At 41.2% G+C, this 549,797-nt stretch overlaps 6 protein-coding genes and 2 long non-coding RNA genes across 16 annotated transcripts; 5 read left to right on the top strand and 3 right to left on the bottom strand.

The window, feature by feature from the left end:
* Positions 1 to 31,607: 31,607 nt before the first annotated feature.
* LOC125381688 lies at positions 31,608 to 32,636 on the bottom strand. The gene has a single exon (XM_048399126.1). It carries the CDS (start codon positions 32,634 to 32,636, stop codon positions 31,608 to 31,610), a length of 1,029 nt encoding a protein of 342 aa, XP_048255083.1.
* Positions 32,637 to 53,285: 20,649 nt separating this feature from the next.
* LOC124120787 (ATP-dependent RNA helicase DDX1-like) lies at positions 53,286 to 440,126 on the bottom strand. Of its 2 annotated transcripts, none has more exons than XM_048398830.1 (28): positions 440,029 to 440,126; positions 433,671 to 433,722; positions 432,601 to 432,664; positions 431,917 to 431,946; positions 431,303 to 431,393; positions 428,206 to 428,259; positions 427,252 to 427,338; positions 426,470 to 426,630; positions 420,517 to 420,589; positions 414,956 to 415,032; positions 413,422 to 413,475; positions 406,362 to 406,422; positions 401,677 to 401,735; positions 396,388 to 396,411; positions 395,924 to 395,976; positions 394,936 to 394,996; positions 389,681 to 389,779; positions 384,230 to 384,370; positions 382,626 to 382,700; positions 377,294 to 377,405; positions 102,574 to 102,720; positions 88,672 to 88,745; positions 87,585 to 87,657; positions 81,169 to 81,241; positions 74,548 to 74,590; positions 72,331 to 72,429; positions 71,414 to 71,534; positions 53,286 to 54,066 (listed from the first exon to the last, which is right to left on the bottom strand). In XM_048398830.1, the coding sequence occupies exons 1-28, from the start codon at positions 440,042 to 440,044 to the stop codon at positions 53,942 to 53,944; spliced, it is 2,199 nt and encodes a 732-aa protein (XP_048254787.1). In that variant the 5' UTR covers positions 440,045 to 440,126; the 3' UTR covers positions 53,286 to 53,941. The 2 variants fall into 2 exon arrangements, with proteins under 2 accessions (XP_048254787.1, XP_048254788.1); XM_048398831.1 differs by lacking the exon at positions 440,029 to 440,126 and adding an exon at positions 433,964 to 434,103.
* LOC124120790 lies at positions 112,453 to 114,822 on the top strand. 5 transcript variants are annotated; one of them, XR_007221936.1, is made up of 4 exons: positions 112,453 to 112,691; positions 113,332 to 113,511; positions 114,058 to 114,148; positions 114,647 to 114,822. It is a non-coding gene; the product is annotated as an uncharacterized LOC124120790 (long non-coding RNA). The 5 variants fall into 5 exon arrangements; XR_007221933.1 differs by lacking the exon at positions 112,453 to 112,691 and adding an exon at positions 113,026 to 113,084; XR_007221935.1 differs by lacking the exon at positions 112,453 to 112,691 and adding an exon at positions 113,061 to 113,080.
* LOC124120789 (type-1 angiotensin II receptor-like) lies at positions 191,347 to 232,819 on the top strand. Of its 2 annotated transcripts, none has more exons than XM_048398832.1 (2): positions 191,347 to 191,994; positions 230,348 to 232,819. In XM_048398832.1, the coding sequence occupies exon 2, from the start codon at positions 230,415 to 230,417 to the stop codon at positions 231,606 to 231,608; it is 1,194 nt and encodes a 397-aa protein (XP_048254789.1). In that variant the 5' UTR covers positions 191,347 to 191,994; positions 230,348 to 230,414; the 3' UTR covers positions 231,609 to 232,819. The 2 variants fall into 2 exon arrangements, with proteins under 2 accessions (XP_048254789.1, XP_046339607.1); XM_046483651.2 differs by lacking the exon at positions 191,347 to 191,994 and adding an exon at positions 200,589 to 203,525.
* Positions 359,201 to 361,536, top strand: LOC125381646. The gene is made up of 3 exons (XR_007221937.1): positions 359,201 to 360,841; positions 361,182 to 361,242; positions 361,487 to 361,536. It is a non-coding gene; the product is annotated as an uncharacterized LOC125381646 (long non-coding RNA).
* Positions 440,127 to 440,259: 133 nt separating the features above from the next.
* On the top strand, positions 440,260 to 486,802 carry LOC124120788 (dihydroorotate dehydrogenase (quinone), mitochondrial-like). 3 transcript variants are annotated; one of them, XM_046483649.2, is made up of 10 exons: positions 440,260 to 440,403; positions 449,976 to 450,185; positions 450,947 to 451,146; positions 456,709 to 456,779; positions 459,196 to 459,312; positions 459,899 to 460,080; positions 461,009 to 461,128; positions 464,972 to 465,125; positions 485,624 to 485,783; positions 486,197 to 486,802. In XM_046483649.2, the coding sequence occupies exons 1-10, from the start codon at positions 440,368 to 440,370 to the stop codon at positions 486,252 to 486,254; spliced, it is 1,308 nt and encodes a 435-aa protein (XP_046339605.2). In that variant the 5' UTR covers positions 440,260 to 440,367; the 3' UTR covers positions 486,255 to 486,802. The 3 variants fall into 3 exon arrangements, with proteins under 3 accessions (XP_046339605.2, XP_046339604.2, XP_046339606.2); XM_046483648.2 differs by lacking the exon at positions 440,260 to 440,403 and adding an exon at positions 440,479 to 440,593; XM_046483650.2 differs by lacking the exons at positions 440,260 to 440,403; positions 459,196 to 459,312 and adding an exon at positions 440,484 to 440,593.
* A 13,038-nt stretch (positions 486,803 to 499,840) lies between these two features.
* On the bottom strand, positions 499,841 to 511,325 carry LOC124148440. The gene is made up of 3 exons (XM_046519539.2): positions 511,168 to 511,325; positions 502,924 to 503,003; positions 499,841 to 501,825 (listed from the first exon to the last, which is right to left on the bottom strand). Exons 2-3 carry the CDS (start codon positions 502,926 to 502,928, stop codon positions 500,184 to 500,186), a joined length of 1,647 nt encoding a protein of 548 aa, XP_046375495.2. The 5' UTR covers positions 502,929 to 503,003; positions 511,168 to 511,325; the 3' UTR covers positions 499,841 to 500,183.
* Positions 511,326 to 519,931: 8,606 nt separating this feature from the next.
* Positions 519,932 to 540,547, top strand: LOC124148439 (sodium-dependent phosphate transport protein 2B-like). The gene is made up of 8 exons (XM_046519538.2): positions 519,932 to 520,142; positions 520,279 to 520,438; positions 520,918 to 521,046; positions 527,115 to 527,258; positions 527,676 to 527,983; positions 528,303 to 528,381; positions 537,694 to 537,720; positions 538,108 to 540,547. Exons 1-8 carry the CDS (start codon positions 520,128 to 520,130, stop codon positions 539,019 to 539,021), a joined length of 1,776 nt encoding a protein of 591 aa, XP_046375494.2. The 5' UTR covers positions 519,932 to 520,127; the 3' UTR covers positions 539,022 to 540,547.
* The last annotated feature ends 9,250 nt before the right edge of the window (positions 540,548 to 549,797 follow it).

Here is a 549,797-nt window from a genome sequence, read left to right on the forward strand (position 1 = left end):
CCAACAGTACACCTAATCTCTGTCACCAACAGTACACCTAGTCTAGTCTCAGTCACCAACAGTACACTTAGTCTAGTCTCAGTCACCAACTGTACACCTAATCTCTGTCACCAACTGTACACCTAGTCTCAGTCACCAACTGTACACCTAGCCTCAGTCACCAACTGTACACCTAGCCTCAGTCACCAACAGTACACCTAGTCTCAGTCACCAACTGTACACCTACTCTCAGTCACCTACAGTACACCTAGTCTCAGTCACCAACTGTACACCTAGTCTCAGTCACCAACGGTACACCTAGCCTCAGTCACCAACTGTACATCTAGCCTAAGTCACCAACAGTACACCTAGTCCTAGTCACCAACAGTACACCTAGTCTCAGTCACCTACAGTACACCTAGTCTCAGTCACCAACAGTACACCTAGTCTCAGTCACCAACTGTACACCTAGTCTCAGTCACCAACTGTACACCTAGCCTCAGTCACCAACTGTAAACCTAGCCTCAGTCACCAACAGTACACCTAGTCTCAGTCACCAACAGTACACCTACTCTCAGTCACCTACAGTACACCTAGTCTCAGTCACCAACTGTACACCTAGCCTCAGTCACTAACTGTACACCTAGCCTCAGTCACCAACTGTACATCTAGCCTCAGTCACCAACAGTACACCTTGTCTCAGTCACCTACAGTACACCTTGTCTCAGTCACCAACAGTACACCTAGTCTCAGTCACCAACTGTACACCTAGTCTCAGTCACCAACAGTACACCTAGTCTCAGTCACCAACTGTACACCTAGCATCAGTCACCAACAGTACACCAAGTCTCAGTCACCAACAGTACACCTAGTCTCAGTCACCAACAGTACAGCTAGTCTCAGTCACCAACAGTACACCTAGTCTCAGTCACCAACAGTACACCTAGCCTCAGTCACCAACAGTACACCTAGTCTCAGTCACCAACAGTACACCTAATCTCTGTCACCAACAGTACACCTAGTCTAGTCTCAGTTACCAACTGTACACCTAGTCTCAGTCACCAACTGTACACGTAGTCTCAGTCACCAACAGTACACCTAGTCTCAGTCACCAACAGTACACCTAGCCTCAGTCACCAACAGTACACCTAGTCTCAGTCACCAACAGTACGCCTAGTCTCAGTCACCAACAGTACACCTAGTCTCAGTCACCAACAGTACACCTAGTCTCAGTCACCAACTGTACACCTAGCCTCAGTCACCAACAGTACACCTAGTCTCAGTCACCAACAGTACACCTAGCCTCAGTCACCAACAGTACACCTAATCTCAGTCACCAACAGTACACCTAGCCTCAGTCACCAACAGTACACCTAGTCTCAGTCACCAACAGTACATCTAGTCTCAGTCACCAACAGTACACCTAGTCTCAGTCACCAACAGTACACCTAGTCTCAGTCACCAACAGTACACCTAGTCTCAGTCACCAACAGTACACATAGTCTCAGTCACCAACAGTACACCTAATCTCTGTCACCAACAGTACACCTAGTCTCAGTCACCAACAGTACACCAAGTCTAGTCTCAGTCACCAACAGTACATCTAATCTCTATCACCAACTGTACACCTAGTCTCAGTCACCAACAGTACACCTAGTCTCAGTCACCAACTGTACACCTAGTCTCAGTCACCAACTGTACACCTAGCCTCAGTCACCAACAGTACACCTAGTCTCAGTCACCAACTGTACACCTAGTCTCAGTCACCAACTGTACACGTAGTCTCAGTCACCAACAGTACACCTAGTCTCAGTCACCAACAGTACACCTAGCCTCAGTCACCAACAGTACACCTAGTCTCAGTCACCAACAGTACGCCTAGTCTCAGTCACCAACAGTACACCTAGTCTCAGTCACCAACAGTACACCTAGTCTCAGTCACCAACTGTACACCTAGCCTCAGTCACCAACAGTACACCTAGTCTCAGTCACCAACAGTACACCTAGCCTCAGTCACCAACAGTACACCTAATCTCAGTCACCAACAGTACACCTAGCCTCAGTCACCAACAGTACACCTAGTCTCAGTCACCAACAGTACATCTAGTCTCAGTCACCAACAGTACACCTAGTCTCAGTCACCAACAGTACACCTAGTCTCAGTCACCAACAGTACACCTAGTCTCAGTCACCAACAGTACACATAGTCTCAGTCACCAACAGTACACCTAATCTCTGTCACCAACAGTACACCTAGTCTCAGTCACCAACAGTACACCAAGTCTAGTCTCAGTCACCAACAGTACATCTAATCTCTATCACCAACTGTACACCTAGTCTCAGTCACCAACAGTACACCTAGTCTCAGTCACCAACTGTACATCTAGCCTCAGTCACCAACAGTACACCTAGTCTCAGTCACCAACAGTACACCTAGTCTCAGTCACCAACAGTACACCTAGTCTCAGTCACCAACAGTACACCTAGTCTCAGTCACCAACAGTACACCTAATCTCTGTCACCAACAGTACACCTAGTCTCAGTCACCAACAGTACACCTAGTCTAGTCTCAGTCACCAACAGTACACCTAATCTCTATCACCAACTGTACACCTAGTCTCAGTCACCAACTGTACACCTAGTCTCAGTCACCAACTGCACATCTAGCCTCAGTCACCAACAGTACACCTAGTCTCAGTCACCAACAGTACACCTACTCTCAGTCACCAACAGTACACCTAGTCTCAGTCACCAACAGTACACCTAGTCTCAGTCACCAACTGTACATCTAGCCTCAGTCACCAACTGTACACCTAGTCTCAGTCACCAACAGTACACCTAGTCTCAGTCACCTACAGTACACCTAGTCTCAGTCACCTACAGTACACCTAGTCTCAGTCACCAACAGTACACCTAGTCTCAGTCACCAACAGTACACCTAGTCTCAGTCACCAACTGTACACGTAGGACACTAGGCGATTTAAATGCTAGAACTGGACGACTTGATAATAATACTGATGATACTTTCAGACATTTAACAGATGATGATGATTTAATAACGGAACTAGTATCAGATGGTTTTGACAGACCTAGGTTCTCCTCTGACCAGCAAATTAACAAATTTGGAAAATCTGTAATTGGTGTGTGTCGATTATTGAATTTGCACGTTCTAAATGGTCGGTGTGATACTGACAAAGAAAAAGGCGATTATACATTTGTTGGACATAACAGATGCAGTGTAATTGATTATGTCATTGGATCATGCTGGTTACTTGAGCAAGTTCTGCCTTTTAAAATTATTTCAAGAAGTGAATCAGAATATCTCCTTATATCATTTAATCTATCTACGAATATTGATCTGTCAGAGACTACAACAGAGGTCCGTTCGGGTGACCAAATGATCAGTAGGACTAAGTACTCATGGAGTGAGGATAAGATGTATATATTCATTAAAGTTTTAGCATCTCTCAATGAGGAATTGGAGGATGCGGTACATATAGCCTAAACAGACATTGGTTGCGAGAAGATTAAACTATTCACAAATATCTTATTACGATCAGATGATTGTATGAAGCGTTGTGTAAGACCATTTTCAGGTTTTAAAGATTGGTATGATATGTTTTAATAAACAGAGATGTAATTACCTAAATGTATTTCGTAAATATAAAGACAAAGCGTCTCTTCAGCACTATCATGCTGCAAGAAATAAGTATAAAGCTGTATGTAGGAATGCTTAAAGCTCTTTCGAGATTAAACGTCAATCTGAATTGATAGATTCAATGAAGGATTCCAAAACATTTTGGCACAAAGTTCAAACTTTATCAGGTACTACTTAGGATGAAAATAACATAAATTCAATGACTTGGTACGAGTATTTTAAAGACCTGTTCAGTATGGCAGAGCCAGACATATCTACTATTTATGAAGAGGATACACACACCTTGAATACTGAAAGTATACTAACGGATGAATATACTGGTACTAATTGGGTTAAGTCTGTCACTGATGATATATTTAATGCCCCTATCAGTAGTGAGGAAATACAAGAGAATATTCATAAGTTGAAATGTAACGAAGCAGCTGGAACAGATGATGTAATTAGTGAAATGTTTCAATGTTCAGATAATATTCTTGCTCCATATTAACTTGTATTGTTCAATTCTCTATATGATAAAGGTGTTTTTACTTCAGAATGGTCAAAAGCAATCATTGTTCCATTGAATAAAAAGGGTGATAAGGATAATGTTGATAACTATCGGGGAATATCTGTATTGAGTTGTTTTTGAAAATTATATACCTCGATTCTTAATGGCAGATTAACGTTTTGGTCAGATGCAATGGGAAACATTTATGAAGAACAGGCAGGATTCAGAGCTGGATATTCCACAATGGACAATGTTTTCATTTTACAAGCTTTAGTTACAACATTTCTCTCCAAAAGGGGAGGTAAATTATATGCATGTTTTGTCGATTTCGCTAAGGCATTTGATTCCGTTCAAAGAAAAACTCTGGCACTTATTTGGTAAACATGGGTGGGCATCAAAGATGGAAGAATCATTAAAAGCCATTTACGAATCAGTTTAAGCTTGTGTACGAACCAATGGCAATAACCTCACAAGTATTTGTGATTGCCCTTTTGGAGTGCGTCAAGGTTGTGTATTAAGCCCATTCTTAGAGAAATGGATATACAAAGATGCACATAAAATTAGAGGTAGTTTCATCTTACACTCACCTTGGAATATTGTTTACTTGGACTTTGAGTTGGAATAAATATCTAGAATCTACATCTGTTAAAGCTAAGAAAGTGTTGATGTCAATCCTAAAAAATTGTTAAAATATGATAATCCGCCCTGTAATTTATACTTTCTAATTTTTGATACAAAGATAATGCTTCATGGGCCAGAAATATGGGGTTATAGAAAATAGGAGTGTATAGAAAAAGTCTTATCTAAATTTAAATTTGCTTTGTATACTCATGTCAACCTCAAATATTACTTTATTACAAACTATTGCATTGTACATACATCATGCATTGTCAGTTAGAAGAAACACGCATACCTTCTTAATAAGTTGAACTATGGGCCTATGGCCTTTCAGTTTGGCATGATTAAACAATTTGATGTACGCACAACAACGATATGTTGTATAGAACTGCAGACAGACATTAATAGCTTCACCTGATAATGTCATGATATACGAGTCTCTGTGTATTTGTGATATTTGCTGCCAGTATCTTTTCATAACGAACGTGTATTGTCTACAAGTACATGTGACTGTTATGGTATTTGCATATCAATCTTGGTTGCTAGGTTATAGCATTGAGGAGTGCGTAGTTGAAGCGGCTGTCATCACAAGTGAGTGACACATCATCAACCAGGACACTCGTTGTGAACATCCTATCCTCATCTGTCAGCTCCTGCAGGGGGTACTTGGGATCGTGGGAATACGACGGATGATATCATCATCATCATCATCATCATGACATGCTAACCATGTTCAGTGAATAAATACACCATGCCACCAGGGCCTCTACTTATGTTTCGTCCCGGTATATCTGTATGAATCAATACGGCATGGAGTGTTCTATAACACACTTTACACGCTGAACACAGAATAGTCTGACTTTATCTACTAGGTCCTACTTGTATATGCTTACTTCCACCATATACCTCACCACCAGATGCCCCTACCCCTGTGCTGCACTACTGTGTACTCATGTCTATGCCTTCTCCAATCAATTTATATCTTCCCGAGGCAAGGGGGTCATCTGACTTTAAAAGGGGGGGGGGGGGGGGGGGGGGGACGAAAAAATGATCTCAGCGTGTCATCTTGATATGAGAGGAAAACACGCAGAGAGTTGCGGAAGTATTAACAATAAACCGCGTTTCTGGAAAGGAATCCTGCATTATTTATTAACAGAACATGTTATTCCATTACTATTGACGATTGGTTTGTTTATTTCAAGGATTGTGATTATGCTCCTGTAGTGTGTGACTGTGTGTATAACCACTCCTGTTACAGATCACATTGACTGCTTATTATTTGGCCAGCGATATGATCTCAAAGGAAATAACGTGTGCGATATTCCTAGAATCTATGCAGTAAAAGTCCCGGGGAGTGCGTCATTCACCCCGGATTCATGACCATTTCTCCGTTTCTCCTTATTGTTGTGACGCTGTGACACTGTGACTTCAGTTGACCATGTATAATGAACTTTATTGTTAGTTTATAGCACATCACTTGTTCAATTGCTTTTGGCCTGTCATACACTTTTTAACACCAGTGAGCCCTTCAGACCCCTTAATGAGGTGACTCAAAGAATCTACCTCCTTGTATCCTGTCCCACCGGTGGTCTTCTAAGAAATAGCAGGATCACTTGCCAAACATCCTCGGTAGATTTGACTCCCTTTGGGACAAAATAATTTTTTTCGTATCCTGTTCTCATTTCCTGACGAAGCCCCAAGGTGGCCTTCCACACGGTCATTTCTTGTTGTTGTGTGGCTTAGCCGTATTAAATGGTTGAGAAAATGTGCACAGAACCATTTAAGAGAACCGTATCTTGAAACGCGAAAACCTCATTATTTAACATCCTCCATAACTGAAATGAATATCATCAGATGTGCTACTCATTTCTGCAATATCTTTCAAACCAGAGAGTTTTAACCATGTGACTAAATCTTCAATTATAATTGAGTTTATTACACCCAATATACCGTACATAATTTCTTTTATGTTCAGGAGTCAGCGAGAATTTTTTAAGTCTTTTTTATGGATCAATTAAAAACTTAACATCGGAAGAGGGGCGGACGAAATCTCAGTCAATTAACGTTTTTGAACATTGCGTAATATAAGGTTAAGATGAGAATAAATGTCGTTGAACTACTCCGGAAACAGGTTAATAGTTGTACCAAATCTAAATCCAGTTTACCGTACTGGAGACATTCCTCACAGTTTACCATACTGGACAAATTCCTTAAGGTTAACCATAATGGAGGCATTCCTTACAGTTTAAAATACTGAAGACATTCTTTACAGTTTACCATACTGGAGACATTCCTTACAGGTTACCATACAGGAGACACACCTTACAGTTTACCACACTGGAGACACTCCCTACAGTTTACCATACTCGAAGCGTTCCTTACAGTTTACCATATTGTATGCATTCCTTACAGTTTAAAATACTGGAGGCATTTCTTAAAATCTACCACACTGGAGACATTCCTTACAGTTTAAAAGACTGGAGGCATTTCCTAAAATCTACCACACAGGAGACATTCCTTACAGTTTACCATACTGGAGGCATTCCTTACAGTTTAAAATACTGGAGACATTCCTTACAGTTTACCCTGGAGACATTCCTTACAGTTTAAAATACTGGAGGCATTCCTTACAGTTTACCATACTTGAGACACTCCTTACAGTTTAAAATACTGGACACACTCCTTACAATTTACCATACTTAGGATATTCTTTACAGTTTACCATAGTGGAGGCATTCCTTTCAGTTAAAAATACTGGAGACATTTCTTACACTTTACCATACTGGAGGCATTCCTTTCAGTTAAAAATACTGGAGACATTTCTTACACTTTACCATACTGGAGGCATTCCTTACGGTATAAAATATTGGAGACATTCCTTTCAGCTTAAAATACTGGCGGCATTCCTTACAGTTTACGCACCATACTGGATGCATTTCTTACAGTTTAAAATACTGAAGACATTCCTAACAGTTTACCATACTAGATACATCCCTTAACGTTTACCATACTGGAGACATTCATCAAAGTTTACAATACTCGATAAAATCTGTACAGTTTACCATACTTGAGGCATTCCTTACAGTTTACCATACTGGAGGCATTCTTCACAGTTTACCATACTGGAGGCATTCCTTACAGTTTACATTACTGGAGGCATTCCTTTCAGTTTACCATACTGGAGTCCTTCCTTTCAGTTTACAATACTGGAGGCATTCCTTTCAGTTTAACCATACTGGAGGCATTCTTTACAGTCTATAATACTGGAGGCATTCCTTTCTGTTTACCATACTGGAGGCATTCTTTACAGTTTACCATACTGGAGACATTCCTTACAGTCTACCATACTGGAGGCATTCCTTACAGTCTACCATACTGGAGGCATTCCTTTCAGTTTACCATACTGGAGGCATTCCTTATAGTTTACAATACTGGAGGCATTCTGTACAGTTTACCATACTGGAGGTATTCCTTACAGTTTACCATACTGGAGGCATTCCTTTCAGTTTACCATACTGGAGGCATGTCTTACAGTTTACCGTACTGGAGTCCTTCCTTTCAGTTTACCATACTGGAGTTCTTCCTTTCAGTTTACCATACTGGATACATCCCTTAACGTTTACCATACTGGAGGCATTCCTTACAGTTTACCATACTGGAGTCATTCCTTACAGTTTAAAATACTGGAGACATTCCATTCTGTTTACCATACTGGAGGCATTCCTTACAGTTTACCATACTGGAGGCATTCCTTAAACTCAACCATACTGGAGGCATTCCTTACAGTTTACCATACTGGAGGCATTCCTTTCAGTTTACCATACTGGAGGCATTCCTTACAGTTTATCATACTGGAGGCATTCTTTACAGTTAACCATACTGGAGGCATTCCTTACAGTTTACCATACTGGAGGCATTCCTTACAGTTTACCATACTGGAGGCATTCCTTTCAGTTTACCATACTGGAGGCATTCCTTACGGTTTACCATACTGGAGGCATTCCTTACAGTTTACCATACTGGAGGCATTCCTTACAGTTTAAAATACTGGAGACACTCCATTCTGTTTACCATACTGGAGGCATTCCTTACAGTTTAAAATACTGGAGGCATTCCTTAACGTTAACCATACTGGAGTTCTTCCTTACAGTTTACAATACTGGAGGCATTCCTTACAGTTTAAAATACTTGAGACATTTCTTACAGTTTACCATACTGGAGACATTCCTTGCAGTTTACCATACTGGAGACATCCCTTACAGTTCAAAATACTGGAGACATTCCTTAAAGTTTACCAAACTGAGGACATCCCTTACAGTTTAAAATACTGGAGACATTCCTTGCGGTTTACCGTACTGGAGGCATTCCTTACAGTTTACCGTACTGGAGGCATTCCTTACAGTTTAAAATACTGGAGGCATTCCTTGCGGTTTACCATACTGGAGGCATTCCTTACAGTTTACCGTACTGGAGACATTCCTTACAGTTTACCTTACTCGAGACATTCCTTACAGTTTTCCAAAGTGAGGACATTCATCCGTGCCGCCTTTATCATCGTGGAGATGCATTCGAGAAATGTGGGTAGTTACAATGTGAGATATGACTGATTGTATATGGATGGAAAGGCACTGAACCACTTGTTTTCCTAGCAGAAATTCCCTTATTTTCAGGTCGCCCTGATACACCAAGAATATGTTGATTTATATTACAGAATGTGCTACCACAGCTCGAATGATCTTATGCACTAGTGGGGCTCAAATGAACTTGAGGACGGGTTCACAGCTGCTTTCAACAGTACATAACCACATAGGTGAACCAATCCATTGAATAAAGACAACAGTTGGGTGGGTTCTGCAATTCAAACCCTCAGAAACGACAATCTAACTATAAGCGAGTGGGGCTAAACGGCTCTTTGAACACTATTCCAGTTACACCACGGGTGTCAACTTCATGTGGGAGGAAAGCCCGAAGTGATGCAGAAATTAAACACTTTGGTGAAACCCATGAGCATGGGCATGGTGCTGACTAACCTAGAAACATAACCAGTGCGAACCGAGCTTCAACCCCACAATCATAAGAATTTAGCGTGCCGAAGGGACGTAACTCTGCACAGCGAATTGCGAGGCATAAGACTGGTCCTAATATGATGGTTCTGTACTGCTAGACGGTACAGAAATGAGTGTGCCATATCAAATCGGCCCAGACTCACTTTTTTAAGGAGAGGCTTTCTGAACTACAGCTGCATCGAGTTTATTTTCAGTGTGTTGACAGGAACAGTAACCCTGGTCAGTCCTTCGCTGGCCTGAAAAGTGTAGCAGAAGGCTTTCTGTTTGCTGCTCAGGATCAGTCACTTCCCACTCGAAACCATCAATGTGTGATTTTGCATCAACATGTAAATGTCAAAAGTAAATTATGCAATGGATTTAATGAGACTGTCGAACACATTGTCAGTGGATGCCAATCTTTGGCACAAACACAGTATCGACATGATGGTGTGGCTCGATCCTTTTATTACCGACTTCGCCATTCTTGTGGTTTTGACTCAGAACTCCATCCATGGCACGACCCTGAATATGTAGGGTGCGTCATGGAAAATGATAATTATAAGTTCTTTGGAATAGGCCCGTATACAACCTCAGACGTATCCAAGCCAACAAACCTGATCTAGTCCTTTTGATAAATCGAATTAAATTATATATATCATCGAATTCTCTGTCCTTTTTGCATATTGACAAGATTCAAGAAAAAAAATAGCAAATATGCGGACTTCGCTTACGAAATATCACGCTTGCATCCCAAGTACGCAGTAGTTTGACTCCCCATTGTTCTCGGTGCCTTAAGTTTGGTACCTCCCAATCTGTTGACTGACACATCCGGGAACACGGCTCTTCTGATAATCTGGATAAATCAGAAAGCTGCAGCATTTGGTAGTCTTCATTTTCTTGGTGTGTTCGATCAGGCAGCCCTTCCTAGGATAAGTTCCATTCGCTGTCTGGGCTGCGTTTAGAGGGGGCAAGGGTCCTGACCTCACGATGAGCCTAACAAGAATGACTGTCCCAGGATCCCCGGGCACCATGTACATGTACCATAAACATTTGGAACATACAGATGACGTGACACACCATAACAAAGTATTGTTTAACCTCAACCTAAGGGCGACATACAGCGCATACACCTAAGATTTTATCAATGGAGTACCATCTTCCTTTATTATTTCTTAATCGTTGGAGATTACATCTATATTGTGTTGTCTCCTACCTTGTCCCATTGTCGCCCTTACAAAAACAAGCAAAAAGAGTCCAAATTAACCAAAGCGCGACATAGTGACAACGTAATTGTTGAGTTCCTGGAGCACTCTTCTATAATAAAAGATCATTTCTTGAAAATGAACTGTCATTAATATAGCGGCGCCAATGCGACTGGTATTTTTGTGCAGTATTAAGTATGAGCGCGACAACGGGACAACTCGTCGCATTGTGGTGCTTTGTCTGAAAATATATAATCATAAAGTGAAGCAAGTTTGGGCCTTTGCTCTAACTTGGAATGAATGCTTGTAATTTGTTTGGCTAAATTTAAAAGGATTTTAAACCCTGAAAGAGACTTAATTGACCTTTGCCTTTAAAATCCTACCTGTATGTATACCGGATCATTTAAATACTTGATCATATGTTCAATGTATGTACCAGCACAGTTGGTCAGTTTGTAGTCGCAGACATATTAACTATTCTCATACCACGGATATAATACAGACATGACATCATCCTGTATGTGGCTACATTCTGTGATGTATTTGCCATGGATGAGGGCATTTACGTGATGCGTCTCTTTGGATACACAACGAGATTTAAATAACGTATGGTTTGGCAGCAATGACATATATGTTTTTAAATAATATTCATCTTCAATACTACATGCTTTACAGGCTAAACAATATTTTTCATTTAAATTTAAATCTGCCAGTTTCAATTTCTAAAGGATGTGTCTTGAAGTTTGAAAGTCTGTATAACTACATATGGCTCAACAGTAAAACTGTGTTTATATTATAAGAATACATGTATGTATAAGATATATTGACTGTTTCTAAATTTAAATTGATTTACATATATGAACGGCATACGCGGCTTGTGACGCGTGGCACTATCTCAAGCCTGAAGTATTGGTACGAAAAGTATAGTAGGTCACATGACCGACTCAGGCAAACCCGACCCCGTGTTACAAGATATGAAAATGTCGCGGTATGGAATTGGCGCGCTTATGTTAATTACTGCATTTTTGCATCAAAATGTCACGCTTACTATTATTTTCAAAAGTTTAACAAAGCATGGGTATGGTGCTGACAAACCCAGAAACAGTGATTCGGTGATTCGAACCATAGGTTTCTTGTATGTCCAGGGGACGCAACTCTGCACAGTGAATTCGTCGATTTGAGTGATGGAGTATTGTCAACTGAAGTTGTAAGGCACAACTAACTACATTAAAATGTCACTAGATACAGCTAGACAGTAATATTTTTGGATATTATATATACCAGACCGTCACTTAATACATTTGTGTGTCAAACAATGTTTTATCCATCAGTTCAAACATGTGTTTTAAAAATAAGAAATAATTTTTTTAAATTTTTCTTCTGGTTAGAGACCACCGCATGGTAATAAATTGACAATTATTGGCAGTCCAGATCCTGGCAAGGGAGAGTAATTACGGTGAAATTTGCTCAGGTAAGTCACTATCTTCATCAGCTGATGAACGTAAACAAATAAAACTTCAATCCTTAATAAGTAACAAACAGTTTTTATACGAATTTGCAAATTTGCGAACTGCAAAACAGAATTTTTTCCGTTTCAGTTCCGCATTACTATATTTTTACACGCTGCTATTGGCGCGCTTTTCAAAACGGCAACTTGGTCGTGTCGTGATTTCGCTCTTATTAACTGTGGATTAAGTATACTCTGCAAAGAAACGCAAAAGTAGTAACATTGTAAATATCTGGCAAGTATTGCCGATATCCATATAAAATTGATACCAAAAAATGAATTCGTTATATCTGCATGGATTGGGATTGATTTGTTTGAAGAAAATGAGATACTGCAGATGTTTGAAAAATCCCAAAAAACACAACCACGTGAGAGCCTGGCGCCGAAACACACAAACATGACATTCACGTGCAACATCACTTGCATAAAATGGGGTATAAAAAGTGTTGGGTTTTCATTTGCATGCTTTCACAATCTTACAGCGGGAACGCCTCACTGTGCCCTCACCTATTGTTATAGGGTACAGGTGTAGTCAGCCGTGGTTAAGTGGGTAACAATAGGGGGATTACTTTAGTCTGTTGCATGTCTATATAGAGAAAATTACTATCTGTCAGATTCATAACATTTCATATACATTTCAACAGTACATTCACTTTACAGAAGCATATATTTCATATTGATAGATTATGTATTGCATAAATTCACTTTACAGCAGACATTCAGTTCACAATCCAACATATTCAGCCACAGCGTCAGCATATTGAATTGGTGTCAGTCTGCCAGTCAACAAGTTGTCCTTCTCTATCAGGATGTTGTCGTCAATTTGGAGATATTCCCTTCTCTTTGGTGGCAGTCTTCCTCCGGCATGAATTTGCATCAATAATGTCTCTGAACGTGATTGTTCATTCTTGATAATGTCAATAAATTTAAAGATGTTTGGATGACTTGAGCCCGATTTCTTCAGCTTGGAGTGCAGCCTTCTAAGTGATTGGTTGTCCTGCAACCCAGGGTCCACACGTCTCACCTGTAATTAGCATACTATCTCTAAAATTAGCATAGTATGTCTAACAGTCAATACTTTCATAATCATTATATGGAGTGATAAGACTAACTGGACTACACTAATATTTGACACTTACCAGTCAGCTCTTCTTGGTAGATGGTAGGTACAGGTCTGCTCTCTGTCCGACCTCTGTCTTTCAGATTTGCCAGGAACTCTTGAACGACAACATCTTTGTTGTCTCCTGGGTGGTTGTGGACGTCACGATAGGTGGTGATGATGTTGTGTGCAGTGTTGATTGTCGCCGGACAGTCCTTCCTGCAGCAACGCCAATGTATGGTGGTGTTTCATCTGTTCTTAATTCGGAATCTGTGTCTATTGAAAACTAAGTTCTGTCCACCTTCGGAGTTAGCAACAAATGGAACATTAACTTGAGCTTTAGCCATTTTGTTATGGCAGTATGACTTGCAAATGCCATTTTATACACTTCCAAGATTGACATCAATCACTCATACATTGTATATAATTTTAATCACCCCTATGCAGTTAATCATGTACATGAGAAAACTGTTCACCTATTATCATCAAATAACAGTTTGACCCTAATTGTGCGGCGTTAAACAACAAACAAACAAATCATACTTACAGCAAGTGAACAGCGAAAACATGCAACAACTCCATGTGGCAGTTGGCACAAGCACTGCAAAAAGAGTGAGTGAACATTGCCACAATTCGGGATCTGAGTGCTTCCACTGGACGATGCCAGTCAGTTTTGGACTCTTATGGTGACCATACAAGATAGTGAGCAAAGATGACCTTCTCCTTGAAAATCTACTCTTCCACTTGTGCCATACTGAACATGGGTCAGTAAGAATGGTGTGTGCAAATTTTGAACAAACGATTTGCATCTCCTGATTATTCATATGATATGTAAATATATACATCTAAAATCACTTTTGCGTTTCTTTTATTGCAGAGCATACATACTTGCGTGCGGCACTGATGATTAGCCGCATCTGGTTGTAATAGACGTCGGCGTGGTCCTGGATCAGGTCAGTCAACCCGTGTCCATTCTGCGATACAGTTGGCGCGGGTAGCATTAAATAGTCTCCTGGGCAGCTCCTTCTCTCGTCTTCTGTTCTGGCAGGCCGCATAACCTATTCTTGTAGCATGCTGTAAAACCTTTATTTTTCATCTCGGCCGATTTAAGACTCGATACTATGGTTAAATAGGTTGATATGTCAGTGTTGGAATTCCTGAATACATTCATCAGCGCTTACGTTAATTTCATCCGTCGACGTTGCCCACTCATCTAATCCACACTCGAGCTGGTCATTCCTCTGATACAATGCATCGATGTCACTGTGGAAAGTCTACTCCCCTTTGATATTGTGCACATCAAGTCATATTTGTGAGTAGACCAAGCGAGATTGTGTGTGTGTTGGAGGAAGGGGGGGGGGGGGGGGTTGCTCCAAAATATGAGAATGAGGGTGTTATTATCTCAGCAATTGTGTCCAAAAGTGCCCCAGGTTTGCTGACTTACATTATCGATTTATCTTCTCTGTTTTCATGTACGCTGCCCATCAGTATTGTATTGCGGACACGTGGTGAACAACTAGCTGATATAAAGTATGTATTGTTATCACACCGAAACGTTTGCTGTGTTAAAAATCGTCAAAATATGCATAACCCCATGGATGCTAATAGATTGCAATTATTTCAAAGCCAAAAACAGGAGGCATCTTTTCTCACGCTTTATGGCGTTAACATATCCTTGTGGGTAAAGAGTTCCCCAAGGCCCGGGTTCAGTTCCCTACATATGTGTAAAATGTGTGAAGCTCATGTCAAGTATTCCAATCGCCTTCGATATTGATAAAACGCGCCAACTCTAACCTCCGCTCGGGAGCCCCCACACAAAGTATGCGTACGTGCACGGGTGCGTGCGTGCGTGCGTGCGTGCGTGCGTGCGTGCGTGCGTGCGTGCGTGCGTGCGTGCGTGCGTGCGTGCGTGTGTTTTAACACCATCACTATAATGGCACAACTGCTCGCAACAACAACATTTTGAATTAATTGGATGTGTCGTGACGTGTATACCGTGGTCCCGGCGCCTTGGATGATGTCGGCCTCAGTGAGAATAGACAGACTGCTTTGCTTGGCCGCTTTAAACGAAATAACGAGTCGTTGATGGTTTCACTGTATACGGGACTAAAATATCTGTCTGTTCTCGAGATTCTGGTGTACACTTACTTGATCACGCAGATCGCAGTTTATGTAGTCTACTTAGTTGGCTGGCTTCAGATATGCTCATTATTGCAACTTTCAGCACTTCATCATTCTTCTTCCCGCGTACTTGGACAGATACTCATTATTTATTCCAAACACCGAACATTACGCGACACATTTTTTTGTAGAACATGAAATACATCAAAAGGAGACTAGCTCATATAAAAGTAAATGGACGTGTAGTATGCAGCACAGTATTCAGATTTACATTGGCTTTTTATAAGTATTCTGTCCAGGCACTAGGAGCGGATGTAGGGTATGCACATAAACACTGCCACAGGATTGGAATTAGCATCTGCTGCTTGGTAGCATGCCAAAGAGTTCAGACATGATCACTTTAACTGGCACAATGGTTCATGGCTTATTATAAAACAAACCCTCATATATAAGAGGATAAAGAAACCAAGATTACTCACAAGAAGCAGACAAGAATTTGGATTGGTGAAAGTCATCACATATACATGAACACTACCTGAAATCCAGATTCCACTAAATACTCCAGCATACACATAACACGATCCTCTTCAGCATGTTGGGGATCCAGATATCACAAAATGCTTTAGCATCCACTCTCCAGCAGCCACAACATCCAGATACCACAATACTCTCCATCAGCCACAACATCCAGATACCTCAATACTCTCAACCATCCACAACATCCAGATACCACAATACTCTCCAGCACCAATGACATCCAGATACCACAATACTCTCCAGCACCAATGACATCCAGATACTACTATACTCTCCAGCACCCATGGCATCCAGATACCACAATACTCTCCAGCACCAATGACATCCAGATACTACTATACTCTCCAGCACCCATGGCATCCAGATACCACAATACTCTCCAGCACCCATGGCACCCAGATACCACAATACTTTCCAGCACCAATGACATCAAGATACCACAATACTCTCCAGCACCAATGACATCCAGATACCACAATACTCTCCAGCACCAATGACATCCAGATACCACAATACTCACCAGCACCAATGACATCCAGATACCACAATACTCTCCAGCACCAATGACATCCAGCTACCACAATACTCTCCAGCACCAATGACATCCAGATACCACAATACTCTCCAGCACCCATGGCATCCAGATACCACAATACACTCCAGCACCAATGGCATCCAGATACCAAAATACTCTCCAGCACCAATGACATCCAGATACCACAATACTCTCCAGCACTAATGCATCCAGATACCACAATACTCTCCAGCACCAATGACATTCAGATACCACAATACTCTCCAGCACCAATGGCATCCAGATACCAAAATACTCTCCAAGAGCCATAACATCCAGATACCACAATACTCTCCAAGAGCCATAACATCCAGATACCACAATACTCTCCAGCACCAATGACATCCAGATACCACAATACTCTCCAGCACCAATGACATCCAGATACCACAATACTCTCCAAGAGCCATAACATCCAGATACCACAATACTCTCCAGCACCAATGACATCCAGATACCACTATCTCCAGCACCAATGACATCCAGATACCACAATACTCTCCAAGAGCCATAACATCCAGATACCACAATACTCTTCAGCACCAATGACATCCAGATACAACTATACTCTTCAGCTGTCAGGACATCTAGATACAACTTTACTCTCTTTCTCCAATTTTTGTATCAGTTGAATTGTTTAATTCAGGGACGGATGGCGATCGGTTTTCCTCTGTTTATGTTGGCTTCATATTTTCACCATACTAATTAACTTTGTTCATTATGAAACAATGAGAACCTCCAACGCAGACACCCGAAAGCATTATTCTGACGGCTAGGTATACCCAGTGGGAATTGAAGTGACCCTTGCGATGTTTATTTCTTACTTACACTTTAATTTAATGACGTCATAATGTTCTTCATGCACACGGTACCCAAGAATTGTGTCGTGATTGACATGACGTCACAGTACGTGACGGATTAGTTCTAGATGCACAGCTGTGTTGGTGTTACAGAATGTGGCAGTAGACTCGTCGTCGTTCGTCGAATTGTCTGTCTGAAATGTATTGCCACAAGTTCTTTCGTAGTGATTCATCAACCATTTCATGGTCTTACGTATATGTCATAGCGCTGACAGACTAGACCAGATTCTACAATATCAGGAACTGACATTCCTCTGAACACTAATGTGGATGATTGCCAACATTCGAAACGGCAGAATATATTTTCGTTACAGGCAAGAAAGGAAAGAGAACAACCTATTATTCTGGCAAATTTTCCCTATCTCACTTCTAAACAAAAGGTTAATAATATCAGTACGGAGAAACAGTGTATTTCTTCCATCATCATTTCTATTAAAATAGTCAACATTTACTTTCATTTATATGCCAATATTGATGAGTGTGATGTAAGGGTAGGAAACAAAAACATCCAGAAGCAAACAACACATAGTAGTTTTATGATTGACTATATGCGTCATACCAAGTCAAATATCCTAAACATCAGGAGCGATCAATTAATCGTATTCATCCCATGACAAATCAAGTCTGTAAGCGTTCCGATTTTAAGCTAAAATACAAGTTCTCATTTAAAGCACTCTTAGACATTTTTTCTCCAATACGTATTACACGGGCCATAAAGCAAGCCATCAAGGCAGATCTCCAACACAACAACTTCATATCGTCCGCTGTTAGTGTGCAATGTATCGTAAAGTAGGATAACAGCAAAAGTATGTTTCTTCAGTATGTTCATGGGTGAATTAACTGACGACACATAATATATTGTCTGTCTGATGTAGTCATTCACTAATGTTTGGACAAGGATCATTTATGCAGTCGTGTGTAGATCCGGTTCAGCAAATACAACACAGAACAGACACTTTATTGCATGTCAGAACCGCGTGCGACGGCATGTGAAGTACAACATGATTGAATATATCAATAGAACATGGCGGAACGTACATATATGTATTTTATTATAATTGAAACACGCTGTGTTTGCTCTGTCGTCGCAAGTGATAGCTGATTGATAGGGGACTCTGTTATGTTGACATAATGTATATATGACGTAAATAAAACCTAATGCAAATCAAGTAAAAGAGCTGGCGTTTGGAATTGGCAATTTACTGTAACTGTAATTTAAAGTAGGTGTTAGTGTTGCACATATTGTGTGGGCTATTTGTCATCTTCTGGGCTTTTGTCTTCTTCTTGTAAGATGATATACATGATATTCATACAATTTTAAACATAAAGTTGCATATAACATAAATCCGTGTTTTAAATCATATCAAAGCAAGAGGTCTGGAAAAAGATGTGTTATTGAACAATGCATAGCCTGTGGGACGTGGGAAATAGACATGTGATTGAACACTCCATAGCCTGTTCAACGTGAAGCGAGGCGTGGGAACTACAATGTATCTATGATATTAAAACTGCATAGCCTGTTCAAGATGTAACAAAACTAAGTGTGTTCCGTGTTCGATCTGTGTTTCGACAATCTGACTTTCTTCTAAAAATGTGAAAAACAATTAAATTAACTTTGCTTTTTACAATGTAGACTACATGTTAGTACGTATGCGTCGGATTGACATATCTTAAGAAGTTTTGTGCCTCGAAAATCGAATACAACATGTATGATACACTCAAGAATGGATAGGTAGCTAAAACATAGCATCATTGAATGTCACTTTCTTACGACGATATAAGTGAAGTAAACATGGACGTTCGAGTGAGCCTCTCTGTCAATCAGTGAACAATGGCCTGCCCAAACGGGGCTGAAGGTGACCCGAATGGGTCTAATTGTGATTACGATTATGCACGATAATGTACACAGAGTGTTGAAGTTATAGACAACAAGATATTAAATTTCATACATAGCCAGCTGGGTTAATCAGACAGAACTTCATTTGAAAGTGAACAATAAACATAAACTAATGAAAGCGAAAGATCGATGTTCAGAAGTCCCAGACGGTGATTGGATTCGACGAGTTCAGCGTGAACTGTCTAAGAAGTCACTTATTGAGAAATATGCATTAGATGTGTACAGATGGGCCAGGCAGAGGATTTGATCAATTATGCGATGTCAGTCACTGGATTGTCGTGTTTGGCATCAATATTTATCAAGATGCCACCCTATAACAACAAAACAATTTACATGTATTCTTAATCTCTTCACGGTACTAGGAATGCTAGCGGGGCCAGGCAGAGAATTTGTACGAGAAGAGTTGCTTATAGTTAGAGTGATACCCAGTTTTACCCCCCTAAGTAACCATTTGCATAGGTAGTAATACCATCCTCATAAATCAATCTCTTTATATCTAAGGGGGATAATGATGTCTTATTCATTCTTAATCCATATATTCTGTGCTTTTCACGTCTTAAAGTATTCCGATGCAGAAGGAAAGTTCGGAGAATCTCCACAAAATGAAGAGAGAATAATCAGGGAAACTTTATGGCATACGAAATCCATGTGTATGAGAAAAGATGACTGGAGAACCTATAAGAAGGCAACAATCTGCCATGTTTGAAATAAACCCCTGTAAGAGATCATTGTCACATCACAGGTAATTACAGAGGAGCCACACATAATGGGTGCAACTTAAAACTTAAAATACATCCAGAAACAATACCAATACCCGTTGTATTTCATAATTTTAGAGGATATGATTCTCATCTCATTTTGCAAGCGATTTCAAAGATTGATGGCGGTTTAACGTATATTTCTAATAAGATGGAAAGATGTATATCATTCCCTTTGACTAAAGCTGTACATTATACAGACAAAGATGGGAAAGCGAGAACAAAACAAACCTTAGATTCACAGATAGCGCACAGTTTCTGTTATCTTCTCTGGACAGTTTAAATAATGCAAACACTCCTGATTACTTTGCTATAACAAATAAATAGATGGATCAGTTAACTCGGCATTTGTTGCTGGGAAAGAGTACATATCCTTATGAATATATGGATGATTGGTCTACATTTGATGAAACTAGATAAACCACCTGCTGAATCATTCTGTAGGAACTTTACAGAATCTAAAATAACTGCTGCTGATTATAAACATGCTCTTAGTGTGTGGGATAAATTAGGTTGTAATAATTTATGAGATAATCATGATCTATACTTAACTGATGCACTAGCATTTACGATATTTAGAAAGACCTGTTTATATCAAATATGGCTTGGATCAAGCATGGTACTATTCCAGTCCCGGACTCTCGTCGGATGAATTGTTGAAGAAGACTGGCGTAGAACAAAAACTTACTGATTATAATATGTACTTGCTTTTTGAGAAAGGATTAAGAGGTTTGTATATCAATGGAAGCGAAAAGATGCTATGAATAAACTTTCTACACACATATTATATCTCGACGCTAGGATGGGATACGATTCAACCTTTACTCACGGGTGCTTTTGAGTGGGTAGACAATGTTGATAATAATGTTCCCAAAGATTCTGATGAAGAGTAAATACTAGACGTTGACTTGGAATACTCCACACATTTACATAAACACAATAATAGTTAGCGGCTAGCTCCTGAAAGATGAATCGTTAATAGAGATTGGATGTCTGAATATCAACATAACTTGATGGGTAAGACTAAGTTAGCTTATGTAGAAAACCTTGTACCAAATTAAATGGATAAGACAAAATATATAGAACACTAAAGTAATCCCCAGTTATACTAAAGAAAATACACAGAGTTCTTAATTTGATCAAAGGCCTTGGATGGAACCCTATATAAGGCTGAACACGGATTTACGAAAGAAGGCTACTCGTGATTTCGAAAAAGAACCTATATAAGCTCATGAATAACTCAGTATTTGGTAAAACTCTGGAGAATCTAAGGAAGCATTTTGATGTTGAATTGGTCAGATCTAATGAGGAAGAAAAACTTAGGAAACATTACATATGATCAAGAGTCTTATAAAATTCAACAGACCAGTATATGTTGGTAAGTGTATTCTTGACTTGTCAAAACACTTCATGTATGACTTTTATTACAATGAACGTAAGAAGCAATATGGTGATGGATGCGAGGTGATATATACCGACACAGATTCTTTGTGAATGGAAATACAAACCGAGGATGTGTATAAAGATATGACAGAAAAAATAGATATGGATGAATACCAAAAGGGTAATACATTGCCCAGCACAGTAAATAAAAGGTATTACTTTAGATGAAGGATGAGTGTGCTGGAACTCCTATTGATGAGTATGTTGGATTACGGCCGAAGATGTCTTCTATAAAGAAGTCAGATAATGATGAGATGAGGAAAGGTGTTAAGGAGTAAAACTGGGTACCACTCTAACTATAAGCAACTCTTCTCGTACAAATCCTCTGCCTGGCCCTCCAAGCATTCCTAGCACCGTGAAGCGATTAAGAATAAATTGTTTTCTCGTTATAGGGTGGCATCTTGATAAATATTTATGCCAGTGATTGACATCACATAACTGATAAAGTTTAAGAAAGATAATTGTTGGTAGCTGAGCCTGGTCAAAGGTGACGTGCCCCCGTACCGCCATTCGCAGATTAATAACAATAGAAACGCACCCTTAAACTTCCTCGTGAATGCAAGTTTCGCATCTTTAACATAATTACTCATACTTAGTATCGGGACTTGTAATATTCGTTGTGCATTGAATTCTCATAAATACCTTAATAGAATTGCAGACAATTGTGATGTGATTGCCTTAACTGAACATTGGCTCACAGAGAATACACAAACTTACTTTAAGCCGAATGACCCGTTGAACCCAGCTGTTAGCATAAGGTCTACTCAACACAGGACCAGAGTTGAAGGCGGAGTGGCAATCTTAGTGAAGGTAACGTGTAACCATTATGTAAGCATTCACAAATCGCGCACAGATGGCATAAGTGCTGTACATAACAATATCCCGGCAAAATTGATATGTCGGATGCTATCAACAATGTACACTCACCCAGATCCAGACTTGAACATGAACGCTTAGCCGAGCGTCATATGATAGCATATTATACAACTGGTGAGGTTGAAGGTTACCTCACAATGTGGAGAAACAAGGCGAACGCACAGAAATCTCTCCTTGTCCCGTAATCATTGCACAACACAGTCCTTAAGCCAATATTGATACTTCTATGCCATTCGAAGTATCAGATCATTGTCCTGTCATTCTGACATTTCATGGGGATATATTACTAACTAGAACGGAAACGTGGCAACTAAAACTCCTACAATGGTCAAGATCAACTGATGATCAACTGAAACTGTGTGAAACAGATAATTCAAATGCTTGGTGAGACCAATGTTGGCTCCATCACACCAACCTTCCATATTTAAACCTTTTTGGAAAGGTTCCCATCTGGACTTTTACCATTACCAGATGCATCAAGCTAAACGAGCAATACACCAAGAGACAATACAAATAATACATACAAGCAATACAAGAAGGCGAAGTGATTTTAGACGACAGAAGCGTAAAGCTGAAAGAAAACGAAACAAACAAAAGTATTTGTGGTTTATACAGCTGCTAATGTGGACATGGATGACGTCCATAGAGTGGTTAAAAGACAAAGAAACACGCCAGTTCTCAGCACCAACATCAAACACAGAGGCAAAACTTCTAATTCACAAAATGAAACGTGCGAGACATGGGAGGATTACTACAGTGATCTCTTCACCCACTGGTTAAACCAGAAGTCGATAATATTTTTAATTGACGAAACTGATACGTATGTCAGTGACATTGATAAAAGGCCTACCAACACAAATCGAGAGCCAAGTCTTGAAAACGCCACCGACCCATATGAAGTATCGGTCATAGAATATGAACTGAAACTTTAAAAGGCCCCAGGAGCAGACTTAATGACAAAGGAACAAATAAAATATGCTGGTGCAATATTGTGTAGACACGTGTCGTAATTATTCAGCTTTATAGTACGGAAGTGTTACATGCCAGAGTCTTTGCGAATAGGGACTACATATATTAAACCATTATATAAAGGAGTAAATAAAGGCTGATCTGATCCAGCCAGCTTCAGAGGTACTACACTTACGCCATCCATTGGGGAAATATATGAGAAAATACTTCTCACCAGAATGGAAAAGTACATGAGCTTGAACCTTTGTTTCCTCATAAACTGAGTCGTATGAAGTTAGTGTTCATTGTCGTGTATGGCATCCGATAACACACTCCTACCACAGCGCGACAGCGTGTGTTAAATTCAATGGAAATACAATTCACTTGTTTCCTGTTCTTCAGGGCTTTGGCCAGGGTCGAGTACTTTCCTCTTGAGTGTTCTTGGTGTATATAAACGATTTAATCAGCAAACTAAATTATTTAAAATGTGGATATTTCATTGCACGCGAGCAAGCCCCAGCTGCTCTGCTGGCAAATGACACAAATATAGCGAGTTGCAAAAAAGAGTTGCATACTTAACTTCAGAGTAGGTGTTAAAGTTAACAGTAGTTATGTCTTCACTCTTATTAACAATGTCCTACCTGTTCAAGATGATACCATTTATGCAGAATGTAACATAACCACTACGAAAATATACCATAGGACATGGAAAGCATGTTTAAAGGGAAGAAGAGCTGTAGGTTTTCTTAGACATATTGCTTTAAAAGCTGAGGTCCTTGATCCTGTCTGTTCTGTTAGGATGTGGCGGCGGGTCATCATTCCCTGTTTACTGTATGGTCTAACCCGAAACCCTCGGAAAAACTGGAACTGGAAAAACTCCCACGATTTTTGCTGGAAGTATTCAGAACTTCCACATCAGACCACCAAGTGCAGTAACGACACAGACGTTCGGTCTATGGAGCATGCAAGCTACTATTGACAAGGCTAAGTTATTATACCTTGGCCGAATATGCAGGACTCCATCATCACAGTTCGTAAGCAAAGTGTATTACATGCGAGTTGGACAATATCTGTGCAATAACCTTTCAAGGGTATTAGTGATCCATGGCCTTATGAACACAGTGTAGGAATAAGACTTCTTCAAATATATAGAAGCTTATGTGAATGATGAACACTTCCTCAAGAAAACAACATGGAAACAACTAGTTCTAAATTCAGTCACAAAATTGGAGTCAGTGACGTAGTCTAACAGTACGCTACTCAGACCAGACTTATCACGATTTAGTGCCATTCGTGAAAAACGTGCACCCCATTGACTATGGAATCTGTGCGACTGGCTTAACATAAGCCAAAAATCTATTTATGCTTTTGTCAATTTGGGCATTTTAACAATAACTTCGAGCTTGTGTCTTCTGTGTGGCAATGAGAGTAATGGCATTGTTCATCATCAGCTACTTGTTTGTTACAAGTTACAACGTGAAAGATATACACTGCATGAAAACCTATTTCATAATGACTTGGTTGATGCATTCATCGTATCCCAATTGCGTGGACCAATGCTCATAATGTTAATCACTGGATTGTCTGGTCCAAACTCGTTTATTTACAGACCGCCGTCATATAGCTGGAATATTTCTTAGTGCGGCGTTACCAAACGTCCGCCAGTTTCATCAGTTTACAAAACATTTCCTCACCGATCTCGAGTCTTTGTAACTTACATAATGTTGTGCTATATATTTAGCCAGGATACATCTGCGTTGTTTAGTGTCAGGTACTAGGTATCCGAGGCCACAAAGGCCAAATACTCGTTTATGTGTGTTGTCATTAAAGTCTTTACGGTTCTTTGGACTGGTAAATTGATAACAAGGCAGAACATTCATATATGAGGGAAAGGTGTTTAGAGACATATAATTGCATTGGTAGTCTGGAGCGATTTAGTAATGTCCTTCCACACACCTCCCATTGACATTAAATACAGAATGACTTTACAGTAATAAATCAGCCGATGGCATATCGCATTAGATATCTATGACAAAGGCATCCGTTATATAGTCAACCCAGATTAACAAAGAAGATGTCATCAATTTCAGGTGTCAGCTATTTCGAGATGATGAATGGTTGAACAAAAACTTGGGGCTAATTACCAAGGAGGAGGTGTGTGTGTGTGTGTTTTAAGTTGCTCTTTAGCATCCTTCTGGTCATATGATGACTGGGTACAGATTGTAGGCATGTCGTGACACTCGCGTCGAACATCAAAACGCGAACAGTCTATAACTGCTATTTGGAGGGTGCTTCAAATATCTGCTTAGCTTTCTCAAATTTCACCAATATGTGATTCATTTTACGTTCTTCTGAAGTCACGGGCGTTGCTTCAATAACGTGAACAAGGTGGATGTCATCATAGCAAGGCAAGGCAAGGCAGATGTTACAATTATATCATGGCGGCCTGTAAATAATCGAGTGAGCATGAACAGCGATCCACACCCTCGTGGTAGGATGAGGCAGTGATTCAAAGAGGCTGACCACCACGACCCTATTTGGTCCACTCTCACGACATATATAGAGGTCACTAAAACATATGCGGACCATTACCCTACGCTAGAAATCATGTGTATCAAATGTTATGAAATCTCTATCCAAACGAATCAAGTCATTGTGGTCCCAAGACCTTGTGACGCTATTACATAATAAATTACCTTGACCCGGAATGTAATCTTATGGAGCCTGTGTCATGAGAGATGTGTCAGCTTATGGTTGAAAAAAAAACACACAAAAAACGCGCGAGCGGCTGTCACTATATAGTTATTCGTCATTCAACTTACAATTAAAATACAACCGAATGGCGAATGGCGAATAACATGCTAACATCTCGTAACCTAAGGCATCCCTTGTTCTACGGAGGCGGCTTGGTAAGATCAGGATGCGCAATGCCTAGGAAATCACTATTCTTTTGTTTTGATTTGCGAAAATATAATATTATCTACATTGCATGACTGTTCAATGCCATCATTAACAGGATTTGGAATGGAACATGTGCAGATATTATGGCACATCCACTGTGGTTCCCCAGATCTAAAACTAAAGTTGTAAGACAAATACTTTTATCTTTGGGATACTTTATCTCATAGCCGTCTCCCTGGCATGCGGTGTCTCATAGCCGTCTCCCTGGCATGCGGTGTCTCATAGCCGTCTCCACGGCATGCGGTGTCTCATAGCCGTCTCCCTGACATGTGGTGTCTCATAGCCGTCTCCACGGCATGCGGTGTCTCATAGCCGTCTCCCTGGCATGCGGTGTCTCATAACCGTCTCCATGGCAAGCGGTGTCTCAGAGTAGTCTCCCTGGCATGCGGTGTCTCATAGCCGTCTCCATGGCATGCGGTGTCTCATAGCCGTCTCCACGGCATGCGGTGTCTCATAGCCGTCTCCATGGCATGCGGTGTCTCATAGCCGTCTCCACGGCATGCGGTGTCGCATAGCCGTCTCCCTGGCATGCGGTGTCTCAGAGTAGTCTCCCTGGCATGCGGTGTCTCATAGCCGTCTCCCTGGTATGCGGTGTCTCATAGCCGTCTCCCTGGCATGCGGTGTCTCATAGCCGTCTCCCTGGCATGCGGTGTCTCAGAGTAGTCTCCCGGGCATGCGATGTCTCAGAGAAGTCTCCCTGGCATGCGGTGTCTCATAGCCGTCTCCCTGGCATGCGGTGTCTCATAGCCGTCTCCACGGCATGCGGTGTCTCATAGCCGTCTCCCTGGCATGCGGTGTCTCATAACCGTCTCCATGGCAAGCGGTGTCTCAGAGTAGTCTCCCCGGCATGCGGTGTCTCATAGCCGTCTCCCTGGCATGCGGTATCTCAGAGTAGTCTCCCTGGCAAGTGGTGTCTCATAGCCGTCTCCATGGCAAGCGGTGTCTCAGAGTAGTCTCCCTGGCAAGTGGTGTCTCATAGCCGTCTCCATGGAAAGCGGTGTCTCAGATTAGTCTCCCTGGCAAGTGGTGTCTCATAGCCGTCTCCATGGCAAGCGGTGTCTCAGAGTAGTTTCCCTGGCAAGCGGTGTCTCATAGCCGTCTCCCTGGCAAGCGGTGTCGCATAGCCGTCTCCCTGGCAAGCGGTGTCTCAAAGCCGTCTCCCTGGCAAGCGGTGTCTCATAGCCGTCTCCCTGGCATGCGGTGTCTCATAGCCGTCTCCCTGGCAAGCGGTGTCTCAGAGTAGTCTCCCTGGCAAGTGGTGTCTCAAAGCCGTTTCCCTGGCATGCGGTGTCTCATAGCCGTCTCCCTGGCAAGTGGTGTCTCATAGCCGTCTCCCTGGCAAGTGGTGTCTCATAGCCGTCTCCCTGGCAAGTGGTGTCTCAAAGCCGTCTCCCTGGCATGCGGTGTCTCATAGCCGTCTCCCTGGCAAGTGGTGTCTCATAGCCGTCATCATGGCAAGTGGTGTCTCATAGCCGTCTCCCTGGCAAGTGGTGTCTCAGAGTAGTCTCCCTGGCATGCGGTGTCTCATAGCCGTCTCCACGGCATGCGGTGTCTCATAGCCGTCTCCCTGGCAAGCGGTGTCTCATAGCCGTCATCATGGCAAGTGGTGTCTCATAGCCGTCATCATGGCAAGCGTGAAACTAGTTCAAGTTGAAACTGTAGAAACTGAAAGATTCACCCTTTCATACTGATGCATCATCTTGATTCTAGGTGGAAATTGAAGATGCTGTGACTAAGACGCTGATATTTGAGAAGGAATGTTGTTTCACTGTAAAATGTCCTTATTCTCTTCAGTATGCACCAGAAAACAGTACGTCGTTCTAGATCAGCGCCATTTTATTACTGACCCCCAAAAAGTGGAGTTTCCTCTTGCATGGATACGACAATTTTGAATGCCCGTCATTGCGAAATGTAATTGAGTGTCAAAGATATAGAACACATAACTTACTCCGCCTGATAAAGTGAAGGTTATTGTCACCTATGCATCTTCTGTAATGAAACACATCTACACGCTGACAGTATTGTGTCGAAGCACACCTTCACCAACATAATTTCGAGTGTGGTGTGTACCAACTTAGTCTTAAAGATCCGGATCAGGTGTTAAGAAACGTCGGTCGCGGAGAGTAGATTGGTGGCCGCGTTCGGTAGCTTGACTCTAAGAGTTTCTAGGACTTAGGTCCTGCCCTACATGAACTACATATACCATGTGTCTCTTTAGGCAAGTGGCTTTGTTCGGTATATGCCTCTGTTAACCCAGCACCGGTAGGATGAGATGGTAATATGACTGTTAACCTCACAGGCAGCTTGGGTTTTCTACTCCCCAGAGAGCTGAGAAAGACAATCAAGAGCACTTTGACCCATGACCAGGGTGATCATGGTGTTAGAGCTTTGAGTATGCTTCATCGGCTGGACTATAGCGCATTACAAATATCCCTTTACCATTATTTCAAGTCGTGGTGACACACAGAAATCACGTCAAAGACAACGATGCACTGGAACGTGCACTTTTTTAATATTCAGTTTTCAGAAAACTGCACGTCCCTCACGGGGTGTAGGAGGGGGATACCAGTGGGCAATGCAAGTCTCCATGGGAGAACTGTTTCCCGGATTTGCACTTTACTCAACCGAACTATAAGGTTACACACCAAGGAGAAAGGTTAAAAAAAAATCCAATGGATTCTCAATTAGTTATATGTGACTGTTGATCTACAACATCTAAGGTCCCTGCTCAGGTCTAGGACAGGACTATGTTCCTGCAACCACATGTGACTTTTAACTTTAATGGAAACGTTTTGCAGGCCGAAATGAAATTATTCAGCGATATCGATTTGAATCTGTTTCCGTGTTGAAGCCAATTTCAGACACTAACAGAAGATCACTCACTACATAAAATAGTGCATTGATGCCCTCATGTTTCGAATAACGTTTGACATTGATGGATTCTATTCCCATTCGCGACATCACCTATGGAAAATGATATTGGCATATGTAAGTATGTCCTTCTGTGCCAAATGTTACGAATGGATGCAACTAAAAAGAATTTTTCCATGTGTTCCTGGTGATGCATCAAATATGAAAATAAACGATTTTTATGTCATATTATTTTTTCATGTTTGAAATTAATGAACACATAAAAAAGACTATGCCTCACTCCTTTCCTAGGGGTTTGAAAGTGATGCATGCAACAGGCATATTTACACTTATTCCAAACGGGATGCAGTGGCAATGGTAATGTCTGTCTGTCATACAACGTATCTCCATAGCTCCAGAGGTGGAAAATGCCCCGGGCATACATTAGTATGGCAGGGAGTGTTATGCACATTGTAACCTTAAATAAAAATACAAAGCGCAGAAATTATTTCTCATCAGGTATTACACAATGACGGGGGAGGGCGCGATGGTAGTGATTGTGACGGGTATTTGAGGTTTGTAAATGAACATCGAATTGGATTCCTTCGTTAAAAATCTGATGCAGGTACCTTAACCAAACAGAGGAATAATTATTTGGATAATTGTTTTCAGTTGAAAATGCAGTTCAGACGGCCATCATGTATTACAAGGACATATCACCTTATGCTCATTGTCCATAAAGAGCATTTTATATCCTGATTAAATACGTCATTAATTATTTGAAGACCAATTATTGTTTTATATCCAAAATTCAATTTTTTAGGGGTAAACAGTTAGCCTAGAGGTTACGGCGTTTCTTCGCCCCGCCAAGGTCGATTCCAATCATGAGTACAATGTATATATACCACTCCACCGCCCAATAAAGCCCCCAAACCCCTCGTTCACTATCTTTATTTCATCATCGTTCAAGTCATTGTTGACTTTTTGTAATTCATACATTTATATAAGCTGATACTTGTGTATAGTATGTATCGTGCAGTAGGTCGCACATGTGACTTTAAGGTGAAGATACTCAGCATCGCCCTGCCCCCGACAACGCCTCATGTTAATGAGACTTGGGTATATAGATAACAGTGGCCGTTCATAGGTACTCCTTTCGTAAGTCAACCGGAATTCATTTCGGAGGTTTAAGAGAAAAACTACAAATTGCGAATTGCATGATATTGATCATTAAGAATATACACAATCGTCGACAGAAAGGTCGCGCTGCTTCCAACTATTTACGTACTGGTAAGGGAGATTAAATCCAAATAGATAACATGCAAAAGTAGGTTTGGCTATATGATATGTATTACAAAGTAGGTTTGTCAAAATGACACGTATTTCAAAGTGAGTTTGGTTAGGTTAGATGGCATGTATTTCAAAGAGGACTGGTCTGGATGGCATGTCTTTCAAAGTGGTTCTGGCTAGGTGATATGTCTTTCAAAGTGGGTTTGACTAGATGATATGTATTTCAAAGGGGGTTTGGTTAGATTACATGTATTTCAAATTGGGCTTGGCTTGGCTCGATGACGTGTATGTGAAAGCATACAACATAAATGCAAAGAGACCAGCTGTAATTCCTACACTCTCACGAATACATCTCCGTGTGAAACCTTTGCCTTTGACTACATAGTTAGGAATCTATGAAGGAATGACAAAAGAAGTGTTCTTTTAACTTTTCAATCAAAATACATAATCTTCTGATCACATTACAATAGTAATATTCTCACTGGGGAATTAACGTATTGTCACACACACACGCGCGCACGCACGCACGATCGTACGCACGCACATACATATATATATGTAACGTATTTGTGTGACAACAAGTAAATAAGAATATTATTAATGTACATACATATATGTACATATTCCATAACTTATTAGCATAAGGAAATATTAAGTTAAATCATTAAGTAAAAACCGTATCGTCCAGCACAGCTGCCGCACTTGCGTCAGACAATAAAAGAACTACAAGATAATTAAGTGTCCGTCCTTTGTAACGTTGTCCGCCCTTTGTAACGTTGTCCGTCCTTTGTAACGTTGTCCGCCCTTTGTAACGTTGTCCGTCCTTTGTAACGTTGTCCGCCCTTTGTAACGTTGTCCGCCCTTTGTAACGTTGTCCGCCCTTTGTAACGTTGTCCGTCATTTGTAACGTTGTCCGCCCTTTGTAACGTTGTCCGCCCTTTGTAACGTTGTCCGCCCTTTGTAACATTGTCCGCCCTTTGTAACGTTGTCCGTCATTTGTAACGTTGTCCGCCCTTTGTAACGTTGTCCGCCCTTTGTTCCGTTGTCCGTCATTTGTAACGTTGTCCGCCCTTTGTAACGTTGTCCGCCCTTTGTAACGTTGTCCGCCCTTTGTAACGTTGTCCGTTGTCCGCCCTTTGTAACGTTGTCCGTCCTTTGTAACGTTGTCCGCCCTTTGTAACGTTGTCCGCCCTTTGTAACGTTGTCCGTCCTTTGTAACGTTGTCCGCCTTTTGTAACGTTGTCCGTCCTTTGTAACGTTGTCCGCCCTTTGTAACGTTGTCCGTCCTTTGTAACGTTGTCCGCCCTTTGTAACGTTGTCCGCCCTTTGTAACGTTGTCCGTCCTTTGTAACGTTGTCCGCCCTTTGTAACGTACGCGTTGTCCGCCCTTTGTAACGTTGTCCGCCCTTTGTAACGTTGTCCGCCCTTTGTAACGTTGTCCGTCCTTTGTAACGTTGTCCGCCTTTTGTAACGTTGTCCGTCCTTTGTAACGTTGTCCGCCCTTTGAAACGTTGTCCGTCCTTTGTAACGTTGTTCGCCCTTTGTAACGTTGTCCGCCCTTTGTAACGTTGTCCGTCCTTTGTAACGTTGTCCGCCCTTTGTAACGTACGCGTTGTCCGTCCTTTGTAACGTTGTCCGCCCTTTGTAACGTACGCGTTGTCCGTCCTTTGTAACGTTGTCCGCCCTTTGTAACGTTGTCCGCCCTTTGTAACGTTGTCCGTCCTTTGTAACGTTGTCCGCCCTTTGTAACATACGCGTTGTCCGTCCTTTGTAACGTTGTCCGCCCTTTGTAACGTACGCGTTGTCCGTCCTTTGTAACGTTGTCCGCCCTTTGTAACGTTGTCCGCCCTTTGTAACGTTGTCCGTCCTTTGTAACGTTGTCCGCCCTTTGTAACGTTGTCCGCCCTTTGTAACGTTGTCCGTCATTTGTAGTTCAGGATGGCTGATTGACGCCCCAAGCGACACGCCACCTGTCAGGCAGGGCGAGTTTCCGCTTCAATGTAGAATAGATGTAATTATTATCATGTATATAAACAGCGTGACGACCTGAGTTTGTTGTCACACTCTTGGTCAGCGTCTTCCTGTGTCTGTAATAAATGCCATACATACAAACAGACTTCTGTTCGATCCCATATGGTCAGTCTGTGACCTTGTTACGCCATTACCCCCTTAACTATACTTAGGACAGTACGTGGTAGACGTATTTCACCCATTATCTCCTTCATGCGGGAATGCATCCATAATTCCCTGAATCTTGTTAACTTATTGTTTCTAAAACTGCATCTGCTGAGACCCCCTCCGTTTTTGGTTCCGCCAGCAAGCCCAGATGATCTTCTATACAAGTGTGCTGGAAGTATGAACGACTGGAAAAGCAGTTTCAATGGTGTAAATGGAACAAAGAAGGATATACATACGTCAATCCACATATATAATAAAACTGTGGTCCTCCAGGATAATTTTGCCTCTTGTTTCTAAATTATTCTACAAACTGTTATAGAATGACTGAGTTTGGAAATTACCAATTATGACAAACCGGGAGAATAAACTTGATGATGGGCCTAGAGTGAGGACCCCCCACCCCCCTTCCCCAATATATAGCCAATGTCATATGACAATGATGATGTTATAAATATAAACAATACTGGTAATGAACAATACTATGGGATGGATGACAATAAGTCAATAAGTGCATTATACAAACGAGATTAGGGGGAACACAGCAAGCTTATGTTGAGATTGGCTTCAGGTTGAAATTAATGTCACTTGAGTGAATGAAGAAATACGAGAGACGTACACAGGAATAAATAGTAGACATATACAGACAGACCGATTATTTATTCAGTTTCACTTCAGATCGAAATCAGTCCTAACATATACAGACACCACTGAGTCACCCAACTAGGATCTGTATACATACTGACTATGCTTCCAAACAAAGGAAAGAGAGGGACATCCCTGAATGCCGACGTGGGTCCGCGAACGCACCCATAATCACAAAGGAAGGTTCATTGTTCATTGATAATATCAAAGACGTTGAGGTTGGACCATGCAATGGTTGTCAGAGTTGGACCTTGTTTACTTAGTGTCTCTAGATTGATGCTCTGCTACCTAACGCAATGGTGCACTCTCCCTAGCTGTCACACAGCTACACGGGCCACTTGACTTGTGCAATAACACGGAGGGTCCTCTCGCTGGGCAGCAGCAGTTCCACGACCCATTCAACTTCCTAGGCCAGGGTCTCCAGCTGCGGCGGTTGAAGGTAGTAGCCATGTAACCCAGGTGGTCGATCAATTTGCTCAAAAATTAATTCACTGACATCCTCTCAATTGCGAAGCCACTACAGCAGAAACACTCTGGGAGCCATAAACTGCGCCATAAACGACGAGTTTGTCTTAAGTTCAGTAAACTATCAAACTCAAAATAGACCCGGATAGTTAATACATGAAACCATTACGGACAGCACCACGGTTGTCAGCAGTATCATGTACTCTACTACACTACACCACGGCCCACCTTGTATGTTATGCAGCTGAGTCAGCAGTATCATGTACTCTACTACACTACACCACGGCCCACCTTGTATGTTATGCAGCTGAGTCAGCAGTATCATGTACTCTACTACACTACACCACGGCCCACCTTGTGTGTTATGCAGCTGAGTCAGCAGTATCATGTACTCTACTACACTACACCACGGCCCACCTTGTGTGTTATGCAGCTGAGTCAGCAGTATCACGTACTCTACTACACTACACCACGGCCCACCTTGTATGTTATGCAGCTGAGTCAGCAGTATCATGTACTCTACTACACTACACCACGGCCCACCTTGTGTGTTATGCAGCTGAGTCAGCAGTATCATGTACTCTACTACACTACACCACGGCCCACCTTGTGTGTTATGCAGCTGAGTCAGCAGTATCACGTACTCTACTATACTACTACACGGCCCGCCTTGTGTGTTATGCAGCTGAGTCAGCACTATCACGTGCTCTACTACACTACACCACGGCCCACCTTGTATGTTATGAAGCTGAGTCAGCAGTATCACGTCCTCTACTACACTACACCACGGCCCACCTTGTGTGTTATGCAGCGGGGTCAGCAGTATCACGTACTCTACTACACTACACCACGGCCCACCTTGTATGTTATGCAGCTGAGTCAGCAGTATCACGTGCTCTACTACACTACACCACGGCCCACCTTCTATGTTATGAAGCTGAGTCTGCAGTATCATGTACTCTACTACACTACACCACGGCCCACCTTGTGTGTTATGCAGCTGAGTCAGCAGTATCACGTACTCTACTACACTACACCACGGCCCACCTTGTGTGTTATGCAGCTGAGTCAGCAGTATCACGTACTCTACTACACTACACCACGGCCCACCTTGTGTGTTATGCAGCTGAGTCAGCAGTATCACGTACTCTACTACACTACACCACGGCCCACCTTGTGTGTTATGCAGCTGAGACAGCAGTATCATGTACTCTACTACACTACACCACGGCCCACCTTGTGTGTTATGCAGCTGAGTCAGCAGTATCACGTACTCTACTACACTACACCACGGCCCACCTTGTGTGTTATGCAGCTGAGTCAGCAGTATCACGTACTCTACTACACTACACCACGGCCCACCTTGTGTGTTATGCAGCTGAGTCAGCAGTATCACGTACTCTACTACACTACACCACGGCCCACCTTGTGTGTTATGCAGCTGAGACAGCAGTATCATGTACTCTACTACACTACACCACGGCCCACCTTGTGTGTTATGCAGCTGAGTCAGCAGTATCACGTACTCTACTACACTACACCACGGCCCACCTTGTGTGTTATGCAGCTGAGTCAGCAGTATCACGTACTCTACTACACTACACCACGGCCCACCTTGTGTGTTATGCAGCTGAGTCAGCAGTATCACGTACTCTACTACACTACACCACGGCCCACCTTGTGTGTTATGCAGCTGAGACAGCAGTATCATGTACTCTACTACACTACACCACGGCCCACCTTGTGTGTTATGCAGCTGAGTCAGCAGTATCACGTGCTCTACTACACTACACCACGGCCCACATTGTGTGTTATGGAGCGGGGTCAGCAGTTTCATGTACTCTACTACACTACACCACGGCCCACCTTGTGTGTTATGCAGCTGAGTCAGCAGTATCACATGCTTTACTACACTACACCACAGCCCACCTTGTGTGTTATGAAGCTGAGTAAGCGTATCATGTACTCTACTACACTACACCACGGCCCACCTTGTGTGTTATGAAGCTGAGTCAGCAGTCTCATGTACTCTACTAAACTACACCACGGCCCACCTTGTGTGTTATGCAGCGGGGTCAGCAGTATCACGTGCTCTACTACACTACACCACGGCCCACCTTGTGTGTTATGCAGCGGGGTCAGCAGTTTCATGTACTCTACTACTATACACCACGGCCCACTTTGTGTGTTATGCAGCTGAGTCAGCAGTATCATGTACTCTACTACACTACAACACGGCCCACCTTGTGTGTTATGCAGCGGGGTCAGCAGTTTCATGTACTCTACTACACTACACCACGGCCCACCTTGTGTGTTATGCAGCTGAGTCAGCAGTATCATGTACTCTACTACACTACACCACGGCCCACCTTGTGTGTTATGCAGCGGGGTCAGCAGTATCACGTGCTCTACTACACTACACCACGGCCCACCTTGTATGTTATGAAGCTGAGTCAGCGGTATCATGTACTCTACTACACTACACCACGGCCCATCTTGTGTGTTACGCAGCGGGGTCAGCAGTATCATGTACTCTACTACACTACACCACGGCCCACCTTGTGTGTTATGCAGCGGGGTCAGCAGTATCACGTGCTCTACTACACTACACCACGGCCCACCTTGTGTGTTATGCAGCGGGGTCAGCAGTATCACGTGTTCTACTACACTACACCACGGCCCACCTTGTGTGTTATGCAGCTGAGTCAGCAGTATCACGTGCTTTACTACACTACACCACGGCCCACCTTGTGTGTTATGCAGCTGGGTCAGCAGTATCACGTGCTTTACTACACTACACCACGGCCCACCTTGTGTGTTATGAAGCTGAGTCAGCAGCTGAGTAAGCGGATCATGTACCTCTACTACCCTACACCACGGCCCACCTTGTGTGTTATGAAGCTGAGTCAGCAGTCTCATGTACTCTACTACACTACACCACGGCCCACCTTGTATGTTATGAAGCTGAGTCAGCAGTATCATGTACTCTACTACACTACACCACGGCCCACCTTGTGTGTTATGCAGCTGAGTCAGCAGTATCACGTGCTCTACTACACTACACCACGGCCCACCTTGTATGTTATGAAGCTGAGTCAGCAGCTGAGTCAGCAGTATCATGTACTCTACTACACTACACCACGGCCCACCTTGTGTGTTATGAAGCTGAGTCAGCAGTATCATGTACTCTACTACACTACACCACGGCCCACCTTGTGTGTTATGAAGCTGAGTCAGCTGTATCATGTACTCTACTAGACTACACCACGGCCCACCTTGTGTGTTATGCAGCGGGGTCAGCAGTATCATGTACTCTACTACACTACACCACGGCCCACGTTGTGTGTTATGCAGCGGGGTCAGCAGTATCACGTGCTCTACTACACTACACCACGGCCCACCTTGTATGTTATGAAGCTGAGTCAGCAGTATCATGTACTCTACTACACTACACCACGGCCCACCTTGTGTGTTATGCAGCTGAGTCAGCAGTACCATGTACTCTACTACACTACACCACGGACCAGCTTGTGTGTTATGCAGCGGGGTCAGCAGTATCACGTGCTCTACTACACTACACCACGGCCCACCTTGTGTGTTATGCAGCGGGGTCAGCAGTATCACGTGCTCTACTACACTACACCACGGCCCACCTTGTGTGTTATGCAGCTGAGACAGCAGTATCATGTACTCTACTACACTACACCACGGCCCACCTTGTGTGTTATGCAGCTGAGTCAGCAGTATCATGTACTCTACTACACTACACCACGGCCCACCTTGTGTGTTATGCAGCGGGGTCAGCAGTATCACGTGCTCTACTACACTACACCACGGCCCACCTTGTGTGTTATGCAGCTGAGACAGCAGTATCATGTACTCTACTACACTACACCACGGCCCACCTTGTGTGTTATGCAGCTGAGACAGCAGTATCATGTACTCTACTACACTACACCACGGCCCACCTTGTGTGTTATGCAGCTGAGACAGCAGTATCATGTACTCTACTACAGTACACCACGGCCCACCTTGTGTGTTATGCAGCTGAGTCTGCAGTATCAGGTGCTTTACTACACTACACCACGGCCCACCTTGTGTGTTATGCAGCTGAGTCAGCAGTATCATGTACTCTACTACACTACACCACGGCCCACCTTGTGTGTTATGCAGCTGAGTCAGCAGTATCATGTACTCTACTACACTACACCACGGCCCACCTTGTATGTTATGAAGCTGAGTCAGCAGTATCATGTACTCTACTACACTACACCACGGCCCACCTTGTGTGTTATGCAGCTGAGTCAGCAGTACCATGTACTCTACTACACTACACCACGGACCAGCTTGTGTGTTATGCAGCGGGGTCAGCAGTATCACGTGCTCTACTACACTACACCACGGCCCACCTTGTGTGTTATGCAGCGGGGTCAGCAGTATCACGTGCTCTACTACACTACACCACGGCCCACCTTGTGTGTTATGCAGCTGAGTCAGCAGTATCATGTACTCTACTACACTACACCACGGCCCACCTTGTGTGTTATGCAGCGGGGTCAGCAGTATCACGTGCTCTACTACACTACACCACGGCCCACCTTGTGTGTTATGCAGCTGAGACAGCAGTATCATGTACTCTACTACACTACACCACGGCCCACCTTGTGTGTTATGCAGCTGAGACAGCAGTATCATGTACTCTACTACACTACACCACGGCCCACCTTGTGTGTTATGCAGCTGAGTCAGCAGTATCTCGTGCTCTACTACACTACACCACGGCCCACCTTGTGTGTTATGCAGCTGAGACAGCAGTATCATGTACTCTACTACACTACACCACGGCCCACCTTGTGTGTTATGCAGCTGAGACAGCAGTATCATGTACTCTACTACACTACACCACGGCCCACCTTGTGTGTTATGCAGCTGAGACAGCAGTATCATGTACTCTACTACAGTACACCACGGCCCACCTTGTGTGTTATGCAGCTGAGACAGCAGTATCATGTACTCTACTACAGTACACCACGGCCCACCTTGTGTGTTATGCAGCTGAGACAGCAGTATCAGGTGCTTTACTACACTAAACCGAGGTCCACCTTGTGTGTTATGCAGCTGAGACAGCAGTATCACGTGCTCTACTACACTACACCACGGCCCACCCTGTGTGTTATTAAGCTGAGTCAGCAGCTGAGTAAGCAGTATCATGTACTCTACTACACTACACCCCGGCCCACCTTGTGTGTTATGAAGCTGAGTCAGCAGGTGAGTCAGCAGTATCATGTACTCTACTACACGACACCACCCTATTGTGATAACAGTAGGCGACAGTGTGGTAACATTATATGTGACACTCTCCTGACATTATGATACATTAATATCTTTTTTAACTTTGAATATCGTGTACAAAGTGACGACATTCTAAATCACACAAGTATGCGTACCTCTCCATTTAGTTAAACAAATACATTTTGATCTGTCTCTTAGTTCGCCATGACAGTCACCAGACAAGCAGGCCATATCGCGTTCGGTGCCTCAGTATAATGTGTCAACTATCTAGGTACAGCCTGTCAGAGTGAGAGTGTAAATTGTAACCGGTGCTACAAATGTCTCCCGCCGTGCAAGCTCAGGAGTCTGTTAGCACCAAACCTGCCACAGAGTGAGGGATTGGGAGAGGGGGAAATTCGCATTCTACTTTTACGAGCTCTGTCAATATTGTCTCACCCACTCGCGTGCGCCATGTTGTGTTGGTAAAAAAAACGAGAGTATTATGTCAACACACCACATAGAAACAACGCACAAGAGATTGCAGCATTGTGGAGAAGCTATAGTGAAAAACAAACCTGACAGAATCAACGACTAACTAACTAACGTACTTGATCAGCATATAGTGTACCCCACCTGATCAAAATAGTGACCACCCATTGGACGAAAGTATTTGCCTGTGCTCTAATCAGGAGTTGTTCCATGCCATTCGATACTCAATAATTCTAATATCTGTCATTTTATCAGTTACAAAGCGAAAGTGATAGACAGGCAAGATCATAACTTATTTTGAGTAGGATGTATGGCAGATTCACAATAGTAATATGAAAGATTTTGGTGTTTTTTAACGTCTTTTGAGAAGTGCAGATTGCAAGATTGCTGCAGATTGCAAGTCTGGCTGCCCACATCATCACACTACCACCACTAAATATGTTCACTTCCCGTATGCAGCTAAGGCATAACGTAAACACGACGTCTACCGCACGCACGGCGAAGCATAAAGCGTGATCACAAGGCCAAACTTGTCTCCATTTCAGTTTTGCCATACTCTGTGACCTTGACACCATTGACGTCGCAGACGACGATGCAGGTCCGTCAAAATGACCTCTCGAACTGGTCGTCCAGCGCGAATACCTTTGAGCGGGTAGGCGGTTCCTCACGGTCTGATATCCTACGCAATCCTGGTATTGCCGTAGTTGTAGAGGTGGCAGTGGTGGTTCTTTCACGTAAGTGACGTAGCCGTATAAATCTGTCCTGTGCGCCAGTAGTGATACGTGGTCGGCTGGATCTGGGAAGGTCCCCTGATAACGGTTCCACATTCTTGTAATGGTGCTTGGTGCTACGTGAAAAACCTGTCTACAGATGAAGATGATTCTCCTGTTTGCAGTCGACCGATGGCGTTGTTGCGTTAGCTTCCGTTAGTCGTGCGATGTTGTCGCTGTTCACTTGTTGTAAGATTGTGATGGCGTGCAAATGAAACCAAACCATGCTCGTGTCCTGTTGGTGTGGCTTTCACATGTTTTTCACTTTTCCATCTTTTAACAAAATGTCTGTAGTACATCATTCTTTCCGCACAAATCAATCCCTATTCATGCAGAAATGACTAAGTCATGTTGGGTTTTAATTTTGTATGGATATCGGTAGCACCCTGTCAGATACTAGTATTAACAAGTTTACTTCTTTTGCGTTTCTTTCTTTTGCAGAGTATATGTTTAATGTAATTTTGTGTATTAAACATAACAGTATCCTTTTAGTGTCCATTATAAGGCAAGGGTGTATTTGTTATAGGTGTGAGTTAGATGTAATTCGTAATATTGTAACCATATGAAACAAAGTCTTAACTTAACTCCAACAACCTCCAACAACATCCAACCCCGTGGCGATTCAAGGTGAGAATCGGTATCCAGAAATCTATGATGGTCGACCTCATGGTGGTCAGGCTCAGAGACTTGGTGGTTGACGGCATGGAGCGTTGCTTATGATACCAATCACTGGATCTTACGGTCGCCGTCATACATCTGGAATACTGCTGAGTACCTCGTTGAACAACAAACAAGCAGGCAAAAAACACCCGCCACACCTCTCCATAGATTGCTGTTCCAACTCCACACAAACAACACAGGAAGTCCGGCCACTATGTCCAGACGCCAGGTACAAGTACGCCTGGTAATTGTGGCGGACTACACATATTCTTCTGGGTACTAGAGGAAGGTGGTCACACGACAGAGCCAGGATTAACCCTACCACTGATATGGAAAAGTGACTGACAACAATTGTGCAGGGGTTCCATTTCATCAGTTAGATTAAACTGATTATACTGATTCTCAAAACATAATCAACATGAAAGATATTTTGTTGAACATATTATCTCAGGCTGCATTTCTGCAAATTCAAGACAGTAAATTTCATTTTCTACATAATTGCGTAAAAAAATATTCTAACCCAAGCCACAGAACATCTTATTAGGCTTATCAGACCATTGTTTTCTGTGTTCAAAGGATCTCTTCTCCTGACAAATGACACTCCTAATGCCCGTGAGCCACTGTTCAAAGACTGCGCCATCAAAGACATCGCATGACAAAGCGTTGTGTACATTGGTAGCATGATTTCAAAAATATTAGATTTCCATTAGAATTTCGGTAAAGTTAACTTTAATCTGATTCGTCCTAAACCATTGAGAGCATTAACAGTTGTGTTTATCAAAACTCATACATGACACCAACATGTACTGGGACTATGCACAATGATTACAGAACTTACGAGAAGATTGTTGCCCAGGTTTTAGTTGACATTAGTTTAATAGGTAGGAAAACGTTGGTGTTGTGTAGAACATCAGGTCATTTCCTTAGAATGCCCAACTTTAGAAGTCAGTCTTAGCGTGAAAAATACCGTCGTCATTGTTTTAGCAGTATGACGTTATGGTACTGACGGATAGATGAAATCTTCAGCACACATGTAATAAAGACATTTAATGACATAATGAACAGACCGATGTCAACGAAGAATCCGTCAATTTGACGTCAATGCCTCATGGAAACCATGACGTAATATGATAGCAACATGACTGTACACCTTGTATTTAGAAACCAAAATGCTTACATATATTTTTCATTTTAAATAGAACACAAACATGTTGCGTGTCTCAATTAGTATGAATAGTAATAAATGTTCTCCAACAGCCACGTATTTACGTGTGCTTTATACCGTGACAACGTTCAACCACTTCAAGTGGTTCAAATGGTTTCAAAGACAGATTAAGAATCTAAGATTATTTCCCATTTATTATACTAGGTGTGTCTGCCAGACACTCACCCACTGTGTGGTAAAGGTTTTTTTTGAAATGACAGATCACTCTACTTTGGATGTAGTAAAAAGTAAAACATAACTTCAGACATTTAACAAAATGTGACTGCTAACTTTTTGGTGACATTTAATAAAGTGCATTGTATATAGTATCCGTCCACTGCAATTTTTCTATAAATTGCCTTCTCTGACACAACTAAATATATGCCCAGTTTACTAAAAATATTAAACTTCCTGCACCTTAAACATAATTATCTTTTATTCATTTCTCCAAAACAACATTTTACTTGATGACAAAATTGGGCTGGAAATATTTTTAGAATGTATTTTTTTCTTTCAATCTATACAAACTTATGGATTAGCAAAAATATCTGTAAACTATAAGTATAGCTCACCTGGATATATAGTCAACCGTTTTAAATGTCAACAAAGAAGGATACTTAATAAAAGTTGCTGTCATTATTGATATTCAATATTCAATATATATTTATGGGCCAAAAAATGTAAAAGAGTCTGACACAACCAAATGTCATTACAGTTGGATCAAAATGACGGAGTAATGGCCGTACATAGATTTGCCATAATAGATGCTGTGGCAGCTATACTGATTACAATCCCATGAAATCGGGATGTCACCATTGGTGGGAACAAGCATGTCAAGCTTCTGCTTCATTGGTTCAAAGGTTTCTGAGAAGATTATGTTTACAGTGCAACGTTGCATTCGGGGGAATTTAAGAGCTGGGGTCAAATGAAAAGGTCATAATTTCAAATACTGCGCAAAATGGAACAGATGTTTTGTTCCTTTGTTGTTTTACGCCGCACTCAGCAATATTTCAGCTATACATATGACGGCGGTCTGTAAATAATCGAATCAGGACCAGACAATCCGGTGATTGACATCATGAACATCGCTCTATGCAATTGGGATACCATGACATGTATCAACCAAGTCACAACGTCTGACCACCAGATCTCGTTACTCGCCTCTTACAACAGCATGGGTTGCTGAAGATTAATTCTAACCCGGATCTTCACGGGTACACAGTCGTGTTGACTAAGCTACCATACGAAACTGGTTGAATAATAACGAAAAATCTTCCTGGCTTCTTTTCCAATGCAGAACACTTAAATTAATTTTTTTTATACCACCTTGTAATCTTTCTGAGGCGATAAACATGGCTTAAATTACCTACAATTCTCGTTATATGTTTGTTGTGTCATGTGAAGTCAGCACCATTCCAGCTGAATTACAGCAGCCCATAAATTACCACATTATAAGTAACCCTGTTTTATGTACCTTCAATGATGACCTTGACCTTTGGCCAAGTTGGTTGAAAAGATTGTGTATTCCTTTTGAGCAAGTGCAAGCACACATCCTGATCGTCTATTATCTTGTCACCTTTTAGCTTCATTTTCTTTTTTAAAAGAAGCTGTTTTCACATTTGTAAATTCTGTTCGCAGTTAATTTTAGTTTAGGCCAGACCAACCACTTGTTTCAGAAATCCTGCTGTCACAAAATCGGAACTATATGTGTCTAGTATACGATTTACAGTTACAATGACAATATAACGATGTATGTACTATGTGTCCACTCGCATCACCAGAAGCCTTCTTTTCTTCCCAAGAAGATATACCCTGAAAAGGGGTGGATTTATTTAACACAAGAAAATATAGTATACGAGGAACAAATTATCAAAGGAAACCCCTGTCATTTCAGCTATAAGAATGAAATGGCCATCTTTGTTGCACGAGACACAGTTCCTGAACACGGATAGCCCAACACACTCAAACCTTGCACATTGCACGGAACAGCACGCCGTCCACGGTGACGCATCCTGGTTACAGGCATCTGCCAATAAATGTCACAACCACATGGGTCATTGATCGGGTACAAAAAGGAAAATGTCGTCAATAATGTGCATGGCAGAAAAATGAAACACTCCGCACACTAGGCAATATTGAAACTGGCCAATCATAGAATGCAGCTGTCAGACACTTTGGTAAATCTAAAAGTGTGTCATCCAGACTGATGGAACGAGATCTGCAGACGGGTGGTGTTGAGATTAGGGTGGGTAGAGGAAGACCTAGGGAAGACTACTTCCAGGCAGGATCTATATGTACGGATCATTGCGTTGAGGAACAGATCCATTGCTGCACCAGAACTGAGGAACAACTTCAGGGCTGCCACGGAAATCCGACGTTTGAGGTCAACGATCCGAAATAGGTTGAAAACAGCGGCTTTGGAGATACACCATGTTTTCTGTTTGCATTAGTTCGACTGACACGGTGATTGCAGCATCATGGTTTCGGCTGGCATCACCTACAACAGAACGGATCTGATGATCGTGCAAGGGAACATGACCGGTCAACGTATGTGGGCCAAATGTTAGGTCCGGTGGTCATCCCATTTGCCAGGCACAAAGGTCAGGATGACAACGCACGTTCTCACAGAGTTCGTGTTAAGGTCGACTGCCTGAGGCAGCAAGGTGTCACAACATGTCCCTGGCCAGCCAGTTCTCCAGACATGTCACCGATTGAAAAGCTTTGGGACGTTCTTGGTCGAAGTGTTCGCAACCGACCTCAGCTTTCACAGAATTTGCAACACCTTGGACAGAAGAATGGCGCAGGATACGACGAGAAACAATCCGGCGTTCAGTATCCAGTAAGCACAGATGTCGTGCCTGCATCGATGCTCACGGGGCATTGACCAGACATGGACTTAACTGTGGATTGAAAGGATTGAATTCCATATCGTCATTTCGTTACACATAATTTCTGAATAATGTTGGATGTTCCCTCATATATTGTCCCTAGTATAGTATACACAATGCAGCAACTGGTTGTATATTTTACAAAAAGAATTTTGTTTTCATGTCTTGTTTTCCTTCCTTCAGGTATTTCAATTTAGCCATTGACATTTACATAATTGTGCTTCAAGAGAATAACATGTTTCAACTTTGATTTGATTTCGTTTTCAATTTCTGAAATATAATAATAAATCACAATGATTAGAAAAAACAATGAAAATATGAAACATGTATGCCATATTGCAGCTTCCTAAAAGTTCAGTAGATTCAGAGTAACAATTTTTAATCAGAGCTAAGAATTGTTTTTGAGACATTGTAAAGGCATATTAAAGTGTCAATGATCCAAATATCTAACAGTGTGAAAGAGCAATGGCAACAGATGGTGCCACTGAATCCCTGCACATCACAAGTGTAAACCTAATTGACCTTGCATGCAAGTTGGTTTGTTTTTTTCTGTCTGTATCTGGAAGCTATAAGGTTTTGGATTCCATTTGCCATGCAGCAGTCCCATTTTTCTCATCTAATCAGGCTAATTTCCATATATATTATCAGTGACAGACTGGCATTTCTGTCTCCATTAAACCCTGACGTTATCAGTTACCTGGAAATTCAGTCTGCAAGTTATTCCACTGATGACATTTGCTCTGGTGACTGTAAGGAGGACAGTGTGAGAGATAGCAAACTTAAAGGTGCAAGATCAGTTTTACAATTTCAACTATTGGCTATTTTTTGTTGTTATGTCTGAAACCTATTTTGACTACCTACTGATTCAATACCTTTACCATAAAGTTGAACATAGTCAGCCTTTTCATATCGATCATCACTAAAGTCACATATCCCCTCAGCTCTACCAAGATCACTACAGTCACATACTCTCGCAGCTCTATTTTGATCACTATTGTCACATACTCCCACAGCTCTATCTTGATCACTATTGTCACAGATACCACAGCTGTCTTGATCACTATTGTCACAGATCCCACAGCTGTCTTGATCACTATTGTCACAGATACCACAGCTGTCTTGATCACTATTGTCACAGATACCACAGCTGTCTTGATCACTATTGTCACAGATACCACAGCTGTCTTGATCACTATTGTCACAGATCCCACAGCTGTCTTGATCACTATTGTCACAGATACCACAGCTGTCTTGATCACTACAGTCACAGATACCACAGCTGTCTTGATCACTATTGTCACAGATACCACAGCTCTATCTTGATCACTATTGTCACAGATACCACAGCTGTCTTGATCACTATTGTCACAGATACCACAGCTGTCTTGATCACTATTGTCACAGATACCACAGCTGTCTTGATCACTATTGTTACAGATATCCCCACAGCTCTATCAAGATCACTACAGTCACAGATCCCACAGCTGTCTTGATCACTATTGTCACAGATACCACAGCTGTCTTGATCACTATTGTTACAGATATCCCCACAGCTCTATCTTGATCACTATTGTCACAGATACCACAGCTGTCTTGATCACTATTGTCACAGATACCACAGCTCTATCTTGATCACTATTGTCACAGATACCACAGCTGTCTTGATCACTATTGTTACAGATACCACAGCTGTCTTGATCACTATTGTCACAGATACCACAGCTGTCTTGATCACTATTGTCACAGATACCACAGCTGTCTTGATCACTATTGTTACAGATATCCCCACAGCTCTATCTTGATCACTATTGTCACAGATACCACAGCTCTATCTTGATCACTATTGTCACAGATACCACAGCTGTCTTGATCACTATTGTCACAGATACCACAGCTGTCTTGATCACTATTGTCACAGATACCACAGCTCTATCTTGATCACTATTGTCACAGATACCACAGCTGTCTTGATCACTATTGTCACAGATACCACAGCTGTCTTGATCACTATTGTTACAGATATCCCCACAGCTCTATCTTGATCACTATTGTCACAGATACCACAGCTCTATCTTGATCACTATTGTCACAGATACCACAGCTGTCTTGATCACTATTGTTACAGATATCCCCACAGCTCTATCAAGATCACTACAGTCACAGATCCCACAGCTGTCTTGATCACTATTGTCACAGATACCACAGCTGTCTTGATCACTATTGTCACAGATACCACAGCTGTCTTGATCACTATTGTTACAGATATCCCCACAGCTCTATCTTGATCACTATTGTCACAGATACCACAGCTGTCTTGATCACTATTGTCACAGATACCACAGCTCTATCTTGATCACTATTGTCACAGATACCACAGCTGTCTTGATCACTATTGTTACAGATACCACAGCTGTCTTGATCACTATTGTCACAGATACCACAGCTGTCTTGATCACTATTGTCACAGATACCACAGCTGTCTTGATCACTATTGTTACAGATATCCCCACAGCTCTATCTTGATCACTATTGTCACAGATACCACAGCTGTCTTGATCACTATTGTCACAGATACCACAGCTGTCTTGATCACTATTGTCACAGATACCACAGCTGTCTTGATCACTATTGTTACAGATATCCCCACAGCTCTATCTTGATCACTATTGTCACAGATACCACAGCTCTATCTTGATCACTATTGTCACAGATACCACAGCTGTCTTGATCACTATTGTTACAGATATCCCCACAGCTCTATCAAGATCACTACAGTCACATACTCTCGCAGCTCTATCTTGATCACTATTGTCACAGATCCCACAGCTGTCTTGATCACTATTGTCACAGATACCACAGCTGTCTTGATCACTATTGTCACAGATACCACAGCTGTCTTGATCACTATTGTCACAGATACCACAGCTGTCTTGATCACTATTGTCACAGATATCCCCACAGCTCTATCTTGATCACTATTGTCACAGATACCACAGCTGTCTTGATCACTATTGTCACAGATACCACAGCTGTCTTGATCACTATTGTCACAGATACCACAGCTCTATCTTGATCACTATTGTCACAGATACCACAGCTGTCTTGATCACTATTGTTACAGATATCCCCACAGCTCTATCAAGATCACTACAGTCACATACTCTCGCAGCTCTATCTTGATCACTATTGTCACAGATCCCACAGCTGTCTTGATCACTATTGTCACAGATACCACAGCTGTCTTGATCACTATTGTCACAGATACCACAGCTGTCTTGATCACTATTGTCACAGATACCACAGCTGTCTTGATCACTATTGTCACAGATATCCCCACAGCTCTATCTTGATCACTATTGTCACAGATACCACAGCTGTCTTGATCACTATTGTCACAGATACCACAGCTGTCTTGATCACTATTGTCAGATACCACAGCTGTCTTGATCACTATTGTCACAGATACCACAGCTGTCTTGATCACTATTGTTACAGATATCCCCACAGCTCTATCTTGATCACTATTGTCACAGATACCACAGCTGTCTTGATCACTATTGTCACAGATACCACAGCTGTCTTGATCACTATTGTCACAGATACCACAGCTGTCTTGATCACTATTGTTACAGATATCCCCACAGCTCTATCTTGATCACTATTGTCACAGATACCACAGCTGTCTTGATCACTATTGTCACAGATACCACAGCTGTCTTGATCACTATTGTCACAGATACCACAGCTGTCTTGATCACTATTGTCACAGATACCACAGCTGTCTTGATCACTATTGTTACAGATATCCCCACAGCTCTATCTTGATCACTATTGTCACAGATACCACAGCTGTCTTGATCACTATTGTCACAGATACCACAGCTGTCTTGATCACTATTGTCACAGATACCACAGCTCTATCTAGATCACTATTGTCACAGATACCACAGCTGTCTTGATCACTATTGTCACAGATACCACAGCTCTATCTTGATCACTATTGTCACAGATACCACAGCTGTCTTGATCACTATTGTCACAGATACCACAGCTGTCTTGATCACTATTGTCACAGATACCACAGCTGTCTTGATCACTATTGTCACAGATACCACAGCTGTCTTGATCACTATTGTCACAGATCCCACAGCTCTATCTAGATCACTATTGTCACAGATCCCACAGCTCTATCTAGATCACTACAGTCACAGATCCCACAGCTGTCTTGATCACTATTGTCACAGATCCCACAGCTCTATCTAGATCACTATTGTCACAGATCCCACAGCTCTATCTAGATCACTATTGTCACAGATCCCACAGCTATGAAAATTGGTACAGAAAAGGCATATGCTATGTAAATGACTTGTTGGAAATGAAAGGCAAACTTATATCCTTAGAATCTTTTGTTAAGAAATTTAACTAATGAATAAATTTCTTGACATAAATGAGCATAATAAACTCCATAAAACAATGCTGCAGAAAACAAGTATTTGTCACAGTGTGTCAATGTCCCCCGCTGCTACAAAACGGTAACGCACATAATTTCCTTAAATTTAAGTAAAGTAGTCACACAATATTTCTCCATGATATCCACAAAAATTTGAGCTACACCACTTATTATTGCTTTTATCTAAAATGGGAAGTTGTGATTTTATGTGACAATATAGAATATCTTCATGAGAAAGGATCAACAAGCTGTCCTGGCCTGATACAATGTCCCTCCCTCAAATTTAAAAGTATTTTAGTATGTTGGTGGAACATTATCTCAGCAAGTCAAGCAAGTTAAGTTATGCTTCATGGGTTTACAAACCTGCTACATCTTCACCCACACCAGGAAGTGGTCAGTGAAGAAGACAGGGACTGGTTGTGTCAGCTCAACAGTGTTGACAGTGGTGAATATCAGATCAAGTTCTCCACCATTGATGTGTGTCAATCTTTGTCTGCCTTGCACAAGATGAAGGTCAAATTTGTTCACCAACTGACAGAGTTGTGCATCATTATTCATGTTAAAGTCTCCTGTCAGAATTGTTTCCCCATTCCTGTTGGAAGTGAAGATATAGCTTCATCCAAAAGATGCAGAAAGTTCCTAAGTGGGCCTGGGGGTTGGAATACAACAACAACAACCAATACAGATGTCTCTGAATGTGTAACCATAACTGCCATCAGCTCATGAGATGGTGGACAATGAAGCTGTGTGTAACTCAGATCTCTCTTAACTAGCATTGCTACTCCGTGATCAGATGCCTTGTGCAGGAATGAATGAGAAAGGAGACGATCATATTGGTGTATTTCCTCATCTTGGAGATGGGTTTCTGTGAGGCATAGCACTGACATTGTAATGGTGAATTCTTCAGTCAGGAAGTGATTATAATGTGTATAGAGTCCATGCACATTGAGATGTCCAATCAGAAGTGAATCTTGTGGGATGCTCAACAAGGAAGACTTCCAAGAGAACAAATCATCCTCTTTCAGTTACTAGATTTACCTTACAAATTGACCTTGGTGCCACATATGAATGAAATGTACCAACTGGTTCTCGAGATATCATGCCAACACTTTTTTCGGACATACGGACGGTCATGAATACTATGTCCCCTGCTTCGCTCTTTTGCAAGGTGGGGGACAAAAAGCATCAAGTGGATGAAGTTGAGACCCCTCTTAAATCCCATTAGATCCTTTGATATGCAACAACTACCCAAATGTGAAAAAGCACTCAATACTTTTACAAATGTTTAGTTAAAAACAAAGTAGTATTATCTTTAGAGGAATGGACAAGCTATAACAGCATAACCTTTTGGTGCAGTGTAGATACTAAGCCTAAATGCTTTCAAAACTAAATTCAACACCTTCCTACTAATAGTATATTATTCAAAATGGGATATGTAGACAGTAATACATGTAGCCTTTGTGACACATACACAGAAACGACTGAACATTTGTTTAGGATTGCAGCATCACTGGAACTTTGGCTAAATACCAGCGCTCAAATCAAAGTAAATATCACCAAACATGTTGCACTTGGATACCAATTCAAAAGTAATGACCCATTAAACCTTGTAATTATTCTTTGCAAAAATCATAAAGACACAAGGCATATTCCATTGTTCCAGATCTTCCAGAATGAACTGAAGCAGCATTACTTCAGGAATTATCCCTATTCTATAAATATTGGTTCTCATGCGATACGCTTTTATTGCAACATGGAAGTCATTGTTTTGTTTTGTAATAACAATATGTAATGCAACAAATAAAAATTTATTAAAATAAAAGATTTTAAACATAACTGTGATGTTTAGGTGTGAATGTTGGGTTACACCATAGTACTTGATAGCATCAGCATGAATAAATATGATAATAGTCTTGAGACAATTCTGCTAACTTTGATTTGAACAAAGAAATATATAAGCCACGTAAAACAGTACAACATTTTCCCTTCACACATATTTGGGGTCACAGGTGGCACCACCATCTTAGGTGCAGCATTGCTTTGTACAGCTGTGTCCCTTTGGATTATCATAGATAGTAGTGATCATTGATCCAAATATCAGATTTGTACTGATTGTGTTTCTAAGTTGCCATCACCATACCAATTCTCTTGGCTTGCACCAGAGTGGTGACCATCTTAGACCTGCATCACTTCTGGCTTCCCTCCCACATCAAGCCAAGATATAACTGGAATGCTGTTCAAAGCAGCTTTAAACCAAACTCAGCCACTCACAAACCCACAAATGTTTGTTCATAAGTTGACACTTATTCTGTTGACAGAGAGCATAGATGGAACACTGCCCATTGTGAAGGTGAAGCAAATCATACCCTTCTTGGTAAGTGAGTTAGTGAGTGAGTGAGTTTGGTTTAACTCCACATTGAACAGTATTTCAGTTATATCGGTTTGATCTGGGAGGAGATTCTGAAGTTATGCAGATCTCTGATTTTTGTAAACTTTCATTGCAATCATGTTATAGTTATGCCAGTTTTACAACAGGACATCAAGAAGCGAAGAGTCCTCCCACTCCCAATATAAACTCATTTCCATCATGGTGCCTCACCTAAATACATTTGCTTTCAAATGTCAGGGTATGAGTGAACCTTGGTAGTAAATAACAGCATTACTTATCAATTACACATAGCAGTGCAGCAGGGCATTCACATTTAGCCATCACACAATGACAATGTTGCATGTCACAAGACTGACGTTGTGTTTGTTTGACATGCAGTTGTGACAGATGGAATACATAGTCATGCAGATACTTCTTGCACTAACAGAATACGTACGTAAAACTTAACAGGGGTCACATAACATCAATCCTGCACATCATATTTCATGAAAACTGAATTCGAGATATAGCCATAGAGCATTAATCAAAATCTACTTATAACATTAATTTATTGCCTTTTAGATAAGAAGTAGAGTCAAGGTAATTAAACAGTCCTGTAATTTCAGCAATCACGTGAGCCCCGAGTTCAGCAAGTCAGAGGACACTTGAAGTCTTATGTTCTGCACACATAACTAAAGCATAAAGTGGTGTAAAATATATTGAAATCATCACACTTAACTTAAGATTGTATTTTATGAAACATTTGGGACATAACTGACCAACCAAATTTGATGGTCAATATGGATGAAGTAGCTCTTAGTAAGACAATTCACTCTACTCTCCTGGATCATTTTATGTAACCTTTTCCTGCAAGTGTATCCAAGTAGGATTGAAGGTGGATAATGATTTTATATATCTATTTAACTTAAAGCCACAAAGTGAGATTTGCATCATGAATGATACTGACACTCTTAGTATTTTTACAGCCTTGGTTTCTCAAATATTTTGTTCTACATCCTCATCCTCATGGCTTGTTTATTTATCGGCAGATTATGAACATGAACCTTATAAAACATTTCAACAAGAAACAAAGTAGACTATCCTCACAGTGTCAGGATACAGTGTTTACAGCAGGGGACGATGCTGTATGCTGTTTCTGGTGACACCACAGAGTACAGACAAGGACAGTGGACATTGAAGGAGTTTATTTGTAGCTTGATTCCAGCATTGAACAGTAGTAGACAGTGAGACAAAGACACTCCACAGCAGTGGAGGCCTCATCAGTTAGTACACAGAAAGTGTTGAACAGTTAAGACAATTGTCAATGAACAATATGTATAAAATGGAAAGTTTATGACGATTGATATCCTACCACAAATAACATGTGCAAGAAACAACTCAGGCTCTGAATTGTGTCTATTTAACCGTCAAGTATGTAATATGCAGACTTTGGTGTTTATATATTGACAAAACCTTAAAACATCTTACTGTAGTCAGTTTTGGAACAGTGTGTAAAGTAGAAGAAAAAATTTTTGAACGTTGTTTGATAATCCCCCCTTTTACTTAAGTTGGGTCAGCTAGGGATACATCACACTAAAGCCCTTCTTACAACTCTTACCAGAGACTTTCAAACGTATGTCAGTGTTTCTTTGTTTTAATACTTGATCATGTTTAAATAACAGCTTTATTTACAGAGGCAGTCTGCATACAGAGGGAAGCATAAGACAGATCTCAATAAATGAAAATGTTGCTTTGTGTATTCAAATCTATAGGACTTAACAATTTTTAATTAAATGGAATTCCTTGGCTGCTTCATCCATATCAGGTAATGAATATCCTCAACATTTCAACGAGTGGCAAACTTCTTCTTGAACTTCATATCAATGAACGATGATTGAGCCCTCTTCTCCAGCTGCGCCAACTCCGCCACCGTAGGCGCCAGGAACTGAACGTGTCCTTGGTAGGCTGACCCTGCAACATGGCAACATTCACACAGTAACAAACACATGCTCCCTTCTTCAGAAATTAAACGAACACTTTGCCATTATAAAACATCATGACTAAAACAAATTAGCTTTTGACATGTTTCCTCGCAAAATGAGAAGTTTCATGGTTATTTCCTAATGCATAACACACTAACATCGGTAGGTCAGTATGTAAAGAGCACATGGTAATTCCCTCATGTTATAACACACTAACATCAGTATGTTATCTCACTGTAGCCAATATGTAAAGAGCACATGGTAATTCCCTCATGTATAACACAGTAACATCAGTATGTTATCTCACTGTAGCCAATATGTAAAGAGCACATGGTAATTCCCTCATATATAACACACTAACATCAGTAAGTTATCTCACTGTAGCCAATACGTAAAGAGCACATGGTAATTCCCTCATGTTATAACACAGTAACATCAGTATGTTATCTCACTGTAGCCAATACGTAAAGAGCACATGGCAATTCCCTCATGTATAACACAGTAACATCAGTTAGTTATCTCACTGTAGCCAATATGTAAAGAGCACATGGTAATTCCCTCATGCATAACACAGTAACATCAATAAGTTATCTTACTGTAGCCAATACATAAACAGCACATGGTAATTCCCTCATGTATAACACAGTAACATCAGTAAGTTATCTCACTGTAGCCAATACGTAAAGAGCACATGGTAATTCCCTCATGTATAACACAGTAACATCAATAAGTTATCTTACTGTAGCCAATACATAAACAGCACATGGTAATTCCCTCATGTATAACACAGTAACATCAGTAAGTTATCTCACTGTAGCCAATACGTAAAGAGCACATGGTAATTCCCTCATGTATAACACACTAACATCAGTATGTTATCTCACTGTAGCCAATACGTAAAGAGCACATGGTATTTCCATCATGTATAACACACTAACATCAGCAAGTTATCTTACTGTAGCCAATACGTAAAGAGCACATGGTAATTCCCTCATGTATAACACACTAACATCAGTAAGTTATCTCACTGTAGCCAATACGTAAAGAGCACATGGTAATTCCCTCATGTATAACACACTAACATCAGTATGTTATCTCACTGTAGCCAATACGTAAAGAGCACATGGTAATTCCCTCATGTATAACACACTAACATCAGTATGTTATCTCACTGTAGCCAATACGTAAAGAGCACATGGTAATTCCCTCATGTATAACACACTAACATCAGTATGTTATCTCACTGTAGCCAATATGTAAAGAGCACATGGTAATTCCCTCATGTATAACACAGTAACATCAGTATGTTATCTCACTGTAGCCAATACGTAAAGAGCACATGGTAATTCCCTCATGTATAACACAGTAACATCAGCAAGTTATCTCACTGTAGCCAATACGTAAAGAGCACATGGTATTTCCCTCATGTATAACACAGTAACATCAGTATGTTATCTCACTGTAGCCAATACGTAAAGAGCACATGGTAATTCCCTCATGTATAACACAGTAACATCAGTATGTTATCTCACTGTAGCCAATACGTAAAGAGCACATGGTAATTCCCTCATGCATAACACAGTAACATCAGTTAGTTATCTCACTGTAGCCAATACGTAAAGAGCACATGGTAATTCCCTCATGTATAACACAGTAACATCAGTATGTTATCTCACTGTAGCCAATACGTAAAGAGCACATGGTATTTCCATCATGTATAACACACTAACATCAGCAAGTTATCTCACTGTAGCCAATACGTAAAGAGCACATAGTAATTCCCTCATGTATAACACAGTAACATCAGCAAGTTATCTCACTGTAGCCAATACGTAAAGAGCACATGGTATTTCCCTCATGTATAACCCACTAACATCAGCAAGTTATCTCACTGTAGCCACACATGTGGAAATTACTATGTGCTCTTTTCATATTGGCTACAGTGAGATAACTTACTGATGTTACTGTGTCTTAAACCATGGCTCCTTTGTCTTTGACTGTGGGTTAACTCACTGAATTGTTAGCTAAACACCACTTGGCAATGACGGAACTTCCTTTTTTCCCTATCATTTATCTTGATGACAGAATGATTTCATGAAAAACGTTTGTTGTCAGCGGGATTTGAACCGACGAACTCCGCCCGAAGGCTAATGAATGTAGTCTTCTGCCACGAATGCGCCCGAAGGCTAATGAATGTAGTCTTCTGCCACGAACTCCGCCCGAAGGCTAATGAATGTAGTCTTCTGCCACAGTGACAAGGGAAAAACTGTGTGAATTAAAAACTAAATATTTACTGACATCAGTTGCTTATCCGTTTATGACCTAAGTATGTTAGACCACTCGGACACCAGTGTCTTAAATCTTTAAATAGTTGAATAGAGACACTTCAGTGCTGTTATTGTAAGAAACTATAGGATCCAATTGGAGAAGTCTGGTGTGACAGTTGCACATCCACAACATGAGCCTATACAGACGTCACAAAGACATGGTGGTGTAATCTGACCATTGCAGGGAGAACCTGGCAGCGCAAAGAATTATCATGATATAACATTTATACTAAGATTTATATAATAATTAAGATCCACAGCAAGTTCTTTTATAAGTTATCATAGTGTAACATTTATACAAAAATTCATATAATTATAGAACAGCAAGTAACACATATTAGGATCCAGGAAAAATGCAGATACAAAATAGTAGTAGTTTCAGTTATAGCTTTTCAGATAGATGCTAGCCTAATGTAACGAGAACCCATCTCCCTGACATACCATTCAAGAAGACAATGTCTACATAGTTTAATACATTCAAAGCTTTTAGATAAATACTATCCTAAGGTAACGAGATCCCATCTCTCAAACATACTTATCAATAAGCCAAAAGTTATGTCTACATAGTTTTATAGATTGCCTTGAACTATTTTAATTAATTAAATCTGTCATCACCTATATTAGAATAACACTCAGCAAATACTTAAATTTAGACTCACTAAGGATTAGCCCCCATACAAGCTTGTCTATAGTGATACCATAATCTCTTTCCAAGCACACAGTAAATATGTCAACAAGATTAGTGCCAGTCCAACAGGATTAAGTATTCCCCTCTGTCTAGCCATTCATTAACCATAGGGCACACCTCATTGTGTATCAAGAACCAATCAACCAATCATGTTCCTTTTTATTGTTCTAAGTTTTGTTAAATACATACAGCAGCAAGACGTTAAGCAGAAGGGGTTTGTCGATCTAACCAAGCAGATCTCTCTCCCACAGCCGAGAGAGTTGTACCGACTCTCTGTGGCACCCTTAGCTATATTTATATTGTTCATTGTTTATTGATCTTGTACATAAAGTGTAATTAGTCTCTTAGACTCCAGCTCTTTGCTGACTAATTCCCCAAAGAAAACCAGCACGCCATTTGGAAGGTTTTGTACATCCGAACAGAACCATAATAGAATTCTGAATTGTCATGAGATGAATTGTCATGATCTATCTTAACTGAGGAAATAGTTAATGCTGAATTGCTAAAACATCTTTTGTATGAACCAGTGTTTGATAACTGTGATGAATAACAGAGAATTGCATGCTTGTGAAAAGATGTCAGCATGTGCATATATCCGTAGTGTTGGTACAAATACAGACATGATTGAGCCAACACGGGAAATATTTTCTTTTGAATTTGTTCCTCTATGAAGTTCCACAAGCTGGCATTAGAAGAAAGCAGAGGATAATTGCTGACTTACAAAGTGGATGAAATGTACTTACTCTTATAGACTGTTTTTCACTTTGATATCTACTTCAGTGCAACATGATAGCAAAGATGTGTGTCATCCTTTCATCTCATCAACAATACTGTAACAAACTGTCGAAAATACATCAGCTGTGATACAATCCATCACCTCCATGTTGATTCAGTCTTATGTCGACAAGGCATAATCAACACTGTCTGATGTGTGTACTCTCCTTTCAGTAGTCTTGGCAGTTAAGCCTAAACTACTGTATTTCCTACTGCTGTAGAGATACATTTAGCCTCAAGGAGTCACTTTCTTCCAAGACTATTTCATATACAAAGCCATACAAAGTGAAAGTAAATTCCACATTTCCATTATGCACATATCAAACATGATCTGTTTAATGTATGACAACGCCTCTGCCATTTCATTTCTTTCATTATGACCTCAGGTGATTGAATTCCCAATAATGCTGATGAATGACTTAAAAAGTCATTCCACACTCAAGCATTAGCTACGATTTCATTCTCCAAGCATTTGGTGTGAGATTTATTTACTGACATGTGTAACATATTACCGACAGTGGTGTTTATGTAAATGCATGACAGGTTATATTGATAGCTACGGTACTTCTTTTATTCTTTGTCAGGACGTTTCAGAGCTAGTTCCTGCTCCTTCATCAGGTGACTGCTGAGTTAGTACATAGAGTTTACATACATATATATGTTATGATATGTTTACACAACACAAGGTGGGATGAATGTACAAAGATAACAATATAATGACAAAGCCAGTGAGATAGGATTAATGAACAAAGACACAGGGAATTACTGCCTGTTAAAGACTTCAGTTGTGTCTACATTATATTGACACTAAACCTATGATTGTGGATTCTAATCCAAGATTTTGTTATGAACCACTATTCAATAGAGCTGCCACACCAAATTGAGACACTATAGCTAAATACAAACTAGATTACTGGAAAAAGACATTGAGAAAAAAAGATTGATAATGAAAATTTCAGTACAATGCATGAAGATACAAACTATCAAAGTACATTCAGGGCCCCAGAAATCCTAACATACACCACCATGCATATCCAGCGTCATACATTTACCTCCAGTTTGGGAACAAACATTCAGATAGTGAGTGAATGATAGTCAGATAGTTTGGTTTAATGCTACTTTGAACAGTATGTATGTCATAGCATAGGGGAAGAGCCTGTCATGATGCAGGTCTTTGACGTTCACCTCTTTACTGAAAGCCAGGAGTATGGGTGTGGTACTGGCATACCTAGGACCATACGCGGGGGGAATCTAGGATTAAATGGTTTCTATCTGGCATGCCTAAGTGATGCATCTCTTCTGACAACTGGCCACCTGCATCCCTCAAGACCAAGTACATTGCTTCAGACATAATGAGCAACCAAACTACATTTCTACTCTAATGACTACACTTCAAACCTAAGAACATCATTCTAGGGTAGGAAACAGATGCATAGCTACCGCAACATGAGAGTTAAATAGAAATATTTCTAGTTGAATGGTAATGTTTTGGGATGGGGAATATACATGTCATATGCAGGACGACTTAAAGGGCTAGGGTTCATGAAAATTCGATCAAAGTAATCAAAAACTTGATTATTATGTGTTTTTTACATGTCATAAGGTTAGTAAACATTACATTGTGCACCTACCTTAATGTGCAACTGAGTCAATCCAGTACATATTAATGCCAAAACAATGTGTTCGCCACACAACAAATTAGTAAGGCAAGATAGACTCTACTGGGTTTTTTCTCCATCATCATCAAGGGAGATAAAGCCATGGAGCTTTCATAATTTAGATTGGATTCAAGTAAAATCTAAAATGTCTTATATTAAATTGTGTATAATTTAACATATGAATATATATTTTTATTCAATTTGCATAGTTAAAGCTATTTGGTTTATCTATTGTACCATCAAGAATTAAAAAGAAAATCAGTTTTGTGTGAACAGAAAGTCCAGCACTGAAAGTACAAACAACTTCCAGTCTCCTTGATGAATTCCGCAGCGAGAAATGCAAGCAAGAGCAGCTCCATCTCGACACTGACATTGACCCAAACCATTTCAGACAGGAAGTTATCATATTCAAATTAGTACTTCAAGAAATTGTAACCACAAACTTTCAGAATTTTATAAGTGACCTTGACCTTGACCTCCAGACTAACAACATGACTTACCCTATGAGTACCCGGATGATACGCAACACAACTGAGCGTGACAAGAGACTGGGCTACCGTCTGCAAGGACAGCTAAATAAACTTGGAGGCAATATTTGTTTTACCCATTTTTGAACACTGATTGGTTAACCGTGATCTATAACGATGTCGACAAAGGGCGCATATTAATTACTTTCTTCAGCCTAAACAAACAGGCAAAAAGAACGGCGGAGCTCATCGGTTGTTATCATTTAGAAATACCCATTATTGTTATAGTTTTAAAAAAAGTATCCATGCAGTGAAAGCATTTTTGGATTTCGGATTGCGTCGATAATACGATTACTACTCCCTTGTTGTCATCCACGTTTTCTGGTATAACCCTACACTTGTGTATTTGTCGTCATTCACTTGATGCTCAGTTGATGAATTTATTACAGGAATAATTAGTGGTAGCACCACTCAGAATACCTGAGGAAGCTTCCAATTTGGCATTTATTGTGTCTAGGGTAATGATTCAATCTAAATCCAGGTTTGAAGTGAGGTGAAATGTGTGTTATGTAATATGCACATGGCAGCCCAGCAAGTGATGAATGATCAGTTGATTTACTTTTTTTGTAAATTAGCGGATCGTTTGTAGTCATCAAAGGATTAACAGAAAATACATTGATTGATTAATCATTGTTATCTTGCACGGTCGATATGTCAAAAGTGAGTGTTGACATGTCTAGGTTTACTAAAACAAAGGGAATACACTCATATCCTTGCGTGAAGTGCCGATGTAAAAATAACATACTTTGTTCAAAAGGTTAACCGATAATACGTTGATTAATTGCTCATTGTTATCTAATTCAATGGATTTTTTTAGGAACCGTGGACGTTATATGAAAATAGTTGTCACGTGGGCTTTCTCAGCCGACCTTTGAGGCTTGACACCTATGTGAAACACCTGAAACAATCTAAGTGATCAGTTGAGAAACGAACACGGGTTATAATATCCCGAAACGATATGTATATATATATTTTAAAATATTTGATTGTTACAGAGACACATGAAATCGAATACGTTTCTTTGTACAGCAGTTTGCTTTTCCACCTTATCAATTTGTGATATTGGTGTAGGTTCTTCTATACCATCGAAGTTGAGTCCATCGTTTTGGGGATAGCTAGAAGGTCTATCCGGATGCTTGTCTACGGGGAACAATGCAGATCTTATCATCATTCTTAAACAGTCATCGGATTTATTTTTTACGTTAATATTGGCTTTTTTCTTCTTATAATATGGGGGTAAATCTATATAAGATCCACCTTTGAAGGGCATATAATTTGCTATATCTAAATATAAACTATCGATTTTATCCACACCCCAACCCGAACCTCTATTAGTCCAGCGTTCTAAAGTTTCCTGTATCCTCTGAACTGATGTATCTAATGATGCGTTTATAGTATCGGATTCGGTTATAACTTCTTGATTGCTACGGAAATATGGTTCGGTATATTCGGTGCTATCGTCTGTGTTACTTTTACTCAATAACATTTTAATCGTCAGCTGGTATTTTATACTATGTAAATCATCTAACTCCTCGTTAATTTTACTCGATATGATGGGCTTAATATCGTTAACATCCATGTTGGAATTAATATCCATCTTCCAACCACTTAGATATTTACCAACGTCGGAGGATATGGGTACAAATATTAATTCTTGTTGTTTATTCTCAACATCATTATCAATATCATTATGTTCATCATCATTATTATCTAGTAAAGCGATCAATTCAGCTCTTCTCATTCGAGAATAACCTCTCAGCCCACTGTTTCTCGCTTGAGCTTTGAGTTCCCTAACAGTCTGGGGTTTGTTGTATTCATAACCTAGTAAGGTAATCAATTCAGCTTTTCTCATTCGAGAATATCCACGTAGGCCACTTTGCTTTGCCATAGCCTTCAACTCTCTGACAAAAACCATTGTGGTTGAATGGTATATGCAAAATGAGACAAATGTCTAATTGGTTGTTTTCATATATCTAAATACGTATTCTCCCCAACCTATTCCTCTCATTGATGTAATCTCTCTTCCTAGCATAAATAATCTGGTTCCTGACCCTATCAGCACCGTGTTCCTTACATAAACAATAATGACCTTTGACCCCTATCCCGCATACAGAACACGTATAATTTATGTTTCCGCGCCTGATGTAATAATTGTGTATGCCGCAGTAAATTTCAACACAGCGTCGGTTACATAGAGTCGTCTCACCCATGAGTGTAAATATGCAATTATTCATGGTTATACATCTATCATATCATTTGTCTAAATGCAAATCACATCTACACTATTGAGATATTGATTAGGTAACTAGGTCATGGGTTTATGTGTAGCCACAGCTGTCACTCTGACTTATGCGTAATTGTATAGCTGAAAATCAATAGAGCAGTCAATCCCATAATCACAAATGTGACCTCATGGTTCTTTTGAGCCTGACGGTGTATAAAACTGACTCATTGTTGGTCTCAGTATTGGGTCGAGTTTTTTCCCATAAACGAGGTAGTATTCGTGCATGGCAGATTCCACATCCTTAAACGTTTGAATTGAATGTCCTTCCTTAAGCAGTTTTTCATGAATAAAGTCTAATCTCTTCATTCTCTGCCGCGTATATTGTGACTGGGCTGCTTGGAGTTGTTCCATTGCTTCGTTATGTCGTTTACGTTCCTCTTCAACTTCTTTAGTGTTTGATTCTCTCATACTAGAAAATAAAAAATTACTCCCCGAAAAAGCTAGAGCATTAACAACAGCTCCACCGACCATCATCGGAATTGTTGCCATGGTTTATATGAATATAATATATTCAAATGTTTAATTAATTACTTCATTATGTCTTCCAGGATAAGTCCTTGTTTGATGAGCATATCCTTCGTTGCCATTGCTAATCCAATATCCAGAATCATCATACCTATATATCAAATCCATTAAAATATAGCTTGGGAGGTGTGGCTTTAGTAATCATTTTAGCCATACGGGCATAGCCAATGGCCAAGCCGGTGACCACCGCTGAATGATACGTCGCGTTTACCAACATTTTACCGTCTGTAACTGGAGTAGTCATGCTTCTTATAGCATTATATGCGGGCTAACCTCTAATTGAACTTGTTGTGACATTGGGGGTGACGTTTTCTCTTCTCCGGTCTTATAAAAGAACCATACAGCCGCTATACCAGCAACTCCTACTAGTGCCCATGTTTTAATCGGATTAATATTTGAATTATTTATTAATTTCGCTTTCCTCGCCAGTCCTCCCTTTCTTCCTGCAGCTATTTTTTGGGGGTTCTTAGTAACTCTGGGTTTTAGTATTTTCTCATTCGCTGGTGGTGGTTCCTCATTCACTCGTTGTTCCGCAATCTGTTGTTCCTCGTTCACTTGTGGTTGTGTGTTCACAATCTGTTGTGGTGTCACCTGTTGAGTCTCCATTATTATTAAGTGGGCATGTATGTTTAAATTGACAATACCTAGCCGTTATTAAAGCTGTGGTGAGTGGAGCTAAGAACATTCCGTATCTATGATAAAACTCACAGCTCACTGCTCTTATAGCGTGTTCGATGAATGGGTCTTTCTCTAGAGATTCGCATAAATACATGCGATGTTCTGCCGGAATAGGGAGAAACGTACTAGCCACGACTGTGTATAGTTGTAATATAGAAAACCCTATCGTTTTAGTCATGGTAGCTCCCAGTCTAGACTCGTAACGCGCGTAAAGTTTTTTAATCTCTTCGTCGGTCATGTTATCAATTTTTTCGATGGTATAATTTTCTCCCAAATATTAGGAACATTTTCCACCGGCTACCAAAGCGGCGAGTCTTTCTCTATGTTTATCTAAAGATTTATCTAAAGATTTATCTACATTTTGATCTGCATCAGATTCTTTGAGCATTTGTTCGATGAGTTCGTCGCATTCCATAATGTAATACCTAAGGAGATATTTAAGTCTAACATAATATAATATGACATATCCAATACATCCCGTAATAATGAACTGTTGCGAAAGAATGATGATTTCGAACCACATTTTATGTAATATTAACCGCTAATGTTCAACTTATCGTAATTTTGCTATATTTGCTATATTTTGCTATAATTTTGCTATAGTTGCTATAATTTTGCCATAATTTTGCTACATTTTGCTAAGCAATTGCATAAGCAGCTGGTTGATCGGTTTTTAATATGAGTTTACAGTGCTTCGTTGCCGCTAACAGTTTTCTGACTTTATCTCGTTCAATCTTGGTATAAATAACATCATTTTCGCGTAAACATTCCTCGAATGAATCTCTGTCTTTGCAATGAAACAGGGCTACCCATTTGGCCTGCTCTCTGAGATCTTTCAGGACAGAGTTGTATTTTTGAGTAAGTACCCAAACGCTCTGTTGAGTATGCCGTCCGGAGAATGCTAAATACGAAAGCATATCTTTCTTTTTGGTGAGTTCTTTACTCGCGCTGCAATCGTCTATTACGAAAAGGGTTGATTCTCCTTTGTATCTTTTGTGACATACTCGGAGGCAGTCTTGTAAACGATCGCCCGGATCGACTCTGTGTACCCCGTCGTCATTCATTACCCAATCTCTCAATAGATATGTTTTATTAACGCTTATAGTCGGACACAGAATAATGATATGGTCGAAAACGTCCCGATAATGACTTTCTAAAATATCTAGAATAAAAGCTGTTTTTCCACAGCCCGTTTGCCCGCATATGATAGCGCAGTGCGGATTTTTAGGTAAAAGATTATCAATAGATTGCTTGCACGAATCTCCCATTCTGTATATTAAGTTGTGCATCCATAATCACGTACAAATATATGTTTAATTTACCAGCCGCTTCCTGTAGCTTCGTTATCTGTATGGTGACACCCTCACTAGCATTTTCTATTCTCCTCCCACTGCCGTGTAGTTGGTCATCGTCCGTTGTTCACATGTCGAGCCATAGCCCGTACTTCGTGGTGAGGTATTCACCCATAGATACACTCCCGAGAGACAGATCTTTCACGACCGCGATAACTTCTGGGGAACGTATTATAGAAGGAAGTTTTTTAATCTCATCCCACTGGTGATACGCTGATACCCCTTCAACGACCTCGTGGGGACGTTTAGATTAATATTCCACATTGTATCTTTTTTGTCCCTCGTGATCTTTCGGTGTCGCAGCACGCGATCGTACAAAATGGCTAAACTTCCCGTATAATGGTTACGAATTTGTCTGGCTAATTCAAGATCCGTTATCATATTGTACTCCAGAGAGATATTGTCAATGGAATAGCTAGCATCTTCACCACCGGTTCCGATTACTCTACCGTAGTCATTAAAAGTGAGTTCGTATTCTAACCTATCGCCTAGGGATGCTTGATAAAAGGGCATGTGGGAATCTAGTAATTAAAAGTCTAGGGGAACATAGAATCAGTTACCTAATGCGTCGGCAACGGCCTTATCTTTTTCATTGGTATCAACACCATTTTCAGCACCTACATGCAGTCTTAATGTGTTCCGATTACAAATACCTTGGTACTGTAAGTTTTCCCGCTCTTTATCCGTTCTCCAGAGATCCATGTAGCAATAGTATACATCGCTATCGTCGATACTCAAAACCTCATTACCGCTAATTTTAATCGCGATTTGCATGATAGCATGACCTATGTTCTGAACGGGCTCCCTGTTAACGTCTGTAGAATGCAAACCAAACGTAAATGCTAGTCGGACAGTTCCTGGAACTAACACATCGTGTGCGCCGAGATTAGGAAAGCGAACCAGAAGCGTTTGATTCTGATCGATGGTACCAGGATTATAAGTTATAGTTACAGACTGACGAATTGCTTTGACCCCTAATGGATCTCGAAGTCTACGTTGTGGGTTTAACTTGCGTCCGTATTGCGAAGACATTGTTATATTGAAAACATGTACCCTATGTTTAATATAAAAATGACTGATTTTGATCTAGATACCTTTGATGCGCATCGAACGCCGTCCCAGTACCGATAATGGACGTTCGTGTTTGCGATTGTGCACCGAGAATTGTCCATGCGTAGGTTCTTATCGATTCATTAAATCTTACAAATCCTGGGTTAGTAAAATTATTTTCCGTTTTATCATTAAGAAATTCATTCCAAGCGTTGTACAAATTTTTTAACAATATAAATTAAACCACTCTTAAAACTCATAATATCCCCTCTCCAATCGTTACTATAAAGTTCCCAGCCTTTATAGTAATCACCGGTTTTTAGATGATGATCATACATTCTTGCGTAAAGTTTGCTGTCCTGCCGCAACTTACAAAAATTAACTGGAAATTTATTAAGTACTTTATATACATAATTGCTTTCATTCTATAGTAACTTAACAGAATCTAAAATAACAGATGCCGATTATGAACACGCTCTGACGGTCTGGGATAAATTAGGTTGTAAGAATTTAGGTGATTATCACGATCTGTACTTAAAAACTGATGTACTGTGACTCGCCGATATATTTGAGATATTTAGAAAGACATGTTTAAAACAATACGGCTTGGATCCGGCATGGTACTATTCCAGTCCCGGACTATCGTGGGATGCATTGTTGAAGAAGACCGGCGTAGAACTAAAACTACTCACAGATTACGATATGCACTTGTTTATTGAGAAAGGATTAAGAGGTGGTATATCGATGGCAGCGAAAAGGTATTCTAAGGCTAATAATAAATTAGTGGAATGATACGATCCGAGTAAACCCGACACGCACATATTATATCTCGACGCTAACAATTTGTACGGATGGGCTATGAGTCAACCTTTACCCACGGGTGGTTTTGAGTGGGTCAATGATATCCATAATATCCATAATAATGATGTGAATAAAGGGTACATACTAGAAGTTGACTTGGAATATCCAAGTTCGTTACATAAAGATCATAACAGTTATCTGCTAGCTCCCGAAAGATTAATGGTTAATAAAGATTGGATGTCGGAATATCAACGCTCCTTGATGGGTAATAGTAGGTTAGCTAACGTAGAAAAACTCGTACCAAATTTGATGGATAAAACAAAATATATAGTTCACTACAGAAATCTCCAGTTATATCTATCGTTAGGTATGAAACTTAAGAAAATACACAGAGTTCTAAAGTTTGATCAAAGCCCTTGGATGGAGCCCTATATAAGGTTGAACACAGATTTAAGAAAGATAGCTACCAGCGATTTCGAAAAGAATCTTTATAAGCTCATGAATAACTCAGTATTTGGTAAAACTATGGAGAATCTAAGGAAGCGTGTTGATGTTAAATTAGTCAGATCTAATGAGGAAGAAAGACTCAGGAAACTTATAGCCAGTCCGGCTTTTAACAGAAGCAAGATATTCGATAACGACTTAGCCGCGTTGCATATGCAGAAGAGTAATATAAAATTCAACAGACCGGTGTACGTCGGTATGAGTATTCTCGACTTGTCAAAACACTTAATGTATGACTTTTATTACAACAAACTTAAGGAGCAATACGGCGATAGATGCGAGGTGTTATATACCGACACAGATTCTTTGTTGATGGAAATACAAACCGAGGATGTGTATAAAGATATGGCAGAAAAAATAGATATGTACGACACGAGCGATTACCCAAAAGATAATCCACTGCACAGCGTAGTAAATAAAAAGGTATTAGGTAAGATGAAGGATAAATGTGCTGGGACCCCTATAGCGGAGTATGTCGGATTAAGACCTAAGATGTATTCTATAAAGAAGTCCGATAATGGAGAGATAAGAAAAGCTAAGGGCGTTAAGAAGTATGTTGTAAAAAAGCATATCAAACACGAACAGTATAAAGAATCATTATTCAACGGTAGAACGTTCAAACACGAGATGAACTCTTTAAAAAGTTACAATCATAGGATTTATGGATTAAGAATGAACAAGACATCATTATCCCCCTTAGAAACAAAGAGATGGATTGATAATGATGGTGTAACTACCTATGCTTATGGTTATGGTGGTAATACCGTACCGTCGGGAACTATGAACAACTCTTCTCGTACAAATGCCCTACCCGGTCCATCTTGAAGATAATAAAGAATAGGCTCTCCTTCTTTCGTAACCAATCGACTAATGTTATACATCTTAAGGGACCATATGGGATCGGTTGCGCGACGTAGGCCTCCTTCGAGTTCACCGGCCTGGTATAAATATCTTACCCTTACTCTATCCGGAAGTTTTCGTTCTTTGCCTCTCTTCGGTGCTGAAGATTCGGAAGTCACGGATTTCATTTTAATAGCATCGGATGGTTTCTTCCCTATTAATCTCGTTACTTCATTATTCAGCGCTGATACAACGGCTGATAATCGTGTCACCCATTCGGTTGATCTCAATCGCTCGGATTTCATTTCGATCCCAAACTGATAGCCAAACAAATGTTCCGCTAATGTCCTGTTAAATCTTTCGACGATAGCTTGACTACGGTGGGCCTCTCTTTCACCACTGACGATTTCGACATCGTGCTTTGTTAACAGTTTAGTTACCGATCCCATAAACTCGCAACCGGGATCTACTTGAAATAGCTTAGGCCATTTTAGTGGCCCGCGTTTATATATGCGACTCAGTGCATTAGCTACTTCTGTTGAATCTTTCGAGGTTAATGGCTCAGCCTCTTTGTATCGACTAGCCACATCCACTACTGTTAAAGCGTATTGATACGTTTTGCGTCTTACCTTATCGTGGGGAAGAAACAAGAGGTCAGCCTGATGAACTTCATTCGTTGTAAAAATATCAAACTTCTTCCTCGGTATATAACGCGGTGCCGGTAAATATATCTGCCACATCGCTTGTTTCTTTAACCAATCCTTGGCCACAACTTTAGATACCTTAGCCGCGGTGGCTAATTTTTTTATTGCTCCTACACCTTTCCAATATCCTCGTGGGCTATAGTAAATTTTATCAATTATTAATTAATATTGATGTTTCGTTTAATACAACTTATGACTATCATTGAATCGCATAATCATTTTGGCATAAAAAATGCAACCTGTAGTAGCAGTATAGGTATATGAATCCGGCTCCAGTGGAAGTGGTCCAAAACCCCGATTACCTATAAAAATTTGTATCATAGACTCCAGGTGGTGGTGAGCTGGAGTCAATTTAACTTAATCTTATGACTATCTTTGAATCGCATTAGAGTTTTGGCATAAAAAATTCCATCTGTAGTAGCAGTATAGGTATATGAATCTGGCTCCAGTGGAAGTGGTCCAGAACCCCCATTACCTATACTACTACAGCTGCAGACTTTTGGGATATTGTTCCTTTGTGTGGATATTCACGGATACATTCCTCGAACAAGGAAGCTGCCTAAAATTATACACATAAATTTGGTAGGTTGTAATTATGATATTAGCATTTTGTTTTCCTTCATTTGCAGTAGCATTGGACAGATTCATTCTTGTTCCTCTACGTCTTGGATGGGAAATTCTTCGATGCGTGATAAACGTTGTTTTCACAAGTCTTTTCCTTTGTATATTACAGTCAATTTGTAAAATGTGATTCTCTCAGGCAATTTATAAAATGTGTAAATATTTCAGTCATTTTGACTGAAAAATCTGCCCATTTCTATAACAGATTGACCAAAATTGATTAAGACGATCAATAGGGCCTCAACATCACAGTAGATTATTATGTACGATTAGAAGCTAAACAATATAGAAATGTACTTTTCATCGTGACATTTTCTTGATGATGATATTAAACATAAAAAATTTTGGAATTTGTTGTCATAATAATACAGATGGACATATTTTTCAGTCAATTTGTAAAATAACTGAATATTAAGGCGTTTAATAAATTTCCTAAGTGAACATTTTGCACATTTTGACTGTAAAAATATAAACACGATAAAATAAGCAATGCACAGGAGAAATATTTACTTTGTGTTGCAAGTTAAATAAGTGTAAACGAAAATTACCAAAACGCACAATTACCAAGCAAGTGACTTATCAAAACTTTGTCACCATTTCTGATGCTTCCCACAAAGATACCTACATTTCCTTATTATTTCCAAAACTGTATTTCATTTTGTTGATCAATGTGACCATACGGCCTTATACTATCAATAAAAGTGACAAATGCGCTTACGAATTGCGCAGCACAGGTTTCGAACTAGTCTAGGTTTCTGCTATATCATCCGTGTACTCACGGGAAAAAAACGATAACAAAGGCATCAACCAGTCCCGGGGAATTGCTTTAGATCAGTGCCCCTTTAACATAATGTTTCTTCTCTCTTGGTTATACGTTTTTCGACTAAAATGAACTTCTTAATACTTTTCTTTATATTTTGAAAGAAATGGTCAATTAATTTTGTTGACTTTATGATGCTTCAACTTTATTATTGTGACAAACACTAAATTGTAGGAAAACGAAACACAATTGCAACATTGTGAATATTAACATTCTTTTAGTACATTTGGTGCAACACATTCTGAAAAAAAAAGACTTATTTTTGCCAAACTCCTCTGCCGCACCAAGTTGGCAACCGTGACCAAGCTTGAATCTACTTATAGTCCTATAATGATTCACACTAATTCCAGCTTTCTACACCTTACGATTCTTGAGAATACGATATTTCATCTTTTTGAAAAACATGACATTTGAATTGCTTTTAATAAAATAATTAACAAAATCAAATTGCCTTCAACAAAATATGGTTTTACCATGAGAAGAAACAAGCATGTCAAATTTCAGCTTCATCTGCCCAGCACCTACTCTCACAGGAGATGTTCGCAGAGCCAAAAACATAAATGCCTTCTGAGAGAATTTATGAGCTTGGTAAGAATGTAAGTGTCAAATTTAAATACATCGAGAAAGATCAGAACTAGCATACATGTATATACTTCCATTACACCATATTAAAGATGTCTGAATTGTGGCCTTTAACGTTTCTATTCAATAAAATGGCAGGCATTTTGAAAATTGGTTTAGAATCTATTGAATAAATTCAGGTGTTATCATCAGAAGGAACAAGCATGTTTCTGCTTCCTTGGTCCAGTGGTTTCTGAGTACAATCTGTTTATAGCTGTTGCTGCTGCTGCTGCTGCCAACAACACTGAATGCTGGACAAGCAGGCCATGACATATGCTCACTCTACTTTCAGTACAGCTAAAACTACTACTACTCTTTAATTACCATTCAAGTGACCTTGACCTTCAATGAATATCACACAAAACTTGACTTCAGTGTCCGACTCTAAGGATGATATGTACACGTATGGGCTCCTTGAGATGTTCATTCTGCTGGGATAGTTGTGATATGTTACACTGGTAGTTCATGCAAGAATAGTCCTATTTTTGTGTGTGCCACTTTTAGCAATATTTTAATTGACACAGACATATAGCATGTTTGTCTTTACGGTTTAATAACTAACCTGATGCTTTCTTCTTCTGACCATACATGACCTTGCCATCAAATTCATTGACTGGGACTTTGAAGTTGGGCTCCACAAGATCAATGGTTATGTCAAGGTGCTCCTCCACATCGCTCTTCAGCTGAGGACATGATCAGGTTCATCAGAATTAACGGATTGCATTTTAAATAACACAGGCCATAACTGGGGTGAGTGAGTGAGTATTGTTTTATGCTGCTTTTGGCAATATTCCTTCAATATCATGGTGGGGGACACAAGAAATGGGCTTCACACATTGTACCAATGCGAGGAATGGAACCCGGGTCTTCAGTATGATGAGCAAACACTTTAACCACTAGGCTACATTAACCTGTTGTTTAAGCTGTTTTAAGATGCATACCATTTAGTAATATCTACAATGATCAGTACAGAGAAGGAATAATCTATAATAATGAGTGAGTGAGTGAGTTGGGTTTAACGCCGCTTTTAACAGTATTCCAGTTATATCACGGCGTGTCAGCTTAATGTGGGAGGAAAGCCCGAAGTGATGCAGGTCTCAGACGTTTACCACTTCGGTGAAACCCACGAGCACGGGTATGGTGCTGACAAACCTAGAAACATAATTGGGGCGAACTGGGATTCGAACCCACAATCCTAGGTTTCTGGCGTGCCCAAGGGACGCAACTCTGCACAGCGAATCGCGGCGCCTTAGGCGACTGGGCCACCCGTGCCCCCTATATAATAATGAAGTATAGCATTGTACTATACATGTAATTTCTATAATTGGTGTGCAACATGCTGTTTTATATCTAATGGCAAGGAATACATACACACCAATGCATGACAAGAAAAGTCCTACTATGTAAGAGTTGGTACAGCCATTTAGGAATGCCAGCCTACTGTTTCCCATGGTAGGTACAGTGAATGGGTGGACCTACCTGTGGTTCATTGTACCAGATACAGCATCCACCCTCATCGGTGAGGCGGGTGTTATAGCAGCCTCGTCCACGGTTGTGGCAGTTGGAGTGGTACCACACCTGTACATACAGAATTGGACAAATACGTGCAAGTCCTTCACAGCCATTGGTAGAAGACACCAGAAAAATTCCTTTCCCACCATGCATTTCCTGTGCGAGGTATAATGGCCCCTACTTTGAATTATACTACAACCTCAACCTAGGTAAAGGTTTGGTTGGTTGGTTGGTTTGTTGTTTCATGCCGCACTCAACAATATTCCATGTATATGACGGCAGTCTGTAAATAATCAAGTCTGGACCAGACAATCCAGTTATTAATATCATGAGCATCGATTCACCTCATTGGGATCGATGACATGCATCAACCAAGTCAGTGAGCCTGACCACCTGATCCCATTAGTCGCCTCTTGCGACAAGCATAGTCGCCTCTTACGACAAGCGTAGTCGCCTCTTACGACAAGCATAGTCGCCTCTTACGACAAGCATCGTCGCCTTCCCAGGTGAAGGTACTGGGGTATTTACCGGTAGCCTCCGGCTAACATCACGAGGAACCCAAACGTATGTCCATTCATCAAGAAGTTGCCAGTGAAACCATGGCATTTGATTAGCTAACCAAGCAGTTTTGTTTTGTGTTTGTTTAAAATTAAATAAAGAACAAGTAAGCCATACCCATTAACACACTACCGATTCCTAATTGGCTGATAATATGGTGGTCTGGGATTGTTCCATTATTGCACTGAACGATGTCATTGATTTCGAACAGTTGTTTGAAGTTTTTTATATGATTTAATAAACCATCTGAAAACTTTATATTGTAGACTTATTCATTTATAAGAATTGACTTCAACATCTTTTTGTACTTATAGAGGTATAAACATAAAAATGAGGGTGCACACTTTCAGTATAAATATGAGGATTTACACTGCATGCACACAGGTTTTAAGTATTGAAGACAATTTCAAATGACTTCACTTCAAATCTAATGATATTATTTCCAGTTTGGAAAACATATGCCCAATGGAGTACAATCTTAAACTAGAAAAGTCCTTTTCTTCTTGTGGAGAACTTCCAGTGGAGAAGTGTCACTGTCTGCCCAACTTTAAACCAGAAAGTCACATATGACAAACTTGAAAAGGAACACACAATTCCAGTGTAATGACTTCACTTTCAGACACATGTCTTAATGCAAGACACATCTAAAACAGGCATACCAATGCTTCCACAAATATTCATAAATTACATGGACTTCCTCTTGACTTTACTCCAGTAAAACAATGACTGTAGGACACCTCTAAAACAGAAAATAATGTGCATCTGGCTACCTTAATAACACAGTTTCATGCACTTCAGGGGTGATGACTCACACTTGGCTATATGTGTAGTAGAAAACATGGTGCTAGCTCTCGCCAACATAACGTATGAGTTGTGTACGGAAAAAAGCAAAGCTAGAATGACAATCCCAGTGAACAACAGCTGTTTGGTGATGACAACATGCATTCAACAATATTGCTGATGCCAATCCAGAATGCAGAATGCTGAGGACCTGTTTTATTGAATAACAAGAAGAATTAACAGAATGAATGTAAGCTATTTTGTGTATAGCTACCAAGTGAGAAGGAATAGCTTTAAATGTGATTTGAATACAGTTACTATCATTGTAACTGCTATTGGAACTGAAAGAATCTGCATCCCAACACATTCGTTCATCTTCGCTAAATTCCACATTATGCCAAACTACTCCAACACTTACTGTCATCACAGAAACGGGTGTTTTAATCAACACTTGTCACCAGAGGGAATCTTAATTAAGCAGTTGATTGAATGTGATTGAACATTAAATGTAAAAAATAATTCCCCTTCGATATAGATTATTCATCTTCGGCAAAAATGTATTTGGTATGGATTCTCGATGTATTTTGAAGGGATTTCGCTGCTGACAGTATTGCTTTTCGTTTACATAGTAAATGCATTTGTGACAATGTGGAATCTGTGCTACCACTATGCCTTCATGTTAATCTCACTCAACACTTTCTATTCAAATAGACAGGAGGGGCTGACCTTGGTACCTACAAGGGAGAGAGGTGGGGTAACAGGGGACAGATAGAGATCTACAGGGAACAGCAGTCTATAAAAGAAGAAAGAAGGTTTCATATAGTGAGGAGAACTTGTTTCTCTTACCTTTTCCTTCACTGTGGATACCAGACTTACAGCAAGACCCATCCTTGAAAAGAATTATTTTGGGGATCATTTTCATAGAAAAGCACATGAAGAAATGAAAATAATAGAAGTCTCTAATTCTGCTGCAAGTACCATTCAAATCATATTATTAAAAATGTAATTTTCTTCAAATTTAACTTTTTTGCAGTCACTGTTAATTGATTGCATTTCACTGATCAATATGAAATACACATATTCTCAAAACAATAATCTTTTAATCTTGTGTTAAATGTTCGTTTTTCAATAAACTGAGAATAAATTGTTCTTTTACATGTTTTATATGAATTTGTTTTTTTGTGTAAAATAACCATTAGAATTATTTCTGCTCATGACTAAACATGAACAACTGTAAAATACTGGGGTCACCAGCCAAACATTTAGACTTTGGAGCTACTGAAAATGACCCTTTGCATCATATGAACATCATGGAACTGCTTTTGGGAATAGACTTCACACGTTTAGTTATGTTGATCCTCAGCCAGATGTAAGAACAAACTGGTTCAAAAACAATACTTAATTTATAATTATAGAAAAGGACAAAGTTATCCATTGCTCACATAAACTGATTGTGTTGCACGAGGGACAACCCAAATTGACAACTCTCTATTCCTCCCCTTGGTGAATGAAAGTCTGATTATCATTTTCAAATATTGACAAACAGCAAATAAATACAAACAGCAAGAAATTATTTTTGTGTCTATTGATTATTCATGAAATATGTTTGATATACACCTACAAAATACAAAAAAATAAATAATGTTAGTTTGTTTGTTGTTGTTTAACGTCGCACTCAGCAATATTCAAGCGATATGACAGCGGTTTGGAAATAAAAGTCGCCTCTCACGACAAGCAGAGTCACCTATTACAGCAAGCATGGGTAGCCGAAGACTTATTCTACCCCGGATCTGCATGGGTCACCAAAAATGAACACGCTTGACAGTATGTCATACCTACAGGTGTGCTGTTTCCTGAACAAAGGTGGTTTTGTGTGTTTTTAGGTGTATTGTTGGTGTTTGACTTTTGGCATAAAAAAGTATACAGTCAGGTCAAACTGACCAGTATATATCAAACAAAGACTAAAATCGGTCAGTCTTGAAAAAGAAATATTGAATCGAAATTTTGAGGCAGCAAAACCTAAGTAACACTTTTCGATGGAAAGGGACAAGCATGTTGTGTCAGTTGTACTATCCTGTGACTCTTCCATGGACAATATGCAGCAGCGTTCTGCCAGTCATAGTGATCCTGAGATGTATCAAGACAGAATCTGGAAAAATCACATGGGACCATTGGCGATTCTCCCAGTTTCCAGGGTTAGAAACTAACAGTCTTTTGTCCACTGGTCCTTATAATGATAACAAATAGCAAAACCTTTTAAAAGGGCCAATTTCTGCTAGTCCTTACGATACCTTTACTATTGGGCAGTTTGGTAAGGACTACAGGACTAGTGCCAAATTCTAACGCTGGTTTCTATGCCCAAAACACCATTGGCATCTGGCTAGAAGGTGTCAATTTTTTAATGGTGGTACAACACAAGATCACAGAGCATTCAGACGATTTCTAATTGTCTGATCAGTAACTTGAACTCCAGTGGCCTGGCACAAGTGAACAGCGATTTAATTGGCTGTTTGGGATCAATTTCTTACGGTCTGGATGATTATTAATAGATCCTGGACTTCTATTGTTGACCAAGTGCTACCTGGGGACCAATCATTGGTTGGGTTACGATAATGTATTGGCTTGGAGGGGTTACTTCTAGGTGGGATCCCAATTACATCCAACACCATATTTAGGCAACAAATTAATTTTAGAACTTTTCTTCAGATTGATTGTTTTCTATTGTTATTCTTTAGCATATTTCAGTTTATTACACTACAGTAAGGTTAAGTTATTTACAATAGTTTGTGTACAACATAAGCATGAAAATATATCCCCATGTCAGACGCTTTCAGAGCCTCACCTCTTTTCGAGCCCCTAAACAATATGTAACCATGTGCTTAATAATGTAATCAAAGTAGACACTTCAAAGCCCACTGAAGACATCATAGCGTTCGCCAGTTGCTGCTGAAGTAATGCTACGAATTAAGCTACATGAGGTAAGATATTCAATAAGTAATGAAAGCCTCAAAACTCGATCTGATGATAATTCTGCATCAGAACAATTGTATGCAGCCATGATGTATCGGCTGCTGCTTGTAAGCTTCCTGTCTGTAATGTCATGTGACTGATCATGACGTGCATCTATGTTTAACTTCACTGTTATGGAGGGGCTTGAAACCATGTGACGGAAACAAGATGGCACCTGACATGATCATCTGACCATTCAAGCGTTAATAATAGATTTCTCAAAGGTATGATCTAGTTTTAGCGTATTGGGATTGTTATGACAAATGTAGTCAAAAATACTACTTAGGAGCCCCGAAATCAAATAACACAAGGATATATATGACAGAAAAACAATCTTTATGTGCACCAAGTATATACTGAACACTATAATGCTGAACTAATACATAAGACAACAAGCATGAAATACTCACATCCCCCGCCAATATGACATGTCGGGTGTGTGCAATGCATTAGCTCCTATGAACTATGTTCACTGGGCCTTTTTGTAAAGAGGAAACGAGGACTACCGCCATTTTCAGTCTAAATCAAAGTTGTTGCCATGGAAACTCGAAAAATAACTTTTTAAAAAAATCCCAAACTATCAAAAGGCACAAGTTCACCACTAGACCTATCAATGTGCAAAATATGGTGAAGTAAAATGGTACGTTTTTCAAGATCTGCTCCGGAAACGAGGACTACCGCCATTTTCAGTCTAAATCAAAGTCGTTGCCGTGGAAACTCCAAAAACAATTTTTTTTAAAATCCAAAACTATCAAAAGGCTCCAGTTCACCACTAGATCTATCTATGTGCCAAGTTTGGTGAAGAAATATGGTACGGTTTTCAAGATCTGCTCCGTAAACGAAATGTGACGGACGGACGGATGGCACCCATTCCTATATCCCCCTTCCACTTCGTGGCGGGGGACAATAAACTGGCAGCTTGACACTTGATCAGTATGTCTAAACTATTCAAGGCGAAACAACAGATAATCCCAGATTATATACTTGGGGGAAAAACTATAGGCCTCAGTTGTCTGGTTCTGCTACCATAAAAACCCCATCTGAGTTAATCAAATGTCAAAGTCTTCATAACAATAAAGGAGAAATAGAAAACAAACCATTTCTAAAATGAAAACCAACAAAATGTCAGATGAAAGGTTCCGAAATATCCTACAATAAGTCATGATTCAAAGGGAGTTTGAGTAATAAAAATAAATCAGACCATAGTGCCCAGATACATAGTGTGTAGATCTGTAGCATGGGCGGATACAGAGGGTGGGTGCGGGGCTGCGCATCCCCGCTTTTTATTTCGAAAAAAAATCTTTTTTTTCTGTATAAATTACCACAAAAGACAATAAATAGATCTTAATTGTGCACCCCCCCTTTTCAAAAAAGCTGTATCCGCCCATGCATAGGCCCAGATACATAGTGTGTAGATACATAGTGTGTAGATACATGGTGCCCAGATACATAGTGTGTAGATACATAGTGTGTAGATACATAGTGTGTAGATACATGGTGCCCAGACACATATTGTGTAGATACATAGTGTGTAGATACATGGTGCCCAGATACATAGTGTGTAGATACATGGTGTGTAGATACATGGTGCACAGATACATAGTGTGTAGATACATGGTGTGTAGATACATGGTGGGTAGATACATAGTGCCAAGATACATAGTGTGTAGATACATAGTGCCAAGATACATAGTGTGTAGATACATAGTGTGTAGATACATAGTGCCCAGATACATAGTGTGTAGATACATAGTGAGTAGATACATGGTGTGTAGATACATAGTGTGTAGATACATGGTGCCCAGATACATAGTGTGTAGATACATGGTGTGTAGATACATGGTGTGTAGATACATGGTGTGTAGATGCATAGTGTGTAGATACATAGTGTGTAGATACATAGTGTGTAGATACATAGTGCCAAGATACATAGTGTGTAGATACATAGTGTGTAGATACATGGTGCCCAGATACATAGTGTGTAGATATATAGTGGCCAGATACATAGTGTGTAGATACATATTGTGTAGATACATACTGTGTAGATACATGGTGCACAGATACATAGTGTGTAGATACATGGTGTGTAGATACATGGTGGGTAGATACATAGTGCCCAGATACATAGTGTGTAGATACATAGTGCCAAGATACATAGTGTGTAGATACATAGTGTGTAGATACATAGTGCCCAGATACATAGTGTGTAGATACATAGTGAGTAGATACATGGTGTGTAGATACATAGTGTGTAGATACATGGTGTGTAGATACATGGTGCACAGATACATAGTGTGTAGATACATAGTGTGTAGATACATGGTGTGTAGATACATGGTGTGTAGATGCATAGTGTGTAGATACATAGTGTGTAGATACATAGTGTGTAGATACATAGTGCCCAGATACATAGTGTGTAGATACATAGTGTGTAGATAGATACATAGTGTGTAGATACATAGTGTGTAGATACATAGTGCCCAGATACATAGTGTGTAGATACATAGTGTGTAGATACATGGTGCCCAGATACATAGTGTGTAGATACATAGTGTGTAGATACATGGTGTGTAGATACATGGTGTGTAGATGCATAGTGTGTAGATACATAGTGTGTAGATACATAGTGTGTAGATACATAGTGCCCAGATACATAGTGTGTAGATACATAGTGTGTAGATACATGGTGCCCAGATACATAGTGTGTAGATATATAGTGGCCAGATACATAGTGTGTAGATACATGGTGCCCAGATACATAGTGTGTAGATACATGGTGCCCAGATACATAGTGTGTAGATACATAGTGTGTAGATACATGGTGTGTAGATACATGGTGTGTAGATAAATAGTGTGTAGATACATAGTGTGTAGATACATGGTGTGTAGATACATAGTGTGTAGATACATAGTGTGTAGATACATAGTGCCCAGATACATAGTGTGTAGATACATGGTGCCCAGATACATAGTGTGTAGATACATAGTGTGTAGATACATGGTGCCCAGATACACAGTGTGTAGATACATAGTGTGTAGATACATAGTGTGTAGATACATGGTGCCCAGATACATAGTGTGTAGATACATAGTGTGTAGATACATAGTGTGTAGATACATAGTGCCCAGATACATAGTGTGTAGATACATGGTGCCCAGATACATAGTGTGTAGATACACAGTGTGTAGATACATAGTGTGTAGATACATAGTGTGTAGATACATAGTGTGTAGATACATGGTGCCCAGATACATAGTGCCCGGATACATAGTGTGTAGTTATATAGTGCCCAGATACATAGTGTGTAGATATATAGTGTGTAGATACATGGTGCCCAGATAGATAGTGTGTAGATATATTTTGTGTAGATACATAGTGCCCAGATACACAGTGTGTAGATACATTGTGTGTAGATACACAGTGTGTAGATACATAGTGTGTAGATACATAGTGTGTAGATACATGGTGCCCAGATACATACAGTGTAGATACATAGTGTGTAGATACATAGTGCCCAGATACATACTGTGTAGATTCATAGTGTGTAGATACATAGTGTGTAGATACATAGTATTTAGATACAGAGTGTGTAGATACAGAGTGTGTAGATCTATAGTATGTAGATACAGAGTGTGTAGATACATAGTGTGTAGATACATAGTGTGTAGATACAGAGTGTGTAGATACATAGTGTGTAGATACAGAGTGTGTAGATACAGAGTGTGTAGATCCATAGTACGTAGATACATAGTGTGTAGATACATAGTGTGTAGATACAGAGCGTGTAGATACAGAGTGTGTAGATACATAGTGTGTAGATACATAGTGCCAAGATACATAGTGTGTAGATCCATGGTGCCCAGATACATAGTGTGTAGATATATAGTGCCCAGATACATAGTGTGTAGATACATAGTTTGTAGATACATGGTGTGTAGATACATAGTGTGTAGATACATAGTATGTAGATACAGAGTGTGTAGATACAGAGTGTGTAGATCCATAGTATGTAGATACAGAGTGTGTAGATACATAGTGTGTAGATACATAGTGCCCAGATACATAGTGTGTAGATACATGGTGCCCAGATACATAGTGTGTAGATACATAGTGTGTAGATACATAGTATGTAGATACATAGTGTGTAGATACATAGTGCCCAGATACATAGTGTGTAGATACATAGTGTGTAGATACATAGTGCCCAGATACATAGTGTTTAGATACAAAGTGTGTAGATACATATTGTGCAGATACATATTGTGCAGATACATAGTGTTTAGATACATTGTGTTTAGATACATAGTGTGTAGGTACATAGTGTGTAGATACATAGTGTGTAGATACATAGTGTGCAGATACATAGTGTGCAGATGCACAGTGAGTAGAAACATTGCATCCACATACATAGTTTATAGACATATTCTGATTTGCCATATTAAACAAGAAGTTTTTACCTTTCTGCTCGACCAACACGGCCAATGCGATGAATGTAGTTTTGTTTCTCATCAGGGAGTGTTACATTGATAACTGAAACAAATTGGAAATATTGATAACAAGTGTCTAGAACATACTTGCCAGGTAGACATGTCATGTAGTCTTTTGTTGCAGAACCATTGGGAACAAGGGGTTAATGTATCCCACATCAACTGTTCTGTCAGCTATTGTCATTTCTTAACATTTCCAGGAGCAGCTGAAAAGTCCTACGTCGGATAGGAAAATTAATTTCTTTTGTATTTTTACGTATGCTAATCTGAACCTCATCATGTCAAAGATATTGATCATAAGGTTTCAGAGAATTAATTGGCCCGTATAAGAACACGACCTTCCGTGAATGACATCTGTACATCTGTCATAAGAAATGGATTTCATGTACAGCCAATAAAGACTGAACCTATAATCACTCAAGGTGTTTTTCCTTTCATATCATGAATGTAATAGTAATGCCATAATACATGAAGGTGAGATGAGGTGACGGGAGGTGAGGTGAGGTTAATGGGGTTTAACCACTTATATAGGGACGTGCATGCACGTGTGAGTGTGTGTGTGTGTTTCTGTGCCGATTAATGCCGTTTCTATAGTGCTAGTCCACTGAGATACCATGCCGCAGTTTAACATGAATACCCCATTCAGACACAGAATACTGACTCAGAGCTGACCAGTCCTTGTTTTTAGCTCCTTAATACTGAGTGCCAGGCAGGGTAACAACAAGTACCATCTTTTAATGTCTTTTGGTATGACATGGCCGGGGATCGAACCCCAGACCTTCTACCCTCTGGGCAGACACTCCACCACTAGACCATGGAGACTGTCTTGCATGAAGTAGCGGGATTGAACATTTATCACTGGGTGAGTGAGAAAAAACATAACCTCCTTATTCAAGTGTCATATCTGACATCAGTGTCATTTCCTGGTGTATATTGTCCCTGGTTGCTGCAAGTTCCCAACTTGAGGCACATCATTATGTGACATACCATGCAGCGCTGGCTGTATAGTGAAACCACATCACCTGGTCTGTTCAAGTGACCAGATGTGGGACATAAGCTGCTTCTATTTTAATTTAACACATATACTGTTTACAAATTGAGATGACAAGGCAGTAATTGAAGAATAGCAATAACAATTTATTATCAACTGCTTCTACATATACTCCTGGTTTTGACTTAAATATTAATCAAACACATATACAGTTAACAAATTAAGATGACAAGGCAGTAATTTAAGGCTGTACTATCAATTTGAAACTATTATTATTGTTTCCATTTTCTTAAATTGTTACATTTCCGTTACATTAGATATCTATAAAGAACACCAACCATGTGTATGCACTGCATACCGTAACTATATTACCAATGAAATGTTGATCTTCCCATGTTGTTACTTGCCAAATTTTTCATTCTTAGATAAGTATAAATTAATTATAGAATATCTAACCTTGAAACATTTAAGCAGCAGCTTAAACAAAGATATATCAGTGAAAAATAAATCTATTTAAAAACAAAATGAACCAAACCAATTTTATAAAAATTGGGTATCATATCATTTGACTGAAGTTGTGTCCCTTGATAACCTTGAACTCTAGGTCATATTGTTTTAGTTAAGATTTGGTTTCTATTCTCATGGGTCATTCTATAAAAAAGTAAAATTTCCTGTCCAGATGAATTTTCTTGAAAACAACTTATAATTCTGTTTTCAGATTACTTGACAATGAAGATATTTATCAGATGTATGCAACATTCTGATCAAATTACTGCTATAACCTTATGTTAGCAAGTAAAATACCTTAAATGTGCAGACATGTGCAGAAATTTGTTGTCCACAAATAAAAAATCAAACTTTCTCAAATTATCTAAAGTGTCTGGGAACAAATACTTTCCAAAGCCCTGGTGATTTATGTAGCATGACATCATGAAAGGCTAATAACCTGTTGGTCTTCCAATTGGATTCATTATTTTTGGCAACAGTAATCTTGTCCAGAGTAATAGTGTCTGTCCTGTCACCAGATAGTACAAATACAAATAATAATTGCTCCTTTGGGATCCCAGAAGGCTAAGGTCTTTGCAGGTCACTTCCTTTCCAGTACTATCATGTCACCATATGCTCGAGCACTTTACAGTAGTGAAGAATCTTGAAAATAACTGGTAAATGTTGTCTTTTGATGTGTACTTTTTGTAGGTGTCTGTGCTGTCACCATGCATTTTGGATTCTGAAATTGTTATTAAAAAAATCAAATATAATGAGTGTATTTGACTGTCAGAATGGAACTCAAACAGTGTGCTTTTTGTAGTGCAAGGAAGAAGTCATTGCCCTAAGTTGGCATTCTGTCATAGTTTGTCTCTCCTGTCACTGTCTCTGCTGTCACCTTAAAACAAAGTCACATATTTAGGCGACAGCACAAACATATAGTGTTCAATAAATGTTTCAACATATACATATTAAAAGACAAAGAAAACATGAATGGTAATGTATTTTGTATGTTTGCTTGTTGCATGAAAATCTGAATATTATTAGCATTTGGGTCAATCAATAAACACTGATTACACTGCATAGTAGATCTTTGGTAACAGCACAGACTTTTAATAGTGACAGCACAGACACATTGCAGTGACAGCAAAGACATTATAGCATTTTTGTATCATGTTGACACAAATAATAAACAATTATTCATTTTGCTCGCCCTACTGTTGTACATTATTAAGAAATGTAACATATTTAACAACTTTAAAGGAAGTAATGTTACATGATCACTTCAAACACTGTGTTTATGCGTGGGGAAAAGAAAGAAATGGAGGTGTCTGCTGACAGAATGGAGTGTATGAGTGGAGGAAAGAGAGAAGTGGAGGTGTGTGCTGACAGAATGGAGTGTATGAGTGGAGGAAAGAGAGAAGTTGAGGTGTGTGCCTACAGAATGGAGAGTCTGAGAGGGGGGGGGGGGAGAGAGAAGGGGAGGTGTGTGCCTAAAGAATGGAGAGTCTGAGAGGGGGGGGAAGAGAGAAGTGGAGGTGTGTGCTGACAGAATGGAGAGTCTGAGAGGGGGGGGGGGGGGGAGAAGAGAGAAGTGGAGGTGTGTGCTGACAGAATGGAGAGTCTGAGAGGGGGGTGGGAGAGAAGTGGAGGTGTGTGCCTACAGAATGGAGAGTCTGAGAGGGGGGGGAAGAGAGAAGTGGAGGTGTGTGCTGACAGAATGGAGAGTCTGAGAGGGGGGGGGGGGAGAAGAGAGAAGTGGAGGTGTGTGCTGACAGAATGGAGATTCTGAGTGGGGGAAAGAGAGAAGTGGAGGTGTCTGCTGACAGAATGGAGAGTCGGAGTGGGGGAAAGAGAGAACTGGAAGTGTGTGCTGACAGAATGGAGTGTATGAGTGGGGGAAAGAGAGTAGTGGAGGTGTGTGCTGACAGAATGGAGTGTATGAGTGGGGGAAAGAGAGAAGTGGAGGTGTGTGCTGACAGAATGGAGTGTATGAGTGGGGGAAAGAGAGAAGTGGAGGTGTGTGCCTACAGAATGGAGAGTCTGAGAGGGGGGGGAAGAGAGAAGTGGAGGTGTGTGCCTACAGAATGGAGAGTCTGAGAGGGGGGGGGGGGGGGGGGAGAGAAGTGGAGGTGTGTGCCTAAAGAATGGAGAGTCTGAGAGGGGTGGGGGGGGGGGAAGAGAGAAGTGTATGAGTGGGGGAAAGAGAGAAGTTGAGGTGTGTGCTGACAGAATGGAGAGTCGGAGTGGGGGAAAGAGAGAAGTGGAGGTGTGTGCCTACAGAATGGAGAGTCTGAGAGGGGGGGGAAGAGAGAAGTGGAGGTGTGTGCCTACAGAATGGAGAGTCTGAGAGGGGGGGGGGGGGGGGGGGGGAAGGAGGAGAGAGAAGTGGAGGTGTGTGCCTACAGAATGGAGAGTCTGAGAGGGGGGGGGGGGAGGAGAGAGAAGTGGAGGTGTGTGCCTACAGAATGGAGAGTCGGGGGGGAAGGAAGAGAGAAGTGGAGGTGTGTGCTGACAGAATCGAGAGTCTGGGAGGGGGGAGGAGAGAAGTGGAGGTGTGTGCCTAAAGAATGGAGAGTCTGAGAGGGGGGGAAGAGAGAAGTGGAGGTGTGTGCCTACAGAATGGAGAGTCTGAGAGGGGGGGGAAGAAGAGAGAAGTGTATGAGCGGGGGAAAGAGAGAAGTTGAGGTGTGTGCTGACAGAATGGAGAGTCGGAGTGGGGGAAAGAGAGAAGTGGAGGTGTGTGCTGACAGAATGGAGAGTCTGATGGGGGGGGGAGAGAAGTGGAGGTGTGTGCTGACAGAATCGAGAGTCTGGGAGGGGGGAGGAGAGAAGTGGAGGTGTGTGCTGACAGAATCGAGAGTCTGGGAGGGGGGAGGAGAGAAGTGGAGGTGTGTGCCTAAAGAATGGAGAGTCTGAGAGGGGGGGAAGAGAGAAGTGGAGGTGTGTGCCTACAGAATGGAGAGTCTGAGAGGGGGGGGGGGGGAAGGAGGAGAGAGAAGTGGAGGTGTGTGCCTACAGAATGGAGAGTCTGAGAGGGGGGGGGGGGGAGGAGAGAGAAGTGGAGGTGTGTGCCTACAGAATGGAGAGTCGGGGGGGAAGGAAGAGAGAAGTGGAGGTGTGTGCTGACAGAATCGAGAGTCTGGGAGGGGGGAGGAGAGAAGTGGAGGTGTGTGCCTAAAGAATGGAGAGTCTGAGAGGGGGGGAAGAGAGAAGTGGAGGTGTGTGCCTACAGAATGGAGAGTCTGAGAGGGGGGGAAGAGAGAAGTGGAGGTGTGTGCCTGCAGAATGGAGAGTCTGAGAGGGGGGGGGGGGGAGGAGAGAAGTGGAGGTGTGTGCCTAAAGAATGGAGAGTCTGGGGGGGGGGGGGGGGAGAGAGAGAAGTGGAGGTGTGTGCCTAAAGAATGGAGAGTCTGAGAGGGGGGGGAAGAAGAGAGAAGTGTATGAGCGGGGGAAAGAGAGAAGTTGAGGTGTGTGCTGACAGAATGGAGAGTCGGAGTGGGGGAAAGAGAGAAGTGGAGGTGTGTGCTGACAGAATGGAGAGTCTGATGGGGGGGGGAGAGAAGTGGAGGTGTGTGCCTACATAATTGAGTGTATTAGTGGGGGAAAGAGAGAAGTGGAGGTGTGTGTGCTGACAGAATGGAGAGTCTGAGGGGGGGGGGGGGAGAGAAGTGGAGGTGTGTGCCTACAGAATGGAGAGTCTGATGGGGGTGGGGGGTGGGGGGGGGGGGGGGGGGGGAGGAAGAGAGAAGTGGAGATGTGTGCTGACAGAATGGAGAGTCACCAATAGACACATAAGGAAATGGTACAAAGTTCAGACGATGATAAGATGGAAAGACAAAAGAAAATACACCAGCCAGTTGATACAAACGAATGCCTGGGGAAATATGTTGTATAACATATCATATCCTGTGTGAACTCTTAAATTGTCTAATTAATGGAGATAGAGGATATCAAAGTTTCAACTCGATCCAGCACTTTAATATTGCCTTTAATTTCAAACTTCACAAATTCCATATAACATAATTCCATAAATTCAGTGAATATCCACACAATTATTGAATAATATATCACACACTCCAAGAATAAGTCGTAATATAATAAACAGTTGCAGCACAGTTGCAGGATAAATGCAGGATAGTAGCTCGGACAGTAGCTCGGACAGGTTGAAAAACCGTATGTCCTCTATTCCCTTAACACAATCTTCTTACACTCTCTTAGAAACATGTCTTACTTCTTTCGTATCTTAAAACTCTCTGGTCTCTCTCTCACACTCATTCGTCCAACTATATATCTGAAATTCTTGTGGGATGCTTATCGCGGTTGATCAGGTCACGACCTCTAAGACTCCACACAAAACAATTAACTTTTAAGTCTTAGCTGCAACATTATACTATTGCTGTCACCAACCCCTGGGAAAATAGCCTGAAACGGCCACTGGCAGCAAGGGCTGGCTGTTTCTAATGTTTTATCTTATAACTATACTAAACACATGCATCCATGTACACATACAAACCCTAACAAAGTTCCAATTAAAAGGATTCTCAATGAACCACAAATACCTAAAATTCGGCTCTAACATCCTGGTTATGTTGAAAATATAGAGCTAGCTGAAGTTTTTGTGGAATGTATGCATAAAGTGGGAAAGAACAGGAATGCAAATCGTTTTTTCTGGCCACGCAAACTTAGAGACAAATGCTGGTACCATTTTGAGGACACAGTTACTTTTTCAGAGAATGACCCGTATATGGACCACTGTTAAGCAGTACAGGATGAATGAAAATGATGTCTGGATGTGGGATGTGTGTATTATGCTAGAATTCTTTTTCACATCCTTGCAATGCAAGAATAGGAAGGCACTCTATGCGACTAGTTGGCCAGTGAAGACCTAAACCTGCTAGTGTCTCACCATAGGGCAATCCTGACACATCTATTCCCCGGGCTGCTACATCAGTGCAGATGAGGAAGCGCACCTTACCATCCTGAAAGTAAACAAACAGGCATGAAATATTCATATCCCCCACCAATATGACATGTCAGGTTGTGTGCAAGGCAAGAAATATTGTACTGATTTTAAGATCTGCCCTGGAAACGAGCACTATGGCCATTTTCAATCTAAGCCAAAATCGTTGCAATGGAAACTTGAAAAATATATTTTTTAACATTCCAACTATCAAAAAGTTTACCACTAGACCTATCTATGTACCAAGTTTGGTTTAGACATCTCTCATGTTTTTTTAGTTCTGCTCTGGAAACGAAACGTGACTAACAGACAGATGGACAGCACCCATTCCTATATCCCCCTTGCACGTCATGGCGGGGAGAATAACTTCATGAAGGACATCAATAAAGAGGAGGTCCCAACAATTATTTGTCATATGGCTTTAAATAAAATTAACAATTTCATTTGTTTTTGAATTTAATGTTTATCTTTTGTTTTTCAATGCAACACTTGGCAATATTCAAGCTGTATGACGGTGGTCTGTATATAATCAAATCTGGACCAGACAATCCAGTGAGGACATCCAATCAACTAAGTCCCTGAGCCAGACCACCCTATCCATAAGCTGCCTGTTACAGCAAGCATAGGTAGCTGGGGACCTTAAGGTATATTCCAAAATCCCGAGTCCATGGACAAACATTTCATCATTATACATAATCCAAGAAAAGCCAATATTGACTGATCTCTATAATGGCTGGTCCTGACACCTATGAAGGTGATTGTGTACATGTTGTCCATTCCTGGAGATAATGTGCAAGTCCTGGCATTATTGATTTTATACTTCCTGTGGCTGTGCTTGTCTCCATCCAGACAAAGGAAGCTGATCATCCATACTACCTAGGAGAACAGGGTTTGCCAGAGAAAACATTCCTATTACAAAATTCAAATACATGTACATATGATCTGAACTGAGGAATAAAGTAACCCATTAATCTGAATTGAATTTGCAAATCAGTAAGAAAAGCCTATTTAATCACTGATTCCATCAATTTACCTTGAATTTCTGGAGATTGGCTTTCCTCTCTGGAGGTTTTCTGTCCCCATGGAGACACACACAGGAGTATTTGCCTGAAAACAACAATTGTACATCACAACATGGCTGAATGAGACATGAACAAAGGCTCTATAGAAATTGTGCTATAAACAGAGCAACTCAATAAGAACCACTGAGTTCGGACAGATTTGTCAAATATGGCCATTTCACTTCTTTCACCTTGTTTGTTAGTCTATTAAACATTCCAATAACTATTTGTTTATACATCAATCCTCCAAATTTGAGGTGAGCTTTTGACCAAGCTAAATCAGAAGTCTATATTTGGTTTGTATGGGTGAAAAGTCATGTGAAATTTGATCTTCATGTACTGCAGCCTCCAAACTGGATAAAAATTCATTATTCTAAAACATAAGGCCTCCAAGATCAACACCAACTTCAGCTGAAATATCTTCAACACATGTACATACTTATTATGACAGTTATCTACCTATTTGACATGAACTATGTTTCAGAAAGAACTTTAAATGCACTGTTCATTTCCAGTTATATTAGGTGGACATATCGCTTTGAAATCAACACTCTTAGGGTAATGGAGTACAGGATATGTTAGTTTGTTTGCTTCTTGTTTAAAGCTGCACTCAGCAATATTCCAGCAATACTCTAGCAATAGCATAGCGGTCTGTAAACAATCAAGTCTTGACCATACAATCAAGTGATCAATATTGTGAAAAAAACAAAAAACAACCCATATTCACAAGAAATCTCTGCCAAAAGCAGAATTGATTGTACCATTCCGACTATATCATAAGCAATTCTTTATGAATCACTGTTAAATGGTAATGATACCAGGTGTTCACAAAAATTGTTCACTTGAAAAAACACAGGAACATACGGTACAAGTCAAAACAGGGAATTGCATCAGACATCATTTGGTCAGTGATGCTTCAAATTTGGAAATGCCTTAAACTTTTTGAAACCTTTGCTAAGGCCTTGAATGTTGTCAGCTTGATCAAACAACTTTTAAGAATTAAGTGAGTTGGGTTTGATAGTATTCCAGTAATATTTTGGAGGAAAGTTTGAAGAGATGCAGGTCTTAGATGTTTACCACTTTGGTGAATACCACGAGCATGGGTATGGTGCGAACACCTAGAAACATGATTGGGGCAAACGGGGATCAAAGCCATAGTCTTAGGTTTCTTAATGTGTGCATAAGGGACACAACTCTGCACAACAAAGTATGACGATCATTGAAATCTTTGATGAAAGAGCGTGCTCGATTGTACCTCACAAGTTGTGAAATGTAGACACCAAAGGCTGGAGCTGCTGGAATATTGCTAGGCATGTAGGGAAAGTTTACTATTGAAAGGTTGAAGTCACCCCTCTGGTCATACAGTCTTGTGGAGAGTGTTTTGTCACTCTGAATCTTTATGCATAGATCTAAATATGAAACAGATGAGGCGGTCTCACTGGTCTCCTTTATTTCTAGTTCCGGTGGGTAAATCAGTGGAAGGGAATTGGCTAGTTGACTGTTATTGAATGATATCAGATCATTGATATACCTGAAACTTAAGTTAAACTTCTCGGCCAAATTACCTTGTTTTGACTTTGCCCATCCGAGCAGAAGTTCCGATTCATATGCATAAAGAAACAGATCAGCACAATTGGTGCCCATGGGGATGCCTACATCTTGCCTTATACACACAATAGTGATACTAAAATATTGTATACATGTGAGCAGGTCTTTGAACTTAATTAAAAACATTTCATGAGACTAAAATCAACACACTGGTTTGAAATTCAAACGACCCTGCCATACCTGACCCTTGGGCTACTCAGCAAGAAAGACAATTAACTGAATGATGTCAGTCTTCCTAAACTGAATTTTTTCTTCAAAAATATTCAGTACATGAAGCCGATTAATAATTGTGTCTGCTTTTGTCCACTGATTGACAACACAGGATCTAATGGATATGGTTACCATAACAACGAAACTGATGCTATGAATAGTGTAGAGGAAAAGACACAGGTGTACTTTAATGTTCTATGATAAATAAGACATATAACCAATGAGACATGACAGATATACCTGGACAAGTTGCTCCACAAACAATGTCATCAGATAGACAATCATGAAGGCTAAACCCCAGTTGTCGGTCATCCCAGTTGTCAGTCACCCCAGTTGTCGGTCACCCCAGTTGTCAGTCATCCCAGTTGTCAGTCACCCCATTTGTCAGTTGTCCCAGTTGTCAGTTATCCTAGTTGTCAGTCATCCCAGTTGTCAGTTATCCTAGTTGTCAGTCATCCCAGTTGTCAGTCATCCCAGTTGTCAGTCATCCCAGTTGTCAGTCATCCCAGTTGTCAGTTATCCTAGTTGTCAGTCATCCCAGTTGTCAGTCACCCCAGTTGTCAGTTATCCTAGTTGTCAGTCATCCCAGTTGTCAGTTATCCTAGTTGTCAGTCATCCCAGTTGTCAGTCATCCCAGTTGTCAGTCATCCCAGTTGTCAGTCACCCCAGTTGTCAGTCATCCCAGTTGTCAGTCATTCCAGTTGTCAGTCATCCCAGTTGTCAGTCACCCCAGTTGTCAGTCACCCCAGTTGTCAGTCATCCCAGTTGTCGGTCATCCCAGTTGTCAGTCACCCCAGTTGTCAGTCACCCCAGTTGTCAGTCACCCCAGTTGTCAGTCACCCCAGTTGTCAGTCATCCCAGTTGTCAGTCATCCCAGTTAACCCCAGTTGTCAGTTATCCCAGTTGTCAGTCATCCCAGTTATCCTAGTTGTCAGTTATCCCAGTTGTCAGTCATCCCAGTTGTCAGTCATCCCAGTTGTCAGTCACCCCAGTTGTCAGTCATCCCAGTTAACCCCAGTTGTCAGTTATCCCAGTTGTCAGTCACCCCAGTTGTCAGTCATCCCAGTTGTCAGTCATCCCAGTTAACCCCAGTTGTCAGTCACCCCAGTTGTCAGTCACCCCAGTTGTCAGTCATCCCAGTTGTCAGTCATCCCAGTTGTCAGTCATCCCAGTTGTCAGTCATCCCAGTTGTCAGTCACCCCAGTTGTCAGTCACCCCATTTGTCAGTCATCCCAGTTGTCAGTTATCCCAGTTGTCAGTCATCCCAGTTGTCAGTCATCCCAGTTGTCAGTCATCCCAGTTGTCAGTCATCCCAGTTGTCAGTCATCCCAGTTGTCAGTCACCCAAGTTGTCAGTCACCCCAGTTGTCAGTTATCCCAGTTGTCAGTCATCCCAGTTGTCAGTCATCCCAGTTGTCAGTCATCCCAGTTGTCAGTTATCCTAGTTGTCAGTCACCCCAGTTGTCAGTCACCCCAGTTGTCAGTCACCCCAGTTGTCAGTTATCCTAGTTGTCAGTCATCCCAGTTGTCAGTCATCCCAGTTGTCAGTCATCCCAGTTGTCAGTCACCCCAGTTGTCAGTCATCCCAGTTGTCGGTCACCCCAGTTGTCAGTCATCCCAGTTGTCAGTCACCCCAGTTGTCAGTCATCCCAGTTAACCCCAGTTGTCAGTCACCTCAGTTGTCAGTCATCCCAGTTGTCAGTCATCCCAGTTGTCAGTTGTCAGTCATCCCAGTTGTCAGTCATCCCAGTTGTCAGTCACCTCAGTTGTCAGTCACCCCAGTTGTCAGTCATCCCAGTTAACCCCAGTTGTCAGTCACCTCAGTTGTCAGTCATCCCAGTTGTCAGTCATCCCAGTTGTCAGTTGTCAGTCATCCCAGTTGTCAGTCACCCCAGTTGTCAGTCATCCCAGTTGTCAGTTATCCCAGTTGTCAGTCATCCCAGTTGTCAGTCACCCCAGTTGTCAGTCATCCCAGTTGTCAGTCATCCCAGTTGTCAGTCACCCCAGTTGTCAGTTATCAGTTATCCTAGCTGTCAGTCATCCCAGTTGTCAGTTATCCTAGTTGTCAGTCATCCCAGTTGTCAGTTGTCCCAGTTGTCAGTTATCCTAGTTGTCAGTCACCCCAGTTGTCAGTTATCCCAGTTGTCAGTCACCCCAGTTGTCAGTCATCCCAGTTGTCAGTCATCCCAGTTGTCAGTCATCCCAGTTGTCAGTCATCCCAGTTGTCAGTCACCCCAGTTGTCAGTCATCCCAGTTGTCAGTCACCCCAGTTGTCAGTCATCCCAGTTGTCAGTCATCCCAGTTGTCAGTCATCCCAGTTGTCAGTCACCCCAGTTGTCAGTCATCCCAGTTGTCAGTCATCCCAGTTGTCAGTCACCCCAGTTGTCAGTCATCCCAGTTGTCAGTCATCCCAGTTGTCGGTCATCCCAGTTGTCAGTCATCCCAGTTGTCAGTCATCCCAGTTGTCAGTCATCCCAGTTGTCAGTCATCCCAGTTGTCAGTCACCCCAGTTGTCAGTCACCCCAGTTGTCAGTTATCCTAGTTGTCAGTCATCCCAGTTGTCAGTCACCCCAGTTGTCAGTCATCCCAGTTGTCAGTCATCCCAGTTGTCGGTCATCCCAGTTGTCAGTCATCCCAGTTGTCGGTCATCCCAGTTGTCAGTCATCCCAGTTGTCAGTCATCCCAGTTGTCAGTCACCCCAGTTGTCAGTTATCCCAGTTGTCAGTCATCCCAGTTGTCAGTCACCCCAGTTGTCAGTCATCCCAGTTGTCAGTCACCCCAGTTGTCAGTCATCCCAGTTGTCAGTCACCCCAGTTGTCAGTCATCCTAGTTGTCAGTCATCCCAGTTGTCAGTCATCCTAGTTGTCAGTCATCCCAGTTGTCAGTTATCCTAGTTGTCAGTCACCCCAGTTGTCAGTTATCCTAGTTGTCAGTCATCCTAGTTGTCAGTCATCCTAGTTGTCAGTCACCCCAGTTGTCAGTCACCCCAGTTGTCAGTCATCCCAGTTGTCAGTCATCCCAGTTGTCAGTCGCCCCAGTTGTCAGTCACCCCAGTTGTCAGTCACCCCAGTTGTCAGTCATCCCAGTTGTCAGTTATCCTAGTTGTCGGTCACCCCAGTTGTCAGTCATCCCAGTTGTCAGTCACCCCAGTTGTCAGTCATCCCAGTTGTCAGTCACCCCAGTTGTCAGTCACCCCAGTTGTCAGTTATCCCAGTTGTCAGTTATCCTAGTTGTCAGTCATCCCAGTTGTCAGTTATCCTAGTTGTCAGTCATCCCAGTTGTCAGTTATCCTAGTTGTCGGTCACCCCAGTTGTCAGTCACCCCAGTTGTCAGTCACCCCAGTTGTCAGTTGTCAGTCATCCCAGTTGTCAGTCATCCCAGTTGTCAGTCATCCCAGTTGTCAGTCACCCCAGTTGTCAGTCATCCCAGTTGTCAGTCACCCCAGTTGTCAGTTATCCTAGTTGTCAGTCACCCCAGTTGTCAGTCACCCCAGTTGTCAGTCATCCCAGTTGTCAGTCACCCCAGTTGTCAGTTATCCTAGTTGTCAGTCATCCCAGTTGTCAGTCATCCCAGTTGTCAGTCATCCCAGTTGTCAGTCACCCCAGTTGTCAGTCATCCCAGTTGTCAGTCACCCCAGTTGTCAGTCATCCCAGTTGTCAGTCACCCCAGTTGTCAGTCACCCCAGTTGTCAGTCACCCCAGTTGTCAGTCACCCCAGTTGTCAGTCACCCCAGTTGTCAGTCATCCCAGTTGTCAGTCATCCCAGTTGTCAGTCACCCCAGTTGTCAGTTATCCTAGTTGTCAGTCATCCCAGTTGTCAGTCACCCCAGTTGTCAGTTATCCTAGTTGTCAGTCATCCCAGTTGTCAGTCACCCCAGTTGTCAGTCACCCCAGTTGTCAGTCATCCCAGTTGTCAGTTGTCAGTCATCCCAGTTGTCAGTTATCCCAGTTGTCAGTCACCCCAGTTGTCAGTCATCCCAGTTGTCAGTCACCCCAGTTGTCAGTCATCCCAGTTGTCAGTTGTCAGTCATCCCAGTTGTCAGTCACCCCAGTTGTCAGTCACCCCAGTTGTCAGTTATCCTAGTTGTCAGTCATCCCAGTTGTCAGTCACCCCAGTTGTCAGTCATCCCAGTTGTCAGTCACCCCAGTTGTCAGTCATCCCAGTTGTCAGTTGTCAGTCATCCCAGTTGTCAGTCACCCCAGTTGTCAGTCACCCCAGTTGTCAGTTATCCTAGTTGTCAGTCATCCCAGTTGTCAGTCATCCCAGTTGTCAGTTATCCTAGTTGTCAGTCACCCCAGTTGTCAGTTATCCTAGTTGTCAGTCATCCCAGTTGTCAGTCACCCCAGTTGTCAGTTATCCTAGTTGTCAGTCATCCCAGTTGTCAGTCACCCCAGTTGTCAGTCACCCCAGTTGTCAGTCATCCCAGTTGTCAGTTGTCAGTCATCCCAGTTGTCAGTTATCCCAGTTGTCAGTCACCCCAGTTGTCAGTCATCCCAGTTGTCAGTCACCCCAGTTGTCAGTCATCCCAGTTGTCAGTTGTCAGTCATCCCAGTTGTCAGTCACCCCAGTTGTCAGTCACCCCAGTTGTCAGTCACCCCAGTTGTCAGTTATCCTAGTTGTCAGTCACCCCAGTTGTCAGTCATCCCAGTTGTCAGTCATCCCAGTTGTCAGTCATCCCAGTTGTCAGTCACCCCAGTTGTCAGTCATCCCAGTTGTCAGTCATCCCAGTTGTCAGTCACCCCAGTTGTCAGTCATCCCAGTTGTCAGTCACCCCAGTTGTCAGTCATCCCAGTTGTCAGTTGTCAGTCATCCCAGTTGTCAGTCACCCCAGTTGTCAGTTGTCAGTCATCCCAGTTGTCAGTCATCCCAGTTGTCAGTCATCCCAGTTGTCAGTTGTCAGTCATCCCAGTTGTCAGTCATCCCAGTTGTCAGTCACCCCAGTTGTCAGTTATCCTAGTTGTCAGTCACCCCAGTTGTCAGTCATCCCAGTTGTCAGTTATCAGTTATCCCAGTTGTCAGTCACCCCAGTTGTCAGTCACCCCAGTTGTCAGTCATCCCAGTTGTCAGTTATCAGTTATCCCAGTTGTCAGTCATCCCAGTTGTCAGTCACCCCAGTTGTCAGTCATCCCAGTTGTCAGTCATCCCAGTTGTCAGTCACCCCAGTTGTCAGTCACCCCAGTTGTCAGTTATCCCAGTTGTCAGTCATCCCAGTTGTCAGTCACCCCAGTTGTCAGTCACCCCAGTTGTCAGTTATCCCAGTTGTCAGTCATCCCAGTTGTCAGTCACCCCAGTTGTCAGTTATCCTAGTTGTCAGTCATCCCAGTTGTCAGTCATCCCAGTTGTCAGTCATCCCAGTTGTCAGTCACCCCAGTTGTCAGTCACCCCAGTTGTCAGTTATCCGAGTTGTCAGTCATCCCAGTTGTCAGTCATCCCAGTTGTCAGTTATCCTAGTTGTCAGTCACCCCAGTTGTCAGTTATCCTAGTTGTCAGTCATCCCAGTTGTCAGTCACCCCAGTTGTCAGTTATCCTAGTTGTCAGTCATCCCAGTTGTCAGTCACCCCAGTTGTCAGTCACCCCAGTTGTCAGTCATCCCAGTTGTCAGTTGTCAGTCATCCCAGTTGTCAGTTATCCCAGTTGTCAGTCACCCCAGTTGTCAGTCATCCCAGTTGTCAGTCACCCCAGTTGTCAGTCATCCCAGTTGTCAGTTGTCAGTCATCCCAGTTGTCAGTCACCCCAGTTGTCAGTCACCCCAGTTGTCAGTTATCCTAGTTGTCAGTCATCCCAGTTGTCAGTCACCCCAGTTGTCAGTCATCCCAGTTGTCAGTCATCCCAGTTGTCAGTCATCCCAGTTGTCAGTTGTCAGTCATCCTAGTTGTCAGTTGTCAGTCATCCCAGTTGTCAGTCACCCCAGTTGTCAGTCACCCCAGTTGTCAGTCATCCTAGTTGTCAGTCACCCCAGTTGTCAGTTGTCCCAGTTGTCAGTCATCCCAGTTGTCAGTTGTCCCAGTTGTCAGTTATCCTAGTTGTCAGTCACCCCAGTTGTCAGTTGTCCCAGTTGTCAGTTATCCTAGTTGTCAGTCATCCCAGTTGTCAGTCATCCCAGTTGTCAGTCACCCCAGTTGTCAGTCACCCCAGTTGTCAGTTATCCTAGTTGTCAGTCACCCCAGTTGTCAGTCATCCCAGTTGTCAGTCATCCCAGTTGTCAGTCATCCCAGTTGTCAGTCATCCCAGTTGTCAGTCATCCCAGTTGTCAGTTATCCTAGTTGTCAGTCACCCCAGTTGTCAGTTGTCCCAGTTGTCAGTTATCCTAGTTGTCAGTCATCCCAGTTGTCAGTCATCCCAGTTGTCAGTCACCCCAGTTGTCAGTCACCCCAGTTGTCAGTTATCCTAGTTGTCAGTCACCCCAGTTGTCAGTCATCCCAGTTGTCAGTCATCCCAGTTGTCAGTCATCCCAGTTGTCAGTCATCCCAGTTGTCAGTCATCCCAGTTGTCAGTTATCCTAGTTGTCAGTCACCCCAGTTGTCAGTCACCCCAGTTGTCAGTCATCCCAGTTGTCAGTCATCCCAGTTGTCAGTTGTCAGTCATCCCAGTTGTCAGTCACCCCAGTTGTCAGTCACCCCAGTTGTCAGTTATCCTAGTTGTCAGTCACCCCAGTTGTCAGTCATCCCAGTTGTCAGTCACCCCAGTTGTCAGTCACCCCAGTTGTCAGTCATCCCAGTTGTCAGTTGTCAGTCATCCCAGTTGTCGGTCATCCCAGTTGTCAGTCATCCCAGTTGTCAGTCACCCCAGTTGTCAGTCACCCCAGTTGTCAGTCATCCCAGTTGTCAGTCACCCCAGTTGTCAGTCACCCCATTTGTCAGTCATCCCAGTTGTCAGTCACCCCAGTTGTCAGTCACCCCAGTTGTCAGTCATCCCAGTTGTCGGTCACCCCAGTTGTCAGTCATCCTAGTTGTCAGTCATCCCAGTTGTCAGTCACCCCAGTTGTCAGTCACCCCAGTTGTCAGTCATCCCAGTTGTCAGTCATCCCAGTTGTCAGTCATCCTAGTTGTCAGTCATCCCAGTTGTCGGTCATCCCAGTTGTCAGTCATCCCAGTTGTCAGTCACCCCAGTTGTCAGTCATCCCAGTTGTCAGTCACCCCAGTTGTCAGTCATCCCAGTTGTCAGTTGTCAGTCATCCCAGTTGTCAGTTATCCTAGTTGTCAGTCACCCCAGTTGTCAGTCATCCCAGTTGTCAGTCATCCCAGTTGTCAGTCACCCCAGTTGTCAGTCACCCCAGTTGTCAGTCACCCCAGTTGTCAGTCATCCCAGTTGTCAGTTGTCAGTCATCCCAGTTGTCAGTCATCCCAGTTGTCAGTCATCCCAGTTGTCAGTCACCCCAGTTGTCAGTCACCCCAGTTGTCAGTCACCCCAGTTGTCAGTCATCCCAGTTGTCAGTCATCCCAGTTGTCAGTCACCCCAGTTGTCAGTCACCCCAGTTGTCAGTTATCCTAGTTGTCAGTCATCCCAGTTGTCAGTCACCCCAGTTGTCAGTCATCCCAGTTGTCAGTTATCCCAGTTGTCAGTTGTCAGTCACCCCAGTTGTCAGTTATCCCAGTTGTCAGTCACCCCAGTTGTCAGTCACCCCAGTTGTCAGTCACCCCAGTTGTCGGTCATCCCAGTTGTCAGTCACCCCATTTGTCAGTCACTATGAACTATGTTCAATGGACCTTTTTGTAATTGGCCTAATTGCAGGACTAAAAAAGTTATTACTGGTGTTGTTTTGCCTTCTAACAGTTTATGATAGAAAACGTAACTGTATTTGTAATGAGTTGTGTTATTACTTAAACAATAATCAGAGAAGTAAGGGAGTTCTTACTTTACTTAGAGATCATTGAGAGCAGGGGTCACCATGAGGTGTACTGAGAAGTACAGCACCAATCATCTAAAGATCTGAGTTTGAAACATTTGTAAAAACTACCCAACTATTAAAAGACACCAGTTTACCACTAGACCTATTTATATGCCAAGTTTGGTGAAGAAATATTGTACGGTTTTCAAGAGCTGTGACAAGTTTGGTGATTTTCAATCTAAGTCAAAAGTCGTAGCCAAGGAAACTCGAATAACACATTTCTTTTTTAAATCCAAAACAATCAAAAGGCACCAGTTACCACTAGAACTGTTTATGTGCCAAGTTTGGTGAAGAAATATTGTACGGTTTTCAAGATCTGCTCCGGAATCGAGCACAACTGCCATTTTCAGTCAAAAGTCATTGCCAGGGAAACTTGAATAATACTTTTTTAAAAAAAATCCCAAACTGTCAGAACAGCAGTCTGAACCACTTCTCCAACTCATATCTAATTCCCTTCAAACACAACACAGAACAGCAGTCTGAACCCCCTCTCCAATTCATGTCTTCCCTTCAAACACAACACAGAACAGCAGTCTGAACACCCTCTTAAAGTCAGGTCTAATTCCCTTAAAAAATAACACAGAACAGCAGTCTGAACACCCTCTTAAACTCATGTCTAATTCCCTTCAAACAGAACACAGAACAGCAGTCTGAACACCCTCTTAAACTCATGTCTTCCCTTCAAACACAACAAAGAACAGAAGTCTCAACCCCTCTCCAACTCATGTCTTCCCTTCAAACACGACATAGAACAGCAGTCTGAACCCCCCCTCCAACTCACGTCTAATTCCCTTCAAACACAACACAGAACAGCAGTCTGAACACCCTCTCCAACTCATGTCTAATTCCCTTCAAACACAACACAGAACAGCAGTCTGAACCCCTCTTAAACTCATGTCTAATTCCCTTCAAACACAACATAGAACAGCAGTCTGAACCCCTCTTAAACTCATGTCTAAATCCCTTCACACACAACACAGAAAAGCAGTATGAACCCCTCTCCAACTCATGTTTAATTCCCTTCAAACACAACACAGAACAGCAGTCTGGACCCCTCTTAAACTCATGTCTAACTCCCTTCAAACACAACACAGATCAGCAGTCTGAACCCCCTCTCGATGAGCATGTGTAATTACCCATATGGCTTATTTTATTTATTCTATTGGCTTCACCTCTCCCTCTGTTAAATTTTTCATCATTTGAACACCCTCATCCCAGAGTTGCCATCGGCCCCTGCAGTGACATTGCTTTACCTGCCACAACCTAGAAAACACTAATCATGCTGCAGCAACAAAACATAAGTTTTCTGAGAGCGATAAAACTGTTTTCTGCTTTCATTTCTTAAGCCAGGTAGTTCGTGAAAACAATTCCTATATTTGCACTCATAAATCAATGACTTAACTCAACATGTAATGAATTTTTCCATGTCATTATCTGTTTCTGAAATAGCGGGAGCAGGATAGGAAGCTACTTGCAGTTCATTACTTACTCATCTGTTGACGTCTTGACAGGAAAATAAAAAAGATTCATAATCCACAGATCAAAATAGTACTAATGACACACACAACAGATGAGAACATGTCCACAATCTTCACTAATGACACACACACAACAGGTGAGAACAAGTCCACAATCTTCACTAATGACACACACACAACAGGTGAGAACATGTCCACAATCTTCACTAATGACACACACAACAGGTGAGAACAAGTCCACAATCTTCACTAATGACACACACACAACAGGTGAGAACAAGTCCACAATCTTCACTAATGACACACACACAACAGGTGAGAACATGTCCACAATCTTCACTAATGACACACACACACAACAGGTGAGAACAAGTCCACAATCTTCACTAATGACACACACACAACAGGTGAGAACATGTCCACAATCTTCACTAATGACACACACAACAGGTGAGAACATGTCCACAATCTTCACTAATGACACACACAACAGGTGAGAACATGTCCACAATCTTCACTAATGACACACACAACAGGTGAGAACAAGTCCACAATCTTCACTATTGACACACACACAACAGGTGAGAACAAGTCCACAATCTTCACTAATGACACACACACAACAGGTGAGGACATGTCTACAATCTTCACTAATGACACACACAACAGGTGAGAACATGTCTACATTCTTCACTAATGACACACACACAACAGGTGAGAACATGTCTACAATCTTCACTAATGACACACACACAACACACGAGGACATGTCTACATTCTTCACTAATGACACACACAACAGGTGAGGACAAGTCTATGATCTATACTAATGACACACAACAGATGAGAACATGTCTACAATCTTCACTAATGACACACACACAACACACGAGGACATGTCTACATTCTTCACTAATGACACACACAACAGGTGAGGACAAGTCTATGATCTTCACTAATGACACACAACAGGTGAGAACATGTCCACAATCTTCACTATTGACACACAACAGATGAGAACATGTCCACAGTCTTCACATATCACACACAACAGGTGAGAACAAGTCTACATTCTTCACTAATGACACACACACAACAGGTGAGAACATGTCTACATTCTTCACTATTGACACACACACAACAGGTGAGAACATGTCTACATTCTTCACTATTGACACACACACAACAGGTGAGAACATGTCTACATTCTTCACTAATGACACACACACAACAGGTGAGAACATGTCTACATTCTTCACTAATGACACACACACAACAGGTGAGAACAAGTCTACAATCTTCACTAATCACACACAACAGGTGAGAACATGTCCACAGTCATCACTTATCACACACAAAACAGGTGAGGACAAGTCCATTCACTATTATAGCTTTAAGTTGTTAGATTTTGCTGTTAAGTCACCCACATGTTGCAGTGGTCTGTTTGTGAAGATGGGCCTCCTAATTTCCCTTCCTTCTTGATGCCAGGTCACTCAGTAGCGACCCTTTTGAACGCCCCACTTCATGGAGGAAAGAGAGATAAGGATGGCAGAAAGCAAATGGGACATTTCTAATTAGTGCTAACTTATTGATGACAATGTACAAACATATTCTTCTGGACACAGAAAGGGCAGGTTGGTATATAATATGAATAACAGAGATATTAAGCTTAACCTCAGTAAATAGGCTGTAGAGAATAGCCTGGTTAAATACCTTCATCAGGAGAAAAAGACTTGGAGTCAAATGCTTGGCTCTCAAACAGTTCTCCACGCAAATAGTTGGTATAAATTCTTACAGTTCATTTCATAGTTGATGCCAACTGGATCTTTACACCAAAAACTAGATGATGATGTGATAGAGGTTTCATTGGGAGAGCGATTACAAACAAATCACCAACCACTCTTTCTGTGGTAAGGAGGATGCTTTAACCACCTTCAGGTAAGATTTCTTCAGTCAGGTCTATTTTCAGTTCCCTGTCAAGCATCCTGATTACCTGGTTTGGTATTCATGATCCAGGTAATAATACAGAGTAAAACATATTGTGTTGCTGAAATGTTGAATGTTATTTTCATGCAGTCAAAATACTAAGCAAAAGCCCTATTTTGATAAGTTTCTGCAAATGTTATTGTTTCAGGTTTATGCAATGAAGTGTTGAAAAAGCTAAACAGGTCAACTCCACTTTATTAAGGTAAGAGGGGTGGCTGAAAAGCTCTAGGCCTAACTATAATGAACTGCATTGATAGAGTTGATTGCTACTTATTTTTCAACAAAATCCCCTCATCATTTGCAAAATGCTTGCCAGACAGTTTGGGAAGAGGTGGAAATCTGATGGTTCCAAATCTGGCGTAAAGGATGTTCAATGAGTACAAAGCCAGTCTTGCATTGCAGCCATGGTTGTGGACAGATGAATTTTTATGTTTCCTGCCCCCCACCCCCCACCCAATATTGAAGCTTTGAAACGAATTTTAGTTGACAGTATAGATACATATATCATAAATGGCATACTTTGACTCGTTAAACTTAAACGTCATATTTGTCATAGTTTGACCATTAAATGTCAACAAAGTTTCATGATTACAAGTGAGAAAGCCTCGACGGTGACTGGTCAAACTCAGATCTTAATTGGCAGAATATAACACATATAAGTCTAAACAAAACCTTTACTGTTTGAGTGTTAAACCATATACTGACCACCACCCCTCTGGTTGAGATAACATTCCATGTTGTCACAGTCAATCTTGGTACGACAGAAAATAAGGGCCTTGTCCATCTTGTGTTCCTCCAGAGCTCGGACACAGTATTCCCCTTTCAAGATCTTCACGGCCTCTGACAGCACCTCTACAACACACAGAGAGAAACATGACATATGATGCCCATTCACAACTAGAATCCATACATGAATAAGTCATATTGCAGCAACATGAAGACAGAGGACACTTCACTCAGAAATGTCGGGGAATCCCAATAATACAGTCGAGGGAATTCCCTTTCATGCAGAGGACATTTAGCGACTTTCATGCATATTCATTGTAAAAACTACCCTTTGAAACAGCCTTCTCTCGGACACATTTCTTCCGGTTCGTTACAGTCTGACTGTTGAAGTTCTTTTCGCCTCCTGCCGTAATTGAAAGGTCCAACGAACATTGTTTTGATCCTACTCTACGTAGGCTACTGACTGTGTAGGCGTGTCAAGTTATGTGCATAAATTAAACAATCACCTGACTCATGTCACGCCACAGTATGTATTCCTAAACCTGGAATGTTTATCAATCTCTTCATTTTTGTCTGTTTTGATATATACAACTGTTTTTGGTTAAACTATTGTAGATAAAACATGTTTTACGTTGTCGAATTTAACTATAAGCATTGACTGTGTATTTTTTTCTGTTCATTGAGGTGTGAATCGAAAAACCGATGTGCAAAGTTTTATGCGGATTCATACAGTTTGCACATCATTTTTTTTATTCATACCTCAATGAACCGAAAAAAAATACACAGTTAATCCTTAAATAAATGGATTAGTGAAAATCAGTGATGCCAGGTTTTCAAGACAAGGGTGAGCCTACCATGCCCTACTCAGGTTGGACCCGCCACTCACACAATGTGCATGAAAGGAAGAGTTTTTAGCAAGATGCCACACAGCAATACTCCCGCTACACGAATGCTATGAAATTTTATTTTCAACATCACCACATATGCTGGCCCTGGAAATGTTCACTGCATGTATATATGGCACAAACCTTAATTATAAGATTATACAACAGACCAGACTATAAACATACACGTCACAGGAGGTGAGGTAACGTTATGTCCAAGATTATTGCACTTATATAGCAATGTGCATAGTGCCAACCCACTGAGATACCATGCCATAGTTTAACATGAATACCCCACCAATGAACAATAAACTGACTGAGCTGACTAGTCCTTGTTTTAGCCCCTTAATGCCATGCAGCAGACAGGGTAACAACACGTACAATCTTGTAACATCTTTTGGCAGCAGTCGGGGATCGTACCCATGACCTTCCACTCTCCGGGCAGATGCTCTACCACTAGAGCGACTGGGACATCCAGGGGAGAGACATCCAGGACATGCAGACCGACTGGGACATCTAGGACAGTCAGCGACGACCGCATGTCCGAGACAACTACTCCTTGGATGGAATGTCCGACTGGGACATCTATGACAGTGAGTGACCGACTGCATGTCCGAGACGACTACACCCTGGATACAATGTCTGACTGGGACATCCAGGACATGCAGACCGACTGGGACATCTAGGACAGTCAGTGACGACCAAATGTCCGAGACAACTACATCCTGGATACAATGTCTGACTGGGACATCTATGACAGTCAGTGACGACCGAATGTCCGAGACAACTACACCCTGGATACAATGTCTGACTGGGACATCTATGACAGTCAGCGACGACCGAATGTCCGAGACAACTACACCCTGGATACAATGTCTGACTGGGACATCTATGACAGTCAGTGACGACCGAATGTCCGAGACAACTACTCCCTGGATACAATGTCTGACTGGCACAGCACATCTAGGACAGTCAGCGACGACCCCATGTCCGAGACAACTACTCCTTGGATGGAATGTCCGACTGGGACATCTATGACAGTGAGCGACGACCCCATGTCCCAGACAACTACTCCCTGGATACAATGTCTGACTGGGACATCTGTGACAGTGAGCGACGACCACATGTCCGAGACAACTACTCCCTGGATACAATGTCTGACTGGGACATCTATGACAGTGAGTGACGACCCCATGTCCCAGACAACTACTCCCTGGATACAATGTCTGACTGGGACATCTAGGACAGTCAGCGACGACCGTATGTCCGAGACAACGACAACCTAGATACAATGTCTGACTGGGACATCTATGACAGTGTGCTATGACCCCATGTCCCAGACAACTACACCCTGGATACAATGTCTGACTGGGACATCTAGGACAGTCAGCGACGACCCCATGTCCCAGACAACTACTTCCTGCATACAATGTCTGACTGGGACATCTAGGACAGTCAGCGACGACCACATGTCCGAGACAATTACTCCCTGGATACAATGTCTGACTGGGACATCTAGGACAGTCAGCGACGACCACATGTCCGAGACAACTACTCCCTGGATACAATGTCTGACTGGGACATCTATGACAGTCAGCGACGACCCCATGTCCCAGACAACTACTCCCTGGATACAATGTCTGACTGGGACATCTGTGACAGTGAGCGACGACCCCATGTCCGAGACAACTACTCCCTGGATACAATGTCTGACTGGCACAGCACATCTAGGACAGTCAGCGACGACCCCATGTCCGAGACAACTACTCCTTGGATGGAAATTTCTGACTGGGACATCTATGACAGTGAGCGATGACCTCATGTCCCAGACAACTACTCCCTGGATACAATGTCTGACTGGGACATCTGTGACAGTGAGCGACAACCGCATGTCCGAGACAACTACTCCCTGCATACAATGTCTGACTGGGACATCTAGGACAGTCAGTGACGACCCCATGTCCGAGACGACTACACCCTAGATACAATGTCTGACTGGGACATCTAGGACAGTGAGCGACGACCCCATGTCCGAGATGACTACTCCCTGCATACAATGTCTGACTGGGACATCTAGGACAGTCAGTGACGACCGAATGTCGGAGACGACTACTCCCTGGATACAATGTCTGACTGGGACATCTAGGACAGTCAGCGACGACCCCATGTCCGAGACAACTACTCCTTGGATGGAATGTCCGACTGGGACATCTGTGACAGTGAGCGACGACCCCATGTCCCAGACAACTACTCCCTGGATACAATGTCTGACTGGGACATCTAGGAGAGTCAGCGACGACCACATGTCAGAGACAACTACACCCTGGATACAATGTCTGACTGGCACAGCACATCTAGGACAGTCAGCGACGACCACATGTCCAAGACAACTACTCCCTGGATACAATGCCTGACTGGGACATCTATGACAGTGAGCGACGACCCCATGTCCCAGACAACTACTCCCTGGATACAATGCCTGACTGGGACATCTAGGACAGTCAGTGATGACCCCATGTCCCAGACAACTACTCCCTGGATACAATGCCCGACTGGGACATCTATGACAGTGAGCGACGACCCCATGTCCCAGACAACTACTCCATAGATACAATGTCTGACTGGGACATCTAGGACAGTCAGCGACGACCACATGTCCGAGACAACTACTCCCTGGATAAAATGCCTGACTGGGACATCTATGACAGTTAGCGATGACCTCATGTCCCAGACAACTACTCCTTGGATACAATGTCCGACTGGGACATCTAAGACAGTGAGTGACCGACTGCATGTCAGAGACAACTACACCCTGGATGCAATGTCTGACTGGGACATCTAAGACAGTGAGCGACGACCCCATGTCCCAGACAACTACACCCTGGATACAATGTCTGACTGGGACATCTAGGACAGTCAGCGACGACCACATGTCCCAGACAACTACTCCCTGGATACAATGTCCGACTGGGACATCTAAGACAGTGAGTGACCGACTGCATGTCAGAGACAACAAGGATCTCAGAACATATCCACATCTCCTGACTCACACAGAAAGAAGGATCTCAGAACATTTCCACATCTCCTGACCCACACAGAAAGAAGGATCTATAGGCATGATTCTAACCTTCCTCAGAACACTTCAACATCTCCTGACCCACACAAAAAGAACGATCTATTGGCAGGATTCTCACCCTCCTCAGAACATTTCCACATCTCCTGACCCACACAGAAAGAAGGATCTATAGGCATGATTCTCACCCTCCTAAGAACACTTCCACATCTCCTGACCCACACAAAAAGAAGGATCTATAGGCATGATTCTATCACCTTCCTCAGAACATTTCCACATCTCCTGACCCACACAAAAAGAAGGATCTATTGGCAGGATTCTCACCCTCCTCAGAACATTTCCACATCTCCTGACCCACACAAAAAGAAGGATCTATAGGCATGATTATCACCCTCCTCAGAACACTTCAACATCTCCTGACCCACACAAAAAGAAGGATCTACAGGCATGATTCTATCACCCTCCTCAGAACACTTCCACATCTCCTGACCCACACAAAAAGAAGGATCTATTGGAATGATTCTCACCCTCCTCAGATCACTTCCACATCTCCTGACCCACACAAAAAGAAGGATCTATAGGCATGATTATCACCCTCCTCAGAACATTTCCACATCTCCTGACCCACACAAAAAGAAGCATCTATAGGCATGATTCTCACCCTCCTCAGAACACTTCCACATCTCCTGACCCACACAGAAAGAAGGATCTATAGGCATGATTCTATCACCTTCCTCAGAACATTTCCACATCTCCTGACCCACACAAAAAGAAGGATCTATTGGCATGATTCTCACCCTCCTCAGAACATTTCCACATCTCCTGACCCACACAAAAAGAAGGATCTATAGGCATGATTATCACCCTCCTCAGAACACTTCAACATCTCCTGACCCACACAAAAAGAAGGATCTACAGGCATGATTCTATCACCCTCCTCAGAACACTTCCACATCTCCTGACCCACACAAAAAGAACGATCTATTGGAATGATTCTCACCCTCCTCAGATCACTTCCACATCTCCTGACCCACACAAAAAGAAGGATCTATAGGCATGATTCTCACCCTCCTCAGAACATTTCCACATCTCCTGACCCACACAAAAAGAAGGATCTATAGGCATGATTCTCACCCTCCTCAGAACACTTCCACATCTCCTGACCCACACAAAAAAAAGGATCTATAGGCATGATTCTCACCCTCCTGAGACAGAACACTTCCACATCTCCTGACCCACACAAAAAGAAGGATCTATAGGCATAATTCTCACCCTCCTCAGAACATTTCCACATCTCCTGACCCACACAGAAAGAAGGATCTATAGGCATGATTCTCACCCTCCTCAGAACATTTCAACATCTCCTGACCCACACAGAAAGAAGGATCTATAGGCAGGATTCTCACCCTCCTCAGAACATTTCCACATCTCCTGACCCACACAGAAAGAAGGATCTATAGGCAGGATTCTATCACCCTCCATAACTTCAGTAGTTTGTGAGAAACGTTCAAGGGCCACAACTGTTTAAAAAAATAATTTACATCACCAATCTTCAAACTCAGTTATGACAAGTATCATTTAGATGAGCATGCAAAATTTCATTGATTTTAATTCAGAAGTTTCTGAGAAAACATGTCCCCATTGCACATACCATGCACCAAGTTGAAAAGCAAGAGCAATAACTCTGTTTAAAAATAATTTACGGCACCAATTTTCAAACTCATTTAAGATCATGACCAGTAATATCAGTGTGTAAAATTTAATTTCTCTACCTTAAACAGTTTATAAGAAAATTTGACCCCTTTGAGAATCGAACGGAAGGACTGGGGAACAAACTCTGTGCCTATACTTCGTTGCTGGTGATATTAAACAGTTAAAAAGTTCTTCACCAGTAATCTTTGCTGCAGGATAACGTTAGTGAAAGGAAACTAATTCCAAAGGCCAGTTAGATTTTGGACTTTTGAATTTCACTGCTGACCTACACAGAAAACCATCTACTTGGCATGATCCTCTACACTCCCCACATAAAATCACACATTTTGGCAAAATAGATTGGGCAACATTCATTTAAAAGCTATTATGACCTTTTGGAAAAAGAACAAAACACCTGCTTTAGAAAACACAAGAAAAATGACAGTCCTTTCGTCCTGTTTTTGTTAAAGCTAGTGTTGACATCTACAAGATGTGAGTAATGGTTGCCAGAGATATACAATTACAGCCACATAAGAGAAGCCTAGCATACACATCCAAGTACCAAGAACCATGCTGAGTTGATGCCAGCAAATTATGTTTCAATAGGAACTTCACCCAGCTGTGCAAAAACTAACCTGTCAATTATGTTGCTTGTCTAAACAGCAGTTTCAAATCGTTATCTTTCAACACCACAGAATAATAAAAGAAGAGTCCTGTCAATTGAGTTGCAAAACATGAAATGTAAGAAGGTTAAACACACTCCTGACTGATTTTCAGGCATAGCCACTACAAGCATTAAAGTGACAATGCTCTGGGTACTTTAAAACAATTTTTTAATTATAAATAATAACCTTGATCAATCTTGAGGCTTTTAAATCCTGGCACAACACTTGTGCCTGACAGTTTGGAGCAAGTGATTCTGACCACTGAAGTCAGAAAAGAAAGTGTTATGAGGCCATCAACATGGACATATTGACACACTAAATCAGCCAAGTCAGAACTGAAAGTTAATATTCCCAGATGGTTACCCAATAACATTTACTCCCTTAGCAGTCATTGTTTCATCTAGGAGTCATCTGCAAGGGTTGACTGAAAAGTTCTCAGCCTCACATTGAAAGACTTGACCTAAAGACATTAAAAGGATTTATTTTTCATCATAATCCCCTTCTAAATTGATACACTTTTAGCTACGATGTTGGAAGAATTTTGTAAAAGTCTTTCTCTTGGTTGTCTAAAAGGTTCTGCACAGATGCTATCATGTCTTATAATCCTCTAACAATGTCACTCCGTAAAGGAGTTATTCCCTCAGAATGCCCGGGGAAGCGGGCATTCCGTGAAATTTAACGTTTTATAAACTTGCCTCTTGATGTGAACAGAACTGTGTTTGATGATTAGTTAAAAGTCAGAAATTTGTTTTAGACATGAAAATTCCATGACGTGAATCGAACCTGCAACCTCACATATCGTGTTAAGTTTTGTAACCCACTGTTTTCCCACTGAGCTACTGGGGCAGGTGATGAGAAGTTGTTCAGATTATCATGTCATGACTCCATCTAGTCCAGGCTGCACATGTTTTTTCTCTCGCACGCTTTAAGTGAATTCCTTTTATACCGCGATACACTGTATTGTTTCACTATAAGGTATGTTGATGTTTTTTCTTGCATTTAGACAGTTCATAAGTAGGATATAAACTCTCCCCTTGGTCTTGATGGAAATTTCCCTCCTACCCGGGCTTACAATCTCCGTCAAGACTCAGGGGGAGTTTATATCCACAACATCACTTATATAAAAGGGTTCCGGCTAAAGCTCTCTCCACTTTTGGGAACAGATGGAGTTCTGATGGAACCAGATCAGGAGAATAAGGTGGGTGCTGCAGGAGTTCAAAGTCACCATCACGGATTGGAGCCATGGCAATGGCTGATTTGTGCATTCTCCTGATGAAAGAGCACACCTTTTCTCAGTTTTCCATGTCTCTTAGTCTTAATTTCATCTCCTAAATGCCTCAAAATTGCAGAATAATGTTCCATTTATAGTCTTGCCTTTCCCAAGATAGTCCACGATGATGATACCCTATGCATCCCAGAACATGGAGACCATAACCTATCCAGGTGATGGGACAGTCTTTGCCTCCTTTGGTGGTTGTGATGTTAAATGCTTCCACTGTTTTGATCAAGACTGGAACTGGTGAATCTAGGTTTCATCCATAGTCACAAATCGTTGCAAGAACCTTTCTGGATCAGCTTCAGAGGTAGATCATCACGGGATATGTTGTGCTTTGCAGATCCAAAATTTGCTTACTATGGAATATAATCTGACTTGTCTGACTTTTTTTCAGCGCTATACTCCCTAGGCATGAAAACGGATATCTTAACGGAGGTTACCGGTATAAAATAATGAGCTGCAGCCAGAATGACTTTTTGGTTGTTGTTGATTACCCTTACAAAAAAAAAACCCAGAAAAGATGTATCCGAGACCGCCCCGAGACCGTCCCGATGCATCTTTTATGGGATTTTAGCCAATTTTTATGGTCTCGGCTAGGTCCCTTGCTTGGAAGAGATGACATGATCATTATTATTTATTTTGAATTTTCTTTAAGGATAATACTAAAGCTCTTTATCTAAAACATTCACATGCAATGAATTAGAAATCCTATATATGTCAGCAAGGACATTAATAATTAAATACCCAACACAATTAAAGCTTCGAGGTATATTTCTATTAAATACAGTTAAAACAAATGCAGGAATTATCAGTATGCAATAATCAGAAAAAAGAAAGAAATGTACAATATATTCATAAATTCCAATCAGAAAGTAACAGTGTCCGTGTGCCATATAACAGTCTCCTCAGAAAAAGGTATATAAGAAAAGGCAACATAAAGTAATATTACTTGTAGACATAGTGGCTGATTTGTGGCTCAAGATATACATGACAGGGATCGAAATTAAATTTATTTCAAGTTTGCCAATGGGCACAATTATGCCAAATTAAGTGTGCCATTACATTTTTAGGGGTGCCAGGAAATACATGATTGGCTGTTTTAATGGTTATAATCATAATTCAAATACAAGTCAAGTGACTGTCATAGTGTTTATTCAAGTTAAATTATACTTAGAATGAATGATCAATCAGAAAATTCAAACACATCACTCAAGTTACTCATTGTCTTTGTACCTAGTATAAGTACTGCAATACCAGTTATAATAGTCTCAGGATTTATGAGCTTCTGTTCACAACTGGCATATTTTAATTGTAGCTGTTCTGTGTCCATTGGGTGTGGTCCCTCTTCATCTCTCCCCCCCCCAAAAAAACGAAAGTTATGTTTATCACATTATTTAAATGATGCATTTACAACTAAATTAAGTGTGTTGTAAATAAAAATAATCCAAGCTAACACATTCATAACGTCCAGATTAAGGACAGAGGAAACAAAAATTTGACGATTTTCAGAACTTAGATCTACCAAAGACGTATATATACGTCCGTGGATCTACCTATTTATTGTTGTTGTTGTTTTTCATATTTATTGTTTACGTAGATCTAGACTCTTATCGGAAAATTATTTTCAAAAGAATTATTAATAATATCTGTCATCATTTTCCCGATGACAGTGGCTGTCCACTCTGTAGCATGAAGAAATATCTCCGTTTTCGAAGCTTCGCATGAATAACACGTACCATGTGCCACACCATTATCTTCAACGTTTATTTTGTCATCTACACGACAGTCAACTCGCCTTGAGTATTTACATTACTATAACATGATATTTTATTGGTTTCTGGTGACGCTTTCTTGCCGAAATCTGCTATAAGATTCGTGAATCGTCAAATTGAGCACGTGACCTAATACAACCAATTACAGCAACGGTACTCGTGTATATCAGACTTTGACGAAAGGTTTTTGTTAAATCGTGTTGTTCTGAACGTTTTAAGCAGGAAATCGCGATCTATATTAAAAACATGAAACTTCGTGGATGTATCGTGCCAGGTTACGAGATTTTTCTTGCATATATTTGGCATTAAACATTGTGGAGAAATCGAGGCCATAAAAGCCGCGATGCCATTTGACTCGCATCACACGCGATCGCACGAAAAAATGGAAATGATAACTTATATCTAAGTTTGACAACTTTTAGACAGATAAATAATTTTGTTGATTTCATTTATTACTTTGTAAAATATATCTAAAGATTTGATTGACACGTTTTATTTTGCTCTTTGACTTGTTCGATGTGGACCCATTGTCAAAGTGTGTGTCGGAGAATTCTATTTTCAATAACATTGCGGGAAATAGATCTAGTGAATAATATTTTAATCTATCGATAAAAAATAATAATTTGAAAGAGAAGCAAAAACTGAAAAAGAGAGTCACCAAACCTTCATCGAGATAGTATCTACGCCGACTCTGAGTTCAGCAAGGATGACAACGTATATGTTCCTGAACAAACGGTAGGTACACTTTAGATCTGTTTGTGTTACATAAATATATTTTTAAAATATAGCCCTCTATATTGTCTCGTAAAATTTATGGAAAGCACCGATGTGGGACTGAGATAAAAAGTATTTCTTCAAAACAAATTATGTATCTGGTCACTGAAATGTGAAATATGATCGCAGACTGTAGTTATAAGTTTACAAAATTATTGAATTAATAGATAACAAATTATATATTTGTATTATGTTAAACTCTATTTATCTTAAGTTGTATTTGAAATTAAAACTTAGTTTTTTTTACAAACAAATGTCCATTGTTGTATGGTAATTAGTACGAAATCGCCGCCATTTTGTAACCTGCTGTTTTATAACGAAGATGTTGGTTGATATTTTTTTAAGAACTCGTAAGTAAGGGAAACTCATGTTTTGTAACGTTTGTTTGAAATAGATATATGTTCCCAGTAAATGTTGTGGTCTTATCGTTTTCCCCGTCGACATGCTCCATCGCCATCGCGGTATAGATCCTGAATTACGTTTTGGACTGGCACCAGGTTGTTGAAATTTTGGCAAAGTTGCCAGTGTCAACTTTGTTTTGTGACCAGCAATACCCGCCTTTTAGTTTTAGGTTATTAATGAATGCAACTTGATTTTTCAGCCCCCTTCCTTGTGGTGATTTTTGAAGACAAAAAAGGAAGGATACTTCATAGGAAGACGTGAACTCCTGCTGATGTGCCTGTTTCATGAAAAGGGATCAAGGAAAAGAAGCCAGTTGCTGCCTGGTGGCCAGCAACTTGGTGTTTTTACGAGGCTAGCGACACCGATGTGGTACTCGAAGGTCAGTATCTTTGTTAAGTGTCAGGTAAATTTCATTTCAGGTTAATGGAACAACTGTAACTAAATAAGTTATGAAACTAACTGGTACTTACAAAGTGCACACACAGACTTGTAAGGTAAAGGTTTAATTTTTATAATTTAATATCAGAATCATAGTAAGGAATCAATAGGTTTTACAATCTAAATATCCTTCCTGTGTTTAACTTTTGAGCCAATATGAGTACTTGTAAATGTCAAAACCATTTTTTACATTTTTCTAGAACACAATGACATTTGAATGTGTAATGCTTTGGTCAACTTACATGGACATATCAATATTAAGTGAATATCTAATCACAAGATGTTAACTAATTGACATCATTTAAAATCTAGTTTTGGTACAAGTGGTAAGTTTTGTAACTTTCAAGTCATCATACATTTGGACTGGAACCATTTCACCTGAGTGCAATTTTAATGCTCTTATCTTGTTTGCAATTTATTTTTACTGTATCATGAATTATGATGCTTTGATTTATCATCCAGTGTAACATGTTATTTTTTTCATCAGTTCTGAAACCGGCAAAGAAAAAACAACTGGAACTTTGTAGTGAGCAAGAAGATCTGCACGCTTAGGAATGCCTTCAAGTGAATGAGCCATGGTTTGTTTCTTTGACCATAACATCAGTAATTTTGTTGCCCCCAAAAAGTAATTTTTGTAATAGTTTTTAATGAGTCTCCTTGACGTCTGGGGGCGGTCGGGTAGCCTAGTGGTTAAAGCATTCGCTCGTCACGCCGAAGACCCGTGTTCGATTCCCGACATGGTTACAATGTGTGAAGCTCATATCTGGTTTCCCCCACCGTGATATTGCTGGAATATTGCTAAAAGTGGCGTAAAACCAAACTCACTCACTCCTTGAGGTCTGACATAAAGTAATTAGTTTATGGCACTGATTGGGGCTGTCCGGTAGCCTAGTGGTTAAAGATGGTTCGTCACGCCAAAGACCCGGGTTCAATTCCCGACATGGGTACATTGTGTGAAGCCCATTTCTGGTGTCCCCCGCCGTGATATTGCTGGAACATTGCGCAAAAGCGGCGTAAAACCATACTCACTCACTCATTATGTCACTGATATACAATAACATTTGATCCCATTTCAGCCTCTTGAAGGACAGCTTCCATGACGACCCCTGCCAGGACGAGGATGACTTCCACTTTCATATGATGACTTCCACTTTCATATGATGGCTACCATATAATGATATCTTCTGTTGATGATGTCCACCTCTGGCTACTTGTTATTGCTGTTATTACTCCAAATAAAGAGAATACTATACAACTTCGTTATCTCATTTTTGACAGTACAGGTTTGGCAAGGATGTTTCACAGACACTTCTGGGATGCTGTTGAAAGACTAGATTATGATGTAAGCACATCTTTTGTATTACTGAAAATGATGGAAAGGTAAAATGTCTCTGAAACATCTTTGTTATGGAGACTTCCTTAGAACTTTGCCGGGATGGTTCAAAGCATGTTAAATTACCCATGACAGGTTTGTGAAGACACTTCAGAGACTTCCTTGCAAGTGTTGCGGGGATGCTTCAGAAGCATCTTTGATTGCATAACACAAGTTTGTGGGGACTTATCAGGGACTTGCTCAGAAGGTTTCCCGGGATGGTTCAAAGCATATTTAATTACCCCTGATAGGTTATCGAAGATGCTTCGGAGACTTCCTTGCAAGTTTTGCTGGGATGCTTCAGAAACACCTTTGATTACCTAATAATAGTTTGTGGAGACTATTCGGGGACTTCCTAAGAAGGTTTCCCGGGATGGTTCAAAGCATATTTAATTACCCCTGATAGGTTTACGAAGATGCTTCGGAGACTTCCTTGCAAGTTTTGCTGGGATGCTTCAGAAACATCTTTGATTACCTAATAATAGTTTGTGGAGACTATTCGGGGACTTCCTTAGAAGGTTTCCCGGGATGGTTCAAAGCATATTTAATTACCCCTGATAGGTTTGAGAAGACGCTTCGGAGACTTCCTTGCAAGTGTTGTGGGGATGCATTAGAAACATCTTTGATTATGTCACACACGTTTGTGGAGAATAATCAGGGACTTCCTAAGTGGGTTTGCCGAGATGGTTCAAAGCATATTTAATTAGCCATATAAGGTTAATTCTGAGGAAGTATCGGAGACTACTTCAGTAGGTACTGTAAGGAAGTCTTGGATACTTCTCAGCAAGCTGCAAGTTGGAGTAGTTTTCCGAGATGGTGTGGAGACATTTGCCGGGAATATCTAGAGACTTCCTTAAGACCCTGCGGAGAAGGTAAAAATGTGCCTTGCGGGGAATGATTAAGGCGGTCTGGCCTTTTTTTTTTGTAAGGGTAGTGTATACACGAGATAAATTTGAGATAAAATATCACTAGACATGATGATTTACCATTTAGATTTACTGTATGCTAGGCATTGTTTTATATGCAAAGATTAAATTTACTGTGTGTAATTTAGAAGAGGAATTTCTTGCAAACTAAGCTGAAAATAGCAATTGGCTGTACACATAATTTATACTAATTTACCAGTCATTTGGTTAAAAAATATTCAATAATATTACTTAAAAGAATTTTAATGCAGTGATTGAAAGAATCATATCTGAAACTATTATTTATCAGAAATATTATATTCCCATATCGTGTTATATTAGTGGCAGCTTTTACTATATATATTTAAAATCATAATAACCAAAACCATTGCACTTTGGTACAGCTGATTGCTGCTGCCAGATATTTTTTACAATTTGTCCAGTCACCATTGAGGTTTCTCCTGGTCTTGCTATTTTGATTGTGATTACATTATGTTGACAAATAATAATTAAACAGTAACAAATACGTACATGACTTTCAACGAGTCACAATATGGTACTTAAGATATATGTATCCATTCTGTCAACTAAAGTTAATTTCAAGGCATCAACAGCAGTAATCTGATTTTAGTTGCTGTATGTTCAAATGAAATTTGTATGAACCCCTGTTCAGGGGGAGCATATTCACTCTCATCTGTAACGGTGAGTTTGAGTGATCTCCTGAGCACTTCACATGATTTCACAAAAAATAATGTAGATCTAAAATATATTGAATGAATTTTTGAATAAAATTAATAAAATAGATTACAAACATAAGTCCAGATACACAATGAACACTTTTTATAACCAGATCGTGTGATAACAGGATCAAATTGCCATTTTTTGCTCATGGTAATATGTCTTTGATTTGGAGGAAAACACCCATCAAAACTTATTGTGGTGTGTAGTATGTGTACTCCCCTCAATACAGCTGTTTCTTTGGTGGAAAGTTTCCAATGTACTCAGGAAAATATGGTATATGTTATGAAAGGGACACTTTATTGTTTTCTTTTATTCATACACGAATGTCCAACAATAACTGTCAAATATGAGGTGGGTGTGACCAAAATAAACCTGTTTGATTGGCAAACAGAAAACAATAAATATTCAGTTATTTTAAAAATTTACAGACAAATCAGTCCATTTATTGTATTATGATAACAAATTCCAAACATTTTGATGTGTAACCTCATCACCCAGAGACAGAAAATGATGGGATTAAAGCTCTCAATACAACTGTCGAACCCATTTGACAGGCACATAGTTGAAGGACACCCCCAAATGAAACTCGCTATAACTGTTTAACCAGTAGGCTTTGTGTATATTTTAGGTTATGTATGGTATACATATATGCACAGCTAACAAAATATCAAAACTTTCAGTAGTTTATTTACCTCAAAAAGAAAACATCTCGAGTTAAGAAAGTATCGACCAAATTATTTTATAACTACCAGAAAAAGCCATTGTTGACTTTTGGCACTTCACTTTGAGCGGCATGCAGTCCGATATTTTCTTTATCATTTTATCATTTTTCATATTTGATCATAATTTTTTGTTTGCTGAATAAAGGAAAACACAAGTTCCTTAATTTCTAAAAATTAGCAAATTTCAATGTAATTAATCATAAACAAAAAAAATCTGAATCCTAACATATATTCGATTGGATGGAACTTGTACGATCATGGCAACGGCGGTAAACAAACAACTCCACATGCACAGTGATCCCATAAGACTATTACAATAATTTTGTTACATCTAACTTCATTTTTTTAGAATTATTGACATGGATGTATAAACCTTTTTAAAAATATATCTAATTTTTATGGAGTTTGCAAATTTCGGTTGATTAACTTTCGGACACATTGACAAGCCGATAAACGTCAGTGACACGTTTGGGTGTGGCCTAACTCGCGATTGGTTTAGTTTAACAAAGTCAACAAACACTGCAAATAATGACAAATATTGGACGAAACCGAAAATCTGAACTGATATATATTCTAGGTAAACCATTCAATAGCAAAATAATGAAGTTTACGAAAAATAATCAAAATACTTACAATTTTAGCTATAACTTCTGAAACCAGAAGCATGTATCGCATGACACACATCGAAGCAAAATATGCGAAAGTTGGTAAGCTATCGTAAAAGAAAATCCAAAACAGATTCAAATTCAAAAGAAAATACATAATTCACTATTTTTGGTCAACTGTTTACTATTTATTTTTATGGATAGCAGTCTTCGCTCCTATTTGTTTCATATTTATTCGTGATTGCCACCAGTAAGTAACATCAAATTTGTAAGTCTAAATCCGAAACTGTAAAGAATTCCATGCTCAATGATTTGAAATTATTTTCTGAAAACGACTGCAGCCGCGAGCAATTTAACATATTGCTATGCCATAATAATAACATAATATTGTTATTGGTCTGTCATTGCAAGAAGGACAATTTAGAATATATAAGGATTGTTTTTAAAACGTTTACTCCCCCTCCCTAATCTTCGATCAGAACGGATGAAAGTAGGGCCTATGTGATTTTGTACCCAAAACAAAATTGTACCAAAAGTACTTGGTGATTTTCTACCCAAGAAAACTAACCTAAATCTGTATGATCATGTTTTTTTTTCATATTTATTGCAAACAATGAGGTGAACATTATGGTAAACTATTTCATCAAGTTCATAATATGACTAACCTAAATGTACGTGGTCCTTGAGTGAAGTCTCAACTCAAAACGATTGATTGTGATAGGAAAGTAATAAATTCTTGTCACTGCAGAAGAGGCCAGTAAATTGGTAAACCGTAAGTTAATTGTAGTGTTTTGAAAGGAAAGTGATAGTAAATTAACTTTTTCAAACAAAAAGTAATGTGTATCTTTGAAACTACAAAACTGTAACACAAAATTATTCTGGGTACAAAAGTACATACCCGTTTTGGTACAAACTCTCAAGAAAATTTACGTACAAAAAGCACATTTTAAATGGATTTCGTGGAACGATGGGATAAAAAAGTGGAATTCCTTTTCACATTTTAAAACAAGTATTTGTTTAGGTAACCAAACTCATGGCTCATGTTTTGTCCTAAAAGTAGAAAAAAAATCTGAAAAGTATGGACACCTCAGAAATGAGGGCTTTTAAACTTATAATTATATCTTGTTAGATGGTTTGACGTTTGTCTATCAAAGAAAACTCCTTATTAAATTAAAAAAAATAAAATTTATGACACTGTAAATTTCAAGCACTAAACATAAGATTATTCAAGGAGAGACAAATGTGTTTTTTTTATTGCAAATACTTTTGTTTTTGGCAATTCTTGTTTCATGATGGCAAGGGCACTTTTATACACACCAACTGAGGATTTTGTGACAAACAGCTGATGAAGTTGGATACTGTGATAGCATACAAGGGAAATACAGCCGTACATTTATGCGAAAATAAACCACTTATGGTGACATAAAGTCAGTAGGTGTGGCTAGCAGGATAAAATACATCTGACAAGGGTAATCATGTATACAGGGACATTTCTTTTCACTCCGCCCAGAAGGCTGAGACACGCAGAATGTGATAAGAACCTATACTGACTGTATATTCAGAAACCCATCAAATGATCAAAGATGTCAGATCCAAAGCTGGTGATGATCTGCATTTATTTTGAATTTTTGTATATCACATTGACTGATAGATGAAAACCTGTTGATCACATTTCACAATGGTTCATGTTCCTTTAGGGGACATGCATGAGCGTCACTGTCAAACACCTGAGCATACTGCAGCAAACCTGGAAAGTCCTGCCAGATTAATTACACATAATTTCATTCGTGAGAACCCTGAAAAAATACATAAGATAGGATATTTCCATGTACCTTTCTCCAACAGAACAGAACTGCAAGAATTGTCAATGTAAGTATATATGTGCCTTATTCCTTTTTCAAAAGATAACATTCTCTTATAAATATATGGCTAACTCAATAACTCAAGTGCCACTCTGGTACTTGTGATTAAAAAAAAAAAAATCTCATGTACTGTTACAAGAAATTAATGTATCGTATTCAGAAAACAATCATACTTAAGAATTGTTTTGTTTGGAAACAAGATTAATGTCCATATGAGTTGTGTATGTATATGCTCATAAGGATCTAATTTATTTCTTTATTTTTTCATGAAATTCTGAACTTAAATATTGACATCAAATAGTTTGATGTTTATGTCAACATGACCGACCAATTGGATTAACCGGATTAACCGGATTAACGCTTGAAAAGGTAAGAATTATTGGCAAACCCTTGCCAAAGCAAGCCTATCCTAAGGACCAAAAACGGGTGTTGGATTGTGCCCAGTAAAATGCATTGTTACCCATTTATATTCAACGTAACATGGAATGGTGATCCTTGTATTTCAACAAAAGTTCAAATAAAAGATACCGAGAAATTTGCATGTGGCGTGATGATTCATCTTCTAACGTTTACGGGTCACGGGAGCATGCATGGTCAAATAGTTTAAAAAATATGCCCATGATATTTTGAAAATCACTTTGTTATTTCATATTAGTGGTGATTACTGATAATGTACTGAACAGCATTGAAAATGCACCACCATGAAAATGGATGTATTTTTATCCGGGCTTAAGTCATATGAAAATATATAAGTGAATGAGTAATATACGACGTTCTGGACGAAGCATGAAGAAGAACAGCTCGTCAAAACACATTCCTAATTTTTTTGCGAGCGAAATCACCAAAACGCAACAAATTGTGCGCACATCATGGAAAATGTGTTTTGTTTCACGGGAAGCATGCAGAATAGGGCTATAAAAGACAGACTTTTATAAGCCACATCACTTGTTGCTGCAGACGTAAAGGGTACTGACACAAGAAATGCCAAGATTAACAGCAGAGGAATGTGAACGTGCCTTGGGCATGCTTCAAGTAGGTACGTCAAGTAGAGTTGTTGCACAACGGTTTCAATGCCATCATTCAACAGTCCTCAGGCTACTGAGCAGATACCAGCAGACAAGAACCACCAGAGATCGACCACGTCCGGGTCAACGTCGTGTAACTACACCACGTCAGGATCGCCATATTGTTCGTCGGCATCTTCGTGATCGTACACTTCCGGCTACCAGGACTGCAGCAACCGTACAAGGCCGACGGGGTTGACCAGCGCTGACACTGTACGTCGACGTCTCCGCTCAGCAGGGCTACGTGCTTGAAGTCCATATGTTGGACCCATACTCTCTGATCGACATCGAAATGAACGTCTGCGTTGGGCCAAAAGGCATCGTCATTGGAGATTGCGGCAGTGGCATGGTGTGCTGTTCTCTGATGAGTCCCGTTTTCATTTACGGAATGCTGACGGTCGACTCCGAGTGTGGCGTCGACGTGGAGAACGTTACCACAATGACTGCGTTGTACAGACAGATTGATGGGTGGGAGGGAGTGTCATGGTGTGGGGGGGCATCAGTCATAACCATCGAACAGAGCTCCATGTTTGTCGTGGAAGAGTTAATGCCCTTTACTACAGGAATAACATATTGGCAAATCATGTCATCCCATTCTTTCATCAACACCAGGATATGCACACCTTCCAGCAAGATAATGCAAGAGCGCAATTGAACATCTATGGGATTACCTGGGTCAACGCCTCTCACGTCGTCCGCAAGTACAGAACCTGAGAGAACTTGAAGATACACTACGTCAAGAGTGGAATGCCCCAGAACACTATTCGCAGACTTATTCGATCAATGAGAAGACGTTGCATGGCCTGTGCTGCTGCCAATGGCAGACATACCAGATATTGACTTTTCATTTTAACCCTATGTGTCTTCCTTACACTGATGACGTAAATGTAATTACTGTGTGGTATTACTGTTTCCTTTGTCGTCTTTCTTAATAATCCATCTATGTCTGTTCTCATCAAAATCGGTCACTGCTCAAGTTGTTTTTGTGTTATTTGTTATTCTGTATGTGATAGGCGAAATATTTCAAAATTTGCTTGAATTGTTTTGTAACAATTATCAGCAGACTACCCCTGTCTGTGACATCACATCCGGTGACCTTTGCACTTACTGAAATATTGCTGTCAGAATTCATGATCTTTATTTTCGTTTTTCTCTCGTCATATTAATTGGAAAATGACAAATGAAACATTCTTCAATTGAGAAGATCGTCAACTTTCGCTCAGGCATATATATAAAGGCAATGTAAACTTTGTTGATATTAAAATAGCAATAAGTTATGCCGAAGTTGGGCAAAGCGCACCATGTTTGATTTTCAAATGTCTGCTAGCATCATGACACGGTAGAAGTGTTTTTGCATGTCGTAAATATTCAACCAAAACACTTGACATTAGGATTGGTTAATATTTATGAGTATTTAATTGTTTCCTGCAAATTTTATAACGTGACACATTATATTAACCCAAATGTTTGTATTGCTGCAACTGACATAATGACCTCGAAAATTGAGTTTTTTTTTCTGTTTAACGTTTGGATAATAAATTTACTGAAATGGTTCATAATTTACCATCGTGTTGTTATTTACCAATAAAAAACATCAAATTTATACTCAGTTAAAATTAAGATATCAGAGATATGATTATTGAAATCAATTTGCACAGATTTAACGATTTAAAAAGGTTCCTAACATGAAACGTAAACCAACCTTCAACTACGTAATTCAGGCAAGTTCACGAAAATTTACAAATATTGTGTTCACTTTGGTCTTAACCTTGGTGTGATTGAAAACATCAGGAAATTTTTAGATGGTAATGTGTAGTTTCCATCAGGAAAAATGTGGATAATATTTCTTCAATTGGCCCTTGTTTAATGGGGCACCGACTGTTTGAAATCGTCCAACCTCTTTACAGCGCCTTATGCTGAAACAATTTAGCAGGCTAAATGTTAAAAGAAAACGAAAGTCAAAGTACATTTCTATGTTTTGGGGCTTCAAGTCCTTGCATAATTAGTCTATTGTGATCATGTTCATCCCTGAGAGAATCACATTTTACACAATAACTGTAACATATTTACACCTATAAAATGAAAAGGCTTGTGAAAACGACTTAGTGCTGTCTGTCTCGCATCAAAGGACTGACCAACAAAAACATAGTCAAACAAGAATGATTCTGTTCAAAGCTACAGCCGACCAAAGATGTATGTATAATATTAGGCAGTTACCTTGTACAAGGAATGTATCCGTAAATATCCACATAAAGGAACAATATCCCAAATATCTGCAGCTCTACAATGAAACCTGTTTGCTGTCACGTGTCTTTGTAACAATCTAATATTCTAAAATATATATTGTGTTTCTGGATATTATAACCTGTGTTCGTTTCTCTACTGACCACGTAAGTATGTTTCAGGTGTTTCACATAGACATCAAGTCTCATTGGTCAGCTGAGATAGCACAGGTGACAACTATGTTCATGATGTCAAGGATTCTTTAAAAATCCATTGAGTTAGACAACAATGAGAAATTAATCAGCGATATTATCGGTTAATCAAAGTATGTTGTTTTTACACCAGCACTTCATGTTCAGATATGGGTGTATTCTGCTTTAGTAAACCTCTAAATATAAAAACTTACTTTTGACAAATACACTGTGCAAGATAATAGTGAATAATCAATCAACTTCTTTTTGTTTAATTCTTTGAAGAATGTTTTTTTATAACTCAACTGATCATTCCTCTATTGCTGCGCTGTCACATACATATTACATAGCATACCTTTCACCCCACTTCACACCTGGATTTAGATTGAATAATTACCCCAGACACTAGAAATGCCAAATGGGAACCCTTATCAGATAATCTGAGCAGTGCTACCACTAATTATACCTGTAATAAATTCATTAACAGAGCATCAAGTGAATGACGACAAATTCACAGGTGTAGGGTTGTACCAGAAAACATTGACGACAACAAGGGAATAATACTGGTAATCATATTATTCATGCAATCAGAAATCCGATAATGCTTTCACTGCAGGGATAATTTTTGTTATTGAACTATAACCATCAGGGGTATTTCCAAATAACAACATCCAATTAGCGTCCGTTGTGTCACTGTTAGTGGGGACAGTTTAATGCCATCGACTTCTGTCATGTGCAGCACGCACATTTTACCAGCTGATGATGAGACAAGATTACAAGATTACCCATAAAGACATATTATTTCGTATTACTTCCACACTCATCACCACTTATTGACTGTCGCACATGAAGACATTTGTCTATATATTTACTTTTTTACTTTTTGTTTTTGTTTTGTCTTGTTCACCCTGGGGCGAGATGCTTGTCTCATATCTGCGTTACAACTTTCATTGATTCACCTGTATTAGATTATTGTATGTGTGTGCTGGAAACAATTTAAAGTTAGATGTATTTAGACCTGCAGACTGTCCTGTATCTACTCTACATTTCGTTATTGATGCCAGTGGATATAATGCATTATAGTTAGGTTTATTTACATTTAAATATTTTTCAAACTATTTTTCAAAATTTCAAGTATTAATTAATATTAAAATCCTCTGTCTGTATGATATTTACATTTCTTACACACCTGTGAGTGAGAAACCCATTTGAGATAACTGGTATCAAACATATGTGTGAGATCGAATTCCAGGCCCGTGATTGGCTACTCCATGGTGATGACCTGAGGTCAGATTATGAAGGACTACTTTCCAGATTGTAATTCATTGATAAGTTGCTTGTGCTTCAGTCGAATGTTCACTAACGTCTGTGTTGAACGTTATGACTTTTAGAGTGTAAACCCTCTTGATGCCACATTCACATTATATGTCGCTCCTCTTCAAACCTCACTTCGAAGTCAAATCAAATTCAAAATAATCATTCACTGCCATTTTATAGGCAAAGCAAAAAGTTACATATGGAAATTCAGTACATCATAAATCTCGACATTTTTTACACATCACTAAATCACCATTCACAGCGTTTTTTACTCTGTGTTTAAAAAATCCAAACATTGGATATTTACTCGAAGAATTGAATTTAAAAAATAGCATATTAGTGATCATGGGTATGTGTTTGTCATTAACTCACTTATGATAATTTTGAAACGTCGCCTAGAATGGATTAGAATGTTTTGGAAAATACACAAACGCCGAAGCGAACGTTCCGCCATATTGGATAGTGTTGGCAAAATTTTCAGGTGCCGATTATTATAGAGAGTCCCGTATTAGATCAGATATATTTCAAACTCAGCCGCGATACATGCATCCCTGAATTCCTCATACATTTTAGAATCAAATGACAAATGGTCTTTGTCACCAATACAAATTATCTAGATGAAATCCAACGATATAAATTAGGTGTGGAAGAACACTTAGCTAGGAAAACTGTACTTGTTGAAATGTAAACAAAGCAGAATTCATTTGTATATTGGCTAGTGAACAATCCCAATTAGCACCCCTTCCTATTGATCAATGTACATAAGACTTATTTATTTGTGTATAATACGCACTTGTGTGTTATATGCAGGGGTCCGGAAACCGTCATATGCGCCGCACATGTCCGATTGGGAATCTCAAATGTCCGTTTTAAAATATTGCTTACCGGACATTTTAAAAAGTATTGTCCGGACATTCTTAAATTTTGACCGGACATGATCAACAGTTAGGACTGAGCAGTTTCTGTCTGCAGTTGCAACACAATGAAGATTAACTACACTGACAAGCCTTGTTTGTTTTGATTGCTGTAAATACATCGTACCTACATGATAGTCCAATGTATCAATCACTGTAATAGGCAATAAACTGAGTTGACACTGATTAATCGAGGATTAATTACTGAGAACATCTTGTTAATTCGAGTGAAAGGTGTTTACAACTGGACATTAATACCTTGCATCATCGATGTACCTCATTATCCTCACAATGCTACGATACGTAACCTCAGACAAGAAGCGAAAGCGTGATGACAGCCAGTCGACCGAATCTGCCAAACCCTCAAAGTCTGGACGATCATTTTGTAAGTCGTGGCTAACGACTTTCACTTGGTTGACATACAATGAGGATTTGCAGATTTTATTGTTTTCAGTAGCTAGTCGTATCTTGATTGACCGCCATTTTGCTTTCTCGGACGATCGATATCCAATTTTTTTATGGTCAATAATTAAGTACAGATGAAAAAAGTATTCAAATAACTATTGCTATCAACGATATTTTAGTATTTGTGATTAAATTATCTGTCTTGTTTTTTAAAAAATCTTTAGTTTAAAAAAAAAAAATTCCCGTGAGGTCACGTGATAACCAAATATGGGATAATAGTCTCGATCCAAATGTTACAACGCGTACACTTGAGCAGACTCATGAATATAACTCATGAATATTAATTAGACCGTTCACTACGTTACCCAGATTGTTATTATAACAGAAACAAACATATTTTTTCCATGTAAATCTAAAATGATATCATTTGTTATTAATTGTCCGGTGAATTAAACAATTTAAATTGAAACAATTCATAATTCATCATATTATGAATACGTAAACTTGTAATGTGTGTGAAAAGTCGTACTAAAATACGCTATTTGAAGGGGGCGTGGCCTAAATGCAAATGGCCGATTGGGATTTTAAATTTTCCGGACCCCTGGTTATATGCACCCTTAATTATGGGCAATTAAATTCTGGAAAAATATATCTGTTGTATATAAACATTTCAGGCTGTCAGCATAAACCAAGAAATGTATCTTTCAACTCTGTTTTTTCCTCACCAAAATACTATTCTAATTAGAGCCCCCAATTTCTAATTTTGAGAGCGCCCTGGGCGCTTATTATGTCGAATACGGTATATATATATAGTACTTTTGCTAATGCTTTAGATAATGGAAAGGAGCTTAGGGCCGTATTCTGTGAAATTAGTAAAGCTTTCAATAAAGTTTAGCATAAGGGTCTATTATTTAAACTACAAAATTATGGAAATACGGAAACTCATATCTTTCAAATAGAATACAACATGTTGTTGCACCAGGTTCTAAATCTGAGACTAAAACAGTTATAGCCGGTGTGCCCTATGGGTCTGTTTTGGGGCCACTACTGTTCATAGTATGTATCAACGACATTGTTGTTGCAGACGATTCTTCACTTCATGTAATAGTAAATAATCCAAAAGAAACAGCAGCTTGTCTCAACGCTGCCTTTGTAAGAATTTCTAATTAGGCTGATTCGGGTAACATTTAACCCTGAGAAACCATTGTCCAAAACCATTGTTGAGATTAATAGACATTGTTATATCTGAATACTCTTCCCACAAACATTTAGGCTTGACTTTACAAGAAGATGAATCATAGCATGCTATTTGATAATAAAAAAGGTTGGTCCAATGATCAACTGCCTACGTAGTTTTAAATATTGTTTATCTAGGATAACGCTCAAATTAGTTTACAAATCATTTATTCTTCCAAACTTTGAATATTGTGCTCATATTTGGGATAATTACACTATTGAGCAAAGTAACATGCCTGAGAAATTGCACCTGGATGCATTAAGGACCAACTGTGTTGCTGTCCGGGGTACAAATGATACAAAGTTATACAATGAAATCAAATTCAAATTACTCTCTGAGAGAAGAAAGGCTTCGAAATTAACAATGTTTTATAAAATTATGCATAACTTGACACCAAATTAGGTAAGAGAACTTATTCCTGAAACCGATTCAGTAGCATCTTCCTCTAATTTAAGAAAGCGAGATAACTTGCAACTTATCCATTGCAAGACAACATTTAATGCTAAGACCTTTCTTTCAAAGTAGAACAGTAGAACATGGATATCACAAACAACAAGGGACCGGAGAAATCAGTTCATTATATACGTTGTTCGTTATATACGTTATTGATCAGAAACATCTGCCGAAACGTTGGCTGAAACAAAACACAATACACACACACCTTTGTACACGTTTCCTACCGCATCTACAGTTGATTCAGTTAAAAAGTACCCAATGATACAACTTAAAAAATAAAATGATGCAATGGTTGGAAGAAATTGTATCTGGAATTATCATTTTAGTAGAATGATATATTCCAATATCGTGTTATTTTAGTTTCAGCTTTCACTATATATATTTAAAATTATAAGAATCATAAGCATAGCACTTTGGTACAGGACCTGGTGATCGCTATTGCCGGATATTTTTACGCATGGAACAATTTGACCAGTCACCTTAGGGACTTCCCGCGCTACATGTACTTCGATTGCAAAAACTTTTTGTTTTGTTGACATTTAACAGTCAAACTGCCTCAAATATGACTTTTAACGAGTCAAAGTATGGCATTTGTGATATATGTATCCATTCTCTTCCAACTAAAGTTTGTTGCAAGGCGTCAATAGCGGTAAACTGACCATGGTTGCTGTAAATAACACTTCACACATGATTTCACTGAAATTAATGTAAACATTATTGAATGAAATTTGTAAATTGCCTCTGATTGCATACAGCCAATTGTCAGTGACACTTGACACTGAGTGAGATTTCTCAGTTTGCTATACATGTCACTAATTTGTGGTAGATCGCCTTGTTGGTGATCAGATATCAGTTCGCTATATACATAAGTTTGCTGTAGAGACTTTGTTATATACGTAAATTTAATATGATAATATATAGGAGATGAATCAGGGATTTTTTAACAGTCCGTTGTATCTGTTTGTTCGCTTTATCCGTGTTCGTTATATCTGTGTTCTACTGTAGTTTAAGACTACGGAACTTATTACAAGATGAAACTAGAAATTGCTCAACGTTTTCAGCCTTATAGAAACTAGGGGTTTTGACAGCTTTAATTGTGATGTAAATTATGGAACACTTTTCGTCAAGTCATACATGCTCACCTCAGGCTTGGGTGCGGCGATTGAAATTGGAACACGTTCACTCAACATCTATTGCCTCACTCTAACTGTCTCTGTGGCCATCAGTGTGAAGATTCTGTCCACTACTTTTTGTTTGTCCGTTATATGACAATATCAGACAGAACATGTATTATTATCTGAATGGATATGATCTTAACTCGGTTTTGTATGGCAACCCACATAATTCTTAAGAAAGTAACACAAAAGTCTTCAATCTATGCATGATTTTATCTTGTTTTCAGATGGATTTAAACTATCATAACTTGATCTGTTACTATTTCTTTCCAGCACACAGACTATATCATTGTATTGCTTGACTCTATGGCATGTACCAAGCTAACCATGTTATCCGGAGAGGCATTCAAATAACCCCCTACTAAGCCAAGAAGATCTGGGGTAGAATAGGTCTTCAGCAACCCATGCTTGCTGCAAGAGGCGATTGTGCTTGTCGTAAAACGCGACTAACGGGATCGGGTGGTCAGGCTCGCTGACTTGGTTGATGCCTGTCATTGATCCCAATTGCACGGATTGATGTTCATGATGTCAATCAATGGATTGTCTGGTCCAGACTCGATTATTTTTTCTCTTTCAGCTTGAAGGAAAATCAATTCAGCATAACAAAATCTGTGCAAGCAGAATAAATGATTCTTTGAACCAACAAATTCATCCCAGATAATTACCAACACAAACAGGGGCAAAATGGAAATCAAATGATTGTGTTGACAGAAGGCATGATTTTCCCCCTGACAGTCCAAATTATCAAGTCCAATAAATTGGAGTGTTTACATACTTTGAAGTCTTTTTAGAGAACATTTGCACTCAAATCACCTCAGAAGAAGGCATTTTGCCACAATCTCATTGAAGCACATCACATCCAAATGCTTTCTCCGAGGTATCCATCAATGAAGAAAACAGTTCTTAAATGCTCTCAAAAGATTTCATAGAAAACTTATTTAACTGGTAAAAATGCAAATTTATTGGTTTCATGGTTCCATCATCTCAGTGTCTCTTTTGATCGGCCCTATATGACTGTTGTGACACGTCAGTTTTTGCCTATTATTCCCACAGGTGACACTCCACACTGAGCAGGATGTTCACTGGGGAGGCTTCAGGAAAAGCATGAGGAGGTGGAATGTGGTGCAACAGTAGCAGAGCTACATTCCAGAGATTCCTTTGGAAGAGCCGTTCATAAAAATTAGTAAAATGTTTTGGCTTTTAAGTGTTTATCAGTTTCATTAAAGTAAGAGCAGTACCCATGACGATAAAACCCTGACAGATGGCTTTCTTCTTCATAAAGGTGTTATGATTTCAAGATCAATATCACAAGTTTTTTTCCCATCAAATCTGACACTGTCAAAGAGTACACTAAGTATATTTAGCATCATGTATAATATGATGTCATCCAAGGACATCACCAATGAACTTAATATGTTGCTAAAGGGCTCTTGATTTCAATGCTGTGCGAGGGGTGGCAATGATCTATATGGCCGCGTACAGGTGCATGCAACTGTCATTTTAATGGTTACACACTGCCTTGAATTATCCTTGTCATATCAGAGGCACAATTTCTTGTGCTCTCCCTCCTTATTTTCTTCACTACTGGGCACCCTACTTTAAACATACCATAGTCACATCTACCATAGAGGGGAAATGTCACAGATCAGAATTATTACTTAACAAACTGTTCATCAGTGAATCGGACTGACAGTAGAACCTTGACCTTTTGTCCACAAGTGATGTTGAAGGCATAAGACTCATCAATACTGATTTAACTGCCTTGTAATCACAGAAATTCAAACAATTTTAGATTAAATTCACAACCTGCCTACATTGATCTTTGATGGAAATCAGCCCAAATATAACCTGCTTGACATCCTATATTAACAAAAGTAATCATGAACACATGTTGCCAATACTTCCTCAATAATTCCTAAAGCAAATGACTTTAACAGTAACATTGATTTCTGAAGACACATGATTTCTAGTTCTGTCAATGTCCTATTTTAAATGATACGGTTCTTGTGGCTGTCATTGTACAGATAAACTACTTTGATATAGTCACTTTGATATTTAAGGCGATGCAGACAGATTTTAGAACACGAATGGCAACCAATTTACATAATGTTCGTAAACAATTGTCAATTCTTGTTGAAAGATCTTTGGTTGTTGTACAATTATTATGGTTCTGTTCGAATGAACAAAATCTTCCAAATGGCGTCCTGGTTGTCTTGGGAGAATTAGTCAGCAAAGAGCTGGAGTCACAGGAGACTAATCACAATTTTATTTACAAGAACAATTAACAATGAACAATTTACAATATCTAAGAATATAGCTGAGGGTGCCACAGAGAGTCAGTACAACCCTCTGGGCTGTGGGAGAGAGGTCTGCTTGGTATGAGCATCAAACCCATTCTGCTTCACATCTAGCTTCTCTATCTATTTAACTAAAATTTAACACAATAAAAAGGAATATGATTGGTTGATACACGATGGGGTGTGCCCTATGGTTAATAAATGGCTAGACAGAGGGGAATACTTAATCCTGTTAATCCTGTTGGACTGGCACTAATCCTGCTGACATATTTACTGGGTGCTTGGAAAGAGATTATGGTGTCACTATAGATGAGCTTGTATGGGGCTAGTCCTTAATGAGTCTAGATTGAAGTATTTGTTGAATGTTATTCTAATATAGGTGATGACAGATTTACTTAAATAAAATAGTTAAAGGCAATCTATAAAATTATGTAGACATAACTTTTGTTTTATTGGAAATTATGTCTGGGAGATGGTATCTTGATACCTTAGGCAAGTATTTATTTGAAAGTTTTAAATCTATTAAACTATGCAGACATAACTTTTGTCTTATTGAATATTATGTCTAGGAGATGTATTCTCGTTACCTCAGACAAGCATCTAAAAAGCTATAACTGAAACTACTGATATTTTATATATGCATGTTACCTGATGATATGTATTACTTGCTAAACCATAATTATATGAAATGTTGTATTAATATTACACCATGATAACTCATAAAAGGACTTGCTGTGGATCTAATTATTATATGAGAACTTAGTACAAATGTTATATCATGATACTATTGTGTTACAGATTTTCTCCACAATATGTAAAGATATCAGACAGTCTTTGTACAACTGCACTTAGGAGCATCATTGTAAACAGTTTTTGAGGACCATGCAACACTTTATCTTACATCCATGGCTGAATGTTGAGATCTGATTGCTTCACATCATCCTGATAAAATATAATGTATACCGCCTGAGAAGGAAATACGTTTCTGACCGTGAGAATAAATCCCTTATATCCCGACATGAAGAAAACAGGTTGCACATGGATTTCTGAGCAAGTGAATAAAGCCTTTATACCCTGCACTGAAGCCAAAAGCTGCACGCTGTTTACAAGTCAATGAAAGTCACAGCAGAAGTTCAACAGATATTTTTTTATCAACTTTCAATTTGTTTTATTTACTTTACAATGGCAGAATGAAACATGTCGGCAATATAAATTCATTGTAGCAGTGTAACTCAGGGTATACATGTATGTGGTTTTATGTGTCCCACGTTAGGTTTCATATCACTTACCTCCAGATTGTGGTAAGGAAGCTAATGCGGGACACATATCTCTTGTGAAACTGCTACAACTTACAATTGTAAGCATGTATCATACACCCATCTTCCCCCTCACCCCTTACACAGCAGTATTTACAGGGAGAAAGGTGTGCACTACACTCAAGACAATATGGTAGGTGACCAAACCAGTGTATTTATGCCCCTCAACGACACACATGATCCACATGGATTTCCACACAGAGTGTATCTAGAGGATTGTTTTATTGTGCTCTAGAAATACAGTTCAATCTGTTCAAACCAGATTCTGACAAATATCGAACAATAGATATCATTGTTAATAATTCTAAGAATACTATCTCTATTACATCTCTGCCATAAATCCTGTATTTTGGCTTCAGTCACACTAACTAAAATTTTAAGATTTTCAACAGACGTCCTCTTCACTGTCAGTTACATACACAACTAGTTGTCGCCGAGAAGTCTCATAACTACCCAAGCGATGACGTCACTTCCAGTTTTGACGTCACTTCAAGGTGCTTCTAATCGATCCTACACCCCCTTTTTTTGATAGGAGGGGTAAAACTATTGGTGGACGATAGTTTGCACCGCGACAACCAGACCTAGGGAATATATGCCTTGTAAGTCCGGCTGCATGTCACGCAAGTAAATGCTAGTGAAGGTGTTTTGTGAGGCCCACTGATTCTACTGAGACTGATGTCAATGAAGCGAGAATCTTGGCTAGGTCTCTGATTTCTGAGCTTAGCAGGATCCGAGATGTGGCGTGGAATTCTGAGCCTGTGTATAACTTGATGCAACTGTAGCTTTTAGCTATCCCGCTATTGTAGCCTTGGTGATGTCCTTGTTGGAATTAGTCTTACAAGTTAAGAAGAGTCTCCTTTGAGTCTACATGGGTCTGTAGCTGCGAGATATAACTTGAGAGCTCTGATGGGACATAAAGTCTGTCTGGGTGATCCACTGTTAGTCCTAATGCAGGAATTGTATAGTGTCTATGGCCCAACGGTCTCATCATGGTAGATTGATTCTTGGGTACGAAGTTTGAGAGCGATCTTAGAGCTATTGAGGCCCAATGTTGATCATGGGTAAGACTAGAATAGTCTAAGGCATGTAATTCCGAAACTCTTGCTGCTGTTGCCATGGCTAGGCGGAAAGACGCAGTCCTGGCTTTTTGGAGTAGGGTAGTTTTAGCCATGGGCTTGTTAAGGTTCTGTTAACAATGCCGATAGTACCACAGATAGATTCCACTTGGGGAAGATACGAGGTGTTCGAACATCTGCTTGTAGAAAGGATCTCATAAGTCTGTTTACAATGGGATGGTTACTGATTGATAATCTGTCATGTTAAAGTACAAAATGAAGGGCTGATCTATAACCTTCTATTGTCCTGTATCGGAATTTGTTGTCTTGACGTAGATGTAGTAGAAAAATCTGCTACCATAGGGATGGATATAGCATTAGTTATAATCCCTTGTTGTCTCCTCCACTGGATGAACTTGTCCCATCTGTTGTCATATATAAGGGAGGATGAAGGTCTCCACGATCTTGCAAAAGCTTCTGAGTTGTTCGGGCGGGGATGCCGCTCATCACATGCTCTCTGTGATTCCACCAATGGAGGTCTCGTAGAAATCTGGGAGGTAACTGAGTCTGGAACTCCAGGCTGTGAGATTGTATAGAGTTGATCCATGTCTGTAGAGGACGTAGCATCAGCCTTCCCCTGAAGGTCATATCCTGTGGAGACTTTAAGTTGCCTAGAAGAGACATCCACCACCTCAGAGACTTGCTGGGTTGACTTGAGAGTGATCGAATCATCTTGATAGTCTTGTTGAATCAATCCTTTGGTGGGCATAGATATCCCCTGTCTAGCTGGAATCTTGCTCCTATGTATATGATGTCTTGAACCGGAGCAGTCTCGGACTTGGAAGGATTGACTAGGAAGCCTAGGTAGGTCATAAGTTGGACCACGAATATCATGTTCTGATGTAGTTGAGCTTTCTCTTGGTCTGCCGCCGACTGGCTCTGTAATCCTGGTGAATAGCCAAGGGGCTATTGCTAGCCTGAATGGTAGGACTTGAAATTGTTAGCATCGGACATTGATCGAGAATCGTCGAGATTTCCGTGAGAATGGGTGTATCAGGACGAGAAGATAGGCATCTTGTAAATCTAAGCTTAGAAGCCAGTCTCCTGTCTTCAAATTCGACCATAACTTCCGTATGGAATTTTGGCGGAGGTACCAGATATCTCTTGTTGAGAGTGTTTTGGTCGATAATCACTCTCATTTCGGTTGTATACTTCTTCGGGACTTAGAAGACTGGAGAATATGGCTGGCGAAAGATTCCTGAGAAGATATCTGAGAAGATAGTGGCTTGTCGTACCCACGACTTGCTTGGAATGAATCCTTCCCAGAGGGGACAAACTTCTTCTTAGGAGGCTGTTTGGATGACAAAGATTTGCGGTCCCAGGGATGCTTCTATGGATGGGATGATCTGTGTCCCAATTTTCTGTTATTAGAACTATCAGAATAATCTTAGATTAACGTGACTTACTACCAAGGGCCAGATTGTTACTACTATTACAATAGGTGTTGACTCACATACAGGGAAAAAGTGACGTTGCCGCCATTATGACATCATGGCTTGGCGACAACTAGTTGTGTGTATAATTGACATTGAAGAGGACTCCTGTTGAAAATCTTAAAATGTTAGTTGGAGTGACTGAAGCCAAAATACAGGATTTATGGCAGAGATGTAATAGAGTAAAAGTTTTGTAAGAATTATTTGTCAATACAAGACCAAATTTATTAGCCTGAATTTAATACATTAGTTTATCATAAGTTAAACCTTGACTCCCTTCACTTTGGATAACAGACAAATTGATATGACCTAATCCAGGTTAACTTTTCATGCATCTCATGTCAGGTGAGCTATTCTCATGAAAAACAGTAAGTTTACAACAAGGACTGATGCTGAGTTTTGCATCAGTTCAGTGGCAGCACATCTTTTATGACAGAATAAACATATATCTATGCAATTACACATGCATCAAATGAGAGTTTTCTTATTTCTGATTTCTCTCTCAATTTCCTTCCCAGTATGTAACCAAGGGTGGCAGCTCATGTTGCAGCTGTTAGCAAAGCGAATGAGCAGAATTGTTACTGCAGGTGGTTGCAAAGGCCAAATACCATCAAGCAAATGTTCTGTGACATCATGCCATCTAAGAAAACATTTCAAACAAAATCATACACATGACTCAAACAGTTTTAAATGTACAAACTGGACAGTTTTTACTTTTCCAGAAAAAACTACTTTACCTTCAAAGGTTAATGGAGTTAATAAATGTTAAACTTCAAGAACTTGATGACAAAAGATATTTTATGTGCTGTTAACAAGATTCTTAGTGTTAAAAAACATGTCAGCACCACAGTTCCATTGAATCAGTTGTTCTTACAGAACAGAACAGTCTTTCCAACAGAAAGGTCAGTGAAGTCAAAGTGTTCATCACAATATGTTTTTCCAGGACAAAGTGCTGTAAGAGCATTCAATGGGGAAAAAGTGTGACCTGTATGTGATTTCAGTGTTATCAGCATGAGATGTCAGTGAGGTAATGCAGTTTCCCCATGCTCTAACCACAAACAGAACATAGCTACACGATAAATCACAAAGAACAATGAAGAATGAAGCATGGTTTATTTCACAATAAAACATTGTTCTATTATGACATTATTTCTGGAGATTCGAACATGCCCTAGCAACTTGATGACGCCATATACTGGAGGACAATATTTTTGAGAGGCCAGTGTTTAGTGAGTTGTTCCTCATAGATGTAGCTGGGAAATGCAGATAAACACAGTGGCCGATCGATCAGATCCAAAAGTGGGAGAGATATGACAATCAGTAATGGGAGAAAAGGTACAGGTAATCGATGTTAGGATTGTGAGAATATGCAGGAAATACCGACCTTTGCATAAAATGGACTTGTCTGACATTGCCGAGGTCAGATCCAATTGAGGCAGTCATCATTAGTTAAATACAGGTAAATATTTTTAAAGCTTGTACATTTTATCATCATCCTTAAGGAGGCTGTACATAATGTTTATTCTCCCTGCAGTGTTGTACGATAAACAATGACCACAAGTCGTTTATTTCTTATTTGAGATATCAACATTATGTACAGCCTCTTTTAGGATGATGATAAAATGTACAAGCTTCAAACATATTTACCCATATTTAATTGATGACTCCCTCAATATAATCCAACCTCGGCAAGTCCATTTATGCACAGACGGGTATTTGAACCACGTACCGTTCACCTTTATGTTCTCTCAGTGAGTGAATTAGGTTTTCGCTGCTATGTGCCTCCCTTGAGGATAAGTACAGGTGTTGATTGATAAGTTTTGAGTCACACATGGAAAGATTGGTCCGAAAGTGATTAACATAATTTATTTATCAACATAATCCCCTTCCACATTGATACACTTTTGCCAACGATGTTTCAGGGATCTTATGCAAGTTTCATGGAAGTTCTTTTCTCGGTTGACCACAAGCTTTTCTCCACAGCTGTGACGTCATCATTTGAGTGGAAATGGGTTCCGGTTAGAGCTTTCTTCATGTTTGGGATAGAATTCTGACGGAGCCAGATCAGGTGAAAAGGTTGGATGCTGAAGGAGTTTAAAGCCACACTCATGGAGCCCTGTCAACGACTGGTGTGTGCACTAATTATGGAGCACATCTTTTCTCAGCTTCCCATGTGTCTAGCCTTAATTTCATTTTTTTTCGTAACTGTCTAAAAAGTGCAGCATAATATGCAGCTCAACCTTTCCACCTTTCTTTGACTTCTTTGGTGGTGGTGATGGAAACGCTTCCACTGTTTTGATCTTTCTGGATAAGCTTCAAACAGAGCTAAATTATCATGAGACATACTGTGCCTGGTGTGTGTCAGAAACTTTGGAACCCAATGAATGGATTCTTTCTTCCTTGCCAAAGCTGCTGTGATAATGAAATGTATTATCGCCTGGGAAATGCCAACTGAATTTCCAATATGAATCTCATTCATTCAGCAGTTGGTCATAACCATATCGTGGATTCTCGGAATCACTGCTGGTGACATGACATGCCTTCCAACATGGGGGTCATTCCCCAGGCTCTTCCTGTCAAACTAAAACACTGCTGCCCACCTCTTTACAGTGGCATAGCAATGGGCATTCTTCCTTAGTGTTGTACTCATATCTTCATGGATGGCTTTGGGTGTCAAGCCACTTTTCAGCAAGTACATAATCACTGCATGTTCATCAAGTTTGTCCATTTACTAACTTGTCACAGCAAAACAATTTTCTTAATTCACTCAAGTTTTTGTGGCTATAGATTTCCCTATTATGCAATTCCTTGTATGTGAGGCTTAGAACCGATCCATCAACCTTTGTACATCTGGTAATCTGAGCATGAATTAATCCTCGTGGTGTTAAAGCATAAGATATAATGGTGGGTTTAGTATAATAATCTAAAATGCGTTAATTTGTTAATGATATGATATGAAAAGAGTGCATTCCGTATTAATTCCATTTGACATGATATACTCCAGGGACCTTTTCCACATAGCAATCATAGCTCTATGAATGTTGTAAGTCTATGTTAAACAAGTATTTGTCACAAAGTGATGAAATGTCCCCCGCCGCCTAATGCGATATGTGTTTTTTTTCCAAATATTTTATTCCTTTTGAATAATATTATTTTCTGTGTTAGATACCTCCATGGAACTATTTGTCGTACTCCAAAAGCCAATATCATCAAACATGAAGGAATCCAGAAATTAGTCCTTAAGATATCGCAGCAACACCGTTTTCCATTTCGAATAAAAGATTTCCCTGCTGTTATCTTGAAAATAAAGTTAAGGTCACCAAAATCGACTGGTGTCTGTGGAGTCTGTATATACACCATAGTACCAAATATGAAGACAATCCAGTGATTAGTTCTTGATATATCGTGGCAACACCGTTTTCCGACTCCAAAAGCAGATTTGCCTGCTGTGACCTTGAAAATTGGGTCAAGGTCACCAAAACCGACTGGTGTCTGTGGAGTCTGTATATACACCATAGTTCCAAATATGAGCAATCCAGTCTTTAGTTCTTGAGATATCGCGGCAACAAACAGGTGGGACGTACGGGACGTACGTACGGACGGTCGTGAATACTATATATGTCCCCCGCTTCGCGCTTTCGTGTGGCGGGGGACAATTATAGGAGTTACGATCACTTTAGCAGTACGATGGCTTTGTGGAATGGGTCCTGGGTCCCATTCAACAAAGTGATTATAACTACAATCAATGTTAGTGACTTACGTCGTTTTTTACATTGTCTTAGCTAAAGTTTACAGTTCCACAAAGTGATCATAGGGCGATTGTAACTTTACGAGTTGTTAAGTAGCCAAACTTAACTAAGATTGGAATCTTCATCCCTGAGGATACAAATGTTTCCCTGAGAGTTGCCTCCCTTGGTCAGGTTTAGCATACGACGCATTATCTAAAATGGCTGAATGGCAGACCTCTGTTGTCGTCAAACCCATTCTTCGCTGCAACTTCAAAGCAAGCGAGATCACTGTCCTGGTTGATGAGGTGGCTGTTCACCACACTACACTGAATTCTTCATTCATCTCTACCGTAGTCAATAAGTTGAAAGGCATTATATGGGGGGGGGGGAAGAGAGACACAGTTTGTGAAGGTCGCCACAACTCAATAAAAACCCTTGCCTACATATCTCAAAGTCTGAGGAAAAACTTTGTTTCTTGGGACAGGGAATGCTAACGCTGGGTTGCTGGTGCAATAGATGGAAAGACAGCTTCTTGCAGTCTCAAGAGGCTGATACAAACATAATACAGGTACTATAAACATCAACATAACGTAAAATAACACAATTTTGGAATATATTATCCCTGATAAAATAATAATTTCAGATAGTTTCTTCCGACCATTGCATCAAAATTGTTTGAGTTGTATTAATTGGTACTTTTTACCCGAGTCACCTATAGATTGGGAGAGAACACTTGTATTACTGATTGCTATTTCCGGCTTAGTTTACAAGTAAATACACACAGAATATAAATGGTAAATCATCATGTCTAGCAATGTTTTATATCAAATTTCATACTTTTATTTACCAAGTTTGTTAAAGATTTACCTGTTTATTCACCTCAATTCGCTGAAGTGATAGATCCACGATGTGTTTCAAAGCGCACAACACTCAACAGATACACAGATCTAATATATACCAATTCAACCTGCGGGATGTAGGTCAGTGTGACTGTGGTTTGTTCTATTTCAAGTCAGACATTTTGCAGTCACAATCGCACAAGTCTGGGGCACAGACAGATTTCAGGACCCCTGGAATGTACACAAGTTGCTGCTGCAAATCTTTTGGTGATAAAAGATACTTTTCAATAGATTCTTTAAATTTTTATAAGTACAAAGCTTTTGAACTTTCCATAATAATCTTTGCCAGTTTTGCAGATATTGATTTTTAAAGTACAGATGACAACTATAGTTGTCCATTATTCTGTAGGTAGGCTCGATTTCCCCTCTTCTTTTAGTAGTCATAACTGGAGTAGATAACATGGGAAGAGTCATAAAGGAGTGAACTCTGAGGATATCCTAAATGTCTTGTGACTTAATGGGGCTCTGGAAACGAAGCAGGCCTTTCTATCAGTAGACTTTGACAGGCAATGAAACCAATATGCATCAAGGGGAATTACAAGTTATGATCTGAAAATTTAACATGATGGATGAATGAAAATATTAAAATACTGAATGTATTAGCAGACATGAAAATCTCAATCAGTAGGAAGGGGAGCCCAGTCAGATATGATAATTATTTTCTGAAACCAGTAGCAGTAGCATTAATAGCAAGAAAATTTCATTAATCATGATGAGGGGAGATTAATTGATTCAACGTTTCCACAAATAATATGTCACAATGCAAACATAAAGCAAGGAAAAATACAAGGTTTGCTAAACATGAAAAATACACCTAATGCTTGTTCCAAATTGGTATCTTAACTGGGTTTTCTCTGATCATATTGTTCCAGGTGAAGACAATGTAATATCAGAGAACACAAGGAAGTCACTCCTCATTAAGCAGAGCCTAAGAACTTTGCAAAATAGTCACCTGTCTTTCTTTTGTCTTTTGTAAAATAATTAATAAGTTTGGAACCAATTTTTTACACTTGATTCTCTATAATACTAGAACTATAACATTTGTCATGCCTATCAGGACGTTTGTTTGCTATTTGTTTGTTTGTTGTTTAATGCCGTACTCAGCAATGCTACAGCTATATGACAGCGGTCTGTAGATAATCAAGTCTGAACCAGACAATCCAGTGACTGATATCATGAATATTGATCTACTCAATTAGGATACGATGACATGCATCAACCAAGTCAGCGAGCCTGACCACCTGATCCCGTTAGTCGCCTCTTACGACAAGCATAGTCCCCTTTTATGTCAAGCATGGGTTGCTGAAGACCTACTCTACCCTTGATCTTCACGGGTCTTTACAATTAGGAACAGTGTAGGTTTTATTTTATAAAACTCCATCTTTCTAGTGAAACTTCATAGAGAATTAATATATTGAACCATATTAGGAACTCTTGAACTCCTTTGAACTAAACAGCCTAATCAAAAGAAGACTGGGAAACTAGATTTAATACATACATTCACTTTTCAACATCACAGAATTATGAAAAAAACTGTTACAACCCTTACAACAAATCCTGCAAATCTTTAAATTAATGCGTCTCCAAATTAATACGACTGCTGTGAAACAACACACAGTTTATATGTTTATTCTGTTGACTGGCATTAAGGAAGTTGAAAGGCAATAAAATAATTGAACCAACAACAGTTCACTGATTGGTATGCAAAGAAGGTGTCAACAAACTTGAAGGCAGACAACAAGACAAAAGCTGTAGATCTGAGGAGTGCATGTGATGAAGCCTTTCCGGTTGTGTCCGCCTTTTCACAAAGTGTTGCGTGGGTGCATCTGTCTGGACTGCTGGAGTGGTCAATGACATCTAGTTTCACATGAGTGGGTAGAACTCTTGACCCCAGAGGTGATAACTCACCAGATGCCTACTGTGTAATTCCTAATCTTTGAATGATATTGTTATATACTTAATTTTTAATATTGTTGCTGCTCAATAAACCGTGTTTGTGTTTGTGTTTATATTCAAGTTGGTATTTCTGCTATCCAAAGTGTGCCGTGAGGCCATCTTATTGTTGTTTGTCATTTTGAAGATATAAATGCGGAGCTTAATTAAAATGGAACAAAAAACCACAAGCATTTTTCGCATTTAATTCTCACTCACGTTTATTTCAAGATTAACAGTAAATATAAAAAGAAATGCTCCCGACAGTCTTTGTATGTAATTTGATCGTTTTATGAGGGCTTTCCACTCAGCCAGCCTTGCCTCAGAGGAGGAAATAATGCTTGCACACCAAAAGAGTGAACCATATACAGCCCCAGACCCTCTTCAAGGCAAACTCACGTATACCTGCACAGCTGTGTGGGAATAAGACACAGAGACACAAGGCACTATAGTGTACAAGTGTTCAAATGTAGGAAAAACAAGTATTTGTCAAAAAGTGACGAAATGTCCCCCGCCTGTATATACACCATAGTACCAAATATGAAGACAATCCAGCGATTAGTTCTTGAGATATTGCGGCAACACCGTTTTCCAACTCCAAAAGCAGATTTGCCTGCTGTGACCTTGAAAATGGGGTCAAGGTCACCAAAACCGACTGGTGTCTGCGGTGTCTGTATATACACCATATTTCCAAATATGAAGACAATCCAGTGTTCAGTTCTTGAGATATCGTGGCAACACCGTTTTCCAACTCCAAAAGCAGATTTGCCTGCTGTGACCTTGAAAATGGGGTCAAGGTCACCAAAACCGACTGGTGTCTGTGGAGTCTGTATATACACCATAGTTCCAAATATGAAGACAATCCAGCGATCAGTTCTTGAGATATCGTGGCAACACTGTTTTCCAACTCCAAAAGCAGATTTGCCTGCTGTGACCTTGAAAATGGGGTCAAGGTCACCAAAACAGACTGGTGTCTGCGGAGTCTGTATATACACCATATTTCCAAATATGAAGACAATCCAGTGTTTAGTTCTTGAGATATCGCGGCAACACCGTTTTCCAACTCCAAAAGAAGATTTGCAGATATCCCGGCAACAAACAGGTGGGACGTACAGACGGATGGACGTACGGACGGACGGTCGTGAATACTATATCCCCCGCTCCGCACATATCTATAAGCTAGTAATCAAAAGTATTGCTTGATGACATGTGCAGCCTCTCCTTCATCACATCCTATTCGACAAACCCTGAGACCCTGTGGGTCGATTGTTATAGAGTAGAGCAACACAACTATTGGATTTAAACAAACACAACAGAACACTTGAAGACATCTTTAATGTAGTGAATTCACAGCTGTACCATCAGTGTTAAGTTGCCACCTAAAAGTGTTTTTATGAAGTCAAATCACATCTGTACCATCAGTGGTAAGTTGCCACCTAAAAGTGTTTTTATGTAGTGAATTCACAGCTGTACCATCAGTGGTAAGTTGCCACCTAAAAGTGTTTTTATGTAGTCAAATCACATCTGTACCATCAGTGGTAAGTTGCCACCTAAAAGTGTTTTGATGAAGTCAATTCACAGCTGTATCATCAGTGGTAAGTTGCCACCTAAAAGTGTTTTGATGAAGTCAATTCACAGCTGTACCATCAGTGGTAAGCTGCCACCTAAAAGTGTTTTGATGTAGTCAATTCACAGCTGTACCATCAGTGGTAAGTTGCCACCTAAAAGTGTTTTTATGTAGTCAATTCACAGCTGCACCATCAGTGGTAAGTTGCCACCTAAAAGTGTTTTGATGTAGTCAATTCACAGCTGTATCATCAGTGGTAAGCTTCCACCTAAAGGTGTTTTGATGTGGTCAATTTAAAGGTGTAAGCACAATCAGCACAGACCATTGATCCAAAAGTTGTATAGTCACTTAACATAGCAGATCGGCCAGATCAGTGACACTGACAACTCTTCTTGAATCCCAACCAGGTACAATAATCAGAAACCTCATTACAACTTGAGTCTCCCATTGAGACTGGCTTAAAACTAGCCTTCATCTAAACATCACTTAACAACAAAATTACTTTTCCAGAGAATTGTATAGAAGTCAGAAATTGAGGAGTATATGTTCCAGACATTCCTTGACCAATAGACCAAGAACGCTTTATCGTACATTATGCCATTCCTTAGATTATTGGCACTAAGACTATCTCAAGAGTTTTACCTATTATTCAGATAAAACTCCTTATAACACATTTGAAAATTTTCTATTTTTGTTTATGAATATTCAATTCTTATCTCCATATACAAGAACAAATATCAATAATCTCAATTATAGCATAATCTTTAGTCCAAATAACATGATGTCACAAGCACACTCAGTGGATTAAAAAACACCAGTTGAACTATCTCAACCTGATGTCAAACCCTGTCCAATAAACGAACTTGGTGCTAATGAGAACCTTTCTTCATTCAGGGATAAAAACAGCCATAGGTCAGAGTGGCAAAATGGACTTTATTTGGCTGTCTCATTTCCTGTCCAATCTAATGATCACATCATTCCAAAGATGAAGCCTTAACTCTCATCAGTCTACCATCTTCTCTACACTGCGATGACAATCCTTCTCTGACCTTTCTTACCAACACACCATACATCAGGCTTTGGTCTTTTTATCAGATCATGACAAAGAAAAACACATTTCATGTTCTAACCATATTGATGATGATGTTTCATAATTCACCTTTGCATTACTTGGATCGATGTTTCAAGTATAAATCAGATGAAGATACACAAAGCTTAAACTTGATCACTATTGACATTCTGACCTGCTAACCATTTAAACAACCACAGGAACATCTGTTATCTAAATGTCATTATTAATGCATTAAAATAGTAGTTCTACATATGAAATAGTAGTTCTACATATGAAATAGTAGTTCTACATATGAAATAGTAGCTCCATATATAAAATAGTAGTTCTACATATGAAATAGTAGTTCTACATGACATAGTAGCTCCACATATGAAATAGTAGCTCTACATATGAAATAGTGGTTTTACATATGAAATAGTAGCGCCATATGAAATAGTAGCTCTACATATGAAATAGTAGCTCCACATATGAAATAGTAGCTCTACATATGAAATAGTGGTTCTACATATGAAATAGTAGCGCTCCACATATGAAATAGTAGCTCTACATATGAAATAGTGGTTCTACATATGCCACTATTATGTCAACTTATTGTGCCTTGTGCCTTGTGCCTTTTGTCTGCAGACACATTATAACTATATCTTCAGCTTTTAAACAGAAGTTCTCTTCACTGTCAACTACACACAACTAGTTGTTCCCCTTATAGCACATGTAGCTCTTCTGTGCAAAATGGTGGGAAAAATGTCCCTTCATTTCTGTGCGTGCAACACCTGTATTTTGTTTTTGTTCTAGCACTTGGTATAGGTAGTCAGACTGTTTAGTTAATTTCTTCAGAAATACTATATTATTTGGTTTACGATCTGTCTGGATACGTAAGTATACTGGGGTTGGTTGTTTGTGTGTTTTCACTTATTATGGCGTCCTTCACTTCCCCGCTGACGTGTCAGAAATGTGGGCAGTTTATGGTTACTGGCAATCCACACAACTTCTGCTGGAAGTGCAGAGAAGCTTCATGCACAGTAAAGTCAAGGTGCGATCTGTGCTCTCCTCTCTATAGTTCTTGAAGCTAGATGCCTCCATAGTCAAGGCGAAATGCAAGGATGCTGCTAAGAAGAAGGTGGACTCGATCTTATCTGCCACAAAGGAGACCATCTCTATGCCATCGACCCCTTCGATACCCTAACCAGATCCAGCTTCGGGTTTCCAGATCAGCGCTCAGGAGAAGTTATTTGCCCTACAGCAGGCTTCAATGGAAGAGATGATAAACACCCGTCTAGCAGCCATCACTTCTGAAGTTGACCAGCTGAGCTGCCGAAGATACCATACAGCTCCCGCACGGGCTGATTTGAAACTTCTGCTACCATTACGAGCAAGCTGGTCTTCACGTGACTCCCCGGGAGTGGCTAGACGGTTCCTGCATGGACCATGGATGGTCACGTCTCCAGGCCAGCCGTCTGGATCCCGTTAGACCTGACCCTCAGCCAGCGCATCAACAAATTCTACCAGAGTCATGGACCCCATCTGATGATGACACTCTTGTATATGAGCCCATGGAACCATCGCCACCGAAGTTGGATGAAGGAGAGGCACCCGATCAACTGGCCACCTCCACGGGAATATGGACCACCGTTATCTTTTGTAGATATGATAGACGCCAAGACATCTCACATCCACTTTACTCTACCGTGGCCAAGCTATACCAGCAGGATCCTTGACCAAATGAATGATACGATGCAGAAGCTCCGTCATATGAAGATGATTTGTTTCTACCCCCCCATCCAAGCATCCCAGATCCTATCGAACTTCCATTGTCTACGGATTAAGATACATGACTTCCGCCATTCGATATAATGCTGTCACAAGGTCCAGTGGGAGGGTGTCTTTTGTCATATGCTGAAAACTTGAAGTACAGAACAACCGACCACTGGATCTGACGTTATCCATCACGGGTACAAGTGCCCGTGCAGCCGACCTTACCATCAAGACCCTTCTCACCAAAGAGGTCATTCAGAGATTGGGGATACCAACGAAACTCGGGGGTTCTTGTCCCCGGTGTTTTTAGTACCGTAAAAGAACTCCACAGAGATGTGAATGATCATAGACCTCAAAACTCTCAACAAGAAGTACTTGGTCCTGCCTCCAATATTTCAGATGAAATCAGTCAGGAAACTACTTTCATCACTCGGAACAGGAGATTGGGTCATTGACCTTCAGGATGCATATCTCCATGTGCCAATCCACTGCATGGCACAAGGTACCTCGGTTTCGCAGTAAACGACTGTCATTACGATTTCCGGGGTTTACCGTTCAGCATATCAATAGCCCCTTGGCTATTCATCAGAATAATGTCTCCAGTCATCAACTTGTCCCATTCACAAATGGTATGACGTCGACTTCATGGATATCTAGACGAATTTCGGGCTGCCATTCAGGAATACACCCAGCTTGGATTCCTCATCCATCTGACCAAGTCTGCGATTTGTCCGGTACAAGACATAGTTTATATCGGGGCCAGATTTCTTCTACGCACAGGATATCTTTGCCCCCTGGAGGACCGGTTCAACAAGTCAACTTAGCCCAAAGCCAACTTACCAGATCGATCAGATGGTAGATGACTCTCATGGGAACACTGTCCTCTCTACAAGATATGACTCACAGTGGCCGATTACAATTACGCCCGCTGCAGAATTGGATCAATTCCCTATTATCTCAGACCCTGGATACACAGGTACTCATACCTCTCCACCTACGTCAAGATCTAATCTGGTCGACGCAACGAGATCATGTCATGACGGGGATTCCTCTCACGCTAACCAGTTCCCGAACACCACCTGTTCACAGATGCTTCGGACTCAGGTTGGGGAGCTCACATGGACGACCTCCAGGTTTTATGGACCAAGACGAAAACAGCTCTACACATAAACTGCAGAGAAATGAAAGCGAGACATATTCCAGGCAAACTGAACATACTAGCAGACAGCTTATCCCAGGGAGGGAGGATTTTACCAATGGCGTGGACTCTTCACCCAGACGTCTTTACTTAGATAACCTCGCACCCTGTATCTGGATCTCTTAGCGACCTGTCTCAACCATCAACTTACGGTTTACGTCAGCCCAGTTCTCGATCCGAGAGCTCTCCAGATAGATGCACTATCCATGGATTGGACAGGACTGTTCGCCTAAGGTCATACAGAAGTTTGAAGTGACAGATTGCACAGTCATCCTCATCGCTCCAACTTGGCCAAGCAGGACATGGTATCCCAGACTACTATCGCTCCTGATGGACGAGCCACTCGTCAACTTCACAAAGATCTCCTGCATCAGCCCAGGTTGAGCCTATTTTACTCCAATCTTCCCAGCCTCACAGTATCTTGCAGAGAATGCAGGCCTCCATGTTTTCTCAAGCTGCCTCTACTGCTGTCCCAAGATCATGGAGATCGTCATCCACCCAACTTTATGACAACAGATGGGACAAATTCGTCCAGTGGAGACACAGATGTGGTCTAACAAATGTCACAGTAGACATTTCCATGGTTGCGAATTTCCTTTTACACCTACGACAGGATAATAACTTCCGACATGGAACTATTGAAGCATATACATACAGATTCGCCCTTCATTCCGTTCTCCAGCTCGATGGATTGATGATTGGAACACATCCAGTACTTTACAGACTCCTGAGAGCATTCAGCCCGGAGGATATGAGCATTCCCTGGATTTTCCCAAAATGGAATTTATCAGTCATCCTGTCTGATCTACAAGCCGCCCCATATGAACCTTTTGGAAATACTACTCTCCTCCAAAAATCCTGTAAAGCAGCATTTTTAATAACCATGGCTACTGCAGCTAGAGTATTTGAACTCCACATTCTCGACTATTCCAGTTTCACTCATGCTCCCAACTGGACCTCCATCACCTTGCGGTCCCTATCAGACTTTATAGCCAAGAATCATTCCACAGCTACTGGTCCATTGGTCATAGACATTATACTATTCCCGTCTTGGCACCTGCAGTGGATCATTCCGATCACCTCCTTTGTCCTTTACAAGCTCTCTCACTGATCCACATTGCCGACGGCGAAGACGTCTATTAATCTCGTGCAAGACCCACTCAGATAAAGATATCACTAAAGCAATCAGAACCAGTCAAAAAGAGGAACTGACATCATTTAGAACCTGAAGTGACGTCATAACTGGAAGTTGATAAACCGGAAGTGACGTCACTCTCATAATCTGAGACAAATGATGAGTTAGAATAGAACTAAGACATCATTTGATGATTATCAGCAAAAGGGTACTTCAGGTGAAGGCAGGGGTCCGGAAACCGTCATATGCGCCGCACATGTCCGATTGGGAATCTCAAATGTCCGTTTTAAAATATTGCTTACCGGACATTTTAAAAAGTATTGTCCGGACATTCTTAAATTTTGACCGGACATGATCAACAGTAAGAACTGAGCAGTTTCTGTCTGCAGTTGGAACACAATGAAGATTAACTACACTGACAAGCTTTGTTTGTTTTGATTGCTGTAAATACATCGTACCTACATGATAGTCCAATCGGTCAATCACTATAATAGGTAATAAACTGAGTTGACACTGATTAATCGAGGATTAATTACTGAGAACAACTTGTTAATTTGAGTGAAAGGTGTTTACAACTGTACATTAATACCTTGCATCATCGATGTACCTCATTATCCTCACAATGCTACGATACGTAACCTCAGACAAGAAGCGAAAGCGTGACGACAGCCAGTCGACCGGATCTGCCAAACCCTCAAAGTCTGGACGATCATTTTGTAAGTCGTGGCTAACGACTTTCACTTGGTTGACATACAATGAGGATTTGCAGATTTTATTGTTTTCAGTAGCTAGTCGTATATTGAATCTTGATTGACCGCCATTTTGCTTTCTCGGACGATCGATATCCAATTTTTTTATGGTCAATAATTAAGTACAGATGAAAAAAGTATTCAAATAACTATTGCTATCAACGATATTTTAGTATTTGTGATTAAATTATCTGTCTTGTTTTTAAAAAAATCTTTAGTTTAAAAAAAAACTTTTCCCATGAGGTCACGTGATAACCAAATATGGGATAATAGTCTCGATCCAAATGTTACAACGCGTACACTTGAGCAGACTCATGAATATAACTCATGAATATTAATTAGACCGTTCACTACGTTAACAGATCGTTATTATAACAGAAACAAACGGATGTTTTCCATGTAAATCTAAAATAATATTATTTGTTATTAATTGTCCGGTGAATTAAACAATTTAAATTGAAACAATTCATAATTCATCATATTATGAATACGTAAACTTGTAATGTGTGTGAAAAGTTGTACTAAAATACGCTATTTGAAGGGGGCGTGGCCTAAATGCAAATGTCCGATTGGGATTTTAAATTTTCCGGACCCCTGGGTGAAGGTATCGCATATTGACTGATATAATCATAATATGTCCTCTAAGAGAGATTCTAGAGTAATTACCTCTTTAAAGGGTTTGAATCCGGTAATATACAAGAACTCATACAAGAGTAGGATTAGATTCAGTAGGATTCAGTAGGATTAGAATCAGTAAATAATGGTTTCCAGAAGAGGATTGCTGTCAACTACACAGGGAGTTACTAGAGGCAGATCCCGCCTTATCCCTCCGGTATATTCTGGCTATGATGTAATAGAGGTAATTGGTTTGCAGGAATTATCAAACAATAATTATTATTGTTAATAATTCTAAGAATACTACCTCTATTACATCAGGAAGTACTCCCACCCATGTCCCAAATTCATCTGCGTCCAGTTGTCAGATGTTTTTAGAAAGAAGTGACATTTTTCCTGCCTTTTTGCACAGAAGAGCTGAAGAGCTACATGTGCTATTAGGGGAACAACTAGTTGTGTGTAGTTGACAGTGAAGAGGACTTCTGTTGAAAATCTGAAGATTTAGTTACAGTGTGTCTGCAGCCAAAATTCAGGATTTATGGCTATGATGTAATATTCTTAGAATTATTAGCAACAATAACTATTGTTTGATTTAAAAAAACAACTTTATCTGTTAACTTAAAGGCCACGAAACAAATCTAAACTCTATAAAGATAAAAAACAACCTTCTCAAGTTCCAGCAATATCGCTTCAGAAAAAGGACATCAGCATGATGGAGTGATGACATAATGTTTTATGCCCAAAGCTCATTTGGCCCTTTGGTCATGGTGAGCTAAAATTGAAACTTCAAATTGATCTCATCAGCAAATAGCATTTTTTAAATACTGGAACATTGTTATTTAAATTGAGTGGCTAAGCAAGGTACTGACTTATTATTCTTTTTTTCCCTGTCCAACCCTTGCACATGAACAGTGACAGTAAGTGTCTGGCCCGTTGATTAAAACAGAAATGTTTTCCAAATCATCAGCAAGTAGAAAAGAAATCATTTTTGTATTCAATATTTTTTCCATCATTATCCAAGTAATATATGTGTTGTCCTTCTTGAAACATGTCACCAGGATTTAACACATATCAATGCTTTACTGGCATCTCTCCAGCATAATGTTACAAGGAAATAATACGGTCGTGGGGATATGTAAAAGAAGGTTTGAAATATTCATAACCTCATTACATGGATACAAATTCTTTTTTTTTATACATTTATGTACTGGATGAAATATTTTCAAATTTGACTTTGAAAAAGAAGATTGACTGTCTCCAATCAGAATTGTTCATAAGCCAGGAGCAAGTGCCGCTCTTCTTAAGTACAAAGTGTGAGAGGAAAGCATGTTAAGAACACCATCTGAATGGCAATCATTCCCCTGTCTAGAGGTGACTGTCATGGAAATGCCAACACAGAAATCTTTGTTAAGATCCAGAAGATGTCTGGACCCGTGAAGATCCGGGAAAGAATAGGTCTTTTGCAACCCAAAAGGCGACTTGGCTTGTCGTAAAAGGCGACTAACGGGATCGGATGGTCAGGCTCGCTGACTTGGTTGATGCATGTCATTATTCCAATTGCGTGGATCGATGCTCATGATATCAATCACTGGATTGTCTGGTCCAGACTTGTTTATTTACAGACCGCCGTCATATAGCTGGAATATTGCTGAGTGCGGCGTAAAACAACAAACCAACCAACCAACCAACCCAGTTGCTGCTTGTGGACTATATCATGTGTGCAGATCAAGCAGTATTATCAACATGAAAGGTTGCATTATTGACTGTTGAAACATACAATTTGGTCAATATTTCTATTGGTGCCCACATCCAGACTGAATACTGTGTGTCATCTCCTGTAGTCCCAGGACATAGAAGGAACTAGCCCAGGTGGTAGTACGGGATCTCTGGCCTGGTGATAATACGGGAGCTCTAGCCTAGTTAATAGTAAGGGAGCTCAAGCCAAGTTGATAGTGAGGGAATTCTAGCCTGGTTGACAGTAAGGGAGCTCTAGCCTAGTTGATAGTAAGGGAGCTCTAGCAAGTTGATAGTATGGGAGCTCTAGCCCAGATGATAGTTAGGGAGCTCTAGCCTAGTTGATAGTTAGGGAGCTCTAGCCCAGTTGATAGTAAGGGAGCTCCAGCCTAGCTGATAGTAAAGGATCTCTAGCCTGGTTGATAGTAAGGGAGCTCTAGCCTAGATGATAATAAGGGAGCTCTAGCTTGGTTGATAGTTAGGGAGCTCTAGCCCAGTTGATAGTAAGGGAGCTCCAGCCTAGCTGATAGTAAAGGAGCTCTAGCCTGGATGATAGTAAGGGAGCTCCAGCCTAGATGATAATAAGGGAGCTCTAGCTTGGTTGATAGTTAGGGATCTCTAGCCTATTTGATAGTAAGGGAGCTCTAGCCTAGATGATAATTAGGGAGCTCTAGCCTGGATGATAGTAAGGGAGCTCTAGCCTAGATGATAATTAGGGAGCTCTAGCTTGGTTGATAGTAAGGGAGCTCTAGCCTGGTTGATAGTAAGGGAGCTCTTGCCTGGTTGATAGTGAGGGAATTCTAATCTGGTTGATAGTAAGGGAGCTCTTGCCTGGTTGATAGTAAGGGAGCTCTAGCCTGGTTGATAGTTTGGGAGCTCTAGCCGAGTTGATAGTATTGGAGCTCTAGCCTAGATGATAGTTAGGGAGCTCTAGCCTAGATGATAGGAAGGGGGCTCTAGCCTAGATGATAATGAGGGAGCTCTAGCCTGGTTGATAGTAAGGGAGCTCTTGCCTGGTTGATAGTAAGGGAGCTCTACCCTGGTTGATAGTAAGGGAGCTCTTGCCTGGTTGATAGTAAGGGAGCTCTAGCCTAGATGATAGTAAGGGAGCTCGAGCCTAGATAATAGTAAGGAGCTCTAGCCTAGATGATAGTAAGGGAATTCTAGCCTTGTTGATAGTAAGGGAGCTCTTACCTAGTTTATATTTAGGGAGCTCTAGCCTAGTTGATAGTAACGGAGCTCTAGCCGAATTGATGGTACGGGAGCTCTAGCCCAGATGATAGTTAGGGTTCTCTAGCCTTGTTGATAGTAAGGGAGCCCTAGCCTAGTTGATAGTAAGGGAGCTCTAGCCTAGATGATAGTAAAGGATCTCTAGCCTGGTTGATAGTAAGAGAGATCTAGCCTATATGATAGTAAGGGAGCTCTAGCCTGGCTGATAGAAAGGGAGTTCTTGCCTAGTTCATAGTAAGGGAGCTCTAGCCTGGTTGATAATAAGGGAGCTCTTGCCTGGTTGATAGTGAGGGAGCCCTAGCCTGGCTGATATAAGGGAGTTCTTGCCTAGTTGATAGTAAGGGAGTTCTTGCCTGGTTGATAGTAAGGGAGCTCTTGCCTGGTTGATAGTAAGGGAGCTCTAGCCTGGTTGATAGTAAGGGAGCTCTAGCCTGGTTGATAGAAAGGGAGCTCTAGCCTGGTTGATAGTAAGGGAATTCTAGCCTGGTTGATAGTAATGGATCTCTAGCCTGGTTGATAGTAAGGGAATTCTAGCCTGGTTGATAGTAATGGATCTCTAGGCCAGATGATAGTAAGGGAACTCTAGCCTGGTTGATAGAAAGGGATCTCTAGGCCAGATGATAGTAGGGGAACTCTAGACGGGTTGATAGTAAGGGATCTCTGGCCTGGTTGATAGTGAGGGTTCTCTAGCCTGGTTGATAGTGAGGGATCTCTAGGCCAGTTGATAGTTAGGGAGCTCTAGGCCAGTTGATAGTTAGGGAGCTCTAGCCTGGTTGATAGTGAGGGATCTCTAGGCCAGTTGATAGTTAGGGAGCTCTAGGCCAGTTGATAGTTAGGGAGCTCTAGCCTTGTTGATAGTGAGGGGTCTTTTGCCTATTGTGCCAGAAGGGGGGTTGTATGATGGTTCATGAGAATAACAGACTGGAGGAATGACTCAATCTTTGAACAAGCGTATAGTCGACTACCTATTTCAACACATTATGGTCCCAAACCAGGTAACTGACCCAACATTTCTCTTAGCCCTTGTCAAAACAGCTGCGATGGAAATTCTAAAATAAACATTTCTAAAACTCCTTAATATCAAATGGCACCCCTTCAAATGTGCTTAATATATAGACATTCAATGTTTGGCAAGGAAATATTTAACAGTTTATTTGTTATACTCGATAAGTGAACCCACCCTATATTAAAACTTAAATCCAACTTGTTGCCATGGAAACGTAAAAAATAAAATGTTCTAAAATTACGAAATAGCAAAAGGCACCAGTTCAGTAGGTGTCTGGCAAACATGCAAAGTTTTGTTCGAAAGTATTGAATGGGTTTTGAGTTATGTTCCGGAAACGAACTCTACCCTATAGCACGTAAGTCCAACTTGCTGCCAGGGAAACATTAAAATAAAAAATAAAAAATTATAAATTTCCTAAATAGCAAAAGGCACCAGTTCAGTATGTGCCTGGTAGACGTGCAAAGTTTTGTAGAGAAATATTTAACGGTTTCTGATCTCCTGAACCCATTTCGGGATGTACGCACACATAGACGGACAGACGGACAGAACCCATTTCATTATCCCCCATCAACTTGTTGGGGCGGGGGATAATAAACCCGGGATGGCAAAAGAGCAGGGTGATATAAATATAGAGATACTTGTCAGCAACACAATGACAACTCTGTGTAGATTGGGTCAAATGTAATATATATCAATTTGTAATTAAACTGCTCATTAAAGTAGTCACACTGAAAGTTCAAATAGTGCAACAGTGTCCTGTGAGAAGCAAAAACTAGAGCATTTCAGCTTCAGTGGCCATTGATCTCAACTCAGGGGCTGCTAACAGCTTTCCTGTGTTAAATCAATTTGTGGATGTCAGAAAAGTTCAATCGGATAAAATTAGTGACAAAAAAATGTGAGGAATCCCAATAAAAGCATCCCACATCTTGAGTCAATCTGAAGTGCACGTCATGTTTGATAGATTTAAATACAAAACTGATATGAACTGAAGAAAAAGACATCCTCAGAAAAAAAATGTCTTTCCGAGCATAATACACAGAGCAACAACTGTCATTTAGAAATATGTTTTTGTCTAAAATGAATGAGTATCCACCTCTGACAACAGCTTTTTTTATACTTAACACATACTAACACTGCAGTCACTAATGTTTGTGTCGTATCAAAATTATTATAAGATGCATAATGCTGGGAGACACACAGAGCTTTGTATAGCTCCCCTGGCTTGAACTAAATCATATATTCACATCAGCAATTTTGCATATATTTATGATAAGGTTCTTTTCGAAAACATTTCACAGCACTGTAGCTCACCTGGATATTTATCAAAGTTGCTGTCAGCATTGATATTCAAATATTTTCTGTATACATACAAAACTTTCAATATGGTTCAAATGCAAAGGTCAAATGAAGGTCAGAAGTTTTAAAATATTGCAAAAATGGGATGTATTTGTGGAGCCCCACAACAAACTACACATGTACCCAATTTCATTACAATTGGAACAAAAATGACCAACTAACCAAAGGAAATAAATCGTTTGTTCAATATGGCTTCTGATGTGGCCAATAATTCAAACCTCTTACACAAATTCTGGTGAAATCATTGATGGGAACAAGCATGTTAACTTTCAGTTTCATTGGTCCTTAGGCTTCATAGGAGATGATAGAAGGAAATTCATTCTGACTGAATTTAGCAGCCTGCCTAAAGTGTAAAGGTCAAAATTTTAAAAACTATTAAAATATATATATATATGACATGTTGAGCCCCACTTTTTACTTTACATGTATCAAATACCATTGCATTTGGAATAAAACTGTCTGAGAAATGGCCACTAGAAGGTCAACACAAGGTCAAAATAAAAGATCTCTTGAAGAATGGAACATGTGGTAAGTCCCACTGTTAACTGACCATACATACACCAAATTTCATCACATTCGGAACATAAATTGATGTCCCTAAACATGTTTATCAAGGTGGCTGCTGTGGTGGCAATATCGAAATCTGGATTCAACCAGTGGATTCTCAGGTGAAGATGTTACTAACAGATGACGGATGGTGGAAAAACAGGCTATAACATGAGGGCCTACTTCACTTTAAAGAGAGAAATTTATAACATTCATAGAAAGTATTTAAATGTCACAGGGAAAATGCTGAAATCTGAAGCCCTGTAATCAGCTTCTAAAACAAACCTATTTGGTGGCTTGACCTAAAGTTACTGGTACTGAGGTATTTTCATTGGCTGACATGTAGGCTTTGATGCAGCGTCACACTACTATATGATCTACTGTATTTTCTACCATATTGGAGAATAGTGTCCACACCCCCTCTAGGGGATTCATTATTTTGGTGAGCATTATGTGCAGAAAACAAAGTACAGGTAAACAAACAGATGATAACAAACTTTGTCAATAACAACTTGAAATTTGAGATAAAACATTCTTGGACATAATGATTAACCATTTTGTATTTCCTGTTTTAATAGGCATTGTTGTATATCCATAGATTAAGATCACCAATATATTCTAATATCATTTCATATAAGCTGTGTCTTTTACCATATATATTTTAAAGAAGCGTATAGTTGACAAAGTCATCTATATCCCCCGCCCATTTTAACACGTTATGGTCCCAAACCAGGTAACTGACCCAACATTTCTCTTAGCCCATGTCAAAATAGCTGCAATGGAAATTCTAAAATAAACATTTCTTAAACTCCTTATTATCAAATGGCACTAGTTCAGTATGCGCTTTATATATAGACATGCAATGTTTGGCAAGGAAATATTTAACAGTTTATTTGTTATACTACTTAAGTAAACCAATCCTATTTTAAAACTTAAATCCAACTTGTTGTCATGGAAACATAAAAAATAAAAATTTCTAAAAGTGCTATATATCAAAAGGCACCAGTTCAGTATGTGCCTGGTAGACATGCAAAGTTTTGTAAGAAAGTATTTAACAGTTTTTGAGTTACGCTCCGGAAACAAACATCACCCTTATAGAACCTATGTCCAACTTGTTGCCATGGAAACGTAAAAAATAAAAATTTCTAAAAGTGCTATATATCAAAAGGCACCAGTTCAGTATGTGCCTGGTAGACATGCAAAGTTTTGTAAGAAAGTATTTAACAGTTTTTGAGTTACGCTCCGGAAACAAACATCACCCTTATAGAACCTATGTCCAACTTGTTGCCATGGAAACGTAAAACATAAAAATTTATAAAACTCCTAAATAGCAAAGGCACCAGTTCAGTATGTGTCTGGTAAACATGCAAAGTTTTGTAAGAAATTATTTAACGGTTTTTGAGTTACACTCTGGAAACGAACACCACCCCTGTAGAACCTAAGTCCAACTTATTGCCATGGAAACGTGAAAAATAAAAATTTCTAAAATTCCTAAATAGCAAAAGGCACCAGTTCAGTATGTGCCTAGTAGACATGCAAAGTTTTGTAAGAAAGTATTTAATGGTTTTTGAGTTACACTCTGGAAACGAACACCACCCCTGTAGAACCTAAGTCCAACTTATTGCCATGGAAACGTGAAAAATAAAAATTTCTAAAATTCCTAAATAGCAAAAGGCACCAGTTCAGTATGTGTCTGGTAAACATGCACAGTTTTTGTTGGAAAGTATTGAATGGGTTTTGAGTTATGCTCCAGAAACTAACTCCATCCTATAGAACCTAAGTCCAACTTGTTGCAATGGAAACGTAAAACATAAAAATTAATAAAACTCCTAAATAGCAAAAGGCACCAGTTCAGTATGTGTCTGGTGAACATGCAAAGGAAATTATCTCATGTTAGGATTAGAATCAGTAAATAATGGTTTCCAGAAGAGGATTACTGTCAATTACACAGGGTGTTACCAGAGGCAGATTCCACCGGGTCCCTCTGGTGTATTCTGGCAGAGATGTAGTAAGAATTATCAAACAATAGTTATCATTGTTAATAATTCTAAGAGTACTACCTCTCTTATATCTGAATTACTCCCACCCACCTCACCAATTCATCTATCTCTAGTAGTTGGGAAATGTGGGGGGAAAAAAAGGAGATTGCCACCATTGCATATGTCATAGCTTGGGTGGTTACGATGCTACTTTGGAACAACTACGAGGGGTGTTCATTAAAGATTTCCCCTAAATCACTTAGGGTTATCATATTTGGTTGAAATTTCACATGTGTAATGATACATGTATCTATGGGCTATGTCTGAATTTGCAGCACCGAACTATTAATCTTACCACTTTTACAGGTGTTATGATCAAGTAGGGTGTGACAATGGAGCCAGTAGAATACCGAGCAGTGATTAGGTTTTTATATTTGAAAGGTCGCAAACCAAAAGTAATTTTCGATGAAATGAAAGCAACTTATGGGGAAGTCCTGGTTTGAGACGCAAAATGAGGGCTTTTACAAGCGAGGTCTCCATAGTTGCATAAAATGATGGGAGAAGTGTGATACTCTTGGTGGTTCCTATGTGGAGAAAGACTAATACCTATGCCAAGTTTCATTCCACTAGGTCCATCGGAAGTGGGTCAAGGGAAATCTTTAATGAACACCCCTCGTAGTTGTGTGTAATTGACAGTAAAGAGGATGTCTGTTGAAAATGTGAACATTTTAGTTAGTGTGACTGAAGACAAAATACGGGATTTATGGCAGAATGTAATAGAGGTAGTGTTCTTAGAATTATTAACAATGATAACTATTGTTTGATATTTCTGTTATTCCTACAAAAATAACATTGCATACATTGTTGGGTGTGTAAAATCATTCATTTGATCTTAACATTGTGAATATACAAAATAACAATCAATGTCTAAAAATAGCATCTACAGTGGACATCTGAATGCATCTTACTAACATAAGGCATAAGTTGAGGACACAGTAATCCACGGATGAGTGCACAGAATAGCTCTTTAATGTGTATAAAAATCTGAGGCAGAAGCTGCCAGACTGTGCCGTTCATTGAAATTACACATTGCTATGGTCACCTGTTTTAACTCCAGTGGTGGATTTTGTATGACTTTGCCAATAATTTCTTATCGTTTGTTTTATGCCTATTTCTGTTTTTCAAATTTGATTTTGGCCAAGCATTTGTGGTTAAGCATGCCCTACAATATTAAAATCTGCAAAGTAGCTATGTTCAGTTTACTAGCCCTTGAAGTCAGGTGAGCTAAAACAGACATTTCCTATTTGTGATGAATCAGCTGTTTCTGTCAGCCCTCAATCAAACAAGACCTAAAAGCGTATGTGGATGTAGACGTAAGTTAGTGATGCTGGAGTGGTAATGATTCTGTGAGTACTGGATGGAGGTACTACAACTGGTGGCTAGTGTTTGTCTAGTGGGACTCCGCGGAAGCTTATCCGACTTGTGAAGTGCTTCTTCATATTCTTCAAATATCTCTGCTTCAAATGACACTGTGATCAACTGGGACAACTAGTGGTGAGGCGCAGAGTGATGTAGGCATACGGCTAACACTGAACACACCCATGATGTGGCAGTATCTGGACATTACCCCATACGGTCAATACCCCACAATGGCAATTCCTCCACCTACTTGGTGGATTTGGCAGTATCTGGACATTACCCCATACGGTCAATACCCAACAATGGCAATTCCTCCACCTACTTGGTGGATTTGGCAGTATCTGGACATTACCCCATACGGTCAATACCCAACAATGGCAATTCCTCCACCTACTTGGTGGATTTGGCAGTATCTGGACATTACCCCATACGGTCAATACCCCACAATGGCAATTCCTCCACCTACTTGGTGGATGTGGCAGTATCTGGACATTACCCCATACGGTCAATACCCCACAATGGCAATTCCTCCACCTACTTGGTGGATGTGGCAGTATCTGGACATTACCCCATACGGTCAATACCCCACAATGGCAATTCCTCCACCTGTTTATGTTAGCTCGTTAGGTTGACAGAGGTACTTTGTGCCTTTTTAACACTTTATTAACACTTTATTAACACTTTATTAAGAACAGTTGTGGTGTGGATCATTACTTGAATGTACAAGGTACAATTCCTTGATTCCTTTGCAAAGAAGATCTGACTTATATAGAACCTTGCGTAAAACTATGAGTATGACAATTGTGAACAATTTGGAGACTGAGGTAAAAAAAAGACATAGTGTAAATAAAAATAATAATACACATCTGTGTGGGCCAATGTGAGTGTGTGCGTGCATGCATGTCATATATGATGTCTGGTGAATAAAAGTAACTACCAGTAATATTGCCTTGATGCTATATTTGAATATAATGATTAAGTCTTATCCCAGCTCTAGTGCTACATATCATATCAAATATCAGGTCTATGAGCTTATTACCTCAGTCCTTGTCAATCTCATTAAAATCAGATCTTAGTTCTTGCTATCACCAAACAAAGATCTGAGGACATCCCATTACGGGTCACGTCAGAACGACCTTTCATTCGACCAATCAAAGCCTTGCTTACCAGATCATGAAAGTGACAGTGGGAATGTCTTTGCTAATCATGCAACCTTGAAAACGTTAACACGGGGTAGTCCCGTATGACTGATTCCATAAAAAAAATTATCGTTTATCTCTCGCTTCCGTGGGATAAACATTTGAATGGAGGAGGCGTTGCACAGTATGTGGGAAGCACTGCCATACAATCTCAGCCATATATTAGACATTCCGGAATGTTTGTTTGTTCAGTTTTCAAAATTTTAATCGAGAACTGTGTCAACATATTTTTCAAGCGTGGTTTTAAATAGAAGTCGCCATGTTGAAACGAGTGCCGTAAAGCTCGAGAAAACTGCTTTCTAACTGGCTGATGTCGCCTTCTTGTTAGTCATTTCAGTGGTCGGTCAAAGTTTGCGAAGGGTCATTCTGACATGACCCGTAATAGGATGTCCTCAGATCTTTGTTTAGCGGCAGCGAGAACTTAGATCTAATTTTAATGAGATTGAGTCCTTGTGAGCAAAATCTTTATTTTTCTGGAATATTTTTCGCAAAAGATATTAACAAAAGAGAAGTTTCAATTTAACAAAACAGCATGATAATGATAGCAAGGTTATAGCAACTAAAAATTAAGTTCAAAGCCCCAAGTATAAAGTAAATTGCCATGAACAGCTGAGCAATGACCACAAGAGGTTTCAGATGCATAATCACCATAAGAAGTTTCTGCTTTCAGTAAGGTCAAGGTACAAAGGTCAAATCAAGGTCAAAATCTAAAATACTGAGGGAAAAAAGCTCAGAACATTAAATTTTCAGCCCTTAGTAACTACTGACTAAAAAATTAGTGATTTAATTACATTCTGATCACAAAATGCCTGAGTAATGGCCATCGGTGTTTCAATATAGCTGCTGAGGTGGCCATATGGAAACCCTAATTCAAACCTTTTGAACAAATTCAGGTGTCGTCATTGGTGGCGAAAGCACATGAGAAAGTTCAGCTTTACTGATCTAGTGGTTCCTGGGGAGATTAGGTTTATGCCTGGATGATGCATGATACACCACTGACGCCAAAGATGAGAGACATACAAGCCATGTTACAAAGTCATGGGTTAAAATGATATTTCAAATATCACTGCTCTGGCTGCCATTTTAAAAACTGAATCCAAAATGCTGGGCGCACATTTTGATATTTTGATCTATAAATAAGGTGAGCTTACAATAATTCATCTTTCCTTTTAATTTTTTCTCATAATCAAAAGCCAAAATATTTCACAACAACAAATTTCATGCCAGAACCGTAATGTTCCTACCAGCAGTTACGAGTTCCGTTATACCCTTCATCTTATCATTTGGCTAATAAGTCAGTGGCAACAATGATATCTGTTTTGGTCCAGATAAAGCATTTTTAATTGGGAAAGTGAAGCAGATCAGATGTAAGGGAACATGCATACTCAAGGTAGACGAAAATAAAGTCAATCTAATGATCCTCCTCTTCACCTAATCCAGCAATAACAGTACTGCAGCACACTGACGTGCATGGACAAGGAAGTCACTCATTATCTGCAATGTGATTGGTTATTCACATATACAAACCAATTCTATTTGGCAGAATACAAAACCTTATGTACAGGCTAGAGGTGACACAACATCCTGCACACAAAGTCTCTCGATCATTCAACAAATCTGCATCATCACGTTTTTGATGAACATGCATTGTGAATGACAAGATGTTTTAAGCATTTTCAAGGCAATAATATGTGAGAAGTCACATGACCCAAATTCCAGTTAACAGCAATACTCAATTAGGTTACAATACAGGCTTAGCAAGTTAACAGTGTTGCATACACAAAGCACATAACAAGAGTACCAGAGTTTCCAATAGTAAACCTAAATCATAAGTAGCTGAAAACAGGTAAACTTTACAACTGTTGTCCTGGTTGAATGCACAGAGAATGATAAGCAACATGTCCTGGTTGAATGCACAGAGAATGATAGGCAACATGTCCTGGTTGAATGCACAGAGAATGATAAGCAACATGTCCTGGTTGAATGCACAGAGAATGATAAGCAACATGTCCTGGTTGAGGATTCTTATCACTTTAATGTAACTGACATCTTTGCTATCAAAAGACATGAGAGCCTATTAATAATCCAATATCAGCAAGAATTCTAAAAATATTATTGTTAAAATTTCAAAACTTCTAAAGGCAGAGTTCAGCACTTGCGTAATGTGTATGCAAAGTTTCATTAAGATATATTTGATAAACAAACACAAACAAAATTTAAACAAGTAGCATAACTCTGTACTCTGTCAGTTCTCAGTGTCTGTTTTGAAACTTGATAACAATTTCATCAAACAGTGTCCCCATTGATGGTACTGTGCACCAAGTCTAATAGATCAAACATGGGCATGATTCACAATTTGCACATGCATGTTAATTCACAGTGGACATTTTGGATGTTTGCGTTCGTAGGGAGCATGATACTAACACATGTGTTTTTTTAAATGTGCACAACACAGAGTGATTGTTTAGCTAGCAAGTAATCATCAAAAACACTTTATTTAACGGTAAATAACTGTTACGCAATGACACAGCTTGCTTTGTGTATGGTGCAAACAGGAATGGTGCAAAGCGAAGTTGCCAGACATATTAATGTTCATTAAAACACAATGTCATATCTTTGGAGATGTTATATACAGCAGGGCAACACTGACTACTTGCCACGAGCCAGTTGACCTCGATGTGACATCATGGTGCACATACTTGGGTGCAGACCAACTGGTGGCAGAACCGAAGACATAAGAGAAGTGATGCAAATCAATTGTGTCCTCAAAAAATATTATCATGTAAGTTTGTAATTCATGAAAAGCAGTATGAAAAAAGAGCAATTTCAAAATCTGAGTCCATGTACAATGTTAAAACCAAAAAAAGCAGGTGCATTTGTTTATTTGTTGTTTACACATTCTGTGACATGTTTGTAGAAAAGATCAGTATTGATACAGATATCTGTCAATACTCATTAATTCCAAAAACTGTTCTATACCAAACATCTAAGACCATACATTGCTTCTACATTGTACATCATGGTGTTTCCATTAAAAAATCATTATGAAGGCATATATGAGTCAGTTAGAGCTTGTGTATGCACCAGTGGTAATAACCTTACATGTATGTTTGATTGCCCTTTGGAGTGTCAGGTTTGTGGATTAAGCCCATTCTTGTTCTCACTTTTCATAAATAAACGCAAAATCTAAAACTGGCATACAGTTATATCCAGATCTAATAGAAATATTCCTTTTACTTTTTGTTGAAGATTTCCTTTTCTCTGATTCGGAAATTGGTCTCCAACATCAAATCAACATTCACTGTTCATCAGTCTGAGCTGAAGTATCATTTTATGCTTGTGTGTAAATTCTGTATCGATTTAGAAAAAATAATTCCAAAGGAGTTTACATCTTTTCCAAATAGCACTTTGTTTTGGCCATTTTCATGTCAACGTGAAATGTTACATTAATACAAAATATTATATTGTACACACATCATGCATTGTTTGTCAGAAGAAACATGCATGCCCTGGGCCTATGATCTACACTTGCCATGAATAAACAACTTGAATTGTAAATCATGTACATGTACTATGTGATTTAATCACCATCGAGATAGTTTAGTGTACAGTTGAAGTTTTATGAAGTTTTCTCTTTGCAGAATATACACAGTACTCAAATAACATTCCATATATATTTTATTTTATTCACACAGTTGAGAGAGAGTGTTTGTATTTCGTCCAGATTTCACACAGCAGGTTTACAACTTATTTACATGATATACATACACATTAAGAGCATTCATTTGTAGTGTGGTTTGAGAGTACATGTATTACAAGTCATCGGCAAAGTTAAAATATTGTGGTTTGGGTTTCCCCATCAACTGATTGACTAAATGTGTTAATACCACTTTCATATGAATGCCACACAGAACAAATGTTAAGAACAATTGATCAATGATCCCTACATTGTTTGAGTAGAATAACATGTTTGTCAGATATTGTTCATGTCGCATATCAATTTTGAATTTGAAATAGCAAAACAAACGTTAACAATACGCGTTCCAAGTACTACTTTACTTGGTAGATGTTTTTTCAGAATTTTGAATGTCTAACTGAGATCAATTATTCATTCAACATGGATTCTTTTCGAAATGATTCCAGTTCTAACTGTGATTTGCCATTGAACATAGTTTGGGTGTTTACTTGAACATGTTGGGCTGCAAATCAGCGCTGCTTCTGTCAGCCATAATGCTATCCTGTTTCACAAACATACCATGTGATGGGTTTAAGTAAAGGAGGCTGTTCTACAATCTCTCTGTCACTTGCAGATTAACTAATAAATAAGACTGCCTCCATAGGTTTGCAACCGATCATGGTTTTCAATGTGTTTTGATGTTTATAGCTTGAACATGTCATGCTCTGAGCATCAACATGAAAGGGCTTTTTTATTGGGATCTCTGTTGCATCCAAAACGACTCTAGTGTTTTTAAATTTCTTACCGAAATTTTTTTGTCATGTGATCATCAACAGTTGCCATATCTGTAGTTCCTTTAGTTTGGAATATAAGAAATTGATCCATCATTATTACAATTTAGGAAACAGTGGATGATGATATGCCAAACAAGAAAATTTTTCTCCTTAGGCGGTGGAGGATGAAGCTCTGAAAACCTTCATCATCTTCTTCAACGCTTCCTTTTCGCCTTCTTCCAAGATAATGCCACCTAGGCAAAAATATCTTTGGGAAAGTGAAAAGCAGACTGAGACACTGAGAACACCTGGTTTCTTCAGGTACACCTCTTGGCTCTGCACTTTCAGCAAGATGCACAGTGATCTTAAAATGCCCATACTTCTGGCAATGCCATCTTGACATGATACTTTCTATCAGCTATGTGTCTAATGTAAACAAATTTAACAGACAATCCTCCTCAGCTGTAATAACAACTAGTCTTACAAACAACATTTGACAAGAGACAAGATCAATACAGTGTGACAACTACAACTTATATATGTGCTGATGATTACAATCTCTGAAGTATTCCCACTTTATGCACACACACGAGGCTCTGAAAGCAAGATACTATTACTTGCACAACTTATTATGGATAGTTGACAGTGCAGAGGACTTTTGTTGAAATTTCTGATAGTGATGACAGCAGAAATACTGGATTTCTGGCCATGTTGTAATAGCGCCTTTATTCATTGGAACTACTGAGGACTAAAAAGGAACACTAAAAACTAATGACTTGAACCAAATATGATGTTATCATAAGGAGAAACAAACATCTCTTATGCTGGCAATTTCATGGGAGAATATGATTACCATTCCAAATATGCCTAATTAATGGCCACATATATATTTTTCGATAAGGCCATACTGAAAATCAAATTTGAACCTCTGGAACAAATTTCATTGCTAAATAAAAACATTAATGGCTCGTAATGGGCGCAAAAAGTTTTTTCTTCAATATAACTGCCAAGGTGACAATTGGACTCAAACCTCTTGAACACATTGCTGTGTCATCATTGGTGGGGGAAGTTTCAGCTACATTGGCCTTGTATTGTGGCTTCTGTGCAGATGTTAATGACATATGATGAAAGATAGAGGACAGATGACTGGCCACAACATACGCTCACTTGACTTTCAGGCAGGTGAGCTTATAATAATGGCATAGCATGGGGATGCAAATGTTAAAAGGAAATATATGTAAACAGACATACCATGTAATATCATGAATATATTAATTTCACAACATTATACTACATAGTTGACAAAATGTGCCAACATGTTATTTCATATATGACTTCAACGGCAGTTATGTTTCAAATCAGAATTCTGTGAGCAGTTTCAAGAGACACAACTACTGGAATTTTCCATTCAGAGATTCACTTTAATGTTTGAGGAGGCGCGTCAACAATAAGGAAGTGTACATGACAAACTGAAGTGTCATGACATCTCTCCGCTGAACCTTGTAAATCTTACATGTTCTTCTAACGTGGGACTGAATCTATGTCAAACATGGTCACATCTCCAGTGTTTTCTGGAGTTATTATCCCCCGCCACGAAGTGGGAGGGGGATATAGGAATGGGTGCCGTCCGTCCATCCTTCCATCTTTCCGTCACACTTCGTTTCCGGAACAGATCTTGAAAACCGTACCATATTTCTTCACCAAACTTGGCACAAAGATAGGTCTAGTGGTGAACTGGTGCCTTTTGATAGTTTGGGATTTAAATTTTTTTTATTTTTCGAGTTTTCATGGCAACGACTTTGATTTAGACTGAAAATGGCAGTAGTCCTCGTTTCAGTAGCAGATCTTGAAACCGTATCATATTTCTTCACCAAACTTGGCACATAATGTCATCTCGCAGTATTGAATACATTTCCTTTCTTGTTGTTAAGTTCTGCATTGCTTGTGTTTATGTTCCCCCAAAATGTCATGGACATGGTTGTTGCATTCACTGACTAACTTCATGCAGAAACACAACTCATTACAAATACAACAGTGTAACTGATCTTAAACCTACTCAGCTGTATAAACACTGCCTCCTATCCTGTATATATTCTTGTTAACCATACTCTGTACTTCACTTGCTTGATAACAGTGTTAGAACCTACTAATCCTAATTGTGATAAAGAAGTTGTTTGTCCATGTGTCTCATCCTTACTCATTACACATACAGTTACATATTCTATCATAAACTGCAGATGGCAAAACAACACCAGTAATAACTTTTTTTAGTTCTGCAATTAGGTCATTTACAAAAAGGCCCAGTGAACATAGTTCACAGGAGCAAATGCATTGCACACAACGGGACATGTCATATTGGTGGGGGATATGAGTATTTCATGCTTGTTTTAATGGTATTTATCTCATCTTGAACATAATAAACTATAGTTGAGAAAATAATTGTTGTTACATAAGATAGAAACGCTGCAGAGCCTGTGTGGTTTGAGTGATGTGTGTTGGAGGCTGGCTGCCGTCAGTCACTATGTACTGTATGTCTGGGAGTGCTCCAGGCAGGATCCCAGGACAAGCTTGAGGATCTACATGGCTGGCACTGCTGAGAACAACTCACAACTGTCACCTTGAGCAGTGATGAGACAGCTCCCTTCAGACTGCTGATACAGAGAGGGTCAATAACCCACTACAACTAGGGATCACTAATGCATCATCTCTCTTTATCTACCTACTGTATTGAGCAAGTTACCAGCAAGTTTATCACAAATGCACTGCAGAAAATCTTAACACGACACCATGATATTTAAGCTCTGAAAATGCCTGAAACAAACATGGTAATAACATGCTGCCTTACCATGAACAGTTCATAAAGATGACTGACTCCCTCAAACTCAAATGTCAAGTAGACTTACCTGAAAGAAAGAAAAACACATATATTGAATATTCAATGATATACAGTCACTTATATATTACATCATCAATGATAATACACATATTCCGTAAATTAATGAATGTAATATAAATATACCCTAGTCACTCATAAATTGATTGGTATATCCAACATTGCTACATATATCGCACACCATGACAGTATAAGCTTCGGTGACAAAGCATAACAGCAATGTCTTTCTATGATGTACATGGGAGGACTCAGAAAGCATTGATAAATCTAGTTACAATATGTAAACAGTGATTCTACCATGATTTCAGAAAATAACTGATTCTGATTGGTCTGTGAGAGGTTTAAAATTGCAATAACCACCTACAAATGAAACAACTGATTTGACAGCCACGTAAATGAGGCAGCTAATATTTAAAGAAACAAGAGGACAAAGTCATCGACATTCCCTGCAATGGTAAATGCTTGTCATGAATATGTAAACTAGTGGTATATATATCTTGTTGCCATGGAAACTTTAAAAATAACTTTTTTTTAAATCCCGAACTATCAAAAGGCACCAATTCACAACTAGACCCATCTATGTGCCAAGTTAGGTGTAGAAATATTGTACTGCTTCAATATCTGCTCAGGAAACAAGCACTACCCACATTTTTTAGTCTAAGTCAAAGTTGTTGCCATGGAAACTAAAAACATATTGCTTGAAGAAATCCGAAACTATCAACTATTTTTTAGAATTTTTTAAAGTTCAATATTCATAGTATGTGTCGCCATAGATGTTGGGAAGACAACATGATGGAAATCAACTGAGACAGTGTATTTCAAGTTTCTCAAAACCTGTAATATACTACACACTTTTAATACCTGTAAATAATGCTACACACATTTAATACCTGTAGTTTATGCTACATACTATTAATACCCGTAAATAATGCTACACACTTTTAATACCTGTAGTTTATGCTACATACTATTAATACCCGTAAATAATGCTACACACTTTTAAAACCTGTAGTTTATGCTACATACTATTAATACCCGTAAATAATGCTACACACTTTTAATACCTGTAGTTTATGCTACATACTATTAATACCCGTAAATAATGCTACACACTTTTAATACCTGTAGTTTATGCTACATACTATTAATACCCGTAAATAATGCTACACACTTTTAATACCTGTAGTTTATGCTACATACTATTAATACCCGTAAATAATGCTACACACTTTTAATAACAGTGTGTTATGCTACGCACTTTTAAAACCTGTAACATATGGCACACACATATTTAGTGGTAGTCACATTAAAAGTGTCCACATTATTAACCCGCAAATGCTAAAACATCCTGATTTTGTACACCAGTAATAAATGGAATAGCAGAAAACAAATAGTGTTTTTTTCATGTGATGTTTCATTTGAGAGACTATTAGTCAGCCAAATAATTAATCCTTGCTCAGAATATAGAAGACTTGAAGCTGAACAAGATTCATATAAATCATGATCAGGGCCATCTCAAAAAACATTATCAGCTGATCACCGCAAGCAGGTAACAAAGAAAATACCAGTCAACAAATCTGGACTGAAGTATACAATTCAATTCATTTATTATACTATCTCAGTATCTGTTTATAAAAACGTGTTCATCGTATATGTGGACTTATGTTTGTAATATATTTTATTAATTTTATTCAAAATTTCATTCAATTTTGTTAACATTCGTGTGTGAAGTGATTGGTAGATCGCACAACTCACCGTTATTTACAACAACCATGCAGATTTTTGCTATTGACGCCTTGAAACAAACTTTAGTTGCCAGAGAATGGATACATATATCATAAATGCCTTACTCTGACTCATCATATTTGTGGCAATGTGACTATTATATGCCAACATTACGTTTTTCGCAATCGAAATACACGGAGCGGGGGAAGTCCTCACGGTGACTTGTTAAATTGGGCCATACGTAAAAATATCCTGCAACAGCAATACGCTGTACCAAAGTGTAATGCTTATAGTTCTTATTATCTTAAATGTATATAGTAAAAGCTGGAACTGAAATAACACAATTTTGGAATACATTATCCCTGATAAAATAATAATTTCAGATACAGTTTCTTCCGACCATTGCATCGAAATTCTTTGAAGTTGTGTCATTTGGTACTTTTTAACTGAATCCCTGGTAGATTGGGAGAGAACGTGTACAGCTGATGCTTATTCCGGCTTAGTTTACAAGATAATACACACGGTAATCTTAAGCTCTGTATATAAAATAATGCCTTGGAGAGCATACAATTTACCATTTAAATACAATTTAAATGGTTAATCATCATGTCTAGCGATGTTTTATATCAAATTTCATATTGTTATTGACCAAGTTTGTTATACCTGTTCGTTCACCTGAATATTCGCTGAAGGGATAGATCTATGGTGTGTTTTAAAGTGCACAACACTCGATAGATACAAAGATCTAATATAAACAATTTTAACATATCGGGATGTAGTATCAGTGTGCCTGTGGTGATTGATGTTGACCGCATGGTAAAATGCCCAGTTCCACAATTTCAAATCAACATTTTGCAGTCACAATCGGACAAGCCCGGGGCAACAACTGATTTCCGGATCCCTGGGAGTATCGCAAAGATTTTTCTTACTTCTGTTCTATTATTATTATGAATAAACTAATTTTCTGAATGCAACACACAATCCTCTGGTAGTGTTGTTATTATTATTATTATTTACAGATTAAAATAAAGAATATAGCAAAGAGGGTTTGGGTGATCCTGGCACAGTCAGGCTGGTTTAGGCTCAATGGGACTTCTCCCAGGAAGTGCTGCCTCGTCAAACCCACCCAGAATGTTTTGGAGAATGTGAAGATTCCCCAACACTGCAGCCTTCTGCATTACCCAGGTTGTCAAGAGGGCTGAATTCCTGGTAGCAAACCCGGGTACTCTCCCAATGTGAGTCAACAAATTAGGAGGTACCAAACATAAGGCACCGAGAACAATGAGGAGTTGGACAACTTGGTACTTGGGATGCAAGCATGACATTTCAAGAGCGAGGTCTGCATATTTGCCATGTTTTTTTCCTCAGTTTTGTCAATCACATTTCTGTCAAAAGGGACAGAAAATTCAATGATATAAATGATTTCATTGGATTTATCAAAAAGGACAAGATCAGGTTTGTTGGCCTGGAAAAGTCTGAGACTGTATACAGGCCTATTCCAAAGAATTTTGTATTTATAATTTTCCACGCCCTCTACATATTCTGGGTCATACCATGGACCTCTGTGTCAAAACCACAAGCATGGCAAAGACAGTAATAAAATGATCAAGCCACTCCATCATGTTGCTTAAGATACTGTGTTTGTGCCGAACTGACAATGTGTTGGACAGTCTCATTAAATACATTATTATTATTATTATCATTATTATTATTGGCCAGACAAGGGAGGTGATGACAAGCTGTGTCACATAGATAATGTCAACAATATCCTTCAGGCACTTCCTATAAACATAATGCCAGGAAACACTCAACAATGGATATGCTGAAACAGAAAACATCTGGGGCAATTTTCAGTATGTCAATCTCCTTTCCTCCAGATATTGCTGCCTGCTGAGTTCCAATAATCCCAGCTCATGAGCATAGCTGGATACTTCCAGCAATATATACATCCAAATTTTACAGATTATCCAACAACGTAAAAATTAATCCACCTTATTGAAATCTTCAGAGAGACTTGCTATAATTAACACTGGTCTATTCTTAACTAAAATTTTCACAATGAGAAATGAGACAAAGATTTATTTAATGATAATACCCTTTTATGCAGGATATTTTAATATTCATATTATTGTAATGTGGGCCAATGGCCTTTATTACTTTATACATTTGTCTGTCTTGTCTGTCTGTCTGTAGGAATACAAACATCTTGCATCAGTGATCATTGAGCTTGGGACCAATGGATTGCAATATCCTATCACTACTGACTTTTTCATACTTGTATCAAATAATCAGAACAATTTTATCAATACACAAATCACATTGTTTATCAAATCATTGGGACCATAGTTAACCCGTGGTTTGTAACTTTAAAATGCTCATTTTATAAACACATGATAAAACCAGAAATATATTAAAAACTACAAAGGTAATAAAGTACTCCTGAAGTAATAGAGGAAGTATTCTTAGAATTATTTACAATGATAACTATTGTTCAATAATTCTTGCGAATCCTCTATCTCTATTCCATCTTTGCCAGAATATACCAGAGGGACCCGGCGGGATCTGCCTCTAGTAACTCCCTGTGTAATTGACAGTAATCCTCCATTTATTCACTGATTCTAATCCTGACCAGAAATAATTTCCTCTGAAATTTCTCTTGAGGACTTGAAAATCAGAATGCATTCAATTAAGAATCAGTCAAATACGTGATACCTTCACTAGAATTACCGTTATATATGCTGATCTTGTAAGTAATAATGATGTCATTTCTGGTCTATTTCTACCAAATAAAGTCATTTCCTGTTAAAAATGGAGCAGTGACACTATTTCCGGTGCTGACGTCACTTCCGGTTGTGACTTCACTTTATCACTTCCCTTTTTTTGGATAATGACGTTTCTTTATTATCCATTTCTACCAAAAGACGCCATTTCCTGATAAGATGGACCTTGTACTGCTATTTCCGGTAATGATGTCACTTCTGGTTACTATCTCTTCCGGTTCTGATGTCATTTCCGGTCATCTGCACTTAGTTCATGAAGGAGTTGATACTCAAGGTACATAAAGTCCTCGTCCAAAACTTGATGGTCGGGAAGTGGAGACTCATGGGTCTTATACAACTTCCGCTTCAATGAAGGTAAGGGTACCTGGTCATCATGTCTGAGCTTGAGTAGACTTTCAGAAGCCTGATGTACCACCTTGCCTGCATAACTCGGCCACAGCAATGTCTGGTGGATGTGTTGAGATGATGTAGGAGCATGACATCCTCTGTATTCTGGCATCATATGTGGTGAATTTTCTGTCATTGGAGATCACATAACTCCTCAGTGAGTTCCACAAAGCTGTATCCCTCTGTATAATCCTGCTGGGGTGAATCGTCAGACTGATTAACCTCCTCATATAGGTCCGATTTCGCCTCAGAATGGCCATGGGTAACTCCCGGAAGGGGAGGATGTTCGTTATAATCCATGCACTCAACGTGTTCCCCATGTGGTTCATCATCCGCTGGTGTCCAGGACTCCGCTATGAGTAAGGTCCGTGTGGCTTGTGATGACTGCCCGTGTATAACTGAACCCGTACAGGAATGATGGTCCTCCATCAAACCGCTAGACTGTCCCACGATGTAATCTCCATCTCGGTCGGTAGACCCTGGACGCTCCTGTGCGGTCCGAGCAGTCGGCTTGAGTTCCGTCAGTTGATGGTGACTATGCGGTTGAAGTGACGCTCCTGTAACGGTCTGCTGGGCTACCGTAGGGACTGTACAGTGTCGAAGATAAGGAAGATACCGTGACAGGACCCAAGCGGAGATCTAGATGCCCGTGTCTCATGGGAGGATAAAGCTTGGGAGCTTCTACTCGACTGGTCCGTATGGTCATTTGGGTAAGGCCGTACAACTGTCGCTGCTGTGGTGTGAACAGATGGCCTCTTTTGGCCGGAATACACTTCTTAGCCAATACTACTGTCTAATTCTTTCTAATCATCTCCATCTCCTGAGATATAGCTGGGAGTCAGGACTCAAACAGCGACTCCAACATCTTCTTCTGCTGGTTTAAGAGCTGTTCAAACTTGTTCATAGAGAACGCAGATTCATTCGACTGATAAGTCAAGGCTTCTGTTAGTTTGCTGAAGGCCTTCTTTGACAGAGTAGAGCAAAGAAGAAGAGCTATGGCTGTGGTCTGAACAGATGGCTGTCCCCCATGCGGCCTCTTGGCAGGACTCTTCTTAGCCAATACTGTCTGCTTCTCATAAGCCTCTTCAGTGCATTTGGCCTCTCGGCACTTCCAGCAGTTGCTGTAAGAATCTTCTATGATCATAAAATGGACACTTTTCTTACAAGGGGGAAACTCCATGACGACCTCACATCAGCAGTACTTACGTGAGTACGATCGTCACTACAAATAGCTGCTCTTAATATGACTTAATATATCTGTCTATTGAAAACTAGAGAACAATCTTAAATGTGACTACAACCAAGCGCTCGATCGTTACAAATATAACAATAGGTGTTGACTCCAGCACACAGAGAAAAGGGGTGAGGCTCTGCCTTACGCACGTCATAGCTTGGGTTGCTATAGTGCTCTTCGGGAACAAATAATTGTGTGTAATTGACAGTGAAGAGGACGTCTGTTGAAAATCGGAAAATTTAGTTAGTGTGACTGAAGCCAAAATACAGGATTTATGGCAAAGATATAATAGAGGTGGAGGATTCGCAAGAATTGTTATATTTTGGTAATTATGACAGAAAAGTAGTATGTGTATCAGTTTTAAACTATAATTACAATTTTTTTAAATAGAAAACTAGATAGGTTCTTCAAAGTTTCTTTATGTAGTTTGCATATATCATGATCAGTCAAATTTTGGTTTTGTGAGAGAAATAGTTGTTTTGGAATGTTTCCATATACAGGATTGTGGATTGGTTGATCTCAGATGGTGACTTGTGAAACTATCTAATCTCACGGTTGGTCTATATATACCAAATTGATACACAGTGGATAACATATATTCTCAACACTAAACACTAACTAAAGTGCAGAATATTTTAGTCCAGATGATATTTCTTCTGATCATTCAAAATGTATTTTCAAGTGCATCACTGATTATTAATTTTGGGTTATTTACTGAAAACATCACACAAGACCATACTGGTTGCTGATGCCAAAGAGAAATTTTAAATATTAATATTTAGGTAATCTTTTATTGCAAATATTAAATTTACAAAAATGTTTTGACTGAGTCTGTAATCTCCTATTCAATCAAACCAAGACTTTGTCTGAAGAACACCAATGTAGTTTTCAACACATTGTGAAGCAGGATTGCACTTTTTAGTCCATGAGCCAGAGAAAATTTGACTACCAAACAGAGGGACAAATTACCAGTATGATTTTCAGCTAGCTTGATGTCTCACCTGTATAATTTCATGTGATGGACATTTCAGATGCCCAGCTAAATACGATTTTGGTGGCCATTTTCCAAGATGGCGGCCATTTTTTCACTTTTTCTACAGATTTCAGAAATAAGCTTATAACACAGAATTTATTAATTTCAGACAACTTGTATTTCCTGATATTGTTTCAGCACTACATTGCACACATTCTGTTATGCTTTTTGTATATCATTGAGTTATAATTTTTTAGTTAATGTTGAAATTATATAAGGAAATTACCCTTTTTTAACATTTTACTGACATCTTTTCTTTCCAATGCAACGTTGTTGAGTAATAATTCACACCTTATGATAGATATAAATTGTCTAATGTAATTTCATATATAAAATACCATTTGGAAGTTAAAACACGATAGTACATAAACATAAGCAGCCATTTATCAATATAGTGCACTTTTTCACAGATAATTAAAAAATGAAGAAAGTCGTACATATTGCAACCAAAATTTGTTTTTATATTTCCTAGCTAAATTTCCAAGAATCTAAAGGGTTTAAAGTTAAAATGTACACATTGTGATATTATATTTATATGTGTTTAATAATAACATCAAAAGTATACATATAAACAAAATTCCACTTTCATTCCCACCTGACCCTTCTGCAATTAAATGGATAAGAAACATAGATCAATGTCTGGTACCAACTTAACGTTATATTTTCAAATAAAAAAAAACATTTGCCAACAAATATAACTTGTTCATAATTCAAAAGCCACCACAGTCCTTCTACTTCACAAATCTTCTACTTCTTAAAAATCAGCATCTAGTAATATGAACTCACCATATTAAACAGGAGACTGTTTGCTAGAGTTTCATGTCGTTGACATTAACACTGTAACACAATTTAGCATGAATATGGCCAGTACTTGTAACAGTTTCAAGAAAATGTCTATAAATAATTTCAACAATGAGGATGTCTTATTCCGTCTCAAAACCTGCTATGTGATACACATCCAACTGTCAAATTCAGTCATTTTCATCGCTTGAGTCTTCTGCATCTTGATGTATCTCTTCATCATTGTCATCCATGTTGGAGCAGGGTGACAACTTGCAGGCAGAGGGACATTTAAAACCATTTAATATACATGTGCACTCACGTGGTCGACAAGTACGAAAACATCAGCATGACGTCAGGCCGAGGACCACTTCTGGAGCTGGCAAGCCCGTCATCCATTTGATTGCCAGATTTCCTGTCTCATTTATTTCCAAACCGCTGACTGGTAATTGGCACGGAGGGTATGCTGGAAAAGCGCATCTTTACATGGTGGGAGTTGTCCAGATTCAAGATCCCCGCCTCTACCTCGAAATATCTGGTAACGCAGCTCATTGACCTTGTTTACCGTTGTGTTGTTGCAATCAGGGGTCCGGAAAATTTAAAATCCCAATCGGACATTTGCATTTAGGCCACGCCCCCTTCAAATAGCGTATTTTAGTACAACTTTTCACACACATTACAAGTTTACGTATTCATAATATGATGAATTATGAATTGTTTCAATTAAAATAGTTTAATTCACAGGACAATTAATAACAAATAATATCATTTTTGATTTACATGGAAAACATACGTTTGTTTCTGTTATAATAACAATCTGTTAACGTAGTGAACGGTCTAATTAATATTCATGAGTTATATTCATGAGTCTGCTCAAGTGTACTCGTTGTAACATTTGGATCGAGACTATTATCCCATATTTGGTTATCACGTGACCTCACGGAAAAGTTTTTTTTAAACTAAAGATTTTTTTAAAAACAAGACAGATAATTTAATCACAAATACTAAAATATCGTTGATAGCAATAGTTATTTGAATACTTTTTTCATCTGTACTTAATTATTGACCATAAAAAAATTGGATATCGATCGTCCGAGAAAGCAAAATGGCGGTCAATCAAGATTCAATATACGACTAGCTACTGAAAACAATAAAATCTGCAAATCCTCATTGTATGTCAACCAAGTGAAAGTCGTTAGCCACGACTTACAAAATGATCGTCCAGACTTTGAGGGTATGGCAGATCCGCTTGACTGTTCTGCATCGGTCGACTGGCTGTCGTCACGCTTTCGCTTCTTGTCTGAGGTTACGTATCGTAGCATTGTGAGGATAATGAGGTACATCGATGATGCAAGGTATTAATGTACAGTTGTAAACACCTTTCACTCAAATTAACAAGATGTTCTCAGTAATTAATCCTCGATTAATCAGTGTCAACTCAGTTTATTGCCTATTACAGTGATTGACCGATTGGACTATCGTGTAGGTACGATGTATTTACAGCAATCAAAACAAACAAAGCTTGTCAGTGTAGTTAATCTTCATTGTGTTGCAACGGCAGACAGAAACTGCTCAGTCCTTACTGTTGATCATGTCCGGTCAAAATTTAAGAATGTCCGGACAATACTTTTTAAAATGTCCGGTAAGCAATATTTTAAAACGGACATTTGAGATTCCCAATCGGACATGTCCGGCGCATATGACGGTTTCCGGACCCCTGGTTGCAATATAGCATGAATGATCTTAAACACTTCAGGAGAAAGATGCCACTCAGTACCAAGATCTCCAAAAGCCTTTCTGAAAGTTTCATCTCTTAGAAGCAGTTTTAGAGCCCTCAGCTTGCCGTGGCCAGACAATGCACTCAGATAGTCACACCCAGTCGATGCATGTAGCCCCAAAAATGCTGTGCAAGCTTCACTTCCTAAAGCTTCAGCAAGTTTTGTTATGTCCACAAGCCTCAAACGAGCTTTTGTACCTCGTCTGATAATGATTCTTCTGTTGATCTTTGTGCTGAGAGCAAGACAGATAACTAGCACATCTGTGTCGTCTGTGACAAGGACCAGGTCTTGATATTCTTCTGAGGTATGCTTAGCATGCAACAGTAAACGAGTATCAGCTTCTTCGTGGCATAACTCCAGGCATGTTACATTTTGCTATCCCTCACTCGTTAACTGAATGCACATACTTCCGTGTGTAACAAACATACTTTTGTAACCGAGCTGTTCACGTCACCTTAGCACTTTCCAACTCTGTGCCAGAAATCTAGTGAGGTTGTTCTTACTCTCGGTACATGCAAGAAGTCGTCTCCAGTTTTTCAGTTTGTGTCCTTTTCTTATCTGCGTGAAGATAATGCCTTCAGTTGAACCCCGATTCAGACGCTCAGCTGACTTTATTGACTGTTCCCTGTACACATCAAACACCACATCAATTCTGTTACATCCCTGACCAGCATGCAACATCTGGGCAAACACTCGATCAGACAGCTCATCAAATGTGTGATTTTCGCCGTGGATTTTCTGAATGATGGCCATAGCACCAAGAAGAGCAGCAATTTGGGTGGGGGGGGTACCATCTGCAAACGACACTTTAGTCTCCAAGTGTTTTGCCAGAGCAGATTTATTTGTCTTTTTCATTGTGCCATCACCATTTGCAAGAGACCAGGGTAGTGGACCAAGAGGGTGGTTAGCACATCAAGAATGTCTAACCTTCTGTTCTGGGCAATGAGAACAATATTTGCAAACACTCTTCTGTCAGCTTTTAGGATGATTTCTGTGTTTGTACACTTGCTTGTCTTCTTGTTAATGTCCATAAATGATTTCAAATTCATCTTCTTCACGGTGTTGTAGAAACCTTCACCCTTCTGAAGCCGTTCTGCTTGGAACGCCTGATAAGCTTCCTCTCCGTTTTGTCTTGATGTCAAAAGATCGGCAGAAACTTCAAGGGGGGGGGGGGGCACTGCTCCAGTGGATATGCAAACAAGATCTGAGTCTTCAGAAAGCGGGTTTGTCCAGTTCTCCAATGTATCAACTAATGATCTGGTGTCATGTTCATCTCTACGTATGCGTGGTCTGTCCAGGTCTGAATGGCTAAGGGAACGTGACTGCACTGAAATTTGTTCACATAGTTGTCTCAATGCAGCTGCTCTGTGTTCAGCAGTGAGATAGTAGCGTGACACGGTCCCTGGCTTGAGACTGGACCCTCGTGTTCCACCAGCAGTTTGGGTGTATTTGTTTACCGTTTCTTCTGTGGTCTCATCAACTGTAATCCTGCCAAAGGTATTCATTTTCCTCCGTTGAACAGAGAAACCCTTGTTGTGAAAGTGCTCATACATCCATGGACTTGTCTCCTTTAACCGAGTCATCTGAGCAAAGTACACAGGAAGAAACCGTGCATAGTTGGTTTTGTTCATTGCCATGCACCAAGGTATGACATTTCTGATGCAAGCAAGATGAAGATACCAGTCTCCTTCTCTATCAGCACGGGTGTGGGTGTGTGTGCCATATGTAAAGCCATAACACTGAAGTAAACAATTCTTAATGTCTTTGCATAATGAAAAAAAAAAAAAATAGATTTTACAATATAATTTGATAACAGAGAAATATTTATAACACAAAACCATACAAATTGTATATCAAAATGTGTGGAATTTAGTGCCTGACACATTTCATTACACAAAAGTTCTCTAGGAATTGTAAATTCTGTTTTTAATGCTTATTTCTGAAATTTGGAGCAAATTGGAAAAAAATGGCGGCCATATTGAAAATGGCGGCTAAAATGACATTTAGCTGGACATGTGGGATGTCCATCATGTGATTTCATGTAGTTTGGACACCAGGCTATCTGAAAACCACAATGGAACTTTGTCCCTCCATTTGGTAGTCAAACATAAAAATCAGGGGTCTGGCTCATGGACTAGTTCCCTTGCAACAAGTATACATGAATCAGTGGTGCATATTACACTTTGTTACACAACAAGATATGGCACATTACAGTTGCTCTGGGCCGTTAAAAGAAAATACGGATAATACTTCAGTAAATGATCAAGCATTTATTAATTGTAGCCCAGCAGCAGATCCAAGCTCATTATAGCATGTCCTCATCATGCCACAACAATCAATCCCACTCACATAATACCATGGCTCAACATAACACACCGACAATACCCGCAGCCATACTGGCATTCTGTGTATTATACAAACAATGAAAAACACACCTCAGGGCTAGCATATTCAGTCATCAAAACAACCAGTTTTTTCACAATACAACCAAAATAATTCCTATTTGGTGGTGTAAATGAGATGACATATTTATTAAAAATGAAGTCATCCTTCAAGGTGACCTCATTAACAATCACTAGCGACATGCTGTGATGATGATATATGTCCCATTTGATGAGGGGTGGTTGCAGCTGTCATCCAGGAGGCTATTCTATGTAAGCCTTACCCTAGTGGTAACTCATAACAACGTCCTTACTGTCATCATTCTATGTAATTCAGAATTGAAACACAATGTTTCTGGAAAGGTGTTTGCATTACATTCAAAAGCAGAAACAGACCCATCCAAACCTCTTGCCCCACAACTTTCGAGCCAGAAACATTTAGCATAAAACATATTGACTTTACCAAATCAGGTGATAGCTGACCTCATCGATATCTATCTCTATTCATCTGATTGTTGTCTAAGGTAGCCCTGTGCCTCAAGCTACCCTAGACAGTAGACACAAGTCATAAGCATGTACTTCTGGTTTAATGACATCACTTCTGGTCTGGAAAAACATAACTTTGCACAACTTAGAAACATACAGTCCTATACCTCTAACTCAAAAACAAAGTTATAAACACTTAAGGTTAACAATCTCACCTCTGGGTTGGTGAAGATTTTTGTGTTTGTTTGTTGTTTAACACCACACTCAGCAGTATGACAGCGGTCTGTAAATAATCAAGTCTTGATCATACAATCCAGTGATTGATATCTATCTCTGCCAATGGGATATGATAACATGCATCAACCAATTCAGTGAGCCTGACCACCTGATGTCGTTAATCCCCTCTTACGACAAGAATAGTTGCCTGTTACAGCAAGCATGGGTTCTTGAAGACCTGTTCTAACGCGGATCTTCACGGGGAGAGACAAGCATGGGTTGATGAAGACCTGTTCTAACCCAGATCTTCATTGGGAGAGACAAGCATGGGTTGCTAAAGACCTGTTCTAACCCAGATCTTCACGGGGAGAGACAAGCATGGGTTGCTGAAGACCTGTTCTAACCCAGATCTTCACAGGGAGAGACAAGCATGGGTTGCTGAAGACCTGTTTTAACCCAGATCTTCACGGGGAGAGACAAGCGTGGGTTGCTGAAAAATGGGCTTAACAGAAGAAGCCATCCATGAAGATATGAGTACAACATTAGGGATGGATGCCTCTTTCTGTGCCACTGTAAATAGGTGGCCAGCAGAGTTTAAGTGTGGCAGGGAGAAACTCGAAGACAAGCCCTGTCCTGGATGGCCTGTGACATCAGCAACACGTATAGTCTGGAAGGTAATTTAAGGTACCGACGTTCACTACAATATCTGAAAAACTATTGGACCTACTCCAGTCAAAGTTGGTATGAGATTATTATACAGTCATACATAACCCTTTCAAGTTTAGTTGATTGGTTCAACTGTGTCATATGGCCCTGTGACGCAGGGGTAGCATTATGCAGATGGCTGTTTCAATGAATGCTCGTTCCACCCGTAACGAACAGGTCTGGTTGTTGATGAAATATAGTGATAGCTAAATAGACAGATTTTTTATTCATGCACCGATTGTCTTTAAATGTAATATCCAGTTATGTATGACTGTATAATAATCTCATACCAATTCAACTTTGACTGGAGTAGGTCCAATAGTTTTTCAGATATTGTAGTAAACGTCGGTACCTTAAATTACCTTCCAGACTATAACAGAGAATCTATGATTCATGATGATGACTGGTGGGCAAAAGACTGAGCATCATATTGCTAGTTCAGTAGGCATTTCCCTGGAGAGAGTACATATCATTATCACAGAAATATTGGTAATGAAGAAAGTATCCATTTGTTGGAGGACTTCTAAGAAACTGGGATAAAATCCCTCCAATATTGTTGAAAAAGTGCATCAATTTGGAAGGGATTATGCTGAAAATATACCTTTATAATGTCTTTAGGGTCAATTCCTTCTATGTGAGGCTTTAGAGATTATCAGTCATCCATGTATTCAATGTCTTCCATTCCCATTCAACTGGAATATGTTTTGATTTATCATGAATTAATCCAATATGCCCTCAAATTTGAGCCATCTTTGATGTAATCCTTTGAGACCTTGTCCACAAATGCAAGTCCCCCAAAACTGCATGCAACGAAGACCCCATGCCAGAGATCATGTGTACCAGGTGTCCTCCAATTCCAATTATAAGAACTGTTTATGAGAAATTCACATTGTGTGACCTTTACCTTCAACACCATCCAATCACATTACTTATAGTCTCCATACCATACAGATAATACTTTCGGAATGAAACTATTTTGCAGGTAACCTTGATATTTTTGTCAATCAAGACAAATGAAAGGTGTTGAGTTTATTCATCTTAACAAATTACAAAATGCTTTGGTTTTCCATGAATTTGTAGAAATTTTGAGACTTGTTACACATAATCCAATGGGTTTGAGACCCTGCCCTAGTGATCATGAATACCAAGTTTCATCAAATTTCACTGATACATTTCGGAGTTATTGAGGATACAAACATCTTTTTAAACCTTGTTCATATGGAGTGATCTTCCTGGCTTGAGTGGCTACTTAATAAGGTTGCCCCATCAACCCTAAAGACAATGATTGAAAACTAGAACACAAAAGATTAGATTATAGCAATACAATACTTGATACAATACTCAAATCACAAGGGGCTCTCTCTTCAAAAACACAGCTTGTGGCTTGTGATGGGGTGTCTGCAATACCATATGTGAGCATGTTCCTACATGCATGTGCTGTTGTGTCAAATCCAAGCAACTCAGCATGTATTTCTTTTCCTTGCTTTTTTTCTTATGAGAAAAATAGATTATATATTGTGCTATACCTCAGAAACAAATTTCTGTATCCCTCTGGTGACTAAGCGTCAACTGGGCTCTTAACTTACACAATTCCTTCCCCACCTGAGACAGATCATGGCCATAGCTAGTTAGTTGTTCCCTAAATGGGCAACTGATATTCATGAACCGCCCAAAGAAAGTGATTGCCAAGGGAGTAATGATCTCCATAGTTTCTTGAGGCGGACCCTTGCCAATAGAAACATTAAAGTAATAGCAGTCATCTGCTTTGACATCCAAAGAACGAGCCCAAAATTGTCCTGTACTGGCTTCACTGTAACAACCACCTGAATGCTTTGATCTCCCGATATATCAACTTAACACTGGAAACCATACACAGTCAATTTGCCTGACAATAACTTATTATTAGATTGAGTTCTAAGAACAAGATCATACTAAAATTACATACAGTTTGTAACACTCATAGATAACATATAATCAAGCCTGAGAATAGCTTGTGTACCTGGGCGTGTCAGGGTTTTCTTTCCACATAATTTATGTGATAATTCACTTCAGGATATATAGGCATTCTTCCAGAATCACACGAATCAGACATACAAACAACAGCAACTGATGTCTTAAAGGACATCAACAAAATCTTTAGTTCACCATTATTAGGAAACTATCACAGCATACAGTAATAGTGATAAAAAATAAATATTTTGACTGCCGATTAATATTGGCGATTGCACAATGGTTGGGGTTGGTAGAATATATTTGATCTTACACCGTTGATATTCTTGTTAATTATACATTTCTGTGGGCACAAATATATGATGATAGGCATATTCTGAACTTATTTACATCCCAACAAAATGATTCAAAAACGTATTAACACAAATCATAAAAATAATCAGAAAGCTTGCAATTTTATCCTTCATTGCGAGTATGGCATTGCACACATCAGGGTTTTCTTGGGCAAAAGTTGGTAGACTACCATCGAGAAAATTCCTAGAATAGATTTAAAACCCGGCATATATTAAAAAGAAATGACATAATTAATTATTGTATCATCGTCACCTGTTTACTGTTGATTGACCTGGGCAGCAGTCGCAGTTGTCACTCTGATGTTTTATATTTTTCATGATTCCTGCCGGCGCGTAGCAGCAACTTTTGAAATCTAAATCAGATATCATTATGGATTGCGAGGTTGATGATTCCCGAATTATTTTCTGACAATTAAATGGTAGTGAGAGATTTTACATATTGATATGATAAAATAATAATGACATAACATTGTTATTGGTCTTTAGAACAATTAAGGATACAAAGATGTTGTTTAAAACTTTCTGAGAATCCCTGGTCCTCCGAACGGATGAAAGTAGGTACATGGCAACTGGATTTCATGGAATGAAGGGATCATGAAAGATTTCTTGTCTGTAGGAGTCCTTTAACTTTTTAAAACGGGTAATACATTACTCTGAAAACAATAATGTCCACACCACAAAGTATATTTTATGAATAACTACCATTAAAGGTCTTTCACAGTTATTTACAGTTTTATGCATTAAGCATAATTGCAAAACCATGGTTCATATTTAATGCCCATGATAGAAGTTTCCCTTTAATAAAGGCAATTCCTCTAGCAGGGATTGCCATGAAAGTGGAAAATCTATCAATCATCTGAAAGCAAGTGTCTTTTTGATATATGGTAGTTACTCCAGTGTCTATCTGACCTATCACTGACAATGAGACATAATATATTAATAGACATTCCAAGAAAACTGGCAGTGTGAGATACTTATTTTGATGATAGAATTAAAGATTGACATAATATGATAAAGAGGTTATCAAGCTTGTGTGTTTTGAGAAGGTAAATATGCTGTATTAGGAATAAACACTATGTATTTAACTTGCCATGGCTCACTGAAGACATCGTTTATTCCTAATACAGGATTTTTAACATGCCCAAAAGCCACAAGCGTGACAACCTCTATTTATCAGATTGTGATAATAAGTCTATTGGACAGATGTTTAAAGTTGGTACTTGTTGTTACCCTGCCTGACACCCAGTATTAAGGGGCTAAAAGAAGGACTGGCTAGCTCGGAGTCAGTATACTGTGTGTGAGTGGGGTATTCATGTTGAACTGTGGCACAGTATCTCAATGTGGGCTAGCACTATAAAATTGTCATTAGGCCTGACAACACGCAAGCACGCACGCACGAATGTTGATATATAAGTGCAATAATCTGAACACAACATATTACCCCATTTCACCTCACCTCATATCAAATCAATTTAAATCAAATCAAAGATATCTAGGATTCTGTTATTTGGCATGTGTGGTACCGTACTGCATGTGTGGGAGGTTGTTTAATTCTGAAGAAATCCATAATTAATTGCCACTGTAGGCAATCTAGCAGATATGACGAGTTAAAATATCAATGCATGAATCTGGTATTTTGCAGCGTGACATCTCACTTGTAGGCAGGCAGTACAGTAGAGAAGTGTCCTTGTCAAGGATGTGTCATGGAGACTTCTTCACTGAACCAAAGGCAGGTCACATGGCTACAGGCATCATGCTGAATGTTACGTTCTTGAAGGCGATCGTTTTGAGGTGGCAGTGTTATGATCTGTGGTGGAATAATTGCTACAGGAATGATTAAAGATTAGGCAAATGGACGTTTTGCCAAGTTTATAACAGCCCTGGAGTGGCCAGACCACATGTTGCCAGAGTTGTCAGTGATGTCTTCAAATCGTCCAACAACATTCCAGGAACTCCGGCTTATCCGTCCTCATATATGGAATAACATTTCCCTTTGGCATTTCCTCAACATTTGTGGCCTCAATGAGGTGAAGGTGTCAGGCCTGCATCAGTGCTAGTAGGTGGACACACGCGATAGTAACGACTGTGTGAAACTGCCTCGTGTGACATGACTATTTGCATATGAAAGCACAGCTCTCTTTAAATCGACTGTGCTCATTACCATACTTTCAGATACTAGAAGAAGGATCTGTTATGATTTCATAAGACTTGCCTTTAACCCCAAAAAATGTCTGCATAACTCATCTTGTGGGTGTCCATCTACAGTGCACATCACCCCATTAGCAGCAAGGATGAGTGTAATCATGTTCTATGATGAACCTGTGACACATCATCAGAACATGAAAGATGCAGTTGTGAACCCCAAGCTGTGGCCGCTGCAAGTTTGACTGTCCTGTAGTTGTGGCCTCCTAATAGTAGCTACATAGCACAAAATGAAGTAGCTTCCTTTCCACATGCAATCTGTCCTTGTCATGGACATTCCATGACTGCTGTGACATCATCACACAATAAAAAACCTCCAAATTGAAAAGCAATTAGTTCTTACTCATTTGAAAACTAATTGTCAAGGGGAAACTAAGAGCTGTTCAATTATTCAGTCAACTGTTTACTTGACTGTTCTCACAGGAACATCTGTGCTCATTTGTAACACATGTATGCACAAAACAAGAAAAACAAGGATTTCAGTAAAGCCAAGTTGACTCACAATCAGCCAAGTTGGAGAGTCATTACATTAACATCATTGGGGTAAGATGACTCACAATCAGCGAAGTGACTCACAATCAGCCAAATTGGAGAGTCATTACATTAACATCACTGGGGTAAGATGTCTCACAATCAGCCAAGTTGGAGAGTCATTACATTAACATCATTGGGGTAAGATGACTCACAATCAGCCAAGTTGACTCACAATCAGCCAAGTTGGAGAGTAATTACATTAACATCATTGGGGTAAGATGACTCACAATCAGCCAACTTGACTCACAATCAGCCAAGTTGGAGAGTCAAAACATTAACATCATTGGGGTAAGATGACTCACAATCAGCCAACTTGACTCACAATCAGCCAACTTGACTCACAATCAGCCAAGTTGGAGAGTCATTACATTAACATCATTGGGATAAGATGACTCACAATCAGCCAAGTTGACTCACAATCAGCCAAATTAGAGAGTCAATACATTAACATCATTGGGGTAAGATGACTCACAATCAGCCAAGTTGACTCACAATCAGCCAAGTTGGAGAGTCATTACATTAACATCACTGGGGTAAGATGTCTCACAATCAGCCAAGTTGACTCACAATCAGCCAAGTTGACTCACAATCAGCCAACTTGACTCACAATCAGCCAAGTTGGAGAGTCAATACATTAACATCATTGGGATAAGATGACTCACAATCAGCCAAGTTGACTCATAATCAGCCAAGTTGGAGAGTCAAAACATTAACATCATTGGGGTAAGATGACTCACAATCAGCCAAGTTGACTCACAATCAGCCAAGTTGGAGAGTCATTACATTAACATCATTGGGGTAAGATGACTCACAATCAGCCAAGTTGACTCACAATCAGCCAAGTTGGAGAGTCATTACATTAACATCATTGGGGTAAGATGACTCACAATCAGCCAAGTTAGAGAGTCATTACATTAACATCATTGGGGTAAGATGTCTCACAATCAGCCAAGTTGACTCACAATCAGCCAAGTTGGAGAGTCATTACATTAACATCATTGGGGTAAGATGACTCACAATCAGCCAAGTTGACTCACAATCAGCCAAGGTGGAGAGCCAATACCAGTTTACTCACCTCAAGCATGGGGTTGTCATTGAGGTAATATTTGTCAACCCACGGAGATGTAATGAACAGGCTATTTAACTGATGTTTAAACAGTCAATTATCAACAACATAGCCTTCTGACAATTTGATTTTGCCGCATTTCAGAGAAAAAGTGACCAAATTTCGAAACATATCTCAACATCAACAAGAAGACTGAAATCGATATACCCCACCCTTAAAAACATAAAAAGTGTGTCAAATGTCTCATAAAAAAAGGTTCATTCTGAAGCTTGTAAGTACAATTGACATCATGATTGCTGACTGAACCAAATGATTCCCTACATTCTTTAAATTCTTATATTTCATCCAATGGCCTAAATTGGTAATGGTTGTATATGTAACTTTTCACTTAATAGCAATGTTATATATAATTTAGAGTTAAGGAAATATTACAAATCCACAACAATGTAGTAAAAAACTTTAACGATTCCTAGTCATGTTGGTCTGCTTCACGGCTGTCACAAACTGTTTAACATCATGCACAGTGGAAACAAATATCGCTGGATCCATGGAACTTAATACTGAGGCAAGAGAAATAATATCCTATGTCTCAAGCTACCTAAATAAGACAGTTATAACAACCACATGACAAATGCAGTACAACTTTTCAAATGCTCTTCGCGTCCTTAAAAAGAACCACTTCTGTTTCAGTGAGATGATGTTTGATTTCATATGCAGTGTTGTTTTCAAAAAGACACCAGAAATGGGCTTCACACATGGTACCCATGTCGGGAATCGAACCCGGGTCTTCGGCGTGATGAGCGAACACTTTAATCACTAGGCTACCCGACCACCCTATCATGAATGAAATACAAAGTTGTGTTTAATGTAAACTTAACCTTAGCTATCATGAATGAAGTACAAAGTTGTGTTGAATGTAAACTCAACCTTAACTATCATGAATGAAGTACAAAGTTGTGTTGAATGTAAACTTAACCTTAGCTATCATGAATGAAGTACAAAGTTGTGTTGAATGTAAACTTAACCTTAGCTATCATGAATGAAATACAAAGTTGTGTTGAATGTAAACTTAACCTTAGCTATCATGAATGAAGTACAAAATTGTGTTGAATGTAAACTTAACCTTAAATATCATGAATGAAATACAAAGTTGTGTTGAATGCAAACTTAACCTGAACTATCATGAATGAGTGAGTGAGTGAGTGAGTATGATTTTACGCTGCTTTTAGCAATATTCCAGCAACATCACGGCGGGGGACACCAGAAATGGGCTTCACACATGGTACCCATGTCGGGAATCGAACCGGGTCTTCGGCGTGACGAGCGAACACTTTAACCACTAGGCTACCCGACCACCCTATCATGAATGAAATACAAAGTTGTGTTTAATGTAAACTTAACCTTAAATATCATGAATGAAGTACAAAGTTGTGTTGAATGTAAACTCAACCTTAACTATCATGAATGAAGTACAAAGTTGTGTTGAATGTAAACTTAACCTTAGCTATCATGAATGAAGTACAAAGTTGTGTTGAATGTAAACTTAACCTTAAATATCATGAATGAAATACAAAGTTGTGTTGAATGTAAACTTAACCTGAACTATCATGAATGAAGTACAAAGTTGTGTTGAATGTAAACTTAACCTTAGATATCCAACATATAATCTAAACTAGAGGTGGAATTAAATATCGCATATGCTACTCATATAAAGAGGTCAAAGTAACACTTGTCGATAAGTCAGAGAGCCTGACCACCCGATCTGTTTCAATGATCTACAGTTAATTCTTCTATAAAAACACACTGCATACTTTCTGTTACCGTGAGGATGCTGTTGACTCGAGGTGAGGTGAGGTGAAATTGGGTTTTAACGTCGCGTCCAAGATTATTGCACTTATATAGCGACGTGCATGCACGTGTGTGTGTGTGGCTGCTTGTACTAGTCCAGACTGAGGCTGATTTATAGTGCTAGCACACTGAGATACCATGCCGCAGTTTAACATGAATACCTCCCTCAGACACAGTATACTGACTCCGAGCCGACCAGTCCTTGTTTTAGCCCCTTAATGCTGAGCGCCAGACAGGGTAACAACAAGTACCATCTTTTAACGTCTTTTGGTATGACGCGGCTCGGGATCGAACCCTGGACCTTCCGCTCTCCGGGCTGACGCTCTACCTCTAGACCACGGAGGCGGTTCTGTTGACTCGAACAAGCAAGGAGATAATGGCTTAGTCTGTAATGCCAACAATCAAACTAACACAAATCGACAAATGTTATAGTAGATACCAATCTTAAATGAACATGTGCATGTTTGCTAGTGAATGCGTGTGTGTGTGTGTGTGTGTGTGTGTGTGTGTGTGTGTGTGTGTGTGTGTGTGTGTGTGTGTGTGTGTGTGTGTGTGTGTGTTTGTTTCATGTAACACTGAACAATATTTCATCTATATGTATATGACAGTATCACGTAAATAATTGAATCTAGACCAGACAATCCAGTTATTGGTATTATGGGCCCCAATCCATGCCGCCGGGGCACACTGACATGCCATCAACCACATCACTGAGTCTGACCGAGTCCAGTAAGCTTCAAGATACTTCACATATGTCACATGGGTACATTGTCCATCGGTTATCGATTAAGAAAATATAGTTAAACATTTTCAACACCCACCATGGATTATCCAGATTTTTGGTGTTTACGTGTGGTCAATTTGGAAATACCACTCCTGGGCATTGTTAACAACTAAGTTTGATGTAACAAACATTCAACATTATAAACCAGACGCATTAATTCCTAAAATGCCATTTTATGCTATTGTTTACACAGTCTCCTGTCTCGTCAAGCAAGGAAAACAACGTAATGTCATCAAGTAATAATGTGAAGGATACTTGCTTGGAACATCCAATGTTCAGTTTGAACCAACAATATAAAGAATTAAACACCCAGAGACCTTAAAACCCTATACATATCTTAGCAACTGCTGTCATACGTCACTGACAATATGTTAATTTTGAATTACATTTGCTGTAATGAGTTTTCTTGCTTTTTTCCCCCAAAGCAAAGACATTACAGTGAGCCCATAACACTGGAAATACCATGTCAACAAATCCATACTGAAGTACGCAAATTAGTCATGTAATTACCCTGGTTATAAAAAGTGTATCTGAATTTATGTTTGAAACTTATTTCATTAATTTTATTCAAAATTCCTTCTGATATTGCTATAATCAATTTCGGCGAAATCGTGTGTGAAATGATCAGAAGATCGCACAACTCACGGTTATTAACAGCAACCACAGTCAGATTACCGCTATTAACACCTGAAATGAAATTTAGTTGACAGAGAATGGCTACATATATCATAAATGCCATATTTTGACTTGTTAAAAGTCATATTTGTTGTAGTTTGACGATTCTATGTCAACATGGAGTTCTCGCAATCACGTGCGCAGGAGCCTCGACGGTGACTGGCCAAATTGTTCCATGTGAAAAAAAATAACCGGCAATAGCGATCAGCTGCACCGAAGTGCTACGCTTAGGTTTACTATCATTTTAAATATATTTAGTAAAAGCTGCAACTAAAATAACAAGATATTGGAATATATTATTCCTGAAAAAAAAGAGAGTTTCAAATACACTTTCCCCCGATCCTTGCATCATTGGGTAAGTTTTAACCGATTCACCAGTAGATTCCAAGAAAATGCGTGTACAGCTGATTGCTGTTTCCAGCTTAGTTTACAAGAAAATACACAAGGTAATCTTAATCCCTGGATATAAAACAATGCCTAGCAGAACAAAAAATACAATCCAAACCCATTGCTTACTTAGCCTGGTGCTTAAACCAACCCATTCCTTCTTGTCATTAAACCCAAGAAATTTCCTTATGTCATTAACTCCAACTCATTCTCTCCAGTTATTAAAGCCACAATAATAACTGTCAATTTTTAATTACATCAGTATCACTTTTGTCTGTTCAATTATGCTAATACAATGGTGAGTGAGGTAGTGTGCTACTGAACCTAGAAAGTGCAGGGAAGCAGCAGGGCAGATGATGCTCACAACTCCGCCCTCAAGACACAAGTCCACAGATGATTCTTTGATTCCACTTAGACCACCACCCAACCTCATAATGTCAAGTCCATTACATAACCAAACTGACATCTCTAGTCCTTTTCATGTTAGTAGTTTAACATTTTCTGGTGTAGTTATTTCCAAACAAGTTACCATCACTAATGTTTCAGGAGATAACATACCCGAATGGAGTAATGGTGCTTGGAGGCAAGTTGGCGAAGATGATTAGTACATAAGTGGGATTAATATGGCGATGTTGGTGTGATCCTTGGAAAGTCAATGGCAATCGTGAGGTGAGAGTAAATGTCATCACTAGCAAATCCTTCCCCAGAACTAGTGGCGACACCTTCAAGGGGGCTTGAGGCAGGTAAACGATTCCTGAAGACTACTGATGAATAAACACAACAAACTTTCCAGCTGAAATCCCTTTGGTCACGACAGATAACATGACAAGGCATATCAATAAGGATTAGTGATAAAGTGTGGAAGGAGCTGGCTGATAAACCTGGTGGCTGACAGTCAGAGATATCTTGCAAGAGCTACTGCTTCGTGCAGCCAAAGGAACTGCCAGATAATCTCTGTAGCTTGTTTTGCATGTTCACACATAGCTTTCTTTACCGTGTGTCAATTACTGTATAGCAGGACATGGCAATGAGGTATCTTCCTTGCATTGTGACAACTGGCCCTCAGTTGAGTGGCAGCCAGCGCCTCAGCCTAGTTAAGTAGCAGCAATGAGAGAAACTATCAGTAGGAGAATGGGACATTGAGTTGGAATTGCTTACTGTGCCAGATACACAGCCAGTCTGTGACAGACCTGTAGCTCTTGTACATACTTCCAACTTCTTGTTGGCCTGTGTTGTGATGCTGGCTTGTGCCAAATTGGAAGATTGTTCTCCACATGCTTATTGGAAAAGAAACTCTTAAGCTGCATGTAAGGTGAGACTGTACTTTATACTGCAAACACATTTTGTCTCTTTGTCAGCAATAAACAGATGTTGTTATTCATGTTAGGACTGAAGGAGGTTGTACAACTTTACTGCAAGATGTAATTCTACCTTAACTCCTGCTAGAATTGTGCCAACTTGTATTTCTTGACCAGTCACCTACTTTACAAATACAACTGTTCTGGATAACAAGATCTGAGTATCACTAACACAAACAGGGATCTATTATTTTCATATTAATGTAAATAGGTTACATGGAAGGTACAATACAATCATAACATCTTCAAATTTGCGATTACAGTCTGCGATTACAAACTGCCATTGTGTCAAACATTGATGTGTCAAACTTACATTTGTCTGGGAGTAAAAGCTTGGTCCCTGTGTATTCCTTTTTTTATTCATCATTTTCAGTGTTGAACCTCGGATAACTTGAAGTATTTACATAGGTCCTTCAACTATGACACAACACCATTTACAGAGTTAAATACATGAAACAGCTGAGACATTCTAAAAAGGGTTCCATGAAATTCAGTTAAGAATGAATTAAAAGTTTGATCAAACTAATAAGACACATTTGGAAGGTGATTAACTGCCATGTCAGCAGTATCCCTGTGGAAGGTGTTATCTGGTGAAGAAATGGTGGCCTACTACCTCTGCCACAGACGACTGACATGTGATGATTCATCACATCTTACACAGTCCATTCAAGCTATAGCATATTTTTTTCATGTGTTTAATTTTTTTACAAATCTGCACATCTAGATAAACATATGTCAGAGTATGGTTGGTGAATTTTCATTGAGAAAATATCCTAAAACGTGAAAAACTATTTTCATTTGCATATTTATTCTTTGTTTACACTGGTTGTATGGCTACATGTGCTGTAATCGAAGCCGTAAGGAGAGCTAGTGATACGTTCACTTTGATGTATAAAGACATATTGTCATGCACCTCACTGTCGCAGATGTAGTGGCATAGTTTGTGGCAAAAAGATATGTAAAAGTGCACTGAATGGCTTGCATTGGGTGAGTCTGTTCTGATTTCAAAAGAAGTGTGTTTGTTTACAAACAAGAGAAAAGTCCGGTCATGTGAAATGCAAATTAGCCTGTGACAGTGCTGAGTCATCACTGTGCTGGAGTGTGGGGGCAGGGGAGTAGTGCTGAGTCATCACTGTGCTGGAGTGTGGGGGCAGGGGAGTAGTGCTGAGTCATCACTGTGCTGGAGAATGGGGGCAGTGGTGTCAGGCTGAGTCATCAATGTGCCCGAGTGTGGGGGTAGGGGAGTAGTGCTGAGTCATCACTGTGCCTGAGTGTGGGGGCAGGGGAGTAGTGCTGAGTCATAACTGTGCTGGAGAATGGGGGCAGGGGAGTAGTGCTGAGTCATCAATGTGCCCGAGTGTGGGGGCAGGGGAGTAGTGCTGAGTCATCTCTGTGCTGGAGAATGGGGGCAGGGGAGTAGTGCTGAGTCATCACTGTGCCCGAGTGTGGGGGCAGGGGAGTAGTGCTGAGTCATCACTGTGCTGGAGAATGGGGGCAGGGGAGTAGTGCTGAGTCATCACTGTGCTAGAGAATGGGGGCAGGGGAGTAGTGCTGAGTCATCACTGTGCCGGAATGTGGGGGCAGGGGAGTAGTGCTGAGTCATCACTGTGCCGGAATATGGGGCGAGGGGAGTATTGATGAGTCATCACTGTGCTGGAGTGTGGGAGCAGGGGAGTTATGCTGAGTCATCACTGTGCTGGAGTGTGGGGGCAGGGGAATAGTGCTGAGTCATCACTGTGCTGGAGAATGGGGGCAGTGGTGTCAGGCTGAGTCATCAATGTGCCCGAGTGTGGGGGCAGGGGAGTAGTGCTGAGTCATCAGTGTGCCTGAGTGTGGGGGCAGGGGAGTAGTGCTGAGTCATCAGTGTGCTGGAGTGTGGGGGCAGGGGAGTAGTGCTGAGTCATCACTGTGCAGGAGAATGGGGGCAGGGGAGTAGTGCTGAGTCATCACTGTGTCCGAGTGTGGGTCAGGGGAGTAGTGCTGAGTCATCACTGTGCTGGAGAATGGGGCAGTGGTGTCAGGCTGAGTCATCAATGTGCCCGAGTGTGGGGGCAGGGGAGTAGTGCTGAGTCATCAGTGTACCTGAGTGTGGAGGCAGGGGAGTAGTGCTGAGTCATCACTGTGCTGGAGAATTGGGGCAGGGGAGTAGTGCTGAGTCATCAGTGTGCTGGAGTGTGGGGGCAGGGGAGTAGTGCTGAGTCATCACTGTGCAGGAGAATGGGGGCAGGGGAGTAGTGCTGAGTTATCACTGTGCTAGAGAATGGGGGCAGGGGCGTAGTGCTGAGTCATCAGTGTGCCGGAGTGTGGGGGCAGGGGAGTAGTGCTGAGTCATCACTGTGCCGGAATGTGGGGGCAGGGGAGTAGTGCTGAGTCATCACTGTGCCCGAGTGTGGGGGCAGGGGAGTAGTGCTGAGTCATCACTGTGCTGGAGAATGGGGAAGTGGTGTCAGGCTGAGTCATCACTGTGCCAGAATGTGGGGGCAGGGGAGTAGTGCTGAGTCATCACTGTGCTGGAATGTGGGGCCAGGGGAGTAGTGCTTAGTCATCACTGTCCTGGAGTGTGGGGGCAGGGGAGTTATGCTGAGTCATCACTGTGCTGGAGAATGATCGCAGGGGAGTAGTGCTGAGTCATCACTGTGCTGGAGAATGGGGCAGTGGTGTCAGGCTGAGTCATCACTGTGCCGGAAAATGGGGGCAGGGGAGTAGCGCTGAGTCATCACTGTGCTGGAGTGTGGGGGCAGGGGAGTAGTGCTGAGTCATCACTGTGACGGAGAATGGGAGCAGTGGTGTCATGCTGAGTCATCAATGTGCCGTATGGTCCAGTAGAACATCTGTTTGTATATCATGGTGTACCATTCGTACCCTTCACTTGGCATGCAAATAATATTGTTCTTCAACTCAGTCACACCATCCCGCCCTATGTAGAAAAGACCCATGCAGACACAAGTCCATTTCCATGTATGTGATATTTAGACGACATCAGTGATGGCAGCTTTAGTGATGACATCATACCATTTTTACTGGACGTTGCTTTTGTTGAAAAACCTGAAAAACTCATAATTACCTAGGTAATGAGTACATGTATTGAATTTACAGGGTTTTCTGTAGCAATTTCTTGGGTATGTTTGTGGAAATGCCACATTTCCGAGCTTTCGTCTGCCTTAAATATTTATCAACATTTTGTAGAACCTATTATGACAGTAGTGTTACATCCCCAAAGATTTATAAACATCCTTTTTATAAGTATCCAATGTAGATTTTTGACTGGTTAAAAGTCAGGATTTAATTCACGTGAATCGAACCTGCAACCTCAAATATCATGTTTAGTTTTATTATCCACTGTTTTCCCACTCGGTCACTGAGGAAGGTGATGAAAGGGTGTTCCATTTTTCAAGTAATGACTTTGGTTGTTTGCATACTGCATCTGGTCTTCCCTGTCATCGAATATATTTTATACTGTGACTTGTGTATCATTTCACTGCAAGGTATCCCAAGTTTTTCTTATTCCTTTTGGTATTTCTTGCATTAAGACGGATTATATGTTACAGTGATCCCTCACTACAACACTACCTCTGGGGTCCAAATAATATATGAGCATCATAGATGATCAGCGGCTTAAGCGAGGTAGGAGTTGTAGGGGGTAGATGACCAACACAACTGTACATGCCCTGCCGACCTAACACAATGTACGATGCATGTTTTAGAGTTTAAAAGAAATATAAGAATAGTTGTTGTTTTTGATTCATTGTGTAAAACTAATATTTATCAAGTGTAATGTCCTTTAAAAAAAAATCTATTTTAAAGTGAACGAATAGGTATAACAAACAGGTTAATAAAAATATGAAATTTGACATAAAACATCAATAGACATGAAGATTTACTATTTAAATCGTATTTCCAGCTCTCCAAGGCATTGTTTTATATGCAGTAATTACGAGTGTTAAGCTTGTAAACTAAGCCGAAAATAGCAATCAGCTGTATACACATTTTCTCAGAATCTACCGGTGATTCAAATAGTACCCAATGATAAAACTTCAAAGAATTTTGATGCAATGGATGGAAGAAATTATATCTGAAATCTTTATTTTATCTGGAATAATATATTCCAATATCTTGTTATTTTAGTTGTAGCTTTTACAATATATATTTAAAATTATAAGAACCACAAGTGTTGAACTTTGGTACAGCTGATTGCTATTGACGGATATTTTTATGTATGGAACAATTTGACCAGTCACCGTAGGGACTTTCCACTCTTTATGTATTTCGTTTGCGAAACCATAATGTTGACATATAATAGTCACATTGCAATAAATACAAATGTTAATGAGTCAAAGTATGGCATATATGACATATGTATCCATTCTCTGGCAACTGAAGTCCGTTTTAAGGCATAAATAGTGGTAATCTGACATTGGTTGCTGTTAATAACCATGAGTTGTGTGATTTACCGATCACTTCACCCATGATTTTGCCCAATCTCATTAAAATCAGATCTTAGTTCTTGCTATGCTAAACAAAGATCTGAGGACATCCCATTAAGGGTCACCTCAGAACGACCTTTCATCCAACCAATCAGGGCGTCGCTTACCAGATCATGAAAGTGACAGTCGGAATGTGTTTTCTAATCATGCAACCACGAAATATTTAACACGGGGTATTCCGAAAGACAGTTACAGGTTTTATGATTATATCCATACAATCTAGGCCATCCAAAAGCCATTCCAGAATGTTCTTCTTATTAGTTTTACTTTTTTTTTAATTGAGAATACGTCAAATTGTTTTGAAGCATAGTCGCCAGTTTGAAACTAGTGTTGTAAAGCTCGAGAAAACTGCCTTCTGATTGGCTAATGTTGATATCTTGTCAGTCATTTCATTGGTCGGTCAAAATTCGTGAAAGGTTGTTCTGACGTGGCCTGTAATGGGATGTCCTCAGATCTTTGTTTAGGGGTAGCGAAAACTAAGATCTGATTTTAATGAGATTGGATTTTGTAATAATGAATGTAAACAATATTGAATGAAATTTTGAACAAAAGTAATAAAATAAATTCCAAACATAAGTCAAGATATACAATGAACATAATGTTATAACATGAGTTCCTTAAAAATGTAAGTAAATTTGGGGAACAATGCTTTACTGCGCGACCGTAACCGACTTAGTGCTATATTAAAGGGCGCAATAGCGAGGGAACACTGTCGTTAAATCACTTCTTGGGCTTTTCCCGTGCTCGCGGTTTCACATTTTCAACCAAAGCCGATGAGAAGGCTTTAACCTACACTGAAAGAGGGAAATTCAACAAAATGGGAAATAGCAAAGATGACAAAGTTCAATCTGCAAGGGTCTGATAGTGTTGGTCAATAGTTTATGAGCAATAATACAAGAAGATGAGGGGCAACTGGACTGGAACATGTTGACAGTAACAACAGCTGGTACAAGTAGAAATAGCAACATGTATCTCAAATACATGTCTCAAAATAATCTCAGCTATGCAAAGATATTTGAATATCAACTGCTTCTAAAACAGCATCTCTTGTAAAGAAACATTTCAATATGAAAACTAGCCCTACTGCGAGTCAACCCTGTCTCCATCTTTATGAGAGAGTCAATAACCTTGGTACTCTCCTACAGAGAAGTTATATAATGAGCTGGGGAGGCAGGCAGGAACAAGGCATGAGGTGGGTGAAGTAGGTACTACGCTCCTCCATACAGACACAGACTAAGTGTACTTGATGCTCCAGGCAAGCCTGCTGATGGGCTGTGGTGTTATCTCACTGTTCATGGCCACCAACCTGTGATATTTACCAACTCCCAGCTTGTAATTGGTTCCAAAGCTAGACTGTACAACTGGAGCCCACTATCAATGCGATTCACCACTAAACACAGCAATATACCGCTCAAGCAAAGTACATGTAATCTACATTGGGACAGCATCCATTATACATTTTGTCTGATGAAAAACTTTACCCAAACAATCGGTAGCAAGAAGAATCATTGGATCTGTTAATCATGTGTGGCATATAAGTAAATACACATGTGTATATAGTGTTCCGATGTGGTGCAACCCTGGCAAGTGCTCTCACTTCATATGCTCTGCCAGGGATTTTGATCGACCTTTCCTTTCACACATTCCCTTAATATAAGACATGCAGATGGCCACATCAGTGATATTTCTTGACAGTTGATGCTCACTGAACATTACACATGTACTTCTCAAGTAATGATCAATTCATCAACTAGATTTCCAAGGTCCATAGCTCATTAAACCACACAAAGACTTTGTCTTCACATAAGATCCTCAGGGATGAAGCACTAAATCTGCTCGGTTTAGAGCAGCTGAAATGAAAGTATCCCATGAATCAGGTTTTGGAAGAATGTGGGCAGGATAGCGATGGCTTGTGGTCTGCATATCCGAGATTCAAGTGACATCCATAACCAATCACGACATTATGGACAAGCTTTGCTTATCTCTATAACAGGCAGTTGGTAGTAATTAACTGTGCCAGACAGCTGTTTACCTTGATGTCTACATGTTAAATCAGTAGATCTATTTATCATTGATTTGTATAAAAACAAGCTTGAAATACTCATATCCCCCGCCAATATGACATGTCCGGTTGTGTGCAATGCATTAGCTCCTGAGAACTATATTCACTGGACCCTTTTGTAAATGGTGTAATTGCAGCACTAAAAAAGTTATTACTGGTGTTGTTTTGCCATATGCAGTTTATGATACAATACGAAACTGTATTTGTAATGAGTTGTGTTATTACTTAAACAGAGAAGTAAGGGAGTTCTTACTGTATTTGGAGATTAATGAGAGCAGGGGTCACCATGAGGTGTGCTGAGAAGTACAGCACCAATCATCTGATAATCTGAATAGTAGACTGAAGTCTGGAATGCTACAGCACTGGCATGATCAGTAAACAACAATTCCATTGTAGCTCCTAGACAGTGAGTTGGAGAGTGAATGAGTTGAGTCATTTTCCGCACGTTAAAGAAATCTTCAAGTTTCAGTTTTTCACTCAGATCACAGTTGAAATCCCCAGTAACTAGGACATGTTCACATTCATGCTGCTTGGAGAGATCCTGAAGTTTCTGCATGAAATGAGTAAGTGAATGTGACAACCGTGTCCATGACACTTTTGGAGGAACATACACACAAGCAATGCAGGACTTGCCAACAAGAAAGGAAATGTATTCAATACTGCGAGATGACATTACATCACATAGCTGGACGCTGTTCTTGAAACTTATTGAAACATACACAGTAATACCATGTGTAGTGTCTCCTGGATAGACTTGATATCCTGGCAGGTCTCTTTCACTGTAATCATTGATGTGTGTTTCTGTGAAACACAAAACATCAAGCACACCAACAAACTTACACTGCGAGGAAGTAGGCTGGTTTGGGCGACACGATTCATGTTACTGGTACCCTGGTTCAGGTGCCACTGTTCATGTTACTGGTACCCACTACGAGGAAGTAACGTAAGGCTGGTTCAGATGCCACTTGTAAATTGTGTTTTCACAATAATTCACAAGTTCCTTTGTCAAGTGGTATACATCTCAATTAGGTAATTATGGTAACTGTTCTCAGACAACCCTACGTAGATATTTTTGAAGAATATGTAAACATGCTAAGGAAATATTCGTCAAAACTCCAAAACTATGAAAATGTACCAGTTTAGTACTTGACATATTTATATGCCAAGTTTGGAAGAAATAATGTACGGTTTTCAAGATCTGTGCAAAGTTTGGTTATTTTCAGAGTAAGTCAAAGTCGTTGCCATGGAAACTCGAAAAAAATAAAAAAAATAAAAATCCCAAACTATCAAAAGGTTTTTGTGTCATGATCCGGAAACAAAATGTGACGGACGGATGGATGGAAGGACAGATGGATGGACGGAAAGACGGACGGATGGCACCCACTTTGTGATGGGGGATAAATATAAAGACAAAATAAAACATAGAAAGTATATGACCTGTAAGTGCTATTTCTGTTACTATATCTGCCTAGACGGGAAAGGATTTTCAGTGATTCTCTTGTATTAACTACACCCAAAAGTATATTATCAACAATGCCAGCCTTGACTTCAGGTAAAAGGTTTCAAATAGGAATGTCAAAACCATTACTTAACTGTTTCTAGTTTGGAGCAGGGCTCCTGCTGTCACTCTATATATTGCTTCCAGAAAGAATGTCAGGTATTTCAGTAAACATTGAAACTGATACCTGGTACTAGATTTTCATTTCCTGGCCTATGTCATCTACATATGTTGAGAAGTATACCCAACAGCTCAGAACACTATCAACAAATGATCAGTGGGCAAAAACTGCACCGTATATGTTTGAAAGTTCAATGAATGTTTTACTGACTGGCAATAATTAGGAATCATTTGAAAAGCAAGGTGGAATGTCAGCCTGACATCTAGGGAGAGAATCAAAGGTAATATCCATTGAATCCTGCATCCTGTTTGTCTGACATCAGCGATACTACGAGACAGATGGTGGCATTAGGTGCGTTCTAAATAACAGCTGCATCACAGCCACAGAACCCAGTAATACACATAAACTAGAAGAGTTGTACTGCTAATGCTTTGCCAGAAATTGTTGAATATCATAATGGCTTTGTAGATATATATATATATATATGAATGAACAAACCGCATGTACAGTACTCTGTGTACCATGGTGGATCATACTACTCTCTGTGTACCATGGTGGATCACACTACTCTGGGTACCATGGTGGATCACACTATTCTCTGTGTACCATGGTGGATCACACTACTCTCTGTGTACCATGGTGGATCACACTACTCTCTGTGTACCATGGTGGATCATACTACTCTCTGTGTACCATGGTGGATCACACTACTCTCTGTGTACCATGGTGGATCACACTACTCTGGGTACCATGGTGGATCACACTATTCTCTGTGTACCATGGTGGATCACACTACTCTCTGTGTACCATGGTGGATCACACTACTCTCTGTGTACCATGGTGGATCACACTACTCTCTGGCTACCATAAGGGATCACACTAATCTCTGTGTACCATGGTGGATCACACTACTCTCTGGGTACCATGGTGGATCACACTACTCTCTGTGTACCATGGTGGATCATTATACTCTGTGTACCATGGTGGATCACACTACTCTCTGGCTACCATAAGGGATCACACTAATCTCTGTGTACCATGGTGGATCACACTACTCTCTGGCTACCATGGTGGATCACACTACTCTCTGGGTACCATGGTGGATCATACTACTCTCTGTGTAACATGGTGGATCACACTACTTTCTGGCTACCATAAGGGATCACACTAATCTCTGTGTACCATGGTGGATCACACTACTCTCTGGGTACCATGGTGGATCACACTACTCTCTGGGTACCATGGTGGATCATACTACTCTCTGTGTAACATGGTGGATCACACTACTCTCTGGCTACCATAAGGGATCACACTAATCTCTGTGTACCATGGTGGATCACACTACTCTCTGTGTACCATGGTGGATCACACTACTCTCTGGGTACCATGGTGGATCACACTACTCTCTGTGTACCATGGTGGATCATATTACTCTCTGTGTAACATGGTGGATCACACTACTCTCTGGCTACCATAAGGGATCACACTACTCTCTGTGTACCATGGTGGATCACACTACTCTCTGGCTACCATAAGGGATCACACTAATCTCTGTGTACCATGGTGGATCACACTACTCTCTGTGTACCATGGTGGATCATACTACTCTCTGTGTAACATGGTGGATCACACTACTCTCTGTGTACCATGGTGGATCACACTACTCTATGTGTACCATGGTGGATCACACTACTCTCTGTGTACCATGGTGGATCATACTACTCTCTGTGTACCATGGTGGATCACACTACTCTCTGTGTACCATGGTGGATCATTATACTCTGTGTACCATGGTGGATCACACTACTCTCTGGCTACCATAAGGGATCACACTAATCTCTGTGTACCATGGTGGATCACACTACTCTCTGGCTACCATGGTGGATCACACTACTCTCTGGGTACCATGGTGGATCATACTACTCTCTGTGTAACATGGTGGATCACACTACTTTCTGGCTACCATAAGGGATCACACTAATCTCTGTGTACCATGGTGGATCACACTACTCTCTGGGTACCATGGTGGATCACACTACTCTCTGGGTACCATGGTGGATCATACTACTCTCTGTGTAACATGGTGGATCACACTACTCTCTGGCTACCATAAGGGATCACACTAATCTCTGTGTACCATGGTGGATCACACTACTCTCTGTGTACCATGGTGGATCACACTACTCTCTGGGTACCATGGTGGATCACACTACTCTCTGTGTACCATGGTGGATCATATTACTCTCTGTGTAACATGGTGGATCACACTACTCTCTGGCTACCATAAGGGATCACACTACTCTCTGTGTACCATGGTGGATCACACTACTCTCTGGCTACCATAAGGGATCACACTAATCTCTGTGTACCATGGTGGATCACACTACTCTCTGTGTACCATGGTGGATCATACTACTCTCTGTGTAACATGGTGGATCACACTACTCTCTGTGTACCATGGTGGATCACACTACTCTATGTGTACCATGGTGGATCACACTACTCTCTGTGTACCATGGTGGATCATACTACTCTCTGTGTACCATGGTGGATCACACTACTCTCTGTGTACCATGGTGGATCACACTAATCTCTGTGTACCATGGTGGATCACACTACTCTCTGGGTACCATGGTGGATCACACTACTCTCTGTGTACCATGGTAGATCACACTACTCTCTGTGTACCATGGTGGATCACACTACTCTCTATGTACCATGGTGGATCACACTACTCTCTGTGTACCATGGTGGATCACACTACTCTTTATGTACCATGGTGGATCACACTACTCTCTGTGTACCATGGTGGATCACACTACTCTCTGTGTACCATGGTGGATCACACTACTCTATGTGTAACATGGTGGATCACAGTACTTTCATAAAACTGAAAACATGCAACTGACTGAAGAGATTGATACTCAATACAGATACACCTTTAGTAAGTCATTATTTAAACCGCAGCAACTGCATCTTTATCATTTCCAGTTGTCAAAGTTAAAGCATATTTTATATATAAGGAGCAATACAAACATCCTTAAAGCTGGTGATGAGAAAAGACTGCTATATGGCCCCTTCATCTGGGGAGTCAGTGCTGGAGCTGGATCAATAGCAAATAGAGAGCTATAACAACAACTGCACTGTCATACTGCTGGTCATGTCTCTGAGTGTTCCCCAGCACAACATGGTGGCTGATACGTGGGACAGACAGATAACTATCATGTCACCAAGTATATAGCTGTGCCCAGTGGTGGCAGAGAAAACAGGATCAGGAGCTGCAAGTCTGCCAGATGGATGACAGGATACACAGCTCACAGGTATGTCCTGACACCTTCATCAACTGCTGCCACCTTCAAAGATTTGATGTTTGTGTGTTCATAGTCATTGAACACACATGAAATAATGAATAAGGTGTGATAATCAAGCGACAGTTTCAAACATATCTATCTTTCATGTGCAATAAATGAACATGTGTTACTTACTATGCAGACCCGAGTAGAGGAGGTGCAGAGGCTAAATGTTACTCTCTACCTGGCTAACACTTGATAAGTTTTGTGCAAAAGTGTCAATCATCATATTGCAGTATGGAAAATTGTATTATCATTTTGTATGTTGTATGTAGAAAGAGCTCACGAACTACGTCATCAGCCTCATTTACAGGTAACATGCCAATGCTTTTAATGAAAATGTCTTAAAAATTTAAATCTGAAAATCAAATGTCACAATACCTTCCACCCATACAGCAAGGGCATGATCATACATCAGATGTTACATGTATGGACATACGTAAATGATAAGGCTGAATTACTTCTAAATTTCAAGAAGTAATACAGGTTATAAAAACACACTGTTTACTAGACTTTTGACAATTTGATGAATAACACAGATCATAGTACAATTAGCTGCTGCCATATTATTTCAATTATCTATCCAAATTGCTAAGATCTTCAGTCTGTTCAGTTCCTATGAATCTACAAGACGAAAGGTATATTGAAACTTAACAACATGCATGAGCATAACCATGTTTGGGGAGTTATGTTTACTGCCTGAAGAAGCATAGTTGTAGGGGATGCCATGCTACCCACAGACACAGACTAGCTGGTCAAGCCATCCATACAACACATAATAGAACTTGGGAGGACGTGGGGGAGTGTGGTCAGGCAGGTGTCATGAACTGGACCAATAATCATAGATTTAATCTGAGTCTCTGTGCCATGAACTATGGAGACGCTATGAACATGTGTAGTTTGATGTTTATAAGACTTATAATCCATGGTGATAATAAGTAAAACCAAAGTATTTTGCAGAACATGTTCTGTGAAATATGTTGAATAGTTTTGGAAGAAAGAAATGTTTTTAGTTTTGGGCAAATGGATCGATGGACAGATTGATGACAGACAAGGGATGCATATAATGAGTGAGTGAGTGAGTATGGTTTTACGCCGCTTTTAGCAATATTCCAGCAATATCACGGCGGGGGACACCAGAAATGGGCTTCACACATTGTACCCATGTCGGGGATGCATATAAGGTCACATTGTCACAGCGAGCTTAAACTCAAGAACTCATCAAGATTCTATGATATATCTTTGATGATAATCTGCTGCATTATAAGATGAAGATAAAAGACAGAATCCTCAAGAAAAAGTGACCATATCTAAACACAACTGTTTCAAGGAAAATCATTTGTCTCATTAGTGTCCGTGCCCTTCCACTGATGCTCTCCAAGAACAGTACACTACCATTTCTGTATTCAGGGGATCATTGGTGACAGGGTTCAGACTTGCTCCATCAGAGAACAACAACATCCATCATCCACTCTTACGCTTTCAATCTTCCACTGCAACAGATAATACTCCTGAAGATTGACCAGGATCCAATTCCTGGAAACTGTACAAGTTCCTGGTTATGGCCAAGTCTGACTATCACTGGTAGAAGTTTAAATCTCCTCTAATAATATATGTAGCTGCTATATATTTCAGATGTCGATCTGATTGTGCATTCCCTAATTAAAGGACATGGGAAGACAAAAGAATTGTGTTGTCTTCATAAGAATGATAGATGAGGCTTGTCTGACTCAAAGTTCACAAGTCTTCGTATGATTAGTGCTGTAGCGCTGCAAGTACAGTAGTTCAAGTAGCTGATATACACTTACAGAGATTCCCTGCATATGATCATGTTACAGACCTGAAACATCACGGTGACAATATGGGAGTCAATTTTCTTCATTTTTATCAACCTAGTAACCTAGTAACTTTGACACCTTCAGAAATGAGCTGCCTGGTTGTGTGTTCAGTTCAAAAATATAAAATCAATCTTTTTGTTGCTATAATTATGTATCCAGAGAGAAGGATGATTCTAATAATCCAAATTTGATTTTTGACACATAATGTAAGTTTTGACGATCAGTATCAGAATATGTGATATTATGTGGCTATCTATTGAAATTAATTCTGTACTTTCTTGAGTATAGCGCACACCTTTTTCCCAAAAACACAGCTGTGTAGAAGGGGGTGCACATTATACATGCCATAATGAGTTTTGATGTTTTTTCCCCCCGCAAAGACATTACCGTGAGCACGTAACACCGGAAATACCATGTCAACAAATCCATACTGAAGTACGCAAATTAATCATGTAATTACGCTGTCTGGCTATAAAAAGTGTTCATTGTATATATATATGGACTTATGTTTGTAACTTATTTCAATCATTTTATACAAAATTACTTTAATATTGTTTTAATTAATTTTGGCTAAATCGTGTGTGAAGCGATCTGAAGATCGCACAACTCACCGTTGTTAACAGCAACCATGGTCAGATTACCTTGGTTGACGCCTTGAAACAAACTTTTGTTGACAGAGAATGGATACATATATCATAAATGCCATACTTTGACTCGTTAAAAGTCATATTTGTTGTAGTTATTATTATTTTAAATATATTTAGTAAAAGCTGCAACTAAAATAGCAAGATATTGGAATATACTATTCTTGATATAAAAACAGTTTCAAATACAAGTTTTCCCGATCCTTGCATCAAAATCCTGTAAAGTTATATCATTGGGTAAGTTTTAAAAGATTCACTGGTAGATTCCAAGAAAACGTGTGTACAGCTGATTGCTGTTTCTGGCTTACTTTACGAGAAAATACACAAGGTAATCTTAATCCCTGGATGTAAAACAATACCTAGCAGAACAAAAACTACAATTTAAATGGTAAATCAACATGTCTGGTGATTTTTTATCTCAACTTTCTAATTTGTACTGATCAGGTTTCTCATCACCCGTTCGTTTACTGGAATTTGCTTCGGTGTAATTATTTTCTGCGCTTAATATTCGAATTTATTTTCTCCAAAATACTGAATCTGCTAGAGGGGGGCCACGCATTATACTTGGGCATACACTATACTCAAGAAAATATGGTAGACATTGAGTAGCAGATTGTTTGATTGAAAGGGAAAAAACATAACACATGGTATTGTCCATGACACTTTCATGCTACATATCTAATTACACATGGCAAGCCTTCACAGGAAGAAGAATCGCAAATGCAATGACATATTTATGCAAGAGTTAGTGCCACATGGTACTGTAGCTCAACAGCTTCAAATGTCAACAAACACAGACCTAAGTTACTGTCAGCATTGGTACTGAAATATTTTCTTCATAAGTACTGAGGAAAAACTAGCACAAGTATCTAATGATCTCAACAAAATATATCATCATACGGGAAAACATATCTGCTCCCTCAGTCATTTTCAGAGGAACTTATAGAGCAAAATCAGCATTTTTGGAGAATTTAAGAGCATTACCAATGTAAGGAGAAAATTTAGACTCTGTATAAAAATGGATCATATGTGTTGAATTGCAAAGTGACCTAAACATGAGCTGCAAATTTCATTACATTTGTGCAATATGGATTGAGTTATGGGTGGCCATAAATCAATTGTTTTAATGTGGCTGCCAGTGTGGCCATATTGAAAATCAGATTCCAACCTCTTGAACAAACTCAGGTGTCATCATTGAAGAAAACAAGCTCTGAAGTTTCATGACACACATGCCATGCTGTATACAGGGGGTGTTGACACATGCCATGCTGTATACAGGGGGTGTTGACACATGACATGCTGTATACAGGGGGTGTTGACACATGCCATGCTGTATACAGGGGGTGTTGACACATGCCATGCTGTATACAGGGGGTGTTGACACATGACATGCTGTATACAGGGGGTGTTGACACATGACATGCTGTATACAGGGGGTGTTGACACATGACATGCTGTATACAGGGGGTGTTGACACATGACATGCTGTATACAGGGGGTGTTGACACATGACATGCTGTATACAGGGGGTGTTGACACATGACATGCTGTATACAGGGGGTGTTGACACATGACATGCTGTATACAGGGGGTGTTGACACATGACATGCTGTATACAGGGAGTGTTGACACATGACATGCTCTACACAGGGGTTGTTGACACATGACATGCTGTATACAGGGGGTGTTGACACATGACATGCTGTATACAGGGGGTGTTGACACATGACATGCTGTATACAGGGGGTGTTGACACATGACATGCTGTATACAGGGGGTGTTGACACATGACATGCTGTATACAGGGGGTGTTGACACATGACATGCTGTATACAGGGGGTGTTGACACATGACATGCTGTATACAGGGGGTGTTGACACATAACATCTGTATACAGGGGGTGTTGACACATGACATGCTCTACACAGGGGTTGTTGACACATGACATGCTGTATACAGGGGGTGTTGACACATGACATGCTGTATACAGGGGGTGTTGACACATGACATGCTGTATACAGGGGGTGTTGACAGCTGCAGGTGTAGCTATTTAAACTGTTTGAGGTATCTTTGCTGTAACACAATACTACATATGACAGGTCATGGATCATTCAATAAGAACATTGATTAGGAATTTGTTTTGAAAAATGTGATGAGCCCTGCTTGTAATCAGACTGGTTCAGCCTTACTGGTCTGTACTGTGGATGAGCTCTGAGACAAGGTTCGCCTGGACTAGCATACAAAGAGCAACAGTATTGATTGTCTCAGTTGTAATTGGAACATTTATCAAATGCTATGTGCACTGTTTTGTGCATATGTTAAAACTGCAATATTACAAATAACTCCTGAACAGTGTGAACAATGTGAAATCCTACCATGTATGTCAATGATTAAAACAGATATGTTACGTGAGCCCATGCTACACTGGGACATGGTCTGGGTGAGCTCCTGCAAGACTCACTGCCCTGAACTCAGCCTGGTCCAGGAGATGACACCATCTAACATCCACCTGGGAAAGCTTCCCACGATATGTCACTTAATTAACCTACTGACAGAAGCATACATAAAATATTTGCAAATGCCTTGCGTGTTCTTCCCCCTTCAAAATTTTGAACCAGCCATTGTTGGTTTGAGAAATGATAGTTGAGTATGCTTGATTGAACATGTGTCTTGATGTTACAATGTGAGACTCACTCAGTAACAACACACACTGTTCTAATCATCTCACTGAATACAACGTAACAGGGAAAAGACATCTTGGTCTCTGTCCCTTGTCCTAAGGGAGACAAAAGGGAAACATGGGATGTACATCAGCTACAAACACAAACATTCATTGATTTTTATTTTTGGGGTTTCATTTTAACTTTAACTTATCCAGCTTGTAGAACAAGTGAGACAACTGAAGGAAACTGGGATTAACAGTCTGATCATGTTTCACATTTACTACTATCCTGCAATCACCACCCCACTACCATATTTAACCCTTACAGCCATAACAGCACTGCAAAAAGCTAAAAAAACATGTACCTTTCAGACACACACTTCCGCAAACATTATTTCTTACACACACACACACACTACACAGAAACTCACCTTTCACACATTTCGCGCATCCACCTCACACACACCACAGGCATCCACCTCACACACACCACAGGCATCCACCTCTCACCTTTCACACATTTCGCGCATCCACCTCACACACACCACAGGCATCCACCTCACACACACCACAGGCATCCACCTCTCACCTTTCACACATTTCGCGCATCCACCTCACACACACCACAGGCATCCACCTCACACACACCACAGGCATCCACCTCACACACAACGGGTATCCACCTCTCTCTCTCACACACACACACACACACACACACACACACACACACACACACACACACACACACACACACACACACACACACACAGAGATATCCACCTCACACACAACAGGCATCCATCTCACACACAACAGGCATCTACCTCACACACAACAGGCATCCTACTTAGACAAGAATCCATGCTACCACCATACACTCAAAGGAACTCAACTAAAACATTTTAAAGAAATTCATCCTCCATTGATCGAAACTGAACATCTTAATAAAAAATGTCTTCAACAAGATGTGTATAGTATAAGTGACTAGACACCCATCATGTGAGCAGTATAAGTGGCCTAGACACCCATCATGTGAGCAGTATAAGTGGCCTAGACACCCATCATGTGAGCAGTATAAGTGGCCTAGACACCCATCATGTGAGCAGTATAAGTGACTAGACACCCATCATGTGAGCAGTATAAGTGACTAGACACCCATCATGTGAGCAGTATAAGTGACTAGACACTCATCATGTGAGCAGTATAAGTGGCCTAGACACCCATCATGTGAGCAGTATAAATGGCCTAGACACCCATCATGTGAGCAGTATAAGTGACTAGACACCCATCATGTGAGCAGTATAAGTGACTAGACACCCATCATGTGAGCAGTATAAGTGGCCTAGACACCCATCATGTGAGCAGTATAAGTGACTAGACACCCATCATGTGAGCAGTATAAGTGACTAGACACCCATCATGTGAGCAGTATAAGTGGCCTAGACACCCATCATGTGAGCAGTATAAGTGACTAGACACCCATCATGTGAGCAGTATAAGTGGCCTAGACACCCATCATGTGAGCAGTATAAGTGGCCTAGACACCCATCATATGAGCAGTATAATTGACTAGACACCCATCATGTGAGCAGTATAAGTGGCCTAGACACCCATCATGTGAGCAGTGGCTTAGTCTGGTATGAGCTGTCAATTGGTCGGTGTTAACCTGCTTTGTCTCCATCCACAGACATAAATCTCTCATAACTCAAGTTTGTATTCCAAGTCACTAAATCTGCCATAATGAGATGAGTCTTGGAGCATTGATGCAAGTGTCTACAGCCTTGCTAGGGCAACCTCCACCACCAGTACCAGCAAATCTTCAAGGCTCAGGCTTGGGCGCAGTCTCCCACCCCACTGAGTGGTTATGAGTAATCTAAGGAACTGTTATGTCCTGAATCTCTCACTTGGGGAACAAAAACCTTGTGTGTCATGAGTTTCACTGAAGTCACTCCTGAGGCCTGGCTTCCTGTGGGCAAGAATCGAGATATGACTGACTGTCTGCTTCATACAGTCCAGATGAGAGGCACACAGTACACAACAACACAATACACATCATTATCTGTGTTATAACTGAAATAGTGGAAGAGCCATTAGATATTCCACAAGTTGCTGGTGTCAGTCACATGAACTATTATCACAATACTGCTTCAGTTTACATCTTGGAGAGATGGTTAATGGGATTAGAGTGTCATTGTTAAATAGTCGAACAACCAAGATGGAGGACAAGACTTATCACATTACAGGAATTGGACCAAATTGTTCATTCTAATGATGTGTCCATCATGTTATGCTGCTGAGATCTAAATTCTAGACAAGGAAGCTGACAGTAGAGATTGTTGTAAGTTTATTTGTAGTGATTGTCAGTGGCAGCCAATCATAAAAGAACTGCTAAAATCTTGATGTATGTCATGGCCAGATTTCAGTTTTTGATGAATGCATATCGCTGTGCATAAGAAGAGTTTTTCGTACCGAAAATTAGGGGGCTTTCAAGGGGGGAGGGGGTCGTGTTATACACAGGGTTGAAGAGTTTTGTCATTACTGTGAGCATGTAACTACGGAAATACCATGTCAACAAATCTGTACTAAAGTATGTAAACTAAACATGTAATTACACTGTCTGGTTATAAAAAGTGTTCATTGCATATCGGGACTTATGTTTGTAATCTATTTTTTAAAATTTTATTCAAAATTCCATTCACAATTGTTTACATTCATTTCGTCGAATACGTATGTGAAGGGATCTGAAGACCACACAACTCACCGTTATTTACAGCTACCATGGTCAGATTATCGCTGTTGATGCCTTGAAACGAACTTCAGTTGATAGAGAATGGATATATATATATATCATGAATGCCATACACTGACTCACTGAAAGTCATATTTGCTGTCGTTTGAGTATCTGTCAACATAAAGTTTTCAAAGATGGTGTTTGGTCAAATTGTTCCGTATGAAAAAATATCCTGCAATACCGAACTGCTGTACCAAAGTGCTACGATAATGGCAGCCTGGGTCTCAGGGTATGCTGCGCTGGTGGTATACTGACCCAGGCAATGACAACACAATGGTGGCCTCGACATGTATTTACCATAGAAACTAGCTAGAACGGATGGTTATAATTTTTTCTTAGCATTTTCATAAATGCTCTTGCAATATATACATCACGAGAATAACGTCCATTGAAACATTATTTAAGCTGTTTCGAGTGTCGAAAGTGGTCATCACATCAGAGAAATGTAGACAATGACACACACCCCATTTTCAACTGTGATATGTGCGTTAATATTTCAGGTCAGCTCAGTGTTGTCACGAAATTGTACACATAATACATGGAATTAAACGACCATGTTAATGAAATACCGTTAGCATCTTTATATGAGCAAATTTGATGACGCAAATGTCGCTGATTATGCCCCGTTTTCTTCCATTGTAAAATGGTGGGTTTAGCTGAATTATTGAACGCCCAGTATAATAACTAGAATAAACAAAGTGATAATGCGATGTACGATGCGGTGAACGAGTGTGCGAAAGTGATGACAGTGACGTTAATCGAAGAAGCAGTGATGACATCAGCACGAGATGATTACTTAAATTCTGAGGAGTGAGTGAGTTTGGTTTTACGCCCCTTTTAGCAATATTCCAGCAATATCACAGCGGGGGACACCAGAAATGGGCTTCACACATTGTACCCATGTCGGGATTTGAACCCGGGTCTTCGGTGTGACGAGCAAACACTTTCACCACTAGGCTACCCGACCGCCCCAACTTCTGGGGAAGTAGGAAGTAGGTAAAATTTGTAAACATAAGATGATATACCTGCAATAAAACATTTAGTCGCTAGTAGTAAATGTAAATATAAATTAGCATCGATTTTTTGTACTGGGGGGTCGTATAATAGGTTGGGTCGTTTTATAGACAGCGATATATAAATGTAATAACAGCTGACTGTACCCCGGAACGCCCCCCTCCTCCGACACACACACACTAAAACAAAAACAAATTGAGGCACACTGAAGTGGGCCAGCAAACATTACAAAAACAATAATGATTAAGTGAACAAGATTATCAGAAGTCCAAGGAAACTGTTGAGAGTAGTACGTGATTATTGTCGACTTGAATGTCCTGTTAACTCTGACTATGATGCTGTGTTAAGACGGGTGAACAAAGGCTTGTTGTGATTGTGTTGAACCTTCACGTCTGCAGCTCCGAAACAACAAACACCAGCCAGGATTCCATCTACAGGACATATTGGCTTTCATGTTACACAAATACCCACAGTCTGGACTAACAACACCGTGTTCATCAATGCTGAAACGTCAAATAATTACTTCCATATAAGGCACCATGCAGTAATATGAATACCAAGTGGTCAACAACAAGTCCAACTACTAGAAGATAACACACAGATTAGGAGAGTGTTAACTTACTGGTGTCCCTTATTGTTGCTGATGTCTGACGGAGCAGTGGTGTATCACTCATGTTGAATGCAGCAATTTAACTGAGCCCCTTCCAAGTAAGGTCCTATAATAGATCCAATGCCTGCAGGTGCGTGGGGCTTCAACACATGACTACATGTACATCACAGGCTTCAACAGATGACTACATGTACATCACAGGCTTCAACATATGACTACATGTACATCACAGGCTTCAACAGATGACTACATGTACATCACAGGCTTCAACATATGACTACATGTACATCACAGGCTTCAACAGATGACTACATGTACATCACAGGCTTCAACATATGACTACATGTACATCACAGGCTTCAACACATGACTACATGTACATCACAGGCTTCAACACATGACTACATGTACATCATTGGCTTCAACACATGACTACATGTACATCACAGGCTTCAACACATGACTACATGTACATCATTGGCTTCAACACATGACGACATGTACATCACAGGCTTCAACATATGACTACATGTACATCACAGGCTTCAACACATGACTACATGTACATCACAGGCTTCAACATATGACTACATGTACATCACAGGCTTCAACACATGACTACATGTACATCATTGGCTTCAACATATGACTACATGTACATCACAGGCTTCAACATATGACTACATGTACATCACAGGCTTCAACACATGACTACATGTACATCACAGGCTTCAACACATGACTACATGTACATCACAGGCTTCAACACATGACTACATGTACATCATTGGCTTCAACATATGACTACATGTACATCACAGGCTTCAACACATGACTGCATGTACATCACAGGCTTCAACATATGACTACATGTACATCACAGGCTTCAACATATGACTACATGTACATCACAGGCTTCAACACATGACTACATGTACATCACAGGCTTCAACATATGACTACATGTACGTCACAGGCTTCAACATATGACTACATGTACATCACAGGCTTCAACACATGACTACATGCACATCACAGGCTTCAACATATGACTACATGTACATCACAGGCTTCAACAGATGACTACATGTACATCACAGGCTTCAACATATGACTACATGTACATCACAGGCTTCAACACATGACTACATGTACATCACAGGCTTCAACACATGACTACATGTACATCATTGGCTTCAACATATGACTACATGTACATCACAGGCTTCAACACATGACTACATGTACATCATTGGCTTCAACACATGACGACATGTACATCACAGGCTTCAACATATGACTACATGTACATCACAGGCTTCAACACATGACTACATGTACATCACAGGCTTCAACATATGACTACATGTACATCACAGGCTTCAACACATGACTACATGTACATCATTGGCTTCAACATATGACTACATGTACATCACAGGCTTCAACATATGACTACATGTACATCACAGGCTTCAACACATGACTACATGTACATCACAGGCTTCAACACATGACTACATGTACATCACAGGCTTCAACACATGACTACATGTACATCATTGGCTTCAACATATGACTACATGTACATCACAGGCTTCAACACATGACTGCATGTACATCACAGGCTTCAACATATGACTACATGTACATCACAGGCTTCAACATATGACTACATGTACATCACAGGCTTCAACACATGACTACATGTACATCACAGGCTTCAACATATGACTACATGTACATCACAGGCTTCAACATATGACTACATGTACATCACAGGCTTCAACACATGACTACATGCACATCACAGGCTTCAACATATGACTACATGTACATCACAGGCTTCAACATATGAGTACATGTACATCACAGGCTTCAACACATGACTACATGTACATCACAGGCTTCAACATTTGACAACATGTACATCACAGGCTTCAACATATGACGACATGTACATCACAGGCTTCAACATATGACAACATGTACATCACAGGCTTCAACATATGACTACATGTACATCACAGGCTTCAACATATGACAACATGTACATCACAGGCTTCAACATTTGACGACATGTACATCACAGGCTTCAACACATGACGACATGTACATCACAGGCTTCAACATACTTGTGCAAGTAGATGTACCTACATGTATAATTGTCAGTAAAGTCAGAAGAAAGTCTCTTAAGAATTTCCAAACTGTTTCCATGGAAACCTAAGTCAAGGCTAGTTATGGCTCGGAAACGACACATAGCGATTTTTTTAACTAAGTCCAAATTGTCATCATGGGTTGGAGACATTGTGATGCATGAGATCGGAGACAAAGGTACATGGCAGGACCTGGGAGTACACTGTGATCATGAAATGTTATTAGGGAGAGTGAATGCTGTATTTGTAAAGTCAGCCAGCCGAGGTCAAACTAATGACAACCCATGCAATCACCAAGCTTGTTACAAGACCTGTATCAGTTATCAGCTTCAGCTGGACCACTATCAGATTGGTTTGAAAGTTATCTAATCAACAGAAAGCAATACACTGCAGGTAACAAATATTAATCCAATGCTAAAGTTGTACTTGCAGGTGTTCCTCAAGGTACAGTGCTTCGAGCACTTGTGTTATTAACTTTTATAAATGATATAGTTGAAGATGTACAATGTAAATTGTAACATCAAATTATTTGCTGATGACACTTCTTTATATGATGTTATTGATGACCAGTGTCATCAAGTTTATGTTCAGATAGGGACATAGAAATGATATCACAATGGGCTAAAGTTTGGAGAGTAGTGAGTGAGTGATTGAGTTAAGTTACCGCTGCTTTAACAGTATTCCAGTTATATCACAGCTTGTCAGCTTAATGTGGGAGGAAAGCCTGAAGTGATGCAGGTCTCAGACGTTTGCCACTTCGGTGAAACCCACGAGCACGGGTATGGTGCTGACAAACCTAGAAACATAATCGGAGCGAACCGGGATTCAAACCCACAATAATAGGTTTCTGGCGTGCCTATGGGACGCAACTCTGCACAGTGAATTGCGGCACCTCAGACGACTGGGCCAACCGTGCCCCCCGTTTGGAAAGTAAAGTTTAATCCTAACAAAACAGAATCAATCTTATTTACCAGGAATAAATCAATAACCCCTACGCCTGATCTAAGATGGCACTAAGATTGAAACTATAGACTTGAATAGAAACAGCCTACAGACTTTGATACACTCTTTTAAATTACCAATATTCGATTACTGAGATTACATCTTGAACAATTGTACTAAGGGCCAAGAACTGCTCTTACAAAAACTACAATCAGATGCCTTAAGAACCATATGTGGATCTGTTAGAGGAGTGAGTAAAAGTAAAATATATAGTGAAACAGGCTATATTTCACTAAGTGATCACTGGCCAAACCACAAAATGGGTGCATCTCACAAAATGGGCTATTATAAAATGCCCAAATACCTTCAGGTTTAATTCTTTTAACATTTCTGCCTCTTGTAAGAAGATCATCCAACACTGCATGTGCCCTCATGTCGCATGGAAACATACAGAAAATCATTTTTGCCATCATCAGTACATGATTGGAATATGTTGGATGACACTTTAAGATGTTCTGAATCTTTAATTCAATTTAAAAACATATTATCAACAATGTACATTCTTTATTTCAATGTCATGGTACGACAAAAAAACAAATCATCCACTGTGGAATGAGACTGAATTGTAGTGACCTAAATGGGCATATGTGATCATTTTGTTGTTACTGATCCTAAGCATGGTTGTGGTCATTATGACGAAGATAATCTTCACTATTTATTTCAATGTAAACATATTCAGATATTAGATCAAATTGTTTCTTTAACATAAAAGGTTACGATATTAAAACTGTGTTGCTTGTAATTATAACTCTGTCATCTGAAACAAATACAAGACAAATAGAATCTGTTTATGCATAATTTACCTTAACAAAACACTTTGTAAGCCTTTAAAGTATGTCGTGGGGCACGGGTGGCCCAGTCGGCTATGGCGCCGCAATTCGCTGTGCAGAGTTGCTTCCCTTGGGCATGCCAGAAACCTATGATTGTGGGTTCGAATCACGGTTCACCCCCATTATGTTTCTAGGTTGGTCAGCACCATACCCGTGCTCGTGGGTTTCACCGAAGTGGCAAACGTCTGAGACCTGCATCACTTCAGGCTTTCCTCCCACATTAAGCTGACACGTCGCAATATAACTGGAATACTGTTAAAAGCAGCATTAAACCAAACTCACTCACTAAAGTATGTCAGACATTTTTGGTACATATATATACTCACACACAAAAGAAACGCAAGTGGTTTTAAGCAAATAGGTAACAAACACGGAACCATAAATTGATACGAGTTTTAGCATGTAGTGAAGCCTGATGGTGTTATCAATATTTTTGGTTGCATTTTGGAAGCCCCGAGTAAAAACGCAACATAAAAAACGAATCGCCAAAACACACCATTTCAATGAATATGTTGGTATCATGCACCCATTTCTCGCGAAATCGAAAATGCACGAACTGTCACGAACTGTAGTGGGTATAAAACTGTGGCAAATTCTTGGACCTACCACTACTTGGTCAACAATGCCACGCCTAACTCAAATTCAGAGAAACCAGGCTATCGGACGTTTGGAAGCTGGAGAGTCTGTCCAGGATGATGCCCGTCATTAACATTAACATAATCACAATTTACTGTCTCCTGCATCGATACAATGCAACACAGACCACAGATGACCTTCCTCGGAGCGGTCGTCCTAGGGTCACCACACCTCGACAAGATCGGCAGATTACCCGTCAACACCAGCGTCATCTGTTCCTAACTGCAAGTGAAACTGCTCGAGAGACCATGAGAGACACTGTGATCCAATGTCTCCGTTCCAACAACCTTGGATGTCGCTGACCAGCACGTCGTCCTGTTCTCCAACCACGGCATCGACAAGCACGACTTCAGTGGGCACAGGGTCATCACAATTGGCGTCATCGTGAATGGAGGCGTGTCATCTTCTCTGATGAAAGTCGCTTTTGTGTCTCCCATGCAGACAGAAGAGTCAGAATTTGTGGCGGCGGCGAGGTGATCGTTTCGCTGACAGAAACGTTGTGGAAAGGGATCCATGGGTGGACCTAGCGTCATGATATGGGCAGGGATTGGACTTGAATGCGAGACTTGGACTCATGTGCTTTCTGAATGTTGGTCAAGGTCGGGGACACGGCGTCATTGCTCAGCGGTATATCGACCAAGTGATCAGACCCTACGTTGTTCCATTTTTTGCACATCAACAACACATTTTCAAGCAGGACAATGCTCATCCCCATGTTGCCAGAGCCACCATGGCCTTTTTGCAACAACACAACATCTGTGTTCTACTGTGGCCAGCCCTCAGCCCTGATCTGAACCCCATCGAACACTTGTGGGATGAGGTTCAAAGGCGTCTGCACAATGTGTGCCCAGTCCCCACTCGCCGATGAACTACGCACAGCTGCTCTGGATGTGTGCAGGAGGATGACCTAGGGCCTTCACAAATCGTCTGATACACTCAATGTACAGGAGATGTGTGGCAGTGATCAATGCTAGTGGTGGTCACACCAGGTATTGACCCGAAACTGTGTAAGCCCTTAACATTTGAAAAAACCAATTATGTCATCTGCCTTTTAATCCATTAAACTGTCTTCAGTCAATTTTTTGTCAATCTTGCCCTATTAGCATTTTTTGTCTTTACTGTTGAAAATAAATAACATGTATACTGCATACTCGACTTGCGTTTCTTTTGCGTGTGAGGATATTTGATGTTGAACCTTTTATCGTCCACGGTGTTTTGTGATATATTATATAAATATTTTTGTACCCGAGACGTCTATAAATAAGCATTGCGCCTTTTGACCAATCCATTTTGCAGAAAATAAAATATTGTTAAAAACATTCATAACTAGTTCCACCATACCAGTCACCTGTCCAACTCATTGATGACCCACTCAGAGGTTTATAACTGGAACAATTATTGTGAATAATATTAATAAAAACCATTATAAAATGAAAGTCCAAGTCCCTGCTCCACAGAGTGATGATAGTGCTACTACCGACTACCGTAAGCCTATGTTAAAGGATGCCTTGTTATGATCACATTATCTGAGGTTGGTTTGTAGAAAAGGTCTCAGATGTACAATGGACACAGTTTAAAACCAGACAGTATAATAACAAGATTAAATTACACAGTTCATAACAATTTGTTGACACGGTATGTTTGGTGTTACTTGCTCACGGTAATGTCACTGCGATAAAGGAACATGACTAATGTCAGCGTGTATCACATGCATCCCTCAACACAGCCACATATTTTTATTTTAAGTGTGCACCATTCTCAAGCAAAATATGGTGCTATTAATTGGCCATCACTGGAAGCATAAAATATGATTTTCCCAATAAATCAGATTGGGTGAGTGATAAAGACTATAGTCAGCCCACACACTACAGTACTTCCCTCTTGTCAATCTTCAGGAACATAATTCATGAGTCTTGAAGGTGTCACCTCAGGTACCAATAAAACAAAATCCTACAACAGTGTCACATCTCCCCTGGTGTGCAGGATGGGTTAGATTACAGTCTGGACTATTGTCTTCACACAATGCATGGAAGCCAGCAGGCGGTGAGAAAGCCTAGTTCTGCTGTGGAAGTGCTTGTGGAGACAAGCTAATACAACTACTGCAGTGACTAGCATCCTGCCTGAGACAGGTCACTTCACATACATACCAATTAATGGATTCGGGTTTAATTTGCCATCATACAGTAATTAATTAGTGTACAGTTTGAACATCAACTGCGTTATTGATGTCCTACATTCACCAGCCCATTTCAAATGGCTGCTGCACAACTACACTCATGCATTGATAATTGACAGCTCCTAGACAAAGGCCATGTTCACAGCTATACAGTTTGTTTTGGGTTATTTGTCTTACTACTATAAACACACAAAAACCCAGCGTTATCATTACCCCCTGCCATGGGGCACATTACAATGTTGTTTTGTTCATATAGTTGTGAATATATACGGAGAGAGGGAAGGAACTCCAGAACAAAAACATTAACACACCAGTCTTGACAAGTTCACTGGAACCTTTTGTGAATGGCCTAATTGCACAAAACATTTTTATTGAACCTATTGCAAGGAAGTAGGCTGGCTGGTGCCACTTACAAATAGTGGTTTGTGTGTTTTTCCACCATTCACCACATACCTTGTTCCTTTCTCAAGTGTTATACATATCAATTAGTAATTATGGTAACAGTTCTCAGACAACCCTGCACAGATTTGTTTGATGAAAGTAACTTGTATTTGGTTAAGTCCAACTTGTCACCAAGGAAACAGCAAAGGGCACCAGTTCAGCATGTGTTTCATACACATGCAAAGTTTCATGATCAAATATTAAACAGTTTCCGAGTTATGCTCTGGAAACAAATGTTACATGTATGTGAGTCTAGTTCCGGTCTGTTGCCATGGAAGCACAAAAATATTTCATTTTAGAAATATGCAAACACAAAAAGACACCAGATCAGCATGTGTTTGACACATATGCAAAGTTTTGTTATTTAATATTAAACGGTTTCCATGTTAGGCTCTGGAAACTAAATGTGAGCGATTGACGGACAGATAGCACCATCCCTATATCACCGTCCCACTTCAAACTGAAAATCAATCTACTTGGTTAATCCTTTGTACAAAAATATAGATCATATTTTTATCAAATAATTGGAATATGATTACAGCCAGTGTATGAATGTGAAGGCTGCAGTATCTGCTTACAAGACAGAGATGCCTTCACAGTGTCAGACTGTGTACATCATTGAAAAACAGTCATTCATCTTGTGTTTTATGGGTTCATTACATACCGGTAACATGCAGACAGTTACAAGGAAAGTGTTTTCTAACAGTCTAACTCCCAGACCTCAGAATGTCCTATGTGTTATTCTGTCACTGTAGTCTTTCCGAGGCTTATTGACTTGTCATTCACATATGGGTTTTGTTTTGAAACTGCACAGGCAACAGTAAGTTAACAGATAATATGTATTATTTCGTGACACTAACTGTGTCCATGACGATAGTTGCTTCTGAGTTATTGGGGGTTAAGTGTTGTAAATCATGTAGATACATGTGACTTTCTACAGCAACTGTACTTCTAGGACCAAGGTTTGGAATGAAGCCAAGGTGCAAGTGTTTGATTAGACTATATAAGAAGGAAATATTATTTGTCTTATTAAGCAACACACAGCAACATTATCAGCAAGGATCATGTTGCCAAGCTCTCTGTGATGAAGCGTCCCTGGGAACCACAGGTCCAAGGTGCTGTTTAGCTCCCTGGTTGGCTCCTTCAGTTGTGTCAGCTTTGGCTGATCGAATCCCTGACTTTGCCCTGTGTGTGCTATTTTGTTATCCCAAAGTAGTAATCTACAACCTGCATCATTCTGGTCTGTATTTCTCCCACATGAAGCTGTACTACAAGTGCCACAGCATTACCCAGCTGCCTACCTCACTCTCTGCTTATCCCCTCAATCTGCACAGGAATCATTGTTTTAGGTTTTTGAGATAGTTGTGAATTCTTCAGAGGAATCAAAGATGAGAAGCTTTATTAGATAGTTAAACACAACCTGTCAAGTTTTAAACAACTGATTCACTGTGGAGAATCAACTCTCTTTCTGTAATTCCATATTTCAAACGCGCAGTAGAGATCGACTGACCACAACATGCCATTTGGATTTCTTGTACAACTATAGCATGTTTCAATAACTTGTTTCATGCAGTTTGGTTAAACACATAAACAAATACACAAAAGGCTAAATATAATTAAGACAAGATGGATAATAACTGTTCAGCAGGACATCCCCCAATTCAGACTACAAAGATAAGTAAGCACTGCATTTCAGTGCAGTAAGCATATCAATTAATTTGAATGAACACAACTGGCATTCTAATTCATGCAAAAAGTGTTAAAATTTAATTGTTGTTTTTCCCAAACAACGCTTTGTCCTACACACTGATGTTCATCCATGTTCCATGTCTGTTGCTGTACCATGTGAAAACTAGACCTACATTCTGCTGCTAAAAGCATAAAACTTCTTCAGCTGTCTGTTTGATTTATAATACTTTAAAGAAAAGAAATATAAAGAAAAGAAAGCTCAAACTCAGTACATGAATAAAACTATATTTGTCTCTTATTGGAGTCATTTGTTAAGATCATGGTGACACTGAGTGGAGATGATGTCATACTGACAAACTGTTTCTGAGTAACAGAGAATAAGGGTGCACGAGTATATATCATGCCTCCATGTCGAGTGTTGAGATCTCATTTGTCTATGTGATCTTGACAAAATATGATGTATCCCACCTTGGCGGAGAATAAATTTCTCAGCGGGCGAATAAATCTCTTATATCTGGCATGAGCAAGGCAGGCTGCATGTGCATTTCTGAGAGGCACAATAAATCCTTTTTTCCCCGCTTCCAAGCAAAAAAACGCATGCTTTTCTGACATTGCACAAGCTAACCGCCCCTGTCAATTTTGAATTGGTTTAATTCTTTTCCAATGTCATAATATTATTAAAACAAATTGGTAAGATAAATCCATTGTAGCAGGATCACTCAGGGTACATGGGATTTATGCATCCCTCGTTACCACTCACCTCTGGCTTGTGGTGTAAAACCTAATGCGAGGCCCATAAAACCCCAGGTTACCCCCCTTGAACATGCAACAACTTATATCATCAACAGAGGCAGGGTTAGAGCAATTGGCTGATGGGTAATGTAGAGTATGTACCCCCCGTGACTTCATTGTAAGATAATTAATTTCTGGATAATTCCCAAGGGCGATATTCACATAATGACTTACAGTGATGTCATCAGAGCTCATTGCAGGATACAAGCAATCACTGCTTGAATAGGTCAGAACAAGTTGGAGATGTCTATTCAAGACATGTCTCTCAACATAAAGACTCAGAGGTGATGTCAGGGTTGGAGGGTTAGTTACCTCTAATTCTGCCTACAGTTTATAATACACACATTAAGTTTAATTAGGGGATAAGTTACGAATGTTTACGAAATACCTGTCTTCCCTTTCCCATAATAGACTAATCCTTTTAACACAAATTACAAAGACCAGTATATGAAGAAATGTTAATACATATCAACCTATCTTGTCTCATAACATGCATTGAGAACTGTCTTCTGACATTTGCTGTAATGAAATTTAATTTAAATTGTGACTTGACTTATTTAATGTCAAGATGACAGGCTTTATACAAAATATAACATGTGAGATAATGGGATACACTGGGATTTAAATAATGGAAACAGGTTATGTCAAATTATTCACAGTTGCCTCAGGCTTGGCTGCAGCGATCTCAACGCAGATTAGTATAATATCATTTTCTGTGGAAGTCACATGAAAGATGCTTTACATTTCTTTGTTGCGTGTACAAATTACGATATTCTACGAAATGATATGTATTTTAATCAGTATGGCTACTCTTTACAGAGTAAATGAATTAGTGAAAGCAGAATGAATAGTATAGATGATGGGGTACTACGCCAATCAGCATAAAATTATATCATGATGCAGCAAGACAACAATTGCTCAGAAAAATGTACCGGTAGCACCTGCTTTGCAAAATGTCCTCTTGACGCATCATGATATAATTTTATCCTGATTGGCATAGTACCCCCATCGTCTATACTACTGAATGAGAAGTAACCTGCTTAACCTCTGACAGTGGTTTGCTGGAATACAGGATGTTTGCAAATAACTCAGTGAACGTATATCAGGTGTGCCTTTAAATGTTTGGTTCCTATTTTCCAATGTTCACATAAATAGCTTTCTCATATTGTGTCATGTATGTGATTAATCTTGCTAATACTGTGTACAACAGAAACAATTAAATCACTAATTAAAGGGATGTATTGATAAAGAAAATGTCTATTGATTAAAGCTGTCCTAATCACATACTTCAGCTTGGCCCAGGTGAACTAAAACTTACATTGTCATTGTCATTATTAGACAAGCTGAACTTATTAGACCAAAGAGAATTTCACTAGACTCGGGCTGCAAACTGCTTGATTACGATCCAGTCCTACAGGTGTTGAAAGAATAATGTTTTGATACCTCCAAATCATGTTTGACTATGCATAGTATATCCCAACCCACCTCATCAGGAAAGACACACATGGGCTGAGATGGTCTGAATTCAGCATCATATCTGATCAATCAACTTCAATCATTCATTGAACAAGTGTATTTATGATCTGACATTAACAGGAGCTCTGCTGGCATATTACTGGTGGCTATTCACGTTGTCATTGGGGGATATATTCACATATTTATTTATTAAGTATTCATTGCATGTGTATTCCAAGAATATCACATCCATTAACAATCTTGAACATTCATTACCATAGCCTCAATGCTTTTCTTGCTGTGTTCTCAATGTTGAACTGACAGATTGATGTGTACAGATATACCAAGTTTAAAATGTTCTCTCCTCCTGAGAAAAAAACAGTGACTCAACTGCTAGTTTCATCTCTTCAGTGCTCTCTGAGAAGAGAGATCCCAAACCCTTTTCTTCTTGAAATTATTTCCAAGAAACCAGTCTTCCTCCTGTTTATCAGATTAAAATCAAATCAATCTAATTGAAATTGTTTGCAACAAGTGGCAACAATCCAACCATAACTATGAACTATGTTTCATGTGTCCCTGAATTTCTAACCCAGACAGGGGTGTGACTAATGATGAAAGATACACCAATGTCAATAAACCTACGTGCAAACTAGGAGTGAAGAATCATAGGACAGCCCTGTCGCCAAATACTTCATCAGTTATCAGCACCCTTATGACACTAGTTGTGAAGAAGCTGGTTTCTATTTTTGGTCCTGAAGTACTGCCTCCACTGAATTGAAGCCTGACACTTACAGGACCATCAGACACATGAACCGTGCATTCTGTAGGAAGGGAAATATGGTGTATACCATATTACAATAGCCATATGACATATCAAAATTTATTCAGTTTGTATGAGGTTTACTGTATCATTTATGAGGGACAAAGGCTATCAGATATAAAGGTTCCTGATGAAACTCAAAGAAGATTCTGGAATCATCAAACAATTTTCAACAAGCTTGACCTCACACATTTGCCCGCTTGTGAAACATCCACTTTGAATATGTTGACATTGGCTTGACTGATAATGAAATGTTGTGAACATATTTCAAGTCTTAACATAGTGTCTTGCTATTCAAGTAACTCTGAACATGTAAGACTTGCCGCTTGGAAAACTGAATTATCTGTTCTTAAGTACACAATAATGAACAAGAAAATGACAATGAACACTGATCAAATTTTTAAGACACTTCAAATTGATTATACCTTGCAATAGTTGTGCTGCTTTATACAATCATCATGTTCACACCATTGATGTATACCCTATATGGCCACAACTTAATGATACACAACCATCAGATATTCTTTCACCAGTTTACAAATTACATAGCAGAAATTCTGCAAATAGATTATATGACTATGAAACTGTAAAATATGCTGTTTTCAGTTGAGGGGGTACAGGACTAGATCAGAATAGGGTCCCTATCTGACAAATATTCAATTTACTTCGTGGGTATATAGCAAGGGTACAGGCTAGATTCTTTGGGACACCTTCTGCATTCAGCACTCTGCTTTTTTAATAATAGCATATAACAGGAAGATGAAAATATTTTTCTAGAAGATAATAACTCTTATCATATCTAATGTCAGAATGATGACATCTGATTGGTTCACGTGATCCTGCTAAAATACTATAAATGCCACCTAGAAGGGAAATACATGTCTGAGCGAGAGAATAAATCCCTTATACCCCACCACGAAGAAGACAGGCTGCTCATGGATTTCTGAGCGGGAGTAAAAATCCCTTATACCTCTGCTTCAAAGAGAACAGCTGCATACTTTTTCCGAGTTAATAAAAGTCACATGATGTAGCACATGTTAACCTCAGCACAATCAAACAGCTGTTTTCTGTCAATTTTGATTTTGTTTTAATTCTTTTACAATGGCAGATAAAACATGTCGGTAATACATGGATGGCATTTATGTGCATTTTCCACCTAGTCTCTAAGTTACAATGAAAAACTTGAACAAAATATAATGTACCCAGCTTGATTCTCATTACATACATGATTCATTTGTGTAAATACGATTGAGCTGAATCAACGAAAATCCTCCTCTGAATATCACTCCTACTACTTCAGTCGGTGAACACACCATATTGTGAGGAGGCCACCAGGTCGTGATATCCTCCATCAACATGGTCATAGATATTTGGTATTTTCTTTGAGTTAAAGGTTGAGTGAATAAGTACACTCACTCGTCCTATCCTGGTGTCCTAGGTTTTAATCATGCTATATTTCTGATACTTTTCATGTACTAAATCACACAATGGATAGTCATTTCTCTCCAATGTCATATCAAAGGCCACAAAATACTTGAAACTTTGATTATCTATTGTTTGCTTAAGAAATGGACAACTGCCATATGCTACATTGCCTACCTCTAGATGATGAAACATATTTCCTTAAAACTGCAGCATGTACATGGTAGTATGATATGCAGGGTAACCAATTTTGTGGCCTTTGATATGACCTTGGTGAGAAACGCATATCGGTTGTGTGATTTAGTACATGAAAAAGTATAAAGTTACATGCTTTCTAAGTGGCTAACACTGACTTCCTGTTGTCATTTCAATGGTCTGTCATAGTTCGCGAAAGGTTGTTCTGACGTGACCAGTAATCGGCGATAGCGAGAACTTGTATCTGATTTCAGTGAGATTGAGGTAATCTAAGAATGCTTTAAATAAAGAAAACAGGATTAATCACATGAATTGTTAAGCAAGTTTATCTCTGGAGCTGTTGTAATATGCAGCTACGAGCCAATTCGTCTCGCATTAAAACACGGGGCTGTATACTCGCAGGCAAATGACCATCGAGTATGCTGATCACTGTCAGATTAACGAGACTGATTAATGAGTGATTTCGGTAATTCGTTGTGTGTCGGAGTCGGGATGCAAGACGGATTAACGGGTCTAAATAGCACTGATTTAATCGGTTCCCATCATTAGTATCAGATAAAGCTAATTGTTGGATTAACGAGTGTCAGATTAACGAGACTTGACTGTATTCTCCAACCCTGTATAATTTTTATAGTCACAGGTAGATCCAGTGCAATTCTTGCATGGCGTTCACTTTTCAGTTTCTATAAAAATGTGTGTCAGAAATTTAAATCAGCATCCAGAGGGTTAAAAACAAAAGTATTTTGACGGTTACATATTTACTTTACATACCAATTACACTGAAATATTTGTGGATGACTTAGTAACATGCATCAATAACATTTCCAAGATGGCAAAGGTTAGTGTCTGCTGACCAGTATGGTGTAAATTTCTGAACAAAAATAGTACCATGGCACTTTAGCTCACCTGCATCGATACAAGAGCCACTTGCTGACACTAGATTCTAAGGATCTGAACAAGCTATAATATCATCAAAAGAAGAAACATACTTGTAAAACTTCAGCTTCTTCAATCTCATACAAATACACTTCAAGAGAATTGAAGAGCATGGTCAAAACATAAAATGTGTGACTAAACATGTACCACATTTCAGTACATTGTAAACAATAAAAGGTGAGTAATTGCCACAAAAAGCCTGACATACTCAAAAACAGTTAACATTTATTGATGTGCATGAAGCCACATACTTAACCAAGTCGATGTTGAAATGATGCAGATTCACTTAGGGGTAATGACGAATCAGTGTCACACAGCAAATAGCAGGAAGTCTTCTTACAGCCTCAGGTTATGAACTTAAATGGCTGAGTAATTCCATTCAATAGGTTTTTCAACATGACTGCCAGGCTCGTGAACAAATGTAAGTGTGATCATTGGTGGGAAGTATGTGAACTTACAGCATTATTGGTCCAGTGGTTTCTGATATGTTTACAGAGCCTACACCTCATTTACAGCGATTAATCGCACTGTCTTAATCAAAGGTAAAAAATGGAACATGTTGAGCCACAATACTAACTACACAATAACTTATTTCAATACTTTTAGATACAAAATGGCTGAGAAAAGATTTGAACCTTTATAACTAATCAATTGTCATCTTTGATGGGAACATGCATGTGAAATTTAATCTTCATTGGAGTAGTGGTTTCTGAAAAGATGTTTACAGCCGACGATGCTGACGATGCAAAACAGCAGGCCATGACATAAATTCACTTGACTGTCAACCAGCTGACCTATAAATGGCAAAGTACATGCATATTTGGACAAGTCAAAATGAAATCCAGCTGAAAGTGTCTGGTGTAACCCCATGGAAGAAATGCATCTCACATCACAGCTATCTCTGTTGCATGAGTTTTTCTCTTTCTACCTTGTCTGGAACATTGCGGTCAGCATGAGCCTAGGTCTGTAAATGGCAACAGTTGCAACAAATGGATGGATCTGACTGTGAGCCTGGATACAAATGCTATCTTTACCCAATATTTGGCATGTTGAAACAAATAACTCGCACAATCATCTGGATACCAACTAATTTTTGTATGGAAGTAATGATATATGAGGAGACAAGGTCATCAATATCCCAAGCCCTCTGAAATATGTATGTTTGCTACTTAACACCGCATAGAGCAATATTCAAGCTGTATTGGGGAGGTCTAGATGAGAGATTAATGTCATGAGCAATGCCCCATGCATGTGTCAGCGTATGATGTCACACAATCAACCAGGTTACCGAGCATGACCACCTAATCCATTTAGTCTCCTCTAACAACAAGCATTGTTGCTGTGAATCCCAAAGGGTTGTATGATGTATATCTGAAGTGAATACAAAGTTTCATCAAGACCTATTGCTGCCTTGGAAAAGAATTACAAAGGGGACATCAATAAATACTGTCCTTTCTTTCAAAAATCAATTCTTCTCATGTCTAATTACTAAGTAAGCATGCTATGACAAACAAACATTATTTTAACTGGCACAGCAGTCCAATGACCAGATTCAAAAGTACTTCACATGAGTACAGGTTTTCCTATAAAATCATTATTTGGACTGGTACCATTAGTTGGTACATGTGAATGTTCTGATAGCTAAGTGACATTAAAACTGTGGCAAACAAAATATCCTTCAGAGACAGATGACTATGAACATGCCACGAACAAGGAGCATTTGAGTGGCATGTTGGTAATACCTTTTGACATCAAAGACATCTGGAAAGATTGCAAATTAAGGATGTTGTCAGCTAAACTGTCACAAGTGTCACCAAAATGTCAGTTAAATGCGGTAGGGAACATAGCTAAAACAAAGTTTCACACCATTTTGCTTGAATATAATTACCACAAACAAGCCATTCAACTAAAATGTATACCATCTTTAAGTGCATATAACCATTCTCTGTGTTTTAAGTTGTAGTTGTATTATTTTCAAGGCTAAGCTGGTGTTCCTTTCACAAATTAATGACTTGATTAAGCCTTTTCTTTGTTGCTGTTTGCACATGACAATTCAATTGACTACATTAGTTGGCAGCCAATGGTCGACAGCACACAAACTAGACCAGAATACATGCATTCAACAATACAAGACCTCATTCCCTAATAACGCTAATATGTAGTGACAATACATTTGTAAAGAAATAACCTTTTATTGACAACTTGTTATGAATAAAAAAAAACAAAAAACCATAGTGTGTGAGCTTATGTACTTTACTGTCAGATTCAAAGTATTTGAGGTTTTTATGCAAATTATCAAATAACTTCAAAACAATGTTACATGCTCATACACAATTTATTCATAAGAAAATGTATGAGAAATGAACCAATAACAAATTCGAACCAAACTCAAATGGTCAGTGAACCCAATTTCCATAATAGACAGACATACTCCAAAACAGTTAACATTTATTGATGTGCAAGCAAGCAAGGAGCAGCAGACTCAACCGAGTCAGTGTTGAAACGATGCAGATTCACTGAGGGGTAATGACGAATCAGTATTACACTCAACTTACAGGAAATAGCAAGAAGTCATTGTTTACAGCCTCACATAATGCAGCTAAAAGATCTTTCAAGTTAGTTTTCCTACATAAGTAGCAGTAGAAGTTGTCTCTGTTGTGATCAAGTGTGCAATTTATTTCAGACTGCGTGGCTGTTAGCAAGACAGAAGATTGCTGGATCCTAGCCTACCACAGAGTGGTCTGTTCACCATGAGCACGCCCATTCCTGTAGCCAATGAACATGCGTCTGTACTGCTGAAGGTTGGGGGTGTGAATCTGACAAGCAGCGTTGAGGACGATGGCAGTGTGACGAAGGACTGGCAGCTTATTGATTCTTCGGTGAGTCCCGATACGGTAACCAGCCTTGCAGAGCTGCTGCTGTCCGAACCTGACTTCAGGATGTCGGAGCAGCTCCATCGGTACCTTACTCCTGTGCTCATCATCATTGGAAACTTTAGTAATCTGTTGGCACTTCTTGTTTTGAGGAGAAAAAACTTGAGGCAACATTCAGCATGTTTTTATATGTCTGCGTATGCTGTTGCCAACTTGTTGGTACTAAACTTGGTGTCTGGAGTAGCCTGGTTATGTTACATTCTACAGAAGCCATATATAGCAACGCTCAGTGACTGGGGATGTGGACTGTGGACATTCATGGCCAATGTCATGATATACAGTGGGATATGGTTTGTGGTAGCAATGACTATTGACCGCTATGTTTTACTTTGCTATCCAAACAAGGCACTGACAATGTGCACAGTGTTTACAGCAAAGGTCTCTTCAGTGTTCATCATGATAGGTCTGGTTGTCATCAGTGTGCATGCAATGTGGACATACCAACTGCAGGAACATGGCTGTTTCATCCCCTATCACATGAAGGACCTGCATATCCTCATCTGGCCCTGGATGTCGGCTACTTTCTACTCCTATCTGCCACTACTGCTTCTCTTCCACCTTAACATCTGCCTGATGGTATCACTGTGCCTAAAACGCCATCGCTTACGCCGCACTATTCAAGCTGATGGTGGTGATGACTTTATTGTCATCACTCTCATCATTTCCATGTCCTTCTTTGCATTGGCTGTTCCTGCCACCATCATCAACCTCATCGATATCCATGCTCCAAGCTCCTGGCTGAATGCAAAGCTTATTGCTCAGATAGAACTCACAAAGAAAGTTACAGGATTTCTCTCAGCAACTAATCAGGCAGTATTGGGATATCTTCTCCTTATTTGCTCAAAAACTTTTCGCTCAGAGTTTGCTCAGTTTTTCAAAGACCTGACCATAAAACGAAGGCCAAAAGTATATGAAATGAGAAATATGAGTGGCAATGATGATTCCAATAGGATCCATGTTGAGTATGAAATCTGCAGTGATGGAAGCCGAGCTATCACCACAACGTTATGAAAGTCTCTTACACCTCCTGGAACTTCATAACAGCATTCAAACAAACATCCATGGCATTGTACAGTGTTGGAATGTGTCAAACATAAGGAATACAATCATGTGCTCCGTGACTGTGTGGCTGGCTCCCAATGCTGGCCACAGGAAGTGGGATGATGACCTGGTGTGGCCGGATCAGCACAGGTGTGTATCAGTATGATAGCGGCAAGCATTATAAAGACATAATTGCTGGTGCTAAAACTTTAAGTTGAAAATCAACAGACTGATGAGCATCAACCTCTTAGAAAAACCTCAAAACTAATTAGTGAATTTGTCGATCAAGATCCAATACAAAGAAGATTCATCACATGCATGCTATGAAAATGAAAGAAATGCCTGTGGTAAAATCAATTATTATCAACACATAGTGATAATTCTCCTATCTATATCTCTCAGAATAAGTAATTGTGTTTGTACACACAATCTGTATTAAGACATATTTTCCTTGGAAAATTGTATGATGCATGTCTTATGTCTTTCATCAAATGTTTTTGGTGTTGGGAAATTATGATATATATACATCAAACACATTTTGTCCTGATAGGTTCATCATCCCTGTGATTCCATGATAATGCATTTTAACAACTTTGTACTTCAGCTGCCAATGTTTTCACAAAATACATGTACAGTAGAAAGCTTGGCCTATAACAAATCCTTTTGAAATTCTTGAAGCTGAATAACATTTTTTAACTTAGGCCTGTTGGTTAATTCATCACTGAGATCTACAACAACTTCACACGACTAATGTCTGCACACAGCCTGTACAATCCTGTTCTTACTCAAATGAACTAAAAACTACCATTTCTATTAATTGATTTTAAATACACACTTTAAAAGGTGGTATGGGTGCTGATAGCGGTTTACTGTTTAAACAAGTCAGCTCAACGTGAAACACATTATTTTCCTTTCATTATGATAAAAAGGTTTATCCAGATGTGTTTTTTGCTGCCTTTACAATATGTGATAAGCATGAAACTCCCACAGCAAGCCCAGTAGAGGTGCAGTCCCACACAATCAATATGGAGCTGATGTGCCTTCCGCTCAACACAACTAACACAAGGATTGCAATTAACTGATGCACTCCAACTTCTGTATGGTAGACTTTTGTGTACATATTTTGTCTTATGTGGGAATTTGTCTCTCAGTCTGTGTATTAAATAAATTCACACATGTGATTCTGTGTCTGTCTCTAATTGTGTTGCATTGAATAACAATGTTAAAACATTCATTTCAGCTAATAATTGAGGAAACGTCCACAGCAATGTATTGACTGAGCCCAACATTCTGCTATTTATCTTGCATGTTTTCTTAAAAACTCCTCTATCGTCAACATCAGGGGTCACTAATAGATACGATGATGTACAGCTGATTATGATGATGCCATCAACAAGAATGAAAGAGCAGAAAAAGCTGTTCTTAAAATAATTAAACTTTAAACCCAATCCATTCTGTTTTCTTTCATATTTAACAGGGCAAGATATAAGTTGTAATATACTATAAGAACATATGAGGTTTTACATATTCTAAAAGATCTATATCGAACATATGCACATTCACTGACTTCGAGATGTAACCAAGATAATGTCATTCAACATCTTGTATGGAAAACCTTATGTGCAAACACTATCCCTTCCACTGGTGATCACAGCTTGTGTTGTCAATAAGATGATATCAAATAATATGAAATAGAGTGACATTGCATTTCTCTAAATTACCTGTTTCTATTTCAAAACCTAAATCACATGAAAAATCATCATCAGCTTGGATGCACAAAACATCTCCCAGTCAGGGCCACATCTACAGCCAGATAGGACGAACATCATTTGTTTACTCAGGCCACATCTACAGTCAGTAGGACCAACATCATTTCTTTACTTAGGCCATGTCTACAATCAGAAAGGACCAACATCATTTGTTTACTAAGGCCACGTCTACAGCCAGATAGGACGAACATCATTTGTTTACTCAGGCCACATCTACAGTCAGATAGGACCAACATCATTTATTTACTTAGGCCACGTCTACAGTCAGATGGGACCAACATCATTTGTTTACTTAGGCCACGTCTACAGTCAGATAGGACTAGCATCATTTCTACACTTGGGCCACATCTACAATCAGTTAGGACCAACATCATAAAAAAAATTATAAAATAGTTTTAATATGTTTCTATTGGCCAGAGCTGTGCATCTTTGATGGATCAGAAACAATGTCTTCCCACATGCATTATACATCATCACTGGCAGTCTTCCTATAAACAACGCCTTCTCACATGCATTATATACACCATCACTGGCAGTCTTTTTATAAACAACGCCTTCTCATGTGTATTATACATAATCACTGACAGTCTTTTTATAAACAACGCCTACTCACATGCATTACACATCATCACTGGCAATCTCCTTATAAACAACACTTTCTCATGTGCATTATACATCATCACTGACAGTCTGTTTATAAACAACGCCTTCTCACATGCATTACACATCATCACTGGCAATCTCCTTATAAACAACGCCTTCTCATGCATTACACATCATCACTGGCAATCTCCTTATAAACAACGCCTTCTCATGCATTACACATCATCACTGGCAATCTCCTTATAAACAACGCCTTCTCATGCATTACACATCATCACTGGCAATCTCCTTATAAACAACGCCTTCTCATGCATTACACATCATCACTGGCAATCTCCTTATAAACAACGCCTTCTCATGCATTACACATCATCACTGGCAATCTCCTTATAAACAACGCCTTCTCATGCATTACACATCATCACTGGCAATCTCCTTATAAACAACGCCTTCTCATGCATTACACATCATCACTGGCAATCTCCTTATAAACAACAGCCAGTTGAATGTGATGAAACATGACAGATGAAACCCTATATTTCTTGGACATGGGATAAAAGTATTAAGCTTCACAAAGTTCTTTTTATTTCAACCAATACCAGCTACTTGGTCTTCATCTGCCATACGATTGTATTTACAAACCTGAACTGTCTGTAGAATGTAGAAACTGTGTATGTACAGAAGAAAAGACACCTCTGAGGGTTTGGTTGAAAATGTAAACCCCGAGGGGGAGGAAACATCATTTTTCTGGAATATCATTTCAGATCAGTAAGATCATACAAGGGTAAATAAGAAAATGACAACAGAAGTTTATTTGATCAATGAATGTTGCCAAATATCTAAATACACAACAAGACATATTAATAACCACATGCAAACTGTATATCAAACTTCATAATGTTCATAATACTGTAAATCTGGAGACTAATGCTACTCCAAATTAATACGACTGCTGACCCCTAGAAAAATGCAACTCAATATCAATCCGGCTCCCCCCACCCCATCCCCAGTAGAATGATACATATCCTTGCCTTAATCCAACCTTACCTTAATCCAACCTTACCTTAATCCAACCTTACCTTAATCCAACCTTACCTTAATCCAACCTTACCTTAATCCAACCTTACCTTAATCCAACCTTACCTTAATCCAATCAAACAGCAAATGGCACCGCCGTAAAAACAATAAACAGTTGGCATTTCCGATATGGAAAATGTGCAGTGAGGCCGTCTTATTGTTGAGTCATTTTGGAGACATAAATGTGAAGTTAATTAAAGTGAGCAAAGACCACTCGCAATTTTCACATTTAATTCATGCTCGCTTTGATTTCAAGATTTACAGTATATTCAAAGCTGAATAGTGGGACAAAAGCTCAACATTACCTTTGATACACAGATCTCAATGGATAAACAATGTTTGTAGATATCATTGTGACATCATGCATCACAGCTGCATGAGGAATTGGTTACAAAAGACTGTGGGAATGTCCCGCCTATGTTACAACATTTATATCATTGTGCATGAAGGCAAAGATCACTTCCTGCGCACTAGTGTATTGTTTAAGTCATCCGGATGGCATTGTTGACCACATGTGGTTTTTATTGTGATATAATGGTGGAATGATGTCACACTAGAAACGATGTCATAGCTGAAGATTGTTGACATCTTTTAACAACTCTGGTTTTCCAAAAAGGCCATCATGATCAATGCATTTTTCTAAGTGGGAGCTCAAAAGGAAAAAGAGTTTGCCACTAGTGTGGCTATATCCCCCGCCCCTGTTGCAGAATTTATGACATAATTAAATCTAAACAAACCCTAACCTTTTTTAACCGAGGTGGAACTTGTCATGGAAATTGTAAAACAAGAGTCATCAGAAAGATGACAGATCCCCCCTGCAGCTGTCTGTAAAGTAACTACAAGTAAATGTGCAATTCTGTATGTAATGAGTCAAGAGTTGAATGTTCTTGAAGAAGCATACATTGTTTACCCACAAAAGATCCACCACGGTCACATCCATATGAAATGGAAAGTAAAACAAGTGTGTTTCTGTGGGTTTTTTTTATGCAAACTAGATGATGCTTGTGCAAAGTTTTGTGGAGAACTATCACACACTTTCTCAGTTCTGTTCAAGAAATGAACCCCATCCCAAATTGAACCTAACTCGAATTTGCTTCCGTGGAGACTGAAAACAGAAACAATTTAAAATCCTAAAATAGCAAAAGGCACCAGTTCAGTATGTAGTTTAAACCTATGAAAAGTAACATGGAGAAATATTCAACAGTTTTTGAGTTCTACTTCTGAAACTAACATCACTCACACAGAGAGCCAATGTCCAACATGTTTACATGAAAATATGAGGTGAAAAAATTGCAAAATAGCAAAAGGCACAACTTCACCACTTGAGTGTTATAAATGCAAAGTTTGATGAAGAAATATTTAACGGTTTTCAAGTTCTGCTCCGGAAACGATTCAGACAGACGGACAGACAGACAGACGTACAGACAGACAGACGGACAGACATGCCCATAGCTATATCCCCCCGCATTATGTGCCGCGGGATAAAAATATTGAACGGTTTATGAGTTATGCTCCGGAAACGAACCCTACCCTCACAGAACCTAAGTCCATCTTGCTGCAATGGAAACTTAAAAAATAAAAATTTCTAAAATTTCTAAATAGCAAAAGGCACCAGTTCAGCATGTACTTGACCGACCTGCAAAGTTTCATGAAAAAATATTGAACAGTTTATGAGTTATGCTCCGGAAACGAAACGTGATGGACGGACGGAGCCCGTTTCTATATCCCCCGCCAACTTCGTTGGGCATGGGATAATAAGAAATAATGGTTAATAAAGCAATTATTACACTCACATGTGTGTCATACTGATTTTATGAAACTTGTGTGGGAATTTTATTGTCAATATATTTAGGGCGCCAGATAATTTTATTGGTCAGTATATGCAGGGTGCCAGAAAATTTTATTGGTCAATTTATGCAGGGCACCAGATAATTATTTGAACCATTGAGTATTTAATCAAAAGTAATTATTCACACTGCACTTATTCACCAATGAGTAGATATTTTTTTTAATAATTGTGCTTAAAATGTTGTTTCAAATGACTTCTTATTTGTATCTGCTCATGTGCTGCTCCAATTGTGTAACATGTTTAATTAACAATAGGCAAAACATAGTTCCTTTCCATGCAGTATTCACTGCAGTTGAGTTCATGAATGTGTGATGCCTGCATTCAATCTGTAAATAAAGATCAGTGAGGAAACACAGATTTACTTGTTGAAAAACATTGGGTAATTATGAAGAGCGTTGTCATACAATTGGCTTTTTGAAATGTGTTATGAGTAATTGTACACAAAACAAAACTAATTGGGTAATAGTAATTTATGTTGTGTAGTTCCCCAAATTTCCCAGCTTATCTGGAGTTGTGTTTATGTCTAAATATCGTAATGTCTGTAATCCCACTAAACAGTGTAACATTCTCAACATCACCATACTGAAAAACACACATGACATATAAAACTATACTGATTCCCCCAAAGAAAACATCTCAATGTTTAAGTCAAAGTATTGTTTTTGTACTTTGTACATTTTCATTAAATGTTAATATGAGTGAATGTGAAACATAACTGTTTTTCAAATGGGTAACCAATCTCAAAATCATAACAAAAAATAACTTGGAAACTGACGGACAATACAAGTACATGCATCACAGCACATACAAAGATCTCACAACCTGATCCATATTATCTGGGTAAATTGACTACACATAGCATGATTGATTTCTCATGTACGCTTTCAAAGGAAAGCACTGAATGGGCGCAACAAAGAAAACAAGCTAGTCGCACCGATGTTGTCAGCTTTGTTTTACAATTCTATAACAAAAGGTGGCAATAAATGGAGACATATAGTTGACACTGTGTAAGCAATCATCTGGTTACATCCAGCTACTACCACACACGATCAGCAAGGTGTGTAAGCAATCATCTGGTTACATCCAGCTACTACCACACACGATCAGCAAGGTCTGTGAGCATCAATCATCTGGTTACATCCAGCTACTACCACACACAATCAGCAAGGTCTGTGAGCATCAATCATCTGGTTACATCCAGCTACTACGACACACGATCAGCAAGGTCTGTGAGCATCAATCATCTGGTTACATCCAGCTACTACCACACAGGATCAGCAAGGTCTGTGAGCATCAATCATCTGGTTACATCCAGCTACTACCACGAACGATCAGCAAGGTCTGTGAGCATCAATCATCTGGTTACATCCAGCTACTACGACACACGATCAGCAAGGTCTGTGAGCATCAATCATCTGGTTACATCCAGCTACTACCACACACGATCAGCAAGGTCTGTGAGCATCAATCATCTGGTTACATCCAGCTACTACGACACACGATCAGCAAGGTCTGTGAGCATCAATCATCTGGTTACATCCAGCTACTACCACACACGATCAGCAAGGTCTGTGAGCATCAATCATCTGGTTACATCCAGCTACTACGACACACGATCAGCAAGGTCTGTGAGCATCAATCATCTGGTTACATCCAGCTACTACGACACGCGATCAGCAAGGTGTGTGAGCATCAATCATCTGGTTACATCCAGCTACTACCACACACGATCAGCAAGGTGTGTGAGCATCAATCATCTGGTTACATCCAGCTACTACCACACACGATCAGCAAGGTCTGTGAGCATCAATCATCTGGTTACATCCAGCTACTACAACACACGATCAGCAAGGTCTGTGAGCATCAATCATCTGGTTACATCCAGCTACTACGACACGCGATCAGCAAGGTGTGTGAGCATCAATCATCTGGTTACATCCAGCTACTACGACACACGATCAGCAAGGTCTGTGAGCATCAATCATCTGGTTACATCCAGCTACTACCACACACAATCAGCAAGGTCTTTGAGCATCAATCATCTGGTTACATCCAGCTACTACCACACACGATCAGCAAGGTCTGTGAGCATCAATCATCTGGTTACATCCAGCTACTACCACACACAATCAGCAAGGTCTGTGAGCATCAATCATCTGGTTACATCCAGCTACTACGACACACAATCAGCAAGGTCTGTGAGCATCAATCATCTGGTTACATCCAGCTACTACCACACACGATCAGCAAGGTCTGTGAGCATCAATCATCTGGTTACATCCAGCTACTACGAAACACAATCAGCAAGGTCTGTGAGCATCAATCATCTGGTTACATCCAGCTACTACCACACACAATCAGCAAGGTCTGTGAGCATCAATCATCTGGTTACATCCAGCTACTACCACACACAATCAGCAAGATCTTCTCTAATGATCATCCATGCAAAGCAGCAGTCTGTTACACATTTTGTCACCTCTGATGACACAGTGGAATCAGTGGACCCTAATTTCTACAGGCTATAAGCCTCCTGTAGTTTTTCAGATAATAAGGCTTGATTGCTGTCTATGTGAATGTATGTATGACCTCAAGCTGCCATTACGGACTGATCATAGCTGACTCTCATATTGGCCCAATGCATACAAGCCTCAGGACATGTTTCTTATGTCTATTAACCTTACAACCTCAATTACATACTTTCACCTAAGCTACAGAGTATCGGGGAAAGTTCTTACCTCCCTACAGCTTAGAGGTGTGTGGAGAATTCTCCCCTGATGACCTACTGTACCATGGTTTCATTTTAAGGCAATGATAGCTGCCACAAGCAGAACCATCAAATATAGGCAAGGCAGCTGCCATCAATATGTTCCTATTCTTTTTAGAAATTGGACCACAAGGTCAATTCTTCAAATACTACAGGCGATACACATTTTGAAAATAGTTCCACAGCACTGTAGCACTTGGCAAAATGTAAAGTAGTCAACAATTCAATATAGCATTTTCTGTGTAATATTTAGGACGAAGAAACTGACAAATATGCAACAAGTATAAAAATTTCACAATACTTCTCAATCTTCATCAATGAATGTAATATGCATATTACATAAAACTGTGGCACTACACAACAGGTGTACTTACATTGTACAAAGCTCCAACTCTCAGTCTATATATATATATATGATTTTTAGGGTGCCTAATTTTTCTTATGCATTATAAAATTGAGGTAGCACAGTGATACAAACTATAGGTGTGCGCTTTCAGTTCCAGTTAGCCCCCTTCAGGCTGTGCATGATGTCCTAACATCACAGAAGAATGATGTCACATAACATTACCTAGGGAACAATTGGAGTTACTTATGGCGCTTCACACTCTAGAATGTAACTTCAGCGAAAACAGTCAAATGAACTTGTTTTCCTCATTTTTTAACAGCATATCATTGTTGGTTCACACATGATCTTTGCGTGTGAACAAATGTGTGACAGGAAATATTTTCTGTTCAATTGCATAGTACACACAAGAAAATAAAGTATTCAAGAAGAAGACATTTTGGCGACTTCGGGATAATTCATGGTCACCAAACGTAGAATCTGGTTGCATTAGTGTCCAAACTAGTGGTCAAATAGAGTGCTGATAGATTGTGTTTCTCCTGGGACGAAATCTCCGGGCAGGCAGTATCAATCTGTGGACTGTATCTGCCGCCTGTCCTATTATGCTCCACACACAGCTACTGCCACCATCTATTGCTTCACTCTCTAATGAACAAGCAACACGTAACATATTATTTACACACATATCATTATCAAATACAATCAATAGGCAGACTGGATGTGACACACAAACCTGGTAGACTGGATGTGATATGTAATTCAGCTGTGTGTGGTGCTGGGTGACATGTGAAGTACGGCTGACCCGCGATGCTGGGTGACATGTGAAGTACAGCTGTGTGTGGTGCTGGATGACATGTGAAGTACGGCTGTGTGTGGTGCTGGATGACATGTGAAGTACAGCTGTGTGGAATGCTGGGTGACATGTGAAGTACAGCTGTGTGTGGTGCTGGATGACATGTGAAGTACGGCTGTGTGTGGTGCTGGATGACATGTGAAGTACAGCTGTGTGTGGTGCTGGATGACATGTGAAGTACGGCTGTGTGTGGTGCTGGATGACGTGGTACAGCTGAGTGGAATGCTGGGTGACATGTGAAGTACAGCTGTGTGTGGTGCTGGATGACATGTGAAGTACAGCTGTGTGGAATGCTGGGTGACATGTGAAGTACAGCTGTGTGGAATGCTGGGTGACATGTGAAGTACAGCTGTGTGTGGTGCTGGATGACATGTGAAGTACAGCTGTGTGGAATGCTGGGTGACATGTGAAGTACAGCTGTGTGTGGTGCTGGATGACATGTGAAGTACAGCTGTGTGTGGTGCTGGATGACATGTGAAGTACGGCTGTGTGTGGTGCTGGATGACATGTGAAGTACAGCTGACTGTGATGCTGGGTGACGTGGTACAGCTGAGTGGAATGCTGGGTGACATGTGAAGTACAGGTGAGTGTGGTGCTGGGTGGCATGTGAAGTACGGCTGACCCGCGATGCTGGGTGACATGTGAAGTACAGCTGTGTGTGGTGCTGGATGACATGTGAAGTACAGCTGACTGTGATGCTGGGTGACGTGGTACAGCTGAGTGGAATGCTGGGTGACATGTGAAGTACAGCTGACTGTGATGCTGGGTGACGTGGTACAGCTGAGTGGAATGCTGGGTGACATGTGAAGTACAGTTGTGTGTGGTGCTGGGTGACATGTGAAGTACGGCTGACCCGCGATGCTGGGTGACATGTGAAGTACAGCTGTGTGTGGTGCTGGATGACATGTGAAGTACAGCTGTGTGTGGTGCTGGATGACATGTGAAGTACAGCTGAGTGGAATGCTGGGTGACATGGTACAGCTGACTGTGAAACTGGGTGGCATGTGAAGTACAGCTGAGTGGAATGCTGGGTGATATGGTACAGCTGAGTGGAATGCTGGGTGGCATGTGAAGTACAGCTGAGTGGAATGCTGGGTGACATGGGACAGCTGAGTGGAATGCTGGGTGGCATGTGAAGTACAGCTGAGTGGAATGCTGGGTGATATGGTACAGCTGAGTGGAATGCTGGGTGGCATGTGTAGTACAGGTGAGTGGAATGCAGGGTTGCATGTGAAGTACAGCTGAGTGGAATGCTGGGTGGCATGTGAAGTACAGCTGAGTGGAATGCTGGGTGACATGGTACAGCTGAGTGTGATGCTGGGTTACATGTGAAGTACAGCTGAGTGGAATGCTGGGTGACATGGAACAGCTGAGTGGAATGCTGGGTGACATGTGAAGTACAGCTGAGTGGAATGCTGGATGGCATGTGAAGTACAGCTGAGTGTGGTGCTGGGTGGCATGTGAAGTACAGCTGAGTGGAATGCTGGGTGACATGGAACAGCTGAGTGGAATGCTGGGTGGCATGTGAAGTACAGCTGAGTGGAATGCTGGGTGATATGGTACAGCTGAGTGGAATGCTGGGTGGCATGTGAAGTACAGCTGAGTGGAATGCTGGGTGACATGGTACAGCTGACTGTGAAACTGGGTGGCATGTGAAGTACAGCTGAGTGGAATGCTGGGTGATATGGTACAGCTGAGTGGAATGCTGGGTGGCATGTGAAGTACAGCTGAGTGGAATGCTGGGTGACATGGGACAGCTGAGTGGAATGCTGGGTGACATGGTACAGCTGAGTGGAATGCTGGGTGACATGTGAAGTACAGCTGAGTGGAATGCTGGGTGGCATGTGAAGTACAGCTGAGTGGAATGCTGGGTGGCATGTGAAGTACAGCTGAGTGGAATGCTGGGTGACATGGTACAGCTGAGTGGAATGCTGGGTGGCATGTGAAGTACAGCTGAGTGGAATGCTGGGTGACATGGTACAGCTGAGTGGAATGCTGGGTGACATGTGAAGTACAGCTGAGTGGAATGCTGGGTGGCATTAGAAGTACAGCTGAGTGGAATGCTGGGTGGCATGTGAAGTACAGCTGAGTGGAATGCTGGGTGACATGGTACAGCTGAGTGGAATGCTGGGTGACATGGTACAGCTGAGTGGAATGCTGGGTGACATGGTACAGCTGAGTGGAATGCTGGGTGACATGTGAAGTACAGCTGAGTGGAATGCTGGGTGGCATGTGAAGTACAGCTGAGTGGAATGCTGGGTGGCATGTGAAGTACAGCTGAGTGGAATGCTGGGTGGCATGTGAAGTACAGCTGAGTGGAATGCTGGGTGACATGTGAAGTACAGCTGAGTGGAATGCTGGGTGACATGGTACAGCTGAGTGGAATGCTGGGTGGCATGTGAAGTACAGCTGAGTGGAATGCTGGGTGACATGGTACAGCTGAGTGGAATGCTGGGTGACATGTGAAGTACAGCTGAGTGGAATGCTGGGTGGCATTAGAAGTACAGCTGAGTGGAATGCTGGGTGGCATGTGAAGTACAGCTGAGTGGAATGCTGGGTGACATGGTACAGCTGAGTGGAATGCTGGGTGACATGGTACAGCTGAGTGGAATGCTGGGTGACATGGTACAGCTGAGTGGAATGCTGGGTGACATGGTACAGCTGAGTGGAATGCTGGGTGACATGTGAAGTACAGCTGAGTGGAATGCTGGGTGGCATGTGAAGTACAGCTGAGTGGAATGCTGGGTGGCATGTGAAGTACAGCTGAGTGGAATGCTGGGTGGCATGTGAAGTACAGCTGAGTGGAATGCTGGGTGACATGGTACAGCTGAGTCGAATGCTGGGTGACATGGTACAGCTGAGTGGAATGCTGGGTGACATGTGAAGTACAGCTGAGTGGAATGCTGGGTGACATGGTACAGCTGAGTGGAATGCTGGGTGGCATGTGAAGTACAGCTGAGTGGAATGCTGGGTGACATGGTACAGCTGAGTGGAATGCTGGGTGACATGGTACAGCTGAGTGGAATGCTGGGTGACATGGTACAGCTGAGTGGAATGCTGGGTGACATGGTACAGCTGAGTGGAATGCTGGGTGACATGTGAAGTACAGCTGAGTGGAATGCTGGGTGGCATGTGAAGTACAGCTGAGTGGAATGCTGGGTGGCATGTGAAGTACAGCTGAGTGGAATGCTGGGTGGCATGTGAAGTACAGCTGAGTGGAATGCTGGGTGACATGGTACAGCTGAGTGGAATGCTGGGTGACATGGTACAGCTGAGTGGAATGCTGGGTGACATGTGAAGTACAGCTGAGTGGAATGCTGGGTGACATGGTACAGCTGAGTGGAATGCTGGGTGGCATGTGAAGTACAGCTGAGTGGAATGCTGGGTGACATGGTACAGCTGAGTCGAATGCTGGGTGACATGGTACAGCTGAGTGGAATGCTGGGTGACATGTGAAGTACAGCTGAGTGGAATGCTGGGTGACATGGTACAGCTGAGTGGAATGCTGGGTGGCATGTGAAGTACAGCTGAGTGGAATGCTGGGTGACATGGTACAGCTGAGTCGAATGCTGGGTGACATGGTACAGCTGAGTGGAATGCTGGGTGACATGTGAAGTACAGCTGAGTGGAATGCTGGGTGACATGGTACAGCTGAGTGGAATGCTGGGTGGCATGTGAAGTACAGCTGAGTGGAATGCTGGGTGACATGGTACAGCTGAGTGGAATGCTGGGTGACATGGTACAGCTGAGTGGAATGCTGGGTGACATGGTACAGCTGAGTGGAATGCTGGGTGACATGGTACAGCTGAGTGGAATGCTGGGTGACATGTGAAGTACAGCTGAGTGGAATGCTGGGTGGCATGTGAAGTACAGCTGAGTGGAATGCTGGGTGGCATGTGAAGTACAGCTGAGTGGAATGCTGGGTGGCATGTGAAGTACAGCTGAGTGGAATGCTGGGTGACATGGTACAGCTGAGTCGAATGCTGGGTGACATGGTACAGCTGAGTGGAATGCTGGGTGACATGTGAAGTACAGCTGAGTGGAATGCTGGGTGACATGGTACAGCTGAGTGGAATGCTGGGTGGCATGTGAAGTACAGCTGAGTGGAATGCTGGGTGACATGTGAAGTACAGCTGAGTGGAATGCTGGGTGGCATGTGAAGTACAGCTGAGTGGAATGCTGGGTGGCATGTGAAGTACAGCTGAGTCGAATGCTGGGTGACATGGTACAGCTGAGTGGAATGCTGGGTGACATGGTACAGCTGAGCGGAATGCTGGGTGGCATGTGAAGTACAGGTGAGTGGAATGCTGGGTGGCATGTGAAGTACAGGTGAGAGTGATGCAGAGCCTCACATCTAGTTTGCCAGTTACCAAGCCTGATGCTGCAGCCTCAGGCTACCTCAACTCATAGAAAAACACAAATTGTGATTCTGCCATGGACTTACTGAGAAATAGCCTTCGGCTGATATCAGAAAGATGAAAAGATCCAGTGATTATCCATCAATACAGATTTCCCTGAAACTGTAGTCTACATTCTAAAATTGCTGAAATTGCTTGTTGAACAGCAAGATTCTCCCACCATACTTTTCAGAAGTGTTCACCACAACTTAAATTTGTTTTTAGGTTTGTGTTCCAGCCATGACTTTGCCCACATTCATAATAACAGATCTGAGTATCTTTTCACAACTGTGTTAGCATGTTATGTCTGTAAAATAAAATTTTGGCTGAAACACATCAACATTTGTTTATCCTCCAGATACCTGTACCAAGTCATTTTCCTCATCATGTAGCCTTTGACCTTGTTGACAAAAATCATCAAGTTCCAGTCATACATATATTCATAATACATATTATTTTATTTCATTTGAAAATCATGAATACTTATTAAATTTATGTGTGATGTGTTTGAATAGTCTTTAAACTCTAAAGAACATCATGATGGTAAAAAACATGCATTGCAAGTACTGCCTCAACTGATTAAGCTCTTCTGAGATTCTTGAAGATTTTCAAACTTTAAAATATTAATGTAATGGGATGAAAAACAGAAGACCCTTATTGTGTTTTTACACACTAGATCATTGATTCAGATTCTTAGACCTTGTCTTTAGAAAAGAAGAAGTTAAAAGTTAATGACACGAGAAAGGGTTAGTCTCGTACATACCAAAGAGAATAAATGTTTCTTAAGTAAATGCAAGAAGAATGTCATTCTGGCCCAATAAAGAACAATAGAGTTCTTTCAAGTAAACATGTACAGGCAGCCTATTCCCCACCATTTCATCTGAGCCCCTTAAATCATATATAACATAGCACCATTCCTTCCAGTCAGATAACAATAATGCAAATTTGTGAAAACACTTGTCTCACACAGAGAAATCTGAAACCAGTAAAACCATGCCTCCAGCTTGCCTGATAAAGAACCAAAATAAACTCTTAATCAAAATAAAAAATAACATGCCTAAAGCATTTCAACTTCAAATCAGAAAATCCCGTGCCTCATGACTTCATAAGGAGTGAGTGAGTTGGGTTTAACGCTGCTTTTAACAGTATTCCAGTTATATCACGGCGTGTCAGCTTAATGTGGGAGGAAAGCCCGAAGTGATGCTTCGGTGAAACCCACGAGCACAGGTATGGTGCTGACAAACCTAGAAACATAATCAGGGCGAACCGGGATTCGAACCCACAATCATAGGTTTCGGGTGTGCCCAAGGGACGCAACTCTGCACAACGAATCGCAGCGCCTTAGACGGCTGGGCCACCCGTGCCCCCACTTCATAAGGAAGTAACATGGACTGTTTGGGGATGCCCCTTGAAACACTGCAGTAGCTTGGACTTCTGCACTTCAGCTTATCAAGTAAGCAAGTTATATTCACTTCTGGTTTGTTGATATCAATGCCTGTTCTGAAATACAGTAAACTATGTTTATAATGAACATGCTTATAACTAACTGATGGATATAACAAAGTTAATTTGGTCCCGGATATTTGCTGTATATGTTCTGTATATTTTTACAAACCATGGTTATAACAAACTCAAATTAGTGGTTCTTTTGACGTCTTTATAATCGTAGTGTACTGTATTTTGGTAAGAGGATGACAAACCCAAAGTCATATTCAGAGTCAATCTGGTATTCAAACCACTGATCATCAGATTACAACACAACTTCAGGGTGCAACTCTCCACAATGCATTCTGCAAGCTGACTGGGTCAGTACACCATCTCTGCTTACAGGGTTTAGAGTTTATCCTGGCATCTTACTGGGACACACATGCCATCTCTGCCTACTGGGTGCGACTCTGCATAGTAAATAGACCGATCCAGTCCCGACCACCAGCTGCCGTCCTCATTTTAGGTGTTAGGGTGGACAACCACTGGCTTTTTGCTATGGCGTCAGAGTCAGTGAAACTTGATTGCACGGGCAATGAATTTAGCTTGAATATTTTGGTTCCAGTCGTGCGTCAAAAATATCGAAAGAGAGTTATGTATGATCTGTTTTGGGTTCTATTTTAGTTGTCAAATTACATATGGGGAGTGAGAATGAGTCATATGTCCGATGTAATGGTGTATCGGTCAATGAGGAAGTCACCATGGCTGAAAGTTAGAAGCGTACACCACTTCGAAGCACTCATGTCTGGCAGAGCATAATATATTGTCAATATATAGCATGTCAATAATATATTATTCGTCCGAGGGTGGGGTAATTAAATTTTGTTTTTACTTGCCATCATAATTTAAGTGTATGGACAGTACTGGAAACCGTAAACACAAGCACAAGTTACAAATCATGTGGATATCTATAAATAGATTGTCAACAGTTACATTGCCCACATTTTTTGTCTCTTGCTCTAAGTAAAACCAATGTAACCTGAAAGGCATAGAGTTTGTGGGTCTTTTTAATGAATAAACATAAAAGAATAGTTGATAAAATCAAAGCAGTACATTATTTCCCCTCACTGCTACATTGGTTTTTATTATATAATAAATGAATCATAACTTATATTTTATTTGGGCATCTGGAACATGGGGTTGGGCATGTCACCAGAGGTTGATATACAGCCCCAAATCTGTAGCAGATCCTAAAATAATGCAGCATGTAAGGAAATTATACGTTATTAGTGTTTTCCCCAAATCTGTTTGCCAAGGGCACTTTGTTTGGAATTCTAAATTTAGATAGAAATCCCTGGTCACACTTCCAGAATATTGGACTTAAAAAACTGCCAGTATTTAGGTACATGTATGTGAGAACAGTGGAAAACATTTAGAGGATCCAAGATAAAATGAGCACCTGTAACTTCCCTGGTTATGGAAAATAAATCGGATCCATGTTCCAGAAAAGGGAAACCTGCAATGGCAAAAGTATCTGAAGACAGCATCTGTAGTACTTCCCATCAATTAACTTGCATTGATAAAATATATAACACAAATTAAAATTCAGGTATTATCTTTTATTGAAAAGAATTGTCATAAATCCAAGAATTATTACTGTTAACAACCTAACATGTAAATTAAGTACAACAAATATCTCATAAGGAAGAGAATTTATTGATGTCAACTTCTTAATTGTGAGGAACACCACCATCCATAAATTCTCTTCCTTATGTGTATCACTTCTAAATGCCATCCAAAGACTTAAATATGTCATAAGTTCAAAGCTTTAATCAACAAAATTACCTGTTGATATCATGACTTTTACTATGTAAGAAGAAATAATTATTTTTTTTGCTCCAGAAACCACATGCATATAGGACATAACACTAAATAATAAATATTTCATTTTACAAATCACATGTGAAGTCACAAGTATTACTTATGCATGAAACAACATACATTTAAATAGAGAATCTCACCCAAGTGTCTTTTGATATCAAATATATCAACACGAGTTGATAAAAGTGGAAAAATTCCGAGGCTTGCTGAGGATTTTTGCCACTTTTATCAACGAGTGTTGATATATTTGATATCAAAAGACACAAGGGTGAGATTATATTTATCATCCAACATCATCCTTTCAACTTTTTCAATTTGTAGACAGTAATTAGCAGTGTCTTCAGTGTAAAAAGTGACCCGTGAAGATTCCGGGGTAGAATAGGTCTTCAGCAACACATGCTTGCCGTAAAAGGTGACTATGCTTGTCGTAAAAGGCGACTAACGGGATCTGGTGGTCAGGCTCGCTGACTTGGTTGATGCATGTCATTGATCCCAATTGAGTGGATCAATGCTCATGATATTAATCACTGGATTGTCTGGTCCAGACTCGATTATTTACAGACCGCCGTCATATAGCTGGAATATTGCTGAGTGTGGCGTTAAACAACAAACCAACCAACCAGTGTAAAAAGTACTGCTAACAGCTTCAGTAGCAGAGCCATTAGTGATGTCATTTGATTGTGACGTCATGGTAACCAGTGATGTCACAATGGTCTGCAAAGCATTGTGATGTAATTTCATTGCAGCGATATCTACAGTGTAGATATCGCTTGATCTCATCCAAGCCATATCTCCTGGGGAGCCAGTTTTGGATGATAAATGCAAATATCAGGTTGCTGGACACCTGGAGTTCATTAGATATTTAAACATATATCCCAAGCATGATTCACAAATACTGGTGTGAACATGACCTTTCCTTAAATAATAAAAATACACACAAACAGGGATTCAGACCAGTTCCTTTTCTAGGATACTGACTGATTGTCTTGCTATTATTCCAGTAAATTAATTTTGAATGACTTGACACATATAATCGTTTTTAACAGTTACATTGTTTCACTAAAATGTATATCCACTAACAATGATGTTGCAAACATTTCTTAACCAATAATTTTTATATATTAACTAAGATGGGTTTTTTATTTCAATGTCAAAATATTTCAGTAATTCACTTCCTTCTCACAAATTTTTCCTCTTCTTTCTAACCTTAAAGGGGCACTGATCTAACGCAATTCCCCGGGACTGGTTGTTGCCTTTGTTATTGTTTTTTCCCAGTGAGTACCCGGATGTATAGCAGAAATCTAGACTAGTTCGCGACCTCTGCTGCGCCATTCGTAAGCGCATTAGTCACTTTTATGGGTAGTAATAAGGGCGTATGGTCACATTGATCAACAAAATGATATTATACAGTTTTCGAGATAATAAGGAAATGTAGGTATCTTTGTGGGTAGCATCGGTAATGGTGACGAAGTTTTGATAAGTCACTTGCTTGGTAATTTTGCGATTTTCGTTTACACTATTTTGACTTGCAACGCAAAGTAAATATTTCACCTGAGCATTACTTTTTTTATAGTGTGTATATTTTTTTTACTGTCAAATGTGTAACAAATTTATTAAAACGTCTAAATATTCAGTTATTTTACAAAGTGACTGAAAAACATTTCCATCTGTATTATTATGACAACGAGTTCCAAACATTTTGATGTGTAATGTCATCACCAAGAGACTGAAAATGTTACGTTGAAAAGTACATTTCTATGTTGTTTGGCTTCTAATCCTACATAATAATCTGTTGTGATGTTTGTAGGCCCATTTGATCGTCTTAATCAACCTGGGCAGATTTTTTAGTCAAAATGACTGAAATATTTACACATTTTATAAATTGCCTGAGAGAATCACATTTTACAAATTGACGGTAATATATACACGCTTACAAAGGAAAAGACCTGTGAAAACAACGTCTATCGCGCATTGAAGAATGTCCCAACCAAGACGTAGAGAAACAAGAACGAATCCGTTCAAATGAAGGAAAACAAAATGCAAATTTCATAATTACAACCTACCAAATTTATGTGTATAAATTTTAGGTAGCTTCCTTGTTCGAGGAATGTATCCGTGAATATCCACACAAAGCAACAATATCCCACTTGTCTGTAGCTGTACAAAGAAACTTATTCGATGTCACGTGTCACAGTAACAATCAAAAATGATATCTTAAAAGATATATATCGTTTCGGGATATTATAACCCGTGTTCGTTTCTCAACTGATCACTTGGATTGTTTCAGGTGTTTTACATAGGTGTCAAGTCTCAATGGACGGCTGAGAAAGCGCACCTGACAACTAACGACCACGGTTCCTAAAAAATCCATTGAGTGATAGATAACAATGATCAATCAATCAACGTATTATCAGTTAACCCTTTGAACAAAGTATGTTGTTTTTACATCGGCACTTCACGCCATGATATGAGTGTATTCCCTTTGTTTTAGTAAACCTAGACATGTAAACACTCACTCTTGACATATCCACTGTGCAAGATAACAGTGATTAATCAATCAACGTATTTTCTGTTAATCCTTTGATGACTAGGAACGATCCGTTGATTTACAAATAAAAGTAAATCAACTGATCATTCATCTCTTGCTGGGCTGCCACGTGCATATTACATAACACACATTTCAACTCACTTCAAACCTGGATTTAGATTGAATAATTACCCCAGACACAATAAATGCCAAATGGGAACTTTTGTCAGGTAATCTAAGTGGCGCTACCACTAATTGTACCTGTAATAAATTCATTAACTGAGCACCAAGTGAATGACGACAAATACACAAGTGTAGGGGTTATAAGAGAAAACGTGGATGACAACAAGGGAGTAGTAATCGTATTATCGACGCAAGCCGAAATCCGAAAATGCTTTCCTTGCATGGATACTTTTTTTAGTATTAAACTATAACCATCTGGGGTATTTCCAAATGACGACATCCGATGAGCTCCGCTGTTCTTTTTGTCTGTTTGTTTAGGCTGAAGAAATTAATTAACATGCGCCCTTTGTCGAAATCTTTATAGATCACAGTTAACCAATCAGTGTTTATGCAAAAATGCGTAAAACAAATTATGCCTCCAGCCTCCAAGTTTATTTAGCTATCCTTGCAGACGGTAGCCCAGTCTCTGGTCACGCTCAGTTGCGTTGCGTATCATCCGGGTACTCACGGGGAAAAAAACAATAACAAAGGCAACAACCAGTCCGGGGTATTGCGTTAGATCAGTGCCCCTTTAAAGGGATGATTCCATTTCACAAGAATAGGATCAGGTAATTCATTACTGCATGGGTCCTGTCTCTTCATAGAATTGCTGAAATAGTCAAAGCATGTTTTAAGGGGAACTTATATGAATTAAATTGAAAGATTTTGTGGAGTGAAAACCCTTGACAATGATTATATCCATGTTTAAAGAATTATTACTGCTGGAGTAATTTGCAATATCATGCTCAAGTAATTTGCAATAGTAATTTACCTGTATTGAATATGCATATGTGCAAACGTGCGGAAATTCGTGTAAATTCTCACCTTAGAGCAGACGTGGGTCCCGTCGAAGATGGTGGCAACATTTAACTGATGGACCACACATCTTGATCAGCCTCAAACATTTTTCTCCCAACCCTGTGGGTTTGGGTAAGGGTATACATCTAATCCCAGCGTTACGTAACGGATACCGCGAGTGAAAACAGCACAAACCGTAGCCACGTCGCTTCTCGGCTATCATCAGACACCAGAAATAAGTCTGACAAATCCGTAAAGCGTGCCCGGCCTTCTGATTGGCTCAAACAGACTAGATGGGTCTATTCTGGCATCTTACTGGGCCATCTATGCCATCTGTGCTTACAGGGAGTAAGGCAACACATTTCTTATTTCTTGGTTTACAGATTTCAAACTCATTTCAAAAGTGAGGTAGGCCAATTAAAAAAATAAATGAATAAGCTTCTCAGATTTTTTTACTTGAATTTTGGCCTAAAAAGTAAGTATAACAACTCAATTTTTCAAGAACATTTTATTATATCCCTGGCACTATATTCATGTCATGGATGGAAATGCATGAAAGACGCCTCTATTTTGGCAGCATGGGCAACGATGAACTCTTTCAAAACCAGCCAACCAGAAGATTACTGCTGTGATAGATGAACCAACATTTATCAAGGAAATTATCTGCTGGTAAAACATCTTTGCTACAACATGTTTGGCTATACACCATTTGAAAGGTCTAATTAGTCCTATTGTTTATAAATATAAAAGTTATGTGTATAACATTATTTAAATAATTCATTTACAACTCAATTAAGTTTGTTTTAAATTAAAATAATGTAAGCTAACACATTCATAGCGTCCAGATTTAGGACCAAGGAAGCGAAAATTTAACGATTATCGGCAAATATAAGATAAAATCCACTTACCTATTTCTTTCTTAGTTTCATTGTTAAGCAATTGGAAAAATATTTTAAAAAGAATTACAAATAATATCTGTCATCACCCATTTCCCAATAATAGTGGCTGTCCGCTCCGACTCACATGAGGAAATACATCTGTTTTCGATTAATACAAACATCTAAGGATGCCATGTCAGTATCCATAAAAAAACTTACATTGTTTCACCGACATAATGATAATACAGAAGTCACAGCCACTGGAGTCTTTTCATAGTTGTAACATGTAAAAATACTTCATGGATGTATATTGCTAGGTTACGAGCTGTGACAAAGATTTCTTATGCATATATTTTGACATTAAACATCATGTACGAGCCAAGAAATAGAGGCGACGAAAGCCGAGATGTCATTTGACTTACATTACACGCAATCGCACAAAAAGATGGAAATAATAACTTGATGTCAGTTTGGCAACTTTTAGACATATTTTGGTTGATTTTATTTATTACTTTGTATAATATATTTAAAGATTTGCTTGAAGCGTCTTTATTTTACTGTTTGACATGTTCGATGAGAACACTTTGTCCAAGTGTGTGTCTGAGAATTATATTTTCAATAACATTGCGGTAAAAAGTGAATAATCTTTTACCGTCTATTGATAAAAAATGATAAATTGAAATGTAATACGTATTTCAGACATTGCGAAATGTGATACATTTAATAAATGAATGATATGACAGGTAGGTTATATACCATTTTGACGTGACTTGGCTGGTGTACCTGCCTGCCGTGTGTGCATGGTTACTCGTGGCATCTTGGACGGTGTACCGGCCACTAGTGTTGAAAGAGTTAAACTGGTCACCACAAGCTTTGATGGATCCCAGCGAGAAATATCAGAGTGACTTCCCTTTGCTTTACACTCGCGGAGAAAATGAAATCTTTTTGTTTGTTTGAACTTTTTATGCATTTTCAAGTGAAGATCGACAGTAATAAAAAAAGGAGTAATTTTTATTTTTATGTTTTTTTTCAACATTGGGATTTTGAAAGAGCGGCACATCCGTAAACCAAATAATAAAAAAATGTTGCCTAACTCTGCACAGTTAATTTGGTGCAATTCATGGATGGGTCATCCATGAACCAAGTACTTACACAGAACACGCCTGAGAACTTTTGAGTGTATTTTATTTTGAACTATTTTCAGCAATATTACTGCCATACCATGGCCCCCTGTACATAATAATATTTTTACCAGACAAAACAATTGTTGAAAATTACACAATAGAACAGGTTAGACATTGTTAGCATGAAATCTTTATTTAGGCTGGCTGTTACGAAAAGGATGGCACACTTGAGACCTTTTCAACACAGAACCCCTATCTGGAATCACCACAGGAGAAGACAATAATAGAGGTTGTTGCATACTGAAACTCATACAGGATGCCACATTAGTTGAGAGTATCAGATATATTGTCATGAGACTGCATCTTGTGAGAGTACACCCAGCTGCTGGTTCCCCAGCAGTATGTGCGATATCCTAGCCATCTCCTGTCAGCCAGTGATGTAGCATGTGCTCCCTGGAGGGCAGACCAGCTTTAATACATCTCTATAGCGGTAACAACACAGGTTGTCACAGCTAAACATCTCGATGGTAACTCCAAATTAAAGGAGTGGGAGCAGATCAAGTTTGGTGAGGAGATCCATTTGACTGACAGAAGCATTTCATCTTGACACTTAATCAATACCAGATTAGGCTTAAAACCTGCTGTATCACCAACGTAGACGAGGATCAGTATATAGTGGTTAAAGTCCTACCAGGTGAGCTGGTGGGGTTCACATTACATGGCTACCTGACATTACATGGCATCATATATACTAGAATCGCCCTCTTTCCGGTCCAGTTAGTGATGGTAAAAACATGCAAGAATTGTATGAAATTCACTACTGGAATATTATTACATCAGTGAGTGTCATAGCAATATTTCAGAAGGGTCTTAATCCACAATAGCAAAAGCTCTATACCTAATAGCTCTTTTACACTAAAATACTCAAGTTCTTATTATTCCCTGATGGCATCCTTGTTGCCCTTTATATTTGTTCTGGTCTGAAGCAAAATCACATAACTGTGGAACAAATGTATATGCTGATGTGCAAAAGAAACAAATTTTAGGATGTGTTTGCCCAACCTACTCCATTATTGGCAAATCCTGTAACAGTTATGAACACACACAATGCCATTCAGATAGTGGTCCAATGTAACAGATGTTAGATTTGGGATAACACTTTCTCAGGAAAGTAAAGATTCTTGTACTTTTTTTAGGTTAAGTCTTGTCCGGGATTCGACCCCACACTGCCAGAGTGAGGCATCTAATTGCCAGCACACAAAGTCAGCGATCTAACCCACTCAGCCACCGAGGCTTCCACAAACATGAAAGTCTGACAACTGGTAGTCCAGATCATGTACTTTGTGTACCCCTCTGACAAGTGTAAAGCGGCACTGCGCCCATGGCCGATAGCTATGAACACACAAAATGCCATGTAGAAAGTGGTCACTCGGGCAGTGTGGGTTCGAATAACCCGGTCGGGACTCAACCCCCCAAAAAGTACAAGATTCTGTACTTTACTGAGAAAGTGTTATCCCAAATATAACATCTGTTACAGGTAACAGTTGTATGCTAGTTGGTGTGTCCTAATTGTTTTGAGCTCATGGAAACATAAGTTTACACAAAATGTAATTGCTGGGTTTGCCAAATAATTGCCACTGAATCACTTGCACAAGCAACCGGTATTAGAATTTAGGGACACTATTGCCGGGATTATTTATGCAAAGTTATAACTTACAGGCCTTCTGAATTACAAGGATATTCTCCAAATGAAAACACATCCTTACTTTTTTCAATTTGACAAAACATTCTTGAATGGAAAATATTTAAAAATAAACCAGAACTCTTTGAAGGCCTCACTGTGTGAGTAGCCCTTCTGAGACGCATGTAGAATACATTTTCTGTCGCTGTTGCACGTGCACCAAGCTCAGTGACGAGTTGTTCCTCACAATTTCATGGAGCCCTAAAGGAGTATTTCATCAGTCACTTGCACATTTAAACAAGACAAATCCCCACAACAGCAAACGGCACAACTTCAGCCCCTGGTTAATACATGTACCAAGTTTGGATGAAAAATCTTTTATGGTTTTCAAGTTAAACGAAACATGGACAGACAGACGCACAGACCAGATGATGACTATACCCCAAGGCATTATATATAGAGGGGATAAAAACTAGCTTTTTTTGTGTGTTTCATATGTTGTTTAACGCCACACTCAACAATATTCCAGCTATATGACTGCGGTCTGAAATTAGTAGAATCTGGACCAGACGTGCAACAACCAAGTCAGCGAGCCTGAACACCCAATACCATTCATTTTACGACAAGCATGGGTTGCTGTAGACCAATTTTAGATCTTCATGAGGCATAGGAAATATAGAGCCTTGAACAATGATTTAAATTCCAACTTGGTTTTCTTGTCAAATGTTATCTAATTGCTTCAAAAATGTTTAATAGATACTTTCACACCATACTGTTGTGTATAGTCTTTGCCAGGGGTCCGGAAAATTTAAAATCCCAATCGGACATTTGCATTTAGGCCACGCCCCCTTCAAATAGCGTATTTTAGTACGACTTTTCACACACATTACAAGTTTACATATTCATAATATGATGAATTATGAATTGTTTCAATTTAAATTGTTTAATTCACCGGACAATTAATACCAAATAATATCATTTTAGATATACATCAAAACATACGTTTGTTTCTGTTATAATAACGATCTGTTAACGTAGTGAACGGTCTAATTAATATTCATGAGTTATATTCATGAGTCTGCTCAAGTGTACGCATTGTAACATTTGGACCGAGACTATTATCCCATATTTGGTTATCACGTGACCTCACGGGAAAAGTTTTTTTTTAAACTAAAGATTTTTTTAAAAACAAGACAGATAATTTAATCAACAATACTAAAATATCGTTGATAGCAATAGTTATTTGAATACTTTTTTCATCTGTACTTAATTATTGACCATAAAAAAATTGGATATCGATCGTCCGAGAAAGCAAAATGGCGGTCAATCAAGATTCAGTATACGACTAGCTACTGAAAACAATAAAATCTGCAAATCCTCATTGTATGTCAACCAAGTGAAAGTCGTTAGCCACGACTTACAAAATGATCGTCCAGACTTTGAGGGTTTGGCAAATCCGCTCGACTGATCTGCATCGGTCGACTGGCTGTCGTCACGCTTTCGCTTCTTGTCTGAGGTTACATATCGTAGCATTGTGAGGATAATGAGGTACATCGATGATGCAAGGTATTAATGTACAGTTGTAAACACCTTTCACTCAAATTAACAAGATGTTCTGAGTAATTAATCCTCGATTAATCAGTGTCAACTCAGTTTATTGCCTATTACAGTGATTGACCGATTGGACTATCATGTAGGTACGATGTATTTACAGCAATCAAAACAAACAAAGCTTGTCAGTGTAGTTAATCTTCATTGTGTTGCAACTGCAGACAGAAACTGCTCAGTCCTAACTGTTGATCATGTCCGGTCAAAATTTAAGAATGTCCGGACAATACTTTTTAAAATGTCCTGTAAGCAATATTTTAAAACGGACATTTGAGATTCCCAATCGGACATGTCCGGCGCATATGACGGTTTCCGGACCCCTGGTCTTTGCTAAGGTTGACTTTTAGATGTCTTCAAATCAAACAATACAGGTTCAAACCCTGCTAGCGACACGGTTGCCGACAAAATTTGAAATCATTCACTTGTCAAAACATAAACAATAGTTCCATCTAATTTCCAAGTGCAAATTAATTGAAAAGTTGGTTCAAGATAATGAATAATTGCCAAAAACAAAGCATATAAATAATAGGTTGATGTCACAGATGTATCTTTATGGGGTATCACCCCTTGGATTGGGAGAGGAGAGTTTACAATCACAGTCAATCAGTGATTTCATTAAGATTGCTGTGTGTAGCTGTTGTGTAGCTGTTGTGCAGCTGTGTGTGTACAGTTGTGTGATGGGCTGCACGCAGTGAAGCTCTGACCGATCGTTTGTACTCACGCCTACTTAGTCTAATGTCAGAAGGCTGGTTAGACAGATGTCCACACCAATTGAGCATCTAATCTCATTTCCAGCAACACAAAGCTCACCATCAAGAATAACAACATTAGCTTCATTTGGACATGTTCTGTTTCAGCATGCCTATCCCAGTGTAGGTATAGGCATGTTATCCCTAATAAAAAGGATTCTTGTCAACAAACTGTTTTGGTATTGTCAAATGATAAGATTTATGGATTCTTGTCAGCAGTTTGATGCTATAGTCACTGATAGTCAGTGCATCCCCTTCACAGAATTTACTATTTGACAAAATTATTGTTATGAACAATAAAATGAATATTGTTGGATACTATTTTCAGTAATTTTATCATGACCAGGGAAGAGCAGACCAGGTTTTAGATCATGTGTATTGTCTCATATGCTTCTTGTAGGGTTATGTTAATAGGCTTACCGGTAATAGCTTGACTTCAGCATGCTGTGCTGGATGACAATGATGACGGTCTAATTACATTCAGTATGGTAAAACTTTCTTCTTGGTTTTCATAAATGTTCTGATCTATATTTATAAGTCTAATGGCTGACACTGATTTCAGAGCTCTCTATGTTTACAAGAGTAGTCATATTGTGTGCAACAATAACTGTTATTGATATGCTCCATTAACTGAATGTCTGTGAATCAATGTCAGAAATGTGGTTGGGTGGTAAAACAAGATGATCCAAATTAAATAAGCGTTATTACAAGGTTATATCTGAGTCAAACCAATGCTGTTACTTGATTGTAAAAACATGCTCTACCCCAAAAAGAAGGGGACCATGAAATATACATGTTATGATCTGTTGTCAGCAGAAAGACCAACGTTGAAACATGACTGCCACAGATAGAATGGATTCAGAATCAAAACTTAACGCCCTAACACCTGAAACATTGCACATGTGTGTCAGAGTTGATTTTATTGCTATTTTGTACACATTTAAGTAAAGTGTTTCAAATGTCTTGTCTTTTAGCCAGTTTCTGTCTCAAGCAAAATGACTTGAGCAGTTTAAAAGGCAATTGGATTAGCTCCAGCACTTATATAACTTCTAACTTAACAATAGCCACTTTCACTCTATACAGTCACCAACAGCACAAGCACCTTGCTTTGACGTCCTTTTCAGCTTCTCATTATGTAAGTCAACCTTTCTTCTGTTTTAGCTGAGTTTGCTAAATCAGATGGTCAGATACATTTGAAAGTGTCAGTTGTGTTCCTATTGTTTTACTTGAACCGGCGGATGTTTTGTTTTATGTCTCCTGGGAACCCAAGTGTTGTGCTCAGGATTTCTATAATAAGGTTAGTTTCTGTTTGCTTCATATTTATACATATATGTTAAGCTGAAAATAGTTTAAAATATAAACTAGTATTTCATTATTAGTATACATATATCATTAGATATCTACCAACTATGTAGCCAGTATACATCCTCACTTAATTTGTTCAATAATTAAGTTAAATCTAAACTAAATCTATAATCAGATTTAACTATTCATCATTGCTTATATATCATCTAACTACATGTGTGAATGCAGTATGTATGTAGATTATGATAAAACGGATACATATGAAAAGGTAATTTTACATCTTCTTAATTTTATTGGCCATTTCCTGTTTCTTATGTGGCCTTAGTGCTCCCTTTTTATAGAACATGGCAATTGATCTTATGATGCCTGTGCTCTGACCATCAAACACAAAGTAGCCAGCTCATTGCCACACAGTGGTAAGTTATGTGTATATTTTGTGTACATTGTGTTTATATCATGGCAATTTGTAGAGGCAGTAATTATGTAAAATCTCAAGTATTTTAAGTTGTAATATTTTGGCTTAAAACAAGTTAAACTGTAACTACTGCTAAGTATGTTTATGTCACATTAATGTATAAATATCCAGTATAAATATTGTTTCTAGTATGCTTAAATGTAGTTTATGAATCGGTGTGCAGAGTTGTGTCCCTTGGGCATGCCAGAAACCTATGATTGTGGGTTCAAATCCCGGTTCGCCCCGATTATGTTTCTAGGTTTGTCAGCACCATACCTGTGCTCGTGGGTTTCATCGAAGTGGTAAACATCTGAGACCTGCATCACTTCGGGCTTTCCTCCCACATTAAGCTGACACGCCATGATATAACTAGAATACTGTTAAAAGCAGCATTAAACCCAACTCACTCACTCATCTATTAGATTTTTCCATTGTTTTTTTATGCATATTTGCAGATTTAGAACCAACTAGCGTATGTGCATTGCAAATCAAATAAAGATCCAGTTGTCAACTCACACCCCAATAGCTTGTTCTGTGTTTTTCCGCCCTAACTGGAGCCTTGCCTGCTACTACACATGGACCATGCCATACCTACGTGCACATGGGTAGGGAATTATTCTTGATTTTGACACTTTCATGATAGGTTGTCACACAGCTCTGAGTAACTGAGTATTGTTGATTTTCATTATCCACTGTTACACATAAGCACTATATTCTTGCTTTAATGCAGTATTTGTGATCAGATTGTGAATGCATCGTCTAAACATGATGAACACCTAAGGCTTATTGGCATGCTTCAAACTAGTAGACCTCAGTGAGAGGTTGTGTGAACATGTTTCAGTCTGTGATTTGTTGACTTAGGCACAGGTTTCTGACACATTATCTCAATGATCTGAATGATCTGAATGTTGTGCCCAGACAACAGAGTTCAAGATCACAGATCATCTGGATGCTCGGCAACCAGGTGTTGAACCAGTTAACATACTGACACATTCTATCCGGATGCCAATGGTGTTTAGAGAGCAGAAACTGGGGGAATTGCCGGTGGTCTTGTGTTATGTTCTTAGATGAGCCTAGGTTTACTCTGGACTTTCTGGATAGGCATGGAGGTGTCTGCAGGCGTTCTGACGAATGTCGTGTCAATGTAAGGCAACATGACAGATTTGGGGATGAATCTGTAATGATATGGGGAAAGATCACTATGACTGCAAGAACGCTACTGCATACTTCCCATGAAAGGGTCACTGGACAGTACCACAGACACCACATTCTGGTGTCAATAAGTGGTGCTGTTTGCGCATGTGCTGGTCCACGTTTGCCTTCCAAGGCAAGCAAAACATCACCAGAATGTAGTCACCAGGCAAGCCATGAGTCCATGATTGGGAGGCATGGACGCCAGTATGTAAGGACACCCGCTGTTATCCACACTGGGCAAAGCGCTGAAAGTGGGCTGGACAAGACTCCTCAAAATTGTCATTAGGAGATTGATTTGGACCATGCCATGCCTACACACCCCTGTAGTCTTTCTTTGTTGTTTGCAGCCTCACAATACACCGGCAAAATGTTCTGTTGATTGTTATGTCACACTTAGTCCTTCCTGTTTCTTATCCATCTGTTACACTCCCTCTTACAATTATTGTATTTCTGTGCTCATCTGTTATTTTGAATACTGCCTACTTTTTTTTAGAGCGGGTATCATTTAATAAAACTGCGTAAGTGAGTGATTTCGGTAATTAGTTGCAAATAAGGTGTGTCAGAGTCAGAGTGCGAGACTGTCGGATTAACGGGTATAAATAGTACTGATTTAATAGGTTCCCATCATTAGTTTATGGATGGAGCTGATTGTCAGATTCACGAGTGTCCGATTAACGAGACTTCACTGTATGTGTATCTAAATATTTTTTGCCAGTGTCAAGTTATCATGTGTTGTTTGATCACACCGGTGTCAAGTTATCATGTGATGTATGATCACATGGGTGTCAAGTTATCATGTGATGTATGATCACACAGGTGTCAAGTTATCATGTGTTGTTTGATCACACCGGTGTCAAGTTATCATGTGTTCTATGATCACACAGGTGTCAAGTTATCATGTGTTGTATGATCACACAGGTGTCAAGTTATCATGTGTTGTATGATCACACAGGTGTCAAGTTATCATGTGTTGTTTGATCACACCGGTGTCATGTTATCATGTGTTGTTTGATCACACCGGTGTCATGTTATCATGTGTTGTATGACCACATGGGTGTTAGGTTATCATGTGTTGTATGATCACACTGATGTCAAGTTATCATGTGTTAAATGATCACACCGGTGTCAAGTTATCATGTGCTGTATGATCACATCAGTGTCACGTTATCATGTGTTGTTTGATCACACAGGTGTCAAGTTATCATGTGTTGTTTGATCACACCGGTGTCAAGTTATCATGTGTTGTATTATCACACCGGTGTTAAGTTATCATGTGTTGTATGATCACATGGATGTCAAGTTGTCATGTGTTGTATGATCACACGGGTGTCAAGTTATCATGTGTTGTATGATCACATGGATGTCAAGTTGTCATGTGTTGTATGATCACACCGGTGTCAAGTTATCATGTGTTGTATGATCACATGGATGTCAAGTTATCATGTGTTGTATGATCACACAGGTGTCAAGTTATCATGTGTTGTTTGATCACATGGGTGTCAAGTTATCATGTGTTGTATTATCACACCGGTGTCAAGTTATCATGTGTTGTATTATCACACAGGTGTCAAGTTATCATGTGTTGTATTATCACACAGGTGTCAAGTTATCATGTGTTGTATGATCACACCGGTGTCAAGTTATCATGTGTTGTTTGATCACACGGGTGTCAAGTTATCATGTGTTTGATCACATGGGGGGCACGTTATCATTATTCAGGATAAGGCCTACTACTACCGGTAACGGTGCAGTGGTGTGTGACAATGTTTTTGTAGGCACTGCAACTATATCAGCCAATCTACTGATAGATTATATCTTGTGATACTTAGCAGCTATACAGATTATCAGAAAGTGGTCAATCAAGGGTAAATCCTGAAGTGTTACTTTTGTAGGAGTTACAGAAATAGTAACACTGCATACATTGTTGAGTGTCTGAAACAACCTTTGGTCTTGACATTGTGAATAATCAAAATAACAATTAATGTCTGTAACAGGCATTTTATGATCAACCTCCTGTTTGGGAAGCTGAACCATCTGCTGCCCTTGCTCCTATTCTTCACAGTGACTGCCTTTCAGGGATTAGCAACTTCAATACCGCTATGTCAACTTATGCCTTACTGACCTAAGTTGTAGTCAAAGTAATCACAGACGGAAGATGAGTTACCATCCCAATCTTTGAAACTGTGCAGCGCATCAAACACCAGGAACCTCGTCTTAAAACTTGTTCTCAGAATTTTGTTGTTTGTTGTTTCGCCCGTCGTTTTTTGCTATTTTTTGTTTTCAAGTTTAAATGTGGGTCATACATTTGTTCAGTCTCAGAAAATTACAGACAAGACTGAAGTACAATTTACCCATATTTATATGCCATGTTTTGTAGACAACATTTGCAGTATCAATAAAGTTGTACCAACCCATGAGACTTGCACTTTAAACAATTCTTGAAGAAGACTTATTTCCGATATTATACAGTAGTCTGTTCTGTACCTTGTGTGTTGTACTCTGCTGGTCAGATGCCCCTTTAAGCAGCCGGCTCACTCCCTCCCTTCTCCTGCTGCAAGTCAGGTATTGATCCGACTCCGAGCTGACTCTCACTCCACTATCAACCAATGCCAACTACCGCAGGGCATTACAAACAACTCAACAAATAGGTGGAAAACCAATCAGCTGACAACTACAGGAAATAAGACAGCTACACATAATAAATGTTTATTTTGAAATTCTACAACAGTTGCATAAATGTCCTCCTGTAGCAGTAAAACCTTCATGTTTGCAATATCATAAGTGGTTCCTAAAGCCTGAATGCCACATTCATATGAATGAGAAAAAGATAATCAATTGGATTTATCTCTTGAAAACAGGAATATAAGCTTTGAAATGGAAAAAAATCATTCCTGGACCATATCTTCAACATTCAAATTTACAAGTAAGTCCCTGGGAAACCAGAGGTGACACAAAACCGCACAGTCATGGTATTGTACCCAATTAGTAAGGTCATCAATCAGCCAATGTCATCAGCAGCCATTTTAACCACCTGATCTTGTAGTTGCATTAACAACACGACAATGTGAGTGCCCTTGATGAGCATATACATGAAATATCCAACCTCCATTTCCTCCACAACAAGACTACAATCACAGTCTTTCATTGTCCTCTCTCCTGTCTGCAACAACAACATATTGAATCCTTGTGTCAGCCAGACTGTGACAAAATGAATTATTGAGCATAAGAGGAACTTGGATCTGTCAATAAGACGAATTATACATTCATAGGTGCTTTGAATACTGAGTGTTTCAGCAACTAGTCACCTCAATTTATTCTTATGCTCCTATAAATGGCTGCAAATAAATTCAGTAATATTCCATTGATATGCTGAGATTGTTTTCATGGTAAAAACATTCAGTGATCAGATGGAATCTTGGCCTTCTGTCACAAATAATATTGTCCAAACATGTCATGCAATGGGGCTGGGGCTTTGAGTGATCCCTCAGGAAGCTGGCGTTAATAGGAGCACTACTGATAGCCTCTGTCTCCAAGGCAGCCAAATGGTTATGATATTTATTACACTGCAGATTCCAAGCTAACGAGACCCAATTGAAGCCCATTACAGAGGCAAAGGAGTAATGTGCCACTTCTCCTGTGTGTTAATTAGTGACGTCAGTTGCTAATACAAGTCTTCTATCCTGCTTAATGGATTTGGGGTTGTGCCGAGACTATTAACCTCCCTTGTCACTTATATAAGCTGTCATGGACTCACTTGACAGACCTGAAAACTGACACTGTCAGCTTGCCCTCCAACAAAAATATCTCTGATCATTGACAGCAGATTAATGATCCTACATTGGGATAGGGAAATTCCCAAATATCTCTCAATCATCAAGGCTGTCATGGAACACACACTAAAGTATATACACATATAAAGATTAAAAAAAAGGAAAATTGGAGGCATTTCATATCTTAGACTTTTAATTTTTTCAAATAATCTGTTGAAGTTTCAATTAACTGTTGAGGGATGTGCTTTCCATGAAGCATGTTTGACGGGAATGTACATGATGCAACGCTACAGAAAGAAGGGAGCACATGGTAGTGATCTTCTTTTGTATGTAGGTGCTTTGGACAATAAAATGAAGAGGTTGGGCGTTTGGTAGGGAGGAGAAAGGGATAAAAATTGATTAATTGATTTATTAGGGTCCTAATGCTTAGAAATCAAAGCAAGATTCATGTATCCAAATGTAAAATATTCTCTACACTGGATCAGCAAGATCATAGACAATAACTTCCAAGTGTTGCACAGTCATCAGGGCTTACTACCGTGAAGAGAACACATGACCCGTGAGTGGGTGCCACTTCCAGTTGTTTGGCCTTGTGAGACCTTGACACAAGACATCAAGACTTTGTTTTGTCTCTAGACAAATGTCCACATGGTGTCTTCAGTATATTATCTGAGAGATAAGCTAATAACGTACAGCTGTCTTTTTATCTTCAATGATGATATATATCACACAATTTGAAAATTAATGCTCAGAAACTATATTTTAGAACACAGTTGCCTCCCCTACTGAAGGCCTGGCAGTTATCTCCCTGAATCTCTCAATGAAACAACTTTCAATAATGTTCTTTATTATTTTATGCGTCCTATTAAAGAAGCCCAACCAATACTTCTTTTCATTCCGCCTTACCCATGAGTATACTGCATGTGTTACTGAATATCCCTGACATGAATACCACTCCTGTTCTGCCGGTGTGCATCCAGATTCAGGCCTTTTAATTTTTACTTGTCTTTACAAAATCTATGCTCTAAAATCGATTGAAGGGGTCAAAGTATTTCTGTTATAAAAAAGCCTAACAAAGTAGTACTACTACTAATGAAGGAAAAACAAACAAGTTTCTGTACATGGCAAGATACCTGATTGGTTAATTTTTGTCAGAATAAAGATTTTATATATATTATTAACCATTTCCTATGAAAAGTGGTGATAAAATCTTTGAACATCCAATTTGGCTCCCACAGGAGATATCGCTTGGGTGAGATCAAGCGATATCTACACTGTAGATATCGCTGCAATGAAATTGCATCACAATGCTTTGCAGACCATTGTGACATCATTGGTTACCATGATGTCACAATCAAAAGACATCACTAATGGCTCTGCTACTGAAGCTGTTAGCAGTACTTTTAATCATTTCTTATGAACAGTGGTGATAAAATCTTATGGTTTGTCACTTTCACCTAATTGTAAAACAGAGTCGGCCAAAGAAAAATTGTCAAAAGTTGTTAAATTTTTTTTCTAATTTCTTTTTTGTTGGCAGCAGGTCTTGTAAACCAACTAAGGTTTGAAACTGAGTTGGAAACCTGTATGACTCATGTTATAGAGTATTTTCTTACCATTCATATTTATTATCAATAATTTAAATTTTTCGTAAATGATATTGTATGCTTCTAGAAGACCAATAATTGTCAATTCAAGAGTACAATTCTTCTGTGACAAGTCTTTGTGTGCTGTCAAACATCCGATATCTCAATATGGCGTTGAAGAAGTTGAACTGTTACACATAAAGAACAAGCTTTAGATTCAATTAAAGTTAGTATGACAAAGAACTGAGTATTAAGATAAGAAGCTTACAAATTTAGGACATGAATTGAATACATCAGGTAAGAATTTCTTTGAGTGGCATTTAGAAGTTGGAATGGTAACTAAGACAAAATTTTTATGGATGAGCAACTCCTTTATTACAATTGGGCGACGTTACGGTGTAGATTCTAACACCGTTATCAAGCAAATGATGTACAAACTACTTACTTACTTACTTACTTACTTTGGAGATTTAACGTGCGCTTTCCGACTGATGTGTATTTCGCACAAGGGCCCGGCCAGGCCATTTAATGTGTTTCCGAAAGGGGCGAAAGTGGTCTGTGCAACCCAAGAGGGGGGTTTAACGTCGCGTCCAAGATTATTGCACTTATAAAGCGGCGTGCATGCACGTGTATGTGTGGCTGCTTGTACTAGTCCGGACTGATGCCGATTTATAGTGCTAGCTCACAGAGATACCATGCCGCAGTTTAACATGAATACCCCACTCAGACACAGTATACTGACTCCGAGCCGACCAGTCCTTGTTTTAGCCCCTTAATGCCGAGCGCCAGACAGGGTAACAACAAGTACCATCTTATATGACGCGGCCCGGGATCGAACCCTGGACCTTCCGCTCTCCGGGCGGACGCTCTACCACAAGACCACGGAGGCGGTCGTTGCTTATATAGAATTTGGGAATTTTGAGATTTGGAATAGATGCCGATGGGGTTGGGGAGGAGAACTAAGGGAGCTGGGTATGGTGGATGTTTGTTTGTTTGTGATTTTGATTTGGTAGGTTATTGTGTTTTTAGATGTACAAACTAGGTATGAGCATGATATATATACATAACAATAGATAGATGTTTATATAACAGATAAGGTTGATGTACACTGATTGATAGGTAGTTATGATAAACAAGTTTATACAAGAGATAGGGTTGATGTACAGTGATTGATGGGTATGGGATTAACACAAGGATTACTAAGAAGGAATGTATGGGAAGCCAGTGGGGAGATAATAGTTCAGTGTTGTTTTGGCGAGCTGATGAGATCATGGTAGGCTGGAGGGATGTAGTATCCTTGATCTCTGTTTATGGCTGGCTGAATTCTTTTGATATAAATGGCTTCTCTAAATTTTCTGAGCTTGAAGTCTTTCTGGTTTGTTGTTAAGATGTTGACGTTTTCCCACTCAATCACTGTACATCAACCCTATCTCTTGTATAAACTTGTTTATCATAACTACCTATCAATCAGTGTACATCAACCTTATCTGTTATATAAACATCTATCTATTGTTATGTATATATATCATGCTCATACACACCTAGTTTGTACATCATTTGCTTGATAACGGTGTTAGAATCTACACCGAAATGTCGCCCAATTGTAATAAAGAAGTTGCTCATCCATTTACAATTTTTGTCTTAGTTATCAGGTAAGAAATATGTTCTGGTGGTTCTTAGAACAAATCTCAATCCCAATTTGGCTTGCCTGTTGAGGTAAGTTGGGTTTAGTTGGATTGCAAGATACAGTTGTATCTTCATGAGCAGCTGCTGACTCACAGTGGAAGATGCTGGCTGACTTCTGTTATTTCTGGTCCATACACCCTATGGAGGAGCTCATCACAGAATGTCGTCACTGATGACAAAGTGCATGTCAGGTACTCTAGTATAGAATGACCTCACAGTCTTAGAGACATAAACATACTGTAAAAACAGTTACAGAGACTCTCAATCTCATATTGGTGATGTACCAGCCGAACAGGAGGTGAAGAACATGATCCAGTCATTCAGCGTTCTGTGGTCTTAATGATTGATTGTGCCAGTATCTGTATAGGTGTTGATGAGGCACGCAAAGACTTATTCACTAAGAAAGGTAGATCCATTGATTCCATTCCTCTCCATCAGCTGCATTGTACCAACATGTCAAAACAGCTGCATTTCAAGCTGACCACTGTTGGTGATGAAGTCTGGAAGATGAAACAGACCTTTCCCCCCCAACTGAGAGAGGATGAGTAACATCAGTAGCACATGGCTATGAGCCTTTGTGGACTACACTACCACAAGCTTCTAAGTCCTGCCAAGAGCTTCTGAGATGTCCCCAGGGGTAGTTGTAAGTCTGCAGGGCAAGGTGTGACTGTGTTATGCCACATTTAATTGGTACGCTGTGATCACATTTAATTGTCCCTGACCAACTAAAACCATTAGCCATTTACTGCATATTTCAACAGATACAAATTTTGTTCTTTAAATATTCTGTTGTCATTGTATTCACCATATGAGTATGCAATATTGGTATACTTAATTGGCCTTCATGAAGTATGTCTTAAAGAGATGCCGGGAAAAGTAAGACATGCATATTTTTATATTTATTCTAAATAGTCTATTGTGATAAAATTTCCTTTACAGATAGTGTCGGGTTAATATATTCCATTAATAGTTTTAGGTTGTGGGTCATACTCAAACGAGTTATACAAGAATTTCATTCCTCCATGGTGGCCATATTTGATTTTTATTTTGGGTGGCCCCATATCTGAAAATATATGGAATGTCATCACCTACAACTGTGCCAAGTTTCATGCTGTTATAACGAACTGCACAATTGACCCTATATCTGTCACGAAACGGCTCCACTATAAAGACTTCTTCTGGTTAAAACATAAATACATGCCATAAGTGCAGTAGTGTTTTCACTGAATTGTCCAATATTGTCATAAAATTGTCAGATGTCAAATGAAATATTCTTACAAAATTACACATATAAACATTGTACATAAATTACACATATAAACATTGTACATAAATTACACATATAAACATTGTACATAAATTACACATATAAACATTGTACATAAATTACACATTGTTTGTAGTCTTTTCATGAAAACTGGAAAATATCATTCCGATGACCATAGCACTGTAACCATAATAAGTGTTATTTTAGCATTTCTACCTTTTTGGAGGATACAGTTTTCTGGCCTCACATAGTCAGTGGCAGCATGCTGTGTAATTACATATCCCCCATTGCCCTCACTTAATTACCCACAAGCATGGCTGTAATCTGCTCAACTGGCTACATCATCATGTAACTCACCTGCTCAATTACCCCTCCTGGCAAGTAAAGGAGATGGAAAGTAGGCTCTACAGATTTAACCATACGTATATGTACCTCCAAAGGATTATATTCCAAGTCCTGAGAGGGACAATTATAGATAAAATAGGTACCGTACCGACTTTGTTGTTCTTGATGATTGGGACAGCCATTCGATATTCCTGAGGGCCCCTGGGATTATATCGAAGAAAATAGATAGCCTTTGAAAATTCCCAAAAAAATAATAATGCTTCAAACTGTTGCCAAAATAGAAATTACCTGCAACAAATATTACATTGTTGCAAAGTGGGTTTTTTAAATTATTCAGGCTCATAGTTTTATATACAAAATATATCTGGTCTTGTAGCTGTAGCTGTAGCTGAAAAATGATCTAATATCAATACCAAATCCCAGGTCCCCCAACCACCCTCTGCTTTCGAGTACATGGAGGCACATGGATATAATCCCATATTCATGGTCTCATGCTCGTTATGTCTCTGCTAATGGCTTCAAATGCTCATGTATGTATATATACAATCCCATCTGTCAGTAGCATTTAGAAACTGTCCTATCAAGGAAGACAGAGCTGACTTATGGATGTCAATGTGATGTGCAATTTTTCTGACACACATTTTCCTAAGATCGGAAAAGTGAAGGTTGTGCGAGAACTGCGCTCACGCAGCACTGGATCTACCTCGGGCTATAAAATTACGCAGAGGAGGAGAATATTAAATTTCCTATTTGATAGTGTAAATGTAACTGCTAATATTAAACCTGTTTAAAAAAAGACACTTCTAAGTGTTATCTGAGAATTAATTCTGCGTTGAAAAACAATAAATTTCTCCGCTTTTTATTGTACACCGACAAAAGTACTGTGCGACGATTTTTTTTAATTAGAAGCCTTACGGAAACTGAGCGAACAAAATACTGCTTAATATCTGAACAACATAACTATATATCAAATGGAGTTATATGCGTATGCCGTAAATGACGAAAACTGATTTTTCTCTATGACGTCCAAAGGCGACAGAGAGGTTACACTCGTACAAAGAAAAGGGGTCATAACTCTGCTATGCTTAGCACTAGTTTATTGTAACTCAGGTCACTTGGTGATAATTAGCTGTGGGTAAGGACAATATATTTTCGTGGTGTTTTGTTCACGAGGAACCAAACTATTCCAACACAAATATCGATATTGAAACTGTATACATTTAGTTATAAAAAAACAATAAGAAACTAGTAAAATCCTAGATATTTTTTATATTTGTATAATTATCCTGCATTACTACTTAATGCTTAATTGCTTGCTCTTGACAGAGAAACGAGCTGTGTGAACGTCTTTGCTTGAAGAAGTTGTTCAAACTAGCTGAGAGGCCAACCCAATCACGCAGCTCTCACGTGACCAAAGGAAGTGACGTCACGGATCCTCACATTACTCTGGAGTCCGGACATTGGAAGGCATCAGAGGGAGGTAGATCTGCGATGGGTGGGTCCCTTTAGGATTTTACTAGATTTTTTACTTATCCTGCATTACTCCTTAATGCATCTTTATCGGACGGAACCGGAGGGGGGCATACCTTCAGATGTGGACTTTCATCTTTATTTCCAGACACTGTTCCCTAGCCAATCCTTTGCTGTGTGGTCGGCATCAGGTGACCATTACATGGAAGGGAAGAGTCAGGTATGAGTTGTGTCCTGGTACTGCGCAGCCTGACAATAACTCTCGGTTAGGTTGAGACTGGAGTACCGAGCCGTATGCAAGTGGGGCATGAACCTTCTAGTCCAGGGCTTACACCAGGGGAGGTTGAAAGGCCGGCTCTGGACTTGGACGCGAGGTCAGTGACGTGTAGTAGAGGAGCCTGTTGGGCACTACTAACGGACCAAGTTGTGCGTGCCTACCACATCCTACCTTCATGTCTACCTTCCGCTTGCGAGGTCGCAGCTCTATACCGGAATGAAGAGGCGTCGTCGTTGTCTATGGCGTTCCTTGGATCGTCTGATATAGCTCTAGTTCATCTTCCGCGCCCACAATCGAAGCTAGGGGGAGGTATGAGGAACGATCTTTCTGGCTGTCATGGGAATTGATTCTTGGCGAAACAGTCTCAGCAAAGTCCAAGATGAACGGCTCCGTGTGCTCCATGCTCAAAGCAGACGAGCATGACGTCCAAGGCGTGTAGCTCACTGACACGGGCTGCTGTGGCGAGCGCCAGTAGGAAGACCATTTTTTCATCAGATTGTAGGATGACGTCGCTTCGAGTGGCTCGAAGGGCGCATCTCTCAGCGAGATGTGAATGATGTTGAAGCCCCAAGTTGGTGTACGAGATTTCGCCTTTTGGTCTTCCAGCCTGAATGAGCGGAGCAGAGCCTGTAGTTACAGAATTTATGTCATGCGCCGATCTTCCGGAACTGCCAGGACGGAGTTGAGCGCCACAAGATAGGTCATGATGGTACTGCCCTTGAGCTTATGCTTGTGACGCAGATGGAGCATGAACTCGGCCAGGAATTGAGGCAATGCAGATGTGGGGTCTTGTTGCTTGCCAAAAGCTCTCGAAGGATTGCCACCAGTCATCATAGAGGCTCCTGGTGGTTGGGCGATGTGCCATCGTGATGGCCCAAGCCGCTCTGGCCGAGTAGCCTTTGGCGTTCAGTGCTCCCTGTAAATGCATCAGACGTGAAGACATAGCTTGTCTGGTCCTGGGTGTGGCTGTCTGCTGTGAAGGTGGATCAGCAGATTTGGCCAATCTGGAAGTGGCAGTGGGTTGGCGTTGGACAGCTCTCTGCGGTCGACAAACCAAGCCCTCGCTGGCCACCAGGGCGTGACCAAAGTCAGATCGAGGTTCTGTGTCGATCTGCTCTTCTGGACGACTTTGGGAAGGAGTACAGGTGGCGGAAAAGCGTACGCTTTTAGTCCTTCCCGCTGAAAGCATTGACTGCCCAAGCCAGCAGACCTTGGTCTCCACAAACAAGAGTGAAGGCGTCTGGGTGAAGTTTCACTCTGTGGGAACGACTTTGCCTGGCCGAGAATTCGGCAGCCCGGAATGTGTTGAACCTGGAACTGAATCCCCAGACGATCCACCAGGTGAAACAATTGGAACGTCTGTTGAAGGAGCAAGGTCAAGTGAGTCATTCCTTGGTTCTGTAGGCAACATACGCCGGTTATGTTGTCCGTTGAGATGGAGAGCCAGGCGTGTCTGAGGGCTTGCTTCCAGTGAGCGATGGCCAAGATAAGCGCCTCCAGTTCGAGGTTGTCGATGTGCCATAGGCGCTGATCGGCGGACTCCAGCCCCAAGGCGACCTGTCCCTCCAGGTGTGTGCCCTATCACTGCAGGGGCGCGTCTACGAATAGGCGCAGAGAGGTCGTAAGCCCTGTCAAGGAGACGCCGCCTAAGACATTCGATTCCACCGTCCACCACCGGAGATGCTGCTTGAGATGATCCGGGAGGATGATGGAACCTTCCTCTGTAGGTCAACCTGCGCTGAGGTTACGAGGTCCAGGAGGGCTTGCCATTGGCGCAGAGTGCGTGGTAGGTGGAGAGAAGTCAGGTGCGCCTGCATGCGCTCCCACCGGTCTCTGGGTACAGAGAAGAGATCAAGGTCCGTGTGGGAGAGGCCCCCGATGAACTGAAGGCGATATGAGGGTGTCAACTCTGACATGTTGCAAGGGGACGCAGGGCACCTTTATTCGGAAGAAACTGGATGTCAGTCATGAAGTTAGACTGGTGAAAGTTATGTGCAGTAACTGAACAGTGCAGCTCACTGAAAGAAGAACTGAAAGCCAAGTACAGTTTAGTATTCCAAGGTGCCGATGCCAACCCGAAGTTCTTTAAAGCACGTCCTGTACCTTACGCCCTAAGGGACGCAGTGGAAACAGAGCTTGACAGACTTGAACGGGAAGGAATCATTAAGAAGGTTGAGAAATCTGATTGGACGACGCCAGTGGTGGTAGTTCCGAAAGCAAATACGAATGTAAGACTATGTGGGGACTATAAGGTGACAGTCAATCCAGTACTGGGGGATAATGTGTACCCCTGCCAACAGCAGAAGATTTATTCGCAAAGGTGGGTGGAGCCAAAGTCTTCACGAAGTTGGACTTGTCAAATGCATACCTTCAGCTAGAGCTTACAGATCGGTCAAAACCACTACTAGTGATCAACACCAATAAAGGCCTCTATGAATATCAAAGACTTTCGTTTGAAATATGGAAGGAGCAGTGGCTATTCCTGTCTATAATGGATCAGGTATTACAAGGCATACCTAGAGCTGAGTCATTGCTGGATGATATATTGATAGGGACTGTGACAGATGACCAGCATGACACGGTGCTTCATGAAGTGCTGAAACGTCTGGATACCTATGGCATTAAAGTGAACTTAGACAAGTGCTGGGACACTGCATCAATGGGGATGGACTACATCCACTTGAAGACAAGATAAAGGCCATTGCTGAAGCTCCACATCCAGAAAACGTCATACAGCTGAGAGCTTTCTTGGGAATCATCAGTTATTATGGCACATCCTTGGGAAACATGTCCACGATTGAAGCACCCCTCTACTCTCTCTTGAAGGCTGACACTCATTGGAAATTGAATTCAGAACAAGAAGATGCTTTCCCAAAGTGCAAGACTATGTTGTCTAGTGAAAGTGTTCTTGTCCACTATGACTTAAACAAGCCATTAACTTTGGCATGTGATGCATCCGCATATGGTGTCGGATGTGTGCTATCTCATGTGATGAATGATGGAACTGAAAGACCAGTTGCATTCGCCTCAAGAACCCTCTCACCAAAATTATGCCCAAATAGAAAAAGAAGCACTTGGGATCATATACGGAGTCAAGAAGTTTCACAAGTACATCTATGGAAGGAAGTATGTCTTAATCACTGACCACAAACCACTTACCACTCTGTTAGGTCCCAAGAATTGCATACCTACACTGGCAGCAACACGTTTACAATGATGGACTCTAATCTTTAATATAATCATAAGGTAAATGTTTAGAGGGGAGGAGTGTAGTGTATTCTCCTTATAGTTGTTTACATCTTGTGTGATACAGTTTCCCGCAATATCCAAGTACACATGATCTCGTTACGTCATATGATGACATCATGTATGGATGCGATCTCTGAGTAAACAAGGATGGCTTCCTTCCATGTTCTGTTGTGTTTGGCATGGCACACGAGCAGGCATACGCCCGAGTATAAATGTGTGAATACATGACAGTATTCGACACTATGAACCTATCAATTGTTATGTCAACAATGTTCAAACAAACAGATTATCAAAGATTCGTTCATATATGTTGTGGCCTATATTTACGTATGATATCATTTTGAACATTGACAAATATTCAAAGTGAAATTAATTGTGTGGAAAAATGTATAAAAGACATGCAAAACTACATCATAACTGAAACTGTAAACAGCATGATACAATGATCGTGTGCAGCCTCATTCAAGGACCTTCACCTCAAAGAAATGGCGTGTTCACTGACAACAGTACGCAGGATTTTACAAGGGGACTTTCATTGATTCAGGGATCGTATATACTTAAATGTGACATGTAAGTGAAATTCTGAGAAAAATTCTGACAATCTATGTACTGTTATTTGTTATATTTTTCACTGAAACCAATGGAAATAGTCAGAAATTCACACATGGCCTCACACAGGACGGTAACTTTGAAAAATATCAAATCATTGCAATGTATCTATTTTAAATTCCCTAATTCTTCCTACGATTCTCTTCCCATGCATATGTCGAGCCAATATCTTGAACGAACAGATGAATGGATAGCTCAAAATAGGAGATAATGCTACACTGTGTAAAATCTGAATTTTGCTTTGTTTACATTTCAAACAAGTGCAGTTTTTCGAGCACAGTGTTCGTTTTCACACCTAACTTATTTTGCTTGATTTCATCCAGGCACTTTGTATTGGTGACAAAGACCATTGGTAAATTGATTCTAAAATGTATGAGGAATTCAAGGATGTATGTATCACAGCTAAGTTTGAAATATACATGATATATATATACGGGGGTAACTGTATCAAGCGATAAAGAAGTCACCTGGGAAGGGAAAGGTTATGTAGCTATGAATTACATATACACAGAGATTAACAAACCAACACTAAAACAAGGGTGACATATGATGATGATAAGGATGAGGCCTAGGGAGGCAGCCTGTAAACATAAGGGGGTGTTATTGCCCTGTGATGTTACAATGTGGGATTCTAATTGATGAGATGATGGTGGTTGTTTGTTTTTTCATGTCGCACTCTGCAATATTCCAGCTGCATGATGGTGCTCTGCAAATAATCAAGTCTGTACTAGACTATCCAGTGATTGACATCATGAGTTGACTACCCGATCCCATCAGTTGCCTCCCCCTGACGACAAACATTGGTTGCTGAAGACCAATTTTCTGACATTTAGATTGGAGGCAAAGACTTTGTGACGGGGCTGGTCCACTGGATCTGGTGGCTTGGGTGTTGCTGAATGTGATTTGAGATGGTGGATGATGGTGAGGGGGGGTATAGAGGTTTCTCCAATGCTTGTGTATTCACAGCTGCATATGACTGTGCATCGTGGTTGGGGCTTGGCTGTTTTCCTGTGCCCTGTTGAGGGTTCTCAAGGATGTATTGCAGATGGTGTCTATGTTGGATTATTTGAGAAGCATTCTAATTTTCTGATATGTATGGCATATCTCCCAGATTCAGAGCCTGTGATTAGCAATTCAAAATAGTGTATGATATGTAGGTGAGATTTCAATAATAAAAAGTTCGAAGGTATCTCTTTATACCTATTCTTACAATAATAATAATGACTTTTTTATGAATTTGCTTTGGAATCTCTCAATTTGGAGAAGACAGATCAAGCAGTACTGTTTTAACCCTAAATTTCCACGATGGCCAAATGGATTGTCCTTTGCAATAACTAAAAGCAACAAAACACTTTCCATATTCATAAGCAATCTTTGCAGAAAGCAGAGTCGATTGCACAACTATATATCATGAGCATGTGTTTATAAATCACTATCAAATAGTTATGATTAAAAAAAAAAACACATGCAAAGGTAAGTCAATTGTTCACCTGAAAAAAACCATGGTTCAATTGGGAATTGCATCGGACATAAGTTTTGTCACCAAAGCGTCAAATATGGATATGTCCTCCACGTCTTCCATAAATTATATCATATGGCATTAACCTTGAACAAACAACTTTTGAGCAAAATTTGTATGACACTCTTGAAATCCTCGTGGAAGCAGAATGCTCAGTTGTACCTTGTGAGTTGTAGTTGTGAAATATAGACACCAAAGCCTGGAACATTGTTTGACAAAAAGGGAAAGTTGAAATCATCCCGCTTGTCATACAGTTTTGAGGAGATTGTTTTGTCACTCTGAATCTGAATATGAACGCTGTCTCATGCACATGTCTCCTATATTCCTAATTCAGATGGGTAAATCCGTGAAAGGAAATCTGCAATTTGATGCTTATTGAATGATATCAGATCGATATACCTGCAGCTAAGTTAAAGGTCTTGGCCAAGTTACCTTGTTTTGACTTTGCCCATCCGAGGAGAAGTTCCGATTCATATGCATAAAGAAACAGATCAGCAAGAAGGGGAGCACAATTGGTGCACAGGGGAAAACAGTTAAGCAATACTTGAGAGTGCTCTGTATTCTCTAATGACAGTAATTTAGACCGTTACGAGATCATACTCACTTTGATGAAAGTGCTTTGTGGATATCTTTCTAGTTTACCCTGCACCATATAATCTGATGCTGACTGTTTTACTGAGTATTGATAAGATATGTTTCCACCGACATGACCATATACAGTTACCTCTAAAGATGAGTCACCAATAACAGAATTAAAACTAGCCTTTCTTATGGCAAAAACAATTGCATATTTACTAGATTATGTTTTTAGTCAACTTCAAATTCAACCCATTGATATAGGCCCCAATATTCACATTATCCATCTCCTTCAGTCAAGCAGCTGGAGGGATATTCCAAGAGAAACATTCCTAACTAGCTGATGGATATCCTCATCAACAATCGGTATATGGGTGAGAGGCACTTTATGTGTCTTACAGATGTTCTTTTTGGTAATAGTAGAACACATTCTGTCATCCAACACCTTAGTAATAGCCTCATTGGTAAGTTCCAGAATCTTATTTGTATATGATGGCCAGAGCAAAGTATGAAAAACCTCCGGCAGTGAAATAGTTGGTTCCGCAAACTTGAGACGTTCCACCCAATGAGGGGCTGGTTCCTTGGTATCCTGAGGGTGTAAGGAAGGCATAAGGCTGTGCAACTCATCAATACTCTCTACGAAGTGAAATCCTGATTTAACATAGCTATAGGAGGAAAACTCACTGAATCAAAAATATAACGTGTCTTTTTTTTGTACCACAAATACCAGAGAATAAAAGACCTTGCTGGTGTCTGTGTCTTGGAGTGCACAAATAACTTGTTTGTCCAGCATGTGTTTAATGCAAGAATGGCTGCCCTTAGTTTTGGAATCTGCGACACCTTAGTCGGGACATAAGAAGTGGTCTGGAAGTGTAGCTTGGAGCCTTGGGATACAACGTCTAGAGGACCAGTGGTTTGACGTAATTCCACCCTGTTGGTCCAGTTGGTGGCGTAACACAGCAGACAGTGTTATGATCAAAGGTGATAGTTGTAGATCGTAACCAGTAGACCAAATCAATAGAGTGTGTGACTGAAATGGGAACGGGGGAAGAGTCATCTGCGGTCCCCACGACCTCCTGACTTGCAACCTCTTCTGCTAGATCCCCGACGTTTGTAGTCAGACTGACGAAAGGGATCCGATTTGTGTTGAGACCGATCGGTTCGTCGGAAAGGTTGAAAGGTTGAAAGGTCTCTAAGTTGATGGCAGACACCTGAAATCTCTCAGCCGTGTCTTTTCTGACCTCATCAACAATCTGCCCAAATTGATTTTTAAATATCTTGGGGACTTTGATGGGTTGGCACATCCCCCATATTCTTGACCTGACTTGATACCACCCCAGATCTGACTTGTGATAGGAGCTGCTGACATTGCATCCAAATAAATTGGGAAGACGTCTAAACTTGCATGGTAAGTAGTTACTGTTACATCTTAACAATTGCGTCCAAGACACATTGAATAAGACCCACTTGGCCTACACGAATAGGAGAGGGAGTATCTGCCGGCAAATTGTCATAAGGTGCTTGAATAGGAGGTATGGCGTGAGGGGGGAATTCCAATATCCATGGAATATCTGTTGACAGATCATTATAGCAACTAGTGGGTAAGGATAATCTCAAGTTGGGATGTTTAAGAAAATTGTCATCCAAAACTGTTGACTCAGGAAACGGTGAGTATGTGTTGAGTGTAACTTTCTCTTTAAATTAAGGAGCGGAGAGTCTATCATCATCAACGTGTGACATAATTGGGGCGTGGCAACCCGCATATTCCGGCATTTGAGAGGGTATAGCTTTGTCCGTATGTGGAGGCAGGTGTGGTATGAAATGGAATAGGTAGTCCAATAAATCCACAAAAGAAAAGGGAGTACCAAATTCCCACGGAGGAAAATTATCATCCTCATAATAGCCTTCTTCATTGTCTGGGTCAGAAGCAGAATGGATGTGGGAGACCCCCCCGACCAGGAGTCATGCAGCTGGTGAGTGACTAAGCATCGAGTCATGCAATTCCGGTAAGATCTGTGAGTGTGTAGACTGTTGCATGACCGTGGCTTCCTGTAGATGACTAATAATCTGTACGGCCCATGTGGGAGTCATGTGGTGGCTTATTTGCTGGTTTAGGTGGACAGTTGGGGGGATCGTGCGGAGACCATGAAGGACGAGTGTCCCTTGGGGTTAGGGTGGATGGTTGGCTGGGTTTCATAACCCCGTCCATAGGGCAAGTGGCCGTACCGCTGGAAAAAGTAGACGGACGTGATGAGATTCAAATAAAGAGGCCATCTCAGCCTTCTGCTGAGCAAATAACTGCTTCAACAGAGTGATAAGGCTGTCGGAAGGAGCCGAAGGTATAGATGTCTGAGGAGTGGTCGGTTGATCAGGCTTTGGTGAGAAGATGACATGTTGAGACATAATGTCATCAACTTTCTTCTTGGCTATGTCTTTCCTGTTGGCCATTGTGAGAGACTCAGAAAGCTCAGAAAAGGCTTTCTCAGAGAGGGGAGCGCAGAGTGCACAATGTTTGAGTGAGGGTCTCCAGAGATCATAAAATGGACACACTTATATACTAGCCACATAAAGAAACTGTGCGCGGAGAAAATATAATCTGGATTGAAATACAACACAGCAAGAACAAAATGATGCAGACGCTGTAGCAGCTGAATGATCGGACCATAAGAAAATGTCAACGGGACCTGAACAACATCTGTTACGATGACGTCAGAAGATCAAAATGGAGTAGGGGGTCAAACGACAAAGTCACAAAGTCAATAACGGGTATGACCACCCTGTGCGTGAATCACAGCAGTGCATCGGCGACGCATGGAGTCCACCAAATGGGCATGGAAGGCCTGGGGAATGGCCTGCCATATCCTCCTCAAATCCTGTGCCAAGTCACGGACGTTATCTGGAGGATGTGGAAGACGACGCAGACGGCGCTCCATTTCATCCCACACATGCTCTATTGGGGAGAGATCTGGAGAAATTGCAGGCCATGGCAGTAACATGACATTGTTATGGTGAAGGAAATCCATTGCGACCCTAGCCGTGTGAGGACGAGCGTTGTCCTGTTGAAATGTCAATCCCGGGCCATGACGTTGCAGGAAAGGAATGACCACAGGCCTCAGAATCTGATCTCTGTAGCCAACACCGGTGAGATTGCCCTGAACAACCACCAAAGGGGTTCGGTGCCGTGCTGTTATCCCACCCCAAATCATCACAGAGCCACCTCCAAAACGATTCCTCTCCACAATACAGTTGCGTGCATAACGTTCTCCCAAACGCCGGTAGACACGTTGGCGCCCGTCACCGTGGGAAATGTTGAACCTCGATTCATCTGTAAAGACAACATTTCTCCACCATATTCGAGGTTGGCGAACATGATTTCTACACCATCTTAGACGGTTGACTCGATGACGGTGTGTCAGGATGGGGCGTATGGCAGGGCGTCGTGGTCGAATCCCGTACTGACGTAAACGATTCCTGACAGTGTTGGGATGGATACGGCGCAGTCCAGGAATTGTCTGGGACGTCGTTACTGCCGTTTGGAACCTGTGTCGGAGATGTGTAACTCGAATCCATCTGTCCTGTCTTGGTGTCGTTGCTCGGGGATGTCCTGAACGTGGGTGGTCGGCAACGTCATTTGTGTTCTGATAACGCCTCACCAATGCCGATATCGTGTTAGGATGGCATTGGAAATGTGTTGCCTCATTCCCGCTCGGATCATTCCAATGGCTTCATGACGCTGTGCAGTTGTCAATCTTGGCATGATTTGCTTGTGATATGCTTGTGTCTGCGCCTGAGAAGTTTTGAATTTTTGAATGACCACAGATCATGCTTTCCAAAGTGACAGCGAATTTTGAGTTGCACATGCTGTGTACAGCTGCACAGGATGCACGTGCAGTAACACATCGCACGTCCATAGGCCCCCATCAATGACGCTATATCGCATGGCACGTGCATGAGCGTTTGAATGTCTCCAATAATTGCTGTGTTCAAACCTATCTTTCATATATGGACGGTGTGCCCTTATATCTATTTTTTTCTCCGTGCACAGTTTCTTTATGTGGCTAGTATAATACGCTGAAGGAGATGATGCCATCTTGAAGAGTCGGAAGAAACACCAAAACTTACTTAATACTCACATATCATAAACAGCTAATAAGACAACTATTTAAAAATAGAAGTAATAATTTGTTTACTGAAAGAGACTAGAATAGAGAGCACTGTGGTCTGTTGGGTGCTATTGCAGGTACAACTGATTGCGGTTTAGTTTAGTTATTTTTCGCAGCCAAAATACAGGATTTTGGCAATGATGTAATAGAGGTAGAGGATACGTTAAAAATTAGGTTTTGTGAAAATGATACTAATATGTTTGATCATTTTGGAGAAGAGTTCAGTGAGGACAGACTGACATGAATACAGGGAATACCTATGCCCAATAACTGTTCACATGTAATTCAAGCCACATTTTCATAGATCAAAGGTAAGTTTTCCACCTATTTCACAATCAAGGATAATTATCATGCAAATAAATTCATATTTTATGGAGATGAGAAATAGGACTAATCCATTCTTACTTATCAATCTGATTGCAACAGTAAAGACATATCTGTTTAACCGTAAAGATTGATTTGTTTTACCCGGTAATGGTACGGATAGTGAGGGACACTGAGTATATTGACTTGAACAATATGGTATGGACAATGATAACAGACTACAAAATGTGCACTAAAAATATAACAGTAAATATGAAAAATTATTAAAAAAATATATTACATGTTTTTCAATGATAAACAGCCTCATCATACTAAAAAAACAGAGCCATGTTTTATTTACTTAACTTTTTAACATCAATTTCAAAAGTGATTGTTATATTTTGCATGGAGTTACGATAAAGATAAAAGAGTGTGAATAGCATTTTTTTCAGGTCAATTTCACATCAAGACAACAAGAGTGACCAAATTAACATTAACTCATATACTTTGTGTTTGCATATTGTCTTTCTCCTTCAGGATCTGCATTGCAAAAGGTCATTTCACTGAATTCTACAAATCTGAAGAAGATTCTAACTAGAATTCACATGAATTGTATTACATGCATTTCTTAGAAGTTAACGGATGACAATGTACACACCAATTTATGGGTAACAAGCATCTTTTATGGCAACATTTTGGTATAGATCCTTATACCGTTGTCAAACAAAACCAAAATAGTCGCTATGATAGTACATTAATAAAGCTGTTATCCATAAATCATTTTCCTGGAGAAATATCTGTCAAGGTTCCCCCTGTCAGTCATAGTGTGGTATGAGAGCAGGCAGAGAATTCAGCCAAAAGGCCCTGCAGGAACCATTTCTAACTAATATTGACTGTTCTTTAAATGTCATTTCTCTGTAGACTTATGATAATGAGTAAGAAATGTCAAAACATAAATGACATTCTGAAATGAGGACTTCTTTCTGTGGTGTACCTAAGCCATGAAGATAGGTTGAGTGCCTTGTGGCCATAAATGAGTGCTGAAAACAGGTTCATGTGTTAGTCATCCAGCCACGTTAGTCAACCAGAAAGGTCATCCACCTACACCAGTCTATCAAGTCTCATAGGTTATGTACATAAAGGTCATACAGCAAGGCCATCAAGACACACCAACTCTGGCACCACACAAGTCAGGAATGTACAGACAGGTCACACAGCCACACCGACTCTGGCACCACACAAGTCAGGAATGTGCAGACAGGTCACACAGCCACACCGACTCTGGCACCACACAAGTCAGGAATGTGCAGACAGGTCATACAGCCACACCGACTCTGGCACCACACAAGTCAGGAATGTGCAGACAGGTCATACAGCCACACTGACTCTGGCACCACACAAGTCAGGAATGTACAGACAGGTCACACAGCCACACCGACTCTGGCACCACACAAGTCAGGAATGTGCAGACAGGTCACACAGCCACACCGACTCTGGCACCACACAAGTCAGGAATGTGCAGACAGGTCATACAGCCACACCGACTCTGGCACCACACAAGTCAGGAATGTGCAGACAGGTCATACAGCCACACTGACTCTGGCACCACACAAGTCAGGAATGTACAGACAGGTCACACAGCCACACCGACTCTGGCACCACACAAGTCAGGAATGTGCAGACAGGTCATACAGCCACACCAACTCTGGCACCACACAAATCAGGAATGTGCAGACAGGTCACACAGCCACACCGACTCTGGAACCACACAAGTCAGGTATGTGCAGACAGGTCATACAGCCACACTGTCTCTGGCACCACACAAGTCAGTTATGTACAGCAAGGCTATCAAGACACACCAAATTTTTCTCAAAACTGATCTCTATTTTACTGACTTGTCACAGAGAAACGAATTGATCAATTGACTCGTCCTTGACGATATATCTGTGTGGCATCATGTATTGTGTTCAAAACGAAAGATTGCCCTATTTGGCTTAGAACTTATCAATTATCAATTAACCCCAACTTAGAGTATAAAAATCAACAGGTCTGCCATATGATTAAACATATTCGTGTAACCATTTTTCTTGACTTAGACAGGCAAAATTTCTTGGTCAACATGGGGATGAACACCTTGACCAACTCAGGAACCTCTTGAATAACGACATCGCCTTGACATCACAGATGCCTGTCTTCACCCAGTACATACAAATGCACTATGATCTCACACAAATCTTGGCAGTATTATAGCAGGGCACGGCATCATGCAACAAACAAACATGTCATTTTCATAGAGCAGGAGAAGCTTACTTTGTCGTAAGACAAAAACTCGTAGGGTGGAACACTCTCAATGAGTGTTAAGATCCTCATACGTGAACAAAGGAAAACACAAGAAGTCGGGTACAATATGTGCAACATGTTCAAGCGTAACTGTATGTCCAAGCTAAACGAGTATGACTTTTATTCGAGAAGGGATGTATCCGGTACGTCGAATCTACAAGACGGGGTATCATTATTTCCTAAGGATGACAGGACTGGCCCGCTTGGTATCTTTTTTTAACACTTTATCACACTTGTCGGTGATTGGATCGATGGGTTAAGACGAGAAGAGGAAACAATCGACAACATCCACAAAAGGATCCTCAATCGGCTACCCAGCACACATACCTAAGGTAGAGGTGCATGGGATAAGGGATCATGATACTGAGTTTGGACACGCCTATTGGCAACTTAATAGCTGAAGACCACAGTCTCTACAGACGAGTGATATTATCCCCCAACCGGATACTCAGTTTGGAAAGCCCGAATGAGTACAATAAACACAAACAATCATGACAAAGCTTAATATAGGTAGAGGTGGATGTAATACAATGGAAACTTGTTATACATCTCTCTCTATCTGCACAGATGTGTCTTTGATACTTGTTGTGCGAGAACCAAGGGTCCGTCACAGAGATATCTTGGAGGTAATGAGTGAGTGAGTATGGTTTTACACCGCTTTTAGCAATATTTAAGCAATATCACTGCAGAGGGCACCAGAAATGGGCTTCACACATTGTACCCATGTGGGGAATCGTGGGGAATCAAACCCATGTCATCGGCGAGACGAGTGAACACTTTAACCACTAGGCTACCCCACCGCCCCTCTCGGAGGTAATGGGATGCGAAGACTGTATCTCCACAGTTGTCAACTGCAATCACTGAATATGCCCTACATGTTGATGGACCAGTCATCAAGGTTCCGAACCACCAACCTGGGATCTTAACATCATACATTGTCATCTAACTTCACAAGTATCCTGGACCATCATGGGAGGAGGACCGGTCCGATGATCTAGCCTTCTTCACGGGTGTCTTCTTAGACTTTGGCATTTTTCAGTCAATAAGCGATCTGATACACAGCACAAGCACTTGTGCAGACAGAGCTTGAAGGATTCCTCTGGCAAGTCGCGCAGAGCTTACAACCCTCTGAAATACTACACATGCCGTGACAATTGGAGCACTCATAATGAGAACCTGAAGGAGAGGAAACATGCCTAAACGTCATACACACAGGATGACGTGAGGGCTGCTCGTCCATGGTGAAAATGCTATATCCTGACAAGGCAAGACGAAGCTTGGCAAAAGGACGAAGACTGGCAAAAGAAAGGTTGGCACTCGAGAGCGAATGATGAAAGACAAAGCTGATGCAGGCAAGAAAACGTAGGAGGAGGCAAATTTGCAAGAAAAAAACAAAATGGATTCCCTGTAGACAAAACTACTGTGTGGTGATTTGAAAGAGAATGGGTTGGCTAGGATCGACATGTGATCAGAGCATGTAGGTCAACCATCATGCAAAGTGTACATGATCCAGATCTGGGAGGTGACCATGCCGATGTGCGGTACTGCCGATGAATTAAACCACTGCGATACTGCCGATGAATTTAGAAGCTGGAAACCTTTATTTCAGACACGTTTCCACTTGGGATCGAAAGAAGAAAGAGAAATGCATGGTGTGAGATAGGATAGGTTTAAAAGTAAAAGCTTGCAAAAGCAAAAGAACGGGTACACTGCTTGATGAATGCTTGTTATCTCATAATCTGATACTGACATACTTAAATCTAAAAATTATACATTTCCTAGAAAAGTAAACATGATATAAATACTATGTGGACCCATTTGGATGTGTTGGTTCAGGTGTTCTTCGGTGGAAGAATGGCAGAATCCCCACAATCCCACAACTTCCGTTCACCACTGTTGGCCTACATTAACATGATCAGATAGCTTCATTTTCTATAATGCTTGTGTGTTTTGCAATAGTAAATATCCTGTATTAGGATTAAACATTGTGACAAATGACAAATTTTATTTAGTATTTCCGGCCTCATGGCCCACAGTTCTAAATGCAATGAGACTAATAGTAATGTGCACAGCAACATCACTTCAAATAGAACATTATTTATATACATGTGCAACCAGATAGTTTTAAATACATTCCCAGCCCTTCAATGCATTTCACATTTTGTTAATATATTAACTGACAGACTTTTTTCTTGTTGGATAGATATAATAGTATATCAAACAACTTTGTGCAGGTAACTACAAAAAGGACAAATAAGAAGGAAGTGATATTCATCTTCTATGAGCTGCAAATTGCACCTTCTACAAATGAGTGCATTAACATCAACTGAGGGACGAGAGCGACATTGCTGAATTTTCAATTTGTGTGACAAACAAGAAACATTTCATTCGGACACAATCCTTTCTATCTGTAAATTGTAATACACACTTTTCAGGTTCAAGAATGGTTTTATGACAAGAGTATTTAAATACGTCAAGCTGGTTACTTTATCATGCCAAGCCTGACACTGTATATCACATTGTACAAAGTGATGAATAAATAGGTCTACATTTTCACAATGTTGGGTAATCAAAACATAGGAGAGCCCAGCATGAAATAACAACATTTTAACTTTGGACACCCAAGTTATTTTACCATTGTCATCAAACAGTTTCAGCATTTCATAACAAGCACATGGATATTGCTTTCTAGCCATATATATATAGCAACTGACACCAATACTTGTTAATATTTAACATACAAATAATGCCTTCCAACCTCTCTGAGCACAGTCTTATTTGAAATTGTTTTCGATACACATCATAATAATCTAAAAGACAAGCCAGAGACCATATCGGTATATGGTCTCTGGACAAGCTTTGAACTTTTTCGATAACTTGCCTGTACTTGTAACCCCCTAATTTTTAAGCCATACACTAAAATAGGAGCTATCTTAGTATCAAAGATAGTCACAACAGTGTGGCATGAGAGTGAATGACATCTGTTAAGTAGAGAATACAGGAAACACTGCCTTTCTTGCCTGGATGGATAATGACTCACAGGGGTGTTCAAATACCAACATTTCCTACTTGCCCAAGACAAGTAAACTTAAAACTTCTGCTTGCCCAGCCATATGTTCAACTTGCCCTGCTAAATAACAGAAAAGAAGAAAAGTCTACTTTAAACAACAAATCTTTATTATCTGAAGCCAACAGCTGATGAGTTATGTGTACCAGTAGTCAGGTACTTCATTATGCATCTTCTAAGTTTCAAAGTTATTACTGTTAATTTTCATACTTGCCCGGGGGCAACTAAATTATATTTTCCCATGTGTACTGCACTATATTTTCAAAGGTTGGGCAAGTCCGACATACTAAATAAAAACCCCTTCCTCGCATGCCTTTGACCAAATTAATCTAGATGAAAAGACAATTCCTAACTGTTCATAACATGTTACAGTTTGTTAATAAACATTGTATTTCTCCCTGATATGGAATATTTACAATCCAAAAGCACAGAATCGTGATAACCTCTTTATCATTTGATGTCATTCTTACATTCTGTTGTACAAGAGGCAAGGCTGGACCCCAGGGCGCATTCTATTGGCATAAATGTATTATTCTCTTCATAACAAACAAATGTATACAACATATCTGTTTATTATAGGGTGGGGATAATATCAGTTTGCATGTTATGGTCAAGGTTATAACTCCTTTGGGAGTGCTGGACAGATGAACAGAAGGGCCAGTCCTGGTCGCATATGTGCATTCCTCTCATTATACTCAGCAGTTGTATCAGTGGGGATCTTAACTGTGTCCAAGTTGTAAACTCTTTTTGGCCCCGCCCATCAGCCCCTCCATTTGTACAATTGTGAATTCCCATCACCTGAAAATACTTCCAAATATGGTTGATGTCTATCTCTTAGTTCCAGAGAAAAAGTCGTTTAAAGCAATAACGCCAAATTACCCCTATCTGGCCCCGATCCTCGGCCCCTTGGGGTGTCAACCACACCATTTGTACAATTTTGAATCCTCACCACCGGAGAATGCTTCCAACCAAATATGGTTGATATCTGTAATCTCTTAGTTCCAGAGAAGAAGTTGTTCAAAGCAATATAGCCAAATAACCCCTATTTGGCCCTGCCCCTCAGCCCCTTGAGGACGCCACGGTATGGAATAAGCTCATGTACCTTGGTCCTTTGGACCCTGTGAGCTTAAAATACATGTATTTTGAAATTGTAAATTGTAAATGACAAAACATTTTGGTGCATGCAATGTTTTGACAAATCTATAACCTGTTTAGTGTTAAAATTATGCTCCAAATACATGACAAATGAACAAGAAATGGAACAATAATACAGTCTTGACTGCACATTGTCGAGTTACAGAAAATGTGGCCTTCATGTCATAAGAGATCTGCTTTCAGTGAGATAATCATGAGTGTCTGCAAGTCCCATCTTCACACTGCATGCATAGAGAGAAGGTATTCACAATCAATACATCCCAGACATAGGACAGCAATACAATGGATCAGATGGATCAATCGGAACACCAAATCGCTTATGGGATGCAAAATACAGGGAAAAAAAGCTATTCTAGCTCAGCTTGGTTCTCTGCCATTCTAATTAACTGTTGATGGTGACACAGGTAGACCAGTAACCTGCTGACTGCAGCATGCTATGAGAGTTGTGTCCCTTTGTGGTTACAGGATCTGACGGACATGGGTTTTGAATCCAATTTTTCCCCTATTATGAACCTTGAACAATCAGTGTCAATCCTTGTGAACATAAATATTGACAGCATTCATCAGTTTTGGATTTTCTCCCACATTAGGCAGACATGATACTTTCACAGCAATGTCAAGTAGAGCTGTCCAACTCCAACGATGATGTGTACATGCAACTGACACTTACCTGGAAGGCTATTCATTGCAAAGTGTGAAGTGTTCTTACCTGAAAATATAAACAATAAATCTATATATTATTTCCATGACATTAATACCTGAAGAATATAGTTCTCGCCCCTATGGTGCTGTACATGTGAAAATGAAAGGTGGCCTTTAGTTATTGGTCAGCACCCAGTTGTTTGGTGATCATGAGTTTGTAACGTTAAAGAACTAGGATTACTTTGTATTCCCATCTGCGTAGGGTGGCCTAGGAGTCATCACCATGACACCTGCTATGTTACTGCAATATATCCCTTGTTCAATAAGCCAGTCATATCAGCAACTCTAGCGTCATGTCTTGCTAGGCTAAGGTAAGACCTTCTTCAATTTTCAACTTACTAACTTACTTATATTTGGAATTTAACATGCTCTTTCTGACATATGAGTATTTCGGGTACGGGCCCGCCAGGCCATTTAATTCAATTTTCATCTCTGGAGCAAGGCTTATATCCAAAGTCATCTGACAGGGTTAAGTCATAAATATAAACAGTAATTTATCAGTGACATAGTTTGCACAGTTTGTTCAGGATGGCTGACAGTCAATGTAGTATACAATACAATAGCAGGGATTAACAGTTGGGATTAACATCTTAAAGTAATGACAACTTAGTGATTCAAGGCATGTACATGTCATGGCTACAAGGTAATTAGTCTTTGGAATTAAATGGTTATTGAGACAAAGGTTGTCCCAAATCTGTCGCTATGAAAACTCTGTCATGGCAGTAAAAGGTCGAGAAGCGTGTTAACCCCTTCCCTTATTTCACCATATTTCTCAATCTGCACTGCATAAAATATGAGTGACATGATTTTAAAGCTGAGATGATTAGGGAGAGTATTAGTTTAAGCGATTGGTTCAGTGGCTTGATACTGTTCCCTAGACACCAAGCATTCGCATCTTCACGTGACAACTCTTCTCTTGGTGCAGACAGTAGGACATATATTCAAGGTGAGGTGAGGTGAGGTGAGGTGAGGTGAAATGATGTCCGGACTAATGCAGATTTTAGAGTACTTGTGTATACCATCTTTGATGCATATGACGCGACTGGGGATGGAACCCCGGACTTTCTGCTCTCATACACCAGGGTGGGTTAGCCTTCAGGTTAGAAACACATTAGCTCATCAAACAGAACTTCTGGGTTCACTTCCCCAGATGAGTGCTACGTGTCTGGTGTCCCTCCAGCTGATGTTGCTGGAATATTGCTAAAAGTGGCATAAAACATACTCACTCACTCACTCTTACATGCACCCAGCATATCTGTATTTAGATTTATGGGTTAAGGTGAAGGTCAAAGTAATATGAGGACCAACACATTCAAAATCCAAAGTCATATAGTATAGTTGCTTACACTTCTGACATACTTCTTTAAGTCTGTCACCTCTTGAGACACCACTGCTTGGATCATCCATGAATACATGACATGCAAGTTTCAATCTTATGGTTTCAGATAAGTTGAAAATGCAAAACCTTGTAATGACACATGATTAACCCCCCTAAGCCAAAATAATTTTTTTTTGTCTCATAGCCTTACATCGTTTCAGATTTTTTTTAAAAAGATGACAATGCTTGTCACATATTCTAAGTTTAGATCACAATTATCCCAGATATATTCCTAATTGCCTCAATTTGGGGATGGCATCTCTGAAAATGTATAAGAGCCTTTTGAACAAAGTTTGAGTACTGTCATAGCAGTGTAGATAATCAGGAATCTCCATCCATTAGGCTTCAACTGTATATCAGGGCACGAGCCTGAGTGGAGCCGCCCCAGGTGCAAAACGTTTTGAAGTAGCAATTTTTCAAACACAGAAACAAAACAATGTCATGTAATTGGTTGGGAAACACATACCAAATTCATTCAATGCAATGCTGTATCTCAAATGGCAATGTCTGGAGATGAACCTGACACAATAAGGAGTGTACACAACTTTTGCTTGCACAATTTTATAATCCTCTATGTTGCTACATACATGTATTAACATGTTTGTTTTTCATATCCACCTCGGGGCAAGGGTGGCCCAGTCGTCTAAGGCGCCGCGATTCGCTGTGCAGAGTTGCGTCCCTTGGGCACGCCAGAAACCTATGATTGTGGGTTCGAATCCTGGTTCGCCCCAATTATGTTTCTAGGTTTGTCAGCACCATACCCGTGCTCGTGGGTTTCACCGAAGTGGTAAACGTCTAAAAACCTGCATCACTTCGGGCTTTCCTCCCACATTAAGCTGACACGCCGCAATATGACTGGAATACTGTTAAAAGCGGCGTTAAGCCAAACTCACTCACTCACTCATATCCACCTGCATGCTTGGCAGTTTCTCCACTCAGTAAGACAGTAGCGGGCCAAGCTTTTCCTTCTGTCTCAGCAATAAACATTTCAGCAGTTTCAGCCAATTAATGAACATAACACATAACACCAATGTTCCTTCATCATACTGTTTATGCTAAGAACACACAAGTGAACATCAGCAACATTATGGGTGTTTAATGACGACCATGGCGATCTTCTATTCTATGTCACATACATCCCTAACAAATACAGGGTAACTGTACACACACCTATTGTTGAAGAGGTCACTAATGATTTTATATGCAATGTTATTTCAACTAAAAGCTACCTAATTTAACATGTAAACAAGACACACATTTTCTACATTTCCTCAGAAAAATAACTATGTGTAAAATACAGAATAACCTACCCGCAATTTGAAATTACCAAATATTCGCACTTTATTAATCAATGTTGAAAGTTTCTCACCAAGGCCTGAAATTTACCAGATTAAGTTTAGAATAGCGAGGGGAAATAACCAACATACAGGATACATCAACCCATGCCATCCAAGGGAACGGTTGGCTCCAATTTTTGATCATCACCACACTCCTAATTATGGTGCAGCTATGTCTTATGAATGCATGCATGCATGCTTAAGTCCGAAATTGGTAAGAAAAAAACAGGTAGGCATTTATCCACCTCATTGTGGTGGAAAACAAACTTAGTGTTATTACCCCTAGATCTATTTCATTCAGAAAATGGCGTCTTACATGATTAACTGAATATACAACATTTGCCGTTGGTGTGTTGGAAATGTAATGCCTACAGTTCGGCAATTCGAGCAGGAAACATAGGACTTGTACGCTATATGTAAGCAGTGTACATTGAAAACAATAGAATGGGTCTAAGCCAATCGGAATCCAACATTCATGTGAAAGGTGAGATAAATAAAGTAATCTGGTGCATGTTTGACTCATCATATCGTATCTTTTATCTTTTCCGTTTTCAATATCATCAATAGCAAGCACAAGAAAAGCAGATAGTGAAATTTAATAGTCTTATGACGTGCAGCTGTAATATTGCTGAGTGCGGTGTAAAACATGTTGTAAGACCTATGTAAGGATAACATCCTCTTTCACAAAACAACCTAGAATTAACAACTGAAGTCTGAAATAAGTGTGAGATGAAATGGGTTTCAATGTCCCGTTCAATCTTCTTGCACTTACATAGCAACATAATTTGGGTGTAAGGAAGTATACAGAAGAGAGGTTTCTGCAGTCAAGTGTAAATGTATTTACATGCTATCCGAGTTGGAGAAATACACCCCTTGATCTGCTACATAAAAAGACAATGGACACCTTGAAGAAATGTAGGATGAACATTTCGGTTTCATCTTCAGATTCTTTCCGTTCACTAATTCATTTTTCGGTTGTTCAATGTGACTAATCTAATTTCTTTCCGTCTTGTTTATCCAGAATGTGTTGTTCTGTTTCTATCTAGACATAATTGTTACAGCTCAAACAACACACAGGCATGCCATGAAGGTAGGTTACAATGTGGTGGAACTGGTATAGTTTCCCAGCGATTTATGTTTAGAAATTACATTGACAATTATATAAATCAGCCTAAAAAATCAGCACTCACAAATTGTTTTAGAAATAAGCAATTAAATCATAAACTGTAGTGGAACCCCCAACATTCCGCTCTACGGGCAGGCGCTCTTCCACGAGACCAAAAAGGCAGTCTTATGATTTGTGAAACAGGGCCAAGGAATTTATAACATATTTTTACACATAAAATCACATCATAACATATTACTGTTGTTTCTGATAAAACAAAACTGAGGAAAACAATAAAAATTGTGTTTTTAGTACACATTACACAGTACACATTTAGTACACCATCTCCATCTCTCAGCCCTAAGGATAAAAAGCACAGCTTTGTTGCCTTTGCAAGCCAACAATACAGATGCAAAAATACACTGACACACATCAACCACACTCTGTGCCATCTACACATACACCACCTATGTATGGGAAAGTTACTAATTTACTATAACAAGCAAACGTCCTGGCATCTCGGCAGGCAACTCTGACCTTTAATAAGTGTCTGTCCCAACACTGCCAATTACTATCTTCATGAGATACTTCCTCAGGAACCTATAATACAACAATATCACGCGTCTGGCCTCAAGCTTAACATGAGTCTTTTGTAATGGCAAGTCCACACTGGGAACTGGGAACTGGGAACTATTGCCCATCTGGCCATCTCACACCAAACACTGGTAACAATGAAGATGCATTCTTTAGTATATACTTGACAGAATCTTGTTGTCAATGGAGTACATCAGCCTCATGCAGTGCATCCTACCACGAGTATGAGCATTACAGAAACCCGTATCTCCTCACTGCACTTGGTACTCATTATATCAGCCTCATGCACTGCATCCTGGCGCGAGTATCAGCATTACAGAAACCTGTATCTCCTCACTGCACTTGGTACTCAATATGTCAGCCTCATGCACTGCATCCTGACACGAGTATCAGCATTACAGAAACCCCTATCTCCTCACTGCACTTGGTACTCAATATATCAGCCTCATGCACTGCATCCTACCGCGAGTATCAGCATTACAGAAACCTGTATCTCCTCACTGCACTTGGTACTCAATATATCAGCCTCATGCACTGCATCCTGGCACGAGCATCAGCATTACAGAAACCCGTATCTCCTCACTGCACTTGGTACTCAATATATCAGCCTCATGCACTGCATCCCACCGCGAGTATCAGCATTACAGAAACCTGTATCTCCTCACTGCACTTGGTACTCAATATATCAGCCTCATGCACTGCATCCCACCGCGAGTATCAGCATTACAGAAACCTGTATCTCCTCACTGCACTTGGTACTCAATATATCAGCCTCACTGCACTTGGTACACAATATATCAGCCTCATGCACTGCATCCTACCGCGAGTATCAGCATTACAGAAACCTGTATCTCCTCACTGCACTTGGTACTCAATATATCAGCCTCATGCACTGCATCCTGGCGCGAGTATCAGCATTACAGAAACCTGTATCTCCTCACTGCACTTGGTACTCAATATATCAGCCTCATGCACTGCATCCCACCGCGAGTATCAGCATTACAGAAACCTGTATCTCCTCACTGCACTTGGTACTCAATATATCAGCCTCACTGCACTTGGTACTCAATATATCAGCCTCATGAACTGCATCCTACCGCGAGTATCAGCATTACAGAAACCTGTATCTCCTCACTGCACTTGGTACTCAATATATCAGCCTCATGCACTGCATCCTGGCGCGAGTATCAGCATTACAGAAACCTGTATCTCCTCACTGCACTTGGTACTCAATATATCAGCCTCATGCACTGCATCCTGGCGCGAGTATCAGCATTACAGAAACCTGTATCTCCTCACTGCACTTGGTACTCAATATATCAGCCTCATGCACTGCATCCTTACGAGAGTATCAGCATAACAAAATCTTAGCTCCTTGAAGAAGCTCCCAATAAGTTACTTTGGCCTCAATCTTGTAAATATAGATTCAATATTTTTTTGATCAAGTTTCTTTGACACTGTAGGATGAAAAGGAACAACATAGTCTTTCTTTGATGCTGGTGAGCATGACACTTGATCATGGAGTTTCTTGTCATTTAGGATCCACAAAGATGTACTTTACTCTGCAGTACATGCGAATCCTCCTTTCATAGACTCTCATAGATAAAAACTAAAAGAAAGTATTCATGTTCATAACCTCAATCTCAATCAATCACTGTTGTTTGATGAGAGAGCTGTGACAAAGGTGCATAGCATCAATGATCTTGGTCACATTTATGCTGACAACAACCACAAAATAGAGCTAGATCACTCTACAAATATATAGGCATGTTTGTCTTCCATTTTTTAGCCTGAAACTATTCCGTCATGAAGTTGTAATATTAAGTTCACGAGAATTACATCCAACCATCTGTATAAGTCGCAAGTGAAAACTCAAGAGTTGTTGAACGCCTTGTGGACAACCCTCTGGGTTAACATCAAAAGAATCTTATGCACACAAACTCCATCTTCCCGAGGCAAGAGAATTAACTGACTATAAAACTCCAGTTTCTACCCTTGCCGAACTAGGCTGGTTTTAAGGAGTTAGATTTTGGCTGGACTAACAAGTCTATGCATAGTCCAATCAAAATCGCGCATCAAAATTGAAATTGGGATCTGTAAACTGTCGTGCAGATTTTGGTCAATTGCAGGATTTGCAAGAGCATGCATGTGCACCGCCAACTCGTCAGCAGATATTTTCCAAATCTTTTCATGTTTTTAATCAAGGTACTCACGTGATTTGATGCATTTCGCGATGTAAGACACGTTTTATCACAATATAGATCTTGATTATCGATCAGATCGTCCTGACCGGGCCCCATCATTTTGTGGGAAGCAAACGTAAGTGATACGAGAGGTTGAATCTCATTGGTCCATAGGAGAGGCTTAGAAGGGACATAACTAATAATAGCCACTGGTGGCGCTACAATCGAGCTCATTGATCCAGCCTAGTTCGGCAAGGGTGGAAATTGGACTTTTAAAGTCAGTTAACTCTCTGGCCTTGGGGAGAGGACAAAGTCCAACATTTCTATGTTCTCTCAAGAGAAAAGTAAAACTATCCCTACACATCAAAATTTATATCATTCATGATGAAAACTTGGCACAGAATTGTAGGCTACGCCACCTACCAACTGTTATGATACGTACACCCAAGGCTGTGAGACTGGACCATGCAGTTACTCAACAATCCCTGAGGGAATACTGCCTCACTCCTGCATGATGTGGTACAACACTACTGCTTTCTAGGAAAACAACCCACATAGACAACAAACCTTATGTGCAATAACATCAGCTGGACAAGACGATAAGTATTTTTATGTGATATAATTAATTAGAGCTATAGATATTTATGGCAGCAAATATTTCCTAATCCTGCAAGACAGACAGGAAAAACCTATTCAGTATAAGGTCCAAACAATTGTAAACAAGAATATACAAAAGGAGTAACAGCAGTTTCACAACAATCAACTATGCACACACATAAAAATAGTGTCATGGCACTGTACCTCAACTGGATATGTAGTCAACAGTTTGATGACACATGAATGTGTTCACGAGCTGATTTCCACTGCACTGGTCTGTGAGGAGATGATGTTTACAAGAGAGTTGAAATCCATTTTGAAAGAAATTAGGAGCAGGGTCAAAGTGCAAATGTCAAATAAAGGTCAAAGTTTAAAATAACGCAAAAAAACAGAACTTCTCTGATGAGCCCCATTATTAGCAACACAAACACCAAATTCCATGACATTTTGAATAGAAATGGCCATAGAGGTGTTTGTCAATATAGCAACAAAATAGGGTGTCATCATAAGTGGGAACTAATGTTAATTTTCAGTTGTGGCTGTTCAGTTGTGTGCTGTGTTAATGTGAGAGACAATATATTATTGCAACAATGTTCATAACTTTCCAAAAATATTGTTACATTAACAAGCTCCAACCATATCCAAAGAAATATCCCGCTCTCTGAACCTTTCTAAGAAGACGATACTTTCACATTTTCCACAACTCTAACAAGTTTTCCTGTTGCTACACACATCAATATCATATCAATGTCTCAGAAACCTAGAACCTGTGTTTCTTAGAAGATCCAGATTTGTTTCACTTTTCTTTATATATGATTTAACAGCATATAAAATAAGGTGCTACATCTCATCCCTTCGGCTGGTTAGCATAAGGCGAAAGTTGAATGACAGATTGCCATAAGTGCATTTGGACCTTCGATCCTTGTGGGTAGAATTTGTTTCTTCTTTTGCAATATTCAGAAATGATGCAACTCCAGCCTCAGGTCATGCTATGGCCTGGTTTCTAAAATCAATGCCTACTGCAATAATGTTAAAAAACAAACACTTCTAGTTTATGTCTCTTCTGGCTTTGGCAACACAATGCAGTTTGACCAGTCAAATGCTAGATATAGCTCATTTACTAAGAAAGTTGTGCACTTTGGTCATGATGATGTCACTTCTGGTTTTGGAGTAGGACTGTTAGTGAGTGAGTGATTCCAGTCATATCACAGCGTGTCAGCTTAATGTGGGAGGAAAGCCCCAAGTGATGCAGATCTTAGACGTTTACCACTTCGGTGAAACCCATGAGCACGAGTATGGTGCTGACAAACCTAAAAACATAATTGGGGCGACCGGGATTCGAACCCACAACACAAGGGATGCAACTCTGCACAGTAAATTGCGGGGGCTTTAGACGACTGGGGCACCCGTGCCCCCGAGTAGGACTGTTACTAAATTGGCATTTGTCATGAACTTTACAAATGATGTGTTGGTAAAGTATATGTTCTTCAGTGAAACAGTTTGTATAATGCTTTGTGTACTACATATTTCCATGGTCTGTGTCATGACCTAACAAGGAGTAAACCAAATTCTGTCTGAGCAGAACACCATGCAACCAAGGTATCATGCAAGTCAAGTCAAAATACCATCAAATCTTCACTTGCAGGTGTTGTTTGAAAACTAGATTCTGCTTTATACCATACTGTCAACACAATCTGAATTCTAAACAGAAATAAATCAGGGATTGAATGAGCTTGACAACTAATTACCCTGAATTATGACACAGCCTTGATATATACATAAATATTATTGGGAAAGGCCATCTGAATTCAAACTAGTTAGCCTGCTACAAACAAGTTGTAAAACACAACTGTTATACATTTCTAAATATATGAAATCCTGTTTACAGTAAATATGATACCTCCATTGTCAATATGTATTTTTGTTGTATCTGCTAGATGAGGGGAAGAAGCCCAAATCTTTTTCCTTAATAAATTTCTGTTCTGTTCTGTTCTGTTCTGTCGTCACGATGTAAATAAGATGTCATCTACCTCTCATGGTGTAGGATAGTGTTCGAAATTCCAACCAAAGTTCTAGGCTGTTGTGATAAAGCCAGAATATTTCCAAGTGAATCTAAAAATGCTTGTTTTCTCATTACTTACAATAGGTATTCCAGTGCTTATCAATATGTTTTTTTAAGCGGCATGCAAATCATCATTTTTTATGTACGGCACCAGTTGTCACAAACATGATATTCTTATGGCGGGGTTCCCAGCAAGTGTGATTCCACTAAAATTTGCCAAATGTGACCACCAACCTAGCGAAAAACGACTGTCGACACCAGCAGTATCTTCCTATACAATGGAACAGTAGTTCGAGGAGCACAAGGGCAATTATTTCGGAGGCCACAAATAAAGCTGGTCTAAAAAAGTAGATTAAATCTTTCCCGTCAATGTTTCAATATAATTCAATCAGATATTGTACCAAAAAATGTAATATTTCATAAATAAATTTATCAGTTCATTTCATTCAAGAAAATTAAAATTTCAGAAGAAATGATTTCGTGTTCTATCAAATAGAAGAACGTTCTGCACACACACTCCAAGTTGTGAGTAAATTGACCAATGAAATCGTATTTTGTCAAACTGGTTTATGTCATCTTTTATCTACCAACGTTGAAACAGTATTCAGATCTCACAACCAGGTACTTTTGTTATGTGGATTGCAGTATTGTTGATCATTCAGTAGTTTGAGATACTCAGACAGAATAATGAAAAGACTGCTGCATTACCACCAATCTCATTAAAATCAGACCTCAGTTCTCGCTACCGCTAAACAAAGATCTGAAGACATCCCATTAGGGGTCACGTCAGACCGGCCTTTCATCCGACCAATCAGTGCGTCGCTTACCAGATTATGAAAGTGACAGTCGGAATGTGATTTTTAATCATACAACCTCGAAAACTTTAACATGGGGTATACCGAATGATAGTTACGGGTTTAACGACTGATTCCTTACAATCTAGACCATCTATTAGCCATTCCAGAATGATTTTTGTTCAGGTTTCAAATTTTTAATCGGAATTTGTCAAAATATGTTTCGAAGCGAAGTTGCCAATTTGAAATTAGCGCCGTAAAGCACAAGAAAGCTGCCTTCTGATTGGTCATTCCATTGGTCGGTCAAAGTTCGCGTAAGGTCGGTCTGACATGACCCGTAATGGGATGTCCTCAGATCTTTGTTCAGCAGTAGCGAGAACTAAGATCTGATTTTAATGAGATTGCATTACGACTAATTTTGAAATTTAATTATCATACAAATTTAATTATATCAATTGATTGCTTGACTTTGTGCAACCTGGTATCCTGAAGCAAATAGTATATTTATATTGACATAAAATTGATTGTGTATAAAGTGAGCCCAGGTCCAGTGAACTTGTTAAAGTGGAGAAATTGAAAGATGTCTGTATTCATAATCTTGCTTGCTAACAGCATCTGTAAACTCTTTCCTGATGCAACACAAAATGTCTAGTCTCTGATGGAGATCTCTTAAGATCCTGTGAAAAGATTTGCAGTGATTGATTCACACACAAAGAAAGGTAAACAAAAATTTAAAAACCCACCTACTTACGCTATTTCCATATTTGGTGTAATCTGAAACACACATATTTTTTGGGTGGGAGCCTTACATGACAGAACCTCTGACCTTGAAATTGACAAAATTCGAAGAGACAGAAAATCCCATCAGACCAAAATACTCCACCCCAGATGTTAGCTGATCAAGTGTGTATAAATTTGTGTAAAAATATACACAAGTTAACACAACGATCCTGGGGATTTCCTAGCACAAATACATACAGAAGTGTTGTTTCTGATCATTTAGACCCTTTAATCTTGAACTCAGCATATTTGAGAAACATAACACTGAGAAACGTCAGAGAGTTTGATTGCATGATCATTCACAAATGCTCTCGCTATAACCCATCCTAGAGAACAAAACGAAGAAATGCACATCCAAACTATAGTAGTATCGACTTGATCCGTGTCTAGACTGACGGTGACAGTCTACATCAATCTATGGTTTTACCTTAGTGTCTATTTGACACATCTTTAATCACCTTTCAATGATCGGCCAATTGACCAATGATGACTAAAACATGTAACCACCACAGGTTCATTAACAACTTCTAAAATCTCTCCCGTCATGTTTGTCGTGTCGGCCATTTTGACGACTTGTATGTGATGTAAATGTATTATGACGTGCTGTGATTGTGACTGACTTACTGAGGTAGTTCTTAACAGACCTTTCTCATCTAATGGTGATTATATACTGAACCACAAAAGATGTATGAGAAACCTTATTTGTCCAAACACTGTTAACATACTTTGAGACATATTAAAAAGATGAAACTTGGCAAAACTGATCATCAAGGTTGAAATTAAAGTGTCAAATGTTCTTAAAGTGAAACACAACACTAGTCTCTGAGAAAATGGCATCACAAGTCAATATTTCGTGTGTCTGCCATGTGCATTGAATACTGCCGCGCAACATCGATACATTGAATGGATGAGGCAGTGGATGAAGGCCATAGGCACTTGAGCCTACACTCTAAGGAACGCCTGACGCAGTTCAGATGCAGTTGTCGGCCTTGGTCGGACGTCATTCAGCTGTCTTTGAATCTCTTCCCACAGGTGCTCAATGAGATTTAAATCAGGGACTGTGGGCAGGCCACTGCATGGTTCTGATGCCATTCTGCTGGAGAAAGTCTCTTGTTGCTCTTGCAGTGTGGGCACGGGCGTTATCATGCTGAAACCCGTGGTTGCGGCGATGTGCCAAATGAGGTATGGCGTGTGATCTCAAGACTTGATCAATGTACCGAGCTGCTGTGACACCATTGCCTCTCCCTGGACCGATGTTCTGGAAGACCACAGGGCCGACCCTCTGTGAAAGACCAATTCAACCCCACACCATGATGCTCGGACCACCCCATGAGTCTCCCTCAACAACACAAGCAAGCATTCGAATAACGTGTCGCCAGACTCTTTCTCTGCCATCTGCTGTTGAGATACAAAAACATCTCTCGTATGAGAAGAGGACTCTTCACTGCTGGTGGCGCCAATGCTGGTGCTGTGTTGCCCACTGAAGACGGTCCCGGCGATGACGTGGTGTCAGAATGGGTCCTCAGTGTGGCCTGTGACAGTGGAGGTGTCTGCTCATCAATCGTCGACGCATGAAGATTTTGTCTTGCGATCTTGAAGACGCTGTCGCACAATCTGACGATCCTGACGTCGGGGGATGATCCTTGGTCTTCCACTACGTGGTCGGTCATCTGTGGTCTGGTACTGTTGCTGGAGCCTGTGTATGGTCCTTACCTGGACTGGAAATGCATTGGCTACTTGCCGGGCTGTTTGTCCAGCTTGCAATCTACTAAGGGCTTGGTTTCGCTGATTTCTTGTCAATCTTGGCATGTGGTAGCAATTCAATAATGAATGAATGTTATCAGATCTGGGTGGATTTTTATAGGGCAAGAAATGGGGGAACACATGTGCATTTCAATTTGCACGGAACTCACATGCATTGGGTTACCATGGCCGTTACCGTGGTGCGTTTAGGCGATCAGTTTTATTGTCATCTGCTTTGTTTTTTTATCATCAAATTTCATTTTTCCGGATAAGGTTATGTTAAATTTTAGAAACTTTGACAAAAATTACCCAGATATTTTAATGACAACTTTTCATGCAATGTTACCTGGGGTGACATTTCTTTTGTGGTTCAGTATATTATTTAAATTCATGTGCTGTGTCAGATGTTTCTGAAGAGCAAGGTGTCCATACACACACTCATGTCACCTCTCTTCTTGAGGAACTATTTTATTCTGCGATGTGTAAACATGAAGTCACACATACTAAATAAAAGTAACTGTGTATAGATCAAGGCTTACATCCTTTGAGGCTTCGAATTGGGATATAAAATCATCACAATTGACTTTCACTTTATGAAGGTTTATACTCCAATGAACTCACACAAAGTGAATGTCGCTTCTTAATTACATTTGCATTTGAAAAAGTCCTATATGATAATGTATTAATGTGAAAAATGGAGTTACTGTTGGAAACAATAACATACATAACAAATCTCCAATAAACAAAACAGTTCTGCATCATGTATGGTCAGTTTGTTTACACAAGTTCATCAAGCAAGAATGATGGCATCTTTGTTATAATTACAAGAAAAACTGGGCGGTCGGGTAGCCTGGTGGTTAAAGCGTTCGCTCATCACCCCAACGACTTGGGTTCGATTACTGACATGTGTACAATGTGGGAAGCCCATTTCTTGTGTCCACTGCTGTGATATTGCTGGAATATTGCTAAAAGTGACATAAAACCATATTCACTCACTCTCACAAGCGAAGCACTGCTCGACCACACTGTTACAATATAAAACTTGTGTCACAAAACTTGGAACCTGTACAATTAATCAAAGCGAGGCAGTTGAGGTTAAGTTTGTTAAGAAGGTACACACTCTTATTCAATCAAACTGCTATCACCCAAAACTCTGTCATGGAATTTTAAGTTGACTGTCTTGGTGTTTGTTTGTCTGCTGATTAGTAGTAGGGTTACTGGTTACTTGCAGGCTTGGGGTAGACACACACTGGTGACATATTAATTTCATGACTTCCAGTATACTGTTTATTCCAGGGCGTAGGCTGAGTTTTAAAGACCAAAATCCAAGGCACAGTAAAGGAGAAATGCAATTACCCTTTGATCTTGGAAAGCATTTGGAATCTATTGATGTCTATCAAACATTTTGATAAATCTTATTTGCATAAAATACAGAAAATATATTCCTCACAGGGGAAAGTTTTGACAAAGAGATAATTATCAAAATTTCAGCTCTTATAAGTTCTTATAAGCTGTATCTTATACTCTTAATTTGGATATTTCTCAAGCACAAAGACATAGCATTGTAGAAAGTGTGCAAGGTTACTAAGCATGTACTGCCTACGGAATCAAAGCTTCTAACCACAACAAGCATCAAATTGAGAATCATGAAGCTAATTAAGCATGTGTTTGCTGATCAAGACATCCTGGTAGCTGCCCCTTGGACATATCGGCACACTCAAGTGATGGATTACACTGATATGTCATGCAGACCCTATCTGTGGGGCCACACAACCATCCACCATGTCACAAGAAAGAGGTTATTTATGTCAAACCCCACTACTTACTACAGAAGTACCCATTTCAATACATTTTGAACCAAAACTAGCTGAATAATGGCCATAAATGTATTTTTTAGGGTAAAAACATTATTTATACTTATCCTGACTCATACTTACTGCTTATCTCTACTCATTTCTGAAAGGTAGCGGAAACTTCCTGAACTGTATTCCCAGGGAACAGAAAACATCTCACCCGAATGCACCACTAGACAGATAACATCCTTACCATGTCAGCTTGCTGACGGGGTTAACCTCTTTGGTCATTTGGACAAGGCATCCGACCTCTGACCAGAAGGTCCGTGGTTCGAATCCCATCACGGGACTCGGAAATGTTATGGCCGCTACATTGGCGCCCAACGTGGGGCTGAGCACGTTCATATCAAATTTGAGCAAAATTAGTCTCAGTACCCTACTATGCGGCCCGGAACATGCCTTCTGTTGACGGGGGAGTATGTAGCAGGGTGTGGAGTCATGCGACAGATGACATCCTTACCTTGTCAGCTTGCTGACGGGTTAACCTCTTTGGTCATGTGGACAAGGCGTCTGACCTCTGATCAGAAGGTCCGTGGTTCGAATCCCATCACGGGACTTGGCCGCTACATGCGCATGTGCTCCGGAAGCACATTGTTAACAAGTTTTAATTTTCCCCCAAATTTAGTCCAGATCCAGGAAAAAGTATCAGGACTAAATACATATAACTGCAGCGAAAATGTTCCCACCCTGTAGTGAAAAGTTCCCATTGACAGGAACAAATGTTTGGGTGTGTTTATGAGCGATGTTCCTGTATATTGTTAATGTGCAACATGCAGGGAAACTAAGAGATACAATCGCAATATAAATAAACATAATCTAAAAGAAAAACAAAACAATATGATGAAGGAAAGCATGAAACAAATCCTGATTACAGAATTTCAAACATGTAAAAGGGAAATGTCAAATAGGAATTTTCACACATAGAGCATTTGTTCTGACCGGAACAAATTTATTGCTATCTCTCTTTCAACCAGAACTTATATACACATGGAACCAAATCTTGTTAACATCCCACGGTTCGTGGTGGGTTCCTCCTATCCGTGGTTCAGATCGAGATCTGTTCATTAACCCCTGGGAACGTGATAATCTTCTTAACATCTTCTGTATATCAAAACGGGGTACCACCTTCTGCTTGTGAAAGAGGGGAGTAAATCTGTTAAGATTTGTAAAATCCACTTTGGGAAAGTGACTTTTCACCCCGCTTACTTTGAATGATTAAGTAGTTAAGAAAAGGCATAGTTATTGTTGTGCATCCACTTGTGGTCCAAATTCCTGAATTCCAGCCACATCTTGTGTAGAAAAGTCTCTGATGTAATGGTTAGCAAAAACTGTATCCAATCTCAAGAAACAACCTCCCATAATCGTCAGGATGGAGCAGTTTCCATGTAGCGCTAATGTAGACGCTATGGCTCTCACTTCACGTGGGTTGGAGACTGGCAGGGGGGCCAGCCCTGCCACTCTAGAGACTCTGAGGATTACTGCTCTCATCCAGAAAGAAATGGTTGTTCTGGAAACTTCCGTGGTATTATACCTGGGTAACGAAATGAACAACCTTCTTAATTTCTGTCACCTGGAGCTTGATCTATTTAGGTAGATGCATAAGGCTTGAACTGGACATAAGGATAAATCCTCTGTGTTCTCGGATCCTAGGATTGATGAAAGTGGCAGACTAAGGTCTGTCTGGCTGACCAGGTAGTTGATTCTTGGCGATAAATTCCCATCTCAGGCTGTGATGGGCTGATGCATTCTCGCTTCTGTCAAATCAAGTACATGAGAAATTGTTTGCATGAATCTCAGACATTCTAGCTGTCGTGGCTAGGGCTTGCAGAAATAATGTCTTCTGAGTTAGATGTTCAAAGTCAGCTTGTTGTAAGGGTTCATAGACTTCCCTAGTAAGGTGATTAAGTACCACATTCAGATCCCAGGCTGGGGCTCGGAATTTCTTCTGTTGATGTTCAAGCTACGATTATTGCAAGGCTAATAATTCCGGAACTTTGGTTTGATTCTGTTATGCATTGTTAGACGGAACTAACCGCTGCAAGTTAGGTACTTGATGTCCTTGTACTTGATTCCTTGTACTACATAAGTGGAAAAGGAATTCTGCTACTTGTGATTGGGTAACGTTGGCTGCCGTAAAAACATTATAGGTCGCTAACTGGTCAAAACTCTTCAATCTATCATCGTAAAAATCCATCTGCAAAGGGCTAGGGCCTTGGCTGCTCTATCTGTCGAGTGAAGTTGAACATGATACGAGGGGTGTTCATTAAAGATTTCCCCTGACCCACTTCCGATGGGCCTAATGGAATGAAACTTGGCATAGGTATTAGTCTCCACATAGGAACCACCAAGAGTTACACACTTCTCCCATCGTTTTATGCAACTATGGAGACCTCGCTTGTAAAAGCCCTCATTTTGCATCTCAAACCAGGACTTGACTTCAGAAATCAGTGTTTCATCATCTGTGGAAGGTTTTCCCTTCAAAAATGACTTCATGGTTGGAAAGAGTTGGAAGTCAGATGGTGCAAGGTCAGGAGAGTAAGGAGGATGTGGAAGGATTTCATAGCCACAGGACCGCGCTTCTGTCTGGGCAACATGAGAGTTGTGTACTGGAGCATTGTCTTGCAGGAGACGGACACATGCTTCCATTGCATCATAGTGATGGACCAATGTTTCATCCTGTGTGATAAGTCTGTCAAAAAAGTTTGCCTGTCTTTTTGGGCACATGTCCAAAAGATCCTTTGAGCAATTGACTCGTTCCTGCTTTTGGAAAGGTGTGAGCAACCTGGGAATCCATCGTGCAGACACCTTATGCATGTTCAAATTGTCATGGATGATTTTTTTCATAGACCCTACACGGATCTTGACATCTTGTGCTAACTAGCAAACAGTTATACGTCGGTCTGCCAAAATGGCAGTCTCCACTTGATGGATAGTGTCCTCTTCAATGGCTGAATGGAGGCGACCAGGAATGGCAGCTGTTTTCACAGATGTCCGACCACACTTGAACTGGCGATGCCAGTGTTTAACAACGTCATATGATGGGGCATTTTCCCCATAAGTTGCTTTCATTTCATCGAAAGTTTCTTTTGGTGTGCGACCTTTCAAATATAAAAACCTAATCACTGCTCGGTATTCTACTGGCTCCATTGTCACACCCTACTCGATCATAACACCTGTAAAAGTGGTAAGATTAATAGTTCGGTGCTGCAAATTCAGACATAACCCATAGATACATGTATCATTACACATATGAAATTTCAACCAAATATGATAACCCTAAGTGGTTTAGGGGAAATCTTTAATGAACACCCCTCGTATGTTCCCTAAGTGAAGTGTGTAAGTTTCTGGGTTTTGATTAACTTGCATGGTGTGAAGATGAAGAAGGTTTGGCCAGTTTTGGGAGTTTGACTGTTGGTTTCCCTGGTAGCACAACAAGCATTGAAAACCAAGTCCAACTAGTTGGTCCAGAACTGGTTAGACAATTGTCGTTAGTTGTTTGTTGAACCTTGTCTGTTGACCAGCAAACTTTCTCCCTTGTTATCATCTGGATTGCCTCCGGATGGAGCATCCATTCTGTTGGATACTTAGTAGTGCTGGGATGTGTCTTGCTTTTATGTGTACATTGAGTCTGTTGAGGTTTATAGTTGAAATTTTAATCTCAGAAGGATGGCTGATCGGGTCGTTCCTTGGAGCTTGATGTGAAAGGCCACAGTTGAGTTGTCAGTTCTTATCATTAAGAACTTGTGTTTAGGCTGCGGGGCCCAATGCTGTTAAATCTGGTTGAAATATATTCCCTGAGTCATTGACATGGAGATTGCATTCTTCTACATATCAATCACCCGGTTCCATGCTGATGTAATAAGTTTGCTCCCCAGCTGATTGTCAAGGTCTCCATTTAACGGCCGTTGAAAGTAAGCTGCATCTTGTAGATTGGGCTGCAAACATAATTCTTCTGTCTGCATAATCATACAAAGTATAATGATCAAGACCATGCATGCGGCAGTAAGGCATTTATATCAGCAAATTATGCCTTGAAGGAGAACATTTGGAGACTATGCCACATCAATGATTCTGTTTTCACCAATTCCCCATCCCCAAAAGTGAGAGGTGGCTTATCCCCGCGGGTTGATCGTCGCTATGTCAACATGTAGTTTTGGAGAAAAGGTGATGGATTCTATCCCCTGGGTGTCGTATAAGCGCTCTCGTTCTTATATTGAGGTGACAATGCCTGGTGGAGCCTCGATGTGAAATAGTCTACATGATGTCATCGGGGATCTCCCGAAGTTAGTGAAATGAATAGGTGTCTGATCGTGCAATTGCAGCATTACGTACAAATAATCGTGTAACCCGATCTGCACTGCACTGCACTGCACTGCACTGCACGTCTCGCATGTCAGTTTGACCTATTACAACATATTCTCATAGTTTGTTCACAGTCAGTGACATCTTGATATGTGACATGTAAGTCATCCAGCACAGAAAACTGCATTCTTGGTGGGGACAAGGTCCAATGCTCCATACACTGACGATCCAATGTGAACTGAATGGTAGGTAGACAAAGTGATGTGTCAAGTACTGCAGGATAACAGTGTATATGCTGTCAGTTCCCTGTAGAATCTGTGATGTGTCCAGTGCTCATGATATTTGATGCATGAAGGTAACTGTAAATTCTTTATATTCGACGAAGCTTTGCTGATCGATTGTTCTTGTGAAGTTTCAAATAGCCCAGTTGATGTCTATCTTGTCTTGATCATCCAAAGAGATAATGTACTGCAATCACCACAGTAGGGTTTGGATACCGAGGTCAGAATCATGAAGGTTATGAATGGTGAAGTGGGTACACGGGAGTACATGACTACTGTGTAAAATATCTAGGCGGTTGTTAGTGATTTGATTATCTTTTAGGTTTAGACACAGCTGAACAATTCCCCTGTATCCTGATCTATACCAATCTTGAATATCAGGCTAGGATAACGTGGATCATATGAGAGTTCCCTTCAGGTGGAAGTGTGAAGGGGGCAGGCTGTGCACAGGTTGCTGCTGTTGCATGTTTAATAGTGCATGTGCCGTAAGCCTAGCAACATGGTCAGTGTTTGATGACAATGCATGTAAGCACTTTCATGAAGGCAGACTGGTGCGCAAAGGTCGAGTCAGAGGGTAGGTTGTGTGAAGACTTCCCTTCATCATCCGTGTTGCTCTAGGAGTTGTCAGAATGCAGGCTTTGTGAATATATTAGAGTGTATGAACCCTTGAAGGTTGCATGCAGGTATGAGGCTGCATGAACCCCTGTGACTGCATGTCGGTAATTTCTGCGTGAACGTCTGGTCCAGCTCACAGTTTGCCTGGAAGGCTGCGCGAACCCTATAGGCTGTGAAAGGGCTGGTGGCTGTGTGAAGGTCTGCGCCTCAGTGAAGGTTGCTGCATGAAGGTGGGCCACACGAACCGCTCTGCCTGTGAAAGGGCTGGTGGCTGTGTGAAGGTCTGCGCCTCAGTGAAGGTTGCTGCATGAAGGCGGGCCACACGAACCGCTCTGCCTGTGAAAGGGCTGGTGGCTGTGTGAAGGTCTGCGCCTCAGTGAAGGTTGCTGCATGAAGGTGGGCCACACGAACCGCTCTGCCTGTGAAAGGGCTGGTGGTTGTGTGAAGGTCTGCGCCTCAGTGAAGGTTGCTGCATGAAGGCGGGCCACACGAACCGCTCTGCCTGTGAAAGGGCTGGTGGTTGTGTGAAGGTCTGCGCCTCAGTGAAGGTTGCTGCATGAAGGTGGGCCACACGAACCGCTCTGCCTGTGAAAGGGCTGGTGGTTGTGTGAAGGTCTGCGCCTCAGTGAAGGTTGCTGCATGAAGGCGGGCCACACGAACCGCTCTGCCTGTGAAAGGGCTGGTGGTTGTGTGAAGGTCTGCGCCTCAGTGAAGGTTGTTGCATGAAGGCGGGCCACACGAACCGCTCTGCCTGTGAAAGGGCTGGTGGCTGTGTGAAGGTCTGCGCCTCAGTGAAGGTTGCTGCATGAAGGCGGGCCACACGAACCGCTCTGCCTGTGAAAGGGCTGGTGGTTGTGTGAAGGTCTGCGCCTCAGTGAAGGTTGCTGCATGAAGGTGGGCCACACGAACTGCTCTGCCTGTGAAAGGGCTGGTGGCTGTGTGAAGGTCTGCGCCTCAGTGAAGGTTGCTGCATGAAGGCGGGCCACACGAACCGCTCTGCCTGTGAAAGGGCTGGTGGTTGTGTGAAGGTCTGCGCCTCAGTGAAGGTTGCTGCATGAAGGTGGGCCACACGAACCGCTCTGCCTGTGAAAGGGCTGGTGGTTGTGTGAAGGTCTGCGCCTCAGTGAAGGTTGCTGCATGAAGGTGGGCCACACGAACCGCTCTGCCTGTGAAAGGGCTGGTGGTTGTGTGAAGGTCTGCGCCTCAGTGTAGATAGGTTTCTGCATGCAGGGAGCCTAGGGGTACCCTTGGGCCTGCATGAAAGCAGAAGGCTAAAGGCTGCATAAAGGTCTGCGCCTACATGAGGGATGATTCCACCATGAGGGGTTGTTTCTGCATTGCTGATGTTGTCTGCCGTGTGTTGGGAGAGAGCTACGAACATGCTCCTTCTGCATCTTAAATGCAGTCTGCTTTGTGATATTCACAACTGGCTATGAAGAGGGCCCAAACGCCGCATTCAACAATATTCCAGCTTTATGACGGGGGTCTGTAAATAATCAAGTCTGGACCAGACAATTAATATGAGCATCGATCCACGCAATTGGGATCGATGACATGCATCAACCAAGTCAACGAGCCTGACCTGCCAATCCTGTTAGTCGCCTTTTACGACAAGCATAGTCGCCTTTTACTGGGTTGCTGAAGACCTATTCCACCCCGGATCTTCACGGGTCGCCCAAACCAGCAGTCATCACGACTCCCTCATGACACATGTTTGCCACAGCAGTACATTTTGGACACAGTTGAAGTTGGCACAAACACAGCAAAATATACCATATGTTACTGTTACGTCATACAATGAAATTTCTGAACAAATTTAATAACCAGACATCTAGAAAAGGCAAAGCAATGCTCAATGATGTTTAAAGTCATATAAGACTTGTGTGATCACATTTTTCAGACAACACTGCTAGGCTAAAAAACATAAATTTCAGCTTAATATATCCAGTTATTTGATGAGAGATGTTGAAAATGTAGTCAAGCTTGATAAAATGGGAAAAGGTCAAAACTAAAAACATGCAGGCAAACCACATGCCTGTTGCATATCAAATTTCATAATGATAAATGCATAGAGTAAAAGGCAAAAATGGCATTTTGAATGTGCCTGCCTTGGTGGCCATGTTTAAAATCAGATCAGATTTATCTGAGCATTTATTAGAGACACCGTAGGTAATAAAGCTTCATAGGATTCAAATGCAAAATTTCACAAAGAGACAGACGAGCGATCACATAAGGTCCCTTGAGTCAACGAAAAACAAATAGGTCTCACACTACACACTGCATTGATGGCAGACAATGTACTATTCTAAAAGCTTCACTTGCACTGCAGTCTTGAAACAAATAAGCTGAAAAGGTTCATAAAAAAATGAAGCAATTACCAGTGAACAAGTTGTTATGGGCACAGTAAGAATCTGCCAAGGTTTCTTTGGAAATTAAATTTGCAACACCGCCATCATTGACGAGGATCTGCAAGCTTCTCAAATACAGCTTGCTATCACATAAATAATGAAGAACAAAATCCACAACTTCTGCAAGAAATACATATACAAACAGCAAATTGGTAAAACGAGTAATACAAGACCCCCTTAAACTCTGACAATAGACAATAAATAACCATAAGCAATGTCAGGCATATTCATCTACTTGTTATGTAACAAAGATATGGTACGTCAGTCATCCCTCTATCAATACACAGGTTACTTCCAGGTTAATTACTGCCAGGTTACTGCCAGTACACTTCCTACACCATCAGTCATCACTGCTAGTTCAGCAAACGGTAACACTTATACTTCACATACCAATACAAATCACCTTTAGGGAAGGTTAATGTGATTTAGTCAAGTGGTAATAATTGTCTCAGAATCAATCTAGAGATGGCTGTATAAGTTATATGATAGCCATTGCTATAGACTTGACAAGTGGACAACCGAGTCAGTAAGGCAAATATGATGGTATATCTCATGCAGGGATGACCAACATAACCAGAATGCAAGCTCTTGTGAACTTTCTGATTCTCATACATGAACTATTTAAATGTCAAAAGCTTGTTGAACCTACAAAACAACTGACACAGGTTCTTCTTCCTAATGAATAACACACTGCAACAGCTATGGCAAGATAACACGTACAAGTAATTGTCTGCACAATACATGCATCAATGCAAGATAACACAAGTGATTGTCTGCACAATACATGCATCAATGCAAGATAACACAAGTGATTGTCTGCACAATACATGCATCAATGCAAGATAACACGTCTGCACAATACATGCATCAATGCAAGATAACACAAGTGATTGTCTGCACAATACATGCATCAATGCAAGATAACACAAGTGATTGTCTGCACAATACATGCATCAATGCAAGATAACACAAGTGATTGTCTGCACAATACATGCATCAATGCAAGATAACACAAGTGATTGTCTGCACAATACATGCATCAATGCATTATAACACAAGTGATTGTCTGCATCAATGCAAGATAACACAAGTGATTGTCTGCACAATACATGCAAGAATAGACACTGCACCACTTACTGCACACTCTTTCCCTTGGCCAAACACCTGTCTCTTGCTTGTACATTGAGGCATCATGAGGACACATCCATGACAATCATGAAAGTTTCCCAAGAAATTACACAGTAATACGAAATTGGACCAAGACTATTTCACACATAGTAACCCCATATGAGAATGAAATGGGGATTCTGGCAGGGTCCTGGGATTTCTGTGACACAATAGGGATGTTGCAGGACATTGACATCCATGCAGGATTCCATTTGTAAACACTAAGATTATCACCAGCATTCTGACTGGGAGCCCAGTCTATTCCGCGGGGAAAACATAGTTTTATTATTATAAAATTACTTCATACATGTATGACTAATTTCATTGATCATCATTTTTTTAAAGTATAAGTGTATCCACAGCTGCAAGTAAAAGCCATAAAACAATTTGTGGAGCCCAGGCCTTCACAGACAGCTAATCATGTCAGGGAACTTCAATGAAAAAGTCAGTGCTGCAATATGAAAGAGTGAGTGTGGTAATACATCGCTCTTAGCAATATTCCAGCAATATCATGGCACGGGTTACCAGAAGAGGGCTTCACAGAATGTGCCCATGTTGGGAGTCCCACCTGGGCATTTGGCGTGACGAGCGAAGGTCTTATCCCCAAGGCTAACCAACAGCCCATGTTGCAATATGAGACAATAGCAAACACATATAACACTGATGCCAATGTCACAAGATCTTCTGTTAAAGTAACTACTGTTCAACTTCAGAAAACATACAAAATGTTGTGCAAATATGATACTGATATGCAGGTTTGGTGAATAATATCTTTAATGGAATGTTAAAAGAAGGCCAATACGAAAGACATAAACTATCATGACAATTTCACAGCGAACATGAAAGAATGTCTGATTAAAGTGAATGTTGATCCAACAGAATCAATTCTCCTTCCCTGGCAGTCACGATTGTCCACTACTATGTATGTGTCAACATTGAAGCCAAAAGCATTGCTAACAAAGTCATCAACAACATCAGAAGACTCAACACAACAAACATTGCTACACGCTTTCATCTTGCTCAAATGCTGATCTGGTCCTGAGTGCTCAGTTCCTCACTTGTCTGTTTCATCTGCAAAAGAGCTGCTGATCAATTGCTTTAAAAAAAGAGTTCCTAGCATTGGATGAATTCAATTCCATCTTTATAACATTCATATTTTCCGGAAAATCTGTTTCATCACTTTGACATCCTCCAATTCAGCAAGACAAGCACGCATCCTGTAATCCTGCTTGGTGCAGCACACTGCACACTTCTGGGCAGTAGTACTGGGTGTGTAGCACTGAGACACAATGGCCAGCAAGTACTTTCTTCACCCTTTGAATACTTAGTTTCCCCAGGAAAAGTAAGCACTGTCAAATACTTCCATCTCCATACTTGAGGTAGTTGTGGGAAATTGCAATAAAAGGAAATAGCGACGTTATGATGTGACCTTTGACCTAACTTGTTTATTGAAGCCAGTTAAATAAAATTTTGTATTTAAGAAAATCAAATCTAATCCTGATAAATATCTGTTATATCTATATTGTGAAACTATTTACAACACGCCTCAGTCACAATAATCTTCCCTTATAAACCTATTAAATGTCCACCTGAGTCTCAAGGGGAACATGGGTTGACGTACCCTCCATGTTAGCTTGTTTCCTTAGACAAGCCTGAATGACAGCAAATGTATCTTTCCACACACCTAATTTATTGCAGGTCTGCCTTATGCACACAAACTTTGATCTTTGTTTTTTCACAATAGAAAACCACGATTTGCACAATCCCTTACATGGCCAACTGGTTAAGGGTTACTCAGGGGTGGTAAGAATTGGCCTTTGTTCACTCATCACTGTCTTCAAACAACAACCCGTCTTAATGTGCGCCCAAATTATCATCTGAAAATGTTTGATTTGGATGATTGTCTTACTTGACATGACTTATATTAGGAATATATGAATAACCAAATTCTAGAAACCAATTGCAAGCCATTTCTATAATAGTTAAATGCAATCTGTGGCCAATTTAGGATTGGTCAATTTAGCCAAGCTATTGAACTTTACCTTTCTTTCATAAGACTATCAAAGAATCAAATTTGGCAAAATTCAAAAACAATTTATCATCCAGAAGAAAGAAAATGACTCTTGACTGCTATAAGGGCAAGCTGCTGACCAAGTGTGAGGAGGAAATAATACATGAATAAAAGTGAGTGAGTGAATGAGTTAAAAGTATACCATCACATCAGCATTATCTCAACCATGAAGAGATGAGAGAAAATTAGATATTTCTTTTAAAAAGCTGTCGTCAAAGTAATATAATCCCATATTGCAGAGTACAAACTAACTACTGGTAGTCCATTAAGTTAAACCTTCTAACCAATCCTGTATATCAATATTTACATTGAATACCAGAAAATGTGGGCAATAGACCACCAGCAACCAGATCGAGCTAGCTAGGCCAGCTAACTGGGGATTCATGGGGACTTACAGTAGTTATTGGTAGTTGTCGACAATACTAGCCATACATTAAAGTATATTTCAGATGGGAAATGCACTAAACTTCCAGGTGTTGTGCAATGTACTTTGAATTCATGTGCCACATGCAGTTGACAATAATTTCACGAAACTTCATGCCCCTTAAATGGCCACCCCAGAGTGGAATGTGCCCAATTCACATCACCAAACTGATGACACATGGCTGAGATCACTGATCATGTTATGCCTGGAGATCAGACTGAAGAAGGCAGAATATATCTTATATAGTTGATTTCCAAATTAAAACACAGATGTTAACCCAGAAATCAGTTCATACAGAACTAAATGTTGAAATCAGTAAATGACCACACAAGGTCAATGAATAATCACTAGATCACATTCAATCACAATGGATGAGGTTTACAATCATCCCATCTACCTACTATGAACTCATTAAGCAATGATTCTCTTCCCACCCATGTGAACTTAATTCCTTCCTTAATTGGCTTCATCCTGATGTGTTCTCTGTCCATCATCATTGTTACAATATCTGATAATAATCCTTCTGTTGTTATTAGTTACCTTACTCATATAAATCTCTCTCTTTGTATGGAAATTCTTGTCTTACTGTTAATCCTTCACCTACTATAGATAATTTTTGTACCATGTACCATTCAGTCTCACTTGACAATGATAAGGATGTGTCACTATTACAGTATAATAAAGAAGTTGTTAAAGAGTGTTTCTCAATACACTCCACTAGTTTCCCAAAGAGTGTTTCTCAATACACTCAACAAGTCTCCCAAAGAGTGCCACTCAATACGCTCCACCAGTTTCCCAAAGGGGGCCTCTCAATACACTCAACAAGTCTCCCAAAGAGTGCCACTCAATACTCTCCACCTCTCACCCAAAGGGGGGCCTCTCAATACACTCCAACACTCTCCCAAAGAGGGCCTCTCAATACACTCCAACAGTCTCCAAAAGAGGGCCCCTCAATACACTCCACCGGTCTCCCAAAGGGGGCCCCTCAATACATTCCACCAGTCTCCCAAAGGGGGCCTCTCAATACACTCAACCAGTTTCCCATATGGGGGGGCTCTCAATACATTCCACCAGTCTCCCAAAGGGGGCCTCTCAATACACTCCACCAGTCTCCTCAAAGAGTGCCACTCAATATTCTCCACCAGTTTGTCAAAGAGTGCCTCTCAAAGCACTACTACTCATAATTTGTTATCGATTTCTGCAGTCCAGGAAATCAATATCCCTAGCCCCGTGTCAATTAAAAGAGGGTACTGAGGACTAGTGAAATGAACTTCTAGTGATAACATGATTTGTGGGGAATTAATATCCTCAACTCTTATTAGCAGGTTACATAAGACCAGCAAAAATTCCAATCAAACTAAAAGTTCCTGTCAAGCTTGAATAGCGTTAAACGAGCATGATATTGACAAAACCTCACATTCAACCTGAAAATGTTTCTACACGGCTTCTGTCCAGACCTCTACATCCTGTGCCTCAATCACACATGCTGGGGAAATCACTTCAGTCATTAAACATCATGTAGAGCTGAACAGCAACTTATTGCACTGTTTCTTCTCAAGGAAAAACTAGTTCTGTTCCATCAATATCTATATGATAACTTGTAGTTCAATGTTCAGTTAAGCTCTTCTGACATGTAGAGCACTTTATGATGAGCCAGCAGGTTCTTGTGCTGCATGTACTGACAACTGGAGTGCATTTAACCTGCCTCAGACTACATTTCACATGTCACACAAATCATCACAAATAAATACTCTACGTATTTGGCATCATATAAACCTTTGTTAAGGAGTTTTTACACAAAACATCCTTATGTTACGAGCAATATTGCTGAACTTATATCTGCTAAGATGACTGCTCCTATGAGTGTATGTCTTCATGCTGGGCTGTCTAGGATCTGTGCATTTATCTTGATGTCTGTAGCTGCCATTACTGCCAGGGGTATTTGGAGGAATCTGTTTTTGTCCTGTGTAGACACCACTCAGCAGCTCATTAGAGGGTTTTACAACACTTTTCCTCTCAACAGCTGGTAAATGACGTATTCTATATCTTATACCTCTGTGTTTCACCCACAAACTGGGTTTTATATTCACTGAGTGGTGTTGCAACACACCATAAGAAAATAAAAGTGCCATGGGACTTTGGCTGGATATTTAGTCAGCAGTGTAAAATGTCAAAGTCAGCCACTGAAAATGTTTTTTGTCAGTACTGACATAATAAATTCTGAATGAACAAGCATGAAATACTTATATCCTCTGCCAATATGTCGGGTTGTGTACAAGGCATTAATTAGCACTCCGGAAACGATTATTACCCCCATTTTCAGTCTAAGTCAAAGTCATTGCTATGGAAACAATTTTTAAATTTTTTTTTACAAAAGTCCCAAACTATCAAAATGCACCAGTGAACAACTAGACCTATCTATGGGCCAAGTTTGGTGAGGAAATATTGAACAGTTTTCAAGATTTGCTCCGGAAAGGAGCACATCCGCCATTTTCAGTCTAAGTCCAAGTCGGTGCCATGGAAACTCGAAAAATACATTTTTACAAAATTTGAAACTATCAAAGGGCACCAGTTCACCACTAGACCTATCTATGTGCCAAGTTCGGTTAAGATATCACACATGATTTTTAAGTTCTGCTCTGGAAAATGAAACATGACAGACAGACCGATAGCACCCAGTCCTATATCCCCTTCCACTTCCACTAAAAACTAACACTTGATTTGAACAAAATATAATGTCATAATAAAGAGAAACATACATTCCATACAAGTTTAGCTCCCTCATACTGCCTCAGTGGTCTTGTGGTCGCCTGCCAGGAGAGTGGAAGGTCAGGGGTTTGAACCACAGGAACTCGTTATTGGTCAGTAAATAAAAATATATACCCCCTATATGTAAGTAGAGAAAAAAAGCATCATTCCCCATCTTGCCCTTTTGTTTACATTCAATATCCAGGTCGATTTCTTTATGATACACTTGTACATTTCTGGTCATAGATTGGTAGATAACACATTTCTACACAAATCTGAAGAACAAGTGTTTTCATGGCATTTGATCGAAGATGGACACAACACTCTAATCATTGGCCAGGTTGGCACAGGAAAAACTGTTCTTATCAAGGAAATAGTGGAGAGATTAAGTAGAAATGGAAAACTGGTGTCTGTTATTGCTAGCACTGGTATGGCTTCTAAACAGTTTTGGGGAGAACTCTTCATGATTGCACTGGGTTGAGTAGTGGCAGACCAAGAAATCCCGACATATAGATACTTCTTAATGTTGAAAAAAAGGATGTCTACAGGAGGATTAAGGTGACAGATGTAGTGATCATAGTATGATCAGCTGACAAATATTTGAACAGATAAATATTACATGCATTATATGTATATAATCCAAGCTAAATCATCTTCACAGTTTCATCACAAATCACAATATTAATACAGTTTAAATAGTTTAAAACTTGACATGTAATAATCAACATACCACACAAAGGTTATCTTTAACATATTAATATGAAGGAATTATTCTCATGAATATGACAGTCACAAGATTAATATACTTGTTATAGTAACTATCTCTGAGACAATGGGTTTTTTTCAAATGTGACATCACACTTTAAATACTGTCACATATTTTTACTTATCTCCACAAAAGTTATATTCTTTTGGAATATTTAATATATGTCCACTCCTATGATTACTATAATTTTATTGTTAACATATGCACCATGTACACAATGTATACTGTTCATTTTCAGCTTGAATTCATATGCAGGAATATCAGAGGCCCAAGTCTGAATTTTGGAGGATTGCAGGTGATGTGTGTTGGGGACTTATTTCTGAATTTTTCAAGAACTTAACATGATTGAATATTGAATTATTGTAAAATCACAATAGCTGCCATTGGTAAATATTCAAATTTCATATTATTATATTGGCAGATCATGAGATTGGGGTGGAGATATGGGAAGTACATATGATGATTTAATGTTATAAGTTAATTATTATTCTCAAATACATTAATTACTTTTGCATTAATGATAAATATAAACTTTCTTCATTTCGATCAGAATTCATAATGTGATTGAGCACAGCCAATATACATGAAAAAGAGCTCATTATATTAATATAGTGATGCATTGTTTAGAATTCACTAGCTTATAATAGATTAGCTTTAGATTACAAGTATGTTATAAAATGAAAAATATATTTAGATGAAATGTTTACCACTTGAAGAAATTACCTGTTGTCATTTTTTAGATGAGTCTGTCAAAAATTCTTGTCTGAAGCACTCCAGATTAATGTCTTCAAATTTTGCAATAATTGCTTTGATTAGAGAACTGCATATATTTAGCCAATCAGGTGACTCGCTTGATTCTGCCCCAGCTGAAATCTACTTCCGCTCAGGGTTTTTCCAGCTTAGAAATAAACTGTCAATATTTTGGTAAGTAAGGGTCTTTAATCAAATGAAGATAACTTGTTCATGTGTAGAAATGTGTTATCTACCAATCTTTGACCAGAAATGTACTTGTCAATAAGCTTATCATAAAGAAATCGACCTGGATATCAAATGTGAACAAACCGACAAGATGGCGAGTGACGCTCCTTTTCGCTACTTACATATAGGGGTATATATATTTATTTACTGACCAATAACGAGTTCCTGTGGTTTGAACCCCAACCAGTCCATATAAAAAAGTGAAAAGATCGTATTTGTGGTTACCATGTCTGTCTGAGTGGGGAATTAAAGTAAAAAATCATAAATACTATAACACCAGCATTTGTCAGGACTAGAACAAGCAGACAATAATCTTGAACACGACGTTATAACCCATTTCACCTCACCTCACCTCAGCTTACAGGGGTAAATATGCATTAAGAGAATGTAAGAGTATAGTCAAAACACGTGTTGAATCCCCACAATGAATCCCGCATCTGATTACATTTGGATAACACAAATGGCCTTGAATGGGTACAAATAGCTTTTTCAAAATGGCTGTTGTGGTCGCCAAATTGAAAATTGTTCCTCTTGAACAAATTCAAGTGTCAGTCATATGCAGTTTCAGCTTCATTGGTCTGGCGGTTTGCGAGGAGATGATGTTTACCGCTCAAGGAAATGCATCCAAAGAGAATTGAGAAAGTCAAATTCAGATCAAAACATGAAATAATTCTAAAAACGGAACAAATAAATGAACTCTGTCCGTTTCTTTGCCACACTAAGCATTATTCACGCTGTTAGTAATTAAGTCTGGAGCAGACAATCTAGTGATTGACATCAGGAGCATCTATCCACGCAATTGCGACACAATGACATCCAATCAACCATCTCATTGAGCTTGACCTCCCAACCCAATTAGTCGCCCCATATGACAAGCCTAGTTTGATGGGCCTTATATTCTTACCCAGAATCCCCACGGGGGCCATGCATGTTGAGCCTTACTACTGACTAGACATATACTAAATTTCACTGCATTTAAAACAAAATGGAAATAAGAAGTTTCAGCTTTCAGCATGCCAGGTCAAATTTATATTATCGCCCTAAAATCAAATACCTAATGTTGAGAACCATGACTAACTGAACATGTTCTAAATTTTATTAAATTTTAGCTTAGAAAGGAATAATGTGGCCAAATTGAAAATAGGATTTGTACCTCTATTCTTGAACACATTAAAGTATTATTATGGTTCTATTCGAATGAACAAAACCTTCCAAATGGTGTGCTGGTTTCTTGGGAGAATTAGTCAGCAAAGAGCCAGAGTCACAGGCATCTTCCCAAGGCAAGGGAGTTAACTAACTAAAAAAGTCCAGTTTCCACCCTTGCCGAACTAGGCTGGTATTATGGAGTTACATTTTGGCTGGACTAACGAGTCTATGCATAGTCCAATCAAAATCGTGCATCGAAATCGAAATCCGGTCGTAAACTCTCCTGCAGATTTCGGTCGATTGCAGGATTTGCAAAGCATGTGCACCGCCAACTCGTCAACAGATATTTTCCAAATCTTTTCATGTTTATAATCAAGGTGCTCACGCATTGCGCGATGTAAGACCCATTTTATCACACCATAGGTATTGATTATCAATCAGATCGTCTTGTCTGGGCGCCACTGTCTTGTCTCAAGCAAATGCAAGTGATACAAGAGTAGGAATCTGATTGGTCTAAAGGAGAGGCTCAGAAGGGACATAACTCGTAATAGCCACTGGTGGCGCTACGATAGAGCCCAGGAATTCCAGCCTAGTTCGGCAAGGGTGGAAACTGGACTTTTAAAGTCAGTTAACTCTCTTGCCTCGGGAAAATGAGTCACAGGAGACTAATTACAATTTTATTTGCACGAACAATTAACAATGAACAATTTACAATATGTTAGAATATAGCTGAGGGTGCCACAAAGAGTCGGTACAACCCTCTGGGCTGTGGGAGAGAGATCTGCTTGGTATGAGCGTCAAACCCCTTCTGCTTAACATTACTTAATTACTTACTTATATTTGAGATTTAACGTTCGCTTTCCGACTGCAAGCGTATGTAGTGCTGAGGCCATGCCCATGAGTTCGGCTGTGAATATGGATTGCTTGTTTGGGAGTCGGTAAGATTGGGTGTTTGGGTTGGTTGTTCGATTCGGACTCCTAAACCTGTGTGTTTTGAGATCGGATCTAAGGATCCGTCTGTGTATATGTGACACCAATTTGGCCAATTTTCGTGTATGTATGCTAGTGTGGTGGTTTTAGCGATGTTAGGATCGGTCTGTTTATTTAGTGTATTGACTAGTGTTGTGACTTTTTTGGTATTTTAAGTTTTTGAGTGAAGATATTGGATGATTTATTGTTTTGTTTAAGATTATTTATTTTGTGTTCATTTAAGTAATTGGTTATTCTTTGGGAAATTGGAGTAAGTAGTGGATTTTCCGGGCTAGGGCTTGGTTTCTAGGGCTAATATTGTTTTTCATTAAGTTTTCGATTAGAGGGTTTGATTGGGACGCGGCCTAGAAGTTTAGGGTAAGTTGTTCCCTACATAGTTTAAGTGGCATTTCTCCTGTTAAGGCCTGGAGTGAGGTGGAGGAGGTGCCATGTTGAGTTCGTGTGACTAGTTTTAGGGCCTGATACTGGATTGAGTCTAGTTTTTTAATGAGAGAGTTGTTTAGGGTGTAATAAATGGCACTGCCATAGTCTAGTTTGGATCTAATTAGTGATATATAGAGTGAGTTGAGGGTGTTTTTAGAGGACCCCCAGTTGGAGCCGGTTAGGCATCTTAACGTGTTTAGGTCTTTGCTGCATCTGGTATCTAGGTTTTTAATGTGAGCATCCCAGGTGAGATGTTCATCGAAGATTAATCCTAAGAATTTGGTTTGTTTTTTAAATTTGATTGGTTTGTTGTTTAGTTGGAGGTTTAGAGAGGCGGGTTGCATATTTTTGCGTTTAAATACTATTCCTGTGTTTTTTTCTGAGTTTAGGGAGAAGCCCCATTTGTCAGCCCATTTTTGTATTTTATTTAGAGATTTTTGTAGTAAGTTTTGGGCCATTTTAATGCTTTTAGTGCGGATCCAGAGGGCTCCATCATCCGTGAATTTTGATGTGTTTACTATGGGGGATAGTCCCTCGAATAGATCGTTAATCATAACATTGAAGAGTGTGGGGCTGAGGATGCTGCCCTGGGGAGTGCCATTTTCTACGGGACATTGGTCCGATAGCGTTTGGTCTATGCCCACGGTGATTTTGCGGTTTGTTAGGAAACTTTAGATGTAGTTAATTATTTTACCTTTAAGACCTATTTTTTGTAGTTTTTGTATTAGCCTGTTATGCCAAACCATGTCGAATGCTTTGGAGAAGTCTAGAAAGATGCCTGTAGTATATTGTTTGCTGAGTTGGCCTGTTTTAATGTCCTGCTCTAGTCGGGCGAGGTTATCTAAGGTTGAGCGTCCAGGAGTGAAACCGCTTTGGTCTGGATTTATTATGTTGTTTTGTTCTAAGTAGTGTTGTAGCCTGTTTTTTGCCATTGATTCCATTACTTTGCACAAGTTAGAGGTTAGGGAGATTGGTCTGTATGAATTAGCCTGGTCAGCTGGTTTATTGGGTTTGGGGATTGGTATGACCAGGGCTTGTTTCCAAGGTGATTGAACATGTCCGTTTAGATATATGAGGTTAAAGAGTTTTAGAAGGGTTTGGAGTAGTTTGGGTGGTAGTTGTTTAATTATCTGGTATGAAGTAAGGTCTAAGCCTCGGGCTGTGCCCTTTTTCCTATTTTGTAGGACGTGGAGTAGTTCTTCCATTGTGAAAGGGAGATTTATTTCTAGGTTATTATCTTTTGGCTCTTTGGTAAATTTGGTTTCTGATTTTAGTTGTTCCTTAAATTTTTGGTTGAAGTTGCAGTTACTACTGACGGCCGAGAAGTGATTTGCTAGGTTATTAGCTTTTTGAGTGGAGTTTGTTGAATTGTTTATGTTGGGAGTTTTTTTATGAAGTTTAATGCCCCTAATGGCGTGGATTTTGCGCCAAACTGTTCTGGCATCTGTATGATGGTTAGTTTCTTCGCAAAAAAAATTTCAGTCTCTAGTTTTAGCTGTTTTAACTAAGCTTTGTACTTTGTGATTTAGTTTGTGTGCTATTTTAGGTGTTTGAAGTCCCGTTTGGCTTAATTGAATGCGGATTTGTGTTTACGTCTAGTTTGTTCTATCTCCTTGTTCCACCAAGGAATCGAGGGTTTGCCTATGTTGGTTGTTTTGAAAGGAATGGAGTTACTTACTTACTTACTTACTTACTTACTTTGGAGATTTAACGTGCGCTTTCTGACTGATGCGTATTTCGCACACGGGCCCGGCTAGACCATTTAATGTGTTTCCGAAAGGAGCGAAAGTGGTTTGTGCAACCCAAGAGGGGGCTTTAGGGGTTGCTTATATAGAATTTGGGAATTTTGAGATTTGGAATAGATGCCGATGGGGTTGGGGAGGAGAACTAAGGGAGCTGGGTATGGTGGATGTTTGTTTGTTTATATGATTTTGATTTGGTAGGTTATTGTGTTTTTAGATGCGTTTTATTAGTTCCGTTTTGATTAAGAATACGCCTAAGGCCTTGAAGTTTTCTAGTTTATTTTGTGGGTTAAGTATTGCTTCTAGAGTGAGAGCCTTGTTTAGATTGAGGGTGGTTTGTAATGCGGTTCGATGTGCTAGGTAGTGTGTGCAGTGGATGAGTGCGTGTTCTGGGGTTTCTGGTTGTTTGCAGTGTGGGCAGTTACCTGTAGTGTGTTTTTTTATTTTTTTTAGGTGGTTATTTAGGTTGGTGTGTCCTGTTTGGAGTTTAGTGATTACTCTGTCGATTTTTTTTTATGGATGTAGAATGTTTGGTTTGGTTAGTGGTTTGCTGAGCACTTTTTTGATTTGGCTATTTGAGTTTAGATATAGGTTATGCCATTTTGTTGTGATTTTTTGCTTGTTTACACTTTTAATTTCTGATTTTGAGATGGGTAAGTTTAAGCTTATTTCTGGGATTTTGAGGGATAGTTTAGCTGCTTTATCAGCGTTTTCATTACCGTATATTCCTACGTGGGCGGGTATCCACAAGAAGGTTATTTGTTTGCCTGCCTTAGTTAGGTCGTTGGAGCTTTTAAGTATTTGATTTATTAATTTAGGTCGGTTTTTGGTATTTTTGTTTTGGAGGGCTTGCAGTCCACTTAGGGAGGAGGTAAGTATTAGGATTTTTTTGTGGTTTTTGGATTCTTGATTATGGAGGGCTGAGGCCATGCCCATTAGTTCTGCCGTGAATATTGATTGGTTGTTTGGGAGTCGGAAGGATTGTGTGGTTTTAGTTGGTTGTGTGGTATGGACTCCGAAACCTGTGTGTTTGGAGGTCGGATCTGAGGATCCGTCCGTGTAAATGTGACACCAATTTGGCCAATTTTCGTGTATGTATGCTAGTGTGGTAGTTTTAGCTATGTTTGGGTCGGTTTGTTTATTTATTTGGCTAGCTAGTGTTGTGTCTATTTTGGGTATTTTAAGTTTAGGGGTGAAGATATTTGATTGTTTGCAGTTTTGTTTAAGATTTTTAATTTGGTGTTCATTTAGGTAGTTTGTTATTCTTTGGGATAATGGAGTTTTTAGCTGCGTTTATTATATAGTTAGTAAGGTTTTTACAGTAGATTTCGGGGTGCTTAACATTTTGCTTCTGTATGTATTTAACAAAAATTAGAACAATAAAAGGGAATATGATTGGTTGATACACGATGGGGTGTGCCCTTTGGTTAGTGAATGGCTAGACAAAGGGAATACTTAATCCTGTTAGACTGGCACTAATCTTGTTGACATACTTACTGGGTGCTTGGAAAGAGATTATGGTATCACTATAGACAAGCTTGTATGGGGGCTAACCCTTAATGAGTCTAAATTGAAGTAATTGCTGAATGTTATTCTAATATAGGTGATGACAGATTAACTTAAATAGAATAGTTCAAGCCAATCTGTAAGACTATGTAGACATGTCTTTTGTCCTATTGGATATTATGTCTGGGAGATGGGATCTTGATACCTTAGGCTAGTATTTATCTAAAAGCTTTAAACCTATTAAACTAGGTAGACATAACTTTTGTTCAATAAGAATAGTAGATGGTAGTCAAAGGTAATGAGAACACATCTATCTAAAAAGCTATGACTGAAACTACTGATATTTTGTATATGCATTTTACCAATCTCATTAAAATCAGATTTGAGTCTTCGCTACCGCTAAACAAAGAACTGAGGACATCCCATTACAGGTCACGTCAGAACGACCTTTCGCGAAAATTGACCGACCAATGAAATGACTGACAAGAAATAGACATTGGCCAATCCGAAGGTTGCTTTCTCGAGCTTTACAACACTAGTTTCAAACTGGCGACTACGCCTCGAAACATATTTTGACATATTCTCAATTAAAAATTTTAAAACTGATAAGAAGAACATTCTGGAATGGCTTATAGATGGCCTAGATTGTATGGATATAATCATAAAACCCGTAACTGTCATTCGGAATACCCTGTGTTAAATATTTCGTGGTTGCATGATGAGAAAACACATTCCGACAGTCACTTTCATGATCTGGTAAGCGACGCTCTGATTGATATGTATTACTTGCTAAACCATAATTATATGAAATGTTGTAAAAATGTTACACCATGATAACTCATAAAAGCACTTGCTGTGGATCTAATTATTATAGGAAAACTTAGAATAAATGTTATATCATGATAGTATCATAATTGGTTGAAACAAACGCTTGGTTTCTGAGGAGATGTTAACAGATGCTGAACAAGCCAGCCATGACGTGTGCTCACTTGGCTTTTGGTGTCCACCATGGGTTTGGGAGATGTTTTGCAAAAATGAAAAAGGATCAGTATCTATGTGGATAGCATATGAATTCAAATTCGTAGAAGCTGATTGATTGTTGGCCGATCTTTTCTGAGATCTAAACTATTTGTCGTCAATCTAAAACATTGCCATTTGAAAAGACAAATCAAATTTCATTGTGTCAAACAACTCGGTGAGAAAAGGCAGGAAGAGACCAGATGTCATGTTGTGTTGTGTCAGTGGGCTATTTGACTTCAGACATGGTTGTGAACTTTAGTAACAACTGGTGAGTGAGTGAGTGAGTGAGTGAGTGAGTGAGTGAGTGAGTGAGTGAGTGAGTGAGTGAGTGAGTGAGTGAGTGAGGATAATCTTATTTGCAGAACAAAGTATCAGACTGGTGGGGATGACTGTTGCTATGATGCTGTGATGTACAATACATTATTCATTGTAATAAGCACTGGGCTGAAAGGGAACAAATTTATTTCAAACTAATCTTTTGTGATAATAGGCTACTGAACAAATGCCTTGAACACACTTGGCCCACTGAAGCAACAAACATCCACACAAACTTCAGCGGAATCGATCAAGTCATTGTGGAGAAGAAGTTGAAAATGTAAAACGTTTACGGATAATGCCCATGCCAACACTTGACGCTGTGTGGTGACATGAGCTCAGATGGCTCACCAGGTACATTATAACAGAGTGATGTTGTCCTCTAAAATAGCATGGGGTAAATTGTCAAGTTTTGATCAAGTCTGATTTGTTGGTGTAACAAAAAATATATTTGTTAACTCATGAACTGTCTGAATTGATTTATGCCCAATCCCATGCACTCAGACAATGATTGGCAGCTGTCAGCCAAGTACTGGAACAGTCAACATGTTTGTTTGTTTAACGCTGCACTCAGCAATATTCCAGCTATATGATGGCAGTCTGTAAATAAGACAATGAGACCAGACAATCAAGTGACTTACATCATTGGCATCGGTCTAGCAATTGGGATACAATGACATACATCAACCAAGTCAGTGAGCCTGACCTTCCGATAGTCACCTCCTACGACAAGCAATGGGTTGCTGAAGACCTATTCTGTCTCGGATCTTCACGGGTTCAATGTACATGTACTTGGCAGGCACAGGATGAGGCAGTAAGTCAACAATAACATTTGTTGTTTATACGGAAAGACAAGGTGGAAGCCCCAATTACAAGCAATAAACTGACTGTGCATCGCTTTCTTGTACATGTGATCTGATCCTCTGAACATATTCCTGGCTACAACAATAAGCTCCAACATGCATCTTCATTCTTGACATCTGTGCAGCCCACATTGCTATGAAATGGCAAGCACCAACATTAAATTCAATATTTCCACTTCACTTAGCATGTGCTAGGAATGCAAAGCTTGATAAAGTACTTTACTTCACTAATGTTGCTGTCAAAGCTACATTACCATGCAGGTTTGCACCAATTTTTTAAAACATTTTCTGGTAAATAAATGTATTAGGTCATCAGTGAATGGGTTACCTCATTTTCACACATCCAGCAGCCACTAACAGAGTAAAGTTTCTATTAACGTGCGTGACAAAGAAAATGCCTGCAGCATTTCAAGAACCATGGATGACAACATTTGCATTTGATTGAATTTTGGCTTGTGATCACATTACCTCTGCAGCAAAAAGAAACCAGTTTCATTGGTGAGTGGTTCCCAAGGAGAGTATGTGCACAGTGAAAGGAAAGTGTATTTTGAGATTATCCAAATGCAAAATCAAATAAAAGTCCAACTTTCAGAAAAGGTAGGGAACACAAATGTTGAGCCCCACTACTAAGTACACCTACTGTATGTACATGCATGTTCCAATAAGCACCCCCTCAAAAACCTCTAGACCAATCGGCAAGTAACCTTTTTATTAGCCTCCTACAAAGTCTGAAAAAGTACATAACAGTCCAATATTTTTTGCGTATATTACAGGGGTTTTTTTAACAGAAAACATCATCATAGAAGGGGAATGTAACTGCCTCGTAATTATTATTGAAAAGGTCACAGTTTCATAAGTGTTTTTAACTATTGCTCGATCTCTGAAAACAAATCTCACTTGTTATGTATGGTTATAATAACTGCCACCCCCTTGTCAATTTTCTGAGCTAATTACAGAGAATATGGGATACATCAAAGTCACATTTTGAAGAAAAATGGCTAACTAATGGCCTTGAGAAGCTTCAGCATTAAGTACGTTTAAATTATAGGGATCAAAGCAATTCTAAAATTATACATTTCACAAAAAATGGAACATCTTGGACAAATTCCAGTGAATTGATTGAAACAAGCATGAAACAAGCATGTAACATGTAGCATATACAAAATGGACACCGCACAAAGAGGCAATAGACAAACAGTCCACAACATATGCTCACTGAGTTTCCATCAGGTGGGTACCAGACCATGGAACCTAGTTCTTCTTTAAAACAGAAAGTCCCATGTCCCAAGGTAGAGGTAGCTACCCTAATGAAAAAGTTATTTGCACTTCTTAATTATGGACATCCCTTCCAGATTTGGCAAAACATATCAGTACAACTTTAGACCAGGGAGTCCCATGCCTGTACCTACTTTGATTAAAAAGTCAGATTCAATCGAGTCCAATTACTCGTGGTTGGACGATACACCAATTCATAGGTGGATCGCGATGTTTTACTTCTCGATACAAGTATCGATCACAGTTGCACACTAAGTATAAAAAAACTGTAATTTGTAAGTGTGCAAGGTATTTGGCAATCCTGTCTTTGAAAAAGATGGGCTTATGCGCCACAGATAACAGCACATGCTGAATATGTATCAGATTGTGGGCAAAGTGTGATGATACGAATTCGATCCTACTTATGAACAATGAAAATTTCATATTGCCCGCATACTAATGATTTCCATAGCATATTGCAAATACAATCTGAATCATACTGCTAACAAGTCTGACAATGTGTGAATGACCTTGACATAAATTGGCAAGCTTTGAAGAATATGTTAACCAAGTATAAGCAAAAAACTGAACAATTATTAAATTATTTAAAACGAAGGATTAAGGAGAACCATATTTCACAAAAGCTCTGCTAATCATGATATTTGCTGTATGTCTAATCCACACTAGATCAAGCCCTCATGTTCAGCAAGTTTGGTCGATTTTCTGTTAATAAGACTCACATGGAACAACATTGTAGCACTGGTCACAAAAACAAATATGAAGTTTCCATCCTTAGTTCTTTCAAAGCTTTCTTGATGAAACTATAATTTACAAATCATTTCATGAGTCATGATGTAGTTTTTTATGGTTTATCTTCACAAAGTAGAAACTGCTTGGATTTCAATTTAATTAAACAAAAATATCCTGAGATTTGAGCCATATTTTACCAATAGTGACCTTTGCCTTGCATGAAGGTCCCCCAAATGTTGATGTTTAGGACCAACCAAGTTTCTAAAGATTTCAAATATTGTAAATACCAAAAAAAAATTGTGTACACACTTTTATACATATCAATTCTAAAAAAAGAAAAGGCAGCAATGGTAGTCAAATTTAACCATTAAATTGAACAGCTCCTTGTAGAAGTTCCACAAAAGTAAAAATAAATAGACAAAAAGCATTCCAACAAAAAATGTAACTCAAAAGAGCTGTAATATTTGCAGACCAATAAAACAACAAGGTTCCACACCACCAGTCACAGCTGTCCTAAACTTGTTCTCAGGAAACACTTACTTACAGGGCCTCGATGAGTCAAAGAACCCCTGTATGTATTCTCTCAACAAGAATAAGTGAAGTACTCCAAACAGAAATTGTATTCACATACTGTACAAATTTGGAAATGGATATTGTTTGTTGTATTTATGTACTTTGGAGGCCTCAGGCCTTCAGTACCATGTATAATATATTATGAAGCTAACTATTGTAGTACATTGCAGTGTTAATATGAGGCACAAAAAGGGCTTTGATGACAACTTTGCTTCTTTATTACTGTAAGCAACATAATATTGTCCCATTGCCATTACAAGGGAGAAAATTTTATATTTAGCAACAGTCTTTGTTTTCATTAAGCAAATGTTTAACTTTTTTTTTTGTTGAATTGCACATCAATCATGCTTTAAAGCATTTGCACCTGTTACTTTGGTATCTCTTGGTGCCAGCACAATGTAAGAATGAATGTCAGTAACATAAATTAGATGTCAACTGATCCCTGGGACACATGGTGTGATATATGACAGCTCATAGTGCATAGACTCACACACAGAGTACATAACACCATATACCCCTCAAGATAGGTTGACAACTCATGTACACAGGATACCTTCCACATTTCAATAGCATTTGGTGTTTTTGTCTTAACACCTGAAGAAACCTTTTATAAGCATATATATATATATATATACTGAAGGAAATGAACAAGGGTTTTTGTCACAGTAAAATGATTAGCTGTCATGGGTTCCCTGAGTCTTGCCTACGAAACCTGCACTGAAAACAATGCATACAAATTTTAACACATCTCAACATAACATTGATACTGACATGTTGAATTTAAATGGATGCCATTTCACATGTACTGCCAGTAAAGCTTATAATTCCTGCGAATCCTTTACCTCTATTACATCATAGCCATAAATCCTGAATTTTGGCTGCAGACACACCAAAACTAAATCTTCAGATTTTTAACAGAAGTCCTCTTCACTGTCAACTACACACAACTAGTTATTCCCTTAATAGCACATGCAGCTCTTCAGCTCTTCAGCTCTTCAGTGCACTTCTTCCCTGTGTGTGCTAGAGTCAACACCTGTTTTTTGGTTGTCGTTCTAGCACCTGGTATAAAGTAGTCACACTGTTTTATTAATTTCTTCAGAAGTATAATTATTACGATCTGGTTGGATACGTTAGTATTCTGGGACCAGCGTTATCCTTTGTGGATATAATAGCTGCTATATATCACTGCATGCCGACCATACAGCCACGGACTGAACAGTCGCCTCCTCCGTAAATGCCCGAGTACGCTAGAAGTCATGCTCAGTCTTCGTCATCCCATATCCATCGTACTTTACCATGGCCAAGTTACACCTCCAGGATCCTAGACCAAATGAATGAAACCATGCAGAAGCTCCATTACGATGATCCGCATCCCCTCCCGACCATGAGGAAGAAGTTATATCAGACGCATGCATCTCCGTTCCCGGAGTCAAAGCCACTGGATGACGAGTTCCGCAAGCTTGTAAAGAATCCAAACACCAAATCCCGGCCAGCCAAGTTAAGGATTTAACAAGTACTCCTTGGACATTGGCACGTATCTCATTTGGTTCGTCGCCAGAATCCGACACGCGATGCCACCTCTACCAATGTCTTTTGATGATGTCCCGGCAGAAACTCTGATTTCCATCCGAACGGACCAAGTGGGACTCATCTATAGATGCGATTGTCCGCATGCAGGAGGATATGTTATCTACACAGGTATGGACTGCCTCCCAGCTCCTATGGCTTCAGCGTCAACGACTCCTGTCTCAAGTCAGATCAAGGGCTGTTTCCAAGCAGACGGATATGTCACAGCCAGTCACATCATCGACGATCTTTAACAAGCTTGGCACGATCCTAGCCGAAGTCAGACAGGACATGACAGAGAGATTTCAAGTGTCTACGATCAACCCCTAAACAAGCACGAGAACCGGCCAGGGTTTCCCATTTCCACGAACCACGGCGAAAGAAGTACATCCCTATCAGGAAAAGAATCCAACCAGGCTTCCCGGCATTATGACAAGCCATCGACACTCTTTTCGGAACTTAGAACTCCAAACGCCACGGATCTGTCCGTAGAGGTTTCAAGGCCAGAGGTCGCGGGGAAAGAAGATGACTTGTTTCTCCTGCCTCCAAGGGTCACAGATCCTATTGAAATGGCTTTGTCTAGGGATTAAGATACATGACTTCCGCCATTCAACATAACGCCGTCTCAGGGTCCAGTGGGAGGGTGTCTTTTGTCATATACCGAACATTGGACGCACATTACCACCAACCAATGGATTTTAGACGTTATCCATCACAGGAACAAGCTATATTTCCTCAAGCCCCCTCAACTTGTATCCCATCCAGAGGGACGCAGGTGCCAAACTGGATGTAGCCAACCTTGCCATCAAGACCCTTAGCACCAAACAGGCCAATCGGATATTGCGGGATACCAACGAAACTCAGGGGGTTCTACTCCCCAGGGTTTTTGTACCGAAAAAGAACTCAACAGAGATGAGAATCATCATAGTACTTGGTCCCATCTCCAAGATTTCAGATGGAATCACTCAGAACAGGAGATTGTTTTGTAGTAAATGACCGTCGGTACGAGTCGGGGTTCTACCGTTTAGCATATCAGTAGCCCCTTGGTTATTCACCAGAATAACAGCGCCAGTCATCAACATGGCCCATTTACAGATGGTATGACTTCATGGATATCTAAACAATTTCCTGGCCGCCAATCAGGAACATACCCAGCTGTGTCAGGATGTGACATTCCTCACCCAACTCATGTCTTATCTCGGGTTCCTCATCCATCTGACCAAGTCAGAGATTTATCCAGTACAAGACATCGTCTACATCTGGGCCATATTTCTTCTAAGTACGGGATATCTTTGCCCCCCGGAGGACCAGTTCAATAAGTCCATCGCCATGAACAACTCAGCCCGAGACCAACCTACCAGGTCGATCAGATGGTTGATGTCTCTCATGGGAACGCTGTCCTCTCTACAAGCTCTGACTTACAATGGGCGATTACAATTATGCCCGCTATAGAATTGGATCAACTCCCTCTGATCTTGTGGACTCGACAAGATCATGTAATGACGGGGATTCCTCTCACCCTACCAGCTCCCGAACACCACCTGTTCACAGACACATCGGATTCAGGTTGGGGAGCTCACATGGATGACCTCAAAGTTCAGGGTTTATGGACCAAGATGGAAACAGCTCTACACATAAACTGCAGAGAGATGAAAGCAATCTATTATGCTCTCCAAACTTGTCCTGATTGCCACAGACAACACGACAGTGTTGGCCTACATTCAGAAACAGGTCGGAACTAAGTCCAGTTCACTGATGACGGAAACTACTTAGCTATCTGCCTTGGATGGAAGCGAGACATATTCCAAGCAAACTGAACATACTAGCGGACAGCTTATCCCGGAGAGGGAGGATCGTACCCATGGAGTGGACTCTTCACCCAGATGTTTTTTACCTGGATAACCTCCATTTGGGACACCACGCATCTGGACCTCTCCATGACCTGTCTCAATCATCAACTTCTGGTTAACGTCAGCCCGGTCCGAGAAAGAAAGCTCTCCAGATAGATGCACTATCCATGAATTGGGCAGGACTGTACGCGTTCCCTCCATGGTCTCTCCTAGACAAGGTCATACAGAAGTTGGAAGTTCCTCTTCGCAAAGATCTCCTGCATCAGCCCAGGTCGAGCCTATTTTACTCCAATCTTCCCAGCCTCCATCTCACCGTCTGGAAAGTATCTTGCAGAGAATGCAGGCCTCCAGGTTCTCTCAAGCTGCCTCTACTGCTGTCGCAAGATCTTGGAGATCGTCATCCACCCAACTTTATGACAGCAGATGGAGAAATTCGTCCAGTGGAGACACAGATGTGGTCTAACTAATGTCACAGTGGAACATTCCCATGGTTGTGAAATTCCTTTTACACCTACGACAGGATAATAACTTCCGACATGGAACTTTTGAAGGATATAAATCCGCCCCCAATTTCGTTCTCTAGCTCGATGGATTAATGATTGGAACACATCCGGTGCTTAACAGACCCATGCGAGGATATTCGCATTCCCCAAAATGGAATTTATCAGTCGTCCTGTTTGCTCCACTAGCCGCTCCATAAGAACCTCTTGGAAACACTGCTCTTCTCCAAAAATCCTGTAAAGCAGCATTTTTACTAGCCATGGCTACCGCAGCTAGAATATCTGAACTCCACGCTCTCGACTATTCCAATCTCATTCACGCTCCCAACTGGACCTCCATCACCTTGCGGCCCCTACCAGACTTTAAAGCGAAGAATCAGTCCACGGCTACTGGTCCATTGGGTCACAGTTATTTTACTATTCCCGCCTTGGCACCTACAGTGGATCATCCTTTGTCCTATATGAGCTCTCTCTATCTGACAGCCACTGATCCACATCGCCAACATCAAAGACGTCTATTCATCTCGTGCAAGACCCACTCGGATAAAGCTATCACTGCTGGATGGCTTAAGACAACCTTAACAATGAGTTATCGGCAGGCACAAGATACTCCTATGGGTCCTAGCTCTGCCTCCCCGACCGCGTCATACAGACGTTAAATGATTAGACTTGTTGCTACCCTGTCTGGCGCTAGGCAATCAGGGGCTAAAACAAGGACTGGTCGGCTTGGAGTCAGTATACTGTGTCTGAATGGGGTATTCATCTTAAACTGCGGCATGGTATCTCAGTGAGCTAGCACTTTAAATCGGCATCAGTCCGGACTAGTACAAGCAGCCACACACACACATACACGTGCATGCACGTCGCTATATAAGTGCAATAATCTTGGACGCGACGTGAAACCCCATTTCACCTCACCTCACCTCCTAGCTCTGCCCACGAAATTCGGGGGACGAGGATCTGACAGCACCTTTTACCTTGGTTACTAGTATGGTACGTGAGGAATTCAAGGGCTACCTGTATTAGAACAGCTGATAAACAGATCTACCGTAAGTGACGTCACAATCTAAAGGAATATAGACCTTAAATGATGTCATAACCGGAAGTGATGTCATAGATGACGTCAGAGGTTCTAGAAATGACATCAAAACCAGTCAAAAGAGGAATTGACGTCATTTAGAACCGGAAGTGACGTCATAACCAGAAGTTGATAAACTGGAAGTGACATCAATCTCATAATCTGAGACAAATGATGAGTTAGAAAAGAACTAAAGACATCATTTCATGATTATCAACAAATAATAAGGTACAGTATTTTCTTGAGTATAGTGCGCACCCATGTATAATGTGCACCCTCCTCTAGCGGATTCAGTATTTTTTAGAAGAAAAAAAAAACGCAGAAAAAAATTACACCGTAGATCGACCCCTTCAGTGAATTCCGGTAAACGAACGGGTGATGTGTTTATGTTTATTTACCATTTAAATTGTATTTTTTGTTCTGCTGGGCATTGTTTTACATCCAGGGATTAAGTTTACGTTGTGTATTTTCTCGTAAACTAAGCCAGAAACAGCAATCAGCTGTACACGCGTTTTCTTGGAATCTACCGGTGATTCGGTCAAGACACACCCAATAATATAACTTTACAGGATTTTAATGCAAGGATCGGCAAAAGTTGTATCTGAAACTATTTTTTTATCAGGAATAATATATTTCAATATTGCAGCTTTTACTAAACATATTTAAAATAATAATAACCCTAAGCGAAGCAGCTGATCGCTTTTGCCAGTTATTATTTTTCACATGGAACCAGTCTGACCAGTCACCGTCAAGGCTCATGCGCACGTTATTGCGTGATCATAAGAACTACGTGTTGACATAGAATCGTCAAACTATAACAAATATGACTTTTAACGAGTCAAAGTATGGCATTTATGATGTACATGTATCCATTCTCTGTCAACTAATGTTCATTTCAAGGCCTCAATGGCGGTGATCTGACCGTGGTTGCTGTTAATAACAGTGAGTTGTGCGATCTTCCGATCGCTTCACACGCGATTTGCCGAAATTAATTAAAACAATATTAAATGGAATTTTTCATAAAATTAATGAAATAAGTTACATACATAAGTCCAGATATACAAAGAACACTTTTTATAGCCAGACAGTGTAATTACATGATTAATTTGCGTACTTCAGTATGGATTTGTTTACATGGTATTTCCAGTGTTACGTGCTCACGGTAATATCTTTCAATGGGGAAAAAAACATCAAAACTCATTATTTCGTGTATAATGCGCACCCCCTTCTACACAGCTGTGTTTTGGGGAAAAAAAGTGCGCACTATACTCAAGAAAATACGGTACTTCAAATGAAGGTATCGCATATTGACTGATATAATCACAATACCCAATTACAAGTCCTCTAAGAGAGATTCTAGAGTAATTACCTCTTGAAAGGGTACGTTTCAATCCCATAATATACAAGAACTCCTACAAGAGTATTGGATTGCTGTCAACTACACAGGGAGTTACTAGAGGCAGATCCTTATCCCTTGGTATATTCTGGCTATGATGTAACAGAGGTAAAGGATTCACAGGAATTATCAAACAATAGTTATTATTGTTAATAATTCTAAGAATACTACCTCTATTACATCAGGAAGTACTCCCACCCACCTTCCCAATTCATCTGCCTCCAGTGGTGAGGAGTTTTGGAAAGAAGTGACGTTTTTCCCGCCTTTTAGCACAGAAGTGCTGAAGAGCTACATGTGCTGTTAACAAATTGACACATCGTCAATGGTATTTAGAGCAAAATAAATGGGGGAATCACTGATGTTATGTTTTAAGATAAGTCAAGATTCACCTTGGACTTTCTGGATTGGCATGGACGTGTCTGGAGGCAGCCTAATGAACGTCACATATATGTAAGGTAACATGAAAGATTTAGAGTGGGTCTGTAAGAATATGGGACAGAATTACCATGTCTGTGGAAAAGTCACTGGACAGTGCTTCCGGGACAAAGTACTGGCACCAATAGCTGTGCTGTTTGTGCAATGCTGGTCAACGTTTTGTCTTTCAAGATGATAACCTTTGTGCCCAACATCCATGTAATGTAACTGATTACCTCCAGCAGCTAAACATCACCAGAATGCAATGGCCAGCCATGAGTTCTGATCTTTGCCCCATAGGGAAGGGATGTGATCAGGAGATGTGTACGCTGATGTCTATATATATCATAAGGCCAAGTACTACATTAGTCCAAATGGGCCAGGTGCTGCAGAAAGAGTGGACAAGACACAAGACTCAAATTGTCATTGGGAGATTGATTTGGGCCATGGCACACTCAATAAATGGAAGTTTGACCAGTTGGGGCTTGGCCGATTATTAATCAAGTCATCTCAAATGTTCATTTTTGACTACACACCCCTGTCGTCTTTCATGGTTGTTTGCACCTTACAATACACCGCCAACATGTTCTGACTTGATCGCAGTATATGCTGGTGGCAAGCGAAAATACTGGTGCTGGCTAAGACTCACCAGTCCAAGATAAATGATCTACGACTATGTATGACACCGCCATATTGATAGTGAATATCATGTTCTGATTCCTTGTGTTACAGACAAACAGTGGACGCAAATAGGTACGAAACTAAATGAACAAACTACCAATCCAAACAATACATTCCACACAAACCTACCATCTATATATATATACACAAATCAATGTGACACAAGGCAAACATACATTGTATATTCAATAGCAATGTATCATTTTGTATTCAAAGCTGCTTTGCTAAAAGATCAAAGGTGCCAGCAGTACTTTATCCTGCGATAAGTACACTTATTGACTTATGTCATAATAGGCTGACATCATGACGCTGTTCAAATTACCTCCCCTCATTTACCTAACGTATCCTTGGTAACATTGTTTTGTCATTCTTGTCAATCAGTTATCGATCAATAAAATGGTTTCTTACAGTGAGTCTGATAAAACACATCGTGGCACTGACAATCAACAAAGAAAAACAGTCACTGGCGTAGCAATCGAATGGTGACAACTGCCCAGTTAAAAAGTTAAAAACTCTCCCTTGTTAAACGAAATCAATCATATTGTGCTGTCTTTCTGCACCCCCTTTTGAATCGGAAGTCGGATTGTAGGTCTTCTCAGTAGCCCATGCATGAAAACAGTTTAAAAGAGATGATGTGAAGCATCTCTTGCACTCTGGGATTATGCAACATACACAAATCACAAAGTTGTCCAAGGCAGACAAGATGCCTGACACCTGACTCACATTGATAAGTCATATGTCACATGGCACAACAGTTGGAGAGACAACAGCAACACAACAGAACAGATCAATGCAGAGTTTACTTACATCATCATCAAAACAACTTTGTACAATAACAAGAATGTGCCAGGTCAGCACATACCGGTAATGGTCGTTGTGTTGGTGCCCTGGAGCAACTTGTCTAACCCTAACCCTAACCCTTGTCTAGCTAAGCTAATGGGAAGACCTGACCTCTCTGTCTCCCCGTGTTGCGGGGGTCCCTGTGTCCCTAACTCAATCTGAACCAAGCCTCACATAGCCACAGTCAAATGACAGGATACAATCATTAACATTCCTAAAAACACAATGACATAGTTGCTTGTTGGGATGGGTGACAGTAAAAGTACAAGAAAACCCAGATGAGGATTACTGAAGAAAGTGTTAGAATCTTTCTATGATCCAGAAAGACAGTGGGGCTTTATCTTTAAAACATATTTCATCTCTTAACGTAAGGGTGCAGGCAATAAGGTAGAACAGCCTATCAGTCAGCCCTATTATAGAATTTTCATTTTATGGTGCTGCTTATTACAGATTTGATTTTCACACATCTCCATTAGTTTAAAAGTCCGCTTGAAAGTAAAAATCCTTGTTCCTACCCCATGTGTTGAGTGCATAGTCTTGCCAGTGAAGTATGATAGTTAAAGCACAAGGATGCTTATTTCTTTACCAGAAGAGATACCTGATAGATAAATTCACAGTCAAATGGAAATTGTTCAATCGGAAGCTGTACCACGCTTGATATATAGGCCTTGGATATAGAAACTCTTGGTCATAGGCCAAACATTTTTTGTATTTTATAGATGATCATACATTCTATTAAAAGTGATGAAATAAAAATAGCTCCAACACAACGATGCTAACAATCCAAGTGAGCAGATGTAATATGTTGAGAAATCTTAAGCCATAAAATGTGGAAAATGGCTGATGGCTCTCTAATGTGCTTGATCATGTGAAGCCTGTTATTTAGCTGTCCAGACCAATTAAATTACTTGTTTTACAGATTTTAATCTCCAATACACTGGAAAGCATGAGGGAACAAAAGGTCTTGTACAGTCTTCATGGCTAAGTGTTTTACTGTATTGTGCCTATTATTCCACTTTTATAAACACTCACCTTTTGCATTATTTTTTTTTAATTCATACAAATTGAAAGTTTGCATAGCAAAACACCACAAACATGGAACTGATTTGTTCGTGGCCTGAAAGTCATAACATGCATTTACAATACATAACTTAATAAATAACTTAATAAATAACTTCAAATAGATAGAGGTTATCACGCGAGTGTGTTTGGGGATGGTAAATATCCTGCATTAGGAATAAACATTGTATTTAGCGAGCCTTGGCGAGCTAAATACATAGCGTTTATTCCTAATACAGGATATTTACCATCCCCAAACACACAAGCGTGATAACCTCTTTATCATATAATGTCATTCTTTAATTCTGTGCTTTAAAATTGCTTTCCCTCTCTCACAAACATTACCGAAACATTGCGAGTTTTCCTGGAATGCGCGCATTAATATTTACGTCACAGGGTAAGTGATGTGTCAGTCGGACAGTGACAGTAGCCAATATAGTTCCAACTGAAATCCGTTTCTTATACAGTGGCGAAGCAACATATACGCAAAACAACAGTTGTTTTTAATTGCCTTTCGCGGCAATCCATCGGTCTGTCCGCTAGAGTAACTGCCCTTTGTCAAAGGGAGGCTACTCTAACCCTAGTCTATGAGGCGTTGTTGACAGTCGGTCTGTCCTGTTAAAACGTGAAGAAGTGTAGTCACATGTACACAAAACGAAACAAGGTAACAATTCAAACATATTTCGGCAAAATCCAACTATTTTAATTTGTGGAGAAGGTTTTAAGCCGCAGAGGTCTACAAGCACAGATATGGCTACTGATCCCGCTTGGCTAGGCCTCGTGCCCTCGCAAAATCTCCAAAGTTGCCAAAACTTACAAAATGCCTTATAGCTACGTCACAGTTAGACACTGATTTTCAGTATATTAGACTGTTCTTTTGATAATGATGGCAATTATCCCTGTAGTTTATCCAGATTCCCGATGGTTAATTCTGACTCGATCGCGGAATGACGAAGGCAACGCCATGTTTGTTTATAAACAGTGAAAGTAGTCCTTCTTGACCTTTGATATTTGCATCTCTATCTGCATATGACCCCAACGGATATCGTTTTTATCCGTTGGCTTTATCCTGCCGAGAAACCTACCCATTATATGATAAAAGATTATATCCAGAATCTGGATTCCAGATACTGTTTTCTGGACTGTATCATACTGTTCCTGTAAGCCCCTTTCTTTAAGATGTCTTGGTATCTCAGCCTGAACATTTCTTTCAGCAGACTTAGTTCCCCTGAGTTCACAACTTGTTCAGGCAATTCCCAGCAGTGCATTATTTTTGAGTGAATCAATATACCAGGAGTATTGGTTCCTATTTAACAATATACCTGGAATGAGGACTGTATTTCCTTCCCTATGTCAATTTCTACACTTGAATTTTCATTGAATATTTATACCTAGAACTAATTCACACCACATACCTACATGAACACAAGGTGTCGAAACAATAATCATGTCTTTTCCTATTCACCAAATAAGCTTTGGATCAGCTCTAATTCTGATGCGTCGTAATATCATAATCAGGCATAATGTTTAGTCGCCTAACAATTTGAATACTCCCAATTTGACTAAATATCTTGGCAGAAAGATGACCAGACTGCGTATGTCCTGGACAGACATTTCCAAACATGATAGGGGACACATATATAACTCTTTAAAGCTATGTTTAAAAGCAACTGACAGTGACATCAGGTTTGGCAATTACACACATGACAGTGCTCCAACATAGCACAACCTGAAATTGCTGCTTACATCTACAGCGAAAGGGAAGCAGACCCATTCCAAATACAGCAGTGTCTGTCATGTACATCCACAGACCTGTCTAAGTAGAGAGATTCATGCAACATGGCAGATCAAAGGCCATCACTGTGTCTGGAGACTGATGAGGATGTTTGTGGACATAAATGATAGCCTGTAAGAATAGACAATTCATCTATAGAGTTGCTTCAGACATTGGAGTACAACTGGATAATGCATTATTATCTGTATAACATGGCAGTAAAAAATGACTCCAGCTATTGTCTGCCACACACAATGGGTCAACAAATGGGCCATCAGGTTCCCAACCCAGGTTATCAAGGTAAGAGCGCCACCTCTGGACCAGTTATCAACAGATGGGCCATCAGGGTGAGAGATCCGCTTCTAGGCCTGAGCTTATCAACAGATGGGCCATCAGGGTGAGAGATCCACTTCTAGGCCTGAGCTGATCAACAGATGGGCCATCAGGGTGAGAGATCCACTCTAGGCCTGAGCTGATCAACAGATGGGCCATCAGGATGAGAGATCCACTTCTAGGCCTGAGCTTATCAACAGGTGGGCCATCAGGGTGAGAGATCCACTTCTAGGCCTGAGCTTATCAACAGATGGGCCATCAGGGTGAGAGATCCACTTCTAGGCCTGAGCTTATCAACAGATGGGCCATCAGGGTGAGAGATCCACTTCTAGGCCTGAGCTTATCAACAGGTGGGCCATCAGGATCATTACACAACATGTTGATGGGTGAAACAATTCTCTTTTGAGGAGAAGCTCAGACCAGATGACATGCTACTGAACTGCCGAGTTAAGTTTATAACCAGTATGGTAGTTCTGCAGAGACCTGCCAGAAGAGGGTTTAAAAAGACTAAAGACTGCAGTGGGTTTGCAATCATGAGAATGAGCTATAAAACTTTTCAGTTGAAGCAAACAGCATGTATTGCAGATGCATAGATTTTTTTCCACTTGTATTGTTGGCCAAAGACCCCTAATACAAAGGTAACTATGTGGTGATGCTTAGCTTTATCAGTGTAGCTAAACGCCTTACAGTGATTAAATCTGCAGATGACATTAAAGTATTATATTTCTGTCTTGTTGGAAACTCTTACAGTCATAGCATGTAATTGATTATGATATTCATTCAGGTCAATGTTACTGCAATATGACACATGAAAATGTTGTTTATTGGACATAACAGAAGTGAATTCAACCTTCCAAGCTACAATTACTACAAGCAGGGTTCACAAGACATCAAGCAGAGTTGGGATAGTTTGCTTTTATGCTAATTATGCAATGCAATGATTGAGTTGTAAAGTCTTTGCATGCCTATCTGTTTCAATTACCAACAGCTTGGAGTGGGCTATTTCCCAAGAGTGACACCATCTCCATCAGCAGAATATTCAGGAGCCCAGAATACGCTGAGTCAACCAGTGGGCAACAGTACCAATCATTTAACACATCATTATACTCTCACACCATTTTCATAAAGGAATATTAATTTATATGTTGATCGTTTGTTATTTCAGGAAAATTGCTGACATGATAAAGATCTAAAACCACACATAGACTCAACAGATGAAGAGAATGTACATGTGTGGAGTCTTGTTTCTTTATTTGATGAAACTTTTAACATTCAGCCTTCCTTTTTCATGTTGTAATTGTGACCAGATGTCACTGTCAGTCAGGTCAATAACTATTGAGGATGCAGGAATGAGTGCCATACATGACCGGGTAAGCGGGCATTCTGTGAAATTTAACGTTTTATAAACTTGCCAAATTGTGTACGATTGGTTAAAAGCCAGAAATTTGTTTTAAACATGAAAATTTCATGACGTGAATCGAACCTGCAACCTCACATATCGTGTTAAGTTTTGTAACCCACTGTTTTCCCACTGAGCTACTGGGGCAGGTGATGAGAATTTGTTCAGATTATCATGTCATGACTCCATCTGGTCCAGGCTGCACATGTTTTTTCTCTCGCACAATTTGAGTGAATTCCTTTTATACCATGATACATTGTATTGTTTCACTATAAGGTATGTCAATGTTTTCTTATTTTTTCTGGTATTTCTTGCATTTAGATGGCCCTCCCCTATTTCCTCCACCTTCCACTCAACTCATCCCTCCACACCTCCACCTAACTCTCAACTCATCCTTCCACAGCTCCACCTAACTCTCAACTCATCCTTCCACAGCTCCACCTTCCTCTCAACTCATCCCTCCACACCTCCACCTAACTCTCAACTCATCCTTCCACACCTCCACCTTCCTCTCAACTCACCCTTCACCCACACCTCCACCTACCTCTCAACTCATCCCTCCACACCTCCACCTAACTCTCAACCCATCCTTCCACACCTCCACCTTCCTCTCAACTCACCCTTCACCCACACCTCCACCTACCTCTCAACTCATCCCTCCACACCTCCACCTTCCTCTCAACTCATCCCTGCACACCTCCACCTAACTCTCAACTCATCCTTCCACACCTCCACCTTCCTCTCAACTCACCCTTCACCCACACCTCCACCTACCTCTCAACTCATCCCTCCACACCTCCACCTAACTCTCAACTCATCCTTCCACACCTCCACCTTCCTCTCAACTCACCCTTCACCCACACCTCCACCTACCTCTCAACTCATCCCTCCACACCTCCACCTAACTCTCAACTCATCCTTCCACACCTCCACCTTCCTCTCAACTCACCCTTCACCCACACCTCCACCTACCTCTCAACTCATCCCTCCACACCTCCACCTTCCTCTCAACTCATCCCTCCACATCTCCACCTTCCTCTCAACTCATCCTTCAAAACCTCCACCTTCCTCTCAACTCACCCTTCACCCACACCTCCACCTACCTCTCAACTCATCCCTCCACACCTCCACCTTCCTCTCAACTCATCCCTCCACAGCTCCACCTTCCTCTCAACTCATCCCTCCACACCTCCACCTTCCTCTCAACTCATCCTTCCATGGCTCCACCTTCCTCTCAACTCACCCCTTCACACCTCCACCTACCTCTCAACTCATCCCTTCACCCACACCTCAACCTTCCTCTCAACTCATCCCTCCACACCTCCACCTTCCTCTCAACTCACCCCTTCACCCACACCTCCACCTTCCTCTCAACTCACCCCTTCACAAACACCTCCACCTACCTCTCAACTCACCCCTTCACCCACACCTCCACCTTCCTCTCAACTCATCCCTCCACACCTCCACCTACCTCTCAACTCACCCACACCTCCACCTTCCTCTCAACTCATCCCTCCACACCTCCACCTACCTCTCAACTCACCCCTTCACCTACACCTCCACCTTCCTCTCAACTCATCCTTCCACACCTCCACCTACCTCTCAACTCACCCCTTCACAAACACCTCCACCTTCCTCTCAACTCATCCCTCCACACCTCCACCTTCCTCTCAACTCATCCCTCCACACCTCCACCTTCCTCTCAACTCATCCCTTCACACCTCCACCTAACTCTCAACTCACCCCTTCACCCACACCTCCACCTTCCTCTCAACTCACCCCTTCACCCACACCTCCACCTTCCTCTCAACTCACCCCTTCACACCTCCACCTACCTCTCAACTCACCCCTTCACCCACACCTCCACCTACCTCTCAACTCATCCCTTCACACCTCCACCTTCCTCTCAACTCATCCCTCCACACCTCCACCTACCTCTCAACTCATCCCTCCACACCTCCACCTACCTCTCAACTCACCCCTTCACCCACACCTCCACCTACCTCTCAACTCATCCCTTCACACCTCCACCTACCTCTCAACTCACCCCTTCACCCACACCTCCACCTACCTCTCAACTCATCCCTCCACACCTCCACCTTCCTCTCAACTCATCCCTCCACACCTCCACCTAACTCTCAACTCATCCCTCCACACCTCCACCTTCCTCTCAACTCATCCCTCCACACCTCCACCTTCCTCTCAACTCATCCCTCCACACCTCCACCTACCTCTCAACTCATCCCTCCACACCTCCACCTACCTCTCAACTCATCCCTCCACACCTCCACCTACCTCTCAACTCACCCCTTCACCCACACCTTCACCTACCTCTCAACTCACCCCTTCACCCACACCTCCACCTACCTCTCAACTCATCCCTTCACACCTCCACCTTCCTCTCAACTCATCCCTCCACACCTCCACCTACCTCTCAACTCATCCCTCCACACCTCCACCTACCTCTCAACTCACCCCTTCACCCACACCTCCACCTACCTCTCAACTCATCCCTTCACACCTCCACCTTCCTCTCAACTCATCCCTTCACCCACACCTCCACCTACCTCTCAACTCATCCCTCCACATCTCCACCTTCCTCTCAACTCATCCCTCCACACCTCCACCTTCCTCTCAACTCAACCCTCCACACCTCCACCTACCTCAAACTTTGAGGAACTACTTTGAACTCCTTCAAACAGGAAGGATAACTCTTATTCTACACACGTCTTACAGTAACATGTAGGCGTTATAGTAGTGCTTGCATTTTCCTGTTGACAAAGTATTGAATCACTCTGGTACAAATATAGATTCAATAATTTTATATATAAGCTTTCATTCATTCTTAGCTGTCATTACTGAATCTGTTCTTTCATGGAAAACGTCAACAAATAGTGTACACATTGTATGTGTTTTCGTTGAAGTGAATGTCATATGTCTAGAGATGTACAGAAGTTTTTCTAAATACATACAAACAACATAGTAAGACCATATTAATATTCAAACCCTGTGGGGATTCCCAAGTAGTCTTTGCGTGCCGTTATGAGTGGGGTGGTCAGGTTCGGGGAATAGGTTGATTGCTTGCCAACATACCTCAATGGCATGGATCGTTGCTTACAGAATGAGTGACTGGTTTGCTTGGTCACGTCTTGATTATGTACTCAAGTGAAGACATCTGGATGAATTACAAAATATATGCAGAATATAATTATGCAACAGCTTTAGTATAGTTGGTATTTAACTGAAGAATTTGTGTCGGAATAACTTCGTCTCTTACAGGTATAATAAGCCAGAACATATGTATGTCATCCATTTATGTTGTTAAAACTCCTCATGTTTATTACCTGAATTTTCCACAAGCAATTTCTGTAAGTATTTAATGCGGATAGTTATACGACAGCATCCTTTTAGTATACTCTATGCTAAAGCAAGGGTTTTCTTTGGAAAATTTCTATATAATTTGTTTGAATATCTTGATTAGATGTTTTGGGGAAACTGGTTTATTGTAAATTGTGAGAGTTTGCCGCCATGTTGATGCATCACATCCAACGTTTTCTTGTACTTTCTTATTCCAGACAATTAGCCTCACACTGCACTGCAGGAAACGGGATGTCACATCAAGCTGAATTAGTTCTTTCTGCAATTTTCCTTCAATCTCAGCAACACCTCACCAAAACAGAAAGTTTGGAAAATTCTTCACATAAGTATTCTCTGAGCCATTCTGAGACTAATTATTATGTGAGAAAGTGAGGAGAATAGATTCCATTGTCTCTTTCATTGTGAAAATATTCCAGCAACAATTGCAAACACCAGTAATGTCCTCCTACTTAGGCTAGGGCAGTAAGAAGAGCACATAGTGATCCACTGGTCTAATTCAGGCTGGACTCAGCGAGGCAATAAGCATGCCAGTCTTCAACAGTCACAAGCAAGTCAATAACAGGTACAACTCACTCCACAATCGGTCAGCTGACAAAGTGGGGAAAATGTGTCATTTCACATTAAATTGTACAACCTCTTATGCATAAATAACACAGCTGACAAACTGAAGATATTTCATACAAGGCACTTCAGCATTTTATCAACATTTCTAATTCTCAAACAGCTGAAACAGGATAATGTGAGGGACCTATCAGAAGAACTTGGCAGCGAAGTACCTAAAGCACTTTTCACATCTCAACAACTCATTTAAATCACATAATCACCTATTGAATGTAACAAATCATAGCATGAAAGTGGTGTAGTCAATTGTGACTACACATGTCTTTTAACACTGATATTGTATCTAATTCTGCGAAATAGCACTAACATGAGGGTTGCCACACTGGGCAGTGTAGCTCATGATCACATTACTTGAAGATGATTAACACATTTCTTCTCAACATCTAGCAATTCACATTTAAGGCATTTTGATCTTGCCACCTATTTTGCTGCATTCGTGGACACAGTGAAAGTCTGTGAAAAAGGCTGATCTCATGGCTCCTTCAACAGATGAGTAACATAGTGAGCTCTCAACTGACATCGGAGCTGTCAAAGTGTCTGCTACATTGAGACCTGCTCAAACATAAGCTGCTAATTAGCTCACACACATACTATACAGTCCGGCAGATGGGATGTAATCAGGGTCTACAATCATCGGAAGCACGATGCCCAATGTCACCAATTGGATGCACATGCCATGAAATAAACTGTAATCCCCAGAGAGGCCTAATTCAGTCCTCCTCTCTCCTTGTTACACTACATCATCTGTGGTCTTGAAAGTAGATGGATTGTCAGAGAACTCCGGAAATATCTCCGTCTCGAGAGACAGCCTCTTTATCAATCTTTCGTCACAATTGCAAGGTTTAATGGTCACGGGAGTGCTGAACACTTTGATGAACATGCCCCACATGTCCCTGGCCTAGACAGGACCACAGCAGCAGCCAGTACTATGACAGACGTTCTGCAACCACGGCCATGTAACCAGGGTAGGGAGGACAACAAACTTGCTGAACCATCCTGCTGACAGATCACCACAAACACAACAGGGTGTATTTGCTGCGTGCATAAAGTTCGGAAATTATGAAACAAAGAAGAAATAGAAGAAATAAGCCATCTAATTATAAACAGAGGGGGACATCGAGGGAGGTTTAATAGGATATAATGCAGTCGTATTCCCCAGTATATCCTGGAGCCTTTAACTCAGGCTTATTATAGTCACAATACTGTCATCACATTCAAGGATGTAATTCTGCAGACAGTAGTATACAACAGTATATCCTGGAGCCTTTAACTCAGGCTTATTGTAGTCACAATACTGTCATCACATTCAAGGATGTAATTCTGCAGACAGTAGTATACAACAGTATATCCTGGAGCCTTTAACTCAGGCTTATTATAGTCACAATACTGTCATCACATTCAAGGATGTAATTCTGCAGACAGTAGTATACGACAGTATATTCTGGAGCCTTTAACTCAAAACTATCGAAGTCATACCATGGTCATCACTTTGTGGAACAGCTGGGCAAAGGTCTGTAGCCAAAGTGATCAGGCAATATAATTAAATAAAGCCTCCAAACCATTTCCATAATCATAAGAAATGGATAAGAACTGAGTCTGTTGAACAATTCGGACCATATCATAAGCATGTGTTTGTGCATCACTATCAATTAGTGATAATACCAGATGTTTGCAAAAAAGGTGAGAACATCCTGACCCACGGGTGGCCAGGCCCCCATCACAAACTCATGCAAAGACAAAATAATTGTACAAGACAAAGTACAAATAGCATTGGACATTATTTTTGCCACTGATGCATCAATCTTGGGAATGTCCTCCATGAGTCTACAATAAACTTTTGAAAGCTATACTATATTGTAACTCTGATCAAACAACTTTGAGCAGGAATCGTTGGATGCTCTTTGAAATCTTCACCAAAAGAGCATTCTCGAGTGTACCTCAAAAGTTGTGAAATGTTGACACCAAAGGCTGGAAATGCTTGAAAATTGCTCTCCACTTTTAGAAAGATGAAGTCATCCCTCTTGCCATACAGTCTTGTGGATATTTTTTTTCACTCCTAATCTTTATTCATAGATCTAAATATGAGTGAGTGAGTATGTTTTTACGCCACTGTTAGCAATATTCCAGCAATATCACGGCAGGGAACACCAGAAATGAGCTTCACACATTGTACCCTTGTGGTGAATTGAAACTGGGTCCTCAGCGTGACAAGCAAATGATTCGATCTTAAACCGATGAGGCAGTTTCACTGGTTTCTTTTTATTTCTAGCTTCAGTGGGTAAACTAGTTGAAGGAAATTGGCTGTTTGACCATTATTGAACGATATCAGATCATTGATACACCTGTAGATTAAGTTAAACTTCTTGGCCCAATTCCCTTGTTTTGATTTTGCCAACTCAAGCAGAAATTCTGATTCTCAATTGTGCCTGTAGGGATGCCTACTTTTTGCCCACATGTCCTGTCCCCAAATATCACATAGCTGTTATCGATTCAGAAGTCGAGCTTTCACATACTGTTTTCTCAATAAACTTCCCTTTTGACATATTGTCCCATAACCTATGTAGCATTATGTTTGTAAATAGTATTCACAGGTAAGCTCGCTTCTGTAAATAGTTTGGGTAGTTCAGCCACTTCTTGTTGGTGTCATGGCTATTGTTACCGGGGTCGGCCACAGGCTTGTTATTGTTCCCTGCAGGATCTCTTGCACCATGAAAAGATTCTGGTCACAACATCTGCTGGCCAGTCAGCATATGGCTCTGTACATGTTCATTTAATTAGTACTTTATCCATCTCGTATGTATTTTATGTACTTTAAGTATTGTTATATAAAGCAATTTAACAATCCACATGGTACTCCTTCCACTAGCCAGTATGTTCTGTGAATATAAAGAAAGTCCTTCCTTGATTGTAGTTAATGTTTTAAGATAGTGATTTATTGACACATTTGCTGGATTCAGCAATATCTTTCTCTATGAACAGTTATAAAGACTTTTGGAATCCAATCAAAGAAAGGAATGGAAATGTCTTCAGGTTTTCAACTCCAGCCAAATTTTGATATTACTGATGCCTAGTTTTGACAGACATTTTCTTCAGTTTACATACTGGCCTTGTATGTGGCATTATTTGCTACATCACCAAGGTCTTTGATCAAAGAGTAAATGTAGTGATGCTTACATATGAGGGTTGACTGATGAGTTCTGAGCCTCACACACAATGATTTAACCAGACGATATTACTTCCCTCATCTCTTGGGTCTCAATTTCATCCCATAATACGCTCCATTTATAGTCTTGCCTTTAACAAGATAGTCCACAATAATGACATCCCAGAACATGAAGGCCATAACCTGTTCAGGTGATGGGACAGTCTTTGCCTCCTTTGTTGGTTGTGATGTTAAATGCTTCCACTGTTTTGATTGTTGTTGGGACTCAGACAGGAAGTAGTGAATCAAGGTTTCATCCTCAGTCCCAAATAGTTCAGCATTGGATATTTTAACAGCTGATGTTGTCTTAGAATACAAATCATAAATTATATTCAGCCTCTTGCCTTTAATATCTTGTTGAGCTAACGCATACCATGAAATATCTCTAAGGATAGATATCAAAAGATTTATGAAAGTTCACAAATAAACAATAAAATCCCCCCTAGGATTGGGATAAGTGACAGCAGTGAGGAAAGCAGGGTAGATCTAACGAGTGAAGACGATAAATCAGATGTCAACACAGAATGACAAAGGAACACAAACTGGAACTAAACGCTATCCTTATATATCTCAATATAACAGATGTTTATCTAATAATTTTGTTTCTTTTGTGGGACAATTATTCTTGTTATTTGAAATTTGCCAGGTGTAGATTGATGCTTACCATTGTCAAAACATTGTTCATAATGCTGTCCTTATGCAAAACTAATTGCACTGGGTTCAAGTTAAAATTGTTATTTGAACAAATGAATGTTATGTACTAATTGTACTGTTCAGCAAAGGTTGGTTCAGTTAATGCTGCCGTTTAAACAGTTGTAATAATATGTACTTCACTGACCAATAGAGGGATGATAATGGTTGGCATTAGCTTAGAACATACTAGCCTTGTGCTTAAACATCTATCATAATATCATGGACTACCATATATTAGACAGAGACACGAACGAACAATTAAATAAACACAGACAATGTATTTAACAACAAATAACTGAAATAAAACAGACAATATGACATGAGAAAATACCCGTCACATCATACTTTCTCTAAAAATGTATACCACATCCTCAAACTTGTCTTACCTAAAACAGCCTTTTTTTATACAAAAACTTATTCTAGATTTAGACACAGCTAGAACATGACTGAAATAATGATCAGTGGTGAATTCAGAGGTGGGATTAAGGGTGTTAACCCACCTCCTTTGGAAATCCACAACCAGTAAAAACTACTCCCTCTCCACCGAGGGTAAAAACAGCTTGTTTGAAAAACCCTCAATCTGCCTCTGATCATTAATAATCTATAATAAACCTATTTCACACAATCTTTTACATTAATCATAAAATCCTTCCCAAGACAAATACAGTAGTATAGACAATGGGGATTCTGCCGCAACTCCACAGGAGACAGATTTATACCCAATACTGCCACTACAGAGGAAATTTTTTATGCAAAAACGATGATGCGATTCAACGATCGTCATGAGACTAAACTAAATTGTAATGAAAATATTCTCTATTATTTTTACTCATACGCATGCCATTATTTTGGACAAAGTGATATTCAATATTTTTACTAAGTTCTTCCTTCATTTTACTAGGAGACCACACCATATACTCTTTTTCGAAATTAGAAAGTAACAATTGCTGACCGTATTTGGTTGGTTTGACGTCACTGATATAATATATACCCTGTGGTAATTCTCACCATTTTATAATTTTGTTCCGGAGCATAAATGATTTTGTTGACATTATTATAGACTTATGTAAGCATTCGTTTAAATGTGATCAAACAATCTATTTTTAATCTCCAACCAGTTCTTTGGTTTTGGCACGGAATAATTGACGCGCTTGTTGTCTCCCCTGTTCTATGAACTTTTTTTTCTCATCTTCACTAATACCACTGGTCTTACGAGAAATGGATCGAATCTCCTGCTTCATTGCGTTGTATTTGGTTAGTTCTGACAACACTAAACGAAACTCATCCTCAGATATCTTACAATCAGCCAGTGCTGTTGAAATATGATCCTCAATGCTGTTCAACTTTGCTTCGGTGAGTATCCGAATATTATCATGTTTTCTTTTGCAACTTACGAGAAATAAAATTTTATCACTATTCCTACAAGTCCTGAAACTCCGGCTGCTAGTTCCATACCAAGTACAATAGGCGCGGCGATTATAGTTGATAATAAACCAACACCGGCCACACCGAGTCCCATGCCAGCCGTTACAAGCGCAGTGTCAACTCTGTCGAGAGCATTCACAGCTCTGCAATACTTTTTATACAATCCAAGTCTCAACTCGCTCTCCTTCTCTATTCGATGTTTTCTGTCGCTTATTTGATGTAATCGAAATCCACCAACAGTATCCATCTTTTCAGATGCTTCATCAAGCGCCGGATATAAACCCATAATGTATATTATTATATCATATAATAGTCTTTAAATGGTCCTGCTTAAATGTTTTGAGAGTATACATCAACCTTATTAAATGTATATTATATGGCAAGTAAGCGAAATGCTTCCACCTTTATTAAATTGGACCCCCTCAAGGGTTGCAACGGGTGATACTTCCCATATAAATAATACTGCAACGTTGACGCTCATGTTTCTTAAGCCATTTAACTGATAGACCTGGTAATATTTCAAAGGCATCTACTGGTGCATCTCCAAACAAGACTTCAATAATAAGTGTAGAAAAATCAGGTATAGTATTCAGGTTATCTTTTATATCATTGAATTCAGTAACCAAATTTAAACTAACATTTATTAATGCTGAACGACTCAATAACATGACCTACGTTTTCTGGCAGGGGAGAGACTAACACACTCTTTCGTTTTGAGGGGATATAAGCCCCGAGTACTATCCCACTATTTATTATCTTAGTTAAATGATGTCCCTTACCCATTATCACATAAGGTGGGTTAATGACTATATTTAGTAGCCACTCGATTTTTTCTTTGACCATAGTCCATTGATTATCATCATTGCGAGTAAGATTGTATGAAGTGTTTTTATTGAGTCTACTAACGTCGACATCACTTAAATCTCATAGATTAGCTGTGAATACAACTTCTTTCGGCTTGTATACATTATCTTGTAAGTGTAAAGCGTATAACTTGCCAACAGTACCGGGTTTACCGAATCCTTCTGTGTCTCCAAGATCGGAAAGCGCAATTGTATTACATTGTCTAAGGTTATGTGTTCCAGGGCCTGATGAATCAACCATTATTTTTAATATGGAGTGTTACACTCAAGTCTCCTATATGTACAGGTTGATGCTTTACATCTAATGCAGAAATTTTGAGATCTGAAATAATACCCCGCTTTAACTTTTTATATTGTAATGATGAGAAAGATTCCATCCTACCACTATTGTATTTTACATCTTTGACTGGACTAGCTCTTAGCAGAGTTGAAGGACTTTCGAGTTGAATATTATCAGTTGTACTAATCTGATCAATATAACTTCTCTTGGTGATCCAAGTGTATTAAATGCTAAGTTCTTAAAAAGAAATACATCCTTTTCTCCAGTTCTTAAAATCAGCACCCCATTCGACTCATTTTGTGTGAGACTAGCTCCAAAAAGCTTAAAAATTTCATCATTGAGTGAGCATATGCTGTAATACCGATCAGATATAGTGCGACGTTCTCCACCTATAAATATTTTATTATTATCTCTCACATCACTTATATTGGTCCACCACAGGTAATACGTTACATCGCATAGAGCGACTTCAAGTTGCCCAGCCGAGTTATCGATAGTATGAAGCAGTTGAATAGACTGGCCATTTGTTATTCCTGGGAGTGTAACATACATATTAAATATACAAAGATACTATATCATAACTTAAATATGAAATCAACTTACATTACAATTCAGTCGATTTTAGTAAGTGCCTTTGGTGCCAATTTTTTAGTTAAATTCCCTGATATCTTTGAAAAATACAGGGTCACGGCAAATAGCGATAAAGTGATGTATGATTGGTTCCACAATCCAATGCAATTTTGGCAGAATCAGTTAAACTTTGTCATATGGTGTGCAACAACAGGATGTGGTGTATCTCTTTATGCCCCCGGATCTGAACTAAATAAGTCTGTTTTATCATTTCATGTGTACTATCAGATTAGACGTATACTTAAAGAAATTAGTGCCCCATTAACACAGGATCGAGCATGGAATTCCCGTAATAATCCGTACAATAGGTTCGCGTATGAGTCAGGAATTAAATGTTTCTACGAGTAAAGATTGGTGTATTAAAGGACTTAACCATGGTTTAGGTGTTCCATACAATGGACAAGCTTCGAGCTTTCTTCCAAATTATCTATATCTATGGCACCGAGTTCAGTACGCACAGTGTGAAGAACCTTAGTAGTCTTCGCAGAAAGTTTTTCTTGTGAGTAGTCTACAAAACCTAATTCATAACGAACAAAGTTGATGCCATGTTTACTGGCTATCGTAGACAAGGCTAGGGGCTTACGAGTACAAGAATTCATAAGATCAATATCCGGAGAGCCACGCAGTCGCAATATTCCTTTACTATCTATCGTAAACTTTTAATAGTCACGACCAATAGGAGTTTCTTTTAAGGCATCATAATAATCATTAACGGCTGGTTTCAAAAGTTCATCGTTAAGATTCGTAAAGCTGGTTTCATCAGTATCTCTTCGATTGTACTAGTATCAGTTATGTTATCTAGATTAAAATCATCCATTTTTATATTCAACATAAGATTACATAATTTTAATAAAAACAATGTCTTCGCAATACGGACGCAAGTTAAATCCACAACGTAGACTTCGGGATCCATTAGGGGTCAAAGCAATTCGCCAGTCTGTAACTATAACTAATAACCCGAGTGCCATTGATCAGAATCAAACGCTTCTGGTTCGCTTTTCTAATCTAAGCGCTCACGATGTGTTAGTTCCAGGAACTGCCCGACTATCATTTAAAATTAGTTTGACTTCTTCCGACGCTAACAGAGAGCTCGTTCAGAACATAGGTCATGCGATTGTTAAGATAATTGCGATTAAAATTGGCGGTTATGAGGTTTTGAGTATTGACGACAGTGATGTATACTTCTGTTACATGGATCTCTGGAGAACGGCTGAATAAGTACCAAGGTATTTGTAATAGGAACACATTGAGACTGCATGTGGGTGCTGATAGTGGTGATAATACCATCGTAGAAGAAAAGGCTGTTGCTGATGCATTAGGTAATCGATTCCATATTCCACTTGACTTTGAATTTCTAGATAGTCACATGCACTTCTATCAAGCATCCCTAGGCGATAGGTTAGAATACAAACTCACTTTTAATGACTACAGCAGAGTAATCAAAGCCACTGAAGATGCTACTAGCTATTCCATTACAATATCTCACTGGAGTATGATATGATAACAGATCCTGAATTAGCCAGACAAATTCGTAACCAGTATACCGGAAGTTAAGCCATTTTGTACGATCACGTGCTTCGACACCGAAAGATCACCAGGAACAAAAGATATAAGACATGGAATATCAATCTAAACATCCCCGCGAGATCATTGAAGGGTATTTTAATGTTGTTAGAAGACCCCTCTGAACCATTTGCAAGAGATACCGAGGCGTTCTACAACCCCAAGATTACAAAAGTAGAATTGACTATCGAGGGCGTGCCTAATCAACTATATAGTCAAGGCGTGCGAGCATATCAACAGTGGGATGAGATTAAAAAACTCCCTTCTATAAAACGAACCCCAGAAGTTAACGCAGTCGTGAAAGATCTGTCTCTCGGGGATGTATCGATGGTTGAATTCCTTACCACAAAGTATGCGCTATGGCTCGACATGCGAACCACAGACGATGACCAACTACACAGCATTGGGTGGAGAAAAGACAATGCCAGCGAGGGTGTTACTATACAGATAACGAAGCTCTTCGAAGCGGCTGGTAAATTAAACATATATTTGTACATGATTATTGACGCGCAACTAATCGTATTTTCTTGACTTTTTTTCCAAAAAACACAGCTGTGTAGAAGGGGGTGCGCATTATACATGAAATAATGATGTTTTTTTCCCCCATGGAAAGATATAACCGTGAGCACGTAACACCGGAAATACCATGTAAACAAATCCATACTGAAGTACGCAAATTAATCATGTAATTACACTGTCTGGCTATAAAAAGTGTTCTTTGTATATCTGGACTTATGTATGTAACTTATTTCTTTAATTTTATTAAAAATTCCTTTTAATATTGTTTTAAGTAATTTCGGCGAAATCGTGTGTGAAGCGATTGGAAGATCGCACAACTCACCGTTATTAACAGCAACCACAGTCAGATTACTGCTATTTATGCATTGAAACGAACATTAGTTGACAGAGAACGGATACATATATCATAAATGCCATACTTTGACTCGTTAAAAGTCATATTTGTTATAGTTTGACTATTTTATGTCAACACGTAGTTCTCGCGATCACGCAATCACGTGCACGGGAGCCTTGACGGTGAGTGGTCAGACTGGTTCCATGTGAAAAATAATAACCGGCAATAGCGATCAGCTGCTTCGCTTAGGGTTATTATTATTTAAAATATGTTTAGTAAAAGCTGCAACTAAATTAACAAGATATTGGGATATATTATTCCTGATAAAAAAAAATAGTTTCAGATACAATTTTTGCCCATCCTTGCATTAAAATCCTGTAAAGTTATATCATTAGGTGTGTCTTGACCGATTCACCGGTAGATTCCAAGAAAACGTGTGTACAGCTGATTGCTTTTTCTGGCTTAGTTAACAAGATGTAATAATCGGATGTAAATTTCGAAATTGTACTGACCAAGTTTCTCATCACCCGTTCGTTTACCGGAATTCGCTGAAGGGGTAGATCTACGGTGTAATTTTTTTCTGCGCTTGACATTCAAATTTTTTTTCTTCAAAATACTGAATCCGCTAGAGGGGGGTGCGCATTATACATGGGTGCACACTATACTCAAGAAAATACGGTAATATACAGTGATCGCTCGCTATTGCGCTACCAATGGGGTCCAAATAATTGGTGGGCGTTATAGACGATGAGCCGTTTAACCGAGGCCGAGGCGGGGGAGCGCGCTCGGCAAATCTCAAATCATCAATATGTGTTTATCTCACGTCACGTCAAAATAGTATATATTTTTATGGACCTAGATCTACCTGTAATATCATTCATTTATTAAATCTGTCATATTTCACAATGTCTGAAATACGTATTCCATTCTAATTTATCATTTTTTATCAATAAATTAAAAAATTATTCACTATTTCCCGCGATGTTATTGAAAATAAAATTCTCGGACACACATTTCGACAACGGGTCCGCATCGAACATGTCAAAGAGCAAAATAAAGACTATTTTAAGCAAATCTTTAAATATATTATACAAAGTGATAAATAAAATCAACAAAAATATATCTAAAAGTAATCAAACTTACATCTAAGTTATTATTTCCATCGTTTCGTGCGATTGCGTGTAATGTAAGTCAAATGACATCTCGGCTTTCGTCGCCTTGAATTCTCGGCTCGGACACAACGTTTAATGCAAAAATATATGCATGAAAAATCTTTGTCACAGCTCGTAACCTAGCACGATACATTCGCGAAGTTCCATATTTTTAATATATATCGTGATTTCCTGCTTAAAATTTAGAATAACACGATTTAACAAAAAATCTTTCGCTAACTTCTGAAATTTATCAAACACGAGCTTTGTATCACAGCTTGATTGGCTGCCTGAGGTCACGTGCTCAAAATTGACCAATCACGAAACTTGTAGCAGATTTCGGCAAGAAAGCGTCATTAGAAACAAATTTTAATCCAATGAAATCGCTTGTTATAACTACGGGGAAAAAACAGGCGATGTTACGAAAGCGCGATTACGAAATGAATGACCGCCGTGTTGTGACAGCAACTACATGTGTGTGACAGTTTAGCCTTAAATTGGATTGCCCACTAATTAAGAATATAATCTTCACTTGTGGTTCTCTTTTATTGCATGCATGCGCTTCTAAGATCAAAGGATGTATAGTGTGAAAAGTTAACTAGTAGAACAATCGTATTTCCGGGACCTGCCGCGGATGTTTTCAAACAGATTATTAGAACTCCATTCAGCGATAAACCGTTGATTATGCAATGAGAAGCGTTATGTGCAAATAAACAACGAACAACAATACAATCATGTCTGTGTAAAACTCTCAGTATTAAAAGTGTACATAAATTTTGGGAGCCATGCGTTACCGCGCGTAATAACCGAAGTAGCGCTTTATCGAAGAGCGCAATAGCGAGCGATCACTGTACAGAATGGAAGATTAGTGCCGCACTGCGCTATCAGCTGTGGGCAAACGGGTTGCAGAAAAAAAGATTTTATTCTAGATATTTTACAAAGTCATTATCAGGATGTTTTCACCCATATTATTGTTCTGTGCCCGACTATAAACGTTAATAAAACATACCTAGAGAGAGATTGGGATATGAATGATCCCTGGGTGTACAAAGTTGATCCGGGCGATCGTTTACAACACTGTTTACGAGTATTTCACGAAAAATACAAAGGAGAATCAACCCTTTTTATAATAGACGATTGCAGCGCGAGTAAAGAACTTACCAAAAAAAAAGATATGCTTTCATATTTAGCATTCTCCCAACGACATATGGAGCATAGCTCAAAAATACAACTCTGTCCTCAAAGATCTCAGAGTGCAAACAAAATGGGTAGCCCTGTTTCATTGCAAAGACCGAGATTCATTTGAGGAATGTCTACGCGAAAATGATGTTATTTCTACCAAGCTCGAACGAGATAAAGTCAGAAAACTGTAAGCGGAAACGAAGCACTGTAAACTCGTATTAAAAACCAATCAACCAGCTGCTTATGCAACTGCTTAGCAAACTTTAGCAACTAATTAGCAAACTTTAGCAACTGCTTAGCAAACTTTAGCAACTAATTAGCAAACTTTAGCAACTGCTGAGCAAAATATGGCAAAATTATAACAAAATTATAGCAAATTTAGCAAAAATATAGCAAAAATGTGATAAATTGAACATTAGCGGTTATTATGTACAATGTGGTTTGAAATCTTCAGTCTTTTGTAACAGTTTATTATTTTGGGCTGCATTGGATATGCAATATTTTATTATGTTAGACTTAAATATCTCCTTAGGGTATTACATTATGGAATGTGATGAACTTATCGAACAAATGCTCCAAGATGGGCCAGAACCTATGGTAGATAAATCTTTAGATAAACATAGAGAAAGACTCACGGCTTTGGTAGCCGGTAGAAAATGTTCCCAAAATTTGGGCGAAAATTATACCACTGAAAAAATTGATAACATGACCGATGAAGAAATGAAAAAACTGTACGCACGTTACGAGTCTAGACTGGGAACTACCATGACTAAAACAATAGGTTTGGATATGTTACAACTATTCACAGTCGTAGCTAGTATGTTTCTTCCTATCCCGGCAGAAATCGCATGTATTTATGCAAATCTCTAGAGAAAGACCCATTCATAAACACACTTTAAGCGCAGTAAGCTGTGAGTTTTATCATAGATACGGAATGTTCTTAGCGTTCAGTTAGAGTTAAGCCCTCAAGTAATGTTATAAAGCAATGACTACTCCAGTTACAGATGGTAAAATGTTGGTAAACGCAACGTATCATTCAGCGGTGGTCAGCGGTGGTCAGCGGTGGTCAGCAGCTTGGCCATTGGCTTGGCCAGTGGCTATGCCCGTATAGCTATAATGATTACTAAAGCCACACCACCCAAGCTAGATTTTAATGGTTATGATATCGGTATGATGGTTCTAGATGTAGGCCTAGCAATGGCGACAAAAGATATGCTAATCAAACAAGGGCTTATCCCAGAAGACATAATGAAGTAATTAAACATTTGAAAATTTTTCATATATAGTATGGCATCAAATGTGATGATGGTCGGTGGAGCTAATAGAGTCGCTGATAGGGTCAGGAAGCAGATTATTTATGCTAGGAAGACAGATTACATCAATGAGAGGAATAGGTTTGGGAGAATGTGTTTAGATATATGGAAATATAACCATTTAGACATTTGACTCATTTTGTATATACCATTAACCCTTTCGCCCCGACTGCCCGATTTATCGGGCAGCATAAACCGTGTCCCAGTACCTGGCTGCCCGAAAAATCGGGCGGCTACTGTCCAAGCCCCACACATGGCTGCCCGATAAATCGGGCGGCACGACCGTGTTTACAAAATCGCTCTTTCTACTTCCTTTCTCGTGTGTCATTCAATGGAATTTCCGAGTCTTTTTGGCGCAAAAATCGCGAATGTCTGCTGTTTTCGCGACAGGTATTTTTCTCGCTTGAATCGTAAATCTAGCGTAATGGCGGCCAGCTACGATTCGGATAGCGATCAGATGACTAACAACGACTCTATCGGGAATAATAATGTGTTTGATTTGAATAATTTACGCGAAGGGGAGAGGGAATTTCGCGGATATTTTCGTGAAGATTTTGACGGTTTCGACGAGGTGTCCCCCCCCCGCCAACTTTCAAGAATGGGAGTGGCAGAGGGACCACAACGGTGGAGACATGAGGGATTTTGAAGAGGCGACCGGACTCAAGAATATATATTGACACGTTGAGTGAAGTATCGTGCTATTGATTTTTTCCAACTGTTTTACAATGATTCTGTGTTTGAACAGATTATCAGTGCGATGAATGAGAATGCAGCCTACACGTGAACGAGCGATCACAACAACAACAAAGGTGAGTGGCATGACGTATCTCTTTTCTTTTTTTTTAAATTTAATTTTCTGATCGCAATCCGAATTGTAGTTTGCCGGTTTGTCGTATGTCCTTATATTTCGCTCAATTTGAATAAAATTTATTTCCATATTCATGTTTGTTTTCTTGTTTTTTACATCTTAATTTAAATTTTAGTAATTGTAATAATTATTTATTTATTAATTGATGTAATAAAGTACTGATTTAATTTATTATGCAATTGTAAATAGCAGTGTATTGTAAATTGTTATCACAACTTGTATATTTGCAGAACTTGAATTTACAATCTTTCAGTCCTTTTACAATCTTTCCCTCCTTTCAGATCAATCTGTGATATCTTCTCTGTGATGTCATTCTTATAGTAGCTGTGGTTCAATGTTCAGGTAATGTGATAAATTACTATTTAAAAACTTAAATACTTAATTTTTGTTTCAAATCCTGAAAAAGAACAAAATAAATCAAATATTTGTGTTTTTACCTGTGTTAACGAGTTTACCTGCGTTAACAAGTTTACCTGAGTTAACGAGTTTACCTAAGAGGCTGTAAGTGTATCATAAGTAATATGTGACATCAGTATAGAAAACATAGTCAGTACCAAGAGTTGTAAACTTGTTTATTTGTTTACAGATGTGCATGAAGAGAATTTACCTGTAATACCTGGGATTACCTGTGCCGTCCAAGATGACAAGACCACTGTGTTATGTTTACCTTGTATCTGTGATTTATTTTTGTGATTTTTAATACAATTTGAGCCAAAATTCATTGTCTGTTTTCATTTTTTCAGTGTTTTCAAGTTTTATTTCACTTGTAAACACCTGTAATTAGAAAATAACAAAGGTTAGAGACAATAACAACAAAGAATATTACAGTATACTTAATCCTCTTTACAATGGTATATGATATATGTATATTAAAAGCAAGTTTCTGGTAGAAAAAGTGCATAAAAAATGATAGTGTGATTTTCCAATAATACTGCCAGGGAGGCCAGTGTGCAGGCCTTGTCAGTGTCAGGGACTGCAGGGTCTCAAGGGACATAACTCTGGGGCAGCCAGTGATGAAAGAGTTAAACCACAATGGTTTTTGTTAGAGAGTTGAAGGCCTTGGTAAAACAATGTGGTCTACATGGTTATTCTCGAATGAGAAAAGCTGAATTGATTACCTTACTAGGTTTGGAATACAACAAACCCCAGACTGTTAGAGAACTCAAAGCTCAAGCGAAAAAAAGTGGGCTGAGAGGTTATTCTCAAATGAGAAAAGCTGAATTGATTGATTTACTGAATGTTGATAAAAATCAACCAGATGATAAAAATAATCAACCTGTTGCGTTAAGATTTGTACCCACAGGCGGCCATGATATTTGTTATTTTATAAATCAATGGCTATTTATATCAGTTGCCCGATTTTTATATATAAAAAAGGATGCATATTGTATACATGATGGTGATGAGTATTAACCTGTTTTATATTAATTTCATGGCTTAGAGATACTGTGCATACGAGAGATTATTCAATTTTAGTTGTGAATAAAATAAGAGAGGCTTTTCCTGCATAATCAAACAAGGGTTTCCAGTATGCAAGACCATGAGTTGAACATGTGATTTTATGTACACCAGAAATGCATCAGATACATTGCCTTAGCATGTAATCTGGTCAGTTTGCATGCTCCTTTGTAGTTGTTAGACGACGGTAGTCAGTCACAGATTAGTTTTTAAAATGAATGCAATGTATTTTTGTAAGGAAGTTGTCTGAGTCTCTCTCTCACCGAAAGATGCAAGGAACACAACATGGCATGTTCAGTCAGATTACATTTCTTTTTCTCCACTGTACTTTGTATGACTATTTAACATGTTTTAAATAAATCAATATATCTCCTTAAGCCCTTTTTCAGCTAGTACTTGATCAATGCACTTTCCTCAAATTTGTTCATTTTTCAAAGGCCACATCACCCTGCTCATCCTACTGACATGTCTTGGGGAAACAATTTGCTCAATTGACAAATTTTGTTGTTGATATACCTACTACAACAATAATGCTATGTCCACAAAAAGGATTTCTTATCACGCAATTCCTTCTATGTCAGGTAAGTAGTACAGGAGGCAGAAAAGCGTAGGCTTTTAGCCCTTCCCAGGGGATGCTGAATGTGTCTACCGCCCAAGCCTACGGACCTGGAATTGGTAAGACATATGTCATAAGTTGGTGGTTCTTATGTGTTGCGAAAAGGACGATATTTGGATTGACCGAAGCATTGAACCGCCCCTGGATGAAGTTTCGACTCCATGGGAGCTATCCTGTCTGGTTGGGATAAAGCATCTGCCAGAATGTTCTGACATCCAGGGATGTACTGAACAAGGAATTGTAGTCCTAGATGATCCACTACATGAAACAATCTGAACATCTGTTGAAGCATGGAGTGAGAGTGCGCACCATCGTGAGTTGAGTGTTCCTCAGCCGCTCGTGCCAATGTGATATTGCCAAGAATGAGTGCCAGGTTCGTTGTGCACCGGTTCACTGCCATGAGGCTGTCTGGTCTTGAAGATGTGCACACCACCCCTGAAGGGAGGCATCTACGAACAGGTGTAGTTTGGGGCTAGCCCGGATTAGGAGATACCTCCTAAGACATCCAACTCTGGAACTTCCAAAACCTGCGGCCAGAGGGATGGATGGGTACATGCAGGTAAGCATCCAGTAAGTCCCGGCTGATCTGGGAATTGAAAGCATTGATACCAGCCCAGAGCAGTTTCAAGGTTGTGAGGCAGAAGTAAGGTGGATGCTCCAGGTAGCGCTCGTTGAACACGGAGAGATTGTGAATCATCCCCATCTTGTCTGAGTTCTTCTTGTGTACGAGAAAGATGGAAGAGAGCCTGGTGTACAATCTAATGGCTTTCTTCTCGAGCAAGATGTCTATGTTGGATCCCAGTAGTTGATGTTGCTTTCTTTGTTGAACCAAAGGTGTAGGAGATGTGGTTAATGGAGAGTCTACTGCTATGTCCAAGCGATAGCCATAGCACAGTACATTTAGTATGAATGCATCTGCAAGTCTGATTCAGTTCTGCCAGAAAAGGCCTAGCCTCCCACCTGCAGGGGTGTCGATGATTGGGACGACTAGGGGTGGAGGTTCCCAGTCAACGGGTCAATGCTTTCCCCTCTTATCCCTGCTCCTGCCCTGGGATTTGCCACGGGGGAATGATAAGTCCTGCTCCATAGCTCGGGATGAAGACGCCAAACTGACTAGGGTTTTTTGGGTGATCGTCTCAGTGAAGGCGAATCTGACATCTGTGATCTTACGGTATTTTCTTGAGTATAGTGCACACTTTTTTCCAAAAAAAACCCCACAGCTGTGTAGAAGGGGGTGAGCATTATACAAGCCATAATGACTTTTCATGTTTTTTTCCCCCCAACGCAAAGACCGTGAGCATGTAACACCAGAAATACCATATCAACAAATCTGTACGCAATGTAGTCTTGTAATTACACTGTCTGGTTCAAGTGTTCATTGTATATCTGGACTTATGTTTGTAACCTAATCATTAATTAACCCCTCATTATTATTTAAGATTCCTTTTAATATTGTTTAAATTAATTACGGTGAAATTGAGTGTAGTGATCAGAAGATCTCACAACTCACTGTTATTTACAGAAACTACGGTCAGATTACCGCTATTTAGTTGTCAGAGAATGGATACATATATCATAAATGCCATACTTTGACTCGTTAAAAGTCATATTTGTTGTAGTTTGACAATTCCATGTAAACTAATAGTTCTCGCGATCAAGTGCGTGTGAGCCTTGAGGTTGACTGGTCAAATTGTGAAAATGTGAAAAAACCCTGGTAGATTCCAAGAAAACGTGTGTAGAGCTGATTGCTTTTTCTGGCTAAACATACAGAAAACTACACAAGGTAATTTTAATGTCTGCATGTAAAACAATGCCTAGCAGAATGGAAAATACCATTTAAATGGTAAATTAACATGTCTGGTGATGTTTTAATCTCAAATTTCAAATTTGTACTGACCAAGTTTCTGAAGGGGTAAACTGCACATAATATTCGAAAATTTTTTTTACAAAAATACTGAATCTCCTAGAGGGGGATGCGCATCATACTTTGGTGGGCACTATACTCAAGAAAATATGTGAAGTGTCGTTGGTTTGGATGAGCCCGGTAAGGTGTTGATAGGCACTGTGCTCGGCATAAGCCCTTGGGATAAGGCGCTCACAGATGTTGACGGGATCGAGGTATGCGCCAGCACATGCCTGGTAGAAGTGCTGTAAGGCGCTTGCTCTGGCGTAACTGTCACTGTCACAGTGGAGGCCAGGGATGCCTGAAAATTACCAACAGGTAACAAAGCTAAATCATGTCTGGTGCAGTGGTACATGGTGGTGGCCCTCCTGGAAACAATGGGTAATGCTCAACCCGAAGTCGAGGGTTGACAGGTGATAATTGTGAAATGATGGCTGGAAGCTTCCCGCGAATCCGACATCCTTCTTGTGTGCAGACGGAATTGCTGTAGTATACGTTCATCCAAAACAACATGGATGAGGATCTTTAGCCGATTTTTGGCCACAAAAGTTACTGTAACGCGCAAGCATAAGTTACGCAAGAAATGAAGTTGTACTGAAAACAGACTTGAAAATATTAGAGTTTTATGTGTATAAATGTCAAACGTGACTCTTCATGGAAGAAAAAAAAAAATTAAGGTCTTTTCATGTGGAATAAACACATATTATTACACAAATGCAAGCATAATAATAAGATATACTCCACCTGTCGCAGAAGAAATTTAACGTGGAAGCAAAGGACAAACCACAAAATTAAAGCCAAACGTTGAGGACCAAGGCAAGACACAACATGTCTGTTTGGTGAGAAGACACTACGGACAATCACTTCACAGCTTCGATGGGTCCACAGAAAAGTAGACTTGAAGTGGAAACAACCTTTTTTTCTAGCTAGGCGCTGTTTTTTTGTCAAAAGTAAGCAGTTGATGGATTGAGGTGTAACGCAGGATAAGCAAAAAATTGGTATTATCATGTTTATTCCAATTCTGTTTCCTTTTTTTCAGTTTTTGCATTAACCACTGACATTACGCTCTGAAGACATTCAACAGGTTCATCTTCTCTATTGCCCCATTTATAACTTATTTTTTTACAATGCGAAAATTAACTCAGAAATACTCAAAATATATTTTTTTGTAAGAATGTCCATGGGCTTCTAGGCTAGCGTTAATTTATTACACAGCTATAATGCTCCATTATACAGAACATAACAATGTCACCTGCAAAACCTTAAAAAAACATTGTCCTCGGCAACTGAAAGTTATCTTCTGTGCAACATAGAAGATAGCACTAATGGTATTGATCTTTAACGGTGGCAGGTAAATGATGGTGAAGTCAGTGAATGTCCTTGTCGTAATCAATACATGCTCATTTTATCTTACCCATCATATGCTGCAAGCCAAACTCACTTCCGCCTCTCATATTTCTAGACGCAATGCACACCAACTGTTAAATCACCAAAGAAAATAGAATATCCAGCACTAACTTCTCATCAGCTTTGACCTTCTAGTTGGTGAAGTGGAATCAAAGATACCGTTTGATATTCATAGTTCACTGGTCACAATCAGAAACTGGAGGGAAACGGCTTCTGGCCAACAATGTCAACAAGGACATGAGTATAATGTTGGATGTGGAGTAATAAACAGAAGTGAATGTGTATTTCAAATTAGTAATTATGTGCCCATACCCAAAAGTTGTTGACAATAGATATTCCAGATTTGTTTGTATGTTTGTTTGTATGTTTGTTTGTTTAATGCTGCAATCAGCTGTATTCTAGCTATATGACAGCAGTCTGTAAATAACTGAGTTTGGAACAGACAATCCAGTGATTGACATTAGCATCGATCAACACAATTGGGATACGATGATACATGATCAACCAAGTTAGCGAGCCTGACCACCCGATCCCATTAGTCGCCTTTTACAACAAGCATGATGGGTTGCATGGATTTTCATGGGTAAGATATAATAGAAGTGTTATGTTCATGCATGCATTTAGTACACCCTCCTGGTCCCTGAATACAGTAGCCTTCTGTATCCTCCATCTAGTACACCTTCCTGGTCCCTCAATGCAGTAGCCTTCTGTATCCTCCATCTAGTACACCTTCCTGGTCCCTCAATGCAGTAGCCTTCTGTACCCACCATCTAGTACACCTTCCTGGTCCCTCAATGCAGTAGCCTTCTGTATCCTCCATCTACTACACCTTCCTGGTCCCTCAATGCAGTAGCCTTCTGTACCCTCGATCTAGTACACCCTCCTGGTCCCTCAATGCAGAAGCCTTCTGTACCCACCATCTAGTACACCTTCCTGGTCCCTCAATGCAGTAGCCTTCTGTACCCACCAACTAGTACACGCTCCTGTTCCCTCAATGCAGTAGCCTTCTGTATCCTCCATCTACTACACCTTCCTGGTCCCTCAATGCAGTAGCCTCCAGTACCCTCCATTTAGTACACCCTCCCAGACCCTCAATGCAGTAGCCTTCTGTACCCACCATCTAGTACACCTTCCTGGTCCCTCAATGCAGTAGCCTTCTGTATCCTCCATCTAGTACACCTTCCTGGTGCCTCAATGCAGTAGCCTCCTGTACCCACCATCTAGTACACCTTCCTGGTCCCTCAATGCAGTAGCCTCCTGTACCCACCATTTAGTACTCCCTCCTGGTCCCTCAATGCAGAAGCCTTCTGTACCCACCATCTAGTACACCCTCCTGGTCCCTCAATGCAGTAGCCTCCAGTACCCTCCATTTAGTACACCCTCCCAGACCCTCAATGCAGTAGCCTTCTGTACCCACCATCTAGTACACCTTCCCAGACCCTCAATGCAGTAGCCTTCTGTACCCACCATCTAGTACACCTTCCTGGTCCCTCAATGCAGTAGCCTTCTGTATCCTCCATCTAGTACACCTTCCTGGTCCCTCAATGCAGTAGCCTCCTGTACCCACCATCTAGTACACCTTCCTGGTCCCTCAATGCAGTAGCCTCCTGTACCCACCATTTAGTACTCCCTCTTGACCCCTCAATGCAGTAGCCTCCTGTATCCTCCATCTGGTACTCCCTTCTGACCTCTCCAATTAGTAAACCCTTCCCTCCCCGTCATGCAGTACCCTTCCCTCCCCGTCATGCAGTGCCCTTCACTCCCCATCATGCAGTGCCCTTCCCTCCCTGTCATGCAGTGCCCTTCCCTCCCCGTCATGCAGTGCCCTTCCTTCCCCGTCATGCAGTGCCCTTCCCTCCCCGTCATGCAGTACCCTTCCCTCCCCGTCATGCAGTACCCTTCCCTCCATGTCATGCAGTACCCTTCCCTCCCCGTCATGCAGTGCCCTTCACTCCCCGTCATGCAGTACCCTTCCCTCCCTGTCATGCAGTGCCCTTCCCTCCCCGTCATGCAGTGCTCTTCCTTCCCCGTCATGCAGTGCCCTTCCCTCCCCGTCATGCAGTACCCTTCCCTCCATGTCATGCAGTACCCTTCCCTCCCCGTCATGCAGTGCCCTTCACTCCCCGTCATGCAGTACCCTTCCCTCCCTGTCATGCAGTGCCCTTCCCTCCCCGTCATGCAGTGCTCTTCCTTCCCCGTCATGCAGTACCCTTCCCTCCCCGTCATGCAGTACCCTTCCCTCCATGTCATGCAGTACCCTTTCCTCCCCGTCATGCAGTACCCTTCTCTCCCTGTCATGCAGTACCCTTCCCTCCCCGTCATGCAGTACCCTTCTCTCCCTGTCATGCAGTATCCTTCCCACCCTTTCCTCCCCGTCATGCAGTATCCTTCCCTCCCCGTCATGCAGTACCCTTCCCTCCCCGTCTTGCAGTACCCTTCTGTCTCAATCATGAAGAATACTTCTGTCCACACAATATCCTCATTGCATGCCTATGTTCCATTTTCTTCTACTTCCTAATCTTCTTCCTGACATTTAATTAGTGGTGTCTTCCTCTGTATAGTCCTTGAGGCAATCTCCCCCAATAAAATTGAGTATCAGTAGAGTATCAGTGACTGAACCTCCCAGTTCAGATCATTACCAAACTGTGCGTTGTGATGTTTGTGGAGGAAGTCTGCTTCCGATGCTAGCGTTATCTCACAAGCATATCAGCAATCAATACCTTCATCAACAACAAGTCACTCACTTGTCATCCAACTAAATCAAATCAACATTATTTAATTTGATTTCATCCAAAGAAATTTGTTTATGATACCTGGAGTTGTGAAGAGATAAAGCTTCCAGTATTCCTGGGAAGTTACAGGGTCCCCTTAGTGCAATTGAGAATGGATTAGAGAGTAAAGAGTTTGAAGATTGATTGATCCATTTGTTGGCATTACTGTAGATCCTGACTAACAATGCCTGTGCCAGTCATTAGCTCAGTGTACATTAGCCAGACACCAGGGCAACACTCACTTGGTCAACATGATCACTGCAATTACTAGCGACAATGCTTGCTGTTATTTAAGCAGGAATTGTAACTGGGCAATTGTATGTACAATGCATAGTAGCCTTAACAGGCCATGGTAACAATACATAGAATAACTGCACTATTCTTTCAATTTCTCCTTGGAGATTTGTAAAACAGAGGAAGGAAAACCTGAAGCCCTCCATTGCGCATATTGTACACAGTTTTTAATGGGGGAAAATAAAGACTTGTATAGTTATAGTGACTGCAAAGTTATTCCCAGTACAAATCATCAATAACAACTATGAAGGAATTCAACATGGCTTTGAATCCCCATTGTAACTTTTGCAAACACTTTTGCTGGAATGTTCTACACAAAATGTCTGTTTCATAAACATAGCAAAACCTTGCTTTATAGTGTTTAATATGTGATATCACAAGATGTAAGGGCTATGGTGTATGATGACACACAATCAACCCTGTTGCCTAAGCATCCAAACCGCCTCCTCATACAATAAGCATAAGTTTGGACAATTCTATAAACCATAGGTTTATGAGTTAGTGAGTAGGGTATAAAGCCAATCTAATTTGTTTGTTTGTTGTTTAACACCGCACTCAGCAATATTCCAGCTATGAGACAGCGGTCTGTAAATAATCAATTGACATCATGAGCATCAATCTACGCAATTGTCAATACAAAATGTCAACCACATACGTCTTGTGGTTTCAGGGGAAAACTAAAAAATGTAAAACATTTCCATGGGCAGACAAATGATTTGGCTCTGGAGCCACAAATGTGTCAGATAATGGTAACGGTACAACATGACCTCATTATCAATTATTACCTCTCTATCTTGTGAACAGAATTTGATCATTTGAGTGACATCCAAATGTCATGTGACCTCTGATAACACTGACCTTTTCTGGAATTGTAGAACTGATAATGAGTTGAAGACCTTATTTACATTGACAAGTCAGTCAGATCTATTTACCCCTAATTTGCCATACCAGTAGTTCACTAAGAATCGGTCAGAAGTTTCAACTATTTGTTAGTAGTCATTTTCACTGGTGTGAAAGCAGGAACTATAGGAGTAAATTATCAAGTTGATTTTGCTAGATGCATATCTCTTGTCTTCACATTAATTGATTCTTTTGTCCATGGAAATAAAAGGATAAATTTATGAAAATGCTAAAAGACAACAATTTACCACATTGCTTCCAGAAGTGCTTTATTTATTTCATTGACCAACACACCCTGATGCTGGGACACAGACCAACACATCCAGGGGCTGGGACACAGACCGCCAAAGACCGCCTCAGACCAACACACACTGGTGCTGGGACACAGACCAACACACCCTGGTGCTGGGACACAGACCAACACACCCTGGTGCTGGGACACAGACCAACACACCCTGGTGCTGGGACACAGACCAACACAGACCAACACACCCTGATGCTGGGACACAGACCAACACAGACCAACACACCCTGGTGCTGGGACACAGACCAACACACCCTGGTGCTGGGACACAGACCAACACACCCTGGTGCTGGGACACAGACCAACACAGACCAACACACCCTGGTGCTGGGACACAGACCAACACACCCTGGTGCTGGGACACAGACCAACACACCCTGGTGCTGGGACACAGACCAACACACCCTGGTGCTGGGACACAGACCAACACAGACCAACACACCCTGGTGCTGGGACACAGACAAACACACCCTGGTGCTGGGACACAGACCAACACACCCTGGTGCTGAGATACAGACCAACACAGACCAACACACCTTGGTGCTGAGATACAGACCAACACACCCTGGTGCTGGGACACAGACCAACACACCCTGGTGCTGAGATACAGACCAACACAGACCAACACACCTTGGTGCTGAGATACAGACCAACACACCCTGGTGCTGGGACACAGACCAACACACCCTGGTGCAGAGATACAGACCAACACACCCTGGTGCTGGGACACAGACCAACACACCCTGGTGCTGGGACACAGACCAACACACCCTGGTGCTGGGACACAGACCAACACATCCTGGTGCTGGGACACAGACCAACACAGACCAACACAGACCAACACACCCTGCTGCTGGGACACAGACCAACACACCCTGGTGCTGAGATACAGACCAACACACCCTGGTTCTGGGACACAGACCAACTAGGCCGTGGGCTAGGTATGACCCACGAGCACCCCCCCCACATCCAAACCCCACTTAATTTTTTTAAAGCCCATAAACATACTAAACATGATTTTGAATGTTAACAAGAAAAAAGTTGGGACGAACTTGTTGTTACAGCCTTTCAAAGTATGGTACCCTATATCGCGTTTTCGCCCGGTTTTGCCGTATATCACTTGGGGGTATGATTACGTTTTGGTTGTCATCTCACTAGTGATCCACTGATCTTCAAGTGTGATATACCACTGGAATCCATATATAAATACCTCTCCAATGAGGTATCAATAATTGGTATTGAGTGAATATGGACCAACCCATGGCAAATCGAACGTCATATATCCCGACAAAACTTCTTTTTTTTCGCAGAAACCTTTAATCCGATATATGTTCTAGGTACGTGTGCCTGATTCCACTATAATCGTCTAACACGTGTTCCAGTACATCTCTTGAAGTACTTACTTAACATGTGATGTTACCAGGTGAAAATCTTTTGCACAATTTGGAACAAATTTACTCTTATAATGTCAGAGTAGGATACCTAATATTGCATTCTCGGCTTAGCTACATCGGAACAACGCTTAGATGTATGCTCAGGATTTGGCTTGTCATCTTGTGTGTTATTCACCGACCTTGATGTGTTATATGCCATAGGAAACCATATATAAACACCATAATTTGATGTAGGCTGATTATTGATCTACTTTTGGACAATCATATAGAATACTTCTTGACAACTCTGATATCACTCACTTTGTATGCATATAAGAGGTTCACAGCATAATGCTCGAGTCGATTTCAGAACTTTGAATGAAATGGACCTATGTGTAACATATTCAAGATGGCAACCATAAAGCTGTGCAAAAAAACTGATCATAATGTAAATGTTATTTATTTCAGCAAATATACAAATCAATTTCTTGGACGCAGGCTTGATATTTTGACAAATTTTGCCATTTCAAGTTGAGTTTCAGATGTTTTAGTACAGCTAGTAGTTAAGGTGAATTTGCAGGCGGCACCACCGAAGGTAAAGGACGAATTCACTTAAAAACATTTAATTCATACATCACTTAGCTACTTAAGTTTCCAATTTACAGAAAATGTCCAAATGCGAATCGTCCAAATCGTATATGAATGGCTTGAAATGAACAGGGACCATGCATTCACAGAAATAAATTATATTCCAATTACATACTTAAGATTCTCTTACAGAATACCCAAGTTAATATATATGGAAATGTCCCACCTTGTAACAATGTCCCTGAGAGGATATCGTAAGTCCATGTCATTCAAAGAATATTTCTGCCTACTACTATTTTAAACGTAGAATATTTGTATTTTATACTTGTGGCTAACTTTGCATAGAATCGCCAGGTGATGAAGGGATGATGTAAATCATCCTGGGGTCCATGCAGGTAGCAAAGGTACTGTAAGTCCCCATGGTCCCCAGTATGGTGGTCTACCTTCAGTTGCTGACGATCTTTAGCCCGTTTTTATCTTGTATCGATATGTATGGTGCTATTCTCTTTTATGATTCCGTACTAGTTTTACATCTTTTTCTGTGACAAATCTAGTTACTTTACTGTCCTTCGTTGACAGGTTTTTATATCAGTGTCAATATATGTATTATGATTAACTATTGATAGTCACGATATGGCTGATATATTGCCGATTTGACTTAATATTTTAACTCACTCACTCACTCACTCATTGTAACAATGTCATCACCATGATTATGTGTCTTTTGAGGTTGAACTGTTGTGACTGAGACCAACAACGTATACAACCGGGAACAACTCGAAGACAGCTTTGACATGTCAACCTAAACGGAAACGTATCTCCAGTGATCCAGAGCCAGTGTGCATCATACACGTACCTGGCTTGAAGTATGGCCAGCTACAACGTCTGAGCAAAGCCAAAGATCCGGATGAGAAGATGGAAAAGCTGAAGGAGTGATCAAGCGTAGAAGGATGGCAGAACCTCAAGAAACGCCAAATCAAATGGAAGTGTCATGTACAAGCCTGCCGGCAGTTCTGGAAGGGACCCATGGCTATCACAGAGAATATTATCAGCGTTTTACAATGAACCTTAACCGTTTGAAATAACCTGAAATTGAATCTTTGGAACTAGCTGGCCGCCCAATTCGGCGTCCATCCTATGAGCCCATCATCTTCCAACCTGACTGCATCTTTTGTACTTCGTCTTCAAGAAAGAAATTCAAGTCAAAAGGAAGCTGGACAACAGAAGGGCTCACAAACTTCGGTCGGGATGGATGGCAGCATGTCACAGAGGTAGCTCAACGTCAAAACGATGAGCCTCTCCTGCTGCGGGTCAGAGGGAAGGATCTATTTACCTGTGAAGCAAATTATCACAAGTCGTGCTGAACTGGTTACTTACAGATTCCTGAGAAATTTCGGAGCTCTCAACCGTAGGAACACCTTAGACAGCATCAAATAGAAGAGGCACACAAGAAAGCAATGATATTAGTATCGGAAGTTATCAACAGCAAGAAACTGAAAGAGAAGACTACTGGAGTACCAAGTTAAAGAAGAAAAGTGCAAGCGTGTCAGTCGAACCTAATTGGTAGGCGTTTCGTATAGCTGAATCAACATTAATCTGTTGTACACGATGAATGATTGGAAATGTCCCATGTGACAATTTTCTTCTTTAACTTGGTACTCCTGTAGTCTGGGTTTGGGTGTGCAGTGTCCTGAAGACTATCTGTATACGCCTTTAGTAGATCTTCTTCTCTTTCAATATCTTGCTGTTGATAACTTCCGACGATTGAGAGCTCCGCCATTTCTCAGGAATCTGTATGTAACCAGTTCAGCACGACTTGTGATATTTTGCTTCACAGGTAAATAGATCCTTCCCTCTGATCCGCAGCAGGAGAGGCTCATCGTTTTGACGTTGAGCTACTTCAATGACATGCTGCCATCCATCCCGACTGAAGTTTGTGAGCCCTTCTGTTGTCCAGCTTCCTTTTGACTTGAATTTCTTTCTTGAAGACGAAGTACAAAAGATGCAGTCAGGTTGGAAGATGATGGGCTCATAGGATGGACGCCGAATTGGGCGGCCAGCTAGTTCCTAAGATTCAATTTCAGGTTGTTACAAACTGTCAAGGTTCATTGTAAAACGCTGACAATATTCTCTGTGATAGCCATGGGTTTCCTCCAGAACTGCCGGCAGGCTTGTACATGACACTTCCATTTGATTTGGCATTTCTTGAGGTTCTGTCATCCTTCTACGCTTGATCACTCCTTCAGCTTTTCCATCTTCTTATCAGGATCTTTGGCTTTGCTCAGACGTTGTAGCTGGCCATACTTCAAGCCAGGTACGTGTATGATGCACACTGGCTCTGGATCACTGGAGATACGTTTCCGTTTAGGTTGACATGTCAAAGCTGTCTTCGAGTTGTTCCCGGTTGTATACGTTGTTGGTCTCAGTCACAACAGTTCAACCTCAAAAGACACATAATCATGGTGATGACATTGTTACAAGGTGGGACATTTCCATATATATATTAACTTGGCTATTCTGTAAGAGAATCTTAAGTATGTAATTGGAATATAATTTTTTTCTGTGAATGCATGGTCCCTGTTCATTTCAAGCCATTCATATACGATTTGGACGATTCGCATTTGGACATTTTCTGTAAATTGGAAACTTAAGTAGCTAAGTGATGTATGAATTAAATGTTTGTAAGTGAATTCGTCTTTTACCTTCGTTGGTGCCCCCTCCAAATTCACCTTAACTACTAGCTGTACTAAAACATCTGAAACTCAACTTGAAATGGCAAAATTTGTCAAAATATCAAGCCTGCGTCCAAGAAATTGATTTGTATATTTGCTGAAATAAATAACATTTACATTATGATCAGTTTTTTTGCACAGCTTTATGGTTGCCATCTTGAATATGTTACACATAGGTCCATTTCATTCAAAGTTCTGAAATCGACTCGAGCATTATACTGTGAACCTCTTATATGCATACAAAGTGAGTGATATCAGAGTTGTCAAGAAGTATTCTATATGATTGTCCAAAAGTAGATCAATAATCAGCCTACATCAAATTATGGTGTTTATATATGGTTTCCTATGGCATATAACACATCAAGGTCGGTGAATAACACACAAGATGACAAACCAAATCCTGAGCATACATCCAAGCGTTGTTCCGATGTAGCTAAGCCGAGAATGCAATATTAGCTAGGTATCCTACTCTGACATTATAAGAGTAAATTTGTTCCAAATTGTGCAAAAGATTTTCACCTGGTAACATCACATGTTAAGTAAGTACTTCAAGAGATGTACTGGAACACGTGTTAGACGATTATAGTGGAATCAGGCACACGTACCTAGAACATATATCGGATTAAAGGTTTCTGCGAAAAAAAAGAAGTTTTGTCGGGATATATGACGTTCGATTTGCCATGGGTTGGTCCATATTCACTCAATACCAATTATTGATACCTCATTGGAGAGGTATTTATATATGGATTCCAGTGGTATATCACACTTGAAGATCAGTGGATCACTAGTGAGATGACAACCCAAAACGTAATCATACCCCCAAGTGATATACGGCAAAACCGGGCGAAAACGCGATATAGGGTACCATACTTTGAAAGGCTGTAACAACAAGTTCGTCCCAACCTTTTTCTTGTTAACATTCAAAATCATGTTTAGTATGTTTATGGGCTTTAAAAAAATTAAGTGGGGTTTGGATGTGGGGGGGGTGCTCGTGGGTCATACCTAGCCCACGGCCTAAACACACCCTGGTGCTGAGATACAGACCAACACACCCTGGTGCTGGGACACAGACCAACACACCCTGGTGCTGGGACACAGACCAACACACCCTGGTGCTGGGACACAGACCAACACACCCTGGTGCTGGGATACAGACCAACACAACCCGGTGCTGGGACACAGACCAACACACCCTGGTGCTGGAGTGGATGAGGAAATGCATGAGCTCAGCAACCAAAGTAGATTGAACATTAATTGTACGGTAACCTCCCTCTACATTGAAAACACAGCATGTTTATCTTCTAATTCATCAAATTATGAACATAATGCTTTTTCACTCATAAATGGCAATGACATAGTTTTAATTCAGTAAAAGAAACCACCCCAATCAGCACTTACTGCTTATTTTGCACTTATTACCAATGGGGATAGAGCTATGCTTCACTAATCTTAGATAAATAGTGCCACAAGCATACACAGTCAAGCAATAGTGTAAATTGTATCCCCGAGCCAATGCTGGCCAAGCCATATTTGGTGAACACACATCATCTATATGGTGGAAGGGAAGCAACTCCAGTAATCGAGTACTACCATGTGGTTCCTGGTGGGAATAACAGACATGACTTCACCTTACTTCTGAAATAAAGTTTGCTCTACCCCCATGTGTAGTGTACGTAATAAAGTATGTTCCTGGCTACACATAGGGTATGACGGGGTATGACACACAGGAGACAGTGGTATACATGGGGTATGACACACAGGAGACAGTGGTATACATGGGGTATGACACATGGGAGACAGTGGTATGTATACATGGGGTATGGCACATGGGAGACTGTGGTATACATGGGGTATGACACACAGGAGACAGTGGTATACATGGGGTATGGCACATGGGAGACTGGTGTACATGGGGTATGGCACATGGGAGACTGTGGTATACATGGGGTATCATCCTGGAGCACAGAATAGAGAGTCAGCAGATTGTTGTCAGAGTATCACTGAGATGTGAAGAGAAATAGTGGTGATGAAGTATGATGGTTGCTACCTGGACTGTGGCTCTCAGTGTTGATCCTGTCCTTGGCATGAACTCCATCGGTCTGGATGTACGTCTGCATTGTCTTCCATTGGGTGTCCTTCTTAGGGTCCACCAAACACACCTGCAACAAACATACATCACTGGCACTCTGTAGCATACATCACTAACAGTGTACCACATCACTGACACTCTGTAGTGTACCACATCACTGACACGGCACTCTGTAGTGTACCACATCACTGACACGGCACTCTGTAGTGTACCACATCACTAACACAGCGCTCTGTATTGTACCACATCACTGACATGGCACTCTGTATTGTACCACATCACTAACATGGCACTCTGTATTGTACCACATCACTAACACAGCACTCTGTATTGTACCACACAACTGACATGGCACTCTGTATTGTACCACATCACTAACATGGCACTCTGTATTGTACCACATCACTGACATGGCACTCTGTATTGTACCACACAACTGACATGGCACTCTGTATTGTACCACATCACTGACATGGTACTCTGTATTGTACCACACAACTGACATGGCACTCTGTAGTGTACCATATCACTGACATGGCACTCTGTATTGTACCACACAACTGACATGGCACTCTGTATTGTACCACATCACTAACATGGCACTCTGTATTGTACCACATCACTGACATGGCACTCTGTATTGTACCACACAACTGACATGGCACTCTGTATTGTACCACATCACTAACATGGCACTCTGTAGTGTACCACATCACTAACATGGCACTCTGTATTGTACCACACAACTGACAGGGCACTGTGTAGTGTACCATATCACTGACATAACTCTCTGTAGTTTCTTACACACCATTGGGTGAGAAACCCATTTGAGATAACTGGTATCAATCATATGTGTGAGATGAAATTCCAGGCTAGTGATTGGCTACTCCATGGTGATGACCTGAGGTCAGATTATGACGGACTACTTTCCAGATCATGTCATTTATAAGTTGCTTGTGCTTCAGTCGAATGTCTTCCTACATCTGTGCTGAACGTAATGGCTTTAGAGTGTAAATAGATGTATCCCCGTGTTATGGGTTTTCAGACGCTAATCACAATAACCGTAACACATCTCATTCACTTATCAAAGACAGCTTTATCTAAAAATCAAGCCATCATCTGAGTATGTACAATGTCTGTTGACACCACAACCCTCGTTATAGCGGGAGTAATTTGCGATAAACATTGCCGTCTGAAAATGTTTGATGTCCAAAAACATATCACCCGACGATATATATGTCTATCCTCTTCAACCCTCACTTCGAAGTTGACTAAAATTCGAAATACATCACGCACACTAAAAGTTTTGAATTCTGTTGGAAATTCCCTCTTCTTGATATATCATCTGCTGTCATTTTAGGCAAAGCAAAATTACTGTGTGTTTAAAAATCTAAATATCGGATATTTAGTCGAAGGATTGAATTTCAAAAATAGCACATAAGTGATCACGTGAATCTGTTTTTCACCAAAACACCAATGATAATTCTGAAACGCGGCCGAGGAGCCTGGATTCGTTTAGAATGTTTTGGAAAATACCCAAACACGAACGCCGAAGTGCTCTTTCCGCCATATTGGATAGTGTTGACAAAAATCACGTTTCACGTGTGCGGGTCATGAAACGCCTATTAGGTCACGTACATTTCAAACTGAGCTGCGATACATGCATCCCTGAATTCCTCCTACATTTTAGAATCAAGTGACAAATGGTCTTTGTCACCAATACAAATTATCGAGATGACATCAAGCGAAATAAATTATGTGTGGAAACAAACACTGTGCTCGGAAAACTGTACTTGATGAAATGTAAACAAAGCAAAATTCAGATTTTCCACTCTCCCATTTTGAGAGATCAATTCGTCTAATTGTTGCATATATTGGCTGACAGGTTTGAAAATATTCGTGGGAAGAGTATCGTAGCACAAATTATGGAATTAAAATTATATACATAACAGTGATCAGGGAAATTCAACAGAAATCGTAAAAGTTCCTGTCCTGTGTGACGCCATACTGACACAAAGTCACGCACAACAACGACGGTAGTTATCTGCATATCTGACAAATTCTCTTTGTTACATTGGAAAACATAAAAACAAATAAAAGATCGTAAATTGTCTGATTGTTTCTGATTACTTACATGACACATTTATGTATATACGATCCCTCAATTAATGAAAATCCTCCTCTGAAATTCCCGCGTACTGGTGTCAGTGACCGCGCCATTTTGTAAAAGTCAGTCACCGGCAGTGATGTCATACGGTAGTAAACATTGTTGTACATATTTGGTATTTTCTTTGAGGTGAATTTTTTTAAGTCGGCATCATGCGGTTTTTTTTATCTTTTACCCTGTGTCAGGCTAGATTACTCACCACATGATGGACATGGCAGCCTGTGTCAGGCTAGATTACTCACCACATGGTGGACATGGCACCCTGTGTCAGGCTAGATTACTCACCACATGGTGGACATGGCACCCTGTGTCAGGCTAGATTACTCACCACATGGTGGACATGGCACCCTGTGTCAGGCTAGATAACTCACCACATGGTGGACATGGCAGCCCGTGTCGGGCTAGATAACTCACCACATGGTGGACATGGCACCCTGCATCAGACTAGATTACTCACCACATGGTGGACATGGCACCCTGTGTCAGGCTAGGTAACTCACCACATGGTGGACATGGCACCCTGCCTCAGGCTAGGTAACTCACCACATGGTGGACATGGCACCCTGTGTCAGGCTAGATTACTCACCACATGGTGGACATGGCACCCTGCCTCAGGCTACATAACTCACCACATGGTGGACATGGCAGCCTGTGTCAGGCTAGATAACTCACCACATGGTGGACATGGCAGCCTGTGTCAGGCTAGATTACTCACCACATGGTGGACATGGCACCCTGTGTCAGGCTAGATAACTCACCCAATGGTGGACATGGCACCCTGTGTCAGGCTAGATTACTCACCACATGGTGGATATGGCAGCCTGTGTCAGGCTAGATTACTCACCCAATTGTGGACATGGCACCCTGTGTCATGCTAGATAACTCACCACATGGTGGACATGGCACCCTGTGTCAGGCTAGATAACTCACCCAATGGTGGACATGGCACCCTGTGTCAGGCTAGATTACTCACCACATGGTGGACATGGCATTCTGTGTCATGCTAGATTACTCACCACATGGTGGACATGGCACCCTGTGTCAGGCTAGATTACTCACCACATGGTGGACATGGCACCCTGTGTCAGGCTAGATTACTCACCACATGGTGGACATGGCGCCCTGTGTCATGCTAGATTACTCACCACATGGTGGACATGGCACCCTGTGTCAGGCTAGATTACTCACCACATGGTGGACATGGCACCCTGTGTCATGCTAGATAACTCACCACATGGTGGACATGGCACCCTGCCTCAGGCTAGGTAACTCACCACATGGTGGACATGGCACCCTGTGTCAGGCTAGATAACTCACCACATGGTGGACATGGCAGCCTGTGTCAGGCTAGATTACTCACCACATGGTGGACATGGCACCCTGTGTCAGGCTAGATAACTCACCCAATGGTGGACATGGCACCCTGTGTCAGGCTAGATTACTCACCACATGGTGGATATGGCACCCTGTGTCAGGCTAGATTACTCACCACATGGTGGACATGGCACCCTGTGTCAGGCTAGATAACTCACCACATGGTGGACATGGCACCCTGTGTCAGGCTAGATAACTCACCCAATGGTGGACATGGCACCCTGTGTCAGGCTAGATTACTCACCACATGGTGGACATGGCACCCTGTGTCATGCTAGATAACTCACCACATGGTGGACATGGCACCCTGTGTCAGGCTAGATAACTCACCCAATGGTGGACATGGCACCCTGTGTCAGGCTAGATTACTCACCACATGGTGGACATGGCACCCTGCCTCAGGCTAGATAACTCACCACATGGTGGACATGGCAGCCTGTGTCAGGCTAGATAACTCACCACATGGTGGACATGGCAGCCTGTGTCAGGCTAGATTACTCACCACATGGTGGACATGGCACCCTGTGTCAGGCTAGATAACTCACCCAATGGTGGACATGGCACCCTGTGTCAGGCTAGATTACTCACCACATGGTGGACATGGCGCCCTGTGTCAGGCTAGATTACTCACCACATGGTGGACATGGCACCCTGTGTCAGGCTAGATTACTCACCACATGGTGGACATGGCAGCCCGTGTCAGGCTAGATAACTCACCACATGGTGGACATGGCACCCTGCATCAGACTAGATTACTCACCACATGGTGGACATGGCACCCTGTGTCAGGCTAGGTAACTCACCACATGGTGGACATGGCACCCTGTGTCAGGCTGGATAACTCACCACATGGTGGACATGGCACCCTGCCTCAGGCTAGGTAACTCACCACATGGTGGACATGGCACCCTGTGTCAGGCTAGATTACTCACCAGATGGTGGACATGGCACCCTGCCTCAGGCTAGATAACTCACCACATGGTGGACATGGCAGCCTGTGTCTGGCTAGATAACTCACCACATGGTGGACATGGCACCCTGTGTCAGGCTAGATTACTCACCACATGGTAGACATGGCACCCTGCATCAGGCTAGATAACTCACCACATGGTGGACATGGCACCCTGTGTCAGGCTAGATTACTCACCACATGGTGGATATGGCAGCCTGTGTCAGGCTAGATTACTCACCACATGGTGGACATGGCACCCTGTGTCAGGCTAGATTACTCACCACACGATGGACATGGCAGCCTGTGTCATGCTAGATTACTCACCACATGGTGGACATGGCACCCTGTGTCAGGCTAGATTACTCACCACATGATGGACATGGCAGCCTGTGTCAGGCTAGATTACTCACCACATGATGGACATGGCACCCTGTGTCAGGCTAGATTACTCACCACATGGTGGACATGGCACCCTGTGTCAGGCTAGATTACTCACCACATGATGGACATGGCAGCCTGTGTCAGGCTAGATTACTCACCACATGGTGGACATGGCACCCTGTGTCAGGCTAGATAACTCACCACATGGTGGACATGGCACCCTGTGTCAGGCTAGATTACTCACCACATGGTGGATATGGCACCCTGCATCAGGCTAGATTACTCACCACATGGTGGACATGGCAGCCTGTGTCAGGCTTGATAACTCACCACATGGTTGACATGGCACCCTGCGTCAGGCTAGATAACTCACCACATGGTGGATATGGCACCCTGCGTCAGGCTAGATTACTCACCACATGGTGGACCGTCTCTGGCACAGCATCTGCTCCCTTCAAGTCGATCCAAGTGGGGAAGTACATGAGCCGCTCCTGCAGATACAGACATATTACAGGTGGACCATCAGATCCTGTTGTATCCTGGGAAACTGATTTGTGGGGAGGGTTTCAAAAGAAGCTCAGTGGACCATCTTTTCAGACATATTTTGCTTGACAATCTGTTGACCCACAGATACTGCAAGCAACCTAACATCAGATTTCTCCACCTAATTAAACAAGGGTGCTCTGAGAGCACAACATCCCCCGCACAAATTTTTTAACGAGTTTATATTTTCTTTGTATTTTTCATGAAGCTCCATAAAACAGGGGCAGTAACTCTGTCAAAATTTGTCAAAATGAAACGGGACTGCGATATGCGTATCATCAACATGTCGACATCTTGTGTGTAGAGTGTCAGGGATATTCTCTGGAAACTGTAGGAGGAGTTGATTTCACAAGCTTAGTACCCTCTCTCACAATTAGGCACATGAAGCTCCGTAAAACAGGGGCAGTAACTCTGTCAAAATTTGTCAAAACGAAATGGGACTGGGATATGAATATCATTAACATGTTGACTTCTTGTGTGTAGAGTGTCAGGAATATACTCTGGAAAGAGTTGATTTCACAAGCTTAGTACCCTCTCTCACAATTCAGCAAATGAACCCCGTAAAACAGGGGCAGTAACTCTGTCAAAATTAGTCAAAATGAAACGGGACTGCGATATGCATATCATAAACATGTCGACATCTTGTGTGTAGAGTGTCAGGGATATTCTCTGGAAACTGTAGGAGTAGTTGATTTCACAAGCTTAGTACCCTCTCTCACAATTAGGCAAATGAAGCTCCGTAAAACAGGGGCAGTAACTCTGTCAAAATTTGTCAAAACGAAATGGGACTGCGATATGAATATCATTAACATGTTGACATCTAGTGTGTAGAGTGTCAGGGATATTCTCTGGAAAGAGTTGATTTCACAAGCTTAGTACCCTCTCTCACAATTCGGCAAATGAAGCTCCGTAAAACGGGCAGTAACCCTGTCACAATTAGTCGAAATGAAACGGGACTGCGATATGCATATCATCAACATGTTGACATCTTGTGTGTAGAGTGTCAGGGATATTCTCTGGAAACTGTAGGAGGAGTTGATTTCACAAGCTTAGTACCCTCTGTGGGACGGACAGAAGGACGGACAGACGGACGGACATTATCCCCCTTCGGCCATTCTGGCCTGGCGGGGGATAACAAGAAAGCTATATGCATTTATACTTCATATGATTCCACTTCTGGTTTGGGCAAACACAAGCATAATGCAGTACAAGTTCAAAACATTGCAGAATGAGCCATCAGCTACCAGTATTCCTACTTATACAATCACTTTCATCAAAATAGTGATGATGCATGTCAAGTTTAGTCAAATTTATATAAAAAAGACCTAAAGGGTCGCAGATATTATGTATGTTTATTTCACGAGGCAAGACCTTGATCTTCAGTGTTGGACAATCACAAGCAAACATTTGTAGATAAAGTCTCAATACTGCCAACAGTTTTAGCAACTTTAGATTTAGGATAGTGTGAGCAACATACTGCCATTTTCTTGACATCAAATGAATGAAGGGTTGCAGAACACACAATCATCTGCAAACGTTTGCCATCATTGGTGACCTTTGGAATCTGTTGGTGGAGGCGATTGATGAGGTCACCATAACCCTGAGACAGAAGCCCGTCCTGTTGGAAGGAAAAACACTGAATGAACGAGTGAGTCATAAACACACATTATCGAAGGACTGTAAAACACAATCGAATTGGTAAGATTAAAGAGATGATCTTCTGAGTTGGCCCACACTACTTTCTTTACTCAACAGCCATTGTGACCACTAGAATCTCAAAAGTTACAATCCTGTGAAGATTCTGGTTTAGAACTAGTCTTCAGCAACCAATGCTTGTCGTAAGAGGCAAATAACAGCATCAGACACACTGACTTGGTTGATGGATGTTATGGTATCCCAATTACAAACATCAGTGCTCATGATGTCTATCACTGAATTGCCTGGTCCAGATTTGACTATTTACAAACCGCTGTCATATGTAGCTGAAGTATGGCTGAGTGCGGCGTTAAATAGCAAGCAAACACAAACAAACCAGAATTTTGAGAACTCAGGGATCTCCAAAATCTAAACACACTACCCTGGAATCCCAACACATCGTGAGACACCCTGGAGTCTCCACACACCATGAGATACCCTGGAGACACCCTGGAGTCTCCACACAGCAAGAGACACCCTGGTGTCTCCACACACCATGAGATGCCCTGGAGTCCCCTCACAGCAAGAGACACCCTGGTGTCTCCACACACCATGAGATGCCCTGGAGTCCCCTCACAGCAAGAGACACCCTGGAGTCTCCACACACCATAGGATGCCCTGGAAACACCCTGGAGTCTCCACACACCATGAGACACCCTGGAGTCTCCACACAGCAAGAGACACCCTGGTGTCTCCACACACCATGAGATGCCCTGGAGTCCCCTCACAGCAAGAGACACCCTGGTGTCTCCACACACCATGAGACACCCTGAAGTCCCCTCACAGCAAGAGACACCCTGGAGTCTCCACACACCATAGGATGCCCTGGAAACACCCTGGAGTCTCCACACACCATGAGACACCCTGGAGTCTCCACACAGCAAGAGACACCCTGGTGTCTCCACACACCATGAGATGCCCTGGAGTCCCCTCACAGCAAGAGACACCCTGGAGTCTCCACACACCATAGGATGCCCTGGAAACACCCTGGAGTCTCCACACACGAGACACCCTGGAGTCTCCACACAGCAAGAGACACCCTGGTGTCTCCACACACCATGAGATGCCCTGGAGTCCCCTCACAGCAAGAGACACGCTGGAGTCTCATCACAGCAAGAGACACCCTGGTGTCTCCACACACCATGAGATGCCCTGGAGTCCCCTCACAGCAAGAGACACCCTGGTGTCTCCACACACCATGAGATGCCCTGGAGTCCCCTCACAGCAAGAGACACCCTGGAGTCTCCACACACCATAGGATGCCCTGGAAACACCCTGGAGTCTCCACACACCATGAGACACCCTGGTGTCTCCACACACCATGAGATGCCCTGGAGTCCCCTCACAGCAAGAGACACCCTGGAGTCTCCACACACCATAGGATGCCCTGGAAACACCCTGGAGTCTCCACACACCATGAGACACCCTGGTGTCTCCACACACCATGAGATGCCCTGGAGTCCCCTCACAGCAAGAGACACCCTGGTGTCTCCACACACCATAGGATGCCCTGGAAACACCCTGGAGTCTCCACACAGCAAGAGACACCCTGGTGTCTCCACACACCATGAGATGCCCTGGAGTCCCCTCACAGCAAGAGACACCCTGGTGTCTCCACACACCATGAGACACCCTGGAGTCCCCTCACAGCAAGAGACGCCCTGGAGTCTCCACACACCATAGGATGCCCTGGAAACACCCTGGAGTCTCCACACACCATGAGACACCCTGGTGTCTCCACACACCATGAGATGCCCTGGAGTCCCCTCACAGCAAGAGACACCCTGGTGTCTCCACACACCATAGGATGCCCTGGAAACACCCTGGAGTCTCCACACACCATGAGACACCCTGGTGTCTCCACACACCATGAGATGCCCTGGAGTCCCCTCACAGCAAGAGACACCCTGGTGTCTCCACACACCATAGGATGCCCTGGAAACACCCTGGAGTCTCCACACAGCAAGAGACACCCTGGTGTCTCCACACACCATGAGATGCCCTGGAGTCCCCTCACAGCAAGAGACACCCTGGTGTCTCCACACACCATGAGACACCCTGGAGTCCCCTCACAGCAAGAGACGCCCTGGAGTCTCCACACACCATAGGATGCCCTGGAAACACCCTGGAGTCTCCACACACCATGAGACACCCTGGTGTCTCCACACACCATGAGATGCCCTGGAGTCCCCTCACAGCAAGAGACACCCTGGTGTCTCCACACACCATAGGATGCCCTGGAAACACCCTGGAGTCTCCACACAGCAAGAGACACCCTGGTGTCTCCACACACCATGAGATGCCCTGGAGTCCCCTCACAGCAAGAGACACCCTGGTGTCTCCACACACCATGAGACACCCTGGAGTCCCCTCACAGCAAGAGACGCCCTGGAGTCTCCACACACCATAGGATGCCCTGGAAACACCCTGGAGTCTCCACACACCATGAGACACCCTGGAGTCTCCACACAGCAAGAGACACCCTGGTGTCTCCACACACCATGAGATGCCCTGGAGTCCCCTCACAGCAAGAGACACCCTGGAGTCTCCACACACCATAGGATGCCCTGGAAACACCCTGGAGTCTCCACACACCATGAGACACCCTGGAGTCTCCACACAGCAAGAGACACCCTGGTGTCTCCACATACCATGAGACACCCTGGAGTCTCCACACAGCAAGAGACACCCTGGTGTCTCCACACACCATGTGATGCCCTGGAGACACCCTGGAGACACCCTGGAGTCTCCACACACCATGTGATGCCCTGGAGACACCCTGGAGTCTCCACACACCATGTGATGCCCTGGAGACACCCTGGAGTCCCCTCACAGCAAGAGACACCCTGGAGTCTCCACACACCATGAGATGCCCTGGAGACACCCTGGAGTCTCCACACACCATGAGATGCCCTAGAGACACCCTGGAGTCCCCTCATAGCAAGAGACACCCTGCAGACACCCTGGAGTCCCGTCACAGCAAGAGACACCCTGGTGTCTCCACACACCATGAGATGCCCTGGAGACACCCTGGAGTCCCCTCACAGCAAGAGACACCCTGGAGTCTCCACACACCATGAGCTGCGCTGGAGACACCCTGGAGTCTCCACACACCATGAGACACCCTGGAGTCCCCTCACAGGAAAAGACACCCTGGAGTCCCCTCACAGCAAGAGACACCCTGGTGTCTCCACACACCATGAGATACCCTGGAGACACCCTGGAGTCCCCTCACAGCAAGAGACACCCTGGAGTCTCCACACACCATGAGATGCCCTGAATCCCCACACAGCCAGCATGAGACACCCTGGAGTCCCCTCACAGCAAGAGACACCCTGAAGTCTCCACACAGCCAGCATGAGACACCATGGAGTCCCCTCACAGCAAGAGACACCCTGAAGTCTCCACACAGCCAGCATGAGACACCCTGGAGTCCCCTTACAGCAAGTGACACCCTGGAGTCCCCACGGAGCAAGTGACACCCTGGAGTTGCCATACAACAAGAGACACCCTGAAGTCTCCACACAGCCAGCATGAGACACCCTGAAGTCTCCACACAGCCAGCATGAGACACCCTGGAGTTCCCTCACAGCAAGAGACACCCTGGGTACCTAGTCCCCCCTGGAGTCCCCACACAGACAGCATGATACACCCTGGAGCTTCCACAAAGCCAGCATGAGGTATTGGGTACCTAGTCCTCCCTGGAATCCCCACACAGCCAGCATGAGACACCCTGAAGTCTCCACACAGCCAGCATGAGACACCCTGGAGTCCCCTCACAGCAAGTGACACCCTGGAGTCCCCACGGAGCAAGTGACACCCTGGAGTTGCCATACAACAAGAGACACCCTGAAGTCTCCACACAGCCAGCATGAAACACCCTGAAGTCTCAACACAGCCAGCATGAGACACCCTGGGTACCTAGTCCCCCCTGGAGTCCCCACACAGACAGCATGATACACCCTGGAGCTTCCACAAAGCCAGCATGAGGTATTGGGTACCTAGTCCTCCCTGGAATCCCCACACAGCAAGAGACACCCTGAAGTCTCCACACAGCCAGCATGAGACACCCTGGAGTTCCCTCACAGCAAGAGACACCCTGAAGTCTCCACACAGCCAGCATGAGACACCCTGAAGTCTCAACACAGCCAGCATGAGACACCCTGGAGTTCCCTCACAGCAAGAGACACCCTGAAGTCTCAACGAAGCCAGCATGAGACACCCTGAAGTCTCAACACAGCCAGCATGAGACACCCTGAAGTCTCAACACAGACAGCATGATACACCCTGGAGCTTCCACAAAGCCAGCATGAGGTATTGGGTACCTAGTCCTCCCTGGAATCCTCACACAGCCAGCATGAGACACCCTGAAGTCTCCACAAAGCCAGCATGAGACACCCTGAAGTCTCCACAAAGCCAGCATGAGACACCCTGAAGTCTCCACACAGCCAGCATGAGACACCCTGAAGTCTCAACACAGCCAGCATGAGACACCCTGGAGTTCCCTCACAGCAAGAGACACCCTGGGTACCTAGTCCCCCCTGGAGTCCCCACACAGACAGCATGATACACCCTGGAGCTTCCACAAAGCCAGCATGAGGTATTGGGTACCTAGTCCTCCCTGGAGTCCCCACACAGCCAGCATGAGACACCCTGAAGTCTCAACACAGCCAGCAAGTGACACCCTGGGTACCTAGTCCCCCCTGGAGTCCCCACACAGACAGCATGATACACCCTGGAGCTTCCACAAAGCCAGCATGAGGTATTGGGTACCTAGTCCTCCCTGGAATCCCCACACAGCCAGCAAGAGACACCCTGAAGTCTCCACACAGCCAGCATGAGACACCCTGGAGTCCCCCCTGGAGTCCCCACACAGACAGCATGATACACCCTGGAGCTTCCACAAAGCCAGCATGAGGTATTGGGTACCTAGTCCTCCCTGGAATCCCCACACAGCCAGCAAGAGACACCCTGAAGTCTCCACAAAGCCAGCATGAGACACCCTGGAGCCTCCACAAAGCCAGCATGAGACACCCTGGAGTCTCCACAAAGCCAGCATGAGGCACTAGGTACCTAGTCCCCCCTGGAGTCTCCACACAGCCAGCATGAGACACCCTGGAGCGTCCACACAACATGAGGTACTAGGTACCTAGTCCCCCTAGCAACAAAAATCTATAGCATCAAATTTCTAGGTGTAAGTGACTTGTATTCTGTGATGTAAGGGTCTACTTACACACTCGTCCAGTACAAAGAAGCGAATCTGATGGAGAGCTAGTTTGCCTGTAGAGATGAGGTCCTCCAGACGGCCAGGGGTCCCACACACAATGTCCACCTGCACACACGTTTCAAATTCTCATCTCCTTATACTGTTTTTGAAATGTTACACTTCTGTGTAATGACAATGCCTATTAACATGTGGTAAGAAGTAACAACCTAATTATCGAATATGGTCACAATCCACCAAATCAGTGACTGCAAGCCTTATTCGCTTAAACTGTTCAACTGAAATTCTGCTGAAAATCATTAAATCATTCATCAACACATGTAGTAATTGGAATTAGAAAACCAGTCACAGGTCAATTCAAGACAATGTGATATTTCATTTTCTGTATGTTGACAGATGTGACTGGTTATTGAACTTGAAACATCAAATTGGGACAAAACCCATCCATAACACTTTGTCCTGAACCAAAGATGATAATATGTTGGTGGCTAATGGGATGGCCACTGGGATGGACAGTAGGATTGACAGTGGGATGGACAGTGGGATGGACAATGGGATGGCCAATGGGATGGATAGTAGGATTGACAGTGGGGTGGCCAGTGGGATGGACAATGGGATGGACAGTGGGATTGCCAGTAAGATTGACAGTGGGATGGCCAGTGGGGTGGACAGTGGAGTGGACAGTGGGGTGGACAGTGGGATTGCCAGTAAGATTGACAGTGGGATGGCCAGTGGGATGGCCAGTGGGATGGACAATAGGATGGACAGTGGGATTGCCAGTAAGATTGCCAGTGGGATGGCCAGTGGGGTGGACAGTGGGGTGGACAGTGGGGTGGACAGTGGAGTGGACAGTGGGATGGCCAATGGGATGGCCAATGGGATGGACAATGGGATGGCCAGTGAGATGGCTAGTGGGGTGGACAGTGGGATGGCCAATGGGATGGCCAATGGGATGGCCAGTGGGATGGCCAGTGGGATGGACAGTGGGATGGCCAATGGGATGGCCAATGGGATGGCCTGTGAGATGGCCAGTGGGATGGACAGTGGGATGGCCAATGGGATGGACAGTGGGATGGACAGTGGGATGGCCAATGGGATGGCCAGTGGGATGGCCAGTGGGGTGGACAGTGGAGTGGACAGTGGGATGGACAGTGAGATGGCCAATGGGATGGACAGTGGGATGGCCAATGGGATGGACAGTGGGATGGCCAATGGGATGGCCAATGGGATGGCCAGTGGGATGGCCAGTGGGGTGGACAGTGGAGTGGACAGTGGGATGGCCAATGGGATGGCCAATGGGATGGCCAATGAGATGGCCAGTGAGATGGCCAGTGGGATGGACAGTGGGATGGCCAATGGGATGGCCAATGGGATGGCCAGTGAGATGGCCAGTGGGATGGACAGTGGGATGGCCAATGGGATGGACAGTGGGATGGACAGTGGGATGGCCAATGGGATGGCCAATGGGATGGCCTGTGGAGTGGACAGTGGGATTGCCAATGGGATGGCCTGTGGAGTGGACAGTGGGATGGCCAGTGGGATAGACAGTGGGATGGCCAATGGGATGGCCAATGGGATGGCCTGTGGAGTGGACAGTGGGATGGCCAGTGGGATGGAGAGTTGGATGGCTATTGGGATGGACAGTGGGATGACCAGTAGGGTGGCCAGAGGGATGGCCAGTGGGGTTGCCAGTGGGATGGCCAGTGGGATGGCCAGTGGGGTGGCCAGTGGGGTGACCAGTGGGATGGAGAATGGGATGGACAGTGGGATGGCCAGTGGGATCGACAGTGAGATGGCCAATGCGATGGACAGTGGGATGGCCAGTGGGATGGCCAGTGGGATGGCCAATAGACCTCTCTTAATATTTTTGCATGGCCCCAAAGTCAAACTCCAAAACAAAGTTTCCCCCACATGGCGGCAGAGCAAACAGCCGGAAGTGATTTATCGCTTGTCTCGCATGTCTCGTTCAGCTTCGTCAAGAATTTGGTTCAAAGTCAATCTAAGAGCGCGAGGAGATCCCCGTTGAACCAGGGATTCCATTACAACAGCAATGGGTTCATCAACAGTATTAAAAGTATGTATAGTGTGCTTTTACACTAAATAACAATGACCACTTTGACAGGTCACGTTACCTTTCATGGCATATGCTGTTGTTTTGAACTTATATTGATGGGCGTAACATGGATGGGCGTAACATGAATGGGCTAAGACAGCCATAATGACTGATAACCAGCCCTTTATATGTGTGTAAGCACTATATTTTATTTATTTTAATTCTTGTGTTTTGGGTTATTAGGTTAGTGGCCAATGGGATGAACAGTGGGATGGACAGTGGGATGGACAGAGGGATGGACAATGGGATGGACAGTGGGTTGGCCAGTGGGATGGACAGTGGGACGGCCAGTGGGATGGACAGTGGGATGGCCAATGGGATTGACAGAGGGATGGACAATGGGATGGACAGTTAGATGGCCAATGTGATGGACAGTGGGATGGACAGTGGGGTGGACAATGGGATGGAAAATGTGATGGACAATGGGATGGACAATGGGATTGACGGTGAGATGGCCAGTGGGATTGCCAGTGGGATGGCCAGTGGGATGGACAATGGGATGGCCAATGGGATGGACAATTGGATGGCCAATGGGATGGACAGTGGGATGGCCAGTGGGATGGACAGTGGGGTGGACAGTGGGATGGCCAGTGGGATGGCCAGTGGGATGGCCAGTGGGATGGCCAGTGGGGTGGACAGTGGGGTGGCCAGTGGGATGGCCAGTGGGGTGGCCAGTGGGGTGGCCAGTGGGGTGGCCAGTGGGATGGCCAGTGGGGTGGCCAGTGGGATGGCCAGTGGGGTGGACAGTGGGGTGGCCAGTGGGGTGGCCAGTGGGATGGCCAGTGGGGTGGCCAGTGGAGTGGCCAGTGGGGTGGCCAGTGGGGTGGCCAGTGGGATGGCCAGTGGGATGGCCAGTGGCGTGGACAGTGGGGTGGCCAGTGGGATGGCCAGTGGGGTGGCCAATGGGATGGCCAGTGGGATTGCCAGTGGGGTGGCCAGTGGGGTGGCCATTTGGGTGACCAGTGGGGTGCCCAGTGGGATGGCCAGTGGGATGGCCAGTGGGGTGGACAGTGGGATGGCCAGTGGGGTGACCAGTGGGGTGGACAGTGGGGTGGCCAGTGGGATGGCGAGTGGGATGGCCAGTGGGGTGGCCAGTCGGGTGACCAGTGGGGTGGCCAGTGGGATGGCCAGTGGGATGGCCAGTGGGGTGGACAGTGGGGTGGACAGTGGGGTGGCCAGTGGGATGGCCAGTGGGGTGGCCAGTGGGGTGGCCAGTGGAGTGGCCAGTGGGATGGCCAGTGGGGTGGCCAGTGGGATGGCCAATGGGGTGGCCAGTGGGGTGGCCAGTGGGGTGGCCAGTGGGATGGCCAGTGGGGTGGCCAGTGGGGTGGCCAGTGGGATGGCCAGTGGGATGGCCAGTGGGGTGGCCAGTGGGGTGGCCAGTGGGATGGCCAGTGGGATGGCCAGTGGGGTGGCCAGTGGGGTGACCAGTGGGATGGAGAATGGGATGGACAGTGGGATGGCCAGTGGGATCGACAGTGAGATGGCCAATGCGATGGACAGTGGGATGGCCAGTGGGATGGCCAGTGGGATGGCCAATAGACCTCTCTTAATATTTATGCATGGCCCCAAAGTCAAACGAAGTTTTCCCCGCATGGCGGCAGAGTGAGTGAGTTGGGTTTAACGCCGCTTTTAACATTATTTCAGTTATATCGCGGCGTGTCAGCTTAATGTGGGAGGAAAGCCCGAAGTGATGCAGGTCTCAGACGTTTTACCACTTCGGTGAAACCCACAAGCACGGGTATGGTGCTGACAAACCTAGAAACATAATCGGGGCGAACCGGGATTCGAACCCACAATCATAGGTTCCTGGCGTGTCCAGGGGACGCAACTCTGCACAGCGAATCGCGGCACCTTAGACGACTGGGCCACCCGTGCCCCCCCCCATGGCGGCAGAGCAAACACCCGGAAGTGATTTATCGCTTGTCTCGCATGTCTCGTTCAGCTTCGTCAAGAATTTGGTTCAAAGTCAATCTAAGAGCGCAGGGAGTTCCCCGTTGAACCAGGGATTCCATTACAACAGCGATGGGTTCATCAACAGTATTAAAAGTATGTATAGTGTGCTTTTACACTAAATAACAATGACCACTTTGACAGGTCACGTTACCTTTCATGGCATATGCTGTTGTTTTGAACTTATATTGATGGGCGTAACATGGATGGGCGTAACATGAATGGGCTAAGACAGCCATAATGACTGATAACCAGCCCTTTATATGTGTGTAAGCACTATATTTTATTTATTTTAATTCTTGTGTTTTGGGTTATTACGTTAGTGGCCAATGGGATGAACAGTGGGATGGACAGTGGGATGGACAGAGGGATGGACAATGGGATGGACAATGGGATGGATAATGGGTTGGCCAGTGGGATGGACAGTGGGACGGCCAGTGGGATGGACAGTGGGATGGCCAATGGGATAGACAGAGGGATGGACAATGGGATGGACAGTTAGATGGCCAATGTGATGGACAGTTGGATGGACAGTGGGGTGGACAATGGGATGGAAAATGTGATGGACAATGGGATTGACAATGGGATTGACGATGAGATGGAAATGAATGTTTGATGCTGCACCATTGGATATAGGCCCTGCTGGTAGAACAGAAATACATAGCACCGTGACAGTGCTGCTCAGCTAAAACAGTCAGATTGAGCTAAAAGTATGTGCAAAATGAGTAAAGGAGGGTTTTATATGCTTCACCTATTAACTGGCTGTATAATATGGCCTGTTTGATGTGGGAGGATAACAATGGATCACTGCCATACTCAAAATTGGTTTTAACTGTTTTAGGAAAATAAATAAATTCCTATCTTAAAATGTCATGACTGGATGCAAGTCCCATATTGGAGTTCCTACATTTTTTTTTTTTCAAACTTGAAATGAATCTGTACTCATGCTAATGTCATTAACAAATCGGAATCAGCAAAACATGTCATACCAAGATTTCAGCTCAAAATAATCACATTTGTATGGTAACTGTAGTATAGTTAGACAATATCTAACTTTGGACTGTCACGCCCTTCAGAATACTTGACACAACATATACAGATTTCCTCAACATTTGCCATTTGTTCAAACTTCAGATAAATCAAATTAATATATAAAGACATTTATAAAAAAAATTGGTGTTTCTAGCCAGTGGCCTACCCCTCTTTCCAAACAATCCACCTGCTCCTTGGCGCTGACTCCCCCAATAATCAGTAGTTCCCTGCAACACAAACAGACAGTGTGATGTCTCCAGAATGGCACACACCCTCTGCAGCATGGGTCATCACACCACACACATCTCCACAATCCTCTCACAGACACACTCCACAACCCTCAGCCATGGGCCACCACACACACACACACACACACTCCACAACCCTCAGCCATGGGCCACCACACACACACACACACACACACACACACACACACACACACACACCTCTCACACACACACACACACACACACACACACACACACACACACACACACACACACACACACACACACACACACACACACACACACACACACACACAGATATCTCCACAGCCCTCAGCCATGGGCCACCACCCACCCACCCACCCACACCCACACCCACACACACACACACACACACACACACACACACAGCCATGGGCCACCACACATACACACACACACAGATATCTCCACAACCCTCAGGGGCAGTCGGGTAGCCTAGTGGTTAAAGCGTTCGCTCGTCACGCCGAAGACCCGGGTACGATTCCCGACATGGGTACAATGTGTGAAGCCCATTTCTGGTGTCCCCCGCCGTGATATTGCTGGAATATTGCTAAAAGTGGCGTAAAACCATACTCACTCACTCCACAACCCTCAGCCATGGGCCACCACACACACACAGATATCTCCACAACCCTCAGCCATGGGCCACCACACACACACAGATATCTCCTCAACCCTCAGCCATGGGCCACCACACACACACACACAGATATCTCCACAACCCTCAGCCATGGGCCACCACACACACACAGATATCTCCACAACCCTCAGCCATGGGCCACCACACACACACACAGATATCTCCACAACCCCCAGCCATGGGCCACCACACACACACAGATATCTCAACCCTCAGCCATGGACAACCACAGTCTTCCAGCTCACCTCACATCAGGGTTGTTGACATGTTTCTTGAACTTCTGCAGCTGAGTGAGGGTCTGAAAGACACAAGTGCATGGCTATGTCACACTTCCTTATTAGCATAAAAGTAATCTATTCCATGACATAACAGGCTATTACTCTTACTAAAAACTACCACAGGGAACTTTATAAACAGGCAACTATCACCACTGACAATACCTACAGGAGAAAGTGACAGCAGTACTCACCTGTTCTGCCAGGGAAGTTTATAAACAGGCAACTACCCCCACTGACAATACCTACAGGAGAAAGTGACAGCAGTACTCACCTGTTCTGCCAGGGAAGTTTATAAACAGGCAACTACCCCCACTGACAATACCTACAGGAGAAAGTGACAGCAGTACTCACCTGTTCTGCCAGGGAAGTTTATAAACAGGCAACTACCCCCACTGACAATACCTACAGGAGAAAGTGACAGCAGTACTCACCTGTTCTGCCAGCTCCCGGGAGGGCTGCAATATGGAAGAAGACTACAGCATCAACAAACTGCATTGAATATCACAACCTGATAAACACTTACAAATGAACTTAAACTTAAACTTATAAACTTAAACTTGATTTTGTTACATATATTACAATGTCTGTTGGCAATGTCCATGCACTTCTGTTGTTGTTATCATTCTAACATGCCAATGACAGCACCAAGAAAGCAAGAACATGGCAACTCACTACGTAGTGTTTCCTGTATGACGATAGCCTGTAGAGCATTAGTTAGGTATATGAACATGACAACTCACTACGTAGTGTTTCCTGTATGACGATAGCCTGTAGAGCATTAGTTAGGTATATGAACATGACAACTCACTACGTAGTGTTTCCTGTATGACGACAGTCTGTAGAGCATTAGTTAGGTATATGAACATGGCTACCCACTACGTAGTGTTTCCTGTATGAAGACAGTCTGTAGAGCATTAGTTAGGTATATGAACATGACAACTCACTACGTAGTGTTTCCTGTATGACGATAGCCTGTAGAGCATTAGTTAGCTATATGAACATGGCAACTCACTACGTAGTGTTTCCTGTATGACGATAGCCTGTAGAGCATTAGTTAGGTATATGAACATGACAACTCACTACGTAGTGTTTCCTGTATGACGATAGCCTGTAGAGCATTAGTTAGGTATATGAACATTGCAACCCACTACGTAGTGTTTCCTGTATGAAGACAGTCTGTAGAGCATTAGTTAGGTATATGAACATGACAACTCACTACGTAGTGTTTCCTGTATGACGACAGCCTGTAGAGCATTAGTTAGGTATATGAACATGGCAACTCACTACGTAGTGTTTCCTGTATGACGATAGCCTGTAGAGCATTAGTTAGGTATATGAACATGGCAACCCACTACGTAGTGTTTCCTGTATGAAGACAGTCTGTAGAGCATTAGTTAGGTATATGAACATGACAACTCACTACGTAGTGTTTCCTGTATGAAGACAGTCTGTAGAGCATTAGTTAGGTAAATGAACATGACAACTCACTACGTAGTGTTTCCTGTATGACGATAGCCTGTAGAGCATTAGTTAGGTATATGAACATGGCAACTCACTACGTAGTGTTTCCTGTATGACGACAGCCTGTAGAGCATTAGTTAGGTATATGAACATGACAACTCACTACGTAGTGTTTCCTGTATGAAGATAGCCTGTAGAGCATTAGTTAGGTATATGAACATGGCAACTCACTACGTAGTGTTTCCTGTATGACGACAGTCTGTAGAGCATTAGTTAGGTATATGAACATGACAACTCACTACGTAGTGTTTCCTGTATGACGACAGCCTGTAGAGCATTAGTTAGGTATATGAACATGACAACTCACTACGTAGTGTTTCCTGTATGACGACAGTCTGTAGAGCATTAGTTAGGTATATGAACATGACAACTCACTACGTAGTGTTTCCTGTATGACGACAGCCTGTAGAGCATTAGTAAGGTATATGAACATGGCAACTCACTACGTAGTGTTTCCTGTATGACGACAGTCTGTAGAGCATTAGTTAGGTATATGAACATGGCAACTCACTACGTAGTGTTTCCTGTATGAAGACAGTCTGTAGAGCATTAGTTAGGTATATGAACATGGCAACTCACTACGTAGTGTTTCCTGTATGAAGACAGTCTGTAGAGCATTAGTTAGGTATATGAACATGACAACCCACTACGTAGTGTTTCCTGTATGAAGACAGTCTGTAGAGCATTAGTTAGGTATATGAACATGGCAACTCACTACGTAGTGTTTCCTGTATGACGATAGCCTGTAGAGCATTAGTTAGGTATATGAACATGACAACTCACTACGTAGTGTTTCCTGTATGACGACAGCCTGTAGAGCATTAGTTAGGTATATGAACATGACAACTCACTACGTAGTGTTTCCTGTATGAAGACAGTCTGTAGAGCATTAGTTAGGTATATGAACATGACAACTCACTACGTAGTGTTTCCTGTATGAAGACAGTCTGTAGAGCATTAGTTAGGTATATGAACATGACAACTCACTACGTAGTGTTTCCTGTATGACGACAGCCTGTAGAGCATTAGTTAGGTATATGAACATGACAACTCACTACGTAGTGTTTCCTGTATGACGATAGCCTGTAGAGCATTAGTTAGGTATATGAACATGACAACTCACTACGTAGTGTTTCCTGTATGACGATAGCCTGTAGAGCATTAGTTAGGTATATGAACATGACAACTCACTACGTAGTGTTTCCTGTATAACGACAGCCTGTAGAGCATTAGTTAGGTATATGAACATGACAACTCACTACGTAGTGTTTCCTGTATGACGATAGCCTGTAGAGCATTAGTTAGGTATATGAACATGACAACTCACTACGTAGTGTTTCCTGTATAACGACAGCCTGTAGAGCATTAGTTAGGTATATGAACATGACAACTCACTACGTAGTGTTTCCTGTATGAAGATAGCCTGTAGAGCATTAGTTAGGTATATGAACATGGCAACTCACTACGTAGTGTTTCCTGTATGACGAAAGCCTGTAGAGCATTAGTTAGGTATATGAACATGACAACTCACTACGTAGTGTTTCCTGTATGACGACAGCCTGTAGAGCATTAGTTAGGTATATGAACATGACAACTCACTACGTAGTGTTTCCTGTATGAAGATAGCCTGTAGAGCATTAGTTAGGTATATGAACATGGCAACTCACTACGTAGTGTTTCCTGTATGACGACAGTCTGTAGAGCATTAGTTAGGTATATGAACATGACAACTCACTACGTAGTGTTTCCTGTATGACGATAGCCTGTAGAGCATTAGTTAGGTATATGAACATGACAACTCACTACGTAGTGTTTCCTGTATGACGATAGCCTGTAGAGCATTAGTTAGGTATATGAACATGACAACTCACTACGTAGTGTTTCCTGTATGACGACAGTCTGTAGAGCATTAGTTAGGTATATGAACATGGCTACCCACTACGTAGTGTTTCCTGTATGAAGACAGTCTGTAGAGCATTAGTTAGGTATATGAACATGACAACTCACTACGTAGTGTTTCCTGTATGACGATAGCCTGTAGAGCATTAGTTAGCTATATGAACATGGCAACTCACTACGTAGTGTTTCCTGTATGACGATAGCCTGTAGAGCATTAGTTAGGTATATGAACATGACAACTCACTACGTAGTGTTTCCTGTATGACGATAGCCTGTAGAGCATTAGTTAGGTATATGAACATGGCAACCCACTACGTAGTGTTTCCTGTATGAAGACAGTCTGTAGAGCATTAGTTAGGTATATGAACATGACAACTCACTACGTAGTGTTTCCTGTATGACGACAGCCTGTAGAGCATTAGTTAGGTATATGAACATGGCAACTCACTACGTAGTGTTTCCTGTATGACGATAGCCTGTAGAGCATTAGTTAGGTATATGAACATGGCAACCCACTACGTAGTGTTTCCTGTATGAAGACAGTCTGTAGAGCATTAGTTAGGTATATGAACATGACAACTCACTACGTAGTGTTTCCTGTATGACGACAGTCTGTAGAGCATTAGTTAGGTATATGAACATGGCAACTCACTACGTAGTGTTTCCTGTATGACGATAGCCTGTAGAGCATTAGTTAGGTATATGAACATGGCAACTCACTACGTAGTGTTTCCTGTATGACGACCGTCTGTAGAGCATTAGTTAGGTATATGAACATGGCAACTCACTACGTAGTGTTTCCTGTATGACGATAGCCTGTAGAGCATTAGTTAGGTATATGAACATGGCAACTCACTACGTAGTGTTTCCTGTATGACGATAGCCTGTAGAGCATTAGTTAGGTATATGAACATGACAACTCACTACGTAGTTTTTCCTGTATGACGATAGCCTGTAGAGCATTAGTTAGGTATATGAACATGGCAACTCACTACGTAGTGTTTCCTGTATGACGATAGCCTGTAGAGCATTAGTTAGGTATATGAACATGACAACTCACTACGTAGTGTTTCCTGTATGAAGATAGCCTGTAGAGCATTAGTTAGGTATATGAACATGGCAACTCACTACGTAGTGTTTCCTGTATGACGATAGCCTGTAGAGCATTAGTTAGGTATATGAACATGGCAACTCACTACGTAGTGTTTCCTGTATGACGATAGCCTGTAGAGCATTAGTTAGGTATATGAACATGACAACTCACTACGTAGTGTTTCCTGTATGACGATAGCCTGTAGAGCATTAGTTAGGTATATGAACATGGCAACTCACTACGTAGTGTTTCCTGTATGACGATAGCCTGTAGAGCATTAGTTAGGTATATGAACATGACAACTCACTACGTAGTGTTTCCTGTATGACGATAGCCTGTAGAGCATTAGTTAGGTATATGAACATGGCAACTCACTACGTAGTGTTTCCTGTATGAAGATAGCCTGTAGAGCATTAGTTAGGTATATGAACATGACAACTCACTACGTAGTGTTTCCTGTATGATGATAGCCTGTAGAGCATTAGTTAGGTATATGAACATGACAACTCACTACGTAGTGTTTCCTGTATGAAGATAGCCTGTAGAGCATTAGTTAGGTATATGAACATGACAACTCACTACGTAGTGTTTCCTGTATGACGATAGCCTGTAGAGCATTAGTTAGGTATATGAACATGGCAACTCACTACGTAGTGTTTCCTGTATGACGACAGTCTGTAGAGCATTAGTTAGGTATATGAACATGACAACTCACTACGTAGTGTTTCCTGTATGACGACAGTCTGTAGAGCATTAGTTAGGTATATGAACATGACAACTCACTACGTAGTGTTTCCTGTATGACGATAGCCTGTAGAGCATTAGTTAGGTATATGAACATGACAACTCACTACGTAGTGTTTCCTGTATGACGACAGCCTGTAGAGCATTAGTTAGGTATTTGAACATGCAACTCACTACGTAGTGTTTCCTGTATGACGACAGTCTGTAGAGCATTAGTTAGGTATTTGAACATGGCAACTCACTACGTAGTGTTTCCTGTATGACGAAAGCCTGTAGAGCATTAGTTAGGTATATGAACATGACAACTCACTACGTAGTGTTTCCTGTATGACGATAGCCTGTAGAGCATTAGTTAGGTATATGAACATGACAACTCACTACGTAGTGTTTCCTGTATGACGACAGCCTGTAGAGCATTAGTTAGGTATATGAACATGGCTGCCCACTACCTAGGGTTACTCACCTCTATGATGATAGCCTGTGGAGCATTAGGGGCTGGCTTGGCATTGACAGCACTGGCAGCTACAACATCAACACTCAATACAATAAGAACTGCATCCTAGAAAACAAGTTAATGTGCCGCATATCATATTGATCAATCAGATGGTTTGATGAGTTGCATTTTTGAGTTAATATAAATTTTACAGTAAATTGTATATTTATAATACTCTCACTCAATGCTTCTCATCTCTTCCGATCCTTGTGTGGAAATGTCCAAAAACAAAGTTTCCAGCTTCTAAGCTTCATTCGCCCAAACATCACCACAACCCTGTCAATCAGGTCTTGCACCCGGATCTTGTGCAGCTTGCCGTATGTGTGCTGATCACCTGACACTCTCTGCCTCATCATTCTCTTACTTGGAGTTGACAGGCTGTGTAATTGTGATGCCGGGATGAAAGGGCAGGCATAGATCGTGTGAGATAAGATAAGTATGAATAATATACAATTTACTGTAAAATTTTAAAATGTTTAAACTTATCCTATACCACTCTTTGCATTTATGCCATGGTTGGACGGTGGGTCGCAGATTACCCCTGCCTGTATTTGTCTTATAATCGTGAGATATACACGAGGAAGCTGGTGCCAAACATGCTTCAATCCTGAGATTGTCACACATTCACGTCCGAAGGCATACTCATGATTTTATGGGTGGATCACTGCACTGAGTGAGAACACCCCTCTACGCTACTAGGACACAACATTATGCCATCGGGTACAGGACATCGTACTATGACTATGACGGCCGTATAGTTTGAAGTAGGGTAACCTATTCAACCACAACTTTTAACCAATCTGGAAGGGGTCTCCAGTCAATTATCTCTACAAGCAAAGTCACCCATACGCTCTAATGACGTAGGCCTCATTTGCTTGGCATCTCATTTTACTCTTTGTCGAAGTTATCAATCCCACCACAGGATAGAACTCACTATGACAAGATGAGGAAATGATCGACAATATCCAGAAGAGGGTCTTCAAACCAATACTGGTACTTCACATGCTTAAGGCAGAAATGAGCAGGTAAGGGTTTGGGATACCGCCGTCTCCACAGATGAATTTTTTGCTTCTCCATTGAAGCCTTGATCTGGGAACCCCAATTAAGAAAAATATAAACAAAGGAGTGGCTCTCAATCATTTATTCATGTTGTACAAAATACGATATACTCGACTGCGTGAGTGGTACTCACATCCTATTTGTGTTGACGGGCTGTCATTAATCCTTGAGTCAGGACTAGCAGACCAAAGTGGTGTAGCCCTTGGACATCAGTTATGGAGATAACTCATAAGTAGTGGTAGGTGAAGACTGTGTCAGACTTCCAGAAACATCCTTCTATGATAGCGCTGAGGGAGCAATTGCTATGCAGAGCCATGATAATGCGATAGCTCTCGTCTCGTGAGGATTCAGTGTCTGAGGTGGAGGCAATCCCGCTGTAGGCAAGTGGAGTTGTAGATCATAACCAAAAGGAGACAAATGTATGAGAGACTAAGGACTTCTGGAGATGAGCCAGACATATAGATCCAGTGATTGATGTAGCAGCCTGGAGTGAGATTGAAGGAGACGATCTTCGCAAGGGAAGTGGATGATGGTTTCCCTTTGCGAGGTATACCAACACAATGAACCAGCTGTGAGCTGGCCAGTAAGGCACAGCTGAGTCGTGGTGACCAGCTTCTGAATCACCCAAAGTAGAAGCGCTGTTGCTGGAAAGGAGTAAGTGTTGAGATTCTCCCACGATATGGCCAAAGCGTTGTACTCCCACACCTTTTGATCAGGAATCAAACAGACGAATCTAGGAAGTTGTTTGTTGAAGCTGGTGGCAAATAGGTTGATCTCTTGGCAATGGTAGAGGCGGCAAATCAAGATTTTCAGATGTAGATGCCATTCTGTCGAGGATGGTTGATCCGAACGGGGCAGGGAGTCTGCCCTGACGTTACTAACTCCCAGAATGTGTTGAGCTCGGTCACTGATGTCCAGAGTATTGATCAGATGAATGAAGTACATCGTCAGGGTCAACAGGGAGGCTGACTTGGTGAATCCCATCTTGTTGATGTACCTAACGTCTGAGGCATTGTCCGACTGTATCATGAGTCGAGATGACCGGAGCACTTCCGCCCAATGATTCTATTGCTGACCAAAGTCCTCATGTCTTACAATTCTGCAGGTGCACTCACCAACCCACTGTCGATACATCCACGAACAGGTGAAGCGTTGGCAGAAAAAGTTCCGAGGGGACTCTGGAGCAGACATTAGTCTTGGATAACCACCACTGCAGATGTCTGTACAGGCACAACGGGAACTGACTTGGGACCCGACAATTTTTTATCTGAAGATAAGGTCTGAGAAAACGCTGAATTGGCAATAGTTGTGTCGACTTCTCTCGGTGAGATCTTGAGCCAACATCAGTAGACCGAACAACTGTTGCTATTGTCGAAGATGTAGACTGTCTGAGTGCTAATGGCACGAGTTGTTGTATCTTCTTCCACCTGTCCGGCAGAACGAACATCTTCCCATGATGTCGAAAAGAGCTCTGATGAACTACAGTTGCCGAGAGGGTGTGGTTTCCGACTTTTCTGTGTTGACTAGACAACATAGACAACCTAGCTAATGAAGTAATCTCTGTGCAAAGGCAAGACCAGAACATTCCAGTCAGCGTGGGCCTGGATTCAGTCATCGATGAATGACTCGAAGACGATCCCTCTGACGTCTAGAAACTTTGTGATGGGCTTTTGAAAGGCAGGTCAAAAGCCACGGGGAAGAAATACCAAACGGGAGCACCTTCCACTTGAAGTGATGACCTTGGAAAATAAACCGGAGGTAATGGCGGTGCCTTCTATGGATGGGTACGTGCAGGTTTGCGTCTTGAAGAACTAGGCTGACCATGTAGTCCCCTTGTCGAATGATGGTGGGAAGGAGCGCGACGGACGCCATGTGAAAGTGAGCTGGTTTCTCTAGGAACTGCGTGTTGAACAGCTTCATGTTGAAAATCATGCTAAATTTCTTGCCATCTTTCTTTGCGACCAAAAATATCTGCGGATAAAACCCCTTGATTCTGGGACTGGGTCCTAAACACTCTAGGACATGTTTGGATATCGACGTAACTATCATGTCCTGTAGTGTTGTCAGTTGTCTGGCCGGATACACTCTCTGGAGTGGAGTGGACATTGTTGGAGGGACTCCTATGAGTGTCAGAGTCTGCCTCTGTGATCTTGTCCTTGTTGGTCCTCTAATTGTTGCCTCTGAAGTCTTAGGAGGTCTACTGACACCTGGAGGTGAGTTTCCTTAGTTACTTCTTGAGCCACATCCTGGATTCTGTTATCGAAGTCTAACCTTGAGTTGTTCTTCCCAAAGACAGTAGTAACGTAGGCCTCTGCACCATAGCGAGGTGATTGATCCCAGTTGATGTGTGATAAGATCCATAACATCCTGGGATTTGCTTTGGATTAGATTTATGGTCCCTCTGATGTTGGACTTCTTAGCCTGGGTCACGGACATTCCTATCGCCTCTGTCGTTGATAATATGGTGATTAATAAGGGCAGGGTCCTTCTGAAGGTGACATCTAGATGCATTAGTTCCTTATTATCAATAACAAATGTTGTAGAGGAATGTTTCGGGGCGAGGGTGCGATGTTACCATCCAACTCATAGCTGTAACGCCGCTGTTATGGACTGTAGTAGAGAACCAATCTATGAAACCCAGAGTGGTGTCTGATATTTGTGATCCCATGAAGTCGTTAAGGGATTAGTCACTGGGGGAACAGTACTGGTAGAAGGGTTGCTCACACAAGTTTGGGAGGGAAGCGACATGACTGGAGAGTGCAACTTGTCAGATGCTCGCCGGTCTGAATGTGTATCAGTCGGTGACTCGGAACAAGGGGTGTTTGGGCGAATGAAGCTCAGAAGCTCGAAACTTTGTTTTTGCACACTTCAACAAGGATTGGAAGAATAAGGATGGTCAAGAAGTTCTAAGCCTTACAAACAAACCCAACAACTGTGAAAGTGTTTTTAATTTTATTTTTCAACAAAATCTCCCTGCTTTACAATATACTTCTCATATTGATAGTGAAGCTTTTCAATTCCAATCAGGAAGAAGCACTTTCCACGAAGGTGTTCCTTCAAGTTAGGAAACAGGTGGAAAGCACTTGGTGCCAGGTCTGGTGAGTGTGGAGGGTGAGGAAGCTCTTTAAACCCACATTGCCACATAGCAGCCTTTGCAAGTCGAGAGGTGTGAGGTGTGCCGAAGGACTAACAGCGGAATAGCTAGGACACTTATCCCCATACACTTGTGACATGCAGTCATGTGTTTCTTGGGGAGTACTTTTCTCTCAAGTAAGTACTTTGATGACTGCTCAGTACTCGTTCTCTTCCATTTCTGTGTCCATCTGGACCCCTATCACGTTCAACAGGCCGTCACTAATATACAAACAGCTTCAACAGATCAAATACACTTGCAATAAACAACTTGAACAATGTATTAGTTGACTTTGTTATGGCCCATAGTTGAAAGTTAGTCATACTTAGAACTTTTTGACCAGCCCTCGCATGTAACAATAATGCTTCTAAAGGCATTCCTGGCATAAAGAGCTTCAATACAAGATGTCAATGTGTCTTCTGTAATAATCTATACACTGAGAAAGAGTGTAGTTAGAACTCACCGAGAATCCTTGATTCCACAACACACTGTGAGGCAGCCTTACATAGGGCAGTGTAACCAGCCTGGAATCAGAGAAATATCAACAATATTACACTGCCTGGAATCAGAGAAATATCAACAATATTACACTGCCTGGAATCAGAGAAATATCAACACTATTTCACAGCCTGGAATCAGGGAAATATCCTAGTAAAATCCTAGATATTTTTTTATATTTGTATACTTATCCTGAATTACTCCTTAATGCATATTACTGCTTGTTCTTGACAGAGAAAGGTGAGGTGAAATTGGGTTTAACGTTTAAGATTATTGCACTTATATAGGGACGTGCATGTACGTGTATGTGTTTGTGTGGCTGCTTGTACTAGTCCGGACTGATGCCGATTTATAGTGCTAGCTCGCTGAGATACCATGCCGCAGTTTAACATGGATACCCCACTCAGACACAGTATACTGACTCCGAGCCGTCCAGTCCTTGTTTTAGCCCCTTAAGGGTAACAACAAGTACCATCTTTTAACGTCTTTTGGTATGACGCGGCTGGGGATCGAACCCCGGACCTTCCGCTCTCCAGGCGGACGCTCTTGACAGAGAAAAGAGCTGTGTGAAGGTCTTTGCTTGAAGAAGTTGTTCCAGTTAGCTGAGAGGCCAACCCTATCACGCAGCTCCCACGTGACTAAAGGAAGTGATGTCACAGATCCTCACATTACTCTGGAGTCCGAAACATCAGAAGGCATCGGAGGTAGATCTGCGATGGGTGGGTGCCTTTAGACACAGTAATGCAGGATAAGTATACAAATATAAAAAATATCTCGGATTTTATTAGATTTTTACTTATCCTGCATTACTCCTTAATGCATCTTTATCGGACGGAACCGGAGGAGGGCATACCTTCAGATGTGGACTTTCATCTTTATTTCCAGACTTTGTTCCCTAGCCAATCCTTGGCTGTGTGGTCGGCTTCGGGTGACCACTCCATGTATGGGAACCTCCCATTCCCTCAGCCCGTCCTCGGCTGTGTGGTCGGCATCGGGCGACCACTCCATGTATGGGAAACTCTGTCTGCTCAAAGCGGACCCGTGTGACGTCCAGAGCGTGTAGCTTATTGACACGGACTGCTGTGGCGAGCACCAGTAGGAAGACCATCTTTTTCATCAGATTGTAGAATGACGATGTTTCGAGTGGCTCGAAAGGCGCGTCTCTCAGCGAGGTGAAAATGACGTTCAAGTCCCAACCTGGGGGACGGAACTTCACCTTTTGGTCTTCGTCATGCGTTGATCTTTCGGAAATGCCAGGACGGAGTTGAGCAACACAAAGTAGGTCATGATGGTACTGCCCTTGAGCTTACGCTTGTGATGCAGATGGAGCATGAACTAGGCCAGGAATTGAGGCGATGCAGATGTGGGGTCTTGTTGCTTGCCCCTGCAAAAACTCGAAGGATTGCCACTTGTCATCATGGAGGCTCTTGGTGGTTGGGCGATGTGCCATTGTGATGGCCCTCTCCGCTCAGGCCGAGTAGCCCTTGGCGTTCAGTGCTCTCTGTAAAGGGACTGGTCCTGGGTGTGGCTGTCTGCTGTGAGGCCTTACAAACAAACCCAACAACTGTGAAAGTGTTTTTAATTTTATTTTTCAACAAAATCTCCCTGCTTTACAATATACTTCTCATATTGATAGTGAAGCTTTTCAATTCCAATCAGGAAGACGTTTTCTGAAACCACCCTGAAAAACCCGTTCATAGCAGCTCTGACGACATCATTGTCGTCATAGCACTTTCCACGAAGGTGTTCTTTCAAGTTAGGAAACAGGTGGAAAGAACTTGGTGCCAGGTCTGGTGAGTGTGGAGGGTGAGGAAGCTCTTCAAACCCTCATTGGCCATCAGGGCGCGACCAAAGTCAGATCAAGGTTCCATGACTTTGGGAAGGAGTACAGTTGGCGGAAAAGTGTCCTTCCCAGGGGACGCTAAAAGCATTGACTGCCCAAGTCAGTGGATCCGGGACCTGAGGTATGTAGGTCGGGATCTGGTAGTTCTGGCTGGTGGCAAATAGGTCTATGTTGCGGAGACCGTGGTCTCGACAAACAAGAGCGAAGGCGTCTGGGTGAAGTTTCACTCTGTAGGAGCCACTTTGTCTGGCCAAGATAGAGCATCTGCTAGGATGTTTCGGCAGCCCAGGATGTGTTGGACCTGGAACTGAATCCCCAAATGATCCACCAGGTGAAACAATCGCAACGTCTGTTGGAGGAGCGAAGTCGAATGAGTCGTTCCTTGGTTCCGAAAGCGCCATATGACGGTGATGTTGTCCGTTGAGATGGAGAGCCGGGCATGTCTCAGGGCCTGCTTCCAGTGAGTGATGGCCAAGATAACCGCTTCCAGTTCGAGGTTGTTGATGTGCCATAGGCGCTGATCAGCAGACTACAGCCCAGAGATGACCTCTCCCTCCAGGTGTGCGCCCATCCCTGCAGGGAAGCGCCTACCAATAGGCACAGAGAGGCCGTAAGCCCTGTCAAGGAGACGCCGCCTAAGACATTCGATTCCACCGTCCACCACCGGATATGCTGCTTGAGATCATCTTGGAACATCTGAACTTGGCGCAGTTGGAGCCTTCCTCTGAAGGTCAAGTCCTGCGCTGAGGTTAGGAGGCCCAGGAGGACAGAGTGTGTGGTAGGTGGAGAGCTGGAGTCAGGTGCGCCTGCATGCGCTCCCACCGGTCTCTTAGTGGTAGTGAGTTCGATCAGAGCGGCGCGCATGAGCTGAGCTGAGCTGAGCAAGAGCTGGCCCATCTTGAAGGCGAAATCTCGGAGAGGTCTGACATTGTGCGCCAGTGTTTCCTAGCTTGCTGTGTTCTGCGTTTTTTACACACACGGAGGTAGACTGAAAGCAGTAAACAGTCTTTACATCGGTGACCCTGAAGGCATTGAGATGTACAATTAAGGCACAGGGGGTGGGGATCCAACGCCGACATATTACGCCCGCACTTTGAGCAGGAGGGCATGATATCTGCAATGAAGCCTGGTAAAAATCACAATGCGTCCCCACCCGCTTATGTATGCTATAATTTGTTTATCCCACTGTGTGTGTTTATGAAACAAATATTACGACAAACATAAGACAATATACAACAAAACAAACAATACTTGCGAGGATAAGCCAATTGTGGGGTACCAATCAAAAAGAATATAGAACGCAAACCAGTTCATTAACTGCTGGCCACGTGAAATAGTCAAGATGGCTACTTGGAACAAGAAGACACCTGGCATTAGGTTTTCTTTTGAGAAAATGCCAGTAAGTGTCTAATAACGTTATGCACATGTTTATCAAACATAGAATTACAAAATACCAACCGTAGGCACAACACAAAGACAAAAAACATTAACTAAAATTGCAAACACGTGAGGGTTTGAATCAGTTTATGCTACAGCAAAAGGAGCAATGCAGGATAAGTAAAAAATAACACTATTACACAGCCTGAAATCAGAGAAATATCAACACTATTACACAGCCTGAAATCAGAGAAATATCAACACTATTACACAGTCTGGAATCAGGGAATTATCAAGACTATAACACAGACTGGAATCAGAGAAATATCAACACTATTACACAGCCTGAAATCAGAGAAATATCAACACTATTACACAGTCTGGAATCAGGGAATTATCAAGACTATAACACAGACTGGAATCAGAGAAATATCAACACTATTACACAGCCTGGAATCAGGGAAATATCAACACTATTACACAGCCTGGAATCAGGGAATTATCAAGACTATTACACAGACTGGAATCAGGGAATTATCAAGACTATTACACAGCCTGGAATCAGGGAAATATCAAGACTATTACACAGACTGGAATCAGGGAAATATCAACACTATTACACAGTCTGGAATCAGAGAAATATCAAGACTATTACACAGCCTGGAATCAGGGAATTATCAAGACTATTACACAGACTGGAATCAGGGAAATATCAACACTATTACACAGTCTGGAATCAGGGAAATATCAACACTATTACACAGTCTGGAATCAGGGAATTATCAAGACTATTACACAGCCTGGAATCAGGGAAATATCAAGACTATTACACAGACTGGAATCAGGGAAATATCAACACTATTACACAGTCTAGAATCAGGGAAATATCAACACTATTACACAGTCTAGAATCAGGGAAATATCAACACTATTACACAGACTGGAATCAGGGAAATATCAACACTATTACACAGCCTGGAATCAGGGAAATATCAACACTATTACACAGCCTGGAATCAGGGAATTATCAACACTATTACACAGACTGTCATAACATCAGGATCTCATCCAACCATCCTGACAGTTATACCTACCTGGCCATGCTGTGTCAGTGTCAGTCAGTCATGGGCAGAAACATGGAATACCATTCTAATACACCCTATCAATACACCATGTCCCAGGACTCCTCCCTTACAAATAAAAACATACTTCGCATTAAATAATAAATCAAACAATATTTATCATTATGTATAATTCTAAAAATACTAACTCTATTACATCATAGTCATTAGTTCCCCATTTTGGTTGTCGTCAGTTCACAAAATCTTTTATATTTTTTGCACAGATGTCATCCTTCCAGCAAACTTATTAACACTACCTCCATACAGTCGTCTTGTACCAAAATTATAATCGGTTCAGAGGACGGGAGGTTCTCAGAAAGTTTTCAACAACATCTTTAATAATTTAAATTGTTCTTTTTGTAATGTTAGACCAATAACAATATTGTGTTGTTATTATTATGGCATATCAATACATTATATCGCTCTCCGTTGCGTTCGTTTTCAGAAAATATTTTTAAATTAAAATCATCGAGCGTGAAATCCATTACAGTTTCGGATTTAGACTAACACATTTGATGGCGACAATCACGAAGAAATATGAAACAAACAGGAGTGAAGACTGCACTCCAGATCAATAAATAGTAAATAGTTGACGAAAAATATTAAATTATGTATTTTCTTTTGAATTTGAATCTATTTCAGAAATTCTTTATGATAGCTTACCAACTTTTGCATATTTTGCTTCCATGTGTTACATGCGGTACTTGCTTCCGGTTTCAGAAATGATAGCTAAAATTGCAAGTATTTTGATTATTTCTCGTAAACTGCATTATTTTGCTATTGAATGGTTTACTTAAAATGTATATAAGTTCAGATTTTGCGTATCATCCAATATTTGTCATTTTTGGCAGTGTTTGTTGACTTTGTTCAACTCAACAAATCGCGAGTTAGGCCACGCCCAAATGTATCACTGACGTTTGTCGGCTTGTCAATGTGTTCGAAAGTGTATCAAACGAAATCATTTGCAAACTCTTTAAAAATGATTTTTTTTTTACAAAGATTTATACATACGTGTCAATAATTCTAGAAAATTAAGTTAAATGTAACAAAATGATTGTAATAGTCTAACGGGATAACTATGCATGTGGAGTTGTTTGTATACCGCCGTTGCCATGATCGTACAAGTTCCATCCAATCGATGATGTTACGATTCAGATTGTTTTTGTTTACGATTAGTTACACCGAAAGTTGCCAATTTTTAGACATTAAGGAACATGAGTGTTTTCCTTTCGTCAGCAAACAAAAATTTATGATCGAATAGGAAAAATGATGAAATTATAATGAAAATATCGGACTACATGCCACTCAACGTGAAGTGCCAAAAGTCAACAATGGCTGTTTCTGGTAGTTGTGTGCCGAGAAGTTTAGCCGAAACTTTTTTAACTCGCGATATTTTCTTTTTGAGGTAAATGAATGACTGAAAGTTTTGATATTGAGCAAGCTGAGCATTTATGCATATCATACGTAATTTAAATGTTACGCAAAGCCTTCTTGGTAAATAGATACGGCGAGTTTTATTTTGGGGTGTTGTTATGCTATTCGCCTGTCAAATGGGTTCGACATCAGATGCACGGGAAGTGACACCTCTGTCGAATGGGTTCAACGTTAGCGTGCAGAGCTATAAGAAAATGGCGAAGATGCAACTGCCGGGTGACTATACCCCTGGGCTGCCACCATGGGTCACAGTGAATGTAGACCCTAATAATCGGGTTGTACTTGATGTAAGTAGAAGGTTGAGAACTTATTGTGGAATTTCTATTGACAGCTTGTTGTAGATGGAACAAGTTCTGTGAGTGTCAAAAAAGGAAAAAGTCACAGATCGGGTGGTCAGACTCACTCCCTCGGTTGATGCATGTCATCATACCTCAATTGCGTGGATTGATGCTCATGATGTCAGTCACTGGACTGTGACATCGTGACATGGTCTATGTGAGAGCCCCAACATTTTTCTGAAGCGCCTGAGTACAGGTGATGTTCTGGCGCAGGAAAAATGAGAGGGATTCCTGGCATGACATTGTGAGATTGTAGCCAATGTAGATCCAAATACTGGGCAGGGGAGGCTCCTTGACGACTTTGACTCAGGAAAGTCACCAGCTTTTGAGAGTTGGGTGTAACAAGAACATCTAGATTTAGGGATGCAAATACTTTCTCTTCATCTATGACATCTTGGGTGAGGATCTTGGTCAATACCGCACCCAGATTAGGTGCCAGTAAGTGATGGCAAGGGAGAGTTCATCTCCCACAATATTTCAACTAACTACCAGCACCCACTAATGTTAATGTTCAATCATCAGTACTCAGGGTAGGTACTGCTAGCCTTTGATGTCTCTATCTTGTCTTGATAGGTGATCTTGAAATAACAGTGTGATAATATACCAAAAATTGTGCAAGACCAGGATCTAAGATTTTTTAATGTTCACTTCAGCATACACAGGAAAGCAGTGACATTTTCCTGCCTGACACATGAGCAGTTGCATTAGCCTGAGGATAGTGTTTGTCTCAAAACTTATCATAAATAAGTTGCCACTGAAGAGGACGTTTATTGAAAATCTAAAAGATTTTATGGTGTGACGACAGCTAAAATTGGGGATTTATGGCTATGATTAATAGAGGTCAGGTATTTTAAGGAATTATGTATTTTTGAAACATTTCAAAATTTCTCCAAACTATGATCAACTTGTTACCTGTGGAGGGAACTTGAATGGCATATCTCCAAAGTTAAACTGCATTTCTGCATTCTGTAACAAAGAACAACTATACATCACACACAAGTTGTACATTAATGCAAGGTACATGTTACAGCTGACTGTTGGTTGATCACTTGCTGTACATGTACACACTAATAAACCCGCAACTGAAAAAGGTGGCATTTCATTGTACGCATGACAGTCTATTATTGTTTGTTTGTTTGTTCCTTCACACCACACTCAGCAATTCAGCAATATTCCAATTATAGGATGGATGTCTGTTGATAATTGAGTTTGGACCAGACAACCCTGTGATTGATATTGTAAGCAAGAATCCAAACCATCTAGGTATAATGGCGCAACCAACCCAGTCAGCCAGCCCGATCACACGCTCCACTAAGTCACCTCTCACCACCAGCAAAGAGGAACTAATCTACCCTGGAATCTCCACAGGGCGTATTTTGGGCATATGAAGGTGCTGCTGCGGTCATACACTGGACAACTAGTTTCCTCCCTTACATCCTGTATATAATGTCACTTTGTACACTGGGTTAGAATTGGTCATGATCAAAGCATGGTTATCTAAAGCGGTGTTTAACAGGATCCAGGGGTCAGGCTCAGTGACTTGGTTGATGCATGTCATTCTATTCCAATTGTGTAAATCAATGCTTGTGACGTCAAATACTGGATTGTCTTGTCCAGACTTGATTATTTAGAGACTGACGCCATTTAGCTGGACTATTGCTAAAGTGAGGCGTAAAACAACAACAAACCTGGCCTCATCATTCATATACTGGACAGCTGGACTCTACCCTTATATCCTGTATAAAGTGTCACTGTGTCTACAACCTGGCCTCATGTCTCATATACTGGACAGCTGGACTCTACCCTTATATACTGTATAAAGTGTCACTGTCTATACAACCTGGCCTCATGTCTCATATACTGGACAGCTGGACTCTACCCTTATATCCTGTATATAGTGTCACTGTGTCTACAACCTGGCCTCATGTCTCATATACTGGACAGCTAGGCTCTACCCTTATATCCTGTATATAGAGTCACTGTGTCTACAACCTGGCCTCATGTCTCATATACTGGACAGCTAGACTCTACCCTTATATCCTGTATATAGTGTCACTGTGTCTACAACCTGGCCTCATATCTCATATACTGGACAGCTGGACTCTACCCTTATATCCTGTATATAGTGTCACTGTGTCTACAACCTGGCCTCATGTCTCATATACTGGACAGCTAGGCTCTACCCTTTTAGCCTGTATATAGTGTCACTGTGTCTACAACCTGGCCTCATGTCTCATATACTGGACAGCTGGACTCTACCCTTATATCCTGTATATAGTGTCACTGTGTCTACAACCTGGCCTCATGTCTCATATACTGGACAGCTAGGCTCTACCCTTATATCCTGTATATAGTGTCACTGTGTCTACAACCTGGCCTCATGTCTCATATACTGGACAGCTGGACTCTACCCTTATATCCTGTATATAGAGTCACTTTAACTCACCTTCAGGACTACTGCAGCATAGAACTGATCTTGCAGTATGTGTTTAGGAAGGTCATAGCCCTTGCCCAAGTCAATCCCTGCAAGAAAAACATTTGTTGTTCATTTTGATATTTTCTTCTACACTATGTTTATTCGTGTTATCCGACGTTTGTTTGCTAAGTTCTGGTTTGATTGTTCACATTGGGATGTAGCCTCTATTTAAATTACAGGGCTACAGGTCCTCACTTAATATATGCCTGATATACGGATCAAGACTGGCGCTAATGATCAGACGTATGGACAAGCAAATGAACAAATGACAAAATACTACCTGGATATGTCAACAAAGACACTCACTTCAGAAAGGTTGCTTTGAACATTAATATTTAGATATGTTTTGCATAAATAATGCTAAGAACTTCCACTAAAATCCTAAAGATTTAAACAAATATGTCACCAAACAGATAACGAGAAACTTCCTCAGTCCGGCAATTTCAGAGAATGAGAATACATAGCCAAATGTGCATTGAGAGAATTTAAGAGCATGATCAAAACAGAAAGTTCAAATTAGTAAAATCTAAATATCTTTAACATTTGTATGCTTATCCTGCATTACTCCTTAATGCAATTACTGCTGTTTTTTGACAGAAAGATGAAGCTGTGAGAGGTCCTGGCGGCAAATACCCTCACACAGCTGCCACGTGACCCCAGAAGTGGATGAGATCATACACAATCACATTACTGAAAGAAACATAACATCAAAATCGGACACCGACCTACTGAGCGAATTAATGCGAACAGCATGTAAGCCCTCTAATCCTGGGTGGATTACTGGAGAGTTGAACAAGGCCAGCTCTGGTGTCAGGGAGACGTCAATGGCATCGGAAGTTGGTGACTTCTTGAGCCACCACCAGTGGACCAAAACTGTGAACGCCTTCGACATCCTCTAAAGTCAAGTCCCTCAGGCTGTGACTGGCAAAGACTGTATCTCAGCGTCCAAAACAACCTTCCATTATGGACTTGATGGAGCAGTTACTATGGAGAGCCATGGTAGATGGACTGCCCTGATCCTTATGCGGGTTGTCAGCTTTGTGGGGACCCATACTAGCTGCCTCCTGAGCCCGTAGGATGATCGCCCTGAGCAATAATGAGAGAGTGTTCCGGCTAACCTCCAGCAGGGATTTAGGAGAAACCATGATGAAAAGATGTTCTAAGACACAAGTTGGATGAATGAAACATCGCAGTCCTCGCGGACATAGGAATAGTGTCTCCTCGTCTTTGGCACCCACTATCAAAGAGGGAAGATATTGTGATGTTGGGGTGTTAGGGTGGCCCAGCCATTGACAAATCAAAGTGAAGGCTTCTGGGTGGAGATTCCACTCTGTGGAAGTTACCTTGTCTGGATGGGAAAGAACATCCACTAGAATGTTCCTGCATCCTGGAATGTTTTGGATGAGGAATAGTAGTTCCAATCAATCTATGAGCCAGAAGAAGTGGAACGTCCATGACAGCAGAGAAGCCGAGGATGGTGTCCCCTGATTGCAGACACACCAAACCACTGTGATGTTGGTCATGGGAGATGGTTATCTTGGTGTGCCAGAGAAGATTCTGCCATTGTGATATGGCCAGAATGAGAGCTTCTAGTTCGCGGTTGTTCATGTGAAGCAAGGAGCCTTGAACGCTGGAGTGAGGAAGAGCAAAATCCTCATCAAGGGCCAGTATTAAGTCCTTCAACAGAAGGTCAGGAGGTATAGATGTAGGATGGGACCAGATCATGTCCCTCTTGTCCACATCCGGGCCTGTGGATGTGGCGACCAAAGCCAAGCAATCCGCCATCCAATATGGGATTTGACTAAGACTGAGATGTGTGTCTATATCTGGAAAAGGGGCATCGTAATCAGGGATGAAGGCACCCTACGAAGAGTAAGAAAGGTAACCAAGTTAGGAGAGTGGCCCTTTGAGTGGTGTCTGGACTAAGACGACTTGAAACTGCATCGAAAGAGGCCAGGAGCGGTGTGCTGCCCGAGAAGTAGAGGGGCTACCCTTAGTAGCAGGAGGAACCTGTGGAGCAGAAGTTGCATACACTGGACGCAACAACACAGAGGACATCTGAAGCAACACTGAGACGGAGCAGGAGTCCGTGCAATCCAAACACAGAGGGTGCGGATCAATCTCAGACTTGTTGCTGTTACAATTATTGCAACAAGGCATAAATCTGTAAGCAGGCAACTAACAATGAAACAAAATCGTAATTTACAACTCACAACTCATTTGAAAGAGGAAAAAATACTCCAATAATTAGAACAACTTCTGCAGCCGGACTTCTCACGGCTTCGTCTTTCTGTCAAAACACAGCAGTAAATGCATTAAGGAGTAATAAGTTAAAAGATAAAATAAATCAGGACATCTATGTGGAGTCCCACTCCTTAGTAAACATATACTAAATGTCACTACATTCTGAATAAAAATAGGTATTTAAATATGGCTGCTGTAGCTTTGCTGTGAGTCCTCTATATATTAAGAGTAAAATTGTGGAAGGGAAGTCCAGGTGTTCCCAGTTCTATTTGAGATGATATGTGATAACAGAGTTTCTGTAATTTGATTGGATGGCTATATTTAGTAAAATCTAAATATTTTTTACATTTGTATACTTATCTTGCATTACTCCTTAATGCATTCACTGCTTACTTACGACAACTAGAAGGACAGCGCTGCGAAGGTCCTGGGTGAAGAAATAAAGTTGTTGTTCTCAAGTCCCAATCAGTGGCCTTCCGTCGCTGTCCTGTGACCTTGATGACACCTAAGGTCATCTTCACATCACTGCCTGTCGCCCAAGCTCTTAGAAAAACATACTTTTGAGGTTTCTGAAGCCAAAGTGGGGAGGCAAGTCTTACGACGGGTGGGCCTTAAGCGTAGTAATGCAGGATAAGTATACAAATGTAAAAAATATTTAGATTTTACTAAATTTTTTACTTATCCTGCATTACTCCTTAATGCATCTGTATCGGACGGTTTGGAGGTGGGTAAACCTTCAGAATACAGAAACCTGAATAATTCACACTGCAATACGACACCAGTTGGTCGATAAACCGTGAAGCGGAAAAGTTCAGACAAAAACGCCATTACGGTAGGGTTGTTCAAAAATCAAAAAGATTGAACATAGGAATTAAAGAGAAATTCCCTATACACGCTTAGTAATAAAGAAAATAATAGCTATTCAGCTAATTCTTTACTTACTGCGTCATAGAGCCGTCGCTGACAAACAAGATTGTCTAATATTCTTCCACTGGTGGCGACTGAGTGACTGCACATGGAAGTTGACTGGCTCTGTATAGGGCGAGTTCATTATTTGCGTCAGGGGTTGGCAATCTACAGGATAACAACCAGAGGGCCAAACTTCGAACGTCTTCGACATCCTTGAGAGCCCCAACGCGAAGGTTATGACTAACGAAAATATGTGTGGCTTGCGTAATAGAAGTGCTTGGGTTGTAGTCAAGTGCTGCGCTCGGCGCAGATAAATCAGACACAAAGCTCAAAAGTATTGACTGGATCAAGGCTTGCGTCTAATCTACCCCCATCATAGCATCTTGATACGCTGGTGCTGTCGCTGACGTCACAGATTAACATACATGTATCTGGAAGTGTCCGGCAGCTGAAAAAATAGGAGCAGTTACGATACTCACAAAATCCTCCGGTATTGTTGATTTCGGTGGATGGTGTACTTCTGCAGTCACAGGCGTCATAATACCTGCCGATAATAACGGTTTGGTGGTAATGACCGAACCATGTCATTCGCTATTCTGCGATAGTGACATTCCTCTCGTCTCACGATGGAATAACTGCAAAATATGATTGTGAGTAATCTGCTTTTATATAGTAAACTCGTTGGATTAGAGATTTACACAAAAATTACATTTTGAATTTTGGCGAGCACATCTACGTGCATGCCTAGGACCGTGGATAAAGAGCTTTGGGCGATTATTCCACGACAATATGTACACCACGCAAACATAAGTTACGCAATTAAACCATTGAAGAAATGGTACTGGAAGAATGCCGTAGAATTGAACAGTAATCTATCGGCAAAAATACGAATTGCAAGGGTATACAATATTTTTATATACGCAATTCAATGTAAACCATGGCTATTTACATTGAGAGATTGGAGAGCACATCTGCGCGCAAACCAACCACCGTGGGTGATAATATTTGAAAGTTTTTTTCCACGACAATTAGTACAATGCTCAAAGGTACGCAATTAAACCCTTGTTGATGGGACAATACTGGAAGAGTGCCGAAGAATTTGAACACTAATCTATCGGCAAAATTATGAGTTGCAAAGGTATACAATATTTTTGTATGCGCAACTCAATGTAAACCAAGGGTATTCATATTTTCATTTAGGGTTTGGGGAGCACATCTGCGTACAGACCAAACAACGTGGATGATAATCTTTGTAAGATTTTTCCCACGACAATTAGTACCACGCTCAATCATAAGTTACACAATTACGCCATTGTTGATGAGGCGGTACTGGAAGAATGCCATAGAATTGAACAATAATCTATCGGCAAAACTATGAGTTGCAAGAGTATACAATAGTTCATATACGCAACTCAATGTAAACCAAAAAGACCAACAAAAAACTATTTAATCGCATAAACATAGGTACGCAATAAAAGAATTGTTGATGAAGCGGGACTGGAAGAAAGCCGTAGATTTGATATTAATCTATCGGCAACCATATTTTTAAAGAGTTGAAAAAGTATACAATAATTTGAGTATATGCAACTCACTGTTACGCCAAAGCTAGTAGTATTTAAGAACATAAGAATATGTTATACATACGTAGCTGAGAATTGTAAACAATATGACTACCTTGGCAGGCAAACGATTGTAACACAATTCAAAATGGCGGCGAACAACAATATTTTGGCAGGAAAAAAGACAAGAGTCTTTTCACGCCTAATTATTCACATAAAACTACACAACATGGTGAAAGTAATATGAAAAGAATACATCACCCATCGCAGATCAATTTTTAAGATTGTAGACAAACTGAAGGTCTAAAATTAATCCAAAAGAAGAGCTCCGCTTGGACACGTCCTAGCTGTGCTGCGACAAGCAGTGATGTGAAGATGACCTTAGGTGTCATCAAGGTCACAGGACAGCTACGGAAGGCCACTGATTGGGACTTGAGAACAACAACTTTATTTCTTCACCCAGGACCTTCGCAGCGCTGTCCTTCTAGTTGTCGTAAGTAAGCAGTGAATGCATTAAGGAGTAATGCAGGATAAGAAAAAAAATTAGTGTTTTGTCACTCGAACTGGACTCCAAATGAGGTTTTGGGGGCCAATGGGTTAAGGGTGTATATCGTAATGTAATGGTGCTATGATGTGCAACTCAGTCAAGGATCCATGGGTAGGCACAAGCACCATGCACAAGATGATGGTCAAACAGGCCATGATATAAGTTAATATGACTTTCAGTCAGGTGAGCTAAAATCAACACTTAAAGCTTTGGAAAGAAAGACTACCATTGTGGTGCTAAACAGCCATGAGTATCAGGGTAACAATTCCTACCATTCTTGGACCACCTTATCTCGCCTCTGTCCAAATCCAGAAAGCATCCGATGGTGTCATTCATTCCAAAGGGCTACAAGAAGAATGTATTTCTGACATACATAACATATTTGTAAGCATAACAAACACTACTGTATGTTACTTTTCACATAAGTCATAATTTCCTAATCAACAATGACATGCCTTCCACAAACAGCTACATGGTCATAGTGTCTTCCACTAATGACTCCCTCGTCCTTCCACTAATGACTCCCTCGTCCTTCCACTAATGACTCCCTCGTCATCATGCCGTGAATATATCATTGTGGATGTTATGTCTTCCACTAATGACTCCCTCGTCATCATGCCTTGAATATATCATTGTGGATGTTATGTCTTCCACTAATGACTCCCTCGTCATCATGCCTTGAATATATAATTGTGGATGTTATGTCTTCCACTAATGACTCCCTCGTCATAATGCCTTGAATATATAATTGTGGATGTTATGTGTTCCACTAATGACTCCCTCGTCATAATGCCTTGAATATATAATTGTGGATGTTATGTCTTCCACTAATGACTCCCTCGTCATCATGCCTTGAATATATAATTGTGGATGTTATGTCTTCCACTAATGACTCCCTCGTCATCATGCCTTGAATATATAATTGTGGATGTTATGTCTTCCACTAATGACTCCCTCGTCATCATGCCTTGAATATATAATTGTGGATGTTATGTCTTCCACTAATGACTCCCTCGTCATCATGCCTTGAATATATAATTGTGGATGTTATGTCTTCCACTAATGACTCCCTCGTCATCATGCCTTGAATATATCATTGTGGATGTTATGTCTTCCACTAATGACTCCCTCGTCATCATGCCTTGAATATATAATTGTGGATGTTATGTCTTCCACTAATGACTCCCTCGTCATCATGCCTTGAATATATCATTGTGGATGTTATGTCTTCCACTAATGACTCCCTCGTCATCATGCCTTGAATATATAATTGTGGATGTTATGTGTTCCACTAATGACTCCCTCGTCATAATGCCTTGAATATATAATTGTGGATGTTATGTCTTCCACTAATGACTCCCTCGTCATCATGCCTTGAATATATAATTGTGGATGTTATGTCTTCCACTAATGACTCCCTCGTCATCATGCCTTGAATATATAATTGTGGATGTTATGTCTTCCACTAATGACTCCCTCGTCATCATGCCTTGAATATATAATTGTGGATGTTATGTCTTCCACTAATGACTCCCTCGTCATAATGCCTTGAATATAAAATTGTGGATGTTATGTCTTCCACTAATGACTCCCTCGTCATAATGCCTTGAATATATAATTGTGGATGTTATGTCTTCCACTAATGACTCCCTCGTCATAATGCCTTGAATATATAATTGTGGATGTTATGTCTTCCACTAATGACTCCCTCGTCACAATGCCTTGAATATATAATTGTGGATGTTATGTCTTCAACTAATGACTCCCTCGTCATAATGCCTTGAATATATAATTGTGGATGTTATGTCTTCCACTAATGACTCCCTCGTCATAATGCCTTGAATATATAATTGTGGATGTTATGTCTTCCACTAATGACTCCCTCGTCATAATGCCTTGAATATATAATTGTGGATGTTATGTCTTCCACTAATGACTCCCTCGTCATAATGCCTTGAATATATAATTGTGGATGTTTTGTCTTCCACTAATGACTCCCTCGTCATCATGCCTTGAATATATAATTGTGGATGTTATGTCTTCCACTAATGACTCCCTCGTCATAATGCCGTGAATATATAATTGTGGATGTTATGTCTTCCACTAATGACTCCCTCGTCATAATGCCTTGAATATATAATTGTGGATGTTATGTCTTCCACTAATGACTCCCTCGTCATCATGCCTTGAATATATAATTGTGGATGTTATGTCTTCCACTAATGACTCCCTCGTCATAATGCCTTGAATATATAATTGTGGATGTTATGTCTTCCACTAATGACTCCCTCGTCATAATGCCTTGAATATATAATTGTGGATGTTATGTCTTCCACTAATGACTCCCTCGTCATCATGCCTTGAATATATAATTGTGGATGTTATGTCTTCCACTAATGACTCCCTCGTCATCATGCCTTGAATATATAATTGTGGATGTTATGTCTTCCACTAATGACTCCCTCGTCATCATGCCTTGAATATATAATTGTGGATGTTATGTCTTCCACTAATGACTCCCTCGTCATAATGCCTTGAATATATAATTGTGGATGTTATGTCTTCCACTAATGACTCCCTCGTCATAATGCCTTGAATATATAATTGTGGATGTTATGTCTTCCACTAATGACTCCCTCGTCATAATGCCTTGAATATATAATTGTGGATGTTATGTCTTCCACTAATGACTCCCTCGTCACAATGCCTTGAATATATAATTGTGGATGTTATGTCTTCAACTAATGACTCCCTCGTCATAATGCCTTGAATATATAATTGTGGATGTTATGTCTTCCACTAATGACTCCCTCGTCATAATGCCTTGAATATATAATTGTGGATGTTATGTCTTCCACTAATGACTCCCTCGTCATAATGCCTTGAATATATAATTGTGGATGTTATGTCTTCCACTAATGACTCCCTCGTCATAATGCCTTGAATATATAATTGTGGATGTTTTGTCTTCCACTAATGACTCCCTCGTCATCATGCCTTGAATATATAATTGTGGATGTTATGTCTTCCACTAATGACTCCCTCGTCATAATGCCTTGAATATATAATTGTGGATGTTATGTCTTCCACTAATGACTCCCTCGTCATAATGCCTTGAATATATAATTGTGGATGTTATGTCTTCCACTAATGACTCCCTCGTCATCATGCCTTGAATATATAATTGTGGATGTTATGTCTTCCACTAATGACTCCCTCGTCATAATGCCTTGAATATATAATTGTGGATGTTATGTCTTCCACTAATGACTCCCTCGTCATAATGCCTTGAATATATAATTGTGGATGTTATGTCTTCAACTAATGACTCCCTCGTCATAATGCCTTGAATATATAATTGTGGATGTTATGTCTTCCACTAATGACTCCCTCGTCATAATGCCTTGAATATATAATTGTGGATGTTATGTCTTCAACTAATGACTCCCTCGTCATAATGCCTTGAATATATAATTGTGGATGTTATGTCTTCAACTAATGACTCCCTCGTCATAATGCCTTGAATATATAATTGTGGATGTTATGTCTTCAACTAATGACTCCCTCGTCATAATGCCTTGAATATATAATTGTGGATGTTATGTCTTCAACTAATGACTCCCTCGTCATAATGCCTTGAATATATAATTGTGGATGTTATATCTTCCACTAATGACTCCCTCGTCATAATGCCTTGAATATATAATTGTGGATGTTATGTGTTCCACTAATGACTCCCTCGTCATAATGCCTTGAATATATAATTGTGGATGTTATGTCTTCAACTAATGACTCCCTCGTCATAATGCCTTGAATATATAATTGTGGATGTTATGTCTTCCACTAATGACTCCCTCGTCATAATGCCTTGAATATATAATTGTGGATGTTATGTCTTCAACTAATGACTCCCTCGTCATAATGCCTTGAATATATAATTGTGGATGTTATGTCTTCAACTAATGACTCCCTCGTCATAATGCCTTGAATATATAATTGTGGATGTTATGTCTTCCACTAATGACTCCCTCGTCAAAATGCCTTGAATATATAATTGTGGATGTTATGTGTTCCACTAATGACTCCCTCGTCATAATGCCTTGAATATATAATTGTGGATGTTATGTCTTCCACTAATGACTCCCTCGTCATAATGCCTTGAATATATAATTGTGGATGTTATGTGTTCCACTAATGACTCCCTCGTCATAATGCCTTGAATATATAATTGTGGATGTTATGTCTTCCACTAATGACTCCCTCGTCATAATGCCTTGAATATATAATTGTGGATGTTATGTCTTCCACTAATGACTCCCTCGTCATAATGCCTTGAATATATAATTGTGGATGTTATGTCTTCCACTAATGACTCCCTCGTCATAATGCCTTGAATATATAATTGTGGATGTTATGTCTTCCACTAATGACTCCCTCGTCATAATGCCTTGAATTAATAATTGTGGATGTTATGTCTTCAACTAATAAGTCAGTGGATATAATACATGTTCATGGAATCAACAACTCCCTGGGCATTGAATGTTTTGCTTAACGGAGATATTAACATACAAACCAGTGTGCACAAACCATGAACACCAGCAACACTCATTCTAATATCAGCCAATCAGGAAACACAAAGTAGTAGGTGTAACCTAATTAAAATAATTTCACATACATATTTAGCCAAACGACTGCCACAGAATCACTGTGTCGATGTAATGCCTATAACTACTTATTCCCTAGATCGAAGGTATGGAACCAACAGATCTCTGGATGTAACTCCTGGAACCAACCTGGATCTAACACCTGGAACCAAAAACTTAATGGATATAATCTTTGGAACCAATACCATTGATCATAATCCTCGCTCCAACAATTCCCTGGATGTAATACCTTGAATCAACAATACCCTGGATATAATTCCTAGAACCAACACATTCCTGGATATAATGTCTGGAACCAACAATTCCCTGGATATAATGTCTGGAACCAACACATTCCTGGATATAATGTCTGGAACCAACAATTCCCTGGATATAATGTCTGGAACCAACAATTCCCTGGATATAATGTCTGGAACCAACACATTCCTGGATATTATGTCTGGAACCAACACATTCCTGGATATTATGTCTGGAACCAACAATTCCCTGGGTCTTGTACTTTTGAAGAAACTATTCCTTGGATCTAGTCCCTGGAACCAACAATTCCCTGGATATAATCCCCGGAACCAACAATTCCCTGAATCTAATACCTGGAACAAACTATTCCCTTGATCTTATATCGGGAACAAATTATTGCCTGGATATAAAGTCTGGACGCAACAATTCCCTAGATATTATGTCTGGAACCAACAATTCCCTAGATATAATGTCTGGAACCAACAATTCCCTGGATATAATGTCTGGACGCAACAATTCCCTGGATATTATGTCTGGACGCAACAATTCCCTGGATATAATGTCTGGAACCAACAATTCCCTAGATATTATGTCTGGAACCAACAATTCCCTGGATATTATATCTGGAACCAACAATTCCCTGGATTTTATATCTGGAACCAACAATTCCCTGGATATTATGTCTGGAACCAACAATTCCCTGGATATAATGTCTGGAACCAACAATTCCCTGGATATAATGTCTGGAACCAACAATTCCCTGGATATAATGTCTTGAACCAACAATTCCCTAGATATAATGTCAGGAACCAACAATTCCCTGGACATTATATCTGGAACCAAGAATATCCTGGATATAATGTCTGGAACCAACAATTCCCTGGATATAATGTCTGGAACCAACAATTCCCTGGATATAATGTCAGGAACCAACAATTCCCTAGATATAATGTCAGGAACCAACCATTCCCTGGATCTAATACCTGGAACAAACTAGTCACTGGCTCTAGTGCCAGGAACCAACAATTCCCTGGATATTATGTCTGGAACCAACTATTCTCTGGATCTAATACCTGGCACCAACAATTCCCAGGATATTCTGTCTGGAACCAACAATTCCCAGGATATTATGTCTGGAACCAACAATTCCTTGGATCTAATACCTGGAACAAACTATTCACTGGATATCCTTCCTGGAACCAACAATTTCCCGGGAATAATGCCTTGACCTAACATGAAAGGGCCCAGCCTGACAGTCGAGCATTAATTCAAAGGTCTTGCATCTATGTTATCTTCCTACAGTTATGATAGAAGACTAACAAACCTCTCCATAACTATCAAACTGCCTTCCATTGGACTTCTTTCCAGTTCCTCCAAAGCCATAGCCAAATTTACAGGTTCCTAGATCGAGTGTTGCCCGGTCTGTGGCCCAGCCTACTCTGCACAGCCCCTCGTCAGTCACAGATGCCTCGTAGTAGTACTGACCTGAAAACACACACACAGAGGGAAGGTGACCAAGGCCCATGGCCTAATGAAAGACACTGGTCATCAACATACACGTATTAACAACTGATTCTCCCTTCCAAGTCTTTCCTGATGATGTTGATTAAAACAACTTCCAAGAACACACTTTCCCTATATCAAGAGCTATTTTTGCCAGAAATAAAACAGATCTAATAATAATATATACTCTCTTTTGCACATAAACATAAGAAATGTTTATACATTCTTATCATTGTAATCCAGGGATTTATCTACACCTGCTTGGACGCCGATATTCGGCCCCAAATCTGCAGCAAATCTCAGTAAAAATTCCCGCATTTCCCAATTCATGCTGTTAAAGTTATAACTAATGATATGGCTCTTTAAAGCGACTTATATTACACTGATAACATGACCAATATAGAAAAAGAGGCTTTCATGCTTAGTTTAACATGATTGCATTGAATGTCAAAATACCTGATTTAGAAAGATAAGAACTTTTACAAAAAATCCCAATTTTGAACAAAATAATGTTTCCAAATTTGTCTGCCAAGGGCACTTAGTTTGGAATCTTAGATAAATCCCTGTAATCTCAAAGACATTTTAAAGAAATCATACTCTGACCTTGCCCCACAACGGACTTGTTTGAACGTGTCCCATGCCAGCCCTGGGGGTCTCTGGCCTGGCACAGCACCCCGTCAGGGTCAATGGCTGTGGAAGCAAACAGTGCATGGTTCATGTACATAGATGACTCAGTGAAGACAGGATGGACTAACAACTTTTGTTTTATTCTTTGAATGCCACATTTCATTACTGAAACTTGAACCTTTAAATATACTGGAATCTGAACCAAAATGTTGCATTCAAGAATAAACAAAGTGGTAATCCCTAAGTAATATTTTCACTGACATTACATCTAAATGCCACTCAGAGATATCAGACTCCTTCATCCATTTACAGTGGAATTAATCGTATATTTTGGGCAGAAAGTTTGAAGTATAGGCTGCATTGTGATTGTAAGGTCACACAAAATAAATGATCTGATACTACGGACCTGATACTGGTCAAACAGAAAAACGGTATTGATGTGTTGTGTCTACAGTTTGGGCGCTGGCTACAGTTGATTACAGACAAAATATTTAATGGATATTAATGCAGATGAAACCAAGATTAGAATATACTCAGAAGAGCAGTGTTGTTTTGATGTTTATGACAAAATTAACATGGTAGATCAGTAGAAAAGATTTAACACAATGAATAACACCACCATTCAACAATACAGAAATATAATGAATATTCAGGCCCCATACAAAAAGTTAGCAAAATTGAGAACATCTTAGACATCATGCTGAGATTATCCATGCACAGTTTCACCGTCATAGATGATGTGGTTTCAGAAGAGATGTAGGAATGAAAGGACTGGTGGCCTTTTGTTGAGGCAAGGTAACAAGTGACTATGGTTGACAAAAGAGAGACACAGTAACAAGCTCCATATCTCTAGTGCTTCCTCCATTTGTATGTTAGTGCAGACAAGCTTACAATCAGAATAGGTGTTGTGCAAGATGAGCAGGGACCTACCCATAGCGTCTCCTCGATCAAACATGTTCATCTTCCATTTCGAGCTGCCACCACCTGCAGGAGAGACACACCTTCACAGCCTGTACAACACTACCTCATATTTCATGTCCACTTTACATTTCTTAGTCCGAAGAGGAAAACGGAAAAGTCACCTATCAATTTTCTAACAAGTTATAGCCTTAGAACTCTTTAGTGCTGTTCCCACCTAGATCTCCCCACCAACAAAATAGACACCATCTGTTTTCTGAGTGCCACCATGGTCAGTGCGATAATGTCCTGCCAGACCAAGCTACACATCAGAAGGGCCGGTTAGCATGTGCCGGTACAATACAGTCAACAGTTGAACAGTATCTGACTATGCTTACTGTTTCTAGCAGCAGAGCTCCAGATAAACTTTTGGTGTTGTGGGTATTTTACCCATGCATTTTAAAATCATTGGGTATCAGTAATTCTATCTGGGTATTCAAATTTCTGTTACCCACTTGTTTTTACACATGTGGGTATTTAAGTTAAATATTTAAAAACACTATTCATCTAGTCCCTGCAAACTGGTGTCGTGTGGGTTCGAGAGCTTTATAGGACTCAAAAATACCATGATACTTCCACAAGAAAGTGTGATGGCAAATGATCATGATGTAACTGTCATCGTGGAATTTGGCAAGGTTGACGGAATGCCCGTTTATAATTTCAAAATAAGTTGCTGATTTGCTAATCGAATACGCAGGGTTACTTCACAATCTTTTGATGATACTCACAAGTTTTATTTTTGTAGCGTATCTGTAATGTTCGTTGCGTATTTGATATGCTTGGTTTTTATTTTACTGCGTATTTCTGCATTTCTGATGCGTATTTTACGCAGATGCGCAGCTTATCTGGAGCTCTGCAGCAGACAAAGGAAATACCCAGCCAGTCAGCTCTGTTCAAACATTTGGCTTCCTTATCAAACAGAGTACTCTTTGTCCTAAAAATAATTGTACAGCCTTGTCTGCTTTTTGACAGTCATCATACTCTTGAAACATCCCAAAGTGGGACACCCTGAAGTCCGACAATGTATGCATAGTACGTTCACATGGTGTCAAGCCAAGTACAAGTGCCAAGGTACAACTACACCAATGAAAGTACAGCGATCGATGACAATACTTCATCTCTACCATAAGGTTTTGGTTATCGATGCGATAAACCAACTGGCCTGGTCAATAAACTATTGACTAATGTTCCGAATATGTTGAGATGCATGTTGCAGGTTGTTTAAACCACTGTGACATAATACACATTCTCACCCCGTAACCGGGTTACATTATGATATTGAAGTAGACAGTAGTTCTGTATACATTGATCATGTTTTATATTAAGCTTTTAATTTACTTTAGTATGTTGTCAATAATGTTATTTTGTATACATGTATTTTGATATTGCAGTAATTAACAATTATTTATTGTATTTCTAATTTCAGGATGCACATATAGGTAGTTGTAAGTCAAGAATCAGCATTAAAGCCCTACTCTTTTGTCATGTTTTACTTCGTGGGTCAGTCAACTTCTTGGTGGTCAATCAGAGTGTAAGCCCAGGCATCCTCTTGATTGTCTTCTCGTTCAAATCTCTGTGTTCCACTTTTAAAACCCTTTGATTTCACCCTGCACTTTGCATTTACACTTCACTGTGCACTGGACTAAGAGAGAGGGAGGATATACTTATATAAAGGTAAGAAGTTATACTTATAATTGTATTTTATGCCAGTATAATTATGCAAACCACTTTAGTTTAATAAATGTCTATATATTTCTTTAATTATTTTTAAACATGTCACATTTACTAGTATTAGTGTGTGCATGGTGAGTGTATATATACTAGATATATTTCATTTCACTATATGTGTGTCTGTTAATCTAGGACATTTGTATATTCAGTAACTTGTATTGTGTATTAATAAATTGATAATAGTTTAGATATAATGTTTATATGTGTAAATAAACATGTCTTCATGATGTATTTTATATCATGAACAGGTTATCATGAGGGAATTACTCATTGTGACCATCCAAATACACCCCAGTGGGATTCACCGGGTATATATACATGTACGGTAAAGTTCTAACTCTCAGGCACAATATAGTTATAATTAAATAAGTGGAGTAAGATTGAACACAGTTTTAATTGGCTAGCACTTTCAACTCGTACCACGTACGAGTCTCATCAGGCCGTAAGTGAATAACGGACATGAAGTACTAACATATAGTTACGTGACGTCATAACATTTAGGAGAACTATGACGCCACAATACCAAGGTGACAATGGACAAATAACTTACGCCTTAATATTTAACTTAGGCGCATATTTATGATGAAATATTGCTCTTTTGGAAACAATGTAGGTTCATGATCAAAATTTAGCTTGTATAGCAGGAAAACTAAAACGTTGCCGCTTCCACATGTATCTAAATGTTCACTGAGTGGAATAGTTCGTTTGTGTGGCTGCTTTATTTGTGAACGGTGAAGATTCATTCTTCTATTTAATTTCAGTTCTGTCTTTCCGATATACTTTTCATTGCATCCACTGCAAACAATCAAGTACATAACATTTCTAGTATCACAAGACATATTTTGTTTTACAGTAAATTTAGTGTCCTTTGTAATTTGGACTGAACAGCCTTCAATTATATTGCTGCAAGTAAGGCAACGCTTGTCACCGCACTTAGAAACCTGGTATTGTGACGTCATAGTTCTCCTAAATGTTCTGGATAATTGTTTGTTTATTATTGTATTCACTGTTCCAGGGTGTCAGTTTATCATCAACAGGAACATAAATAAACAGAACTCACACCCTAGCCTATGTCATTGTTCGGCTACATATGCACATATTTCTGGCTATAACAATATGGAAACACACTCAGCAAATATTCTGACTAATGTATATAGTTAGAATGGAAATCCCTGTGTCATTTCTTCAATGTAAGTGACGCAAAGGCTAAAAGAAAGAATGTATACTGAAGAAAGTCACAGCATGCTTACAAGGACTAGAAGCCCCTGGATAGTTTACAGGTCCGAGTCCTGTATATGAGGATAGAGTAAACACTATAACTTATACCACAACTGTGTACCTGACTTGCCCTTGGGGGCCTTGGTCGCCTTGCCCTCCCTCTGGGTGACCAGTGTCTCATGCACAATCTGTAGGATGGGGATGCAGAACGCCTGGACACAGATGGGAACAGGGGGTAATAACATTGTCATGAACTACCAGCACAACGGCCACGAGGCAACCCGGTGACTGCCATGCAGTGGAAGAGATACTGGTATGTGTAACAAGCTGACTAACCCCACCCCTACCACTTCAGTGGGATAATACTATTATCAGTAACAAGTAGTAATGAAGTACCAAGGCTAATCTCTTTACAGTTGATTTAATGAGACAAAATTAATGTTTGTAAAACATCCACAGAAACAATGAGAACGTTGGTAATCAGTTTCATAAATTTCAAGTGGTGTTATCATACTGATGATGAATACGGAGTACAAAAGTCAAACACATTTCCTTTCTGAAGTCTTCCTATAGCATACTCCGGTAGTTTAAATACTGACAGGGAACCAGTCAGAATCCCTTGTGTTGTCTAGCATTATATTCTTAATATTAAAATTACTAGAAGATTCAACATGTTCAAGATAAGGAGGACACCAGTATCTATATGCCAAGTGCTGCATGTTGTGATACACTTACCCCAGTTTTACCACTGCCAGTCTCTGCAGCCTACAAATCCCAGCAAAAAGAGAGAAGCACAGGACATTTAGCAACTGATGTCAAAATGTCAGATCATAACATACTTGTCTGGAAACTGTATACAATTCCAATCATTCCATCGTGATCTTGTGTACAGAGCATCTGATCAGAGTGTGGTAGTTTGGTGGAATGGTATCTCAGTGGGGAAGAACTATAAAACCATTCGGACAAGTACAAGCAGCCACACACACATGCATGCACCTTGCTATATAAGTGCAATAATCTTGAATGTGACATTAAACCTAACTTCACTAAACTTTATTGTTTGATTCAACCTGCTTAGTGAAACACTAATAAATGTTTGACATAAGCATGATAAGACTGGTAAGCAAATTCAACCAGTCAACAAGACTGCATTAAACCAAGTGCATACATGTCACCATTCAGTTGCAGAAAAGAGCTTATATAAAGTAACCCAAGTTGAACACATCTTAATCTGTAATGAGACAAAATTAACGTTTGTAAAACATCCACAGAAAATATGAGAACGTTGGTAATCAGTTTCATAAATTTCAAGTGGTGTGATCATACTGATGATGAATACGGAGTACAAAAGTCAAACACAGAGGTTATATAAACAACCCAAGTTGAATACATCTAAATTTGTAGAATGGGTGTACATACCATCAACACATCTCCTCCTCCCAAGATCATGGGAATAGCTTCTGACTGAACATCTGTTGGAAGGCTGTACAAAGAATCATAGAAAACATTTCCATTGATCTCTAAAACCATGTAAACAAGAGCCATCGGGAGATGACATATCCCCCCAGTCTGGTGCAATTCGGAAATGGAGTTTGGCTACTTATACCCCACTTGTGGTCCATTGCCATTGGATACCTTCAGTTCAGTGAAGACAAAAATTATTTTTCAAAATCCCAAATCATCAAAAGGCACCAGCTCACCACCAGACTGATCTGTACAGTAACTTTCATCCAGAAATATTCTACAGTTTTGGAGTTCTGCTCCGGAAATGAGCATCACCCTCATGTTCAGTACAAGTCCAACTTGTCGTCATGAAAACAAATAAAAAAATAAAAAATATAAATCCCAAATCATCAAAAAGCACCTGGTCCCCAATAGATTGATCTATATGAAGCAAGTTTCAACAAGAAATATTTAATGATTTTGGTGTTCCATCAGTAAACTGTCAAAGGGACATAAATATTTGTCCAAACGATATCACTGGGAATCATACTTTGTCAGCATTAGTTCTCACTACCGTTAAACAAAGATCTGAGGACATCCCATTAGGGACATCAGAACGTCAGAACGACCTTTCATCTGACCAATCACAGCGTCATTTACAAGATCATGAAAGTGACAGTCGGAATATGATTTCTGATGATGCAACCTCGAAAACTTTAACTCGTGGTATTCCGAAAGATAGTTACGGGCTAAACGACTGAATCTATACAATCTAGACCATCTATTAGCCATTTCAAATTTTTAATCAATATTCGTCAAAATATGTTTCAAAGTGTAGTCACCAATTTAAAATGAGTGAGGTAAAGCACGAGAAAGCTGCCTTCTGATTGGCTAATGTTGACTTCTTGTCAGTCATTCCATTGGTCGGTCAAAGTTCGCGCAAGGGTGGTCTGACGTGACCTGTAATGGGGTGTTTAGCTGTCGTGAGAACTAAGATCTGATTTTATGAGATTGGCATTTCACTGTTATAACAATGTAAAGATCACCTCCAATCCATCTCTTCAACAGCCTTGCCGATTTCCGGCATCACTCCCATCTCTGAAAAAAGACATTTTTCAACATTCAGCAGTGAATTTCTTTATTGTATTTATAGGCAAAACTATTTGGAAAGATTGTGAATCAACAACTGAACTGTGAAAAAATTAAACAACAATAAAAATAATATATACAGTAGTTTCATAACCATGTAACTGTAAGAAGTTAGTAAAATCTGAAAAAAATATATACTTATTGTTTGTATACTTATCCAGAATTACTCCTTAATACACCTACTGCTTACCTTCCGACAATGAAAGCCAGTGCTTCGCGATGGTCCTGGGTGAAGAAAAAGGTTGTTTCCATCTTCAGTCTACTTTTTGCAGCGTCACATCAAACGACATTCCTGCTCGTCACCCGAGTTATCAAAATTTTCTGAAGCTATAGTGGGGAGGCAAGTTTAAGACGGATGGGCCCTTAGACATGGTAATGCAGGATATAGTATACAAATGTCAAAAATATTTAGATTTTACAAAATGTTTTACTTATCCTGCATTACTCCTGAATGCTTCTGTATCAGACGGTATGGCTGTGGGTTTACCTTTTGATGTTAAACCTCAATATATTAAATCCCTTCAAACGATATGTTGTCAAGGAAACAGTATTTCAAAAACGAAGAGCTAGATGGTTGGGCCAGTTCAATCTTATTTACAGAAAGTAAATGAGAATTGAGGATAGGTTCATGTAAACAAACAGTAAAAAAGAATATTAGTGTAAGCTAAAGTCTTTACAAACTGTGTTACCAAGCCAAAGCTGAAAAGCTTGAAAATCCCCCTAACGGGCGTGTCAAATAAACACTGCACGAGGTGGGTAAGACTGGCTCTGTGTAGGAAGAGTTTATTATTTGTGTGTCAAGGGAACCATATGGCGTATCAAGCTCCGAACGGTTATACTCGTTCAATCAGAGCGAAACGAGAAATGAAGTTAAGTCCAGGTAATCAAACAGTAAAAAAGAAATTAGGGTAAGCTAAAGTCTTAACAAACTGTGTTACCCAGCTAAAAAAAATTGAAAATCCCCCTAACGGGCGTGTCAAATAAACACTGCTCGAGACGGGACCTCAATACATATAAACCCTTTAAACGACACGCGTGTCAAGGGAACCGTAAGGCGTAACAAGTGCCAAGCGGGTTATACTTGTTCAACCTTATCCCTCAGAGAGAAATGAGTATAAGTCCAGGTAATCACACAGTAAGAAGAAAATAGCGTAAGCTAAACTCTAAAAACTGAGTTACTGAACCAAGGCTAAGAGCCTGATAATCCCCCTAACGGGCGTGTCAAAACACAACGTGTGTCTGGTAAGACTGGACCGGAGGAGTTCATTATTGCGTTGGGGGTTGCTAGGCTGCTGGGCTTCTGCCAGAGGGCCAAAGATACATACACCTTTAACATCTGCAAGTGCCACATCTCTTAGATAATGGCTAGCAAAGACAACGTCTGACCTCTAAAAACATCCTTCCATGATTACTCTGATAAAACAGTTGCTGTGTAGAGCCTTGGTTGAGGCGACCTCTCTGATCTAATGTGGAATATTCGCTATCTGAGAATCAATGTTAGCAATTTCGTATGCCTGCGGAATGACTGCAGGATGACTGCATATAAACCGTGGTGATATGGTGTTGAGTCGGACTTTGAACATGGATGTCTGAGATACGGGGATGAACCAGCGTTACCTCATGCCACCTCTAGTCTTGGAGCGGCTTGTAGTGCGCATACAGGGCATAAGAGGAGTTTATCCTCATCTTCGACCCCCACAATCGTAAAGATTGGTGGGATGGTCAAGGAACAGTTGGGTTATCCAGGTAGCTGATTCTTTGCTTTAAAAAACCCAGCACAGCCTGAGTCGCTTAGATAGAGTCGCTGGCATCTGGTGTGTGGCAGGCGTTGACATAAGCACAAGCGCTTGGGATAGAACACAGGTGCAAGCGCCGTGTCTATCTGTGATGTATCTACGTAAAGCGACGAAGGCTGAGATGTGCAACAGGGTAGACAGGGTAGACAGGCGGTACAGCATCAAGCTGATCCAGCATCGAAAACATTGCAGACGTGCCTGGAAGCACTGAAGATGTAGTCATAGTCGATGTGCCTGAGAGGGCGTAGTAGACGCTGCGCTCGGCACAAGTCCTTGTGATGAGACGCCCGTAGGTGTCAACAGGATCAAGGCATGCGCTGGTGCCATCCCGGTAGACGTGCCGTAAGACGTCTGTGCCAGCGTCGCTAGGACCGTCATCGTGAAGGCCATGGACACATGAAAATTAGAGACAGGTGCAATACTCACAATAGAGTCCATTGCCATAGTCTCAGAGGCAAATGAATGTCGGCAGTCACGAAAACCATAGATAATGCTCCACCCGCTGATGAAGGATGAGTGGTGATCCCCAGGGAAGGGTGGCTGGAAACATCCTGCAATTCCAACATCTTCCTGGCAACATGACAGGACTGCTGTACAAATACATTTGTGGGTGTCCTCTCTATTAATTGAGAAACTTGACGAAGAGCAAGGTGATCAAAAATAATATTTAAAATTTGGAGTGCATATCTGGCGTAGTCCAAACAACATGGATGAGGATCTTAAGAATATTTTTTGGCCACGCCAAATAGTGACTGTGCAAGCATGAGTTACACAAAACTTGAAATGGTAGTTGAAGTAGACTTCTACATGATGATAAAATGATGATAAAATCAAAGTTTTTAATCAGCCAAGATTTACGAGGTTTAAAGTGTATAAAAAATACAAACGTGAAACTCTAGATAACGCCAAAAGGCTAAAGGTATTTAAACATAAATAATGACTGTCTCGAAAGGAGACAAACAATGTAACGCAAATTCAAATTAGCGGAAACAACAAGCCACATGGTAGGAAAAAGACAAAGTCTTTTCACATGAAAAACTGCGGCATATGCTGTGCTAAATATACATTAAGATGAACATAATATGAAAAGAAATACATCACCCATTGCGGATGAAATTTTATGTGGTAGCAGAACGCTAACCACAAAATAAAGCTAAAAGTTGGAGCAGAACGAAGCACAACTTCCTATTAGAATGACTAGATGAAGATGTCAACATTCTATTTCTTCACTCAGGACCATCGCAAAGCGCCGACTTTCATTGCAGTAAGGTAAACAGTTGATGCATTAAGGAGTGAAGCAGGATAAGTAAGAAATTACTTACCGTATTCGACGTAATAAGCGCCCTGCTCTAATAAGCGCCCATGGCGATATTTGTTAATATATTGGCTAGTGAACAATCCCAATTAGCACCCCTTCCGATTGATCAATGTACATAAGACTTATTTATTTATTGTGTATAATACGCACTTGTGTGTTATATGCACCCTTAATTATGGGCAATTAAATTCTGGAAAAATATATCTGTCGTATGTAAACATATCAGGCTGTCAGCATTAACCGCGAAATCTATCTTTCAACTCTGTTTTTTTCACCAAAATACTATTCTAATAAGAGCCCCCTATTTCTAATTGTGAGAGCGCCCTGGCGCTTATGACGTCGAATTCGGTATATCAATGTAACAACACTACTAGATCTGACCAAAACAAAATCGTTCATTTTGAAAGTTTGGATTAAGAACCTCTTTACTTACTTACTCGCTACCTTAATATAACATGTGCTTTCAGGAATCACTCTCTCTCTCTCTCTCTCTCTCTCTCTCTCTCTCTCTCTCTCTCTCTCTCTCTCTCTCTCTCTCTCTCTCTCTCTCTCTCTCTCTCTCTCTCTCTCTCTCTCTCTCTCTCTCTCTCTCTCTCTCTCTCTCTCTCTCTCTCTCTCTCTCTCTCTCTCTCTCTCTATTATAAACTCACATATTAAGATGTTTACATTAGCCTCTACTCCAATTTACTCGCTGACTCTAATTGGGGGGCTCAAATACAATTACATGTATTGTGAAAAGATTGCATACTTTGAAGTTTTAAGTACCTTTACTCAGTTTAATGTATTTTAGATGATGCATGACAGGGTTCTGTCAGATCATTCTTCACAATGTTTTTTTGATGTGTTGTATGCGAGAAGACAGGAAAAATCAACATGCCATATAGTGTGATGAATGCGACCAGTGGACATTTCCTGTTTGTTATACTGGACTTTCTATGGCTATGCTGCTTGATTCAGTCAGAAGATACTACTGAACATGCTCAGAGCTCCAGATAAGCTTTTGGTGTTGTGGGTATTTTACCCATGCATTTTAAAATCATTGGGTATCAGTAATTCTATCTGGGTATTCAAATTTCTGTTACCCACTAGTTTTTACACATGTGGGTATTTAAGTTAAATATTTAAAAATACTATTCATCTAGTCCCTGCAAACTGGTGTCATGTGGGTTCGAGAGCTTTATAGGACTCAAAAATACCATGATACTTCCACAAGAAAGTGTGATGGCAAATGATCATGATGTAACTGTCATCGTGGAGTTTGGCAAGGTTGATGGAATGCCCGTTTATAATTTCAAAATAAGTTGCTGTTTTGCTAATCGAATACGCAGGGTTACTTTACAATATTTTGATGATACGCACAAGTTTTATTTTTGTAGCTTATCTGTAATGTTCGTTGCGTATTTGATACGCTTGGATTTTATTTTACTGTGTATTTCTGCATTTCTGATGCGTATTTTACGCAGATGCACAGCTTATCTGGAGCTCTGATGATGAAGAAAACCAGATGGATAAAGGAGTACCCAATATTTCCAACATCAACATTTCAAAACAAAAATAGAAGATAATATTTAAAGATTTAAATTCTTGTACTTTCCATGATGTGTATTTCATGTTATAACATATATTTTCAGATTGCCAAGGATTTCCTGCCAGACGACAAAAATAGAATCAATATATGACAATGAGATTAGTGCCGACAAAAGTAGAACCATGTTACCAAGAATAAAGCAAAAATACTACTACATAAAACTAAAAGGGCTGGGATGGATAACTCGTGTATACATGATTAGTAACATGACATGACAAAAATTCACTATAACTCCATGGTTACACTTCAAGTCACTAATGTGCACATTCTTTCTGACAATTAATGTATTCCTTTTGATTTTTACATATTTGAATAAAGATAAAGCTTCAGTAAACTTCAGTGTATAACTAACCACAGATTGTTTTCACCTCTGTAAATACATCTTGCAAGGCCTAATTAAAACAATTCCCAATCAGGACATTTTGTACGCAACTCTTGAGACCTACAGCAGGTACCTGAGTAGGGTCAAGTAATAGGGGGTTGGGTACCCAGGTATAAAATAAGGACCCAGCCCTCCTACATAAATCTTTTTTTATCTTCATTATAATAAGAAGGTGCTATTTTTGCTTGACCTCCAGTGGCCTTTATCACAAGATGAAATCAGTGACGTTTGGCTGACGTGCCTGCACCCCCTACACTCAAAATGGTCAAATTTACTTCTCATAGTAATTTTAACTCATACGTTTTGTTTGTTTGTTTTTTAACGCCGCACTCAGCAATGTTCCAGCTTTATGAGGGCAGTCTGTAAATAATCGAGTCTGGACCAGACAACCTAGTAATTGACATCATGAGCATCGATCCACTCAATTGGAATATGATGACATGCATATCAACCAAGTCAGCGATCCTGATCACCTGATCCTGTTATATAGTCGCCTCTTTCCACAAGCATATAAACCGTATTCGACGTAATAAGCGCCCATGGCGATATTTGCTGATACATTGGCTAGTGAACAATCCCAATTAGCACCCCTTCCAATTGATCAATGTACACAAGACTTATCTATTCGTGTATAATACCCACTTGTGTGTTATATGCACCCTTAATTATGAGCAATAAAATTTTGAAAATATACCTGTCGTGAATAATACACACAGACCTTTCTTTTGTATCATTACAGGCTGTCAGCATAAACCACGAAATTTACGATCTTTCAACTCTGTTTTTTTTTCACCAAAATATTATTCTAATAAGAGCCCCCTATGTCTAATTTTGAGAGCGGCCTGGGCGCTTATTACGTCGAATACGATAGTCGTCTTTGACGGCAAAGATGGGTTGCTGAAGACGTATTCTACCCCGGGTAAAAAAATTCAATAGTTCAAGTTTTTAGGTTCATAACACTATAAAAAGTTCAAGAAATCAAACATTATTTAGTTGGCAAGTCAGACGGACATCGATGCTTCTATATTATGACAGCCGGCCTAATTAGGAATGACAGCAGCACATTTATATTAACCTCGTCATAGACATTAAACTGTCATTGAAGAAAACTCTCAATAAGAGACGAAAAACTACCAGAAGCCAAAGATAGTGCTAAAAAACGCGTGCTTGCCTTCGAAAGCAGTCATCTTGCCAAGTCAGCAAAGCCAACAGTTACTTGGAGAGTGCGTAACAGGGGGACTATTTTCATTAGGTATTAGAAATGTTTGTATTTTCATCGATTCGTGTCAAATAATTCCTAAGTGTTGTCCAGTTGTCCAATTGGTTGTTAATAGAAGTTCACACATATTAGGATGTTTATTTCCCCCCATAAAGGCATATACGCAACTAATGTTGAGCTGACTTTAACTATCATGGCGGACGAAAGTTAGTCTTAGAAAACGGGCACCTGTCAATTTGATCTAATATTAATTATTGTACCCTCGTTGGATCCTGTGCTTGTGCTATTAATATGAACGGCCTATCACCACCACCAGGCATCTTCTGGGTAAGAATTAGAGTTTAGGACAGTGTTGTATACATATGAATAGCATGTAAGTTGGTGAGCAAACATCAAGGGAGATAACCATCGTGACCTCGACTAAAAAGTCGTTGCGTAAGCAACTTGCAAGATGAACTGCCATTATGGATACTCAATCATTGAAGTTGCAGTTGATCGTTCATGTCTTCAGAAAGTGGTATTTTTAATAGCAGTATTTAAACAGCTGATAAAAGATGCATTTACTTGTTTTGTAATAATCTAGAGTTCTAGCTGTCTCTTATTAAAAGATCTCAACTCTCAAGGAAATGTTGTGGAAGTAAAAAGAAGCCTCTACCAGTCTGATTACCAAATGTCTCATCCATATGTGCCAGGAGTCTATATTATGTAAGATTTGCTGATGCAGGATGCATGTAATTGATATAATTGACCATGTTGACTGAATCCAATTCCTAAATTAGAAATGGTCGCTCAATTATGCAGTTACTGTCACAGATGAATACACAGATCATCCACACAGTGTTTGCAGTGGTGGGACAAGACATACAAGGATGTTACATGATTACTCAATCCATGTATGTTAATGTATATGTATCATGTGTGAATTTATATAACTTTTTTTTAAAAATAGCATAAAGCTAACATATATTACATGGTAATCGATTCCCCAGATTGAACATACAGAACTAAATTGTGAAATCAATAAATAATCACATAAGATCAATGATCAATCCACAAATCATATTGAAGTATGCAGGATAAGGTTTACAATCATAAAACACAATACAGTTAGTCAGATATCTGATACAATGGGTCAAATTTATGTGTCGGCAGCAATATAATTATATCAGACCCTAATTACCAAGTCAGTACAGTCTCAAATGTCCAGTAAATGTCCAGACTTGAATGTCCCCAATGAGGCACATGGTCAAGTTCTTGTAAATGGACAGAAAGGTTGGTGTATTTCTGACAGGTACCCTGTGTGCACAGGGCAAGTGTTGGTAGGTAGATGCAAGTCAGGTCATACCGTCATAGTAAGAAATCTTTAAAGGCCTCAAATCCTCCTCTTCTCGCTCTTATATATGTACAGCCAGCCTTCGAGAAAATACTGCCTTGAAACTGTATCAAGGTCTCTACCAAGGCCAATCTTATGCGAGTGCCTCACTCAAATTGCCACTTGCTGTAACCAGAAATAAAGATACAACATACACCATGTACACTGCCACATAACACTAAGGACCTTATTTTGTTTTTGCCAATCTGATATTCACTGGTCTTTTTTGACAGTGAACAGTGGACCTTTTAGACCAGACATATAGTCCTTTATGACTAAAGATGTGAGATATTATTGGTATACTGCAAAATCATGGTTCTTTCTGTCATGTACTGAGATTTTGACACAAAAATCTGTATATAGGTTAAAAGACTTGGACCAAATGAAATGTAATGAGTGAATGGCAAAAGTCAATAGGCCGAAGTCTGAAAGTTTCAAAAAGATGAACCATTATAACAAATTAATGCAATACTGTTCGTGATTGGATAAATATAAACATTCTGGTCAATGAACTTTATGATAATAAAATCGCTAAAATAAGTCACAACCGCCCCTGACCGTGTTTCCATGTGATATAGAAAGTATGATGTAAATGTAACGAGATTAGTGTGTGGATGCAAACAAGGGTGCACGACACTGGTTACAGAGTGAGAATGTTTATTCGGCAAGTGTCTGACCTGAACAACACACCCTGAAACAATATATCATTCAATAAATACAGGTTCGTACAATATACATGAGGCTATAAAAGAGGCCATTACATCACTTAAATGAAATACAAACGAGAAATACAAACTACAACATACTTCATACATACAAATCAAATAAAATATGTTATAGACACACGTCTCAATGTAATATGCATGTCAAATTCAATAGATGTAGTATACAGTATGCAAAGTCATTCCTACCCGGTGTATGGCACCAGGGTGCCGACTTTACAGCGCCATCAAGCCAGGTCTACCAAGTCTCCAATTCTAATTTCTTAATTTCCTGCTCCCTTGCTCTTACCTCTTTCCAGCCTTTCATTCTCTGTCTCACTAGCTCTGGTTGTTCTTTCAGAAATGTTGCTAACCTCTGACCAAATTTGATAATCTTTTCAAGATGCATATCTAGCTCTATGATGATAATATAAGGTAGAAGTATAGCAAGCTTAGTTCTGGGCAAACATGAATGGTGATTGCTTACAGCAGGAACTTTTCCTACATGGTATGGCACTCCAAAATATTTAAATCAAAACAATACCCTAATCTGACCAATAAATGAAATACACCCTACCACCCTGGATTCTTACTCGTACACTCAAGGATGCAAAAGTGGTTCCGGATAGTTGACCCCACTCTTGGTCATAAGGATATTCCAGTCATCTACCATCAAGGAAGTAACTCCTACTCTGGCAAAGAATGTCGGTCTGGGTTACATCAATGGTGACAAATGAATTATACATCCCACTGCTGACACCAAAATGTCACGGACTGAAGTAACCACAATTTCAGATAAGTTTTTAAAGGTGTTAGTCCCTCACTTAAGTTATGTTTAAACCCCTGTAACAATACTTAAATGTAAACTAATTCCAAATAAGTAACAGAACTAATTAAACTAGCTTAACTTATCCTAGCCTAATTCTACTGTTACGTATTTTCTACTACCAACAATACTAATACCTACTACTAACAATACTACTATCACATACAATCCCTCAGCAAATCGTATAACACTCTAGAAGGTGTCTCCCGTCTTCATACGAGACGGATTGTTCTCATGAAGAAACGGATTCACTTTGATAAGTCTGAAACTTATACTGTACAGGTGAACGTGCCACAAGATGATTATGAAGTCATGGTGAATGACAAATACTTCTGGCCTGAGGACATTGTGTGTCGAGACTATGTGCCAAGGCAGCGTCAAACTGATCCGAAACAACAACAACAACCATGACAACTACAACAACAACAGCAAGAATACAGAAGGAACATCTACTAACAAAATGGCTATGTTCATATTGACTATGTTGTCTGTTGTGATGGCACTAAGTGTGTTGACCTGGAATATGCGTGGTGTGTCTCATCACACCGAACATATCAACTCTACTTTACCGGACTATGTTGATAGCATTGCTGTATAAGAACTTGCAATATTCAAAGATTCAAAGATCTTAAATGTTGTAAACTTCTGTCCTACATATGTGACGATGCATGTACCTCCACGAGAGGGTCCGGTGGTATAGCTCTTCTACAGAACACTCATTCTAAATGGAGGATGCAATGTTTACATTCATCTTCTGACAGTAGTATTGCTGTTAAGTTAACGCACACACGTGCCGCTGACATGTATGTGATTGCATGTCGCCTTCCGTCCACTAATGCCCTTCACTCTACATATAGCACGGCTCTAGACGAACTATCTGACTTATATGATGAGTTGTGTGTGCAGGGTGACACAATTATCCTAGGTGATCTCAACTGGGATATATTTAAGCTACTAATGTTACCACACGACAAACTTCTGTCTCACTTTGTTAGCACTCGTTATATAGTGAATACTATTCAAGCCATTAGCTCATATACTTTCAGGAGCAAAGATAACATAAACAAGCCTCTGATTGATTATATCCTGATTCCTTCCCATTTGCAGAGTTACGTTAGCTCAAGTGAAGTGCTATTCACTAGTTATGATGTATCCGATCACTTCCCATGTGTAGATACCGTACAAGTAAATGATAATGTAAGGCAAAAGGTTAAAGAAGCATGTTTTGTGAAATGGGACAAAGCTTCCAATATTGCGATCTCTTCATACAAGGTCTGTCTTGATACACTGCTAAACAATGCAGAGACTTGTTTATCAATAGATACACATGATGATATTGAATCATTTAATACGGGAATCAGTAAATGTATGATTGATGCCAGTAGTCAGTCTATACCAGTAGGTCGTTTCAAGGCTCATCTGAAGCCTTACTGGAAACAGGATGGGCTACACCAAGACCATTATAACATGCGAGTTGCAAGGCGGTTATCTGAGGATAATCCAAGGGGGGATAATTTCCATTCTTATACATCATACACGCAAGCTAAGCGAGAATTCTGACGCCGTCACAGACAGTCAAAGCAGGCCTATTCAAAGAAATTTTGTTCGGAATTAGAAAAAACTTGTGATACTGATGTGAATACGTTTTATGAATCTGTGAGAAAACTATGTAAGCAGAAGATTGAAAAACTTACATATGATGACCGTAATGTAACAACCCCCACTGACATTTGTCAGCTTTGGGGTAGGTACTATGCAGATCTAGCAAAACAATATGACTCCGACCAGTTCGATCAAGACTATAAAGATGGTATTGACTATGAAATTGAGAAATTAGCCTCCAGTAATGAATCTAACACATGTGCTGATAATGTACTATGTGCTGAAATATTGGTTCAGGAAGTCACTAGATATGTACAGACGCTGAGGAGGAACAAATCACCTGGCCCTGACAATATTAATAATGAACATGTGATGTTTGGTGGTGAGCTGCTAGTAGGGAAGTTAGCACTATTATATAATGCTATTCTTAAACTTCAGTACACACCTGCAGCCTATAGACACGGGGTAATTATACCTATTTATAAGGGTAAAAAAGATAAATCAAACCCTGTCAATTATAGAGGTATTACGCTAACATCTTGCCTTAGTAAGCTTTTTGAGAAAATTCTCCTAGAAAGATTAGAAACGTGGACATCCCGAAATGCCTGTAATTTTCCCGATATGTTGCAGTTTGGCTTAAGGAAAGAGCACGGTGCTGTGCCCTCATTGAATGTTTAAAAAAGTTATGTTAACAGGGGATCATGTATCTACACAGCATTTCCAGATAACGAGAAATTGCTTTTGATCGAATATGGCACTTGGGTCTCTTCGTAAAACTCTATCATCCTGGTATTGAGGCAAAATGTGGTCTCTGTTACATCACTGTTATACTTCCATGTATGCGTGTGTTCAGTATAAGGGCGAACAATCTGATGTATTTGCTGTAAGACAAGGTATAGGTCAGGGTAGAGTTATCTCAGCTTGGCTTTTTCTTATGTACATAAATGACCTCATAACTGACCTTCGGCAGTTAGATACAGGAATATGTATTTATAATGTTAGTTTACCATGCGTGTTACTTGCTGATGATACTACTCTTATCAGTTACAGCCCTAAAGGTCTACAAACAGCCTTAGATACAGTTGTTAGTTACGCATCCAAATGGCGATTAACTTATAATGCATCGAAAAGTAAAATTGTTGTGTTTCATAAAAAGAAGCAATTATTGTCTATGCATACTTATCACTTTGGGGATTATGACATACCTGTGTTTGATAATGTGTTGTTCTACAAAGTAATCTTTCTTTCAAATTATATATTGAAGAGAGTTGCATAAAAGCAAGGCGTACTATTATGATTCTCTCCTCTCTGTTGGTCTAAGTAGTATTGACTTACATCAGTATGCAAGTATTGAGATATGGAAAAGAATGATCTTAACAAGTGTTTATGGATGTGAATTACTACCTCCTCTGCATGGTAAAGATCTTGAATTAGCTGAAAGCACCCAGCGTTACTTTGCAAGGATTGTACAAGGTTTTGTCAAACGTTCCCCCACTGATGACACTATTGCTAATCTAGGACTTTGGAGCATGGTTGGCTATGTAGATAAATGTAGACTACAACTGCTGGGGCGTCTCCGCAACAACTCATGTGTCTCAATTTGTAAAACTGTTATCTGCGCATCAACTTCACTCTATTACTTTCATAACAATAATGTACACAGTTTATGTGAAGTGTTGCTTTCAACAGCTAAGAAATATAAGCTACTTCATCATGTATTTCACTACGTTTGCACAGGGGAATTCCCCATGAAGACTAAGTGGAGAAAGATTGTGTTAAATGGAAGAAGTATGGAAATATAAACTATCATGTAGAGCTGACCTATCTCGATATTCTAAAATTCACACAACACTCATGTGTTATACAGCATTGTAATGTTATATCCAGAATTGAGAGAAGACAAACAGTTTTTAATAAGGATTGGATCCAGAAGCAAAATATCAAAAGAATATACAAAATATAATACTTTTGCTCATGAATATTATCACCATGTCAACTTAAACTGTGAATGTCTACTTTCAGAGAGAGATGTATTCTTTTCCACTCTAATTGATAATCTTGATGTTGAAATGTATGTTCAAATAGAGATGATGGAAGACCATGATATGTTAGCATTCTTTCTTGGTGCAGACAACAATAACATTGATGAAATATTGTGGCATTTCACTATTATTGAATTCTCAAAGTATTTATATCAAATTAAACATATCCTAAACAAAGTGTGGTAACCTTACCAATATTTCTCACTGTTTATATAGCCTGTAAATATGCGGGACATAGAGAATCTCACCCGAGTGTCTTTTGATATCAAATATATCAACACGAGTTGATAAAAGTGGATAAATTCCGAGGCTTGCCGAGGATATTTGCCACTTTTATCAACGAGTGTTGATATATTTGATATCAAAAGACACTCGGGTGAGATTCTATTTATCATTCAACATCATTCTTCCAACTTTTTCAATTTGTAGACAGTAATTAGCAGTGTCTTCAGTGTAAAAAGTACTGCTAACAGCTTCAGTAGCAGAGCCTTTAGTGATGTCATTTGATTGTGACGTCATAGTCTCCAGTGACGTCACAATGGTCTGCAAAGCATTGTGCAAAGCATTGTGATGTAATTTCATTGCAGCGATATCTACAGTGTAGATATCGCTTGATCTAATCCAAGCGATAACTCCTGTGGGAGCCAGTTTTGGATGATAAATTGATATGTATATATATATATATATATATATATGTTTGATTATTGTGTTATTTAATTATTTAATTACATAATCTTGATGTTTTGAGAATCTTTGGATTATCTGGAGGAAATAAAGACATTCATTCTATACCAATACTAATAGTCTACTTCCAACAATACTAACACAATAACAACACTAATGGTCTACTTCTAACAATACTAATGTCCTTATAATAACAAAATTAATACACACAATGAATTAATAACAGCATGGATGTACATAATATATACAAACCACAACTCCACTCCACTGTCTTCTAGACATTAGCGTTATACATAAACTTCAAGAGTTCCTGATGTCACTGTACTATTACAGTGCACAAGAGGACACTTCCTCGGTGTAGTGATTTGGTGATCTTCACACACATTCCATGGTTCCCTCACAGAGTTGAGGGTGCCCCTGTTACCATGGCTACTTGGATGTTGCAGCTGTGTTCATTCTATGTTACTCACTGCCACGGAGATCCTTCTCTCCTTACATAGTTTCGGAGGTTCTTCTTTCATCCTTACGTACTATAAGGATAACCAGCCAGTTCCGGGACACTACACTATAACATCAGCAACTACATGTCAATACCTTACAATACATACAACAATGCGGCAATACTCTGATTAACATTTCACTGAGTGGAACTGTTTGTACTTTAATCACCTGTTGTTGATTTGGGTTGTTGTTTTTTTAAAGTGGCTTCTCGTTATTACAATTAATATATGCAAATTCTATCCTTAATATATATTCTACATGAAACAATAAATGCAAAAACTTACGCCAACCAGAGTGAAAAGCTTCCACAATGTCAGTCCGTTTCTTGTATGAACAATATACTGATTCTGGCTGACCCCCATTAACAAGCTACCCCTGACCTCCCTATACTCCACACCTGTCAGCCCTACCCAGCCATGCTTCCCTGAATCTGACCTGATCCCCTAGTATTACCTGACAGTATCTAACAACAACTCCCAAACTTAATATTCTAATTTAACCAGCCATGATACCTCTATCTAAAGTCCTAACATGTAATTAATATATACAAGATTATCTGTGATCTTGACATACCTAACATCTGTGTAAACAACATTAATTCTGCAGTAACTACAAATCTATTATCATTTCAAAAGCATGGAACATATGAAAACAGTTTAGGCTAAAACCACATTCATTCTTACAGTTACAGATACACTGTGCTTCCTCTCATACATGAAATCAGTAAATCAAACATTCAAACATGCAACCATTCACTTATAGGGAACATAGAAATACTTGAATGAATTGGGTGAGATATTTGATAAGTTTTATATTAAATTCTATACTTTTAAATTCACTAAGACCTGACTGAATTATTATGACACTTAGGTTAGATTTACCATTACTAAGGTTGAACTTACTGGTTATATTTATAAACAAACAATACAACTATAGCATGTAAAGGTGTACACACTTGTGAACCAATGTAAAACATAAAACTAACCTGTGAGGTATTTACAACTGTTGATGGCAATCAAGACAATCTAGAACAGGATCTTGTGTCTTTGCCATCAGGATTTGTTGGGCCGTTTTATGGATCGGTTCGCTTCTGGGTGATCACTTGAAAATCAGGTTTCATTAGTAAGTGATTACGAGACACTTTTGACTTCCTCTGGTTGTATTGAGCTAAATAGGCTCTCTGTGTTATTTCCCGGTATTTAACCTAGCCGAGGTTATTCACTCATTAGAGTGTTGGGTAACTGACTTAGGTGTTACTGGTCGCAGCCGACATAATTGGCTGTCTATGCATCTTTCTGTATGTTGTCAAAGTGTTGTTTTAGCTACTCTCAATGTGTTACTGTCATACAGTTGCTTTGCTAAGCTGCTTGTGTATTTCATCAGCAATCCTTGACAGCACAGATTGGGGTTTTGATCCTTTTATTGTCATCTATGCTTACAACTAGCTGATAGTAATAAACCCGTGAACCTATTACCACGTTTTCATTATTTCTCGTTTAATGACACCCCCGATCATTGGAGCACAGCTGTTACAGTATACAAATATCAATGCAACTATTAAATTCCTTAAAACAAAATGTACATGACTGTACAGATCGAATTTTTTTGGTCTGTGACTGTTGACTTACGATAATCTGAAACGCTGGAAGTTTTATCGGATAACGATAGTAACTTTTACTGCTCAGCATATCAGATGATTTCAAGTATCAATTTTGACAACGTGTTTACAGCGATAGAAATTGGCGCTAGTCCTGTTGTCCTTACCAAACTGCCCAATAGTTAAGGTATCATAAGGACTAGTAGAAATTTGCCACTTTTAAGGGATGGTGGTTAGTTCCTAGTTACCTCCCTTTGCCCATTCTGATAACTGTGGTCCTAGTTAGGTTGACTAGCTGCCAGCGGCAGTGCAGGCCTTTTATCATCATCATCATCATCATCATCATCATCATCATCATCATCATCCTGCTTGGTCATTGTACACATTGTTTTGGAACTGAGTTGGTAAAATGTGTTTTATACCATTGACCATTGATTAGTAACATATGTATATGATATGTCATGATCTATGTTGTTGCATGTGCATAAATTAGAGCTATTTGTTTATCATTTATAATACATCACTACTAACATTTGCCTTGGTGACTAACTTCTGACATGTGTAATGATTTCAGAAACAGTTAGGTCAAGCAGTATTTGTATGTACTGGTGGGACTTTGACTTTCTTTGGTATATCACTGTACAATGGCAGTGAGAAGTTTTACCGCCAGATGGCTATGCCAGCACTGCAGTGGCTTGGAGCAGAGCGGGCCCACAACTTAGCTGTCATCGCTGCCAAGTACAAGATGGTCCCAAAACCTACACTTGCAGATTCACCCAATCTGGTATGCTATACAGAAATCAGACCAGCTTACAGCTAATACTTACAGGATATATAATACACTATGGAGTATTCCTTGAGTAAATAAAGTAGGTGAATCCAGAGACTTTTGGAAGTTACTTTCAAATTTTCATTTATGAGTGACTGATAATCCAAACTATCAAGTTTCAAGTAGGTTTTCTGTAAATACCCGTCACTGTTTTCAGGAAGAAATGAGGGAAATATCAGTACTCAGGGAACTTCACTGATATGCTGAAGTCAGCCTATTGTTCTGATGATGTAACCATGGTAACATGACATTGTATTGCTCTCAACAATGCACCAGCTATAAACATGCACATGTTCAAATATGATAGTCATTACACTTGGTCCTTCAACACATTTAATAGCAAAACACATTTCCTTGTAATCATGTTAATGTTGATGTACAGTATGGCAAGTATATAACCTGCTTCTTCCAAATACCTCCATAGATTTCTTGAGTTCAAAGGGGCGGTTGTGTAGCCTAGTGGTTAAAGCGTTCGTTCAGCACGCCGAAGAACCGGGTTCAATTCCCGACATTGGTACAATGTGTGAAGCCCATTTCTCGTGTCCCCCGCAGTTATATTGCTGGAATATTGCTAAAAGCGGCGTAAAACCATACTCACTCACTCACTCTTGAGTTCAAAGAGTGAAAAGCATGTCCAGGTTTAACTATCTTCATCATCCTAATGACTCTGGGGACTTCTAATGTGAGACACCATACTATTCTTAACATGTTGCCAGAAAACCCAGGTGTGGGGCCTGGAATTCAGCAACCCTGTTGGCCTGGCTGCAGGCTTCGACAAGCATGGCGAGGCAGTGGAGGGGCTCATGAAGGTTGGCTTTGGCTTTGTGGAAGTCGGCAGCATCACACCTGAACCTCAGCCGGGTAATCCCAAGCCACGAGTCTTCAGGTTGAAGAAAGATAAAGCTGTCATTAACAGGTGAGCAGCCTCAGCATCCTGGATCCACCCAGAAACAAATGCAGTTTTAGCAGCAAACTACAACAACTACAATTGTCTAGTTTTAGTTTACCTAAAGCCAAGTGATTAGAATGTTGGTCATTGTTGTTTGGTTGTGTTTCACCTTTGAAACTTTTTTAAATTTTTTTTTATAAATTTTTATTTTTTCAATCATTTTACATTTATTTGATAAAATGCGACATTCCAGTACATAGCTAAATAATCATCTAAATAGATGATGACATGTTGACCAAATTTTATAGAATAGGCCAATGTCACACTCAATAATCTCTGCACATTTAGTAAGGTTGTAGTAGTTTCTTATTTCGTTCTGAAAGACTTGAAATGACGGGAGTCTCTTATTTAACTTACTTTTAAATATAAGGTCTTTTATTATCCAAAACATGATATTTAGAGGGTTATTGCGCTTTTCTGGAAAGCCAATCATCACATGTTTCTTTGTAATTTCGATTTGGATGTTAGCCTTTTGAAGTAGCCAAACTTCAAGTTGAAGCCAGATTTGCTGAACCATATTACAGGACCAAAAAAGATGGATTGGGGTCTCGATATCAACTGAACAAAAACTGCAATTTCGACTTTCAACATAACCTAATTTACACAAGAAAACATTAATCGGAAGTATATGATCAAGTATTTTGTATTGGAGCCATTGCAGTTTAGTGTCTCTCGTACATCGAAAAGGCATTCTATTGTATTGGGACCAGTTATCAATTGAGTCATCCGTTAGAATATTCTTTTCCCATTTCGTACAGTGTACATTTTTTGTAGTGACTTCTGAAATTAGTAAGTTGTAGAAGCATTTCGATCCATTTACAAATTTAAGCACATTTTCGATACATGGGAGTATAATTGGATTTTGCAACTTGTTCAATTCTTCTAGTTCAACATTACTTGCCTTGAAATAGTGTTTTATGGCCACGATAAGGCCGTTATATAGTAAGAAGTTCGTTTTTATCTCGAAAGATTTTGAAAAGTTGTCAAATGACAGAAATTTTCCATCTTTGTCAAGGAGGTCATTTATGAAACGTACCACCTTTTGATTCCAGGTGCTATAAAAGACAGGCTTACGCCCAATACATATATTACTGTTAAACCAAATATTATCGGCCAGTAAATGATTTGCGTTGTGTTCCAGTTGAGCGTTTAAGTCCCACCAGGCTGTCAAAATATCTTTGTAGTAATTGTTAGGGGTAAGTGGTAGTAGTTTATTTCTTAAGTAGTTACAGTTATGTTCTAATATATTGCCTGCACCTACCGGTAACTTGGGAAGATTAAGATTAAGATTAAATAGATAACTCCACTTGGATTTCGAAGTAAGAAAGCGTCTTATCATTGATATTTTTTTAGCCTGGATTGTTGCTTTAATGTTAGGGACATTGAACCCTCCATCCTTTTTTTCACAAATGATTTGGTTTCTCTTAATTTTGTCAGGATTATTCTTCCAGATAAACTTAAAACAATTTCTTTGAAATGCATTAACAACATCAGTGTTTGGATTTGGTAGTGAACTGAATAAGTGATGTAGCTTAGGAATAATTAACGATTTTAAAATCGTGTTTCTGCCAAGGGGAGTAAGGTTGCGGGCTGACCAAATAGACATTAACCGTTCACATATTCTAATCTTTTCTGTATAATTTGTTACTATCATATCATCAAGATCCTGGGTAAATGTAATTCCTAGAAGGTCAAAGTCACTTTGGTCCCAATTGAGATTAAGTTGGGGGCATAATTTCATTTTTGAGCGTATTTTGGATCCAATCCATATGAGGCGCGTTTTTTCAATGTTAACTTTTAGACCTGAAAATCTGGCAAAGACGTTTAATACATTAAACACAGCAAAGAGACATTGTTAGGAACCGTCTAAAATACATGTTGTATCGTCTGCAAACTGATTGATTAGAAATTCTACATTGTCTATTTTTACCCCTTTGATATTTTTGTTGTTTTTTATCATTATGGCAAGAATCTCTGCACAGAGAATAAATATGTATGGAGAGAGTGGATCACCCTGACGACATCCCCTTTGTATATCAAACATAGGCGAACCATAACCATTTACAAGTACACTGGATTCTATCCCATTATATAATGTCATGAACCATGAACGTATTGATCGTCCAAAATTGAAAAAAGCTAGTGTCTTATCTATGAAGGACCAGTCAACTGTATCAAATGCCTTTTCAAAGTCGATTAGTAGAAGTAGTCCAGGAATTTGGTGTGATTCTGTGTTTTCCATAAGGTCATAAAGTAACCTCATTATCTCGCCAATATACCTACCAGACATAAAGCCTTTTTGGTCGTCGCTAATTAATATATGGAGCACAGATTTTATTCTTTTGGAGATAGCAAGTGAAGCTATTTTGTAAAAAACTGATAAAAATGAGATAGGTCTCCAGTTTTTTAAAAACATTCTTGGTTTGTTACCTTTTGGAATGCAAGTAATAAGTCCCCTTTTTAGAGTTATGGACAATTCACCTTTATCATATGATTGATTTATAGATCGGATTAGAAATTTGTTGATATCTGACCAAAATTTTTTAAGAAATTCAGCAGTAAAACCATCGGAACCGGGGCTTTTATCATTTTTCAAACATTTCAGTGCTGCAAGTAGTTCTTCATAGTCAAGTTTGCCTTCTAGTGATGATGATAAATTTTTATCCATCTTGGGCACATTACAATCCTTCAATAAATTTTCAAGATCAACATTACTAACATCGTTTTTCTTATGATAGAGTTTGGAATAGAATTTTCTAATTTCTTCTTGAATTTCCTGTTGATTTGTTAAAACATCTCCATACTCGTTTTGCAGACAAGAGAAAGATTTATTTATGAAATTTCTAGACTCTAACGATAAGAAATATTTGGTTGGTTTTTCCCCCTTTTCGACTGCGTTTACTTTTGCCCTTATCATAAGCCCTTGCGTTTTGATCTTATTAATATATTCAAATTTTTCATTTATCGTATCAATTTCCTTTAGTATCTTAGATTTAGCTTCAATGTCGTTAGTCGCATCCATGTCCTCAGTTAACTGATTAATCTTAGATATGAGTTCAGTTTCATCTCTTTCTCGTTGGCGCTTTTTATAAGATGAATATTTAATAGTCTCGCCCCTTATCTGCAAGAGTAGAATTTCAAAAAACATCTGGTCGTCTATGGTAAAGTCACTGTCAGTAGAGTCATAGTTCTTGTATTGTAAAATTGTTTCCGATATTGTTTTTTTGACAAAAGCTACATAGTCTTTGTCCCTGAGAAGCGAGTTATTAAATTTCCAGAATCCTGCCCCCCTGTCTATTTCAGTTAGGGTAATTGACATTGATACTGGAGAATGGTCTGACATAAAGCTTGGCTCTATCTGAGTAGCTGTAATAGACGGGATCATATTATGGGACACAAGAAAGTAATCAAGTCTAGCTTGCTTCAATGGAGATGGTTGGCGCCAGGTGTATCTTTTTTCATTCGGGTATCTCTCTCGCCAAGGGTCAACTAGGTCCATTTCATCTTTTAATTTCATTATTCTATCTCTATCCTTTTGGATTATTATTGTGTTTATAATTGAAGGTGTCAAAGTAATAATCTTGAACTACATTCCAATCTCCACAGATAATTATATTATCGCTATTTAGTGATTTTATCGCTGTTTCAAGATCGTTGTAGAAGGTAGGGTCGTCAACATTCGGACCATAAAGGTTAATGATAGCTAGCTTATATTTATCGATTGTGATTTCGATGATTAAACTATTACCATAATTATCTTTTACAACATTATCAAGAGCAAAGTCTATATTTTTAGCAAATAGGATAGCAACACCTTTGAAACTTCATTTTTATTATAATGATGATTGGTCCCCAAAAGAGCTAGACAAAATTTTGCTCACAACTCTTTCAGGCATATATATGGGTATCAGGCAGTCGGGTAGCCTAATGGTTAAATCGTTCGCTCATCGCGCCGAAGACCCAGGTTCTATTCCCGACATGGGTACAATGTGTGTAGTCCATTTCTGGTGTCCCCTGCCATGAAATTGCTGGAATATTGCTAAATGCGGCATAAAACCATACTCACATACTCACTCACTCACTCACTCACTCACTCACTCACTCACTCACTCACTCACTCGCTCGCTCGCTCGCTCGCTCGCTCGCTCGCTCGCTATATGTGTATGACCATGTTTCCAGGGTACTTTTCATGACTACAGCATGTCATTCAGTAGACCCTAATAGCATTGCCAACCACAAAGAGCTTGTCAATCAGTAGACCCTATTAGCATTGCCAACCACAAAGAGCATGTCATTTAGTAGACCCTAATAGCATTGCCTACCACAAAGAGCATGTCATTCAGTAGACCCTAATAGCATTGCCTACCACAAAGAGCTTGTCTTTCAGTAGACCCTAATAGCATTGCCAACCACAAAGAGTATGTCATTTAGTAGACCCTAATAGCATTGCCTACCACAAAGAGCATGTCATTCAGTAGACCCTAATAGCATTGCCTACCACAAAGAGCTTGTCATTCAGTAGACCCTAATAGCATTGCCAACCACAAAGAGCTTGTCAATCAGTAGACCCTAATAGCATTGCCTACCACAAAGAGCATGTCATTCAGTAGACCCTAATAGCATTGCCTACCACAAAGAGCTTGTCATTCAGTAGACCCTAATAGCATTGCCAACCACAAAGAGCTTGTCAATCAGTAGACCCTAATAACATTGCTGACCACAAAGAGCATGTCATTTAGTAGACCCTAATAGCATTGCCTACCACAAAGAGCTTGTCATTCAGTAGACCCTAATAGCATTGCCAACCACAAAGAGCTTGTCAATCAGTAGACCCTAATAGCATTGCCTACCACAAAGAGCATGTCATTCAGTAGACCCTAATAGCATTGCCTACCACAAAGAGCTTGTCATTCAGTAGACCCTAATAGCATTGCCAACCACAAAGAGCTTGTCAATCAGTAGACCCTAATAACATTGCTGACCACAAAGAGCATGTCATTTAGTAGACCCTAATAGCATTGCCTACCACAAAGAGCATGTCATTCAGTAGACCCTAATAGCATTGCCAACCACAAAGAGCATGTCATTCAAGCAGCAACATTAAAGCTATTGTGTTGTTGAAGACTGTACGTACTAATGAAGGAAATTTTCTTAAATGCTCACAGAATTATCAATGTAGCAATGTCTAAAGTTAATGTACATGCTGTTATAGTGACTGTTATGACTGGTGTGTAGAAATCTATGTTAGTTTAATAGCCATGGTAATGTTTTATAGATTCCAGAAAAATCATGAGGAGCATTTCAAGGCACTTGTTTCGCTTTTTTTGTCATAAAGCCCACCTCAGTCATGATCATGAAGATGTATTGAGTTTGACATCATGATGCATTCCTTTATACATGAACAAAACATACCTACATAAACAGGATTAAAAAAACTATAGGTCTACCCATGCTGTTGGACAGATTTCATGGTAATCCTTCTTGTGTTGCCTGATTATTGTAACTAATGTTTTATCTCTGTTGACCTAGATATGGCTTCAACAGTGACGGCCATGAGTCTGTGTACCAGAGGCTGCATCCAAGGGCAACCCCCACACCAGGTACCATCAAGTCCATAACTATACACCACATCCCACTACATGTGATGGGCACTGTCATGACTATACACCACATACCAGTACATGTGATGGGCATTGTCATGACTATACACCACATACCTGTACATGTGATGGGCACTGTCATGACTATACACCACATACCAGTACATGTGATGGGCACTGTCATGACTATACACCACATCCCACTACATGTGATGGGCACTGTCATGACTATACACCACATACCAGTACATGTGTTGGGCACTGTCATGACTATACACCACATACCTGTATATGTGATGGGCACTGTCATGACTATACACCACACCCCAGTACATGTGTTGGGCACTGTCATGACTATACACCACATACCAGTACATGTGTTGGGCACTGTCATGACTATACACCACACCCCAGTACATGTGATGGGCACTGTCATGACTATACACCACATCCCAGTACATGTGATGGGCATTGTCATGACTATACACCACATCCCACTACATGTGATGGGCACTGTCATGACTATACACCACATACCAGTACATGTGATGGGCACTGTCATGACTATACACCACATCCCAGTACATGTGATGGGCACTGTCATGACTATACACCACATCCCAGTACATGTGTTGGGCACTGTCATGACTATACACCACACCCCAGTACATGTGTTGGGCACTGTCATGACTATACACCACATCCCAGTACATGTGTTGGGCACTGTCATGACTATACACCACATACCTGTACATGTGATGGGCACTGTCATGACTATACACCACATCCCAGTACATGTGATGGGCACTGTCATGACTATACGCCACATACCAGTACATGTGATGGGCACTGTCATGACTATACACCACATACCAGTACATGTGATGGGCACTGTCATGACTATACACCACATCCCAGTACATGTGATGGGCATTGTCATGACTATATACCACATACCAGTACATGTGATGGGCACTGTCATGACTATACACCACACCCCAGTACATGTGATGGGCACTGTCATGACTATACACCACATACCAGTACATGTGATGGGCACTGTCATGACTATACACCACATCCCACTACATGTGATGGGCACTGTCATGACTATACACCACATCCCAGTACATGTGATGGGCACTGTCATGACTATACACCACATCCCAGTACATGTGATGGGCACTGTCATGACTATACACCACATCCCACTTCATGTGATGGGCACTGTCATGACTATAGACCACATACCAGTACATGTGATGGGCACTGTCATAACTATACACTACACCCCAGTACATGTGATGGGCACTGTTAAACTATACATACCAGTACATGTGATGGGCACTGTCATAATTATACACTACATCCCAGTACATGTGATGGGCACTGTTAAACTATACATACCAGTACATGTGATGGACACTGTCATGACTATACACCACATCCCAGTACATGTCATGGAAACTGTCATGACTATACACCACATACAGCTGACTTCATGTCCACACCATCAGCTGACTACCATCTACTGTCATGTTCACACCATCAGCTGACTACCATCTACTGTCATGTTCACACCATCAGCTGACTACCATCTACTGTCATGTTCACACCATCTATACACTACATACAGCTGACTACCATCTACTGTCATGTTCACACCATCAGCTGACTACCATCTACTGTCATGTTCACACCATCAGCTGACTACCATCTACTGTCATGTTCATACCATCAGCTGAGTACCATCTACTGTCATGTTCACACCATCAGCTGAGTACCATCTAATGTCATGTTCACACCATCAGCTGACTACCATCTACTGTCATGTTCACACCATCAGCTGACTACCATCTACTGTCATGTTCACACTTCCAGCTGACTACCATCTACTGTCATGTTCACACCATCAGCTGACTACCATCTACTGTCATGTTCACACCATCAGCTGACTACTATCTACTTTCATGTTCACACCATCTATACACTACATACAGCTGACTACCATCTACTGTCATGTTCACACCATCAGCTGATTACCATCTACTGTCATGTTCACACCATCAGCTGACTACCATCTACTGTCATGTTCACACCATCAGCTGACTACCATCTACTGTCATGTTCACACCATCAGCTGACTACCATCTACTGTCATGTTCATACCATCAGCTGACTACCATCTACTGTCATGTTCACACCATCAGCTGACTACCCTCTACTGTCATGTTCACACTATCAGCTGACTACCATTTACTGTCATGTTCACACCATCTATACACTACATACAGGTGACTACCATCTACTGTCATTTCACCCTATCAGCTGACTACCATCTACTATCATTCACTGATGCTATCTTTTCCCTCTGTTTTCTTGTGCTACTCAGTCCACATGTTTCTCTATGTTATAGAGCCATGTTCACTGCCTCGAATGAGTGAGCAAAGAAACATGTTGAATGTAAATCTGTGGACTGACACATCGTGTGCACACAGTGCTGACAACAATAAGAACAATGTCGAGCGTAAAGGTATAGGGCTTTGTGATCGAAATGGTGCTTTTATGAATCAATAATGAAATGTTTCTAGGCTGGCTTCTGTTGTTGGAGAAACACTTGTTCACAATGTGTTGTCTCTTTGAAACTCTGTAGACCACATTAAGATATTGGAACGTTGCCCTTGTTATGTAAGTGGTCAAGTCAAAATATCTACATTCAGGTCTTGAGACCCATGAAGATCCGGGCTAGAATTGGTCATTTACAAGCCATGCTTGTCGTATGAGGCGACTAATATGATTTTGTTGTCAGGCCTGCTGACTTTGTTGGTGCATGTCATTGTATCCTAATTGCATAGATCGATACTCATGATGTCAATCACTGGATTGTCTGGTCTAGACTCCAATATTTATAGAACACTGTCATATAGCTGGAATATTCCTGAGTGTGATGCTTTAAAAAAGCAAAAAAACATGATGTTAATGATCTGCTAAGCACAGCATCTGTGGAACCAAATAACCAAGTGATTGCAAGATTCTTGTCAGGTTATTTGAAATATTATGACCAAGTAAATGTCATCAGATTATGTATTTCCAATTCTTAGTTCTTATTCTTTATGAAGGTGTGCTTGGTGTGAACCTGGGCAAAAACAAGACATCAACAGATTCAGGGCAGGACTATGTGAGAGGTGTGAAGAAGTTCGGCTGTGTGGCTGATTACCTAGTCATCAACGTGTCCAGCCCAAACACACCTGGCTTGCGAAGTCTGCAGGGTCGGCAGCAGCTGGAGGACCTCCTAGATAAAGTATGGTGGATTCTGTTTTAATAGGACTTGTGTCAGGACAAATATTTAGTCCAGTGTAGACATAATTAGTGAGATTATAACAGGAATTACATACCTTGCTGTCATATAAACAGACAAGGTCAAGACACATACAACAATTTATTCGGGTAATATGTTGTTTGACTTTATGAATGATGTTGTAAATGTTGTGCAAGTCACTGAACTACAAGAATACAGAGTTGTAAATGTTGTACAAGTTTTTATTCAGCCACTGAACTACAAGTATACAGTGTTGTCAATATTGTACAAGTCTTTATTCAGTCACTGAACTACATGTAAACAGTGTTGTAAATGTTGTACAAGTCTTTATTCAGCCACTGAAATACAAGTATACAAAGTTGTAAATGTTATATAAGTCTTTATTTAGCCACTGAACTACAAGTATACAAAGTTGTAAATGTTGTACAAGTCTTTATTTAGCCACTGAACTACAAGTATACAGTGTTGTAAATGTTGTACAAGTCTTTATTCAGTCACTGAACTACAAGTATACAGTGTTGTAAATGTTGTACAAGTCTTTATTCAGTCACTGAACTACAAGTATACAGTGTTGTAAATGTTGTACAAGTCTTTATTCAGTCACTGAACTACAAGTATACAGTGTTGTAAATGTTGTACAAGTCTTTATTTAGCCACTGAACTACAAGTATACAAAGTTGTAAATGTTGTACAAGTTTTTATTCAGTCATTGAACTCCAACAAGTATACAGTGTTGTAAATGTTGTACAAGTCTTTATTCAGTCACTGAACTACAAGTATACAGAGTTGTAAATGTTATACAAGTTTTTATTCAGCCACTGAACTACAAGTATACAAAGTTGTAAATGTTGTACAAGTCTTTATTCAGTCATTGAACTCCAACAAGTAAACAGTTTTTCCTGTTGTACAGGTGGTGACTGCACGGGATGAGCTGAGAGGGAGTCATAAGCCGCCCCTGCTTGTGAAGATAGCGCCCGACCTCACTGACCAGGACAAGCAGGATATTGCAGCAGTTGTCTCCAAGAAGAAGGTGAGACTCTCGGCATCTTGTCCTACCAGTTGGGGAAAGGGATTTTTCATTGTATTCAGGATCATTGCACTTATATACTGGGATATGTGTGTGCATGAGTGTGTGTGTGTGTGTTTGTGTGTTTGTGAAGCTGCTTTTACTAGTCTGGCAGGGTAACAACAAGTACTGTCTTTTAAAGTCTTTTGGTATGATACTGCCAAGGTTTGAACCCCCAGCCATAGGCTCTCCAGGCAGATGCTACTATGCTGCAAGTCCTTGTCAAATTCAGGTATGTGAAATCTGCACGGAAGCGCGGAAAATAACAGTAGTCCTCGGAAAAAAACAACCCCACCCAGACTTTTCCTCTTTTTTTTCGGGAAAACCTGCTCTCATCCATGCAAATTTTGCAATTGTTAGTTCCTTTTATAAACTGCTCCATGGATTGAGCTGAAAACAATTTGTTTGTACATGTATGTTTTAGTCTGTTTTCAGTCGTACAAATGGGTATCTCATACCTCTAGTCACACGTTAAAAGGAAGCCAGAAGCTGGAATGTAAACAATAAACTTGTTTCCGTCCGGTTGCGCACGCACCTCCCTATGATATGTCACAAATCTCTCAGCTCGCCTCTGAGCTGGTCTCTCGAGAAGGACTTATGCGATAGACTGCTAGTTTGTTGTCTACTAGTACTTATCGTGTGTCTACAGTTGTTGTTCTAATAAAGTAATGATAATATGTCTTCCCTGTAGACTCCTGGAATGTAATCCTTGGAAATCCATTGTTTGTGTTCAACACGTGTTTCACTGTTTGACTTGATTATACACGTGGCAACATGTCGGGCATTTGTTCCTCGTGTCACTGAATACTGTCTAAAGTAGATCCTCACAAGTATTGTCCTTCCTGCATAATTAAGGACGGGTTTTCAACGTGTTCGTGGGATAAACGTTGTAAAGAATGTGAGCACTTGTCTTCTATCAACTTTAACTTGTATCTTCGTGCGTTGGCGAAGCGGGCTACTGACCAGCGCTACAAGCAGAGAAGGTCATCGGGTGGATCCTTGGACTCTGCATCCTCTACATCTGGCCCTGGGGGTGGCGCGTCGGCCACACCCAAGAAATCAGTTGATAAAGACCCGCCTCAGTCAACTTATGTTTTCGACAAGACACGTGACCGTTCGCCTGCTGTTGATACTACCCGCACGACTGATCTTCGTCAATCGGTTGATCGAGAGCGTCACTCAGCCACCCCCGTTACGATGGGACCGGGTGGTGACGAGGACCATGAGGGGACTACGGTCCCCAGTCGGTCCGTCTCTCGTCCTACCAATAACGATAGGAATGTCGTGCGGGTCGACAGTGAACACAGATCCCTCTCTAGAAGTCGTTCCCGTTCACAGGAAGACAGGTCGAGGGCCCTGTCGAGAGACAGTAAACGACACGAGGACGTTCGTCGCCTTTGTGGACGTCGTGAGTTCGTTTCGGACGATAATTACGATGGGGATCGTAGTACTTCTACAGTAAGAGATCATAGCCCTCGCCCCCACGGGGAAGTGCGACGCTCTCGAAGGGTGTTTTTTGGAGATCAGCATCATAGAGCTGATAACCGATCGACACCCTCGTCTCACTTTCCTATCGACCCGACTTTGATAGCCCAGATCACGGCGGCGGTACTCGCCTCGACGGCGTCGACCAAGAAGGATTCGACTACGTCGGAGGTCCATGGACCATGGACCAGTACACGATGGATTGTGACGACAGCCTAGGCCTCCCAAATACATTGAGTTGTTTGCTTGGCTATCTAACTTTCTGCCTGAGTTATCAAATGATGCCGACAAACCGACGCGTGCTGGCTTTAAAGTCGGAGATACGCCACAGTCTCTTCAGTTTTCACCTCCCGATGTCTTCAGAGCCATGGCTCACGATATGGACCAGAACTTTGCCTCTGCTCTACCGGGACAGAGTTTCAACAAGCCGCCTGGTCGATCTAGTTACCCGATCTATGGCATGCCGTTTTCGTCACCCATGAGTAGGGACTTGGATTGGGGGCTACTCTTCAAGACACCAGCGCCCTCCAAGATTCTAGTAGAAGACAGGCATTTGGAATCCATGGACACTGCTGTTCGTCACCAGCTACAACCGCTTGCTATGCTGTCGACAGCGATCGAGGCCCTCTCAGTGTACTTTGAGGAGAAAGACCCCCTCGACGAGGACGAAAGGACGGTGCCATCAATCCTCACCTGTATGCAACGGTGGATCTTGGACGTCCTCGCCCAGTCCCGATGTGTATCGGGCCAGATTACTACGGCACGTCGTCATGGTTACATCGTCTGCACTGACCTACCTGATCGTCATGGCAGGACTCTCTAACGGGCCCCGTGGTCATCGCAACAGTTGTTTGACGGTCGTACCAACGATGTTCTGGACAAGTATTCCAAGGAAGCCGAGCGTGACATCATCAATTCGGCTTCACACAACATGTCCAGGTGGCCACTGGTTTCGAACGCCCCACGACGCCGTTATAGAAACGAGAATGTGCAACAGGCCTTTCGTAGGGACACGCCTCGACAGCCGTCCCGCGAGAGTGATGCGGACAGAAAAGGTCGCCAGGTCTCCTTTTCCAAGTATCCCAGGGGGGGACAGAGCCAGCAGGGGCAGAAGTGAGGACCCTTAGACATGGGCGTACGCGCCCGTCTCATCCCGGGGGCCAAGAATGTGATAGTCGACGCCCTGTCGAGACCATCAAGGCCGTCTCCCACGGGGTGGATGATCCACCCGACAGTTTTTCATCCGCTGACAGATCAACTCTGGTTGCCTCAAGTAGATCTCTTCGCAGGTTACAATAAAAACTGTTGGTGAATGTACGCATTCTTCTGTTTTTTTGTTGCATGCAGTACTTCGGCTGTTTTATTATGGTTATTCGGTGTATGCATCGTCTTCCCATACTTTATAGTACTGCTCGTATTTTTTAGTTACCTTGTATACCGCGAGTTGCTCTGTACCTAAATTATGCGCCGACCACACTTCGATCGCAATTCAACTGACGTGTGCAGTTGTCTTGTCGCATCGATAATTAGTTGTGTGTCGAAGAGCATTAACCATGCTATTTTTCGTTACCTTGGATACGACGAGTCGTTCTGTAACTACATTATAAGCCGACCACACTTCGATCGCAATTCAACTGACGTGTGCAGTTGTCCTGTCGCATCGATACTTACTTGTGGGTCGAAGAGCATTACACATGCTGTTTTAGTTACCTTGTATACTGCGTGTTGCTCTGTAACTAAACTATACGTCGACCACTTCGATCGCAGTTCAACTGACCCGTGCAGTTGTCCTGTCGCATCGATAGTTAGTTGTGTGTCTATGAGCATTAACCATGCTGTGCGTTCTATAAACAATTTGTCTCGTCCGTGCATCTGGTCGAATGTTCTATTGTCACTACAGGGGTGAGGAACTTGGTACATTCGACGTGAAAGAGGTCACTTCCTGATTACTTCCCCGACCCTCCTTCCAGTGTTCCGTCGAATTCTACCCATTTGTACGACTGAAAACAGACTAAAACATGGGTTTTTCAGATTAAAAACGATGTTTTATTGGTCTGTTTTCAGTCGTACGTTCCCACCCAGCCATCCCCACTGGGAAGTAATCCAGTCCAGTCCTGCTTGATGGCTTATTCTTCGAGATTTGTGACATATCATAGGGAGGTGCGTGCGCAACCGGACGGAAACAAGTTTATTGTTTACATTCCAGCTTCTGGCTTCCTTTTAACGTGCGACTAAAGGTATGAGATACCCATTTGTACGACTGAAAACAGACCAATAAAACATCGTTTTTAATCTGAAAAACCCATTTTTGTTTTTTCACAGTGTGGTGTTGATGGTCTGATTGTAACAAACACAACTGTGTCCCGTCCCCCAAGTCTTATGAGTGATGACAAGGCTGAGATAGGTGGATTGAGTGGAGAGCCCCTGAAAACCCTGTCAACTGCCACAGTCAGAGACATGTACAGACTAACCCAAGGTACACTTGTCTGTCCCCTGCCACAGTCAGAGACATGTACAGACTACACAAGATACACTTGTCTGTCCCCTGCCACAGTCAGAGACATGTACAGACTACACAAGGTACGCTTGTCTGTCCCCTGCCACAGTCAGAGACATGTACAGACTACACAAGGTACACTTGCCTGTCCACTGCCACAGTCAGAGACATGTACAGACTAACCCAAGGTACACTTGTCTGTCCCCTGCCACAGTCAGAGACATGTACAGACTAACCCAAGGTACACTTGTCTGTCCACTGCCACAGTCAAAGACATGTACAGACTAACCCAAGGTACACTTGTCTGTCCACTGCCACAGTCAGAGACATGTACAGACTAACCCAAGGTACACTTGTCTGTCCACTGCCACAGTCAGAGACATGTACAGACTACACAAGGTACACTTGTCTGTCCCCTGCCACAGTTAGAGACATGTACAGACTAACCCAAGATACACTTGTCTGTCCACTGCCACAGTCAGAGACATGTACAGACTAACCCAAGGTACACTTGTCTGTCCCCTGCCACAGTTAGAGACATGTACAGACTTACCCAAGGTACACTTGTCTGTCCACTGCCACAGTCAGAGACATGTACAGACAAACCCAAATACACTTGTCTGTCCACTGCCACAGTCAGAGACATGTACAGACTAACCCAAAGTACACTTGTCTGTCCACTGCCACAGTCAGAGACATGTACAGACTAACCCAAGGTACACTTGTCTGTCCACTGCCACAGTCAGAGACATGTACAGACTAACCCAAAGTACACTTGTCTGTCCACTGCCACAGTCAGAGACATGTACAGACTAACCCAAGGTACACTTGTCTGTCCACTGCCACAGTCAGAGACATGTACAGACTACACAAGGTACACTTGTCTGTCCACTGCCACAGTCAGAGACATGTACAGACTAACCCAAGGTACACTTGTCTGTCCACTGCCACAGTCAGAGACATGTACAGACTAACCCAAGGTACACTTGTCTCTCCACTGCCACAGTCAGAGACATGTACAGACTAACCCAAGGTACACTTGTCTGTCCACTGCCACAGTCAGAGACATGTACAGACTAACCCAAGGTACACTTGTCTGTCCACTGCCACAGTCAGAGACATGTACAGACTAACCCAAGGTACACTTGTCTGTCCCCTGCCACAGTCAGAGACAAGTACAGACTACACAAGGTACACTTGTCTGTCCACTGCCACAGTCAGAGACATGTACAGACTAACCCAAGGTACACTTGTCTGTCCACTGCCACAGTCAGAGACATGTACAGACTAACCCAAGGTACACTTGTCTGTCCACTGCCACAGTCAGAGACATGTACAGACTAACCCAAGGTACACTTGTCTGTCCCCTGCCACAGTCAGAGACATGTACAGACAAACGCAAGGTACACTTGTCTGTCCCCTGCCACAGTCAGAGACATGTACAGACTACACAAGGTACACTTGTCTGTCCACTGCCACAGTCAGAGACATGTACAGACTACATAAGGTACACTTGTCTGTCCCCTGCCACAGTCAGAGACATGTACAGACTAACCCAAAGTACACTTGTCTGTCCACTGCCACAGTCAGAGACATGTACAGACTAACCCAAGGTACACTTGTCTGTCCACTGCCACAGTCAGAGACATGTACAGACTAACCCAAGGTACACTTGTCTGTCCCCTGCCACAGTCAGAGACATGTACAGACTACACAAGGTACACTTGTCTGTCCACTGCCACAGTCAGAGACATGTACAGACTAACCCAAGGTACACTTGTCTATCCACTGCCACAGTCAGAGACATGTACAGACTAACCCAAGATACACTTGTCTGTCCACTGCCACAGTCAGAGACATGTACAGACTAACCCAAGGTACACTTGTCTATCCACTGCCACAGTCAGAGACATGTACAGACTAACCCAAGATACACTTGTCTGTCAACTGCCACAGTCAGAGACATGTACAGACTAACCCAAGGTACACTTGTCTGTCAACTGCCACAGTCAGAGACATGTACAGACTAACCCAAGGTACACTTGTCTGTCCACTGCCACAGTCAGAGACATGTACAGACTAACCCAAGGTACACTTGTCTGTCCACTGCCACAGTCAGAGACATGTACAGACTAACCCAAGATACACTTGTCTGTCCCCTGCCACAGTCAGAGACATGTACAGACTAACCCAAGGTACACTTGTCTGTCCACTGCCACAGTCAGAGACATGTACAGACTTACCCAAGGTACACTTGTCTCTCCACTGCCACAGTCAGAGACATGTACAGACTAACCCAAGGTACACTTGTCTGTCCACTGCCACAGTCAGAGACATGTACAGACTAACCCAAGGTACACTTGTCTGTCCACTGCCACAGTCAGAGACATGTACAGACTAACCCAAGGTACACTTGTCTGTCCCCTGCCACAGTCAGAGACATGTACAGACTAACCCAAGATACACTTGTCTGTCCACTGCCACAGTCAGAGACATGTACAGACTAACCCAAGGTACACTTGTCTGTCCACTGCCACAGTCAGAGACATGTACAGACTACACAAGGTACACTTGTCTGTCCCCTGCCACAGTCAGAGACATGTACAGACTAACCCAAGGTACACTTGTCTGTCCACTGCCACAGTCAGAGACATGTACAGAATAACCCAAGGTACACTTGTCTGTCCACTGCCACAGTCAGAGACATGTACAGACTACACAAGGTACACTTGTCTGTCCCCTGCCACAGTCAGAGACATGTACAGAATAACCCAAGGTACACTTGTCTTTCCACTGCCACAGTCAGAGACATGTACAGACTTACCCAAGGTACACTTGTCTGTCCACTGCCACAGTCAGAGACATGTACAGACTAACCCAAGGTACACTTGTCTGTCCACTGCCACAGTCAAAGACATGTACAGACTAACCCAAGGTACACTTGTCTGTCCACTGCCACAGTCAGAGACATGTACAGACTAACCCAAGGTACACTTGTCTGTCCCCTGCCACAGTCAGAGACATGTACAGACTAACCCAAGATACACTTGTCTGTCCACTGCCACAGTCAGAGACATGTACAGACTAACCCAAGGTACACTTGTCTGTCCACTGCCACAGTCAGAGACATGTACAGACTAACCCAAGGTACACTTGTCTGTCCACTGCCACAGTCAGAGACATGTACAGACTAACCCAAGGTACACTTGTCTGTCCACTGCCAGTCAGAGACATGTACAGACTAACCCAAGGTACACTTGTCTGTCCACTGCCACAGTCAGAGACATGTACAGACAAACCCAAGGTACACTTGTCTGTCCACTGCCACAGTCAGAGACATGTACAGACTAACCCAAAGTACACTTGTCTGTCCACTGCCACAGTCAGAGACATGTACAGACTAACCCAAAGTACACTTGTCTGTCCACTGCCACAGTCAGAGACATGTACAGACTAACCCAAGGTACACTTGTCTGTCCACTGCCACAGTCAGAGACATGTACAGACAAACCCAAATACACTTGTCTGTCCACTGCCACAGTCAGAGACATGTACAGACTAACCCAAAGTATACTTGTCTGTCCACTGCCACAGTCAGAGACATGTACAGACTAACCCAAAGTACACTTGTCTGTCCACTGCCACAGTCAGAGACATGTACAGACTAACCCAAGGTACACTTGTCTGTCCCCTGCCACAGTCAGAGACATGTACAGACTACACAAGGTACACTTGTCTGTCCACTGCCACAGTCAGAGACATGTACAGACTAACCCAAGGTACACTTGTCTGTCCACTGCCACAGTCAGAGACATGTACAGACTAACCTAAGGTACACTTGTCTGTCCACTGCCACAGTCAGAGACATGTACAGACTAACCCAAGGTACACTTGTCTGTCCACTGCCACAGTCAGAGACATGTACAGACTAACCCAAGGTACACTTGTCTGTCCACTGCCACAGTCAGAGACATGTACAGACTAACCCAAGGTACACTTGTCTGTCCCCTGCCACAGTCAGAGACATGTACAGACAAACGCAAGGTACACTTGTCTGTCCCCTGCCACAGTCAGAGACATGTACAGACTACACAAGGAACACTTGTCTGTCCACTGCCACAGTCAGAGACATGTACAGACTACATAAGGTACACTTGTCTGTCCCCTGCCACAGTCAGAGACATGTACAGACTAACCCAAAGTACACTTGTCTGTCCACTGCCACAGTCAGAGACATGTACAGACTAACCCAAGGTACACTTGTCTGTCCACTGCCACAGTCAGAGACATGTACAGACTAACCCAAGGTACACTTGTCTGTCCACTGCCACAGTCAGAGACATGTACAGACTAACCCAAGGTACACTTGTCTGTCCACTGCCACAGTCAGAGACATGTACAGACTAACCCAAAGTACACTTGTCTGTCCCCTGCCACAGTCAGAGACATGTACAGACTACACAAGGTACACTTGTCTGTCCACTGCCACAGTCAGAGACATGTACAGACTAACCCAAGGTACACTTGTCTGTCCACTGCCACAGTCAGAGACATGTACAGACTAACCCAAGGTACACTTGTCTGTCCACTGCCACAGTCAGAGACATGTACAGACTAACCCAAGGTACACTTGTCTGTCCACTGCCACAGTCAGAGACATGTACAGACTAACCCAAAGTACACTTGTCTGTCCACTGCCACAGTCAGAGACATGTACAGACTACACAAGGTACACTTGTCTGTCCCCTGCCACAGTCAGAGACATGTACAGACTAACCCAAGGTACACTTGTCTGTCCCCTGCCACAGTCAGAGACATGTACAGACTAACCCAAGGTACACTTGTCTGTCCACTGCCACAGTCAGAGACATGTACAGACAAACGCAAGGTACACTTGTCTGTCCACTGCCACAGTCAGAGACATGTACAGACTACACAAGGTACACTTGTCTGTCCCCTGCCACAGTCAGAGACATGTACAGACTAACCCAAGGTACACTTGTCTGTCCACTGCCACAGTCAGAGACATGTACAGACTTACCCAAGGTACACTTGTCTGTCCACTGCCACAGTCAGAGACATGTACAGACTAACCCAAGATACACTTGTCTGTCCACTGCCACAGTCAGAGACATGTACAGACTAACCCAAGATACACTTGTCTGTCCACTGCCACAGTCAGAGACATGTACAGACTAACCCAAGGTACACTTGTCTGTCCCCTGCCACAGTCAGAGACATGTACAGACAAACGCAAGGTACACTTGTCTGTCCACTGCCACAGTCAGAGACATGTACAGACTACACAAGGTACACTTGTCTGTCCACTGCCACAGTCAGAGACATGTACAGACTAACCCAAGGTACACTTGTCTGTCCACTGCCACAGTCAGAGACATGTACAGACTAACCCAAGGTACACTTGTCTGTCCACTGCCACAGTCAGAGACATGTACAGACTAACCCAAGGTACACTTGTCTGTCCCCTGCCACAGTCAGAGACATGTACAGACTAACCCAAAGTACACTTGTCTGTCCACTGCCACAGTCAGAGACATGTACAGACTACACAAGGTACACTTGTCTGTCCCCTGCCACAGTCAGAGACATGTACAGACTAACCCAAGGTACACTTGTCTGTCCCCTGCCACAGTCAGAGACATGTACAGACTAACCCAAGGTACACTTGTCTGTCCACTGCCACAGTCAGAGACATGTACAGACAAACGCAAGGTACACTTGTCTGTCCACTGCCACAGTCAGAGACATGTACAGACTACACAAGGTACACTTGTCTGTCCCCTGCCACAGTCAGAGACATGTACAGACTAACCCAAGGTACACTTGTCTGTCCACTGCCACAGTCAGAGACATGTACAGACTTACCCAAGGTACACTTGTCTGTCCACTGCCACAGTCAGAGACATGTACAGACTAACCCAAGATACACTTGTCTGTCCACTGCCACAGTCAGAGACATGTACAGACTAACCCAAGATACACTTGTCTGTCCACTGCCACAGTCAGAGACATGTACAGACTAACCCAAGGTACACTTGTCTGTCCCCTGCCACAGTCAGAGACATGTACAGACAAACGCAAGGTACACTTGTCTGTCCACTGCCACAGTCAGAGACATGTACAGACTAACCCAAGGTACACTTGTCTGTCCCCTGCCACAGTCAGAGACATGTACAGACTACACAAGGTACACTTGTCTGTCCCCTGCCACAGTCAGAGACATGTACAGACAAACGCAAGGTACACTTGTCTGTCCACTGCCACAGTCAGAGACATGTACAGACTACACAAGGTACACTTGTCTGTCCCCTGCCACAGTCAGAGACATGTACAGACTACACAAGGTACACTTGTCTGTCCACTGCCACAGTCAGAGACATGTACAGACTAACCCAAGATACACTTGTCTGTCCCCTGCCACAGTCAGAGACATGTACAGACTAACCCAAGTTACACTTGTCTGTCCACTGCCACAGTCAGAGACATGTACAGACTAACCCAAAGTACACTTGTCTGTCCCCTGCCACAGTCAGAGACATGTACAGACAAACGCAAGGTACACTTGTCTGTCCACTGCCACAGTCAGAGACATGTACAGACTAACCCAAGGTACACTTGTCTGTCCACTGCCACAGTCAGAGACATGTACAGACTAACCCAAGGTACACTTGTCTGTCCACTGCCACAGTCAGAGACATGTACAGACAAACCCAAGGTACACTTGTCTGTCCACTGCCACAGTCAGAGACATGTACAGACTAACCCAAAGTACACTTGTCTGTCCACTGCCACAGTCAGAGACATGTACAGACTAACCCAAGGTACACTTGTCTGTCCACTGCCACAGTCAGAGACATGTACAGACTAACCCAAGGTACACTTGTCTGTCCACTGCCACAGTCAGAGACATGTACAGACAAACCCAAATACACTTGTCTGTCCACTGCCACAGTCAGAGACATGTACAGACTAACCCAAAGTACACTTGTCTGTCCACTGCCACAGTCAGAGACATGTACAGACTAACCCAAGGTACACTTGTCTGTCCACTGCCACAGTCAGAGACATGTACAGACTAACCCAAAGTACACTTGTCTGTCCACTGCCACAGTCAGAGACATGTACAGACTAACCCAAGGTACACTTGTCTGTCCACTGCCACAGTCAGAGACATGTACAGACTACACAAGGTACACTTGTCTGTCCACTGCCACAGTCAGAGACATGTACAGACTAACCAAAGGTACACTTGTCTGTCCACTGCCACAGTCAGAGACATGTACAGACTAACCCAAGGTACACTTGTCTGTCCACTGCCACAGTCAGAGACATGTACAGACTAACCCAAGGTACACTTGTCTGTCCACTGCCACAGTCAGAGACATGTACAGACTAACCCAAGGTACACTTGTCTGTCCACTGCCACAGTCAGAGACATGTACAGACTAACCCAAAGTACACTTGTCTGTCCCCTGCCACAGTCAGAGACAAGTACAGACTACACAAGGTACACTTGTCTGTCCACTGCCACAGTCAGAGACATGTACAGACTAACCCAAGGTACACTTGTCTGTCCACTGCCACAGTCAGAGACATGTACAGACTAACCCAAGGTACACTTGTCTGTCCACTGCCACAGTCAGAGACATGTACAGACTAACCCAAGGTACACTTGTCTGTCCCCTGCCACAGTCAGAGACATGTACAGACAAATGCAAGGTACACTTGTCTGTCCCCTGCCACAGTCAGAGACATGTACAGACTACACAAGGTACACTTGTCTGTCCACTGCCACAGTCAGAGACATGTACAGACTACATAAGGTACACTTGTCTGTCCCCTGCCACAGTCAGAGACATGTACAGACTAACCCAAAGTACACTTGTCTGTCCACTGCCACAGTCAGAGACATGTACAGACTAACCCAAGGTACACTTGTCTGTCCACTGCCACAGTCAGAGACATGTACAGACTAACCCAAAGTACACTTGTCTGTCCACTGCCACAGTCAGAGACATGTACAGACTAACCCAAGGTACACTTGTCTGTCCACTGCCACAGTCAGAGACATGTACAGACTAACCCAAAGTACACTTGTCTGTCCCCTGCCACAGTCAGAGACATGTACAGACTACACAAGGTACACTTGTCTGTCCACTGCCACAGTCAGAGACATGTACAGACTAACCCAAGGTACACTTGTCTGTCCACTGCCACAGTCAGAGACATGTACAGACTAACCCAAGGTACACTTGTCTGTCCACTGCCACAGTCAGAGACATGTACAGACTAACCCAAGGTACACTTGTCTGTCCCCTGCCACAGTCAGAGACATGTACAGACTAACCCAAAGTACACTTGTCTGTCCACTGCCACAGTCAGAGACATGTACAGACTACACAAGGTACACTTGTCTGTCCCCTGCCACAGTCAGAGACATGTACAGACTAACCCAAGGTACACTTGTCTGTCCCCTGCCACAGTCAGAGACATGTACAGACTAACCCAAGGTACACTTGTCTGTCCACTGCCACAGTCAGAGACATGTACAGACTACACAAGGTACACTTGTCTGTCCCCTGCCACAGTCAGAGACATGTACAGACTAACCCAAGGTACACTTGTCTGTCCACTGTCACAGTCAGAGACATGTACAGACTTACCCAAGGTACACTTGTCTGTCCACTGCCACAGTCAGAGACATGTACAGACTAACCCAAGATACACTTGTCTGTCCACTGCCACAGTCAGAGACATGTACAGACTAACCCAAAGTACACTTGTCTGTCCCCTGCCACAGTCAGAGACATGTACAGACAAACGCAAGGTACACTTGTCTGTCCACTGCCACAGTCAGAGACATGTACAGACTAACCCAAGATACACTTGTCTGTCCACTGCCACAGTCAGAGACATGTACAGACTAACCCAAGGTACACTTGTCTGTCCCCTGCCACAGTCAGAGACATGTACAGACAAACGCAAGGTACACTTGTCTGTCCACTGCCACAGTCAGAGACATGTACAGACTAACCCAAGGTACACTTGTCTGTCCCCTGCCACAGTCAGAGACATGTACAGACTACACAAGGTACACTTGTCTGTCCCCTGCCACAGTCAGAGACATGTACAGACAAACGCAAGGTACACTTGTCTGTCCACTGCCACAGTCAGAGACATGTACAGACTACACAAGGTACACTTGTCTGTCCCCTGCCACAGTCAGAGACATGTACAGACTACACAAGGTACACTTGTCTGTCCACTGCCACAGTCAGAGACATGTACAGACTAACCCAAGATACACTTGTCTGTCCCCTGCCACAGTCAGAGACATGTACAGACTAACCCAAGATACACTTGTCTGTCCACTGCCACAGTCAGAGACATGTACAGACTAACCCAAAGTACACTTGTCTGTCCCCTGCCACAGTCAGAGACATGTACAGACAAACGCAAGGTACACTTGTCTGTCCACTGCCACAGTCAGAGACATGTACAGACTAACCCAAGGTACACTTGTCTGTCCCCTGCCACAGTCAGAGACATGTACAGACTACACAAGGTACACTTGTCTGTCCCCTGCCACAGTCAGAGACATGTACAGACTACACAAGGTACACTTGTCTGTCCACTTCCACAGTCAGAGACATGTACAGACTACACAAGGTACACTTGTCTGTCCACTGCCACAGTCAGAGACATGTACAGACTAACCCAAAGTACACTTGTCTGTCCCCTGCCACAGTCAGAGACATGTACAGACAAACGCAAGGTACACTTGTCTGTCCACTGCCACAGTCAGAGACATGTACAGACTAACCCAAGGTACACTTGTCTGTCCCCTGCCACAGTCAGAGACATGTACAGACTACACAAGGTACACTTGTCTGTCCCCTGCCACAGTCAGAGACATGTACAGACTACACAAGGTACACTTGTCTGTCCACTTCCACAGTCAGAGACATGTACAGACTACACAAGGTACACTTGTCTGTCCACTGCCACAGTCAGAGACATGTCATTGACGAGTGTTGATATATTTGATTCCAATAGGCACAAGCCTGAGATTCTATTTATCATCCAGTGTCTTGAGTGTAAAAAGTGCAGGTAGCCAGCTTCAGTAACAGAGATAAGTGATGTCATTTGATTGTGTTGTCTATGATATCACAGTGATATGCAAAGCATTGTTAAAAAAATTCCTCATTTCTCTGGTCACTACAACCACCTAATAAAGAGAACAAAGCTTTCTAAGAAGTAAAACATTCCACAGATGTTCTATGGGGGACATGCCTGGTAATTTGGCAAGCCAGTCTAAAGCCCCTACACCTACTTTCCATAGGTAATAGGTATCAATGTGAGCTGACAATCCGTGCAAAAGGTACAAGACATAAGATTTGGAAACATGTCGCTGGCCTGTCAAGTTTACCATTCAGGATAATCAGATCATTTCTCCTGTTGCATATGATCCCACCCTACAACATTAGACTACCACCCCCATAAATGTCATGGTCAAGGATCGTAGGTTGTGCATACCACTCACCTGTTCGATACCAACTTTTCCTGCCATCTGTGTATAGCAGGCAGATCCCTGATTCATCTGTAAACATTGTGTCAAGCCAGTTTCCCACTGCTCGACACTGGTGTGACCTGGCCAACATTAATCGTTGGTGCCTATGGGGAACAGACACAGCCTTCGAAGGACATCTCACATTTGGGTGGCCTTGATAGTCTGTTATTGTCCCCCGCCGCGCGAAAGCGCGAAGCGGGGGATATAGTATTCACGACCGTCCGTCTGTACGTCCCACCTGTTTGTTGCCGCGATATCTCAAGAACTAAACACTGGATTGTCTTCATATTTGGAACTATGGTGTATATACAGACTCCGCAGACACCAGTCGGTTTTGGTGACCTTGACCTCATTTTCAAGGTCAAAGCAGGCAAATCTGCTTTTGGAGTTTGAAAACGGTGTTGCCGCGATATCTCAAGAACTAAACACTGGATTGTTTTCATATTTGGAACTATGGTGTATATACAGACTTCGCAGACACCAGTCGGTTTTGGTGACCTTGACCCCATTTTCAAGGTCAAAGCAGGTAAATCTGCTTTTGGAGTTGGAAAACGGTGTTGCCGCGATATCTCAAGAACTAATCGCATGATTGTCTTCATATTTGGAACTATGGTGTATATACAGACACCGCAGACACCAGTCGGTTTTGGTGACCTTGACCCCATTTTCAAGGTCACAGCAGGCAAATCTGCTTTTGTAGTTGGAAAACGGTGTTGCTGCGATATCTCAAGAACTAATTGCTGGATTGTCTTCATATTTGGTACTATGGTGTATATACAGGCGGGGGACATTTTGTCACTTCTGTGACAAATACTTGTTAACTGTTAATGTTGAAATTCATCTTTCTGTCATGGTACAACTCTTTATGGCAAATCTCAATTGGTAGCATAGGGCAATTAATCTAAAAAGAAAATCAGTCTGTTGCAGTAACATGATTTTAGGCCTGGTTTGACGATACCAGTTCGAGTGGCGCAAAATGACATGATTGGACTTACCATGCATTAAGGCAATTTGTGATTAGGACACCCCACCTTCTATTGCCCCGGTAATTTGTGATTAGGACACCCCCATCTTCTATTGCCCTAGTAATTTGTGATTATGACACCCCCACCTTCTATTTCCCCAGTAATTTGTGATTATGACACCCCAGCTTCTATTGCCCCAGTAATTTGTGATTAGGACACCCAACCTTCTATTCCCCTGTAATTTGTGATTATGACACCCCAGGTTCTATTGCCCCAGTAATTTGTGATTAGGGCATCCCACCTTCTATTGCCCCGGTAATTTGTGATTATGACACCCCCACCTTCTATTGCCCCAGTAATTTGTGATTAGGACACCCCACCTTCTATTCACCTGTAATTTGTGATTAGGACACCCCCACCTTCTATCATGTCTATTGCCCCAGTAATTTGTGATTAGGACACCCCAACTTCTATTACCCAGTAATTTGTGATTAGGACACCAAACCTTCTGTTGCCCCATTAATTTGTGATTATGACACCCCTTCTTCTATTGCGCCGGTAATTTGTGATTAGGACCCCACATTCTGTTGCCCCAGTAATTGTGATTATGACACCCCTCCTTCTATTGCCCCAGTTATTTGTGATTAGGACACCCCCACCTTCTATTGCCCCAGTATCTTATGATTAGGACACCCCACCTTCTATTGCCCCAGTAATTTGTGATTAGGACACCCCACCTTCTATTGCCCAAGTAATTTGTGATTAGGACACCCCACCTTCTATTGCCCCAGTAATTTGTGATTAGGACAACCCACCTCCTATTGCCCCAGTAATTAGTGATTAGGACACCCCATCTTCTATTGCCCCAGTAATTTGTGATTAGGACACTCCACCTTCTATTGCCCAATTAATTTGTGATTATGACACCCCACCTTCTATTGCCCCAGCAATTTGTGATTAGGACACCCCAAACCTTCTATTGCGCCAGTTATCAGTGATTAGGACACCCCACCTTCTATTGCCCAAGTAATTTGTGATTATGACACCCTAGCTTCTATTGCCCTAGCAATTTGTGATAAGGACTCCCCACCTTCTATTGCCCCAGTAATGTGTGATTAGGACACCCCAGCTTCTATTGCCCCAGTAATTTGTTATTATGACACCCCACCTTCTATTGCCCAAGTTATTTGTGATAAGGACACCCCCACCTTCTATTGCCCCATTAATTTGTGATTATGACACCCCAACCTTCTATTACCCCAGTAATTTGTGATTATGACACCCCACCTTCTATTCCCCTGTAATTTGTGTTTAGGGCACCCCACCTTCTATTGCCCCGGTAATTTGTGATTATGACACCCCCACCTTCTATTGCCACATTAATTTGTGATTATGACACCCCAGCTTCTTTTGCCCCAGTAATTTGTGATTATGACACCCCCACCTTCTATTGCCCCAGTAATTTGTGATTAGGACACCCCACCTTCTATTACCCAGTAATTTGTGATTATGACACCCCAACTTCTATTGCCCTAGTAATTTGTGTTTAGGGCACCCCACCTTCTATTGCCCCGGTAATTTGTGATTAGGGCACCCCACCTTCTATTCCCCTGTAATTTGTGATTATGACACCCCAGCTTCTATTGCCCAAGTAATTTGTGATTAGGGCACCCCACCTTCTATTGCCCCGGTAATTTGTGATTTTACACCCCCACCTTCTATTGCCCCTGTAATTTGTGATTAGGACACCCCACCTTCTATTCCCCTGTAATTTGTGATTAGGACACCCCCACCTTCTATTGCCCCAGTAATTTGTGATTAGGACACCCCATCTTCTATTACCCAGTAATTGGTGATTAGGACACCCCCGCCTTCTATTGCCCCGTTAATTTGTGATTATAACACCCCCACCTTCTATTGCCCCTGTAATTTGTGATTAGGACACCCCACCTTCTATTCCCCAGTAATTTGTGATTAGGGCACCCCACCTTCTATTCCCCTGTAATTTGTGATTATGACACCCCATCTTCTATTGCCCAAGTAATTTGTGATTAGGGCACCCCACCTTCTATTGCCCCGTTAATTTGTGATTATAACACCCCCACCTTCTATTGCCCCTGTAATTTGTGATTAGTACACCCCACCTTCTATTCCCCTGTAATTTGTGATTAGGACACCCAAACCTTCTATTGCCCCAGTAATTTGTGATTAGGACACCCCAACTCCTATTACCCAGTAATTGGTGATGAGGACACCCCCACCTTCTATTGCCCCAGTAATTTGTGATTATGACACCCCAGCTTCTTTTGCCCCAGTAATTTGTGATTATGACACCCCACCTTCTATTGCCCCAGTAATGTGTGATTAGGACACCCCAGCTTCTATTGCCCAAGTAATTTGTGATTAGGACACCCAACCTTCTATTGCCCAAGTAATTTGTGATTAGGACACCCCCACCTTCTATTGCCCCGGTAATTTGTGATTAGGACACCCCCACCTTCTATTGCCCTAGTAATTTGTGATTAGGACACCCAAGCTTCTATTGCCCCAGTAATTTGTGATTAGGGCACCCCACCTTCAATTCCCCTGTAATTTGTGATTATGACATCCCCACCTTCTATTGCCCCAGTAATTTGTGATTATGACACCCCACCTTCTATTACCCAGTAATTTGTGATTATGACACCCCAGCTTCAATTGCCCCTGTAATTTGTGTTTAGGGCACCCCACCTCCTATTGCCCCATTAATTTGTAATTATGACACCCCCACCTTCTATTGCCCAAGTAATTTGTGATTAGGAAACCCCACCTTCTATTCCCCTGTAATTTGTGATTAGGACACCCCCACCTTCTATTGCCCCAGTAATTTTTGATTAGGACACCCCACCTTCTATTACCCAGTAATTGGTGATTATGACACCCCCACCTTCTATTGCTCCATTAATTTGTGATTATGACACCCCAGCTTCCATTGCCCCATTAATTTGTGATTATGACACCCCAGCTTCTATTGCCCCATTAATTTGTGATTATGACACCCCAGCTTCTATTGCCCCAATAATGTGTGATTATGACATCCCAGCTTCTTTTGCCCCGGTAATTTGTGATTATGACACCCCACCTTCTATTGCCCCAGTAATGTGTGATTAGGACACCCCAGCTTCTATTGCCCCATTAATTTGTGATTAGGACACCCAACCTTCTGTTGCCCCAGTAATTTGTGATTAGGACACCCCACGTTCCATTGCCCCAGTGATTTGTGATTAGGACACCCCACCTTCTATTGCCCAATCAATTTGTTATGAGGACACCCCACCTTCTATTGCCCCATTAATTTGTGATTAGGACACCCAACCTTCTGTTGCCCCAGTCATTTGTGATTAGGACACCCCACGTTCCATTGCCCCAGTGATTTGTGATTAGGACACTCAACCTTCTATTGCCCAATCAATTTGTTATGAGGACACCCCACCTTCTATTGCCCCATTAATTTGTGATTAGGACACCCAACCTTCTGTTGCCCCAGTCATTTGTGATTAGGACACTCCACCTTCTATTGCCCAATTAATTTGTGATTATGACACCCCACCTTCTATTGCCCCAGCAATTTGTGATTAGGACACCCCAAACCTTCTATTGCGCCAGTTATCAGTGATTAGGACACCCCACCTTCTATTGCCCAAGTAATTTGTGATTATGACACCCTAGCTTCTATTGCCCTAGCAATTTGTGATAAGGACTCCCCACCTTCTATTGCCCCAGTAATGTGTGATTAGGACACCCCAGCTTCTATTGCCCCAGTAATTTGTTATTAGGACACCCCACCTTCTATTGCCCAAGTTATTTGTGATAAGGACACCCCCACCTTCTATTGCCCCAGTAATTTGTTATTATGACACCCCACCTTCTATTGCCCAAGTTATTTGTGATAAGGACACCCCCACCTTCTATTGCCCCATTAATTTGTGATTATGACACCCCAACCTTCTATTGCCCCAGTAATTTGTGATTATGACACCCCACCTTCTATTCCCCTGTAATTTGTGTTTAGGGCACCCCACCTTCTATTGCCCCGGTAATTTGTGATTATGACACCCCCACCTTCTATTGCCACATTAATTTGTGATTATGACACCCCAGCTTCTTTTGCCCCAGTAATTTGTGATTATGACACCCCCACCTTCTATTGCCCCAGTAATTTGTGATTAGGACACCCCACCTTCTATTACCCAGTAATTTGTGATTATGACACCCCAACTTCTATTGCCCCAGTAATTTGTGTTTAGGGCACCCCACCTTCTATTGCCCCGGTAATTTGTGATTAGGGCACCCCACCTTCTAATCCCCTGTAATTTGTGATTATGACACCCCAGCTTCTATTGCCCAAGTAATTTGTGATTAGGGCACCCCACTTCTATTGCCCCGGTAATTTGTGATTTTACACCCCCACCTTCTATTGCCCCTGTAATTTGTGATTAGGACACCCCACCTTCTATTCCCCTGTAATTTGTGATTAGGACACCCCCACCTTCTATTGCCCCAGTAATTTGTGATTAGGACACCCCATCTTCTATTACCCAGTAATTGGTGATTAGGACACCCCCGCCTTCTATTGCCCCGTTAATTTGTGATTATAACACCCCCACCTTCTATTGCCCCTGTAATTTGTGATTAGGACACCCCACCTTCTATTCCCCAGTAATTTGTGATTAGGGCACCCCACCTTCTATTCCCCTGTAATTTGTGATTATGACACCCCATCTTCTATTGCCCAAGTAATTTGTGATTAGGGCACCCCACCTTCTATTGCCCCGTTAATTTGTGATTATAACACCCCCACCTTCTATTGCCCCAGTAATTTGTGTTTAGGACACCCCACCTTCTATTCCCCTGTAATTTGTGATTAGGACACCCCAACCTTCTATTGCCCCAGTAATTTGTGATAAGGACACCCCAACTTCTATTACCCAGTAATTGGTGATGAGGACACCCCCACCTTCTATTGCCCCAGTAATTTGTGATTATGACACCCCAGCTTCTTTTGCCCCAGTAATTTGTGATTAGGACACCCCACCTTCTATTGCCCCAGTAATGTGTGATTAGGACACCCCAGCTTCTATTGCCCCAGTAATTTGTGATTAGGACACCCAACCTTCTATTGCCCAAGTAATTTGTGATTAGGACACCCCCACCTTCTATTGCCCCGGTAATTTGTGATTAGGACACCCCCACCTTCTATTGCCCTAGTAATTTGTGATTAGGACACCCAAGCTTCTATTGCCCCAGTAATTTGTGATTAGGGCACCCCACCTTCTATTCCCCTGTAATTTGTGATTATGACATCCCCACCTTCTATTGCCCCAGTAATTTGTGATTATGACACCCCACCTTCTATTACCCAGTAATTTGTGATTATGACACCCCAGCTTCAATTGCCCAAGTAATTTGTGTTTAGGGCACCCCACCTCCTATTGCCCCATTAATTTGTGATTATGACACCCCCACCTTCTATTGCCCAAGTAATTTGTGATTAGGAAACCCCACCTTCTATTCCCCTGTAATTTGTGATTATGACACCCCAGCTTCTATTGCCCCAGTGATTTGTGATTAGGGCACCCCACCTTCTATTGCCCCGGTAATTTGTGATTATGACACCCCCACCTTCTATTGCCCCTGTAATTTGTGATTAGGACACCCCACCTTCTATTCCCCTGTAATTTGTGATTAGGACACCCCCACCTTCTATTGCCCCAGTAATTTTTGATTAGGACACCCCACCTTCTATTACCCAGTAATTGGTGATTATGACACCCCCAACTTCTATTACCCAGTAATTTGTGATTAGGACACCCCACCTTCTATTACCCAGTAATTGGTGATTATGACACCCCAGCTTCCATTGCCCCATTAATTTGTGATTATGACACCCCAGCTTCTATTGCCCCATTAATTTGTGATTATGACACCCCAGCTTCTATTGCCCCAATAATGTGTGATTATGACACCCCACCTTCTATTGCCCCAGTAATGTGTGATTAGGACACCCCAGCTTCTATTGCCCCATTAATTTGTGATTAGGACACCCAACCTTCTGTTGCCCCAGTAATTTGTGATTAGAACACCCCACGTTCCATTGCCCCAGTGATTTGTGATTAGGACACCCCACCTTCTATTGCCCAATCAATTTGTTATGAGGACACCCCACCTTCTATTGCCCCATTAATTTGTGATTAGGACACCCAACCTTCTGTTGCCCCAGTCATTTGTGATTAGGACACCCCACGTTCCATTGCCCCAGTGATTTGTGATTAGGACACTCAACCTTCTATTGCCCAATCAATTTGTTATGAGGACACCCCACCTTCTATTGCCCCAGTAATTTGTGATTAGGACACCCAACCTTCTTTTGCTCTATTAATTTGTGATTATGACACCCCACCCTCTATTGCCCCGGTAATTTGTGATTAGGACCCCACCTTCTATTGCCCCAGTAATTTGTGATTAGGACACCCCTCCTTCTATTGCCCTAGTAATTTGTGATTAGGACACCCCACCTTCTATTGCCCCAGTAATTTGTGATTATGACACCCCATCTTCTATTGCCCCAGTAATTTTTGATTAGGATACCCCACCTTCTATTGCCCCAGTAATTTGTGATTAGGACACCTCATCTTCTATTGCCTAAGTAATTTATGATTAGGACACCCCACCTTCTGTTGCCCCATTAATTTGTGATTAGGACACCCCACCTTCTGTTGGCATATTAATTTGTGATTATGACACCCCACCTTCTGTTGCCCCATTACTTTATGAATAGGACACCCCACCTTCTGTTGCCCCAGTAATTTGTGATTAGGACACCCCTCCATCTATTGCCCCAGTTATTTGTAATTAGGACACCCAACCTTCTGTTGGCATATTAATTTGTGATTAGGACACACCATTTTCTATTGTCCCAGTAATTTGTGATTAGGACACCCAACCTTCTGTTGCCCCAGTAATTTGTGATTAGGACACGCCATCTTCTATTGCCCCATTAATTTGTGATTAGGACACCCAACCTTCTGTTGCCCCATTAATTTGTGATTATGACACCCCTTCTTCTATTGCGCCGGTAATTTGTGATTAGGACCCCACATTCTGTTGCCCCAGTAATTGTGATTATGACACCCCTCCTTCTATTGCCCCAGTTATTTGTGATTAGGACACCCCCACCTTCTATTGCCCCAGTATCTTATGATTAGGACACCCCACCTTCTATTGCCCCAGTAATTTGTGATTAGGACACCCCACCTTCTATTGCCCAAGTAATTTGTGATTAGGACACCCCACCTTCTATTGCCCCAGTAATTTGTGATTAGGACAACCCACCTTCTTTTGCCCCAGTAATTAGTGATTAGGACACCCCATCTTCTATTGCCCCAGTAATTTGTGATTAGGACACTCCACCTTCTATTGCCCAATTAATTTGTGATTATGACACCCCACCTTCTATTTCCCCAGTAATTTGTGATTAGGACACCCCACCTTCTATTGCCCCAGTAATTTGTGATTAGAACACCCCACCTTCTATTACCCCAATAATTTGTGATTAGGACACCCCATCTTCTATTGCCCCAGTAATTTGCCATTGCAATTTTTTCATCTAGATCCTGTTCTCGAGGTTTTCACAGGTTTGTGTCTGTGCCAATAACTTTTAAGGCAGCTACCCTCTACTGCCCTCAATTTGGCTCTCAGCATTATTTCAGTCGATTGTTGTGTTTTTGTATGGATTAATATTTCTGAGCTTACTGGACCAAACAGAATTCTACAAGACTCTGGCTTCTGACTAGTTGCTGAAGTCACAGACTGTCAGTTGCATATGTGAATGTGAGGTCCCTGCCCTGCACACACAAGAGGGCCTGCACACATACACGTGCATCATGGTGATTTGGTTGTTGTAAGATGTGTGTGATAGGAGATCCTACACACCTGTTTTACAGTGCCCTATCTCAGTATGTCCAAAGTACAATCATAGTTTTATTCGGTAGTATATGAATATAGCATGTCACCAAATCCATACTGAAGTATGAAAGTTTGTCCTGTTATTATTAAAACTCTCTGGTTATGGAAGTATTCATAGTATATCTAGACTTATGTTTGTAATATATTTATAAATAGTATTCAAGATTTCATTCAATATTTTTTAGATTAATTTCGGTGAAATCATGTGTGAACTGATTGGCCTATCGAACAAATTTACAAACTATTATTTTCAGCAAATCGATGTTATGCTGTTGACACTGAATCTAGCCTTAGTGATATGAACCATATTTTACATATATCCATATGCCATACTTTGACTTGGGAAAAGTCATATTTATTGTTGTCTATTATTTGTCAACATAATGTGTTCATGGTCAAAGTAGCAAGCCCACAGGAAGCCTCACATGGTGAAATAATACATGAAAAATATACAACAATATACCAAATTCTATGGTTATGATTATTTCTATTTGAAATATATTTAGTGAAAGCTGTAAAAACAAGCTCTTAGAAAATTTCAAACCTGGTAAAATAATTGTTACAGATAGAATTTCTTTGGAACATTGCCTTTAAAATACTTTTCAGTAATGTTATTGGGTATTTTTTAACTGAATTGCTGGTAGATTTGGTTGAAAATGTTTATTCAGCTGTTTGCTATTTCCAGCTTATTTTACAAGACACATGGTAATGTTAATGTCTGCATATAAAAGAATGTCTAGCATACAGTAAATACAATTGAAATTGTAAATCATCATGTCCAGCAATGTTTTATCACAGAGTTTATGTTTTCATTGACGAAGTTTGTTATCTCCCATTCATTCACCAGAAGCAATTATGTATGGAATGTGATTATGAAATATGTTTTGCATGATCTGTCTTTTTAAATTCAATCCCAGGTAAGATTCCTATCATCGGTGTTGGCGGGATAAGCTCTGGTGTAGATGCCTATGAGAAGATCCGTGCTGGCGCGAGTCTGGTGCAGCTGTACACAGCCCTGGTCTACCAGGGGCCTCCTGTTGTCAGCCGCATCAAGAGGGAGCTCCAGGAACTCCTGCAGTAAGTATGCCCTCCTTACTGTCACTGGGAGACAAGGGCTTCATGCTCTTCTATTGCTGTCATGCTTCACTCAAATGATTAAGTGATGACCGATCTACGATAACTTTACTGTGTCACTTTCCCTTGTGGTTAGTGACATAGATGATAATCCAATACATATAGCAGTAATACTAATTTAATAAAATAACAGCCACCAAATGGAACACAAGAACAGTCATTTGTGTATGCAAGCATGTGCCATTTTTCATCTCAGCCAAAGTTCTGTAATGCTAGCTCTAGTACCAATTAATAATCTCTAGTACCTTCTTATGGGTAGAAATTACTCCTATTTGTAGTGTTCCCTATATCTATTCTCATAACTACAGAGTACTGTATGTGCTCGTAGATGTGTAAGTCACAGTGTGCTGTTGCAGGTCTGATGGCTACTCCAACATATCCCAGGCTGTGGGAGCTGACCACAGGGAAAAGTGAGTGACCACCCAGGCATGTACAATCATACACGTGACAGCTCCCATGAAGGAGAAGACACACTGTGGCAGCTTTGGTGAAGGTCTAGGAGTGGTGGCAAACTGACAAATGATGTGGCTGATGTATGTGTAACTCTACACATAGCTGGTTTATGTAGAAACGAGACAGCTGTAGTCTTTATCAAGTACCATTTTCAGAGGAGTGTTTTGCTGCCTTGTCATGTTTAAAGATACTCAGGAATGCCATGACTGATCACCTTGCCAACATTGGTTGGCATATCTACAACTGTGACCTTTGCTTTTGATAACTGTGTTTACATATGTCCGAAAATGTTAGAGCCAGAGGTGTAAATACACATAAACATAAAATTAGAATTAAAATCTCATCAAAACATTTTCAGACAGATGAAATGAGAAATGAGAAAGTGTCAGCCGTCTTACCCATGTACCACTCTATTTTATCTCTGTTGAAATATGGATTTTGATACTGTAGTTTTATCTGCAATGGGTTTGTGCCAAAAACTAACATAAACGAAGTGTTTAGATCTGCTCTGAAGTTGTCATATTGTCATTTCTTAGCCTAAGAAGGTATTTTCTGTAAGGAAGGTCACCTGAATACTGTTCTTGTCCTGTTTTGGCATGGAACATTTGGCATGGTCAAGGGACATCAGTGGAGACCTTTCCCTACCGTAACACAATCGTCAAGGGACATCAGTGGAAACCTTTCCCTACCCTCACACAATGGACAAGGGACATCAGTGGAGACCTTTCCCTACCCTAACATAATGGTCAAGGGACATCAGTGAAGACCTTTCCCTACCCTAACACAATGGTCAAGGGACATCAGTGGAGACCTTTCCCTACCCTCATTCAATGGACAAGGGACATCAGTGAAGACCTTTCCCTACCCTAACATAATGGTCAAGGGACATCAGTGGAAACCTTTCCCTACCCTCACACAATGGACAAGGGACATCAGTGGAGACCTTTCCCTACCCTAACATAATGGTCAAGGGACATCAGTGAAGACCTTTCCCTACCCTAACACAATGGTCAAGGGACATCAGCGGAGACCTTTCCCTACCCTAACATAATGGTCAAGGGACATCAGTGAAGACCTTTCCCTACCCTAACATAATGGTCAAGGGACATCAGTGAAGACCTTTCCCTACCCTAACACAATGGTCAAGGGACATCAGTGGAGACATTTCCCTACCCTAACATAATTGACACGGTTTGGGTTTTTGGTTTGGTTTGTTGTTTAATGCCGCACTCAGCAATATTCCAGCTATATTACGGCGGTCTGTAAATAATCGAGTCTGGACCAGACAATCCAGTGATTGACAACATGAGCATCGATCCACGCAATTGGGACCGATGACATGCATCAACCAAGTCACCGAGCCTGACCACCCGATCCCGTTAATAATGGACAAGGGACATCAGTTAAGACCTTTCCCTACCCTAACACAATGGTCAAGGGACATCAGTGAAGACCTTTCCCTACCCTAACATAATGGTCAAGGGACATCAGTGAAGACCTTTCCCTACCCTAACACAATGGTGAAGGGACATCAGTGAAGACCTTTCCCTACCCTAACACAATGGTCAAGGGACATCAGTGAAGACCTTTCCCTACCCTAACATAATGGTCAAGGGACATCAGTGGAGACCTTTCCCTACCCTAACATCATGGGCAAGGGACATCAGTGAAGACCTTTCCCTACCCGAACATAATGGTCAAGGGACATCAGTGGAGACCTTTCCCTACCCTAACACAATGGTCAAGGGACATCAGTGAAGACCTTTCCCTACCCTAACACAATGGTCAAGGGACATCAGTGAAGACCTTTCCCTACCCTAACACAATGGTCAAGGGACATCAGTGGAGACATTTCCCTACCCTCACAGAATGGACAAGGAACATCAGTGGGGACCTTTCCCTCAGAACATCCAAATTGTGTCCAATTGATGACATGTCTGGACATTTGACTGGCAAGGGCAATGTTTTAACACCTTGCCATCTCAGACAGTCGACTGCAACACAGAAGACGTGAGAAGACTTGTGTTGTCATCCCAGAACTCCCAAGTTCTGACCTACACACTGAGCAAATGGGATGACAAATGGACGTAAAATGATATCCACCTAACTCTGACCGGTCACATTCTCATGCATGATCATCAGATCCGTCCTGTTGTCGCATGTGATGCCAGCCCAGACCATGATGCTGCCGCCACCGTACCTGTGAGCTGTCGACTGCTGCATGATAGTACCTCTCTCCACACCATCTCCACACAGTTGTCCACCATCTGTACAGCGTAAACAGAACCTCGATTCATCAGAAAACATGGTGTATCTCCAATGATGGGGCGCATGTGTGCCACAGTCAGATGTATACCTCTGAAAGGATATCTTGATTTCAGAACCCAAGTTTTCAATTTGTTTCATATTGTTTACGTCAAAAGTCTGATCCCTGTGGCAAGCCTGATCTTGTCCCTCAGTTCTGGTGCAGAAATGAATGTGTTCCTATAATGCAATGGTGCATACATATCGATTGTTTGAGTAACTCATTGCAAGTGTAATTGGTCTGTTGAGGCCATTTGTATATTAGTGACAAACAGTTGAATGCGATAGGGGTCCAAATGGACAAATGGAAAAGAACGAATACTGAGCAGTTTTTGACTTAAGAGAAAAGTACTTCCCAAGAAATTCATGACAGCATGTCGCAAATGTATGGGGATAAGTATACCAGCTATTCCACTGTTAAAAGTTGGGCAGCTATGTTTAAGGTTGGGAGAACAAGCCTTGATGATGATGACCTTAGGTCTGGACATCGCTCAACTTCCATCAATAAGATTCAATAAAAGAGATAGGAAAACGTATACTGTCATATAGATGTATTACTATTGCTGAACATGAGGAAGACACAGGTCTAAACCAAGGATCCATTGAAACTATTAATTATGAACATTTACAGATGAATAAGATATCTGCTAGTTGGGTGCTAAAGTTTCTAAAATTCTGATCTTAATGAAACAAGAACTGACATTGCCAGAGAAAATTTTGAGCTAATTGAGGAGGATTTTCGTCAAATTCAAAAAAGAGATAATCATTAGTAACGGGTGATGAAACATGGGTCTACCACTATGAGCCAAAACATCAATCCATGGAATGCCACCATTCCACTTCTCAAGCACCAAAGAAATTCAAGTCTTCAAGGTCAGTGAAGAAAGTTATGGCCACTGTATTCTGGGATGCAAAGGGTGTGATCCTTGTTGATTACTTAGAAAGTCAAAAGACGATTAGCAGTGCCTACTATGCTGATTTGCTTCATCGCATGAGAGATTCTATCAAAGAAAAGTGGCGAGGAATGCTGACTGCTGGGGTTCTACTACTTCATGACGATTCTTCTTCTCACACCTCTCGACTTGCAAAGGCTGCTGTACGACAATGTAGGTTTGAAGAGCTTCCTCACCATCTATACTCACCAGACCTGGCACCAAGTGTTGTCCACATGTTGCCTAAACCGAATGAACACCTTCGTGGAAAACGCTATGACCACAACGATGACCTAAAAGCTGACTTGAATGGGGTTTTCAGGGTGGCTTCAGGAAACTCCTCCCTGAGTGGAATTGAAAAACTTCCCTATCGACATGAGAAGTGTACTGAAAAGCAGGGAGATTATGTTGAAACATAAAATTAAAAAGACTTTCACAATTCTTGGTTTTGTTTAATATATATATGCGTGTGGTAGGTCAATTAAGAATTGAAGCCCATTTCTTGTGTCCCCGCGGTGATATTGCTGGAATATTGCTAAGAGCGGCGTAAAACCATATTCACTCACCCTTAAAGGATGTAGACCTAGATCTATACACAATTATATTTAGGATGTGTGACTTCATGTTTACACTGACAGCCATATAACAACAAGCTGTATCGCAGAATAAAATAGTTCCTCAAAACGAGACGTGACATGAGCGTATGTATGCTTAACATGCTCTACAGGAACCATTTTTGTAGTTTCTATACAACAAATGTACTCAAATAATATCCTCATTAGATGAGAAAGGTCTGTTTCGAACCTCAGTAAGTCAGTCGCAATGACAGTGCACCGTAATACATTTACATCAAGTACAAGACGTCAAAATGGCCGACATGATAAACGTAACGGGGATATTTCCAAATGTTTTAATTACAAGTGTTAGTCATCACTTATCAGTGGCCGATCACTGTAAGGTGATTGTAGAGATGTGTCAAATAGATACTGAGGTCCATTCATATATTGCTGTAGTTTAGACACGGATCGAGTCGATACTACGGTAGTTTGGATGTGCTTTTCTTCGATTTTTTCTCTAGGATTGGTTGTAGCGAGGATATCCTTGAACAGATATGCAATCACTCTGACTTATCCCAAGGTATGCTAAAAGGCTAAGTTCAAGATCAAAGGGTCTAAATCATAAGAAACAACGCTTCTGTATTTAATCGTGATAGAAAATCCCCCGGGGTTCCCCCAGGAATGTGGAAGTAGTCCCTCAGTGTTTACGTCATTTCAAGAACATGGTCTCGTCAAAAACGTATGAACGTCAACATGTGTCATTCATACACTTACATCTTTTTTAATTTGAAGTTTACACGATATACGGCTTTTCCATTGGACGAGAGGTCGGTCACATGACCGCGGAATTGAACGTCAAATTGTGTCGTTCATACACTTATAAACGTCAATTTCGCGGTCATGTGACCGACCTCTCGTCCAATTCTCGTCCAATTTGTAAACTTCAAATTAAAAAATTATAAGTGTATGAACGACACAATTTGACATTCATAGGTTTTTCACGAGACCGTGTTCTTGAAATAACGTAAACACTGACGGACTACTTCCACATTCCTAGAGAAACCCCTGGGAATTCCCCAGCACGAAAACATACAGAAGCGTTCTTTCTGATTATTTAAGACCTTTATTCTTGGTCTCAGCGTTTCAGTATACATTGACAAATGTCAGAGAGCGTGACTGCATGATTGTTCACGAATATCCTCGCTACGGCCTATCCAAATGAACAAACGAAGAAATGCACATCTGAACTATTGTAGTATCGACTCGGTCCGTGTCTAGGCTGACACTGACCGTCTCCAGCAATCTATGAATTTACTTTAGTGTCTGTTTGACGCATTTTTATTCACCTTTCAATGATCGGCCAGTTGATCAATGATGACTAGCACATGTAACCATCACAGGTTCATTAACAACTTCGGAAATCTCTCCCGTCGCGTTTATCGTGTCGGCTATTTTGACGTCTTGTTCTTGATGTAAATGTATTACGACGCGCCGTCACTGTGATTGATTTACTGAGGTAGTTCTTTACAGACCTTTCTCATCTAATGAGGACTTGATTTGAACACATGTGCTGCGTAAGCTGTTTCTGAAGAGCAAGTTGTGCATCCATACGCTCATGTCACCTCTTTTTGAGGAACTATTTTACTCCGCGATATAGCTGGTTGTTGTACGGCTGTCAGTGTAAACATGAAGTCACACATACAAAATAAAATTGTGTTTAGATCTTACCCTACATCTTTTGAGGTAAGAAATTGTGCTAAAAAAACTATAAGAATTGACTTTCACTTTGTGTGAGTTCATTGGAGTATGAACCTTCATAGAGTGAGGGCCAAACATTGTATGAACTCAAAGTGAAAGTCAATTCTTAAATGAACGTCAATTTCGCGGTCATATGACCGACCTCTCTTCAAATGAAAAAGCCGTATATCGTTTAAACTTCAAATTAAAAAATCATTTTACAATGAACATATTTTTTTGTGAGTAAAATAACACCACAAATACTGCGTGACAGTGTTGGGGTGTTTCTCAATTTGTCCTACTGTTTGAAACTTGTAACACCACAAAAGTTCATTTGTCCTGAAGTACTAAGCACTTGTTGAGTTTAGTTTACGTCGAGGATCAGTGTTGGAGTGCATGGTGGCGCCGCCCTTCTCATTCGGCATCAGGAGTTCGAGCAGAGGCAGCAGACGACGTAGGTGGTGGTCTACCGCTATAAGGGCCTTGGATATGTTCTTGAGGGGCTCCAGCGCCATCACTAGATCCACTACCTTGCCTTCCAGAGACACCAAGCCATCCTGGTTCAGTGCGTCCTCATCCTCGGAACAATCGTCGGGTTCTTCAACACTGCCGTCCGCATTTCCGTACAGCTCGTCAAGATCGTTATCGATGGTAGTGTTGTCTTGTCTTTGTGGCGTAGCTTCGTTTCTAGAGGTTTTGCTTGAATTGTTGATGTTTGTGTCTGTCGCTACAGGGACACTAACTTGTGTCTTTGAGTGTCCACGTTTTTGTTCCCTTTCTGTATTGCTACTGGTGGCCTTTTCATGCGAAAAATGCCCATCTTTGCAATGGCTTACAGGCGCAATGTTTCTAACAATAAAATCAAACGGACTTTCGGACTGGGGTATTTGAGAATATGTTTGTTTCGTTGGTGTTCGTCTGCCTTTGTCTTCACCTCCAGCTACGCGCTGCGGCCAGTCAGCAGGTTGGTCAATACTGGTACTGGGGTTATTTCCTGCACAGGTGTTCCTGATGCTCTTGTTTCCTCTTGTGTGGTCCTTTGTTGAGACAGATGCCGTGATATCATATTCACTGCTGGGAGTGGAGTGTACTTCTCCTACTCTGTAAGCAGTGCTGCAAGCTCCACTTGCCATACCGCCATCGGTTCGTTCGTGATTCCTCTCAATTTTAACTTTTTTTGTCTTTGCACAAGAGTCCTCACAACTTCTCTTGCAATGTCTTTCACTAGCAGACTGTTGCACTACTCTCTCATCTGTCCCTGATCGGACATCATCAAGACTGGAGTATCTCCCGGGTCTGCATACATCGTACGACCTGTTCGACGTTCGAGGGGAGACGCGATCACTTTGTGTGTTAAAAAACCCGTAGAAGTAGTTAGGCCTCTCTTCTCTGACGTCTCTGTTAACTTGAAGATCTGTTACTATTTCCTCTGACATATTTCCTGTGGCAGTGGTGACAAAGGTGAAAAACATTTCCACAAACCGTTACCCTAACAACAACGTTCTTGAATCTGTCGGGCAGAGTTTACTGATGGAAGACGTGTGGGAGGACGCAGCGTGTAACTCTCTGTCACCAGTCACCTTATTATCGGAGGACAACGAAGAATTCATTCTCACGTACACAAATAATATAGTGAGAGAAACGTATGTGACAATCCTCAACGTACTTTGTGCGGTTTGGAATGTGATGACGTCACTGCAGAGCCTTATCGATGACGTCATCTTTTTTCCATTTGACGTCATAATGATGAGCTTTGAGCCTGAAATTCATCGTGGAAAAACGCAATTCAAATATAGACTACTGTACGAGCAAACTGAGGGACAAAAGAAAGTATACCACGTTCGGTTCCAAATTTAATTTAGGGCGGTTAAATCAACAGGTAACCTAGCTCTACATTGAAAACACAGGATATTTATCTTCATTCAACCAGGACTAATTATAACGCAAACTCATCGGTGTAAGAAAGTATAATGAGTGAAGCGGCTTTGGATGAGGCCAGTGGTTTGAGTTGGTTGTCAATCTGAATTATGGAATCACCGACGACAGCCTTTAAACAAATTATGGCGTTCTATATGTTCAAGCAGTTTTTTTCACACGAACACGACAGGCACTGACAGCATGTAGCACGGCAACTCCGTAAGCTAATACTTGAGGTGGGCACCCCTAAAGATTTCGTTCTACACCGCGCGTCCCTATTATGACGTCATATCGCTCATTATAACGCAAAATATATGACGTCTCAGTCGGACAAAGAAAAGCGTAAAATAGCAAGCTTACTGTTGTCCTCAAAGCTTGAAATACATTCTCTTTGCAGATTTATATTGGATTGTGATTTGATACTTCTGATTGATCAATCAAAATCGATTATTTACCGAATTTATGGTAGAATTTTATATAACTATTGTTAACTTTGGGGTGATGTCTATTTTAATATTACTCATTCGCTATACAACAGTTTATAAAAGTAATCTGTGGTTGGGGACCTGTGTGCAAAACTAAATTGGTTCAATGAAGACTCGGGTAAGAAAAGAATTTGCAACTCCTAACATGTTAGAAATGATGTAAATTTGGAAAAAAAAGCAAATGTATTGATATTCAAAGACAAGATGTCTAAGATATCCATCAGCAGTTTGATAAAATCAACTTGCCCTTCAGTTTAGTACTTTTACAACGAGTGTACGTGTTTCCAGCTGTATCTAACGAGCGAGTTGTACAATCGAATGGAAATGGTATCTGACAGGGACGAGCGCATGAACTTTGGTTTAATATCGTACAGTTAAAAAACGGCCTGACTGGATGGCGTATGAATACAACATTAATATCCGAAGATTGTCTCAACATGGGACCTGCCACTAAAGTAGAGCTTTCTCCGAGAGCGATCGCGATTGTAAGAAACGTTGTAAAACATGTTCATAATAAGCTAACCACACACATCACCAGGTTCGGAAAATCCGCATTCAGCGGGAAAATCTCCCTTCATGATATCAAACTCAAGAGTAGGCTAGGGGAGTCCGGGATACAGTTGTTTCATCGAGTCGTGTCTGCCATTTGATTTCATGCGCGTGAGTAGATGGGTTGCACCAATCTTAGAGCACCAACCATTCACGACACGGACTGCATTGGTTGACGAAATGAGAACACGTCAAACAACAGTCCACTTGGTCCAATGGGGACTGCTCTCATGTGCGACACGAAGTTCAAGGTCGTAAGTAGACGCGGCGATACATGTTGTGATGAATCTTGACACAATGTTCTGTATATTAGTGACGCTTTTGTAATACCACGATGCTTACAGTTTTTTCACAAACCTGGAGAGTGCGTATACTTTCTCTATTTCAAACGTATTTGTTCGCGAATCTTGCGATAGATCATGGGGAACTGCAAAAACACACGGACTTGACAAATCCAAGTAAAATATTAATGATTTTGAGATGCACGCATAGTGTGTCTAGGAAAAAACCCAATAGTGTCTATTTGGAGTAGAACCCGTAGCACACTGGCACAGCAGGTGAGTAACAAATGACCACTTTAAAACTCACATACAACGTCAATATGATGCACTTGTTTATGAACAAATATGGCTTATAAGATTTAATATTGACGCGTGTGTAATCCATTCAGGTAAAGATATAAACTTGCTTGTAGATCTATAAGAAAATGCTAACAGCGTCTTAGTATTTACTCACATAGCTCAGGAGGTGTTTGTTTGTTTATTGTGTACACGGCAATCAGCAATGTTCCAGACACATGACGGCAGTCTGTAAATAATCGAGTCTGAATCAGACAATACAGTGATTGACACCACGCTTCGATCTACGCAAGTGACGGCTATCAACCAAGTCAGCGACCGTGACTGCTCGATCTCGTTAGTCGCCTCTCACGACAAGCATTGGTTGCTGAAGACATTTTTTTACCCTGATCTTCATGGGTGCAAGATGGAAGTGCAAGCGAACGAAGAAAAAATCTGACGTTGCACCGAGTTCCATGCGGTCTGCCTTGTACCTCTGCCACAGGTCAGCGCCATGTGACGCTTCGTCACATCTAACACAGTCCATTCAAGCTATTGCATATGTTTTTTCATCCGTTTCATTTTTGACAAGTCGACGCGTTTAGATGGACATTAACGTCCTTGAGAAAATATCCTAAAACGTGAAAAACTATTTCCTTCATTTCATGAATGTAAAGCCCATTTCTAGTGTCTCCCGCCGTGATATTGCGGCATGTCACACTCGAACTATCAATTAAATGAATGATTTGTCTGTTGTTTAACGCCGCAGTCATTAATATTCCAGCTATACAACAGTGGCATCTTAATAACCGAGTCTGGTCCAAACAAACCACTGGTTGATCCGATGAGCCATTGGGAAACGATAACACTATCGATCAGCAAAGTCACCGAGCCTTGATCACCGTGTCCATTTTGGCCGGTTGTTATATGGCAGTGTATTTTATTGTTTAACAGTGATTGTAAAGGTGTTACATTGTTTTTGTTAAAAGGGGCGGTCGGGTAGCCCAGTGGTTAAAGCGTTCGCTCGTCACGCAGAAGACCCGGGTTCGATTCCCGACATGGGTACAATGTGTGAAGCCCATTTCTGGTGTCCCCCGCCGTGATATTGCTGGAATATTGCTAAAAGCGGCGTAAAACCATACTCAGTCAGTCGACGCTCATTGCATTGTGTTTGGACAGTGATTAGTCATCATGAATGTGGTGTTGTTTAATGTAGGCAGTCGTCAGGAAGTTACTATATGTAGAGTGTATGTGTAAACTTCCGGTCCGGTATACCGCGGACGGTGATAGTTTGTTATAGAAACATGTGGAATATTCTTTGTTGTGAGGGCACTGTGAAGATACTTCCAGTATCTAGGAAGGTTGTACATAAGGAGACAACAGCGTGTTTACGTATCTCTTACGCATGTCATCACACCGGAACCAGCTTTCATGTGAGGATCACTCATCATCCTGGATTCCCTGCCTAGCCCATTCCGGAAGCTTGACCACTGTCGCCGCTGGGTGACTTTTGCTATCACCACTGTATTTTTGTTTTTGATACTGACCACTGCCATCATTATAATATACTGCCATTGAATATTGTACTACCATCCTATTGTTTACTGCCATTGTAATTAATGTGCAATTGATTTGTAAATCTGGTTAATTTTGTAATACAATAGTTAATTGTATACCATTTGTTTGTTGGTCCGTTGGCACCGACTACAGCGTTACTGTACGGTGTTGTCAGTCTGTTGGTACCGGGGGGCACGGGTTGCCCAGTCGTCTAAGGCGCAGCGATTCGCTGTGCAGAGTTGCGTCCCATGGGCACGCCAGAAACCTATGATTGTGGGTTCGAATAACGGTTCGCCCCGATTATGTTTCTTGGTTTGTCAGCACCATACCCGTGGTCGTGGGTTTCACCGAAGTGGTAAACGTCTGAGACCTGCATCACTTCGGGCTTTCCTCCCACATTAAGCTGACACGTCGCGATATAACTGGAATACTGTTAAAAGCGGCGTTAAACCCAACTCACTCACTCACTCACTCACTCACTCACTGTTGGTACCGACCCTAGAGTGACTGTATAGTGTTGCAAGTCCGATGTGCCAACAGAATGACTGTATGGTGTTGCCAGTCTGTTGGTGCCGACTCCAACATGATTGTATGGTGTTGCCAGTCCGTTGTACCGACAGAAGTACTGTATGGTGTTGCCAGACCGTTTATGTCGACTCCAGAGTGACTATATGGAGTTGCCAGTCCGTTGTTGCCGACTCCAGCGTGACTGTATGGTGTTGCCAGTCTGTTGGTACCGACTCCAGAGTGACTATATGGAGTTGCCAGTCCGTTGGTGCCGACTCCAGCTTGACTGTACGGTGTTGCCAGTCCGTTGTTGCCGACTCCAGCTTGACTGTACGGTGTTGCCAGTCCGTTGTTGCCGACTCCAGCGTGACTGTATGGTGTTGCCAGTCTGTTGGTACCGACTCCAGAGTGACTATATGGAGTTGCCAGTCTGTTGGTGCCGACTCCAGCATGACTGTACGGTGTTGCCAGTCTGTTGGTACCGACCCCAGAGTGACTGTACGGTGTTGCCAGTCAGTTGGTGCCGACTCCAGCATGACTGTATGGTGTTGCCAGTCTGTTGGTGCCGACCGAAGAGTGACTGTATGGTGTTGCCAGTGAGTTGGTACCGACACCAGAGTCACTGTGCGGTGTTACCAGTCTGTTGGTACCTATTTCAGTGTGACTGTAGGATGTTGCCAGTCTGTTGGTAACGACTCCAGTGTGACTGTAGTATGTTGCCAGTCTGTTGGTAACGACTCCAGTGTGACTGTAGGATGTTGCCAGTCTGTTGGTAACGACTCCAGCATGACTGTACGGTGTTGCTAGTCTGTTGGTGCCGACCCCAGAGTGACTATATGATGTTGCCAGTCGGATGGTAACGACTCCAGCATGACTGTACGGTGTTGCTAGTCTGTTGGTGCCGACCCCAGAGTGACTATATGATGTTGCCAGTCGGATGGTAACGACTTCAGCATGACTGTACGGTGTTGCTAGTCTGTTGGTGCCGACCCATGAGCGACTGTATGGTGTTGCCAGTCTGTTGGTGCCGACCCCAGCGTGACTGTATGGTGTTGCCAGTCTGTTGGTGCCGACCCCAGCGTAACTGTACGGTGTTGCTAGTCTGTTGGTGCCGACCCATGAGCGACTGTACGGTGTTGCCAGTCTGTTGGTGCCGACCCCAGAGTGACTGTACGGTGTTGCCAGTCTGTTGGTGCCGATCCCAGAGTGACTGTATGGTGTTGCCAGTCTGTTGGTGCCGACTCCAGCGTGACTGTACGGTGTTGCCAGTCTGTTGGTGCCGACCCCAGCGTGACTGTATGGTGTTGCCAGTCTGTTGGTACCGACTCCAGCGTGACTGTATGGTGTTGCCAGTCAGTTGGTGCCGACCCCAGCATGACTGTGCGGTGTTACCAGTCTGTTGGTACCGACTCCAGTGTGACTATATGATGTTGCCAGTCTGTTGGTAACGACTCCAGCATGACTGTACGGTGTTGCTAGTCTGTTGGTGCCGACCCCAGAGTGACTGTATGGTGTTGCCAGTGAGTTGGTCGTGAATACTATATCCCCCGCTCCCCGCTTTCGCGCGGCGGGGGTCAATTAAACCATTTGAACACCTACAGGAGTCTTTAATCTGTTGCAAACCGAAATTGTTTCAGATTTGGTAAAAAACATAACTTTGCATTAAATCTTATTCCCTGTCACAGGAACTTTGTTGTTCAGTATGCATGCGTCATAATCAATCTGGTTTTTCAGATGAGCACCGATTTTGTCGTCAAATCTAAATTTGTAAAATGACCGACAAAATGATTCTTTGGACACTACAAACAATACATAGTGACTGATATACTGGCAATCATTTCGTAACGTATAATCAATTATTATGTAATGAATAGTTTGTGCACGCCTAACCTACTATACTTATAATATAAGTTGTTTAAGTCCTCTTAAAGTTTCAGTTACAACGTTCAGGGCGAAAGGTGTTGTGTTATGAATACATTTAAAAAATGAAGAGCGAAAAACAATCAGTTGAACCACGTTCAAACATAAACTTGTCCTACACAACGCTTGTGCCTACGCCCGCCAACATATTATATAGACCTCGCCACTTAAAATAGAATCACGAATTATCGCTATGAATATTTAACGATAGCCGCATGTGTGTTAATACTTATAAAGTGATAACAAGACATTGAGGAATAATACCTACAGTAATGACAACAAATGTAAACTGCGCTTTTCAAGAAATGGCCATTTTCTTAGCGACAAACACCATCATTGAGTTTTGATCACATGGTTACAATGAGGTAATACGCCAAGTCACATATTGTAACCACCTCATCCCACTAAATCGCATCTTGGAACAAGCATGGATAATGGGAACCTGTTCTGCCCCGGAAATCCCACAGGGTTATAAGTTTTGTTGGTTATTTACGCCGTGCTCAGCTATATGATGTGACGATCTGTAATAATCGATCGAATTTACTGTTGTTTCTTCGTCTTAATGCGAAACATACATTTAAATATGGTGAGAGAAACAGAAATCACATACATCTTTTTCTCAGACTCGTATCCTGCAACATGAACAATACGAGCGCGTCATTGGGCCTCAGTACGAGAAGTGCCTAGTTGAACCAGGAACAGACTATCAGTACAAACATGCGTGAGGAGACTTTCTGCTCAAGTACAATAAGTTTAATCATTGCTATCCGTAGTTAATACTTTGACGTGTTATTTCAGCGTTCATAGGAAAAAAAGACCGATTACATTGTAGTCCCACCTCAACCTATAAGGTGCGAGAGCTTTAGTTCTATTTTTGCTTTTTGAAATTGTCCTTGGTTAAATTCTCAATAAGGGGCAGCAGGCGTCTCATGTGGTGGTCAATAGCTATGAGAGCTTTTGAAATGTTCTTGAGAGGTTCCAAAGCCGCCACAAGGTCATTGACCTTCTCCTCAAGCATGCGCGACTCTGAGAGGTCGTCATTGTGGCTTTCCGGATCATCTTCATCCTCAACTTCATCCCTTTCTTCACTAACATAGCGATGGAATTCTGCTGAAGAAGTGTATGGCTCAGGTTCGTCCCCCGTGCCACCGGTGGTGGTTGGGGCGGCTTTGTCGACGGAGGTGGTGGGGACGGCCTTGTCGCCGGTGGTGGTGGGGACGGTCATGTCTCTGCCCCCTAAACAGCTGCTTCCAGCCTCGGCCAACTGGTCCCAAGTCCTGCTTGGTCCACTCGCTCCGTCCTTTCGACTTGCTGCCAGAATCTCAACAACGGCTGATGTATCAACACTGCGGGGAGTGTTGCACACGCGGCCACAACTGCTTGATTCTGAAAGTGTAGGCGACTTCACATGACAGTTGGATATTTTCCCCGTTGTACTTGAACTTGTCGCAACTCTCTCCGGCTCTGTTCCCTGTATGACACCACTTTCCCCTTTTATATTTCTGTGACGCCTATCCACATGCGTGTTGTGGCTAGTCTGTGCTTGTCCCCTTAGCTCGGAACATTTCCTTTCTCTGGCATTACTGACTAGTAACTCAGATGGATTAACCGACGTGCACCGTGCCCCATGCGGTACCTCTGAATAACCCACTTCACTTGAACTGATATCAAGAGAGAGGTCGTTTCTACTGTTTGTACTCATTTCAGTTTCTAAAACAGGGCCTACATCAACTTCACCATCTTCTGCTTTCTTGACGCTCAGACATTCACTATGGACAGTCGAACATTCCTTATCCTTCACGACAGTCGGTTTCACATGGCCACACAGATCTGGGGCAATATCTGTCGGCGAAAACGATAATTCGTAATTTGAAGTATCCGTATGTACCTGATCCCGAACATGTGGAATATGGACGTCAGGTTGCGGACTCGGGAATTGGTCGGGGTTGCTGAATCTGCTCCAATCTCGCTGGTAATTCCTGCAGGGTCTCTTCTCGTGGTTATAATCATAGGTCTGAATTCCTCGCTCATCACATGTGTCATAGTTAGGCACATCTGGACTGTCACATGTGTCATAATCTTGGAACCTAGCCTCTCTGTCGGAATCGTCCATATCACTCCATCGGCGTTTGAACGTCATAGTTCCGTCCTCCCCGAACTTACGCGCACAACCAGTTTGTCCGTCATCGTTGATATCCCCGACTGCAGCATCGTTCACCGGTATTATGTCCTGGCCCACACGGACAACATAAGGGTTATTTGACTTAATGTATGTAGTTGGCACACTGGGATGTTGTTTCTCAGCAGACTTATGAATGAAATGTCCTTCATGGCGATGCAGTGCTTGCTTTGAGAGGGCACGGAACCCGCACTTGCTGCACGACCATGGGGCTCTTCCTCCCGTCACGTGAGCGCGAACAAAATGCTCCATCATCAGTTGCTTGTTGCCTGCCTTGGAACACTTGATGCATTCAAAGACTGGGGATGTCATCATCTTCTTCCTCCTCTTTCTGAAACAAAAAAATCCTAATGCATTCTTCATACTACCTTTGTATTACAAGCTATACTTTGTAGGAACATATCCCACAACAGCTCAAACAGAAACGACGATTAGGGTATCTTTAATACAGGCAAGCATACAAGATGATGATGTTTGTCGTTTAACGCCGCACTCAGCAATATTCCAGCCATATCAAGGCGGTCTGTAAATAATCGAGTCTGAACCAGACAATCCAGTAATTGACATCATGAGCATCGATCCACGCAATTGGGATACGATGACATGCACCAGCCAAGTCAGCGCGCCTGACCACCCCCGCCTACGGGGAGTTGCATTGGGTTTGCCGTCATATCTCAGGATGGTTCAGCAGGATGAGTGCGGGCTAGTTCTTCGACTTTGTTGAGTCTGTGACCACTGGTAGAAAGGCGTGCGGCACACACGACGACAGCACATTTCCAATATTTCTTTAATTTTTATTTCAATTGTTACAATTCGTCTTATGAAAGCTTTTCGGTATGTTTTATCTTCTAAAACAAGCACTTTATATGTAAACACATGCGAATCGTGAGTAGACTCTTTGCAACTGTAAACACAGTCAATATGTTTTTAATAGTTTTGATCTTCTTAATCTTTATCTGTAAACACATCAACATCGTGAGTAGATTCACTAGCTACAGCTGAAAACACAGTCAATAACTCTGAATAACTCATTGATATCATAAAGCGTATTTCTTCTAATGTATTTCGGGATGCCTCATTTATATCATAAAACGGAACGTTTTCACGGTAATCTGTCGATTTGGCACTCCCGGTACCAAAAGCAGAATCTCTCGATTTATGATTTCGGCACTCCCGGGACAATCTGAAATTCAGATTTGGCGTTCCCGGCCCATAACCGTTTACTCAGAGAGAGGCAGTGTGACGCTCCCTGGTGTGCTCGGACTGGGGCATTGTTGACTCACTTTGGTATACTACGCCTGATCATAGGAAACATTTTGACGTACAGCTCCAAGCACTATTGATTTCTCAAGTGCCCGTGTAAGCATGGTAGGTGGAGCCGGGCGTGTCCTATCAGACAGTGTACAGAAAATACAATACACAAAATTACCCCATGGTGTTATTCCGACTGCTACTATGTAAAGGTAGTTCAAGCCAGCGAATGCACTGTCGATCCACCAATGGTTCAATCTGAAAAGTGAAAATAGGAATCATTTGTAAGTGTAAGACTAGTGTAAAATGGCAGTTTCATTAGTAGACCCAAGGGCCTTTTGTATAACCGGGGATACCAGGCCGCACTGTGTCCAACACAATGTGTAACCAGGGATACAAGGCCGCACTGTGTCCAACACGATGTGTAACCAGGGATACAAGGCCGAACTGTGTCCAACACGATGTGTAACCAGGGATACAAGGCCGCACTGTCTCCAACACGATGTGTAACCAGGGATACAAGGCCGCAGTGTGTCCAACACGATGTGAAACCAGGGATACAAGGCCGCACTGTGTCCAACACGATGTGTAACCAGGGATACAAGGCCGAACTGTGTCAAACACGATGTGTAACCAGGGATACAAGGCCGCACTGTGTCCAACACGACGTGTAACCAGGGATACAAGGCCGCACTGTGTCCAACACGATGTGTAACCAGGGATACCTGGCCGCACTGTGTCAAACACGATGTGTAACCAGGGATACAAGGCCGCAGTGTGTCCAACACGATGTGTAACCAGGGATACAAGGCCGCACTGTGCCCAACACGATGTGAAACCAGGGATACCAGGCCGAACTGTGTCCAACACGATGTGAAACCAGGGATACCAGGCCGCACTGTGTCCAACACGATGTGTAACCAGGGATACCTGGTCGCACTGTGTCCAACACGATGTGTAACCAGGGATACAAGGCCGCACTGTCTCCAACAAGATGTGTAACCAGGGATACAAGGCCGCACTGTGTCCAACACGATGTGTAACCAGGGATACCTGGCCGCTCTGTGTCCAACACGATGTGTAACCAGGGATACAAGGCCGCACTGTCTCAAACACGATGTGTAATCAGGGATACAAGGCCGCACTTTGTCCAACACGATGTGTAACCAGGGATACAAGGCCGCACTGTCTCAAACACGATGTGTAACCAGGGATACCAGGCCGCACTGTGTCCAACACGATGTGTAACCAGGGATACCAGGCCGCACTGTGTCCAACACGATGTGTAACCAGGGATACAAGGCCGCACTGTCTCCAACAAGATGTGTAACCAGGGATACAAGGCCGCACTGTGTCCAACACGATGTGTAACCAGGGATACAAGGCCGCACTGTCTCAAACACGATGTGTAACCGGGGATACAAGGCCGCACTGTCTCAAACACGATGTGTAACCGGGGATACAAGGCCGAACTGTGTCAAACACGATGTGTAACCAGGGATACAAGGCCGAACTGTGTCCAATACGATGTGTAACCAGGGATACAAGGCCGCACTGTGTCCAACACGATATGTAACCAGGGATACAAGGCCGCACTGTCTCCAACAAGATGTGTAACCAGGGATACAAGGCCGAACTGTGTCCAACACGATGTGTAACCAGGGATACAAGGCCGAACTGTGTCCAACACGATGTGTAACCAGGATACCAGGCCGCACTGTGTCCAACACGATGTGAAACCAGGGATACAAGGCCGAACTGTGTCCAATACGATGTGTAACCTGGGATACAAGGCCGAACTGTGTCCAACACGATGTGTAACCAGGGATACAAGGCCGAACTGTGTCCAACACGATGTGTAACCAGGGATACCTGGCCGCACTTTGTCCAACACGATATTAACCAGGGATACAAGGCCGCACTGTCTCAAACACGATGTGTAACCAGGGATACCAGGTCGCTGAATGTGCTACTATAGGGGATAGGCTGTGTGTGGAAACCAAATGGCTCAATCTGAAAGGTGAAAATAGGAATCATTTGTAAGTGTAAGCGTAAAATGGCAGCTTAATTTGTAGACTTTTTTTTAACAGTGGATAAAGGGCGCACTGTGTCCAACATGATGTGTAACCAGGCAGTCGCACTGTGTCCAATACGATGTGTAACCAGGGATACCAGGTCGCAGTATGTGCTGCTACAGGGGATAGGCTCTGTGTGGAAACCAAAGGTTTTATGTGCACTAATGTACCGAAAATAATTACCCTCCCCTTATGCTTGTTATATTTTGGATGACCCTCCCCATATCCTTGTATATTTGTTTCATGACCCTTCCTTAAAAGCCAAAATGCAAAAGCACTTCATAGTTTGTTTTTAACTGTCCATATTTAAATCCCCCCCCCCCCCCCCCCCCCCTGAATATGTGTAGTATGTTTATGGCCCTCCCCCGTCATATTTTTGTTAACTGACAAATTCCACCTGAGCATGTTCCCCAAGATGTGTTCCCAGATTGCTGCCACCAGATCCGAAACTCATCCGACGGAACATATCCTTCTTACCTGTTATCAGCAGAATACAGACACATATTTGATGCGAACAGTAACCCAGGATGATATCTGAATTCATCACATTGATACAGTGGACACATTTGATATCCCTAAACATACCCGCTCCACAAGCGACGTATGTGTGAGTATCGTCAATTGACTAAATTACGGTTTAGACTTTCTAGGATAGAAAGGGGATAGTGATGACTGTTATCCCTGCTTTAAAATGTTTGCCACACCACGGAACAGCTGTTGCTGGACGTTGCTTTATACTGGATGCCTGACCATGGAGCGGCACATGCTGGGCCTTGCTTTGTACTGGATGTCTGACCATGGAGCGGCACGTGCTGGGCCTTGCTTTGTACTGGATGCCTGACCATGGAGCGGCACATGCTGGGCCTTGCTTTATACTGGATGCCTGACCATGGAGCGGCACATGCTGGGCCTTGCTTTGTACTGGATGTCTGACCATGGAGCGGCACATGCTGGGCCTTGCTTTGTACTGGATGTCTAACCATGGAGCGGCACGGGCTGGGCCTTGCTTTGTACTGGATGTCTGACCATGGAGCGGCACGGGCTGGGCCTTGCTTTGTACTGGATGTCTGACCATTGAGCGGCACGTGCTGGGCCTTGCTTTGTACTGGATGTCTGACCATGGAGCGGCACGTGCTGGGCCTTGCTTTGTACTGGATGTCTGACCATGGAGCGGCACATGCTGGGCCTTTTTTGTACTGGATGTCTGACCATGGAGCGGCATGTGCTGGGCCTTGCTTTGTACTGGATGTCTGACCATGGACGTCGCTATATAAGTGCAATAATCTTGGACGCGACGTTAAACCCCATATCACCTCACATCTGACCATGAAGCGGCACGTGCTGGGCCTTGCTTTGTACTGTATGTCTTACCATGGAGCGGCACGTGCTGGGCCTTGCTTTGTACTGGATGCCTGACCATGGAGCGGCACATGCTGGGCCTTGCTTTGTACTGGATGTCTTACCATGGAGCGGCACGTGCTGGGCCTTGCTTTGTACTGGATGCCTGACCATGGAGCGGCACATGCTGGGCCTTGCTTTGTACTGGATGTCTGACCATGGAGCGGCACATGCTGGGCCTTGCTTTGTACTGGATGTCTGACCATGGAGCGGCACGTGCTGGGCCTTGCTTTGTACTGGATGCCTGACCACATCTTCCACAGGTAAGGGAGTTAACTTATAACGTCAAGTTTCCACCCTTGCAGAAAAGGGCTCGCATTATGAGTTATATTTTGGCTGGACTAACTAGCAACGTCCAGTCAAAATCGTGTAACGAACTAGACATCCGGTTCGTAAACAACATTTATTTCAACGTGCAGATTTCGGTCGACAGCAGGATTTCCAAGCACGTGTACCGTCAACTGGGCGTCGACGGATATTTTGCAAATATTTTCATTTTTTTTAATCAAGGTGCTCTGATGCACTTCGCGAAGTAAGACCCGTTTTATTGCAATATAGATTAGCTATCGATCATATCGTTTTGACAGGGCGCCGCCATTTTCTTTGCAGAAAATTCATGTGATAATGCAAGGAGGAATCTGATTGGTCAATAGGAGGGACATAGAAGGGACATAACTCGTAACAGCCACTGGTTGCGCCACGATCGAGTCTAGTTCGGCAAATGTGAAAACTGGACTTTTATAGTCAGTTCACTCCCTTGCCTCGGGAGGATGGCCTGACCATGGAGCGGCACATGCTGGGCCTTGCTTTGTACTGGATGTCTGACCATGGAGCGGCACATGCTGGGCCTTGCTTTGTACTGGATGCCTGACCACGGAGCGGCACATGCTGGGCCTTGCTTTGTACTGGATGCCTGACCACGGAGCGGCACGGCCAGGTCGACCACGTGTGACGTCACATGCAGAGGATCGTCAGATTGTCTTACGTCACCTCCGTAACCGATTTTTGACGGCTACATCAACCAGAAATGAACTGTTTAGGGGTAGACTGAGTGCGCAAACTGTTCGAAACTGCTCACCTTCAAGCACGACGGCCATACTGCGGGCCGATTCTGACTCAATTACACAGACGTCAACGTCAATTGTGGGCACAGCGACACTTACGATGGACTCAGAGGAATTGGAATCAAGTCGTCTTCAGTGATGAATCCCGATTTAATCTTCGATTTGCTGATGGTAGGGCGAGGGTGTGGCGGCGCCGTCATGAACGTTACGCCCAGTGTTGTGTACAGGAAGTTGACAGATTTCGAGGCGGAAGTGTCATGGTGTCGGGTGCTTTCTGTGGCAATGCACGTTCCAGGCTTCTTGTCATCCGTGGCAACCTCAACGCTGCTGCTTACCGCGACCAGGTGCTGGCACCAGATCTTCTGTCTTTTATGGCAGCACATGGACCCGGTTTGATCTTCTAACACGACAAATGCCAGACCCCACACAGCAATTTTGACAAGGAATTTCCTTCAGAATGCGGGAGTCAACGTCATGGACTGGCCGTCAAGGTCTCCCGACCTCAATCCCATCGAACACGTCTGGGATGCTCTTGGCAGAAGTCTGCGCAATCTCCAGAACCAACCACAGAATTTGCAAGATCTTGGCACCATTTTGCAGCAACAATGGCGTCGTCTTCCCAATCATGTGTTCACACCCATCACAAGGTCCATGCGGAGGCGTTGTGTGGCAGTTGTCAACGCACATAGTGGCCATACACGCTACTGAACTTGTGTGCCATCAGATTCTTGTGCTTGGGACTTATGATTTAAACTGTTGATGTTATTACCGAATACCGTAGGTGCTTGGAACAAATTATGGTTACCACCGTTAATTAAAATCCTTCTTTGGACATTAATGATTAAAAATTACCTTCTCTGATACATTTGTCCGTTGTATATCATATATGGGATTAATTTTTAAAATGTGAAGTTTTTAATTTGACTCAGTATACTATGCCACACAACTATACAACTCAAAGTTTGCCTAGGCTAAATGTTTGGATGATATAAAAAAGTCATCTAAACAAATAAAGATTGAAATCTCCGGGTATACAGAAGGATATCAATTTCAAGATGGCATGCAGGCATGAGCACGTTGCCACGTGGTGCTCGAGTGAGTGAGTGAGTGAGTATGGTTTTACGCTGCTTTTACACCAGAAAAGGACGCACACATTGCACGCATGTGAGGAATCGAACCCGCGTCTTCGGCGTGACGAGCGAATACGTTAACCACCCATCGTCCCCGTGGTGCAAAACGTGTTTAGATGTATCGTGACAGAATCGTTACACATCAGAAATGACTCGCAGAACGCCAGTAGCGCTAATGTTTCTACTCAACAGTGCGTAATCGTCTCCGTGAGGCTGGTTCCGGCTACGGGGGACATGCATTCGCATCCCACTGACCCGACGTCACAGGCAGGCCAGACTCGAATGGATTCGAAGATCACGTCAAGACCAGGGCTCTAGTACTTTTCACTGATGAATCGGTATACTGTCCAAGCTCCACAGATCGTCGTGCCCGTAGCGTTTCAGGATTACAACGTAGGCATGGAGGGGGCCCAAACATGAGTTGGAGGTGAGATCAGCAGAGCTGGAAGAACCCATCTCCATATCGTCCACCGGGGCACGATGACAGGTGTGCGCTACAAGGGTGTCATTTTGGGCGTGTACTTGAGACTGTATGCTGGCGCAATCGGACCGACCTAATCGTGCCCGGTAATCTGACTGATTATTGGCGACGTGCTGTTTGTTGGTCCTTTGTGGCTGACTTGGCTGATGCATGTTATCGTATCCAAATTGCATGGATCGATGCTCATGATGTCAATCACTGCACTGTCTGGTCCAGACTCGATATTTACAAACCGCCGTCATATAGCTGGAATATTACTGCGTAAAACAACAAAGGAGCAAACGAACAATGTGCGCTCTGGTATTCCCATACGGAATGGTTGCATCACAATTACCGCCAATTTGTTCTTAGGTATTCCCATACGGAATGGTCGCATCACAATTACCGCCAATTTGTTCTAAGGTATTCCCATACGGAATGGTCGCATCACAATTACCGCCAATTTGTTCTAAGGTATTCCCATACGGAATGGTCGCATCACAATTACCGCCAATTTGTTCTAAGGTATTCCCATACGGAACGGTCGCATCACAATTACCGCCAATTTGTTCTAAGGTATTCCCAAACGGAACGGTCGCATCACAATTACCGCCAATTTGTTCTAAGGTATTCCCATACGGAATGGTCGCATCACAATTACCGCCAATTTGTTCTAAGGTATTCCCATACGGAATGGTCGCATCACAATTACCGCCAATTTGTTCTAAGGTATTCCCATACGGAATGGTCGCATCACAATTACCGCCAATTTGTTCTAAGGTATTCCCAAACGGAACGGTCGCATCACAATTACCGCCAATTTGTTCTAAGGTATTCCCATACGGAATGGTTGCATCACAATTACCGCCAATTTGTTCTAAGGTATTCCCATACGGAATGGTCGCATCACAATTACCGCCAATTTGTTCTAAGGTATTCCCATACGGAATGGTCGCATCACAATTACCGCCAGTTTGTTCTAAGGTATTCCCATACGGAATGGTCGCATCACAATTACCGCCAATTTGTTCTAAGGTATTCCCAAACGGAACGGTCGCAAATCGAGTACCGCCCATGTACGTCTGATATTTCTACTATGACCGATAGCGTTTATGTAGATGTCTCTAAGTAGTTCACTGGTGAAAGTTTTTTTTTTTTTTTGTTTATTGTTTAAAGCCGCACTCAGCAATATTCAGGCTATATGACGGCGTTCTGTAAATGATCGAGTCTGGACCAGACAATCCAATGATTGATGTCATGAGCATCGATCCACGCAATTAGGATACGATGATATGCATCAGCCAAGTCAGAGAGCCTGACCACCCGATCCCGTCAGTCGCCTCTTACAACCAGCATAATCGCCCTTTACGGCAATCATGGGTTGCTGAAGACCTGTTCTACCCCGGATCTAGTAAAAGATTCAGATCAGTGTTATGGGCCTAAGTGCGTTTACTTTATGCGCATAGTTAGTGCGTAGCTTTACCTTGCTCAGCTTGTGATACTCACATTTCAGTGCCAACAAATCGCCGCCGCCGCCACCGGGGTCACTAAGTTACGTCACTGTGAGACGCTAGCTCAGGGCGCAACCCCACCTGGGGTTTGTCCCAATCAAAAACACTAAGGTCGGACCGTGTGCTAGCTGCTTGTCGATATGTACATAGACCCGAGAGACAATTTTCACGATGTATTTTGGAAAAATAATAATCAGGCGTTCTCCGAGCTTCGTGGTGTTCGGCACAGGAATATTGTCAAATCTGAAAACTGCATTCAATCATCACAACGTGCTACCGTGTCATCATGGCCGACCGCAACTCATCTATGTGGGTGAATTCGAGAAATCCGGATATTAGCCCGGCCATTAGCCCGGCCATTGTGATGAAGCTAGTAATTAGATAATGTTTGAGTTCCCTTTAAGTCTGAAAACTAAGACCTAATGAATCCTAAGATATCAATGACGGTCCCACCGTTATGTCAATTTAGTGAATCAGTGAGTGCTTTTTGTTTTACGCCCCAGACAGAAATATTCAATTCAGGCAAAACCATGGTGGACATCAATAATGCGGTCTTGGCCACGCGAACTATTTGCTGTTAGCTTTTCGCGACCTATATATACAGCTGGAGGACGACATATTCTGCCTTGCACCCCGCGGGGCTTCAGAGAAGTCTGACCAGGTTTTCCTGGCCTCTTCGGGACGTTAGTATTACGCGATATACAAATCAAATTCTACTTATTGGCTGTGCTGCAAGGAGGAATTCAAAGTGTTGCAAAAATCAGTTGATGTTAACATAGCATACCGTCTGTTGAAGACATGTTGACGCCGTCTGTAGGACTGAGTGGCAGGCAGAGGTGCATTCAATAAGCCGTTTGGTGCCGAGGCGCCAGCGAGCGCTAGCGAGCTCCTCCGAATATTTCCAAATGAACGAAACGCACGCTGAGAGCGCTTTCCAGCGCCTCCGCGCATACTGATGAGGAGGCACGCCGAGGGACAAAGATGGCGGACTTGGACAAATGCGGGGCCTGTGAACATTAACTTTTCGACATGGAACAACTTGTAAGACATACGAGCACTCAGTGGTGAAGTTTGATACCACCACGTTAGAGATAACATTTATTGGAAGACTTGTCACTTGTTCAAACCAGGAAAACCCAATTGTTTTAGTTGCATTTTGAAGCCCCTCGCTGCACGGAGTATTTTTCCTTGCAACCCATGTTAATTTCAGCACAGACAAAAAACCTATTCAAGCGTCTGTTTGTGAACAAGATGCAGTTTTTGTCCCAATAACACTCATATGATTTCTTTTTGTAAACAATTGACATATATTATTATGCGATATAAACCTTCACTTGTCGAAAACGTAACTTCAGATATTTTCATAGGAGCCTGTCTTCTCTTAAATAAATCTAAAACATTACGATTTGTTCATTTTTACTGCAGTCTACAGTATACCAGCAATATCAGGGCGGCCTGTAAATAATCGGTTTTGTCCCTGACAAATTTACCAGTGGTTGATTTGGACAACGCCCCATGCCGTCGGGGCATTCGAGTGGTAACGATTGGCGGGGTACAACGAAACACAATCCACCAAGTCACCGATCCATTTAGTTGAATCTTACACCATGCATACAAACGGATCCAACGAACTGTTACAAAATCCCCGATTTATTTCCTTTATATTATCATATAAAATTTACGTACATAACGAACTCTCTACAGCGAACTGATATCGGATCACCGACAAGGCCCATCCACCACTAATTAGTGACTTGTGCACTGACATTTGGCTGTACGCAATCAGCGGCGAATCAACACAATCACAGTCTATATTTTTATTTTCCTATGTTAAATAAGTCGGTAGGATTACAAGTGTTCGGTCCGACGTATGTCACGATAATGCCATAAAATAAAGTTGTGTTATCTAATCGGTGACTGTCTAACTAACGGTAATTTTATTGTATCTTTATTCTAAACAATTAAACTTTACATACACAATGTTCAACAACATTGCTAAATTACGCCATTTTGAAAACCGCGCCCTCTGCCGGCGGCAGTTGACACATCGTTCGATTGCACCCGAACGTCCGCGGAGAGCGCTAAGCAAGCGCTCAGAAAGCGCCTCGGCCTATTGAACGCATGCCGGGTGCAATCGAACGATGTGTCAACTGCCGCCGGCAGAGGGCCCGGTTTTCAAAATGGCGTTGAAGACCGATTTTAACAATATTGTTGAACATTGTGTATGTAAAGTATTATTGTTTAGAATAACGATACGATAAACTTACCGTTAGTTAGACGGTCACTGATCAGACAACACAACTATATTTTATGGCATTATCGTGATACATACTGAACCGCAAAAGAAACGTCACCATGGATAGATATATGAGAAACCTTATTTGTCCAAACACTGTAAGCATATGTCACGGGTTCTGCCAACGATGTAATTGAGGGAACTGAGGCGGTGAGGATGAGGTATAAAGGGATTTATTACCTGTAAAAATATAGAAATGACATCAACATGAATTGATGAGTCGAGGAAGAAAGAATGTCTTCCCTCGGCAATGGCGTGACATAAAGTGGCAATTGAAAGTGTCCACGTCACACCCTAGGTATCTGCACGAGATACTGCTGGTAAGACAACCAGGAGTAAGATTGAGGGATGAAGCGTCCATAAAATAAAACAGAGATAACTCTTGGCAACTAAGCCTAAATATATCCGGCGACACATACTTTGAGACATATTAAAAAGATGAAACTTGGCAAAACTGATCATCATAGTTGAAATTAAAGTGTCAAATGTTCTTGAAGTGAAACACAACACTAGTCTCTGAGAAAATGGCATTACAAGTCAGCATCTCGTGTGTCCGCCATGTGCATTAATGACTGCCGTGCAACGTCGATACGTGGAATGGATGAAGCGGTTGATGAAGGCCATGGGCTTTTGAGCCCGCACTCTGAGGAACGCCTGACGCAGTTCAACTGCAGTTGTCGGCCTTGGTCGGACGTCATTCAGCCGTCTTTGAATCTCGCCCCGAAGGTGCTAAATGGGATTTTAATCTGGACTGAGGGCAGGCCACTGCATGGTTCTGCTGCGTGGTTGCGGCGACGTGCCAAATGAGGTATGGCGTGTGGTCTCAAAACTTGACCAATGTACCGAGCTGCTGTGACACCATTGCCTCTCCCAGGACCGATGTTCTGGAAGACCACAGGGCCGACCCTCTCTGCAAGACCAATTCCACCCCACGCCATGATGCTCGGACCACCCTCAAGTCTCTCCCAACAACACAAGCATCCAAATAACGTTTCCTACGGCGTCGCCAGACTCTCTCTCTGCCATCTGCTGTTGAGATACAGTAACGGCTCTCGTCTGAGAAAAAGACTCTTCTCCACTGGTGGCGCCAATGCTGGAGCTGTGTTGCCCACTGAAAACAGTCCCGGCGATGACGTAGTTTCAGAATGGGTGTGGCCTGTGACAGTGGAGGTGTCTGCTCGTCAATCGTCGACGCACGGTGTCGGCACTAATGTGTCGCTGGTGTGTCCCCATGGTCTGTCTAGCAGTTTCCGCAGCAGTAACAAAGCGATCTTGAAGATGCTGTCGCACAATCTGACGATCCTGACGTCGGGTGGTGGCCCTTGGTCCTACACTACGTGGTCGGTCATCAGTAGTGTTGGTGGTCTGGTACCGTTGCTGGAGCCTGTGTAGGGTCCTTACGTGGACTTGAAATGCATTGGCTACTTGCCGGGCGGTTTGTCCAGCTTGCAATTGTCCAAGGGCTTGGTGTAGCTGATTTCTTGTCAATCTTGGCATGTGGTAGCAATTCAATAGCAAATGAATGTTATTCAATCTGGGTGGATTTTTATAGGGCAAGAAATGGGGGAACGCATGTGCATTTCAATTTGCACGGAACTCACGTGCATCGGGTTACCATGGCCGTTGCCGTGATGCGTTTGGTTTTATTGTCATCTGCTATGTTTTTTTATCATCAAACTTCATTTTTTCTGGACAAGGTAATGTTAAATTTTATAAACTTTGAAATAAATTACCCAGATATTTCAATGACACCTTTCCATGCAATGTTATACGTAGGTGACGTTTCTTTTGCGGTTCAGTATACGTCGGACCCAACTCATTTCATCCAACCGACTTATTAACAATCTCATTAAAATCAGATCTTAGTTTTCGCTACCGCTAAACAAAGGTCAGAGAACATCCCATTACGGGTCACGTCAGAACGACCTTTCGTTAATTTTGACCGACCAATAAAATGACTGACAAGAAATCGACATTAGCCAATCAGAAGGCAGCTTTCTCGAGCTTTACGCCACTAGTTTCAAACTGGCGACTACGCTTCGAAACATACTTTGACGCATTCTCGATTAAAAAAAATAAAACTGACAAGAAGAACATTCCGGAATGGCTTATAGATGGCCTAGATTGTATGGATATAATCATAAGCCCGTAACTGTCATTCGGAATACCCCGTGTTAAATATTTCGTGGTTGCATGATTAGAAAACACATTCCGACTGTCACTTTCATGATGTGGTAAGCGACGCTCTGATTGGTTGGATGAAAGGTCGTTCTGTCGTGACCCGTAATGGGTTGTCCTCAGATCTTTGTTTAGCGATAGCGAGAACTAAGATCTGATTTTAATGAGATTGACTTATTTAATATTGGAAAATCAAACCATAGACTGTGATTGTGTTGATTGCTTATTACAGCCAATTGTCAGGGACACTTGAGACTGAGTGAGATTTCTCAGTTCGCTGTACAAGTCACTAATTAGTTGTAGATGGGCTCGTCTGTTATCAGATATCAGTTCGCTATATCCGTTAGTTCGCTGTAGAGAGTGCGTTATGTATGTACATTTTATGATAATATATAGGAGATAAATCGTGGGTTTTGTAACAGTTCATTGTATCCGTCTGTTCGCTCTATCCGTGTTCGTTATATCCGTGTCACACTGCATTTTCAAACGTACTGGTGTAAATAGAATAAAGTCGAATTGGAACATTATGTGAATAAGGACGTCTGATTCTGCATGTATATCTTATCCGCAAGTTACCTTTCCATCGACCAATGATCACTTATTATTTGACTTGACAATATATCTTGTTCCGTTAGCAATTCAAAAATCAGTGATGAGTTAGAATTTATCAGCTCGAAAATGTTCCAAGTATTTTGGAAATCCTTAAACCCAATATCCCTATGGTTCTCTATTTCATTTCGGAAATTCCCCTAAAGTGTTGATGCCATACAATCCTAAAATCATACAGACAATTACTATAAAATATTTAAAAAATCAGAATGTGTATTTGACATTCATTCCGTCTTAATATATATACTTTTGAAATGGATCGGACGTAATTTATTACCTATTCCATACTATGAATAAATAATGAAATAATAAACATAATGGTTTGATGTTTATATTCATACATATTTAATTTCAGTGTATTCTGGACAATTATTAAGGCGAATAAATTAAATACATCCGTCACTTTATTGCCCAAACGGCAAGAACAAAGTCTTATAAATCACACAAAAATAATTAATTACCTATAGGATTAGAATTAATCGAGTTACTAAAAGTCGTATGTACACTGGTGCAATATCGTTCACATCCACTAGTATAGTGTATGGGTCATCCGGGCGGCATTGTTATCATCCTTCAAATTTTATTATAACACTAGAAATGACGCATTTGCCGAAGACTGTTGACGTCATTTGACGTCATTTGACGTCATTTGACAATTGTGGTTTTCTAAGACGGCGGTTGTGATCAGTGCATTTCTAATGTGGGTTCATACAGGTATCATGGACTGTGGTTGAAGAACACCTGAACATGAAATTTACGGTAAAGGATATGTCCAATTCTGCAAGAAGAGCTTTATAGCCTCTCATCGCTAAGTACAGGCAGTGAAATAGATTATAGTGTATTTCGCAAACTGTAGGAGTCGACTGAACAGCCAATCCTGTTGTTTACTGGGTCTGTTTGGGGTATATATTGACACCGCGAAGTTAACAGGATGCAGCACAGAGCCAGTTCATTCTTCTCTGGAGTGCCCCGTAATACTCCTAACTGTGCTGCTCAAGGCGAAATGGGTTGGACCTCCTGCTTGACAAAATAAAGGATTAAAGCTTTCATAGGGTATTTGAAGCTCTCAAGAACTCCCCCGGATAGGCTTTCTTGTAAGCTTTTTAACTGTCCAAAGACGAAAAGGCTCCATCGGTTATTGCATCCATAGACTAAGTAAACAACATCGTGTGGAACAGTATGAAACTAAAGTAACAAGATTGAAAATCCTTACATCCATCTTGAAACAACATGTGTGTATGTTACTGGTACTCATTTCCAGTGTATTTTTTATTCAGTCAAGTACAAAAAAGGTAAAGGCTCTTGGACCTTTATTTATATCAGCAACAAAGCTGACTTGCAATATGTAACTGCTGTAGTTTACAGTTACATTGTAGCCATGATTTCCCCCCAAAGTGTAGGATCAAGGCAGATGTCTGAGTGTGATCCCTCAAGTTGTTTTGGTTGTGGTATGATGGCCATGATATTTTCAAATTTATACCAACACTTATCTTTAACTTTAAGTGGCCCAAAGTAGGAATTTGCTTTCCTCCCAACTTTGTGCATACACTCAATGTAAAGATCATTGTTTCCAATGTCTTCAACAATACCTGGATATGGCAAATTTTCATACAAGACTACAACATATTATCAGAGATCTGTTATATGGTCTCCGATATTATCCAGGCAGCCACTCTGTATTTATCAGAGATATGTTATATGGTCTCTGATATTATCCAAGCAGCCACTCTGTATTTATCAGAGATCTGTTATATGGTCTCTGATATTATCCAAGCAGCCACTCTGAATTTATCAGAGATCTGTTATATGGTCTCTGATATTATCCAAGCAGCCACTCTGTATTTATCAGAGATCTGTTTTTGGTCTCTGATATTATCCAAGCAGCCACTCTGTATTTATCAGATATCTGTTATATGGTCTCTGATATTATCCAAGCAGCCACTCTGTAGTTATCAGAGATCTGTTATATGGTCTCTGATATTATCCAAGCAGCCACTCTGTATTTATCAGAGATCTGTTATATGGTCTCTGATATTATCCAAGCAGCCACTCTGTATTTATCAGAGATCTGTTATATTGTCTCCGATATTATCCAAGCAGCCACTCTGTATTTATCAGAGATCTGTTATATGGTCTCTGATATTATCCAAGCAGCCACTCTGTATTTATCAGAGATCTGTTATATGGTCTCTGATATTATCCAAGCAGCCACTCTGTATTTTTCAGAGATCTGTTATATGGTCTCTGATATTATCCAAGCAGCCACTCTGTATTTATCAGAGATCTGTTATATGGTCTCTGATATTATCCAAGCAGCCGCTCTGTATTTATGTCTTGTTTCATGTTGGCAATTAAGTCCAACTCTTCAGCTTTCTCTTCTTCCTTCCTGCACATTCATCACTCTTCCTTCAGTCTCCGTTCCTCATCCGTCAACTGTCGCATTACTCCTTTCTCCTCTTTCAGTCTCATTGTCTCGACTTCATTCTCATTTGTCTCTCTCTATTTTGAACAATCTCACCTTCATTCTCATTTCTCTCCCCATCTTCAACTATCTCACCTTCATTCTCATTTCTCTCCCCATCTTCAACTTTCTCACCATCATTCTCATCTCTCTCCCCATCTTCAACTATCTCACCTTCATTCCCATCTCTCTCTCCATCTTCAACTATCTCACCTTCATTCTCATTTCTCTCCCCATCTTCAACTAACTCACCTTCATTCTCATTTCTCTCCCCATCTTCAACTATCTCACCTTCATTCCCATCTCTCTCCCCATCTTCATCTATCTCACCCTATTCTCATTTCTCTCTCCATCTTCAGAAAAAATGTCCAATTGTTTATTATACCTTTAAACCAAAACCAGGATAAATTTTGAATGCTGTTCCCTTAAATTATTGTATGGTCATCAAGAAATCTCTCCTGTTACTATTTTTAACTTTCCTCTTACCAAAGTCGTGCGAACAGCATGGAAAGTAAGGGTACTGATGCTTTATGATAAATGGATGGTCTCAATACAACTCAAAATTGAAGAGACATTAAAACTCCAGTAATGTGAACAGTTTCCAATTTTCTTTTAATTACACAGCAAAATCACAGTAACAGTAGGGAAATCTGAGAAAAGGTCTACTTACCTGTAAGACCGACGAATGGACTTTTAGGCTCCAGAAGACCAGAAAGAAGTTTCCATGTGGTGGACAGGAAGTGCTAATGTGAATGACAACAGCCTTACTTTCAAATGAGTGAGAATTAATTGTGTTGTGCTGGTACTTAGTTGTTGGTGACAGGAGTGAAAGTAGTTTGATGGACATACTATTATCATAATTTATTGCACATCCAACATGCCCCAAAAGAATATCTACACTATTTAGTGATAAGTTCAGTGTAAAAAGATATCCCACTGATGTCAAATAATGGGTTTATGAAAATGGACATGCATTTTTCCATACCCTTTACTTGAGAAAGGACTTATATTGCCTCCACGCACGCACGCACGCACGCACGCACGCACGCACACACACACAATTATTCTCTTGTTTAAAGGACATCATTTTCAGATTCAACATTGAACATGTTAAAGATAACATGCAAAAAAAATCATTCTTAGTAAAGCAATCATTGGGAACAGATAGGGAATGACAGGGTTAATGAGGATGAACAGTGGAGATGTCATGATATGGTTTTCATGTAATTGTGAAAATGATCTACACGCAATCTAAATGTAAAGAAAAAAAAGCTTATAAGTAATTAGGTGATTCTAGACATATACATATGGTGGCTACCCAGTAATTAAGTGATTCTAGACATATACATATGGTGGCTACCAAGTAATTAAATAATTCTAGACATATACATATGGTGGCTATATGGTGGCTACACAGTAATAAAGTGATTCTAGACATATACATATGGTGGCTACACAGTAATTAAGTGATTCTAGACATATACATATGGTGGCTACACAGTAATTAAATGATTCTAGACATATACATATGGTGGCTACACAGTAATTAAGTGATTCTAGACATATACATATGGTGGCTACACAGTAATTGCCCTTTGGAATTAAATGTTCATTCAGACAAAGGCCGCTATGGTACAAACTCGGTTTCACCATGGTATCTAACACCAGTGTACTTCACACAGTAACCGACATGAAATCTGTATAATCACGACGAAAGACTTTGAAGTGTATACATTTTCCGATTTAACCACACTCTACCATAACTCATTCGTAGCAATAAATGAATGTCGAAATGATTGAGATATGGCTCTTGTTGAAACACATCACTGATGATTACACAGTGTCCTACACTACTGGCCCTATGTATGAGGGTCGCGTGGTAGTGTATTTGTTTATTACTCATTGGATGAGTGGATGGGGCAACCTTTCCATTTGGAGGGGGAAGAATATCCAGTTTCAGAAACATGAAATACCCAATGCGTGTTTTACTTTTGAAGTTGTATGGTACGGGTATTGACCTTAATATTGTACTCGTAAAATAGGTAAGAGACCATATACCGATATATGGTCTCTGAACACGTAAACAAAATAACCTTTTAGTATATAGCCTGCCATACACTCACGTGGACTCTTCCGGCGATATAAGATCATCGACGCAGAAGAAAATATAAGTGCCCATCGACGCAGAAGCAAATACAAGATGGCCCACACAAAGGTTGGTATATTTGTGTATGGGAGACATGTTAATCCCCAAATGTTTTTAAACATAACTATAAGGCAAAGAATTTAGAGTTTATCATTAACAGCGTGATAAACAAATCACTCTAAACCCGTGTCTTGTCTACTCCCAGGCACCTGCTTGTGTGAGCAATATGGAAGACACGAGACTCGATGAGAAGCCCCGCAAGAGTCCGAAACATGCGGTGGACATCATTGATGTGGAGAAGGACATAGAAGCGGACGACCCCTGGGCCCTTCCTGACTCCATCGACACAGGCAAAAAATGGCACGGTAAGGACATGCCCTTTCTGACACCATCGATACAGTCAAACTAAGGCACGGTAAGGACAGAACCTTTCTGACACCATTGACATAGTCAAACAATGGCACGGTAAGGACAGACCCTTTCTGACACCATCGACACAGTCAACCAATGGCAGGGTAAGAACATACCTTTTCTGACACCATCGACACAGTCAAACTAAGGCACGGTAAGGACATGCCCTTTCTGACACCATCGATACAGTCAAACTAAGGCACGGCAAGGACATGCCCTTTCTGACATCATCGATACAGTCAAACTAAGGCACGGTAAGGACAGAACCTTTCTGACACCATCGACACAGTCAACCAATGGCAGGGTAAGAACATACCTTTTCTGACACCATCGACACAGTCAAACAATTGCACGGTAAGGACAGACCCTTTCTGACACCATTAGTTGAATATGTCCCTTTTTTGTGTCTACCAACATATCTATTTCCCGGTAGAAATAAAGGACCTGGAGAAGGTGAAGCGAGTTGTGTTCAACATCCTGAAGGTGGTGCTGCTACTCGGGTTCCTCTACATGTTTGTCTGCTCCCTGGACTTCCTCAGCTCAGCATTCCGACTTCTGGGAGGTGAGTACCGGCACTGCTCTGGAATGAGTTAAAGCACTGATAAGGGATGAGCGCAGCCGCTTATTTCAGGTTAAAAGCTGCACTGTATGGGTGTGTGTACCTGCACTGTATGGGGTGTGTACCTGCACTGTATGGGGTGTGTACCGGCACTGTTTGGGGTGTATACCTGCACTGTATGTGGTGTGTACCTGCACTGTAAAGGGTTTATACCTGCACTGCATGGGGCGAGTAGCTGCACTGTATGGGGTGTATACCTGCACTGTATGGGGCGAGTAGCTGCACTGTATTGGGTGTATACCTGCACTGTATGGGATGTGTACCTGCACTGTATGGGGTGAGTAGCTGCACTGTATTGGGTGTATACCTGCACTGTATGGGGTGTGTGTACCTGCACTGTATGTGGTGTGTACCTGCACTGTTTGGGGTGTATACCTGCACTGTAAGGGATGTGTTTACCTGCACTGTTTGGGGTGTATACCTGCACTGTATGGGATGTGTTTACCTGCACTGTTTGGGGTGTATACCTGCACTGTATGTGGTGTGTACCTGCAGTGTTTGGGGTGTATACCTGCACTGTATCTGGCGTGTACCTGCACAGTATGGGGTGTGTACCTGCACTGTATGGGATGTGTTTACCTGCACTGTATGGGGTGTGTACCTGCACTGTATGGGATGTGTATACCTGCACTGTTTGGGGTGTATGCCTGCACTGTATGTGGTGTGTACCTGCACTGTTTGGGGTGTGTGTACCTGCACTGCATGGGACGAGCAACTGCACTGTATGGGGTGTGTGTACCTGCACTGTATGGGGTGTATACCTGCACTGTATGGGATGTGTTTACCTGCACTGTTTGGGGTGTATACCTGCACTGTATGTGGTGTGTACCTGCACTGTTTGGGGTGAATACCTGCACTGTATTGGGTGTGTACCTGCACTGTATCTGGCGTGTACCTGCACTGTATCTGGCGTGTACCTGAACTGTATAGGGTGTGTACCTGCACTGTATGTGATGTGTACCTGCACTGTATGGGGTGTGTACCTGCACTGTATGGGGTGTGTACCTGCACTGTATGTGATGTGTATCTGCACTGTATGGGGGGTGTACCTGCACTGTATGTGGTGTGTACCTGCACTGTATGGGGTGTGTACCTGCACTGTATGTGGTGTGTACCTGCACTGTGTGGGATGTGTACCTGCACTGTATGTGGTGTGTACCTGCACTGTATGGGGTGTGTACCTGCACTGTATGTGGTGTGTACCTGCACTGTATGTGGTGTGTACCTGCACTGTATGTGGTGTGTACCTGCACTGTATGTGGTGTGTACCTGCACTGTATGGGGTGTGTACCTGCACTGTATATGATGTGTACCTGAACTGTATAGGGTGTGTACCTGCACTGCATGGGGTGTGTACCTGCACTGTATGGGGTGAGTAGCTGCACTGCATGTGGCGTGTACCTGCACTGTATGGGATGTGTACCTGAACTGTTTGGGGTGTGTACCTGCACTATTTGGGGTGTACCTGCACTGTATCTGGCGTGTACCTGCACTGTATCTGGCGTGTACCTGCACTGTTTGGGGTGTGTACCTGCACTGTATGTGGTGTGTACCTGCACTCTAAGTGGTGTGTACCTGCACTGTATGGGATGTGTACCTGAACTGTTTGGGGTGTGTACCTGCACTGTATCTTGCGTGTACCTGCACTGTATGGGGCGTGTACCTGCACTGTATCTGGCGTGTACCTGCACTGTTTGGGCTGTGTACCTGCACTGTATGTTGTGTGTGTCTGCACTGTATGGGGTGTGTACCTGCACTGTATGGGATGTGTACCTGAACTGTTTGGGGTGTGTACCTGCACTATTAGGGGTGTACTTGCACTGTATCTGGCGTGTACCTGCACTGTATCTGGCGTGTACCTGCACTGTATCTGGCGTGTACCTGCACTGTTTGGGCTGTGTACCTGCACTGTATGTGGTGTGTATCTGCACTGTATGGGTTGTGTACCTGCACTGTATGGGATGTGTACCTGAACTGTTTGGGGTGTGTACCTGCACTATTTGGGGTGTACCTGCACTGTATCTGGCGTGTACCTGCACTGTATCTGGCGTGTACCTGCACTGTTTTGGGTGTGTACCTGCACTGTATGTGGTGTGTATCTGCACTGTATGGGGTGTGTGTACCTTCACTGCATGGGATGAGCAACTGCACTGTATGGGGTGTGTGTACCTGCACTGTATGTGGTGTGTTCCTGCACTGTATGTGGCGTGTACCTGCACTGTATGTGGTGTGTATCTGCACTGTATGGGGTGTGTACCTGCACTGTATGGGGTGTGTGTACCTGCACTGTATGTGGTGTGTACCTGCACTGTTTTGGGTGTATACCTGCACTGGATGGGGTGTATACCTGCACTGTATGTGGTGTGTACCTGAACTCTAAGTGGTGTGTACCTGCACTGTATGTGGTGTGTACCTGCACTATATGGGGTGTGTACCTGCACTGTTTGGGGTGTGTACCTGCACTGTATGTGGTGTGTATCTGCACTGTATGTGGCGTGTACCTGCACTGTATCTGGCGTGTACCTGCACTGTATGGGGCATGTACCTGCGCTGTATCTGGTGTGTACCGGCACTGTATCTGGCGTGTACCTGCACTGTATGTGGTGTACACCTGCACTGTATGTGGTGTGTACCTGCACTGTATGTGGTGTGTATCTGCACAGTATGTGGTGTGTACCTGCACTGTATGTGGTGTGTACCTGCACTGTATGTGGTGTGTACCTGCACTGTATGTGGTGTGTACCTGCACTGTATGTGGCGTGTACCTGCACTGCATGGGGGGTGTACCTGCACTGTATTTGGTGTGTACCTGCACTGTATGTGGCGTGTACCTGCACTGTATGTGGTGTGTATCTGCACTGTATGGGGTGTGTACCTGCACTGTATGGGGTGTGTACCTGCACTCTAAGTGGTGTGTACCTGCACTGTATGGGATGTGTACCTGAACTGTTTGGGGTGTGTACCTGCACTGTATCTTGCGTGTACCTGCACTGTATGGGGCGTGTACCTGCACTGTATCTGGCGTGTACCTGCACTGTTTGGGCTGTGTACCTGCACTGTATGTTGTGTGTGTCTGCACTGTATGGGGTGTGTACCTGCACTGTATGGGATGTGTACCTGAACTGTTTGGGGTGTGTACCTGCACTATTAGGGGTGTACTTGCACTGTATCTGGCGTGTACCTGCACTGTATCTGGCGTGTACCTGCACTGTATCTGGCGTGTACCTGCACTGTTTGGGCTGTGTACCTGCACTGTATGTGGTGTGTATCTGCACTGTATGGGTTGTGTACCTGCACTGTATGGGATGTGTACCTGAACTGTTTGGGGTGTGTACCTGCACTATTTGGGGTGTACCTGCACTGTATCTGGCGTGTACCTGCACTGTATCTGGCGTGTACCTGCACTGTTTTGGGTGTGTACCTGCACTGTATGTGGTGTGTATCTGCACTGTATGGGGTGTGTGTACCTTCACTGCATGGGATGAGCAACTGCACTGTATGGGGTGTGTGTACCTGCACTGTATGTGGTGTGTTCCTGCACTGTATGTGGCGTGTACCTGCACTGTATGTGGTGTGTATCTGCACTGTATGGGGTGTGTACCTGCACTGTATGGGGTGTGTGTACCTGCACTGTATGTGGTGTGTACCTGCACTGTTTTGGGTGTATACCTGCACTGGATGGGGTGTATACCTGCACTGTATGTGGTGTGTACCTGAACTCTAAGTGGTGTGTACCTGCACTGTATGTGGTGTGTACCTGCACTATATGGGGTGTGTACCTGCACTGTTTGGGGTGTGTACCTGCACTGTATGTGGTGTGTATCTGCACTGTATGTGGCGTGTACCTGCACTGTATCTGGCGTGTACCTGCACTGTATGGGGCATGTACCTGCGCTGTATCTGGTGTGTACCGGCACTGTATCTGGCGTGTACCTGCACTGTATGTGGTGTACACCTGCACTGTATGTGGTGTGTACCTGCACTGTATGTGGTGTGTATCTGCACAGTATGTGGTGTGTACCTGCACTGTATGTGGTGTGTACCTGCACTGTATGTGGTGTGTACCTGCACTGTATGTGGTGTGTACCTGCACTGTATGTGGCGTGTACCTGCACTGCATGGGGGGTGTACCTGCACTGTATTTGGTGTGTTCCTGCACTGTATGTGGCGTGTACCTGCACTGTATGTGGTGTGTATCTGCACTGTATGGGGTGTGTACCTGCACTGTATGGGGTGTGTGTACCTGCACTGTATGTGGTGTGTACCTGCACTGTTTTGGGTGTATACCTGCACTGGATGGGGTGTATACCTGCACTGTATGGGGTGTGTACCTGCACTGTATGTGGTGTGTACCTGCACTGTTTGTGGTGTGTACCTGCACTGTATGGGATGTGTAGAAGCTCAACCACTTAGCTCAATCACTCGACACATAAATATATACTGTTAGCGGGCATGTTTGCGAACTATGTTGGATAATTTACACTCTCTAAACGAATAAATGGGTAGACATGGATATATGTTGACTTTTCGAACTTGACGATATCAATGAAAACAGACAATTTTGAATATGATGTTTTATAAAGAATTATGGTCATTTTGTCAGCCGATAAACGAGGACATATACAATGTTTCTGATTTCACTTGTGGGTGTCGTATGCGTAGCCAGTTGTGACTCATTGGATGGAATGACAGCTACTCAAGTAGGGTTGTAATTTCCCAACTAACACCAACTCTTCAGACCTCAACTGACTACCCGCCGTAAACATTGCACTGAGTTGAAACTAGGACTGTTTGAACACGTCTTCCGGAAATATTAAAATATTATCCAACTCAATTTGTATGTTTTGTAATTAAATATGGTATAGAACAACGTAGAACACGCTGTCCTATTTTACCGGAGACAAAAATTGTCTCTGTGACAGTATTTGTGATCCTTTGGATGATTACGTGGAATGTTAGTCTTGATGGTTTACTTCGCTTCAGTGATATTACGAGTCGGGGGGTCGGGGTGGGGGTGGGGTGTGTGTGTTTGTGTGTGTGTGTGTGTGTGTGTGTGGGGGGGGGGGGGGGGGGGGGGGGGGAAGGTGTTCACTCATCACTCATGTGGCCCTCGGCTCACCTTCCGTCAATACCACTTGACCACTCTATATCCCACATACAGTCAAGTGTCGCAGGTCACAACGGCTGTGACGTTTTTATTGCTCCTCTCGGGTGTGTTTGTGTATTTGTGTGTTTGTGTGTTTGGGAAGGGGTATGGAACAATACATGGCCATGGCGACTTATACACACACGCATACACATGGCTGTGACGACTTATACACACACGCATACACATGGCTGTGACGACTTATACACACACGCATACACATGGCTGTGACGACTTATACACACACGCATACACATGGCCGTGACGACTTATACACACACGCATACACATGGCTGTGACGACTTATACACACACGCATACACATGGCTGTGACGACTTATACACACACGCATACACATGGCTGTGACGACTTATACACACACGCATACACATGGCCGTGACGACTTATACACACACGCATACACATGGCTGTGACGACTTATACACACACGCATACACATGGCTGTGACGACTTATACACACACGCATACACATGGCTGTGACGACTTATACACACACGCATACACTTGGCTGTGACGACTTATACACACACGCATACACATGGCTGTGACGACTTATACACACACGCATACACATGGCTGTGACGACTTATACACACACGCATACACATGGCTGTAGCGGCTCGTAAAGACACACACACAGAGACAGACACACACACACACACACACACACACACACACACACACACACACACACACACAGAGACACACACACAGAGACACACAGACACACACAAAGACCGTGGCGACTTTTACATACGCAAAAACACACATCACATGCACATCTCATCTGGACTCTCCCCTGCTGAAAAATATTGTCGAGTGTCGCCATTGATGTGTTTCAGGTAAAGCTGCAGGAGAAGCGCTCAGCGATGTGGAGCTCCTTTCTAATCCCGTGGCCGGGCTGATGGTCGGCGTCCTGGCAACCGTGCTGGTACAGAGTTCCTCCACCTCCACCTCCATCATCGTCTCCATGGTGTCCGCCGGCAGTCAGTAGCATTCCAGTACACGCCTTGGGCAGGAACTAGTGTATCTCGAACTCTAGAGTTTGCCTTGTGTAAACACATCTAATAGTCCAAGTTTAATTTGAGGATACAACCCCCATATTTCCCGTTTGCATCTCTTAGAGAGGGGAGGTGTGACCAAGTGTCCCATGTCGATGTTTCATTAGCTTCTGTCTCTCTATGTTGCGTCCTACTTTACCCGTGAAAGGGTCTACTGGGCGTGTGTTCCAATCCCATATCGGCATTGATTATGATCCTTGATCTGTTAAATCCACGTCACGTCCATGCTTTTACCAAGTGGCGCACGTCTACAACCAGCGTCAATTTGGGATCCCTGACACGCTGTGACACAACCGAAATACTGTTCCATGTGATGCTAAACCCAATTCATTGCTTTTCTAGTGCTACCCACTCGGCTTGCTATCCCCATCATAATGGGCACGAACATCGGGACGACTATTACCAACGTGCTCGTCTCCCTGGGTCAGATCGGGGACAGAGACCGGTTTAGACGCGCCTTTGGGGGCGCCGTTCTACATGACATGTTCAACTGGCTGACGGTGTTGGTGCTGCTACCGGTAGAGGTCGCAAGTGGCTATTTGTATAGCCTGTCTGGACTGATGGTGCAGAACATCAACGCTGATCCTAATGTTGAAAACCCGGATCTGCTCAAGGCCATTACCAAACCTCTGACTGGGAAAATTGTAGAGGTGAGAGTACACTCCTGGCACAGAGGCCCACCCTGCCAACACCATGTAGCATCAGGATAAACCACACAATAATATTATCTATATGTGTGACCCAACCCATTTGTGGTTTATCCTGATGTTTCTTTGAATGGCCGGACTATATTTCTGTATACTATTCGTTTTCCGGCAGCAATACGGAATCAGGTTCTATGTTAAAGTTAGCTGATATTTGCTTGTAGGCTTCACGATGTTATGATAACAGCATTGTTATGGTGACTTATGATATATCGAAACCAGTTTGTAAGACAGGTTAAAGGAACTGGTGCCTTGTTTTCCTCAGCTGGACAACGATGTGATTCGAGCCATCGCAAGGGGAGATAACACAACAGACACCCTAATCAAGTTCTGCTGTGGTAAAGGTGAGCTCACGCGGGGTTCTAGAGACGTAATAATCCATCATCTCATGACATGGCCACAGGTCAGTACGGGTAGGATGTATGTATAGCGGGTTAAACTGCCTGCTCACTGTCCAGTACTTGTAATGTGTGTATTCCGGATGAATCTGCCTGCCCGCTGTTCAGCACTTGTAATGTGTGTATAGTTGGTTAAACTGCCTGCCCACTGTTCAGTACTTGTCATGTGTGTATAGAGGGTTAAACTGCCTGCCCGCTGTTCAGTACTTGTAATGTGTGTATAGTGGGTTAAACTGCCTGCCCACTGTCCAGTACTTGTCATGTGTGTATAGCGGGTTAAACTGCCTGCCCACTGTTCAGTACTTGTCATGTGTGTATAGAGGGTTAAACTGCCTGCCCACTGTTCAGTACTTGTAATGTGTGTATAGTGAGTTAAACTGCCTGCCCGCTGTTCAGTACTTGTAATGTGTGTATAGTGGGTTAAACTGCCTGCCAACTGTTCAGTACTTGTAATGTGTGTATAGTGGGTTAAACTGTCTGCCCACTGTCCAGTACTTGTCATGTGTGTATAGCGGGTTAAACTGCCTGCCCACTGTCCAGTACTTGTCATGTGTGTGTAGTGGGTTAAACTGCCTGCCCACTGTTCAGTACTTGTTATGTGTGTATAGTGGGTTTAACTGCCTGCCCACTGTTCAGTACTTGTCATGTGTGTAAAGTGGGTTAAACTGCCTGCCCACTGTTCAGTTCTTGTAATGTGTGTATAGTGGGTTAAACTGCCTGCCCGCCGTCCAGTACTTGTAATGTGTGTATAGTGGGTGAAACTGCCTGCCCACTGTTCAGTACTTGTCATGTGTGTGTAGTGGGTTAAACTGCCTGCCCACTGTTCAGTACTTGTAATGTGTGTATAGTGGGTTAAACTGCCTGCCCACTGTTCAGTACTTGTAATGTGTGTGTAGTGGGTTAAACTGCCTGCCCACTGTCCAGTACTTGTCATGTGTGTATGGCGGGTTAAACTGCCTGCCCACTGTCCAGTACTTGTCATGTGTGTGTAGTGGGTTAAACTGCCTGCCCACTGTCCAATACTTGTAATGTGTGTATAGTGGGTTAAACTGCCTGCCCACTGTTCAGTACTTGTCAAGTGTGTATAGTGGGTTAAACTGCCTGCCCACTGTCCAGTACTTGTAATGTGTGTATAGTGGGTTAAACTGCCTGCCCGCTGTTCAGTACTTGTCATGTGTGTATAGTGGGTTAAACTGCCTGCCCGCTGTTCAGTACTTGTAATGTGTGTATAGTGGGTGAAGCTGCCTGCCCGCTGTTCAGTACTTGTAATGTGTGTAGTTGGTTAAACTGCCTGCCCACTGTTCAGTACTTGTAATGTGTGTATAGTGGGTTAACCTGCCTGCCCACTGTTCAGTACTTGTAATGTGTGTATAGTGGGTGAAGCTGCCTGCCCGCTGTTCAGTACTTGTAATGTGTGTAGTTGGTTAAACTGCCTGCCCACTGTTCAGTACTTGTAATGTGTGTATAGTGGGTTAAACTGCCTGCCCACTGTTCAGTACTTGTCATGTGTGTATAGCGGGTTTAACTGCCTGCCCACTGTCCAGTACTTGTCATGTGTGTGTAGTGGGTTTAACTGCCTGCCCACTTTCCAGTACTTGTCATGTGTGTAAAGTGGGTTATACTGCCTGCCCACTGTTCAGTACTTGTCATGTGTGTATAGTGGGTGAAGCTGCCTGCCCACTGTTCAGTACTTGTAATGTGTGTATAGTGGGTTAAACTGCCTGCCCGCTGTTCAGAACTTGTAATGTGTGTATCGTGGGTTAAACTGCCTGCCCACTGTCAAGTACTTGTCATGTGTGTATATTGTGTTAAACTGCCTGCCCACTGTTCAGTACTTGTAATGTGTGTATAGTGGATTAAACTTCCTGCCCGCTGTTCAGTACTTGTCATGTGTGTAAAGTGGGTGAAACTGCCTGCCCGCTGTTAAGTACTTGTCATGTGTGTATAGAGGGTGAAGCTGCCTGCCCACTGTTCAGTACTTGTAATGTGTGTATAGTGGGTTAAACTGCCTGCCCACTGTTCAGTACTTGTAATGTGTGTATAGTGGGTTAAACTGCCTGCCCACTGCCCAATACTTGTAATGTGTGTATAATGGGTTAAACTGCCTGCCCACTGTTCAGTACTTGTAATGTGTGTATAGTGGGTGAAGCTGCCTGCCTGCTGTTCAGTACTTGTAATGTGTGCAGTTGGTTAAACTGCCTGCCCACTGTTCAGTACTTGTAATGTGCATATAGTGGGTGAAGCTGCCTGCCCGCTGTTCAGTACTTGTCATGTGTGTAGTTGGTTAAACTGCCTGCCCACTGTTCAGTACTTGTAATGTGTGTATAGTGGGTTAAACTGCCTGCCCACTGTTCAGTACTTGTAATGTGTGTATAGAGGGTTAAACTGCCTGCCCACTGTCCAATACTTGTAATGTGTGTATAGTGGGTTAAACTGCCTGCCCACTGTTCAGTACTTGTAATGTGTGTATAGTGGGTTAAACTGCCTGCCCACTGTCCAGTACTTGTCATGTGTGTATAGTGGGTTAAACTGCCTGCCCGCTGTTCAGTACTTGTAATGTGTGTATAGTGGGTGAAGCTGCCTGCCCGCTGTTCAGTACTTGTAATGTGTGTAGTTGGTTAAACTGCCTGCCCACTGTCCAGTACTTGTCATGTGTGTATAGTGGGTTAAACTGCCTGCCCACTGTTCAGTACTTGTCATGTGTGTATAGTGGGTTAAACTGCCTGCCCACTGTCCAGTACTTGTAATGTGTGTATAGTGGGTTAAACTGCCTGCCCACTGTCCAGTACTTGTAATGTGTGTATAGTGGGTTAAACTGCCTGCCCACTGTTCAGTACTTGTAATGTGTGTATAGTGGGTTAAACTGCCTGCCCACTGTTCAGTACTTGTAATGTGTGCAGTTGGTTAAACTGCCTGCCCACTGTTCAGTACTTGTAATGTGCATATAGTGGGTGAAGCTGCCTGCCCGCTGTTCAGTACTTGTCATGTGTGTAGTTGGTTAAACTGCCTGCCCACTGTTCAGTACTTGTAATGTGTGTATAGTGGGTTAAACTGCCTGCCCACTGTTCAGTACTTGTAATGTGTGTATAGAGGGTTAAACTGCCTGCCCACTGTCCAATACTTGTAATGTGTGTATAGTGGGTTAAACTGCCTGCCCACTGTTCAGTACTTGTAATGTGTGTATAGTGGGTTAAACTGCCTGCCCACTGTCCAGTACTTGTCATGTGTGTATAGTGGGTTAAACTGCCTGCCCGCTGTTCAGTACTTGTAATGTGTGTATAGTGGGTGAAGCTGCCTGCCCGCTGTTCAGTACTTGTAATGTGTGTAGTTGGTTAAACTGCCTGCCCACTGTCCAGTACTTGTCATGTGTGTATAGTGGGTTAAACTGCCTGCCCACTGTTCAGTACTTGTCATGTGTGTATAGTGGGTTAAACTGCCTGCCCACTGTCCAGTACTTGTCAAGTGTGTATAGTGGGTTAAACTGCCTGCCCACTGTCCAGTACTTGTAATGTGTGTATAGTGGGTTAAACTGCCTGCCCACTGTTCAGTACTTGTAATGTGTGTATAGTGGGTTAAACTGCCTGCCCACTGTTCAGTACTTGTAATGTGTGTATAGTGGGTGAAGCTGCCTGCCCGCTGTTCAGTACTTGTAATGTGTGCAGTTGGTTAAACTGCCTGCCCACTGTTCAGTACTTGTAATGTGTGTATAGTGGGTGAAGCTGCCTGCCCGCTGTTCAGTACTTGTCATGTGTGTAGTTGGTTAAACTGCCTGCCCACTGTTCAGTACTTGTAATGTGTGTATAGTGGGTTAAACTGCCTGCCCACTGTTCAGTACTTGTAATGTGTGTATAGTGGGTTAAACTGCCTGCCCACTGTCCAATACTTGTAATGTGTGTATAGTGGGTTAAACTGCCTGCCCACTGTTCAGTACTTGTAATGTGTGTATAGTGGGTTAAACTGCCTGCCCACTGTCCAGTACTTGTAATGTGTGTATAGTGGGTTAAACTGCCTGCCCGCTGTTCAGTACTTGTAATGTGTGTATTGTGGGTGAAGCTGCCTGCCCGCTGTTCAGTACTTGTAATGTGTGTAGTTGGTTAAACTGCCTGCCCACTGTCCAGTACTTGTCATGTGTGTATAGTGGGTTAAACTGCCTGCCCACTGTTCAGTACTTGTCATGTGTGTATAATGGGTTAAACTGTCTGCCCACTGTCCAGTACTTGTCATGTGTGTATAGTGGGTTAAACTGCCTGCCCACTGTCCAGTACTTGTAATGTGTGTATAGTGGGTTAAACTGCCTGCCCACTGTTCAGTACTTGTAATGTGTGTATAGTGGGTTAAACTGCCTGCCCACTGCTCAGTACTTGTCATGTGTGTATAGTTGGTTAAACTGCCTGCCCACTGTTCAGTACTTGTCATGTTTGTATAGTGGGTTAAACTGCCTGCCCACTGTCCAGCACTTGTCAAGTGTGTATAGTGGGTTAAACTGCCTGCCCACTGTTCAGTACTTGTCATGTGTGTATAGTTGGTTAAACTGCCTGCCCACTGTTCAGTACTTGTCATGTGTGTATAGTGGGTTAAACTGCCTGCCCACTGTCCAGTACTTGTCAAGTGTGTATAGTGGGTTAAACTGCCTGCCCACTGTCCAGTACTTGTAATGTGTGTATAGTGGGTTAAACTGCCTGCCCGCTTTTCAGTACTTGTCATGTGTGTATAGTTGGTTAAACTGCCTGCCCACTGTCCAGTACTTGTAATGTGTGTATAGCGGGTTAAACTGCCTGCCCACTGTTCAGTACTTGTCATGTGTGTATAGTGGGTTAAACTGCCTGCCCACTGTCCAGTACTTGTCATGTGTGTATAATGGGTTAAACTGTCTGCCCACTGTCCAGTACTTGTCATGTGTGTATAGTGGGTTAAACTGCCTGCCCACTGTCCAGTACTTGTAATGTGTGTATAGTGGGTTAAACTGCCTGCCCACTGTTCAGTACTTGTAATGTGTGTATAGTGGGTTAAACTGCCTGCCCACTGTTCAGTACTTGTCATGTGTGTATAGTTGGTTAAACTGCCTGCCCACTGTTCAGTACTTGTCATGTTTGTATAGTGGGTTAAACTGCCTGCCCACTGTCCAGCACTTGTCAAGTGTGTATAGTGGGTTAAACTGCCTGCCCACTGTTCAGTACTTGTCATGTGTGTATAGTTGGTTAAACTGCCTGCCCACTGTTCAGTACTTGTCATGTGTGTATAGTGGGTTAAACTGCCTGCCCACTGTCCAGTACTTGTCAAGTGTGTATAGTGGGTTAAACTGCCTGCCCACTGTCCAGTACTTGTAATGTGTGTATAGTGGGTTAAACTGCCTGCCCGCTTTTCAGTACTTGTCATGTGTGTATAGTTGGTTAAACTGCCTGCCCACTGTCCAGTACTTGTCATGTGTGTATAGCGGGTTAAACTGCCTGCCCACTGTTCAGTACTTGTCATGTGTGTATAGTGGGTTAAACTGCCTGCCCACTGTCCAGTACTTGTCATGTGTGTATAGTGGGTTAAACTGCCTGCCCGCTGTTCAGTACTTGTAATGTGTGTATAGTGGGTTAAACTGCCTGCCCACTGTTCAGTACTTGTAATGTGTGTATAGTGGGTTAAACTGCCTGCCCACTGTTCAGTACTTGTCATGTGTGTATAGCGGGTTAAACTGCCTGCCCACTGTTCAGTACTTGTCATGTGTGTATAGTTGGTTAAACTGCCTGCCTACTGTCCAGTACTTGTCAAGTGTGTATAGTGGGTTAAACTGCCTGCCCACTGTCCAGTACTTGTAATGTGTGTATAGTGGGTTAAACTGCCTGCCCACTGTCCAGTACTTGTCAATCAATCAATCAAATTTTTATTCCAACAAACCACCATAGGTGGTACAGGAACAGTACAAATAAAGTTATAACATAAACAATAAATTGTAGTGATCACTTGGTAAGTTGTAGATGATAGTGTTGTACTCATCTTCTGACAGCATTATTAATAATTCTTATAAATCTGGAGATATTTTTCACGATTAAGCAATTATTTGAGGTAAACAAAACCTTGAGCTTTGCGAGATTCGGCCATTTACAAAGATAAATTGGAATATAATGTGATCTCATGGTATCAAAAAAGGAGCATTTAAATAAATAATGAAACTCGTCGGCTATCGCCGGTGAGCTACATACGTTACAATTTCTATTGATTCTAGGTATATTTTTCCAGCGGCCTGTCTCTACAGGTAAATAATGATTCGATGTCCGAAATGACATAATAGGTCGAGAGAAATAATCAGGTAACAGGAGGTATTTTTCAAACGACGGTAAATCTTTGAACAATTTATAGTAATTACCTTTTGAACTTTTATCTATATCATCCCTCCATTGTTGTATAAAATGATCTTTAAGTACTGTTTCTACCATAGAGACAAGCCACTGTTTACAAACGCAACCAGGATTATCAAATACATATGTCAAGCCACAACTGTTTAAAATACCTTTTATGTGAGATACCCATACGTTACTATTACTAATATTGAGGGTGTGATCTAATTTGAACAGTTTAAGGATGCGTGATGACAACTTGAAAGGAGAAGATATGGTTTCTAAGTTATACCAAAATGAGATCATTCTTATAGCAATTGCAATGTTCACAGGAAAACGTCCAAGTTCACCGTAAACCATAAAGTTAGGAGTTGGTGATCGCAACCCAGGAGCAAACTTTAGAAATTTAAGGTGAAATTTTTCAATGTTTATAACATTTTCACAACCCCATATTTCACATCCATACAAGGCTATAGGTAGTATTAAGATATCAAACAATTGGATTACAGTATCAAGTGCTAGATTGAGGTTTCTTGATTTTTTTCAGGAGTGCAAACATGGCCTTTTTAGAGCTAGACAGTAAATCGTTTATTGCGGTATTAAATCTTCTATTGCGATGAAAGTTGATACCTAGATACGTATAATTATCTACAATTTCAATTGGTTAAGAATCAAATTGAAAAGATAATTTAGATTTTTTACCCACGCCTCCTCCAAATATAATAATCTTAGTTTTGGCAATGTTAACATTGAGTTTCCACACATCGCAGTATTGTTTGAACACATCAAGAGAATTTTGGAGATCTTTCTGGGATTCACCTAAAAGTATCGCATCATCTGCGTACAACAAAATAAAGAATTTAATACACATATACACATAATCATCATGAACACAAGTGATGTCAACGCCCCTACAAACTTTGCTCTCAAGATATACATCTAAATCATTGAGAAAAATCGAAAATAATAATGGAGAGAGATTTTCTCCTTGTCGAACCCCGGAATAAATATAAAAGAAGTTAGAAATTTGGTTATCAACCATAACGCAAGATTTTATATTACTGTAAATGTTTTTCACTAACTTGAAGAATCTCCCCTCTATATTGTATGATAACATCTTGTACCATAGGCCTACTCTCCAAATACTGTCGAACGCTTTTGTGAAATCGATAAAAGCACAAAAAAGTTTTCGTTTTGATTTTTTGAAATACTGATTTAGCATATTTAAGATGAATATATTATCAAGTGTTGACATATTTTCTCGAAAGCCAGCCTGCGATGAGCTAAGAATTTCATTTGATTCTAAGTAACTATTTAATCTGGAATTCAAAAGACAAGTAAATAACTTTCCTAAACAGCTCAGAATGGTAATGGGCCTGTAAGAGTTCGGGTCAAGAGAGTCACCTTTTTTCTTATATATTGGGCGAATCACTCCCGTCAACCAAGAGTCAGGGATAACACCAGTGGATAAAATCAAATTAAAAAAACGAAAAGTAAAAGTCACCCAGAATATCAATTGAATCAATCAAATAATCATTTTCAATTAAGTCAAGGCCTGAAGATTTATTACGCTTCAGTCGCGAGATAGCTGAGCGTATTTCTTCTAAAGTAATATCTCTGTTGAGAGTCGAGTTATCATATGAACAGGGGTTGAGATCTTCTTCTATAACATCATTGTCGCCGAGGTATGAGGCATTAATCGATTTGAAAAAATTATGAAATACTTCTATGTTCGGTGTTAGTGAATTATTATCATTCACCTGTGAATTAAGTGTTTTCCAGAACTCTTTGGGCGAGTGTTTAAATTTATTACGTAACATTATACTTGTTTCATATTTATGATCCCTTATATGCTTATTTAAGCATTTCTTTTACAACTTGCCATGATGGCGATACATTGAATAATTTACTTGATTACGAACTTTTTTGAAACGACGTTTCGATTTACGGTAAAGCCGTCTAATGTCCCGACATTCCTTACTGAACCAGGGCTTATTCGTCTTGACGCGCTTACGTGTTTTACAGGGAGATGTAGTTCGTTTGACTCCGAAGGTAGTCCGTGCGGCATCGACCAGCACGTGCGTTATGTCCTCAGCTAACCTATTGACCTCAGTATCAACATCAACATCAAAACTGTCATAACAAACAGCATCACTTCTATCTCGCAACTGCCTTATAACTTCTACATCAATGTTATTTCGGAATACACTAGCCCTATCAACATTGTAGCGTCTAGGCCTGTTTCCGGTATTAGTTTTTGAAGAATTTAAAGTCTCAGAGACAGATTCATCTCTCTTTTTAACCTTACTCGCCAGCGATAGGGTAACAGGGCAGTGTACATCTGATAGCACAGGTGAGAAATCAAGAACATCAACATCATTAATCAAAGGCATACAAGCAGCAGAGACAATGACGTAATCAATTAAACTCTTATCATTACAGGTGGTTCTTCCAATATTGAGATCATTACCTATTCGGCCATTGCATATGTATAAATTAAGGCTCCTACACAAGTCAATAAGCTGTTTACCATAATTGTTAATTTTACCCATGTCCATACTATGCCTATGTTTTGGCATACCAGCGTTTTCCAATACTACATCTTGTAATGTGTGTATAGTGGGTGAAGCTGCCTGCCCGCTGTTCAGTTCTTGTAATGTGTGTATAGCGGTGAATCTGCTTTCTCACTGTTCAGTACTTGTACTGTGTGTATAGCGGGTGAATCTGCTTTCCCTCTGTTCAGTTCTTGTAATGTTGTCTGCATGATCACTGATCACTTCCTGGGCCCACTTGCACAAAGCGATCTTAGCGCTAAGATTACTTTGAGCAAGTGAGCCCAGAAGCATATGGTTGGCCATATCTCAGTACAACTGCTCTGGAACAAGCTTTGTTGTTAAAAATGAAATAATAAAACACCAAAATATTTTTCCAGGTGAAAATTCAACGTGTGCCGAAGACTGTAAGTATATACATAGAACTACGTATGTTTTGTGTAAACTACTATAAGTGTGTGTGTGTGTGTGCGTGCGTGAGTGTGCGTGCGTGTGTGTGCGTGTGTGTGTATGTGTATGTGAGTGAGTCACAGAGAGAGTGGAAGGGTGGTGGTTGCGGGCATGGTTAAATGTTACATGTATTGGGAGCATAATTTTGTATACATAAAATGATGGGTCTGCACAGTATGATACAGTCTAAGGTCGTAAGGCCGATCTCTCTCCCCTTAAGTCCCCTAAGTTTTCGGTTCTCGGAAACAAGGAAATGAATTGCTTAAGCTGGCTGTAATTGTACATATATCTATCTATACATATACTAACATCACATGAACATGTTCAACTCATATCGTTGTCAGGTGAACACCTGTTCATGGAGACCAGTCTCTCAGATACTGAGGTCGGCCTGATCCTGTTGGTGGTTGCACTAATCACGTTATGCACGTGCCTCGTGCTGATCGTGAAGATCCTGCAGTCGCTGCTGAAAGGGGCGATTGCCAAGGTAATCCGGAAGATAGTGAATGCTGACTTACCTGGTATTCTACGTCCAGTAACCGGCTACGTGGTCATGCTGGTCGGCGCTGGACTCACCTTCCTGGTCCAGAGCAGCTCCATCTTCACCTCTACTCTCACCCCCCTCGTGGGAATGGGCGTTATCAAGGTGGACCGTGTGTTTCCCCTTGTTCTCGGAGCTAATATCGGTACTACCTTCACCAGTATCTTAGCTGCTTTGGCATCAGATAGCACAGGCTTCAAGAATGCCCTCCAGGTGTCCTTCTGTCACTTACTGTTCAACATTAGTGGTATTTTAATATGGTACGGGATCTGGCCTGCTAGACAAGTCCCAATCCGTCTGGCAAAGGCACTGGGTTCAGTAACTGCAGAATATCGCTGGTTCCCGATTTTCTACATATTTATTGTATTTCTTTTTTTCCCTATGCTTGTGTTTGGACTTTCATTGGCCGGATGGGAATACCTCGTTGGGTTTGGTGTCCCTGTCATTGTGCTGATCGTTTTCGTCATCACCATGAACCGTCTCCAGAACAGCGATCGCATTCGCCCGCGCCTGCCCTACCGTCTACAGAGCTTTGAGAACATGGGCATTCCCCTGTGGTTGCGCTCCTTACAGCCTTACGACAACAAGATCACTGAGTTGCAGGTGTTGTGTGGCTGCTGTAAATGCTGCAGAAAGAAGACCCAGGTCGATGTTACTGAAGACAAAGCAGAGAGGGTCAACTGTGATAACAAAGCTTTTGATGGTGAAAGATTATAAGCCAATGTGTCACTGAATGAGAATGATATTACAACACAAACATTGCACATAATTTAAACAATGTTTTTTTATTTTTAAAATGACCTGATCTCTGTTCTTTTCGTCGAATTATCTATGTGACCCAAATGTGTTGCAACAAGATGACACTGATGGAAGCTCATTCATTATTGCATTGCCGAAATAACGGTAACAATAGCCTTAATTGTGCAAAGGCGTTCTAAAATGAAAAAACACCATAATAATGTTGGTTGGTTGGTTGGTTGGTTGGTTGTTTAACGCCGCACTCAGCAATATTCCAGCTATATGACGGCGGTCTGTAAATAATCGAGTCTGGACCAGACAATCCAGTTATTGATATCATGAGCATCGATCCACGCAATTGGGATCGATGACATACATCAACCAAGTCAGCGAGACTGACCACCTGATCCCGTTAGCCGCCTATTACGGCAAGCATAGTCACCTTTAACGGCAAGCATGGGTTGCTGAAGACCTATTCTACCCCGGAATCTTCACGGGTTCATAATATATGTAACTGAACTGATCTGGCCTAACTGCAAGCTTTTGTGGCCACACACGAAACTACGTGTAAGTAAACGATGTGAATGATCTTTAATACGCATCAATGTCGTGAACAACACCAGAGGTTTAGCAAAAGACCAGGTTGGTGTAGAGCATCTAGGAATACTGTAGACAGGAAGGGGTTGGCGTTACTCGCGTGAGCCCTGTTATTGTTCACTTACCGGACTTCTCGAAATGTCGTCATTCGTGTCCTATTTGAACAAAATCGTGTATTTTTCACGCGTAAGCGAGTCCAAAACTGTAAATAAGACTATGTTTGTGCCTTGAGTCAGCTGGGGTTAAATGACGCAAACAGGTGGCATTGTCCTGTATTTACACACACTAACTTACTGAGGCCCCAACTTCTTTTCTATATATTTCCGTGACTACTTTTCAAGAGTAGCTGTGGAAATAGACACTCCTGTCAACTTCACACAGCCGTGATTACCATGGCTGTTCCAATATATGATACAAGCTCAAATACAGGGCTGTTACTGAACCTGCACTTCGCTGTCCGGGGCCCACGCGTGTCTCCCGTGTGTGTTAGCCCATGGCCCTGAGTACAACAATTCCATAGTGTCTGACGGTATCCTTTAGAGAACGACAATGATAGGTGTTACCAGGCAGGATCCTGATCCATACTTTAGCACAGTCTTACGGGGCGGTGGGGTAGCCTAGTGGTTAAAGCGCTCACTTGTCACGCCGAAGACCCAGATTCGATTCCCCACATGGGTACAATGTGTGAAACCCATTTCTGTTGTCCCCCGCCGTGATATTGCTGGAATATTGCTCAACGCGGCGTAAAACCATACTCTCTCACTCACAAACTTACGACAGTAATTATCACTTTGTGAAACGGTGCCCTGGTAGAAGGCCAGAAAGGCTTCATTCGACCTCGATGTGAAGAGGATGTAGCGTTGTTGATCTGATCTGTATTAAATGGTGTAATAAAAACCTTAAATAAATGTCTCATCTTAGTTATTTTGTTTGTTCTGTTTCCTTGAGGTACTGCGATCCCAGAGACAAGAACGCCTGCTTGCTTGCATTGCTTGACAGGTGATGATTCCCTTCACTTGTTGCATCTAGTGACGGATGATGCTTTCCATTACTTCCTGCATCTAGTGACGGAAGATGAGTTCCATTACTTGTTGCGTCTAGTGACGGAAGATGAGTTCCATTACTTGTTGCATCTAGTGACGGGAGGTTAGTTCCATTACTTCTTGCGTCTGGTGACGGAAGATGAGCTCCATTACTGGTTGTATCTAGTGACGGAAGATGAGCTTCAATTACTTGTTGCGTCTGGTGACGGAAGATGAGCTCCATTACATGTTGTATCTAGTGACGGGAGGTGAGTTCCATTACTTGTTCCATCTAGTGACGGGAGGTGAGTTCCATTACACGTTGTATCTAGTGACGGAAGATGAGCTCCATTACATGTTGTATCTAGGGACGGAAGATGACCTCCAATTACTTGTTGCGTCTGGTGACGGAAGATGAGCTCCATTACTGGTTGTATCTAGTGACGGGAGGTGAGTTCCATTACTTGTTCCATCTAGTGACGGGAGGTGAGTTCCATTACATGTTGTATCTAGTGACGGAAGATGAGCTCCATTACATGTTGTATCTAGTGACGGAAGATGAGCTCCATTACTTCTTGCGTCTAGTGACGGAAGATGAGTTCCATTACTTGTTGCGTCTTGTGACGGAAGATGAGCTCCATTACTTGTTGCGTCTTGTGACGGAAGATGAGCTCCATTATTTGTTGCGTCTAGTGACGGAAGATGAGATCCATTACTTGTTGCATCTAGTGACGGAAGATGAGCTCCATTACTTGTTGCATCTAGTGACGGAAGATGAGCTCCATTACTTGTTGCGTCTTGTGACGGAAGATGAACTCATTTACTTGTTGCATCTAGTGACGGAAGATGAGTTCCATTACTTGTTGCGTCTTGTGACGGAAGATGAGTTCCATTACTGGTTGTATCTAGTGACGGAAGATGAGCTCCATTACTTGTTGCGTCTTGTGACGGAAGATGAGCTCCATTACTTGTTGCATCTAGTGACGGAAGATGAGTTCCATTACTTGTTGCGTCTTGTGACGGAAGATGAGCTCCATTACTTGTTGCGTCTAGTGACGGAAGATGAGCTCCATTACTTGTTGCATCTAGTGACGGAAGATGAGTTCCATTACTTGCTGCATCTAGTGACGGAAGATGAGTTCCATTACATGTTGTATGTAGTGACGGAAGATGAGCTCCATTACATGTTGCGTCTAGTTACGGGAGGTGAAATCCATTACTTGTTGCCTCTTGTAACGGAAGATGAGCTCCATTACTTGTTGCGTCTAGTGACGGAAGATGAGCTCCATTACTGGTTGTATCTAGTGACGGAAGATGAGCTCCATTACTTTTTGCGTCTAGTGACGGGAGGTGAGTTCCATTACTTGTTGCCTCTTGTTACGGAAGATGAGCTCCATTACTTGTTGCGTCTTGTGACGGAAGATGAGCTCCATTACTTGTTGCGTCTAGTGACGGAAGATGAGCTCCATTACTTCCTGCATCTTGTGATGGGAGGTGAGTTCCATTACTTGTTGCGTCTAGTGACGGAAGATGAGCTCCATTACTTGTTGCGTCTAGTGACGGGTGGTGAGTTCCATTACTTGTTGCGTCTAGTGACGGGAGGTGAGTTCCATTACATGTTGTATGTAGTGACGGAAGATGAGTTCCATTACTTGTTGAGTCTAGTGACGGAAGATGAGCTCCATTACTCCATTGAAAAACATGTCCTGTACACTGGCAGTATGGATCGGGGTTACAGTGAGAGGCATACCCTGTACACTGGTAGTAGGGATCGGGGTTACACTGAGAGTCATGCCCTTTACACTGGGAGTAGGGATCGGGGTTACAGAGAGAGACATGCCCTATACACTGGCAGTAGGGATCGGGGTTACAGTGAGAGACATGCCTTGTACACTGGCAGTATGGATCGGTGTCAGAGTGAGAGGCATCCCCTTTACCCTGGCAGTGGGGATCGGGGTTACAGTGAGAGACATGCCCTGTCCACTCGGAGTATGGATCGGGGTTACAGCGAGGGACATGCCTTGTACACTGGCAGTAGCGATCGGTGTTACATTGAAAGACATGTCCTGTACACTGGCAGTAGGGATCGGGTTTACAGTGAGAGGCATACCCTTTACCCTGGCAGTGGGGATCGGGGTTACAGTGAGAGGCATGCCCTGTACACTGGTAGTAGGGATCGGGGTTACACTGAGAGGCATGCCCTTTACACTGGGAGTAGGGATCGGGGTTACAGAGAGAGACATGCCCTATACACTGGCAGTAGGGATCGGGGTTACAGTGAGAGACATGCCTTGTACACTGGCAGTATGGATTGGTGTCAGAGTGAGAGGCATCCCCTTTACCCTTGCAGTGGGAATCGGCGTTACAGTTAGAGACATGCCCTGTACACTGGCAGTAGGGATCGATGTTACAGTGAGTGACATGCCTTGTTCACTGGTAGTAGGGATCGGTGTTACAGTGAGAGATAATGACCTGTATCTGGCAGGAGGGATGGGGTTACAGTGAGAGACATGTCCTGTACATTGGCACTAGGGATCGGGGTTACACTGAGAAACATTCCCTGTACCCTGGTAGTAGGGATCGGTGTTACAGAGAGAGACATGCCCTATACACTGGCAGTATGGATCGGGGTTACAGTGAGAGACATGCCTTGTACACTAGCGGTGGGGATCAAGGGTTACACTGAGAAACATACCCTGTACCCTGGCAGTAGGGATCGGGGTTACAGAGAGAGACATGTCCTATACACTGGCAGTAGGGATCGGGGTTACACTGAGAGACATGCCTTGTACACTGGCAGTAGGGATCGGGGTTACAGTGAGAGACATGTCCTATACACTGGCAGTAGGGATCGGGGTTACAGTGAGAGACATGTCCTATACACTGGCAGTAGGAATCGGTGTTACAGAGAGAGACATGCCCTATACACTGGCAGTATGGATCGGGGTTACAGTGAGAGACATGTCCTATACATTGGCAGTAGGAATCGGTGTTACAGAGAGAGACATGTCCTATACACTGGCAGTATGGATCGGGGTTACAGTAAGTGACATGCCTTGTACACTGGCGGTGGGGATCAAGGGTTACACTGAGAAACATACCCTGTACCCTGGCAGTAGGGATCGGGGTTACAGAGAGAGACATGCCCTATACACTGGCAGTATGGATCGGGGTTACAGTGAGAGGTATCCCCTTTACCCTGGCGGTGGGGATCTGGGTTACAGTGAGAGACATGCCTTGTACACTGACAGTAGTGATTGTGGTTACAGTGAGAGATATGACCTGTATCCTGGCAGTAGGGATGGGGTTACAGTGAGAGGCATCCCCTTTACCCTGGCGGTTGGGATGGGGGTTACAGTGAGAGACATGCCTTGTACACTGACAGTAGTGATTGTGGTTACAGTGAGAGACATGCCCTGTACTGTGGAAGTAGGGATTGGGTTACAGTGAGAGACATGCCTTCTACACTGGCAGTGGGGATCGGTGTTACATTGTAAGACATGCCCTATAAACTGGCAGTATGGATCGGGGTTACAGTGAGAGACATGCCTTGTACACTGGCAGTAGGGATCGGGGTTACAGTGAGAGACATGTCCTATACACTGGCAGTAGGGATCGGGGTTACAGTGAGAGACATGCCTTGTACACTGGCAGTAGGGATCGGGGTTACAGTGAGAGACATGTCCTATACACTGGCAGTAGGAATCGGTGTTACAGAGAGAGACATGCCCTATACACTGGCAGTATGGATCGGGGTTACAGTGAGAGACATGCCTTGTACACTGGCAGTATGGATCGGGGTTACAGTAAGTGACATGCCTTGTACACTGGCGGTGGGGATTGTGGTTACAGTGAGAGATATGACCTGTATCCTGGCAGTAGGGATGGGGTTACAGTGAGAGGCATCCCCTTTACCCTGGCGGTTGGGATGGAGGTTACAGTGAGAGACATGCCTTCTACACTGGCAGTGGGGATCGGTGTTACATTGTAAGACATGCCCTATAAACTGGCAGTATGGATCGGGGTAACAGAGAGAGACATGCCCTATACGCTGGCAGTGGGGATCAGGGTTACAGTGAGAGGCATGCCCTGTACCCTGTCCGTGGGGTCGGGGTTACAGTGAAAGACATGTCATGTGCACTGGTAGTAAGGATCGGGGTTACAGTGAGAAACATGCCCTGTTCCTTGGTGGTAAGGATTGCTGTTACATTGAAAGACATGCTCTATACACTGGCAGTAGGGATCGGGGTTACAGTGGGGGACATGCCCTGTACACTGGCACTAGGGATCGGGGTTACATTGAAAGACATGCCTCGCACCCTGGCAGTAGTGATCGGGGTTACAGTGAGAGATATAACCTGTATCCTGGCAGTAGGGAAAGTGGTTACAGTGAGAGAGATGCCCTATACACTGGCACTAAGGATCGGAGTTCGAGTGAGAGACATGGCCTGTATCCTGGTATTATGGATGGGGTTACAGAGAGGGACATGCCCCATACAGTGAGAGACATGTCCTATACACTGGCAGTATGGATCGGGGTTACAGTAAGAGACATGCCTTGTACACTGGCGGTGGGGATCAAGGGTTACACTGAGAAACATACCCTTTACCCTGGCAGTAGGGATCGGTGTTATAGAGAGAGACATGCCCTATACACTGGCAGTATGGATCGGGGTTACAGTGAGAGGCATCCCCTTTACCCTGGCGGTGGGGATCTGGGTTACAGTGAGAGACATGCCTTGTACACTGACAGTAGTGATTGTGGTTACAGTGAGAGACATGCCCTGTACTGTGGAAGTAGGGATTGGGTTACAGTGAGAGACATGCCTTCTACACTGGCAGTGGGGATCGGTGTTACATTGTAAGACATGCCCTATAAACTGGCAGTATGGATCGGGGTAACAGAGAGAGACATGCCCTATACGCTGGCAGTGGGGATCAGGGTTACAGTGAGAGGCATGTCAGGTGCACTGGTAGTAAAGATCGGGGTTACAGTGAGAAACATGCCCTGTTCCCTGGCAGTAGTGATCGGTGTTACATTGAAAGACATGCCCCGTACACTGGCAGTAGGGATCAGGTTTTCAGTGAGAAACATGCCCTGTCCCCTTGCAGTAGCGATCAGTGTTACATTGAAAGACATGTCCTGTACACTGGCAGTAGGGATCGGGGTTACAGTTAGAGACATTCCCCGCACACTGGCAGTAGGGATCGGGGTTACAGTGAGAGATATGCCCCGTACACTGGCAGTAGGGATCGGGGTTACAGTGAGAGACATGCCTTGTACACTGGCAGTATGGATCGGGGTTACAGTGAGAGACATGCCTCGTACACTGGCAGTAGGGATCGGGGTTACAGTGAGAGACATGCCTTGTACATTGGCGGTGGGGATCAAGGGTTACAGTGAGAGATATGCCTTGTACACTGGCAGTATGGATCGGGGTTACAATGAGAGACATGCCTTGTACACTGGCGGTGGGGATCAAGGGTTACAGTGAGAGACATGCCTTGTACAGTGGCAGTAGGGATCGGGGTTACAGTGAGAGACATGCCCAATACACTTGCAGTAGGGATCGGGGTTACAGTGGGGGACATGCCCTTTACACTGGCAGTAGGGATCGGTGTTACATTAAAAGACATGCCCTATACACTGGCAGTATGGATCGGAGTTACAATGAGAGACATGCCCTGTCGGTGTTACAGTGAGAGACATGCCCTATACACTGGCAGTGGGGATCGGGGTTACAGTGAGAAAAATGCCCTATTCCCTGGCAGTAGGTATCAGTGTTACATTGGTTGGTTGGTTGGTTGGTTGGTTTGTTGTTTAACGCCGCGCTAAGCAATATTCCAGCTATATGACGGCGGTCTGTAAATAATCGAGTCTGGACCAGACAATCCAGTGATTAATATCTTGAGCATCGATCCACGCAATTGGGATCGATGACATGCATCAACCAAGTCAGCGAGCCTGACCACCCGATCCCGTTAGTTGCCTTTTACGACAAGCTTAGTCGCCTTTTATGGCAAGCATGGGTTGCTGAAGACCTATTGTACCCCGGAATCTTCACGGGTCCGGTGTTACATTGAAAGACATGCCCTGTACACTGGCAGTAGGGATCGGTGTTACAGTGATATGATTGGGTAGTATGAAACAACTGATTGTTCATACAAACAAGTAAAACATGGCAAATAATGCTGTGAATAAATCAAGTATCACTATCATCTATGTTTTTGTTCTGTTTTTTTGGATCCCCAGGTAACCCCTTAAGAATTCAGGAGCGGGCTCTTCTATACCCACATCACCTAACTTGATAAACCCAGTATATCACATCAAACCTTCATCACCTAACTTGATAAACCCAGTATATCACAGCAAACCTTCATCACCTAACTTGATAAACCCAGTATATCACAGCAAAGCTTCATCACCTAACTTGATAAACCCAGTATATCACAGCAAACCTTCATCACTTAACTTGATAAACCCAGTATATCACAGCAAACCTTCATCACCTAACTTGATAAACCCAGTATATCACAGCAAACCTTCATCACCTAACTTGATAAACCCAGTATATCACAGCAAACCTTCATCACCTAACTTGATAAACCCAGTACATCACAGCAAACCTTCATCACCTAACTTGATAAACCCAGTATATCACAGCAAACCTTCATCACCTAACTTGATAAACCCAGTACATCACAGCAAACCTTCATCACCTAACTTGATAAACCACGTACATCACAGCAAACCTTCATCACCTAACTTGATAAACCCAGTATATCACAGCAAACCTTCATCACCTAACTTGATAAACCCAGTATATCACAGCAAAGCTTCATCACCTAACTTGATAAACCCAGTATATCACAGCAAACCTTCATCACCTAACTTGATAAACCCAGTATATCACAGCAAACCTTCATCACCTAACTTGATAAACCCAGTATATCACAGCAAACCTTCATCACCTAACTTGATAAACCCAGTATATCACAGCAAATCTTCATCACCTAACTTGATAAACCCAGTATATCACAGCAATTCTTCATCACCTAACTTGATAAACCCATTATATCACAGCAAATCATCACCTAACTTGATAAACCCATTATATCACAGCAAACCTTCATCACCTAACTTGATAAACCCAGTATATCACAGCAAACCTTCATCACCTAACTTGATAAACCCAGTATATCACAGCAAACCTTCATCACCTAACTTGATAAACCCAGTATATTACAGCAAACCTTTATCACCTAACTTGATAAACCCAGTATATCACAGCAAACCTTCATCACCTAACTTGATAAACCCAGTATATCACAGCAAACCTTCATCACCTAACTTGATAAACCCAGTATATCACAGCAAACCTTCATCACCTAATTAATTGTGCCTCTCTTATGGGTAAAACGTAGGTGAAGTGGGTAGACATCGAAGGGCAAGGGACTTATTGTGTTAGATTACAATATGCCAAGTCATGGACTATCACATAATATGATCAGACAGTTTTGCCAATGTAGCACCAACTGTCAAGATTTCTTTTTGTAACATGCTGGACATTTCAAAACAATATGCGACATAAGGTGTTGAAGGTCTTCTTTATTTGACTACAAATATAGTTTGTGCGCATACCTTTTGTGAAACGGGGATCGGCAGACACTACAGACAGTACCAGGTAATGGGTAAACACGACAGAAGTGTGTGGATTTTACTCTTGCGGGTGTTATGTAAAGAACATAAAGTGTTTAATTATTATATCCTGTCTGCTCTTGTATTATGAAATCCAAATAAAATAATATATTCTCGAAAAGAGGTTCCAGGAGAAATATAACTTATATGTACTATTTGAATTGGGTATGCACAAGTGTATAGATGTAAGTTTGAAGTAAACCTGATGTGATTATTGTGACTAGAAAAGACTGCAGTGGAACCAAAGTGACTTTTAAGCTAACTACATGTATTTGAGAGATCGGACACATTGTAGGGTAAAATTAAAAACCTTTTCAGAAAAAACAAGCGATTGATGTCACAATGTTAATTCAAAGGATAATTTCATGCATAACTCCAGACTGTCTGCAAGTAATAACTTATGTCGACAATCACCTACTACCTTTTCAGGTAAGAAAAAGGTCACATGAACATCTGAAAGCTTTAGAACTGTACGATTAAACTTAACAAAAACACTGTAAAAATGTGGGGGATTGATTTGAACTAGAACACTGTTAATATGTGGGGGAATGATTTGAACTAGAACACTGTAAAAATGTAGGGGATTGATTTGAACTAGAACACTGTAAAAATGTAGGGGATTGATTTTAACAAGAACACTGTAAAAATGTAGGGGATTGATTTTAACAAGAACACTGTAAAAATGTAGGGGATTGATTTTAACAAGAACACTGTAAAAATGTAGGGGATTGGTTTTAATTAGAACACTGTAAAAATGTAGGGGATTGATTTTAACAAGAAAACTGTAAAAATGTAGGGGATTGATTTCAACAAGAACACTGTAGAAAATGTAGGGGATTGATTTGAACTAGAAAACTGAAAATGTGGATGACTGATTCGAACTAGAAAACTGTTAAAATGTAGGGGATTTATTTTAACTAGAACACTGTAGAAATGTAGGAGATTGATTTGAATTAGAATACAGTAAAAATGTGGGGGGATTGATTTGAATAAGAACACAGTAAAAATGTAGGGGACTGATTTGAACAAAAACACTGTAAAAATGTGGGGATTTGAGCCCAATAGGGAGTGATCTGAGCCTGGAGTGAGTGTTTTGGGCCTAGCAGGGGGTAGTGACCTGAGCCTAGGCTCAAATCACTCTCGAGTGAACTTTAAGGGGATTGATTTGTACAGGTATTCTGCTACACCAGTCCAATGCTTTGGAACAACATTCCGGTCAACATCAAAAGTGCCAAAGATATCAACAAGTTTAAGGGACTGTTAAAAACCTAAAATCGTGAGTCCCAATCTTTCCTGGGCCGTGGATTGGTTCTTGGTTACAAACTCTGGAAGGGATCTGATGGTTATGGAACTCCAATCTTCCACCTGAATGGGACTTGAGAAGTCGAGTCTATGGGGTCTTCCTGGTCTTTTGCATCAAGATAGCGCAAAATCTTT

The sequence above is a fragment of the Haliotis rufescens genome, unplaced genomic scaffold (assembly GCF_023055435.1).
Source record: "Haliotis rufescens isolate VD_foot unplaced genomic scaffold, xgHalRufe1.0.p SCAF_19, whole genome shotgun sequence".
Classification (NCBI taxonomy): Eukaryota; Metazoa; Mollusca; class Gastropoda; order Lepetellida; family Haliotidae; genus Haliotis; species Haliotis rufescens.

Excerpts from the sequence above, each read along its gene's own strand:
- LOC125381688 (XM_048399126.1), bottom strand. The coding sequence starts at position 32,636 with ATGACGGACAACGTTACAAAGGGCGGACAACGTTACAAAGGGCGGACA.
- LOC124120789 (XM_048398832.1), top strand. The coding sequence starts at position 230,415 with ATGAGCACGCCCATTCCTGTAGCCAATGAACATGCGTCTGTACTGCTG.
- LOC124120787 (XM_048398830.1), bottom strand. Across the intron at positions 401,736-406,361 it reads TGTGGAATCAAGGATTCTCG|CTGCCAGTGCTGTCAATGCC; the intron begins GTGAGTTCTAAC and ends TTGATGTTGTAG. Across the intron at positions 396,412-401,676 it reads CACAGGCTATCATCATAGAG|CCCTCCCGGGAGCTGGCAGA; the intron begins GTGAGTAACCCT and ends TCCATATTGCAG.
- LOC124120788 (XM_046483648.2), top strand. The coding sequence starts at position 440,528 with ATGAACTGCCATTATGGATACTCAATCATTGAAGTTGCAGTTGATCGT. Across the intron at positions 451,147-456,708 it reads GATAAAGCTGTCATTAACAG|ATATGGCTTCAACAGTGACG; the intron begins GTGAGCAGCCTC and ends CTGTTGACCTAG. Across the intron at positions 460,081-461,008 it reads TGGAGGACCTCCTAGATAAA|GTGGTGACTGCACGGGATGA; the intron begins GTATGGTGGATT and ends CCTGTTGTACAG.
- LOC124148439 (XM_046519538.2), top strand. Across the intron at positions 521,047-527,114 it reads AGCATTCCGACTTCTGGGAG|GTAAAGCTGCAGGAGAAGCG; the intron begins GTGAGTACCGGC and ends GATGTGTTTCAG. Across the intron at positions 527,259-527,675 it reads CTCCATGGTGTCCGCCGGCA|TGCTACCCACTCGGCTTGCT; the intron begins GTCAGTAGCATT and ends TTGCTTTTCTAG.